Raw genomic sequence first — 481,306 nt, 5'->3', positions numbered from 1 at the left:
GCGCAAAGGCTGGCATGAGAGACAGACAGTGTGTCTTTTCAAGGTGGAGTGCAAGTGCTGGAGGAACTTTGCTAAGGGTTATCATTACATTCAGTGAACCTAAATTAGTAACTGACAGCCTAGACTTTTTTGTTTTGCTGTCTGATGGAAAGTTTCCAGAAGTTGTTCAGGGAAGAGAAGGGTGGTAATAGGAGGCGTAACAGATTAAAATTCAGATACTTAAAGCTTGCAGATTTTCAGTAAAGGAAAAAGATTTGCTAAGGACTAGGAGCAGTACAGAAAACATTTTCTTCCAAGGCTATAAAAGCAGATAAAATACATTTGGCACATACAAATCTGAAGCTGTTCCTCCACTGTCCAGAACAAAGCCACTAAGGATAGCCAACTTGCACCAGCTGAAATCCAGGCCTAAGTCATCAAGAATGACCCAGACTCTGCAATGACACGAAGCGCTGCATCTACCCTGCACAAGAGCCAGAGTAATCTGGGAAAAGCTTTGCCGGATGTGGGTTTAGGCTTAGTAGAGTTGAAGCTACATAACAAATAACAGAAACTGTCCTCTGGGATGCAGTATTGCCATCTTACAACTTCCTCATGAGCAGTTACTTCTAATAATGCCTGATGGAGCTCCTGTCTGACAGTTAGCACACAGCCTGGCCACTGAGAGGCTCGGGCTATGCTTTTGGCTTTGTTCCAGTTCTGTCTATAGAGAGATCTCCTAGGTGGAGTTTTCAGAAATGATATTGACACAGAAGCACGAGTCTGATTCATCTTCTACCGGATTCAGTCTTTGAAGTCACCAAAGCACAAGCGAGAAGTTCTCCTGCACAAGTCACCTCCTATTTCCTACGTCTGGAAAAGGAAACCAATCTGACGCATTAGGCAATCTTAAATCGTTAAGGGTAAGCCTGCTGACAGTTGCAAAGGGCTTTTTGGTTGTTTGTTTTTAAAATGTTGAACGTGCCAAGTGTGGCTCTTGCTATTTCCCCAAGCAAGGGGGAGCCAAGTGCCTGCAGAACTATGGCATTGCTGTTCCACATGAAGGCAGGCTAAAAAAGACAGCAAGGACCCCGTCCCGCTGCTCTCCAGCTTCTCACCCTCTGCATGCACTGAGCTTCACTTGGTGCGAGGCGGAAGCGAGATGAGGAGCTGAACGACTGCCCAAGGCTATGCAGCTGGTCACTGGCAGGTTCCCCAGTCATTCCTGATTCCTCGTGCTGAGCATTCTTCCAGACCAGGCTGCGTCCCAAACTGGGAAAACATTTCCAAAATGCAAAGCGGAATCCAGATTCTCAGATTTTCATTTGGTTTTGGATGATCTACAAACTTTCCATATTTAGAATCAATTTGAACTGTCTGTTGGGACACAAATGTTTGGATTACACATTTTGTCAGTCTCTTTTAATAGTAACATCTAGACATTCCCTAGGAAAAATAGTGTATGCTTATTATCTTTTCTTTCACACGTTTTAAGTATTTTAAAACTTCATTTGGCTCATCACCTGGCCTGGATCAATAGCCAACCCAGCGTAGGAAAGAAGCTAAAGAGATGGGGCTGAATTTTACATATATAAAAATCAATGTCAAAATTCTCACTTCTGCACTTACATCCAGAGCAGGTTTCTGTACCACTGCACAAATAACAAAGCTAAAATGTGCTAACTTCTTGATATTCAATCACCATTTTAAGGACCAATATGCTTGAATTTTAAGTTTCTCCACAATAAATACCACTAACATTCTTTCCCTTTTGCTGTAGAGAGCGCTCAAACATTGAATACGGCTCCAGATGATTCCCTTCTTATCTATCCTGTTTTTGAAGAACTCTGAGACTTGTGTAGCGTGACAAATTAAAACAATCTTGTTAAAGTCAACTAGAATTTGGAATAATACCTAAGAACAAACAAACAAACAAAAAAAGAAGTTTTGCCCCATCTTTCCACCTTCCATTGTTCTTCGGGTTGCTCCACCAGGCCTCCTTAGCTCAGACTACACTTTTATTCTATCTCCGAAAACTACCTTTGCTGTTACTAAATCAAAGGAGCTAATACACTCTCATCAGCAAAATCCAGCCCGTTATGCACTTGAAAAATTCATTGCTAGTACCAAGTTGTAAGAGGAGACGGCAGGCAAACTTTGCCAGGTAGCATACCTACTGATGTGTTCCTTCATAGGCCACAGGCTCTATGAACACTGCTCAAAGACTATCAATGCAACAAAAATGAATAATCATACAAACTTAGAATCATAGAACATCCCAAGTTGGAAGCAATATGTCAACAAATAGGGAGCCATAACCAGTGAAGAAACTTTCAACTTGTTTCATCGTATCTACAGAAAGATGGAAAAAGTTCAGCTGCAAATAAACTCAGAAAGCCTGGAACAGCATAGGAGCCAAGCCTAGGATCATGTGAATGACTTCGTTGTGAGAATAAGACTTATGAAGGGTGACTCTTTAACAGACGCACAGAGTTTTATGTTCCTGTGGTAACCAGTATGGTACTAAATGAAAGCACTCACCTGCAGCTCAGGCTGAGCTGCTATACCGAGGAACCTGCCTTGAAGAAACCATCAGTTTTCATTTTTGTGCCACTGGCCAAGCTATAAGTCTTGGACAACTCACCAGCACTTGCTAGTCTCTGTCTGACGTTCACCTTCAGGTGAATGCTCTTGGTTTTGGTGAATTATTCTTTTGCTGATCCTGCTGCTTTAGGGTTTAGAGACATTTCATTTAAACACATAGCTATATTTAGTTATCCAAAATGATTTTCAGGATCTTGGACTTTCTCATTTGAAAGTGCACTAGGAATACATATTATTAAAAAAAAAGGCAGCTGCATTTTATATGGGCTACTTGTGATTAAAAAACGTGCTCTAGTTCATTGTACTGTTTCTATAGGCTGGCATCCTTGTAAGAAATTTATTTCTCATAACTGGTTTGGTTTTATGTTATCTGTATATTTTAACAACATCCACTAAAGTAGCCTCATGTGAAACACAGAAATCTACTAATCTCAAGAAAATAAAACCGTAAGTGCATTTAATTTCTAATTTCATATGAATCACTTGTCATAATTACATCTCATCTCCTTTCATTCTCAGTGTGTCTTTAGCAAATATTTGGATGCTAGTGGAGAAGTTTTACAATGGTCAGCCAAGAGAATTATGAAGCCATCAAAAAATAACTAGTAACATTCAGCAGATGAGGTTGCTTCAAAGCGCTGTTCTGACAAGCAGCAGTACAACGAACTTGGAAAAGCACCATGAGCCAAAGTTCACATAGAGGATCTACTACTTTGCATGGATTTTCTATATACTATATATGTGAAATTGTAAGTAAATAGGCTGAATCTATCAGTCATTGAAATAATTTATTGAAAAGAGAAGATACCAAGCTGCAGAGTGAAGGTCAGAAGCCATCAAATTCCCATACCTTTCCTGCTGGAGATAGAGGCTATGGGAAAATCTAAGAGACCTTTGCACTATCAGTATTTTTGCACAACACCGCTTCCCAAACAGTAGATAAAGCATCTGGGGACAAGGATCCTTCCATTCTAGACATAAATGTTTCTTCAGAACATTTTCCAAATAACACTTCTCATTCTGATATATATATATTTCCAGTTAAAACATAAACAAATTAAAAGCAAGTGATTTAAAACCAAGATCAATGGTTTCAAGAGGAAGAAAACAAATAACCAGACCTACCCTTCAGCAATTGAATATATTAACTTAACTTTGTCCAAAAATTTCCTCTATTTATTAATTCACTACTGCAAAATTCTTTTTTTCAGTCTAACCTGAACAGTTACTTATTCTAGATGGACTGTTTGCTTCTCACTTACAAAATATATTGCTTCCAAGAAGAAGCATGGGATAGCCAGAGCTGAGCTTAAACACAGACCTCGGGTGGATGGGCAGCATTGTAAGCAGAGCCTCAAGTGAGACTGTCGAGGCCACAAGGGGCTGTTGGTACACTCAGCCCTTGCTAATTACTCATCCAGCTTTCAATTATGGGGGGGAAATAAGCCAAACTAGAGATGAAGCTGTGGGATGCCTTAGGCCAGGTGAGATGCAGGGTGCATGTTCATATCCATATTTTGTTGGGATTGAAAGGCACCATACTATGTCCCTTTGGTCGCAGTGTTAACAACTTTAAGCAGAATTATTTTCTCTGTACACTGGAGCTTTGTCCTGCTAGGCAGAATTCGTAAATGTTAGGGAGACTGAGACAGATGTTGGTCAGTGGGGCCTGTTACCCAATATAATACAAAAAAAAAAGGAGAAGAAACCCTGAACTGAACACACTGAACACACGCAAGAATTGCTTTCAGTGGAGCTGGGAACTTGCCTCAGGCAAAAGCAAAACTGCAGAGGTTACAATATATGCTCTTCCACTCCAGCTCCCAGTAACAAGACCTGAATGGCAGATGTATTATAATTTATTGATAGGCAGGCTTGCACAAACCTTATAATTTCAAATGATAGTTGAGTGCTCTCCTAGTTGATAAGGCATATATTTGAGGAGCTTTCTCAAACTTATTTTTTCCCTGAGTTAGATATGATGTCTAAGTATGAACTTTGAACAGTAAGACTATTCTCTTCAGACATACTGAACACATACTCGCTTCAGCTGGCAAAATCTGGCTACTGTTACAAAGCAAACTTCAACTGAACTTGTATGAATGATTTTTTGTTTTAATCCAAAAGATGTGATTATTGATTTCTTTATAAGGAAAAACATCTACTTCTGAAAAAAGGTGAGCAAAAGAGTACAAGAGGAATCTGTTCTGTAACAAGAGACAGGGTTACCTAAGGACTGTAGGATAACTGAAAGAAAAATCAAATATTACAGCAGGATCCAATGTAATTCACTGCTGAAACCACCTGTAAAACATAATTCTATATTTCTGCTTGCACATTTTGTTTGCTAGCACCTGGCAACAGTTTTACCATGGGGAAGATAAGCTTTTGTTCTCACTAAGCCCCAGTCAGCCTAGAACGTGTCTCCGAATCACACAGCGTCATCAGAGTTCCACAGCTATGCCTTGCTCTCTCCCATCCAGGAATTTGGGCTGATGTTTGTTCATCCCAGAACAGCTGGCCATTTGTTAACTGTAATGCTACCTCTTGCTGCCTTTGAAGGAACACGATGAAACCTGGCAGTTGGCTCTCGTGCTTTTATATTTTGAGGAAAACAAAAGCCAGGTCTTACAAATGCATTGAGAAAAAAGTATTCCTCTGTTGCAAACAGGAATTAGGGGAACTAAGTCAACTAATAGCTTTAAAGGGTAGAAGAATCCCAGCAGAAGAAATCAAGCACAGGAGACAGGTGACTGGGATGGCTGGGCAGGACCTGCAGCTTAAACTGAGGGAAAAGAGAGAAATGTACAGGAAGTGGAAGCAGGGTTGTGTAGCCTGGAAGAATATAAGGATGTCTGCGTGCATAGAGATAAGATCAGGAAAGCCAAGGCACAGATGGAGCTGAACTTGGCGAGGGATGTGAAAAATAACAAGAAGGGGTTCTACAGGTACATACACAGCAGGAGACAGATCAAGGAGAGCGTTCCTCTGCTGATCAATGAGGATGAAGAAGTGGCTTCCTCAGACAGAAAACGCTGAGGTGCTCAGTAAGTGCTTTGCCTCAGTCTTCACTAGTTTTCAGGCTCCCCATGTCTGCCAGGACCCTAAAGCTCCAGGTGAGGGTGAGATGAGTGGATTCCATCCCACTGCAAAGTGGAACATGTCCGAGATCTCCTTATGAAACTGAATGTATTTAAGTCCATGGGGCCAGATGATATCTACCCCAGGGTGATGAGGTGAGAGAGGTGGCAGATGTGGTTGCCGAGGTACTCTCCATTATTTCTCATCAATTACAGGCCGGTGAGCCTCACCTCTGTGCCTGGGAAGATCACGGTGCAGATCCTGCTAGAAGCTTTGTTAAGGCACATACAAGACAAAGAGGTGATTCAAGACAGCCAGCATGGCTTCACCAAGGGCAGATTTTGCCTGACCAATCTGGTGGCCTTCTATGATGGAGTGACAGCTTTGGTGGACCGGGGAAAGGCGCCAGATGTCATCTACCTGGACTTCTGCAAAGCCTTTGACATCATCCCTCACCACATCCTTTTCTCTGTATTGGAGAGGTGTGGATTTGAAAGATGGACTGTTTGATGGATTAAGAACTGCTTGACTGGTCACAGCCAAACCATGGAACCAACGGTTCCATGCCTGGGTGGAGGCTGGTCACAAGTGGTGTCCCCCAAGGGTCGATCTTGGGACTGGTGCTCTTCAACATCTTTATCAATGACATAGAAAATGGCACTAAGCGCACCCTCAGCCAGTTTGCAGATGACATCAAAATGGGTGGTGCAGTCAATACATTGGAAGGAAAGGAAGCCATCCAGAGGGACCTGGACAGGCTGGAGAAGTGGGCCCGTGAAATCCTAATGAGGTTCAATAAGGCCAAGTGCAGGGTGCTGCACTTGGGTTGGGGCAATCCCAAGTGTTTATACAGGCTGAGGGAAGAACTCCTTGAGAGCAGCCCTGCTGAGAAGGACTTGGGGGTCCCGGTGGACAAGAAGCTGGACATGAGCCGGCAGTGTGCGCTTGCAGCCCGGAAGGCCAACTGTGTTCTGAGCTGCATTAAAAAAGGGGTGGCCAGCAGGGAGAGGTGATCGTCCCCCTTTACTCAGCTCTTGTAAGGCCCCATCTGCAGCACTGCGTCCAGGCTGGGGTCCCCAGTACAGGAAGGACATGGAGCTCCTGGAGCTGGTCCAGAGGGCTGGAGCATCTCTCCTATGAGGAAAGGTTGAGGGAACTGAGCTTGTTTAGCTTGGAGAAGAGAAGCTCTGGGGAGACCTCATTGTGGCCTTCCAGTACTTGAAGGGAACGTATAAACAGGAAGGGGAATGACTGTTTACATGGGTGGATAGTGATAGGACAAGGGGGAATGGTTTTAAACCAAGACACAAGGGAGATTTAGCTTAGATATTAGGAGGAAGTTTTTCACCTAGAGGGTGGTGATGCACTGGAACAGGTTGCCCAAGGAGGTTGTGGGTGCCCCATCCCTGGAGGCTTTCAAAAGCCGGGCTGGATGTGGCTCTGGGCAGCCTAGTCTAATGGCTGGTGATCGTTCCCATGCAGGGCATTTGAAACTAGATGATCTTTGAGGCCCTTTTCAACCCAGGCCATTCTTTGATTATATGATTTGATGAATGTCCTTATCTCATGGCCATACAGCCCTTCAGCTCAGAGACGTAAATGGCACTGACAGCAATGTCCTCTGGAGTACCAGTACAGCAGCATTAGAAGGTCACTGAAACAGATGACTTTTGCAATCCTTTTCCACAGTGTTGTGTTCACTTTTTTTAAAAATCAGCATCTGTTCTCCCACGTGTACATACATACAAAAGCTGGTAACTCTAACAGCCTCTCTAGGCACATCACTATGATGAGGATGGAGAACACTCATTCTTTGGAGAAAAGGACATCAAGACCTAAAGCACCAGACTTTCTCTTGCTTTCAAGTGGCTTGAACTGCAATTACGTGACACAGCCTGACAGCTGGCTTAAGCTGCTCATCACATCACTTCACTGATGAAAAGCTAACGGCTTAAAAGAAAGAATCAAGCCCACAGTTTGCAAAGCACCTCTGGGTCCTTTCAATATATTGTGTATATCATTCATACACACACGTTTGTGAGCGAGAAGGGGGAGGCAGGTCTGGGAGAGATACAGAACAAATAGGAATATAATTAAACCTTAAAACTAATAAGAAAGATCTATAGGAAAGTAATATCACCATGTGATTTTGCAAGTTATTTTTAAGTACGGTATAAAATCAGTGAGAAGTTGAATGTGGTATTCACAGCTGTGATACTAATCACTGGGCTCAGTTACAACACAGATCTGGCCTCAGGTTTGTATTGATTGAACATATATTCAATCAATAAAAAAAAAAAACAACCCATCCCTTTATTTCATCTAGTTCCACAGTGAGTCACCCTATCTATTACATCCGTACTGAAGCTGAGCACTGCAGTTTATCCTCTTCACTGTAAGGATGGCTTAACAAAGACTCGTGCAGCTCTGTCTGTTTGTTTTTGTTGGTTTTGTTTTTTTTTGCACTGTGAGCTGAGCCCACTGGTGCTGCTGCATGAGTGCAGCAAGGACAGAAGCTGAATGAAAGACCCTTCTGATGGATCTCAGGACAGCATCTTGGTCCCAGCTGAAATTTGCAGCAAGAGGGGTGGTGGGAAGCTAAGACAAATACATACAGCAGGGACTCATAGGCTGTGACTTTGGGATCTTAGGATCAGAAATTTATCACCTGGATTGGATAACAAGATCCCGAGTTTGGACCCAGTCTCAACAGAGACACATATGGAAAAAGAGTTTTATTGAGCAAAGCATTCATTTTATCTTTCATTTCAGCTCACAGAAATGGCCAAACAGCTTGTTCTATAAAACTGACATGCACACACAGAATATTCTTTTTTACAGAAAATACATGAAGGAAAGAGAACAAAAAAGACAAAGGTGTAGAATAAAAGCTGCTATATGCTGTTTATGACGTAAATATTACTTACAGTTAATCATCTGTGGGTCAGTGTCTTGTGCACCTCACTGAATTAAACTAAAATGGGTAGAATACAGTGGGTGAAGACATAATAGCTTCACTTTCCTCAGAAGGTGTATGCATGCTCCCACACACAGTGATTGAGAAGGAGCAGAAGGGAGGGTCAAGAATAGCACTGCTGCTGGGGAGAGCTCAGCTGTGACCTCCTTACTCTTACCAAAATTCCTGGTTTTATCAACATCACTGAGACACCCTTCTAATACCACAACAGAAATGGGGTAGCAATTGGGTTTCCTTTCAAAGTTAAGATACATGGGGGTATCTCCCTTGAGAAAGAATGGAATACTGAATAAGAATTCCGTTGTAGGTGTACTGCCTATACAGCCCTGATGAAGTCCGACATTTCACATCACAATAACAAGCATGTATTCTGCAGGAAGGTATTTCAGAGACTGTTGTTGACTCTGCCCTGGAATGTCTGTGTGTAGCAAAGCAAATGATTGCCCTGAGGGGATTTTTCCACTGCTCATAAAAAATATCACAGCCTAGCCTTGTCCCATCTGTACTGTGCTTTCTTAGGGCAACATCAGTGCAACCCACTTGGAGAAGCCTGTACTGTAAATACTTATGTTTGAAATATTACACAGAACAGTGGCATTTTTTTTTTTCCATTTAAAATGTTGAGAAATGAATATATTAAAATCAGAGCACAGAGTAGCACTTCAGCTGCAAAAAGTAGCAAGCAGGGATCTCTGAAATATCAGGTTCAGATTCTGTCTTTGTTCAAAGTGAAAAGCAAAAATAGGAGAAATGGTGTGGATATTTGCACAGACTCGCATGGTGCCACAGTTCCCACTAGAATTGCAGTCACTCTGCCCTCCTCTGCCCACGCAGTTTCCTTACTGGGGTTAGGGAGAAGCCTGGCACAAGTGCATTTACTAGCAGGGGTGGCCTGGGATGTCACGCAGCCCAGGCACATGCATTCAAATTGCCCTATGGTTCCTCTGTCACAAAACCCATTGGATCTAAAGTGTATGAGCAAAATAAATTTGGGTCTGTGATGTTTCTTTACTTCCAGAAAACTCTGAGTGCAAGTTAAAGATTCCTCTTAGAACAGACTACAGGATATGGATGTAAATGGAGCACAGCTGAAAATAAGACAAATCCCAAAGCTGCACAGCATTTCCAGCATGAAACAAGAGGCCAAAATCTTCACCAGGCCGGCCTCTGTAGACCAGCACACTTTAAATAGGATACTACAGGAATGCCCTGGGAGCTCTTGCTTGGACAGCACCTTCCAAGACTGGATTGCTGTCAAAAGCATTCCACCCACATATGACCTGCAAGGCGTCAATGTGGTTTATTACACTACAGTCACTGAAAAGCTCCGTGCCCATGCAGCTTTTTGTTTATAATGGCATCTGCGCCATGTCCACAGCTATCAGAAGAACAATGCACTAGAGCATATCCTACTCTAATATTAGCAAGTAAGTGCTTGTTACGACTGCACGATGGCTGCCAGAAAGCGCTGAGAGGTGGCATGATCAAAGCTGTAGTAACAGGTCAAAATACATGTTAAGGAATTTATAGGGATTTTTTTTGTTTTATACCTTTGGACTTTCGTCCTTTCTCTCTCTCCCCTTCCCATTCAAAATAATTCTGTCCATTAATCTCCCCACAGCCATCCCTTCAGAACCTTCCACTGCTCTTTTCTGAACACTTCCTCATTGTGGCATCCACTTGGATATGAGTTAAGTCAAATAGAATATGGCATACAAAACAAGCTTTTGCTTTTGACACACTAGAGATAAGCCTGCATATTTTGCCCTAATTCACTCTTTCAACTTGCTTCTTGTAAACAAATCTCTCCACATTTGTCTTGGCTCAGGGAAGATGCGAATCTCCAAGTTAAAAGTTTTTAATCCAGCAGCCTAAAATCTAGGGGAATAAAGAGAACATCTTAAACACTCTATAATTCTTGAGGCCCTTTTTATATAGTCTTAAATCCCTATTTGTCTCTCACTTTCTGCACAAGACGATGATGCTCCCTGTAGAAGCTGAAAATGGACAGAAATGGAAACAATGGAGCTGACAAGCACACTATCATTATAGGTATTTATATGCTGTGTATCAAATTGATAGTACCTTCATTTGTAACTTTTGCTCATCTGTTCACTATTATTAAATGAGCTCAGAAACCAGAGGAGATTTAGGAGTGACAGAGGGTAATTACACATTTTAGGAGAAGATATTTTTCATGATGGGTTTAGAATATAACAACCTACTGAAAAAAAAAAAAAAAAAAAAAAAGAGAAGAAGAAGAAGAAAAAACAAACCCAACAACAGCAGAACGAATGAGAGCATTTCAATTCCGCTACGTTGTTGCTCTTCTCAGAGAGCAGACTACCTTGAAAAAACCTACTCACTTTGATTCAAATACTGAAAGAGTTTTTCCCCTTAAATACTTAACTGTTTAATGTAACTATTTTGGAAAGTCCTGTTTTTAATAAAGAATTTGTGTTGTTAATCAACAGTCTTAAGATTTCAATTTTCGTGGGTGATGGGTCTCTTTGCTCTTGGGATGGCCATTTGTACAAGAATTTATCCAGCTGAACCATGAAGGGGCTCTGAATGTTTATGGATTTCACATGGAAAACCTACAGTTTTGTAAGATTGAAGTCAGTACCAGAAAGCAGGTATACTGAGGATGAGGGTTGGCAATAGTGGATGAGAGAAGGTGAAGGGGGAAACTCGCAAGCTGTCCTACCCATATTAGTGCCTGGAATTACTAGCTCCAGCTGAATGAAGGTTTCAGAAACTACTCTTTTAGGAAAGACATGGCATATTGTTTTTTCCCTGGTCCTGTGCAGTGAGGACCCTCTGATGGCAACGAGATCTCTTGCCTTTAGTTTGAGGTTTCCATTTCACCTGCTGAACAAGGTTTTACTTCTCAAAGGAATCCTGCAATTCCATACAGCCAGAGAACTATCATTATCTGGTTATTGCTTTTTTTTTTTTTTTTTACACTGATGTTTGAGTCATTTATCTATTCCTATACACACCATGCCCATGGCCTTGCCAGAACTCACGGGAAAATATATGTCGTACTGCCTGAAAATGTTACCCAGAAAGCACTGAAGTCCCTGGCCAAGGTTAATTTCACTTTTTGTGTTGCGCTATCCTGATCAAAAGATATTGCTTTTGCCTCAGTGTAGGATGTGCCAAAACAGCACAGTACAGCCTGAGAAATACCAATGTTTGCCTTAGAACATCAGGAAAAAGGAAAGCAGACTCAAAAGCAGCGCTGACTTCCCAAACTGATTCAAGAAGTACATAGCACCCCCAGATGAGCATCATTTCATAACCTTCCAAATACCACATAGTATGAGCCCAAGAAAGACATTCTCTTCTCCATTAACCTCCACTACCCCCATTTTATAGCAGAATGTGCTGCTAAGGCTCCACCACAAGTAGCAATCCTGACATTGCACTGCTGGCCACAAGAAGATGGTATCTGTTTATTTGGTAAAGATATTTAGCGCTTGTCATTTGACATACTCTCAACTTGTGCAGGATCTGAAGAGCAAATGCTATGATTTGAGTCCAAAGAATAATCACAATTATATTTCAGATAATTGTTCTTTTCTGCTGCAAAGCCTCTCTCCTGAAAAACAGAGTATTTCTGATAGGAAAAAGACATCTGACAGGACTTGCAATCAGAGTGTATATGGGTATACGTACCATGCCAAAAGAACCACATTTTCAGTCTTTTCCTGGTAACAGCTAATCCACTGCAAATGCAATAGTTCATCCTTTCTTATCTCCTCATCTTTAGAACTCTCTAACCCAACCTGATACTAGTGGCAAACTAACCTAATAAGATGGTATATGTGTATTTCTATATTGAAATAAAAAAAAAAAAGTTGAAAACATTCATTGTGTTGAAATGTTCTAGGCCAATTTTCTGCTAGAAAGGAGAGATTCAAAAGGTCAGGGCAGCACAGAGTTAGTGGTATATTAGTTACAGTAATTCAGCTTGAAAATTCCAGAAGAAACAACAGAATGGTATGCCATGCATTACAAGACAAGACCACAGCTTTAATCAGCTCTTGGGAAAAGCAAAGCATGCGTTTGGTTATTGACAGTTGATAAACCGAATTATAAGGTTTAAAGAAACTGGGACAAAGAGGAAGTTCTGCAATTTTTTCTTTGAGTAAACAGGGGTTTTTAAATATTTTTCTTCTTTTTGTATGTGTATGCGTGTGATTACAGAGACTTCTTTTTTACCTGCTAATTACATTGATCTACTTTCAGAATTGTTATTACTATTCCTAGTATTCAGGTTTTTAGAGGTTGAGAAGAGTGTGTTTTGAAATAAAATTCAAGAAGCAGAGGAGAGATTCTAGGAGAGGCATGGTTGACTCTGCACAGTGAAACTGTACCAGTTACAAAAAGCTCGTAAGATCTGACCTTCGAAGTCTGACAAAGCCTTTAGAAGTCAATGCAGTCAAGTCTTCAAAGTTGGCTCACAGAGAGTTTTGGGAGCCACCAATTTCCACAGTTCCATCACTGGGGAACTTGTCACCAAGTATTCCTCTTAGTAAAAAAAAACTCTGCTCCAAAGTTACGTAATCCCAAAATTAAGATAAACCATAACAGTGTTCATCCCTCCTCCTCATCATCATTGTACTAAGCAAAACTAAACCAATGAATATAGAAATAATGCATTAATTAATGTAGCATATGAATATGGATGGAGCCTGAAACAAGAACTTGTCTAGACAAAGTGCCCCATTCATTTCCATGATGATTACAGTTCTAAAGCTGGCACATAGATGTTATACCAAATGGCTGCTGACTGCATCAGAAAACTGCACAAAATTGAATAGCTACCTGCGACTGCCCAGCTTAAAGGTCTGAAAGCAAGCAGTAAACGGAACCAAGATGATTGATAATCTGCTTGACTGACTGTTTAAATCTCATCATTTTCAAGCCAATCTGGTGCAAAAAAATTTTTTGAGTTTAGCTAGCATTTCCAAATGTTTCATCAACATCAGCAGACAGAAAAATGAGAAACTTGCATGCAATACCTGAAGATAAGTGCCTACATTTCAATAAGTGAAACAAGTAAGAAAATATAGCCATATGCAGAAACAGCGTAAGGAAATGAGGAGAAGGGACCAATCTGATCATTTTTGTTGATATCATCTTGCAGCAATTAATACTACAAGACAGACACTTTTGTTTGAAATAAGATTTCTTTACTTGATGCTGCTTTGCAGAATCCCAGTGTATGACAGCTGTTGGATTTTCTCCTCTAAAATTTTGCTGCCACAATTTCCTACCAAGTAATTGCCCTCCCAAGCAGGTACTGAAATAACACGGGACAAAGAGTTTGGCAGTGTTCCTTTGTAAAACGTTTGAGTCAGAGGTTAAAGAAATCACTGCTCCAGAGGCTCTTAAACATGTCATTGTCATAATATAAAAACTGACTTACTAACTTAGATTATTTGGAGAGTTAAGTGCTTGTGTTATTGCAAATTAAACTAATTAGTATCATTTCCTGACAGCTGCAGTGAGCTATAGCAATTCCATGATTTTTTTCTTCAGCCGCTCATATGGGATGAAGAGTGGAGACAGCTTTGTGATTTAATGGAATGGAATCACTTTATCATAGTAAGGGCACATCGTTCCATTCTTAGCACAGCTCTGCTGCTGTCTCTGCTCCCCCCCCAGTTCATCAGCTATTATTGCACTATTAACTTATTACATGGATGCCAGAGGTAGACAGATGGAAGTTGCTGGGAACTTTGCAAATAGCCAGACAAAAGAGAAAAGAAAAAAAAAAAGAAAGAAACGGTGCTGGAATTTGCTTGCAGTATTTCCTCTTTTTGGAACTGCTGTAGATTACATTCACCATCCTTTTAACCAAAATTGTAGCTGCCGGTAGAAGACACACGAACTCATTTTGATACCACAACTGGTTTAATTGTTATAAAGGCAGCTTCACAAGCTATCACTGATTGGAGCCTCCAGATTATATGAATAATTGCATAAAAAGGGAAAGTTACAGTACGTAATTGGCAGGCATTTAGCAAATCACTCACATTTATCGAGTGTGGAAAATGTGTACCAATCATGGTGGTAAAAGCATTGTGCTTACTACTACCCAGAATTTCCATAAGATTACGTGAGGAACAATAGCAGACAGTCCCAACAAGCTGTTATAAAATGTCATACTGAAGACTAAAGGTAATCTGATCGGTAAGGAAAAGTCTAAGATTTCTTTAGATGAGCCAGAATGAAATAAAACTCTTGTCCATCTCCCACTTCACAGAAGCCCACACAAATGGATGAAATTACTCTGAATTCAATTATTCTGGAATTCTAACTTTCTAGAGACCATTGGGTCGCGCTTGAACTTTTTCATTAGATCGCTTTGGTCAGATTTGTGCTCTACTTATATTACTAAACTGGCTCCAAAGGTTTGCTCTATCTTAGAGTCATTGGAATAGGCTGTAGTTCTGTGGTTCACAGACTGGATTAATGTTTTCAGCTACTAATTAACTGCTGATCACTAGCATGGAAATTGAATTATCTATAATCATATTAAAATATGTTTTTTTGTTCCCCTCCTCCCTGACCCATTTCTCCTAGAAAGCCTTGATGGAAACAAATGCATATTTTTTGAGACGATACTAATACTTCAGTAAAAAGCTCAAAGGGTCAGAGAAATGAATACTCTTCCTCACTGCTGAGCAGAAACTAAAGTATCATGTCATCCATCTAATGGCTCAGTACGGTTGTTGTTAGCATCACATCCAAGCACCTTCCACTTTTAATTTTCACAACTCACCACAAAATGAGGAACTGCTATAGTTTCCAATTATTATATGTCAAAAGAAGTAAAGTACAAAAAAAAAACAAACCTGAGAATTCCCCAGGGTAGCACTGGCACTGCGTTATGAAATGGGGAATGAAACCTCCTTTCTCCGTGTGCCGCATTTGTATGTGTAACCACATCATTTTACATGTCTACAGTCAAATTAGCAGTAGCAGACAAAGGTCCACCACAAACTAGTTGAGGGTCTAGTTTCCAGTCCCTGCTTTCTGATTTCAGAGACATTACGTTAAGCTGAATCAGCAAGTATTCTCCATGGCCACGTAGGAAACACCTCTTCCTAAGCGTCTTAACCACTTCAGTCATTATTTTTACATTATGATTGATTTCCATCCTCCACAGTTTTACTTTTTCTTATAAGGATAAGGTTCTAAATTAAAGCTGAGCCAATCTAACAGCTCTCACTTCAGAATGGGAAAGATGCTGTTCCCTCTATGTCCACTTGTCTCTTCTCTGCCGCTGCTTTTGTCACCACAGCCTACTCTTCTCCTTGGCAAAGGACCCCTTGCTGGACTCCTTGGTGAGCTAATTAATTACCCTGCTGACTTGGTAGAAAAATCTTTGGTTTTTAAAACTATTTTTTTCCTTCACAGAATGCATTCCCTGTTACCCTGCAACACAGTTCAGCTCTTGAGACAATATGTTCTTTGTCATGAGATCTGGTGCCTTGGGGTCTCCAACAAGTTGAACAGTTGGTGAATATCTTTGAGCCGCTCTGGAGACTGCATTTCATGTCCTGCTTTGCTGACCTCTGAAATGGTCCATGGCAATTTGCAAAGCAGATTTAGCCATACTGGCCAACACACAAATAAACTGTATAAATGGAAGCAAACTCATTTACAACTGCCCAGTAGATGGTGTTAGGGGAGTAAGGCAATTGTTTCTTGATTCAGTTTTTTTTTCCTCAGATCGTGAATTTTCGAAATGCCTTGCAAGGCTTTGAGTTCAAACTGGCAGTCTTAAGTTTATCACAAGCCATTTGGAAACGGATCAGATTGAGTCCAAAACATATGAATATGCAGCAGGATGGCTCTAGGTTTAACAAATGCCTGTGCATAATAAAATTTAAAAGAAGACTCTCAAAGCCAAACTCTCATTAGTGGTCTATAGCTGCCCAGATCTAAACAAAAACTTGAGCCAGTGGAAAAGAAGGAAGGATTTGATCTTTTGACATTAATACTTTGCCCATGGACACGCATATTATTTCCAGAGCAATGCAGATATTTTTCCCTACTCCTAGCATCAGACTAATCTGCTTTACTTAATTTCAGTATTATAATCAAATTCCTTAGTTTTCCAAATATTTTATATCTGCATTTGCCACACAACAATCAAAGAATTATTTAGGTTGGAAAAGATTTCTAAGATCATCTTGTCCAACTACCACTCATATGGTCCACTAAACCGTGTTCCTTAGTACCACATCTAAACATTTCCTGAATACCTCCAGGGACGTTGAGGACGGTGACTCCACCTCATCCCCAGGCAGCCCATTCTGGTGCCTCACCACTCCTTCTGAGAATAATTTTTTTCCTAACATCCAACCTGAACCTCCCCTGATGCAATATAAAGCCATTCCCTTTCTTCTTATCACCAGTTACCTGGGAGAAGAGGAAGATTCCAATCTCATCACAAACTCCTTTCAGATAGTTGAAAAGGGCAATGAGGTCTCCCCCGAGCCTCTGCTTCTCAAGAACTGAACAATTCCAGTTCCCTCAGCTCCTCCTCATAAAACCTGTGCTCCAGATCCTTCACCAGCTTCGTTGACCTTCTCTAAACATTCTCTAGGGCCTGGGTGTCTTTCTTGTAGTGAGGGGCCCAAAACTGAGCACAGTACTCAACACGCAGCCTCATCAGAGCTGAGTACAGGGGATCGATCCCTTCCCTGCTCCTGCTGGCTACTCTATTTCTAATACAAGCCAGAATGCCAACAGCCCTATTGGCCGCCTGGGCGCACAGCTGGCTCACGTTCTGCCGAATGTTGATCAACACCTCCAGCTCCTTTTCCTCTACACAGTCTTCCAGCCATTCTGCCCCAAGCCTGGGGCGTGGGATTGCTGTAACCAATGTGCAGGACCTGGCACTTGGTCTTGTTGAACTTCATCCCGCTGACAATGTTAAAAGCTACTTCACAGTGTTTTTTCCTTTCCTCATATGTGCAAAGCACAAGGATTTGTGGAATTCAGCTTTCACACCCTTCAGCTCTCACCTGTTCCATCTCCTCCAGCAGTCTGCTTTGAAGAAAGAATGACAAACTTTCAGGGCTGCAATAGCACTTTTGATGCTTCTCTGCAAGTCCAAACATAATAGAACTTGTAGAATTTGATGTCAACTATTCCAAAGGGTCCTTCTCAGTTTACATCCCTATGGCTACCGTGGATGCAACATCTTTGGATTTTGATGCATCTAATTCCAGTTGGATCCAAAATACACATGAAGAGTGCATACCAGACTGAAATACCAAATCACAATCTTTTTTTTCCAAAGTCAAATTTCACATTACAGCGAGGTGACTGTAATCTGGGAGAAACAACCCCCTGCTCCCAATCCTTTTTTTGGTCATTCATTAGAGAATATGGTTTTACATAAAGTCAAATAGATCTCAAATGGAAATTCCCTTTGAAAGACAATTAATACGTGCTGTTGCACCAAATGCATAGATGGCTCCAGTAAAATTTTTCTTGGGTTATAAGGAATTTTACGTGGATTTAATCACAGAATTGACTTACAATATCTATTCTTTCCATCTGAAAAGCTTAATGAGGATTAAAGAAAACATTAAACAAAAAGAATAAAGTTTGGGTGGTTTTTTGTTTGTTTGTTTGTTTTTGTTTCTTTCAAGATAATACCATTCTTCTCCTCTTTATATCAACTATTACAGGGCAACTTGAACAATGACTGCTTCTTTCCTAAATCAAAGCAAATACATTATAGATAAAACAGCTAGAGCTACAATAGACGCCTTCAGGATGAGTCTCAGAAAATGAACATTCTGGAAAAGTGCTTTAATGCATTTCCGATGCTATTTCATATTTTCTAGTGCTATAAAATGTTACTGACGGAGGTATTCAGTCAAAGCCACATGGAAGGTAAAGGCAAATAACCAGTCTGTAGTTACTGCGAGTAGGGCCAATACATGCACTTAAAAGGCAGAGGTTACACAATTTAAAATGTACATTTCTTTCATTGAGTGGGCCAGATACAAACAGTAGAAATAATAACACTTCCTAGAAATATTTTAATTACTTTAAGTAAATATTTAAGGTCTTCAGCAACTCTATAGGAAAAATAGTGTCTCAAAAAGAAGCAACATAAAATATGCAGCATGAAGACGGATTGTACACTGCTATCTAACACTGCACTTTTCCTGTGAAGCCCTTGCTCAGTTTATCAGACAAAATAAAACCACAACTCCCAGGCAACCAGAAGCAATGATCAGTTGGGGCCAAACCAGAGGCTTAGTATTAGAGAAGGGTGAACTTGTCTTAAGAGTTTTCTCAAATCAGAAACTCAGACATGTTTTGCAGTGCTCACAACTAAATAGGAATATCATTTTCTTCTCCTGTGTTTTAAAAGCCACAAACTATGCTCAAGCTTTTTGATTCAGTGAATTGATTTGCCCACAGAAAACAATTTTTAAATACCAAATCAAAACTCTTCTCTCTTATGGATATCACAAAAGCAGAAAAGAGAGTGCATTATGTTCTTTAGGACAATATCCACATTCCTTCCTTTTCAGACACCAATTTTCCTGTTCTAGGTCTTCTCTGACCTTGTATCTCCAACACCATTACTGTTCTCAATGTACTCTCCTTTCCCCATTCCCTACTCTACTGTTCTTAAGATCAATTCTGATTTTATGCCCACTTTTTCCAGTCCCCAGTAAGTGCTTTAAACAAAAAGTAAAACCAAAGGTACATAAGTGCAAATCAATTTTAGAACCAACCTTGTGAAAATAAGTTTGGATTTTAAGTAAAGAATTTTGCCTATCACTAGTTACAAACATGCTTGCAATAAAATAACAGTACAACGAAGACTTCCCAGTCTTGCACCCTTGGATAAAATCAGGGTTTGAAAAAACTATTTCAGTGCGTTCTGGAAAGGTGACCTTCCCCAAAAACCCTACAGTTTCCAATTCCTATACAAATATTGATCTGTGCAGAAGTTAATACTGAAGCCTTACGGTAATTACAGCTGTACTTCAAGATATTCTCACTTAAAAGGCAAATTTCAGTGCAAGTGGCAAATTATTTTAAGCAAAAGGGAGAATTATTCAGAGCAGGTGGATGAAAATCAGGAGGATTCTGTTGCATTTACGCAAGGATGATTTCCTAAGACTTCCATCTCCTATCATAACCGCCAAAGCACACAGGAACGTGATTCTATTTGGATGTTTCTATCACCAAACTTTATTAAAGGTGAAGCAACACTTCCCTGTGGTAATTATTAAGGCAATTCAAGTAACAAGGTCTCTCCATCACAAGCTTTCTCATGAGAATACAGTGACAGTAGTTGGTAAATTTGAGCAAGAACTTCCTGCTGTAGAGAAAGCCTGTATAACTCTGGCATTTTGCTTTCTCCGTTTGGTGGATCCTAAGAACTGTGCCTGTGTGTCCTGTTTGTGTTAGCCAACTGCCTTGTGAATAGTTTGCTACCAAGGCCAAATACAGTCTATTTTAGTGTGGATTCACCTCAGCATTCTTAGCCAGTACCTAAAGAGTTAACATAAAATCAACAGAGCCATTGCTGATACACATTTCATACAATGCTTTTAAAATGTGTCCCAGAAAATGGGAGTAGTCTGATTCTAATTTCAGCCCCAACTTCTTCATATAATTCTAGATGTCGTAAGTGGTTATGAGTTCTAAAAAACAAGTCATATGTCAACACGATACATCATTGAAAAACACTGTGTGATGGTTTCTAGCATTTAAAACTGACTAGTGACTTTGAGTATCTGATCTATCTGAAAGGAGCTCATTTTAGTAAGTTAGAATATCCATCCTCTCTCTGAGTGGCAAACTTGTTTAATAGATCTCAGGATGGTCTTACAATCTGATTCCAAAAGGTCTTGAAGATTAGTGACTTGATATCCTAGATGAAGGCAAGCACTTAAAATATGTAATAATTACCTTGGCTCCTGAGAATATTTAGACAGAAAAATCCTTCCTAGGCATTTCAGGGGCATGATCTCAAGACTGCAGTCTCAAAATGATTGCACCAGTAAGACTTGGTGAACACAATGTTTCTTTATGAATTGGGAAAAAAAGTAAACAGAATTGGGTTTCCTTACCAGAAGCACATTGCCATTTCTGTATTATAAGATAAGTTAAATGAAAGAAGCCAGCTATTGACTTCTCAAGTTACAAGAATTACCACAATAACAAAACAAAGCTCACACTGCTGATCTATTCCAGAGGTTACGGCCAGTCCTGTCTGGAACGATAGCCGCAGCAGAACCCACATGGTGCAGCAAGGATGGGATGCTTAAAAAATACTGCTCCGCAAAATTTGTCAGGATCCAGTGGCAGACATCCTTGAGATATATTGCTCCCTTGTGACAAATATTGTCTGTTATTCAATTAACACACATTTAAACTGAGAAGACAGGCTCTGGGCAAGAGGCATTTGCATTGTGTAGTTAAACAGATAAAATAGTTGTTTGCTTTGTTACACAAAAGTACTCAGTGGTAGAAGTGTGTGCCCTTGTCAGCTGACAACTGCTCTACACCAGAGTGCTACTCAAACATCTACAGCACTGAATCACTGTGACAAAATGGATGGAATTGATGGAATGGATGGAATGGATGGAATATGGAGTTGTAACAGTCTGACACAACTGTGTACAAGCTTGAGGTGCTGTATTAATAGATACCAAAAGCCATAACGTCACACGCTGTTGGCTGTCATCATCTACTCTCTTTTGGCACAGACTATTCACTTGACCTAAGTGAAGAGCATGCATCTAAAGCTCATCCAGCACAGCTGGCCTGGTACTCCTTCCTTCTGCTTTCAAGATCAGTGCTCCATGTCACCACAACATCTTGAAGCAACACAGCTCACACACCCTAAAAATGCTTGTCAACATTCAAGAAAAGGAAGAAAGGACAAAGAAATTCACAGTGCTAAAACTGCTGCCTGTACTCATCCCAGTCAGTAATTTAGAAACAATGAGAATGAACTTGACCAGAGAATGACAGTGTGGTTGTCTGATTCTCAGCAAACATCCTAGAGCCAAAGACTCCCTCAGTCTCTGGCACAGCCTTCAAAACCCCTTCTAGAAGAGTATATTTCCATGATCTGCCACACAAACCTTCCTTTTTGAAAGATCTTCGTTTAATGTGTTTGATTCCAGTCAAGTCTCTCTCATTTACTTCTTATTCCTCACGTCTTCATAAAGCTGGTTTTATTCAGACATTGCAGAGAGCAGACCATTCCTCAGGCTCTACACTCCCAGAATCAGTTCCTTAGACCTCTTTTTTTCAGCTTCAGGGTAAGCAACCAGTCCTGCAGATATCCTTTAAAACCCCACTGCACAGTCCCTCCCTTAAACTCTCCAACCTCAGGTGGGAGGTGTTGCCGTACCAATGCAAAAGCTCTCGTCTCCTGCCCCGTCCTTCCCAGCTTTTTTCCCCACTTCTCTACTTTCCCGTGACCTCAGGGTGCTGACAGCAAACAGCCTTCTTGGCTAGGCTCTGCTGGGCTGTTTTATACTTTTCCCCACTATGAAACGAAGTCCTTTAAGAAACTGAGGGAATTACAGTAGATGAAAAGCTGATATAAATGTGTTCTTCAATCCTTCAAACCTCTCATACCTATTTGCAGGTTTGGATTGCTTCCTATTTTATTTAAACAGAATATCTGCTTCCTAAAGCTTCTAAAACATTTCACTGCTAGCAAGCCTGAAACTTTTTAATATAATGAACAAGTAATATTGAAATCGACATCCTCCAAATCTCTAGACTGAAACATATTTTATTTGTGCCTAGAACATGAAAGGGCACGTGTATTGGAGGCCTTGGCTGCTCCGTGTTGGGCTCAGTATGGTCTAACACAGGACATTGAAAATGTGAACCTGTACTCAGCTGCTGCATTAGGACTAAAGAACACAAAGACTCCAGACTCGACAGCAACATCTGCTTTTGTTTAAATAGGAGTTTTTGAAGGCAAGAGATCAAGAGCTAGTTATCATCAATCAGTGAATACAAGTGTATTTCTAAAAATATTAGCCTTTTACTTCGCACCCAAGCCCAGAAGGGCTGCTACTCACAGTCAAGTAAATCTTTTGCATGCTTTGCCACAGGAACAGCTTCATTAACCACGCTTCCCTTGCTTTAACTAGCCACCACCTAGCCAAATGCAACAACTTCTATAGCTGCTTCACAACAAAGAGTTAAATTTAAAATCTCTAAAAATAAATGCATATGCTATTTTATTTAGAATTTTTTTCTATACATAATTTTCCCTTACCTGCTTCTCTTTGGAATGAGAATCCTTCAGCACAAAGGCTATTTTTCCATACTAGTTAGTAAAAAAATCTAGAGAATAAAAATCCTGAGGTTCCAATAAATTTAATCACGTAAAATTCTCAAATTTTATTTTAATTTTAAAATAAAATAAAATAAAACTCTCCATCCAGTCTTCAGTGTGGAGAAAAATCAAACATAAAAGTATCTTTCTTTTAAGGATAAGAAAGGAACAGATTTCTTCTAGATTTCTGTAACTGATTCCCTATCTATTAGGACTTGAATTTCTTTATAGAGTTCAAGATTTTGCTACCAGCTGGATATTTTGTTTGCTTCTTGCCTGTGCCCGAATACTTACATACCATCTTATTTTAAAGGAAAAGGAGAAGTAGTGATGAGAAGAGCACATACTTCTTAACTGGCCAGGCTGTGATCATGAGCTATTAACTTAGCTTTCGTGAAAGCTGCGTTCCTCTTAAAGGACTTTAATATGCTGTTCTCATTATATGAATAAGAGTAAATGCTCTGAGGAGAGGAAAGGGCCAGAGGATTCCTGATCCTATTCCTACTGCTGATCAAGCAAAATCTCCTAACCTGTTGTTCTCATAGTGTCTCAGGACAGCAGAAATAGAAGTAGCAACTAATACTGGAGACACTGAACTTATTTGGAAAGTGTTAGCTCTCAGGTAGCATCTTTTCACACACTATGCTCATTAAACTGGTAGTAAAGTCATGTTCAAATAGCTAACTTACAGAACACAGGGCTGTTTTCAGGAAAAAGCCAACAATGGTAGTAACTATTCATGAGATGCAATCATGCAAACAGTAACAAACAATACCAGTCCTGGATTAGTGAGACTTGGTTCCTGTTAAGACTGCTTTGGCTGTGGCAAAAAGCATTTCTCCTTGTATCTTCCTGTGTCAGGATGGCACTACGCCTTATGCACACACAGCCCAGGTCAGCGAGGAGGGCTTTTGCAGTGCATAGCAGCCTGGTAGTGCAGCAGTATGATGCATTGTAATGCAGATTACTGTGATTTGCCACTGCTTGATTCACAGATATGATTGCATCTCATTTCAGAACTAAGTGGAGCCGTCCGTCTGCTCCTTTGTATTCATTCAAAAGGCGTGCAATGACACTCAGATCATGGCTGCCTTCACCACCAAAAACATGAAAGGAAGGCAGCTTGTGACCTACCCATAACTTCACTCGTTGAGCCCCAAATTCAGTAGTTCACCAGCTCTGGTGTGCACAGCAGTTCCCTTACTCTCCCATGGGCTCTGACAGGATTTCTATCAATGTAAGAGTCTATGATCTCCCTTTCTTCTTTGGGCAGTTCCAGATTCTCAGTTTCTCCCTCCAGCCAGTTCCATAACAACACAGTTTTCTAGGAGGTATAAGAAATCCCCTGGCAACCTGAAAAACCTCAGAGCCTATATGTAACTTCTTCCTTTAATCTTAACTTAAATAATTGGATCGTTGTATTTCAGAGGTACTGTTATTACCTGTGTAACAACAAAGACTCAGCTGAAATGAGGTTCCCTCCTACTGAATGCCTTGTATTCCCAATAGGAAAAGACAATCCCTGTTTTCAAACTTCGTAATTTAAAAACGGAGGAAAGGAGTCGTATAACGGGATCTTCTTAGATGGAAACAGAGATTAAATTATTTTTCCAGGTCACTTAGGAATTCTGCAGGAGAGCAAAATGAACACAGGGTTTCTGAGCCCAAGCTTTTCTTCTGTTTACCTGACTGAAAGCAGTTAAACTGGCTTAAATTAAGACTCCTGTTTTCTTTATTCAAACTATCTGAAGCACTTATTTAAGACCATGCATTTTCTGCTGGCTGAAATACCACTTCTGGAGACCTCTTACCACCTTATATTGCAGATTTCTAATCAGTTTGATGCTGACAGTGATGGGATTTACTCCTCTCTAGAATAGCACAGGACTCCTTTCTGAGAATCCATGGAGCTGCAGCTAATGTTTCAAAGACTGTATGCAGGATCCTCTGTTCCTATCACCACTGCGGATTGACAGCTGATTGCTGCCAAGAGGAAGAAATGCTGTGTATAGCTTTGTCTATTCTCTCACACAAGTCTCTCACCAAGAGAAGGTTCATTAGGAGGTGGGAGGGAGGGGAGGTTGCTGCAGAAGACAGCAGCACGATCCGACTAATCACACATCTCTAAATATAGCTTGAAACAATGAAAACAATTTAACAAAAACCTAACACTGCTCATTTCCCTCACCCAGAGCATCTTTCCCTGGGAATACATGCATGAGTCACCTGGAGTAAGTATTAGGTCTGCATCTTTGTTACAGATAGTGCAAGAACATACACAGTAGCAGTTACAATAGCTAATTTCTTACTATCTTACACTGAATAAGCAGCATGCATTTTAAAACTGAACCAAATAGGACAAAATTTCCAAGACTGAACTTATCTGGTATCGTGCCAACACCAGTCTAGCTTCAAGCCTTCCTGATGATAGGTCAGTCTCAAATAATCCTTAAGACTTAGCATATCAATAAAGACTTACACAGTAACTATTAAAAATATAGAGGCTAGGCAATCCATTTGAAGAACTGGCACGTAGCTAAGTCAGTCCCAGCTTGTAGCTATCACACAGTAGTTCTGCAGGCACAGGAACATGCGAGTCATAGACACGCAGCACACGCACTACAGCCAGCAGTGGGATATCTACAGTCAAAGCTGTACATACGCATTTGTGAGCAATGTGTGCCTGAGACCTCCATACCAACAGTCACATTGGAACAGTTGTCAGTACTGTTTGTCCATCACCATGAAACAACCACCTCTTACATTCTTACAATGCAAGAAGTCACGCTGTTTCCTCTCCACATCAGAACACTCTATTATCTTTGTCTTGCGAAACAGGACATCAACTGCTATTCCAGAACTACTAAAACCAAAATAAAACCAAAACCCAAAGTCTTCTCATCATTATACAAATCCAAATATTTTGGTTCCACACGTCAAATAAGTTTAGTTTTGACACAGCCTTCTAAAGTTACCACTGACTTGGAAATCAACATCTCTGTCTCATAACCTTCTTAATATCCTAAAATTCCAAAGCTGAGCAGCAAGAAATGATTTGATGAGGATCAATGGATTAATTCATTTCATATACCTCTTTAGAGGAAGACAGGAAATAAATAACTAAAAGCTAAAGATATTTGCATGTCTTTATTCTGAGAGACTCTTTTTATCAAATGCTATCAATTCATACTACTCTGCCACCACTGAGGCTTTTTGCAGTGTAGCAGTGGTAGCAAATAACATATAATAACTTGCGGTGAACTGCCATGAACATTTAATTTGATGTTAAACATGCTTCCAGCAAAGAAAAGACATAGATATTTTCTAGGTGTTGAAGTAATTTTGTATTACCTAATTAATGCTCCATTTTTTTCCCCCCGTCAGGATACTGCAGTATCTGCAACGAATGGAATTTATTTATTATGGCTTTTTTTTTCTTTGCCTTTTTTTTTTTTTTTTTTTTTTTTGCGATTTTTAGAGGCCTCACCTTCAGCTAATGGCTGTAGCACAGGTTCACAAACACAGAGGCAGACTATGCTAGGAGAATGCTGCCATTCTTCCTGCAGACTGACTGAAGGTTGTCAAACCGACTAGGGCCTTTGAAGAAAACATTACAGGAAAACTTTTACAGGCTGCTCATAGAGGTTGTGGAATCTCCTTCTCTGGAGATACTCAAGGCCCACCTGGGTATCTATCTGCTTGACCTGCCATAGGGAGCCTGCTTTAACAGGGAGTTGGACTCAGTGGCCTCTAGGGATCCCTTCCAACTCCCACAGTTCTGTAATCCACAGAAGTTTTTGTTGTTCTGTAGTCTTTTAACTGTCTGACAAAGTTTTTCAGCTCCCTCCTAAAGAGGTCTGGATCATCTCAGTGCCCTGTGGGGAATGCTCTGAAATCCCAACAAGACCACAGGTTCACATGCAAGCCACGTGCACTGTCAGCAGTCTCCACTCCCTGCAGATGTTTTAATTTGTCTCTCTCCAAGCATATGTGTCAGAACTAGCAGATTTGGGAAGTGACCACACTTCCCCTAGGGACCAGCTGTAGAAGAAATTTGATGAGCAACTTCATGCTTCTGCTATTGCAGCAGAGAAAATTTCAGTGGTATTTCCTCACCTCTTTATAGTGGCTGTAATCATCCTCCTTCAGGCAATTAGGCAGACACATAATACTCCCTCCTGCTTATGTCTGTGAAGTACTTAGAAATGCAAGGGCTTTGTCTTAACACAGCAAGGAAGCCACACACAAATGTTCTACACGAAGGTATCTGAGACTTCCGTTCATCATGCATCATATAATAAGATAAACAACCCTCCTTCTAAATGTTGGTTTTTATTTACAATAATACTCATACCACACTTAGAAAAAATACCAGTATGTACATCACTCTGGAAAAGGTTCAGTGAGCAAGCAAAGTGATGTCTGTCTATTTGCATCCACATACTCAGCTGAGATCCCTGGGTATTCAGAATGCTTTTTTTTTTTTTTTTCTACATACCATTTTATAATTCTGTGATCATCTACTGCATCCTTGAAATGAAGAGCCAACACCATCTAGAGACTTGAGCAGAAACATAGCAAATGCCTTCGAACAGAGTCAGAACAAACCCAGCAGGTGCACATTAACACAGAAGCTGGGAAGTGACTCAACATCCTGGACAGCACAATCTATTTGACCTACAGTGACAAACTGACTGAGAGCTCAGTCATCAAACCTTTTAAATCTGCTCTGAACATGACCACTGACAATACGCTGCATTGTTCTGGGCAATAAAGGAGACCTAGAAACGCATCTTATTTTAAGAGCCTGATCTGCTTGGACTGTTTGAAGTTGCTACATCCCTGAATGCAAAATACATTAAAAAAGGGAATTAGAATTGATAAAAATGTGGCAATTAGCACTGACTCATTCACTGACATGTTTGTTACACCTGGGGAACAGTTTGCAAGTTATAAGCCCTGCACGCACGCACCCTGTTCCTGTTTCAACCATGATTATTCTGAGCAATAGAAGTTCATTTATGTTTGAAAAGTGCTATTTGATTGACACACTTACTGCATAGAATATCCCAGAGCACAGATTAATCTTTTTGCAGTTGGACTTTTCAATGCTAAGACATAGAAAACCAAAGGAAAGGTTTACACGGGGAGATTCTGAAATGATTTTGTTGTTTTTCAGCTTTGTGGTGGCCTCTCATTTTCAACATTTTCACTTGGTATAAGTTCCCTCAAACATCTCAAACTACGCATAAATTTTATGGCACTTGAAATTATTCTCATACACAACACACTGTGAAGCCACTTCTTTCAGATATTCGAATTCTTACTTGGATAAAACAAATAAATTATTTCAAATATTTAAGTTTTTATAAGTAACACTCTCGCTGACCAAATAAGCTGAACAATCATCACAGAAAGCAACCTGCAACAGCAGAAGAATAGGAAAAAGAACAGCTATTTATGCGTTTGTGGCCAGACATCCTAAACAGACATTTGGCTGGCAGTTTGGAAAACGTTAGGCTCAGATGCCAATATCTGCACTTGACACAACACTACATGCACAAATACTTTAACATGATACGTTGCTTGAGTCAAAGTTTTACATCTATAATAACATGAATGCTAAAAACAGAGGTCCCAGCAGTACTTTAAGAAATGGAAATTGAGCTACCGACATCTTACTGGGGTCTTACGGAAGCAGCTACATTGCATAAAAATGTTGAAAGTTTCCTATTTAAAATGCTGCTTTGTGAATGTTATCTGGAGATACAAACTATTTCTTATTTGCTTCTAAGGCACTTCATCACACATGGGCCATTCACTGTGATTATGTGATGAAACAAAGACCTACTCTCAGAACACAGTAACAGAAAAAGCTCAAATACTGAAATTATTTTTAATTTGATATGTAAATGAAGATGTTCTCACATTACATACTCAATGTTTTAGAAAACCTGGATTATTTTTTCCCCTCAAAAATGCTTTGGTAAAAGCAGAAGCATTTAACAGAAGCTACAAAAAACTTGTTTAGAAACATAGTCCGTGTTAGTTTTAAAAATCTTTTGATAGGAAACTGTTGGCCAGCTTTACTCTTAGAAGCTTCTTGACTTTCTCTTGCTGAAAAATTTGCTCTCAGAGCTCCCAGTGGCTTGCAGTGTGCTTTGCAGCATAAGTAGTATCTCAGCACATTTCAGCAACGTGTGCCACCTCAAGTTGAGAATTTCAGCAGTGAAGATTGTTTTAATGTTTCTGGTGTTTTTCCTATTACATCCTCAGAGCAGTGGGAGAAGCAAAGTTCTCTGCTGCCCAGCCAGAAAGATGAAAGGTAGCTGGGACATTTCAACATGTTCTGCTTGTTCTAATCCTAAATGTAAAAGCTAATTTTCTTATTTTATACCTATTTTTGCAATTACATAATTTACTTCACTCCAGTGCTCAAGCTGTGTTGTTGCCTTTGCTCTCCTTGCAAGCAACACAAAACTGACAAAACAAGATTCCAATTGTTGCCAACAGATCTCGTCTTCTCTCAGAACCTCTGCAAAAGAATCCATGGTTCCTGACATTAAAATATGCCTGCTGCATCAAGGGTAGAGACTGCCTTATTTTTGCATGAGCGTTTCCACTGCCTATTCTCCCTAAAATGAAATAAAATTATCCTGACTGCATGGCATGATTTCTTGGTGGTTTTCACATTCAGCCACAAGAAAATTAAGTTATGTGCATTTCAGTCAGAAAGTCTTGTTTCAGGTTCAACAGAATTGGGAAGTGATTAATCCTATTCTAAAATCTTCCAGATGAGAGCTGACACTTAAAAAAAAAAATCCCTCAAATGGTTACTTTCCTATAAGGCAGTTCACTGTTTAACTGGATAAAACTGCACAGGGGTCAGTACACAAAGCACTCAGGTTTTTCATAGAATCATAGAGAATCCTTAGTTAGAAGGGACTTCTGAAGGCCATCTAGTCCAACTCCCCTGCAGTGAGCAGAGACATGCCCAGAGCCTGATCCAGCCTTACCATGAAAGCCTTCAGGGACAGGGCATCAACCACATCGCTAGGCAACCTGTCCCAGCGCCTCACCACCTTCACTCTAATAGAGTTTTTCTTCATATCTAAGCTAAATCTACCCTCTTTGAGTTTGAAGCCATTTCCCCTTGCTCTATTACCACAGGCCCTGCTACAAAGTCTGTTCTCTTCTTTCCTTTTCAGCATCAGTAGACTATTACTTCAAAAAAGAATAAAGATTTAGATCTGACTGCATGTGCACCCTAATGATAAAGCAGAAGCAGACACTGTTTGAAACAGACAATATTTTTCTGAACTTTGCAGCTGGGTGAAGAGGGAAAGAAATACCAATTGGCAGGCCTATTCATAGAGGCCAGGGCATTGTAACCTTGAGGAACACAGGCCATGAATCCAGAGAATAACGTTCCTGAAGCACTCCTGTACAATTCCAGCACCGGAGTCTACAAGTAGTGTAGAAAGAACATATGCACATCTACTATCTTCTGTGATTAAAGGCAATGAAGTAAACAGTATGAGTCAAACAGTAGGAAGGAGAATCATAGCTACACAAACTCTCAGTGTGCCTGCCTGTGGCTGCTTTTCACCAGCCTGCATTACTAAGCTTCCTCTGTCGCATACCGTATTTGCTCACAAGGCTACACTTCTGGTCCTCAGTGCTAGCTTGATGCAGCAACACAACGCTGCATTGTGCCATGTAGACATAACTAACTTGTCTTGTAATGTAACCTCAGTCCTACATGGAGTTGTGATGTTTACGTTTCATCCACCATGTGCTTGTAACAATCTAATTACGCAGAAGGAACTTAACAGACCTCCAAAAATGCAAAGACTGAAACATGCCTCATATGCAATATTAGTTCTCAATCAACTATCACTGCCTCAGCCTTGTGAGTTAGTATGCTTTTGTGCACGTTCCTGCCACCTCAGATGAGTAAGAAAGTTCAGTCAGGCAAAGAGAAATTCAGGTAAGATCACTGTATCTATGCTGAAAACATTCTTCAGCTTTCTGAAGGTCTCAAATACACACTCCATGTAAAAGAAGTGATCTCACAGAAAAATCTTAGTGACAGAAATTCTCAGCAATGTGTGTGTACAATATATTATTTTGTAATCTGAATGTGTTAAATAACTCAAATAAACCTCTCATTTTCTTATCCATAGGGAGGAAGGAAAAAAAACACTAACAGTTTGCATTCAAAGCTTTGATATTCACTTGGCATTCTGCTGTACTTAACGATACCTGCATAAAGAAGCACTGTTGCTGTCTTATGTGGGAATGCATATTTGTGGCTGAGAAAGTGCTGCAAAAAAAATGCAAAGAGAGCTTTGATAATTGTAAACCTCAACATCTTCACCCCAGTTTTTACAGCCAGTTAATCTAGTCAAAAGTCATGTATTCTGCTTCTCATTTTTCATTTTTTCTCTGATTTAATGTTTTATCTCTGGGCTGAAATAATTTTGTGTGATGAAGACAAGACACAAGCAAGGCTGTAAAACTACGTGAAATTTAATTACTTCAGCTCATTCCATGAGAGTGTTAGTGAATCAAAACATGGGCTAAGTTATACTGCATCACTTTCACATTACCAGCTCTCTTCTAACCCAATCAGGCCTCCTTCATTATGTGGGTGTCCTTATTGCAGGCACATCTTCTAGCAAATCACTTTTCCATCAGCATTCCCTTGGGATTCCCTTGGAATTCAGAACTCTGCAGGTTAAGAAACCAGTCTAGCAACTCATAGAAGACATTGTTACTACGCTGATTAGTCTCTCAAGCTCCCCAACCTGAACTCTCTCTTCTTGCACTGCAAACAATTTTCTATCAATGGAAAAACTGTTTGACTTTACTATCTCTTCTTCACTTACAGCCTATTTTGCATTTGTCCACAGGCATATGCATTGCCCAGCTAAAGTTCAGGCAGTTTGCTCTATTGTATTTAATTCCATCTCACCATTGATATTTTCCTCACGCAAATCATAGAAAAGACAAGGATCCCAGCTCTGAAGTCTTGGGACAAAGGACTCCTTACCTGATTTAATCCCACTGCTGGGGGGATTAAAGTTTCTGGGAAATTTTCTCTCTTTATTTCAGTAAGTTTTCCACTGAGCTCTCAACCTATTTCTAAAGATAATGGATTGGGAATCGATAAATCTCCGTTGCTTCAGTGTTTGAGGCTTACTGACATAAAACAGATAGTAAGGCTAAACACCTCTTGTAAGATTAAGCACTGGTAATAAGCATCTTGACTTTTGTTATAGCTCTAACACAAATGTTCTGCTGTTGCTGCAGTTGTTTTCTATCAAAATGCCCTTTGATTATAAACACATCATGGTGAACTAACTTCCTTGTTTCCTTAGATTTCTTCAGAGCACATACAGTGAGAACTTCCACAGTTTCACTTCACAGACACAATTGTTTACTTACTAACAAAGGCTTCTACCCTTTACTGTGTTAACTACTGAAGATAAACAGATATTAAAAAAAAAAAAAAAAATACAATCATAGGAGTGCAGAATCATAGAATGGCTTGGGTTAGAAGGGACACCAAGGATCATCAGGTTCAAACTCCCTGTAGCAGGCAGGGTCACCAACACTCAGAACTGGTACTAGAACAGGCTGCCCCATCCAACCTGGTCTTTAACACCCCCAGAGACGAAGCATCCACAGCCTCTCTGGGTAGCCTTTTCCAGCACCTCTCCACTCTCTCTGTGAAGAACTTCTCCCTGACAACCAACATAAACCTTCTCTCCTCAAGCTTAAAACTGTTCCCCTGTGTCCTATCACTATCTAGATGAGTAAAAAGTTGATTTCCTCCTTTTTATAATCCCCTTTTAAATGAGATCTCCTTGCAGCCTTCTCTTCTCCAGGATGAACAAGCCCAGATCCATCAACCTGTCTTCGCAGGAGAGGTGCTCCTGATCACCTTCATGGTCCTCCTCTGGACCCTCTCCAACAGCTCCACATCTTTCCTGTACTGAGGGCCCCAGACCTGGATGCAATACTCCAGATGGGGCCTCACAAGGGCAGAGTAGAGAGGAACAATCGTCTCCCTATCCCTGCTGGCCACCCCTCTCTGATGGATACCATTTGCTTTCTAAGCTGCAAGAGCACACTGCTGACTCATGTTCCATTTTTCATCCACCAGGACCCCCATGTCCTTCTCTGCAGGGCTACTCTCAAGGAGATCTTCTCCCAGTCTGTATATGAATCTGGGATTATTCTGACCCAAGTGCAAAACCTTGCACTTTGCTATGTTGAACTCCTTTATTATTTCTTAGATTCTGTACAATTATTTTATTTGTTCCACAATTACAGCCTTTCAGGCTGGGTATTACCTTCTTGTGTAAGAAACAAGCCAAAACCTTCTGCTTCCTTTATTTTGAAACCCTGCCTTTCTGTTCTTCATTTGCCATAAAGTAGTACCAAAAAAGATAAGCTCTGCCTTTCTTTGGCCTTCCCGTGTCCCCACCACAAACTCAGAATTTTACCTTACTGGCAGCATGACAAGATATAATAAGACATAATGCATACCCCTTCCTTTTTCATTCAAACCCTGGTGACCTGTAAAGCAGGATTAAAATATCTATTCTAAGCAGGCTGAGGCAAAAGAGCCATACGAATACTGCTGAGACACCTTAGAGCAAAGTTCTCTTAGTGTTTTCTCAAGCCAGACCACATAACTCAGGCCAGCTCCCATGCCACAGATTTCAAGGCAATAATCCGACTTTAGAAGATGAGGGTGACTAAGTCAGCCTTTCCTCTGCACTCAGCATGCATTAAAATTTTGTTAGTTTTCAAAGTAGTTCAGTCACAGTCTCTGGCGTATTTGGTCACACTAATAACATTCAGACTTCAGAAGACATTTCCAATATTTTTCCACATCTTACTGGAGCTGCTTAAGATGTGGTATTTCCTAAACACTCGATAAGTGTCCAGCTTCCCAGTGCCAGTGGTTAGCTGCTCTCCTGAAAACTGTCACCTCTGTGTATGAACAGAGTGAGGCTGTCATCAGCTGTCCAGGTGTTGTTTGGTTGTTCTTGTTTGTTTTTGAAGATAGGGCCAAGGCCCTGTGCCCCAAGAAGAACCTCTGAAAGAGACATTGGGCACAACCTGGTTACAAAGTTCAGAGTGGAGAGTTTTGCAAATGAAAAAGATTTTGGAAAACGAGTGGGAAGAATGTCACGTAGGAATAAGCTAACAAATGTGGAGGGAGAGGTATTTGTCTTTCTCTTTGACAGGAGTAGCCATAAAAGTGACCTGGGTATAATCAAAAAAAGCGTTGGCACTTATGCTGCTACATCTCCAGAATGTTTCTCATTTCCAACCTAAAAGGGGGAGTTCGGTCAGCACACCAGTGCTTATACCGGTTGGTGACCCTCATGGGAGAGAGCACCCTGCACAGATCAAACCATCTGTAATGGTGATGAAAGAATAACAAGAATTAATACTGTGTGGACTATGGGGAAGAGGAAACTGGAACTTCTCCTTTTTTTTCCTATTACAGGTAGTGACCTTTTTACACTTTTTTGGCTTAACCGTAACAACACTTCCTGTTTCAGTTAAGTAGAAACAAGTGCAGGAGAAATCCAGTTGGAAGAGCCCATCATAACCCTTTAGTTGTGCATCCCTTTCGTCCACTGTAGTGTGAAGGGCACGATTCTTGATCCATCAAGAGGAGCTGTAAAGCTCAGGAGGAAGCACTGCTGCTGTTAAAACTGTCTTGCATTCTTCAGGCCAACTGCATTCAAATCCCACTCTCTTCTTCCTTCACCATTAGGACCTGCTTTTAAATGTCAAGTACAAGCAAGCCCAGCTTGGTTTCTTTGGGCAAAGGGAAATGGGAAACCAAATATGACCGTTAGTAATAATCAGCCTGCTGCATTTCACTACCATATACCACCACAGTTATTTCCTGTAAAGAATAATCTGAGAGGGAATCCCTACATAAGCTTTGCACAACCTCCAGACTAAGGAGCCTACATACTGCAGGTGTCTCTTCAGGCAACTTTTCATACCCTCCAGCCGTTATTTCAGACAGTTTAACCTGCGAGAAGAATGCAAGGTACCCACATCAGCCTCTTAATCTAGTACCTGTTTGCAGAAAAGTGCCCCACAAAACATGCTCCCTAAGCAAAGCATGCTTCACCTTATCTTAACTTCCCACATCACCTGGAGATTACCTCTGAAGGCTGAGACTACAGTACTGCATAACACAGAATGACTCTCAAAGTGATTAGCACAGCTCAAACTTCGTTGGGATGCTATGGCTTAGATTCCTATTAGTTTCTAAATGATCTTGGAATGCAAACATTACATCTGATTTTAATGAAACTTTAGACTCTGTTGTATTTAGCCAGCTAATGAAATAGTTGAACCTTCCCATGACTCGCGGTAATTGTAACAAAGGCTGTGCAGTATCACGAACAGCGCCAACTTCTCTACAAGAAGTAAAATTAATCCTCCAGGACTTGTATACTTAGATGTATGGAAACGTTAACCAAGGATTGAAAAGAAATCAGTGCTACCCTGATGAAATGGGAACCTACCTGGCACAGAGGCTTTCACACAGTATATTCTGGCACAGCCTCTCAGTTACATGTAACTTTACGTAAAAAGGAAAGTCAGTTCAAAATCCGTTCTGTTCATGAAAGCCTCAAGCACATACAGAACTTAATCACATGCAGAAGATCATTTTAAAGCATTTGTGAAAAAACAGAAGTGATTATAAAGAATAAAAAAAAGTGTCAAGGTAGAGACATCACTAATGCCATAAAAGAAATTTGTTGGTTTTGATGTGAAGAAAGCATTTGCAAAGGTTTTTCCAAAGACCTTGGCAAGATACTGTACTTTCAAGACTGAAAATTATTTCCATCTTTTTTGTTGTTGTTGTTAAAGAGCACGGTGGTCCCAGGACAGCTTTTACTGGACTAGTGTTCTTCACACAAAAGCCACAACTGTAATTGGCATTAACTGTAATTGGCATTAACTGTTCCTTGCCTTGGCAGCCTCATCTGAGAAACCAGAAGTCAAATGCACAATGTGTGCTGAATTGCCCTTAATGGCCCCTCCACTTCATGGCTCAAGGCATCAGCTGAGGGTAGGAGATCTCACGTATCTATGGAGACAGGCAGCGAACTAAGATTTCTTTCACTATCCGGTACCCTGAGAGTTTAAAGTCCCAGTGGGCAATAATCAATCAAGAATCAGAGAACTATCATGCCTTTTAGTAGCAAGTTTCAGGAAACCTCTCTTTGCTACTGAGCAGCAAGATGGTCTTGGTCATCTGTGCAGCCTGTGAGACAGTCACCTGTTTTCAAGCGTCATACCTCCCACCAAGCATCAGCAGCTAGAAAAGGCTGTCTAGATACAGCAAACTCTGCTACAAAGTGCCACAAAAGTTTATAAATCTTTTTCAACTTTTTTGCTTTGGACAGGGGAGAAGAGAGAAACAAGTGTCATTCTGTCCCAAGTTACCCAGTATACAAATCAGTACAAACTTGAATGAGTTCACTCTTCACCTCTTCTGGTGGTATGCCTCCTTGCTTGGGGCAAAGGTGTATGGGCAGAATTTCTTTGCATTTTAGAGACTACTGAGGGTCCACCAAAGGATGAGAAGTGCAAGCACTGATCTGTAATAAAATTCTTACTGACACAAAGATGCAGGAGCGAGTAAGGCTGAACCTGCCTAAGTTTGCAGCTACATAGTTTGTGGCTGCACCTGTGGCTAGCATGCACTGTTAACAATGGCTCGCCTATGAAGTAAGCAAATTCTTACCATGTAGAAGTAACCTAATTTGCCTCAAAGCGCTTTAAAACTACAATGACTTTCTCACTCAGCAGGTAAAAGAGGGGCAAGGGAGTAGTTCAGCAACGCACCAAAGCAGCGATGCAAGCCCACTCTGTCAAATCACACTGCCCTCTTAAGTCTGAGGACACTTTATGCAGAGGACACTGAGAAAGTTTTTCTTTTCAAATTCATCGGCTGACCTGACTCATCAAAGAGAAACAGAACACTTTCTGAGCTTACAGAACAATCTTTCACTAGCAAAACATAAGGAATCCGCTCCATGCTCCCTCCCAAACCCTGCAATACTTCTACTGAAAATTTCTGTGTTTACCAACTATGTGGAGAGCACACTTATTCCACTGCTCATAGCACATGCATCAAAGCTGCTCATGTACAGACAGCAGCGTGTAGCTGATACCGGAGCAAAGACGCAGCTAGGAGGACAGTCAAAGCACAGTTTACTTCAATGGAGCTGCGGTGTACAGCACCTGAGTAGCTGTCCTATTATTTCCAGATGTGAAGCAGGAAGTGATCTGGGGAACACTTAGTCCTTATGTTTGCTCTATAATCTTTATACATTTGCTCTCCTTGCATTTATTTTTGCAGAAAAAGTCTGCAGGATCAGGATATTAAGGACTGCTGCATCATTTGAGTTCTCAGGCATGTTTTCATGCAAGCACTGGTTCATTAGTAGCCTGTAGGCCTGAAGAAGCTGTGAGCCTGGATTTCTGAGGGTTTCCAAAAAGAACAAGTAGACTGTACACAGAGTTTCTTTTTCACCCAGATTAGCAGTAATATACCAGAATTTAGTAAGAAAAACAACTCCTCAAAGGATTCAACAGCACAGTAAAGAACTACTCCTTTGAATGAATTACGAACACTCCCAAATGGAAATCCCAAATACTATAACATACAGGAAGTGTAGGTGAGTTGCATGAATTCTTTCATAAGAAGTTTTAATATACAACATTTTTCAGTCTTCTTATGTCTTCATATCCAAGATCACTCAAATACTGCCTGTAAATATAGTCTGAACACCCTTCTGTCTTGCCTGACATGTATTTTCACTCAGACACATATACGCACTAACACCCAGGTACTCAGTCTGAATTACTAATTTCAAATGCAAGCTAAATGGCTGCTCATTTGTATGATCACATTGCCGAGGATCCCAGAGTATGAATATCAGTGCTTCTGGGCTTTGCACATGTGTAGAATGAAATAATAACCTATTCTATTCTATTCTGTTAATTTGGACAACATAGCTATTCACTTATTAAAATTGGTTCACGAGAAACAGAAACAATTATTGATAAGCCACCACCAGTTATCAACAAGGAAATCAGGCAAGACTTCTTAGGCTTCCATGGTTGCAAACTTGTGATTGTTTTTTAAGGCCAGTTAATGAGCTCTTCTATAAATCAAAGTCAGCAGCACAACACTACATGCCAAGCTGGGTACACTTTCAGTGTACTCTTTTCTGCTACGTTGTTCCATTTGGAATCATGAAGTCAACATGGAAAATTATAAGACAAATGCTGTGATATCCACCCCAAATATAGCAATATATATACATATATATACATATACAATATATATTTATATTCAGTTATACAGTTCATATACAGCTTTTATACAGTTCATATGCAAATAATATGAACTGTATAAAAGCCATTAGCAAGAAATCAATAAACCTCTTTATTCTTATGAGCATGAGAGGTATACGAGTCAAGCAGATAAAGCGGAGTACTCAGAAGCCGTTGATGAGTGTTCTGCTCCCAGTTCATATCAAGTTGCTTGAAAAAATGTAGTGCACTGTAAAATGCTTTGAGATCCAATGGATACAACAGTTCTCAGTCCCATTCAGACACACACTAATTCACATCAGGTCATGAAATGTTTTTAAAACTATACTGCATCCCATAAAACATGATTCATGTACCATTTTTTTTTTTAACTGTGAGTATTATCAGATTATACAAAATTACATGCAGAGAAAATTACACTTGTTCAGTTAATTCAGCAGAAATTATCTGAAAATGCTCAGATAGGTAATTCCCAGACAAAGCTACTGTTGTGGTAGTTCAAAAAGCCCATGCAGTCCACCTCAAGTAAGTATTGAGATAAATTCTGTCATCACAAATGTTAATGTTTTTCATATCCACTTCATTTATTTGTATCGTATTTATTAGGCTTGTTCAGCAAAGATTCACTGCAGTGTGAAAGTACCAAAATTAAATGTTATTCAAGAGAATCTGACGGACAAGTAACACAACACCCTCACGTGGCATCTGCTGATTAGAACTGACTTCTACTTGGGTAGGCTACTTACTTTAAACAAAAAAAAATTGTAGACAAAGCTAAAGTACCATCAACTTCAAGCAAAGAATTTATCAAGATAGGCAGAAATTTATTCAATAATGGAAGGAAACATTTATAACTGTTGTGCTAACTTTTGATCATCATCACTTGCTTTCTAAACAGTTTGTAATGAAATTGTGTTCCTTACATTTTTGATAAACCACAGACTCATGACTCCATACATAACCTACTTGGTACGCCAGCAGCCATAGAAATAACCTGGCTTGCAAGCTAACTGGAGCTTGGCTAGCTATAGACTTTTTCCTCTAGCTCTTAGGCAGTTCTTTGAGTACTGTACAGCAGCTCCTCTTGAAATACAGACTAAGAGACTCTACGTTTGCATTTGGATTTTCAAGTTACGAAGACTAATTTTGAGGACAAGAAAATTTGAAGTAAGAATCTTAGAAAAAAATGTAGTGAAAGCTTGGAACAGGAATATGACCACATTTTGTGAAGAGCAGAGTCCTTCTGTGTGAATTTCTCCTGTTTTCAGTGAAATGGAGAGAGAGTGGATGCTGCTTCCAAGTTCTGCCTAAACTTCCAGGCATCTGAAAGTACTCCTGCACAGCCTCAAAATGGAGCTTACCATGGTTGTGAAAATTATTTGAACTTTCCCTGCTGAGAAATGTAGCTGAGTGACAAGCAGGCGGCTTCCCAAAGAATCCTTCTTAATTGCAGATAGTCAAATAGAGAAAATACGTATTTTTAAAAGGTTCCTTGATGTCATTTCTTCTGACAGGAATGTTCGTACTGTGATACTAATATCACCTTCATGCTGAGAGAGAATAGGAAGCCAAGTTATTGCATGTTTGGCAAGCAGAGGATGAAATCTTTAGGTGTACTACATGTAACCTTTTAAGATATGCCAGTTGTGAAACGAAAGAATACAAGAAGCTTCCAGGTTTCTCTGACTGACTAGGAACTGATTCTAACTGAAGTCAAAGCAGATTGCCCTTTTACTCCTCTAGTTCATACATTTTGATTTACGTAGCACTATCCCTTATTATACCATTATCATATTCATTTTGTTTACTAGCAATAACAAAACACACCATCCCAAGGTTCAATAGTTGTCAAATTTAAGAAAAAAACAATTAAGAAAAATTTGTAAAATAAATCAGCCATAAAAGCATTAAAAGGGATCTGATAACCTACTTGCTTGTTTGATTTATAAGAATAGGAACTTCTTTGAGTTTGGAGATTTCCAATAGTAAATGATGGGTAACTTAAACAGATTATCATAAAGTCTGTAGCAGCTATTTATATTAGCTTAAAAATCTTAAGCTAGTCATCACTATTAGACAAGAAATGCTAGTGTTTGACTGTACATTCAATAGATGACTTCATCAGATTAAGGGAATTGACTGAGAAGTGCATCATAATATCTCCAGGGTTCATCATGGGTTACAGCTGGTGTTACAGCTGGAAAGATTATCATGGTAAAAATGGGAAAAGAAACAACTAAGAAAGGAACGCTCACCTGTATCCAAAGATCCAGGTTTGGAGGAAAGACTCCCCAGAGAAGGGATCTCCAGAAAAAGATCCTTCCTCAAGGCCAGTCACCCCTCCAAAGTGGTCTAGAAGGGGTGGAGCCTGGCTCCTTCCAGTTACATCTGAATTGCCTTCACCTGTGCTCCCATGGCTCACAGTTCTTCCCTCAGCTGATCAATCAGTAGTCAGGCCGTGACTCAACAGTTCCCATACAATCATGCAAGTTCCTTCTGCTAAAGAGCATTTCAGTACCTACTTTTAATAAATACTCACTGTGGCTAGTAAAGAGGGGATATGGATCATAAAGTCCATTTGGGATTTGGATACAGGACGTGCTGGCTTAAGGATGCTCATTAACTACCTGCTTAAAACAGTGTGCCCAGAAATGGGTTACGTTCATTTATTTAAAAGTTTGAATATGAAATTTCAGGTGACTGAGCTTTGGTCCTGAAATGAAGCTCATAGTGTCACAATGCATATTCTTACTTCAAGACTATGGTTTTGCAGCAAAATTTCTTAGGACAGCTATGCTAAAAGAAACCAAACAGGAACACAGTGAGTAGACTAGAAAAAAACTAGGGAGCTAACTACCAGTCAAGACTTAGCAGGTGAAGAACTTTCTCTCTTGTGTTATGGGTCAGAATATAAAATATGAGTGACAAGAAGCTACCCTAGTGATTTTAAAACTCAGGCATTCTCCAGGAGCTGGCATTCTCTAAAGAAGAATAAAAGCTCTTTCAAATGAGCAGAGAACATTTTTACAACAGGAAAATGAAAGAAATGAGGTTGTCTTGATTGGAACCTAGTAATTCAACCTATCTTTTGTAAAAATTGGATTATCCTTTTAGCAAGAGAGTTTATTGTATTTTAATAATGAAGCAAATGGTGCATCTGAATATTGTCTGTTTCTGTAATTGATTGCTGACAACATAATATTGAATTCTGTGGCTACAGAGTTGCTCTGGATTATTGCTTAATCCAGAGTAAAAACAGTGGAACGTGAAGCAAAAAACTGAATGACAGCATCACAACCAGAAGGACATCATTTGTTGAAGGCCAAATCATACAGGTGCTCACTACTGTGATGATGTTCCTCTCCTCAGTAAATACAACGTTTGGTGACAAGCAGCTGCAGTGTTAAGGTATGCATAGCTAACAGAACAACTGATAGTGAGGAGCAATAGAAAAGGAATGTGAATAAAAGTGCAGAAAAAAATGGCAGTAAGTCCTACTTAATATAACTGTGTGAGATTTGCCTCTCCATATACTGAGCAGTGAGAGAGTCTGGCCTTCTATCGAGGCATAAGAAGCACTATGTTTCTATTATCACAAAAGCAGCAGTATTCCTTTACAAAAGCAAGAACAAAACACATGTATTATACAATCTTATAAAAACCTGTACTGGTTCTCAGGGCACTACAGTAAAAGCTCTATTGAAAAATCAATTAACAGCACTTCCAAGTCAGATTCAGTAAGTCAGTGGGAGTTTTGCTTGAGTAAGAAATACAAAACCAAGCTCCTCTTTATCGGACCTGTTAACATCGCACATGTACAAAGATCCAGATGAATGCCTGGTTCTGCCACAACAATAAATCCCACTTATAAGTGGAAGTAAACAAAGCTGAACTTAGAGTAGGAGCTGGAATCACATACTGACATTAAGCATGGAGGGTCACTGTATCCCACAGTGACAGAAAAGAAACTCCCTCACTTTGTACCTGATAAACAAATTAAATGATATTGTCTCCACCAACAAATCCATCAGGCTTAATCACAATGGAACTGAATATACTAAAGAGTTCAACACCTCCTTGTTTATACAGCTTTAATTTTGATGCTCTCAGGTTACACACATTGCTACTCTGCCCACTGAGGGTATGAATTCAAGCCCTCTTAAACTTCAGTGGAGTTCACTGGGCTCCTGTTAAAGGCTCTGCCAGACAGAGAGACCTAAACAGTTCTGCCAGCAAGCACTGTGTCTTGCTGTCAAACACTTCATGAAATATGACTGTCATCTTAGATTTTAGTCACTTATTTAGGATTTAAATCCCGCAGTAAACTCACACACTGCTATGCATTGAGACAAAGCTCTACATCGTGCCCTGTGTATTGATGAAACCAACAACTAAATTATATTAAACGGAATACCCAAAGAAATAAGATGCTTCATGACAGGTTCTTCAAGGGCCGTTTTGTGTCTGTGTACAATGACTCTGACATACAAGTGTAACGTCCAGAGGATGTGACATTACAGCTCCCAGTCTCTCTTTATCTCAAACTAAGGCCTTTGGATTTAGCGGCCCATATTTGAGTTCTTCCTGTATGCCAAGATAGAGATCATCAGACAGGGTGAGTAAGGAGAAAGGTCACAAAGGTCCTTTCATGCGCGTGTGTTTCTAGCTGTGCAGCTCCAAACTCCAGGAAATGGCATAGAGGTTTGCTGTGGATAAAGCCCTGGGAAAGTCAGCCAACATGGAATCTCTCGTACTCTTTGCATTGCTGTGAGGTGGTTGTTCATGAATGAAACTAACAGCTTATTTCCAGGATCAGAGCGCTGCTCTTTTTTTTTATTTTTGGCCTGTGACTGAGAGACTGGTTACAATATAAGGGAAAGCAGAGTGTTTTGTATTAAAAATTTGATCTTCAAAAGAATACTCAGGTAATCAAGTTTCCCAACAAGATTGAAAGGTCTGCTTCTATAGATGGATTCTTTCTATCCTCAAATATTTCTTGGAGCTCCTCCAGAGTGACAAGGTGGTTCCTGACATCCACTCTAATTTAGAGGTCCCTCAGTGAGTTAGCATCATGTGTGACTGACTGTTTCTGCAAAGGTATTTCTGCTCAACCATTTATTTTCTAATGATTTAATTTCAAACAGGCAATGTACCGTTTTCACCAGCTGTCCATCTATCCTGTTGGCTCACTCTTGAAAAAACTTCTTGTAATATAAGTAGGACTTTTTAGGACATTTCTGAGCTCCAAAGGGAAAGAAGGAAAAAGAACACCTGTGTGGCAACCAAAAGACTGTAAAAAAACACCAGTTGTTTCCAAATAAGACATTATCAAGGCAGACAAACATTATCCCAGCAAAGGGATAGAAGAACAAATTGTGCAATAATTTCCACAGTATTATAGAAAAAAGGTAAGGTAAACAAGCCAAGTGGCTGCTACTGGAAGATATCATTAGAGCTTTTCATTGTTTATCACTAGTGAAAATGTAATAGTTTAGGCCTAATTGCACAGCAGGTATCATGCTACAAAGTGAGAAGTGGTTTTCACTCATGCAATACACATTTCATTACTTTCGTGCAAGGTATCATGAGCATTTCCTATTTTCCTGTATTTTATTTTTTAATTTGAATGAATAATGTCCAGTTATTCCATTTCTGTTGAACTATTTGTTCTCTTTGATTAACAAAAACACCATCATGGCTATGTGTGATAATTCTTCACATGCTTCCCATTTTGGGAGCACATGCATCTAGTAGTAGCATGAAATTCCTTCCAGGTTTTATGAAAATACCTATGTAGATTATTTTTCCACGAGACCATGTCTAAAGTGTTAAAATCTTGATGATTAGACTATGAAGCATCACGCCAATCTTTTCAGCCTAATTTGCAAAAAAGCTGTGTGTTTCAAGCATCTGTCTATGAGCTTCCAAGGGAACTCTGTATCTGCCTGCTGAAGGCACTGTGTACTTTGCTAAGTATTGGATTTTCTTAGTGCTTCTAGGAACCACTTAAAAAGAATCTAATTTAGTTATGTTCTTTTTTTTCTGAGAAAGTCTTCTGGTTTTAGGATTTTCGGTTACTGATTTTCCATTCCAGTTCAGCAACCAATTTTGTGAAAAAGTATTCAATATTTATCTCACAGTATATCTGAAATTAATTTTAAAATATTTAATAATTTTGCTATAATAATAATAATTATTTAATGTTAATAATTCAGGAGATTGGTTGTGTGCTGTACTGGAGCCCAAGAGCTAATGGTGAAAGGAAAACATCAGTGCCTACAAGGGAGAAGAAAACAATTCTGTTTCTGGAAGTTCAAATAATAGAGGAATTTTTTTTCACATACCACAAAAGTGTGATTTTGGAGATGGTTTTAAGTTTATACACTTACTTTAACTGTAGCATACTGTAGATAATAAAGGGAACTTTAGATCTTTTGGATAATAAATATATTATTTCCATCCTGAGAGGCAGGAGCTCTGCTTTCTGGAAATAATGTGTCATTAGAAGGCCACTCTCAAAGCATACAGATGCCATATTTACATATATGCTTTTCTTACAGACACTTCAAAAAGCAATATTTTGAAAGGGAAAAGAACAAAATTACTCTCAGTACAGTAAATTAGTCATATTAATTTAAGATCTAGTTAAAGATTTACAGCAATAAATAATAATAATAATTTAATAATTACATATAATAATACAAATGCATGTTATATTATATATAATAATAGAATCTCTTGATATCCTTCAAACTAGGTCTCAAAACGTGATTTGGACAAAACGACTATTACTGCTGCAGTGAAAATCCACAGTTTTGGTAGGAAATCAAAGAAGTGGTAAGATAGCAAAAACCAAAATAATCTTGAGACTGTCACCCAGTTAATCACATGGGCTGCTCAGGATATGTTCTACTGCATTTCCCGTGCTTCTGCCTACTTTACTTTTATGATGAAATTATTAATTGGAAAGTACATACCAATTTAAAAAAGAAAAATAATTGGAGGGTAAGAGAGGAGGAAGGGAAAAGCAGGAAAGAAAGAAAAACGGGCTTTGCACTTCGCCACAACCTTAAAATGCCTGGCAAGAATGGTCCACGTTGAAGTCATACATTCAGAATCAGGAAATACCCTGAGTAGCACACCTCAAAGAATTTTTCTCTTAGCTTCTCATTTTCTTACAGCAAGAAGACTGTAGCTCATGTGTTCTGGTTGATTTCAGTTACAGAGCACTGACAGCCTCAAAGAGTGGGCTGCAGGTTCTACCATTATAAATTTAATACACAGCATTTTATTGCTCACTGTTGGATAGGTGCTCCCAAAACAGCAAAACAAAGGCTAATTTTTTTAATGTAATACCATACTTTTAAGTATGCTGCTGTCAGATACTACTTTGTCTCCTTTTTGAAAGCACCTTTAAAAGATCTGCAGACTTGTCTCTCCAACACACTTGATTGTTTCTTAGAAAGTTTATTACATAGTTGTTAACTTTCAATATGTTTCTAGTAGTCAGTTGGAATTTAATTATAGTAACTATCCAAATAAATCTGACTCTGTAGATTAAATAACAGCTACCCTCAATTAAATAACATTTCAATATTCTCTCTCTTTCTCTCTGATACAAAGTGATAACTTGAAATACCAAAACCCTTGAAAACATACTATCTCCTGGCTATTTGATCTTATTATATCTTGGTTCTACCACTCATTTGCTTTAATAAACTGCTAGGACCATTTAGGTTGGAAAAGACCTCAGGAGGACTCTAGCCCAACTTCCTGTTCAAAGCATGTCCAGATATGATGAAATTAGATTTAGTGGAAGTAGACACACAGCCATTCTCTCCTTTTCAATCACGAAGCTTGCAGCCTTGGTGTGCAATAGGCCTGAGGTGACTAGCTGCTGACTACAGGGAGCGTTGTGCCTTTAAGCAGAGTGCGTGTTCTGATATTGACTGCTGTGGACTAAGGAAGCTGGCATTATAGAACAATCATTTGGAGTTAATGCATGATATTTGGAACATCTGAAACCTGTTATTTTTCCTAGCTGAAGTTTATCCTGAAGCTTCACAAACTTTCCACTTTAAATTACAGAGCTTCCTTTTTTAACTATAGTAAACTTTTATCTTAAAATGGTGTACGCCTTTTAATCATTCCCAACTATTTGCTTTAATTAGGTTTCAAAAAAACCCTGCAGAAGACAGCACTGTTCTTAATTTTGGCTGTTAGAGTTTGTTTTGCATTCAGCTAGTAGCAACTCCTAATGCCCCTGCTGAACTTCAGCCAAATAGAGAATCTGAGACAAAGCAAGACGGCCTGAATTCAAAAAATTTGACTTGTTTTCATGAAAACATTGGTCCAGTTTCATGGCGTTATCCATAATCCATTGGTTTAATAGAAGAAAAGAGTTTCCATATTTCTCTACAGACATGAAGCATGTGTTACTCTTGGCGTGTTTTTTCTTGGTTTTTTTTTCAATGCATCATTAAAGATTCAAAAGTTTGGAAGTCCTGAGCATTTGCAACACAGCAAAAATCCTTGGGAGCTGTAAAACTTATCCCTTAGTAATACAGGTTTAAACTATAAGTGCAAGCATTAAGAAAAAGAGAACAGGGGGTGTGGGGAGTGATACCTTAGGTTGCAACCAAACCAAGAAAGCTAAGATTCTAACACAAATTATTGGCTGAACAGATAATTGAGGAATCTGAAGTTCATGGCAAGTACCATCACAACTTGAAATTCAAGGTGCCTTTCCTGTTGTGCATTTTAAACAAAGGTAGCTAACTTGGCTTAGCCAGGCTCAGCTAACACACTACAGCATTTTTTGCCAGAGCATAAGACTTCTCCATCTGAGCAATCCAAAAAGTTCCGGGCTTTCGTCTGGTGTGAGGTCATGTAAATAAGAGCTGAAATGGGAGAAAGATGGGTGAAGCTAATTTCTACATCTTTCCTTACTGCACCTGTGTATCACAGCAATACTGCTGTGCTCTAGCAAGAGGTTTTCTCACACAGTACCAACTGCTGGCCACAGACAGAAGTTTCAAGGTTAGCACAAAGAGTGTGGGAGTAACGTTGTTTCGTTTGTTCTGAATTGGCAATCAAGCAGGGAAAACCAACTACTGCTTTTTATTTAGGATCCCTTTTAGTGGCCCAGGTCAGTACTGGAAAGCATTAACTCCCGCATAGCTATTTTGTAAGGATTTTGTATTACTCCAGCCATAGGGAATATTACAGAAAAAGATGACAATACAGCAGGGCCTGCTGGCTCTTCCCCTTCTCCCATGCAATACATCTGAAACTTCATAGGCTTCAAAAACAGATTTATTGTCAACTGGACTGGGAGAAAATGTTATCAGTCCTCACGCACAAGGAGGAGTGAGGAGCTGCTTTGGCTGAATTATAGCCATTGGCCCCCAGAGAGAAAATGGGAACCAAAACATCTTAATTTAAGGATCAGCTTGACACAAAGGTCACAGAGTAATTGCATTTCCCTTGTAATAAGAGTGCTAGAACTTGAAAAATAAATATGCTTACAAGATAAATTGCTAGGTTTTAGGTTGCCCTATATACAAGAGTACATAGGTATTCTGTATTAGCATTTGGCTCTTTTTCAGTTAGTCTTTGTTCCTGTTTATGCTCTTAGATGTCGTTTCTGCACAGGAATAATGAGGCTAATAAACTTCTGATATGTATACTTGCAGAGCGACATTTAAGAATTCTGGAATGTGAAACATATTATTTATTAATCTGGCCTCTAGTCCTAATTTAGTCTCAGAGCAATAGACTCTGGTTTCCTACCTGAGAGAGCTAATGGAGCCCGTGACTGATCTGATTTAGACTTGTAACTGAAGACTAAAAAACATGCAAGTAAATCACACATGCACAAAATGCCAACCTGATCATATATATGCATTTTAATTCTGCTGAACTGATGACGTGAGAAGTGATGTAGTCCCAGCTTGCACCAGCCTAAGCAATATAAAGACACTGAATTTTAAACACATAAGTCTCTGTAGCCTGTCAGTGTGGAACTGCTGACCTATGTAGCACTTGGTGTATACTTAAGTATCTTGCCAATACAAGACCTAAAACAAAGCTGTATGTCAATAAGATTAAATGAGTTGGGTTTTGATTATCTTTTATATTATGTAGATATATGTTTCTCTGGTAGCCTGCAGAGGCCCCAAAACTAAACGTCGTTCTGATAATGCCATTTGCAATGAATTCCTTACAAACTGATGCAATACATCACTTTCGTTAGGCTTAGTAGGAAGATTCATTTACCAACAACTTGTACCTTCTAAATACATGAATTCATATCAACCATGCAAAGTTTGAGACAACCACTGAATGAAAACTGCCAACATGTTTTCTTTTGTGGTATTTTTTTCCTCAAAATTTGGGGCAGCCCTGAGTTATACAACAGAAAGAAAACAAAAAAGAGATGCTGACAACAGAGTAGAAAGAGTAGAGAGTTGTTTTTATTCTGAGTGATTTCAACAGAAGATTCTCAGCTGCAGAAAGTAATTTATTTTTCCTTTTTGTTATCTAAATAAATCTGGATAAACCCTCAGAATACTCTGAGAAAGAAAAGATTTTTCTTTTTTTACCAATTCTTCCTCGAAAGAAACTGTAACTATAATCAAGCATACACTGCAGAAAGAATTCACAAATTTTTGCATTTAAAAAAAAAAGATGGCTTTAGCAGCATTACAACCTCTTTCACTTTCTCCTTGCAAACATTAATAACAGTAAAAGTACGTCCACAGGAACAATTATGGAAAGGAGCAGGACTGGGAATGCTTCAGTCTTAGAAGTGTCATGGGTTCAGCAGGTACACAATCAGGAAAAATGAGAGGAATCTTGCCACCTGACCTAAGTAATGAGGTACAACTTGAACAACTATTGTAGCAGTTGTCATTACAAGTAATTCACAAGAGATTCACAGGCTGAAACAATTGGAAAAAAAACCTACTGTCAGAGAAGTTAAAGTAATTAACTCAGTAAAACCTTCACTCAGAAACTTCATGGCTGAAGCTGCTGCGTGCAGCTCTGAAGCTCAGAACTAGAGGGGTGAAGTGTCATTTGCTGAGTCCTTTGGTTGGATATTGAACAACTAGAAATTTTCACAGCCTCAGTGACTTCAGGGAACTCATAAACTCATGCTGACTTTCATAGAACCGTGCTGATTGAAGCCAGCTAATCACCTGGTGGTTGCAGTGGTTGATTCACTGCCAATTTTTGTTATGCTTTTATGAATAATATACAAGTACCTCAAGTTGTATGTAGGCGCTGTTTGTTACTGAAATAAAAAGAAATAATAAGAGGAATTTGGCACTTGTTCTGTTAGTACCAAGTACTATATAATTATAAGTCGCTGGGAAATTCTGAAACAAGCAATTTAGAACAAACGTTGCTTATACTAACACTTAATATTTAGACTGCTGGGTCAACAGAAAGTTACAAGAGTCATTTATGCTAGCCTAATTGAAGCCTATGAAAAATATATTTATACTCAGTGGTACTCCCCTTTTTCATCTAATGGGTTTAGTGATCTATAGATCCAGTATTTGATCAGTGCTTCTGGCCCCACAGGCTTCAGAGTTTGCAAACCACAACCTACTAATAAGCACCCTGCTGCCTGTTTGTTAAACAGATCAGTGCTGGCAGGCACCCAAAACTCTAGCCTTTGAAACCTGGAGCTTTTTAAACTTGCTCAGACTACTGTGTGGCAAGAAAGACAATAAACTATGAATCTCATAAATGCTGAGCAATTAAACATAAGTTAATAATATGGATGTGGTAATAGAGACTGCTTACTCCAACCCAATAGATGTCTCATTTCTTCTTTGTATCATTTCTGCTAAAAGCCAACTAGCCGACCATAAGCAGTTTGCGTGCACACTAGCAGTTGAGATTTCCTTGTAAATAAGATGGTGGCTGCCTACTAAGGGAATTCCATCATCCAAGTAACAATATGATTTGGCTTTCATGTGCAGCAAGAAAAGCATCCGCTCAAGCCCACAGACCCCCTACTTTTTAGCACACTAAGACAACTTTTGTAATAGATGGAAATTCAGCTCTGCGATCTGAACACCTCCCTCTGTTTCTCCAGAGAAAAATTGATTTACTTTTGGAAATATTCTCAGAAGAAAAAGTTCTCCTTTAAAACGTAGGCTCATAAATCAGCTTTGGTTAATGACCAGTTCTAAGTCTGTATTTTGATAAAAAGATACATTCTGAATTTGTCTGTAGTACGCTCCTAAATTCTTTGAACTATGTAGCTTTAATAGTACTTGGAATACAACAGGACTGCAGCACTTAGATGCCATGGCCTGGGGAAGAACTTGAAGAAGGATCTGTAACTTGTGAGAACAAGGGGTCAGGAACAGCCATGGCAGTTTGTAAAAACAAACATCATCTCTTCGAGAGTCTGTAAAAATGTGTACAGTCAGAAGATTATTCGGGAGGAAGTAAAATCCTCCAAAACACACAGAAAAGAGGACATGAGGAGCACAAGATTTGACCTTCATTTGTAAAATGTAATCCATCCAACCATCACATAGAACCCTACCAGTAATATTTGCATTACTGGGAATAAATACATATTTAATGCTCGTTTGAGAATTGTTCAAACAAGAATCAGACCTAAACTTTGCAAACAAAGAAAAGAGCTTAATGAGTAGGCCCTGCCCTAGAACACAGGATTGAACTACTTAATTCTACATGATTCAGATTTTCTTTGAACTGCCCATTGTATTGCTTGGTAAAGAAGCAATGCATCCATAGATGCTCCAGGGACCGTAAAGTTGCTCAGAAAAATGCACTCATTTAAAAGATTAACTAATCCTTCATATTTCCCTGGGATTCTGAACTTGGCAATAATCGTGACCCATAAATTTAAATTCAACATCATGTTTTCAGAGGAACTACTATTGGACAGGAAAAGTTAGGAAATGCTTCTTCTGAATGTGTTCTAAATGATTCCCTTCTAAACATACTTTGTACTTGGAAAAAAGGAAATGAAAAAAAGGAATATATAAGAGGAAGGCAAGTCTATGTCAGGCGTCTAACAATTACTTTTGTAGAAGTGAGCAGTTGTCCCAGTGGATACTGGCTCACATGCTTCTCCATGCATCTCAGAACGATGTTAGATGTTCAAGAAACATCCTTGGAGAGACAGGGCAGATGCAGTATGTGGTAGCATCACTGTTTAAAACAAAATCATACTCCTAATCAGATGAACATAGTTTACTTCAGACAGGGCTACTACAACACAAAAAGCAATTGATCTTCACTTAGCCCAAAGTCTGTCTTTACTGCTAAATAACTATGTTTGCAAAATACAAAGGCAATCCACATTTTTATTCATTGCCACAGTAACTACTAGGTTGATTTCTCTAATTAAATCATTAAAATATTTGCAGCATCTGTTTAAAAAATGTGGCTAAAGAAGAGATTGTTACCATAAGAGATTTAATTAATATATTTGGGCTGCCATGCATTTTAGGTCTTCATACATACATACATGGCTAACTGTACATAGCAAATCTGCCACTCTAGGGTAAGTGGCCATTTTGTTTCAATACTTTCCTCTTTCTGGGGAAGTAAGGGGTAAAAACAATAGGTTGCAGATATCTTCTGCTGTCATAAACAGGAAATCCTATCAGTTGACAAGCTAAAATTAGTTCATTGTTTATATATATCCCCAGGTACATATCATCTGGAGCCCCCTTGGACTGGAAGAATCGTGTCTGCATGCCTTGGCAGAACAGAAGTTTATCACAGAAATTTACAGCTCCACAGGGAACCTTTATTTCACCATTTTGCTTCAAATGCTAACCCACAGAGGCCTCTGCAGGAATGGGGATGGTGGTACACATCCAGAATCATCCAGTTTCCAGTTAGAAAGCCAATAGTGCCATATATGGAGAAGGTTTTAGAATTATATGCATTATATGGTAGAAATGGAACAGAAGTTATCCATCAAGAAGTAGCTAGCAATCAGTTTTGGCAAATACTTTGTTTAATCTAAACCTGTAGTATCAAGGAGACAATCAAGCTATTCTGTACTGATCCCCAGAGACTTCATGCCCTTCCAGAGGCAAGGATTCTGCTGATGTAGGTTTACTGTACTGGTGCCCTTGCTAGAATCTCACTTTTATAAAACTAAATTATCTGTACAGCTTTCATATTTCACATGAATTGGTCAATCTATCATTCTAATTCCTTGAATTTTACAGTGCCAGCAGATCAGACACAAGAGAAAAACAAGTAATCCATTTCCTTATTTGAAAGCCAGAAGCACATAATGCTTATTAATAAAGAACATAGTTTACACAGATTTTAGTGTTATTGACCATAAAACAATGTATACTATAAGCAAGGGTGAAATTTCTAACTAATTAGCTTGTGAAGATGATATTTAATGGAACATACAAAACTCTAGGGTCTTGTTCATTAAGTGCACATACATACAGTCTTCCTACTCAAACAGGATTTTGACTCATAATGGAAGGTTAAATAACCTACCTTGAGATTCAGAAAACAGAACAGCTTACGTTTCAGTTCTTTTAGCTTTCTTCTAGTAAGAAAGGAATCAAGTGAAATATGATGCATCTTCCTCAGTCAGAGGACTCTAAGTACATTCAGCAGAATAGCTGTAATTACCCAAACGCTTCAAAAACAAAGGCAGCGGAGTTCTCAATGTAGATTGTTATCTCCCTGTATCCTGATTAAGAATATAGTTAGACAGCTCTTGCAACAACAGCTTCTACACTTTTTCCCAAGTCACCTATCGCCACTGTGCAGGCTGACAGTCTAGCTATACTAATCACCTAAGGATCTGGAATTTGTTTTGGAGTCCTCTTAGAGACACTCCACATATATGTAAGCACTACTGACATCAGTATGACTTCACCATATTTCTAGCTACTTCATTAAAGTAAAATCTGTTACTCTCATACTGGCCCTTTGAACAGGAACAGAATTTAACCATTGCATAAGGCACTATTTATCATCAGATGCTGGAAAAGGATGGCTCACCCAGTAACACTGGATTCAGTCCAGTACTTGTTCAGTAAAAACTTCCAGTAAGTTCGCTTAACACTAAAACCATAAAATAATTACATGAACATTTGCCTTCTTTAGACCAAATCCATCTAGCTCAATTCCTGGTCCCAAGCCAAACTGCAGTCCTTGACAGCTTTCTTCAGGACCAGTGTAAGTACTACTACCTGTATTGTTAACTAGTTTACATTAGCTTGGCTGTGACTTCAGTAGCATTTCCGCATCAAATGCATAGGATTCGGTTCTTTTCTCATGCTGATTCCATTTTTACGTTTCAAAAGGTCCATAACTAGAGGGCTGTAGATATCAGAGCCATAATGTCCTGTAACCAGTACTCTTAGGAATGCATTACTATTGCAGGATAACAAAATATTACCAAGTCACAATAGAGACACTATAATAGTCCTGTAATTTTGGATTAATTTGTTTTAACATCAGAATACAGACCTTAGTCTTAACAAGCTTATTAATTGCATTTGTGCTACACCTCACAATCTCTCCCAGCTGGACTGAAATCTGAATTTGCTTTCCTGACTTGTTCAGGCTGATGCTGCCCTCTTCTGAGAGCATTGTATTATGACAGTCACTTCACGGGTATTTCAGGACACTTAGAGAGGAAATTATTTCATAGAGCAGTCACCAAAAAAAAAAAAAAAAAACCCGAAGAATTTCTTTTTAATCTCACGTGCTCTTCAACTTTTATCTGATTTTATTAGAAAGAAACCGAGTAAGACATTTTTATCTCAAAGCCATCAAGGACAAATCTCGATCTGCTTGTTTTATTTCATATTCCATCATGACAGCTTTCTGCTCCCCATTCCACAAGTAACACAAGTATTCATTACCTACTTCTTACAGTTCCAAAGAAGCCTTCTTTGTCTCATGAGGCCTTTTGCAAATGAGAGGAGGTAACTATAAAACTATTTCACCATTCTCTTCCACATCACTTCATACTCTTTTCTGTAATGCCTGGGAGATACCTGCATTCAGTATTTATTGTGCTTTTCTGTCCATGTGCTGCAGTTTATATACTGACTATATGCCTTTCGGAGCAGAGAGTCTCCTTTTTTCTGATTCTAATCAGCCCTTAGTAGAGTATATTCTTCACTAGAGGTCCTTCGTTGTTATAATTATTAGACTTGTACCAAAAAGAAATTATGCCAGTCACGGATTAATATCTTCCATAATTAAGTTGCTATGGGCGTATTTCGTAAGTGTAGTAGATTATGGGCTCACCTGAACAGGCTTATTGATTCCTCACATGACTAATATGCATCCACCTTCACTATAGTTTGCAGTCTGGTCCTAAATATGTTTGAAGATTTGATAAATACAAATGGAAAAAAAAAATACAACAGAAGAAAGAACAGGGTATGATAACATTCCCTTCAAAAAAAAAAAAATTAAGTGAGGCACTTTGATAGAATTGGGCTCTTATTCTGTCAACTGAGGACAAGTTGATTCAGGATCTGGTTGGAATGCCAACCTTTGGAGCCTCCAGAACCTGAGTTTCTTATTCAGTTAGAACAAGAAATCCAAGTGTAGCAGTCTAGTACAAATCTGAGTAGAAATTTGAGTCTCTCACTCTACCAGCCCCCAAGCTTGATTTCTATTTCTTCTTTAGTGATCATGCAGACCACTCAAAGCAGATAATTATATTTCTGGAAGCCTAAAAATACCTGCATCTTTCTTCACTAAGGTGGTACTACAAAGGTTTCATTTCTTGATGCATTTCACTTTCAGATGAGATCAGTACAAAAAGTGAGTTTCAGTTCTCTTGGTACTTGTGGCCTTGGTTCACATCTGTGTTAACACCACCTAAGGTTTGCTTTGAATTTCACATTCAAATGAACTGATAATCCACCCAAACCACCAAGTTTGCTGTGCGTTTGGCCATATTAGCATGGGCGTATTCCTAAAGTACAGAAAGGTTTCCTTTTTCGTGGGCTCATCTTCACCAGTCCCACACGATTCTGATGCTTACTAACCTGTTCAGAGCTAACAATTGCTTCATAAAGAGGGCATACAGGGCTCACCTCTCACCTGCCAGCTTTAGAAGATGGTATCTGTTGAGCAGTAAAAAAGATAGCTAAGTGCAGTTCACAGGACCAAGTGCCTGCCCAGACCTGTCAGAATTTGTGCCTGCAGCAACATCAGTTATTTCAAACTTAGTTACTGGTAATCACAGTAAAAAGACAATGTGAAGATATGAAAAGTAGTTTAAGTAAACCAATAATTATGATCATTCGAAAATAAGCCGTTGTGCTACAGAGATACTAATACCTTTTACTACACAGCTCAAGTAATCTTTGAAGTTGGATATCATGGGCAGTAGTGAACTCTGAGGTTATCTAGAACAAAGAGTGTTTAGACTAGTACAGAGGTCCAAATCTTACCATAGTCCCCCAAAGAACACTTCTTTGTGTTCATCTGAAGCAGTGCTAGAAGAGTTGGGCAAGCACATGCTTTAAATATGGCTTTCTTGGTAAAGAAACAAACATAACTTCTAATCAAACAGGGCAGTTTTAGGAGCACATGTTATCCTGGAACTTACCCTGTCTGTTGAAAAGGAAATGGCTGCCTTGGCTAGACCTTGCACTACAGGGAGCACAAAAGGCTTCTGTGGGCATTGTAATATTTTTCATCTAGAAAGTTAGAGTGAACATTTTCAATAAAACTAAGTAACTAAGCATCTTCTTAAGTAAATAAGCTTGATTTTTAAGAGTTGCTTTTGTTGTCTATTCACAAATTCAGCTCAAGCTCAGCACTTCCAGCAAACATGTTTCAGAGACTTCAAGGACTTTAAAACATGTTTTGAGAACTGTAAATACCTCCTTGTGCTTAAGAAGTATTGGGATTCTTCAAAGGACTTCCTTATGTCGTAAAGAAGCGAAAGTACAATATACCTAGAGAGAAGAGAACCAGACCTATTCAAATCCTGAAAATAAGATGAAAAAGAGAAGGGGAAAGTTCTTACTGCTAAGAAACAAGTTACCTCGAACCTAGAATAGCTGCAATTCTGAGCAGGGCACTAAATTCTTCTTCCATCATCTGGGCACCAACACTTCAGCAAATCATTTGGCTTTTACCTCAGTTTTCTATCTATCAGTGAGCTAATTCACACCAGACCCTGGAAGAAAAGATTAATGGCACGTGCAGGCTCAAGAAAAATACTTAGTATCAGGGAGTAGTGCACTGCCTACACCAAAAATTAGTGGATCGTAAGCCTAATCACCCAAGTCAAGAGATTCATAGAAGTAAGAAATCAGCTTCCATTCATTCACCTGAGTGTTGTGTGAACTTTCAGGATTTATTTGGTTTATCTTGAGAACTAGACTCTTCTCTCAAAGAAAAATGAGATTCTTCTGCTTGTCTTATTTTAGTGGTATTAAACTAAGTATTATGTTAAATGTTTTAATGACCTTTGTTTGCTTCAACACCACACAACTTGCTCTTGAGGAATGTAATGAAATAGATCAGCTCTTCTGTTCTGTATTAACGTAGATGAAGCATCACTTCCAGTTTTGTTTCCTAGTTTTTCTAATTAAATATTCCTTTAAAATGAGACATTTTCTTTCAATATGTAAATTCATCATGATATATACATAGTGATAATTGATGCAAAACTTAAAATCCATTCTATTGTTAACAGGCACTGAAAATCAAACAGTGCTGAGCTGCTTGTGAGGGACTTGTTACACTGAGTAGAAAAAAGAGAAAAAAGAATGATCACAATCACTTTTGATAACAACAGAATAATCCATGTGCAAATAGTTAACCAGCTGTGGCCAGAAACATCTTAAGATCTTATTTGTTGAAACAATATAAAATGGAATTGCTTAGCAAAATAAATGGGGTAGAGACCTGAAAAGTAACGTTTGTTCTGCTGTGTGATATGAAAAATAAATGAGGATAGTAGTGTTTTCTTATCTGCTATATCCATGGATTGAAGTGTGGGACCACATAATTTGCCATCATTCAAACCACCTGATACCTGGCCTAAGGCACCAGTATTAATATATTAAAGATCCTTGCTCAGTCAGTAATTTTGTAATACAGTACAGCACTGGCAGTCAAACAGCCTGGCCCATTAGCCAGTGTATGTCAATGTGCCTGCAAACTTGCATGTGTTCTGGTGAAGCTCGTCTTCACAAAGAGGCCAGGCTCAGGTCAGCGGTCCTGTTTAGCTTCCCTACTAGATATCTCAATAAGACTTAAAAGAGGTCATTGTTAAAATTCAAGGCTTGAATGCAAGCTACCTACAGCGTTTGATGTTTAGCTTCTATTAATTTCTATTAAACTTTGAGCAGCGTTTGAAGCTTCTTCTCCACTCTAGACTTATTTTGGGCTCATCTGAAACTTCTGTTGCCTCCAAAGGGAGCTTAACTGGGATTCATTAATCCTACTATACAGGTAAAATTACACTGGCAATATCTTGGCAGTTCCCTATAGCTGCTCAGGTCTGTCATATCAGCTCTTTAATCTGATGGTGAATTATTTAACCACCATACCAGAGAGCCAGCGTATCACAGAGCTTCAAAAACTTCTATTTATGTTCTGAATATGTCCATTGCAGCTGTTAGAGCGTGAATAACACTTTCCATGGAGACCTTCCTTGCATTCCTGTACTAAGCAAAGACTGGAAGAATTCAGATTGGGCGATTTATAGATCTCTCAACCTTAAGAACTATCACAATCATTATCAGAATAATTGCTTCACCAGGGAAAGTCATGATCATTAAAGTACCTGTGAGCAGCTATGCTAACCATGTCAAAATAAGTTAGGGCCAAGTAACTAATGTGACAAACTACAGCAAAGAATATTTTCCTTTAAGAACAGCTTGGTCAGCATTTTCAGAGTAAAAAAAATCCTAAAATGAAGTTCTTCAGGAAATTTGAAATGCACTTTAAAAACCTACAGTAATTAACATATGAATAGCAAACTTTAAAGAATAATCCCATGAAAAGAGTACAAAGATTTAGGAAGCATTATTTAGAAGGTGTCAACATGAAGGACTTCAAACACATGCACGAACACCTTTTTTCCCCTCTTCTTTAAACATACTCTAATGAGACATACTCTGAGAGACTGAGGAAAAGAGTGGGCAATTTTGAGCAGCTTTAGTATTCACCAAATGGATGAACAGTTCATTTGAATCTTAACAGAAACTCCCAAATGGAAGCAAGGTGTCCTCAACCTACATAACATCCTTCGCCTGCAGAGAACTTTGCGACAAAAACTGGATTCTGGGAACTACACGTTGCTCCATTTTGCAGGTTAAACAGAGATTTGATCAATTGACAAAAGGTACAAACACTGAGTCTGCATGAACAAGCAGCCTTAGCCCTACTTAGACTTAGCCCTGGCTGCACTATAACCAAGATTTCCACAAATTTATGCATTAATCTCACAATTGTCTCCGTTCCTATTGCCACACAAGCCTGGATCCAAAAGTGAGCAGTGAAAAATGATGCATATTCTTTTTTCCCCCTCATAACTTTATGAAAAAGTAGAAAAGAAATCTCCTGAGGCAGTAGAAACTAATCTCTACTGCATCAATGTGTGTCAGCTCTCTCTATTTCTCTCTAGCTCCTTGCTTTGTGAAAGACTGGTAGTGTGCGTTGATGGGAATCTACCACTTCCCTTCATGGAAGCAAACTGCTATATCCAGCTTCCTTAGTGCTAGTCAGCCTTTAAAAGAAGTGATGCTGGAGGCAGGAATACAAAACAAAACAACAAAACGAACACCAAAGCCAGCAGATTTCTAAACTCAGCATTAAAAGTGTCCTTATTTAAGAGTTCTTCTAAGGTCTTTATGGCTTACATTGTTCAATTAGCTGCTTTATACTGCCATATATTCTTCAAAAGCAATCTTTTACTAATTATAAATATGAAACATTTGTAAGAATTTACAAGTCATATTTTAATACTGCAATAAAGTCTTCCAGGACACTTACTATGACACATCTTGGCAGTAAGCAGTACACCAAACGTCAAAATCATTATTAGACATCAACACCCAGCCTGTCATCATGGCAGATATGTCCAGTTCATTAGTTTTTCCTGGAAATAAGCTGATAGTAGCAGCCTGTTATTACTAAATGGATTTTCATAGAAATGGGCCAACCTGAATGCGTCTGGGTAAGTTCAGTTTTTGAGAGTTGCCTGAGCCCATCATAAACACCTGGAGGTTTTCTAAAATCTCACTGTGAACAGATACTAGGGTTACTAGTTTCGATGTTGGAGTAAACAAGCTACTCCAACAGTAGCTTTTTGGAGTAGCGATTAGAATGGCCATCGCAAGGCACAATTCATTTTACGTATACACTGGAAAGCTAAACATGAAAGCCAGAAAACTGGAGGTAGCTGAAGTTCTGAGCCTTAATTTAAAAGCAGATATTCAGGACATTCCCAGGCTGAGTTCTGTTTTGAAATAATTCTGCTGATTTCTATACATTCTTACAGGAGCCAATGTCTGGGTGGCAGAATCCACATTAACAGCTTCCTTTCTTACTGAATACCAATTTGACCATCACAGCATTTTTAGAGAGAATCTAATACCCTTAAATATGCTGCCTCAAAAAGCAACCTTAGTTGAACACACTTAGCAGACAAAGAGGGCAGAGCAAGGACTAGAAAGAAAGTGCCAGACACGCACATGCTCCAATATCTGGTAAGCCTTTTCACTGGTTCCCATCTCTAATTACTTCATTCCATATTTCTAATCTTTCCAGCATGTCCCTTTTCAGGACAGCCAGAGCACAGCACAGCAACCCCAGATGTGCCAATCTGAGGAATAAGGAAAGGCAAGCTTCATAGAAGTGCTTGACAGGGCTTGCTTAAAAATGCATAGGAGGATAAGCTCCCCTGCTTTTTATCCTTCTCTTCATTAAGAGAGCTCCTAATTTTGGAATAAGATTATTAAGTACTTCAGTAGTTCTTTCTTCTGAAATGAATTGGAGCACAGATCCACCTCAAGGAATTGGTTCTTAAAACTAAAATTCCTGTGAAGATACTGTACATGACAAAGGCTTCTGATCTGATATACAGAAATCACTTTCAGCATGGATTCAGCTCCTATTTACTACCTGTATGTATTTACCATTGTAACCTGGTGTGGAACTGCCTGGAGACACATAGTGGTAACCATGACCAGAAACTAATAGGGTCACATTTTTCAAAATATTCTGTCAAGTATTTTTACACTGAAAAGTAAAAAAGCAAGTCTCATTGCAGACACCTATAACAGGTAAGAACCCAGTGAGTGCCTTTGTACTAGCCAGGAGAGTCTGTAGCATCTTCAGCCTTGAAGTTACTCAGAACTTGAAGGACTATGACCCAGACCTATCTGATATGATGCTGTAGGTGATTTTGTATTTGAATTTGACACTGCTCTCACTTCGGTTTTGAACAGGAGACTATTAGAGATCAATTACTCTGTGTCTCAATACCCCATTGTTTTAAATACCAAGAGATAATTTCTGCTTGCATCTGGTGGTTTCCATTTTGACATGTTTTGAATTACCCAGATTATACTTTATAATCCTTACTGAGCTTACACAAACAGCCAATACACTGAAGTCAAAGCAGCAAGACAGAACCATAGCTCTCATTCAGCACAACAGGAAAACACATCCCAAACTTTAAAATCAAGGACAGTCACACTGTCATAGCAGATAGCACAATCAGATCAGAATCTTTCTTTGGATACGAGGGTGGAAGAAATTATTTTGCTCTTTTATTACATGAAAGGTGATGTGCCATTTTCACACAGTGCAGTGTGACTGACATTCAGTAAATTCTGAATTACTTACCAACAACATGCCAGTTCCCCCAAAGCTGGACTCTTAAAATGTTTACTGCTGAAAAAGCTAGTTTCGCATTTCACAGCTGTTAAATATGTGTATGTATGCCTCTCTGAAGTTAAAGAACACTTTCTTAATAGAAAAAACTTGCAATAAACTTATATCCCTCTCCAATTTAGGCCTTGTATTTACTTCTATCATCAGTTTCAACTGCCTTTGCTCTGAGCTCTCAGTTTCAATTGACCAAGTGTTAGCCCTAGGCTCCTCAACAGACATCCTCAGGTCATCTGGGACATGCATTTCCAAGAGAGTGAGCTGCTGGAAAAGCATCAGCAAAATCCTGGATGAGAAATAAAGTAGATAGGTTGCCTAAAGAAATGAAGATCCCCAGTGTTTAAAGACTAACAAGCAGATCCAAGACTACGGTGGACAAAATATCCGGGAAATGTTAATTATGAGATCAAACTAAAGAAAGACTGCTGCTTTATTCAGATAAGTCAATAAACGAGATAAGTGAAAAACTGTAGCATTCAGATGTAGACATCGAAATCATACATACGTAGAGATTTTATGCAGTTACACAGCTCTTATTACTGCATCACCTTGAACACTGTAACTTGTGTTACAATAGACTAGAAGACAAGACAACACAAGTCCTGAGGGCCAATGCCAACCTAAGCAAATGTGATTCAATTTGTGTTTTCTCCAAGTGACTTTCTTAAAACAAAGGTTCATGTCCTGCTTGAAGTTTCCTGTACCACATACCAGCCAAGCACTTGGAGGTGTGTTAGCTGTATGCTCCCTCTTGGCACTGACTGTATAACGCAGCTGTACAGCTTGTAGTCAGTGAATTTTGCAGCTGGTGGCAGGTGCCAGCAAAAACCTGCTGTCCAGATGGACATCACATTTGCATTATTTATAATATAACAAAATGAATAAACCTATATCAAAGTGACTTCTACAGATATTTATTTAGGGATTTGCACCCAACAAGGCTGAAGCAACTTTTATCCAAAGAGTCCTTAGATTCTGAATGCTTTATTCATGCATTGAAAAAAAAGTGATGTTGCTCCTGATCACAATTAAGCCTTACATAACCCAAATACATGAAAAGACTCGTGAAGCCCAGCCTTCTTCATTGTTTACTAAGTTACATTTCATAAACCCATCTAGAATTCTACTACTCCAGCACAAATTGTGTAAGGATCCGGACTGCTTCAGTTTTGCCACTTGTAATGCAATATAATGGAAAAGGTGCAGGTTACAAACTAAATTTGCAAGTGAAAAAGCAAACAAATAGTCACTGGGGAGGTAAACCACTAGGAGAGGCCAGGCCTGAATGTTATCACACCAGACAATATAAATGGGTTCCCTGCAGTGTTCCTCCCACATGCTAGTCAGCTTCGGAAATGTCCTTGAATCACACCAACAGTAAGCTTCATGATACCAGTCTCTTTCCCAATTTCATACAAAAGGCATTCTCTATATTGAAAGCTTTTCAGCTTTGCAGAATTGACAAAAATACTGTAATGAAAAATTATTAGGTGTGCCTTTTTTAGAGGGGGGGGGTAGGGGTGGAAAATAACCTGAACTGAGAAAGAGTACCTTTGAAAATAGCCTTTTAAAAGAACGCCATCTTTATTTAGTGTAGTTATTAGCACTTAGGACTCTAACTGCATCAACTGGTTTGCTCATCCAGACTTTAAAAATACTGAGTAAAGCCCTCTGAGAAGAAAAACATGTCACTGGGACATTTTTTCCTCTTACAGAAGGATAGAAATTGAGACATTCTTAGGCTCAAGCTGTAAAACAAGTTGTTTCCTCACTTTGTGATAACTGCCACATCATCCCTTTGATGTTGCTTCAGTCTTTCTTGAAGCCAGTTGTGATTGACTCATACTCAGTTTCCATTCCTTCCCAGTAAAAGCCAGGAAAACAGATTGAGAAGATTCAGAAGTACATGCACATTTATGTCATCATGAACATGCATGCATATATAGAGTCACATAAGTATATAAATATATAGAATCATAGAGCCATTCAGGTTGGAAAATACCACTGAGATCATCTAGTCCAATTGTCCACATACCACCAATATTGCCTTCTAAACCACATGCTGAAGTACTACACCACTCTTCCCTTAAACATCCCCAGGGACAAGGAGTTCACCACTTCTTTGGGCAACCTGCTTCAATGTCCAACCACTCTAAGAAGAAATTCTTCCTAGTATCCAATCTGAATCTCCCTTGGAACAACTTGAGGCCATTCCCTGTCATTCTATCACTAGTTACCTGTGAGGAGAAGCTGACCTCCCCCTTCATCACAATCTCCTTTCAGGTAGAGAGTGATAAGGTCTCCCGAGCCCCCTCTCCTCCAGACTGGACAATTCCTGTTCCCTCAGCCACTCCTCATAAGGCTTATGTTCCACATTCTTCACCAACTTTGCTGCCCTTCTTTTGGGCACTCTCCAGGGCCTCGATGCCTTGCAGTGTGAGACCCAAATCTGAACACAGTACTCAAAGTGTGGCTCCACCGGAGTTGAGTACAGGAGGATGATCATCCCCATGGTATGCATAAACATACAGTATGTTCTACATGTAAAATAGTGCTTAGATGTTAAATGTTGACTATGTTCTTCATGTATATAAGATCCTTACAGAAATAAAGTTTAGACAGAACTTACACATTGTTCAGAGGAGGTATTTCATTGAAATAACTTTTGTCCCACTCACACCACAATCACTCTCTCCAAATCAACACATCTCCATTGATAGGGGTGCACTGACCACTGCAGAAGGTGAGCTGAGAAAAAGCTCTTTGCCATGGTCACTTTAGCATGATTACTGAATACTACTATTGGTGTTCAGGCTCCCCACCGACTGTTAAACAACATTTAATCACTCCTCTCCCTCTTACACATCTTTGATAACACTTCATGCAACAATGTTTGCATGTACTAATTTACAGCCTCTGGAAGGAGCTAATAGGAAGATAGTCTAAATATACCATCCTTAAGTTCTGCCTCAGTTCGTAATTTTAAAGATTAACATCAAAGATGGGGGAGAAAAAGAGACCCTTCCAATTAAGCAGATATACAGCTTAGAAGTATTGAATGGAGTCACACAGAGGGACAATGCTTGAAACACAAGAACAGAAACAGATCAGAGATCTTTTGAAACCGACTTCACCCTGCATGGTCTGCACCCTGCGTGAGCGAGCAAGGCAGGCAGAAAGAACTCAAATCATGGGAAAATTAAAGCAGCTGATATTTAAGCACAGCCAAGGTAAGGAGCACAAATTCAAAACTGTTTAGATCAGTTTGGACTTCCCATTTAGCTACAGAAAAGAAATATTGGCTTGTTTTTTCAAAATCGTACAAGAGAAATAAGAAACGAGAAGGGAAAGAACACTTGAATTCTACCATGTAATCACTATGGCAACTTGTAAAGCAGTTTCACATAGTGGTTCTAGCAGTTCCCTTATGTACTATCAAAACAAATATGTTAAACACTAAAATTTAAAGAATTGGTCATTTAACGTGTTGTATTAACACATTTAGGAGTTAATTGCATTTAACTTGAATTTTATATTTGTGTCATATTGTAGCACTCAAAATTAGTCATTTAGCAATACAGAATGGGGGGGATGTTAGGTTGCAGATCCAGTCTGACTGATGCAATTTTTTAATTCCACTCAAATTTACCAGGATCTGATACAGTCACCTCTGCTGGAAAAAATTTTTTACAAGTACAGCATGCAGGCTCTTGTTCATTGCTGGCAGAAGTGCATACATAATGGTGGTGATTACGTTGAAAAACTGTTTAGTAGTTGAGCATTTGCTCTACCGAATAGCATTACTGTTTTCTTTCTACCTGCTGTAGTTTCCACAGAAATAAAGAGGAGGTATTACTTTCAGAGTGACCTATGTACACACATGCTCCTCGAAGAAATGAGGAAAAAAAATAATGTTTGCTTTTGTTCGTTGGTGAGGTCAAGAAATAATGTACTCTGCTAGTAAGGAGTAATTAGATTATTTAGGTGGCAGAGCCCAATGCACAGGCACTGACTTACCATACCAACATCAAGAAGTTGCAGCATTAAACCACTGCCAAGGTTACCTCAGTAAGCCTATTTCATCATGAACAGGTCACCGTGTTCCATTCAATATAGAACCTTAAATTATACCAGCATCATCTTATTCAGAGAACTAACATTAAAAATTGAAAAGCTCTCAGGTCTGCAGTTTAAATAGCCACCTTATTTAAACTGTCATGGGTTTTGAACCCTCAATGACTGCAAAATGTGCATGATCTGATCTGAAAAATAACACTAATGCAAACCTAATGCTGCCCTTGCGTTGTTCCTTAAGGAATTGAATGTGAAACAGTCCAAGAATCAGGGAAGAACTACATTTTAATTTCATTAAAAATTAAGCATCTTGACAGAACCAACAGCAAAACAGCATTAACAAAAACGGCATTTTTGAGCATACGGTGAAGTAGTCATTTTCAATGAAAAATGCATATTTAAATATTTGCATGCGTATCCATACGCTTTATATTTATACATAAAAATAGAATTCCAGCAACTATTTCATGAAGCATTTCATTGCAGTACTCTTTTGAAGACCACTACATCACTTACAAAAATATTGGAAAAAGTCTGCATAACACTATTTCAAAATTGCAATAGATAAGTATCTACTTCATACATACTTTTAGATCTTTGTAACTTGTAAGACAACTGCCTCAGTAATGGTGCCCACATGGAAGGGGTAAGGCTCGCAATTCATCAAATAGTAATGCATTAAAAAGCCATTTAAAACTGAGGGGAGATCTCTCTCCCCTTGAATGTACACACATTTTTGATTAATTAAAAGATGAAAATTACATAAAATTAGGATCCTGTAATAAAAATGTCCTTAAAAGGTAACAAACAAGATATTGCAAACATTAAGGGTTTGTGGGGTTTTTTTTTTTTTTTTTTTTTAAATAGAAGTCAGAGGAGTACCTGGAAGAGTTGCCCTAGACTTAGAGAATTCTTGTCATCAACTCCGTATTTGCTTTGATTTATTAATTTTGATGAGACTAATTCACTACTGTATTTGAAAGATCTGAAAGTTGTGTTTTAGGAACACAACCTAGTTATGATAAAATAAAAATATAATATAATAATAATTACAGGCAACCATTAAAAAAAACTCAGCAAACTCACCATGTGCTGCTCAACATACAGGACTGCTTGGAGAAACTGTTCCAGGAGTGTTCCAGCCACTACTGCATGGTACCTATTTAAAAAATAAAGACTGGATTTGACCACTTTGAAACAACATCAGAGACATTAACTACAAGTAAACAAATTGTATTTATTTCTAATATACACAACATGCACAGAAGCTTAATTCAATAGAAGTTTCACTGTTTACTTCAGCAAAAGCGGAGTTAGGCTTAAACATTTAAGACAGAGTACAAAGACGAGCATTTTAAGCTGGTATTGAGTAAAGAAGCTATGAATGTCTTTTTCTCCTCCCTCTTTCAAGCAGAGCGCTCAACGCTGGATTTGTGTGAAAATTATTGCAGTTATTTGAAATAAAGTTCACTTGAATATGAAGAACCTAGATTCTTGGGTAAACAGTCCGAATTTATTCCACTGTGCAAATATAAGCAGAAGAAAGTCCCTCTCTGAGAGCAGTGTTTACTTTTCACATGCTACAGCCTTCCACATTTTGCCACCAGGTGGCAAGATGACAGCAAAGGAACGCCGTGAAATTCCCTCATTATTAGCCTACTGCTGCCCTCTAACGTAGCAAAGAAAAATCAACAGCTTCTTCAAAGCTGAGACTCCAAAACAGCGGCAATGTTACTTAATGTAGAGAGAAAAATGTAACTACTGATCAAAATGAAAAGCAGCAGATTCCAATTTCCAAGAGCTCAGCAAAGTCTGATATATTTAAAAATAATCCATAGGTCAACAAAACATTCATCTGTATGTAGTTATATCAGAAGGAATTCAAGTCAATTCATTAACGTGAATGAAACAAGGACAGGAAAAAGGAAACAGGTGATAAAACCCTCAAAAATTCAAGGTTAAGAAAAGTCTTTTTTTCTTGCTAAGCTTTTCTGGTTCTAAATGTTCGTCTTTCCACCAGAAAGTTTCCTCATTAAGCCACTGTAGCTACGCACGTAGTATCAAAGTGCACAGTTCAGTATTGACAGACAGTAACATTTAAAGCAAAATCAAGTACCATATCAAAACAAGCATTTGTTCTCGTATGTATGATAGAAAATAAGAGTCTGCAGCACTTTGCCGTATTCTCAAGCAACTCATTTTGGCACTTATATAAAAGATTATTTATCCCACTGACCTACCATACAAAGCTCTAACCAAGTTGATTCTTTTTTCAAAGACAACACATGACAATCATACACTTTACTGAAATTTTAAGGCTTCAAAGCCTACAAATTCAGTGAAACAGTAACAATTTTCAACTAGTCACAGAATGATATTTGCAAGGCACTTCCCATTCTCCAGCACTCTACAAATGCATGAGTGCCTTTATTACCAGTTGAAGTCCAGAAGGACTAGGAGTATTCCTCACTTTTAATATCTGGGCTTGGTACTTTTGCAGAGAACTGTACATGGGCAGATATGAAGAGCACAGACATCATGTACATAACAGACTGTGTAACTGCAACTTTTGAACCACATCCTGCAGACATTTTGATATTGCGTACTCAGATGAAGTTATTCTAGCTTACAGGTATTTCATGGACAGGAAAGGATTCAGTACAAGGAGACATTTTGCTTGCGTAACAATGTTTCACAGGACTGCAACATGCTCCATAAGTAAAGAAAGTGTTTCTCTCTTCAGAATACTATCAGAGTTAGAAGTACAATATCTGTCTAAACATAAAATGATCAACTTTTTTTTCAGTTTCAGCTAGAGAGGATATTCTAAAATAGCATAAATATGATGCTGTGCTCCACCCTCACTGATCAGCATTAACTTTCAAATTTGGATGGAAACAACTGGAAAGTGGTTTAATGTTTCTGTCCCCAAAACATCCACTTGAATTTTTATTTCAGTCTCAGGTCACAGCCATTGTTTGCAGACACTACAGTACCCAAAGCTACCAACAGAAATGACGAGAACCAGGAACTGTACAAATACAAGCTATTATTTGCTGCTAATTTAAGAACTGAACATTTACTTGGGAAGTCTTAATAGAAATAAAGGTCATTAAGTCAGAGAAAGAAAATTGCATGACCTAAGCATCCAATTAAAAGTAATATATCAGAATTTGAGTTGTCAAATATACGTAATCACTTGGCTGCTAAAAGACACCATGAAGAAATGCCCACAGCTATCTGAATAATGAGTAAGCTAGAGGAAAAAAAATCAGATTGTTCTCTGTGGAAAGAGAGGGAAAATCTGAATTGCTTGCTCCAAACTGCCTGCTTGCCATCTGCATATCTTGCATGCTGTTCTTTTTACTTTTCATTCAACAGAATTTAGAAAGTCTTAATTGCTGACTACATTTATTTTGGAGTCCTTTTCAGTAAGTTAGAAATATGCTGGTATAAAACATCTGAAGTTTGAGCCATACCACCCTGCAACAGACAGGAAATAGCTTCTCTTATGGTTATCCATTTAGCACATCCTCAAGAGGAAGGCCCCATATCAATTCAAAACCAACTGCAGTTGCAGCTGACCCATGCATTTCATTCCAAGCAAGTGCTCACACTCTGCTTTAGTGGAGAAGCGCATTGGAAAAATAGAGAAGCGACTGGTCCTGGGTGAATTAAACTCAGGCCAGCATCAAACAAAGGCCAGAAACTCTTTCAGAAAAGAGTAACACTAAGGCACGTGCTGTATGGAACCATGTCCTGCAGTGCAAACTGCAAAAGCACAAGGAATTTTTGGTGACTCGTACTCTGGCAATGCAGCTTGATAGGATACTGGGAAAAGTACTGGAGCGCTTAGCAGCATGTGCTTCAGGTGGGTGTGACAGCTCACTTTGGATTTCCTTTCTTTATCTGGTTACACTAAAGAACAAGAGAATAAAAGCCACACACTGCTTCACTTCTGAAATGGCAGAAGAGTTCAAGTGTTCAGGACATTACAATAATTAAGCTCTCAATTGGGTTGGTTTATTTAAAAGAACAGTTAAAAGCCACTACAGATAGTAATGCTGCAAGTATTAAACTGAAAGATATTAAGATGACCTGCAAATGAGATAATTTCATCCAGAAATTAAGCTTCACAAAATCCAGCACTGTCAGAAAGGATTGGCACTTTCAGAGATTGCATTGGATCAGACATTAAGAGGCAAGCATTACAAATGTTCACATAGAAGAAGCTCCCATTTCTTTCCTCTTCAATTTTACATCTTCTGACAAGAACTCCACTAACACGCGTTATTTCTAGAATGAGGTCTGACAAAAAGCAGCAAACCCTTAAAGTTAGGGTAATACAAGTCATGAGATCAGCTGTTTGTAAGACCTGTGAAACACTTGAAGTCTCTCTGTAAGCTGTTCAGATGAATTATGCTGCTTTTCATCTGCTTCAGCCAAAGTCATCAAAAAACCCAACAGCTTTTTTTCAATCAAATGTTAGCTTGTCTGGCAACTGAAAGCTACAAAACAGAGATGAAAACCACAAAGAACATGAAGCTTAATATCATTGTTAAAGATAATGCTTTTCTAGCTTTTCTAACAAGATTTCATTAGAGGCTTAAAGTTATACGTTCTGAGAAAAAAATATATTTGCCTCCAGTTCTGGATTCTAAAGTTTTACTTCTGAATAATTTCAGTCTCTTACAGCCACCTCTTGCAAGTGTTACTATTGCTTTATAACAGCTTAATTTTGGAGTAATAATAAAAGTCACCTTTTAGAGGGATCCATTTTTTTAATTGTTGTAATGACAAATTCCTTCTTAACCATAAGTATTATCAAGAAATATTTCAAAGCCTCCTTACAGATTTAACTCTTAATTCCTTCTTCACCCTTTATCTCCTTCAATTCCTTTCTTCTTCCTCTCCTCTCAAAACCCCCAAACAAAAAATCCTGAATACATGTTACTTGCAAGAAGAAAGCTCTTTGTAGGGAAAATTTATCCACACTATTTCAGCTCTGCTTACTGTCTCAGTCACTGGTGGGAGCACCATCCTTGAGACTCATCTGGAAGATAACGATGTAAGAGGGACCATGACTCAAATGACTTAAACGCTGACACCTTGCTAGAATATCTTTACAAGTCAGGCTAGCCAAGACTGGCAAGTATATCTTGACCAGCTTAGTTAGTTGTGTATACTTCTAAAATGATGTCATAATTTTATTCACCTTCAAGCATTACTTTTCATCTCATGCCTTAGAAGCCATTCCAATTTAAAGGACTGTTATCAATAGCTCATTCATAAATATGATATTGAAAGAGGTAAAGAGTGAGAGAGTTGATAATACATGTTTCTTATAAATGGATCATGGAAAATTCATAGCTAGGACTGAAAATCCTGTATCAGCAGGCAAATAACATCAGCTGCAATACAGGCAGATATCACAGCTATCACAGTGCAGAGCCATCCTGTGGAATTTACTTCGATATTAAGCTACACCAACACAACTTCCTTCTCTCACAGTTAAGCTGTAACTCAGGTTTAAAGAGGGCTTCAATAGAAGATTGCCATCTTTGCTCATCTGATTTTCATTTGTAATCAACTTTGTGGAATTCCATACACAAAACCTACTTTATGAAATTCTGTCCTCTGGTTTAACAGCAAAATAATGAAATTTGAATTTAATCTGTTATGTTTAGAAGACTGCTTAGTGCTATATTTTAGTACACAAAGAACCCTCTGTGCAATTTCTAAATGCAGCGTGCCGTAGCACAGACATTTAGCCTGTTGGATGGAAAGCATATCTGTCTTTCCCATTAAGTATTCAGCACAAAAAACGAATTAACAGAATTGCAAAGAAATTTTAAATGAAAACAAAACCAACAGTGGTGGCTTAGCCAGAATTCTCTACATACTTGTACCCAGCCATGAGGAAAATAATTGAAATACTTATAAAATCTTCTCAATGCTTTTTTTCCTCAAGAAGGATTAAAGGCCCCAAAGGAGCCCCAAGGAGCTGACCTACTAAACTGACTTTCAACTCATTTGAAGCCACTGATTGGAAAAATGGTTCTCTTAGCTTTCAATATTTGGGTAATACGTCCTGTAATTGTTTGAATGAAAGGTCCAGTTGGTAAAGAAAAGAAATATTTCAACATAATGCAAATGCAATGGGAAATGCAGATGTTGTTAAAGTACTCACTAGGAAACAGGAAGCATTTTTCAAGTCAGCATAATACAGTGACAGAACATGTCATAAAAGTTAAACGTGCTCAGGGTATTCTGACATTACCTGCAATTACATTGTATCTTTGTAATGAGGGAGGAAAGGGAGAAGAGATTGTACAGCTATATATATATATCTCAAGATCAGAATTGTTTTCAAACCAGTTGTTTCTTGTGAGCATCTACAGCTTTTTAGTCTCCCACTTAATCAAGACCTGAATAAAACCTTGAAAAGTTTTCTCTTTTCTTCCCCCACGAAGAAGAAAAAACAACCAAGCAAGCAATAATGTAGAAGAACATTGTTGAAACAACATTTACAAAAGCTCAAGGCTTGGCACCCAAGATGAATTTGCACATCGGTTAGCCAAATATTCATTACTACTCTTAGGTTTGACTTCAGTATAGGAAAACACTTAATCATCTGTTTACATCCTTTTCTAGACTGGGGCTTCACATGCTTTCTGAAGAAGAGCTTATGTTGAAAGTAACTAACTGATGCATACATACTTCTCTAGTCTGGCACATCCTTCACTTCTTAACTGGAGACATAGCCGTCCAGAAATGCCTATTTAGGACACTTAAAATGCTGAACCCTATTCTAAATCATATACGAGATGGATTTAAGAAAAAAATATCAGTTTATCAGGGACAACAAATTTAAATGTCAGTTCAAGATCTCCACTTACACATTTCCAAACCACTTTTCGTTCCTCCATATCCTGCATTAGCCAAGAGCAAAAGAATAGGAATTAAAGCCAAAGCAGCAACATAAGGATGGACTCCTGCCTGCACTGCCATCTCAGTTGATTTGAAAGTCAATGCAGGCAGTCACTAAATACAAATGTGCAGTTTTGTTTCCACAGAATTTAAACAAATGAATATGACCTTGGTAGAGTAATACTTCCTCTCTAAGGGCCACATAAACAGCAAAGTCAATTTTAAACAACTCATTTAGAAACAAACTTTCTAGAAAGACTGAAATTTTATATATTACTTATATATTATTTTATATATTACTTATATATTATTTTATATATATATTAATTAGATTACTCCTACATTACAACACTTAATCTCTAATTCACTCTAATCAGTAACTTGATCCTTAACCTACCAACTGATCTTGAATAAGGAGTTTTTAAGAAATTTACAAGGTCTTATAACTCTAAAAAATGTGTTTAAAGAAAACCCATAATAAACTAAGAATGGCACTCAAAAACATTTAATATGAAATAAGTCATTTTCAAAACAATTAACATTTCACGCTGCTGCTTTTGATGCTGAGCAAAGCTCAATAGCAACTCCTTCTGGGCATTGAATGTTAGTATTTGACAGTTTGTGACATTCACACATCGCATAAATATCAGTACCTCTAACTGCACACGTTAAAACAGTAACAGTGCCATTTAAGGGGAAAAGACAAATCTTACTTCTCTATCAAAAGAGTGTTGATACACAACAAGAATGCGCTTATATTCATTGCTAAACTCAAGTATTTTAACAAGAAATTTATAGTAAGGAAAAGCATTTTACATTTTCACCATAATTTAGTATATGCTACAAAAAGAATCTCACCTTATTTTCACTCATCTTTGCACCATTCCTATGTTTCCTCTAACAAAAGTGCTGTGCATCTGAAACCAGATTCACACCACTGTAAACTTATCTTCCCTGTATCTAAATACCTCAGCATAAGAATCAGGCCATTTTTCTTTTTGAGTAGATGCTTAGATATCAGTATTCTAGTGACTGTGGTAGAACATCTATCTACTGAACATTTAAGTAATATCTAGACTAAAACACCTATTAGGAAATCTGATTTCTAGTTTTATGACAGTATCAGTCTCAGATAACCATAATAAGAGGAAAGCATTCTCTTCATTAACAGGAATAACTGCAAGTGGAAGAAGTGTTTGGTGGACTAACATCACCCAGTAAGTGTCTTTCAGTAAGATGACTGCCTTAACACCTTAGCAGTAGTATTCAAACACTACATATGAATTAGCTGCTTTCCGCCAGAAGTTCAAATTTCACCTCTTCAAACATCTTCCATCAGATTTCATGTCATCATTCAGTAATATCTAACTCCCACTAAAACTCATGTCTTTAAAACTTAGAAAATTATCAGAGTATGGACTTCTAACTCCTGATTTTTTCAGGAAAACTCCGGTCAGCTCTGCAGAATTATGAGCAAACTCAAAAGGTATCCGGGGTAGATTAGAAAAAAAAAAAAGCAAGGCTATCATCGATATGCTGAAGCTCAATATGGAAGGGCTGATACTTGCAGTAGCTAAGCAAAGAATGAGAGAAGGGAAATTGAGATGCAGACGTGCACAAGCCAGATTTTCATAATTTCACTGCCAGGTACATCTCAGACCACAGGAAAGGTTAGGGGCTGTGCTTTGTCACACTTTTTTTTTTTAACAATAAAAGTCTCCTTCCATTTCCAATTCTAGGGCCACCACGTGCTCATTTATATCCTGACCAGGTTTCCAATTTACATTGATTTATACCAGGCGGTTTACAGTTTAAGCTACAAGCTGTTCCCATATTCTTAGACAAATTGCAACACAAGCTCTTTGCTTGTTATTTAACTAAGCACTCCATGAATAGCACAAGTACCAAAGTCTCAGGTTTTGATTTTCAATAGACTCACGCCCTCTGTCCTAAACTTCTCTATTAAATAATTCCAGCCCTTTTTATACACTATAGCCTCTAAGAGCCAGATCAGACATCAGGTAGCACATGTGAATCCAGTACAGGCAGAATTACCAGCTAATTGCTTCCAAACATGAAGTACAAAGGCCAACTTTCTTCCAACTTCCCCTCAGTGAAGGTACTCATTTGAATCATCCTCATCTATTCATCTAGCAGTTTTCCCAATACTCACAGGTTATTTGCTCTAAAACACTTATTCTTCATTGAAAGTGGCCAAAAGGGCCATTGGGAAGGACTGACAGATTATGTAGATAAACTGTAGTACGAGACAGACTGATAGAAGAAAATAAACTTCCACAGAAAAATAACATAAGAGAAACAGCATCAGTAGTATTTGATTCTTTATACTCCCTGATAATTTTTCAGCAGTGAAAAGGATAGAAATGAGATCACATCCTGCTATTTCAGTAGGTTCCCAATAGAACTCTAACAGAAAAAGAACAGATTTGTTTTTCATCCTGAACAGCTTTTACTCACACTTTCATATAACTCAGTAAATTGTTGAGAACAAAATGATTCCCTCCTAATGCTCTCCTGAATATCCTTACACAGAAGACGGATGTTGGCAGGCATGGTTATCAGTAGGAATTTTATCAGAATTGTTTAGTGCTTGTAATGAAGCATATAGACAATTCTGTTGGAACTGTTGCCACTAATACAGTAAGAAAACTATGAGTCAAGACCTCACCACCCACCACTGTGTAGCTGCTGGAAATTCCTCTCTGCATGCTCTGTCACAGAGAAGCATAATTCTGTCCTCTAAGTGTTACTACACCTGAAAAGAATGATATGCTACACCTGGTGCATTTTCTTATCAAAGACACAGCTGCATACCATCTAAAAAGGAGTTTTCTACCAGTATTTTACAGGTATTTTCACAGCTCTTCCAGTCCTCTACCAACCTGCAAACTAGCAGTCTGAACACACATGCAGCTGAAAACAAAATACAATACAAAGATAAGCATGTGTATATGCACATCTCATAAGAAAAAAATAAGTACAGTAGTAGGCTTAAATACTTACTTTTGCAGAAATAGTGTACTGGAAGGAATTGGAAAGAAGGGAGGTGAGAGAAAGAAACAAAGACAACTGCAAAGAGTATCAGCTAAAAACACAATTATGCTGACCTGCCTATGAAACAAAAGAGCCTGTATTCTATTTAACGCCATACTCAAGTGCTGTCACTTCAACTTAATAGTCTAATATACTTAGGATTATCATCACATTTACTCAGCATCTTTTCTTTGGCTTCTGAAATACTTTGTAAACACATAACCAAACCAAAATCAACTCCTTACAAAAACAATTGCACTCTAAAACAAAGAAATGAGTTTCATCTTCTAGCATCACATTTACTCCTATTTTCCACCTTTTAATCCATATATATATCTAATAAATTTAGCAACTAAGAAACCAAAGCTGCATAAATCACCATCTCTGTGCTCCACACTGAGGAATTATATTGAGATTCATTGAAGATACCTGTGTATTGCAAAAGCCGCATCACAAACATGCCAAGCAAACTCAGAGAGTTCACTCTCACTAAAATTTATCTTACATCATCAAGTGAAATTGCTTTCATCTTCTTAGAGTTACGAATAGATTGGTGTCTTCCATTTTAAGTATGAACATGTTACATAAACCATCATTTCCTACAAATAAAGGAGCCCATTCCATCATTTTGGTGCACCTGATCTCTGCCTAATATACAGACTAGTCTTCACGCTCCTCTATAAAGCTCATGTAACATTTGGCATGAAGACAAATGCCCTGTATACTCCCTCATGCATTAACCTGTTATCTTTAAAGTTCATCATAAACATATCAATGCGTTACTGGGCAGAAGTACCAGTGCCACCTTTGGTTAGAGTAACATTCATTAAAACATTAATAACATCTGTACAGAAATTAAGGAAAAGCTAATGCTCATCTGGAGAAAATGGCATAGGCAAGATGTGGTCAAGAGCACGGATTTTTCATGCTACTAATCATAATCTTTCATGTTACGTGAAAGTATTTACTAAAATGGAAGCTCCCATTCCCCCTAGCCTGTTCTCTTAGATGGATCCTTACTACTTGTGGAATTTCAGTAGTCATAACAGAGCTCTCCTTGTGTAAACAAAACTTAACAATCAAAGTCCAAGTAAGCAGACTTAGGAGCACAGGAGTGTTATTGTTGCTATTTAGACAACTGGCCAATTTTACAAACGTATCCACAAGAAAGTCAAACCACTTGTGCTTTTTCATGTGCTTATATATTGAGCAGGTCTTAATTTGTATTTCCTTTGCACAGTACCTAATAAAGCATAGAAATGACCACATTTTATTCGCCCTGTCAATTAATTTCTATGTCAGTGTGGACCAGAACTGCTCAAATTGGATTAAGAAAAACTATCTGCATGAACTGGAATAAGCAGCTATACAATGAGAGCTAGAGGGTTTTTTTTCCCTTCATAATTTTGCTTCACTAGCACAGGTTCTGAAAGTTTCCATTTTAAGACTCTACCCCTGGGGCATGCTCACAGGGAAAAATCTAAAACCCTATAACTATTCTCTTAAAAAAAGAAAGTAATGAAAGAGGACTTGCTTGGGGAAATCTCAAAGTGAACACCTGAATATTTCTAGCTGGCCCTAAGCATGATATGTTAGACCTCTAACATGCACAAATGTCAAGTAAAATTTTTAGGAAACTCAGCCCTAATCCTTCATCCTTAACAAATCTTCGTCCATACAGAGTCCCACTAAGCCTAGTGCAACCCCTCCTCCCTGAAACAGTGCTGCTGCGTAGTCTGTGCAGAAGCAAGGGTGAAATAAGATTCAACACTTACAAGCATTTACTTGATGTCTATCATCTAACTTTACTACTGCTGTTCGATACAGGAAAGTCAAGCATCTTTCCAAATACATGACAGACTTGGGCATTTGCAGTTTAATCTCTAATACATATGGACAGTGTGTTATGTTACTTAATTATGGCTTTATTGAAAATCAAACTCTGGCTGAGGTGCCTATGTTTTGGAGCTAATTTATGCATCCAGTTTTACTTTTTAAACAGGCCTAGAATTTCATCAAAAAGCTCTGTAAGTTCTTATACCTCTCTTATTCTGTGATTCTTCTAACAGGATATTTGGCATCTGTTATCCTAATGCCCATGTGAACAGTTTAAACACTGACACTTCCTAGATTATACACATAGGAGAGGGATAAATACGCAATAGCTTATATTACTGTTATATATAGTATATATGGTATTACACATAACTTAAAAGCACACAATATGCAATGTACCATCACAGCAAAGCCAAACAGCATCCCAGCTGGTGTTATGAAAAATTCCACATATAGATTAAAAGAGGTGGTCCTTCCACTCTGCTCACACTGGTAAGAGCACAGCTGCCTGCTGAGCTGGGTTCAGTTCTAGATTTTCCACTAGGAGAAACACCGATGTACCCAAGCAAGCCCAATGAAAGGCTGACAACATGATTAAGGTAAAGGAGCATCTGAGCACATGTTGAAACTGGAAATTCAGTCTTGCCATTAAAACAACTTTATATCTGAAGAGCATAATCAAACACTAAAACACATTGTGCAGAGAGGTTGTGGACTCCCCAAAATCCTGAGCAACCTGTTCTTGATGACTTTGCTTTGAGCAGGTGAGTTGGACTAACAACTTGCACAGATGTCTTCCAATCACAACCACTCCACAGCTCTAGATTGCTCAGAGCTTTAATCTCTTGGAAGCACAGACAGAATACATTACTTGAGTTTCCAGAGGGACTCCAGCTCTAAAGGCAGAATCTGGAACTGACTACTAGATCTACTGAAAGTACACTAGCTATTACTGAAACACACCTTCAACACCAAGCTCCCGAGTCATGGCTGTGATTGTAAGAAGAGGCTGCTCCAGCACGGGCTTTCGCATTGCATAGCGCCGTCTCCTGGTGAACAGGAAAAAGCGCAATTTTCTTTCAAGATCCGAGAAAACTATCAAACACAATTTCTACGTGAGAAATAGTAAAGATGAGTTTTAAGATAGTTATTTTAAATTTAAAATTCTACAATTCACATAAATCACAAAAAGAAAACAGTTTATAAATCCCAGTTTCTCCTAGAAATACAAAGTAGAAAAAATATCTTTAAAATACCTCAAGCCTTTGATGAGGGGCCAGCCTTCAAAAGCACCTGGCATTGATCTTGTTTCTGATTTCAGTATGCAAAAAAACCATGTAGTTCAAAGTAGAAATACCAGAAGAAATAAACGAATATACAAAAATAGGAGAATTCTTACTCCCTCCAGAATGCCAGGGAAGAACGGAAAGGCCCCCATTTCCATTCCATTCCCAAATAATGCAGTGAATGCACTTTCTTAATGCAAAACACACACAAAACTTTTCCTCCAATGTCTGCCCTCCCATATTCAAGTCAGTATAACTAAAATGAAACAGATTCACCTAAGGTGCTGTAATAAATCAGCAGTACCTTTAAGGAAGGTAAGGGCTCACACACCTGTTTTGACATGGACTGCTCTCACAGAACTTAAGGAAGCCCACAGCAGCACACTCAGGGGCCTACTTCACTCGAAGGACTCCCTGGTCACAGGAGCAAATTTGGAGGCAAATGCTGCCCCATTTTTCCTCAGAATTTTTTAGCCCAACATCATTTTCAAGCAAGGCCGCACAGAACACAAAACGGGCACTGCCAGCCCAGCATCACTTAGCAAATACAGGACGAGGCCGAGGGGCCGTGAGCAGGGCATGTCAGCAAATACTCCCTTCAGAGCCCTGCTGACAGGTACCGGCGCGCAGAGGCGCGGTGAGGAAGAATGCAGGCGTTCCCACCAACCCGGCCCTGCGCCGCCACGCCGCGCAGCCGCCCCTCGCTTCCCTTCCCGCTCTTTTTCAAAGTTCGTGACGTCACCGCTGAGGCGCGGCCGTTACAGGCGCACGTGCACCGCCCTTTGAGGGTTCCCTCAGGGGGCGGTGGCACCGATGGGCGGGCCGTGGGGGTGGCGCGCAGGCGCGCTGTGGGCTGGGCTGCGGGCGACGGTTGGCGGCCCGATGAGCGGGCGCTGCCGGGCGGGCGCAGCTTCGCTGCTGCGGGGGCTGATCGGCCCCGCTGCCCTCGGCCTGGGCGGGAGCATGAGCCTTTGCGGGACGCCGGCCGCCTGCGCCGCGGGCCCCGCGAGCGGTGGCGGCGGCGGCGGCGGCGGCGGCGGCAGCGGCGGCTTCTCCTCGGCGCGGCTGAGCCCGCCGTGGCTGCGGCTGCCGGAGGTGACGGGCGCGGAGCCGCAGCGGGCCAACGAGCTGCTGCTGCTGCTGCCCCCGGCCCCGCGCGGCCCGGCGCCGCCTCAGCATCACGTCGTGTACTTTCCGGGGGACGTGCAGGTACGGGGCGGGGTGCGGGGCCGGGAGCGGGGAGTCCGCGGCTGAGGGAGCCGGCCCTGCCCGCCGCGTAGAGCTGAGGGGAAGCGTCTGTAAACGGCGCTCGGGGCGTCGCTGCTGGCGGCTGCGTCTGGGGCTGTGTCAAAGCGTGTCTTCGCAGAGGTGAGGGAATTGGAAAAGCGGGAGCTTTCCTGAGCAGATTTGTGGATAGCAGGGAGACCCGGGTGCTTCCTAGGTATTAAAGACCGTGCCTGTAAGGAGGCACGTGTTGTCGCTAAGGTGACAGACGTCGGAGGCGCGCCGCAGTGTGCGCGGCAGTCACCCGTGGCACGTAACTTCCATTTCAAGGGTCAGAAGACCCTTTGGGCTGCCGCTGCTGCTTGTGCCTTGTCCAGAGCTTGTGTTGTCCTCAGTACGTGTAACTGATCCGTGTTCTCTAGTGCTGGGGATTCAGGGTGAGGATCATGCATGAGAAAACTGATTCTTGAAGATTCAAGTCTATTGTTTGCCTGTAATAGGACAAACAATATTTCTGCAAGTGGAGTAAATACATTATAATTATGTGTTTTGGAGCATTTTTCCTGTAAATAAAGTTTAAAGGAGCTGAGCTTGTTTAGCTTGGAAATAAGAAGTCTACAGGGACAACTCACTGTGACCTTCCAGTAGTCAAAGGGAGCTTACAAGCAGGAGGGGGATTGACTTTTTACATGGTCTGATAGTGATAAGGCAAGGGGGAATGGCTTTAAACTGAAAGATGAGAGATTTAGGTTAGATTTAAGGAAGAAATCTTGATTCAGAGAGTAGTGAGGTGCTGGCATGGGCTGCCCAGGAAAGCTGTGGATGTCCCGTCTTTGCAGGCAGCCTCTGGTTGGATGGGGCCCTGGGCAGACTGATCTAGTGGCTGTCAACCCTGCCCTGGCAGGGGGTTTGATCTAGATGGGCTTTTAAGTTCCTTCCAACGTTAGCAATTCTGCTTCTGTGTCATACTAAAATGAGTAATACTTCAGTCTTCTTTTGGAGTAATATTACAGAAATGATGTGTACTTCAAGATACTTACTTTTATTATGTTGATTTTGGGGATGTAAAAATGTGTGGTAAAAATATTGAAGTAGAAGAAGTAAATTTAAATGTAGCAGTTTCTGTAGCATGTTTCTTGTTCTCAGAGCCTAGCAAGAAAGCATCTTTGTACTGCAAAACAGTTCCCTTGGTCATGATCCCTTCTTGTGAATATACTAGATGGAGCTGAGCTGTTTTTTCAATGTAGTAATGCGTCTTTTCTATTTTTAATTTTTCAGAACTATTATGACATCATGTCTTGCCACCCAGAAAACTTTCAGTGGGAGCACTGGAGTTTCGAAAATGTTGCTACCATACTTGCTCACCGATTCCCTGATAGTTTTATTTGGGTCGTAAAGTGTTCTCGAATGCACTTGCACAAATTCAGTTGTTATGACAACTTTGTGGCTAGCAACATGTTTGGAGCACCAGAGCACAGCACCGACTTTGGAGCTTTCAAGCATCTCCACGCGTTGCTAGTTAATGCATTCCGACTCTCTCAGAATATTCTGCAGTCCCAGACAACCGCGCACGGTTTCAGCAAGGATGCAAAAGTATCTGCTCGTAAATCAGAGCCACAGTCTGTTCCTACAGCAAATGGCTGCTCATCCACAGAAAGAGAGAAAGATTGTGAATGCTCTAATAATTCCGCCATGAACTTCATTATACCATCTGCTGTAGGTGCAGTGTCGTTTACTTTGATCGGCTTCAGTAAAGGTTGTGTGGTTTTGAACCAGCTGCTTTACGAGCTGAAAGAAGCTAAGAAAGACAAGAATACCGATGCCTTCCTAAAAAACATAAAAGCCATTTACTGGTTGGATGGTGGTCACTCGGGAGGAAGCAACACTTGGGTTACTTATCCTGAAGTGCTGAAAGAGCTTGCACAGACAGGAATTGAAGTTCATTCTCACGTTACACCATATCAAGTGTTTGACACAATGAGGTCATGGATTGGGAGAGAGCATGAGAAATTTGTACAGATACTTGAAGAATTTGGTGTGGAAATAAATGATCAACTACATTTTGCTGACGAAGTTCCCTCCTTAGATAACCATTTCAGAGTTCATGAAGTATTTTGAGACTGTCTAAATAGTATATTCATTGCAAAAGCACTTTTGATGTGGTAAATCCTGTTATCTAGGTTTAAAGCTTTGAGCAGATGCTTTCTGAAGAGAATACTAAATCAGGCCTGAGTTACTAATAGCTGCCATATACCATTTCAAGTAGCTTCAAAAGGAGGACATCTGCAAGACGTCATCATTTGATACCTGAAAAGAAAAAATACTATGAAGAGTTATTCTATAAATGTTTTCTGTTGTGTGAGCATTTATTGTTAAATTATTGACAGAATTTTTAGTCCTGGATGTCTACAGTCATATGCTGCCTTCAACGGGAATTTTAAGTACTTGAGACTTTCACGTGTCTGGATGGATCAACTTAGTAGCTTCCAGGGCTAAAAACTTTGGTCTCTGTCCATTATTTTCTTTAGTTTTTTGGTGTAAGATAATGATTGTTGGAGCAATCTCGGCTCTCTGTTTTGTTGGAAATTGTTTTCTTTAGTTATCTAAATCTTCCAGTTTTATAGCGTTTCTCCTAATTGAAAAGAAATCACGAGTATTTACCTTTGGAACAATAGTGCCAATCTGTTTTTCTTCTTCGTGAGCGCCTTGCCTTTTCTGTGTCTACAAAGTTTCCTTAACTCATTGCACAGCATCTGCTTGTGAATAGCCATTTCGCCTGGGAGCTTGAAGATTTAGACCTAGCTGTGTTGAGTGACCAAGAATGTTTGTAAGGGTGTAGTTTATTGCTGTTTAAACGTACCTTGCTATTGTTTTGATTGACTTCTGTAAGGACCAGCAGTCATATCTCCATTTTCAGCTCAAGGGGTATCCTTAGCCCTTCTGATCTGGGACTGGTGGAAGTTTTTGTTACAAACTGCAGCATTAGCGTTCATCTAAATCAAGCCGTAAGTACGTAATGCATGAGAAGTTGCATTAAAAATTTTAGGCTGTTGCCTGTAGCTATTTTGTAGTTCTTCTGTTTGTAGAACTGTTCTCTCCTTTCCACGTATTGCAGCAGCTGCTTGTAGAGCCACCCAAAAATCTATATTCAAAGCTCAATGTTCTACACATCTAGAAATTAAAAATGAAAAACAAACAAACCCAACACCCAATTCTAACTGAAAACAAAGCCAGACAAATCGTGCTCTTGCCTTGAGCCTGAGTATTTTTCAATATGAAAGATGGAAGTAATGCAGGGTTTTTTTCAGTTGTAAACAACTTTTTCTATTGATCTACAAATAAATGTTAGCGAATCCTTAAAGACAATTGCAGCTTTTACTGATGAACCTTGGCGTAAAATGGCTTTGGATTTCTTGAAGGGTAGAAATATAAAAGCAAGTTAGTGAAAATTGTAGAGACAAATTCAGTTCTGAAAAATAATTTTTTATTCAACATTGTTCCCATACCCTTCCCCCTTATTTCTTGCTTCTTGTTATTCTTAAGCTGTGGAAGGAAAGACCTGGGTCGTCTTTTCTCTGTTGGGATATTTTGAATATGCAGGTTTCACTGGAGACGTATTCTGACATCTCTTGCAATGTTGATGCACATATTAATGATCACTGAAGAATGAGAAAACTTTGTTGAATTCAGAAAACTTTTTTAAAAACTCAAAATATCAAGAGCAAGAAAGAATTGTGCATACTTTACACTCGTGGAAGGGAGCTGTCAGTAATTATGAGGCCATGTGTACCACTTTGATCAAAACTAGAAATAAGCTATTTTAATTGCTGAAGAAAAGAGCAACATGTAAACCAACTAACGTAAAGGAATCTGACATCTAGTTGTATCTATGTTTGGTTTTCTTGGAGATTTTGTTCAACTCTATTTATTACCATTTTAGTGAGATTCTAAATACTTACCTGTTGTAAAGAAGAACTGTTTTGGTCCTTTCGATGACCCTTGCATCATATGTTAGGACTCTTTTCTCTAAAGGAAATGCGGACCGCCTTAAAAATGGTTTTAATGGCCTCCACATGCCTGCAGATTGCTTGAAATATCTTTTAAATTGAAATAAACAAACAAACGTATCACTGACCTTGTTCCCTGTCAGTTCAGCTTATCTGCAAAATTAACCAGACTAGTTTAGATATGCTGAGACTTGCCCTACCCAGTAGCAGTGCAGATCACAGACCCATTTGTAGACAATTCGGTGCCAGCCAAAACAGCGGGAGAGGGTTGGTACAAGCTTTTGAAAACAGCGATTAAAATATTGGCATCATCTTCAGAAGTTCCTGAGCGGTTGTCCTTTTGGTGGAGGTGGCTTACAATAATTTGGTAAGCAAGATCAGCTCAAGCATTGCTGTATTAGTTTGAAAAATAAGCACTTTGTTGTAAAGCTAATCTTACTGTGAGACTTCATGTTGTGGAGGGAAAACTGCCTGCTTTCTTCATTCTCTAATAGTTGTAATGCTCTGTTGGATGTGCCTCATTTATTACAATGCATGCTAAAAATGATATGCAAAGAATGTAGAAAATAAACTATTTATAATGGGTGAAAACACTTCAATGTGAGTGTAAAATGATTAAAGCTGTTGAGTTCTGTGCATTATGCTTTGCCAGGTGTTTGTGGTGACCTAGTTTAAAAAGTGATTTGTTTCAAAGCACCTTTTTTTTTTTTTCTTTTCAGAGCAGGCTTTGCATTAGCATAGTTGGCATCCATAATTCTAAAAGAGCTTCCTGGAAACTTGCAGATATAGGAAAGCTGTTGTGAAGTACCCAAGGGCTGAACATTTGTATGTTAGGATGAAATGGGTCATAGTTTGCGTGTGCTTGTTTCTCAAGGTTAACTGTAAAGGCAGTTTTTTAATATGCTTGGATGTAAATGCCTAAAGTTCAGTGGTTTTCATGCTTGCTTGCACTTATATGTCTGAGTGTGGTAAGGAACGTTACACCGTCCTTAGTCAGCCAGGTATGTAATAGCTGGTATTCTTCACATTACTTGCTTGTTTTTGGACAGTAGGAAAGATGTTCTTCAGATTTTGAGGAATGCTAATACGTTTTAAGTCACAGCTGTTAAAGATCCCTTTAAGACAGTGCTCAGTTCTGTGAAATTGTCCAGATTACACATAACATAAATGATTCTACTTTGAGTGCGTCTTACATACTAGAAACTTAGCTAACTTTTTTCCTACCAAAGGCTAAGGGGTGATGTAGTCGCATTTCTATAGATGCCTCTGTAATGAATTGGACCCCAAAGTCTGAAAGGTGATTGAGGGTCCAAGACTTAAAATGTTACTGAAATCTTTTGTTCTCCCGGTGTTAACATCTTTCTGCCTCCTAGTGTAAGTTAGCACTAGCACTTTATAGTAAGCTGTTCTAGCTTGCTAAATTCACATTAATTGCTGATACAGAGATAACTAATAGGAGTGACATGTATTTAAATAGTCATAGAAGTTACTGCAAAGTCACTTCAGAAATTAGGGTGTTATTACTGTGGATATTCGTGGATAAATTGATTGCATCTGATCAGGCACTTAAGCTTTCCCAGAAGAGTCTTTTGGAGCTATTTGAAGAAAGAAAGTCACTTTTCCCCCCCTCCCTCTTATGGCGCTTCTAACAATGTTGTCCTTTCTCTTAGTGACAGTTTGCTATCTGTGTGGACAGTTTGCTATCTGTGGTGTTTATCCTGTCTTAGAGACCGTAAGTTGAAGTACTGAGTTTATACCACATCCATCCGTTTTCTTTAAGTGCATATCTTAAATTATACTAGGGCCTTATTTTTCACATATGCTCAGTGCAACAGTGGAATGCTGTATATTCACTGCTTCTTGAGATCTGGTTCTAGGGTCTCAAAGCAGGTATCCATCAAATAAACAAACTAACTGAAAGTCTGCTAAAAACCAGACTGAATTGACTTATCTGGTATCCCATGGAAACACAGCAGGAAGGATGTGGGTAAAATCAAACCCTCCAAGATATCTTTAAACTTTATCAGAAGCTGATTACTTTTCATCTTGCCTTTGCTGATGTCCATCTCACCCCTGTTGGGTGGTCTTGTTGGTTTTGAATTTTGTACTTTTGAGGATAATCCTCCCCACCTGGTCTCTTCCAAATAATTCAATTATAAGAATACTTCAGACGTGTATAATATTCTCTGTCCGGGTAACTTAAGCTGTTTTGTAAAAGTGATTCTGCAATAACACTGATTAAAAAAAATATTGGAAAGATGGACGACAGATGTTCCGTGAAAAATTATGGATGACTCAACTGGTTTTGTATTGTTTTTACTGAGTTTCCATACAGGACTGACATAACTGTACAATATATTAATCATAACTGTAGCTTGAGGTATTTGTTGCATTGTTTCTTGATAACACTGAAATAATCTATAGTGCCACATGTGTTTTAATACAGGATATATGGCAATGTAATCGGTAGCAGATAAGCTACAGTGAGTAGCAATCAGCATAGATGTTGTACAGAGGGACGTGGTTTAGTGAAAATGTTGGTGACAGGTGGATGGTTGGCCTGGATCATCTTAGAGGTCTTTTCCAACCTCGGTGACTCTATGCTTCTGTAGTTGCTTTAGCATAAACCCTGTGTTGAGCAATGCTTTGGATTCCTTGTGCCATAGAAGCCAAGGGCTTCACAGCCCTTCTTGTAGCAACATAACTGCTAAGCTCTGTGCTCTCTTGTGTGCCCTACTTTTAGGTACTGCCTAGCAGAATCTACAAATGTAAATTTTGTGCAGGGTGTCCCTGTACAAAACAAAAAGCAAAGGCTCATGTCTCACACTGCAGTCTGCAGTCTTTGCAATCTTTCTTTCAATGTAAGATCATACAACACCTGTGTGGAGGAGACAGATGCTGCTTTTCCCAGTGCCAGATAGACACTCCTGACTGAACTCATTTTAGCAGCATTAACAGCATATTTCAACTCCTCCCACTGACAAAAAAAAGAAAAAAGCCCACAAAGATTTATACAGTACTGGCTGCTCCACATCACTGAGATTCACCATGGAAAAACTGATTAAGGCAGGCATTTTGCTTAGAGTACTTCAGGTTCTAAAATAGTGATGGCTCTGAAGTAGTTTCCTGCCTTTGGGGTTTCATTACACTTGTTTCTTAAGTGACTCAGGAAGTGCCAGATTCTTTTTAAGCAAATGATCAGAAAAACATCTGCTAGAAAAAAGGGAAAAATACTTTTTTTCTGAACATCTATGAGCATCTAATATATTTAAAAAACAGCGGAACGCTACTGCTCCAATTTTCATATAATTTTTTATAAAAATTCCCTTTTCAGTAGGTTCTCAAAGAGCACTTTTAGTCAGGGTTGTTTCCTCTGTTAGACTTGGCACTTGAGAGCTGAGTTGTTTCTAGTGAAAGTGCTGCTGCAAGACAGAAAGACTGCCACGAAAGGTACCAGCGGTGAAGTGCAAAATGGGGCTCTTCACATGTCCCACAACAGCCTTCAGTTATGAAGAATACTCTAGCCTGACATCAGGTGAAACTTGCATCCCTTACAGAACATCTGTGTAGTTCTTCTTTCTCATTTGTCTTCTTTAGAACTGCATTGAGTTTTGTGATGGAAGTTTTAGGCAATTCATGTATTGCTTGACATCTGAAATGTAAGTGCTTTCACAGCAAAAATTGTACAGTGCTGTGATCTGCCACAAGCAGTAGCTTCTGAGCATTTCTGGCCAAACATAGCATCACATGTGGAGCTGCTCATTTTGCATGGTTGAGCAGTTCTTTTAATCTTTTCAATTTGCTCCTGGTTCTCATAGCAATCACCAAATAAAGAGATAATTGCTCGCAGAATTTCATAGCTGCAGAGATCAGAATCAGTCCCTGGTGCTACAGTCTGAGTCAAGCCCAAATAAAATATATTTTTTTAAAAACACCAAAAAAATAAACACGTAACAATGATTTGAATAACACTAGAGTCCTTGGTAATGGAATGATATTATAGAGAATTTCTTTTAGAAATTACTGTCTTTGAGTGTACATCCCCAACACCTGGATTGTCTGCATAGAAACATCCAAGTGTCCCAGATGTGTAAAGGGACACTTTGGCAACAGGAGGAAAGAATCTTTTAAAGCTGTAAAGACATAAATATATATGTAATATATACATAATATAACCTTTAGTATGGTAAAATCATCCTTGCCTTTGTCAAGCTAATAAACTCATTATGAGACTAACAATGTGAATGAGGCAAATGGTTTCATACTGCATATTTGAAAGCAATTGCAAGTATTTCTGATGCTTTGTGAAAGCCTAGTCTTTTTAAATCAGGCATTTAACATAGACTCTACATCACTCCTGGAGAGAACCAGGTTGTCGAGTGAGGTTCATCAAATCTTCAGCATGCGTGGGTGGGCAGAATCTTGATGCTAAAAGAATATACTGACATCAGTTTTGGCATTTGATTCTTACTACCAGAAACATTAAGAAAAATGCTTAAGAAGTGTTTCTTCTGAAGTTGTGTGTCATCCTTGATATCATGCAATCAAGGATAAGTATTTTTTCCTGCTATTTTGTTGTCATGTACTGGATTACACTCTAAAAGCATTAGTTGAAATTCACTCTAAAAATTCAGTTACTACTGACTGCAGATACTGTAAGTATTTTGTCCAGAGCAGTCTGCATGTGTAAGTAACCTGCTATGTGCACTGCTAAAGTGACTGTTTTGGATGTCTAAGATTGTCAGCAGTTATAATTGCCACAACTTCATGTGTTTTATTGTGGAATGATCCCATTTTGCTGTAGCTCCCTAAAGAACGAACTTCCACAGAACATTAGTGGCTCTAACATGTTATTTTAGTCACTTATTTTCAGTGTGGCTACAACTATTCTGTCACTGTGTTAGCTGGAGATTATTTCTTTGATACTTTCACCATTCACTCATCACTACTGCTTACTTCATAACATCTACCACAGTGGTTAGAAAGCACCAAGGGCTTTTGGTTTTGTTTTGTAATATTTTATTTTTTAACACAAACTTCAGTATTTTTGTCACTAGAGACATTATGCTCAGATTAAGAAACTACACTTTTAAACTGCTTGGTTACTAATTTAATAGCATTTCAGAGCCATGTGTTCCATATGAATTGTTTAAGAAATTCAAGAAATCGGTTCAAAGGGATAAAAATGGATGCTACTGATAAAATAACTGCTGTGCTGATCTTCTCACTGGTCTGCATGGAATACTATTTGTCTTTCTCAAATACGTGCTTAGATCACTATGGATTTACTGACTATCTTCTCAGAGATGTGAAAACAAGAAGAGTCCTGGGGAGGGGGAAAAAAAAACCTATCCTCACCCACATTTCTCATAGCACACTGGAAGAGAAGCATGAGCAGGGCTGGGTTACCACCGGCTGATGGTCACAGTGAGATGACCTCATTTGCTGACATATAAAAATAAAATTAAAGTTGGTAATACGAAGCACAAGTAGCTGCACTTCCTATGGCCCTTGGCTGACATTTAATTCATGATTATCTCTGCCCAGCCAGATATGTATTTTCCAATCCAAACTTCACACTAGCCCAACAAGTGAATTGCAGCTTTTCTGCTGGGCTACCTCCACACTAGTACCTACATCTGAAAAACCCAGTTTCCCTTTTTATACCCGAGTGTTGAGAGGGCCTGAGAACACCAAGCTACTTTGCGCCTCTTTTGGCAACAGAGAATCAAGAAATGATAGAATGAGGGCTCAGCACAGTACTGCCTCTGTACTAACATAATGAGAAGCTGCTGATGGTTAGAGTTAACAGAGCTGCAAAGGCACAATGCTGGAACAGCTTTCTGTATCCTGCAGGCTCTTTGAGCCTTTGCATTTACTCCTAACATACAAAAACAATCCATGTGTTGCCCTTGACATTACAACTTTGCCAAAGCCAAGAAGCTTTCCCAGCCTAACAGACACAGGTTCCATCTAAGCAGTATTGTACAGGCAATCCTTCAAAAAAAAAAAAAAATTCGGGAGACCTGTTTGTGATCCTAGATTTAAATTCTACCCACAGCGTGCACAATGATGCCCATCAGAATCGCTTGGCTGAGTCAATTCAAGTCTATTCATTCCGCTGGCTGGGTGCCCATTCACACGGCAGCAAGCTATTTTCGCTGAGTTGAACTGCCAAGGAGAATAGGTTTAGAGAAATAATGGGCACAGTGTAGCAAGCCCCTGCTTCTCTGGAGAGTTTTGGTGTTTTTATTTTTTTGTTGTTTGTTGTTTGTTTTTTGTTTTTTGTTTTTTTTTTGCAGTGCTTTATTAGCCCTACGTATCTTGTCTAAGAGATTTTGAAAAGATACCATTCTCTTGAAAATAGCCACACTGCTGAAAGTCACAGACTGACCTGGATGTCAGATAAATACTGCATCCCCAAAACTGCACAAATAACAGACATTTTGAAGGGGCAATAGAAACCCTTTCTGTGACATGTCCACCTTCTTCTACATGGCTTCTGTAAGCACAGATACGTTTGGCTGCCAAAAATATCACCTGCAAATGTAACATTGCAGCCTCCTTTCATATGGTAACATAATGCTTCTCATATACTGCTCCCAGCAGCTCCTATATCTCCTCCAGCATTACAATCATTTCAGATTTTCCTGCTGTAGATTGATGGATTTGTGGGAAAGCTAGTTGCAAGTGTTTTAGCTGCAGAAGCAGAAGTGCTGCCTAAGTGCACTGAGGCAGTGACTGTGGTTGCAACAGAGTTTCCTGCATAATGCCTCATTCAGCTTGGAAAGGGAGACATCATCTACCTCGTGGTCAAGCTGCTGCACTGTTCCCATCTCAGCCTTAAATTGTGCTCAAAATTATATGGAGTTTCACCACAAGAGGGAGCAGAAGCTCTCCACGCAGGCTGTATGACAGAGAAAGAGACCATAATCGTTACAACCAATGGCTCTACTGAATCCCATATAAATTTCTACAGCTTTCCTTAACTTTAGTATAAAGGAGGCATTCAGGAAGACGTGCAGTTATTTCTAAGAGTACATTCTGCTAGATCTGTCCAGATACCAAAACTTCCTTTCAGGAAAATGTACATAAATAATTTCAAAATTAGATTTAGAAGTGCAGGCACTGCAGATACGTGCTTCATTGTAGAAGTGGGATTGGGCACATCACATGAGGAAAAACAAAACATCCTACAAGGTCAACAGTTATGTATAACAAAGTTTATCAACAATGCTTTTTATCCTTACAGAAAGAGAATTTGTGTAGACATGGACAGTTCCTATATTAACATATAGTACTCTACTTCCACAGGAGACTGTGACTTACAAAGTGTTATTTTATCCATAATCATTCCTATAGGCTTTTTCTTGGATCCGTAACACCATTCTTCGAGCATAGAAATCCCTGTATTCTTCAGGTAGTTCTTCAAGTGTTTTCAAGGCCCTGTCCAAGATCTGTATTGCCCTAGAGGCTGCTGTGGGATCTTTATTTCCATAAGTGTCACTCTTGTCGTAGCATTCAGCAGGAAGGTGTTTCCAGAAGACATTCAGTGCCACTCCAAATTCCTCAGAAATTACATTGTGGAACCACATAGCTGTGAAAGAAAAATGTCTAAAATGAAAATTGCAATCTAAAACTTCCCTGTGACTCATGACAAGTGTCAGAATCACCCAAACTAATCCTACCTGAGGGAAAGCTTCCACTACTGCATTTACTATATTACAGCCAGGAACTATTTGTTACTTACCTGGAATAAATAACACATCTCCTGCTTCCAGATAACATTGATAGCGCTTGGCTTTCACAAAAAGTGGGTATTTCTCAAAGTCTGGGTTATCAACATCTAGCACCTCTGATTTGGTACCTAGAGAAATTTTCAGAAGTAACAAAAAAACAGAAACAAAGCATTAATACACTGCTGGAAATGGCAGTTCTTGAGTCCAGTTTAGTATTGTTTGTTGTTCTGTAGCTCGTCTAAAAGCCAGGCAAATCTGCTGGCACCTCTCATTTACTGAAGACGAATATTCTCTTGTCTGTATTTCTCCTGCAACTGCAGCCTTATTAAGACTAAACGACACTTCCACTGACATATATAACATCATTTCAAAGCTGAACAGAGCGCAGCACTCCACAGTTAAGCGTTGAAGACAGAACCAAGTAAAGCTGCAGAGCTCATTTGCAGGTTTCCTAACTTGCATCACTAAAATTCTTGGCTTTGATCAAAGCAAACTGCATCGGAGGGACCAAATCACTTCTCACAATTAATCAGTTACAGATTGTTTTCCTACAGCGCAACACTTACAAAGTGGAAGGGCAACTATGAGCAAACAGAGCAAACTCTGAATGAGATGTGCGTGGCATGCATACCTGATAAATATAAATATGGTACATCTCGAGGACTATACAGAACAACTCGTTTTCTACCTGTTACTTGGATTAAGAAGTTATCCATTACCTGAAATGAGCATAGAAAGAGATGTCAGCCGAAAGCTAAGAATGAAGAGTATTAAATCCCTCATATATAAGGATGAGCTAAAAGTTTCCACATAGTTAATCTAAAAAACGTAAGAATGTGAGCAACCTCATCCCTTAGCTGCAGAGTCTTTAAAAATAGTGCATTTGAAATAAAACAACATTGCTTTCCAACAACTGTACTTTTTTCCCTTGTACAGGAATCAAGTTCTTCCATCTTGAACCACAAGGCTCACCACTCTTTAGATACATAAAACAGCAAAATATAATGCGAAATACATTTTGAGTTCTTTTTCAGTATTACCTCTACCACATTTTGCTGAGTTTCTGCTGATAAAGGTTTTTAAAAATCTTATTTACAATGCAAAAAAACCTATTTTTCTTACAAATACATTTATCTGGAATTGCACTGTATGACATCAGAGGACCATCTTATTTGGAATCTACCACACTGCAGCAACAGACTGCCCAAATCACTGTACAGTTACCTATGAGAAGTTTGTCATCAACAGAACCTCGTCAACAGAGATGTGTAATTTAGTATCCCAACCCCACAATGCCATCTGCAACATTTGATGCTAACGATATTATTACCTACATCATAATGTGTCCATAGCTGCAATCCTGCTGAGCTGATGCGGAAGACACTAGAGAAAAACTGTTCCTTCTCAAAATACTCTGGAATCTGAACATCTTCTGCCAAAACAGGAAACTGTTTTCTGACATCTGCAATATCCTGAGTAAAAAAAAGACAAAACTCTCAGAGAATCATTTATGCATGCTAAAATAAGGTGGCACTTTAGCATCATTTCCTGTCATGAGGAACATGGGGTCAGAACTTTTTTCAGCATTAGCAAATAACTTCAGAAAACAATGCTTTTCAGTTGTCATTCTTTCAGCTCAGACTCAGCCACCAGTGGTAATAAAAACAGACAGAGCTGCTGGGAACCATGACTGCTAGAAATCACACTGAAAAAGTGATCATCAGAAATGCTTTTATATTAGATTACAGCAATGGCTAGAGAATAGAATATAAAGGATATACTCTTCAGTGATCAGCCAAGTTTTCGTAACAGCAACTGTTTTGGACACTTAGGTTTAAATATTCTGACGTAAATCCACTCAGATTCCTGGACCAAGTGACCGTAAACAAATGTTATAGCTATACCACACAGCCAGGTGGCAATAAAAATTGCAGCCTCAGTATCAGAACTGCAGTCTCAAGTAACTCACCTTCCTAACATCTTCACCCACTGATCGCAAATAGTACTTCTCATCCTGTAGATAATACACAAAGATAATTGTTCTGGTTTTAATATGAGTTAGAAAAACACTTAAGAGCCTACGTTTTTTTAATTAATCCAATGTAGGCCTGTAATAAAATATACAAATAGATTCACAAATTCAGCTACTTTGTTATACTTTACTGCTCCCTGCAGTTCATCTCAACAAATGGGAAATGTAAATTAAGTGAGGAGTAAAGTGGGAGACTTGTCAGCTGCTTCAGCATTGCTTTTCTGAATTCAAAGGAAACGCAGATTACAACTTACATTCTTCAGAACATTGATGTTGGAAGCTATTTCAATTGGCTTCAAATCATATGGCATCCTATGTAGCATAAGCAGTGAAAAGCAAATTTGCATTTAGAACTGTTTGCTTGCTAATTATAATTATCTGAAAAATCCAATTTGAACATTGTTGCACAAAGATTGCCATAAGTTCGCTACTCAAAAAATTTATTACAATAAATCTGTTTGTATTTTGATAGCAGATGTAATCAAACTCACACATCTTGATGTTTTCTTATTAAACACCTGAAGTACACAAGTATTCTAAAGCAAGGCTAGATTTCTCAATTTCTTGATGGAGCTTTTGCTGCTGTCAGTTAGGTTTTGATAGCAGAAAAAGGACCAGCGAAGTTAACCATACCATATGCATGCAGAATAATTTCCACGGAAAGAATTCTTTTCCCTCACATTTTTCCCTTGGCTCCAAGCCACTCAAAATAGTTAACTCTACAATCCAGTGCTTTAGTGGACTAAGACTTCAAATTAATTTATTTTTTGCCCTCCAAGTACAAAACAGAGAAGAAGCTGTGACACCAAGGAAGTTACCTCAGAAAGAAAGTAGTCTTTGTGTTTGACTTCAGCTGCCCTTCGTACAAATACATCAAAAGGCAGAGTTCTGAAATATAAACATGGAAATTCATACAGTCAACATAACAACACATGATCTAAGTGCAAGTCGTAAAATCATAAGCTTTCTCACCTTATCTAGTGTAACTGAAAGTGCAACATGTTTTTTATTTATTAATTTATGTTATTTAACAAAGTGACTAACCAGTATTTGCAGTGAATGTTTGAAGAATTCTGCTGAGACAGAAATCCTGCATTTACAAACTTCTCTGCTTTAGTAAACTGTCCCCAGTACAGCCCCAAGCAAGCAAATCCAACAGCCACTGAAGTCAACAAGAAACAAGTTCTGACTTTGGTTGAACATCTGTATCCTGTCCACTTGTAAATTCACTGCAGAAAAATGAGAGCACAGCTCTGGAACAGATTAAAGCATACTGGAAGCATACTGGTGCTGCCCTTGCTGACCATCGTCTTCTCATCCCCTACACTACACTAGCACCAGCACTCCTCTGAGCTATGGTGAACCTGCTCACAAAGTCAAAACAGCAGAAGAACATGCAGATTTCTGCACTTCCAGATCCAATACAAAGGCAAGGCAGCAGCACGATGCTGACAATGGCACTGCAGTAACACTCGCAGCATCAGTTCTCAATTGTGGAACTTCACATTAAGACTTCAGTGTTTCTGGTTTTTTTAGTTCTACTTATTTCATTTTAATTCTACTTGTTCAGTTCTACATCATTTCAAGTTTTCACAGTTGCTTCTGAAAGTGACAAACATCTGCCTCTAAATACAAGAGATTTGGGATGGAAGTACCTATACACAAAGTTCTTACTGAGGAAATCCATCTGTGGTACTGCAGAAACATGGATCTTTACTTCCTTAGATCCTGCAGCTTGGCTCAGGTAATCTACTGTCCATTTGGTTGTGCAAGGGCCCAGCTCCATTCCCTTCAGCACAACTGGCTCTCTCTAAGGAGGGAGAGAAAGAGAAACAATAGCAGAGAATGATGTTTGCATCCAATGGTGCTGATGGGGAACAGAATTATTTTTTTAATTTGCCATCTGAAATCTGGGAAGAAAACAGTCTTACTCCAACCTGGTGTCAGGTAAACTAAGTACACGTGAACAGCTGTGAGTATCAGCACCTGCAACAATGTCACAAATGAACTGCTTGCAACTGAACAACGTGAATGCTGAACGCTCAGCAAAATGTGGGAGATCACAGGACTGCTTCTGTAGTTCCTGTTTTCCCAGCTGGATAAGGAAGGTTATGGAGAGGCAACAACAGCATTAACATCCGGTGTGTTCTGAGACCACTGAGGAATCTAGCTGGCCTGAAGAACAGCTGCACTCATTCCCGTGCACTGGAGGTATGGACTGCAAGCTGTAATAGCGGTGTATGTTCTCGTGAAAGCAACTCTTCCCTCTCGCACTGAGGCTCCTCGATGCCGATACCCACAAATAGATTTGGTCCATTGTACACATAAAGCCCAATAGAGAGGGTCTTTTTCATACAGTCAGAACCTCAGAGGGAAAAGAAAGAAGAAAGAAAAAAAAGGAGTCGTAGTGACAATACGACAGAAAGCAATCGCACAGTTTATAACCGGCAATAAATACAATCCAGCCACCAGCGGCATGTCAGACCTCTGCAGCAACGTGGGACTGAGCCTTGACTGAGGCATCCGTGTTCAGGAGGGCTGCACGACGCCCGCTGCCTGAGAAGGCTTCGCTGGAACCCCCGCCGCGGCCCCGGCACCCCGCTCCCGCCGCGCCCGCGTCCGTACCCGAGGATAGACGTCCCGCAGGAAGCGCTCCCGCGTCACGCCGTCCAGGCTCGGCACCCGCACCACGGCCTGCTCGCACCGCTCCATAGCCCCTGCCCCGTCGTCCGCCGCTCCGCCGGGAAACGAGAACCGAGCGGAAGCGTTCCCCGACTCCTGCCGCCCGGCGAGGGCCAGGAGACGGAGCCCTCTTTTCCGCTCCGGGAGGTCGGCTCTGCGGGGAGACGACGGACTGCTCGGCGAGCCGGTACGGCGCGGCGCCGCGGCCCTCCGCAGCACGGCGGAACCGGAGGCGCGGGGCGTGTTTCCGGCGGAGCGGCGCTCCAGCGGACGTGCCGGGGTCGGGGCGCACCGCCGCCATGATGGCGCTGCGCGCTGCTCCCCGGCGCGCACGGTGGCTGGCGGGCGCGCTCCTGGCGCCAGGGGCGGCCCGCGTAGCCCCACTCGCAGCGCGCGTCCCGGCTCCGTCACCGCCGTGCCCCCTCCCCGCGCTCCCCGCCGTGCGTTTCGCCAGCAGCGGGACGCAGGGGACCGAGGGAGAGGGGCCGCAGCGGAGGGTGGTGGTGGTGCGCATCACCAACCCCCTGGCCTGGCTCCGTACCCGCTTCTACTACCTGCTCATCCGCCTCTACTTCGACTCGGAGTTCAGCATCGAAGAGTTCACGCGCGGCGCCAAGCAGGTGAGACCCGGCGCGCCGGCCGGTGGCTCTGGGTTTAATTAAACAGCGGCGCAGAGCGGAGGGCGTTCAAGTGCCTGTGGACGCGAGAGGGAGCCGGGCAGACGCACGCCGCGCTGTTTTACTCTGCCCTTCTTTTCTCGTTAATTTTTACGCGCGGTAAAAAGCTCAAAGCACGCTGTCAGCATTTCGCGTGTGCGCCGTTTGGACACGCTGAGGTGCCGCTGCGTGTAGCGCTGCCTACAGAACTCAGGAAGATAGGAAGCTGTGTGCCTCCGAGGTGTTGGGACTACAGTAGATTCAAAACCAAATTATTTTAGTCCCGAGCATCTGTTTTGAGTGGGACTGGGAGGTGGCCTTGGAAGAGGCTGGGCAAGGGGGCAGTCAGGGAAGAGAACATGGATCGTTTGAATTACTCAAAAAAAAAAAAAAGAGTAAAAACAGCTGCAGGCCATTGTGATGTTTTCACAGAAAGGCACTTGTTTGCCTTTTACCAAAACTGTTGTGCTTTAAATGAGAATGGGAAGAACTCTTAGTACTTTTACCAGTTAACAGAATCACTTTTTTAATGCTGGAGTGGTTTTGTTCCAGAGGTGATATACCCTGTAAACGTTGAAGTCTTAAATCGTGCAATGTTTAGGTAGCTTGTCCTATAACACTGTATTTGCCCAAAGAGTAAGGAAACCCCAAATTATTTATTTATGTATTTCTCTTTTATTTCTGCAGGCCTTTTCCGTTGTTTCACAGCTGCTGTCTCAGCGAAAACTTGACCTGCTGGATGGCCTGGTTTCAACAGAGGTAAATACTTCCATCTCTATTTCTGCCAGTTGATGTTTTCTATTATGAAATAAAATTATGATGAAAAAAACGTTCTTGCCACTAAACAGGGACCAGTTGCCAAAAGGATTTCTGGTGTACCTGTCATTTATGAATTCCAAATTGCTGATGTTGTCTTGGCCTTCCCGAGGGACAGAGGTAGCATATGCATCAGTCAAGAGAAGGAGGTGCTTCAGGGCTGCATGTGCCCTGTTCCTGGATTTCAGCTTGGTTTGTGCTATTACCACCAATGCCTTTGCTACACAATTTTTGGCACAGTTATAGTGCATCCCTGCTGGATGCACTAAATATCTTACCTCCTTTCTGAGCAGAGTTAGCAATAGGCTGTAATTTTTTTTCTACAGATATTTTGAATAAGCATCTCCTTTTCCTCTGTTCATCTTAAATTCTTCAGGTGATTGGGGTAGCTCATGATCAGTGTATGCAGGAGCCAAGACTGATACCGCACTACTGTCTTGCTCTGGCCGGTGAAATTCATACTTGCCATGCACTGGAATCTAATGTCCTCTGGTGAAGATGCACATACTTCCATGCAATCTCTGAATTTATTTTTCAAAAGTGGCAGTTCAGGTTAGGATTAAAAACTGAATATGAGTTAAAGGTGTGCTACATGACTTAGTCTTTCCTTGTGATGCCTCCTTTTGTGGTGCTTGAGGTGATGCTTCTGTTCTGCTAGTGCACCACATCCTTTCTACGTAACACAGCTGTGTACATCTTAGGATGCTCAAAAGCTACAACTGTGAGTGTGATCTGTAAGTTAAGTCCTAAAGGAATGGTTTTCCACTCTTTACTGATTGGCAAATGTCTAAACGTTTTCCAGTGGGAATGTGGATCCTGAAATGGCAAAGTTAAACTTAGTGGTAATGGAACTGATTTACAAAGAAATTGGTGAGAACTGAGAAATGATTGAATCAAAACGTAAGGAATGTGCATATAGCAAACTCAGCAGTGCGAAGGCAGAGTGTAAGTATCTTTGTGGAAGCAAACTGAACTGGTATTTTCTGGACTTATGCATTGCTATGCAGCTCCTGCTTTGACAGTATATTTTCTAAACATTTTCATCAAATTGAGTATTAAATGGATCTTGTTTAGTATGGTTAACTAGGGCTTGGGAGTGCCCAGTGCTTTGCTCATTCTTGCTGTATGTTTTACAATGTTCAACAAATGTTATTCCAATATAGCTCATTTTATTAACTGTTATAGATAATAAGGTTGCTACTTCAGCTTCCTAATGAAGAACTAAGCACGAGTTTTTCTGAACTTAGGTACTTCAGATGTTGAAGGAAAAGATTTCTTCACTTTCTGAGAACCATAGGGATGCTTTAGCAGCTGACATGGATGCAATCATGTACACAACAGAAGGAGATGTTCGCATTTACTATGATGATGATGGTATGCTACAATTCTAAAACATTTTTGCAGTGGGTGGGCTTTTTCCTGGCTTTGCCCTCTGTACAAGTGGGTTTTTTTAATGTTTTTTCTTTCTTGTTCTTTTGCTTGTACTTCTGTACATAGTTCCCTAATTTCTTTTTAAACCAGAACTCGATGCTGTTTGTAAATTATGGTATTGTTTTGACTTCTGTGTAGGTTTTGTTCATTCCTTTTTCATGATTTTGACTCTCTGTTGTTAGTCCTTAATCTCAAAGCACTCTAGCAGTGACTGTTCTATATGCAGAAGGCTGATTGCTTTAGCAATGAAAATACATACGTTCTGGGAATAGTAATTAAAGCTGGATAATGAAAGACATTTTACTGTCTTCACTACTATTCTGCTTTCATGGGATGTAGTTACAGAACACTGGTTATTTTTTTAAGCTAGTGTTAACCTCAAACAAGTTTTCTTTTGTTTAAATACTAGTACTGCATGCTGTCTTCTGTCAAACACAGTTGAGGTGAGTCTTGGAATCAGAATTTCAGTTTTTCAAACCAATTGAGCTTTTTTTCCTGCTTTTGAAGGTAGAGATTTTTTTTTTTCCCTGTTCACTTCTGAAATTTAACTCCCTTACCTTTTTTTGTAGTATGAATAGTTGGTTTTTGACCTTGTGATAGCCAACTTTTTTATACTGTTGGATTGTATACGTTCTCAAGAGGTAAGCTCATAAATTACATACCTTTCTCCTGATTGTATTTTTGTTACTGCTTAACAACACAAATATTGCTTTAAACAGCTTTATTGTTAATTATTCTGTTATACATTTATTCATAAACATGAAGTCTACATTATGCTTTATTTCCAACAGGAAGAAAGTTTGTTAGTATCCTGATGCGTTTCTGGTATCTGAATAGTGCTAACCTACCTGATGAAGTACCAGGTGAAACCAAAGTCTTCCAGATTATGTTTGGAGATGAAAGCACAAAGGAAAAAAGACATATTTTAACAGCAAACTATGAGTAAGTTTCCTTGCCCCTTGTATGTTAGCTGTGTGGAAACTAGTTTGGAACTGAAAACGTATGTTGTGTCACTGCAGAACACATAGTAAGTACTTAAAGTATGTAAGCAATTAATATATTTTTTCCTCTTTGGTGCATAAGCATCGTTCTATGAGGTTTCATAGGAATAATACAGAAGTGAAGTATTTCTTTCCTGAATTTCTTCCTTGTTGATATTAGTATCTCTTTAAAGATTAAGTAAATCTTAATGACGCTTTGATTACTTTGTTGTCTTTTCCAGGTTCCAAAGGGAATTTACAGAAGGAGCAAAACCGGACTGGACAATTACACGAATTGAACATCCAAAGCTATTAGAATAAATGCCTTCTGCAGAATCTTTGTTATAAATGTTCTGTTGTTACAAATATCAGTCGTTTTGGTCTATTTTTTTTTCCCTCTTTTCCAAAAGGAGGGAAGAACTTTGTATGTTTGATTTACCCAAAATTGTTTCTGAAGTTTACACTATGCTGAAACTTTGCAATAAAGCCTTTTCCATGGAACAGGCTGGTACAGATTTAATTGGTACTAGTGCTCATCCAAGGCGTTTAGATGGCACATTTTCACAAAGGCCAGTATAATGGGGATGCTGACTTCTTGTATTCTGAGAAGAAAGAAATGGTACTACAACACTTCTGTGGCTGCTGACCCTTCTAAATTACCTTCATATGTTTTTTTCCCCAGGGTCTGTGCAGTATGTAACTGAATAATATGCAAGATGAAATAGCAGTAGATGGACTTCTTAGATTGTCTATCTTCAACAGTTCAGTTTGAGGTAATGTCATTATTGAATGTATTTGAGATTAGGAAACTTAGAGCCATTATTAGTGTTTGGTGTGAGATTGGAATAAAAAAAATCTCATTAACATCACCCTGGCAAAATGGATCGTAGATTTTTTTATAATAAAAATGATGTTCCTTTCAATTCAGTAACACAGATAATTCCAAGTTCAGAAGTTTGTGTTAGAATGATCAGTCTAAAACTTGAATTTAAGAGGACCTGATAACGTAGCTAAATGAATTCTTGAAACTGCTTGTAGAAGAAATGAGCAAATCATTATATAAAGACATAGAAAATCTAAAATCCCTTTTAGATTTCTTGTACAGTTGTTAGATGGTAGTGGGCATAAGCACAGCACAGGTGGTCAGGGTGCAGAAGGGAGCTGTATTTCAGTACTGGCCACTTCTGAAGCAGTTCAGACCCCTTCATATGCTGTTAATATCTCTTTTTCAGTTAGACTGTATTGTGTTCCAGCTCCAAAACCCTATGGTTTGACCTTGAGTTTCCCCTCTGGTGCTTTCTCCCAGCAGCTCCAGGTGGGGCCATTCTCCACGGCTTTGGTGTAGAGCACATTTTTTACATCTCACCTTGTCCAGGTTGGCTCTAGGGCTACTGCATGAACTATCTCCTTTTAATTTGTACAAAGGCTTGTTGTTGCTCAGGGCCTTATGTAAAATCATTTTTCTGGGTCACTTGGTAGAAGGAGGTTACAGTCAGACTGTAATCCAGTGCATGCATTGTCCAGAAATCCACAACACATAAAAAAGCTTGTGTTTCCTTTTTGCTAGTTGGTGGGGATGTAGAGGTTATTTTGTTGATCACATCTACAAGGATCTGATGAACTGGACTTCCTGACCCTACTTTGCACTATGGCAAAACTGGTTCTCAGAATTGGGCTATATTACTAATTATATATATTACATGTTATATATGTAATGCAATACTCTTTTTCTAAGACTTTCTCCATGTTTTGGCATAACAAAGAAAAGTGACTTCTCGGTTGGTTTTCTGTAGTTGTGAGATGAAACTGAGTACATTTGGAGGGACTGAGGATTTGATGAAGGTAATTTTCTCATAGATCACAACTGAGGTCAAGCAAGATGAGCATTTCTTACTGAATTAATCAAATGATGTGAGAAGAGTTTGTAATGCAAGTCATAGTCTGTAGCCTCTGTTCCATGGCTCTCGTTCCGGAAGTAAACATTCCTTTTTCATAGAAGAATTAATTGGTCAGTGTTAGAACTGCAGTGATAAGACTTGTTTGCCACCTTAGTACTGTGCTAAAAAAAGTACAGACACTTGTCTGGACTTTCAGTGCTTATTATTGCCTGAGTTACGATGAATTGCATGAGTTGTATGTTAAGAACGTTGGTTCTGCGTGGAACAGATAGCAGTGAATATTATGACTATACCAAGCTTTTACATTTCTTTCTAATCAGAATTGAGAAAGAGATCTGTGGTAATGTGATGGGGAGAATGCCAGTGGTCTTAGAGTTTGAGCTCTTTAATTCTTTTAGTTGTCCGTGGGGATTTTTCCCCTCTTAACTATAGCTGGTTTTGAAATATGCTTTAACATTATCTCCAGTAATTTTGAATATATTGGTATCCAATACTGCAGTTATCTTAACCTTCTAAATTTTTTCTTCTTGTCTGAAAATCTCTGATAAGAGCATGTTAATTGCGAGACTTAAACCAGTATTATTCATTGGGTGGTGTGGAAATACTTCTCTTTGATGTTCTTCAAGGTGAAAATAAATAAATAAATAAACCTCCTGGCTTTGCATTGCCAGGCCTAAATGTAGCTGCTCCAACCACTCTAAGGTACAAAATGGGTTTAGTGTATTCAAGCTAACTCCTAGTGAATATATTGGTAGATACTATGAAGACTGTCTCGAGTTCTCGTGGCTAAAAGGATATGGAGTTGTTTTACATAGTTCTCATCCAAGATTTACAGTCAAAGTTGGGGAAGAATATCGTCCTTTTACTTCAGCAATTTCCAGTGATGTCACTCAAACAACTTACCCAAACTGATACAAATAATTTGTGTTACAAAGCTTTAAAAAGAGCAAAAGATGCTTTGCTAGAGATATTTTCCTGATTTAGAAATAAGCAATAGACATTCTAAAGAAGTGCACGTACCATGCTGTGTGTGGTTTTGCTGTGCTTCCTGCCAAAAATAAGGGGAAAATAAAGTAAATCCAGGGTTAGTTCTCGACTTAAAAAGAATAAATATATATTGAAGAATGAATGTACTGCCCCAAAACTGCTGAAAGGTATCACTAGAACAGTGTGGGCTTCTGTGTCACAGCATGCGTTCTTGCTCCTAAATTATCTTGCTTACCTTGTCTTAGACTTCACTTTAGAAATATGTTTGGATTTGAGTGTGCTTTATTTGCCTTCCATCTCCTTTTCTGACTTACACTTTTTTCCACTTTTGCTGCTGTAAGTCATGGGTAATTGTAGTTGTGCTTTACAGTCTGTGCATCCCATACATACAAATCTGGAATATTTGCAGACTTTTTCACACAGGCTGTAGTAATTCTTGAAAACGATTCTTGTTACTAGGTTTGTTAGTGAGTTTTAGGGTAATATCCATCCTGTTAGTCAGGCTGAAGTTACTGATTCATTTTACACAGAGCACTGAGGTTACAAGGTGTCTGGACTAGGAATGAACTGTGAGATGTAAAATACCACATAATTCTCATTGAGTAAAATGTGCTTCTTTAGGTTCGTACAGGGTTTGGGAAGACTACATTCATCAGAAACTGGACATGTTTCCTGTTACTGTCACTGCTCAACTGTAAACAGCTGCTTGGTACATTTTCAGTTCAAATCCAACTAGGTTTTGACGAGTGTCAATTAATTCTGGCTGAGAAAGCCCCATTAATTTGCACATCTCACCAGTAGATGGCCTTGGTTACACAGCTGGGAAGTGGCTGAAGTTAATGAATGTAAGTGGGATAAAGGATAAAATGGTAGAGGTGCTTACTCCCATTCGAGAGCTGTTTAAGTCATTTAGATTTAAGAACATTAGTCTTGATGTTCTTACGGGCTTTCATCCTGAGTCAGCCATAGCGTCATCTCTCTGTGCAGTGCCAACCTATTTGGAAGTGGTGATTTCACAGCACAAAAGATGAGTTGTAGATGTGTATTCATTCAGGCACCTCAGTGTCTGACACAGCAAACCTTAGTTTTGTATTCACATTTTAAAGTATGTTTGTCGTGTTGATTTTTATTCTTTTCCTAGTGTTGTTCTGATTAATTTGGAGTCTACATTCAGCTTTTTTCAGTCTATGAGGCATGTTCAAGTGTAACCTGGCCTTTACAGGCAGTTATACTTGGTTATTTTCAAGTCTTATCAGTGCAAAATTGCTCAGAAGTAAAAATCAATTGTTTGCCCTTCAAAAGTGAGTGAGTTTAGTATTTCCCTTTAGCTGTGTTGTGGTTAAACTTGTTTTCTGTCTGATGTGCTCCAGCCACATTGGCTGCAGGTTGGGGGCCTTTTAGGTTCTTTGCAGGCTGTGTGCTCATCATGTCTCTGGCTTGCATGGGTTGGGATACAAGCACGTGTGCTGGAGAAGTGTTTTTGTTTTTATTCCTCTTTCACGTGTGGATCTGAAGCCTCGGCTTATAAGCACTGCACCAAGCACAGGAGGAGGCATTTAGCTGCTAGCAAACTGAGCATTGCTTGTATAGCTGTGCTTTCATTCTTCTAAGGGAGAAGCAGCTGGCCTAAATGGAGTTGCACAGTGAGTACTGCCCGCAATAAGTTGTAGGGATATGTTTCCTTATCCTTCACCTTTTCCACTGTTGATGTGCTATTCTTTCATTTTTCTTACAATCCTGCTATATAGGGTTGTTGAATAGCTGTACAGCTGTAGCACTGTTGAAAACACTCCTCAACTCTCTGTCTCTTAAACATATTTAAATGATGTATGCTTTTTCATAGTAAGCTCCTATTGAAGTTGGTGGGAAGATTGTCAGTGAGCTGTAATGGGAGGGGTGGAGTGTAGCTTTTTTGCTACCTTTGAAGTGATTCCCTCAGAAGTACAGGAGAGTTAAAGTTAGATGTGTTGTAGTTTCCCTTGTGTGCCACTTTCTCCCTCTTCTGTCACAGAACAGGACTCTTCATAGTGACTTTTGTTTCACAGTGTTCAGGAACTGAGCGATGTGAACAGGACAAGCAAGCAAAGTACACATGTAAGCAAGGTTAGATCACAGAGCTGTCAGGCTGTCAGGTCAAGTGTGTCCACATAGACAAATCGAATGTTTTGGTGTTGGAAATTTTGTCTCCAATCTGCTAACTGTTGCACCTGGCAGAGGAGATGGTGTTTCAGCAAGGACTTAGCCCTTTGCCTCAAGGATGAGATTTAGTGTGTGTAGGAGGCAAGTGTTGACTTAAACATTTGTCTAGATTATATGTTGCATTTGACAGTAACCTTTTACATAATAAGCTACTCTTGTACTCTGATTTGTGCATGAGGGAACTATCTGGATTTTGAAAATAGGAACTGAAGTCCGAATGTAAGGTTGCAGAGATTTCACAGTATGTTTGTGAAACTGCCCAGGTAAAGTGACAGTAAATCAGAGCAGCTGTGGGTTGTCTCTGCCTTATGATAATTAGAAACTAGCAGAAACTTAGAAATCAGGAATGAAAAAGGTTGGGAGGAGGAGAAGGAATACCTTGCCAATCCCTCTTTTGAATTTTCTGAAGCCACTTGGCACGTGCAACATCCGTAACTTAAGTACCAGCTGCTCAATCTGGAGACCTAAAGCTTCCATGGTGCAATTTGAGCATGGGAGTATTCTTGTTAAAGCCCATGGGTCTGTTAGCATGGTAGTTTGTGCACCCTGGTGTTATGCTGGTTTGGAATCTTCTACCCTCCTACCTATAGTACTGCCAGATCAGTACTTCTGATGTTTTTCGTTGGTTTTGTTTTTTTTTTTTTAATTTAATGTATATATGGTCTTCTAAATCGAGAATCTGAGTAATGATTTGGGATTTTTATTTCTTTTTGGAGGAAAGAGAGTTGAGGAACTGCAGTATGAAATGAAGAACAAGTTAATGGAAGTGAATTTGTGTAGCCCATAACTTATGTCATGCAAGGCATTGACCATTGAACAAGTGAACATTTAATTGCTGCTTGCTTGATCAGGGTGGAAACAGAATCATAAAGTGGTCTGTCCTGGATTGACAGATTGAAATCTCATTTCTTTTATGTTCAAAGTACATATATTATTAAAATCCGTAATGAGCTCTGCAGGCACATTGTGCTTTTTAATTACTATTGGCGTAACTTCTATCTCCACTTGAGGCCAAAACCCCTGTATTAGAACCCTCTGAGCCGATAGCCTGTTCCCTATGCTTCTGTCATTAGCATTAAGCCAGCTGTTTTCTGAGGTAGCAGGTATTTTCATAGGTAGAACAAAATGTTTTTAAAAGCCTTATCTTATTTTTTCCTCCCACAGCTTCTGCCTTAGAAAACCATAAGAAATCACTAGTCCTCTGGGTGTAGTGTGCAGTGTTTGTTGGCAAGGGTTAGGATTTCCCTTTGACTTCTGCTGAGAAGTACTTTCAAAAGACATAATTCCTGCTGCTGTCATTCAAGCATGGTGCAACCCAGCATTGAAAGAATTAAGCTGCGTGACTGCACTCTTGCTATCATGTTCCAGCTCTTGGTCTCAGAGGAGGGTAAAACATTTGTACAAGTACTTGTAAAGGTGGTAAACTCACTGCGGCTTGGATTCCAAGCTATTACATTGAGGATATGCTTAGAACTTAACACTGTAGTGCATTTTTAGAAGCAAATTAATGGGTGATATTTTAAGTCCAAATTCATGTCAGCCTTCATCTTTGTCTCAACAGAGAGCTCTGCATTAAAGCAGTAATTATAATAAAACTTCTGGTATTGTGATTTGCGTTTTAAGGGAGGGTGGTTTTTTGCTACCCTTCACATTGTGGTGTTCTTTTTTTGTTTGCTTGTTTTTCATTCTTTCACCAGGAGTTAGGGATGGAAAAGTTTTTCCACTGCTGATATTATAGACTTCTGAGGAAAAAAGAGCCAAATTCTTTCTGATAAGTCATTCTCACATGGTTTGGGTTATAGCTCCAGTTCCAGGATTGTAAAGGAGATTTCTTCTGAATGCCACATTGATAAGGTTCATTATCTTTCTCTGCAGTGAAGGCTGTCATTCCTCATGAAATCATCAGTGTGTCTCTCCTGTATGGGAACTGCTGAGCCATAGCCTGAACCTCTGATTGATCACCTGAGGCGAGCCATGAGTCAGCCACAGGAGCACAGGTGAAGGCAATTCACCTGTGCTGTCAAAAGGGGAGGAGCCTGGCTCCACTCCTCATAGACCTATTTAAGAGCTGGCTACCAGAGGGGAAGGATCTCATCTGGAGATCCCTCCTTCTGGTGTTTTGTGGTGAGCCCAACTAAGGGTAAGCCTTCCATTTATTCTCTTTTGTTATCATAATCTACTTCTCTTAACTTTCGTGTTTATTTTGTGATTGTAACATCTTAATATCCATTGATTATACATTCTCCCAATCAGTTTTCTTCCAGTATGGTGTCCTTGGGCACAGCTTGAGACCCTGAGGTCTCCTGAGGCACAGGAGACCCTGATACCTCAACCCTGATGCGTTTTGCAGCTTCTTGCTTTTATTTCACTGAAGCGCGTGGGTTTCAGGCAGGGTCAGCTGCACGAAGCATAGTCCTTGCATTGTACTAGAGATTCCCTTAAGTCATTTAATGGCTGCTTCTGGCAAAAACTGAAATTATAATTGCAGGAATAGAGGAAGGGGACCAAAGGCTGTTGGTAATGTGAGATTCAAGTAAAGAGGAAACTCTGACTTTTCAGAACAGAAGCTGTAACAACCTGGGAAGTATGTTTTGAAAAACTGAGCAAAATAAAATCATGGAGACCCTCTCCAGTGTTCTGGCTGGACATTGTTTTCTGCTAACCTCTGTTAAAAGTAATTTAAATGTTAAATATTTTCCAAAATTTCAGTGTTGTACTTGTTTGGATATGTGACAAATCATATCAGAAATTATATGAGAAATTATTCTTTCAACTAATAGATTGACAACCTAAATAAACAACAGAATCTGTGATCCAAGACCTTTGTTCTTTTTTTAGCCACAGTCAGTGCCTTCTCTCAGTTTGCAATCTGATTTGAACTGTGGCTAATTCAGGGCCTGATATGTAGAATTTCTGTCCATTCAAAAGCACTCATCTAGCCAATTTTGTGAGCACAAATGCTTACTTTTTTTCCTTTAGCTTCTGTGCTGCTTTATGAAGATGGTGGCCCTGAAATTTGATTTTTCCTTACTGCTAAACTTTTTTGAACTGTTGCTGGACAACTGTTGCAAGACTGTAGCCTTGTCTGTACCATTTGCGTGTAGAATGATGTACAAAACCAAGGATTTAATTGGATTTGTTGCTTGCTTTGTCTAGCTGGTTTGCTGCGCTTTGTTGTTTGTAAGAGGTAGTGTGGGGGAATTTGAAATCCTTTTCTCATCTCTTTCATATCCTTGTTCACATTCACAACAGGCTGCCTGTTTTAGTAATCGTCCGTATTTCCCCCTAGTGGACTACGTTTCCTGTGTTCTTTGTGAACAGCATCATATGGAATAGTTTTGCCATTTTCACATTCTCATGTTCGTCATTTGACAAACCATTTTGAAGATTTTATCCGGAATATATATGCCTCTCCCAGATGTGTCACATCTCTGTGTTCCTCATTCCTGAATGATGGATATCGATGGTTATCGATGGATAAGCAATTGGTTGAAAGGCCGCAGACAGAGGGTGGTGGTCAATGGCTCTATGTCCAGGTGGAGGCCGGTAACAAGTGGTGTCCCCCAAGGGTCTGTCTTGGGACCGGTGCTCTTTAACATCTTTATTAATGACATCGATGAGGGAATTGAGTGCACCCTCAGCAAGTTTGCTGACGACACCAAGCTGAGTGGTGCGGTTGATACGGTGGAAGGAAGGGATGCCATTCAGAGGGACCTCGACAGGCTGGAGGGCTGGGCTCGGGTGAACCTGATGAGGTTCAACACGGCAAAGTGCAGGGTTTTGCATTTGGGCCGGAAGAACCCCAGGCACCTGTACAGGCTGGGAGGAGTGGTCCTTGAGAGCAGCTCGGCAGAGAAGGACCAGGGGGTCCTGATGGACGAGAGACTGAATATGAGCCAGCAGTGCGCTCTGGCAGCTCGAAAGGCAAATGGGATCCTGGGCTCCATCAGGAGAGGGGTGGCCAGCAGGGACAGGGAGGTGATTGTCCCTCTCTACTCGGCTCTTGTGAGGCCCCATCTGGAGTACTGTGTCCAGGTGTGGAGCCCTCAGTACAAGAAAGACATTGAGATTTTGGAAAGGGTCCAGAGGAGGGCGACTAAGATGATCAGGGGGCTGGAGCACCTCCCCTATGAGGACAGGCTGAGGGAGTTGGGCTTGTTCAGCCTGGAGAAGAGAAGGCTGCGGGGTGACCTCATTGCAGCCTATCAATACCTGAAGGGAACCTACACCCAGGAGGGGAGTAAACTCTTCAAAAGGGCTGACAACAGCAGGACTAGGGGAAATGGTTTTAAGTTGAAGGAGGGAAGATTTAGGTTAGATGTTAGGGGGAAGTTCTTTACTAGGAGAGTGGTTAGGCCCTGGAACGGGCTGCCCAGGGAGGTTGTGGATGCCCCGTCCTTGGACGTGTTTAAGGCCAGGTTGGACGGGGTCCTGGGCAACCTGATCTGAATATGTATGTTTGGTGGCCCTGCTAGGCAGGGGGGTTGGAACTACATGATCCTTGGGGTCCCTTCCAACCCGGGTGATTCTGTGATTCTGTATGTGTGTGAATGGGACCGGTGTGAAATCTGTACACGCATCTCCATATGTTTCCAATTTCTTTGACCACATTTGTCTTTCATTTTCTTCTTGAAGTCTTAACATCATATTGCAGTGTGCCTTGACTGAGTGCATGGTAATTGCACGTAGGGGTACTGAAGGGAAGTGACTTGGTCGTGTCACTTCAGATGTTCCGAAGCTGATAGTCCAGGTTATTGGTGAAGACATCTGAAAATGTTTTCCTGTATTTTTTTTCTAAATCCTGCATCCAGCATACTTCACAAAGTAAATCACTGAATAACCTTGTAACTTCTGCCATCACAGTTCTAAATGTTGCAGTGCTTCCTGATTGATATTCACGGGGTTGAAGTTGCACATATCCTGTCATTTTATCATGAATTATTTTGAGTCATGTTTTATTTGCATGCCTTTTCCTTGGGAAGAGAGAGACTTGGATTTGTAATCCTTTTTTTATTATTATTATTTTTTATTTTGTCCTCCAAGGCAAGAGCAGAGTGTGCTGTATGGAGTATCTTCAGACAGTGTGCAAGCTACTGAGTGATTGATGTTGTACTGAGGAGGACCTGCTGGAATTCTTAAGCTGCACTGTAGAGCTGTAGATGTGTGCAGGCATCGTTAGGCAGGTTTTTGTTACATGGTTTTTTTTGAATTGGATTCCAGAAGAAATCCTTGTGTCAAAAGGCATGAATTCTTCAGAAAGGCCAGAAGGCGTGTGTAAATGCATGACATGGCAAAATAATCAGACCGTTTAAAGTTTTGTTTCACTTTACCTACCTTCCTTATGCTTAGCTCTTGGCTACAATGAAATTCCTAAAGAACAGCTGTATGTTGTTATGATTGTGTATTGCTTCATATTTTCTGTTTGTCTTCAGTATTGGTACTGCCTTGGTACATGCTTTAAAGGCATGTATTTGGCTTTTTTGGGATCTGGTTGTTTCTATGCCATCTAATGAAGCTCTAACTAACCTTTTAGCTGTGATTTTCACTTAATACTGTGATTGAGATGATGCATAGTAAAGAATCCCATGGAAGGATTTTTTCAGAGTAACATCCACAATTCCCAGTAAGTAGTTTGTGAGGTTGTACTGCAGAAAAGGCAATAATTGTAAATAGGTTTTTTTTTTCAACACACTTGGCATTCTTAGACATGAAGTTTTTGTCTGGTCAGCTGCTCAAATGCAGTAGGCTGGGGGTAGATGGCATTATGTGCTGAAGGAAAGGTATTTTTTTATTTTAATGAATGCCAGCAGTATTTCACAGGTGGGATTCAGTCCTAATCAAGCAAACAAATCATAACTATTCCTGAATTAGTCCATTCAAGTCAAGCATTCCTAGCTGGACTTCCTTCAATGAAGAGGATGGAAAAATATGTGATATGTGATATAAACAAGATAGAGCAAACTCAAACCCTGAATCACATAGCACCTCCTGGCAAAGGAAGCAGGCAATGTAATTTAGTCATAAATTGTTATACCAAGATGTCAGTCGTGTTTGAAGACTGATGTTGACACTGCAATAAAGACACAGCTCTTTGAGCTGTTTCAGGTCTAAATATGCGCTCTCTCTTGAGCTTGGCTTTCAGACCAGCGTTTTCTGGTTTTGATGAAGATAAGAGAGGTGATAAAAGAGAAACTCGTGCCGTTGGTGAGCAACATTGAAGAACCAACCCTTAAGTTTCTGCAGAGCAGAGTCACAGTTCTGTACTGGAACAGATATAACTTCAGATAGTGCTCTTACAGGGTAGAAATGAGTTAACGTGCTGTATTCTGGGAAACATTATTTTATGTGCTGCACGCAGTGAAAGTCTGATCATACTGAGTTATGAGTTTTCATTATTTTTCACCTCTCTTGTACTTTTAGTGTGTATGGCAACACAGGTGAAAATCTTAATTTTCATTTTTAAGAAGTCTCAAAATTTTTCTGTAGGGCATAAGCTATATATTTTTTTTCTATAGCATTGTCCCACAGTAACTCAAATTCCAGTTTTTGAAAGCAAGTTTATAGGAACGTGGGAGCACAGGTGGAAGCAATTCAGCTGTGTGACTGGAAGGGATGCAGCCTGGCTGCACCTCTCTTAGACCTCACTTAAGGGCTGGCTGCCACAGGGGAAGGATCTCTTTCTGGAGACCCCTCCTTGGTGATGCTTTCCCCTGCAAGCCTGGAGTCTTCTGATACAGGTGAACGATCTTCTTCCCTTCCTTTGTAGCACCTTCCTGTTGTGCCGGTCCTTCTGTCATTGTACCTCTGTTGTAATGCCTTTCCCTTTATGTTGGTCTGTCCCATTGCTAGAGCTGCTTAAGTCAGCTCACATAGGACGTGACTTAAAACCAATTCAGAGTCTTGTAAATGACTGGCTTTGATTTTTGTTGTGCTTTAGGACAAGCTTTAGCAGGGAGCTGGAGCACTCCACAATACAAGGTGTCCTACCTGATATTCAATAGAAGTACCATGGATTGCATCCTTTTGCTCATTACGTTTTGAAAATTGGATTTTTTTTTTCTTTAGAATTGTGACCAGAAGGCCTATCGTACTGCAGGTTTTATGACTGTTCCCCAGTTTGGTGTGTTGTAAGAACTGCTTGGAATGTGTTCTTGAGTCTTATTGTGTGTGTTGCTTTGTCTCAGAATGGAAGCAATGACTTATCTCTTATCAGTGGATGCAGCTCAAAGCTCTGCTTGCTGTGAAACCACATCTGTTCTATCCTTGCCTGGCTTTGGAACACTAAACGGTTCTAAGGTGTTACATGCAGAGCAGCCTGGCTGCTCAGAACAGTTGTGTGTTGTGGTTTCTTGCGAGCAGCTCTACTCTCTGAGCCAGCCCTCTCCATGAATCAAATTGCCCAATGTTCGTGCTTCAAATACTGTGCTGACCTATATACCAGACTAAAGCTTCCTTTTCTAATGTTGACTTATGGCTTAAGTGTCAGTGGCCTGTTTTTCTACACTATAGTTCTTTTTCCTGTATAACAGTCCTCTGGGATGTGCAAAAGGCCAAATTCAGACTTCTTGGCAGTCGAGATGGGGGAAGAAGAAAAGGTCACTGCAGGACACTGATATAAAGTGGCAGACTTTGAAATAGTGCAACACAGCATTTTGGTTCAGAGATTTATGCACTGTACTACTTGCTAAACTAGGAGTAATGCAGCCCTGGTGTCTCTTGTAAGCTCTCTTCTTTGTTAGTTTACCTCAAAGCTTTTTCTTATACACTAAAACCCAACCTTCTTGTTAATGTTTCTGAAACATTAGAAGAAGGAAGCAGAAGATACTTTCAGCTTCATGTAGGTCTCTGGTTAACAAAAGAGCACTGTTCCTCTTTTGCAAAACAGAGAATAACCAGTGGTGACAAAAACTCTCTGTGCTCATCCTCGTGATTAGAGTACTGCTGCAGGATGTGATGCTTCTCAGGATCCACATGTGGCAGCAGTTAGCATAGTGCTGCTTACTGCCCCGCACTAGAAACAAGCTGAAGAAAAAAGTAAGGTGTACTCATGTCCTTTTTTTTTCCCTGGCTACTTATTCCCTCTGTTCTTTCTTTTTTGTTTAAAGGAGCGTGGCTTAGAACTGATTCAAAAGAGAGTATGGATTGCTCAAAAATCTTTGGATCCTTTGCTCACATGTCAGCCTGGCCCAGCAGTTGTTGGCTTTGAGAAATGCAAGAAATTAAGAGATTATTTCATGCAGTCAAAAATTGTGGAAATTGCTTAATATCTGTGGAAAAACAACAACAAAAGCACAGAGCTCTCCAAACTATTTTGTGTTGTTCTTGCTTTGAGTACGTATTTTCATTGAAGGCATCTTTCTGAAGTTTTTCTGCGTGTTTGGGGGTTAGGGCTGTGTGTTATCCAGTGCTGCTGAGACTAATTAATCCATATGCTTCTAGGAAATGGGGGGGTTTCCTATGTGAGGCATAACAATTGGTAACAGGATTCAGAAGCTTGTTTGCAGATGGAGATAATATACGTGCCTGAGCTAGCTGACTCTCCGTGTGGAAGGAAGGAAGGACTTTGTATCTTTCCATCTGCAATGGCAGTTAAGACTCATTTTTCCATCAGGGCAATGTACTTTACTTTAAGGAGTGGGTAGCAGCCTTGCCCAAGCTATACTTCATTAATCAAAACCTTTTAAATGCAGTTGTGCCTGCTGCTGTCACCTGAGGCTTATGCTTTTCTACCTTCTATAGATTTAAAGCACTGCAAGGAGTCAAATCTTTGGCCTTTCTTCTTTCCTTTTAGGAAGGCAAAATATTTCTCCTCCCAACCCAGGAAAATTTGAATACACTGGGATCACTGGCAGTCTCAGTATTCCACTTAAATATGTGTGTTTTTTTAATTTAGGTATGACTATTAACAAAACTCCTCACAAGATACTGAAATTATATCGTTCAGAAGATATGCATAGCATTCTCTTGTGCAGAAACAAGATCAGCATGGATGCCTTTGTGTTTAAAGTGTTCAGTTTGTGTTCTACACAGCAGAATGTAAGCTGAACGTTATCTGTAATTTTTATATCTATTGTATTACAGGCTGTAATCCCAGCTTCCTAAGTAACCATATATTAAGATCCATGCACGGTCATTTTAGTTACAGATCAACTTTCAGTTGGTAAATCCACTTGTTGATTCTTCCATCTGATTGTCACTTATCTTTATTCATTTAAAAAACAAACAAAAAGTGCACGCACAACAATAAACCTTCTTTTTTTTTTTCTAGAAGGCAGTCACAGATTTTTCCGAGCGCCAGTTTTAGAGTTGTCTGTTTCGTATGTTTAGGGGAAGGATGTTGATTTGAAGATAATCAGTTGTGGTGCTGGGTTTTGAGGTGCAATGTTTCCAGCTGTGCAAGACCCCAGCTGTCTTCCAACGTGACTCAGCTGGGCCACGAGCTTGTCTGGTTTGTAACAAAGGGGCTCGGGATATGTGGTGTGTGACTGCTCCCTGAAGTGCTCCTATTTCATGTGGCGGAGCAGCAGGGACAAGGAACAGAGCAATGGTGTGCTTCAAACTGGTTTTGTGGATTAGGGAGCATTTCCTGGGAAAGAAAAGAGGGATGGGATGTAATAGCTCTCTGAGAAGGGTTCTGCTTTGAATTGCTGCAAGGAGCAATGCAGCACCAGTTGGGGCAGGCATGTTCTGCATGGTTCTCCCGAACGAAAAAAGAAAGATTCTTGAAGGACAGTTTTGGAACATTTTTATTCTTTCTGTATGGAAAGCATATGTTTTTCCTTAGCTTGGCAGTTACATTTTGTGAGTCTGCATGCACTGGCTTGAATGGGCTGTTTAGAAAGAATATGAAATGCTCCCTGGTGGTAACATTTATCCAGTCCCTGCTTTCTTCCAGAGAAAAGAATGGCCTTCTTTGTAAACATAATTCCTGGAGATGAAAGTATCAGAGCAAAAGGATTAGTGGGTGGGCTCTTCGATATTCCCCACGTCTGCAAAATACCATTTTTCCACACACTAAAAAGAATTGCAGGCACATTCTTTCTCAGGAGATAACATGAAAGTTTTACTGAGAAGCAAGCAGGAGTTCCCACGAGTGTATGGGAAATATCACAATGCAAAAATGCTTATTTACAAAATAAAGCATGGACCTAGCAGTGAGACACTGAGATGTTTGTCCATTGTAATGTTATAACCATGATGTAAAGCTCAAGTCTATTCTACCAAAGTTCCTGCCTTAACTAGGAGTTTTGATGCTCTCCGTGCAAGCTACTGCTATGAATGCAGTACAGTCACCCGTAACATAAAAGACTGAGGAGCATGATTGTCTGGAGTGATAAATGCAAACAATGATGCTAATATTATGAATTGTTCAGTGCTTAATTGTTAGGGTTTGTTCATTTGTTTGCTTACTGGCATTAGGAATTCACAGATGTTAAATTCTTTGGTAAAACATCTATTTGTATCAGACAGAGGGCACCACCAATGCTTTCTTTGTCCTGAAGTTTCAAAAATACTGACCTTGGGATAGATAGATATTCACATGAGTTTTTCATTATTTTGCATTAAAATTCAGGTGGATTTAATTTATCTTAGAGATAACTTTGGCCCGGCGTATTTACAGAATTAGCCTGTAGTTCATTCATGGTTGATGTTTGGAAAAAGCATGTGAAGACTGAAGAAGTTAAATAAATAAAATTAGTTACTTATATAATTTGCTGTTTTGGTGCTCACCATCGTTGTTTTTTGTTTTTTTTTTTTTCAATCGTAGTGAAGAGTTGTCTAATGAAACACTGATGTTTGATCATGATGTCAAAAGCCCTGTGGGGTAAGTAAAACAAATAGATGACTTACAAGTGAGCAAATACTACAAAAAAGCTAGCATGTGTGTCTATAAAGGAAAAATGTCAATCAGATAATATCTTAAAGTTATTTTTCTATATGTGTATGTCTGTTTCTCAGTACATGAAAACAAAGCACCTGGTTTATGATTAGAGGAAGGTAGATTGGTTCATTGTTTCCTTCCCTCTCCAGCCACTTAGAACTCCTTTAGGTTGCTTCCTTTACTGAAGTTGTAGATGTGCAGAAATCAGGAGTGCTACTGTCTGGTGTGTGGAGTGGTCAGTCACGTTTGCCAGATAGTAGTGATTTTGTTATTGTGAGAACTTAATTTTGTACGTGAACGGTGTTGGTAATGTATTTTTTGAAAACATTTATTTCAGAGATAATTCATAAACAAAAGAAAAAAATCGCCTGCATGCTTTTTTGTTGTTTCAAGCAATTTGTCATAGCTGTAGATGTTTACAAATGAATGCTTCTTTTCTTACAACATTTGATAAGGATAATCTTAGTTTGATCCCAGAAATTTTTGTGATCACTGAAATTGGTGAAGTTTATTTCACCTTTCTGTGTGACAAATATTAGAAACAGTTTCATGAATCTAGTGCTACCATTTAGAGAAGGAAATTAAATAGAAATGTTTCAACATCTTAGAAATCTCAGGTAAAATTTAAGTTGGCAGATAGCTCTCATGAAGGCTGAAATGTTGCAAGGTCGTTCTGTCCTCCCTGCTTGCTATTTGCTGAAAGAATTATTCCTGGAATCCTAGGTGATGTTTGGAACTTCTTATCTGAAAGTCAATGTTTCAGTATAATGCCTTTAAAGTTATCTTTTAGATTAAGACTTGATGAAAAGTGAGGAAAACATGAAGACTCATCTTAATAAAAAGGTTTCGTGCTCCTTCTTTTCCCTGATAATTGATCAAATCCTTTCCAGAATATCTCTAGCTAATTGCTATTTCCTTGTAATAATGTATGGTAAGTTGTAAAAACTCCTATGCTCAGGAGGGAAGTAGTCAGAAACGATGACAGTTTTGTTTTTTATACTTCTATGCGCATGAAATTTATCTAGTGCACTCTATTACCTAACAACAAATATTCTTTAGCATTCCTCTTTAGAATTGCTTGCTATGCTCCAGTACTGGAGCGCTCTCCAAACCTCACATGTGTTGGAAATAAAATGTCCTCCCACCAGTCTTTGAATGTTAGTAAGGGCTAGGGTGGGCTTGTATGTTTCCACAGCAAGCTCAAGAGCGAGATCCAAAGGCTTTGAGAAAGCTCAACACGTTGCCAGCAAGTTTGGAACACATGGCACCTCTTTAAAATCCCTTCTCAGAGAAGGAGGATACTTAAAATAGACTGCTCTGTAACACCATGTGTAAGCTATTATCAGTCAAAACTTTTCCAAACTCATTGTTCAACATTCTGTAAAGGGAACCTCTTCAAGCAGCAGAGAGCCCCTACCTCAGGAAATGCAGAGGAAATGTGCTTAAAGCAGGAAAGAATCTCCCAATTTAAGACCCAAAGAAGGATTTAGAGGTGCAAGCAAGCTTCTTACAGATATGTTACGTATTCTATATCATTAATAATGTCTCTTTAGAAATACAATGCAGTGTTATTCTGATCTTTAAATGATGCTATCTGAGACCTCAGTGTTGCTTTTGTAAAGTGGCAAATAGCTGAACTTTTCATAAGAAGTTGATTTAGAATTGCTGTGCTGGTTTTTGTTACTTCTGTATTGTTTGGTTGAACTGTTAGGTTCATTAGGTCAGTTCTGTAAATGCTGCAGTAACTTTACAATGCCACACAACCTGTCAGGCTATGTTTTCTATTACTTCTCAGCAAAGAATGCTGTTAAGCTTCATCTGATTTCTGAAAATGATCTATGCATATCAGCTAGCTCAATTATTAGCTCAATTATTTTAGTTCTTGATGGTGACTGAGATTGTTGTGTATCTAGTGATTACCCAGGGAAATATGTCTGGTCCAAGAAGAGTAGCAGAGAGGACTGAGGGACTCTGTATGAAAAAAGACTTTAAAAGCTGCTGTCTGAATTCTGCCATGTTGAAGATGCCTCATCATGCCATGTGCAAAAAGCTGAATCGACTGTAGCTGGGAACAGCATTTTAAAAATAAAATTCTGAAGCTTTCAAGTTCACATCAATGATTAATTTAACCATTGCTGCATAGTAGTGAACTGAGAACTGAACAAAATTCCACACTGCTGACAGAATTTGATCAGTTGCAAATGAAGTAAACTCGATGCTGTGACGAATCATGGTTTAAAGCCTCCACCATATAATGAATAATGTTTCATTACTTTTGGAAATGGTGAATAACCAAAATAAATTTGGTCAGTGGAGAAAATCCACTTCCACAAAGCTGAAATGGGGAAATTAATTGAGGAAGTTACATGACTTTGGACCGCAGCCCAGTTGAAAAATTGGATCCACTTCACAAATGAGAATGTTGCCTTTTTCCACAGAGCTTGAATGTCTGCGAAGAGGAACAGTGATGGCTTGAGAGTACCTGTTTTCTATCAAATCCTGCTTGTCTTCTGAAAATTCCAGAGCATGTTTTATTGTATTGCAGTTTTTACTGAGACCCTGCACGTTTTCAGTAAATTAGTTTATATCCCTGCCGGGAGGTTTTCCCTTCCAATCTGTTATAAGTAGTTAAACAAAACAGAAGTTAGTAATGCAGGCTCAAGCTGATGGTGGACGTGTTATGGAGGTGCACTGGAACGGTGATACTACTCTGAATTCAGTTCTGACCCTCTTGGTCTAAGGGCTCTGTGTTTGCTTTGTCTTTAGAGCTGATTTTTTACTCCTAACAAGGAGACAAATTATAGTTCTCAAGATCCTCTTTCAATTTGCCTTGTTGAATTGTTAAAAGTCCTACACGTATGAAACATATGTAGATGATTCTTGAATGTGTTTATCAGTGCTCACTAACACGTAAAACCTTTGGTTGCTTAGCTCCATGAGCATCTCAAGGCTTGATTGACTCATCCCTGTATTTGGTCATATGGCCAAGTGCCTGGAAGTTTGTCATTTGAGAGAATGAGTAGTTATAATTTGCAGGACATCGAGGGAGACATTCATATTGCTTGTCCTTGCTCATATATGCAACGTTTAACCTGTTTTGTTGCTGTTTATGTTGCTCTTTTTTCTTCCAGATGCTTTGTGCCCAGAAGCATTTCAGCAAACTGTGCTCAGATAGGTTTTGGCCTTCTCTAAGAAGTGAGAGAAATGTTGAAAGTAGGGCCTACATTCCAATTCACTGTGACGTTCAATTTATAGTAATACATGACTATTAAAGAGATGAGAGAGCAGAAGGAACAAAAATGATACCTTTGCTTTTTCCAGTCCCATAAAAGCTTGAAGGCAGTGCATCCCTTTTATCATGGTTGTTCTGCAACATTTAGACCAAGCCTAAACGCTGTAATTGCTGAAGATTTTGTGGCAAGGAGTTGCAGCTGTTTTTGTTCACATAATCTTCAAGCTAGTCAGGGCTTTCTTTCATCCCTACTTCTTTCACTCCAAATTAGAACATGTCTGAGCTTGGTTGGAATGTACAGTTGCTACCTACCTGTGGGCTGCGTATCTGGTTATGGTTGACTTTTCTCTTTTGGGTCTGACTGGAGATTCTTTGAACTGAAGAGTGTAGGTTCTGTAGATTCAGCTCTAAAAATATGCTTATAACTTTTGAGTAAATAGCAACTGTCCAGAGATCACTTGACTGTTTTGCAAGAGGTGTCATCAGTGAAGAGTCAGCTTACAGTTCCCATTGATGTGAAAGTTAAGAATATCGATATAACCTGTAGTCTGACAGATTAATGTTTTTCTTCCAAGTATACATATTTTTCTATTTCAAAGGAGACAGTTGCTGTATTTTTATGTGCACTGACTACTCTGCTCTTTAAAAATAATATAAAGAGGCTGACGATAGCCAAGTGCATAATGTAGACTGCTTGTCCAAACACATTCCTCATAAATTACACCACATCCTTTTAGTCCCTTCCTAGAGCTTATATGAGTGTACAAAAGCAGATTAGAGGCTTCCAGTATCCTAAGCTTACTCCAAAATACTTCAAACTGTAATTCTACTGTGAGAACTCTAGATTGGAGTTGGCCACAGTGTGTGAATGTAGATCTGGGAGTGGATGTTTTTCTTGCTCCTTAGGGGATATCTAAAGTAAGAAGAAGAGATACTTACCTTCAAAGCAAAAATGTATTTCCATGGACAAGCAATAATGTCTGAGCAGTACATGTAGCAACAGTAAGCATGTGGCAGGGATATTTTTGAGATAAAGAGAGCAAAATATAATTTCTGCCTAAGCCCTTAGGAATATGTTTTAGGCTTCTTCCATTCCTACCTCTCCATAATTTCAGTCTAAAGAATTCTATGATTGTTTCCTTCATAAATAGATGTACTCCTCTGTGAATGCTTTCTCTTCATTCGTCTGACATAGCCCTCAGATTGTCACAGAGCAGTGTGTGTTTATCACTGTGACATTTGGAAGTATGTAAATGGCTTGCAGATACTGTGCTGGTGCGTAATCAAACTTGGCCATGCCAGTTTAACATAGAGATGACAAAATCACACTGGCTCTGAACAGGACTGGGTATAATAAGATATCTAGGTTTTCCTGCTACGTAAACACTTTCATGTCTTTATTAATTAGAAACGGGTTTCTGTTTCTTTCCAAGCTCATGTAATATCAATCAGACTCAAGAATGAGGCACATACAGTATATTAATGATTTCACAATTATACTGCCAGAGGATTGAAGAATAGCTGGGGAGTAATGTGTATGTGTGTATATACATATCTGTATAGTATGTATGTATAAACGTTGAGCATAACCAATACAGTTTCTCAGAGTATGTAATGTGATTGATGCATTTTAATGTGTATTCAATGTGACATATCATTGACCTTAAACTGAAGTATTTTCTTTTTCTTACATCTTGAATATCTTCCACCGTGAACAGATCTTGAAGCTGATCTATGAATTGGCAAGAGCTCTGTGGTCCACTGAAATAAAAACATGAGGATAACATTAATTATATAAATCTACAGGCAGAAAACCTTTTGAGTTGGCTGTTCATTAGGAGTAGATATCAGTAGCTTTCATCCTAAAGCGCTACTTCATAACATGGCAATGTTTGAGCATAAAGTACCTACAATGGCTGTGGCCAGTTCCACAGTTGTTAACCGAGGGCAAACGGGAAATAATGTCACTGTTGCTCATTTACTGACAGATGAACCGGTATGAATAAATGAGAACATGTTTTGACTACTGCAGTACAATTATTCAATAAGTTCTTGTTTGAAAACTGTTCACCTGTGACAACCAACAGATTACCTGCAAAACTTTCTTTTATTATAAATCACCATCATCTTTAACTTCCTGTGCACTGGTATCGCATGAGTTGTAGACTTGTAGGTGGTACAGAGCTAGGAACGAGGGTGGAGAGAAGGCTGGTGGTTATGAAGAAAGTCTTCTTGCCTGAAAGTTTGTGTTCACAAGTTGCAGAGGTAATGGGGTAATGAACAAGCAGATATCTCCTCTCCTCAGCAACCCCATCTCTTGAGGCTGTAATGTTACTGCAGAGCAGTGGGAGATTCAGAGAAGGATTGATGAGAACTTCCTAAGCTGAAGCTGCTAAGCTGCTTTTGAAGAAACAAAAAATGACGTTTGAATTGGTTCTTTCCTTTGAATAATTGTATGTGTTCTTGGATGAAATTGGTTCAATTTTATGTTCCTCCTTTGGAAGGATTGGCTATTCTGCTTTTCATCCAATGCTTCGTGTGTGTATACTTAGCTCCAAGCAGCAGAGCACTTAAACATTAAAAATAGCTTTCTTGATACAGTACTGCTAACTGTACATTGGTGCAGCACCTAGAAGATGAAAACCGGAGTGACATTTAGGACATTTAAACATTACAGTAATGCAAATAATGATGGTACAGCTTAGCATAAAACAGGGAGCATGTGTATTCTGTCTGTGAATTGTTTGAGATAATTATCTGCCTAGCAGATCAGGAAGAATTTCAATTAGCTGCAACACGTAAGTAAAAAACATGGTGAAGAAGTATTAATTTAGGAGATGAAACTGCAGGCCAGATGTTCATTGTAATTCCTGGTTGAAGCAAAAGGGTCAGTGTTTCTACTGTCAACATTACAACATTAGGATAATTATGTTTATATAGCTTTTAAGACATTTTTTTAATAGCAAGATAATATTAGTTCTTCAAAAGCTCGTACATTCAGATTAGAACATAATTAGTCATATCAGTTCAAGAAGTCAAACTAGATGGAAATCACTTGACAGGAAATATTGCATTGTACATATGCTGAGACACTTCAGCATATGTACAATAACATATGTGAAAATTCAGTAGAATTTTTAATTAATTTTCCCTTGCTTCATTTAAGAGCTAGCCTCCAAAGGGAGGATGTCTCCTGGATGAAGGCTGCTTTCTGAGAAGGGATGTGCTGGAGAACCTAAGTTTGTGAACTCTTCTTTCTTATTGGCTTACAGTTTGGATTCTGTGAAGTTCCTCCTATGACTCAGCCTCCAGAAGTGCTTCTATGCTCTAATGCCATGCACCATTTGGATGAGGTGATGTAAGTGCTTTTCAATGTGGGGTTATCTTTTGTGTTATTTGGAGTTAATTTAGTATCAGCAGCAGCAATTCCTGTAGTCTAAATCAGATGAGAATTGAAAATGTTAAAAAGATCTTTCTTCTCCCCCACTTCCCCTTTCTCTTTTTCCCCCCACAACAAAGAACACTTTTTTTTTTTTTTTTCAAGTGTCTGTTGAGTCAGATTTGCCAAGTACAAACAGCTACCTATTGGGAACTACCTACTAAGGGAACAGCTACCTGCCTGTGCTCCATCCTCTCTTCACCTGTGTCAGAGCATTCTATTTTGCTGCAAAACATCTGCTTCATGAGCCTTTCTTAAAAGAATTTAATTAGAAAAGGAGTGTGCAATATATGGCTGTTTTAGATTCATCAGATCTTTGGAAGAGGAGAAGTAACAGATGTTTGATTCAAAAGTGTCCAATGGAAACACATCACAGCTCTGGTATCTTGGTGAGAAAAAGTGTTTTTGTTTTCTCTAGTGACCTGCATTACTGTTTGTCCAATTTCATCTCATTAACTGCTGAACACGGATTCTGCAAAGACAATGTAATTTCTGGACCTTTGCATTCAGTATCCTCCTGACACCCATCCCTCCCTGGAAATTCTCCACTAAGACTTTGTAGGCGGAGGTTGTGATTGACATTTAACTTCCAAAGGAAAGTGGAGATCTATGGATACTATGAGAAAGCATAATGTTTACACTTTTAAGCATCATTTAGAGGCTTTACTCTGACACCGAAAGAGTGACAGTGAACTGTGCATCAGGTCTATATACTCTAGTTTGAAACCTGAAAGCTTTTCCTCAGTGTTTTTATTACAACATTGAAGTGTTATATAAATGACAGAGAATAAATGTAGAACAACGATCTTCCACTTGTGCTCCAAATGAAAGATTAGTTGCTCCACAACAACACCCTGAGCACCTCAGTCAGACAGAAGCCCGCAGGGCTCTGACACTTTTTTAGTCAGCCCTAGCATGTGTATCTCTAATCTGAAGATTAGGAGGCACTTTCAGCAGTGAAAATGCACAGTGTCAAGTGAAAATCAGACCCAGCTCTTTGTAAAATGCAAAATGCTGTTTTCCTCTTGCTTGCAGAGCTTTATTATTTCTTTAAAACTCACATCCCTCTGTTCAAATTACATACCTTTTATGGTCTAGGGTCATGCATTTATGGAACATAATTCTAGTTATACTGATAATGACATCAACTGTCATGCTGGCACCAAACTCCTCTCTTAGTGATGTGCACGTGTCTCGTGGCAAGCAATGCCAAAACGTTTCATTACTGCAGGCAGCAAAGAAAATATTGCCTTGTTTTTATTAAGTAAATGAATTTCCATAAGGGTGAAAAGGCAAAGTTAATGGAAACTGAGTTAAAACAAGGATTCAAGAGGGAAGGAAACTGGTACCAATCATGCTTAAGTAACTTCTATTCACCTCAGTGTTTGTAGTTACCTCTTAGCTTCTTAAGCAAACAGTTTTGTTTGCTGCTTGCTGTTCAGTCATGCGGTCAGGAAGCATTTAGTCCTGTGTCACGTGTGCTGTGATATAGTAATGGGATTTGTGTGTTGCTGATAAACAAATATGGGAATAGTATTCCATCAAAAAAGCCTTGAATTTCTTTCTTCCTGTGGGACAAAATGAGCAACTGAAGTAACAAATGTGATTTCTATATATTTCTACTGCATGATTTATGCAAACTTAACTTTTCTCCAGCAGCAAACTTGATAAGAGAGACCTTCCAGCTGTGTTCTCTGATGTCCAAAGAATCCTTTCCCTTAGCCAGATGCTGAAGACGGTCAGTGTCTTCCACCTAACTGCCTCTTCTGTCTTAATTATTTCTGAATTGTTAATTCCTTTGTCAACTGGATTTGGAATTTGCTAGCAAATTTGTAAACTGCACGGGATGTGACCTTAGTGTCCAAAAACATTGTGACCATCACATTCTAATTCCCTAGGCAACTGGCTGATTAACCCAGAACAGAGAAATCTGAGTTATTTGCAGGTGCCTTGTAGTCCAGTGGGCAAAACTTTGTCACAGTGTTTGGCAAATTAATGTCTCATACCTGTCTCATACTAATTCAATGACTGAGTCAAGTCAACCTCTTTTTTTTCGTTTGTTTTCTTTTTTCTTCTCTGAGAATTGGGTTGTGTGATAGTGTGCCTGATGTGGAAACAGAGATGTATCCTATAGCAGAGTCATGAGAAAGCAGGTCTTCAGGCGACCTTCGGAGTCTGCCAGGCGGTTCCTCCCACCTCACTGTGGGTGGATATATGCTCATATCATTGTTTTTGTATCTGCTTGCCTTGTTCTCAAATAATGCAGTTATCTCCCTAGCCAAGGTATTTTCAGAACTTCTGTACTGTTGCTAGAAAATCTTGCTAGTAATTTGCAGACCTGTGAAAGTTGCAAGCATTTCTGTCAGTTATATCCAAGTAAGAGTCTGTTGCTTTCAGCGTCATAGAGGAAGATATAAAGTATTAACTTACAAACTACATTTAATCTACTAATATACACCATCCTAGAAAGGCACATATGTATTCCTCCTCTGTTATGAGGCCTGTGCTTCTGCTCTGCACTCCTGGTTCTATTCCTCTGGAGGGACATGGACAGTGATAGGCTCTTCTGCCTGCTTATTTGTCAAGCTGAATCCCCTTTTCCCTCACCTGTTTTTCACTGTGTACTCATTCCCTTTCTTTCAGCAGTGCCAGCACTTTTATTCATGGAGCTCCATCGCTGTAACAAAATGAGAGGGCTAATGATTAAGGTATGACTACACACCTTTTTTAAAGGTATCTGCAGTGAGCACAAACTTTGCAAGAAATCCACTAACTTATGAAAATGGCACAATAAATACCTCCCTCATTTCTCTCCTACTTGAGATTATTCTGCCTTCTCCACAAAAATGCCTCAGCTATAACCTCAGGCAAGAAAGCTGAAAGCAGCAAAATCTGTTATAAACATCTACTACAAACTCCTCACAAATGCCTTAACCTTCTGGGCTGTTCCTTCTGCTGGAGGTACGTATTCACAGTGGTGCCAGCTCTCTCTGAATTTCCAGACCTTTCATTGCACGTGGGCAGAAACGTGAGAAACATTTCCTGCTAACCCTGACAGACTGTCCTGCTGTTGGGAGGCATTGCTTTCAGTGATAAGCTCTCCCCAGAGTGCTTCCCTAGAGCTGAGCTCAGGCTGCTCACTGAAGCCAGGGAGTTGTCTGCTGCCGCATCTGTGCATGCCCATTAGCTAACTGATCTGCAGAAATTCTTACAGCTGAAAATCTTCTGGAATTTGCTGCCTACATCATGCTCTGGGAGTGTATATCTGGATGTTACTGAATATTCTTTTCCGTATCTTTTCATTTACTGGGGTCATCAGTGTTCATATGCTCGAGGCACGTAGCAGCTGCTGATCCTGTGATTTTTCTGCATCCCTGCACTGCTCAGCTGGCCACCCCTGTGCATTCTGCCTCTGCTGCTGGGAACTAGTTGGTGAAGAAAGGAATCCTTACAAACCCTGCTGGTAGTCCTGTGTTGTGTTATCAGTTATCGTAAATTGGTTCTTGCTATCTAATTTATAGCTTAAGTGATATCTGGGAAGGCCCTTGTTATAGCACTAGACAGATGCCTCTGGAAAACTATAAAATTCCTGCCTTGCTGCTGTGTAAAACTTCTAGTTCTGGAGAAAAGCATGAATTCGCATAGTGGAGCAAGAGCTGAGCACTTAGGTCTTGTTGCAGATTCTGCAAGAGACTTACACACTGTTTTGCTCCCCCAGCATCCTGCTTCCTTTTACCTTTTGTCTGTTAAGGTTGCCATCTTTTTGAGGAATGTAGTCCCATGCTATGTGTTAGCTGGTTCGACCCTCTGCCATAATGGAGTTAAATAATAGCTTTTCAGCATCTTTGTGAGTAAGCACAAGTCTGTTAGTGCTTACTGACAGTCCTTCAGTAATGTATTTATACTGGTCTCAGAAAATCAAAGTTAACTTCATCAGTTAAGACACTAGCCAGAAGAATCATTGCCACTTTGTCAGTTCATCATTCTTACAGACATCACTGCAAAAGAAACAAAGCGTTTCTCCGCTCTGCGTCCCTTAGAATGTGTGAGCAGATGCCTTAGAAAAATGAGTTTTGATTACTTGGAGATGGAGGCCAGCTCACTATAAGGTCATTTACTAAAAAGAGGATTCTAATATAGGTCTTTCCTACCTTGTCATCTCAGAAAATGGGGCAATGGATCTGGTAGCTTCCGGGCTGAATTTAGGACTGCTGGAAATGAGTGTAATTCTGCTGAGAAAAGTGAGGTCATGGTTACCTGTTACCATTTTTAATTAAACAGGCTGAGTTCATTATTATAGTGCAGCAGGAAGAAATCTGGAAGTGCAACAGGCTAGTGGTTATTAACAGGCTAATGGCTTTTTAAAATTGTATCATTAATTCGTATGTTGTCTCAAGGTCACTGTTTTCATGCAGTTGACTTTGGAGCCAGAGCCCTGTCCTGTGTAATAACCTAGTTATGTCATGCAGCGCTGGAAAACAATATGGTGGTATCTAATGTATGAACAATATGCTAGAGAACAAGTGTGTAGAAAGCTGATACAAAGTGTGAAAATGTAAATCAGGTGCCTGCCAAACCAGGCATGTGTGAAACAAATGTTACTGCAGTGGTGCTGACAGGTGTGAGCAGCAGCCAGCACACGGATTTTCTGCTTGTGCTTTCTAGCTCATCTTTCTGTTAAGAGAATCACAGCTTTCATTTTTCCAAGTGGAAAGCTTCTGTCCTTTTATTTAAATGTATAACAGCAGATCGGGTACCGTGATGTTATGGTTGATTAAGTACTAGTCCAGACCCAGTAGCCTTTGGAAGGGGAAGAAGAGTCCTGCTTTCCTTCTTGCTTCCAGATGCATAAGACTTCAGAGTTCACCCATCCTCACCCGCCAGAGGGGTTGGAGGGGTGCAGGTCTACAGCTATTGTAGCTGATTGTCTTAAGATGCACAGCTTCGGCATCCAGAGCTAAAAGGCCACGTGTTGAGGCAGATAGGATTGAGTCCACTGACATTTAGGGGACAGTAGGGGAACAGAAAAGAAATACTGAGGCATTTTAAAACTTCAGCTGTAGCACAGACATATAGCACTGCAGAGAGAGCCCATAAAACTAATAATATATTGTTTGCCATACTGTCAAACTTACCTGAAGTCTTGTATTCACTCCTAATAGTTAAATCCATGGAGACAACCTATGCTGCGGAACAAAGCAAAAACTGTTCCCAAGAACGGGTGAGTACCTGAAGGAAATCTTGCATTAGCAAAACCATTCCATTTATAACTTGTGTGGGTCTTTGGTGTCCATGCATTCAGAAGCACGTTAAGCATTTGGAACATGATAAGAAAGAAAATGGTTTGAGAGCTGGAAAGGATAACTTGGTGAGGGATTTAAGATAGTTTATTTCAGTCTTAAGAGAGAACTTTTCTCTACTAACAATTATGTAATTTTAAAAGTACTTCTGGTAGCCTTAAGTTTAGAGGAGGGTGATGTGTAGGATCTGATGGCTGGAAACTAAAGCTAGACAAATTCAGGAGAGTGTCATGGGATTTTAGTCGTGAAAGTTAGACCAAATTCCTTTGCATGTCATTGTCTTCCGAAATGAAGTATCTGGTGTTCCAAACTAGATTTCCCAAATACTACTCTAACTCTTGTGATAGTTGGGCATATAGATGGAGAAAAGAAGTAGCAAAGGGGGGGGAATAAAGATGAAAAAACAAGCAGGAAATTCTAGCAAAGGCTTTTTCAGCATGGAAGGAGCAGTGTTCTACAGATATTGTTTTCTTTGTATATCCTCATTGGGTGCTTCTTACTGTTTGACCTATGCAAGCCTGAGGTATCTAACCCAGCCTGTGCATAGGTAATTCTTCTTCTGGAGCATATACTGACAACTAACCTCCCTGGTCTATTTTTCAACCTACTTCTAGTAGATTTTTAATTATCTTTGCGAGCTGATGGACATGGTGTGCATGCACATACTCATGTTTTATGTTTTTAGGCTTTATCTCTTTATCACAACTGTTGTCCATCTGTACCAAATATCACTGTTTCAAGACACTGTTTGCACTGGGAGTAATTCAAAAAGGTTACTCTTAGTGTTGAAATAATGTTGATTACTGTGTAGCATGAACTAGATTTTTCTTCTCGTGGCGAGACTCTTTCAGCTTCAGATTTATAAAGCCTTAGGCCTTGAGCCATGCTTTCCAGTGGTTTTGCTGACAGCTGGAATAGACCTTCAGTGCACATGTATTGGCCCTGCTAAGTCCTCAGCTCCTCAATTTTCTGCAATAGTTTAGATACAAAGAAAAAAAAAAAACCAACAACCTTGGCTTCTAGTTGTAATTTCACATATGGTAAAGTGAGCTCAGCACTTAGTTATGTTTTTTTTCTTTCCTCAATCCTCCTTCCCGGTGACAATTCCAAGAGTGCATTTGGAAAATGAAGCTGGAAAATAGGAAAAATTGAAGCGAGCAGCAGAGATCTAAAAGTATGGAGGTCTTGAGATAAGGATGACTTGCCAAATACAGAAATCTCTTCAAACCATCTCTGCAGCTCATAGAAAAAAAATCATAGATTTTTGTATAAAAGATCAAGAATCTGAAATGTTAACACTTTGACAGTTAGAGATTTGCTGTTTTAAAGTAATGCTGCAAAATGTCTTGGGGAACTTTTCTGACAAGGTTAGTCCTGTCAGTGAAAGTTACAGTTGTAGAAAACATTGCATTACCCTCTACTGATACCTCATTTGATCTCGGGCTCTGCCAAAACCAGCTGTCATTTAACTTTCAGAAGCTTTAGATTTCCTTACCCTTATTCTAAGCTAAAGTTCAGAGCGTGTCCCAATCCTCAGTCTAAAGTTAATGCAGGTCATGGTGTGTGCTAGGGATAGCTAATGTCCAGGATTTCTCTCAAGGACATGTCTTTCACAGCAGGAAGTACTATGCCTGAACCTACCACAAAGTTTTCCACCTCAGCTGCTGAGGATTGCAGTGGGTGCCTGAGAGGCCCTGGGGTTCAGAACAGGGCTCAGGGAGGAATTTGATCCTCCAGTGCAGTTTTTTTTTTTTCCCATTAGAGAAGAAATGAGATTTGGGTGTCACAAATTGTTTCCAGAGTGCTTTTATGTTGCTATCTTTTTGTTTCTTCCTTCTGAAGTCAAAGTTAAAGGTAATTTTTTTTGAAGCCCAAGGAATTCAGATTATTTTAATTCTCCTAGATGCCTTTAGCTTAATCATGGGACTTGGCCTGGCATGCTGTTAGAGGAAATCTTTCAGTTGAGCTCTTTTTCTTTAGAAGCAGGTACTAATAGTGTAAAACGTCTTTTCAATTTATTATTATTATTTTTTTTTTTTTTAAGTTTTGACGGGATTTTTGAGTATGTGGGTGAAAAAAAGAAATCCACCTTAAAGTAGGTTCAAGGTATCTTGCAAGAAGTGCAAGACTTCCAGGATGCATTAATTTTGATCAATTTGTTCCTGATGGACTGATATATTCAGTGACTTGAAACCAAAATCTTTGTGCAGCGAGTTCCTACAAGCAAGGGAAATTTTGTGTGCCCTTAGCTTTAAGGTAACTAGAGACTGATAGGGGCTCAAACAGCATAGTAGGAAGGAGCAGCCAGATGAGGACTGACCGGCTGATGGGCAATTTACTGAAATGGTCAGTACAGGCCATACAGAAATGGTCTTGTTTGAAGTTAATTTGGAGGTATCTGTGCTGATCTGGTGCAGAGGCCATAGTGTAAATGAAAGCATTGGTTAACAGTTTTAATTCTTTTCTAGAAACATAACCAGTGATAAGGGCAGTTCAGCCACTGAATTAAAAAAAAAAAAAAAAAAGTATATTCATAGATAGTCATGGCCTAAATATCTAAATGTTTATCTCTTCAAATGTACTATCCTTAAAGTCTAACTCTGGGTCTTTTTAACTGGCAGAAAAAGTAGAATTGCAGCTGAAAGTTAGGAGCTGAATTTCTAGATGCATCAATGTACAGTGAGTCCAAGTCAGTAACAGAAGGGAACTTGCAAGGTGGCATCACCAAATCACCCTACCTAGGCTTAGTGTAAGTTGCTTTGACTGAGTGATTATCTCAGCTTAGTACGTAATTAATGCTCAATTCACAGCACCTGTCAGACATAAATGTTTCTGACAAAGCTTGTAACCAACATATCTGCCTCTCAAGACCTTCTTTTTTGTGCTTGTTATCTGAAACTATTACATGGTGGTGCATTGCAAAATGAAACAGCTGAAAGGAAGAATTTGTTTTAACTTTAGTGGTAGAACTCTGTCAAAAGATGCCTTTGTTTGCTGGCTTTATTCCCTTTGTAGCATGAGGTATGTTATATCAATTATTATGCATGAGCTATATTGTACTACATTATTATATCCAAAGATTAAGATTGTCAAGCACTGGATACGTCTGGTCCTATGGTTGCTGATATTTAGCCTGTCTGAAAAATAGGTTTGTGTGTGTGACTGCTTCTATGAGAGTTACTGAGAGTTTTATTTTCTTCATGTAATGGCAGTATCAACAGGGTTGATTACATAGCATGGAATCATAGAATTGTTTGAGCTGGAAGGGACCTTTAAAAGCCACCTCGTCCAACTCACCTGCAGTGAACAGGGACATCTAGATAAAGTTGCTCAGAGCTGCTGTCCAGCGTGACTTTGGAAGTCTCCAAGGACAGGGCATCCATCACTGCTCTGGGCAAGCATTTATCTGTTGGCCAGAACCTATACTTGCACAGGGGGTCAGTTCCCCCCCCTAACATATCCTTTCATTCTAATGGAACAACTCTGCTGGAGGGAGCTGCTCATCATCTTCCCACAGCTGAAGTCCATTTCTGTGTCATTTTGTCTTATTCTTTTGCCTTAGTTCCCACCTTGGAAAGACTCATGCTTGCACGCCCTTCTGGCCTGATGATCTATTACTGGGAGGAAGACTTCAGAGGAACTATTGTATTCTTATTAATTGTGGTGCAAAACAAAATTTTTGATATTAGAAATGCCATCATCTTCTTAGGAAAGAAAGATTGGAATGGCTAGAGATGTACAAGGTGGAAAGTATTTATTCCAGGGTAGTCGTGGCATCTTTTCCAAACCTACTTGTTGGCTATGTGATATTGAATACTGTAGTTACAAAATAGTGTTTAAGTGCACTCTTAATTTCTTGTTTTTTTATTATTATTTGTAACCACTATTGTTGCTTTATATTAAATGATTGTATTTCTGGAGGTGAGGGCAACAAAATTAGCATCAAGATACAATTTGGAAGAATTAAACCTTTTCAGATAACGAACATTAAAGGCCAACAATGCTTCCTAACCAACATCTTTCCTATGAAGCTTTCTTCAAATGCTTCATGTGATGGAGAAATTAACAAATGTTCTGCATCAAAACCTTCTTTCTGTTTATTTTGCTCCTGCTGCATTTCTTGTAATTTAAGAAGGTGTTCCTAGACATTCTGCAAGGCTGACAGAACAGACCCATGAGGCTTCAGAGATAGAAGCTAGTTGCTGTTAGCTGAAGTAAGAAATGCATTATAATGTCTTCACATGAAATTCTATTTAGATTTTGAAATATATCTCATTATGGGCTCCTTGGAAGATGTGCTGCTGCTGTGTCCTCAGGGGCACCAGGCTCTCCCAAGGTCACACAGGCACTGCTTTCAGTTTTGTTCCACAAAGTGCTTTCTCACTGAGTAGCAGTGTCAGCACTCTGTTCGTAGCAGGGCTCTGCTTATGCACAGGAGAGATGTTCTGCTTTTGCACACTGCTGTGTGGTGCTGGGATACATCAGACTTAGCTCTGAGATGGTTGTTGATGTCCTACTCCTGAATGAAAGATCTAGTGGCCACGAATACCTGCTGGGCAATTTTTTAGAAGGGGGTACTCATCACCTGATAAAACTAGGATATAAATCTGTTGATGATGGATAGGACATCTGTGTAGCTGTAACAGTGCTGCTACTACAGTGATCTCCATCTATCAGGCCGCTTCCCTCACGTACCTACATTTGTAGACATGACTGTGATGTGGATGCAGGTGCAGAAGAGCTGTGCAGTGTCACAGTGTCATGTCCATCAAATGTACTAGGAGTATGTTGCCCTCTGTGACAAAAATTGAAAGGGAAGGGGCAACCTTCTCAAATCTAATCTAGTAAGTCTGTTCTTGAGATGGAACTGTGGCTACATACTGCATCTGCAGTGGATTTGTACTTGTGTTGAAATTAACCTCTAACCTTTACAAAAGAATTGAGTAATGGTAGCAAAAGCACTTGGATCCGTAAACGCACTTATTTTGAAATCAATACCTGCTTTTCCTGGAACCTCTCACGATAATGGCTAGGGATTCCTTGAAACTGAATCTCATCAGACCCTGTGTTTGCTTTTCCTGGAATAGTGTAGCATAGGTTGTGTCTTGAGACCATGGCATCTTACTAATGCAGCAAGTAACTCAGACTGATGCTTTTTGAATCAATGTTTTTTTATCTTCATTTTCCCAGGTCTTCATATAGTATTGCCTTAAGCAGTGTGACTTTTAATAATTTTCCTAAGAAATATAGGTCAAAGTCTAGTGAGATTTTAGCATGACTTTTGCATGCAGTTGTCTTAAAATTACAGAAAGTGTTGTTTATGAGGCTTAAGATAGCTGGGACTACCTTTGATCCTCTTAATGTCATTTGTGCAGTGAACTCTGATGTGTGTTACCTAGTAAACGTTGCTTGTTTTAAACAGGCAGCACCAGGATGTGAAAATTGTTGAAGTTTTAATAATCGTTGTAGATTCACATGAAGAAAGATTTTTTTTTTTCTCGTGCAAATTAGTGAAATTTGAAATTGGTGATATAATATAAAGTTACTATGATTTATCTGAGTAGGTTAAAAACAAAATTGCTGATACTGACAACAGCTAGAATTGAATGATTTTTTTATGACCCAAGTGATTAATGCTTCAAACATAGCAATGGTTTTCCTGATGTGAGAGCTACTGGTAAGTCTGAAGCATCAGAAGTACTGTTGAAATCAGCAGGGAGTTGCTAGGGCACAGGATGTGCTGACCATGTCACCAAATAAACTGCTGTTTCCTGCAAAATCTTTACAGGAAAAAATTCTTTTCTTGCATGGCCTTTTGCAGTGTGCTGTGGTACAGCTTTGTAAAATGAGCAGCTAATGAAATGAGCTCTGAAAATCCATGCAATTAAACTGCTGAGAGGTTTAAAACCACCATGTTCAAGTATGAAATCTTGTTGTAAAGGAGGATTTTTACCTTTCTGGAAAAGAATCTAGCTGCAAATAGCCAGTAGTTTTAAACTCTTACACAGAATAGTTTCATACTTGAGGTATTCATAGTTTGGGGTTGATACTAGTTTCCTTTAAAAGGTTATGGATCTGCCATACAGCCTCTTTATTCACATTTATGCAGTGGAAGTTCAAATTATTCATCAATGCAGTCATCTGAGAGTGCTCCTCTTGCTTCTGCTGTACAATAAGTTTTTTGTACGCTGCATAAAGTATTAACTTATTATAGGGCACATCATAAAATAATTTAGAGCTTTGTCTTATATTATTTAATGAGGGGGCTGTGACTGATCTTCCACAGTGCAGGTCTCTGATGTGGAAAGAAGTGTGGGAGAGGGAGATCAGCACAGATTTTTCCTGGCTTGTGACTGTGGGTTCGTCTGTGGAGATTACTGGGGCCAGAAGCATTGACCTGCTTAGTGGTAGGTAGGGGAGAGGAGGAGGAATTCCACGCCAGCTCCCCCCAGCAAAACTCAAGGAAAGCTTATGCCTGTTGTATGCAGGAAGAAAAAAACTGTATCATTGGAATCCATCTAGCTACATCTTAATACCTTAAGGAACCAACTTTTTCCACCTTTAGTTGCCATCAGAGTGACAGATTCTACCTTTCTAATAAGTCAGCTCATAGACTGGGGCATGTGCATGTGTTATTCTGAATCTAGCAACTAAATGTTCAATGTAGGTTTGAAATAAAAGGTAACTTTTGCAGTGAGGCTTGCCTGTTGTTTTTTTTTTTGTTTGTTTGTTTGTTTGTTTTTAAGTTGCAGAACAGGAATAACAGGACTCTTCTGTCACTCTTCACTGAGCATTTTGCAAATGGAATTAATCTGTATGCTATTGACATTACATTTTATAGAGAGAGTGAAGAAGCATCTGGAAGGATCTGCACACAATGGAGAACAGATTTTTTTGCTGCATTTGGATGGTAACAAAATTAGCTTGACGTATGGGAGAAATGGGCACACTGGACTTAATTTCATGAAAATGTCTCAATTATACATCTGTTTTTTTGTTTGAAATGATGCCTCAGCTGTGTATGTGAGACATGGATGTAAGGTGGTAGTAGAAAGGAGAATTTCACTGCACGCTCTGAGCTGTGTAGCTTTAGAGAAGTTCTCAGGGATTCACGTCTTCCATCATCAGAATGCTTCCCTGGTTTATTGGAAGGCTCTGTATAGTTTAAGGTACTGTTCCTTACTGTACAGACTTGGTTTATGAAACGTATGAAAGGGACTTTTTCAAAGATAAAGCCTGTGAATGCTTTCTGGTGTTCTGAAATACAGCAGTACACACTTGTCAGGAAAATGTTCCTTTGCTTTAAGTAACTACTGGAGCCAGGAAAACTTGTCTGGTGTTTACCAGGACCAAATAGTCTGGTTGAAAGAGTATGCAATGTAGTGAACTGTGGCTGGTGTGGAACAAATGTGTATGCATGCTCTTAGGGCTGTTCTTTCGTTTGGGGTGAATGTTAATGACTCCTGAATTCGTGATGAATTCATTCAGACATTAAATCACAAGAAGAAATACTCTGAAAAATACAGTATGTAGATGCTGCTGCTGACTTAAAAAAAAAAAATAAAATAAAATAAAAAAATTTGTAAGTATTTTATGATCTTTAAATCAAATCTTGGCAGAAAACGTCCTAGATTCTGCCTGAATTTGTGTCATTTCAGTTTGTTCAGTGCCTTTAGCCACCCTGTCTCATTTGAAGACTAGGAGCTGGGATGCCTGTGATTGAAAAAGATTCTTGTTTCAAATAATCAGAGGAATTTGAGTAATTGGTAAAGTTGGACTGAAAAGAGGGCATTTGCAATAAATTGTCATAAACGATGTCATTTATTTAAATCTTTTTATAGCTGCTTTAATTTCCAGCCTGGCATCACAGCTTCATCTAATTTTAATTACTGAAAGACTGATCAAACAGCACCTTTTGGGACAGTGCCGGCGGTGAATTCATTAGGGCAGCTTTCAACAGAGTCAAACACTAAAAGTTGTTCATCTTGTGCAGTTGTGATGCGAGTGCTCTTGGCAAAGAGTAGCTGACTTTGGATTTGAAGAGCCTTTCTTTATGGTTTTGGATATCTTTTCCTAGATCTCTCTGTACCTCAGGACGTTTTGTTTAAAAGGCTGATCGCTTTCCTAGATTTGTTAGTTCAGTTGTTCTATGAAGATAAATCCTCTCAGGCAAAGCTTTCTTCTTCCTACTCAGTGTGCATGTAGTAGCTGGCATAGGTGCTTCCATGATACAGCTCACTTCTATTAATAGTTAGAAGGAACTTTCATTCATGTAAGCAGGGACTGGACTTCAGTAAACATAAGGAAGAGTTTTGACTAGGTGAGATGGGAAGTGTGCATCCAGCTAGTACTGTGGAGAGAAACACTGAGTGTTTGTAGCACAAAGCAAGGCTGGGCATTGTGTAAGCCTCCACTTGGTGGTATTTTTTTTTTCTTTTTAATGTGAGCATGTTTCATCTGCAAGATGAGCTTTAAGTTTCATGTTCAATTCAAGCACCTAATGTGTTTTATTTACGTTACATGTAGTTGCTTTGCAGTGAGGTTTTAAGTGAGTTCAGTTTAGAATGGGAATGGGAGGAGAAGAAATACATCTGGTGAAAAATTCCTCTCCGTTTCAGCCAAGTTGTTAGCCACTTGACCAGTGGCTGATGTCTGTAGAGGGAATATTTGCCTATATTCTTTATTTTTTTTATTCTATTTTACCTACTATGATGCTCCTTGCTAAGAAATGTATAGCGGTGTGCTGAATGAAGGGAAGAACTGATACATCCACCGCAAAATAGTGTCTTGTCACTTTTTCCTTTCCATCTTTTTACATATGCAGATGTGCTTTACATGAAGAAATCATGCGTCTACCCTGTGTTTTAAGCATGTGAGCATTGCACATCAGTTTATGATTCAATTCAAACTGTTTAGGTAGTATCAAGCTTGAAGGTTAACATATGGCAAAAGGTGCCACTAGGTGAACTTGGAGAGGAACATTAGTTTCTCTTTCAGTGGGTTCTAAGAGAAGGATGAATCCCTCAAGCCTCATGTTACGTAAAATTGTTACTAGAATGTGGATTTCAAATTTTGTGCTTTTTGGGTTCCATTATATTAGGTTTCGGTATAAAATTAGACATTGAGGATGTCCAACTGGTGCTGACTGACTTCAGCTAAAGATCAGGCTCAGACGACGCATCAGCATCCTAGCTTGTACAAATCCCACTATGTGAAACAATCCTCTATTGATGTGTGACTAACTTTGATTTCTGAAGTGTTCTGTATCTGAAGTGTGGTTCCCAACCCACAATTCATTCTGAAAATCTGTTTTCACAAATGAGGCTGTTGAAGTTCAAAAGTTACACAAGCACTTACAAGTGGCAGATAAATTCCTCACTGCCACTTCTTGGAAAGTGCTTGCTTCCTGTTGACATCTGTTGAGCTCTGCATGCTCTTGTGAAAAAATCTGATATATACTCAATGCATCTTTACAGTTTAAAAGTCTGGCTGTTTACAGGTTACAACTGTTAAAAGTACCATCTGGTGGCTAGCAAGCTGGAGAGCTGATGTGTGTTCCTGTCCTGAATTTCAGTGAATATAGTCCTGTCTGCTGGGCTCAACTTTACTTTTGAATGATGGTTGCCTTCTGGCGAACACAATTTGATTAGTTTTGTTTTTGCAATATTTCTACCCGTGTTTTAAAGTGTCGTGTCAGCTCCCTGGAACAGAAAGGCTTTTCTGCACCTGGAAGTTAAAGGCATGCAATAGAAAGTGCTTACATGTGCAGTTCCTGTTGCATTGAGCAAATTCTCATGAAACCACAATCTGACCTTTAGAGTTAGCAGCACTGTATTTAATATGCTTGTAATTTAGTTGGAGGATTCACTGATTTTAATTTTAGCTTTCAGTATCTTGCATATTCCTCCTACCAGGTTCTGCCAACGGCAACCTGGGTCACAGTTGAAAAAGAAAAGATGCAGAGGGTCAGACACCTAACCTGTAGGAATTCATGTTCGTAGAAGGTCTGCGTGATGAAAATATCAGAAATATCCTTAGACTGAGGTATTGCTTTTTTGTTAAGAGTGTCAGCCATCTCACACATCTCTTTTCTAAAAGTCAAGTGAATAACTTGAAGAACATTTTGCCTTAGGAAGTGTTGCAGTGAGGAAGAGTCATTCAGCAAAACTGAGCTGAATTTGAGTGATTAATGAAAGTTTTAGACATTTATTTGTTGAGTGCTAGGAATAAATAGGTGTGACTGTCTTGCTGCAGTGATGCTCTGCAAGGATGAGCAAACAAATAGGATGGACACCTGACATTGGCTGCACAGTAGAGGAGCTCAGATGGGTTTTAGACCTCTGGATAAAGTTTGCTTGTGGAAGTTCTAGGCTGAGAAATGGTTTGGGGTGACAGAACTTCAGTAGAAACCATGAAGTCACAAACACAATGAACAGAGGAAGACATCACCGGATCTCCTGCTAAACTTTGTAACGGAGAAGGTGCAGAGGCCTTGGAGCAAAGCAGAACAATCTGCTGCATCTGACTAAGTCCATACTGCCTATTATTATTGGCTATGATTGTCAGGACTGTTTGTCTCTCTTTAATATCTGACAGGTCTTTGCTGTGAGGGCTTCCTACTGATTAGCTCTGTAGAGCTGGGCTGTGGCCTATGGCCTTGCTACCTCTGTCATGTGCACTGAAACCTGTCAGTGACACGTAGCGGTAGAGCGGAGGAGGAAAAGAAGGCAAGCAAAGCACTGCTCTCCTGTTTGTTCCTACCATCCTTCAGCAGTTTGCATGTCAGGAATTTCCTACACCAAAAGCATTATTTTTGTGCTTAGCTTTTGATTGGATATATTATTAATCTTCTCTCAATCTCCTTGAGAAAGTAGGTGTGGTTAAGAGAAGTAGCTTGCACTGGCTTTCTCCCTGCACCTCAGTGGACGGCTGTGCTTGGGTTTTAGAGGCTGACAGGAGCAAACTTGAAGTGTCAGAGGCTACCAAGTACCAGAGCAATCTATGGGAGGGCACTGCCTCTAAAACAAGGCAGACCTGTAGGCTGCGCTGTGAAGGCTGCAGCTATCTGGACTGTCTGTAGCAGAGCTGCCATATTATAACTGTGCATGGCCAGAGGTACCTGGGACAGCTGTTAGTAAGGGGGGGAGTGTGTGGGGCTGTGGGCAGGCCAGAAGGCAAGGACTGGAGTTTGGGCTACCTGTTTCCTGAGCAGGAAAACTAAAAATAATAATAAGGCATGGCTGATGGGTCCTATAGCATTCAGCGCTGCTGACTGAAATGAGGGAAAGTTGTTTGGGTTTAGAGATAAATAATAGAAAAAGAGTGCTGGAAATGGAATACCTGCCAAATTCAAAATTAGCAAATGTATGTTTGCATATGTCAGATTTCTATTTATTTATTGTCTAGAATGTTTAAAGGTTTCATTTTTGTCTTTTTTGTACATTAGTTTCTTCAGTTTTCTCAGATGTGGTGAGTTTGTATACTATCTCTTTATGACAATGTTGAGGCATCTGGATGAAATTACAGGTGACAAGAAAAAAGTTCTGTGTTTTTTGCTGTTGTAGATCGTTTGCTTACAGAGGTGACAGAAGGACAAACCCTCTCCCCTCTCTGTGTTAGAGTCGGCCATCATTGCTCGCCTAGCTTCTTTGAGCCTGTTGATAAACTTTATGTACTTTCATTATCTCCAAAAACTAAGCAACCATCAGAGAAGAAGCCAGGGCTCTATAATAGCAAAAGCAAAACCATTCCCCTTTTCCATTAGAGGACTTGCATGAGCTTGCAACTGAAGCATATCACCGAGCTGCAGCAGCTCTGCTCTTTGCCTTCCTGCAAGCTGGCATTAGCAGTGGCATGTCAGAGCTGTAGGTCCTTCTGCTACTTCTCCATGTCTGCAAGGAAAACATCAAAGGAAAAGGAAGAGCTGTATAGTTTTGCATCCACAGTAGTCCTTTCAACCCTCACTATTGATAGTGTTCTTGGTACAATGAATGCTGCAGAAATCCATGTTAGCATCTGTTTTCCCTATCAAAGCATTTTCCTTGGATGAAAGTGTCAGCTGGCTGAGAACAGTCTCCATCCGCTAGACTTTCCGTGGCAGAATGGAAGATGGTGTCACTTTTATCACCAATGAAACCTGAGAACCTTCACATGTGGCACTTACCTGGCTTGCTGATACATCCCAGTAATATTTCCAACACCTCTTTTGTGTCTGTCAGCTTAACTTTAATCCCTTAACTTTTCTGTGAAAAGAAACGAGCAATAAAAGATGAAGGGTGGATTTTCAATGTGCTTCTTCCCAAAAGGGCTGATCCTGTGTACCTCAGGGAGGGGGTTTGTCTGTAGTTTCGAAGGAAACTTGATCATTTGTTCTCTATTTCTGTGCAGCTTCCTTGTGTAGGCAAGTAGAACCTTGGCAAAGACATATCCTTCACTTTGGAACTCCTGAGAATTTACCCAGCTCTCTGGTTTCCTTCCTAGAAAATTCATACATGTGGAGAAGAGTACTTTAAACAGATACTGGTCTGAGTTTTCCTTCCATTTCAGAAATATTTGAAAGAAGGTATTCAGAGAAAATGGTGGAGTTGATATTTGATAAATCTTTTATTCTATCTCGATGGGCAAAATTGTAACTCTAAGCAAGGCAGTAGAAGTTCTGTCGAAGCCCTAACTAAATCCTACTACAAAAGAAATTTAGATAGGAGGCTGCCAGCCACTATCTGCAGCTATGCCTTATTCTGCTCAGCCAGCGCCCTAGTATCTGGCAGAGATTGGAAGATAGTTGGAGATTTTTCAGTATGCAGCCTCTCAAAAGCTTGTCTTCATTTCAGTGCTGGATTTCTCTGTGCTGTGTGCTGACGTGCTGTGCTGTGTGCTGACTGCATGTGCTGACTGGCCACAGAGCCACGTCTTCCACGTGTGCCGCTCTTCTGCTGAGCGGGCTCTGGCAGTTTCAGCGGCCTCTGGTGAGTTACATCAGAAATGGACTTTGTCCAGGGATTCAGCCTTAATTTGAGTTTACCACCTCCACTCCCAGAAGCTAGACTCAGATTATTTTAGGAGTATATGTGATTGTGTGATAATTCCTGTGTGTTCTTCTCAGCAGGGTCTGACAAGCTGCTCTTTTTTTTTTTCTTTTTTTTGTTAATTTTTTTTCCATCGTTGACATAATGAATTGTAGCCACAATCACATGAAGCTATCTACTAGCTAATTTTTTCCAGTGGTGACTTTGTTTTTCCAGAAGGTCATGAACTATACTGCCGGTCGCTGTTTACTTAAAGTGAAAGAATGTAGTCACATATGTTCACAGATGTAAACCATAACTGCTCTGATTCCGTACTGTATGACACTTCTTTTAAATAAGTGAAAACAGATCAACATGCATTGCTTCAGAAGTTGAGTGTACAAGGAGAAAGGAGGGAAAAAGCTCAGGTTGAGAATAAGTAAATCCTTTTACATCATAGCATAAAGCAAGTAAAAGGAAGGTTCTGCCCAGCCAAGGTATGGTGAATTCATAAATCTGAAGCCCTGGGGCGAATGGTACTGATGGGAGATCCCGATACGGTGTAACTGGAGCACACATAGGCCCAGCATTTCTAAATTGGGCAGCAGTGCCTTTGTGAAGCCCTGCTTAGACGGTGATTCTAGGAGAAAATAGGTCAGAGAGTCTTGATGGTTAAGCAGCCTTTATGGAAGAAAATTTCAGGATGGTGCTGAATGGGCTTTGTGTCTTCCTGCCAGAGGAGGCATGGTGTTCAAATTAGAGTGAATCACACCGGTGTTTTCTGAGGTCTGGTGATGACAGCTCTGTTGCTAAGGCTGAGGAGCATAAAACATTTCCAGCTATCCCGCTCCAGGACTGTCAAGTAATTTGGCGACTGTGGTTCCAGGGACCTGGCAGAGGTTTCTTTTCTGTAGAAATGTGCAGTGTGCTTGCTGTAGCTTTTAGGTTAAATTGCAGGATATGAGTGGAACTGCAGAAAAGCATCGGGTTGTGGATAAGACTGAGCAGATATGGAGCAGAGGAAATTAGCCATGCAACTCTGTAACAGAGTAGCATGGATTAAAATGGAAAATATCGTGGTAAGAAAATACTGTCATGATCTTTCCCTGCTTTCAACAGAAGTTTTGGGGGTGAGGTACAGGAACCTCACCCTGCATCGTAACAGTGGTTTACTCTGTGCATTATGTAATGCCCAGGGGATGTGAACCGTGCAACCCCGGTACACGTGGGTTTTGTGAAGGTTTCCAAAATGTCTGGCTTCTCTTCTGGTGATTCACAAATTATCTGCACTTGCAGACCTTGTTGCTTACATCACAGGATCTTTGTGTGAACTCTTCTTGTTTTACCCTCAGATTGGTGGGATTTCTTTTTTAGTATATGAAAGAAGAGTTATGGGATCAAATAGGAGTACAGGTCAGTACTTAACTTCCCCTTTCTGGATTTCCTAGGCTCATGGAAGGTATATACTGAGGTAAGCTAGGTGCACGGGTGCTGTTGCAAGTAAATATGAGTGTAATGATGACCACAGAAGCATGCAAGAATTACCCACGGAACTGAGAATGCATTTCACTAGGATCGTTTCCTCTGGCAGTAATATGAATTTTTTACAAAATTCTGTCCAGCCTACTATATCTCTATTAACTGGGGGGCTTAGTGTGTTCTTTGAAGCTATGGGGCTGTATTTGCAAGTGCTTCCCTGTACGAGTATTACATGGTAAACTTGTACAGGATTCTTAAAAATACCAGAGAATAATGTATTCTTCAGATAACCCTCAAAACTTGCTGAAGGACAAAGAGCCCTTTAGCATACCAAGGCTGGAATATTGAATTCCATGGATAATACTTTCCATCATAGCTGCTTCCACTGCTCTGTGCTGTACAGCTCTGTAGGATACTTACTGGTTTTGTCCTTCTCCTGATTTATATACTGCGCTTTCCCCTGAGTGTTTATTTTAATTTGTCCATCACACAGAATTCCTCATGATGAAGTAAAATAGTTTGAGGCTCCTTCAGAGCTGTTGGCTACCTCTCTGGCCAGAAGGGAATTCACTGGAAAACTAGGACCATTGAGCCTAAACCTTCGTTTCTTCATCCCCAAAACTTTTGCTCTCCTCCCGTTGCTGGGCTTGGCAGAAGTGTTGTTTTGGTGTTTTTTAAGGTATTTCAAGAAGGATTTTAAACTAAGGACTTTTCTTTGAAAAAATACAATAAAAAACAAAGCACTTCACTCACTCTGCTGTGAATATTATGTCACTGAGTATAGCAAGAAAAATATTTTTCCATTTAGGGAAGTGAAAACAGAAGGCATTTAGCAGGAATCCATTTGAGCATATAAGAAAATAGGAGGAATTTCTACTTCGAAACAGGGCTAACTGTGCTGACAGAGAGTCTGACTTATTATGCCTGAATGGTTATCATGTGATTGCATTACTCTATAAAACCTCTTCCACAACTCTGTGCAGCATAGTGCTGTGAAAGAAAACCATTCGTTTCTGTTTGGCTGTAGTTAGTGGCAAAGATTTCATGTGAAATAGAGAATAACTTTAAGTCAGTAGAAGACTAAACAAAGTGGTCATCCAGAGTCCACTGAATTCAAAATCGTGATTAGTATCAGACCCCAAATTAAGCAACTTAAGTTTATAAAGGATCAGCACACTGGTTTTCGTACTGAGTTTCTCATGGAGTAGTAGATTTTTCCAGCAGAGCTGCAGACTGATCTCATTGGATTACTCATATGGGGGAGGGAGGAAGATTACGTGTTAAATTCTAAATCCATAATGCTATGTTGTCCTTTGAAATTACTAAATGTTTTCCATAGGAGAAGTGCCATTCGTGTGTTTAGAAAGTAAGGCAATTCTGAAGATAATTTGCTGGCTGTTAAATTTAAAGAAGATACTGTTGATGGAAAAATAATAAATAGTGGATGTAGAGCAGCTTAGAAGTGTATTGTTTCTAGTCTACATTGTGAGCTATAGTTGGAAAAGACGGCTAAAACAAATCAGAGTTCTGTAAATGTAAACCAGCTGTTTCATGGCATGTTTTTCAACTTCAGTTTGCAACTAATCTTAGGCCCAGTTGAAAGTCTGATTTAGTAGTAACGTAACCAAGGTTACGCTGTGTGTGCACATAGGCACTGGGTTCGTAGTAATCTGTGCTACAATGCAATGTGAATTAGTGTGAATTTAGCAGCTATGAGGAATCCAGCTTAAAATAGAAGTGCAAGCATTGTTTGATGTCGTACTGGATACATGTGGCTGTGACCTTTGCAACAGTTCTGCTGGAGGACAGCGAGTTGTTCAGCTGCTGTAAATTCACCGTGTTCTACAACGGTCAGTGGGACTACATTCTTTTGCACAAGCTGGAACTCAGGATATTGCATCCTCTTATCTTAATACTAATAGCAAAAGCATGTAAGTCAGTTTATGAAGGGGAGTAGGCTTGTTAAAAAATGGTTGGATCGCATTCTGTAAAAGGAATTGTTTAAGCAGGAAGAAATAGATCACTGCTGAAATGGGGGTTTAGCAGTAGATTCAGATGTTCATTTTTGGGTATCTCTATGAATCCAGTTCTCAAGATCTTCTTTCTGTGACTCACTGGTTTCTGCCGAAGAAAAAATTTTTAAAAATGGCTTTCAAGAAAACAGAGCTGGACTCTCTGTCTGTGTAATTTCTTAAGTTCAGGGTGGCTCATTCTCCTGACTGGTTTACACCATAGAGGTCGTGGTTTCCTACATGCTTTTCCATACAGACAAAATCTATTGTCACACTGTAGGATCTGCCCAGTAGTACATCAGAGGCACAGCTTGATGTTTTACACAGCCGTCTGGATCTTGCTCTGACATCAACTTTTATTCATTTCAAGAATAATAATAGGACAATGTTTGGCTTACTGAGGAGACAGACTTTCCCCAGCGAGCTCTCCCTTCTTCCTCAGTGGTTTTTGTGCCCTGATGTTGTACTATGAATAATTTCAGTCTGTCCTGTGGGAACTGTATGGCAGAGCATCATTCGGGTACTGCGTATTCCTGTTCTACCAGGATTAGGCATGGTGTAAAGTCACTTCTCATTCACACGAAGTAACAAGCAATTCTACAAGAAATGCCAAGTGTCTTACACTGTTATGAACTGCAGCCTGTGAATCTGAATCTGATATCTGAAGCAGGAGTTACTGGGAAAACATTGAGCAATGGATTGTTTATTCTGCAGTCAAAGTACTTCTGATTCTGCCATAAAAGGGAGCATTGTATAAGCAGCCCTGAATCTTTTCGAATGGGATTCAGAGCTCTTTGCTGCAATGGACTAGCAGTGATATTGGATCTTGCAACAGCAGATCTCAGCCAGGTGAAGAGCCCTCTGACTTCTTCCAAAGCTGATTCCTTGCTAGTGATTTTGTCACTGAGGAATTTTAAGGTATGCTTTAGTTTCTCTTGCCCAAGCTGTACTTTGAACAACTAATGTTTTTAAATCATTTTTTTAATCACTTTGATCACTTAAATCTAATCTTGAGTGACTTTGTGATGTTAGGCTGAAAGTAATTTTCAGTGCTCTTTTCCCTCCTGCACGTTACATGCCGTGTTGCAACAGTCAAAACAAGCAAGCTGCAACTACAAACTGAAGCACTGTAGTAGAGTATTAACTTTGCTGAAAAGGAACTAAAAACATTTGTTACAACTACATTTGCTGTTTTAAAATTTCATTATCCAATAGGACTTGTAGAAAATATCCCACTGAGCTGTAGTTAGCCCACCCACTGTGTCCTGGCCTGTGAACACCAGTGGTTCAGTGAGCAAAGCAGTCAGCTATAAAATGCAAAACTTTCCTGTTCTGTGTTAGGTCTGTGTCAGCGGGAGGGATGTGTGTGCTGTAAGGTAATCCAGTGGTAAGCAGTTCTGCTAGATGTTCACAAACATGACGGTGTTCTCCCATCAGCCAGGTAAGTAGTGAATCCATCTCTAGAAGAGGAGCATGCAGGAGTGACACTTTGTGAGAAGCAGGTTACTGTACCACAAAATAGAAAGATGTTCTGGCTATTAAATGATGTGAGTTGCTTGGCTAGGAGATGATTTCCATAATCATTCATGGTGTTGTGTTCTATCTGCAGTAGATTGCAATTATGAAATATTTTCATTTTGAATAATAACATGGCATGAACAAAATGAATTCTATTTAAGTATCTCTGTAGGCATGTCTGAATATCCCTCTTTAATTCATAGCCTTCCACTAAGATAACCTCGAACTAATCAGAGCTTTACGAGCTAATCAGCTCATAGTGTCACAAGTGGCATAATGCAAGCAATTATGCTCTAACTTCTAAATAAGAAGAAGAAAAAATCAAGTTGAACAATACCAGACTTCATGAATTGATAATAAGAATTAACAGAGGATCTTTGGGAGAATATGTTAAATCTCTTGCCTTTGCCCTTTCTAGGATGTGATAGAAAAACAAGCACACATACAGGTTTGTTCACCCAGCTGATGGCCAAACACCCACACAGCTGCTCATTCACTCAGTCCTTTTAACCTCAGTGGGATGGGTGGTGAAAATTAGAAGAAGAAATTCAAGAAAATTTGGGTTGAGATAAAAACAGCTTAGTAAGTGAAGAGGATTAAAAAGCAAGACAAGGGGAATTGCTCACCACCTCCCAGAAGCAGACCAATGCTTACCCAGTTCTGCATCCTCTTCTAATCAGATCTGTTCTCAGTTCGATCTATTCAAAATATAACTTTGCAAGTCAAATCAGGTGAGAGAGGAACCTTTGAAAGTAAAAGAAAATAGTAAAAACTCCACCACGTGTTATAAATGGATAGTATCATGCCAACTCTGTCAGGTAACGTCACAGATGAAGCAAACCTTGTTTCCCTAGAAAGTACATCAACACAAGCTCTACTGTGTTTAGTGTTGATAGGGATGATTTCCTTGTGCCCATTAGGCTGCTTAGAAGACAGTCGCTAATTCAGTGAGAAATTCTATTGCATTAAAATTATGTTTGAGGAATAGAACAATTAGATTTTGCTGGTATATTTTTGCTTTTCTGCAGAAATAATGCCTTGAAGAGGGAAGATCAGGATAGGGCTGGGATGTATGCAGTCTGCTCAGCTTTGTAGTTTTAACTTTGGAAATGAGATTGAAATCCAGTGTGCCAGAAGAAAGTATGGCTGAGTTGCAAATGCAGTTTCCTACTGCTTTGGACAGAGCCCGGGGTAGCATCAGAATTTTTTTGTAAGCCAAGACATTCTGCATGCTACTGGAATATTAAATCTTATAATTTTCAGGTATTTAACTTTTTGTTTAAACTCAAAACAGAACTGTAAACGAGAAAAACGCACATTTTCAGCCATGAATATAAGTATGCTTCTGTATACTACATAGTGTCCTTTAGCATTGAGTTCTATCAGTTTAAGTCCCAGAGATTAATGAGATTTAGGAGTCATTAGAACTGTTATGTAAGCTTTTAAGATTAGGATTTACAGTCCTGAATCCCATACCTGGAGGATCTGAGGAAAAAGTATCATGTGTTAGGTCTCCAGTAAAAACAACTGCTAGCTAAATATACTAGAAATGGCAGAGTTGGTTTCTGCTTCAAGAGTTGACAAATTACAATCTGAACGTGGAAATGTGCTCTCTAATGTACTGTAGAACTAAACAACAGCCTCCATTTACTGCATTAGCACACGGCTGGAGGCTGGCCCATGGGGCCAAGACTATGTGACCTGTATTTACAGTCTGAGGGCATTTGCTGGAATAAAATCTAAGGCATCGATTCTTTTCACGTGGATTTCTTCAAGAGTAATGCATAGATACTTCAAAAATAATGCTTCCTATTTATTTCCATGGAAATCACAACAGCTACAAAGACCACAATAACGCTATTTGATAGAGCAAATTTTCATCTGCAAAACTCTATTTCTAATACAGTCACTGCCATTAGCTCTGCATTTTTGCCAGTGATGAACAGGAGCCTGCATACTGTGCTTGGCACTAGTGGAGGTGACTTGCTGTTGCCACTGCTAAAACATACTACCCACTACCTCACTGTGCTCATATCCACTGTTCGGGGTCATAAATGTTCAGCAAGTGTCAATAAATGTCAGTGGGTGCCATTTTTTCCACGTAGAGGAATTAAATTCCACACCTTCACTTCATTTTCACTTCCATGTCAGATGCCATTTTGTCAGCCTGCCCCTCTGCTGCCTTCTGTTGCATGGCAACAAAATTGAATGGAATATCAATGGAAAGGTACTCTCTGCCATGCCACCAACATCCACCTCTGGTGTTGTGGGCCAACATAATAAAATAGGAGGTATTATTTTCAGAGCAGGCCATGTATATAGACAGAAAAATTGTGAAAAAATTCTGTCTTGTATCCTTTAAAGGATTTATTAATGTTTAATATAAATCCCTCCCTTCTTTAAATCTTCTGTATTGTCTTGCTTTCTTCCCCTTTCTGTTGTCAAATATTTCTTCCTCCTTCTGTTGTCAAATAGCTTGATGTATAAACACTTATTTCTTCCTTCTCAGCACAAAATAAAGCATCTCTGTCGGCTCTCAACCATGCAATATTGTTATCACGGTTCTAAGTGTTATTCCTTCAACTGGGTCATTATAAAGAACTTTATTGATTGCATGTCAGTGATGTGAGAATAGTTGGTGAGATATTTTATTAGTCTTTTTGAATTTGTGAATTCCCATAATTCCAGTCTACGTGAGTGATACGTTTATTCCTTTTACAGAGGATATATAGAACTAGATACACCACTTGAGAATGTTTTTTGTTGATTTATGTTCTCAGGTTTTATAATAGGCATATGTGTAGGTGAAGTAGGAAGTGAACTGCCAAGTATTGGATGTTAGAGGACTTTTGGAAATAGGTGAAGAAAAAACAAGACAGTTTCCCATCTGCCTAGAGCAGTGGTTGCAAGACTCACATAGGAGTAGTTGTAAACACTGTGGTTTGATTTTTTTTTTTTTTTTTTTAATTTTTTTTTTTTAAGGTCATGTAAACTCAATTAAAGCCAAGTGCTAATGAGAAAAGGCACAGAGTCTATTATGCTCAGTCTGGCTTGCCTCCCTCTTGATGTATGTGGTAGCTCTTCTCAGCTGCTTCAAAGCTATTCATTTAGGGCCAGTAAGAAAGGTTATTTGTACTTCCCTTAGATTTATTCAGTCTCCAAATGTCTCTTAAATCTCTGTCCCTTATGGTTACTTATCTGTCCAGCATCTCCAAATGATCTCCTTTAAGTCAGACCCCACCCCATCTCTTGCCAGATAATGGACTTAGAGGCATGGAGGATATGCTCACACTGGACTAAAAAGTCAAGATCATCATTATTATGTTCTGTGGCTATTCTGCATCATCATTCTAGTTTGCTGCCTGATGAGGTGTGTCTTTTTAATCAGGTTTTCATGTATAATATCTAGCTCTAGACTTCTTTTCGTTGTGTGGTTTGGATATCCTTCCTGTTTTTCTTTAGGTTTTTGTGAATAACTTTTGCCTTTGCTGTCATACTTCTTTATGGCTGGAAGCCACTTAATTCCTTTGGTTTCTCCACGTCTTTATAAAAATAGACAGCCAACATCCACAGTTATCTTTGCACAGCATTTGTTTCAGATTAGTGGTTTGAGCAACTGGATACCAATTTCACTCTATAATAGCAAGGAATCTCTGTAACCCTTATTTTCTTGTGGGAGCAGCGTTGCACTGACCTACTCATACCTACTGCTTCATCAGGTTGTCCTTGCCCAGTTTCAGGTGTCTTCATCATTCTTGGAGAAACGGTTCATTCCTTTTTCTCAGGTCAGTTACAGATTCCCCTGCAGCTTTTCTGCCTTTCACTTTCTTTGCATAGTTCTAGGTTTAAAAGATTTGTGTCCCATTTTACATGAATTGAAATTAGTCATACAGTTTGCACCTTTAACCTTTCCTGTACTCAGTGGATTTGTAAAAAAGGCAAACTTTAATGTTTTCCTTTCCTTGGCACCTGTGATTTTTTTGAGCTGCTCTCTCGACTTCTCTTGGAGAGAAAACATCTGCCAATTTTCATCATCTTTATAAGAAAAGGAAAGAAAATGAAACATTTCAGTCACTTTTAAATGTTTAAAATTAAAAACTGCTATTGATCTGTGCACAATCTTTAGTGTACAGTCTTAAGTATGGAAGGTGCGTTACGGAACAGCCCTAAGTTCTTCATGAAGTTCTTACCCAAATCCAATTGGAAAAGTACTGTGGGACAGGAAAACAATTGTGGAGGGATCATGAATTTTTTGGCACTGGTGAGGTTGTCGCCTGGCAAGTTAATATAAACATATTACACTGTAAAGTACTTTTTCTGTGTAATTAATGTTGTGGAGCTCTTTGTGTATGTTCTCCTTTGGGTATTCAAGTACAAAGCAGAGCGCGAGTTTTTGTGAGAACTCTACAAAGAGCTTGAGCCTGCAAGAAGCTGAGATAATAATGAAAGCAAAGAAAATGCTGCTTATGAGATAAGTGGGGAGAAGGGGACTTTTTAGTCAGGAAAAAAAAAAAGGCTGAGTGAGGATAAAAAGTTAAAATAGTTCTAAGCAGTGCAGTGATAAATTGTCCTTGTCTACCAGATGTGGGGAAATCAGCTTAAGGTTCAGGAAGGAAAATGGAAGATTGGGATGAGAAAAGATCTTCTAATTATTCCAGCTCTGAAAAGCTGGAGGCTGAGGAACTTCCCTCGCAGGTGCTGGGCAGGCACCTGCCAGGATAGAGCAGATCGGTTCTGAGCCCATTCTGCCTCCTATCTCTCTGAGGTCTCTGTTCTCTTCTTGTGCAAACCTAATTTGTAATGGGCCACTATAGGCAAAGATATCCCAGTTGGTTTTTGCTGTTAGAAAAAGCTGATTCTTAACAATTATTATTTGAACAAGAACAATATAAAACTTCTGTTTTTCTAATTTCCCTGTTTCTTTTTCTAATTGTTTGGATGCTCAGCTTAGGGATACTTTTGTGGGTTTCTTGTAGTTGTTCAGCTAAGTATGTTTATATTCTTTCACAATTTATTTTGACTTTTGCAGTATATTTTTCTTCCTTTTCCAGCACCTGACAGCATCAGATCAAATGAAAATATTATTTCTGATTTTCCTAAAGTAGTATTTTTATCCATTGTGGTGGTACTGAGAACCAAGGTCAAAAATGAACAAATTATTTTAAAAAGATGGTATGGGTTGGAGGCAGTCTCCCAGTTTTGATTTTGCATACATCACAAATTTTGAGGTAGTCTGTCCTGAGCCTGTTTAGGCTGTGCTAAGTTATTCTGATGTGTTTCCCAGTGCTTCAGACAAGTAGAGCTAATGGGCCCTTGCATGATTCAATGTTTCTATGCAACAAACAGGAAATTCTCTAGTTTGTGCAAATGACAAATTTGTCAGCTTTTGTTACAGCAAACAAAAGATTGTCTGGAGAAGGATCTGGAAAATGGGAAGAAATTTATGCTGATACATGTTGCTTTCATTGAAATCTCTGGGTAACTGATCTTGCTGAAAGCTGCTCTGTATTTGACTTTTTAAGTTGAACTGTTTGCAGAGTACTGTTCAGCATACTGTCCCTTCTAAGGAGCATTCTGAGTGCCCAAGTAGCAGAAGTGTGCTAGAACCATATGTGCTATGTTGAGGTTGCATTTTAGGGGAGAGAAAAATGGAATAATACCATATTTTATATGTACATTGCAAAATGCTAGGAAATACTATGTTAGGAAAGCCAAAATTCAGCTCTTTCCCTAAATTTTGGATACATAGTCATAATTTCTTTTTTTCCCCCTTTTATTTTATATGCACATATTTGAGTTTATATAGAAAATTATAGGAATGTGTTTCTTCCCTTCATTTATGTCATGCTCAGGACAATAGTTTTTGATTTGTTTTAGTGGTGGTTTTAAAAATGTGTATTTTCCTGTGTGCAGGGAGTTCTGAATCCCAGACTTCTTGTCCCTCAAAACTTGCATTCCAACAATGCAACAGGTAAGTTTTCATTAATTACTAAATACTTCGTGTTTTCAGCAACTGGGGATAAAATTCTCCCCTATTGAAGTCAGTTGCTTTCACGGAGATATATTTGATCCAAGTTGTTGGGTTGTTTTCTCTCCAAGGATAGGACAGAATAATTTTTCCCTGAGTGATTTATTTACCCTAGGCTGAAAAATCTGCATAAAGCCTTGTTAAAGTTCTTCTAAAGTCTGTAGACTTTCTTTCTAAAGAAGTAGAATGAGCAAGATCTGCAGAGTCTAGCTTGATATTTCTCCATAATACACTGTTTGGATAGAAGGCTTTCGTGAGCACTGAGAACTTAATGCAACACAGGCCTGCCTTCTTTCAAACTCTCTCAAGCTCAGGGTAAGCTCAGCCAAGGCTAAAAAAAAATAAAATAAAAAGAACAACTTTCTCTACTCCAATTGTCTCTCAGGCTGTAATGTTTCAGTTCTGCCGCAGGTACGGAGTCTGCCCTTTACCCAGTGGCTGTTTGGTCTTAGGGAGTTGTGGCTTTTATCAGGTTAAACACTCAGTTATGGTTTGGCATTTCCTGTGTTCAAACCCTGAAACATTAAGATCTTGAACACTGAGAAAGAGGAGATCAAGGTGAAAGTGTCTGGAAACTGGGAAAGTTGGGTGGAGAAGCATTGGTGCACGTTTGCTCTCTTGCACTTTCCTAAGCATCAGTGACTGTGTGTGAGAGATGGACCTGTGATCTGACGCTGTACACTGATGTTAAAAACTTCAGGTGCTCTCTTCTGGCTGAAATGTCACTTCCTCAGATGACAGGAGTCGACTCTTCATCTTTAAATTCTATAAATAAGTATGTATCATGCTTGCCATTACCAAGCGAATAACTTCTATAAGTCACAAGGCTGAAAACTGCACCTTTAGTCCTGGTGTGGCAAACTGCCCAGTTGCCAGGGTACAGGGTGAAATCCTGGTGGCACTGATATGCCCATTGACCTATAGATCTATCTGTATTATTTTCAGGGGACAAAGTGTTCAAGATAGGTTCAAAATTTTAGTGCCTTGTTTATCTTTAAGCTCATCTATTCTGAATAACAAGTGGGAAATAAATACATTAATAAAACAAATTATGTAGGAGATGTGACGTAGTAAAGGAACCACTCCATCAGAAATCTCCCACTGCTCTGATCCGCTGTGAAATAATGGCATTACCGTGTCTGGTATGATGGAAAAGGGTCTCGCTGACATCTTACAAATACTGCTGGTATGTGCACTGTTAACATTCTTAGCATGTGTGTTTTTTTCAGAGTTCATTTCTGGAGTGATCACTGTAATTATTATGAAATACAGACAAGAACTGGCAGTAGTTGTAACTGTAATGAAAAATAGTTTCGAGAACCCTCACAGAAACTCACTATATATGAGCAGCTGGCTGGCAATAAATCTCACCCCTTAAGTGAGAGTTGAATGTCTTTTATTTGAAGTCATATTTAATCAGCTAAGAGTAAAAAACATCAGAGAACGTTATGTTTAATTGATACTTTAAATGATTAATAATGGATGAAATTTGGAGGTTTGTACTTTTCCTTTTAAAATTCAGTGCTCTACTTCAGTGGAAGTTTGCCTGAATAAACATTAAGTACAACTGATCCTGAACCTCAGAATGTGACCCAGTAATACTTACCACTTATGTGGTGCTTTAAACTACCAGAGCTCTTCTTGAACACAAAGGGGATATTGAAGTGAGCATAATTTGCTCAATTAACACGTTAAATCTTTGCTTGCAAGGCAGTCAGAGGCCCGCTGTGGTTTTTGGAGAGGGCTTGCTTACAGATTCAGCAATTTACATTATGTTGAGAATCCCATAGAGGCTGTGTCCAAGTAGGGGACTTGATGGACCTTTACTCCTCGTGGAATAAAAAAATCACATGGTACTTTTTCAGCTGGAAAAATATACTAACACATCTGCTGCTGCAGCTGGAGAAAATAAAATCATAATGGCTTATCATAGATTGCTAATGTTTTCACTTGTCAGAATACCGTGATTTTTCCTCTGAAGTTGAAACCACAATGGTGCTTAGGAAGGCCACTTTAGAATGCACTGTCTGTGCAAACAGGAGGAATGTTAAAGGTCTAATTAAAAGCGTAAGTCTCTGAAGTTGATTAGAATGGAGACTAGGCCTAATTTCCTGCAGGATCCATTAAAGGCAGCCACGGCTGTAGGAGAGAGACAAGAAGGATGAAGAGCCACTGTATTTAGATGGGGAAAAAGAAGGTGCACTAGAGTAAGAATCTAATGGAGTGGAGGTGAAGGATCAAGATAACAAAGGGAAGAGAAAGTAGAAACCAAAGAAGGGGGAATGTTGGTTTTGGATTTCTGTCATACTGAAGGCTTACTGAAGTGGCCCTGCTGGGGCTCAGCTAAGAAGCATTTGGTTAGAGCTCGGTGAGTGGAGGCAAAAGTGCCAGATGCTTTTGCACAGACACTTTGGATAGTTTTCACACACCACGTTTCATAGGTGAGATGGAGCCACAGTGCTAGCAGTGGCCCCAGGCAAAATCACTTTCACACTACAGCAGTATTCTTACTGTCTGCTTATGAAAGCAGTTTTCAGTTCTTCTGCCCAGCACTCTTGTCCTGAACATCACCTTGTGGCTGTAGCTGCTGGTGGCTAGTTCCTGCCAAAGAATTGGCAGGAGCAGTGATGAGAAGTCACACTGTTCAGTATGGGCTGGGAACAAGACTTTATCTGTGCCTATACCAGTTGAAGAGATGTGCAGGGCCCCATACACCTGTTTTTTAACCTGTGAACAGAAAGCCCAAATATTTCTGCTTCAAAAATCAGCGTGACACAATTGGGTTTGCTTTTAATATCTCTTTTGATGTCATTCCTGTGTTATTGTTATTAGCAGCAATCATGCTGCTTTTCCCTTCATCTGGAGACGCGTACACACTGATACCAGCTTCATGTATTCCTAGCAGCAGCCAACTGTGTCATCACGGTTGCTCAGCCATTCAACTCACTGTGGTTATGGGTTTGATGGATTACAATCAGGATTTTGATCACAGAGCAGCTTTGCAATAGCAATGCTGAGAGCGACAAGTGATATCTTCCTGAACCCATACTCTGGCAAGCAGCTATCATTTCTTCTTACTTGACCACTATGCAGCTTTCTATCTTGTTAATCACGACACTTTGATAAGGTGATTGTAGCCAGTTGCTGGTATCACTGGAACAATATCAGAACTGCATTTTACTGTGCCTTGAAGTCTTAACTTAGATTTTATTCTAACTCTGTTGTTTTCTCCCTTCATAAATCTATTTTTGAGGAAATACGTATACACCTGACTTTTTTCATTGCCTTTGCAATTTGGGCTTTTGTTCTTGAAAAAAACAGCTTATTCTATAATTAGGTTAAAATTAATGACTGCTTCCTAGCCTGTGTCATTACAGTTCATTACTTCTGAACTTGGGGCTTCATATCATACTAAGTTAAGTTTGCATTCCATAATTTATAGCTGTTGCTTACAGACACACAAGTGCATTGCAGGCATTTTGTGAGGTCCTCTTCATCATTTGTTAATGTAGGGTACACACAGACCTCTTATTTATCATTTGGAAGATAAATCTTTTACAATTCTGACACAGATTTAACAAATTTACAGAGTTCTGGAGATCTCGTAAGCAACAAGTGTAAACCCTTTGAATACTGAAGCAAGATTTACGCAGTAGAAAAGTTCACTGAAGTACTTTGTTTCTATGGGCATTACTCATCATTTTGAGAGGTCAGTTAGAAATGCCCCCTCTTCTTCTATTTCCATTTTTTTAACCAAGTAATAGACAAGGTGAGTTTGATTTGCATAGTTGCCAACCTTCCTCAGTTGTCCCTAGTATGGAATTTATGTAAACTTGCTTTCTGGTGAGAAAGTTATTTGTGCTTCTGCTTGGTATTTTTAGTCTAATTCCATGAGGTGTAGGAGGCAGAAGAGAGTCCTTGAAAGTCAGCTTGACAGCCCCAGCAATTATTTGTTCACAATGGAATATTCTCTTCTGTGACTCTTAAAGATCTTGTTGACAAGTGAGGTTCACAAAAGCAGTACATTACTTTTTTTTCCTTAGGGAATTCAGTCTTGCCAGTTGTGGAGTTGTACCACTGGGCCCATCGTTTGTAGAGATCAAGATAAACTTTCTGTACTGTGTCTATAAAACAATGCTGGCTGTTACTGGAATGCTTATTGCTGCTGCAGTAAGTGCTGAGTGCAGCAGCACAGTGCTGAGGGGTGTGGGAATGGTGGGGGATTGCACGTACATTTTCTGATTGTTTTTTTTTTTTTCCCAATACTGAATATATAGTTTAGAGTTCAAGTGGAGTCTTTTTTGTGACCATGAGCACTGATGCATATTGAAAAGCAGTGTATTTTAACACAAAAAATCTGTTTCACTTCTAGTGATGTATTTAAAGCTGGGAATTGGTTAACAAAGCTTGCAGCTTCCTTCTGTCTCCTCCTGGCTCTTCTTTCTCCGTCTCCCTCTGTTTCTGCTGGGTAGTTAACTCTTACTTTGCTGTAGACATAATACAGCTTATCTAGTGTTTGTGATATAATGGAGAGAATGCAAAGTGCTTTGCTGTGGTGTGATGAACTCAGTAGGATAAACTCAGGCAATATGACAAGTTGTACAAGAGGGATCAGGTCATTCAAGTAACTGTTTCCTCGAAGGCCTTCACCAGCATGAGTAGAAAAAAACATCCAGATCTTTCATGATGCTCACACCTGCACACACTAAACCTTGTGGGAGGGTGTGTGTGTGTGTGGATGGGGCAAGGAGCCCCTTTTCTTTCCACTCACAATTACTCCTTTTTCCTCCAAATGACTCAATTTTTCTCTGGGGCTGAGTCATCTCTGCTTTGCTATAGCCACATTTAGCTGGTTGTTCTGAATCTTGATTCTTTTGATGCATGTTGTATTGCTGCTAGCGTAATATTAGTGTTCAGGTAGCCTTACAAAAGAACAGGGTGTTTTTCTGCCTTTCCTTTTCATTAAATTTAATATCAGATTCAGCTTGCATGAGACAGTACAAAATTTGGCCTCAAATGTTGGTATCTAATAGGATTGTGACTTTGGAAGCTGACTGGCAGTTCTGCTGGCAGATGAAAGGATGGGGCGGAACGAAATTGTCTTTGCCTCTCTATCTCTGCAGCAGTAATGGCAACAAAGTGCTGATGTAGTGTGTACGTCTGTCTGAGTTTACTCCTTACATATCCTTCAGGGAGAGATAGTCTGGAGTATAATAACAGTGTCTTTCTCCTAAAATTTTGAAGTTAGTCTAAGCGTTTTAATTAATAAAGAATTATATTCTTGTACAATGAGATGTGTCATAAGTAGGGGATGTGTTCATTACCTTCTACATAATGAATACATAATAGGACTACAGAAATGCTGTGTGAACCCTGTTACATGAAGTAGGGCTCTTGCATGAGGAATGACCCCAAAGTTTTACTTTTATAGTGTACATGTGTGCAGTTAAGTGGCTTTGCTCTTACATAGTGCTCAGTCACGGAAATGCTTTCCTTTTGCTTTGGAGGAATTTGTATTCTACTGTGTTGAGCTTCGCTTGAGCCTCCTCCATATGTGCTTGGCATCATTCTGAATTAAATCTTAAGTTATCTTGGTTGTTTTTGGATCACACTGCTGGCATTTTCTGTCATGATCATAGTGCTTACATATATTGTTGTCAACTGATCAAACCTTGTTTCCCCTTGTCTTTTCAGTCTCTGTTAGTTTCTTCTGTACTGAGCTCCCACGTGAGGCCAATCAGACTCCGGACTGAATTCACTTTGGAGAAGTAGGACAGGATTTAATAAATAAATGCATTAATTTAAAACTCCCGGTACATAATTAAAGGTTTTCACAGAACTGCAGTATTTATATACCATGTCTTCAAAGCTAGAGTGGTTTGCTCAGTGGGCTGTGACACAGTACTGAGTTTGCATGTTTTGGAATTGCAGTGATGCAAAACAGAAGGGCTTTTTTTTTTAACTAAATTTTCTTCAGTCAACTTGTTTGCTTTACCATTAATGCCCTGAGTCTGCTGCACATCTTGTAAAGCTGAAAGGAGAAGGTGTTCTGACACCTCTGTGTCAAAAGAGCCAGCTCTCTCACAGCTCCTTGGTGATTTGTGCCTGGGCAGGCTGAGCTGTTTGCTCTAAAATGGAGACTGTAATGTTCGAGAGCTCTCATCTAGCATATGAACACAGTATGAGTCTGTGGTCTCAAACAATTCCGTATACAGCTGTGGAACCCCTTCTGTTCTTGTTGCTTTCACCTTTACGATGCGTGAAGACCTAGTGCAAAAAAGTAAGGAAGGACCAAAGATACTGAGCAAGGTTTATTCACACACGGCTCCAGCTCTGAATTGCTGCTGTGCAGAGTGCCTCTCTCTGGAGCCCTGGGAACCGCAGTCAGGAACAAGCTGAGGTTGTGCTGTGCATTGCTCCAGCAATAGGTGCCAAAGTCAGAGTCAGAATCCCAGGACCTGGTGCATCGTAGTGCATTGTTAGCTGTGTTTGTTTGGGGGGTTCTGGTAATTTTTCTTCTAGGTTTTTGTCCTTTGCTATTTAATTATCCTTTTCATGACTGATTTCCTGACTTAATCTGAATGTGCATAAATCTCCACCGCAGATTTATCATCCCTATAGAAAGCACTTTCAGAGTGATTCTGCAGCTTCTCAGAAAAGGGACACTGTTGGAAAATGAAGCTTTCAGATCCAACAATAAGGCTACTATTATGCTGATTTTTGCCAAGCCTTCCCTCATTTCTTTCCCATTTTATACCAGAGCGAGCTCAAGGCTTCTTTTTGTTTGTGTTTGAACTTCAGTCATTCTTAAGTGTTTACGACCCCACTCAAGTACACTCACTCTGAAACCCCCAACACCATGAGATACAGTGGCATTGTTTCTGGAAGCAGAGAATGGTTGTGTTGGGTTCTTTTTTCACCTTTGTGTTTCTGTGATTTTAACAGACTGTTTCCCAATTTTTAAAAGGAAAAAAAGCTTTCTTAGAAATTGTTCTTCGGCTGTCACTCTCGTTTGAGGACTTTGCATTTTCAGAGAAATGTGAGATCTCAGAGCAGCAGTTTTAATTATCTGCGATATAAATAACCTCACTGCAAAACAGATTTTTGTTTCCATAGCATACAGTCTGCGTGCTCATAACCATTTAATCAAATTCAGGCCTTGTCTGAGTAAATGAATAGCCACTAGCTACGGCTTGTGAATTACCCTTTCTAAATTTGACCCGTACGTTTTGGAGCCAAAAGATGTTTTTTTTTTCCGTTTCACACATCCAAATGCAGGAGCTTTTCTATTTATATATATACTTTTTTTTTTTCCTTCTGAATGTTGAATATAGCTACCTGCTGATACCATGTAGAAAAGCAGCCTCTATAGTTTTTAGTCCTTTCTGACTGACTGTCAGAATTTTCTGTAGCTATCATAAATCTTCTTTGTCTTTCCATGGTGTCACTCCACATAACACTCCCTATGATCCACACAGGTCCTTGAAAGGACCTTCTGCCTTTCCACTGCTTGGCAGTGCTCTCCTGAGCTGAGCATATAAACATCTATCTCCTGAAGATATATCTCTGTTCATCGCTTCTGGTGCCTCTCTTTGAACTTTTTTTTTCCACTTACGTTGCAGTTTTTCATTGCAGTTAACAAATGCCAGGATAAAATGTTATCATCAGCCCTTCTCCGGGCTTAAAAGAGCCATGTTTCTTTTATACCCCAGATTAGCAACTGTCTTACAACACAAGCAATGTAATTTGCTGTTTTCCCTATCTTCACCCTTAGATCCTTTGCCAGACCACTGTGACTGCACCAGTTTGTTTGCAAATTTCTGTGTTGAATCAGTTTCTCCCTGTTGCAAGCCAGGAGCGGTTGTGTGCCAGGGGAATTTCAAGTGATTTCATTTAGTCCCAATTAAAAACTTTAAATTACTGATTCCAGTACAGAAAAACACATGCTCCCTTGTAGACACGATTCCAGGTACCTTTCCTCTGCCCTTCCTGCACTCTGTTCCCCCACAGCATGTGACTCCCGGTCCCTCTGATGAGGCAATGGGCAGTGTGGGAGAGCAAGGTCAGTGCATGGTGTTTGTTTCCCTCAGTGCTTCTCCTGCTCTCGACCCTCCTGTCCTGGTGTCTCTTGCATCTTCTGCGTGTCTCCTCCTCCTCAAATGTGTTCGTGCAGAGGCAGCAGAACCTTCTCCAACTGCCTTGTGTTTGGCACACGGTGGGGCTGTTTTGTCTGGTGCAGAGCTGCTGGAACCAGCACAGGGCATTTGAATATGCGCTTATTATAAAGCATCACCAGGTGCCAGTTCCATTCTTTCCTGATGGTTTCCCCAAGGTTGCCCATATGAGCAGTTTCCTTCAGCCAGCTTTTGGACACCTGTGGGCTTTTGTTCCTTCCTTTCCCTTTTCTTTTTTTTTTCTTCATTTGAGTTTAGTACCTCAGTGCTCAACCTCAAAACAAGTACTATTTCTTGGATTACAAAAAGAAAATTAGGAATTAAGTGATTTCAATGCACAGAGGGTATAAAACCTTTACTGGCAAATACGTAAAAAGTAGATGGCTGAATTTTTAACTTTCCTAAATAAACTTATGGTTCAGCTAAAATAACTTTCTCTCAGTCACTACTTTTTAAGAACTCTAAAGATACAGAGCAAGGTTGCCACACAGGTTTTTCTTCCTCCGCTTTGTCGCAGAAAAACCTGAGCTATTCCTGGCAGTTCTCATTTTTTAGGTCATTCTTCATATACCATTCACCGTCACTGAAATTAATGAGAAAATAAAAGGAGTGACCTTTGGCTGAGCACACACAGTTTATGCATGAGCTAAACAGCAGGATTCTTTTTCCCTTTTCTTTTTCCCACATTCTCTTTCTCCCTGCTCTCCCCCATCCAAATGCAATTTGTAAAGCCCTCAGAGCCTCCATCCTGTGTGTTTCCACTGCATTCCTTTGGATGAGTCTCAGGCCCATGGTTCACATCTGTTCTCCCGTGCAGGAAGTTCGGCAGCATCCTTGATTTATGGACATAATGCTCTGCTCTCTTGAACTTCAGAATGGTTTCCAGAACTCCCAGGCAAAATTCATGCAGCTTAGGGAGTAGATAGGTGTCAGCAGTGCGAGCAGGAGCACTCTTGGAGTGCAAATGCAAGGCTGGAGGTTCCAAATGATGCTGTTTAAAACAAGCCTATGTTTACCAAGGATCTGAATACTTTTGAAGATAAGATTTTGAAAACACTTTGCTTTCCAAAGAAATGTAAATTCCGAGCTTGTTGGCTGCACCTGAGCATCTGCTTTGCACCCAGCTTTTTGCAGGAGATGGGAGAACCCTTTGCAGCCAAGTAGGGCAGGAGGGGCCGAGGGTGGTCTGCTGGGGCACCAGAGCCGGGAGGGAGATCCCAGCCTGTGGCATTTCCACATTGCAATCTGGGGAGTTGGCTGAAAGCAGCGAGGGCTGACGCTGCCTCCCAGCTGTGTTGGGAGGCACTCTGGTGCCGTTTTGCTACTGCCCAGGGAGCTCACTGGTCATGGGCAGCAAGAGGGAGGTAAGGCTCTGGGAAGAAATGCTGGGACTGCCCAGCTCGACGCCTGCACGAATGAGATCTACTGTGTGCGTGGGTTAAGGGTACTGCCAATGGCGGCGTGGGACACCGATGGTGATAGGAAATCCAGATTCAGTTGTTTACAGGAAATTTGCTGCGATTTCCCGTAGCTCCTGCGCGTTCCAGTGTTTGGCCGCGAGGGGATCGTAATGTACTGCTCCTTCACCTTTGTGCTGACAATCCAGACCGCTTTTCTGTGGAGCATTTAGGCACTGTTTTAAATCCTCGATAACTGAAAGGGTTGATGCACGCTCTCACGTTCCGACGCTCTCCAGGAGCGCTCACGGATAGGAAGAGCCACGCGCCCGCACTGATTGACGTCGCGCGCTCCGCTCTGCTCCGCTCAGCGAGAAGCGCTCGAGCTGCCGGCAGCGGGGCCGGCTCTGCCCGCCGTTCCTGGAGTGCACGTGCGGTGCCACAGGGGCGCGCGCGGGCCGGGGAACGCGGCGCGGCAGTTGCCGGGGGCGGCGGCCGTTAGCGGGGCGGGCGTGGGGCGGCGCGCGCGTGCGGGGAGGGGCGCGAGGCGTATCCCGACGAGCCGCCGCGCCACCGCAGCGTCCCGCGGTCGCCGCCGCCTGCAGCCTTCATCCCTTTCTCCCTTCGTCCCCCAGTGAGGTAAGGTGGCGTCCCGCTCTCCGCCCGGCACCTGCGCGGCGCGGTGGGACCCGGGAGCGGCGCCGAGGAGGCCCGACCGCCGCCCGGAGTTTCTTGCCGCCGGGCCGGAGAGGCGGGTACTCTGGGGCCGCTCGGCCGGCGGCACGGGGACGCGGCGGGGTTCGGCCCGGCCCCGCTCTGCCCGCAGCCGCCCGCCCTCCCGCGGCCCCGGCGGGCGTGTACGGAGCGGAGCCGCGCCGTTCCGGGCCGTTCGGCGGCGGCCCCGGCCGTCGGTGATAAACCGCGCCCGGGAGCGCGGCGCCGGCTCCTGCCGGCCGCAGCCCCGGCTGCCTGGCGGCCGAACGCGCTGAGGCGGCGCCGCGTTCGCTTCTGTAGCGCTGCTTTGCGCTTCCGCGCGGACCGGGGAACGCCGCGGCGAGGGCTGACACGGCGGCGGACGGACGGAGGTCGCTGCGCCCTCGCCGCCGTCCCTGCACAGCCGCCCAAGGCTTTTACTCGCCTGCGCCGCAATCGTTGCCCTGAGGTGCTAGGGCCGTTTATTCTTAACGTCTGCTGTCTCCCTTACCGTGCCTGCACGACGCGTTGCGCGGCTCGCTGGTAGCAGGAGGGCTGGCTGTGTGTTACCTCAGGCGCGGTGCGGCGCTGCCTTTGCTGAGCTGTAAGCGAGCGGCGTACGCCTCTTCCCCACCCTCTGCCCCACCACCCTGCGGTGTGAATCACTAGCGGGCTGCTTTCCCTGGCAGAGCTGAGAGGTGCCGCGGGTAATCCTTCTGTTTCGTTGCAGGCCACGTTCCCCGGATCGGTTTGGTTGATTCTAGCTTCAAAACTCCTAAAGCTTTTTGTGCGTAGAGGGAACTGTGGTTTTTCTTGTGGGAATTCTTTTCTGGTAACTTTTTGATCTGAATTCCCTGTGTATGTTATAGAGCATCTTTCTCCCTTTTCTTCAAAATGCAATTATTCAAGGAGACTAAAAACTTTACAAATAGAGTGGAAAAGAACGTTGTTTGCCAAATGTCAAGGCTAACCGGGGACGGATCTGCGCTGGCTGTGAGAGGAGCCCTGTGGGCAGTGACCTGTTGAATGTCACTAGCTGGATGGAGCCTTCTGGCTGCCCTGAGCAGGGCGCTGCACCCCGGCCACCATTGTTTCTGTGGATGTGGTCAAAACGTGTAAACATGGAGTGGTTTCCAGGTTGGAACAGGTTGAGCTTTGTGAGGCTTCATCTCAGCCTGCTGGAGCTGAATGCTGCTGCTAGGGTGAGCGTTCTCCAGCAGATTGTGGTATGGGAGCTGAAGAGATTTGGCCTTTTAGAAGAACAGCAAGCTCTGTTAAATGTAAGGAGATGCCAGTCGAGATAATGATTATACTGTGTCAGGTGCTGTATAAACATATAAGAGGGCAAGGTCACTGCTCTGGAAAATTTACCGCTTAGGCAAGCATTGTGATTAAGATGAAGGAAATGAAATACCCTTTGAAATGTTTTCAGGACTGCTCCTAGCCAAAGGGTCTGCTTCCACAGCCGTGAGCACGGCAGCTGTTCTGAACTTCATTTACCCGGAGAAGGAGCATGAGTGTGAGGGTCTTTGTGTTGTCTGACATCTAGTAAAGCGCCTAAGCATTCAGTGCAATGCCTCTGAGTGCAGTCTGTGTTGGAGTAGGTTTGCTTTTCATTCTAGATCAGTTTTTCTTTCCTGGTTTTATTCAAGGAAATGGTAACAAAGCTGTAGCAAATCACTGACTTGCTGTTTTCTAAGTTTTAAGAGAATCTGTAGCTGGGAATAAATCCTATGGTTTGGGTCAGTTTTTAAGAGGGAATGCAAGACTACAATGTCTTGAACTGAGTTTCACGTGTTCTTTGAGCTCTCTTGTAGCAATAGTGGAATTAACAAAGCCGTGCCTTGTCAGTAGTTACAGCTATTAATTCCCCCACATCATTGCATTTGTGTTCCATTTCACCCATGTGTTATTTCTGTTGTCATTCTAGGCCCTGCATTTAACTGTGTGTTTTCAGTGCCCAGGTCTTAGAGGTCTTTGAACGCTGTTAAATGGTGTTAGTCATCCAGGATAGAAGGAAATGCTCAGGCATCACCTAAAAACAGTCTGAAGTGGTGCTCTATGCATCCAGAGGAAAGGCCAAACTCCTCACTGTAAACTGGAGGGTTTCAAAAGGAAAGTGTGTAACTATTAGGAGCAGGAGGCAGTGAGGCTTTGCACAGAGAACAAGGGAAGAAAAACAACTAGTTGTTGATTGTAATTAACTTGCAGATAACATTAAGGATTTGCTGTCTGTGCTGATCTGGAGAAATATGCTTTCCCACAGCTATTGCTGTTATCTCCTCCGTCCTCCCTGGTTTTGTGTTCTGTCCCCATCCTCATGCTTCTCCACCCTCCTGTCCTTTCTGCCTTTCTCAGGTGCTTCACTGATTTTCTCCTTAAGTTTTCTCCTTCCTGTAGGAAAGATGTAAAATGGTTAACTTCAGTAGCAAAGTGGCTTTGTTTTAGTCTAGACTTCTGCTGGGAAGTTCTGCCACCTTCTTCCTGCTCATAGTTATTTGGAAGGGTTGTTATATCAAATAACTTGACCCTGAACTTCACTGAGATTAGCAGGGGGCTGCAGAGCTCCCGCCTGTTTGATTCTGAGCACCTCAATCTTCTGGAAGACAGTGCAGGACTGTTCTGTCTCTGTGTTTGCCATCCTGGGGATGATAAATGATGATGTACTTAATTGCTGGTATATTTGGCACGCCAGGACTTCTGTTTCCTTTGTATGTATACTTCACAGTTGGACTAGATGATCTTGGGAGGATCCTTCCAACTAACCTATTCTATTTGGCATGTTTGTGTGTGACTCTCACAACCGAGCCTTTGGCTCTGGTGTGCCATAAGGTATCACAGCAAAGCCTGTCTCCTCTCTTGGTGTGAGTTGATAGGGTGGTAGGGAAGGCTGCATCCAGCTCACAGCTGCAGTCTTCACCAGTAGTGTGCACAAAACATATTGCTTAGTTTCAGGAGGGGTTGTGAGAGAATGAGGAATGGAAAATTTGGAATGCTGTGGACTGAAAACCATTATTTCTGACCATTTCATTTCACAGCACGTGGGTGGAACAGATGGGTGAAGAGGGCAGGTCTAACAGCTGGGACTTTTGGTTCTGAGTGGAAGTGTGGTAATTCCCCTAGTTCTGCATATATGCATGAGAAGAAATCTGTTTTCGCTTATGAGCCTCCACTGTCTTTCCTGCCGAAAGTTTGTCTGTATGAGACTTGTTTTGAAACTCCATGATGAAATTCTGTGTGAATTCCATCTGGATCGTGCGTGCATTTACATGTAAGGCCTCAGAACTGAAGTGCGATTGGAGTGGAAGGAGAAGAGAATGTTTCCCTACTCATGAGAAGTGATCAGACATAACTGACCCCTGTTTTTGTGGTGGACTTCACAAACAGACTTCAAAATTAGTTGAGTCAAATCCCGGTTTCTCAGTTAGAAAAAATCTTTTTCAATGAGGAGGTCCCCATAGGAAATTTGCTCTATTACCAAGTGATTGTTAAACAGCAGTCACAATGCTTTGTTATTATCCTGGAGCAATTATACTTTTCTTAGACTTTGTACTTAAAATGCTTCCAACGATTTTTCACTTAGATGAGGCAAACAGTGCTGCAGACCCTAAATAGGGTTTTGGAATAAAGTCCAAGTTCTGTATGTATTTTCAACTCATCTTGTAAAAGAACTAATATAGAATGCCTGTCCATCCTTTGGGAATACAGAGAGATTGATCTAAAAATACACTTGGTATACCCACATTAGGAAAGGGTTGTAACATAACATTTTCAAAGCTTATTCTTTTCTTGGTTTGCTCTTAACTGGAGCTATACAGTTTCTCCCAAAGGCATGAGTTACAAATGAATCTGCAATACTTTGTGACTTCTAGTCCTTTTCCTTCAGACAAAAGGTCCTTTCAACGTGTTGTGGAATGGTTACTGATTTTCATGTGGTCATTCAAGAAAAGGATAGTGATTGGCCTTCATAATAGGCCTTTCAGCACCCTCTCTTGTGGCTTGCTGACTGAAAAGATGCCCATGGCTGGGTACTGTATCAGCCTTTAAATTACTGGTGGATCTAATCATCCAACTACTGAGGTGAGAGCTGAAAGAGCAAAAAAATAAAAAAATAAAAAAGCTTCACCCATGTGTGAATACCAGTACATAACAGCTCAGAACTGGAGACAGATCTTGGTCTGTGTAAACTGGTGTAGTTTTATTTATTTTGATGTTCGTTGGCTAAAGGCCTGCTTGGTTTTGTTCTGTTGTTGTGGGTTTTTAAAATTATTATTATTATTTTATTAAGTAGTAGGTAACTCAAACCTGATGTTTCCATGAGCTGTGTTCCTGTAAGCTGGCTGGCATGGTGGCAAGCAGTGTTATCTGATTGTGCTGTGCATGGCTGAGCGGACAGTGAACATGATTTCCTGAAGGTGTGACTGTCCTGTAAAGTCGTGGCTATGTTCTGAGTTAGCATTAAGGGAGCTGCTACAACTGTCGTGTCAGCAGTGCAGTCTCACTGAGCTGTTATCCTTTGGTGCTGGTGAGGCCTGCCTGCCTGGCAGTGCTTCAGAATAAACACCCTCTGCTTCAGGGTAGGTAGGCAGGTGGCCATTGCCCCAGCCTTGTGCAAAGTCTGCAAGAATTCACAGTGTTTGCTGAACCTTGCCTGGAACAACATCAAAAGATAGTATTTGTGCTTGTATGGGAGCTGCTGAATCACATCCTGAACCTCTGATTGACCACCTGAGGTGAGCAGTGAGTCAGCCCTGGGAGCACAGGTGAAGGCAGTTCACCTGTGCTACTGGAAGGGGTGGAGCCTTGCTCCCCATTCAGGAGCTGACTGCCACTGGGGAAGGATCTCTTTTTGGAGATTGCTCCTCTTGGAGTCTTCTTAGCGAGCCCAGGACAAGGGTAAGCTTTCTATCTGTTCTTCTTTAGCATGATAACCTGTTTAGCCTAACTTTCTTGTATACTTCTTAATTATAATATCCATATATCCATTGATTATACAGCGCCATGAGATGTTTCTCAGTGATGGTAATTCTTCTTGAGATTTATTGAACTAATTGTGTAGGACACTGGGACTTGTGATCTTCCGAGGTTGGGTGCATATGCCAATAAGAAGCATTTGGGCTTCAGGTGACTCTCAAGCATATGCTCAGATGGTCACTTCAGACTGAATTACTTCTTCGTAACATGTAAATAATGTTTTTCAGATTGTACTGGTTTATGTATATTTCCCACGTATGTCTTCTATTTCTCTTAAACTATTCACTTCTAATGTTTAAATGAATTTCTTGTCTGATGGTTGGTGCCTAATTAAATGTACCAAAAGCCTTACATGGCAGTCTGGGTATGTGGCACTCAGACCAAGTGGGACTGTGTTCAGAGACTGTGGTTTGTAGTAGCCATGGAAGAACCTGCAAGTGTCAAAATGCCATCGCTGCAGGAATTGCCACGCTGTGTTGACGGAGGGAATAACTGCCTTATGCATTCATGCTAGTCTGTATGGGATTTGATTTAGAACTTTCAGACTTGGTCTGAATAAAGTGTTGCCTTTTTGTAATGCTGCTTTCCAGTAATAACTTACTGCTGACTGTAAATTGTTTTGAGCTGGCTAGTTTAAGCTGTTGGCGTGAATTTGTGCTTCAGTATTAGGATCAGAGCACGCATTCCTTACTCTGGAGCTGATGAGGAGAGTGATAGCATGGAAGCAGAGTGATTGCACAGCACTCAGATGGAAATTCTTTCACAACTCCTGTGGCTTTCCGTGTAGCTGCTTTGCTACTGCACTGGGAAAAGGGAATCTATTTCTCATGAAAGTCCCTGAAGAATTTGAGAGCTTTTTCCTCCACAGCCAAGTTACATTGTATATAAGCATGGCAGAAGCTAGAAAGGGTGGCATGATGCATCAGGCTAACAGAGAGGTAGCCAGAGAGGCTAACAGAGAGGAGTGTGAAGGCAAGATGAGCAGAAAGCGTTTGGAAGATGGGCTCTAATATCGGGTGCATCTTATGGCTGACTGTTCTTCAGCTTGGTACACTTTCCTGGGTGTCCACAAAGTGAGGCAAATACAAATGAACTAGAGCAGCTGCTGTGGCTGTGGTTGGAAAGATCTGTAATGAGAGTGGAAGCTCCTGGGGGCTGGAAGGAGCACTGTAAGCCAGAGGGCACCAGGTTCTCATCTGTGGCTTTTGAGGTTCTCCTGTGGGAATGGGTGCTTGTGAGGTGGTAATAGTGTGGGATTACAGCAAAAGTGTCTTTTGTGTGGTGGTAATACAAGATCAGGGCTGGGTGTGTTGGAGGAAGCCTTTTGCTGAGCGGACACTGAGCTTTATAGCAGAACTTCAATTCTCTGGTATTTATCTGTGTGTGAAAAAGGGCTGTGGATAGCGTTCTATGTTATCTGTCAAATGCTTCATGCAGGAAATCAGCAGTGAAGTTGTACTTTTGTGATACTGGTGTTAATTCTGCATCTTGTCTTATGATCTTTTTAATATTTCTATTTATTATTCTATTAATTTCTATATATTATAATTCTGCTCTCATTGTACTGCTATTTTTGGTACAAGGTGACTCTAACCATTGAAGTGTTACTGATGTGACACTGAGTCTGCATCACCCCACGGCGTGTGACCTCGTAGTTTTTTCCTCTTGGAGGTATAAACCCTTTGTGTGTCTGAAAGATCTTGGTCCTCTGTAGCTCAGTTCCTGAGGAAGGGATATTTCCCTCTAAGGCCCTGTCAGCTCTTTAGCTATGTTAGCAGTTTTGCAGCACTTCTGATGTGAATGGAAGTTTGGCTCTGTGTGGGAATACTGCATGGAAAGCAGCTGTGGAGCAGCCTGCTGCCTTTCACTGGAGTGAGTGCTCAGGTGCTCCTGTAGTGCACAGTCCTGAAATTCCTGGCAGATCTGACCCTGCTCACAGTCCACAGAGTGAGATGAGAAGTGCTCAATACTGTGAAGCATTTTAGTTTATTTTGTAACAAAATGAGCTTACGGAAGTTTACAAAAATAAGGAAATTCTGAGCTAGGGCAGACAGTTGGGCATTCTGGAAAGTCACTCTGCTGTTGCCTGATCTCACAACAGATGGTCGTGGATGTAAATTCATCCATTATACTGCCATTCATTGACAAAGAGTGATGAGCTTACCTTTCTCTTGGCTAATGGGAGGAGCTGATATTCCCATGTTAGCATTTTAACACAATTTCCTTACGTTCTATCTGGCCCTAATCATATACTTTGCAATTTATCCTACAGATGGGGAAAGGTGGGAAACTTCTAATTGCCATCCTCATGCTGGGTTTTTGGAGGTAATAACTACAGAAAGTTTTAATTGGAATTGTATGCAGTTTGGTTCTGTGAAGATCAGACTGCAAGTGAATGGTAGCTTTCAATGCTTTTAAATGGGAGTTGCTGAAGAGTGAAACCAGATTAATGAAGCTATTGCAAGTGGTTTGTTAAGTAGAAGAGGGATCGTTTTGTGGTTGCAATATTAAACTGTAAAAGGTTAGTTATTACTGCGTTGAATCATATCAAAGGAACAAAGTAATGTAGATGCAATTACACTCAGTATCACACTGTCGAAACATTCACTATTTTAGTTGTACTGTCTTGAAGTTGAAAATAGTATCTTCTTTTTAGATGCTAGTTGAGGCTGATTAAATGTGCTGTGAATTAGAAAAAAGACAAACCTGCAGATTACTGTTACTAAAGACAAAGAAAGCCAGGATATTTTGTATCCCAGTACAGTGCTTAGTCCAAGCTCAGCTCTGCCTATCAGGCTCTGTTTCCTCAAAGTATTGCCAGGGAATTTTGGAGTCCTGCTTTTCAGAAGCGATGTTGTAGAGGGCAGTGGTCAAATAGCATCATAGACTCATAGGCCATTTCTTGGAGTGCCAGAAGTCCTAATGTGGGTGACTCATTTTGATACCTTGAACTCTTAAAGTGGGACTCTAAGGTCATGCATGAGAGCAAGGCACTTGCAGACATGCGTTTCTTTTGGCAGCTCTGTAGATGGCACGGCGAAACTACTGGAGCTGTTGCCAGCTGGCAACCAGTATGCTTTAGGAGCCTTCCTGTTAAGTGTGCTGGCTTTTTTTTTAATATGACAAATATATACAAATAACTATGTATATTAATATATTCAGATATACCTAAAACTTCATTGTCTCCTTTAGATTTCTAATACTTAACCATAAGGCTTCAGTGCTGAAGGAAGACCTATCAGTAGCTTCACATTTGTTCCTTTGAGGCCCAGTGTTATGTACCACACTCTTCCATAGCTCATGTTTCTCTCTTGCATTTAGAGTGTATTTGTTTTCAAGGGTGGGGAGCAACTGATCAGTTTTGACCAGAAGTCTGCACTTTGAGGTTTTTTTGGAAGTACTAACTTTGATTGTTGGGAACCAGGGTTGGTTTTCTTTTTAAAAGAAGGCTTAACACAATAAAGAACAACAGTTTTGCCTTCATCTGCTACCATATTTAAACATGAGGGATTAAAACAATTGCATCCCGAGTAAAATGCTTCTTTCACATAAAATGTTTGTAATGCATCAAAAATAACTTGGCAAAAAATCATCTTTGATGCAAGATTGACACAAACATTTTATCTGAAGCCCTAGTTGAGCTTTAAATAGTTAGAGAAGCAATAAGTGCCTGTATGAGAAGCTTGCCCCAAATCTTTGGGGGTTATTTTGTTATTCATATGTCATCGCCATGAAGTGTCTGCTTTGACATATAAATTAGTGCTTTGTGGATTCTTTTTGGGGGGGACTATGAGAGAAGTCTGCATGCTTTCCTCTGTGATGTGAGATTCCACATGGGAATGGGATCTCATTATGTCATGACTGAATCTAACCAAGGTTCCCTGGGTAATTTGCTCCTCCATCCTATTAAAACTTCAAAGTCTTGAGCTATATTTGTATTTGTAAATTGATTTCATTAGACATCTTCATTATGATTTCGTTCTTAAGAGTTTGTGTGCAACAACATAAGGGTATTTTCCCATTAAACATGGAGGGAGGTAAAGATTTGACTTCTGTGTTAGAGTATGCTTCATTCTGAGCACTTTGAAATATACAACCCAGAGCATGTGCTCTGTGGCTCTTTTCTGCTCTTGTACCTTGTATGGGAGCTCTTGTATCGTGGCCCCAGATGAGCACCAGGGGAAAGGCCCTGCTCAGCCCTGGGAGCACAGGTGAAGGCAATTCAGCTGTGTGACAGGAAGGGGAGGAGCCTGGCTGCACCTCTCTTAGACTCCATTTAAGGGCTGACTGCCACTGGGGAGGGATCTCTGGTTGGAGATCTCTCCTTGGTGATGCTTTCCCCTGCAAACCTGAAATCTTCTTCCCTTCCGTTGTAGTATCTCTCTATTGTGGCAGTCCTTCTAACATCACACTTGTGTTGTAATGCCTTTCCCATTGTATTTACCTGTCCAACTGCGACGTAACTGGAGAGGAAGAGAAGTGTGAAGCAACTGGCTGGGAGTTCTTGGCCCTCGTTCTTCCTGGAAGAAGGGAAGATCCCATTAGCTCCTGGGCTGAATAGGTGCTCTCAGGGTGTAATGTGGTGCTAGCTCCCGGTTGCTGTCTGCTGAACTGCATTGTGAACTCAGCATCCACAGCCTTGATGCATTACCCACCACCCACTGATTATGTTCAGTAGGTACCTTTTTCTTCTCCTAAAATCGTACTTCACTCAATTAAAAGCAGGTCCGTTCAGATGTTTTCTGTCTGCTATTTATTTAGATAAGCAATTCACCAATTTCTTTTGAAAAGTGTCATGAAAATACTTCTTTCTTTGTCAGAATGTGACTGTCTAGAAATGTATATACATGGGTGGCATCACTAAGAAAATGTCTATTTTGTTTTTGTTCACTGAAAAAAACCAATTCCTTTATAAAAGTGCTGGGAAAAAATATTAGATAGAGACAGTGTGACTAATTTATTTTCTGCGTGCAAAGTATGAAGTACAGCTTCTGTCCTTCTGTTAGGAGGCTGAAGACAGATTACGTGGAGGACGTGCCAGTTTGAAAACAGTGGTGATTGCACGTTAATTGGAAATGAGATATTCCAGCTGTCATTAATCTATGAGCTGTAAAATTCTTAATTGTTTTGATTTACTGGAAATGAATGGAGGATAGTTTCTGCCCAGAAAATGACATTGTTATTTTTTTAGCGGTTGCATTTTTTTTTTCCTGATCTTCTCTTAGAATTAATTCTAAGATTATTTTGTGTAAGCTAACATACGTATGTTTAGACAAGTCTGGGCCGAATTTTCTAATAAATCTGTGGCGGTTATTTTCAGCTTGTCAACACTGAGGCAATTCTTTTTGTTTTTTTTTTTTTTTCTTTTTTGACTTCTCCAACCTCTGCCAGAAAAGCTTCCTCTTACAGATTGGCCTCTCAGTGTGCAAAATTGGCAAGTAAAACTCACAATGGACTTGAAGTGACAGCAGAACTCAGCCAAGAGTTGGCGGTTTTCACACAGAGGTATGGGGGATCTGTAGAGTCCACAAACTGTACAGAATGTTTTTCTCAGTGTTCTTATGGCCACTGAAGTCTGTAAAAATTGAGTTCCCTTTTGGCACCGAATGTATCCTGGCTCATCAGGGTATCAGTGATTGTCTTAACCAGGGTTCTCCAGCTTTGTGATGTTGCTTGGTTACTGGCATTCCCACAACTCTCAAATAAAACAAAGCGAATGTTGGTGGTTTTTTTTTTTTTAAAGGTTCTGTTTATGGACTGGTCTACTGTACAGATCCAAACAAAACAGAACTGTAAATCCTCTGCAGCTTCTTTAATGATCTTTTTTTTTGTTTTGTCTCAAGTATTCCATTTGGCTGCTTGTAAAGATTTTCTATTTTAAATATGTTTTTTCAGTATGTTGGACTACTTCTAGGATTCTGCACAAACTCATTAAATTCAGAAACTAGGATCCTGGCTAAAAGTAAGGCATAACAAATAATGGTTTTTGCTGTCAGGCAATCTGCTACCTATGGCTAGGAGGTTGTCTTTTAGGTGTACTCTGTGCATCCTCTGAGGGTAGGAAAAAGGGCAAAGCTTTGCGTGGAATGACTGAGAAACTATTTTATTTAGTAATGATAATAATAAAGAACTGGTGTAACTGTTTGACTGAGGATTTTGTGTCGTTTTCAGTACTTGAGAATATAGCTTCAGCCCCCATGCCCCCAAGGTAATAATTTTGATGCATGGGCTCATCTGTTTCAGTGAGAATTCTCATCTCCAGTCCTGATCCTGACAAAGCATGCAGGCACTGAGAGCTCAGTGTAGCAGAGGTGCATGGGTAGTTTTTCTTTTGCTACCTCTGTCCCACAGAAGAATCTCTGTCAAGTGAAAAATCATCTTCGGGCTGAAAGATGTTACGAATCTGAGATGACATTATATTGATATGCTGCAAAGAATTTATTTTTTCTTTTTAAATGTAGTTGTTCCCAAAAAAATCTCATCTTGGGAATTCTTACATGTAGGTGAGTTTATTAGTAAGTAGTGAAAAGAGAGCTTTCTGTAAATCTGCTGGAGTCATCAAGTGCTTGCCTAAGAGTGGGTTACAGAAGCTCTCTTAGTGTTTCTGAGGGTAGAGAATTAGTAATAATTGGGGATATCTGTAAGTCAGCAAGAGATTGAAGGGAGAAAAAACCCACATCTACGTAAACATTCCCAACTGTGGAAGGATCTGTCAGAAGCATGGCTGCTGTAGGAAGCAGGCAGCAATTCTCATAGGCAGTGGAAATTCCGAGTGTTGCTTTACACTAATTGTCCAAGTGAAGGTGCTTTAGCAGTTCCCACAGCCCACTCCTCTAACAGTTGTGTTTACAGGGTACTTTTGACAGGGAACTTCTAAGAGAGGTTTCACATGTAGTGAGATACCAGGTGTAGTAACTGTATGATGTTGGTTTTTCTAGGGTCATGAGGCTCATGTATTTCTGTGTTCCAGGTCCATTCCAGTTCCATTTTGGTCAGTAGGAAAACGCTTAGGCCTTTGAGAGGAAAATGTTGACTACTGTTGGGTTAGGAGGAATAATTGAGTAAAATAATGACAGATCACTGCTAGGGGGATAAAGGTATTTGCAGGCTTTTTACATGTGGACTTCTTTTTAAATAAATAAATAAAAAAAACACCAAACAGAAAACAAAAAACCATTTGTGCTTTAGTTCAACTCAAAGCTCCCACAGAACCAAGCAAAGTCTCACACGAGGGGAAAAAACGACAGAATTCTTTATGTTTGAGTCCTTTGGAACGTAAAGCTAATAGTGAACAGCAGAGCTTGTGTGTTTTTCAAACCATGCTATCTTGTGTTGGCTGGAACTGAGACCATGCCAGCTGTATCTCTGATTGTGTTGCCTGCTTTCTGCTCTGAGAGCCTTCAAGAGCAAGACCACACAACATTTATAGGTTTTCTTCCTTGTTGCAGCTGTTCTTCATTTACTGTAGTTCCTGCCTGGATTGGATCAGTGCTAAATGTGGATCCTATCCTTTGCCCTACTGAGGTATTATTGTCATACTTGTGTCACTGGACAGAGATCTGGTGCAGGAGCCGGTCCAGTCCTAAAGCTTTTATTTTCTTGTTTCCCAATCCTGAAGTCAACAGATTCCTTTTGCTGTAAAATCTTTTGGCAAATACCAGATAGAAGACAGTTTTACTCCTGGAGCTCGTGCTGTGTTATAATCGAATGCAAGTTTTGTTTTTGTAAGAAATGCAGATTTTAAGCATTAAGATGAATTGTCTTCAGCAGCTGGATCCTGCAGAGTATCTTTAAGACTGCATTCCCTGGCAGGAGCTAGAAACTTCAGCACACAAAATGAACCATCACGGCAGCCAGTTTGACTTTAAGGAATGTTATTAAATGATAAAGTACTGAGGTGTAAAGCAGCAATTTTGCAGTTGTGTTGAGACAAGGAGCACCACTCACATCAGCTACGTCATAGCTGGCACTCTTTGTTGGGCAAAAGACTGGAACTAAACATCTTAAGACTTGGTCAATTGTGAAGGATATCAAAGTTTGCTTTCCAGGTGCTAAACAGTTGAGTGCCAGTAGTTAGGGAAGTGTATTTGGCTCACTAGCTCAGGCCAAAACCTAAAACCAAAAAATGTCCAAAAAAAAATGTAATGCCAAAATTCTCAAACAAGTCTTGTCCTTTTTTTTGTAACAGTAGACTGTAAATAACCTCCGTACTTGGTCACGTCAGCATGTGGTGGAAGGTTCCCTGCCTTCTGTGGACTCATTCCTCACACTGCGTGTTCCTTCAGCGCAGACCTTTGTCATTCTGCTGTACTTAACACCTCCTGACCTGCCTTTAGGATATTTACTCAGGATCAGAGGTGCTGAAGGTTGTGTTTACTGTTAGGATCTAGAAGGCTCATAGGGCTACAGTGGAATTAACTGAGTGCAGTGTTTGGTGTTTGAGCTCTCCTGTGTTGCAGGTGTGTTATGAAACCTCAGGTTGAGGGGTCAGAACTAAGCATCAGTAGAGAAGTGATAGATGATTTTTTGTTGTTGTTGTTGTTTTTTGTCTTCAGAAGTGGGGAGAAAGCTGATCAAGGATAAAGACTCCTGTTCAGAGTGTTATGTAGCTCGTGGACTTTTTGGGTCTGCTCTCTTGAACTATCGAGGTGCACATCTCTATAGACCACCATTTTGGTCTACGTTGTATTAGTAATTGGTTCTGGTGTTTGTGTGTGTGATGTGTCACATTAGTACTAGGATTGAGCAACTGTTAAAGAGATCAGAGTTCAATGTGGAAAAGATTTAAGTGATTTATGATTTATTTGTATATTCTCCAAAGTTGTAAAACTGTGGCAAGCGCCAACTCCTGCTGCTTTTCTTTTGGCTTATGTTTGGTGTTGGCGCTTTTACTCCTCACTGATATGAGGTCTGGGGGTATGATATCTGAATATCTACTTCTTATTTCTTCCGTGATTTCTGTATTTCTTTTCTCTGGCTTTATTTATTTTTTTTTTTTTTTAAGGTTCTGAGAGGGAATTTAATGGTATTTCTTCCATACACGTGGCCTTTGTCTTGTGTGTGGATTTGCTACTAAGGGATATGGGGCACTGTTCCTGAAGTGTCTGTTTCATCTGTGAAGTTACATCATTGTTTCCTACTTGAGGGTCTTATTTTTGTCTGAAAATACAAAATCACTTTAACCTACAAATACAAGAATTGACGTTTTCCTTTTGAGAAATTACCTTAAACATTTGCAGACTTCAAGCTACAGTATTTCACTTTTATATTATCAAAGAAAATAAGGTTCCTTTTAACTGTTGTACGTTTACTCTTAATTTTCTTTTGTCTCCCTAGAGTCATTATTTCCCACATAGCATTTTCTTTAGTAATATGTCATGGAACACAGGATGAGGACAAAATGGTGGATCAGAAGATAATGAATTATGGAGAGATATCCCTTATAAATTTTTTTTCTTAAAGGTATTGCATCTCATTTGGTCAAACTTGATAGATACAATGTTTGGAGAAAGAACCTTTCCAACATCTGATAAAACATTGTGGGTTTTATATTTTTGTAAATTTCACATGTTATGTAGCTGTCTTGGTTACTTTGTCTTTTTTATGGTACGGTAGTGCAAAACAAAGACTTTTGACTTCAATTTTTTGCTTGTGTTTTTGTCTTTTAAAATAGTCTTCAAAAGTAACAGCCTTCAAAGTACTAGAAGTGTAATTCTAACTTACGTAATTTCATGCAGAGATGATATTTCATACCTGAGGACACATTAAGAGTAGACTTCTATGTTTATCTGTCACTTTAGTCATCAATATTTTGTGAAGTTCACAAGGGTGGAAATAGTCAGAAGTCACTGATCAGGGAAGAAAATCTGTGTGTCTATATTTGAAGTTGTAAACTTCCACTTGTTTGATTTCTGGATTTTAATTTTCTGCTGAAGTTGGAAAGGGATCTCTCCCTCACCGTGGCTTGAGGGAGAAAACTGATGTTTAGCAGGGAGTGTGTTATGCTGGGGAAAAAAGAATAGCTGTGATTTCTTAGTACAATAATATGCATGCTTTGATCTTTGAAAATCCTAAAAATACCACCTGCAGACTACAGATGTTAATGGAAGGAGATAGACCCATTCTTTTGCATAAGAAATGCAATCTCTACCAGACCTTTTACTGTCCAGTCTCAATTTAAGTGCTCACTAAACGAGATGCACACAGTCTTGTTTCGGCCCTTTCTTATGTCTTTTTTTAAGGGAACAAAGGCTCAAGTCTTGTCTTTGTTTGCATCAAAGAACAAATTGCCAGTAGGGCCCGTGGGATGAGTATTCTGCCAAAAGCATGTGAGTATGCTTTCCTCCCAAATTTCCTGCCCTTCCATTTTCAGCTCTCAAATCTGTGCTCGTTGTGTAGATTCAACACCCAGAGCAGCTCTTTAACATCATGACGTGTGTGAATACTTGTATTTCTCCAGTGAAGCATCATGTTTTAAATTGCTCCATTCATCTCTTTTATTTTGAACATAACTGTGACTCAGCAAGCCGTGCAATAATATGTGTTTAGATTGCAGTGAACTTTAGGACCTGAGTTGTCAGAGCCTTTATTCTGGGGGGTTTTGCTGGGTGAAGTGCTTCAGGAAACACCTGGCTCTTCCAGAGGCAACTAAGAACTTTCTACATTTTAAAATAAAACCTGTGATTCTGATAGGACTTCCTTGCTTTGCTGTAATCTTTGGGAAAATGTGATTTCAAAATGCACAAACAGAAATAGTCACATATCTTCGAATGCAGAAGGAAGAACTCAACTTGCAAAGGGAAACCATTTGTACTGGCTTAGGAGAGGCTGGTTTCAGTGATTGGTTGTTCAGAACTGTGACGTGATAATTCCGGGGTGAGGTTGAGGCTGCTGAACAGATTTTACTCCTGAGCAAACAAGGACCAGTGTGCCTTAAGTGGCAACTAGGGATAACATCCTGCACATGTAGTTGAGTTTGCAGGCTGACTTCTCCTTTCTACAGAAAAGAGGACAAAATGTAGCTATTAATTCTGTTTCTTTATTTTTTTCCCCACCAATGAAACGAGGAAATCAGTTTTTATCCATCAGCATATGGGCGTGCAGCTGTCTGTGTCATTGTATGTTCTTAACTTGGGGGAGAATTACTCTAAAATTCCTATGGAAGTCAGCAAAGGCCTTGTCATGTGGGTGAAGTGCTGGTGTTGCTCTTTGGGCTTCCCTTTGTTTCAGCTCACTTAGTGCTCTTGAGTTAATGATGTTGCTGATTAGAGGATGGTCAAGCTGAAACTATGCTGGTGTTGTTCAGAGAGATTGAATTAGTGACTCGTGAGTTACTTTATCTGTTGCACCTACAGCACTCTTGCTTTCCTAGGTAGAACAGTTCGCATTGTCCAAGGTCTGTATTTACAGCTCAGGTACTTGAATGTAAGGTACTACTCTAGTGTGCTGACTAGATTGAATTTAAAATATGAGACCGTTCTGTGAAAATAGGCATCCTTCATCCATTTGCTGCTTTGGTCAATGTGTGTGAATGCTGACAGATGCCCTTCCTGTTCTTACAGGGTTTATTTTCACTGCCGTACAAGCTTAGACAATTGCCTAAGACTTGTTATTAAATCCATTCTTGACTACACATGCAATACTCTCAATTAAAACAAATCTGTCCTAAGAAATCATCCCCTGTAAGGAGAGATCACTGAAGTAAACAAAAATCAAGTTAGTTGCTAAGTTTCTTTGTCTTCCATCTGTCTTTGCAGGACATTCAGACCACTGGAGAAGAGACAAACAAGAACAGAAACTGGAGGCGTTCACAGTGGTAAGATACCTTTCATAATTCTCTTTGCAAATGATTGTGACTGAGGTTACCTAGTCACATGCCAGAAACTCATGTCACACTTTCAACCTATCCTTTACAGCTGAGTTCATCAGCTTTCTTGACCTGATCTACTAAAGCTGATCATAGTGCAATGTGCCACATACCACAGCAATGACAGAAGAAGAAACAAAAAGGAGAAAAGACAAATGCAGCAACTGGGAAACTTATATTTTAATTCCTTATTTTGTAGCTTTGACTTCTTACAATGATACAGATTAGTGGCTAAGTGTGCTCACTTTTGTATTGCACGTTTATGTGATGAGTAACAAATATAAAGTTTATTTATTCATATATTCTATCAGTTCAGAAACAACAAGCCAGGAACTTTAGGGGTTACTTTCACCATGGGAATGCAGACTATTTAAGCATCACAGAAGGTGCTTTGGTTCCTATTTTATTTGTGGAGCCTATCTTTCACCTCTTCAGTTAAATTTCTTTCCTTTAGCTTCTCCCTGTGTGTCACTAAGTTAATAATCTCTTAGTATAATTAATGCCCCACTGCTTCTTCTCATCCTTTTGGAACTGAACTATTGTGAAGATGTAGCATGATTTGCAGCAGAAGGTTTTGCTCAATTGGTATTTGGAAATAATCCCTTACTTAATTCTGTCCAAGATCATGTTCAGAGGGTGGTGAGAAAAAGACAGCTTCATAGATATAGGAAAAAAAAGGGGGGGGGGGGGGAAAGGAGTGGTGTAGGAGGGGAGAAATTGAGATTCTGCAACTGTCTCAGTTCAGAGGTAGACTGAACCCAATACATCTTGACACTTGTTTTGAAGAAAACACTTTGTTTAAAGGTATCGGGTGATTCCTTCTGTTACTGTGTTAGAAAGGAATCAGTTGTCTCTGTCCTGCATGTTATAAAAGCATAAGCTGCAGTTCTGAGCCTGGTAAGTGGGCTAGTCACCTTGCCTTTCTGTTCATCAGATGTCCTCAAGGTTCTCCAGCTTACTTGCAATCTAGGACATCTGGATTGTGTTCCTAATCAAAAACTTACTGAGAAATCTTCAGTGAGTCACTTAATACCTCATTTTTATATTAGTAAAATGACATAACAATACTATTCTTCCGTACTTGAGCATGGATGTTGGGAGCATAAATAGATCTTGTACTGAGCTTTGTGAAATGCTCAGATGTTATTATAAAAGGCAGAAGGAGGACTCATTTGCACATGTCCTTACATGTCCTGCATATACTATATTTCTGCAGTACTTCTCCTTTCTTAAGAATTTCTTTTTAACTTCTTCTAATGTAGTTTCTATGTTACAAAATGCCAAAGCATTTGGTGATGGAATACTTAGAGGGAGTCGCTGAATAGATTGTCTTTTAGTTAATCATTTAGCATTTCAAACATGGTAGCTGTGAGCAGTGCAACTTCCTCAAAAGGAGGAAGTTAGATACGGGTGCTGAAAGTTTTTCCCACACATCTGCTGATCCCGAGTGTGGCCAAGTATGTGCTGAAATATTGCTTGTCTGACTACTTACTACAACTAAGTGAATCATTGGATTAGGTCCTGGCCAGACCTTGAACTGCCAGAAACAAATGACCTGTCTAGAGAGCAGTATACCTTGGAAGCATTTTTCCCCTTGTCTGAAGTGTTACACAACACAGGAATTTCTCAGAAGAGCAGATTTGGCTTTCAGTGATTTCAATTAAAGATGGTAATTTCTCAGCTGTGCTTGGCGTTTCACATCAGAATAATGGTCTGTGGCTCTGAAAATAAGGAAGTTGTTGCTGGCAAGCCACTGGAGAAGCAGTTGTGCAATTGGAGAGACAGTGGTAAGGAGGTCAGTGTCCCTCAGGCTGATAGAGAGCTGGTTTTCTGGCTCTGAGAAACCTCCAGGTCCATATTAAAAGGCAGCAGGTGTGTGCAAATGTTCCTTCTAGAAGTAAGGCCAACACTTCTAATCAATTCTGAAAATGTTTTCCTATGGTTTCTTTCTTCCTCAATACCCATCAGTAAAATAATTTAGTAAAAATACTCCTTATCTATTTACAGCTTAGCTACTTGGATTTAAAGTGCCATATAAATAAGTACAGAAATGATGGAATCTTGCAGAAGCTGAATACTGGTGGCAGGTTTTACATCAGAAACCAAGAAGTATGTGGTACAGTAACCTGGCATGGGTTTTCTGTATGACTTGCTGTAGGTTCATCCTGTGCAGCAGCCAAGCACTCTGAGTGGCTCAGCGTCTCTTCCACCCCACACTGCTGGGACAGAGTGCAAAAATAAGGGCAAAAGTGAGAAGATTCATGGTTTGAGATAAAAATGGTGTAATAGGTGAAGGAAGGTTGGGAGGAGGAGGGGAAATGACACAAGGAATGCAAAGGGAATTGGCTCACCACTTTCCACATGTGGAAAGTTGGCCCAGCCTATCTTGAACAACAGCAACCTTGTAAACAACAACAAAAAAACCTCTACCCCGGTTTTTATTGCTAAGCTTGATGGTGGATGGCATGAAATTATCCCTTCAACCAGGCCGGGTCAGCTGTTCCAGCCCACCCCTTCTAACCTCTTGCCTATCCCCCACCTGTTTGCTGTGGGGACAGTGTGGGTGAGGAGGAAGAGAGAGCCTTGACACGCTGCAGGCACTGCTCAATGGTAGCCAAAACACTGATGTGTTATCAGCACCATTGCAGCTGCAGATCCAAAGCGCAGCACTATATAGGCTGCTGTTAAGAAAGTTGACTCCATCCCAGTGAAACTCAGTACATTTTTTAATGGAATGTAGTCCTAAACAATTACCCAAAGAACAAAAATCCTGTTGTAAGATGTCCAGAAAAGAATTCTCTTGATTAAAATTATCTTGTAATCTACAGATGTGAAACTTCATGTTAATATCACAAGAACTTCTGAAACAGTTCACAAAGTGTGTGCTAATGTTCATCTTTCTCTGGAGAATGTTTGAAAACATTTATTTAAATTTCACAAAGTTCAGGAGTGCTTAAGAACTTTTCTGAATTGATGCTGCATGTTTGACTTGACTGTTCTGGTGTTCTGCAAGAGCAGTTCTGAAGAAAGTTTTGGTGTTTGCATTGGGCAAGCGGTCTCAGATACAGGTAGTTATGGAATTGCCTGTAGGTGCATCTTGGCACTGTCTGTAGGACAGAAAATATGTGATTTTTCTGCCTTAAAATAACTTTTCAAGTTTTCTGAGATTGTAATGATGCTAGACATAAAATGCTTTCAAAATTAACATGTTAAGAGTTAGAGTTATGTAATTATCCCAGGAAAATGCAAGAGAAAAATCTGAAGAATGGAATCTTTATTCAATTCTGATGGAAAAATGTAAGTGAATCACTTTACTGTCAGTGGCCCTGTTCTTCCCTGCAACCTGTTATTTTTGATCTCATACACCATTGTCAAAAGTAACAAGTAGCTGTTTGATGGAAACAGCTCAAGCAGTACTTCAGATCAAAGTCTGAGACTGAAAACAGGTTGAGCATTCACAGTATTTTCTGAGGAAATCGTAAGGGTTAAAGGAGACTTGAGTTCTTGGAGATGTTCTTTATTTTTTGGATTTGTATTACTGTGTTACTGAAAGCCCTTTATTCCACTTCTGATAAAATTAAGACGGACGAGCATTTGTTACAGATGGTGAAAAACATCACAAAATCATAGAATTATAAAATGGTTTAGGTTGAAGATCATCTAGTTCCTACCACCCAGCCATGGCCAGGGTTGACAACCAGTAGATGAGGCTGCCTCCAGCAATGGGGCATCCACAACCTCTCAGGTCAACCTGTTCTAGCACCTTACCACTCACTGAGAAAAAATTTCTTCTTAATATCTAACCTGAATCTCCCCTCTTTTAGTTTGAAACCATTCCCCCTTGTCCTATCACTATCAGACCATGTAAAAAGTCATTCCCTCCTGCTTGTAATTCGTTTTCAAGTACTTAAAGGCCGCAATGAAGTCTCCCTGGAGCTTTAAGTTGTCCAAGCTAAACAAGCTCAAATCCCTCAACCTTTCTTCAGAGGAGATGCGTTCCAGGCTATGTCAAAGGCCTTGCACAAGTCCAGGTAGGTGGCTGTAGTTGTCCTTTTCCTACTTTTCCTCCAGTGTCATCACTCCATCGTAGAAGGCTGCCAGATCGGTCGGGCAGGATGTGCCCTCTGTAAAGCTGTGCTGGCTGTCTCAGATCACCTCTATATCTCATGTGTATCATAAGATCTCCAGGAGGCTCTGCTCCGTGGTCTTTGAAGGCAAAGATGTGGGGCTCTCTGGGCTGTAGTTCCCTGGGTCTTCTTTTTCCCCTCTTCTTGAAAGTGGAAGTGATGTTTCCCTTTTTTCAGTCACTGGGGGTTAGCATTGGGCAAATGTATGTGATATGTCTGAATGTAAAAGTTGAAGGTGGCCATCATAATTCTTAGTGGATTTTTCACTCAAAAGAGAAATGTAGCATTGTACGGTTTGGACAGTTGCACAGTAAGCACACAACACAGTGAATCTCCAGTATTTCCTTAAAAGCTGCTATACAATTGTTTTTGGCTTTTCAATTGAAACGCTGATTTGAATGAAAATTTCTACAAATGCTTGGGAAGAGTGAACATATTCTTAAAAAAAACAAAACAGCCTGCAGGAAAGACATAGCAGGACTGCTTTTCTCCAGCATGTTCTGAAAATACCCATGCTAGAGATGACAGTTTCTTGTGGGGCAGAGGTAGCTTGTATTTTTCGTTCAATCTTCAGAGGTCACGCTCTGAGTAAGTTGAAAGAACTGTTGGAAGAATTCTTGGGACAAAAACCTTCTCTGAGGGCAGTGAGATAGAGTCTGTGTTCTGTGAGAATCGAGGAGCAAAGCTGGGACTTATCCCCATGTAAAATCCTGCTTTGGAACAGGGCATAAGGTGGTGAAAGGCTTACTCTGTTTCTCTTCTGTGAGTGACAGGGTAGTTCAGACAGTTGAAGAGGAGCCAAGCATTCCCTATTTGCTGTGCTCAGATTGTGAACAAGGTGCTTAGACTCTCTGGTCTCAGCTAATGTCCAGAACAGCCAAGAAAAATAGTGATGGGTACAATTGGAGTATCTGGTGTGTCAACATTACTGGGAGCTCTGTGTTTCTAAGGAAGACATCTATTGGAGCTAGACTTCTCTTCCTGTGTGAGCTGCTTCTCATACTTGTCTCACTTTCATTTTTGGAGAGGAGAGTCCAAATATTGAGTTACTATAGAGCCAGCACTCTCTACCCAATTCCTTGGTTGTGTGGATGCCAGCAGTAGAGCTCTGTTAACCTCAGAATCTAATAGCAGGTAATTTCTGTTGCCTGCAGGGCCAGACCTGCTCATTTTGGTGTGGCTAAATCAGAGGTGTTAGTCTGTAGTTCTGACTGCTTGGCTTGTTTACAGTAAGAGGCCAGTCTGAATGATGAGCAAGACTGCTCTTTGTAAATGAAGATGCCTGCCTTATGCAAGGCTTCGTGAAAGTGTATATTGTCAGCTGTTTTAAAACAAAAAATCGTCAGGAGTCACCTTTGCCATTTCTTGAGGAAACTCCAGGGGAATGAAGGAAAGGCATAACTGATACAAGGCCTTACTTGACAGTAAGCACTGTCATTGTCTATTCTCTGGGTGCATAAACCACAGTAATTTCCTACTTTGATATGATGAACTTCTCTCATCTTAAGTTTTACTGTGATATCAGCTGTGTGGGGAGGGATAACTGGCTCATGGGGAATTCAAATGGCTTTTTTGGAGAAGCTTTCTTCAGCAGATGTTTCTGAGAAATGTTCCAGTTGTGATGAAGTAATACTTTTTTCCAACAAAAGCCCCATTTGATTGGAAAATTCCCAGCCAACTCAATTTATTGTATGTCAGTTCTTACTGCTTACAGAATAGTTAGAGCAAGTTGAAAAGCTGACAACTCAGTTTGCTTAGTGAGTTAACTCTGTGATCTGCCACCATTTCTTTGACAATGCCTACTTGCAGTATACAGGAGGTTATAAGTTCTATTGCAGCATTGATAATTAACAGCAGTGGCAACAGAGATGAAGGAGATTGGGCTTTCCTGTGTGCTGCTCATCAGAAGTGTGCTGATACATGTTTGCTCCAGCAATTTGGGTGTGGTACCCATCAGTACACTGACAGTTCCAACAGATAGGGCACAGCTGGGAGCTGCAAGTAGTAACTTAACTGGATGATTCTGAATGCTCAATCCCACAGAGCAAGTATGTTACTTTACCAGTGTCTCTTAATTATTCCTTTATAGAAGTTCTGGACAGATGCAAAGTAAAGGTCTGTCTGATATTATTTGTCCATCAGGATTGTCTCTGGCCAATTTAGAGGTCTGTATGTTTTTTCTACTTCAGTTTTTTTTTTAAAGCCTCTTCTATGGCTGTCTAAATCAGGGCTTTAGACCGTGCATGTCAGGCAGGACCTCATATGACACTGACCTTTAGATGTGGAGAAGTTCTCTGACTGTCTCTGATCATCATGGGAAGACTGTTTAAGGAGCCTTGGCTTCTTTTTACCAATATTCTATCTGCATTCACTGACTTTACTTTCACATTAATTTTGCTATGTCTGTGAGCAGTAATTCCTGAGTATCATTGGTTTCAAATGGAAAGAATAACTGGTTTCTTTTTTCTTTCTTCAAAAATAGTACACTTCAAGGTCCGTTACGCCGTAATAGCCACTTATTTATTGTACAGTAGCAAGTAGATGAAGGGCCTGTTTAGACAGTAAGTAATTATAGGTTGGATTATTTAATGCTTCTGTTGTTGTTGCTGTTTCCAGGAATACCTTTCGTTAACATAGGAAATCAAGATTTTCCATGAGGGTGGGAAAGTGAGGGAGGAGAAGCAAGCTGTCTGTAAGTTTAGGAACAGCCAAATACCGGTGGTATTGCTGCCAGTATAGGGTGTGATTGTGGGTACTGTAAACAGGGGAACACTGCTGGGTCTGCATCTGATTTCATGTGTGCATCAAGTCACTGTAGTAGAGAAGTTTTTATAAGGATTTTTTTTTTAGTGTTTCTTATCTGCATGAATCTCTGTGTGCACAATTTAATTTAAAATAGTGTTTAAGAGAGAACTTGCATCGTCTTTGGAGGGCCTGTATGGTGCAAAAATGAAAGGCTGCATTTAATTTCAGGATTCAGTCTTGCAAGATTCAGACAGCTTTGACACACTTAAGTTAAATAAGTACTTACCTTCAAGCACATGCATAATTCCAAAAGTTTACATACGCTTTAAACATTCTTTAGTCACCCAACACCTAACTGCATTAGATTTCTTTAGGGCTTTCTTGCCTCCTTTTGAGTATCTGGCTTTATCTGAATTCATTGAAACATTAGGGAGTACTTTCAGAGCTCTTCTGAAGTTCATTCTTTCCCAGACCTCACTGTAAACTTGCTGGCTGTCATCATGCTTCCTTGCATGCTCAGCCAGTACAGCTCCAGCAACTGTATCCAAAGCACTATGCCCAGAGGATCTTTCTCTGAGCATGAGCTCTGCTGTGGTGTCCTGCATTTGCTGTGCAAGCAGTGGACTGAAGTCTACATAAATCCTTGAATTTAAAGGAGTTGCTCCAACATGTGTTTGAGCATCAGCCCTGCACATTTAGTAATGGTGAACTGGCTCTTCAGAGACATCTGAGCTGGAGAGAGGAAAGAGCATGAACTTAGAATTCTCAGTAGAAAGAAAGCTGAAAGGTGAGTACCTCTGGGACTTCCTTTGAACTTAGGATCTATTTGAAGTTGACAGCAATTTATTCTAATGATCACACAACATAGGTGTGGCAGCTTCTTAGCATTCACATTTGTTCCTCTGTTTGTACTGTTTAGACAAAGGTTTGTGACTGAGGAAAGGTACTCTACTACATTAGATACTCTGGTGTTACGATACTCCAGTGTTACCATTCTAGCAGTTCACATTTGGGCAACCACAGATGCAAAGTAGCTAACACTGTCTCTTGGAAAGTCATTCTGAGCTGAAATATGAGCTGACATAAACAACTTCCTATGATTCAAGTACCTGGCAAGAATGACTTAGATAATATGCAGTTTGCAAGGACTAAAATGATCCTTTTGGGAGGAGAGGGATTGCAGGAGGTTCATGTCAATGTAGAGTTCAAGCAGATCATATTTTACAATTTCACTTTATTAGTATATTTGGCAAGGTTTATTCAGGCATTTGAGGAAGAGCAAGACCGTAACGTTTATTTTGGCTAGTATTGCTGTGGAAAGTGAGTTTTCTCAATCTGAAATTGTCTTCCCAGATTCCCCCCACTCCTCTACCGTGCATTTTGGAGAGGAATGTTTTACTGGCCGTGTAAGTTGAATCCAGATAAAACTAGACTTGTCTATGCTAGTGAGATGCATGTAATAAGCCCAGGAATTTTACATGTGTTCAGTTTCTGCTGGACCAGAGAGTTGCTTTTCAGATGCTCCTCTAGGATGCCAGCCAGAAGAACACAGGCTTTAGGCCCTCAGCAGTGTTAAAACACCACAGTGGTGTGATAAATTCACCACTGTTGTGGGACAAGGAGGGAACGGAGTCCCTTGGTACAGTCCCTGCAGCGTGGAGCTGTAGGAGCCAAGCAAGTCACTGCATCCTCCTGAGCAGTCATGGCAGTTGTGCTACCGATGAGTGATGCTGGGATTCTTTCCTTTGAAGCCCTGGAGTGGGGAAATGCCTTTGCTGGCTCTTGACTGGTGCTAGGAAACCAATAGGTAGGTTTGAGAAGAAAATGAAAAATATGGAAAGTAATTCCTTTTCCCCTCTTAATGTATGATCGAGGAGTTTTAGCGCAAAGCACACTTCTAGTGTTGCTGCAGACTGATTTGGAACAGGCACTAGATCTTCTGTACCTGTAGGCAGGTAGCATTCTTCTATCACTGGATTGCTGGATGAGTTGTCACAGTCTCTTCCATTTGAGCTGTTTCCCTTTGCTTAAATAAACATTTATCTGGAGTACTTACAGAACAAGAATCATTCTTTCAGAAGTTCCAATTTCAATGAATTGGTGATTTCCTGCTTTGAAACAAAAATTTGGTGGGTGATGTCCCAGCTTACTGTTTTCCAACATTTTTAGCATTTATTTTTTGTTTGTAGTTTATTGTAACCTACTGGTCAGTGTTTTCTTAGGTAACAGAGTGGTGTCATAAAAGAAGGCTAATGAAAGCTCTGTCACCTCAGTTTTGCACTACAACTTCATTCCACCACCACACATCCTTGGTAGTCAGTGTAAACCTGAAGATGGTTCAGGTCAAATCAGATCGCATCCCTCAGCTAGGACACTAAACCAAACCAGTAAAATATGTGACGGTGTGTATACTGCCGAGAGTCAAAGGAGAAAACCCTGGGCTTCAGATTCCTGGCACTTTGCTTCCAATGGCATACAGTCATGCAGCTTTAGTGAAGGGCCAGCAAGGTGGAAGAAGTTTGTGCCGAAGTTGCTTGGTGGTTCGCAAGATACAAAGCTGATCACGGCTTTCATATTAGGTAAATACCTTTCCACAGAGGGTGTGGTATCGTGTAATAAGACTCCATTCCAGAAATCAATGTTTTTTAAAATATGAATTCCCAGTTTTTTCTTCAACAGTGTTGAATGTGTTTTTTGATGTTTCCAGGAGCTTAGAATGCTACTTATTTGTTAATTAATTGTGCCTGTTATTTTACTTGATGAATTAATCATACTTTAAAGTGAAATTAATTAGAAGCATTATATTGTATTCATGGTTTCCACACACTACTGAACTAACATGACTTTTCTTAGAAGAACAGTCAAAATGAACTAAACCTCTGGTGTCTGCCATTTAGCAAAGACTTGTCTAATTTTTCTGTAGCAGAGTATTTTATGAGCTTGAACATCCCTTCTTCCTCGCTGTTTTGTCTGAACTAGAGTAAGGAGTGGGAGATCAGCTGTGTGTCTTCATCTCTGTTTTTGCCAGCAGTGTAACATAATCTTTTTTTATTATTATTATTGATAGCATTAGAACTACTAGATTTAATTTGAAAGCAATTTAATTCAAGTTTGTCAAGTGACAGAGCAGGGAAAGTGAATGTGGTGAGAACTTTGTAGGTCTACAGACTTGTTATATTCACCCAGTGCGCAAAGAGATCTGGATCAAGAGCTTCTTACTGCTCCCAGAGTAGTTGGCTGCCATCCTCTGGTCTGGGTGAGAGGTTGTAACAGGCCACAAAAAATCAGGCTGATTATTTGTTGTGTACTTTTTAACACACAGATATAAAATGTGAGGTAACAAATCAAACATCTTTGGATGAATGAAAGGCATGTGTCCATCAGGAAAGAGCAGTGTTCATATCTCATGAATGTGAGTAGTTTGCTCCTGTGTTTGGTACAGGAGATGACTGTAGGTGTAAAAATGTATGTGTGTAGCTATGAAATATATGTATGTGCCAGTAGAAGAAAAAACAGTTCTATTCCACTTAGAGGGTAGCTAGATAGGAAAGGCTAGTGTCAACTGATGATGCTGTGATGATTCTAGCAGATGATTTATTTTTTCTAATTACCTTTTCTAAGAATACATATGTGCCTGTCTCTCCTATCTCTCAGCAGTTAGAGAATATCATCTTTGTACTGGTACACATCTGTTGCAGCATGGATACTTTGCTATGTACAGGAATTTCATGTGTCCTCTTCTGTAGCCTGATTCTCCATCCCTGTAATTTGCTGTATCTAATGCAGAGCTGACCTTTTGTCTATGTTTTGATTCGGCTATTTCAAAGGGCAGAGCTTTTATTTGTTTCATTACAAAAATGATAAGAACAGAGGCCAACATTTTGCAATGCATGGAAGAGATAAATTTAGAATTGAGCTTGAAGTATCAGTAAAAAGAAAAATATCTTCTACTTGTTGGTATTCTAGAGCATAGTAACCATAGACTCCATACACTAGACTAAATTTCTTCTTGAATGAATTACTCACAAGTACAAGAGAAGATGAGTAAAATGTTACCACTTATCTTTTTTTTCCTGTTATCACAATTGCAGACATCTATTTTACAGCTGTCTGAATTCAGCAGTTCTCTTGAATTTTCTGCTCTCATGAGCCAGAGGCTGTAAGAACCTCTTTGACTGGGTAAGTTGGGGCAGGGTGGGAGCAGAGGTCTCTTGTATCATCAAAATGGTTGAAGCAGATCATCCTGGGAAACTGTTCATCGGTGGCCTGAACACAGAGACAAACGAGAAAGCCCTTGAGGCTGTATTTGGCAAATATGGACTGATTTTGCAGTGGTATAGTGTTGTCTGCACTGTATTTATACCCAAACAAAATTTTGGATGTTTAAAGACTGATCCTAAAGTTACCACAGTTTCTTAAGTTTGTTTTTTTGTGTTTTTTTGTGTTTTTTTTTTTGTGGTGTTTTTTTTTTTGTTTTGTTTTTGTTTTTTGTTTAGAGAAAAATCATCTCTGGGCAGATGCAAGATGGTTTTAATAACCTAAATATAAGCAGCTGGTCTAGATATTTTTCAGCTCAAGATACATTTTACAAAGTTAGCAGATTCTAACATCCGCATTCTCTGGGATGGCAGCTCTAATTTTAATGATCACGTGGTATCAGCCACGATGCATTAGTTGCAGCGAGTGCAGTGACACTGATCTTTTGGGGAAGTCACACTGAAATTTGTGTGAAGGGAGAGCTCAGCTTGGATAGCACTCATGGGCTTGTTTAGCTTGGAACACAGAAGGTCCGGGGAGAGCATAGTATCTCATAGCAACCTTCCTGTACTTGAAGGGAGCTTACAAGCAGGAGGGGGACCAACTTTTTACACTGTCTGATAATGATAGGACAAGGGGGAATGGCTTTAAATTAAAGGAGGGGAGATTTAGGTTAGATATTAGGAAGAATTTTTTACTGAATGAGTGGTAAGGCACTGGGGCAGGTTGCCCAGAGAGTCTGAGGATGCCCCATTGCTGGAGGCATTCAAGGCTCGGATGGATGGCCCAACCCTACCCAGGGCAGGGGAGCTGGAACTAGATGGTTCTTTAAAGTTCCCTCCAACTTAAGCCATTCTGTGATAGGATAGGCACAGCATTCAAAGGCTGTCCAGCAAGATCAGTGTAGTAGGTCACAGGACTTGCTAATCTTTAACCATTCTGTTGTGACAACAGTTGGATCGGTTGCTTTGTTGAACAGCAATTCAACAGTTGAACAGTTGCTTTGATATCTACTTAGAACCATTCCTGCCTTTGGAACAAATCTGGGAAGGACAGGAGATAGTTCTAAGAAAGGCAACCTAGGCATGAAGGAATCATAGAATGATTTTTGAGTTGGAATGACCCCTTAAAGGTTGTCTAATTCAACTCCCCTGCACTGAACAGGGACATTCACAGCTAGATAGGTTGCTCTGAGCATCATCCAGCCTGACATTGAATGTCTTCGAGGGTGGAGCTTCCATCTTGTCTCTGGGCAGTCTACTCCAGTGTTTCACCAGCCTTATTGTAAAAAAAAAAAAACAAACCACCTTCTTTATATCCAATCTAAATCTCCCCTCTTTTAGTTTGAAACCATTTCCACTCACCCTGTCCTAACAGACTATGCTGAAGAATCTGTCCCCTTTGTTCTTACAGCCTCCCTTTAGATCCTGAAAGGCTGCTCTAAGGTCTTCCCAGAGCCTTCTGTTCTCCAGGCAGAATAGCCCCAGTTCTCTCAGCTGTCCTTGTAGGGAAGCTGTTCCATCCTGTGGATCATTTTTCTGGCCTTTCTCTGTACATGCTGCAATGGGTCCTCATCTCTCCTGTTCTGAGGACTAGAAATCTGAATGCAGTACTCCAGCTGAGGTCTCACCAGCGCAAAGTAGAGGAGCAGGATCACTTTCCTCGACCTGCTGACCGTGCTTCTTTCGTCCCATCCCAGGATATGGCTGACTTACTGGGCTGTGGAGGCACATTGCTGGTTCATATCCAGCTTGCCATCCATCAGTAACCCTTCTTGGGTCCTTCTTGGTTTTTCTTGGCAAGACTTGTATTGATAGTGGGGATTGTCATGACTCAGGTGGCTTGACCTTTCTCTCATGAGATTTACCTGGGCCTATTTATAGTTGGAGACTGTCTAGGTCTCCCTAAATGACATCTCATCCTTCTGGTGTGTCAGCAGTACCACACAGTTTGGTGTCATCTGCAAACTTGCTGGGGGTGCACTTTCTATCCCATTATCTGTGCCATTGATGAAGATACTAAAGAGCACAGGTTCCAGAGCTGAACCTTGAGAAACGCTGCTTGTCACTGATATCCATTCAGACACTGAGCCATTGACCACCATTCTCATGTTGCAATCTCACAACTGGTTCCATGTCCATCCTGCTGTAGGGAACCTGCTTTGGCAGGGGGGTTGGACTCGATGATCTCTGGAGGTCCCTTCCAACCCCTACAGTTCTGTGAAATAGTTCACCCATGAAATCCATACCTTTCCAGTACCACTCTCACCTCTGTGTTGTTCCTCATTACAGCAGACAGGACCGTGGATTTTTATGGTGTTAAATGATGTAATTGAGTTCCTGATACACCTTTGCATACTTTATAAACTTTAATATCTCCCTACCTATTTCCAAGCAAACAGTTTATATGGCTGTTGTATCTTTGAGACATCTGGTCGTTTCTCAGACTGTCATGTCAGTCATCTCAGAAATCCTCAGGGAGGTGGCGATAAACAGTGGGGGAGCACAAACCTGTTTTCTCTTGGAATCCAGACTTACATGTGGAATCAGTGAGACGTCTTATTTCCTGCATCCTGTTTACAACTCTGAAGCCAGTGGATTTCAGGCAGTGTGGTACTGTCAGGCAATCAGGCTGCCTTAGCTGAGCAGAAGGGAGAACTGCTGCGTTGAGGCAAGCACGACCTCTGCACTTATGTATCTAAGGACAGGATACTGAAGTCCTCAGAAAACAAATTTACCCAAACACGTAAGCAGCCTGAAGTAGCTAAACTAAACTCCTGTAAAACAAGAAATGCAAAATGAATGCGTAGTCTGTTTCTGAGTGCAGCCTTTAGAAAGGCTGAAAACAGTACTGGAAAAATATCAGCTGTGTTAATTATACTTTGTTCTTTTTTCTAAGTATCTTCACTTTGAGTAGCACAGAAAGCTAAAAGCTGCCAGGGCTTGCTTGTTAATATGTTCTAGATGCTCTTGATATATTTATTTTTTAACTATTTATTTTATCTTTAGAAACTAGACTATAGAAAATAGAAAATCATATCTGTTGCTAGTTTCAAGCTAGTAGAAGCAAGTACTGAAATCTCAGTCATGTCTTCTGTAGTTTTGACACAACAGTGGCATAGCTTTTGGCACAACTAAGGACAATAAGGTTTTGTTACTGACAGTTGTGAGTGCACTGATTTTTGACCTTTGATGTGGTAAGAGAGTTTTTTTTATCTTCTACTACTTAAACCAAATTTAAAAAAAAAACCAACAGTAATTGCTTTCTGGAATACTTGAACTTTGGCATTTTACTTTCTCTCACTTTTGGTAGTCTTTCTTAAATTTAAAAAATGCATCTGAAAAACGTGCTTATCCCAGCACTCATCATATTCATTCTTGAATAGCACCTATATAATAAAGTCAGACGATGAAGAATGAAGGCTATGTGTGTCTGACTGCGTTGATTTTTGTCTTTACCAAGGGCATGGGGAAGTCTGCAGACAAGTCAGTGTAATATAGCACATATGGGATAGATAGGGATCCCACTTAAAAATGAGATGTAATTTTGTAGAGGAAGTAGGAGAGCAGAAGATGAAAGCGTACCGCAGGCTGCCACAATCTCATTAGATACAATTGCAATTACATCTTTTTTGAAGTTGGTTCTAAAATTCTGATTGCACTGTGCTTTATATGTCAGCTTTTTGGATCTGGAAGGTTTTAACCAAACTACTTGGAAATGAGTAGTTAAAAATAATAATAATAAAAAATCTACATTCTAGCATTGATAGACTTCACAATTTTGTCTCTTAAAAATGCTTATAAATTCCAGTTTCTGTGTTAATGTGAAAACTTTCTCAATGATTGTGTGTAGTCATGTTTGGTAGGGCTGATAAGTTAACAGCAGTAAGGCTGTCTCCTGCTTGATGTTGCTGTAGTGTGACCCAAAGGGTATGTAGTTGTGGAGTTGCCTGACTAGTGAACAGGAGAGGAGGGCAGTACAGAAAGAAAACTGATAGAGGCTTTTATGGGGTACTGTTTAGAACTTGGAAAATGTTAGTCCTGGGATGTTTGTAGGAAATTAGCATAATGAAGAGAAAAACTGGGTTTGCACAAGATGCAGCAGATGGATGCAAAAGCAGGTAGAGATTTAAGTGTGGAGAAGAGTCAGGTCCTTGAGACCTGGGATTACTGTTGTGTGGGGGTAGCACTAATATAGGAAACACTTGTGGCGGGCAGATGAGGACATATATCATTTTGGTTGTGTATGGGACTTTGCTCTTCTGTAAATGTAGACATGGGAAAACCTCAAACTAGCTTATTCTGTGATATTTTATGGGGAGATTTATCTTCCTTATTGCGGAAGATAAGTTACGTCTTCAGTGTTGGAAGCAGTGAACAGCTGTCACACTCCTCTGTTCTGTAGAGCTCACTGCCGGGGTGTTTTTAATTGTGGAATTTAATTGTGGAATAATTGTGGAATTGTGCAGCAGGACAGGGCACAGACTCTTGTTTCCCAATTCTCTGATGCCTGAATTGCAGGCAACCCCACCTATGCAGGATGTTTCATGAAAGGAGTCTGGCAGCTTTGCCCCAAGGCCTTCCTGGTTTTGTGAGTGACAAATCCCAGGAGGCAGTACTGGCTGAAAGATGGCAGGTGTTCTTTGGAGGCTGAATACAGCAACAGTGGGACTTCGGAGCTGCTTGAGGGCAGAAAAGGAATGGCTATAAAGGCTGGGCAAGCAGCCATGTACCCAGCAGGCTGTGACAGGTGAGCTCAAACATGTTGTGCTGCAGTGGTTAAAGGCCATACCTGACTGCTTGCCCTGGGGTTGTTGCTTGCAGTAATGTCAGGAGGACAGAGCATGTGCCAGCACTTCAGCTAGCTGCAGTTCAGTTTAACCTAGCTTAAACCTGTGAGGAGCAATATGAATTGCTTAATTTGGTAGAGCAGAGAAATAAGCTCTGGCAGACTTAATCTACTTCCATCAGTATTTGAGTTCAGGATGTAACAAGTAACTGAGAGTTCTCTCCTATTCTGGGAAAACATCTGGAAACTGCAGTGAGGAATTAACAACCTGTTTAAATACAGGATTCTGTAGTGTTTCTTTTCTGTCATTCCTTCCTCACAAAAGCCTTGTTGTGATGTACATTAACTTTTCAAGAACACAACTACATGCAAGAGATACAGCACAAGACAAAGCATTTGAGAACCCTTTATACAGTATGTTTTATACTTAATATGTTCAATGCTTGTGCTAACTGACAAATTAAGGCACAACAGAAAATCTTCTGCAGAGACTTCTGCAGCCATGTTTTTGTGCACCTGTTGACACGCACAGCACTGCACTAGCTTTAGAATGCAATTGTGGGCCATATTCTGATGTTGCATAGCTCAGGCATGAAGAACTTCCTCTAAAGTATTACAGATCAGAATGGAGCTGTTCAAATTTAGATCCAAGCCTCCAGCAAAAGCTTTAAAAATTAATTGGGACCATTTTTGTGCATGAAATTATTCATGTGCTATAATCTTTCCTCATAGGATTTAGTAATGCAGCAACTTTTCAATATGGGATTAAAAAAATTGGGGGGAGAAGTCAATTCAATAAACTGATTTGCTGGAATGAGAAAACCAATTAACTATTAAATACAGTGGTAGAAGATACTTTTAAAAATCAATGCTATACTGAGATTTCAATGCATTAGTTTGAATTTTATGTAACTTGTAGTGCTGGACTGTGAGTTATATAAAGGAGCAAGTGTTTGATGCAGGTTATTTCAATATCTGCCCTTGGAGAGGGTGAATGGAAAGTAGCTCCAGCTCAATTTTAGCATCTTCATCTTGACAGTCATAATATGCATATTAATGAAAAGTTTGAACTGTAGAGGAATGACTCCATTTGCAAAAAGCTGATGCCTTCTTAGTTCACGATCTTGTGGAGGATGAGTGGGGGCAAGAAGAGGGAAAGAAACATACCTCTTTTTTGAGGGTATGTTTTGCGTGGCTTGCCCAGTTCTGATGCAGCTTGCAATTGTAAGCCAGCTGAACCAACATCACATTTGTCAGGGGAAAGCTACAACTAGTGATACCTGGAGCACACAGCAAAGGAGAGGCAAGTCAACTCTGGCAAGGTGTTGTGTGACTTGTTTTAAAGTGGGTCAGAGCATTGCTACAAAGATTAAATTTGGCTAAGTGTTGCTCTTGCATGGTTTAATCAGCACATTTAATTTAAATTGGATGCATAATTTAGCTCTGCCTTCAAACTAACATGAACTGACAGGTTTGGGTTTTTCACTAAGTAAGATCACTAATTAATTTACTTCATACATGATGCAGTTTTACAACGTACAGTTTTGGTTCAAAATTGGTACAGTACGCTGGAAAAGTAGAACATGAAGATTTAAGGTAATGGATATTTTCCCATTACGTGTTTGTTTTATATAATATAGTTCTTAGGATCAGAGGGATTTGTTAGATATTGACCTTGTTTTGGTTTTTTTGTGATACATTCCCTACATTTTCCTATTTTTTTTATCTGTTGTTTCTCTTGATACTGTGTTTTTTTTTTATTGTTATCATAATGTATGTGTTGGTTTGAGTGCACACAAGAGAATAGGCTTCCATTCATTTGTCTGTAGTATTGCTGGAGCTGATAGATAATAGGTATGAGGGTGAGCAAGTAAAATAACTATTCATTAACATATTATCAGCGAATAATACCAGTGCAAAACAGAGCTTGATGTTGATAAACAGAAAGCATGGTTTTCTGAACAGCTATGAGGGATAATGAAGAGTTAGAGTGATTTTTAGAGCTAGGTTTCTCAGTCTGAAATTTGGTGGCCTATTTCTCATGCTCTTTGCCTTGCCCACTTGGCTTAAGAAGCAGCTGACAGCAGAAGTAAAAGAGAAGCAGGAAAATCATAGAATGGCCTTGGCTGAAAAGGACTATAATGACCATCTAGTTTCACCCCCCTGCCAGGGCAGGGTCACCAACCAGCAGACCAGGCTGCCCAAAGCCAAATCCAGCCTGGCCTTGCATGCCTCCAGGGATGGGGCATCCACAACCTCCTTGAGCAACCTGTTCCAGTGCATCACCACCATCTATGTGAAAAGCTTCCTAATATCGAACCTAAACCTCCCCTGTCGCAGTTTAAAGCCATTCTCCCTTGTCCTATCACTGTCTACCCTCATGAGCAGTCGTTCCTCCCTCCTGTTTATATGCTCTCTTCAAGTACTGTAAGGCCACAGTGAGGTTTCCCCAGAGCTGCTCTTCTCCAAGCTAAACAAGCCCAGTTCCCTCAACTTTTCCTCGTAGGAGAGGTGCTCCAGCCCAAAAAATTATAGGTACAGTAGACTGCATTAAGTTAACATGTTAAATATTGGAAATGGAGTTATCCCAAGGTCACGATCTACGTAGTCTTCCTGCCTGCTTTCTCCTGACATTTTGTGATTCTGCTGTCATTGGATGGGCTTGACAAAGAAACTAATTCGAGCTCTTTGATTCTTGATTTTAAAAAGAAAATCAACAAAGCAACAGTGAAGTGTGGGGGGTCTTCTAATCTGAAGTGCTTTATTCAGTGTGTGTTAAGGCATTAGTGACCCAGTTGCCAGGAAGAAATCTTACCAGATATGTAGTGAGACCTGGGCTGTTTTTTTGTAAGCTCATTGAGCCACTGAACAAAGTCAGATGAAAGGTATGTGCTTTATATAGACAGGTAAAATGTGTTCATGACACAGAGGACAGAAGGAACCTTAATTTCAGGTTTTTTTCAATAACCCTTTAATAAAGGCTTCTTTTTTTGTTCCTTTGTTTTCTTCTGGCACCCTTTTTGTGATATCTACTCTCCATCGGACTGAAACTCAAAAATGCTTTCTCTTTCCTGCTTACCATGAAGTCTTGCTGTGTTTGAAAATGTGATTCGTTGAGCCTCATAATTTTAATTAGAAAACATGTGCATAGAAAAATAAGTGAAAATACTTATGTCATGTTATAAAGTTCTGTAATAGAAACATTTGGAGTTTGAACACCCCCAGAGTGCTGTGTCCCAAAGCTGGAGTTTAAGGAGGTGTTGGTTTTTTTTGAAGTGCTTTAAGAGATCTAGATTATTTGTGGGAAGTCTTATCAGTCTACATAGCAGCAGAGGACTTAAATGGTAAAAAGGAGGAAGTGTTTCAGCTTAAAAAGTTGGAAAGAATTAAGATTTCATTCTCTGTCATTTATGTATGACATATTTTCTTATCAGTGTGCTAAGGAATTGAGCTTAGCAACTAAGCCTCCTTTGTATCATTTGGCTTAATCTTCTCTGTGATTCTTCATGTGTGACTTCATTTGAAGATTCAAGTTTTGTTTCTTATTGAAATCTAAGGTAATTGGTTTTGATGGAAATGGGGTTAGGCAAGTGGACTCCTTTCTCTGTTAATTCTTCATCATGTGGTGTAATATCTCTCAGTTATGTGGCTGAGTAACTGGAAATAGGATATCGCAGGGTTTCTTAATCACATGCAAATTCCATTATGTGCCTAAATTTTCAGAACAGACTTGGGGATTTAACCATTCAGACCTTTTTAGCTTTAATAAGGAAGCACGTGGTTAAATCCTATAATTCAGTTTTGAAAAAAAAAAATCAATTATGCAGTACTTTTCTGCCTTATGGCACTTTTAGCTTTTTTAAGATGGGATCTTCAGAGAAGTTTTCTGGCAAAAGTAGGATTTCTGGTGAATGGGAGAACAGATGTTGAAGTCATCTGAGGTATTCCTCTTCCTTGAACCTCAAAGGTATCAAATAGTAACGAATGGGTTCCCATAAACATGGATGGGAGAAGTATGATACACCTCCCATCCTGATTCATACTTGTGAAGCATTTTTAGAATGTGTAGAACTAATCTGGAGAAAGTGTGAGATTTGAACTTCTTTGGGGTTTGTTGTTGTGTTATTTTTTGTTTGTTGTTTTTTGATCGTTTTTACAAGATTGAGCAGGAAAGGTAAGTTTTCTCAAGTTTCTCCAATGCATAAATACAATTTACATGTGTGTACCTTTGTCAGGTTGGGATTAAAAATCATCTTATTTGCTTTTTTCTTTTCACAGACAGCATTCTCTTAAGAGGAGAGATGGCAGAAATCAGTTCTCCAGTAAATATCAAGGAGAAGGTAGGCACAAGTGTCAGTACAGCGCAAACCAAAATGGTGTTGCATACACATTTCATCCCTGCTCCTTCAAGGTCTGTTCACATGCTTAATTTAAAATTAACTCTGTGCGTGAAGTTAAGTACACAGACAGGTATTGCTAGGATTAGAATATTAATTTTGGCTAATGAGAAATACATTTTGCTTTTCTGTAAGGAGACAACGTTTTGTCAGGTATATATTTTTTATTCTCTTGTGGTCCTTTTACATGCTGATACTGTGGAGAGTGGCACTTTGTGCTGGTTGCTGTAGTACAAAATTGAAGGAACACAGCCTTATGAAATAATATTTTCCAACCAATAATGTTGTACTTGTAATACTCAGAGGCAATTCCTCAAATTACAGAGCCTGAAAAGAGGAGAATTTCTTTCCTACCTGAATAACTCTGCTTCTAACTGCATTCTTTGTGTATGGGTGTATCCTCTCCGTAACATGGCTACTGCTAGAGCCTTGCTTGGCCTTTCAGAAGCATTAAGGAGTTAGTCCTAAAGCAGTTAGGACTGCAGTTTTGCAGGCCACTTGTATGTGAAGTGCTGCAGTGCAGGGCATGTATTCTCACATGAACCCCACTGTTGCTGTAGCCACCATAGATAAGCAGCATAACCATCTAAAAAGCACCTTGGGTTTCTAGAATAGTTTTTCTCCTGTGCTATTTAGTTTACAGATAGGTCAAGGAATCTTTTTTTAACTCCCAGCGGGCAGCTTGTATAGAGATAATGTGCCTCAGTGATATTCCTAACCAACGCAGATGGGAAACAAGGGAATTTGTCAAGAACAGGAGAAGAAGGAAGTAGGGAGAGTGTAGGAGTACAACACAATGTTGTATTTTAAAAGGAGCTAAGGTTTTGGGATATTTACAAAACCAGATTTTGTTTTGTCTCATGTTTGAAAAGATGTGGACCTTTACATTTAGGAAGCTCAGAAAAAAGCTAATAGATTCCTTGAATTGCTTTATTAAGCATGATCTGGCTCTCAGTGACAGATTCTAAGACAGTGTGATGTATGTGAAGGGCCAGAACTTAATTCTGTTAGTAAGCCCAAATTTATTCAGATATCAATATAAAATTGATTGGGTGTATTCACATCATGGAATTCCACAAGAAGAAAGGATCAAGTGTGTTTTACAAAATACCCTACTTGAAGGGAATACAGAAAATTGAAGGCAATGTGAAACTGAGAAATGTAGTCATCTTCCACTGTATCATAAGACCTGCATGCATCCTGCTGCGTGTCAGGCATGTGAAATGTTCTCTGTAGGCCTGTCAATGGAAAAGACAAGAAAAAAAAAAAAAAAAACATAGTTTCTTGTATTAACCCTTTTCCCAACTGTGAGAAAATATTGTTCAGCAGATAAAAGACTTCCCAAACTTCGGTTTTGCAATTCAAAACTGTAGTTTCTCAATTCAGTAGACCAGTAGTAGGGAAAGTAATGAGGAAGACCTGCAAAATATTGTAAATGTGGCTTTCTGGACTAGAGAAGTCTCAGTAAGTGATAGAGAATTAAGATAACATGTAACACACCACAGCCTCTCAAAGACATAGCCCTGAACTCTAGAGGTCAGTAATCGGATTTTAATTAATTTACTATTCCACTCTGAGTTCAGAATAAAACAAGGAATTCCTCAATTGGGGAACATATTTCTCAGAATTGATCATGACTTAATGGCTTAGACACTGCATTTAGTTAATAAAGACCTCGAGAACTGTGACAGTTATTGATCCTGAAACAAGGTTTCCTCAAGCTTCAGATTAATTACGTTTCCCAGAAGAGAAGTTACACACTGTTGTTACCTGCCACAGGAAAGAAGTTGCCAAGGAAACAGAATAGCAAATGATGATTTATAAGTAGTTCAGGTGGGAATGAGTCCCTGTTGTTGTGTCCATCTTTTCCTAGTTATTCACTTTGCTTTCAAAAGGTTGTAGAACCTTTTTGCTTTTATGTTCCTTGACAGGAAGCATTCCCTGACCTGCTGCACTGCCACCTGCGGGTTTTTGAGTCCTTTTCTATTCGTATTTGTTGTGAGCTGCTGAGTGAATTATTGTGGCTGAGGATTTGCATGTCAACGTGTATTTTGGTGAAGAGAATATTCCTTAGTCTTTAATAATAGACAGGATTTAAGTATTGAGTAGCATGATGGATTTTTGCATTCGTTCTCTAGTGCCAGAATAAATTACTGTAAAACTTAAACTGCCACTCAGTAAATCAATTATCAAGTTATGCTTATTTACTATCTAGCTTAATTCCTTTCCTTAATTTAGTCAGTTATACAAATGTGGGATCTTATAAATTGCCTGTTTGTCTTTTGCTAGTTTTAGAATGCAGAACTGCAGCAGGATTTTTATGCACGATGTAATATTTGCTGTGCAAAGTCTGATATTTCTTGATTGTATCTTAAGACTAAACATTTATGAGCACACACATCTTAAAGCAGGTAGATAATGGAATCAATACCTACTTATTTATAATAGTTTCTCTTTTAATTGCTGTTTTCCACCAGCATTTAATGTCCCTAAATCCCTATGCCAAACTTAAAATCCAAGTTACCAGCAGTTAAATCTTACTGCAAAATCACTGGGTTTTATTCTGAAAAATACAGTCTAATAAGCTACTGATTAGAGGCTTAGCAATTGAACAGCATGAACTTCGTAATCTACATATACCTGTCCAAAGAGCTAGCACAGTCAATCTGCCATTGCAACTGGACAGTCCTGACTCATTCTGAAGTGAGATTGGCATGGCAGGACATAAAACATCCATTTCACAAATCCAATTTGATTTGCAGTGTGCAGGGTCTTTCAATTAGAGGCTTCTAAAGCCACATTCATGTTATTGCAGAGCTGCGCCATAGAAATTGGAGCAGAGGGGTGAACTGATGCACCTTTCTGAGTTGGCTTTAATTGTATTTGCCTATGAAGTGCCAAAATGTAGAGACCTCATGCACTTCTGGGCAGACATGTTCGCGGTATCCTGGCAAGAGAGTGTAAATCAGATCCCTTTCTCACTTAAATAACTTACGTGTACAGGGCAAAGCAGACATTCTGCGAAGCATAATGGCAGTGAGTTTGGTGTTTATTGTTATTCATCCTTTTGGTGAATATTTTTGGGAAACAGAAATGAAATTTATAAATTATTTCTCTGAGCTCCATCACTATCAGTACAAATACAATCAGTTATCGTTTAAAAGAATAGAATAGAATACAATTCCTTCCCAAGCCTTCCTCTTTCCTACCTCAGTGCTTGCAAATGCTAGTATACATAAGATTTTGTTCCTGCTAGGGCTTGACTGAAATCTGAGGAACTGTGCGTCTGCACACAAATATTTTTCCTTTTTTGTGAAAATAGAACCTTCTCTAAGTTGATCATTGCAGATAACATAAGTTGACAATGTAGAGAGTCCACAAAATTTTGGCATAATGTTTGGTTGATTGATTAATGTTTGCTTTTCTTGTTTAAATGGTGGCATTTCCCCTTGTACTTTCCATGATCAGCCTCTAGTTATTAGGGAAGTATAACTTCTGCCACTGCTTTAAAGGAGACATATGGATGAGGTAGACATTTTGAGTAATATTGACTGAAGTTAGAATACTCACATCTGCAGATTTTATAAAACCCTATCCTAATTTGAGTCTTAAAAGAATGTTAGTATCGTACTGACACTTGTGTAATTGACTCATAACTTTTCAGTTGGAATAGTTCATAAAGTCAATAGGTTAAGCATTGTATTTTATCTCTTTCCCCACTTTTTCCCCAAGAGAGTAACATAAATATTCGTCTGTGATGTCAGCCTAATGAGTGTTTGCACAGTTGGCAGAGACTTCTGCAGCTGTGATGCTCATGTGTGGAGCCAGGGCAGTTCTGATTACCATATTTCCATGCACATAGTCCACAGATTTTCTGAAATAATACAAGCCCTGCACTTTAGCAGCAGCAGCTAGGGTTACAGTGTCAATGTAGTTAGTGCAAGGAGTTTACCATCAAGATCTCTCTCAGAATAATTCCTTTTGTCATGACCCTTCCCTGACTATACCATTATCTCTCTTGCTCCTGGTTATCTCCCTTTGTACCAAAAAAATACTGTATATCTCAGGACTTTTTTCTGCTCTCAGGGTCTTTAAATACTGAATTATAAATCGTTCCGATCATGTATGTACAACTTGAAACTTTCTGTGGATTGAAGGATGAAATTGGCCAAACTCATTGGCTTAAATTCAAAATGATCCCATAAAATTAATGGAATTATTCAAACATTCACCAAGTACACCACCAGAAAAGGTGCCTAAAATTGGAATGGTGGGGGCTTTCAGATAAGAAGCAATTACAGTGAAGAATATGAACAGCTCATTTCCTGCAGCAGGTGGAATGTTTTCGTCCAACACGAGGAGAGTGAATACAAGGCATTCCCCAGAACAACCGTTCAGGTCTCACATGTGGCTTTTAGTTTTGATTCAACAAAATATTGGGAGTTGTCCAAACTTCTGAACTTGCTGTTGGAGCCATCTTTTTTTACTGTGTCTGATCATGTTTGAACAAGATCTGGTGTCAACTGGTGTAAGCAAAATAGCCAAATGAAAATATTCTTCTTGGGATTCTATTAGAAGTAAAGTTTTGCTGCAGTTTCACGGAGAAGTTTGCTGTTTGATTTTATTTTCATTTCAAACATCAGAGCTGTAGGAACAGACAAACAGATTTGTTCTATTAGCTGCAAGAAGAATATCTTATTCAGATATACTTTGGTGGATTTCAGTACCATAACTGTAGCCTTCATAAGTGATGGGCTGCATACAAGGAAATAATAGGATTTGTTGTGGAAAGAACATAGTATCTTAAAACTCGCATTACAAGAAGCAGACAGTTTCCAATCTGAGTTCACTAGGTCTCTTTAAGGCTGACCTTCACAGCTGTTTCATACACACGTGTTGATGTGAAAGGACTTAGTCCAAAGAGCAGCAGAGTTGGTTAAAATGCACTTCTGTCATTTGATGAGCTATTTAACTTGGGCTAAGAATATTATAGAGTTAGGTTTCTAAATAATGCTGCCATTATTCAAGTGGAACAGGTCTTACTGAGCCAGACCCTCTTTATATATACTTTTTCTTTTAAATATGTGTCTTCTCAAAACCGATTTCCATTTCATTAGTTTAAAAATTAGAGCAGAGGAGGATGCAGGACATTGTAAATCCAGGATGTTTGCCCACGCTAGATTACTGCAGCAAGTAGAATTTGTTTTGTGCTTATCAGGGGTAGGTGATCTGACGTGATAAATGGGGCATATAGCAAATAGAGAGGTGCAGACCGGATCGAAGCTGTTATTTTGCTCAAAGGGCAAGTTAAAAACATGTGCTCAGTGTGTCACAATGAACTAATCTAGTTAGCGAAGCTTCTAGAAGAATGGGTCCTAATAAATAATATTCTGTTAATTCAGAAAATTCAAACTGTGTTTATGAAATTTTTTTTCTGTAGTTTTTCAAACCTAAACTATTTCTGCCATGAGGTGTTCTGAAAATACATTTTCCTGTTTAATGTTGTCAGGGTGTCTGCTAATGCTTCATAAATTACAGAAACCAACAGAGTGCTGTAGACAGCTCTCCTTCTCTTGTCTTCATGCAGGGTTTGGGTCAGTCCCAGCCAGAACTGTAATCTAGGCAGAGCTTACACTGCTACCTGTCTCCAGTTGCAGTGACTATATGCGCCATTTATGTACTCATAAAGATCTACTACTGACACAGTAAGAATAAGCAGGATCAGAATACATTTATGTATTCTTTGATAACTGTACTTGAAAAATGAATTTAGCTCCTACTTAGAGAAAATCTGCTGAGCTTAATAGTTCAATACCCAGTGAAGGTAGATGTGTGTTAGTGTTTGTAACCAAGTGTGAGTAGAAGTATTTTAAATGAGTATGTGGCCATAATAGTGGATCACTTCAAAGGGATTGCAGCAGATGTGTTCAAGGGTTTCGGAACAGCCATGAGCTTTCAGCAAAGAAGTTTAGTTTGTCACTATGTCACACATATTTAAACAAATTCTCTGAACCCCGGATATATTACTTATTCACCGAAAACATCCTCTTTGAGATGATGCCAAAGGGGAGCAGATGGAGTAGAGCAGCCAGCAGGCAATGCTTGATTCTGTGTTGTTACAGTTGCCTGGGAACCATCTGAAACTTGACAGAAAACCTAAAGGATTTGGATGAGTACGCAGTAACATCAGCTTGGCTCTGGGTGCAGAGTAGGTGTTGTCACAACTTCTCACAACTTTGAAGCAGGCTGTATCTCCTTTCAGGCTTGCTTTGTCAGGGTCTTCTCATGAGATAAGTGCTCACAAGGACTTCAGGTAAGGTAATAGCATGAGCAGTTAAAATTTCAATGAATTTTTTTTTTTTTTTTAAGCAAATGAATGCCCAGTCAAATTTCACGTGGTTGAGCAGTAATCCTCAGAAAAACAGTCAAATATGTCTGACCAAAAGGAATGAAGTTCTGCTTTCCGCACGTTTGAGCATACGTGGCAGTTTTCAGGATAAGGGCTTTGTATTTTAGATCTGTGGTAGCTTCAGAGTAGCTTTTGTAAACTAGAATGTTGAATGAGCCTTCTGAGCATTAAACCAAGAAAGAAATGAATTATCTGGTCAGGCCACTGAAGGAAAAAGCTCAGGAGTGTAACTATTGTCAGAGACAGCATCTCAGCTAATGCTGATGTTAACCATGCAATTATTTGTGATTCAGGATATATGTCCCAGGATGCTTGTCTAGCACCCAAAATGGTGACACAGATTTTCTGAAAATCCACACTAGATAAAGACATGATGATTCATAATTGTTAGAACAGTTGACTTTCCTGTAGTCTGTTAATGTTATTTTTTCTAAGATCAGGTTTCAGTGAGTACGAAAAAGCTCTCTGTTCTCCCACATATACAGGGAAATAAATTTAATGTTCAGAGTTTGTTCTTGCAGACTGTTAAGTATTGATACGGTATTAATACCGTATAGGATGAGGTTCTTAATACCAATAGGATGAGGTTCTTTGGTTCTTCTTTTTCATGAGGCTGGTATATGTTTTTTAAAAGGAATTTGTTTTTTGATGAGAAGTCATAATGTATTTGGTTATTCCAGTTTCAGTCTGTGCTGTTTATGTGTTGAAAAGATAGAGATGTTCTTGGTAAGTTTACTGTAAGTTTAGGGAGATATAATTTGGATGTATACCCAGCCTGATATATTAACCTATCAAACCATTAATAAAAATGAACTACACACAGCTATGTGGATTGAAGAGTGACAGACTTTTCTCAGGCAGTTGGAGACTTGTAAGCAGTTGTGTAGCTGTATTGTCAAAAGGACAGGTGTATCAGCAGAACCTGGCATACTGCATTGCATGGCTCCAGCTCACATTCAGCCCCACTCTGCATCTCCTTCTTGTCAGCTTGTATTTGTCAAGTATTCCTGCAGCTTAGCTGCCTTTCATTGCAGATTGCAATGGGGCTTTTATGACCTTCAGCTGTGTAAGTGCATTTATGCTAGACTTACGCTTTCAGAAAGGCTGTCGATTTCTCCCTTCAGTGTTTTCTTGTATATCTCCACGTTCCTTTCCAGAAATGTATAGGACACATTTTGCATGTAGAAACAGACCTCAAGTTTGAACGTAGAAATCTACACAGGTTTTGAAGATGGAGTAAGAGAACTAAACATAAAATATTAGGGACCATAAAGTTAAGGCTGTCATTTGACCTTGTCTTCCTCAGCTTGTCCTTGTCCTCCTGTCAAGTAGGCTGTTAGGTTAGAATTCTGTTAGAATTTGCTACTTGCAGCCATTTATCCGTTATTTTTTGGATATTCAGAAACCACCGACTCTTTTCGTTGCAAGTGTTCCACAATTCCAGTTTATTCTGGATGAAGTATTCAGTGCATATGTTGGAGACATAATGTCTGACACACACATCTGGCTGACTTTGAAAAGAAAACATGCCTAGTTTATTTCATTTTATTAAAAAAATTTTGAGACAAAATATTTCAAAGCAAAACCTTCTGTGATTTCTCTGCTGTTGGAATTCTGGTTTTGTATCTGCTTCTGTTGTTTCAGAACAGAACAGTAGATGTATCATTTTCTTAATAGCATATCCTACAGATTAGAAATTCTAGTTTTCATCTCTCTTATCAGATAAGTCAATGCAGAAATCTGGAAAGCAGAATCATTAATAATCAAGTGAATATCCATACATATTCAAGGGAAGCTGATTAACTATGTGTTAATCACCTTCTGGTTTGGGTTTTCCAAAGTCCAGAATGCTTTACTATACAATCTGATACTCATTTGCTAAAGAGTCGTCTTATGAAAGTTCTTATTTTCTAGAGAGAAAAATAAATGTATATCTTTTCCAACAGGAAAACTTCAACAAAGTTCTTCAACAAAGGCAATTGCTTTTTTGGCAGTGAAGCCATAGAGCTCTGCTGTACTTAAATGTTCCCCTAAATGGAATTTTTATGATGTCCAACTAAAACAGAATTGTGTCCGCAGAGTTGGTCATAGGCATAATATCTTCACTCTGTATTAGTGAATGTTCTTCCTTAACAGACTCATTTGACATTTTGGGAATTATCTCCATAACTAGAACGTGTTCACACATTTTCAGTGCTTGGTTGTAATACTAGGGGAATCAAGAACAAATTAGCTTTTAGTTTTTGATTTTCTATTAATCAAAAAATTCCAAACTGCAGGGTGTGGCAAGTTTCCTGATCCATCCTGTGGTCTTGGCCTCACTTTGTAGTTTCCAGATGCTTCTTAAGGCTTCCAGACCTCTCATGACCAAGAAGGACCTAGCAGCCATGTGGAATTCCCATGCTTATGGGAATGGCTGGAGTACACTAAATATTTCCTTTTGCTATTTTTCTGTAAGTAATTGCCACAGGCAGCTTAAGCAGTTCTGAGTGGGTAGAGAGATGAACCATAAGACTGTGAAAGGAGAGGGGAGGTTTTTGTGAGAATGTGTAGTCCACATGATGGGAATGTTTGGCAACTGCCAACTCGAGCATAAAGTGGACAGCAGCTTGTGGCCTGCTGGAACTCGTGTATCCACCAACTTCTATTGGTATGGAGCCAACTCAGCTCATGCTTGTTGCAGCTTTATCAATAAATAATAGCATACTAGTGCCCACAATCAGGGAATGAATAACGCTCATTTTTCTTGGGTTTTCTCATTGCATTCTATTAATTTCAGATGGTTTTCACCTAGAATGCCCGCAGTGCATAAAGAGCTGTGCTCACAGTTGCTTGCTTGTTTGTTGTTTTTTGTTTTGTTTTCTCCCTCCCACTCTCATATTCATACTAACTGAAGAGAGAAGCTTGACCAGACCAATTTTTTCTAGATAGTTCCTGGAAATGCCAGAAGCTCATTTGATCACCTAGACTGTCTCAACTTCCAACATGATGATATTTTTGTTTGCTAGAATCTCCAGTGCAGCTAGCTGTTGGGCTGGGACCCTGGCTTTGTGGGCAGACCATGCTGAGCCTTGGGCTAAGAACAGTGGACACGTGATTAGATGGGCCTTTGGGAAGGGTCCTTGGAAAATGAGAGAAGCAACTTGACTCCTGTACCACACTCTAGTTGCTAATTTTGAGACTATATAAATAATAGTTTTGGCCTGAGTTGTTCAAGGCTAAACTTGTTACTTGAAAGATATTGTGGACAAATGTGAACCTGCAGACAGGTAATTGATAGGATGGTGGACAGGAGTGAAGTCAATTCTACCAAAGCAGAGTCACTAAATTTGTCTGCTGAAGTTAGAAAGTGACCTTCTAGATTAACTTATCTAGAAATCTTGATCCGTCGCAAGTATCTACCATCTGCTGTGCTGAAGCTAAATCCAGCAGGAATCATGAGTCAGAGCCTTCAGTCATTGTCAATTACAGAATTTGAAATAAATCATGGCTTATATTAGTATACAGAAAATAGAGTGACTGAGGATAGATGTTGATGTAAAGTAGCAAAGTAACATTTTAGCAATAAATCTTAGCATAAATCTGAATTGCCTTCTGGTGCTTCCACTGGTAAAGATGCCATACAGTTTAGATTGCTCCTTTTTCACTATTTACCTGGACAGCTAAGTCAAGCTGATGTGAATACTCTTAGTATGTAATCCAGCCTTGCTCTATTACACACAACAGACATATCTTCATGTGTTTATATTTTCACAATTCAGTGTGTTCATAGTATTGTGAAAAGACCATAGTGTTTCTCAAACAGAAATTAGCATGATGACATTGTGATTTGATAATTAAAATACACAAAGGTGTAGTCCTCAGAGAGGGGGCAAAGAAAGCTACTAGTTCAGTTTCTGCAGTGCAGCAGGTTTTTAATAGTAAATGTGTGCTGGATAGTCAGAAAAGAGACGCTCAGCTGATTTGGAGCAACTGTACTGATTTCAGATTTTATTTCTCTACTTTGGTCTCTTAAAGAAAATGCTTCCAATTGTTGCAGGAGGCAGGTGAAGAGATTGACACTGCTTTATATGGGTATATTATTGTATATTGTAAGCATTTATATAAATGGACACTTGCACAATACTGTGTTTTCTTAAAAAATATGATAAACCTGTGTATTATTACCTTCCTTCTTTTCTTTCCAGATCAATGCAATCCGATCAGTTGTTCCAAACAAAAGCAATAATGAAATAGTTCTGGTGCTGCAGCAGTTTGATAACAATGTAGACAAGGCTGTCCAGGCTTTCATAGATGGTAAGTACAGTACTTTTTTGCACTAAGGCATGAGGGATTTAACTACAAGCTGAAATATTCATTGCCTGTAGTGTGTATATTTGTTGTTCTTCTGAAATTCATATAATTGTGACTCTGCCAGTTCTTTCTTTATAGTTCATCCTGCTGTCTGCATGTTTGTTTCTTCACAGCATGAGCTTGACCTGGTTGTTCATCTGTTGTCCTGGAGGTTTTTTTTAGCGTAATTTTTGTTGCAGACCTTCTTTTTCTGATGAAAATTAATGCTCTGTAAAGTGTGTATGTCATAAGATGATTCACTGCTGGAGACAGACTGCTAATGGAAATTGAGGATAGTTCTGAAGCAGATAACTGCGCCCACAAACCCCTGAACTTGATGCATACCTTGACATTCAAGCCCCAATCTAAATTTTGCAAATAGTTTTGATATTTGTACTGGCTGAACCAAGACTCCATTGAAAGTTTGAGATGCTCAAAGTCTTGATCTGGCTTTGTATTTTGCATCATGACGCTAGCTGTAGTGAAAGGTCACTTGTATTTAAATAACACTTTTCTGGTAAGTACATAACGGCAAGAATTTTGAACTTCCCCAGAGTCTGTAAGAAACCCTTTGTAGGAATACTGGTGTAATGTGAGGAAATCCTCTCAAAATTCTGTGGCTTGAGGGTGCTTTTAGAAGATCAGAGTTTCAAAAGCCCTGTACATCTTAAAAAACAAATCAACACTGTGAGGCTGCTTATATGGCCTGGTGATACCAAAACATTAGGGAATCATTATGAGTTATCTCACCAAGCTGCTTATTTCAGAGCTATTTTGGTTCAGAATAGTTTTGATTTTAGTTTGAATTAATTTACTGGAATGTATCTGTCAAAAAGTATCATGTACTGAGAATTATATAAAAATATGTAGAAAGCAGATATGAGCGAACTAATCACAAATGCATCAAAATCCTATTCCAAAAGTTAATGATTCCTGTTTTACAGTGTTCGCCCATAGTGTCAGAGGCAAATCTTGGTAGTATGACATTAGAGGTTGAATCCACCAGTATCCCATTACACTTGGTTGCTATGTGACAGATGGCAGCAGAGGGGCAATCTGACAAAATGGTGGTGTCTGACATGGAAGTGTGGATGAAGCAAAGATGTGTCACTGAATTCCTCCATGTGGAGAAAATGGCACCGGCTGACATTCAGTGACACTTGCTGAACTTTTATGAAGACCAAACAGTGGTTGTGACAACAGTGGAAGTTGGACTGTGTAGACAAAGTTTTCCTCACAGAAATGCTGTTGTAGCAGTTGGGAAACAGTGAGCCACGTCAGCTGGTGCAGATTTTTATGAGCACAGTGGGCTCTTGTTCATCGCTGGTGAAAATGCATATATGATGGTTGCAACTGTTGAAAAATAGTTTTGCAGCTGAGAATTTGCACTATCAAATAGCGTTACTGTACTCTTTATAGCTGTTGGAGTTTCCATGGAAATAAATAGGAGGCATTACTTTTGGAGTGATCTGCATATTTCTCCCTATTTTGTCAACACAAATATCTTATGTGTATTGAGGGAAAATAAGTGCTTTCCTATCCACATGTTGTCCTAGCTATGAGGAACAAATGGTAAAAGTAAACCTTGTAAGAGAGATTTAAAACAAAAAATTCTTGAAAAAGAACTATTAAGGTGATATAACTCACCTCTAAATGGCCTTCCTTTGAATTTTATTAGTTGATCATCATTATGTCTTGAGTTGAGAAGTCTTTTCAAGTTGAGCGTTTGGAAACAGACTATATTTGCCACTGGAAACAGTGCCCTCATTTCAAAGACAGAAGGCTGGATTTGTTTAAGCACCAAATGGCACCAGGGAAGTGTGTCCATTCAGCTGCTACTGTGAATAGAATGAATATAGATAGCTCTTCAAGTCATATTTTCGTGTGAATGACAAAATGCCAAGATTTAAATATCTCACAATCACAGGGAACTTACTGCTACATACAGCATATAATGTGGGGACAGCCATTTAATGCTGCATGCTGAATCAGTGTTCAAATTTAGATTTCTGAGGTCATCTCCTATCATTCTTTGTGTCTGGAGTGACATATGTATATTGTATATTATGAATTTGCATATTTATGTGAAATGTGAGTTTTAAAGCAGTAGTTAAAATGTCGTCTTTGTTGTGTAAGCATTTACCTAAATGGGCTTAAACAGAAGTTATGTACAGCTCCATTGTAGAAGTATTCAAGCAAGTTATTCTCATGCATTGCAGTAAAGGTTTTGGGACTTGCACGGGTAGTGCATTTCTAACAGGGAGAGCATTGGAGTTGGTTGTGTCAGTCCCTGAAGTAATGCTAACTGTGCTCAGTACTCACAGGGCAACTGAGAGAAGTAGGACGAAGGCAATGCCAGCCAACTCAAAAAGCACTGGATGCTACTGTGGAAACAGCTAACAAAGCTGTCAAGTGAAACTGCGCGTGTTCAGCAGCATGGAGTTATGAAGGCAGCAACTGTGGTTTTATTTCATCGTAGTGGAACAGCTTCTGTTAAAGATAGCATACTTTTAAGAAAGGACCAATGGATTTGTGTATGTGTATATACTGTGTGTATGTGTGTGTGTGTATATATATATATGTATGCACACATATATAATTATATATAACTAAATATATATGTTTATTATAATAATAATATATAATTATATATAACTAAATATAGATAAATAGCTACATATACAATGGAAACTTTCTTAACCTTCTGTCTGCACTGTTGTGTTGTTTGGGAAGCAAAGTTTGATTTTGGAATTCCATATGTGTGTGTTCACAGTTTAACAAATCAGACTTAGCACTGCTGCAAACAGATACAACCACTTCCCATGTGTATGAGGGACTCACCAAATAATCTCACATCTGGATTATTTGAATAGAAAAATAATTTTGATGCATTTGAAAACCTTGCATGTTTTTGTCAGAATACAAGTTAAACCACTCATGGCAGTCTTCTTAACATTGATGTCACCCGAAACGAGCAAAAGAATAGCAGTATATAAACCAATTTGCACAGAATGGTAAAGTATTTACTAGAAAAATGGATTCTTAAATTCACACAGAAAGGTTCTAGCTTGGTGTGATTAAGATTGTTGACACTGCCTGTAACATGCTGGATGCCAGGGCAGGCTGCGTGCTTCCATGAGTGGGTTTTTAGCTTTAGAATCAAGGAAAACGCACCAGTGGCAACAGGATGTAGAAGAGTTTTCTTCCCAAGTGCCAGCTGCAGCTGATCTGACCAAGGCTGTTTTCACTTTGTTCTGAAAATTTTATCTAACCAAATGCTGGGACTGGCAGACAAAACTTCAGGTATACAAAATCATATTTGTTTTCACTATGATTAATGGTTTTTACTGCCAGGTATGGACCAAAGGATGCACAGTTTCTGCAGCTGACAACAAGATTATGTTTTTATATGCTAATTAAATCTTCAGTTTTATGCTCTTGGGCTTCCTGAATATGGCAGATAATGTGCAGGAAACATCTGCCAGAACGCCAAACGATTTAAAACTGTGAAGAAGCTTGAGAAGCAGGGAAACCTAGTTTATGCAGTGTTTTGTGATTCTGTGTTTGTGATTCTGTGATTCTGTGATTGTGGGGTGCTGATATACTTTTCTTTCAGACAAAATGTTGATTTTCAAGAAATCATTATTTATTTTCTGAAGCTTGTGCTAGTGCATTAAGTTAAGCACCCACTTAATTACTTCGTGTAAGGAAGAGCATAAACAGCAGCAGTGCCAAATAGCTTATCCACAGTGTAATCAGCTAAGATGAAAGTGAAAAGGAGGGAGGCAGCAGTTCTCCTTTTGTTTTCCCAGCATTAGTAAGCTCACAGAAACAAACAAGTGCTGCCTGGCTAGGAAACTGGTAACTGTTTCCAAATACAAATTTTCTTTCTCAGATCTGAACTTCTGTTGAAATGATTTCTCTCTCTTTTCTCTAGGTAGTGCAACTCAGGTTCTGAAAGAATGGAATATGACAGGGAAAAAGAAGGTAAAGACTTGCTCTGAAAAATCAGAGCACGCAGACCATTTACAAGCTGTTTGCAAGTGCATGTAATAGTTTCATTTTGGCCAGTACTTTTTCTGCCTTTGCTAACATAGGTGACTTCATCTATGCCTCTGTTCAGAATACCTGAGAGCAAACGTGTGCGTTGTTTTTCATCTTGTTCATCTGTTGCTGTTTCTGTAGCGCAGAGTTCTGAGTTTCTGGAACTGCACATTTGTAAGTGTTTGTAGAAGCCAGACTCTAGTCAAGTACAGAATAAATTCCCAAACAGCCTACTTTTAATATGCAGTTGTGCCCTGGAGAGTCGCAGCCACTTGGTGCTAGAGGTTTTGCTCCTGGATGTAAGAATAACATATGCATAGGAGTAATCAATTAGGAGTGTGCACTAGGGCTGCTCCCAGGTCAGACACTCAAGGATATGTTTAAGATGCATATACAGTATACTAAGTGGCAGCCCAGGGAGTCACTGTTCTGGAGGCTCCACTTTATGGGTTGGAGAATTACAGCAGCAGTTGCTAACCTCTGTCTTCTGCTCCTATTCTTCCAGATAAGAGGGATGCCTTCAGGGATTGTCCATGTTACTTAGTGGGTGTCCCCAGGGTGGTTAGGAACTATTTGAGCATCATCGAAGCCCAGGCTCTTTTACCATTTTGCAGTGTAACTGTTCTGTTTAGAAGAAAGAGGAAAAACAGTATGGGTCTTCTGTTTGTATTTGAAACTATTTGTATTTTCAGCTGAACAGATGCAGTGGTGTGCTATATAATACACTGTATGTAAATCGCATTGTAGTGAGTGACACTTACATGGCATTTTAAGAATATTGATCATTTGGTATTTATATGGTCTCTGTTATATATTGAGTTTTTGAGCTGCTCTGAGTAATGTCTGTTCTTTCAATATTTCTCAATTTAGAATAATAGGAGAAAAAGAAGCAAATCTAAACAGCACCAAGGCAACAAGGATGCTAAAAATAAGAGTGATGGGTCTGAGAAGGCATCTCAAGAGCCCCAGAGACCACCTGTCTGCCATCTGAATGGATGCTCTAAGGATAACCGTTGTGGTGATTCTGCCAATGAGAAACTGGAAACCTCTTCTCTGGAGAACAAAAGTTCACGATTTGTAGCATCAGCACCAGGCTGTCCAGAAACCACAGGTCAGTTCATCTGGGACAAAGGCACCTTTTAATTGGCAACAGACAAGCCTATTTACATCAGGATCATAATTTTTACTGCTACCAAGTGAACATAATAAATGGATATCAGACAGTGATGTTTGTGCAAAATATATGTATTTGTTCAATCTGTGCATGTAGATCTATGTCTGGGCACAGTTTGTCTTGCAACAAGTATCCTTGCAAAATACCTTTTTTTTTTTTTTTTTTTTTTCTTCTTTAGAGCCAAAAGTTTAAACTGTAATCAGAGAGGCACAGCTGATGCAGAGTATGACATATAAAAATACAGGAGAATACAGGGTTTGAAAATGGCTGTGGTAGAAGATGGTGACAGAAGTAATCAGGTTCTTCATGTGGGACAAAGTAATTCAGGCAGTATGGGCCCGCTGCACATTGTAAAATTTTATTGCCTAGTCCAGACTCATCCTTTTTTTTATCTCATCCCTCAATAGGTTAGTCAACATGGATCTCCACTGATTTTCCCTTACAGGGAAAGGAGTGCCTTATATCACAGTTATATCACAGAATCACCAAGGTTGGAAGAGACCTTGAAGATCATCCAGTCCAACCATCACCTATCACCATTTGCTCTCACTAAACCACATCCCTCAACACAAAATCCAAATGTCCCTGAACACCTGCAGGGTCAGTGACTCCACCACCTCCCTGGGCAGCCCATTCCAGTGCCTGCCTTCTCTTTCAGAAAAGTAGTGTTTATATGTTGCTTGTATCTCTCCAGTCCTTAGTGTTGAAGGAGCGTGATCTGATAGTTGCTGAGTATGCATGCATTTCTGCTAGGGTCTAGATACTGAATCAGAAGCTCTGGGGAGCAGTAACACAAAGTTCTTCCTTGCTGAGTTCTAGTAGGCACAGAATTACTGTTTATGATAATACCAATGAAAACAAACCTTCTCTGCAGGAGCAGCTCTATGAAAGGTCAATTAAATAAAATCTCTGCAATGCATAGCAGCCAAATTGCAGAACTACTTATCAAGACATTTTGTCTGAAGAACTGTTTGGGAGGTCAGAGATAATCCTTGCCCTTGCTGAGGATTCATGCTTATTTTGGATACAATATGCCACAAGCCAGAAAACCCTGCAGTTCCATGATATTAAAAGAATTTTTACTGCTAATTCTGCAGCATGTATACATTTGTTTATTCTTTTCCTCCAAATTATATGGTACATATAATCAATCTGTCGTGTCAAATTTGAATCATCCCTGAAGTGTTTTCAAGCAGGGAACAACCTGAATTCAGGAACTCACATAGCTGTGCTGTCAGTGGTCTTTTTATGTGACAGTGGGGCTGAGTCATCTTTTTTTTCTCTTTGACATGATGCCATTGTACATTTGTACATATTAAGGGCAAGAAGGATCTCAGATTTTTTTTCTTGTTTTTATGAATGTCAAAGATGATACCTACTATCCCAGCTTTTTATAAAGATTTTATAAGATTTTTATGAACTTTTAGGCATGTCCTGACCTACTAACTGGTCTTTCTAAGAAGAGAGAGAGAGAGAGAGATAGTGGAAGAGGAGGGAGGTGGGAGGAGAGAATGGAAAGGAAGTGGAGAGAAAAGAAAGATGAAACTTTAATATTTCTGAAGTTTACTTTATGTGGTAAAATAAATTCCTGGTAACTTGTGTACTACAGAGAAGTTAGGAGATTCTTGAACACTACCAGATGCATTAGAATTCTGGTCTTGCAGGCAGTTTAGTAGCTACTTTCTTGAGGTCGAAAGGCACAAGAGTATTACTAAATGTGTGCTGAAGTTTGTGGAACTGAAGAGAAGAGTGAACAGGATCTTTCAATTCTCAAACTGTCCCTTCTTGGTTTCTGGGGAAGTCAGACTGTGCTGAAGCTTGTCCAGAGAGCAATCGTCTCACATTTTTTCCTTTGGCGTTGCAATCTCTTATGTTTTGTCATTGTCGGTCTTGTTTGGTTTTGTTCCTTTCCTATCAGTTTAATGTTACTGTAGACATTTCAGTCTCACCTTCAGACAACTGACACCATAGAAGTATCACAGGTGTCTGCTGACAGCTCCTTATGTTCTCCTCCCCATGAGAAATAGCAGGCTGAAGCCTTTCTTATATCATTTCGCAGACTGAGATTAGGTCCTTCAGAGCCATAAAAGTGTGACTGCCTGAAAGAGTCTGCAGGGACAAGATTGTTAAGTAAGGTTGGTGTTTCCCTGTGATTTGCCACAGTATGGTATGAGAGGATGTGTGGATATTACATTTAATTTAGGTCTGCCTATTTATTGATGTTATTCTGTCTCTCTCTTTGTATTAGATGTCTTCAGTACACTTTTTTTTTGTTTGTTTAATGTTTTCATTCAAGGAATCCAAGACCTGCTAGAGAATCTTGTAACTCTGTGTCTTGTACCTTACTGTTTTCTTGCAGGCAAAGAACGTGAGCGTCAGAGAGTGTCTGTGGAGTTAAGCCCAAAGGCTGTGAATGGAGTAGAACAGCACGAGCCTCTTCAGTCATCAGTTCAATTCCAGGGTAACCTAGGCAGGCCAAAGTCAAAATCTTCCTCAGTTAAATCATCCAATGCTACAAGCCAACTTGAAACAAAACCAGATGATTCAGTGAAAAAAAGAGGTAAAGCAAGTCTGTTCATGTGGTCATTGTGTAATAAAATGATCAGAAATCTGGTGCCTCTACAATAAAAAGAATGTGAAGGAGAGATGCCTTGGAAAGTGGGAGTAAAATCACATTCAGTCTAATAAAAATGAGCAGAACAATTTATAGTTGATTTAAAATTATATTGAACTTGAAATGAATAATTTGAACTCTTAGGGCTACTTTGACAGTTACCTAATTTGAGGAATTAATTTGAGTGTGTATGTTTAGGAATTTAAGAATATCATAGAAGAACTATGGAAAATATGGGCGTGTGGACTTCAGTGGGCAAATAATGTTATATTGTTCCTGCTCCCTCATTCAGAAAAGCCAAAACGAGCTTTCTGACTTTTCTGCTATTTTTGTTTGTTGTTTTTTTGTTTTGTTTTGTTTTAGGGCCAAACATTGAAAAATCAGTAAAAGACTTACAGCGTTGCACCGTTTCTCTAACTAGATATCGTATGATGATCAAAGAGGAAGTAGATAATTCAGTGAAGAAGATCAAAGCTGCTTTTGCAGAATTACACAGCTGGTAGGTAACTCAGTTTAAGGTCCCTCAGCACCACCTAAGAGTAAGGGACCAAGCTGTTGGTGTACCTCATTGTCTAACAGAAATAACTTTGCTCTTATCTCCGAGCTAAATGAGCATGGGCTGTAATTGGCAGTTGTACAAAACTGGTTAGTGTTGTCGGGATTGCTCCAAAATTACACTGTTAATGTACAATAATTAAGTGAATTTCATTGTCCATTTGCATTTTTTGTGGTAGCTTGTTGATGTGCTCTCTCAGGATTTTAGAAAACATTCACTGCTTATGCTCAGATGGCTCTGACATTTTATCTGAGTAATCTGACATTTGGGTCTCGTTAGCTGTGTAGTTTCTCTTGTCCTCAATTTTTTTTTTTTTTTTTTTTTTTGCAACAGTGTTAAAATCATAGTGTGTCGTATGCCTAATCTTGTGTGCATGTACTCGCAGTTAATTGGAGATTTAAGAAGTAGTTATTCTGGTTGTGGAATAGGCGTTATCCTGATCTAATATTGCATGGGGAGTGGATATGTTATTAGATTCAGAACTGAAATTACTCATTTTGTATACATTCATGTTTTAGCCTGAAAAAATATTAAAACGTATCACCTAGTACTGAAATTTGTTATCTTAGTAGGTGAGCTTAATAGAAGAAGCGACAAAATGATCCAAACGGACCATGTAAAATCAAGTTGACTCAAAATGATGAAAAATAAGCAAAAAAACTTCATTTAGTTCCACCTTCTACCAGATCTAGTACTTGAATTGCTATAGCAGAGTCTGTCAGAAGCTCTAGAATATAACAGACCTGTGCTCCAAATATTCAGGCCTTATGAAGTCATCTTACGTGTGGAGCACAACATTACATACAACAAGGAGAATGTGATGTGAGGGCATGCTTATGGAAATTTCAGTGTGGATTTTGTTGATTTTAGCTGCATAGAGGTCTAGTATTCAAGTTTTTGTTCAAATACATGAAGGGAAAAATGGTTTAAGCAGCAAAATGTGTTACTTAATTTTTGGTGAAAATTAAAAACAGTTCTTGGATATTTAATGTGACCTTGTGAAACAAATCTCTGAAAAAGATGGGAAGAGCTGTCTACAGCACCTGATTTATCAAAACTTGCTTCCACTTGCTATAAACTCACTACATTCAGGAAAAAATCACTAGATTCAATGATACATTTAGCTTCAGACTTCATATATTCAATAAGGTATTCATGGGCACATGACAGTTTCCCTACTTAAAAGCTCAACAGTACGTCATTAGTGGTAGTGTGAGAATAAGATTATTGAGTATTCAGCCTCTTGCATATTTGTAACCCTCCTTGGGCATGGGAGTTTCACTGTGTCAATTTGTCTGTCAAGGGAAAATGAAGCAATTCAGCTGACTGTGCTCCCAGAATGTTATGCAGTAACCAAAAGCAAGGATAGGTAAAGGATAGGGAAGTATGTAAGCATGACAGTGATATCTGATCTTTTTTCTGGTAGTGATTACAAAGCTTTATGAAAGTTCTTGGGGAATCCTGCAACTCACAGCATAAAATACCACAGCATTTTACATGGACACGACCAGGCAGGGGCAGTTTGCCCCTACTCTGTGAGAGATCTTTTATGTATCCATGTGCATGTGCCTGGCTGGTGTGCTTCTGTGACCTGGCACTCTTCCTCACCATTTTTGCAAGGACTACTGTGGTGTTGCTTTCTCTAAGGCTAAGAAAGAGATAAGCAATGCAGCCTGAATGGGCACTCTTTCTTGGACTTGTACCTGAAAGTTATGAAGATCATCCTTCTGACAGTCCTGCCTGGGTCAATTTTTCTACTCCATGCAATCAGTCTGAGGGGTGTGGGCATCAGGTGCACCTCTGTATGAGTGAGAATATAAGCTGCCCTGGTTACTGTTTGAAGGCAAAATGTATCGGAGCACAGCCCCATCATACAGTAGGGTAGGACAAGGAAGAGAAGAACAACAAGCTATTGAAGTTGCAGGGAGGATCAGTAAAACTCAGTCAACTCCTCTCTCAATCGTGTTTGAGGCATTTGTTGCCAAGGTTAAAACTCTCATGCTGTAATTGTGTTCTCACTCTTCTACAGAGTCTGAGTAGTCACCTTGGGGATAGAAAGAGAGCCCCAGGAAATTTGAGTGAAGTGAGGAAAGCACAAATGGAGCCACTATTCTACATAGCACCTTTTGCCAGCAAATCTGTACATATTGGGCATCCACACAGTCATATGGAGGACTGAAAAGAAACATCTGCTGCTTGTCCATACAGTCTGCTTCCAACCACAAATGGAAAGCACTCTGTAGTGTAGAGAGGGACAGATCTAATTGCTCTGTGTGCAGAACCCAAACAAAGAAAGACAAGCCTATTATGCTTGTTGCATCTCAAACACTGTGGTATGTCCAGTGGTTTATGAAAAGCAAGAAAACCAGCACCAAGAAAGAACAAAAAGGGCTTGAAAGCTTCACCATAGTCTGGGTAAAAAATTATCTCTGGTATAATACTGGAAAAGAAAAATGGGCTCTGGCACTGCTAACAATTTAAAAATATATTCAGATGCATTCAGGGAAGCATATACTGTATGTCTGGAGAAGATAAAGCAAGTTTGCTGCTGCTAATTTAGAATAAAAGCAGAGTAGCAGTTAAATGGGGGAAATGTGTCATTTAAAAGGACATAACGATTCAGTGCCAAGTGATAAGCAATACTGCTGGTGCTCACAAGTGCAGAACAGTGTCATCCTCTTACTGGGACCCCTACTTGGTGAACTGTAAAGATTATGGTTTTGTGCTTCCTATAGTCCAGATTCAATGGTGCTGGATGAAGGCCTTTCCTCATTAGAGGTGTTGTAGCATAGAGTATGGGCAGATGCCTGGGAAGGCCAGGGCTGGTATTGTTTTACAGTGAGTTGAGTTTCTGTGCTAGTCCCTGCATTTCCAGGCAGTCCTCATTAGTTTTCTGTCTATGTGTCTGTCCTTCAGCTGACGTTTTGTAGTCCTTATGTGTCTAAAGAGATTTTCAAATCCTCTTGCAGTTCGTTTGCTCATCAGTCGTGCAATCCAGTCTTGTAACCTTGTCAGCAGAGAGGAAAAATATTCAACCAGAAGTTTAGGTTTCCTGGATCCCAGCTTTGTTTTCGGGTACCTTTAACGAGCAGCGCTTCTAGCTAAGCCCCCCAGCCTTACTCTCACTTCCTGGGGGGTCTGGAAGGACAGGAGAGTAGCTCTGGCCTGAGGCTGGCCACTTGCCTGCAGAGCTACAGCAGCTGGAGCTTGTGCTTGCTTTTTTCTTGCCATCTCCAGCAATTTGGGATTACTTTCTTTGGCTTAGTATTAGTGGAGAGAACAGATGGATCTCTTGAAACAATGGGATTCATCCCCTTCCTGACCTCCTTAGTCTTTCACAAATACTTGCTTAATTCTCATATATATGTATTTTTTACTGTACTTGGGAAGGTAGATTTCACTGTCTCATCATACTGTGTGGCCTCATGTCTTTTCTTACCTTTTTTCTTACCTAGTCATTTTTAGGTGTGTGTTTTTCTGCAGAATGTGAGCGCATGGTTTTTTGGGCTGTGTGCACTAATTGTTGTTTTTGTGCATGTTATTTTGGGGAAAAGAAAAAAAAAAGGAAGTGAATATGCCCTTTCTGATCTCAATGTTGTGTTAAGGAGAAATCTGACTTCATAAATACATAGAGGGAATAATCTCAAAAACGTTAATAGATTCCAAGAGCCGAATGCCTCTCTCTTCTTTGCGACTTTCCAGGATGGGAAAGTTACCTCTCCTGAATATCAGGAGCACAAATACAGGAACCACAGCCTTCTGCCATCCCAGAATGCATTTTGGCTAACTGTATAAAACCAGTACAATTCTGAGATACCTGTAACTGAATCAGAACTGAGACTCAGACAGGAAAGAAATCCATGATAAATTTATATTAAAACTTCCCAGTTTCTAACAAGCCATGGTGCAACTCGCACAGTTCTTGAAGCTTGGTAAAATTCTCAAGTGATGCTTCATTTGTAAATAAATGAAATTTAAAGTGTTATTTTACAAGATGCCTTTCCATGTCAGTTATCAAGTTTAAGTAAGTTTTTATGATAATGAATTCTTAACTGATTGTAAAGAGATCTACAAAGCAAAATTAAAATAGAGATATAATTATAATGGCTTTATCGGTAACCACTATAGTAGCTGGCTGCTGGAGAGAATAATATTAGCAAAGATAGATATAGAGCAATATATAACAAACTTGAAGAACTGAAATCTGTTGGGGTTCATTTACTATGACCAGATGGTGCCCTATGGAGAGGAACAATTCCAGTGAAATTGATTTACTGTCTTTTGTTTAGCTGCTTACAGATTGTGTTTGTGATCAGAATGAAAATTCATGTAATGTGATTTGCTGTGTAAACATTGTGCTTGTTCTAATACAGAGATCAAATAACCTTGAAGGACTGTGAACATTCAAGCACAATTGAGCTAATATTGGAAGAATATTGCTTACTGAGACATTGCAAAACACCTTGTACTGTAAGAACACCTTTTCTTACAGTGTTTAGTGCTATAGAGGAAACTTCATGTATCATTTCCGCTGTCGTGAAACATGGCCATTCAGTATTCCCATGAAGCCTGTAATCACCTGCTACAGGTCCTGATTGGTTTTCTGTTTCTTTTCATCACGTTGTTTTTATATTTACGTTCTTATCACGTTGTTCTAGTTCTTTGTGCTAACATTTGACAGGCACAGTTCTGGGTTGCTGATTGAAATGTGAGTTCTTCTGTAAAATATGCAGTTCGAGTAGGGATTGTTTTGTGGCTGTCTTTTCACTCCACCTGTGGATCAGGTGTGTTCTGCTACAAGGGAAATGGATACATGAAATAAAGGGCAGTGATGAACCATAAGCTAATCAGATCTCCTGGATGGAGTTGAGTATTGCTTGAATTCATGTGTAATCTCAGCTTAGATATAGCTGAGTCCGTGGCAGCACTAACTTCTCTCATACTATTTTACAACTTGCTTGAGTTGTCAGCAGATTGTTAGCCAACTCATCTTTAAGGGTGCTACTGGGCTCTGTTCCAAAGCCCACTGCCAGAACAAAGTCACTGGAGAACAGTGCGTCACATTCTCTCCCTCAAGAAAAGACGATTTGAATTCTGTGTTGTGATTTGAGCTCCTCACCTGCCAGACCACCAGTGGGTGCTTCCAGATGAAGACCCCTACTTCAGTCCTTCAGAAGGTGACAGCTATGTTTTTCTCAGTCTCAAAAAAAAAAAAAAAAATTCTCAAGCTGTGTACAAAGATGCTTGTTTTAAGGAAGCAGTGGAGCTTAGTAAGCACCTCTAGGAGAAAACTTACAAATTTCTGGGGCTTAAAAGAGTTTTGAAAGGATAATGTGAATTGCACCTATAACAAACAACTGCTATACCATTCATCTCTGTCTGCTATTAGGAGTTGCATCAACGTGTTTGCCTCTGTGCCTGCTCAGCCTTTTTATTTTCCTAACTGTTGAGGTGCACTTGGGTTTAGCATGATGTCGGGAAGAGGGAAGAGGAAAAGGGTATTCTGGGTATCATGAAGCCTCCTGATTCTCATCAATAAGGCTGTAAATCTGGCAGTCTGAAACTGTTACTTTTGAAGGAAGACTATTAAAATTCCACTAAAATGATTGAAATTGTGGCGTTGCAGCTGACTGAAAACCCACAAGCGAATATCTCTTTCACTATACATGCTGTAAATTTCATGCTGCAAACTAGAGAGAGATTAATTTGTTTCCACTAATGTCAGAATAAATTTAGAATTTATTCTGAGTATGAGTGTGGGATGAGGCAGCTGTCAGCATGATTTACCCCAATCGTTGCTGAGCTGACAACTTACCACAGTGAGATGTTTGCAGCTCTTCCGCTGTGGTGTGCTAGGGTGACTACTGACAGCCCATGTAAGCCCAGGCACGATCAGTGTCCATTTAACAAAGAGCAGGATGCTTAGGCTCTTACTTTTAGAATCCCTTATGTGAAGTGATTCATAATCAGAGCTATCTCTTCAGTAGCATCTCATATCTTTAAAGCACAAACAATTCCTGATTCTGGCCCATTTTGCCACATTGGAATGTTCTCTGTGCTAAGACTCTTTGTTGCAGTGCTCCTTTGGTAGCGTTGTCTTCTTCTCGAACTCATGTCAAAGTCATCTAGTTACTAAAATCAAACCTGTGCTCCAAGCTATAGATGCTCACCCCTGGTGAACAATTTGCAAGATGCTTTGTGGATAGAAAAGGAATCAAATTGATTTCTACTCAATTTTCTTAACAATTGACCCTTCTGTGAACTAAGAAGAAATGTGGCATTTCCTAGAGCTGGTTGGCTTATGACTTTTCAAAGGAAACTTTAATTTCCTCCATTCCATGATATATGATAGTTTGACTTCCATGCTGAGAAATGTAGCTGTACGCTTCCAGATGAGAATTAGTATATTCCATTCATAATGTGGAGTGAGAATCTGTGTCCTCAGCTGGAACGAGTTAATACAGCTGTCTTTTCTTCAGGGAAGGCAATCCTATGGAGATCTGTCTGAAGAAACTTTATTTACTACATTAACAAGTCTGATACTGACAAAGACACCAGACTTTTCTTTTTTTCTTTATTTCTTTGTATTTTTTTTCTGTCTGTTTGTAACTACAGATTTCGTTGCACTGTTAGTCATCACAGTCCTGACCTCTCCTGCTTAAACTTCCAAATGCTTTCCTGAAATGTTCATCAGAGACCACACTGAAACATTAGGACCGGGAAGCTGTCTAGTAACAGATGAAGTCTGACTATAAAGTATGGGAGATATCATAGCAATTGTATTGCTTTTATTCTGGTATTAAAAGTGTTTTTACTTGGAGTCCAAATAAAATGTTAGTGGCCAAACTGTTTAACCAGGATGTGTTATTGGAGTCAGAGGAGGACAATCAGGGAATGACCTGGGCCAAAATACAATTCTGATGAGCTCTGCTATTGTGAGCTTGCTGCTTGAATATTTTTTCCAGCTGAAATTTTATATGACCTGTGGGGGTACATTAGGGAAGCACTTTTGTAACAGAAATAGCAAAAGCAAAAATGCGCAGATTTCTTGAAGATGGAGGAAAGTAATGAAGACCATAACAGTCCTTGTGGAGGATAGATACCAAGTGAGAACTTGCACAACTCACCTCAGTCACCTGCTGTGGAAGCTAAGGAAGTTTATTGTAGCATGTGGTTACAAAAGATTAACTGAAAACGCTATCTCCATTCAGATTAAAGTGCTGAATTATCACCTGACTTTTTGGAGTTCAAGATTAATGCTTATGACTGGAGAATGCTGTTGGCTTTTAGGAGTCACTGTGAAGGTGGCATAGTTGATTGGTAAAACCTGAGGATAGAACTCTGCAGAATCTTGGTTGCAAACCTCCTGCATGAACTTGGTTAATTTATGGGAAGGTGTTCGAGAAGGCTGCATAGCACTTAAACATGATCTATCTGGTGAATTTCTGGCTGAGTCAGTTGTGTATCTGCTGTGTGTTGCCTACGCTTCCTGCTTCTTAATCTTGCCCTGTTTCAGTCAACAACCTTTGCATCCTTCTGTTCACAAGCCTTTTGTCCTTGATTGCTGCCCACTAAACTCCATAGGATCTTTGCTTCCTTGATCTTAAGAAGCCCTCTGTTTTCACCAGTATACACTGTGCCATTTTGAAATACAGATTAGGTGCTGAAAGCACATGTGGAATGGCAGATTTTTATGACATGTTGTTGAGAGATCGTGGGCTGGCTCTGCTTGGCATGCCTGTGTCAGTATGTTATTTTCTGTAGGTATGTATATTTCAGTATGTTATATTCTGGAGATACTGTGTAGTTTGTCTCTGAAAGCAAGCAAATTTCAAGTGGCTGTTTTTAGGTCTTGAAGTTCTGGTATCCTGGGTAGCACAAGTTTGTATTCAAGGGTGATTTTATTGAGCTGAGAACTCCAGTAATCCTTTGTGTGTGAGCCTGGATTTTTTTATCAAATACTTGCAGTTTCTCCCCAGCTGCTTGAGTTTACTCACCTAGGCATCAGAGCCATTAATGTTAGAAGTGTTTTTTAGTCATGAATATGGCTAAGAATAATCCTGTGAGGGGAAACTGCTGGGGCATACCAGTGTGCTACCCACTGGAAAACAGTTGATACTTCACCAAATGATGTTGCTGGAATGGTGATACAAACGTTTTAGCAGATCTGCTCTACTCTCAGTAGTCCCACCTAATCAGTTTGCAGTTTGATGACCAGAAGTGCTGTCTGGAGTTGCACACTAGGGGCATGTGAAAGCAAAAGCTTATGAGATCTTCAGAAGGCCCTGTAAAAGGGGAACCACTCCTTCCCAGTCTTTAGTGGGTGAGGAAGTTGACGTCTCTCATAGAAATACTTCTAGGCTTATTCATATCACAAACTATTTTCTTGCTTACTCTGACATACTTTGTAAAAATATCTCTATGGGAAGAGAAATAGCCCTTTCCATATGCTTTTATTTCTGTTTTATTGTCAGTATAGCACTGAAATCTAAGCTGTGTTAAACTGAACAGCAGCAGAGGTGTATCTGACTTAATTAGAAAAGGGACTGTTTTGTCATTTGATGACTGCTGGTGCCCAGGCAGTGCTGAAGAGGTAAATCGGAGTGACCTCCACATCTGTGCAGGCACACAGGCAGACCAGGGTTAAATTAACATGCACTGATAGTAACTAATTTTTGTAGTGAGTGTGCTATCTTCAGCTTCTACTTTAAAAATCTTTTTAATTTATTACTTCCCATAACTAAGATCTGAAGTCTTTGTATAGTTTTGCTTTTGATCTTGATGGAGTTCTGGCATGGATTAAATGGTGGTTTCCTTTTTTTTTTTTCTTCAGCATCATAGACAAAGAAGTGTCGTTAATGGCAGAAATTGACAAAGTTAAAGAAGAAGCCAGTAAGTACACAGCATGTCAGGGAAGTTCTGGTATAGTCATGTAAATACATGTTTTGTTTGGCAGAAAACCACACACTGTATCAATTCTGTTCTCAGCATTCTCTTATTTTTCATTATATGCATATTCTTGAGTGATTAGGGAGAGATTCTCTGTAGTTTCTACTTATGAGGTCTGTATAGCAAAGCTTCAGTATTTTAATATTAAGGTAAACCAAAAATTTACATGAAGTTAGATTAAAATTATCTATTTCTTCTACTGACTTAACACAGATTTTTGGTACTCTTGTTTTTCCCTTATTTCTGTGATTTGTTGACTACTTTATTTTGGTTTCTTGATTTTTTTTTTTTTTTTTTAACCATTGTTTTTGCTTGGTTGTCATCTTATATATGTTACAGTGCTGGAAGTTGCTAGAGGAACAGCTTATTCTGATTTTGCATGCCTTTTAGGAGGTAGCAATCATGCTCATGAGTTAGAGCAATAAATCAAAACCCAGATGTTTACTGGAATTTGTTTTCTTAACTGTGGGAGTTGTTCTGACTCCAGGCTTTCATGTCACCTCTATTTCTTACATAGGTATGGTATGTATATGGTTTGAAGGGGAGAGAAACAATTTGACATGTATTAGCATATCATTATTATCTTTCTTATACCCACCAGAGACATAGCATTCATGGACAAGCAAACAAGGGAATATGTTTCTGTACAGAAGGCTAAGCATGGAACTAAAGAATAACCCAAGTGGTGTTAGAATGATACTTTGCCTAATGGATTAAAACATTGCTGACGTGTATGCATATAATTCTTTCATTTGTTTGTGAATGTAAGGCCCTTTCATGGGTAGTGTTCCTGAATGCTTCCCATGTATTTAGAACTCTTACTGAGTTCACAAATGTATGCTAGTTACATTTAAAAAAAAAAAAATTAAAATCCTCTGTTGCTACTTTAAGTCTCTTACAGTTTTATACATATGGAGACTAAAAAGAACAAGTTGCTGCTGCAGCAATTGGCTTCAGTTTAGGTTTGGAATTTTGTATACTAGCTTTTCTGATGCTGACCATTGGAGGAGTTGTGGGTGGAAACGTGCTGTTTACCTGTAAACACTGCCGTAATCAGCTGCAGAGCATGTGCACAATTCCAGGAAAACCAATGGCAAAATTCCTATTGATATCAGCAGACATGGATCCAACTGCATAAACAAAAACACATTTTGAAAATCCACAGTCCAGGGATGATGATATCATGATGGCCACTTCATTAATTTTGGTAAGGGACAGTAGCCATTTTTGTGGAAAGTAAATGTAATTTTTATCTACAGGCATGTAAGTGCTATATTCATGTATGGTAGGTTTAGTTTCCCTGCTTTCATGCTGACTCAACACGTGACATTAGGTGGCTTCTGTAACTGTGTAGTTGTCTCTCAAGGCTATTATAGGCCTATAAAGTGCCATCAGAACTTTAGGCAGAAAGTTCTTGTAGGACTGTAACGTTCTAACCAACACTGTTACTTTCACATCCCTTTGCTGCACTGGAGGACTATTGTAATGTGGGTAATTGTACACTTAGTGTCAATACTGAGAAAATTTCCAAACAAGATAATTCCAGTTTTTGTGCAAATGGGTATTTGGTTGGCATCTCACTCCAAGTGTCAGTAGGAAATGAGATTGTATGGTTTGAGCAGTCACTTTAGCAAAGGCAGCACTGACCTTTGAGAGAAACAGTAGCATCATTACCTAGAATAAACAGTGAAACTACTGGGCAAAGAAAAACAAGTAGTGAATTCTTCATGTAATCCAACAAACATTTATCATTCTTGTCGTTTGCATTCCACAAAAAAGGAAATTAAAGATCAGCTGGAAAGACAGATAAATGCCTGTTCTCAGCAAAAGTAGTAATGTAGGCAGAAGGCAGCAGATTGAAAGGAGCTGTAGCCACCTCTTCCCTTCCTATAAGCTCTACCTTGTGTGATGCACGCTCCTCTATTGCACAGTGGGGTTGCTCCCATACAGATGTACAGCCACTACTCTTGTCTTCCCTGCACCTACTGGACCATTCTATACCTCCAGAGGAAGCTGCCATCCAGTAAATAAATGCTACTGGGTTGAGAAATAAATTCTTACCCTGCAAAAATGACATAATAAAGTATGAACTGATTGAGACTTCCCAGGACTGCTCTGGAATTCTATGGCAAATGAAGGCAGGAAAGTCTTAGTATCCGTAATGAAATCTCTGGCTTTATGGTACTTTACAGCAGCTGCCACCCACTTACCATATCCATAGACATAACCTGTAGACAGGAGGCTACAGTTGAAAAGGCCATGATTGCTAGTATTTTATATGTAGATGCTGTCTTTCCTCTCTGCCATAGCTGTTGATCCCACCAGCCATGAATCAGTCTCTTACATTAAGTCACCGTGTAGGTAGCAGAATTCGCAGTTTTCCACCAAAATTGTTATATGTCAGATTATTCTGAACTTAAGTGGACTCGCTTTGTGACTCCTGGTTAATCTTTTCCTGTCAAAGTGTAAATATTCATCACTTCTTATACAAAATATATGGGCAGTAGTGAATAATTAGTGTTTTTCTCCATAAGAACTGTTGGCCATTGTAAGACTGCTTTGTCCTAGAAGTGATGGTGTTTATAATACTGCTTTGCCCTAGAAGTGGCAGATGTGCATATTCTGTACTTGAAAGCAAAATTGCAGTGCCAGTGATTTGAACATAAACCAAATATGTACAGATTTTTTCTTTCAGAGGAGCTGTAAGGCCCTGTATACATAAAACAGAACATTTCTTTGGAAACAGGCTGCTGGCTCAGGGAGTGTAACATGTCTAAATGAAAGGATGCCTGAATTTGTGCTAAAGAATAAGGCACTGGAAGACTCAGAAAAGCATGTCTCTGCCCTGTTTGTCTAAACATTGAAGGGTTGGTTTAAGTTTGATTTTGTGGAAGCTATCCTGTTTTGAGATAGTTTTCAAATGTCAGGCAGTTTGATTAAATACACTGATTGTCTGTGCAGGCAGCACAGCATATTCTGTCCGGCTGAAGTGTGGAGTGTGTGTATGTCGCTCATGGTACAGTATTGAAACCTAAAGAATAATGAATTACAGATAAATTCAGCTTCGTAGCATTAATTATTGATTATTGGTATTTGGCAGTGGAAATCCTGACTGCTCGGCAGAAGAAAGCAGAAGAGCTGAAGAGGCTGACAGATCTAGCCAGTCAAATGGCTGAAGCACAACTGTCTGAACTCAGGGCTGAAATTAAGGTCAGGCATTCACTTTTTCTCAAGCATGTGAGCTGTCTGCACAAAAGCGAGGAAAGTGCTATCATGCTAACATGTCCAGGCTGCTCATTCCTCCTGCGGACCAGAGGGTAACTAGCTTTCTGTGGGGAAGTCATACCTTATTAAAGAATTAAAGGGCCTCTGAGCAATCTGGATATGCTATCAGAGAAGTGTAAGCTATCCCTTCAGAGGCAGAGCAGTGGGGAGTTTTGCTATTTGTGTATCATTTATCAGACCCAGTTCACAAGTAAACCTGATAGCTTCAGGTTGAGTTGATCAAATGCACGCACCCCAGTGGAGTGACCCACTTCCAAAACACGGGACAGATCCACCTACCATTGGGCTGTGAGAAGTGTTGTTTGTAAGGATGTAAAAATTTTTGATTCTGCATAAAGATCCTGCCAGCAGGACAGCGTCAGGAGATTGCACAGCCTTAAAGCGGACTTAAGATAAGTATTGGTTGGTCTCTGTACCATCTATATAGTCTTCCAATCAGAATGCCAATTACCCCTAATTTGTCTGTATTTCTGCAGCACTTTGTGAGTGAACGGAAATATGATGAAGAGCTAGGCAGGTCTGCCCGATTTTCCTGTGACACAGAACAGCTGAAGACCCAAATTCAGCTCTGTGGAGAGAGTAAGTGTTGGTGGTTTATCATACCTACGATCTCAGAACGTAGCGTTCCAAATACTTGTCCAGGAAATGCTGGGCAGAGGTAATGGTATGTCTGTTGCCGAGCGTGTAGCAAGTCTGATGTGAATGGTACATCAACACGGGAGGTTTGTTGAGCATGCACACATTGCTTTTACAATTTACACCGTACTATACACAGTGTACATGTGTTGCACAGACCATCTGAGTGTGTACAGCTGCCTTCTTTGTCAGAGATTTTCAGATATTACAGAGGTCAGTTGGAGTTCTCCATCCAAATGAAAAGTCAACTGTAGAGAACTCTCAAATTCAATAGCCACTTATGAATAATTAGTAAATTGGAAACTTCTTTGTGTGAGCATAGTATTATGAGATCAGTTAATCTGTCTCCTGCTCGGAAGCAAGTTCCCATCTGTACAAGAATATTCAGTGGGTTTTTCAGGAGCAAAAGTAATCCCAAATACTACTTTTATGAAATCATCTGCCTTTCTGCTTGGAAATTTGTATTCATCTTCTGCTCCATGTATCATGTTGCTGATGTAAAATGTGAAATAGACTCTTTCTCATATTTGTCAAGCTTTTATCCTCCCCAAAAAGTAAATGCTATGATGCTTTGCTCCATGTCATCCTGCTGTATGATATTCCATCAGCACCATCAATCAGGAGAAAAGCTATTAACACGATACCAAACTAGTGCATTTTGGTGAAAGGAAAATTTTAGGGATGAAATAAGTAGTGTTTCTAGTGTTTCCATTTCAATGCACTAATGAAAACATACATACAGTCCTTCTTGGGAAGGACTTTTGGTGACTAGAAACAAAAATAAGAGGAAGAAAAAGGAAAAAAAAACAGTCTGTCAATATAGTCTTGTGATTGCACAGCTGACTCCTGTGAGGCGTAATTAATTTAGTTTGTTAGACCATAAGGATTGATTTTTGCAGATCCACTAGGCCTATGTCCTCTCTCTCATTCTTGCCAACCCAGGATGTTCCAAAGGAGGGCATAAACTTCCTGGTAATGCACCTAAATGCTCACAGTGACTTCATTGCACTTACCTCAAACCCTGAGGCTTAGGAGATTGAAAATTCTGCATAGCTTATCCTAACCAAGAATATAACCACAGCTGCTGTTAATGCTACAGTCTGTTCTCATTCAGCTACTCTCCTGAATAACTGCTGTAGTTAATGCAGGAAATTAATTATTTGTACCTCATCGTAGCAGAGCCTTGTTTAAGCATATTCAGATATAGGCCTGTAGAAATCAAGTCAGTGAAGTTCAAAGAACAGTTGTTAGCAGGGAAGCAGTGCCATCTTTCAGCTGACAGAGAGAGAACTAGGTGACTGGAGATCCTCTAATCTGCTCTTAGTGATCTTAGAAGAGACAACTTGAATGCTATTCGCATGTCTTTGCTGGGGGCTTTTCAAGTGTTTCTGTTTGAAGCATCCTACAGTGACATTTATACCATACTTAGGAAGTGCAAGTACCCTTCAAACAGAGATGATACCAGGCCTGTAGCTAAAAATAGCCATTATTGAAAGCTTTGACGCCAGCAATAACCAAAACCCCCAGTCCTATGCAAAAGTAGGCATGTTCCAGCGTGAGGAGCAGGAGTGAATTAGAGGCATAAAATCACAATGAAGGACAAAGAGGTACAAAAGTAATTGGACTGACATTTATACAGAATGCTTGCTGGTGGATTGTACATCTTTTCTTTTAAGAATATGTTTTTATATCAAGCACTTCAATTTTTATATGGGCTTCTGTGTAAGGCAGTCTGTTTTAGGGAAGAGAGAGCAATAGCATTCAGTAACAGCATACCTTACAGAACTTGTGACAGAAAGTGCAGTTTCTTGTGCAGGTCATTGCATTGTCCTTGTGAAGAAGACACCTAGTGGGAGAATCTCTGATGTTAGCTTAAGTTAGTAGGAGCCTCAAAAAGCCACCCAACAAAACAGCAGATGATGCTCAGTTGCTAAAATTACTCCATGTCTTCCTTCTCTGTCCTAAAAGTTGAAAAATTGAAGTACCTACTAGATAAAAGAAAGGTGTCTTTTTCTAGTTCATCATCTGTGCCAGAAGAAAACAGAGAAAATACATAATCAGGAAAATCAAAACCACAAATTAAGATCAAGATGTTTACTTCAGTAGCCTCAGGCTCCTTTTTGAGGCACCATTGCACAGAAGCAAACAGCTCAAAGAGCTTGTGGAAATGCAGAGAGGTAGGAATCAAAGGTTTGTTTGGTGTACTTCACATTCGTATATGGAATTGCTTAAGAAATCTTCTGATTCTAAAATACTAAGAAGTAGAAAGCAGGAATATACTAAGATGAACACTAAATGGTTCTTGATAGTGCTGACTTTGCCGTGGTCTGCATGAAAGGGACTGGTGTATGAATTCAGTTCCTGTTTGATCAATAGCCATGGTACAGAAGTATCTTTCTTAACCATTTCTTTGGAGAGTCTGTTGCTCTTTACTATCTTTTCTTTTTTGAAAACTATTAAAGAATACTGAAGAAGCTTTTGTAGCTGTTAGTCGAGTTGTGGTTGGTATGTATGTAAACTGCAAGCTCCACGCTCTTCAGCTTCCATGATCAGTGAATGATTTAGAATCAGATTTTTATATGGCATCTTCAGGCACGACTTCCTTTGACCTCAGGCATTAGAGAGTTACTGTCATTCCATTTTCTTCCTTCCTGTGTTTCTTCCTTTGTTGCCTGAAGACTCCTTTTGGAGGCATTATTGATAGAACAGTGGTGTGAGGGGGCAGTCCTGACAACACGTGGATTTACCTTAAGTGGTTATAATTTCACAAGCTAACCCATACGTACCAGGAATTTTGAGAAATTTTCTCGGACAACCAAAGCCCAAGGCTGACAGTCTTGGCAGAAAGCAGGGCTTTCATACTTACTGTTGGTGAAAAAGTTTGATGAACTACAGTGTTTTCTACTTTAGTGAAATAGGCAATGGGTCTATTTTAGCTGTTTGCTTTGTGGGCTTTGAAACAATTCCAACTTTTGCACAGCACATATTTTTTTTATTCTTAAATAGTGCTAAACCAACTTGCAGTCTCAAAAGCTCCCAGGTGTAATCACAAGCTGAACTGTCTTCTAGCTAGCAAGGTGGCTCTCTAGGGTCTCCTTATCCTGGTCAATCTTCAGGTAGCTGCACCAAGGAAAATAATTTCTCACATTTACAATACAAATGGACAAAGAAGTATAACCCATAGCACAAGCACGAGTCCCCCGGATCCAGGGTGCTCTGGACTTCTGCCAGTCTCATTCCAGTTTTTAGCGCACTTCCTCCACATGGGTTTTTTGTCAAAAGCAATCTTAATGATGAGGCAGTATCAAAGAAGTAAAACAATATGATTTAACTCTGATCTAGTTATCTAGCTTACTTCGTTATCTAAAGACTTGAATGATGCTACAAAAATTAACTGTGAGCAGGGTAAGAATTCAGCCTCAGATATTGATCATTTAACAGGTAATAGAGAATACTTCTTTTATTTTTATAGTTTCTCATCCAAAGAACAATTATTCCTCAAGAACACCATGTAGTTCGGTGCTGTCTTCATTGACCTCACATGCAACAACTGGCAAACAAAATACACACACTCGGAAGTCCTCTAGCAATGCCAAGAACTCTGATAATAAAACAGCCAGCACTACTAAAGTACAAAGTCATCATTCTTCCAATCCTACAGAATCTTCTCCCCAGGGAATTCCAACAAATAAGCAGGTAAGAAACCAGCTGTAAACTGAACTAAATGGTGTCAAAAATATCAGGACAACTTTCATTATTGAAAGTTTTCACTGCATAATCAAGTACTTGTTTTTAGTCCAAATTTAATTCACAATTTTAAAAAACGTGGAAAGGTTTACAGGCTACTTAATGCCATAGATCAGTCTTTGTGTTATATCAAAACTATTTCAATACTATTTTCTCTCTCTAGTTACACTGATAATGATTTTCTGCAATTTTTGTTAATTCCGGTGGCTGTATTTTATTTCTGGAAGAATTCAGATAGCCTAACAATTATCCAATTTCTTTCTGGGTAGAATGGGCCTTCTAGTCAAAGACGAAGATTCAACCCACAGCACCAAAACGTCCGTCCCAATGGATCTCTTAAGCCACAAGGTGCCACTAACGAGGCAGATCAAAATAACGTAAGGAGTGGCTCCAGGTCTGAGCACAGAAGACAGCAGCACAACAATTTCAGACCTAAAAATAAAGGAGCTATGAAAAATCAGGAGTCTGCAACTGCAAGGACCACAGAGAATGTGACGCATCCAGAAAAGAGCCGGCGGAAGCATCATGCACCAGACACCACAGATCACAGGCCTTTCCGAGGCGGTGTCGGCAGGGTGTCGCAATGCAATTTGTGCCCTGCAAGAATGGAGGTCTCTGCTGATACCACTGTTCTTTCAGTGCCAGCTGTGACTTTGGTGGCTTAAAATGTCACAGTGAAGGCAGGCAGAAAAATATTCTCATTTTATCTTCTTCCTCAAGATGCTTGTTGGTGAAGAAAATAAATCGGAACAGTCATTTTAAATCTGTTGCTGCTTAAAAGTTATTGGTATCTTCATTATTTACTAATTATCAAAATTAATGATACTTTCAAAGCTTTGCCCAATATGTTCACAGTTGTTTTGTCGTGACAATACAGAATCTTACCAAAGCAGCATATACTACTTAGAAGAATGAAATTAGATTGGAAAAATAAACTCAATTAAATTCACAATAGCAAAAGGTTTGTTGTAGATATGTGGTTATGCAATCAACAGTATTGTTCTTTAGAGCAGCCTGTGTTAGAAAGATCCCAGAGCACCTCTGTGCTGTGGTCTGCAATGCAATCAGATAATCTTTTAGAATTTTCCTGCAGTCTTTATTATACACCTCTTTATTTCTGTGCATGTATCTGTATGTGCATGTGTACGCACACGTACATACATACACATGCATGCACACAGTATTGTTACATACAAGAACATTTCAAAAAGCAGCACATTTGATTTTAGCTTATTATTCCATAAACTGAGATCTTTAGACTTGCCTATAAATTGTACTGAATGTATTACATATTGGTATTTTTCATTGACAAACTATTTTTATGAAAATGCTCATTTTGTTCAAGTTTAGAGTATATATAGTCATGGCTATTCAGATGCACAGCCCTATTCTCCATCCTTATCAGCCATTTTTCTATGAGTAGTTGGATTTATTTTTTTGCATATGAAAAGTCACAGGTGTTCTAGACTTGAATCCAGATTATTTTTCTATATTTTTTGCTCTAGGAACCATCTGTCCTTAATGAGAGCTATGACTAATAAACTTGTTACAGCAACATGCAGCAGAATATGGAGATGCATATTTGGGCAGATACTACATCCTTGTGAGTTTTCTATTAAAATAAAATCTTAGTGTTAATGTTCTGATTATGTATTTCAGAAAACTTGTTTCTTCCAAAAAAATTAAAATCTTCTTTCTAAAACACTCTGTTGTTTGCTGCCTTGCAGTATCTAACCAGTTGTGATCATATTCGAACTAGATTTGCTTAGTTCAGCTGGTGTCAGTGGGAGGCTTTGGTTTGAGTTTGGCTTGGAGCAGGCTTTTGCTTTTGGCTAAATTCCATTGCCACAAGTGCACAGGACAGCACCTTCCCATCAAGAGCTAATCTTGGACAAACCCATGTTAAAAGTTGTTATTGAAAATATTAAGGTATCAGAATAATCAGTAAAGAATCCAGACCTGACATCAAGTGAACTAGAGGCCTGGGGGTCAGAATCAGAGAAGTGTAACAGGGTCTCTTTCCCACTGAGGTCAGTAAGAGCTGGGCACTTTGAACGTTTATTGTTGGTTATGGCTTTTTACCACTTACCTCTGCCTAATTTCCATGAGCTGACTACATGCTTTCTTTGTACTGAATTCCACTTTTGATTCATAAAGTATAAAGTGCGTTGCCTATGAAGGATTTTGATTATTGCTCTTGATATCTGTACAGTTTTCTACATGTGAATGATGGTAAAACCTGATTTTACAAGGCAAGTAGCTCATCTTCTTCTGGAATAGTGGTGATAAAATAAGTATTCATAGGTAAACATAGGCTTTTTGTGAACCCTTCTCCTATCAGGCTTTTAGGCTGAACGTTTTAAGTAAATGGAGCTGAAATTCCAGAATCTCTGTGCTGTGCACACCCACCAGAAAAGTCTATTTTCAAAATTTGCCATACTGCCATACTGTAACTTCACAGTTAGAGATGTAATCACAGTATCTGTATGAGTATTACCCCAAAACAATATTATATTGCTTTTACACAATTTCTGAAAGTTACTTATACCTTTTCTTGTATTCCCTCCTAATAATATCTGATGTGTCTATAATGACTTTTACTCCTGCCTTATAGGTTTTCCACTTAACAGGATTATTGAAAGAAGTTATTTTATTCTACAAGTCAGCTTCCTTACAAGCAGGCTTCCTCAAAACAAGTCAAATCTAACATAAATCATAACTCGGCACAACAGGACGACCTTGTGCTCTTCAGTACCAGCTTCTCTTTGCTGTGCTGGAGGCTTAGTACATGACAGATCAGAACTAACAGGTGAGAGGAAGCATTTATCCTTAGGCTGTGAGGCAAACACACATTCTTGGATGAGAAATAAAAGTGTGGATTTGGCTGGTTCTGGGGACTCTGCAGTCTTGATGCAGCAAATGTGCTTTGGTATTGCAGTACACATTGTAACTGTTACGTGGCTGGCTCTGAAACATCTCTGTGTCAGAATGGTATCCCTTTATCTTTTTATGTTTCTGCTAGAATTTTATTTGCCGTTTTCCTGGCTTGCTTTACTACTCACTGTACGTAGAATTATTTAATGAATCAGAACTTTCTAGTTTCAAATTACAGATCTAGCTATGTGTGATACGTTCAACGTACAGGTTTTATACAGGGGTCAGTGAGAGAATTAAGGGCTGGACAAGCCTTGGCTTTAAGGCCAGCAAGTCTTTTTAGAGAAAAATAGTTCCCCCTAATTTGCAAAACAAGTACAGGTTTTTTTGCATCACTGAAATGTGGAATTTCCACTGTTTTGAAAGTAGATACACATCCTAAGGCCTGGTATTTTAAAACAGGTTCAATCTTTTTGTCTTTTGTGTACAATCAAATTGAGATTAATGTCAGAACTCAGCAAAACAAAGGACCAGATATATAGAGATATATAGCTGAAAACTAGAAGATAATGTAATTTAATATAGCCAAGCTATATTAAGCGAAACTTGAAAAAAATTTAAGATGTTTGAAAAAAAAAAAAAATCATTTAAACTACTTAAAGTCATTGGAAATGTTGCTCTAGAACTGAAACTAGTAATTTTGGAAAGGATAAGTTTGTACTCTGGTTTGTATATTCCTTTCCTGGATCCTGCTGCTGTAGGAAAGCAACGTGGTCTGAGCTTGGATGGATGGATGGCATTTCCTATGGTGAGTCTGTTTCCCGTGCAGTGACTGGGATGTATCAAAAGCAACTAAACATCCTGTACTAGAAATGTTTGTGGATGTTGTACCAGAAAGTAGGATGAGCTAAGAGATGCACATAGGAAAGGGACGACTTTGAAAACGGTCTGATTATTGATGTGTGTGGTCCAGTGAATTTGCAGAGTATTACTCAGCTAAGTGATAAATGCTGTATAAGCAGGAAGATTTCATTTATTTATTTATTTATTCCTGCAAAAGTAGCATTCTGTAGAAAGTACTCAGAAACTCAGAAAAGAGCAGAGGTCTGTAACACCAGCTGTGTCTGTTTCTGCTGCTTGACATTCTGCTAAGAGCTGTTGCCCAAAATGATCCTAGATCTCTCGGGGGCTTTTCCTCCACATATTTATAGAGCTTTACTTCTAGCCACACTCTCACTCTAATTGTAGCTATGGAATAGACAGCTTCACTCTCAAGTTTTCGATGATACAGCCTGCCTCCCGTTGTTGCTAAGTGAGAATTTGTCCTTCACAGATTGAGAATTAAACAGACAAAATCATCTTATCTCCTGGATAATGCTGCCATTTCCATTTGGTCATACTAAGACTTGTACTACATAATGTTTATTATCTGAACATTTAAGTGGGTTTAAAGAAGTGAATGAACAGCTTGAAAGAAGGAAAGAGGTAGCTTCCTTAGGAGCAGTCAGTGTGTTTACAGTCAATACTGTCTTGAGAGAATCATCAGTTGTTTTACTTGCAAGGAACTTGAGCTATATTTCATACAGAAGCATCTCTGAATTAATGCCTAGTTCATAGCTCATTTGATTGCGTTGTTTCTGTGGCTCTTAAGCTGAAAACAAGCCTGATGAAAAGTCTCTCTGAGAATCAGTGTTAACATGTGCCCCTAGCAGGTGAAACAACGTCTGCTTGGTTATGGCAAGTATGAGTTCTCCATATTCTAAAGCATACAGATAGAATTACATCTATTTGAAGCACATCCTGGTGATAATATGCACTTAATCATGGAGAAGTAATTTTCTGGAAATTAATTTGGAATTGCATTTTTCTACATTATGCCATATCATAGATGGTTTGGAAATAGTGTGAAAGTGAGGGCTAAACAACTGGAAAATTGACTGTGTTTGTGAGGGGAAAGAGAAAAGCATCAAAGTTCACTAGCGTGATGCACGTTACTCTTCAGAGCACAGCTATTAAATTGCTAGGGCAAAGAAACTTTCTAACTGTGGTCTCTTTTATAACAATTGTACAAAGATGCAAAACAAGCCATAATCACTTCAGTTGAGTGTACCAGCTGGTAACTCTTTGAGTTGGATGAGTGAAACATTAAGAAAACTGTGGACTTTGAAGAAACTTGGGATCGTACAGATTTGAGGAAAGTTTAACCTGCAAGAAACTCTCAGACATGCAGAATTTCTGCTCTTTGTTCCAGGCCTCAAAAGAACAGTCTGTTAGCCAGGTTAAGAGCTGACTAATCCTTGGATGGGCAAGTTTTCAGCTCTCTGCCTCCCAGGCAGAAGATTAAATGCTGTTTAATTTTACACTTTAAAAGGCTTTGGGTGGATATAGACAAAGCTGTAATAGTCATCTTGAAGGTTCAGCTCTTATAAAGCTGTTTAAAATCAGTCCATCCATTACAACAGACTGTTAACAAGCTTCACGGGGATTAAAAATAAAAAGACAAAAGTGCTTATTTAAAAAGCCATGTTTGTTTCTCATCCAATAAAAAAAATCAAGTCTCTAAACTTGCTCTACCTCCTCACCACAGCCACTTTCATTCACAATTTCATATGCTGAAATTAAAGGGAATGATTCAGTAATTTTTTTTTTAACTACAAGTCAGTGTGTCTAGGACAAAAATGAGACTGAAGCCACTGGAATGCAAATGATATGAATGTTATGTGAAAAATACTGTACTACCAGAATGACTAGACAAACCCTGAGCTAGCACAGGCTTAGGAAGTCCAAAGGGATCAGTCTTAGTCTTATCTGCAAGAATCCAGACTTATGAGCTTTTGTATGATGTTGAAAGAAGCCTACAAATTCACCCAAAGTTGAAGAGGAATCATTGTAAGAGGACCTAAATGGATAGAGTGAAGGGCTCAGCTGTTCAGTAAGTACTAAAATAAAAGTCACACAGAAAGTAGTTATTTTAAAACTGCTTTTCAATCAGACTGGTATACATTGTGTCAATGAATTGCACGCTCAAATAATAAGTTTCATTTTAGTATCTCCCTTAATTTCTGCTTTTTCTGGTCTCAAGAGAATCTTTTCTGTGGGGTGGGGAGAACCTTGGCTTTTTTGTGGCTTTTTAGGCTTATTACAGTAGTTTAAGGATTTTAAAGATAGGCTGGTCTTTACTATACGTGTAAATAGCAGAAAATTGCAATACTGCTCAGCTTTACATAACTATAATTCATGGCAAAACATCTCTTCAAACAGTGTGTTAGTACCTGAAATTTTGCTGTTTCTCTTTTTTACTTTGCAAATGAAATTTCAAGTCCTTGCAGTTACGACAAAAAGCCTAAAAATGTGATTTCTTCTAAATAACCTAGAAAACAAAAGACTTAAAGAAGCAAGTTGTAAGAATACTTCATTTTGGCAATGCGATAGGACTTTGCAACATCTAAAGCCAGGTGTATTTACTGTGTTGCAAAATTATTAGCAACAACAAAGCAGTACCCAGCCATACACAAACAATTGCACAAAATGAAGCCAAATGTGGGGAACTTAAACAGCGTTGGTTTAAACAACCAACCAAGTCCAAAAGGACTTCTTAAAAAGTGAGCCAAATTCTGCTTTTCTTTGCTAGTAGAAACATACAGGAGCTCTTCAGTATCGTTGCTCGTAATGCACCCTAGTACAAGGGAGGACAAGAAGGACAAGTAGGAAACTAGTGTACATATGTCTCGGGTCTAAGGAAGAACTGCCTTATTCCCTAGTCATGCTCTTCCTTCCTGTTTATCAATTTTCTGTGTACATGTAAAGATGGTCCCTTTAATTGCTACCAATAATAAAATGGTAACTTCTCCTCACTGCAAGTACCAGTATTTGTGCATTCAGCTTAAAATAAAATCTTTACAGTACTCTGTATATTGCACACTTGTGACAAATTTGAATCTAATAACTGGTATTCATTGTTACTATTTTTCCCCTACTTGAAATATATGGATTAAGGAAATTAACTGTAACTGAATTTGATAAGCTGTTGTCTTCTGTGCTGTGCATGTATTCCTTTTAAAAGGCCAGTAGTACAGCCTGACACAAATATGAATGAGACACCATAATATTGAGCATGCTGTGTGTTTTAGGGTTTTTTTAGCCGTTTCCTCCTCCCAACTTCTAAAAAATACTTAGAAATAAAATCAGAAAATACACTTCATTTCTCCCTCTGCTCTTCACTAACTCTTCACTATCTTCACCGTGATTTCCTACCAAATCCTTGAATAACTAACAATATGAGACGATGAGCTGTTCTTAGGCCAGATGCTCCCAAGCTACACAGCCTATCAGTCTGAGTCCAATGTTATCCATCCACTTTATTACTCTTAAGCTTGTTGATCTCTGCTAACGCAGCTGGTTCTTTCTTGTTTAGTACTGTTGAAGTAGTAGGAATTTCAGCAGCAGCTTTGTCCTGTTCACTTGTTTTACTGGACACAGATGATGACTGAGAAGGTGTCATGAGAAACAGTGGAGTTCGCTTCAGCTTTACTGCACGGCTGTGTATGGGTTTTCTAGGCGCTGAGGTGTTGAAAGTCATTTGACATGATGCTTCATCATCAGCACTCTGCTTTCCATGGGGCACCTGGGAATTGCTGGGCTCTGGCTTGCATGCTGTGGACACAGAAGCTGCTTTGTGCAGTATCAAACTTTCACTATTTGGTCGTTTAAGAGTTACTGCAGGATGTGAAGTGTTGCAAGCAGCTACCTTTAATGAAGCTGAATTCTTGACTTTGATATGTGTACTTGTTGAAGGACCTGAGAATCTAATTGGCTTGGGGCCCACTTTGCATGGTATGTAGTCTTCCACTTCAGAGAAATCAAGTAAGCGTCTGTAAAACAAAGGATCTTAATTGAAGAAACAAAGTATGTATTTGAGTTATTTTTTTTATAGTTACAAAATCAGCAATGCACAAATCTACTGTTCTATTAATTTTTGCTGGTTATCACATATTGTTCTCAACTGTTGACCGCAGCAGTCAGGCTTGCCTTTGCATCAATAATACAGCAATCTCTTCTACCTCTGTAAGTCATGTTACATGCTAAAATTGGTAAGAAATGGTGCACAAACTGCTGTGTGAAAATGAGGAAGAAGGCAGGAGGAGTTACAGAAAGAAAATATTGAAGTACTACAGTTTTCACCGAATAGAAAATTGAGTAAAAGTTAATCAGATATGTTTTGAGTTATCTACCGAAGTGTCAAGACCCAATTGCACAGAAACAAAATATTTATAGTTCTACATTATGTAATTTGAGAAAAAGAAGAATATCCCTTTCTCCTTTCCCCTTCCCTTTCTAAATAATTAAAGATAACCCATTCTGCCTAAATAAATAAATAAATAAATAAAATCTGTGTAAGAAAGCCTGTGGAATCTCATGGCAACTCTAACTGTCTAAAGTAGAGAGTAATTTTTAAGTAACTCAGAGAACCATTAAAGAACAGAGTAAGGGACACTACTAAAGCACTAACATTCTTCAGGATGCTTGCATTTTGGATTTCAAAAGATTAAATGCCACAGGAATCCATACCAAGAGAGAAAAAATGTAAAAGTGTAATATTTCTTATCATTACTCTTAGAAAAGTGGTATATGGTGACACTTCAAGCAGAAAGCCTGCAAATAACCAAGTGCTCATAATGAAGCTAGGAAGGTTTTCCTCAGAGCTCTAAGGTAAGAATGTATTCTTGAAATCTGTACATCCTAGACCAAAAGAACCATTAGAACAAAAAGGAAAATTTAAGCATTCAAAGACTTGGTGTTTTAACAGCTGCAGTGTAGTACAGATAAAATGTAATCAGTAACTAGATTAATTTACAATAATATTTCAAGATGGTATATGCTCTCACAAGGATTACTGCAGGTAATTAATACAGCTCTTTGGGTACAGAAAAAATAGAGAAGACAAAGCAGAGAAATGGGAGATAAAAAGGCAAAGGTTGCAGTGGAGCATTCAGGAATATATGTGTTTGGCAGTCAGTCCAGTGGTCATGCTTCTTCCTTAATGAGCTATGAAAAGCAAAGAATACAGTATCCCAAAATGATGGGGAGATGGGGATTTTCAGTTGGATCACTGTGCTGTTATGGCTCTGTGGCTGCTGCTGAAATGACAGCACGGCCAGAGAGATGGTAAGCAGGATCCTCCTCCTTAGATAGCAGGAAGATGCTGTTGAGTGGCTCAGATAACTGTAGATGCATCTGTGAATGCTGCTTTTAGGTAACGTATTGCAACCAGTGTTGTCAGAAGTATGACCACAGAACTGGAAAGAAAATATTTTAGTGTAAAAGTAGAGCATTTTAGAAACATGAAAATCACCTAATCTTTTAAAATTTTCAATTAGCTAGTCCATTTAGCTAATGCTGTTCTCTACTTTTTGAAATGACTCATTTCCACCCTCACATGATGCTTTAAAGGCTGTAGAATAGAATTTCAGCAGCCTAGAAAAGGTAATTTCCTTATAGCAAGGTCAGTTCTGCTTATGAGCTCTCAGTGAATATATTACATGAAAATGTTAAGAGGAACAACTAAGAAAACTATTCAAAGAACCTGAAACTACATGCACACACACACACACAGTCTTTGTGCTGTTTTCCATTTCATGCTAAGCCACCTATGCAGGTCGCCATACCTTTTATGAACTGGAGGCATATGATGCAAACTGCCTTTCAGAGAACGCTCTTCAAGAGTCCAGCATTCGATGAGCTCCTGCGGCACTCTCCAGTAGCTGACACCTGCATTTCAAAGAGACATTGTATCACTGATTGTATCACTGAGCTGAGGGAACACAGTATTGTGTGTACCTCCCCCAGATTAAATGAATGCATGCATTTTATTGTGTAGAATTTCAGCTTTGAAACTACGCTGACAAGTAACCTGTGCTTACAGCCAGCATGCCTTTAGGGCTTCCACCAGAGTGCTCAGGGTCTCCCTCACCTCTTGCATGCAATGGCTCTCACTACATCTATTCATGTATGTTAGCTCACATCTGCTCATTAGAACATCAACCAAGACTTTTTGTGTTTTCCCTTCGAATAACCACTCCAATGGAGTTTGTATGTGTCACACACTGAATTAGTGGAAACACCCATGGATTTTATTATTGTATAATTGGCAATTTTTTTTTCTGTAGAAAAATACTAAAATAGAAGCAAAGAATTAATACTGTACCTCTTCCTTCCCAGGTGCCAAAAGCATCCATCATCTTTTTCAGTTCAGCTTCAGAGTAATAGCTCCAGATGTATTGGACATTATTTCCAGCTTCTCTAGAAACATTGTTTGTAAGGTAACAGTTACATGGTAAATCTACCTAGGATCCCAAAAATTTAACACTGATGAAACAGTGTTACAGCTATTATTCTTCTACCAAATTCCAACTATGAAAGGACCTAGAAGTAAATGTTTTGTAAAGTGGGTAAAAAAAAAAACATTACTTAGATTTCATTGTCATTTCTATCAGAGATCCAAATTGTCACTCCCTACTGTCTGCACACCTGTGAATGCCTGTTGCTGGAAAAGGTATTCAGGAAAGAACAGATGTCCATGAAAAACATAATTACAGAACTAATGGTGTAAAATTTATTCTTCTAACTATAAATCATATTTTCAAAGGGAAAACACAGTAGGAGGACAAATACCTGAATTACTATGTATCCAAAACATCTCAGAGTAGATACTCATTTTCCCAGCCTAAATTTAGGAGAATATGTATCTTAATTATAAACATGATGCAATATCAAAAGTTCTAAATAATTTTTCAGAAGGTATACAGTGAATTACACTTCTGATTCTGTACTGTGGGACCAAGGGAAAGACAAACAGCTTCCAGGCACTTGGAAGTACTACAGGTCTACTAATATCTTAAAATTTCTACTGTAAAATGCATTCATATTTGTTGAAATGTACACATCCTTTAAAGAATTTAACAATTTCATCTTCAGAAAGGCTGCGTTAAATATTTTTAACTGCTGTCATAGCAAACTACAAAATAGAACCCCTTAAATCACTGCCAGCTTTGTGAATATCTGGGGGGACATTTTCAGGATTCAGTGATGATTCTTGGTGTAAATATCACTGATAACACTTGATGTAATTATCATCCTAAATTATAATATAGTTTTAAATGGTTGAGACATTTAAAAAATAGCAACTGAGATCTTAGAGCAACTGCATGCCAGTGACCTTCTGTAGATCTCTTGAATTCTTTTCCATTGTGCTCAGTCTTTATTTTGTTAAATCTGAATATTATATTAGCTGGGTGTTTTCAAAGCAGGAAATAATCTCATTCCTGCCAGTGATTTATAGTGTAATAATGCTATATTAGCCAAATAAAATAATACTTAGGTATTATTATGATATGTAAGTCTTCATAGTCTTTCCATAGTGCTTTCATGAGTTTGAAAGTCAGCTTACCTTTTGTAGATGCTTTTACTGTGAATTTTTGTTCCTAGCTCCTTTTTAATTGCATCAGCCCCATCAGCCCTTGTGGCATACACACCAATAATTTTACTCTCACAGCTTGCCCCAGAAGTGCCAAGATAGTGCAGGACCCAAACTGTAGGCTTGGTGCAGATTAAATTATAAGAATCACAGAAATCCAACAAAGCCTGGAAAAAAAAAATATAAAACAAAAAAGCAAAAATATTAATACTAATTAAGTTCAGTGTTATAAGCTTTCATTCTGAAATTTTCTTAACTGTACTGGTGACCTCTTTTAAGTATATCAAGGATGTAGTTTATCTAGACTATTGTGAGCACTATATCTTATCGGATGATAGCAGAGAATGTCCTCCAAGTAGGAGAAATGCACAGACAGGCAACAGGAATACTTGAAGATGGCCCCATTTAAAAAAAAAACTCAAAAGTCTGGAACTGCTTTATGCTTTTCAAAAGAAGATGAATAAGGGAGAAACTAAAGAACTACAGAGAACTATACAATATCTTTCCTACTACACAAGTTTTCAAAGCAGACTTGCATATAAGAGTCAACTTTAAACTGCTTCTGTAATGTAGTGGTGGAAAAGTTGAGTACTTGAGGGCTATGACTGTGTTATCAGTTCTAGAATTTCTTATCCTAAATCTCAGAATTATATGAAGAGGTATAAAAATAAAAATAAAAAAAAAAAATAATTTAAAAAAAAGTGCTAACTGGTACACGCATAGTTTTAGTATCTGCTGCTAAGAAATGGTGTGATACATCTTTAGAAGAGTGCATCTGTTAAAATATAAGAAATATACTGACCTTCTTAAGCTCTACATTTGACCTTAAAGAATATGTCTCCATTTCATTGGCCAAATGGTCAGACAGACTGTATGGATAAGGGATGCCAAAATAATCTGCTTCCTCCTGCAATGCAATTTGAATCTGTTTATCCTCAGGAATCCGAACTTCTCCATGAAGATAATCCAAAAGATATTTAAACAAGCTTCCATCTCGATCAATCAGACAGGCTCCTGAAAACATATACATGATGAACTTAAGATGCTGCTTCTAAGATTTCTCGCATTATACCAAATCATCAAGTAAAGCTTTTGTATGAAACTTACTCTCTTTACTTATGTAGAAGTAACTAAGTATATTTTCTCTGTTATTTTAAAACTGCTACTTTGTTTCCATGGAATAATAGGTATTTGAAGATAAAATTCATAGTGAAGAATTTTTTGCTTCTTTGGAATGTCGGTGATATCACTGATGTGCACAGGACCTTGCCAGTATAAATCTCAGCTAAGTGCTTAATATGCTAAAATCTTATTCTAGGAGCATTTCTAGAATTTTTATTTATTTATTTGTTGCTATTGGAGAGCTTTTTTTTTCAATTTTGGATCTAGGTGTAAAAAGCAGCACCAGCTTTTGTATGTATCCAGCCTCAACTAATCTGGATCTTGCTTAAGTTTTACAATTCTGTTTGTTTCTTTCTCTCTTTTGATGCTGGGCTCAATGACCACACAAAATAGCCACTCAAGCTGTACACTGCTGTATATAATATGCTGTTCACTGCAGCTGAAGGATGATAGTAAAACCCTGCTTGTAAAAAGTTTCAAGCATTTCAGATATTTTAAACTGCCAGAAGTGGGCAACAAGAAGTCACTACTGTCCATCCAGCATAGTTTTAGAACTGGGCATACTTTGGCAGTCACTTCCAACTCACAAACGGGTGAAATCTGACTCATGAAAAGTTTTATTCAAGTTTTCATATCAAACCATGCTGGTCAAAAATGCAATCTTTAATGGGTACTGAGGCATTCTGAAACAAAGATAAAACCTCAATCTCCCTACATAATGAGCAGATGGAGTCGGATGCCTTGGGAGAATATAGGAAGGCATAAATAGGACCCAAGTTAACACTCATACTGTAGTAGTGTATTCGACAATTTTGATTGCAGCAAAGCAGGGCTAAGTGCTGTACAAACATGTATGTTTGCAAACAGAAACGTCCCGTGGAATTCTGATGAAGTACTCATAAGTCATGCACGCATAATTCATGTATTCAAGAAGCTCAGCAAGTTGGAAGAAAAGAGACGCAATAAAGTGGATACATAAAAGCATGTATTTACCACAGAGCTCCCTAGGCGGAATGTTTTAGGTGCAGCTTTAACATATTTACCAGACTCATCCATTTTTAGAGGAAAACGTCCACTAAACATAGAAGCTAGCATGGAGTCCTTAAAGCGGCACAGGGACTGGCGCCTGGCGGTGTACAGACATCCTCGCACGTTTAGCCGTAGGATGCCCTGCTCCTCTGCAGCCTTGTCCTCTTCCATCGCATTTGCAAATGAGATGTTAATTACGAGCTATTCCACACTGTAACAGATACAAAGAAGTGTCAGTCTAATGCTAAGGCCGAAATATTGCACAGAGATCCAAGCATTAGCTCAGCTAACACGCCTGTTGCATAGTGCTGTAATCAGAATCACAAAATTCGAAGTGATGCTTACACCTTCACTATAAACAACGATGACATGTATTTTGCCGGAAAACACGCAGTTACTCTTTTGAGGCATACGGGGGGGCAGATTTGTGGTTAGTACGTGTGAAAGACGCGCTAGAAGGACAGCAACAAAACGCATTATAGGAACTCTCGGAGAGCCGCCCCGCGCAGGCCCGAGCGCTCCCTCCTGCGCCGGAGCCGCTCCGCGGGAGAGGCACAGCCCACCCAGCCCTCCGCAGCCGCGGGCGCGCACACGCCGGGACGGCGCCTTCCAGCCGCGCGCGGGGCGGCCGCCATCGCGCGTTACCTGCGCCGCCGCCTCCCCGCGGCCGGAGCGGGCCGGGCGCCTCCGGGCCTCCTCGGCTCCGCAAAATGGCGGCAGGAAGGGCCGGGCCGGGGGCGTGCGAGCGGAGTCACCGCGGCATCTCCCGACCGGGGGCACCGCCGGCAGCCCCGACCCGAGCCCGCGGGCAGCAGGCGGCCCGCCGGGCGCGGCTTCGGTGCCTTCGGCCTCCGACGGGAGGCGTGCATGCGTAAACTCGGCTGCTCTGTAAGGCAGAAACCTTTTTTCTTTTTCTTTCCTTTTTTTTTAATCTTAGAGCACGTTGTTAATGCTTTAATATATTTCAAACATCCTGGACAAGTGCAGACTGCTAGGTGCTTCCCGTGCACTCTCATGCGCAACAGCTTAGAGAGAGTGCCCTGCTCAAAGTGGTTCATGGCTTCGGTGCAGTTGCTTGCTGACCAAAATGCTGCATGAACAGACACACAGTGTCAGGTTCTCATGATAAGAGCCTGATATTTGTAAATACCAAATTAATAATTGTACAAAATGTAGTAGTGCCAAACTGCTGGTTTCCGCAAACTTTCTGGAAAGTACTCGAGCTGCCTGTATGTGTAGAAAAGAGATAAAACCTAGAACATTAACGATTCTTCTAATTGGGACCCGAAGCCCATTAAGAATGCAGTTAGCTTCCCGCTGCACATGCAGGAACACACCCATATCATTTTTAAGCTTTGAGAGCTGTTATAACAGGTCTGTCTTTCCCTCTCATCCCTACTCAGTATAAAGGCTGATAATGGGATCTCAAGTGATTGCAAACCAGACTCCTTCTCTATTTAGTGCATGCGGAGTGTAAAGCCTCCCAGCCTTTTAGGCTCTTCCCCTCCTTTAAGCAGCTGGTAGCTAACTGAGGATTGTTCACGTGTGAAAAGTTCCTCAGCTGAATGCAAAGGAAAGTAGCACCCAGGTGCTAACACAACACTTATTTTGCTTATTATCAGCAGTTGTGACATAAACGTTAGCTGGAGGCAGATTGGGGATTGCTCCTTCAGGAGATGGGACTGCTGTAAAAGCGAAGGAAATGAAATCTCATGACTGGAGCTGGGTGAAAATACTGCCTGCTTGAGAGCAGAGGGAGGTGAGTCACAGCAACTTGCCTGACTTTCTGTTGTTACAGTTGCATGATGTTATTCTGTTATTTTCTCAGAATTTACAGTGGCTACAGTTACTCAAAGATGCTTTGTGAGGGGAAACATACCACAGGTATGTAAGGTGAGCTGGGTCAAGTCTGTGTTTTAAAAGGATTGTGTAGAAGCATGAGGTTATGCAGCTTCAGGACCACGCTGAGAAACTGTGCCAAATCTCATTCGGAAATGAGGGGGAAAAAATGCATGGTTTATTATTGTTATTATAGTTTCACCTTTCCGTGTCTCTGTAAACTTTCAAATAAATTAAAACAGTAACTTTCCCCCCCTTTTCTCCTTTTCCCCCAAAGCTGTTTACTATGTATGTATTAATGCTTAGGCCAACTGCAGCAATCAGTGTGTCTGCCTGAACTGAGGGCAGAACTAGGCTCAAGTGGGGGAAGAGAATGCATGTGAGGGAATATTAAAGCATGTGGGCTGTGCCTTTGGGATCAGAGCAGACTTTGGAGGAAAGCATCTTGCTGGGCTCAAGTACTTTCTTCCATCTGCCAAACCTAACTGTCTGAAATGGATGAGATGAGCCTTGCTCCAGTTGTAACACGGGAGCCTCCTATACATGCAAGGAGTGTGCACACTCAGTGTCATCTTTCGTTTGCAAATTTGTTGATATCGCTTTGATAACTGCCTTGATACTTGGGTTGTTGCCTCTTCTATTGCAACTCCTTTTAAAGGGACTATTTCACAAAAAAAAAAAAAAAAAAAAAAAAAAAAAACAAACAACCAAACCCTATACATAAAGGCCTCTCTTGTATGAAACGCTACTCTGTAATGTAAAGGCTGGCATTTCAAGATCTAATGTAATTCTTTGCTTCAAAACAAAAAGCTGTGATGGGCAGGAACCACTCCGGCAGCGTCATTTGTGCTGCAAATGTGCTCCATTCGCGCACAGTCAGATCGCGGAGGCTGTCTGCTTTCCTGAACTGACTGCCTCAGCCCGCGGGCGCGAGGGCGGGCGCGAGGGTTACCCGCCGACGGCCGTTGGGCTCGTGCAGCCGTTGGCCGCCCCTGAGGTGAGGCGGGAGCGCTGCCCCCCGGCGACGAGGACGAGAGCGGCTGAGGGCAGGGCGGCGCGGCGGGACGCGCCTCCTCGGAGCCGCTTGCGGAGCATCGTTCGCTGCTCCAACGGACTTTGCAGCCTGGTCTTTCTTGCTGTGTGCTTCGGTACTTAACACCTGTAACGCGCTTTATTTAAAAAACTTACTTTTAAAACTTGGCCTGACGAAGCTGATTCGATTGCACTGTCAAGTGATGTGAACTTTTGCTTTATTCATCTCTCCCCTGCCCCCTTCACTTTTAAGGGTAAATCTGAAGAGGTAACTTGATGGAATGTATGAAGGTAAAATCTCTCATCCTTGTAGTCTTCATATTTGTTAGTAAAATATCATAATGTGACCTAAATCTTGGATAATCTCCTCATAAAGAGATAATGCGGCCTAAGCTCAAAATTTGTGAATGAAATCATGTGTCATTTGCAGATCCCTCTTGCCAGTGTGCATTCCACCTGACAAGGTTCTTTTTGATGATGGATAAACAAGCAACTGCTAAATTATCCACTGCTTTTTCTTTGGGTGCTGTCAGAGGACACAGGAAGAGGGACAGAGCGTTACAAACTGCAAAACTGAACGCTTCTTTGGCATCTAAAATCAAATCTAAATTAATAAGTAAGTCCCGTGAAGCCTTTTACTCTTAGAATGTTGCTTAGAACTTAGAATGTTGCTTAGAACTTAGAATGTTGCTTAGAACTTAGAATGTTGCTTAGAACTTAGAATGTTGCTTAGAACTTAGAATGTTGCTTAGAACTTAGAATGTTGCTTAGAACTTAGAATGTTGCTTAGAACTTAGAATGTTGCTTAGAACTTAGAATGTTGCTTAGAACTTAGAATGTTGCTTAGAACTTAGAATGTTGCTTAGAACTTAGAATGTTGCTTAGAACTTAGAATGTTGCTTAGAACTTAGAATGTTGCTTAGAACTTAGAATGTTGCTTAGAACTTAGAATGTTGCTTAGAACTTAGAATGTTGCTTAGAACTTAGAATGTTGCTTAGAACTTAGAATGTTGCTTAGAACTTAGAATGTTGCTTAGAACTTAGAATGTTGCTTAGAACTTAGAATGTTGCTTAGAACTTAGAATGTTGCTTAGAACTTAGAATGTTGCTTAGAATGTATGACTTCAAAGTGAAGAACAGTTGTATCTAGTGTGATTTGCTGAATGGCTGCTGTTAAAAAATGTGGTGTATTCAGTACATTCGGAGAGACTGAAAGCTAAAACACATGGTTCTAATTTGATTATTAATCTAATTGTCTACATAGTTCCGGTGCTTTCTCTTTGGTGTGCTAGTGTTTTTAAAAAACATTCTCAAATACATCTCTAACATCCATGCTTGAGCATCTAAAACCTGAGGTACCAAAATGAGTTAAATCAGTAGCAGTTTATGACATAGTTGTCATAGCATTACATGTTCAATTCCCACTTGCAAAGTGGCATTCATAACAAATTCTTCATTGAGACACTTAGAGAATCAAAGAATCCTGCGGATGTTAACAGGCTGATTTAAGCATTTGTCAGAACATACTTCGCTTTCGCAGTCAACCAGGGTTATGTTAAAACACTTTTTTTTTAATGCTAGATGTTTAAGTCCACAGCAATTTCAAATCTTCTGCAAAAGATAGGGAAAGTGTAAATATATCAAAACACTATTTCAGAGATCTCTGGTTCAAGCAGCACAGCTAACTGAATCTTGATTTCTGCTTCTCTTTCTGTAAATGATGCAGCAAGACTTTTAATGTGATTTATGCCAAGAGTATTAATTTCAGTGAAAAATGAATCAGTAGTATTGATGAGTAATATCCATGTCCCTTAGGGATCCCCATGTTGCAAAATAATGCAAACAATTCACAAAGCCAAATAGTAATTTAAGAGCATAATGTTTGGATTCACAAGGTGCCGCTGTTGTTGCATGTTTCCCTAAGCAAAGAAATGAAGCCCTCCTGACTTCTGGATGACAGGTCACAGAAGTAATAGCTTAGGACAATGAATAAATACAGCAATAGCACTTCATGCTGATCTTGCTCCTTCTGGTTTTGCAAAAGAGCATGGCCAGGCTCATCTGAGTTAAAGCTAGCTCTGTGTGCACTATGAATATGAGGCAAAATGTTTATCTCAGTAATTCTCCGTCACTGAGGAAAAAGGGGAATAGTAGTTAAAAGGTTTGGTAGCAGATGTGAGTAGGCAAGTTTTCATTACAACAGTTGACAATATATTTCTAAACTTCTTTCATTTGCTGAAATGTACATTCTTGCACAAAATGTTTAAACTTGGGAAACGTATTTTATTTTTTCTTTGTTAAAAGGCAGGAACCATTGTTATGCCTACAAAACCATACACTTTAAAATGATATATTTAAAACTCTTAAAATATCTTTGTTTAAAAAAAATAATAAAATCCAGATGAGCAGCATCTTTGCATGAGACTCAAAGCTAATAGAAGACTTCAGAATGGCAGCCAACAAGGAACAGTTTTATGTCAGGCTACTGTTCTGCCAAAAAAATATAGATGAAAAGTATTATTATGTAGTGAGACTACATATAGAGAGGGCCTGGAATTGGAGCCGTTGAAAATAAAATGCTATGATTTTGTCTCCTATAGATAATTCATCAATGTTGAAAGTATCTTTAAAACAAAATAATAAAGCATTAGCTCTGGCTTTGAGCGTGGAGAAAGAAAGTTCTCGGAAGCTGAAGAATGAGAGGATTTTTCTTCAGAAAGAAGTAGAGAAGCTGCAGCTTCATAATATCCTGCTTCGTCGAAAACTAAGCTGTTTGGTATATTGCCAATAATGTTTAAGCCTAGATCAGATAAACCAAGCTTTCGTCTTTAATTGAAACATAATGTTGCCTTTCAAAATGGTGATTTCAAACACTTGCATCTCAGATTTTTGGAGCTGTCATCTCATAGCAAATCATTGTTTTTTTGATTTTTCCTTTCTTAGGAATTTTTACACTAACCAGTTTATTCAAGAGTGTATCTGTATAACCATGGTTATTTCAGTGTGTGTTAAAAGGTATTGAAAATTTAGTTTGTCCTCAGCTGGATGAAAAATTACAACAAATGCTCACCTTTATATCATGTCTTTCTTAGAAAAAAATAAATTTAAAAGATTCTTTTATATTTTTTTCTTCCTTTGCATGCAGAATAAAACTCTTAGAGAAATAGGAGCATTTTTGAGTGATAACCTGTTAAATGCAATAGAAATAAGCAGTCTTTCTGAGGTAAGACTTTTTCTAACTATTGCCATATCAAAATCTATGTAATAGCTCCAGGATAATATTTTCAAAATATCTAAATGACTAAAATGTTGAAATCATATACGCATTTAAAAACATCTACCCCTATTGTTTAAAGTGGAGGAGAGTCCCTAGTCCAGTGAAGTCAGTGGCATTTCACTGCTACAGGCAGTAAAGATGGAGGATTTAATCTTGTTTACAAAAAGTCTGACAGTTTTGTATCAGATGAAATGCAGTTACATGACTTTAACAAAATACTTCTTCCCCACTGTTCTTCTTTTGAAAGAATCTTCAGAGTTCTTTTCCTCTGTCAGACAGTCCACGTAGCTGTACTGATGACCAGGTGAAGAGTATGTGTCAGTCAGCAAGGTAAGTTGTATTAAATCTGGAAGCTGGTAAGTATGTGTAGATTTTTTTTTCTTACAATTAATCTTTTTATGATCTAGATATTTTTGAAGTAACTAGAAACAATTTCCTACCTAATTCAGAAACTATCTGCAACTTTTAATGATCAGGATGATAGTGAGAGTAAACATGTGTTTGAATAACTTGCTTCTTTCTACGCGAGATCTCACCAGCACAAAGCAGATGTAGTGTCATAAATACCACTGCCCCTAAGACAGAAGCAGAAGTAAAGTGCATTTCATACCAGAAATTTTGTCTTCTTATATATTACTGAAGAAATGTTTTAAACAGTTGAATATTATGGTATAAAACATAAAATCTTCACAGTAAACTTTTCTCTTTTCAGATCTGTAGAATTGCCGGTGAAGCTTCCTTTACTTGCAACATCTGCTGGAAAACAGCAAGGTAGCCCTTCTGTGTGTGCCATAGCAAATTATTTTAGAAGTACTGCTATTTTGTCAAAGGAAACATGTTCAGATCAAGTCCAGTTTGCATCATCGTTGCTTTCTGGTAAAAGTAATCAAAAGTTAAATGAAATAGATCTGATGGAAGCAACCATTGACAAAATTTTATTTTTTAGGATGCAAGGTGTATTTTCTGTAGAGAAAATACCTGTTTTTCAGAGCTAGATGAGGGTTGGTATGAAATAGTTCATTATTTGATGTGTAATACAGAAGATATGGTGAGATTGCTAAACTGTAATACGCTTCTCAGAAGCGGTGACCACCCATAAGCACACGTCTCAACGATAACATGTAGACTGTTGTTCATTCAAATAACACATAAAAGTGTAAGAAAATTAACGTGAACAGAATGGCATTGTGGTAGTTAAATAGCTGCAGAGGTCATAGAAAACAAATAGGTTTTTATTTCACAGAATCATAGAATTCTTAGAGTTGGAAGGCACTGAAGGCCATCTAGTCCAATTCCTCTGCAGTGAACAGGGACATGCCCAGGGCCTGATCCAGACTCACCTTGAAAGTCTCCAGAGATGAAGCATGAACCACATCACTAGGCAACCTGTTCCAGTGCCTCACCACCCTCACAGTAAAAGAATGTTGTTTTCCAAGCTTCCCATGCAACTTTCAGTAAGGCGTCTTATTCTGACAAGCTGCTAAAGTTTTTTTGTTTTTTTGTTTTTCCTTCCAGAAAATCAGTTTTGCACAGAACTAAGCAGTAATAGCACGTTCCTAACTCATGTCAATAATGTACAACCTCTAAGACAGTCTGAGGATTTCACAAGACAAGATGATAGTTCATTGCCATTCTGTGGAAATGTGACTGAAAGAAAGAAATGTGCAACACGTTATGGGTCAAAAACACAACTTACTGTAAAGGATTCTGGTAGAAAATGTAGCTCAAATCTTCCTCCTCATGGTAGCAGCAGCAGTGAGGTGAATGTGAAGGAAAGTCCAAGTGATTTGCTTCGCATTATTCCTTCACAACTTGATTTTAGCAGTGAATGTAAGCAGATGCTTCCTATTGATGGGATAAAACCTGAAGAAACTGTTTATGATGCTGATATGGAGTTGACTGCCAGCGATGAAGGTGAACTGCTCACAGTTGCATCAAAAGACAAATTACATAAAAATAATAATGCCAGTTCTGGTAAAGTACTGGCAAATTTCAGAAAAGTAAAATATTCTAAAAGTGAGAAAGAGAAAATTAAAAACAAGACTGAAGTCAATTCAAATTTTTATGCAGAAGAAAACCATGTTAGGGCTGACAGTAACATTTCAAATATGACTGACCCACAAACTCAGCTATTCCAAAGTCAGACAGAACAGCTACCTACACAGAATTCTACAGTGAAACAGAATTTACTGAATACCAATAACTGTAATCAAAACCAGAATTGTCTAAGTAAGGATAAAGATACTAGAAGAACATACCTAGTTAGCTTAGTGCTTCAAGAACAAGAATCGAATAAAGAAAATTCCTCAGAAACATTGGAAGATGTGGAAAACAAAATAATAAAAGCATCATCAAGCTTATCTAGTAGTGAGATTCCACCTCAAGTTTGCTGTGCTGAAAGCTTGGCGTTCCAGGATAACAGCTCTACTGTACCACCTTTACAGCAGGACTTTCCACATGAAAACAAGAACAGTGTCAGACTGCTGAGAAATGGGAAGACCTTTCAAAACCCTTCAAAAATGAGTACAGCTAAGCACTGTAAAGTTGATAATGGGAAGTATGAAGAATATGGTTCAAAAGAGTCTCAAACAGACAGGTGCAAATGTGACAGCAAGAGAAAACAATACCAGAAGAATATTATGAAGAGCAAATGCAACAAAGAAGGTGGTTACAGACAAAGAGAAACTGAAAATGACAGTGTTAATAATATTATTCAAAAAGTAGATCAAAAGAGTGGTAATTTTTCACCAGGCAGATTAAAACACACGTTGGCAAAGGCTGCACGTAAAGCATATGTAGTACCAACTAAAGATCTTACTACGTTCTCGCTTTGCAAAAGGGAAGAATTAGAAAATAAGAATGCATTGTGCACACAGGCTGTTCATGGAAATAAAATACCTGAAACCCAGCAATCTCAAGGAGCTTTAGTTGCTCAGAATGGTATGGCAATGAATATACCACAAGCTAAAGCCTCCACAGGAAATGTTGACAGCAACGCTGATAAGTTAAAGAAAGCAGATTCCTCATCAGCAGCATGTGAAGAATCTAACATTAGTAATTCTTGTGACAATCAAGTGAAAGAAAAAGGGAGCCTTAGTTCTGGTATCATGGAGAGCAGACAAAAAAAGAATTATTTCAGGCATACTGATCAGGGACAGCTGACTTTTTTGGATGACCAGGAAGTCTCTCATGAGATGGATTCCTTTATGAACAAGTTAAAGCCCACAGTGCAAAAATTAGAAATTTTAGAATCCTTACCTGTTGATTGTTCTAAGAATATAACAGTCAGTACAGGTAGCTTTTTCCAGAAAGATTTTTCTGAAATGAAGCCCACAGCTCTTGATAATCTTAATGCTTCTACAAACTCTATACTGAAAAATTCAGAAATTTCAGGAAAAAACGGTCGAGATAAAGCATCGGTTTCTGGAAAAGCAAAGCAAAAATCAGATCATATTTCTAAAGAGATTTCTGAAAAAACTTTGACACGTTGTCATGGTAAGTGTATGAGAATGGGGGAAAAAAGCATTTTTAATTAATTTTTGTATGGAGTAATGATAAAAATATGTTCTCTCAAAACTATTCCACTGGTTCCTTGCTTACAGTGAATGAAATAGACGTGAAAAGGTAAGGCTCAAAATCACTAAAATGATTCATGTATCAGTCTCGCAATTGTGATAACTAATATACCTGCTACTGTGTAACGTGTTCCAAAAAGACATTTTGTCACGCAGGTTAAGCAGTCCCTGTTCTTGAGGAGCAGTTATAATTGGAACCTGTGTTCATTTTGCACAAGAACGTTGTACGATTCAGTAAAGTGGGGTTAAAAAGATAAAGTAACTTTAAGTTTTATACAAGAGAAATGTCAGTGTACACTTCCCTCCGTAGATGGGGAACAGAAACAAGGATGGTTTTCATACAGTAGGCTTACAAATTCTATATTCAGTGTCACAATGTAATAGTATCAAAATAGGTGCAAAGGCAAGCCATCATTCATCTGGCAAATATGAGTTTCCTCTATGTGATCAAAAGCAAGTATTTTCTGCCTCAGGCAATTTAATGTGGGTAAAGACTTCATTCTCCAAATGTGAAAATATGAGGGTTTCTGTTTTGTTGAAAAACTGCTTCCCATATGTTCTCATCTGGATGCAGTAAATCCAAGACTTGACCTGTATCAGCAGGGAATGTATGCTCCTGGAAGTAAGGCTGTGTTTATTTTATCTTGGATTGGTACCTCTATTAAATCTCTGTGCTTTCTGGAGAGCCTGTGATCCACCTTAGATTTTTTTTGAAATTTGGGGTAATGTAATAATTTCACTATTTCTCCCAACTTAGCAAAATCTTTCTCTCCAAACTAAGTATTGAGGTTTAGTTTGGCATTCTGCATTTGATCTTAAAAAATTTTGCAATATTGATAGTGCTGCTTCTGAGGCTGGTTGCATCTTAGTAGGGTATTGAACTTTCACATTTGCAGTGGCTGAAAATACAAGACATCTCAAATAGCCCTGTAGTATAAGTTTTGAAGATAAGGAGGTTCACTTAATCATCTTGCTGTGCTTTGTGTGTGCATGCTCATAGAGCAGGTGCAAAGTGGAAAGATGTTATTAGTTGTAGACAACTCTTGCACAGTTTGATCCCTCCACATTACACACGTGTGCCCTCCCTCCTGCATCTAAGGCCATGATCTGCCTGCAGTTTTGGGGGTTTTTTTACTGTAACATTATACCTGCTAGCTGCAGGTTAGGGCACCTCTGGGATTTGATTGTGTCTCAAGAGCGTGGTAGACCTCAAACAGCTCCAGACTAGGTTAGGTTGAAAGCTGTTGTAATATCCTTCCCTTTGATCACATTCCATTATTTGTAGAGCACCTTAAGCACAGGAATAGCATCCAAAGTGCCTGAATTATAAGAAATACAAGGGCTGCTCTGAAAGTAGTATTTTATTATTTCAGCACACGACATCAGAGGCAGATGCTGGCTGTATGTTCTGACAGAATGCCATCTGCCATAGCCATGCATATGAAGCGAAGGTGTGTCACTGAATTCCTCCATGGGAAAAAATGGTACCCACTGATGTTCATTAACACTTGCTGAATGTTTATAGAGACCAAACAGTGGACGTGAGCACAGTGAGGTGATAGGTGGTGCGTTTCAGAAGTGGTGATGGTGAACATGAAGACAAGCCACATTCCAAATGGCCATGCACAGCGGTCACACCATAAAATGAAGGCTGTCTCTATCAACTCATCTGTGCAAATCATCTGATAGTGATGACTATGATTAAAAATAGGGTTTTGTCACTGAGAATTTGCTGTATCGAATACTGTTATCGTGCTCTTTGTATCAGTTGTAGTTTCCATGGAAATAAATAGGAAGCATTACTTTTGGAGTGATGTATATACTAATGACGGATAATTGTGAATTGAAATTTTACTTAACAGTTCAGAGAATATTTAAAATGAATCATAAAATATTTTTTTCACAGGGAAAACAGCTTTGCAAGATGTGACAAATACTAGTGAGTTTTCTCACACTTCCTTACCTAAATCCTCCCAGATTTTAGAAGAAAACTCAGCAGAACCAGTGAGACGAGGAAGAGCTGCTATTTGCTACAAAGAACCCCCTCTAAACCGGTAGGTATCAGGTGGAGAGGGGTGGTTTTGTTTATAGTACACAACTTAATAAAGATTTGCTATTAAAACCCCCAAATTCCTAAGAAATTAACTATTTATTTTGCAAACTGGAGTGGAATGATACCTCATTGTTCATGTTTCCTCTTAGTGTGGCAGGATTTCCAGGTGCCAGAGTCAGACATATGTAGCCTACAGTTAAACTTTTTATGCCAGTATAATAATGATGAGTTCTTAATATTTATCATGACATAAACCCTTTTGGAGGTGTATAATTGTAAACATTATACTTAAATGTTATACTTTTGCCATAAAAATGCCCTTGTAATATTGCCAAGTGACAAGATAATTTCTGTAATGATATTACAGAATTCTGTAATCTTCCTTTAGCTAGATATATCTAACATAATAAATCATTTGAGTTTAAGATATTTTAATTTAATAATTAGTTATCTAGCTCAGTGTTCTTGCTCAATTCACTAGCACAAGATTTCCAAGATCTTTTAAAGATATGGCAGAGATTGCCATAGCTATTAAAAATTAAAAGAGATTTCAAACATCTATTAATAAAATCAGCACATTTGTACAAATGGTGTACCTGTAGACCTAAATCTCAATGGACCGTTAAGTTGAAAATAACTCCTGAACATATTCAGACAGCTTTAGCCACCACTTTTTGGTTGTTGTTGTTTTTTTCAATCCTAATCTAAGGAAAAAATATCTTCTATTATATGTGTATTGATAGACTGCATACTCAGGAGCTAAAGACTATTGAGATTTTCCCACTATAGTCTGGAGAATTAAAGGGTCATAGGTACTTATTTTACAAGTCAGGTGCAGAAGGGAGTATGTTGGTGAAAATGAGGGGAGAAGAAAATAAAACCACAAACTGAAAATTTCACAGAGTATTTCCGTACACCCACAAAATATTTTTGTTTCCCTTGGTAAGCAAACAAATGATTAACTGAGGCACTGAGGTTAAAGACAGATAGAAGCTAAAAGCAAAGTAAGAACTGTCTATAATTTTATCACCATTTGTTTGTTTTTCAGATGTATTTATGAAATTGTGTTTGTAAAATTACAAAAAAAAAAAAAAAAAAAAAAAAGAAAAAGGGGGGGGCTATAGTTGCATATTTGCTTTACTGATTTTAATTGGATGCTAAATTGATGCTGTGATATTATGGCCATTGACACATTCTCCTCTGGATGATTAGGTTCTGTATTTCTGGAGAGAGACAATAAAGCAAAAATAGGAAAAAAAAATTGGAATTCACTTGAATTTCAATTACATGACTATGATTTTTAGCATTATTTTCAAAAAGAATGTTATCTATGCTTTGCTAATTCAATCATATTTGTTTTCCATAAAATTAAGTTCTTTAGTGTATCTAACTTTCAGCGGGATTATTTAGCACTTGCAATTGTTATTATGATTATATAGACATATGGTGACACTCACATGATATTTTCTATTTCTTTTGTTCACAGAAAATTAAGACGTGGGGATCAGTTTACAGATACACAGTTTCTGCACTCCCCAGTCTATAAAGTAAAAAAGAAAAGAAGCTTTAAAAGTAAATCAAAATTTATTTGAAGAAGACAAGAGAATTGCCTTTATGAACAGCACTTCTGAAATGGTACTTTTTTTTTTTCTTCCAAAAAACTATGGTTTAGTAGTATAGGATGCTTATTGTTCTTCAATAGATAAACAGAAAACAAAGACTGCAAAATGGAATTTCTCAGAAAAGACCCACAACACAAAGGACATAGAACTCTTCACCAAAGAAAGCAAATTCAGGTTAGAATCCAGTCTCGTGTTCTGAATTTTTGCTCAGTAGTTTATAATCTTTTCAAAGTATTTGCAGCACTTATTAATTTGTAAGAAAAGTGTAAGTTTTAATGAGAATTAAAAACAATCACGTTTGGGAATTACTGTGATTTCTTTGTATATACTATGAGCAGAGTAATTTATCAGTGCTAGCTGGAGCAGATATAAGCATCCTAAATATAGGTGCAGAGAGCCTTGGGTGTGGTTGTTTTTTCTTTGGTTTGTTTTGGTTGTTTTTTTGTTTGTTTGTTTGTTGTTGCTATTAGTTGTTGCTTTTATCTGACAGAGTCACACTGAGATCTGAATGAGGAGATCTCATTTTTAGGAATTGTTGAAAGAAACCCAGTATCATGCATATGGCTCATAGGCAATGCTCGTAGCAATGCTTTGAGTTTCCAGTTGAGACTGTGCTACTGTGACAAATACTACAACCATGCCATAGCACTCAGCTATCAGTTTTTAGACCATTTCCCCTCTGGACCCTCATCAGTCACTTCTGCATTCTGTTGTGCCTTGTCATGAGACAAACAACTTTTGGGTGATATCTAAGTTCTAAATGCTGCCCCCATAACCTCTATGGATTATTTTGGATAGGGTTCAGATTCGTTTTGGAACCAAGATCATTTTATCTCATTTTTAATGAGACACAAATAAAGTGATTCTTAGCACAGTATTAATCAGACAAATTAATGGAAGAAAAATCCATGAGGAATTACTGGAAATGCTGTTTTTAAGGTTATTCACTCTTGAAACCCTTCACAGACTGAGCAGTTCTACAGTAAGCTAGACCTTTGATCTCATCTGGTAACTCTTGTATTTATAAAGTTTAAAAAACAAACAAAAATCAGTACTCTTTGTACTTCATTGTAGCTTTTCTAGCATTGTAACCTGGGTAAGTGAGAAAATTCTGGTTTCTGTATATTTGAAAGACAAAGTGTTTGAGAATAGTCAGCATGGATTTACGAAGGGAAGATCATACCTGATTGAGCTGATAACCTTCTGCAATGTGACCATTAGCGTGGTGAGGGAGGGGACAGCAGTGAATGTTTTTTACCTCTACTTCAGTAAGGCTCTTGGCAGGATTCTCAACAGTCCTTTTCTTTCTGAAGTGCACTTTGCATGTTGCTACACTGGTAAATCATTATGAAGAGGTGAGGTAATGGATGGAAACATAGATTCTATCTTGATCCAATACTATTAAAGAAAGAACTACATACACTGCTATACGCTTCTTCACATATCAACATCGCTAGCTGCATCATTAGAAATCCAAAAGAAGCATCTGTTACAACTTGTATTCCCCATACTGGCACTGCAGCAGCGAAACACAGTAATTTCATTTGTTTGTCCTAAATGGTTATTTCTCTCTATTGCCTATGGTTTGAAAACTAAAAACAGAAGTCCAGGTTTCTTTTCTTGGGGGGGGGGGGGGGGGGGGGGGGGGGGGGGGGAAAGGATCTTTTGGAGATAGTCTTAGTTATTTTTTCAGTGGCATTCCTGCTGTTCAACACTGCCTCTGTTACTACCAGTTAGGCTGCTGTTGTGTTTCAGGCAGTTTTAAATCAAGCTGTAAAACCTGGGCTTTATGCCTTGCCTTCTTCAACTTGCATTAAGTATAGGTATCTTTCAGAGTATGAAAGGATAAAGAAAGTGACCTGAGAGAGGGAAGAAGTTACTTTATGAACTTCTGAAATCACATCACTGTTATTACAGCACTTGTTTCATTGTTATCCATCCTTACTTTTGTTGCTCAAGTTGATGCTACACACAGAGATAACATTTACTCTTAATATCTAAGGTCTACTTATTTTGTTTATTCTATAAAATGGCTACTTGAAGCACTGCGTAAGAAATGATGGATTACCTGCTTAGTGCTGAATCTTCACTTTCACTGTAAAAACAGCTCAGAATATTGCAGATAAAATTGCATCTGCTAAAATTGCATCTGCAGCTGTCACAGGGATTAAGATCTTTCTCTTTTTTTTTTTTTTTTTTTTTTTTTTGAGGATAAGGTACTTCGGGCTTCTTTTTGTGGAATCAAAGTTTTTTTTTTTTCCTTGCGTTTATGCAATTACTTTTAAATATATATTTAATATTTTCATTGATCACTGAAAGATTTTGTTTGTTTTAAAGAAAATTACTTCAATATACTTGCACAGCTATGGGTTATAGAATCACTGTTTAAGTGGTCCTTATAAATGCTTAGAATGTCTTGAAGCTAATGAAGAATATTTTGTGAGCAGAAATTTATGCAAAATTTCCACAGGGCCTACGATCGCTAATTTGCTGGGTTTAACCACAATTCAGAATTACTTTGGAGACTAAACTGTTACATGGGTGGCTCCAAAATTAATGCCTCCAGTTTAATTCTTTCAGAACTCTAACAAAAAGCACAACAATATTATTTAATAGAGAAAATTCTCAGCTACAAAACATTATTTTCCAGCAAGAGGCTGCATGCTGTGCTTGTGAAAGCTTGCGACAGCAGAGGTGACCCACTGTTGCCACTGCTGAAACGCATCACCCTTGCCTTGCTGTGCTCAGTTCCACTGCTTGGTCTCCGTAAACTTTCAGCAAGCATCAATGAATGTCAATGGGTGCCATTTTCTCCACATAGAGGAATCCAGTGACACACCTTTGCTTCATCCACACTTCCATGTGAGACACCATTTTGTCAGACTGCCCCTCTGCTGCCTCTGTCACACACAACAATGTGAGATGGGATACTGGTGGAGAGGTTCAGCCTCTACTGCCATACCGCTAACATCCACCTCTGACACTGTGAGCCATCATATGAAAATAGGAGGCATTATTTTTCAGAGCAGACCTCATAGAAAGTACTAGCAGTTCACTCAGTTCATTTTGCTCTATGGGAACACATGCCCTTTATGAAAGTGGGAGGTTTGTTTTAATATTTTAAGCTACCTTAACAGAATGAAGTAAAAAAAAAAATTTATATGGTCAGCTCACATATTAAGAAAAAAAGTGTCTTGCAACTTTCAGGGTCGCATAAGCAACATTAATTATGTAAAGCTACTCAGCTCTTCTGCCATTCATAGATGAATATGTCAACTCCGAGGAATCAGTAAGCTCTCCATCCTTGAAACACCTGAAATGTGTTCTACTTCTCACATCAGTCTGAAATAGCTGAATTTTCCTGAGAGGTTTTGCTCTGTTTTGTTAAACAACAAAGCTTTGTATTTCAACAAAAGGTACAACAGGTTCAATAACTGCAACAGCCATCTCTTATCTGACCAATATAAACAATCATCTGTCCTGAACCCAGACTGCTGTGGGTACGTATGCTGCAACTCAGAAGGACCCCAAACAGTTCAGGGAAGAACAATCCGGATGCAGTTGCAGCCTTAGAACCTCTTCTGCATCCTCCACGTACATGTAAACAACGCAAAACATTGAAATTAATCAGGATAAAGTATTCCGGAGCTTGCGTTTGAATTGCATTGCTGTAGGAAATTTAAATCACACGTAGTATTAACCCACCGGGCGCTCACCCGGTTCTGTTTGAGTTTGACAGAGCACGGCCCCGCAAGCCGCCTCCCACGCTGCCCGGTGTCCGCCCGCTGCCGCCCGGCCCCGCCCTCCTCGCACAGGGGCTTTCCGGCTGCTGCTGCCGCTGCCTGCGGTTTGCTGCCCTGAGGGTTCCGCGTTGGGACGCGATGTCTCTGCAAGGGGCGGTAGGGGCTGCGGAGTTGGTTTTCTATGTCAATGGCAGAAAGGTAAGTGTCGTTGGGAGGGAGTCTGAAGGAAGGGTAACTGCTGTTTCAAAAGTAGCCCCGAAAGGCGTGGGCGCAGATAGGATCTAGTTTTCTTAGATTTCGTCCTTGGGAACGTGTAATTGAATCCTTCCAAAGCCTTTGGGATGTGAATCAGTCAGCTAGTATTATTACAGTTAGTTAGTTCTCTTGCATTACAAGTACTGTAAGAAAGGGAGAAGCATCGGAGGAAGACGACTGTTTCTTAAATCGTCCTGTTTTAGCTAGTTCTGCTGAGTTTGGGAGGGGGAGTATCAAAATGAAGTGAACTTTCAGTTGGCTCTGAACTTTCACTTGGCTGGTGAATGAACTAGTTTTTTTGCTTGTGCGTGCCTGGCTTCTCATTTTCACTGGTTATTGGAGAAGAAAATTATGTAGGCATGAAAGTTGTCAGCAAGGTTCAAGTGCCAAAATCTGGACTGTTCCAAAGATAATACTGCAAGAGCAAACCAAAGCTTGTTACTGATTAAATGCAACTGCGAGGAACTAGCTGATTCTAAGCAATAAGAAATCCTAAGGAATAAGACTCTCTGTAACGGAGACAAAAATGCAGGCATTTTTATTGCTCTCAGTTGTTAGCCTAGTAAGATAAGTGAAAATTTGTATAAACAAAACTAGAAAAAAATTCCTGTTGACAGCCTGAGAGGCTTCCTCTGGTGTTCATCCTAGTGGGTTAAAGTGCCAGAGAGACTCTAAAATCTGCACATGATTAATTTGTTATGCTGTGCTATCTCTATTGTGGCAAAATCCTGTTGCATTTTTATTTCTAATGTGATTGAAGTTTAGTTCCCTCAGTACGACCTTTCAGTGAGCAGCATTTATTTTTAGTACATCCTGACAGAATACATATCTGTCTATGAAGGAATCTGTGGGCTTTGGCAATACAAGTAGTCCTATGAGAGTGAACCAGAGAATGTTTTTGTTCTGGTTTTGTAGGAATGTAACCCGTGTCCTGAATTTTGAAAAGCTCTACTTTCTTGAAGTATACTTGTCTTTTTTTACTGCAGATAATAGAGAAAAATGCCGATCCTGAACAGATGCTGCTGTTTTATCTGCGAAAGAGACGTATCCTTTTCTTGATTATTTTTCCTTCCAGTCACTTAGTTGAAAGCCTTTTTCAAGTAGAATTCTCATAAGTGATATTAAAACGATGTTTTCCAGGTTAAAGAAGCTGTGACTTCCTTAAGATAAAATAGCTGTGTTAAACAGTATGATGTTCTTAAGTCAAATGCTCTTCAATGAGCTGCTGTGTTTTCAGCCTAGTTTCCTAAACAAACAAGCTATCCTATTAGGCACAATTTACATGTGAGTATCTATCTGTCTGTTCCTAAAAATCTTTTGGCCAGTATGAATAAAATTTAACAACATAGTAGTCTCCAAGTTTTGAAAAAAGTCTTTCTCCCTAGAAAGAAGAAATACCTTGTGATGATGGCCTAAATCTGTTTCAATTTTGTGATCATGTTTTTTTCTTCTAAGTGTTCCAAATAGATTTCTAAACTCAAAACAAACAAACAAACAAAAACAAGCAGGTTTTAATAGTAAGTAAATATGAACAAGTATGTTTTTAAAACAGGAAAAAAAACCCAATATAATAATTAACAAAACAGAATTTGAAAGAACTCACATTTGCCAGTTTTCTTTTTGCAGACAATTTTGTCTTCTGTCTTGGTTTCAGTCCACAGTTCAGTGGCTTTCTGTGTTACAAATTCTGCAGTGCTTTCTCTGATCTTTCCCTCTCTTTCTGTTCACCTCTTCAGAGGTTTGACTGTGTGTCTCCTCAGCTGTTAGCTTCCTAGGCTGTCTCATCAAACACATCCCTGAAGAACAAAATGATAGATACCATACACTAGAGAATTCACACGACAGAGAGTTTTTATAAATGTCTCAAAAGAAAAACTTGAATTGGAACATTTCATTACTGGTCAGTTGTGGGGAGAGCCTGAAGAAGAGTAAGTTTCTGTAGTTCTGATACTTAAGAAATTATTCTTCAGTAATCTGAGCATGTTCAGACTCTGTTGAACTAAAAATCATAGCTCCATATCAACTTTACCACAAGAGTTGTGCTTCATTGGTTAAAGCACATTGGTGAGTGTCCCATATACAATATTGCTCTGACTTTATCTGGCGCCTCGAAGACTCATCTGACCTTGTTATATCTTTGTACTCCGTCTTTAAAATGGGGGTAAGATTAATTTGTTTTCAGGACCTAGTTGATGGTTTTACTTTGCAGTTCAGATATCAACTTAGAGTATTCCTGCATTTTGTTGCTTATGTCTCTATGATAGTGTGCCGTTCCCTGAGATGTGCCTGCACAATTGTATCTAAAACCACTCAGCCAGATTGAGGTACTGATTTTTTTTCACAACAAATTTCCATGCATGAGATAAAATGGGTAGGAGGATGGCTAATTCTGATTATAAATGGGCCTTCCTTTTCCAGTGGCACTTCTGGGGAAAAACTGAAACATTAGTTTCAGTCTCCTGAGGTAAAATTATTGTGAAACTTATTCTTGTTTCTGTTCCAGCTTACTCTTCGCCAAAAAGAATTGAGTTTCCTGCTTCCCTGAAAACTGGATTTTGATTGCATCATTCCTTAGCTTCAGTCTTTTTTTTTTTTTTTTTTTTTGCTAAAAATTATATTCCAGTAAAGAAAGCAACACAATATTTGTGCTATTGAATGTAACCAATTATGTATTTCATCAAAATTCATGAAAAAAGATGGTCCTCAGTCTTTATAACAGAATAAAAGCAGAAATAAAACTTTTTTTCCCTAATAGTGGAATTTCAGTCCGTCTTACAGGAACTAAGTATGGCTGTGGAGGAGGTGGCTGTGGTGCCTGCACTGTGATGATATCAACTTACGAGCCAGCTGCAAAGAAGATACGGTATCCTTAACAAAAAGTCTGAAAAGCTCTGTGCTGTGTTTTATGGCTGTGGATACAGTTTCCAGGCATGAACATATGAAACTGTAAAAATACAGTTGTAAAACCTGCACTAATTAGTAAGGTACTCCAGAGGAAGAGTTAATTTAATCTGAAGAAGGTTACTGTAAAAAATTCTATTAATTCAACTGTGCCATTTGTTTGCTGATATGTTACGCTTTTGTATTTACACTGGAACATTGCTTCTCTCAGCAGTTTTGTCTCACTGGTGTGAGGACAGGGTAGCCAAAAGTAGGAGGTGGATCAACCCAGCCTTCTAACACTGCTTCCTCTCCTCTCCAAAAAAGGACTTTGAGCCTTGCAGTGCTAATAGATTATGTCTGCTAGTTTTGTCGTTAAACTGAATGTGGGAATAAGTTACTTTTAAATTGGGAAAAGTTCAGTGAAATTGTTAAATGCTAATGTCATTGTGAATTGAATGTTTTTTAGAGGGGGGGGGAGATCAAAATGTGCTAGTTGTTCCTTTAGACAATTGCATTCCATCAGAGTACAATAGAAATTAAATGTTTAATGTTATTATAAGAGTTGACATTAAAAGAACCAGAATGACTCTACCAAAAATAAACTTTTAAACTCTTGTGAAACAGAACATTTTATTGTTAACGATGAGAAGCTTTCCAGAATTTTCTTTTTGACACATTGTTCCTACTTAGAATGATATATATATATATATATATTCGTCTTAAATTAGAATTCCTTTGGATCAGAAATTTGAATTTCAGTTTATCAGCAGGGGACTTGCTTCCTACAGAGAACTACACCAACTTTCCCCACTTTCCTCTTCCAAAACACACTTGAAAGGTGCTTATGGGTAGGATTGATGAGAGGACAATTAGAAAAAGTCTGAAGTATTAAGGAAGATGAAAATTCTCCACAGCTATCAATATTATGCCCTTGTTTATTCAGCTTGGGGACAAGAGATGCAGCTAGTAAGGAAACTCTTCTATAATGCCTTAGTCTCCTCTCTTTCCAAATGATGGCAATGATTGCCTAGTAAGTATAAAATCTTGATTTACAGCAAAATAATATTTGCCTTTATTCACCTTAATGTTCCAAAGACACTACTCAGCAAATGCATGCTTGCTTCCCATTTGCTCCTTGCATGGTATGGCAGTCACCACAGTGGAAGGTGTTGGAAATACAAGAACCAGAATTCATCCAGTTCAGGTGAGAATACAGTATCACTATGTAAGAAGAGCACTGATTTCTTTCTTTGTAGAGGCTGTCTGTAGTGACAGTGTTTTTTGGGCATGGGAGTTTCGTGTTTCGATTATTCTTCCTGCTAAATGATAACAGAAGGCAACACAAATTTCTAATTGTTGGTTGGTTCATCAAGAGTGATGATGTGTGGCTCGTGATAGCCCTTGTTGTAATACTGACATCCTGATCAAATAGTACTTAAGATCTGTGGCGCTTGGGCTAATGGCGCATCTTGGACAATGCCCTTTCTGTGATGCAAAAGAGACGGAAGACTACTGAAGGTTAGTTAATTTCCTTGGTAATATGTGCTGGGGCATCATACCCCAAATAATTATTTGACAATGTTTAAATTGTTTTCCTTAGTAGTTCACAATTAGTTTCAAGACAGCATTTAGTATGGCTTTCTTATTTATGAAAATTTGATAGAAAGGCAAAGTACACTGAAAACAATGCTGTTCATGGTGTTTCATTTTAGGAAAGGCTTGCTAAGTGCCATGGCTCCCAGTGTGGTTTCTGTACCCCTGGAATGGTGATGTCCATATACACTTTGTTAAGAAACCACCCAGAACCAACTTATGAGCAGATGACTGCAGCTCTGGCTGGTAAGTATTGTCGCTTTTAATTTGTAGTTATTTCATCAAACCATTTTCTTCTGATGCTTTATGCATGAGTGTAAGTCTGTGTAAGCACACATGCATGTATGTGCTCTAAATTGCACTTCCCAACAGAATTGCTGTTATTCCCTGTCGTTCTTTTCTCTTGAAAAATTATGAAACAGTGGGTTGTTTCAGGGACAGGTGTTAAAAATGTCCTCGTTTGCATCTTTTGAAGTGCTTTAAATCCAATTTGCAAAATATAACAGGTTGGATGTGTAGCTGTACCTGGAAGTTTCTGAGATCCTGTTACATCTGGAGTTGAGAGTATCCTAAGCCTTATGGGAGGAAGGCCCCTTTGTGGTAGGAATTAATCAGTCAAATGAGGTAAAGGCACGTGCAGGCCATCTAAATTGCAAATTGAAACATTATTTGCAGGTAAAATATCCTCTGTTATCCATTATGCCATAAAGTCATAATGGATACAAAGGCATTTCCTGTTACAATGAGATGAACTAGGTGGAGGCATAATGCTCGGCTCCTCCACTATTAAGAACAGATTGAAGGGATGGAAAAACATTTGGAGTGGGTGAGGAACCTTTTACATTCTCTTATCTCCTGACTACTAAGCTGTAGTCAGCATTCCCTCTAGTGAATCATAGAATCATAGCATGGGCTGGGTTGAAAAGGACCCCAATGATCATTGAGTTTCAACCCCCACTGCTATGTGCAGAGTCGCCAACCAGCAGACCAGGCTGCCCAGAGCCACATCCAGCCTGGCCTTGAATGCCTCCAGGGATGGGGCATCCACAACCTCCTTGGGCAACCTGTTCCAGTGCATCACCACCATCTTTTTGAAGAACTTCCTTCTAATATCTAACTCCACTTTAAAACAAAAGCCATTTTTTCTCTCAAGCTGCGAGTTCTTAAGTCTAGTGATGTGATGTTTTTATGTCTTTCAGAAGGCTAACACTTTCCCTTGAGCTTCAAAAACACAAATCTCATGTTCTGAAGTACAGTGTACTTCAGAAACATCATTAAAATGTTTCTTAATGATTTCCTTTATCCAGGGAACTTGTGCCGCTGTACTGGATACAGGCCCATCCTAGATGCCTGTAAAACCTTTTGTAAGGTAAGAACTAGTGATTATAGGAGTACTTTCATCACTGTGTTGTGACTATTAGTACTCTCTAGTGTATTAATAGTTTATGCCTGTTGCTATGTTTATAAACTAATGTTTTTCCTGTTGAGGTAGGTGTATGAGGAGCAGGAATTATTCTGAAATACAGTATCTATGCATATACGAGTCACAAAGATTTTTATTAATATCATATCTATCTTTTCTTAAGTCTGAGTAAGGTATCTAGTGGACTAACCTGTGTAAAAATAAAGGGTTTTTTGGGATTGCCACAAATGAACTAGCCTGGTTTATGAAGGGTAATCCAAAGTAACTCCCTGATGTGTTTTTTTTTTCCATTAGTCAGTGCCGGCAAAAGTAACATGTCAAAGTGAAAGAAGGAGACTGAACTGACTGTGGATAAAGGAAATAATGCAGAATGTATGCTCTCACAATTTCACCAAACTTGATATAGTATATTTTCTGCTAAGGACTTTGATATCATAGGATTTTAAGATATTATTGGATATTGTTTCTTTAACACACATGTACTTCCAATTAGATGTATTATTAAATGTCATCCAGACATTCTTCATTGAAATGTTAAGAGATACTCTTAAATGACATGTAATATAAAGAGAGAAGGGCTTAAGCAAACTTTAAATCACTGCCATTATGGGAAATATTTTAGTGATGGAATATTCCTACTGTAGGATTCTGTTTGTTGTCAAAGTAAAGCAAATGGGAGTTGTTGCTTGGATCAAGAAGAGGATTTATTTGACAGAAAAGAGAAGGTAATATTTTAAGTATTGTAACTTTCCTGGTTGGATATAGAACTTAGAGAAAGTATTTTGCATTAGTTCTTGCTGAAGTATTCAAGATATATGCATACTCTGTCATTTTGATCTACCTTATTCCTTCCATAATATTACATTTGTAGTATGTGAAATCAGATATTTTATTATTCCTCACAATTAATTTAAAAATTCTTATAAACATTGAGTTATTTGTGTACTTTTATGTAGAGGAGATGATGTAGCAGATATTCTCAGCTTTACTTATATTGTAATCATTGCATTGTATGAGAAAGTTAAAAGAAGTTAATACTTGTGGATTGTGATAAAGACAGTTTAATAGGATAAAAAAAGGGATAGTAATAGTAATGATGATAAAAGAATACACAAAACAAGTGATACACAACACAGTTGTTCACCCCTTGCTGACTGATGCCCAACCACACCACATAGCAAACAGTGTCCAGCCTCTGCCACCGCAACCATCTCCCCTCATTTGGGCAATGTAGCATTAAATCCAAGAGGTAATAGGGTTACTGATTTTATACTGACCTCAGTGGAACCCTTTCAGTTTCTTTCTGGTTTTGTGTGGAACTAATAAGGAGAAAAAAATCTCAGTCTTGTTTTCTTTCTCTTTCAAGGAATCTGCCAGACTGTTTTCACCAGATGAATTCCAGCCCTTAGATCCCACTCAAGAGTTTATATTTCCTCCAGAACTAATGGTAATTTTTGTGGCTTATAGTCTGCTCTTAAGCTCTGCCTTTTCCTTTATGGTAGTCCATAGTTCAAGACTCATTTTGAATTCCTATTTAGCAATGATTTATCAGAAGAAATGTCATATAATCTTAGATATAATTCTGGATTGATATGATGGTGTTCCAGTTATCTCCTTGATTAATTACATTTTTAAAATATCACATTGGAAAACTGAAGATGCAGAATTAATCATTAGGAGAGAATACTAAGAAGTAAAAAAAAGAAAAAAGCAGGTGTTCAGAGCAGCACGTGAATGTACAGATGTTCCCAGCAATCTGAATGACAAACTCTTTTTAATAATGCCTTTTCCCTATTTTGTCATTTAATAGTTTTTTCTATTTTTTTCTGTCAAAGTGTCAGCCTCAGATGGCCACTTAGACAGGTGAGTGTTTAGCCCCAGTTTGTGGCAAAGTCACAGGCATCTAAAACAAGGGCACTGGAACGGAAAATGCTAATAATCCTTCATTACTGACAGCAGTATTTGCCCTAGAAAATACAAAAATTCATTGCTTTGCATTATTGTTAGATACAAAGCCAAATTATATATGATTAGTTGTCTCCTTACAGAAAGAAGTTGTCAACAGGGAGGTAAACATTTCTCACTATGTATTGGTACCAACACTAATTCACAAGCTATATCCAAGTGATCAGTGCCAGTCCAGGCATCCACATGGATGTATAAAGAGATGCAGCTGCTGGTATCACTGGTAATCTCAAACAGACTAAGCGTGCAAATAACTTTTCTGTTAATTTCACCAATTGCAGACCCTATTTGTACATTTTTTTATTTGGGGGCTATTTCTTATACTTATTATTAATCCAGTCAGTTTGCACATTGGAATGAATTAAAGGTTGTTCACTTGTGATTTCTAAAAATTTACCACTGTGCAAAGAATCAACTTGGCAGTTCAATTTCTATGCAGTTTTGAAGGATTGAGTAGAACTGCCCTATTTTAAGATCTTTTTACTTCTGATCTCATCAGTGTTTGTTAGACCTTGCCAACTGTATGTGTCATACATTCATAGAATGGTTTGAGTTCAGCTCGAAAGGCAAATGGGATCCTGGACTCCATCAGGAGAGGGGTGGCCAGCAGGGACAGGGAGGTGATTGTCCCTCTCTACTCGGCTCTTGTGAGGCCCCACCTGGAGTACTGTGTCCAGGTGTGGAGCCCTCAGTACAAGAAAGACATAGAGATTTTGGAAAGGGTCCAGAGGAGGGCGACTAAGATGATCAGGGGGCTGGAGCACCTCCCCTATGAGGACAGGCTGAGGGAGTTGGGCTTGTTCAGCCTGGAGAAGAGAAGGCTGCGGGGTGACCTCATTGCAGCCTATCAATACCTGAAGGGAACCTACACCCAGGAGGGGAGTAAACTCTTCAAAAGGGCTGACAACAGCAGGACTAGGGGAAATGGTTTTAAGTTGAAGGAGGGAAGATTTAGGTTAGATGTTAGGGGGAAGTTCTTTACTAGGAGAGTGGTTAGGCCCTGGAACGGGCTGCCCAGGGAGGTTGTGGATGCCCCGTCCTTGGACGTGTTTAAGGCCAGGCTGGACGGGGTCCTGGGCAACCTGATCTGAATGTGTATGTTTGGTGGCCCTGCTAGGCAGGGGGGTTGGAACTACATGATCCTTGGGGTCCCTTCCAACCCGGGTGATTCTGTGATTCTGTGATTCTGTGATTCTGTGATTCTGTGATTCTGTGATTCTGTGATTCTGTGATTCTGTGATTCTGTGATTCTGTGATTCTGTGATTCTGTGATTCTGTGATTCTGTGATTCTGTGATTCTGTGATTCTGTGATTCTGTGTGAGTTGGAAGGGACCTTTAAGATCATCTGGTTCCAACCCCCTGCTAAAGGCAAGGACACCTTCCACTAGACAAGGTTGCTTACAGCCCCATCCAGCCTGACCTTGAATGCTTCCACAGAGGGGACATTCACAACCTCTCTGAGCAACCCGTTCCAGCATCTTCCCACCCTCACAGTAAAGAATTTCTTCCTAATGTGTAGTCTAAATCTACCCTCTTCCAGATTGAAACCACTTCCACTCATCCTGTTGCTACCTGCCCTTGTAAAAGTTATCTCCTCAGCTTTCCAGTAGGCCCTTCAGGTACTTGAAGGCAATGTTTAAGTGTGTAAATCTGCTGTGTTTCCACATCAGAGAATGGCTGAAAATCAACCGAAAAGGACTCTGGTTTTTCATGGGGAACGAATGATGTGGATTTCTCCTGTAACCTTAGATGAATTACAGGATCTGAAAGCTGCCCACCCCAAAGCACCTCTCGTTGTTGGAAACACTGGTGTGGGTATGTAGTCAGAATGTCTTCTGTTACCATATTTTCAGCGTGCATCCATGGAGTGGGGCTAAGCTTACAGTTTATTTTGCATTTTCATCACTATTTTGGAATTGTGGTTATGGAATGTGTTTTCCTGTCTAAAGTGTATTTCTGTTTGGTAGGACCTGATATGAAATTTAGAGGCGTGTTCCATCCAGTTGTCATTGCTCCTGCCAGGATCCCAGATCTGAATGTGGTGAAATGCATGAGCGATGGTCAGTAGACTTTTCTTTGTTGAGACTTGAGAGATTCCTCTGCAGCAAGAGATATTACTGTTTTCCATGGCTCTGAAGGTGTTAAGTTGCTGTACAGCAATCCTGGCTTTTCATCTGTGCCAAAGCATGCTTGGTTATTTCCTGTATCAAGGTGGCTGTGGCCACTGTGCGTGATACAAACTTCTGTCTTCATAACACAGTGGAGAACTGATCAGAAATATTTTATATAGTAGTACAGGGCCATTATCCTGGTAATACCAGTTCTGGTGCTAATTCATGTAATATATGAGTTTTGATCTCTGTACCACAATATGTTGTAGAATCACGGAGAGTTTAAGCATAATTATGCAACTATGCATAATGTTTGGTTTTTTTTCCTATGTTAGAAAAAATATATTTCTTATGTGATTCAACGTGAATGATAAAATGCATTAACTAATCCTGATGTCAAACATAAGAGCATTACATATTGCTAATTGATACTCTTGTACCTCGGTGTATGTATTTAAGATCAGTACAGAAATTTTTTTAAAATTGAAGTAAACCTAGGTTTTAGTTCAAAATAAGCTCTATTGAAATTTGAAATAGTAACTAGAAATGGATTTAAAAGTATGGTAATAACATAATGAAGCTCAAATTATGTTGTGCATTTTCTAAAGAAAATTAGGTTCCATATCTAATGTCAGTCACTTCCTAAATGCCTAAAGCAGCTTTCTTTGAAGTGGTAACATATATTTGATAGTTCTAGCATTGCATCTCAAGTGAATATCTTTTTCGGTTCATTTTAGTCATCTGGTTCAAGTTGATGACTGATTTGTTCTTAGATGAGAAGTGGCTGGGAATTGGGAAAAGAAAATGTGGAGAGAATGTTTGCTGTATCTTTTATTCTGAAAAGAAATTCTAGTTATGAGAGAGTGAGACATACTTGTTCTAACATGATAGAGATGCAATTTAGTTTGACAAGGAATGTTATTTTCTCTCTTTAATTAGATTTCAATGCAAAGGATGTTTGGATTAATTTTATTTTGTTTTAAATACTCAATATATTACTCAATTAATAAAGAGTCATTTTGAAATGATGTCCTTTTGATTTATATTTTTGATTGAATTCTAGTGCCCATTCAGAATGTTCTCACTTTTCGTAACTAAAACCTATTAAGAATTTTGAATTGAAAAGCACTTTCTGCCATTTTATAGTATTGAAAAAAATTAAAAAGTATAATCTTGATACAATAATTTATCACTACTTAAGTGAATGTTTTTAGCTATAGGTTATCTTTCTAGTGGGAAAAAGAGTAACACCATATGCAGTGTTAGAATTACTTATTTTGTTGCAAATGCTACCTTAGGATAGTAACTATGTAAGTGCTTGAGAAGAGAAAAAGCCTGTTGAAATTGCCTCACCTTTGGGTGAAACCTCACTTAAGCGCTTACTTAGTCAAAGGTGGTGCAAGGAAAGCAGGTAGGACAGAATTATATTCTTTTTTAGTGTATGTGTTGAATCTTCAGCTCAGTTTCATCATTCTATGAAACTCTACCCTCACTCTCTTACACTGGTCCCTCTAACATGTGAAAGCTCTTTGCCTTAAATCTAATGTACTGTGTGTGAGCAGTCCTGACTGTAGTTTGAATGTTGTTTGAAACACTGGCAGTAAAGCCATTACATTAGGCTTTCATAATATTTTGGTTACAGGATTAACTATAGGAGCTGCCTGCAGCCTGTCTCTAATGAAAGACGTCTTGAGAAATGCAGTTTTGGAGTTACCTGAAGAGAAGACAAAGATTTTCTATGCGGTCTTGCAGCAGTTAAGAACACTGGGTGGAGAGCAGATAAGAAATGTTGCTGTATGTTGTACATTATTTTCAGTAACAGTTGCATGTGTGGAACAGAAACTATGTAAAATTGCATGAAAAACTTGCATTTTAAATTTTTAAAATTTTTATATTTAAATTAAAAAAAAAAAAATTTAGCTGTTATTTTTCTCTCAGTCCATCTTTTAGAGTTTTTATTGCACTTAAACTTCCAAGTGATCTTTTGGTATATTGTTACAATGAAAATATGAAGGTGATAAAGAGAAATAACATCTTTTTTTTTTTTTCTCAAGTCATTAGGTGGAAACATTGTAAGTCGAAAATCAACCTCAGACTTGAACCCTATTCTGGCAGCTGGCAATTGTATGCTTAATCTGGCTTCGCAAGGTAAGAGATATCCTTTTTCTGTACTAGTGTATCTATAAATATCTAAGGTGTGAGGGGCAGAGTGGCAAGGCCAGACTCTTTTCAGCAGTGTGTGGAGACAGGACAAGGGGAAACGGCCAGAAACTGGAGCATGGGAAGTTCTGCACAAATGTGTGCAGGAACTTCTTTACAGTGAGGTGACGGAGCACTGGAACAGGCTGCCCAGGGAGGTGGTGGAGTCTCCTGCTCTGGAGATGTTCAAGACCCGCCTGTTCAAGACACCTACTTGTGTGACCTGGTGTAGGGAACCTTCTTTGGCAGGTTGGGTTGGACTCGATGATCTCAGATGATCTCTGGAGGTCCGTTCCAACCCCCACGATTCTGTTATTCTGTGATAGTGCCAGAAGTGCAAGATGACACTGTACAAGGTGCGAGGTTGGGTAGTAAATGGATGTTGAGTGTTTGTTAAGGAACTGTTTTCATATCTGTTAGAGAAGCAATTTACAAACTAAGAACATCACAGATTTTCATGTGAAGGTAAGCATTTGAACCAACTGGATCTTATGTCCTTTCGTGGGCAGTGAATTGCCAAAAGCATTCCTTAAACCTTATTATTTGAGTAGCCCACTCTACTGATAGTTTTCCCTGTGGTGGGTACTTCGTGCTATCTTTAAAATTATCCCGTGTCCCTGAGAAGAAGTCCAGCTTTTTGTTCCTTACACGAACTTTCAATACAGGAGTTTCTAGTCCAGCACTTTCTTTTATTTTCATCATTTTTCTTCCATCACTGCGTACTTTCCTCTGTTAGCTCATGTCCCTGTGTACTCCTTACCATTAAAAGAGTGATGAAATTATTGGTAAGCATCAGGTGTCTTGTGGCTTGAAACTGTATGCTCTCCTTTCCAGATGTCTTATGTCCTTTTTTTTTTTTTTTTTTTTATTCTGTGATTCTAATACCTGTTTTTGCCCTTGATCTAGACTGAGCATATACTGCCATTTCAGACCACGTAATATTTAATTCAGTAGCATGAAATAAATATTCTTTATGGTTTTGCTTCTGCGCCAGGGTTTCTTGGAACAGATGAAAAAAAAAAAAAAAAAAAAAAAAAAAAAGCCATATGATTTCCATGACTTCTTTCTGCATAGTTTACCATTGGAAATCAGAATGCCTGTCAGGTCTTCTGACAAGTGAAAGCACAAATATTTGCATCCCCTCGTTGAAAAGCTCCAGTGATATGCCTGTTTAAGTGATGAGTAGAATCATTGACAGGTATCTCTTTCTGTTAGCCTGGTAGAATTTTACTGCTAAGTTTTCAGGCATTTTCACAGGTTTTTAACATATTTCTTCACCAAGTAGTAGTCAGCGAAACCTAGGAAAAGTGGATTGCTCAGGAAAAAGAGGTTGCAGAAATAGTCTTCATTATTTTTTACCTTAGTTTACAGTGTAGCAGAAAATGCGTCTTCCCACATTCTGGCAGGCTCTAAGTGGAAATGGACAATATATCTATACAGATTTTATTCCATATGAAATTGCATAGGCAAAACCCTAAAAACACCAGTGCTGCTATATTGACAGTATTGCTTTCCAGATTCAAAACTCAAAAAAATCACTTTTCTGTACTAAAACTTACTGTTACAGTAGTTGTGTTTTAGGAATGCAGTTTGAACGCTAAATGATATTCTGGGGTGAATGTGTTGTCATTACATGTAGCATGGGAAAACATGAGGAAAGTAGTCCTCCTGCAAAGCAACCAGTGTTGCAGTATCAGGCTCATTGAATATAAGAGGGGATACGTGAAACTCTTACAAATGGCACCAAAGATTATCTGGTTCTACAAAGTCTTGAGATGACTCAAATAGATAATAAAATGAAGATAGATAGATAGATAATGAAGTCAGTTTATATTTTTTCAGCAGTTCTCCCTCATTCAGTAATCTTACTCGTTCCCTTTACTTTAGCAGAGAAGGCACTGATGACAGTAGCTATAGAGTTAGCCAGTACCTTGAACCTTTAAGCTTTTGGTCCCGTTCTCCTCCTCCTTTCTTCAACAAGATCCCTATGTTCCAACTATCATGAGAAAGTTTAGTCATCTGAACTATGTAGGCAACACAAGATCAAGAAAGGGCTGATGGAAAATCAGAGAAAGATAACACATTGACAGAAGCAGGAGAAGAAAAGCCGTAGCATCGGTAGAGAAGATTACAGAACAGGGGTAGTTCTCCATTTTTTAGAACTCTAGTATCATGATGCTATGGAGTATTGAACGCTCATACATTTATAGAGTATAGCACTGGTAGATGTTATGTAAACTCTAAATTTGTATTTACTTATGAAATTTGCATGTATTTCTTGCCAACTAAAACTGTTCAATGTGTGTTCTTAGCACAGTTGTACAAAAGCTTCTGGGTTTTGTTTTGTTTTGTTTTTTTTAGGAGGAAAGAGATGGATTCCTTTGAGTGATATTTTTGCAAATGGAGTTGGTAACAATGCTATTATGCCGGAAGAGGTTTTAGTCTCTGTCCGTATTCCCCATTCTAGGAAGGTGAGTCACTGGTGTGTTTAGATTTGCTTCATGAAGATTTAGAGACTTATATAAACAGCAGGAGTGGGGCATAATGCCTGTGTTTCAGGTAATATTACTACTGCTTAGTTTCTGGATTCCTTACATTTCATATTTTTTACTGAAAGTTCAACATAAGGAAGCATGTGGTACTGAATGCTCAGGGGGTTGAATTTGTGCTCTCTGGTTTTATTCGCTTGCTTCTTGTAGTGCCAAAGTATGTTTTGCTTTCTGATGCTTACGTATCTGCCAGTTATTCACTTCTGTCTGATCTTGTTCAGGGAGAGTATATCTCTGCATTTAGACAAGCACCTAGAAGAGAAAATGCTCTCCCAATAATTAGTGCTGGAATGAGAGTCCTTTTTGAAGAAGGTACAGACAAAATAAAGGATTTGAGCATTTTCTATGGAGGTGCTGCTTCAACAACAATCTGTGCAAAGCAAACCTGTCAGACTCTTGTTGGAAGGTAAAATTCTTCAGTGTTTTCTGTGTCTCAGAATAAAGGCATTTTGATAGCTTTTTTTGACGCTTTATGTGCTTAAATTTATTCTAATATATTTATACTCTGATATCTAGCGTTGTGTAACTATGCAGGATTATCTGAGATATTTCAAAGAAGGCCTTATCGGAAAATATGGAACAATAATTGAAAACATTAATCAGATCACTTAAAAGCATCTCCAGTTTGCAACAGTATTGTCATTTTCTGTTCTCTACATATGGGACAGTATCTCCAGAGCAATGATAGTCTATAAGTTTTAAATCAGTTTTCTTCTGACATAGGGCTCCATTTCACTGACTTAAGATACCTCACTTCTGTGAGTGACATTGACCAACACTGTTTTAAAAAATGCAGGCTGTCATTAAAATGAATATTTTGGTTTCATTGTAAGCAGAATGGTACAAAGGTATTACTGATATACATCCATATTTGTTTACTTATTTATCTTGAGCCTTAGTCTGATTGTATCTGTATTATTCCTTCTGACAGATACTGGAATGAAGAGATGTTGGATGAAGCTTCCAGGCTAATCCTCAATGAAATAGTTCTCCCGGACTCAGCCTGGGATGGGAAAGTAGAATATAAAAAAATGTTGATAGTTAGTTTCTTCTACAAATTTTTCCTGGAAGTATTACAGTCCTTGAAGACAATGGTAAATTGATTCTCCGTGATTCCTTTTTTTTCTAGTCAAATGTAAGGCTTTTTCCTATGTCAAGGTTTGTAGTTTGTAGAGCGTGCTAAATATTTTCTTATAGAGTTAAGACCTGCAGAGAAATGCAAGCACTTAAATCCCAAAGAGATTTATGGAGAGGTGCCTGCTTAACTTTTAGATGCCCGAATATCTTTCCCTTGGATATTGGGCTATAAAACAAAAATAAAAAATTAGCAAGGATATTCCAAAAGTATATCAGTATTAAGATCTTCTTGCTCTATATGTCTGCAGTTCAAAAAAAAAAAACCAAAAAACCAAAAAAACAACCAAAAGTATAAAGGCTTTGGAAAGCAACTGTATGCGTTAAACCAATGCTTCTTGTATGAGTTGTTGAGTGGGAGAATTTCACTGGCTTAATATATTTTAGCTGTGATTTATTTATTTTTGCCTATAATCTGTTCTGAGGAAAAACATCCCTTTCGCATTTCTTTTCAGAATTACCTTAAGCTATTTCCCCCATTTCCATTGCTTAGATAATTTTCTAAATTTATTCTAACCAGGAGTTACTCTGTACCAGTTTTGATCAGATCTCAAAACAAATCTCTTCTGACTGTCTCTACATTATGTTGCTTACTTGAAACACACATATAAATATTATTTAGTGAAATCTTAAAGCTCTAAATTCTTTTCACATTGTCATTTTAGAGCCTAAACTGTGGGAATCTGGAAATAATTTTCTGAATAAAGAGCTTGAATTGGGTGATTTCTGTTGTTAGCTTTACTATTTAAAACATGAGCTTTAATAGTAATTTTAGTAATTTACTTCCTTTTCAGGACCCTTGTCGCTATCCTGGCATACCTGTGGAATATGAGAGTGTTCTAGAAAACTTCCAAACCAAAATGCCCCAGAGTATCCAAATGTACCAGGCAAGCAATTTCATTCTAAGATTGTTCTGTGCTTTGTGAGACTTGGTTAAAAGTAAAGGTTCAAGCAAGAACTGAGAGCAACAGGCATGGAGTGTTTGGTTTTAAGTGTATCTAATTTATAAAAACCTTGCCTTCTGGATATACTGAATTATAAATGGCTCACAAAAGATAAATATTGCAAATAAGCCCTATTGTCAGCCTGCTTAAAGCTGTTACATGACTGTGCTCAACCTAATCTGAGAAATCTTAGACAAAAATAAAAAACATTGACAAGTCCAAGGATACAGTAATATTCTTGTCTCAAGTTGTACTTTTCCTAAGCTTTAAGAGGGTTCTTAGTTCTTAATGTAGCTTTAGGAAACGATGATGTCTGTGGTAGCTATCTGCTCAGAGTGTTAAATGAGAAGTCAGCAGTAGATGGCAGCAAAGAACACATCTTAGATTTTCTGAGCTCTTTGAGTCCTAGTGGCTAGATCTGGCTGGGAAATCCAGCAAGGAAAGGCTTTTGATCTTTTCATGTCATTAATAAGAGTACAGTTTTAAAAATCAAGTTGTTAGAAACCTGAAGAAAATTCAAATGAAATCTTGGGAAACATTTTTGTTTCAATTTTAGATATTCCTTAGAATAACTTGTTAGCTTTAAGTGCTTCAAATTGAAGTCATTATCTACAGCTTCTGCAGACTTACCTTAAAAGTAATGGCAGTACAAAATTAACAAAGGATCCAGGGTTAAGGAAATTAGTTTTCTGTGTTTTTTCTACAATTTATTCCTGAGCTGCCACAGAGAGTGACTTAACAACAGAAATGAGCAATGTTTATTTTTCTGATCAGCCAGAACTGAGAAACACAGAAGATGCAGAAACCCAATCTGTTTCATCACTTTAAATTTCTGACTTTTGCAAATTGTTATCTTCTACCTGGAATATTTCATATGGACCTGTTATTTATTTATTTTTAAAGTAGGGGAAAAAAGAATACGTGTCTTTCAAGATAAATATGAGATACAGTTTAGATGGACTTGCTGAGTAACTTCAGTCAGTCAAGTGAAAAATGTCTTTGGTCTAATAACAGAGAATGTACCAGAAAGCGCAAGAGAGAGAAATACGTAGTGAGAACACTTGTGTGCTGGAGGCTGTAGGAGAATAAAAGACTTTGGGACCTGAGCAAATCACTAGCTCTAAATGCAGAAAGTGAAAAGGTGTGATCACTGACCCAGAAACTAGAAAATTGGTTTGGAAGTGAACATCAACTAGTTGGTTTGGCTGTAATTCAACTAGAATTATTTAGTAACACTAAATTAATTTTCAGGAAAACCTAGAAAAATAAGGTTAATAAGACATGACATTCATACACCGTTGTAAGGAAATAAAATTGAGAAGGAAATGCTTTAACGTCTTCTCTCTGATTTGCACTGATTGCAGTCTTTCGTTGAGGAAGATAAATCCTACAAGCCATTGCAAATTGTTGAAACTAGAACACCACAGACTGACAGAATACAGAACAGAAAAAATGTGAGAATAATTCAGAAAATTATCAGAGTCTCATGATACCAATCAGTAAGGGGAAAACTGGCCTTCTGAAAACTAGCTGTTCTTTATATGACTTCGGTGTAAGTGATTCTGGAAAACATACATTTAGGTGAAACTATACAAGATTCTTGGAAGACTCCCTAGGAGAAGTGATTGTCGAAAACCTCAGGAGCAGCAGTCTAGTTCTGCATCTGTTTTCAGTATAGAACCAGAAGATGATAATAAAGACAATCTTTATGTGATTTTCTATTTAATGCAATATAGCATTATTTTTTAACTTTCTGCATGTTTTTTTTTGTTTGTTTTTTTTTTTTGATGATACAGAATGTAGAGCTGAGTCAGTCTCCCCAGGATCCTGTAGGACGGCCTATTATGCACCAGTCTGGAATTAAGCATGCCACTGGTGAAGCAGTTTACATTGATGATATTCCTTCTGTCGATGGAGAGCTCTTCCTGGCTGTTGTCACTAGTTCCAGAGCTCATGCTAAGATTATGTAAGTGTTCCAAGAGTATCTGAAGAAAGTTTACTTTGAAGTCTGCTGTTTTTAGAACAGACTAATGAAGTTGGATTATGTGTATACAGAATAACACATCTGATACCCACAATGGCTCAGGTGTTGGAAGCAATATTATCATAGAATCACTGAATGGTTTGAGTTGGAAGGGAGCTTTAAGATCATCTGCATCCAACCCCCTGCTGTAGGCAGGGTCACCTCCCGCTAGACCAGGTTGCATTCACAACCTCTCCGGGCAACCTGTTCTAGCATCTCCACACCCACACAATAAAGAATTTCCTTCTAGTACTTAGTCTGAATGTACCCTAGTTTAAAACCATTTCCCCTAAATCCTGTTGCTACCTGCCCTTATAAAAATTCTCCCCCCAGCTTTCCAGTAGGCCCCCTATTGTCACTCTAGTAGAAGGCTCTGATTGGATTTACATATATCACTTCATATTACTGTGATTGAACTACTCCTGTTTGGTAAGCTAGCGTACTTAATCCTAACCTAGACACCTACACATAGTGCTGAGCTGTGCAATGCAGAGAGGCACCTAAACGTTCATGAACATAGTTTTGAAATCTCAACTCCATTATGAAAGAAGAAAATTGTTCAAAATGTAGGAAATAACGTTGTCACATTGCAACAAGGTAGCAAAGCTCATATGAGGCCTTGTAAGAGAAGAAGTTTGAAGATGATCTTATTTGGAAAGGAAACTATTTTCACCTATGCTTTAGTAGTGATATATGAACAGTTTTTCCATTATTAAGATACAAAAATACACATACACAAGTTGTATGCCCTGTGTTCAAGCATCAAGACATATATTCCTGTGCTCTGGTCAAGGTTACTTGTGAAGACAGAGAACTGGAGTTGCTAGCTATAGAGTCTTTGTCATACATCCTGTCTTATTCTCAAGTTGGCAATAGTATGCTGGGTTTGGATATATGTCTAGGAGCTGACATCCTTTTTACCCCCTAGATTTGCAGCAGTCAGTAGGATTTATTCTTTTTTGTCTTTTGATTTCAGTATCCAGGAAGGGTGCTTGTAGATATGCTGGGATCTTGATGACCTGCTAGAATAGATGCTGCAAACATGCTGTTCTTACAGACTTTCTGCAATTCTTTCTGGTCTTTCCACACACATGTTCTCATTCATACCAGTCTTGCCAATTCTGTCATAATTCTTCACCTGAAATCTCAATCTGTAGAAAGCTTATTAGTGTATTTGATATCTATGTATGCTGTAAAGTCTTAATGAGTTGCAATTATGCAGATTTTTATGAAATCAATGAATTTTAGCAGCCTAATGAACAGATGATTTCCCTGTCATGTTTAGAACATTTTCTAGAATCACAGCAAGTTACTAGAATTTTTAATTCCCTTTGATCATTTATTTGCGTACCAGAGATAGAAAAAAGAGACATATCTAATTCTGGCAGCATGTGCAGATTCTTACAGTACAAGAAATATACCTTTGATTGTGTTCACTCCCTATGTGTAACTATAAAACTAATGAATTGCACTTCTGTTTTTCCATGTACCAATTAGAGCTGTAGATACCTCAGAGGCTCTGAAGGAACCAGGTGTGTTTGATGTCATAACAGCTAATGATGTACCAGCTACAAATGAGTTTCACTACTCTGATGATCCAGAGATTATATTTGCAAGAAACAAGGTTTGAAAGCAATCTTTTTTAAATTTTTAATATTTATTTTCTTAATTTCCACAATTTTTTCTTGAAGTCTTTATAATGAAATTTTGCCTGCTGTCTCTTGTATTTCTGTATAGTGGGTATGTCGGGGAATCACGTTAGGCATATGACACAGATTCAAAGTATGTCTAGAGTTGGAAGGGAGCCATCAAGCCTGTAGCTCTGCATAAGATTACCTAAAAATTAAATAATACAGCTGAAGGTGTTGTCCAAACGTTTTTTGAACTTGAGCAGGCTTGGTGCTGTGACCACAGCCCTGGGGAGCCTGTTCCAGAACCCAAATGCCCGCTTGCTGCAGAACGTTTTCCTAAGACACAGCCTAAACCTTCCCTCATGCAGTTCCACGCCCTTCCCTTGGGTCCTGTTACTGTCACCAGAGAGATATGCCTGCCCCTCTGTTACCCCTCATAAAGAAGCTGTATCTCATCTTCTCCAAGCTGAAGAAATCAAGTGACATCGACTGTTCTTCATACGTCTTCCCATCATCTAGACCTTTCACCATTTTATTTGCCCTCCTTTGGACACAGTCTAATAGTTTCGTCCGTTAAGTTGTGTCATGCAAAGTTGTATATTGTACTCAAGGTGAGGCTGCAACCATGGGTAGAGAAGAGTGGAACCAGTATGACAAATTCTTATATTTTCTCACTCCTTTTTTGGACTCTTAAAACAGCTGATGTGTGTTATAATCTGGCAAGAGAAATATGTATAAATCAGAGGAAGACATATTAAATCTCACAAAATCATCTGAGTTGTTGGGAGGGTGTATTTCACTGAGACTACCAAATCGCTTGCACATTTTTGAAAACCTTATATTTTTTGGTTCCCCAACAATACACATCTTCCTGGTGATTTGTTAGCTTCACGGATGATCTAAAAAGTGAAAGCAAAATTCAAAAAAAAGGAAGCATTAGTAATTGTTATATGAAAGAGGAATTTCAGAAACACATACAGGAGTAATTTAATCCACTGTTCTATTATATGTATTTCACAGGTAATTTGTGTTGGTCAGATTGTATGTGCTGTAGCTGCAGATTCATATGCTCATGCCAAACAAGCTGCTGCAAAAGTGAAGATAGAGTATGAAGCGCTGGAACCTGTGATCTTGACAATTGAGGTGCTAATCTTTTCTCTTGCTTTTTCGCTGTTTTATCTATTTAGGTAATGGAAGCAGCAGTCTGTGCTTCTCACTTGCCTTTTGTAACATGTTTTTCTAAGCAAAGACAGTGAAACTGAATATCCGATTAATTAGTCAGTAACTCTGTAAATAACTTTTGACTAATTTTGGCCACTTGTAATATATATATGATAGTCTCAAAAGTATTAAGATCTCAGAAGTTTTGTAATAATCAACATAAGAGGAGGAACAAAGATTTTTTCCTGTTGTTCCTGGGGAATAAAAAAGCAATAAGCAGTCTGATTATTTCTGATTCTATTGGGAGCTATCAACTTGACAACCAGCATGTTAATCAATTATATATTATTGGCTGAACAATCAATTTCTTATTACTTGTTGACTAGTTAGAAAGCTGACAAAGTTAGGCTGGAGATGCAGGAACTGTTAGAGGAATGTGTGGGAAAATATATTAGGGATATGGAACATCTTGGAAATGTGATGTGGAACTCACAGGGATGGGTGGAAATAAGGAGCAAAGGACATGTTTGCAGGGAGCCAAAATTAGTTCTGTCGATCACTTATTTACATAATGTGTATGGAGTAACACAATACTCACTCTGATATAAAAATAGAAGTGATTTCTTTTGAAAGGCTGGCAAATAATTGTATCTCTGAAGAGAACGATGTTCTTCCTGAGATAAAATGCCATGACAAACTGTGAACCTGCAAAATACACTAAAAAAAATGTTTCTGTTTTTCTCTGCTGCAGGATGCTATAAAGCACAATTCATTCTTTGAGCCAAAAAGAAAATTAGAACGTGGAGATGTTGATAAGGCATTTGAAACTGTTGATCATATACTTGAAGGTACATTGCAGCATATATTTGATAAGAAGTTGTCAGTATTTGGTCTTCCCTGTTTGTTCCTGAAGTGTCATTTTGGCCTTTTTTTCAGTGATGTCACGTGGCCATAAAGCCTGAGAAAGCTTGTGGCTGTCTGGAATAAAAGTGTGATCAAACCTAGTAGATTTGAGATCCTGTTTCATTCAAGTTTTCTGTGCCCTCTGCCCTTGAGGTAGAATCACAGGATAATTTAGGTTGAAAGGGAGTTGTCTGGTCCAGCCTCGCCCTCAAACAGTTCCAGTTAGAGCAGGATACCCAGGGCTACATCCAATCAAATTTTAACAATCTTCCAGGATGGGGATTGTACAACTTCTACATCTTTCAATGTTTGACCATCTTCATGATGATTTTTTTTTCCATATGTCAAGTTGCAGTTTCTTGTGTACTTTGACACTCATCCTTCTGCTTCACACCTCTGAGAGCAATCTGGATCTGTCTTGTCTATCCCCTCTCATTCGGTAGTTGTAGACGACAGTAAAATTTGCCATTAACCTTCTTCTTCTTATGCCTGAGTAAAATCTGTTTTTTCAGTCTCTTGTTACACATTCTGTTCTCTAATGCTGTCACCTTGATGGCCTTCAGTATGTCTATGCTTTGCTTAATTAATCTGTGTTTTATTTAATATTGCCAACATTTGTAGGCAATATTAGTGTGCTATTAAGCAAGTTCTGTTGATATCACTGGAACAAGACCAATTTAAATCTGTGAAAAGTTTGACTTATGTTTTTATTTTAAATGTTGCTCCTTTTGTACAGGATGCATCAGAAGATTTGACATTGACTACCATGATTTGCATGATGATGAGCAGTATTTTTTTTCTGGCTCACATTTTCCTGTCCTTTTCCTCTAGTAATAGTTGTGTTTTTTCTTTGGAACAGGGGAGATGCACATTGGGGGACAGGAACACTTTTATATGGAGACTCAGAGTGTCCTTGCTATTCCAAAAGGAGAGGATAAAGAAATGGATGTGTTTGTTTCAACACAACATCCAGCATTTATCCAGGTAATATAGAGGATTCTCAGAGAATGTGATTGAACTTGTGACAGAGGGCTCCTTAAGTGTGGTTTGAAAATCCATCTTAGCAATTTAGAAATATTGGGAATGTGAATTTTCACATCTGGATTATCCAGTGGGATCTGCTTTGTAGTACTGCTGTATCCTGATGTGCACTGACCACTCTGCTTTGACAGTAAGGAGGAAGAAAATGTCTCTTATTCCACTTTGAAGAAAGCGTATCTTGCCCCCACTATTGTGTTTTTGAGAAACTCCGTGTGGAGTTTAGCTTCTGTTGAGGTGAAGAGCGATCAGCATTCTGCAGTTGTTGTGCTGACAGACAGAGCTACTGTTATTAGCTGTAGGGGAGACTGCTGCTCCATGTCATAATGGTAAAGCAAACTGATGCAACATATTGTCTGCATGGCAATGGCCATGGTACATGAAACTGATACTATTTCACAACAAATGCTGGCATTTTGTGTTCAGTGCCCAGTTCAGCTGGGCTTTTCAGTTTCCATTACCTTATTGGCAAGAGCCAAGAAGCATGAAGAACTTGTAAGCCAATTTAACAACAAACATATGAACAGAATATCTTTATAGCCATTCTCTACAAAAGGTTCTTAATTCAAATACTGACTTTAGAGCTAAAAGCAGGCCCTGATACTGGTGTAAAACTTTCTACAGGAGATGGTAGCTGCAAGTCTAGGCGTTCCAGCAAACAGGATCATGTGCCATGTTAAACGAGTTGGTGGAGCTTTTGGTGGGAAACTCCTGAAAGCTGGTTTACTGGCATCACTTGCTTCAGTGGCAGCAAACAAGTAAGTGTGATGTGTGTGTACTGGGATATGAAGAGAAAACTGAGTAAACAATTTTTACATCTGGGCAAAATTGTCTTTTCCTTTCTGAAGGTTGCTAGCCAAAATGTCATAAAATCCTATCTGTGTACATTTGGTAAGATTTTTCAATGCTTTTCTTTGTTCACTTTGTTAGACTGCTTAAGTTGCGTTAAGCAGCTTCACCTCATCTGAATTGAAGGGATTTGAAGAGAATGTGAGTAGTGTAAGTTTGAAGTAGTCTTGAAATGATTGACCATTTGTAAAAGACCAGTCCCTAAACACTGAAACACATTGAAACCATGACATTAGCCGTCCGGAAGTGAACTGGATCCTGCCGTGTCAGTGGCTGAGTTAATGAGTGGAACTGCTCTTAGCACAATTAACGCAGTTCAGTCTTAAAATTGAAATTTTCATTGACTTTCAAGAGATGAAATTAAAAATTCTGACTTGATTATAACTGCAAAAGAAAACGAACTCTGGATATAGCATTATGCACGTATTTAAGCCTATTAACATTCAGTTTTGTACTAAAGCTCAGTGCATACTTTTATACGTTGCAAATCTGGATTCCTAATTAATAGAATACACTAACACTGTTAATGATAACTCTTAGTTTATCTGAAATTCTTACTTTTCTTTTCTTGATTTAGAACCAACAGAGCAGTTCGTCTTATTCTGAGCCGGGGAGATGATATGTTGATCACTGGTGGCCGACATCCTTTTATTAGCAAATACAAAGTGAGTACCATAAGTATTTAGTGAAAAAACATCTGCTCGTTGTCCTTGAATAAGGAGTTCAGTGTCACTGGTTAATACTTTTTCTATTCATTAGAGTAATAATAATCAGTTTAAAAACAAACTACTTTCTCGGAAACAAAGAGGTGAAGTTGCTTTACAGCCTGCTTCTTTCTCTGTCTCTGCAGAGTTTTTTGTTTTGTTTTCTAGTTCATTGCTGTTATTCTCCTTTTGTATCTCTGTCTTTCTTCCTGGGACCTGGAAGACAGGCTAGCTCAGACTTGTGCAGGTGTTTTTAAACCCTGCATGCAGTTAAGTTTACACGAAGGAACTGCTGTTTTTTTGTCAGAAACAGTGTGATTCATGAAAAGGCACTTTCTGGAGGAAACTTACGGCTTCCTTGTTCATGCATTGTCATTACTTGTAACAGTTTATTAGAGAAAATGCGGTCTACATTTCAGTCTTGAATACATAGATAAAGCAGAAGGAATTGTCTAAGATGTATCCCTGAAGAAAAAAATATTTGTAGCTCATGTTGAGAACTCAGCAACTATCTTTAATGGCAACAGGTGAAAAGAGATGCAAGATAAACATAACATTTCTTCATAAATACAAGCAAATGTCATACTGCATCTGCTATCTGTTCTTACAGTTAGGAAGAAATTTGACTCTGCCTGCTGTGGGCATTCCTAGATGACATTTAAGCCATCTGTAGGGCAACACACAAAAAACCACCGGGCTTCCCTGTTTCTTCCTTTATCAATAGGCTTGTTTCCTGTGTCTATACTTCTTAAATTTTCTCTTGTCCTTTTTACAGTTTCAGTAATGCTGCTCGGGAATTAACAGTGCAGTAGGAGCCTTATGTGGCTTACATTCATTTGCAAAATATACAAACAGTGAAGAAATGAATGTCAAAAATCTAAGGTAATTGGTGATTTGTTGTAGGTTGGCTTCATGAATGATGGTAGAATCAGAGCTGTGGATGCCAGATATTACATTAATGGTGGATGCACCCCTGATGAATCTGTCCTGGTAAGGATTTCATAAGCTGACAAATCTTATAACATGGAGAAATTATTAGCTGGCAAATTATTAATGTCAAACTCACTTGCACAGGTATTAATCATATAATCATGCAGTGTAAGGACTGTGTTCTTATTGAAAAATCTACACCTAGCAGTTTACTTTTCTTTATTTAGTTATGTCAGCTTCTTGATGTTTTCCTTACACATTTGCTTCATATGTGGGCTCTCGGGCTTGTTTTCCCATTACAAACATGTCAACAGTGTGTTCATTTAAAAATACATAGTATCTATGTTTGTACCAGCAATAAAGCTTTGTGTCTACAAAGCTGAGCAAATCTTCCTAGCCTTCAGAATATAAATGTAGTGATAATTGTTCTGCTATCAGCTCTGTGCATTTCTGTCCCAAATCTGCACTTACTGTGCTGTGTACAATAGTTCCTTGCTTATAGTTCTACATAGTACAAAATGTTGCTATCTCTCTGCACTTGTATGGATTATTCTGATGTGTGGAATCAAACTCTGTAACCCAAGTAAGATTACAAAGCAGGTACGCTTTATTCAGTGCTGCACAGACACCTAGGTGCAAGGGGGATAGATCTGCCTAACTTGCACACCATCTAGAAAAATGGTGCTACAGATATAGGCAAAATGAATTCATCATCAGTAGTTTTCCCGGAATTCGGATACACATTCATTACACCCCTGAGTTTGTTAGCATGCAGACCCTCCCCTCTTGCGCGTGCGTAGTGGCTCATGGGATGAAGATTTGTTGTTTTCCTCGCGAAGGCTTCTGACCATTTTCGCTGTAAACTCCTGGCCTTTCAGGGGGGCATCCCTCAAAAGTGGTTTCTTCTTGCCCTGTGGACATCTAATCACCTCCCTGCCAAATGTCCTCGGGCTGTTCTCAAACCCTTATTTTTATGGCCTTCCTCCCCCTCACTATCCCAGACACAGTGTCTGCCATCCCTTATTTTCTAACAAGCTGTACATTCTTGCTTCTGTAAACTATCTCTAACTATTCCCCTTCACGCCCCTTATTCTCAGTCACTGTGAATCCTTCTTGCCTTTTTACTGTCACTTATGGGGCCCCTCTCACCTTTCAGTTCTACCTGTAAGTGAAATATTTTTTGAGGTTACTGTCTATATGGGTTACTATCCTGCCTGAAGGTATTTTCTGTGCACTGAAATCTGTCAGTGCAATTGTCCATACTATTGCTGTTTCTAAAAATTGACCTGGCTTAGCAAAATAATCCATGTTTAAGGCATCAAGATTAAAGCAGACATTTCTAGGAAGAAACTTGAGCATAACTTAGCGTTGTAGTATAACTGTGTTATATTCACTCTGGTATATCAATAGCCCTCTTAAGACTGTGGAGCTTGTGACACACATTTTCTCTGAAGTCCATAAAAGTTGTGATTGTAACAAGAAAAATATGTCCCCTGTTTTCATTCCACTAATAACATTTCAACTTACATTTCCTAAGTGGAAAGGTAGCATTATATGACATTATCCATATACATAGTTATTACAGCAGTATTCTTCAATTGTCTGTATACATAAATGTTTTGAAGTTTATTGTTTAAAGCACAGTAAAACTTGTAGGTATTTAAGGTTAGATTTATTGTTCTAAGAAATCTACTTAACGCTAAAGAGATCTAATGGCCTGACCATAAGACATTAAAAAAAATTATTTATTTTGATATTGAGTCCCAAAGTCCAACTAGAGATACCTACTGTGGGATTTTCCTTTTCTTGTGTTTCTATGTCAGGTGAAACCTCTAAGAAACAAACATCCCAACAACAACAAAAATCACATAAGAACCAGAAGAGAGCAGTACATAGGTTTTCTACAGGAACCAAACCTTAACTGTGAATTTTGATAGGACGTGATAATTCAGAATTCTTTCATCAGTTCCTTTCACAGCTTCTGTTGCTTTCAATCTCTTTCTCCTTTTAGTTCTGTGTGGCTTTTGATATCGAAGCAGGAGCAAAACCAATCTTAAAATGAATAATCCGTTATATCTTTATCTAATGACTGAACAACTAGTAACATCTGTTTTCTGTGAATAGCAGGTGAAAACAACTGAAATCTAATATGTTGCTTGAGAAATGACTGAAAATATTTCTATGTGTTCTTAATGATTAATGATTGTCAGAAAACTGAAGGTCTTTCTATGAGATGAAAAAGATTTAAATGTGAATCTGAAAGAATTACTGTTCTGAAATCTAACTCTCCTTGTTTGTTCCCTACTTCAGGTAGCAGAAGTGTCCTTATTAAAAATGGACAATGCGTATAAGATTCCCAACTTGAGGTGCTGGGCTTCTGCTTGCAAAACAAACTTGCCATCAAACACAGCATTTCGAGGGTTTGGTTTTCCTCAGTCAGGACTGGTGACAGAAACTTGGGTAACAGGAGTTGCAGAGAAAACAGGTTTATCACCAGAAAAGGTGAGAATACGGAGACATCTCTTATGAAATGAAATCTATTAAGTTAAAATTATTTGGATTAGCTCAAATGTTTGAACCAATCTTTTTAATGTCAAGCATGATTTGTACTGTAATTGTTTCTTTTTAACGGCATCTGATTATTGAAGAATAGCATGCTCTTTACAACTGAACGAAAATGGTAATTGCTCATAAAAAAACCCATAATACACTAGACTAGTTGTCTACTGGTTCTCCCATATGGTCAGTCTACCTTTAATGTGATTGTGGTGTCTGCTAACTTTATTATTTCAGGTTAGGGAAATAAATATGTATAAGGAGGATGAGCAAACACACTTCAAACAAAAACTTGATCCACAAAACTTAGTACGTTGTTGGAATGAATGTTTGGAGAAATCTGCATACTACAGTAGGAAAACGGCTATCGAGGAATTTAACAAACAAAATTACTGGAAGAAAAAAGGCATTGCCATTGTTCCAATGAAGTTTCCATTTGGACTAGGCTCACGTTACCTTTCTCAGGTTAGTTTTTTTTAAAGAATAAACGAGCTGAACTTTTCGTTTGTAGACAATTATAGTTACCTTATAACAATAAAGGAAAAGTCATCTTTCAACTTCTGGAAAGTTATCATTCTTCTAACAGTTGTTGCTGGGAGACTAGGTTCCAGCTATCTGCAAGTTGGGATCACAGTTGTGTGATCAGTATCCAGGCAGCATAGACCGCCTATTTAGAAGGCAGCTTTGTCTCTTAGGATGTGATATAGAAAAGGGAGCAATTAAAAGTATTTTAAGAATGATTGCAAAGTGTAATTGGATAAGTTGTCAATTTTAGAAATAGTTCTGGACTTACTCTTTCTGACCATGGGTTAATATGAGAGGCTTTTCTTAGGCTTAACCCTTTACAGTCATCAAAGAGTAAATTTAAGGATGAAAAGGAGAACAGCAGTATTTTTAGTCAGTATGTTTGTTTTACATTGGTGTTCAATAATTTGAAGAATGAATAACATTTTCTAAGTTGAAAATTAGTCATTTGACTTCACTGAATCAGATCGAATTGGCCTGTCTCTATACACAACGTCTGTAGTCTACAGCACCTACTTCCCACTGATTACATGAGGAAAATCTCATTCAGAGCCTTCCTGCTGTGTCTAGAACTGACAGCCTTTCAAAACTCGTGAGTCCAAAGGCACTCAGATATCAGTTCGATAATGATGGAGGTTCTTACAGCTTTTTTTGAAACTATTGAGAGTCTATTGCTAAGTCTGGCTGTATTTCAAGATCTAACAGCAGCAAAAAGCAGGCCTCCAAGGATTTGTGTCATTTTCTTTTGAAGCTTGTTAAGGGACTAGAATTCAAAATGTCACCTGTTCAAAAACATTAGGCAGGAAACTCCTTTTGTTTTTTTGATCCATCAACATATATAACAATTTCTCACTTGAATGATCTTTATTTATTTATTCATTTACTTTTCTTTTAGGCTGCTGCTCTGGTTCATATTTATACAGATGGATCTGTGCTTTTGACACATGGTGGGATTGAACTGGGACAGGGTATTCATACAAAAATGATCCAGGTAATAAATGATCCAAATATTAACGTACATTTTGCCTGTTATACAGATAAACAATGGGAAATTTTTCTTCTTGCTTATTTAGTGTGCCAGATTAACAGTTTCTTCGTTATCGTTGTTCTTGCTGCTTTGAATTGATAGAGTTGGGAAGCAAAGGTGATAGGGACAACAGTGATATGTGAGGAGACTCATTAGAAATAAGATCTTTTGATCTTTAGGAGATAGTTCTATAATCCCTATTCTACTACAAAAGAAGTCAGTAATCACATAAGTGTACTGTCCAAAGAGATGATATTGCCATCATCTTTGTTTACTGGATAATTGGAATAATTGAGACATAATCTCTAAAGATAATTAGTGAGCTAATGAAAGCTTGGGATCTGGGCATGCATAATTTGTCCTCTGTCATAATCAGCAAAATCAGGATCTGAATGTTGGACTTCAGAACCTCAATCCAGAGTTTCAGTGCAGCTAAAACATTATTCTTCTGTGCTGTCTCTTTGTGCTGACAAACTCAGCAGAATGATTATCTGGAGGTTAGAAAAAGACTTGCTAAAACAGTATCTTTCCTAGTAGTACCAAATTCTAGCAAGTATTGAGGAACAGTTGAAATGTTTGGAATGTTTCTGAAATGAAGAACATGTTCTGCTTCCTGAAACAGGTTGCTAGTCGGGAATTAAACATCCCAATGTCATATATTCACTTCTGTGAAACAAGCACAACAACTGTTCCTAATGCGTGTGCTTCAGCAGGATCTGCAGGGACAGATGTCAATGGCATGGCTGTGAAGGTAAAGTATTTAGCTTAACAAAACACGCTGTCCCTCATGGTATTTAATGTCTGCCAAACTTTTGGTGTTGTGACTCCATGGAAATTATTTGAGGTTATTAGTAGCACCACTAAGGATTGCCAAGAAAAAAATATTAATTGTTGATAGTATCCCAGCAATGGTGCTTATGAAATTTCAGAATATGATCTGAGCTTTTTTTCAGAAAGCTTACATTTGACCAAACCCTCGCCTCTTCAGACAGAAGCAAACTAGTCCTATACTCATTCTGTATTTTATTCCTGTTTTTTATCTACTTATTAGTAACAATTCCTGCCCTTTTAAATCAAGCCTTTATAAGGTTTGTGCTTATGCAGTTAACTCCTTCCATGCTTTTTCTAAATTACAATAAAGGACATATTAACGAGGCACTAACTACAATGTATCTTGAGTAAATGTATCTTGAGTAGTACTTTATTTGCCAAATTTATGTTTGTTAATCTTGTATTGCTTTCTTCTGATTTCTCTCCATAACCAGGATGCTTGCCAAACTCTTCTGAAACGCCTGCAGCCTATCATTAACAAGAACCCAAAAGGCAACTGGAACGATTGGGTAAGAGATGTGAAACCTACTAAGTGTGTTTGTGTGCTTGCAGAACCTGTGACACGTTTTGTCATCTGTTAGTCTTCTAAGCCTGATAATCCTAAAGCTAAAAGCTTTAGAACGTGTTGATTCACAGAATATTTGGAATGTAGGTGCTTTGGGTGCATGCAAAATAATCTCTAGATCATATCTGGGTTGGAAAGGAAGGAAAGCTATCTGTGGAGTCACATTTGGAGGTTCTTGAGTTTTTTATTCAGATAAAATGTTAGCTTGTGCAGTAGTGGGACTGTCCTCAACTTACTCTTAAACAGGCTGTTGCAAGAAAATTTTCAAGGTGTATGTGTACGTATACCTGTTTTCCTACAAGGCTGTTCTTTATTTTTCAGTAATCACAAATTCACAAATAAATGGAAACCTTCTCAACCTCATACTTCTATCTGCCATGTGTGGTGTATTACAGAACTGCAAAAAAAAAAAAAAAAGAGCAAGAAAGCTTGCTTCTATTGCTCTGATACATAATTCATTATAATATTAGTTACATTTGCTGTAAGTTAGTACAGAATTAATGCTAAAGCTGTTCATATTAATGGCCTGTATCTGGTGTCCACTTGAAGTAGCAACAGAATTTTAGGCAAGGCATTGTCTTAATTAAATTTCTTCTGCTACATCAGCTATTTCCATGAAGATACGTCTGCGAACCTGGCTGTATTGTCATGTTAAAGGAAAGCATGTTATTTCTGGTGACCCAATATTACTTGTTATCTACAGCATTATGGAAATGACAATGCCTACACTGAGACATTTAGAGATTAGTACACTAGGGTGTTTCTTCTTATGGGATTAAATACTGTAGTAACTACAAAAAATAAAAGTATTATCTTGGCAGTATTAATTTTTGGCAACAGCAATTAATGTTGGGATACCTGTGGTAACTTGATAACTGACAGCTATCTATGCAAAAAAAATAAAATCTAGTGCCAAATCCGTGTGGATAATTCAGACACACCTAAAGCAGTAGCAGCAATAGCTAACCTAATAAATAATGTTAAACCATGCAGATAAACAATTTTATGACTTGCAGAGAAAGTAAATTTAATACATTAAAAAACCCAAAACTTCTGACTTATGAATCACATACATCTGACGTGAATGTCACTGAAATGAAATATAAGGTGTTATATCCATTTTTGCGCCACTGGCTGAAGATCAGTGCAGGGAGCATTTCTCTTGTTAACTGTCATTTTTATGCTGATACATCATGCAGATCTTTTGTCTCAGTGATGTATCAACCAGATCTATTCAGCTGACAAAGAGGGACCCATTTCTATTGAATCTGAACAGGAAAGTCAAGCAGGACCCTTTCTGACTCTGGTGTTACCAGTAATAAAGGTTTTTTTTAAGAACACTGCTGTTTGCAGGTCCATTCCCTATTGTATTACCAAGAGTTCAGGTTACTCCTTCAAGTGTGGTGGAGTGCTAAGGCACCATGTGCAGCTAAACCTGCTTATAGTTTCTTTTTAAGTAAATGGATGCATGCTGTGTTCCTTCCTTACTGGTTCCTTGGCTTACAACAAAACTCGCTGTGTTTTACAGATTAAAGAAGCCTTTGAACAAAGTGTGAGTCTTTCAGCTACTGGCTGCTTCAGGTGAAGTATTTTTGTTTCTTTAAAATGCATGGTCTTAAACACCAGGACTGATTTCTGACGATGCCAATTCAGTGGATGTGAGACCCTGTCCAACTGTTCTTAATGGCTCAGCTTATATTTTATATAAGTCTTTGATATGTGAGGAGGTTGGATTATAATGTTCAGGAGCTAATTTGTAGCTGGCTCTGTGCAGATTCTCTAGAAAGCATCAAGAGAATATTTCAACTTGTACTTGCTCCTTAATGCTTCCATTAGAAAATCAGGAAACACTGAGAAAGTGACTGCTGCCCATAATGGCAAATACACAAAGCAGGATATAGTTTATTTACTGAAACCTATATTACCATATACTATAAGTTGTGCTATATGTTCTTTACGTTTTTCACCTTAAACACGATTACACTGCATTTTACAAAAGGGAAAAAAATATATGGCAGCTCTAGGACACACATCTGGAATTAGCAACCAAGTGCACTTGTTATTTTAGATTTCACATGAAGTATTTTCAAACTTTTGTGCTTGTGTGCTTTTCCATGATACAAACATTGATTATTCACTGTGAACTTTTTCTTACATCAGAGGCTATGATGAAAATATGGACTGGGAGAAAGGGGAAGGACAGCCATTCACGTACTTTCTTTATGGAGCTGCTTGTTCAGAGGTTGAAATTAACTGTTTAACGGGAGATCACAAGGTAATAACTGAGCATCATGTTAGTTTTGTAAATAATGTGGATGATCTTCCTCTAGATTTTTTTTGTCTCTCAACATTTCAACAGCTTATTGGGCTTTGCATGAATAAATCACCTGTTTTCACTTGATAGTAAGTGTATTCGTAGAGTGAATGCAAATTGGAGGAGCGCAGAATGATATCTGTGCAGTCTTGACTGCACATCTGGCACATCTGTGTCAATGTCATTCCAGTTCACTTTTGGATTATGGTGGACATCTGGCATATTCTCTGCCTGTCCTTTCCTGTTAGTCAGCAAACAGATTACAGCAAAATTAAATATACAGGTAGGTGTTGTAGACTACTGATCATACGCCCACTATATGTACTTATTTCCTCGTGTAAATGGAAAAGATCTGTGATGGCTAGCTCTGGCTAAAATTCCATTAGAGCTGAGACAAGCTCATTTTGCTTGTAATGAGGTATGGGGAATTACTTTGATATTGTGTACGTGTGGAAGAACATGCATTTTAGCATATATTATTCCACTGAATACCAACTCTGACCCATATTGTGTTCTTATGCCTCTACCCTATCCGTCTCTATCAGTGATATGACACTGAATTTTATTAACAGAACCTCAGAACAGACATAGTTATGGACATTGGATGCAGCATAAATCCAGCTGTGGATATAGGACAGGTATGTTCCAAGAATTTCCTGCTGTCTGATTTCTGTTAAGCTGATAGTCTTATCTGAAATGAATATTTCTCTATTAATTTAGAAAACATTAATATGTCATATATGATATTACTAAGTTCTTTGCTTGCAGTCTTTTCCCATTTGTGTCAGTGAGGCCTGGATTTTACCCATGATCTCTAATGTCAACCTGTAGAACTTCCTTCATGTATATTTGCTCACTGTCTGCCAGACTTAAATCTTGTTTGTGACCTGCATTCTCTGATTTCTCATGTTCTTAATCTGAATCTTAATCTTCTCTTAATCTGCCTTCCTACCTGGTAACAGAGAAACACCTTTCTTCATTGCAGGCTGGTCCACAGACTTCATCATTCATCATAAATGCACTTGTCTCTGATGTGAGAGAAGAGTATGAAAGCTTTTCCCATCATGATAGCCACAAAATGTTGAAAAATCCCCTTAGGCAAACAGGAAATAAATTGATCTTCTAAGAGCCAGTGATACAAATCAGTTCTTGCTACAGTTTTACCCATCTTAACAAACATGAGTACACAAATATTATGTCTTTTCTTATTTTAAGATTGAAGGTGCCTTTGTTCAAGGCATTGGACTTTACACAATGGAAGAATTGAAGTACTCTCCAGAAGGAGTCCTGCGTACTCGGGGTCCAGATCAGTATAAGATCCCTGCTGTTTGTGATATTCCAGAACAGTTTAATGTTTCCCTGCTGTCATCTTCCCAAAATCCGTATGCCATCTATTCATCCAAGGTAAGCAAATCATCTTAGATCTCAGGACAATCAGAGAAATAAATACAGAAAAGTATGTCTATATATGCAAGATATGAGGTTGGATGACGTGTGTTCCAGGATCCTAAGAGAGCTGGCTCATATGATTGCCAAGTCTTTCTCCATCATACTTGAAAATTCACAGCTGTTAGGTGAAGTCACCGATGACTAGAAAACAGGAAACAATCACTCCCATTTATAAGAAAGGGAGGAAGGAGAACTCAGGGAACTACAGGCTGGTGAGTCTCACCTCAGTTCCTGGGAAGATCATGCAACAGATCCTCCTGGAAGACATGTTGAAGCACATGAGGTACAAGTCAGGTAATCTGAGACAGGCAAGATTACCAACAGAAGGTCATTCTTGACCTATGTAGTGATCTTCTATGATGGAGTGATGGCGTTGGTGGACAAAGGGAAGGCAACTGATGCCATCTACCTGGATTTCTGCAAGGTTTGACATGGTTCCCCTATGATGCCCTTATCTGTAAATTGGAGAGATACTGATTTGAAGGGTGGATTGTTTATTGGATTTGGAATTGGTTGGCAAGTCGCAGCCAGAACTTTTCTCAGCATAGCTCTCATGGCTTACAAGTAGTAATTATAGGGTTTTGTTAACAAGCTATTCACAGAAGTTGCAACGTAAATTTAAAATTTTTACATCAGTGATAGACTGATGGGTTAGAATGAAAATAATCAAGAAATTAATAGAGAATGATAATGACTATGAGAGTATGTGCATTGTGTTAAGCAATGAGAAATAGGAATGTGTATGTGTACTTATGAGATAAGCTGAACTATTCAACTGGTAGAATCATTGCTTCAATTTACACCGGTAAATATTCTTGTCAGTTGCAAGTAGTAACAGCATATCAAGATGAAGGCAATTGTGCAAAATTTCAGCTGTTTCAGATATTAGTTATGCTTTTAGAATTCAGTAGAATAGCATGACAGGAGTAGGAAACATGTTTTTAAAGTAAAATTTATTAAAGAACGAATAAGTCCTTTAAAATTATTTAAAGCTGTCTTTGTGACACATAATTAGATTTATTTTTTTAATATTGTCTACGTTATGTAGTTACATAGTTGATTCTATAAAACTGATGCTAGTATCCCTCTTCAAACAGTTTTTACCCTTTCCTGTGAACATCTATAATTACCCTAAGAATTCACTGTCTTAAGGAAGTGTGATTCTGTCTTCATGCAGCGTGTTTGGGGAAGACGTTTGTTTCTCAAATCGTAGCAAGCAGATTGCAATTGCAATATCTCAGTCAAACTCAGGTTAAGATATTCAGTATTTCAGAAGAAAGTATCCAGAGGAAACATAGATTTTACCTACTTTTGCGATAAGGAACAAATGTGACTCATGTCTGAATCAGTAAGAGAATGTAAAGACCACTAAGGTGTTTCCTTGTCTATGGTGAATTAGTGTGAGTTCTGACTTTTTTCTAATCTGTTCCTGCTACTGGATTGAGAGTGCTTTAATTTAATCTGTCACTTATTATAAATTTCCATTCAAGCCAACCTTTTTAGGTCCCTGGAAGCATCCAGCAGCAGCAGACTTGACATCACCTAAGTCTGCTTATACTAAATTGAAGAAAAGCATACTAAAGAATGAAGTGCGTTGAGTCGCTATCATCTGAGCTTTTCAATTGATATTGCTGTGACATGTATTTCTCATTTGCTCAACCTTTTTTTTCCCAGGGGACAGGTGAGGCAGGACTTTTCTTGGGATGCTCTGTGTTCTTCGCATTGAGGGATGCAATAACTCGTGTGAGGAATGAAAGAGGACTAAAAAAGACCTTCGCCCTGAACAGCCCTCTGACTGCTGAACAAATACGAGCAGCCTGCACAGATGACTTTACAAAGATGGTAATAGGTAGGTGGGGGGGTGATCTGTTTAATTATGTCTGAGTAAATGTAACAAAATAAGCTTTTGGCATCCCTGAGTGGTGAGGTGCCTAATGATGTTCCGGCTGGGAATGCGTTATATAGAGCAATACCATAGAGCCCTTTCTACTGAAGGCTCCTTCAAAGCTGAAATATCTGGTAACAGGTCCCACACAACTAAGTTATTCCAGAAAATTCATTTCAAGCATTGTTCTGGAATTATCTGATTTTGAATAATCTTTCTTTCCCTTTAAAACATTTTTTTTTTTCCCCCTTCTCTTCCTGAAGCCTCCTCTTCTCTTCTGCATGGCAAATTCCATAGCCATTCCTTAAATAACATGTATTACCAGTGTGTGCTAAATAGTAGATCAGTCTCTGAGCGGTTCCATCCTCCTTCGAAGTTTCCCACCAACTTCACTCTGGCACTGTTACTTCTTTGTGGTACTCCTTGCTATGTCCAGAGCTCTGTTGGAGAAAAGAGAGCTAACAAAAGAATACAGAAGAAAAACAAATGAAGTGATACACTTCCAATAATTCTAACCCTTCAGATTCACTGTTTTCTGCAGCTGTTCACTGTTATCTTATTCCCACTGCTATGGCCCACTGCTATTCTTTTTCTACTTAGATATAGATTTAGTCTATAAAATCTGTGAAGCAAAGTTCTGGCCAGTCTATGCTTTGGCACATCCAGGCTGTGCCCCAAACCTTTGCGGCTTTGGCACAGAAACTTCTGAGCTCTCGCTTACAAATTACTTTTCTTTGGTTGTGGTAGATGTCACTGACCCCAAAATCAGTAGGTATATGGACTTACTATCATTACAAGAATTTGAAGGAGGTGAGGTCCACAAATGCAGAAACTATGCTTCTAAGTCCCTGTTTCATCCTGAGCTCAGTTTTACCTTCCTTCTAGACATCATCTCTAGGTATCTCCTGTGGAACACCCTGCTGGGCAACTTAAAGGCACCTGATAAGGACAATATTCAGAGTTTGTCAGTCAAATAATATTAACATGTAATTCTTTTCATATCTTGTTTGTTTTCTTAGATGACAAATGATGAATCTGCTTTCTCCACTCCTTGGGCCAGAGTGCATCAGACCTGAACAGAATTACAACTATTGATTTCCTGCTCCAAAGCACACTAATCAACTCACATAAAATAAAGTATTTTCTCATTTTCAGAATAGAAGCATATATACATTTAAAAAAATCACATTACTCTTCTGTCAGTCTTCATTTTTGGTCTGGTATACTTACTACACCGCTCGAGTTACAGCGTTTAATTATTAGAAATGCATCTCCAAACATACTTATTCCACGTGTCATGCAGTGCAGGTCTTTGCAGACATCTTGGTTGAAAAATTGGAACTTTGTTTATTAAATTAAATATCTTTCTGATAGCAAGTGATTTGTAGTAAAGTCATTTTAGATTTGTCTTGGTACAGACATCTTTGTGTTAAGAATATACACGGAACTAGTAGTATGATTTTCTTTTGCTATGCCAGGCAAATTGGTATGACCTATACAGATAGGAGATTGATTTTATCTTCAAAGCTGGAAGAGTCACTTAGATGTAGTTTCCCATTATGGCTTTCTTTTTGTCATGGAACAGTTCAAAAGCCTCTGAATTTAGTGGGAAAATTCATGTGGAGTTCAGTGTACTTTTAAATAGAGGTCTGGATGAACCTGTCTCTGGAAAGGATTCTTAAACAGTGCTTAATCCTATTCTCTGCACTGTACTGAGTCGTGAGAGTAAGTTAAGAGCTTTTCTTTCACTCTTGAGCATTACTGTGATAAAAAAGACAAAACCCAAACAGAAAACAATTTAAAAACAGCAAAAGATATCTGCGAATATTGATCATGTGATGCTGCCTAGGCAGCAGACAAGTAGTAGCAGCTGGAGACAGGAAAATATAAAGCAGCACTGTTTAGAATGGTAACGAATTCTGGTGATAATAAATTTGAAGAATGTATTTATTTGTAATATAAGACAAGTTCAAGAAATTGCATAGAATATATTGAAATGAATGTATTATGGAAGCTCCAGTCACCGTTTTCTGATTTCAACGTTAGAATCCATAGAATTGAGCTCATGGAAAACTTCAGCCTTTCTTGTTATTAAAGTGTAAAGTTGAAATTTCAATTCTGAATGTGTTCACACATGCCCACAGATATCCAAAAGTCTCTGGCATTTGGATTTAGGGCTTTGATGTAAGATGCATCATAACAGAGAAATCATTACTTTTTCAGTGTATGCATGTATGTTTCAGAAAGTAGCACTTGAAGAAAATTGTACTAGATTCATAGAATCACCAAGGTTGGAAAAGACTCACAAGATCACGTAGTCCAACCATGTACCCATCACCAATAGCTCTCACTAACCCGTGTCCCTCAACATTTTCTTTCATGAAGTCGAACAGTCACACATTGAACATGTGATTTCTGTAAACCTCTGCATCATCTGTTCCTGACTGCTGTTTATGATGAAAATCAGTGGCTCTAATTGTTTCACACATTGGTTTGTGGTCTCTCATTTCACTTCTTAGTTTGCCACCAACTATTTTCTCTTCTTTCCTTTTATGACCTGGTATTGTATTTGTGAGGGAAACCAAGATAGCTGGTTGGACTTCTTTTGTTTTGCCTATTAAAATATAAATATTTATTGCAATTTGTGACTCTGTGGTCTCTGAGTGGGTGAAATTAATCTGCTTAAACCTGGGGATTGAGTGCTACTTTAGGCATGATAAGACAGCAGAGAAATAGGAGAGCAGTTAGAAGATATGGCATTGTAACTGGAGACCAAAATGCTTATAGTAGGTCATCTGAAAGGACACCAGAAGTGTGGGAAAGTGCCACTAGAAGTGGCAGCTGAAGCCTTCTTGTTTTTTAACTTCTTTTTCTTCATTTTCATTGTATTGCTTTGGGTCTTATATGTGTTAAAAAAAAGTAAAAAAATAAATGAATGTATGTGCTGCTGACATTACTGGTCTTTCTGATTACAGAGATCTTTTGCTGTGTGGGCTTGTTAGTGACAGTTTGCAACTCCATGTGTCAGTTATAGCTCCAAACTAAGGGTAAATCCCAGGATGTGCTGAAATAGGGAGCATATGAAATCAATGTATTGTGGAAAGAGCCATTGTCTGTGGCTCTCCTATGTACCTATTTTTCATAATGCATGCTGATAAATTCTAGGCAAGTCAATTATTGTAAAATTGTGGCCCAACTCTTACACGCAATGATGTCACCCCACCTGCCATGCTGAGCTGTTTATACACTTGGGATTCATTGTGTTCTAGTCCTATGCTTTGCTATCTGCAGTACAGATCACATCTGCTTATCAGTATTTCTCAGCTACTATTAGCAAAGATTCCTTCCTGCCTCCTTACAAGTGACACCGTTTTCTATTTGTCTCAGTGAAATCCAGCTATATGCTAAACATGTTTTGTGGATTTTTTTTTTTAATGGAAAGATATTAATCTTTTAGCTTTAAGATTTTGAAAAACTGCGTGAAAGCTAGAAATATCAGCTATTAAACATCCTTTTGTTGACACTATGCCTATGAGGGAAATTGTGAAATGAATTTTTTTTTGAACAGAAAAGTGTTGAGGAGGTGGGTATTTTTTGTGTTCTTGTTGTTATGTTTTTAGTATTAAAGATTTGCAGACTCAAGGAGCTGCACAAGCAAAGCGTTAGGTCTCCAAAGGCATGGTGCATTGGATGGCTGTCGACACATTAATATATGTTGTGCAGAAACACCGGAAAAAAAACTGGAAATGGCTGTTAGAAACTTTTTTCTTGTTTTTGTGGTAGAGAATTATTTCTGTAAATATCTATCTTCATTCACTCCCAAGCTATGGCTGGAGAATCTTAAGCACCTAACATATAGGTACTAAATTCTGATTTGGAGTCTGTTGCTCTGAAATGTAGATATTGCATAGCCAAAGTCCAGTATTACGTCTGCTTATTTCTCGTCTTTTAATCCTGCATGTGGTATGTGCAACGCATGAGGAATACCACAGTAGTGCTGCATTTGGCAGAATTCAATAGGACTTTTGCCTGCAGTACCTTATGACTTCAGTTTTTCGTTGTTCATAATTCTCATGACATACTTGAGGGGCTAAAACAATCAGCACATAGCTCTGCTGAGAATAATTTCCTTCTAGTGGGAAAAAAGGTGGGGAACTGACTGCTTTGTCTTACAATACAAAACTGTTTCTAAATGAGAGACGCTTTTGCCGTATAATATAAAAAAAGTGACATGTACATTTAAAAAAGTCATGCACATAAATTCTCAATTAAAAAAAAAAAAAAAAGCTAGCTGTAATAAAGCATTTTAAGATTAATGACCCAGTTTACTACATGTGAATCTAGAGTAAATAGATAAGACACTAGAGTACCAGATCAGGATTTGGAGTATCTTTCTCTATGAACTTAGCACATGTGGTATATCATATAGGGTGTGATCAACTCATGTCAACTGCAGCAGTCAGGCTATTGAGTTGGAGTGGCATAAAGATAATCAGTAGGAAATTTTGAAGTTTATGCAGTAGTAATCCTGACTGTTGAAACCTGGTTATAGGAAGACACTAGCTATAACGCCCATCAGTGATATACTAAATGAGAAGCACAGGTTTTAGCTTTAGGCGTTCCTACCTAATCTAAAATTCACAGCGTTAAAAAGAGGCCTCCGAGTTGTAGTTCAAACCCAGGAATCCCCTCCAACAGATAGCTTATCGCTTAGGTTGCAAAGTTAGAGTTAGAGGGGATCTTACTCTTTTCAAATTATTGCTCATCAGAGAAGAGTTATTGTGCAGAGTGCAAGTAGAAAGTCTGGTGAGCCAGCACCTTAAAATGCATTACTTGCTGTGAAGGTGCATAGCTTACGCTGACTCCTCCCTATCTACTTGATTTGATGCTCAGTCTGAAAATAAATTCAGTGGGATATAGAGCAAGTTTAGTTGACTTGAGTCAGAGTCATATGACCTAGGTGAGGAGCGTGTAGTATTTCATTAATTTCTCACAGTATATAAAACTTCATTTTTCAGATATTAATGCAGCAGCATGGCAAACAACCAGATGACCTTGTCTTTTTTGTGAATGGCAAGAAGGTGAGTTTTTAAAGGCTGGTTTTTTCCCTTTGGAAAATTGCTGCAATATTTACTGTTTATTTTATACCGCAAAGCTGTTATTCTGGAGCAGTATTTCATTCATAGGTAAGCTGCTTGTGGATTTGATCTTCCTTACAGCATCCTGTTTTCTCCTGAAGGAGCTTGTGGGCTTTTCCTGTCTTTACTGTGAACTGGGTAGTTGGATTTCTTTATGGTTTCAATTCAAAGCTGAGAATTTTTAAATCGCCACTGTAAGGGAACAAACTTGAGCATTAATTAATCTGAGAGAAATTTCAAGATCTCGTCTCTGTAACCGTTATTTTTGCTTACATTAGCTCAGTATTTTCTGTGCACTCATAAAAATTAGGCAGTCTATTTGTTGCATTAGCGACTTTATACTTCATTACCTGGAATTTTTAGAATTATAACTACTTATTATTTACTAAAACCTTACAGTAACATACTCCTAATGTTGATAATTGGAGTGAACACCGCTAGTATAAAGGATATTCTGTTTGCTAATATAATTTCAGAAATTTACAAAAAGAAAGAGGTTGCTTTTCCTGTTCTTAATGTCAAAAGCTCACATTTCATTTTCAAATATATTGTCACCTTTTCTGATTTTCCAGTTTAATAAAAAGTGAGTTCCTATTAAAAAAGATATCACCCAATATATATTAAAAGCTGGAATAAAATAATTTGACTACTATGTGGGTTTTTTGTTTGTTTTGTTGTTGTTGTTTTTGGGTTGTTTTTTTGTTTGTTTTTTGTTTTTTTGTTTTTTAAGTTGCCATGGATTTTTCTCTTGTTTGGTCAATATTTTTATATTATTGAGCAAGAGTACTGGCATAAAAATAAATAAATAAATAAAGGTTTCAGGTGGATTGTGGAAAAGTGGTTCAAATTTTTGTCTTTTTTTAAATCTGTTTATACGTGCCAACTGTGCTTAAATGCATTCTTTTTGGGGGGAAAAAAACACCAAAACTGAATTGTTGTGCTCTTTTATATTTTCTATAGAAGTTTCACATATTACTTGTTGCTATTTAACCAGTTGAAAAAGATATGATCCTAAATAGCCTATGTTATTACCATCCCTTCATCTTAGGTGAAAATATTTTGAAGCTCAGAACATTTCCTTTTCCTATGCTGGTTGTTCCCTTCTTTGGTGAAGGTGAGAGGTTACTGTAGTGCTTTTAGTAATTTCTGAATTCTACTGAACAGTGTTCCTGAACTAGCTGAAGCTGGTAAACTGGGACATGCTGCTGATATAGGAAAACTGTTGAGAGAAGCCTGAAGTGAGATCTCTCTTCATTCTGCATTGATAGGTCTTAAAATATGTTTTCATGCTTTCTGGGTTAGTATAGTATCATACACACAAATTCATGGCTTTGAAACTAAGGGATTTCTGATTCATGCTGCTATGAGTCAACAAAGGGTCTAGTAAAAAGAGGGGGTCTATTCTTTTCCACCCAGTGTTTACTTAGCCTCTTTTCCTTCTCACTTTTCTGAATAAACCATGATTTCTAATACTTTAAATACATATTTCACCAATACTACCTGACACATTCGTTGATATATCTACAGATTGTGATCAAGTGTCAGGATCCTGTTGCTGAACAAACAGACCTCCTTAATGCACAATCACAGCATTTCAGTGTCAGTTAATCCTTGTGAGAAGGTTATGTCCACACTCTAACACATAATCACTCTTTTTTTTTTTTTTCCCCATGATGCAGGTAATTGAGAGGCAGGCAGATCCTGAAGAATTACTCCTGTACTATCTAAGAAAGGAACGTATCCTTTTGTTTGAGCTCTGCCTTTGAATTCTGCAATTCTGTGAACTACTATAATTGAGGATTTGTTTGACTTTGGGAACAGAACAATAAGTAGAACTAAGACATCTCATGTTGCATTTGTTCTTGGCAGTGCAATCCAGTGCTTTATGTGCATTATTTGTTTGGTTACGTGTGTTTAACATCGTAAATTCTGAGTGTAACTCTTCTAGGTCCTACCCAAATGCTTCTCTACAGCTTCTCAAACAACAGAAAAACTTTCAGTTCATTTGCCATTAAAATTATAACTAAAGAAATAAACACACAACTTCTTTTATAGTAAACCATTTATTTAGACCCCAATCCCTTAAAGAATTCTGTATAAGCATATTTTCTTACTATCTTCTTATCTTTATTTTTTGTCAGTTGGGAATTTTCAAGTTCCTAAACTGGTGTCAAGGCCTTATTGACTTCAGTGACAGTTATTCTAAATAAAAAGATGCCATGCATGTTGCAAAATTAAGCATCTGTGTTAGCATTTGAGGTCCTTTTTGAGAAAGCAAAACAACATTAAGGTAAGGAGTAAGTGGAGAAGGGCAGTCGTGGAAAATACTTCACAAGCTGTAGCTTTTTTATTAACTTGCATTGTTCAGGCATTCGGTGGAATAATTAGCATCTTTTTAGCAGTCAAGCATCGTATGATTTCTATAATGATTACAAGTATGATTACATAATGATTACTAGTAGGAATGCATGGGAGTACAAAAATTGCACTGAGTGCAGGAACATCTGGAAACATGATGAAATTAATTTGTAAACATGATCTAGTACCAATAAGCAAAATGGATGACAATGTACTTACCCAGTGGGAAGAGCAGTACGACTGTCTATGATTCTGATGAATGGAGCAGTTAAGATGAAATGAGTTAGTAGATTCCATGGTCTGCATGGCACCATGACAACAGAGGGATAGACTGTGAATTGGATGGAAAAAAAAAAAAAGGTGGAACTTCTATGCTGCAGATAATGGACAAAGTCCATTCTTACAGAACTTTGTCTTGTGCATGGGTATTGTGCTCCATTTTGGGTACTGTACTCCTTTCATGAAGCAGCAGTGGAGACATACTGAAATCTGAAACAGAGGATGCAGATAATTATGTATAAAGCTTAAGAAAGTGTTACAAATAAGGCTCATCAGAGAACCTATTGCTGGATTTCTTCAACATGTTCCAATTACAGGGTACTGATTTTCAGTATTTTGGGGCTTCACCAGGTGTTGACTATCAAGACTGAAAACTTCTGTGTTAGAAGTTTGCCTTGCCCTCATTTCTCTCCATTCTTACCCTTCTTATCTCTTTATGTGTTTTACTTTCATCTATCTTGTACACTTTTTTGTGTGTGTCTGGAGCTATCTGGTTCAAAGATCCCTCCGGTTTTGCTCGTGTACGTAAAACAAGGGAAACTCAGCAGAATGTAAAGAAAAGAGGACTTCATCTTATATTTTATTTCTTTAACAGTCTCCTTTTGCAGTCCGTCTCTCAGGAACAAAGTATGGCTGTGGAGTAGGAGGCTGTGGTGCATGCACTGTGATGTTATCTACGTATGACCCAGTTGCCAAGAAGATTTGGTATGCTCACACTGATATTTGAAAAAACTCATGTTCACTTGGAAATACTTGGTTTCTTTCCATCTAGACAGATCTTGGGTAATTCTGGTACATATGTAAAAGCTTTACCTATAGACTTTCTCCACAAAAGAGATTCCAGAGTTGGTCCCACTGTGATGCAATAACGCTGAGATCCCGAGTCTCAAATCTTTGTCTAAAAAAAAAAAAAAAAAAAAAAAAAAAAAATCCAACAAAACAAAAACCAGCCAAACAAAACAAAAAACAAAAAATAACCCACCACCAACAACAAAAAGCAGAAAAAAAACGAACAAAAACTTCCACCCCAGCTTTCTGGAGAACTGATATTTTAAAATTGTGTTCTTTATAATCTGAGATTTCTGCAGCCTTCTAATCACCTGCTTCTCCTGACTCTTTTGTGCTTATTTGAATATGTATCATTGTTAGTGATTCTTTACTAGACAACACAAAGAAATGTCCCATATTTCCCATAACCATTGCTAAAATCTCTGTGGGCTTCAGCAATGAACACATTCTATTGTAATTGTACGGTTTTGTCTGCAGCAAAGTTAGATGTTTTAATTTCTTTTTCTCCCTGGCTCTTGAAACTTACATTTATGAATATTGTGTCTGACTTTCTCACATCCTACTCTCCTCAGGTTTTAATAAAGCATATGTTTGGGTTTTGAGGTTTTTTTTGGTTTTTTTTTTTGGTTTTTTGTTTTTTAACTTAACCTTTCTCTTTTTTAATTAAGAAAGCTTATTGCTTTGTGTAGAAAGAAATCCCACCAGTGGGAACTGTGCATGCTCTCACAGTCCAAGTGAAGGATTTTGTGTTCTTGTGCCACAGTGTCTTTTTATAGCCCAGTAGCTGAAGTATATACCCTTTATTTCTTCCTCCATAACCCATACGACAAGGCTGTTTAACACCAAAGTTCTCCTTTACCCCTCAAAGACACCATCCTGCCAATTCCTGCCTGCTCCCCATATGCTCACTGCATGGTGCTGCTGTTACTACTGTGGAAGGGGTTGGAAGCATAAAAGACAGGATTAATCCAATTCTGATAAAGTTTGCAGAACTTGAATTAGGCTAGGATTAGATTTTAAACACGATAGATTTGCAACCCAAAATAGCAGAGTATTTTCTTTAGAGTGGTTGGGCTTGATTCTCAGCTAGTAGAACAAATCATAGATGCACTGATGTGAAAAGAACTGAGTTAAGAGTCCAGTGCAGTAGGCACATCATGCTGCTGAATGAAGAAATTACATCTGTAGCAAAATATGAAATACAGAATCTTCTCCACGGGAAATCTTACTATTAAAATTAGAGGAATTAATCTGTTTAATAATGGCCTCTTTATCTCCTTATGTTCCCTGCAACTACTGAATTACAAATACAACTCTGCATTTAAGCCCACTTCCATAGATTGTGGCCCCATTATTAATAAAAAGTTTTTCACAACACTTGAAGATTTCTGTGTACATCAGAGTTCAGTGAAATACATGGTAGTGGCTTCTCTGATACCAGTGGAAATGTGATCAAGTGTTTGGGGCTCACTCTTGAAGGGTTCCAATAAATTTGTCATCATTCATCCTGATTAATCAACTAATGTTTATGTGTGTCTTTGGGGATACAGTGCATAAAAACATGATGTGCATTTATGTGTGCAAATACTGAATGTAATATTTTTCAGATATATGTATAGTAGTAAAATTTTCTGAATAAGCAAACAGTATTTGAAGTTCTTGTTGCTTACAATATGAAATTTATCTTACTCTTATTTCTGTTTTACTGCTGACAAAAGCTGCCTACGATAGCAAGTCTTTAGAGGCCTTACAGGTATTGCATTTAGTGTGGAGTTATGATTTCACTATCTAAACTCATTTGGTTACAGGGATAGTAATAGGAGCTGCCTGTTGCCTTGCCCAGCTCAGAGAGATTCTCCTGGAGACTATCCCAAAACTCCCAGAGGAGAAAACAAAAATCTACCAAGCTCTCTTGCAGCAACTGAGAACTCTAGCTGGAGAACAGATCAGGAGCATGGCGGTATGTATTCAGCTGTGATGGGAAATAAGTCAACAATACAGACATATTACGAAGATGATCAGGGGACTGGAGCACCTCCCCTATTAGGACAGGCTGAGGGAGCTGGGCTTGTTAGCCTGGAGAAAAGAAGGCTGTGGGGCGACCTTATTGCAACCTTTCAGTACCTAAAGGGAGCCTACAAATAGGATGGAAATCAACTCTTTGAAAAGGTTGCTAACTGCAGGACAAGGGGAAATGATTTTAAGTTGAGGGAGGGGAGATTTAGGTTGGCTGTCAGGGGGAAGTTCTTTACTATGAGAGTGGTGAGGTGCTGGAACAGGCTGCCCAGAGAGGTTGTGGATGCCCCATCCCTAGAAGTGTTCAAGGCCAGATTGGATGGGGCCCTGGGCAGCCTGGTCTAGTATTGAATGTGGACGTTGGTGGCCCTGAATGTGGCAGGGGAGTTGGAGATTAATGATCTTTGAGGTCCCTTCCAACCCTGGTCATTCTGCTATTCTGTGACATATCTGTATGAATGTCACTTACAAATACATGGAGAAAAACTGGATGAATCTATGATAAGCTTCATAAAGCTAAGTATTTAATACCATCACAAAAGTTGTATGAAGTAATATGGAATAAATGGGAATTTGTCAGCAGGGTCAAATATCTTGAGAGCTGTAAACAATACTCTCTTGTTTTCCCTGCTGTCTGAGCAGAAAACAGAAAGAGACTGAGCAGAGAAGAAAAGTGAGATTATTTGGGAAGGTACTACACTCCTTGCAGCGAATCATACTTTGGTTTGACTGTGCACACATAGCTGTTTATATGTGAGGCATCTCTGATATTTTCCCTAATTAGGGAATTCCTTTAGCTTAGTACCTTGCATTTATGCCTTTAATTAAGAAAATTGGCCATCGCTTAATTTATTGGGCAAAAAAGTAAACTTGGTCTTTCTCATGATGATGAGACAGAACTTTCAAAGGGAACAATAAATTAAATCACCTTGAAAATTACCAGTTAAGATTAAATAAAATAAAACAACAGGCCTGTTAAATGAATTAAATGTGTTTATGATGCAGATCCCTGTTACACATGAAAGAACAAGCCTAAAAATAACCTAATTGTTTAAGCCTAAAAATAACCTAATTTTTTGTTCAAGTCTTTAGGAGGACACATTGTAAGCAGGGGATCAGCCTGGGACTTGAACCCAATCTTATCTGCTGGCAAATCTGTTCTCAACTTGGCATCAGATGGTAAGCTTTGAACTTCCTCCCAAATATCTTTGCCGGATGGACAGAACAGTGTAAGAGAGAATGTAACTATAGGTCATTCATTTTCAAATGAAACATTACTGCACATCCCCCTAATGAATTAGATTGGTACTTTTGCTGAATGGAAGACAACATTGTCCTGGCTTTTGCCTCTCGTTATAACTATCAACAAATGTCTACCAGTAGAAGACACTGTCTGTGGGTTTCACACGACAAAAGGAAACATCTGTTGATTTCATGAAAGAAAAACAGTCAGGTATGGCAGGTCTCTGGATGCGCTGCTCCATTTATCAGACGGGTGTTTGCTTTTGTTGCTCGTGTCTTTCTTATTTTAAGAAAAAATGGTTCATTCTCATCATGTCTTAGCACCTTCAAACTTCTGTTGAAATCACTGGTACCTGTGTGTGTGTGTGTGTGTGTGTGTGTGTGTAAATGTTTGAATAACACAGTAATCAAGCCTGAGCAAATTCCATCCTTGTCATATAAAATCTGTAGGTTCTTTGGAAAATCTTGGCAGTTATTTATAACTCTGTGCTAAACATGTGCAGAGCTCATTCTCATTGCAGTGCTTTAATTATTTAATGGTCTAAGAGTTTTTGAAAGAGAGCAGAAAGAGAATAGCTGTACTTAAACCCAAATTGCTGATTTTCTGATTATTATCATTGTTATTAGCTTTTCTAGGAGTTCAATTTTCCAGAAAATTTTCCAGAAAAAAACTTGGTATTTTTGATGGTGGACTATAGCATTCACATAGGGAAAAAAAATGCACTTAACCTATATGATAAAGATTAAACTTTCCACTTGAAGGACTTCGAAAGTCTAAGGCCAGTTCCTGAGTGAAGGTAGCTGTATGCTTTAAGGCTATTGCAGAACTTTGGAGCTATTATTTTCTGCTGAAAACAATGCTCACTGAAAATGTCAGCACTTCTTTGAGCATTGTCATTTCATTTTCACAGCTGCATGTTTGCATAATTATTTTCACTCCAAATGAAAATAGTTCAACCTATATAGATGATCTGGCCAAGTGTATGCTTTTGCACAGATTAAGTAAAATTTGGATGTTTTGTTCTTAATGCACATTCAATGAATTTTTCTGTGACAGGTGGCAAGCAACAGATTTTTTTAAATGACCAGTTTCTTGCTGGCCGTAAACATGCAGACATAGAGCCCAAGGAGGTTGTTGTTTCTGTTCTTATCCCATATTCTACAAAGGTAAAATCATTGATGTTCTCTCCGAATTGCTGTTTTGTGATGTCTCTTTGACTTATGGGTAAATAGAAGCAGATAAAAGACCAGAATCATTGTATATTTCAGTCTAAATAATGGATGATAGAAGCATTCAGTGCAGCCATTAATTAAAGCAGAATCTTAATAATAAAACCCAAACTGCTGTGAGCAATGGTGTCAGCGCGTGGCTTTTGGAAGTTAGTGGAGGAGGAAATGATGTCAATGTTACTGTGTTCTTAGATTTCCCTCTAGTGGATGTGAGGAGAAGTATGAGACAAGCAGGAGACAGAACTCAAAGCATATATTCTGTGATTGAAGTTAACGACAAAGTAACCACAGGAGTAGCTGCCAGCCCTGACATCAGAGTAGCTGCCCATTGCAACACCACATAGTGAACACATGTGGCCTCATGTTGGAAAAGTTCTCCAGCCCTTTAGAGGCTGCCAGCTATGGAAAAAAAAAAAAAAAAAAAAAAAAATTCCACAAGCAGAAAACTGCAGTAGGATAATCTGTGAGCAGCAACAGTGCAACAGTGTTTGTACTGCACAGAAACTTTGAGCCTCAGTAGTAATTAGAGGGACAAACAGGCTGGAGGAAAAAATGGAAGGGTTTAGTTCCCTCCACAGAGTAAAGGAGGGAAATCCCATCTGCATCATTATATGAGAAATAAAGCAGCTGTGCAGCATATTCCTGACAGTAGCACTACTGGTGTACTCAAAAGCTCACTTCAAAGACGTGGAAAACTATCTGTCAGCAGTCACATGGACAACATGTGATATGCAGCAGCTTCAGCACACAAAATTAACCCCATTTCTGTGGGGTGTCTGCTTCTGACATTTGTTTTAATGCTGAAATGTCTCCTCCACTGATTCTGCTGAGATAACAAAAATGCATATGGAAACTTTTTTTTGCAAAACCTGTCAACAGAAAGTGAGAGAACAAAGGCTGAAGGAATCTGTCTGACAGTTCTCACTCTTGTTCCCGGCAGTTCCTAGTTTTGATTTTGTGTAGCTTGATTTGAATTATGCTTAAGTGAGTGAATTTAGATCCTGGTAAGGAGTTTTCCCATCTCTGATAAAACTCACTGTTGATCATACAATCCTGTCTTTTACAATCAGACACGGTGAGAGAAACTAACCTGCTAACCTCTAGCAGGCTCAGTGGCTTTGAACTTGAAGGTTTTTTCTGGGGCTAGAGAAAAAGGGCACTTTACGTTTTCTTTACAAAGGGATCAGTTCTATGCCTGATCATGAAAGAAGCTGCTATTATGTGTTTTTTAAAAATACTTTTAATCATCTCCAGAACTAAAGGAGATTTCTGACAACTGAAAGTGCTGTTATTTTGAGTGCCTCCCTCTGTAAATGCCACTGTGGTAGCTAGAATAACACATAGAATCTCTGAGTGTAAAATCTTTGCAAGATCAGGTTATTTGGCACAGTAGGATTTCCATGTTCTGGAAGAGAAACCACTATTTTGTAAGCTGAGATTTGATTTAAAGAACACACCATCCATACATGAAGTGGCTTATACCAGGATGGCTTTTCCTGTACTCTGAAAAACTTTTAGCATGTTTTCTTACTTGCAGACAGTGTCAAATACTGTACCCTCTTAGTATGTCTGCCTACGATTAGCTTAGTACTTCAAGAAGAATTTAAAAATTAACTGAAACAGTAATTCCAGCAGACATTTGTTGAAAGTAATATTTTCTTTGGACAACGATAATCAAACTACAGGGAGTTGTAGATTTGGTTTATTTTAACAAGACCAATTTCTACCATTTATGGCATTTCTATTGTCTTTTATTCCATTAGGATGAGTTTATTTCAGCCTTCAGACAAGCTGACCGTCAGAAAAATGCTTTTTCCATAGTGAATGCTGGATTGCGAGTCTTCTTCAGACCAGGCACAGACACAATTGTAGATCTGAGTATTTTATGTGGAGGCATTGGCTCAACCACACTCAGTGCAAGAAAGTCTTGTGAGAAGCTCATTGGAAGGTAGTGGATGTCCTAATGCATTTAAGGAAAAAGCAGGAAGTATGGTGTGATGCATGGGGCCTGTTGGATTCTGCTATCATCAGATTCTCACAGTCTCTTTTAGTAGTCTTCCTTAGTATGCTATTATTTGATATATAACTTATGCTGTTTGATTAATACTTCCCACATACTTCGCAATAGTTTCAGCTGTCTTAATAAAGTGTATGCTAACCTATTCTTCTACCAGACAGTGGAATGATCAGATGCTGAGTGAAGCTTGCAAACTGGTGCTGGAGGAACTTTCTCTTCCTCCATCAGCTTCAGGTGGAAAAGTAGAGTATAGAAGAACTCTGCTTGTCAGCTTCTTATTCAGATTTTACCTGGAAGTGTTACGTGGCTTACATCAGATGGTAAGGACTGGACAAGAACTGCATATCTGCATCAGCAAGACAGGCTGCAAGACATTTCTGGTTTTCTAAATATTTGGGGATAGGAGAGGGGAGAGTAAAAGTGTTATGATCTATTTCAAAATATATTAGGGGAAAACCGTTTTGTTTTGTTTTGTTTTTTTTAAATAAGGATCTGACAATACTACTCTGACATCATCTTCCTTTCAGTATCCCTTCAGGTATGCTGAACTCTCACAGGATAAGATGAGTGCTTTGGGAATGCTGCAAAGTGGTGTTCCCCAGGGTGTCCAAGTCCATCAGGTGAGGTTTGTTTGCAGCTGGGATTGCCACAAACTCTGTCTTAATGAATATTGTGCCCTTCTCAGTTTTTATTCCTAAGTCTCTGTTAATTGTACTATGAAGCTGCTGGAACAGCTGACCCTGTGGTAAACTTTTTGTTTTACAGATTTTGTAGTCTATCAGGGCACAGATGTAATCCTGGTTCTCAAGGTGTTGTGCAGCATCAGGATATCCTGACAGCTGGAACAGGGGCAAAGCTTTCAGCTCTGTGTGAGCTCAGCAGAGAATTTACATTGTTCAGTGGATTTCAGTAAAAATAAATGGAATCACCTGCTGCAGTATCTCTCTGATTGTTCAAGCCTAAGATGTTTATTTGCAAAACTGCAATATCAGGGGAAGAGGCAGCTATAGAATAAAAACTTTGTTCAGAAAATATAAATTTAATTGGAAATTGGAAAAAAAAAATCAAGAATTTTCACCCATATCTTTGCTATGTTGCAGAACTGAGAAATTTTTAAAATCAAGCTTTAGCTGCTTAGTGTCAGTTTGCCAGAAAAGGTCTTAACTTCAGACTGTTCTTTTGGTTTTGTTCTCTTCAGACACTGACTTTTTTAAGGAGAAGAATCCTTTTCTAAGTAAAAGCAAACAAAACACAAATGTTGGAAGTTTTTCACTGTCCCTGACCATAGCTGTAACTTATCAGAAACTCAACAACTGAGAGCACCAAAGATGTACTTTCATTAGGTGTGTCTGAAGTGTGCTCAACTCCAGGCTCTTTACAGTGTTGGAAGGATTTGATGGGGATTTAATTAGCAGAAACATGAATGAAACCATTTTTCTTGGTCTGATTAGCACTCAGCAGAATACAAATTTACCTATCTCTATACGAAGATGAGCAAGAAGGATTTAGAATAATCTCTGATTATATATATATGTGTGTGTGTGTGTGTGTGTAAATCCCTAATTTCAGATGTGTTTTCTCCAAAGTAAACAACATGAAACATAATCTGAAGTCTGCAAGTGTGACTTGCAAATGAAGCTGTCAGAAAGAGTGTGGACCCAGCAAATGGGCTAGATAAGGTCCAGAAAGTTTTGGATCTTTTCAGCCATGCATCCTCAGTATGAAGAAGTCATTGTGTCTTGTTTAGGATTTAGCTTTTTGCTTGTTTAATTGTTGCAGTCTTTCTGCAGAAGGCTGATGTTTACTGGAGTTGTGATTGGTATCTAGTGCAATATATTTCTCCAACCTCAATCCGGCCATCATGGTGGTAATAGAGCACAAATTAGCCCTTCACAATACTTCCCAAGAATATTTTCATAAAATCTAAATCGTGTCTGTGTGGATTTTATCATCAGACAATGATCTCAGATAAAATGTGTGATTAAGGCTTTCTATAATTACTGTTCTGACTTGAAGACACGTTCCTGTTTGCAGGATGTTGACCCAGGACAGTCTCCACAAGACCCCGTGGGATGTCTCATCATGCACCAGTCTGGAATTAAGCACACCACTGGTGAAGCGGTTTACATTGATGACATTCGTCCAGTGGATGGAGAACTTTCATTGGCTGTGGTCACTAGCATTAAAGCCCATGCAAAGATTAAGTAAGTAAGAAGGAAAGTATATCCATATAAGAAAGATAAGCCTGTGCAAAGTTTAAGTAAGAGGAAAAGTATATCCATGTAAGTATGTTAAGCACATTCTCTCTTCCCATCGTATGATTTGTCTATATAATGAGGTATGCAATTACGCATAAGTAAGGATGTCCTTACTATATGCTTCAAGTATTGTCAGATAAGGGCAGAAGAGTTCATGCTAATGCATTCATCCCTTTTAGTACAGAAAATGTAGGAAGTACAGTTGTTTAGATTTTGAATGTACTGGAACTAAAATTTAAAGAGGTGTTTTTGTACTGCATGCACAGCTGCTCATGCTTTGTCTTGTTTTTCTCAATATGTGAATCAACACTTCCAGTTTCTTCTCTGTCTAAAGATAATCTCATATGTAAGAGTATGAGACCTATGGCATAGATTTCTGTCCTGAAAATAATGGAATTAGTTTACACTAAAAATATTTGTACTATGTACTGTACTCATTTATGTGCATGCTCTGCTTTCCAGATCAATTGACATTTCAGAAGCCCTTCAGGTGCCAGGAGTGATTAATGTGGTTACAGCAAAAGATGTTCCAGGGAAAAATGGCAATGATGAAGAGGAAGCATTTGCAAAAGACAAGGTATTTCTTGCTCTTAGAGGAGTGCCTGCATGTTTTGCTTCAGTCATATGAAAAATAAAAAATAAGGGCAGTTTTTCGTATGCTGAAACATGGAGTATATGCACAGCCAATGTGACTATATAGAATGTCCAAGGTCCCGAGCTGTCTCCATCACAAATGATAGTGCAGGCTGGCATTTGCAGTGGGACAGGTGTAATTCCTAGTGTGTTATCCCTCTCTTTCCTTTTTATCTGGATTTCCTTCCTCTCTGAGAAGGAAAGCAGTCTGCCCTATATCAGGTTTTACTTGATACAGTATCTGGCCACTTCAGGATGGCCATAGGGAAAATGTCCGTGATCACTGACAGCAGCAGGTGTTGTGGATGATGAAGGATGCCAATAGTATTTCTCATCTAATGAAGTTAAGTCTGCAGTGGAATAGCATTATTAGAGGAACAGAACTTAAATAATGGCACTGGTGCATAACCTCTTCCCACAGAACACTCTTTGTAGAGAGCTGTAACTGTTCCTGTGTTTTTCCATTGGGTAATGTATGATGGTGCGTTGCAGGTCATTTGTGTTGGACAGATAATCTGTGCTGTGGTTGCAGAGACATTGACCCAGGCGAAGTGTGGAGCTAAAAAGGTGAAGATAGTGTATGAAGATCTGCAGCCAGTCCTCACCATTAAGGTAACAATGCATCTCCTCTTCCTTGTCTGACAGAACGCTGAAGTCACCTTGTTCACTATTCACCTCCTTGTGCAGGTCTTTGTCAGGCTTTGGACTTGTTCAAAATAGTTTTTAAAATATTCAGAAAATGTTAAGGGAAAATCTCTTTGCTTGTGGGAGCCATATTTCTGGCAGGAGTAGGCCAGTATAGAATTAAATTAGAGAGCTTGCTTTGCAGAAGTTCTGGAGTCACACATCCTACACCCATGTTCTGAAAATCAGGACTGGCTCATCTTCAGTAGAAAGGAATCTGACTTTGAAATATTTTCAATGACTCTGAGTGCCATTAACAGTCATTAGGTATTTCTAATATAGGGGAAGGACAGAATGGTATGAACTGTGAAAAATAAAAACAGAAGCTCTCTACTGGTGGAATGGAAACAGTTGTCCTGCTCTTTCTAATACTCAGCTGCAACCATCTGTCAATCTGAATAAAGGATTGTATTGATAATTGAAGATTTTACCATATAAAAGTAATCTGATTGAATTATAATTAACATGTTCTTTTTTTCTTGCTGCAGGATGCAATAAAGCATAATTCGTACATTACTAAAGAAAGGAAACTAGAAAAAGGAGACATTGAGACAGGATTTAAGTCTGCTGATAAAATCATAGAAGGTAGTTTGTGTGTGCGGTGCATCAGGAGAGGGAGGGGAGTTGTGCTGTTCAGAATCTATCACCAGCTGGTGCTTGAACTCAGATTTTTGCTATGTCTCCAGAATTTAATGAGAACAACACGGTTGTTAATTTTTTTCCCCCTTCACCAATAATCAAGATGAAATGAAGATTAACTAAGCCCTGTTAGCGATTTTTCCTGTGCTTTACCACTCCTTTGAATGCAAGGGTATTCTTATGCCTTCCTGATTTGCTGTAACTTAAGCACTACTACACTGTTCTTATTTCTGTGAGTATACAACACTGACTATTCTCTACCTCTTTGCAGCATTCTTCTACAGACTTCAAGATGTTTTCCTGCACTTCTTGTGGCTGAGCCTCCTCAGTTCTGTCAATCTCTCTATACATAAAGTTTATGACCTCTGTGATTTTTTTTTCTGCTCTCCTGTGGACTTTTCCCAGCTGTTCCCTATCACTTCATGTCATCCGCTCGAGGAATCAGTTCTGATTCCTACTGCTGCTGCATAAATGTGTTTTAAGCATAACTAATCAGATCTAAGGACGGCATAAAGTAAAGGTCACAACACAAATCTGAAAGAATTGGCTTTTATGTTGTGATGTACTGACAGATTTCTCTCCCTGAAAGGAAAATTGTGCAAAAAGAATGTGTCGGGCAGAAATGGGTAGGAAAAGTGAAACAGGATAAGGGCATATACTGATGGAGTGAGAATAAAAAAGAAAGGAAAAGAGAACTTCTCTCACAGAGTGATTTAGAAGATAATATATTAGAATGCTATTGTAACAGACCAGATGTAACCTCCTAAGGAAGAAAAAGCATTAGATAGTAAATAGAATCTGATCTTATACCAGAGAAATAAATAAATACAGCTATATGGGGTGATTGAGCATCTTTCTTCTAAATAAACATATATTTCCAGAAGTGTAAACACGAGATATAAAGAAATGAGAAATAACTGATTATATTTTCTTTCTGTAACAGAACTTTTTTTTTTTCTGACATATATATTTATGCAAATATAAATTCCCTCCCAGTTCACTTGAAACCATGCTTAGATTTTTCTTATAATAATACCCATACCAGGTGAATTGCATATGGGAGGACAGGAACATTTCTACCTGGAAACAAATAGTGTACTTGTTATTCCAAGAATAGAAGATAAAGAAATGGATGTGTATGTATCAACTCAGCATGCAACAGATGTACAGGTAAAATAAACCTGTTTACCTGTTTCTTACCTTCCTAAATTATTTTGAAACGTAAACAATAAGACCTAGAATTCCTTTCATTCTCCTGTGCTTCTCTTGAAACTCCTTTATGCTGTTCCCAATTCAGATTAATTGATTTGAATATATTTTTTAATAAAAATAAGAGGCTAATGATGAAGCTGAACAAAGACAAAAATGAGCAGATTGTTATGGGGATAGATAATGTGTACATAAGCTTGTTAGCTTCTAATACATAGTTAGCCATGGAAAATAGGTAGTTGTAATGTATTTTGATATGTGATAATTCTCAGTAAAATCACGGATTTTACTTTTGCAGAAATTAGTGGCTTCAGCTTTAAACCTTCAGTCCAACAAGATTATGTGTCACACAAAACGTGTTGGTGGAGCTTTTGGTGGGAAGATAACTAAGCCTTCGTTCTTTGCTGTAATTGCAGCAGTGGCAGCCAACAAGTAAGTTGATCTAACTAAATAAAATGAATGATTTAACTAAATCAGATTAGAAATTATGAGACTGAAATAGAAAGAAACTTTGAACCTGAACCCTGTTTGTGGTGTTGGCTTGAAGACATGATCTTGCTTATCTTCTATATCAGTAAATCCTGGATAGAAGCTTGAAAATTATTTTGAATTCTGACAATAGAATTCACTACTGTCCCTCTGACAGTGGAAAAAAAGCCTTCATGCAGTTTTTCCTAGGGTTCATCTGCACAAATCCCAACAAACCAGGCCTTTCTCAGGTATAGTGGATTGAATCTCCATTCTGTGTATTTAGTGAAAATGTTTTTCATCCTGAAATCCTTGTTAGGATTTCTTAGGTGTGCTCAAGTCAGCCCTTTGTGCCACAGGTTTTCACTACTCAAGTGTCCTTGCCATGTCATGTGTGCATTTCTTGTATCTCCCAGTTTAAAACACTAAAGGAAAGTCACTGGAAAGCTCTTTTTCTCTGCTTTGTCTCTGTAGCAGAAAATCTACATTTTATCTGCTGAATTAGCAGTATTAGGATCAGCAGGCATGGTCAGTAAAATGATTGTCAATAAGAAACTAAAACATAGAATGGATTGTTTTACAGCTGCCACTAGGAGTTTGGCCATATAAATATAATGTCTTTTCAATCTTCATAGATAAACTGTAATTAAAGATGACTTATGTTTACTTTAGGACCGGGTGCCCAGTCCACTTTGCCCTTGAAAGAGACATGGACATGTTAATCACTGGTGGACGTCACCCTTTCTTTGGAAAATATAAAGTGAGTGACAGGAGAGGTTATGTTTCTCAGTTATTTCAGCTGGGATAAGTTAGCATCTTTTTATTGACTGGCAAAAGGCAGCAAGAAATAAACTCCACCTCTTCTGAAATACTAACCCAGCACCAACCTTGCCCCAGTCCTAAAAATATCCTGACTAATACTATGCATAAAAACAACAGCTATCCTCCTAATCCTACAGTCCATACAGTATCCATTATTAAGCAAAACTATCCATCCCTTTTCATTCAAAACACTGCTAACATCAGCTCTACCACATCCTCATTTGAAAAGTACTTAGATCAGAATTGAATGCAAGCCACTTCTGAGAAATGAAGGCAGCTCTTCAACTCAATGGAAAGTTCAACTACTAGGAAAACTCTTCCTTTTGACTATTTTTTAAATCCTTAACATTAAGAATAATTGAGTAAATGAAACCAGCACTGAAGCCATCTAGGCAACTGCTGTTAGCAAGTGCAAAGCCCTTCTTTTAGTTATTGGTGTATGATTTGAGGACACTAAAACCCTCCAGGACAGGGCTTATGAATCAGTATGGTTTGGATAACAAAGGTCCAAGGAGTTTCTTTCCTACTGATTCTTAGATGAGCTATAGAGCTTAGCTAAGAAGAGGGGGGTGTATTTTTCATTTTCTTTATTTCTGAGAGAGATGAGGTGTTATTTTTCATTTTGCTGAAGATACTGCTTTCAAAGATGGTATTGGTTATGTTTAGGCTAGGTTTAGAACTGGCTTGGGAAAAGAAAAGATTTTTTTTTTTTTTTTGTTAGATCTTGTATTAACCATGGGAGAAAAATGGAACTGAGACTGAGATGTCAATAGCATACATATTTCATACTCTTCTAGGTATCTATTACCTAATTATAATAGAAACTAGGATAAAAAAATATGTGTAGAGGGGTAGGATTTGGGGAAAAGGGGTCAAGCACTTGATTTCCTGACATAACTTTGATGCATGGACTTTCTAATGTACTTCAGGAAGCAAGATGAGGGCTAGTCCTGATGAGGAAATAAGTGCTGTAGCAAAAATTGATCATCTCTCCTTTTGACTTATAATTAGTTTGCTGAAGGAAAAAAGTGTCTCAGTATTTCTAAGACCAGAATTTGGATTAGGATTTGAATAAAATTTGTGATTTCTTGTATTTCCATGAAAGCCTTGAAGTACTAAGGTAGCTCTCTTAGAAAAGCAGCATTTGGCTTATGTTTTATTTAACTTCAGTTACCTTTTAATGAGAATAGCCATTATAGGTTTAGACTTGTATTAGGAAACCCATATATACCCTTTGGGAAGTAAAAGCAAGAGGACTGTGGCTTCTTCTGAATCTTATGTAGGTATTTAAGCTATGATGAGTACTGGGTCATGCCTTATATTTGATGTGCGTTTCAAACTTTCGATTATCGAGTCACCCATCAATAATCACTTACGCCATGTAAGACTAGAATAATTATCAGTATTGGATGGGATGTGTGCTTTAGATGTGATTTTGAAGCAAACATTGTTTGCTTAAGAGTTAAGGCTATTTTTGCAATTGTGACAGTTGGGATTCACAAAGAAATTGATGATAGGAATGTTACTTACAAAATAGGTCCCAAGCTTTGTTGAGGTGATGTTGAAAGGGTTCATGGTTCATTTCCACAGGGATCATTCCCAACCAGAGATCTCTGAGATTATGGTTACTGCTAGAGGGGCTGAAATAGATGTAGAGAGCTTATTTTCTCCTTAAATCATTTATGAGTCTCAAAGTTAGTGCTAGTAGCAAAAGCTTGTGTTTACTTCAGTTTCAGGCATTGGTTACCTCTAAGTGTCCCATGTAAGGTGTTAGAATCAGGGCTAAACCATAAGGAAAAGAGATAACCGAGAGCTCATTTTTGTGCTGAATCTTAAATGGAGCCCAGTACTTAGGTACGGCCTTAGAGCAGAAGAAACCATTGATTAATCATATTGACCCTGGTGCAGTTACTCAGTAACAATCTTGAAGCTAAAACAAATATTGTGATTTATGACCAGTATTCTGTTTTTGGATAAAAAAGGAGGAATAATTATACTTCTCACTGAATTTTCAATAGCTTATGCAGACACAGAGTTCATATTTTATTTTCATATAGTTACGACTTCCCTGTTTTTTCCTAAAATTGAGATAATGGGAACAAGTTAGAAGGAGTAAGAATGTTGACCTTGATCTCTCAAATCCGAAATCTAACACTTGCCCTACCTTTTGTTTTACCTAATTGGAAGAACTGCCCAAACTGCATGAAACTAAACTATGTTAAGCAAACAGGACTTGCCCCATTGATCCCATCTCTTACCTTACCCTTGCAGCTAAGCAGAATTTAACCAGCAACAGCATTCATTTTCCTATTCTTAATTCCTGGTGGAGCTGCATCACTTTCCACCAGTTAAGAATTTGATCTCTAGTTATTTTAAAGCTTTCTGTAATTTTTCCCATTTAAATATTACAAGATAAACTAAATATAGAACCTATTATTTTTTAGAGAAGAAACCAAAACTAAAATTAAATCTAATATATGTCTCTGAACATCTGATATGCCAGATATATGCACTATTTGCTCACTTTATTTTATTGTTTAGGCAATGAAATAATCAGAATGGAAGATGATTACAAAAGAAATTCTTCAGGAAATAGAATAAGCAGAATCATAATTAGTTGTTTTTTTTTTTTAGTGACCTTGTCATCTTCCTTCTAGTGTCTCTTCAAATGGAAAATGGGGGTGAACAGTTTTTTCAGATTCTGCATGAATAAGGGATGGTCAGTGGCTAGGTGGGAGAATAGTTTTGTGGGAAACTGAGCCATTCTGATAATTTATAGCTTTTATGTGCTATTTTGGTCTTGGTTTGAGTATTTGGATCCAAATACGTACCATCCTATACACAGAAATCCACAAAGTTGTTTTTTTTCCAATTCAGTGGAAAGAAATCCCATTGCATTCTGTATTCTCAAGCTGTATTTGTTAAGTGGTTAGCTTATTTCTAAAGAGAAGTTTGAAATGCGTCAGAGGAAAGACCACTAATGTATTGGTTGCAATATTACAGGTTGGATTCATGAAGGATGGTAGAATAATGGCCGCAGATTTTCAATGCTATATAAATGGTGGCTGTACAAAAGATGAATCTGAGTTGGTAAGTCCTTCTTCACTGATACTACATGCACAGGCTAAACTGGTCAAAAAAGAAAATAACAGCTCCTTGTTTGAATTTATTTCTCTTAAGAATATGCCTGTTCTTGCTAAGTGCAACTCTTGCCTGCATAAAGTAGAAATGCAGTCATTAAGGCAGTGCAGTAGTTCTTGGCAGGTGATATTAGACATTGAAAATTTAGATTTCAGAAAATTTGGGACATAAAAAAATCAGATCTGTTGAATGAGGACAGAGACGCAAGAAGTTTTATTAGGTACCCAATTATCATGAAATTATTCATTGATTTTCCCCAAATTGAAAATCTGCGTTTTTCCCCCCAGTGATGCTTTTCATGCTATTCTAATTCCTATGACTTAAATGCAGTTTATATACATCAGTGTAAAAACAGCAGAGAACAATACACCTAAGTATAATACTGTTCCACCTTAAGGCAACTGCATCTTATTGGTCTCTTGAGAGTCTCACCATTTTCTTTAAAGGAAATGGAACCATTTAAATCTCTATAATTTCTTATTACAGGTGATTGAATACATTGTGCTGAAAGTGGACAATGCATATAATATCCCTAATCTCCGAGTCAGGGGCCATGCCTGCAAGACTAATTTGCCTTCTAATACTGCCTTTCGAGGATTTGGGTTTCCTCAGGCAGGTCTGTTTTTGGAGACCTGTATTGTGGCTGTGGCAACCAAGACTGGACTACCACATGAGAAGGTATAACAACTAAGACTGCCAAATAAAATATGGAATAAAAAGAATTCTAGGACCTTGACTTTTGGAAGTTCCTCATTCTTAAGTCAGTTCTTGTAGGGCCAGATCTACCAACTTTACCTGAATGGTACGTTATCCAAGACCTTTTCTTCCATGGAACAATACTTGATGTAGTAGAGGTAACAGTGGATAAAGCTGGCCCAGGATCTGTTGGAAAATATTTGATGATTGCTATTAGTATGTCCTGCTTCAATCAAAATGGTATAATCTCTTGCATTCTGTGACTAGTTTCTTACCAATGTGTGTACATTCAGCTGTCACCTAAATCTCAGCTTCTCAGAACTTCATTCTATCATCTACCACCAGTCTAGTTAGCTGGATCATGTCAGCTAAGTCTCTGGGTTGTGTGGCCACTTCTCTCTTCTCCCCCCTGAAGAGGCTGTTTCCCAACATTTTTCTCCCGTCTGTGAGATTTAGCCTTTCCTTATACATTGCCCAGCCTGGTGCAACCTTTTCCTTCTTCACATGCACCTGTGTAACAAAACTGTGGTTCATAAATAACTTTCCTTTCCTAAGATGCTAACCATCATGTCTTTTCCTTATTTTTTTGAATCTCTTTCCTGTCCCATTTGCTTTATGTCCTTTTTCATGTTCCAGGAGAGGATTCAGGCGTAGCTTTAAAGACCAAACAGCTTTTTAACCTTACCTTCTGCTTTCACTTATCCAACTGCTTGTCTCCCAGCCCACACTTGTTCCACACTTTTGATTTCCTCATGTCAACTTAAAGCAGCTCTAGACAAGGCATAATGGTTTTCTTATGTGGCAGTGATTTCCTTCACATGGCATGCCATTATGTATTGTGTAGCATGTCATTACATTATAAAGCCACATTTATTTTCAGCATTTATAAATTTGCTTGCTATTTAGGTGAGGGAAATAAACATGTACAAAGGAGTTAACCAAACAGCCTTCAAAGAAGAATTTGACGCAGAGAATCTGTGGAAATGTTGGAAAGAATGTTTGGTTAAGTCTGACTACCACAGCCGGAACGCAAAGGTGGAAGAGTTCAACAAGAAGAATTACTGGAAAAAGAAAGGCATTGCCATCATTCCCATGAAATTTTCTGTTGGATTTAATGCAACCTATTTTCATCAGGTAACTGTTTCAAAATGGTGCTTTTGTTGTCTGAAGTCTCTATTTTTCTCCACAGGAGAAGTGTAGTCTCGATAGGCAGGCATTTTACTGATAAAAAGATCAGTAAAAGGCATAAATAACAATTACAGTTCACCCAACCATTCAAAGTAAAGGTCAGGCGTTGTGCTGATTGAGGGTCTAGATTTAAGTCATAGAGAATAGGTTTATTATTTGCTGCGATCTCTGGCACTGAGACTGACTGACCTTAGCAAAATGTTACCTGGTTGCAAATGTCACAAGTTGACACCAAAGAGATGACGTGACCATTATTTCTCAATGTAAAACTAATAACATGCAAAAAACCCCAAGCTTTGGAGACACTGTATTTCACAATACCTTGCAGGCTCTGCTGTTTGCTCTCTAACTGCTGGGAGCTGTTTGCATGCTGCAGAATGCAATTTTGCAGAATTTTTCTTTTCTATCCAATTATTCCTTCATAAGAGGGAGTGGCTTGTGTGATTTTTTTTCATCACAACTCCTTTGAAAGTTCTTTGTTTCTGTGGATCTGAGGCTTCACATACAACTAGAGCCTATAGAGTATATTTATGTTCTCAGTTTCACAAGAAAACAGATACGATTTTCTGTAATATAAACCAATTACTGTGATCCCTACAGAACTCCTGTTAGTAACTGCTAGCTCATTTAGAACCACCCTGCTCTTGAGTGGTGAAGTTTATTGTCAGACTACTGGAGAATTTATCCTTGTTCTTGGTAATATACTGATTCTTGTGAAATAAATCTTTCTTTGCCTTGTTCTCCTTCTTATGCACCTTCTTGTTTCAGTACAGTAAGAGAATTACTGCATTTCTATATCTTCTCTTTAGGCTGGAGCTCTTGTCCATATCTACTTAGATGGGTCTGTACTAGTCACTCATGGTGGCATTGAACTTGGACAAGGAATTCACACTAAGATGTTACAGGTGAGTAAGAGTTACCATCTGAGAGTAAATGCAATAAGATAACTGAGCCAAAAAGATGAGTGACACTCAGATGTGCAACAAATTTTGTTTCAGTAAGAAAGCTAGGTTTAACTTTGAGTTGTTGCTTCAGAGTCACTGGTGAAAACAAATCTTAGGGAAAATATAAGCTATAATCAACATAATCTTTCAAGGTGAGGATAGTAGCTGAACATCTTTGTGATATTCCTCACTGATACCAGGACGGCTAAGGCACAGAGAGAACATGCACAAAGGATTCAGCAGTTTTTTTTGCAGAAGGAGCTAAACTGCTGAGAAATTGTAACTTTGCAACTGGTGGCAGCATCAGTCCACTGTTACGCATTCAGGTGCAAACAGTGATGCACAAAACCATGTGCTAAATAGTTATTTTTGGAGCGAAAATGAGTCCATTCCTTCAAAATGAGTTGAATGATATTGAAATGTTAGAATGCTGAAAAACACTGAAGTGTGAAAACAAACTAAGAAAGCTGTTTGAAACGAGATAGAAAGAAAAATATAAAAGAAGATTTGAAAATCCATGAGGATTAATAATTTATTGTTAAATCTTGGTTGAAATATATATATATATATATATATATATATAAATATATATATATATATATTAAAATATATATATATATATATAAATATATATATATAAAAATATATAAAACCAAAACCTGATTAAATAGAGCAATTAATTAATGGCAAAATATATGATATTGCATTGTATTATTTTATCTTATCTTCTAGTATCTGAATTAATTAATAAATTATTTGTATTACAGAATAATTGCTAAGGCAGACTTCAGCATTGTCCTCCTTAGAGCATCACTTGGAATTAGGTCATTTCTCTGTGCGCATGTATAGAGAGACATGAATGACAGTGCCTTATTTTCCCTAATTTGAGACTGTCTCTTCAAATAGGACTGGATATCCTTTTATTTAATTTTATTACAGATTGCCAGCCGTGAACTGAGGATACCACTGTCATATATACACTTCTGTGAAACAAGCTCAACAACCGTACCTAATGGCAAATACACAGCGGGATCAGTTGGGACAGAAATCAATGCAAGAGCAGTACAGGTTAGACTTACTACTATTTTTTTCCCATGATCATCCATTCTGTTAAATAATGAATTCCCTTTGACAATTAATAATTTCATCTTTATTTTTGAGTAGCTTTCAAAAAGCATCAGTTCTTTTACCTCAAAGCTTCTGTTGCTAGTTTAATTTATGTGCACAGTTTAGAGTAAGGCAAATCATAGAACACTGTTAAAAAGAATAGCTTTAAAGCTTTACTGTATCGGATATACAAACTTCAGTTTTTCTCAGGTTTAATCTAGAGAAAATTATGGATTTTCAATTTATTCTGAACATGTGAACAAAAATTAAAGGAAAATTTATCGTAAGATACACATTAGGCACTTTTAAAATAGTGCCTAAATTAATTTAAATTTAAACTTAAATTTAAATTAATCACTCTTATCCACTTAGATACTTTGGGATCAATTCTTCTTTCATTTATTTCAGAAGAAATCATTCACACTGGTAGATCTAGTGAATCAAGACAGAAGAGGAATCAGATTCTCTGTCTTCTATTTGTTTATGGTTTCAACAGCTGCCTAGTGTGTGAACAAGTGCTGCTTTGTAGCTGGCTGTTAGCAGAGGAAAGAAATTGTTACTAAGTGAAGAGAAATCTGAACTACAGAATGAATTTGCTAATCCAAATCAGTCTTTCTTTGAGCAACTATCAAGTGAGAATAAAAACAGAACATGTTGAAGGAGCATTTAACAAACCAACTTCACCAGGAAAACACTTGTGTTTCTTTGAAAACACCAGATAGATTTGGCTTTCTGGTGCTTAACTTCTTCTCTAGGATGCTTGTCAAATCCTTTGGAAGCGTCTGGACCCTATCCGAAGAAAGAATCCTGAAGGCAAATGGGAAGACTGGGTAAGTGTCTCTCCTTGTTTCTTGCTATTAAATTATGATGAAACCATGGATCCAGTGTGACACCCACCATTGTTCTGGAGGGAGAAAGGAGCCTCTCTGCAAAGTAAACTGGAAGAGAGAGAATAAACTGTAGAATAGCAAGTGGTGTAACACAATGCCCTAGTAAACCTGGCCAGCTTTAGATTGTCTTTTGCAATATGTCCCTTCCTAAAGACCTGTTCAGGACACTAGGAAATGTAAAGCTTTTATTTAGACTTACGTTTTCTTTAAATGATTTTTTAAAGTTTCATTTTTTTCTTTAAATATGATAAAGAATATCAGAAAGATTTTTAAACTTTTCTCGCTAATAATAAGTATGCCTTTTGCAGATCAGTGAAGCTCACAAGAAGAGCATCAGCCTTTCAGCTACTGGCTATTTCAAGTAAGGAAAGCTGTTAGTCTTTTGATCTCTTGTCATCAGAGATGCCAGAGATGGCGATATGTTACAGACAGGATAAAACTGTCCCCACTCAGCCTTCTCAAGGCCATATCAGATGCAGCACACAAATCATGAGGGAGTTGCCTGGGTCAAACTGCATTGTTTACGCAACAGGAAGTCATCTTTTCAACCTTGGCTAGCTAGGCAAGGATATAAAAGATTTGAAGGTGGGTGCACAGGGTCTTCTCCGAGGCCAACTGCAGTAGAAAACAGGAAACCTACAAGGATTTGACTTGATAACTATCATGACTGCAACGTTCTTAGTCTCCCAAAGTATTCAATGCAACAAATATTTATCAGTGTACGATACCCCAGATTGTCTTTGACTATGAGGTTCCTATGAAAATAGGTCATTTAGGGAGTTTGCTTCTCATGTGAAGTGGTTCCCATAGTGATCTCAACCAGCATTATTCATGAGAATGAGGACAGTGGAAGGAGGGTGTCTTGATCAAATTCATATTATCTGAGGGATGTTTTTGTTTCCTCTAGAGGTTATGTGACAAACATGAACTGGGAAACAAAGAAAGGCCATGCATTCCCGTATTTTCTCTATGGAGCTGCCTGTTCTGAAGTAGAAATTGACTGCCTTACAGGAGCACACAAGGTAATGGTCACTATCATTACATTCACATGACTTTTTTTTCCTCTTGCTCTTTTGACTAAGAATAGAGAAACAGCATGACAATAAATGGCTACAGAATCCTTTATAATTTGTTCATCCTATTCTTTGATAAAATCTGTTGTTGAAAGAAGAATAAGGAAGTATATGAGAACAGCACAAAATAAGAAAGATCTAATGTTTCCATTATCTGTGATGGCTTTGAAATTCAATTAGACCCTGTGGACATCTTCCTACTGCTTTTCAGTAGCACAAGTCTAAATCATTAGTTGCAGTCCATTTTTAAAGGAGCTACATTAAAACAGGAAAAGTCACTATCACATAATGTGACTTGTTGCAGTGAGGATTTAGTCCATGGACAGCTTTCAGCAGTTTGGTGTGGAGCCACAGCCCAATGTCTTCATCTCTACTGGGGAACCACATTTGTCTGCAGTAATTCATCTGTGTAGTACCCCAAGTGGAACTAGACACCAAAGTCACTGGAATTTCTGAACCTGGTCAAACTACGCTAGCTAGGATTTAGAAGCAGAAACCACTGGTCTTCATGTAAGAAAGCCCAGTAAGCATTCTTCTCTGTGCCCTTCTCTACATAAGGAACTTCCTCACAGGTGTCAGTGCTTCCACACTCATGGCAAAGCATGGAAAATGGCTAAATGTCACTTCAAGCAATTAAGTTTCTATCAGAGAGCAAGCGACAGATTTGTTCTTGAATTCATCATCTTATTCATTATCTTGTTATGCACTGGATGTGCACATTATATTGCAAGTTTCAGGTGGTCATAAAAAATGACTTATAGGGATGAGCTCTCTATCAGCATAGCCTGTCTCAAGTGGCTCTCATGTTTCAGAGTAAATTTGTAATACCACCTGTCATTACATATCTATAATGAGTGAGAATATATATTACTTAGCATCCCTTTCTTGTTGTCTATTTTAAGTATAACTTTTTAACACTTTTATTTGTTTAACAGAACATTAGGACAGACATTGTGATGGATGCCTCTTTTAGCATAAATCCAGCTATAGATATAGGACAGGTATGTACTTTTACAGTTCTGCTTTTTATCAAATATTAGTGCACATCCCTCTTTATATCTAAAAGATTGCTACTGCTGGTTATCTTAATGTCCACCAAAGCCTAAGACATGCTATGCTTTAGTGATCAAGGAGGCTGGACTAAATAGATATACTGCTTGTTTTTATTTGCAGCTATAAAAAATACTATGTTAAGTTTTCTATGTCTTATTTTTTCTTATATTTGAGAAGTGTTAAGAGAAGGAGAACCGTCAGACCTCATTTGGAAATGTGTTGTAGGATTAGCACCCTGAACCAACTTGTGACTTTTTCCTGATCAGTTTGCTGTGCCCTGGAATTATTGACAGAGGGCTAAATCTCAGCCACCTGCAGGGTACTGCTGACTTCAGCTTCATGGAAAAAGTTGTGGACATGGAACAGACCTTTCTTGAAAGGTCCCGTATCCATAGCCTTATGGATTCAACTATCTACACCTGCAAATAAACTGAATAACAAAATATAAACTGAATAACAAAAGCAGTGGCACTAATAGTTTATAAATAAGAAAGTAGTGGTGAACTCAGAAATGTAAAAAAAATAGTTGTCATTTCTTTGCAGAATCAAAGAAAACACTCCTAAGAATCTGACTTAAATTTAAAAATCCTTTCATATCCTGTTTGTTTATCCTATTACAGGCTCATCCTTACGTGTTCTTTGTCTAAAAGGTTACTCTCATTCTGCACACTCAAGGATTATCAAATAATTCTTTCCTACCAGTTCAATGCTATGTTCATCTTGCACCAGTGTTTATTTATATCAAGTACTGTGATGGCCCAGAGGTTTTCTCAATGGCTGTTCTCTCCTACTTTAGGTTGGCTTTCTTTGTGGCTTTCCCTTCGTATCCAATTTATCTGCTATTTGTGTCTGACAGATTGTTTCTCTATAATGAATTCCTTAGCTATCCACAAATCTTTATAAGAAAATAACAGACTGGGCAGACTATTTATGTCATAGACCCTGAGCAAATATCTCCTCATGGCATTCCTGTGAACAATAAGCTTTAAGTCAACAGATTTCACTAAACTCAGTTTTGCCAAAGCAAATCAGAGGTAACTGCACTAGTCACAGTGAATTTAATCAGGAATAAGGAAGAGAAGAACTTGAGCCAATTAAAATATTTGTGTAAGTCAGATGAGGACAGATTGGTCCTATTTCAGTCTACATTGGCTAACCTCTAATTTTGGAAGGAAAGATTCCAGTTTATGTGTAATCTCAGAAGGTCTAATTCTCTGTATGTTTTTGTCTTTTTAAAATGCCTGAATGAGTTGTAGGTGTTTAACTTTTTTTTCTTCATTCAGATTGAAGGGGCCTTCATTCAGGGGGCTGGTCTTTACACATTAGAAGAAATCTACTTTTCCCCAGAAGGAGAGCAGCTCACTCTTAGCCCGGATACATACAAGATCCCTGCGGTTTGTGACATTCCTGAGCAATTCCATGTCTATTTACTGCCAAATTCATGCAACTCAATTGCTATCTATTCTTCCAAGGTAGGTATACCAAACCTTGTTTGCAAGCAAACGAGACGATTCTGCTGCAAAACCTTCAGTGGCTGTATAGTATGGTAGATGCTTTTTTTCCTTGAAGTAATTCCACTTTCAGATTCGGTGCTTAAAGATTATCTAAATGATGAAGCACTGTTGTTCTGAGCTTTTTTATTCATTTTCCTCCTATGATTTTTTGGCATTACAGTGGCACTTAGACATGCTAATCAAAATTGAAACCCTTTTTTGATCCTTGTTGTTGTGCAATGCATTGAAAGCAAAAGAATCCATCCTGAAGAATTTAAAGTGCCTAACAGGAGAAAGGATGGAAGAAGGAAATACTGTGATCCTTTTTAAAAGTGGAGAAGTCATGAGATGAGAGGTTAAATGACTTTCTAGAATCGTATGGGAAATCTCATAGATATGGGAATATAGCCTAGTTCTTCCATTAGGCATTGCAGAGCACCAGCCTTTGTGTTTTAAGGGAATATTATCCTCTGAGGAAGCATCCAGTTTGTAGCCTCAAAACAAAAGCACTTAAAATAAAAGGGAAAACTGGAGGAGGGCTCTGGCTACTGAAAGACAGGAGTGCCCACTGTTACAGCCTTGAATGTAGAGCAGATATGACAAAGGAATAGGAATTTCCAGAATAAAGTCCACTTCAGATGCTTATATTCTTACCTGGTATAAACGGGCAAACAAACTGTTCCACATGAAGAAAACATAAAGACAAAGAACACAATATCAGGCGTAGATGGCACAGACTTTATCTGAGCAGGAGGAAGCTAAAGGGGGCTTTATTCCTCAATATGACCACTTGAATATAGAACAAGTAGTTTATGTGAGCAGTTGTAAGTTATTTCATGGCTTTATAATGTGACAACTGAAGTCACACCATAAAGCTTTTTTGATAGTGTAGCTATCCTGTAAATTTTAAAATGGTCCTCACCAGCCAAATCCTGGACCTCGATGTTTATCTAAACTGCAAGTTCTCAGAGGTATGAGTAAAGCTGCTGGATGTGTATATGCTGGACTTGACCAAATACAAAGCTAGTGCAAGTCACTGTAGTTTGGATAACTACAGCGAATATATAATGATTCAACTCTGCTGTTAGTTTTTAAGCCCATCTCTCCAGTTGTCTCTCTCCTCTACCAGGGCGTGGGTGAGGCTGGATTCTTCCTGGGCAGTTCAGTGTTTTTTGCAATACGTGATGCAGTGGCTGCTGCACGGAAAGAAAGAGGACTACCCCTGGACTTCACTCTGAACAGCCCCTTGACCGTTGAGCGGATTCGTATGGCCTGTGATGATATCTTTACTAAGATGGTAACAGTATTTTCATTCCTTTCATGAGCTAACTACCTCCTCAGTACTCCTCTTTAACCTGGATAGACATAGTGCACATAGTCTGATCAGTGCCTGATTAGTGCTCTATCCTTCAGCATGCCACGCTTAGCAGAGTTATGCATTTTATTTCATCAGTGACACTTTTCTCAGCTGTAATATGAATGGTTGGCCAGAGTTAGCAACACTCCAGAACTCTGAAGTATCTGTCCCTTTTCTGCAGAAGTGAAAACTCCAATGTAATTAATTTAAGGGCCCTTTAAAATACTTCTGAGATTACTGTCTGAGTATCACTTTATTTATTTAGTATCACTTGATTTGCATCTCTATGAGGAAATATGACTATGTCTAAACACAGAGTAGGTGTGCTTCACCACTAGTTCAAAGTTCCCAATCTATGCTAGTTCCACACTAAGCCTTGTATCCCAGTTTCCTACCTTTCTTCCTTAAAAAACAGGAAGACAGAAATATGGGCTGATATGCATTCAGGTCTTGTAAAAACATGGAGTTAGAATACAGACTAATTGCACAAGAACACTCCCAAATGCAACATTTGGGTTCTAGGTATGGTTTCATGCAAGCAACACCAGTGACACTGGCATGCACAGGATCTGAGGGTGCAGATTTGAAGTGTTCACTGCAGAGGCCTAAACTGTCTAGGTCCCTGTTACATCATATAAGCTCATTCTCTGTGTCATGATCTGATAAGTATTCCTGAGACCTATTTTCTACCTATCTCAGGTACTATAATTTCTTGTAGATTTGATGTCTAGGTTTGAGAACCATAGAGCTTCCCAGTCTGCAACTGCAGCATAAATCCAGCTCTGGCTGTTTTTGACATAATCTTATCTTCTAATATTTTCTCTAATAGAGCAGGCAACCAAAAGGATTGATTGTGTACTTCTATCAAAAATTTCCCTAGTCACTGAAATTATTTGGATAGCCATCTATGCTCTCTGCTCTTTCCAGAGTAGAACCTTTAATCCACTCTTCTTGCATCTTGCCCTTCTCTCACTAGGAGTTGGCAGAACAGAGCAGTAGCTGTTGGTGTGCTTCTTTTTGTGAGACCGAGGCAGGAGCCAACTTAAAACCCCCTGTCTGTCCAAGCCAATGATGATCACACAAAAAAAATTATTCACAAAGGAGAAAAGGGAAATGACCACATTGTTTTCTGACTAAATACTTTTAGGCCACTTCAGCAGGTTTTCCAGGTGTTGTGTAATACGCTGTCACTTGCCCCAAATTTCTGTTTATTTGTAAGTTGAAGAAAAAAAAAAAGAATAAAAAAAAATGAAAGGAATAAAGCATGGGAACAATCATGAGATTAAGGTTTTGCAGCCATTATCATCAGTCTGTGTCCAGTCAGAAAGTGAACTAGACGAATGTCTTGCAGACAGGGAAGTAGAGAAATACCAGACCAGACTGTGCCAAGATACTTTAATTTAGCATTCAACTTAAATTACTACCCTGTTGAGAACAAGAGCTGCTGTGTTTTGACCCAAGTTATTTTTAATTTATATTATTAATATCTGAGGAGCCAAAAGTTGTTAGTCTGTGCAGAACATCAGGGACACATTTCTGGTATAAAATCTAAACAGGACTGCTTTCAGATCTTTTCTGGGTATCTGCTTCTGGCATTCCAGAAATCACACACTATTTCCAATACAGTTTTCAAGTTAAAAAAAGAGGTACCACACACTAAGACAACATTTCAATGGTGGAAGTCTAATCAAAAGCCCCACAAAGCTGGGTTTGAATAACTGTGTTCTAACATAGGCTGCAAATTTCTCTATGAAAAGGGACAGAAGTTGGCTTAGGCAAACCTGCAGGCTGCTCTCTCTTTCAATGGCAGCCAGCTGAAGACATTCTGACCTCATCCTGACCAGAGGTTGGAACTGTAAATTCCACATCCATTCACTTCTGCTTCCTTCTGCACACAATGCACAGTGATCAAGTATTTTGCATTGATAAAATTTCTCCTATTTATAGAAATCATAACCACAATCAAGAACCTTTTCCTCTAGGTGTTGTGCATACACTTGTTAACTACTTAGAGTTTAAATGAAGGTGACCGTTCTATCTTGTCATCAGGAGTTGACATTCTATCTCTGCCCTATGAAATTTAGGATTTCCTTGCAGACTTCATGGCCTCTAGGACTTAATGCAGTTCCATTAAACCATGTTGTACAACTGAACTTCATATATCAGTTCCTCCTATGAGTAACCTGAAACTTTCAGGCAATGAGCTCACCTGTGTTATAGAGAGATGTCCTTAATTAACTGTTCACAGTTGACTAGAGGCAAGTTGGTTGATTTCACAAATCTTTATTATGTGAAAAAGGGTGGATTTGTTCATGCAATGACATTGAAATGGATAAAAAGGAACATGCATTTGTGAATTACATAAGGTTTTCTTTCCACTTAGCAAAATCATATTTTCTTTACATTCTTTCAGATTCCGAAGGATAAACCTGGAACCTATAAGCCGTGGGCCATTGATATATCTTAAGTGTGGAATAACCAGGTGGTACTTTCAACTGACTGAAAGAAAGTATTCCTGCAAGAAAGAAGTATAACTGTAATACATACACACACATGTAGTTGTACAACAAGGTATAAGTATCAGCCCTAATGTGCTGCCAACTAAGACACCTCTCATTTGGAAAAATGTATTTCTTTATGAACTGAGTTGTTCTACATGCTATAGTGGAATAATTCTGGAGTTACTCTGTAAACTTTGAAGAATTTGCATGCAATTTTGAAAGTATCTGCAATAAATGAGAGTTAGATACTGTACAAGATAGTGACAGACGTGCACCAATATTGTAGCAGAACCAAGATTCTGAGAGTACATACTACCAAATATTTTCCAGACAATTATATTTACCATGGTAAATATAGTAATAGTCCAGTACAATTTTCTACTTCCTGACAACCCATCTCAGGTCTACTCCATACCCATTAGACCTCTCTAAACCACTGCTGACTTTGACCTCTCAGAGCTGAAATAAAACCACTGCTATTTGCCACACTGTCAGCGTTCACTCCACCTCTCCTTTGCCTTATCCAGTTTTGCTCCCTCTTTCCAGTGAAAAGGTGAAGTAGGTCCCAGCCGATGCATTCGTCTGTAGGTGAACTGAGAGCGTGAGGTACAGGAGATGTTCTATTTCACATAAAAGGACTGAACTCATACTAATTCTGAAATATTTGGTTTTGAAATGGGGACACTCCTTGCAATGATAAGTAGATACTGAGTAGCAGACGTGCAGCAGGTGACTGAGCTGAAAAATATGGAGGAGCAGGGCTAACAATGGCAATAGAGCAGTTTGTCATCAAAACCAGGTGTGTCAGCTCCCTGTTTGACTCAGCTGTGCCAAACATGCTAGAAAGGAGGTTTTAAAGTGATGTAGTGACAGCTATATGAACCTTGATGGAGTACGTCCTCAGGAGAATAGGAGACTGAAAAGCAAGTTTAAAGGTGCTTCAGAGAAAACAAAGAAAGTGTCTGGGCTAAATTGAGTCAGTACAAATATCCATACAAATGAATATTCAGCTTTCACCTTTCATAGTTCAGATAATGAAAGTAATAGTAGGAACACATTTAACATTGTCATTGTTTACTAAAACACTTGCAGAAACTCAACAAGTTTTATTTTATATCTTGCTGTCAGTTACATAAACACGTCTAAGCTTATTTCATTTATTTTAATGGTGAGTCTGCGGGTTTAAATTAGTTAATATAGAAGAGAGAGTGATCTGCACAGAGCATCAAATAAATCATTTTATCTATGTCTGTAGCAGCACAAGAAGATTATGCCTTTACAAATAAATTAATATTCCAGGTAATTAGAAACTTGATAGCTTATTTTGGTAAATTTTTCATTTTAATTTTTTTTCCCTTTATCTTCCCCTGGATAAATTGTCAGGCACTACAGCTCAGCTGGCAATATACTTTGCAGTCTGAGACTTTTATTAATTCCTGCAGTCAGTTCCTTAATATGTCTGTGTTCTTTTCCTTAAAATGTGATTTCTACAGTTGCGATTTATCTTTTTGGCTTTTAGTTGTGATTTAGACAAATGTTATCATTTTAGAATGAGTATCAAAGCAACCCCTGCCTTGGGTTTAATATGAATGAAAAGTACTTGCAAAACTCTTATGTCTGAATGTGATCTTGCTTGGGGTATTTTGGATGATGTATTTTCTAGATTGCATTGGGCTGTTAACTAGAGTTTTCTTACACAAGTCTTCAATAAAAGCATACTTGTAGGGCACTGTCCTGCTATTTGTGATGCTGATCTACAACCGGTACTGTTTCGAGGAAAAAAACAAACAACAGCAATGAATACAATGTGAGAAATGAAATCTGGCTCCTACAGACAGTAAGAATGGCCAGTGTTTGGTCGTACAATTCAAAGTAAGTGATTTGGCAAGCCTCGTGTTTTCCCATCATTGTGGTTTAACCCAGCAGCAGCTCAGCACCACATGGTCACTCATTCCACACTCCCAGTGGAATGGGGAAGAGAAATGGGAAAAAAAAATGACAAAGTAGAACATGTGGATTGAGAACTGTTTTCTAAGGTAGAAAAGGAAAAGAAAGGAAAATACAGTAATGATATATATTTATGCACAATGCAGTTGCACACCACTCACCAACAGATGCCCAGCCAGTCCCTGAGCAGTGACTGCTCCCCTCGTCAATATAAAGTTTTTTTCCATGATGTCATATGGTATGGAATATCCCTTTGTCCAGCTTAGGTCAACTGTCCCCTCCCAGCTCCTTTTCCCCTTCAGCCCCCTCACTGGCGAGACAAAATGGAAGGTTGAAACATCCTTGGCTCTGCACAGCCACTGCTCAGCTACAACTAAAACCTTCGTGTGTTATCAGATTTGTTTTTCTCCCAGAGCAGAAACAAAGCACCACACCAGACACTATGAAGTGAAACAATAACTCTTTCCCAGCTGAAACCAGGACACCCATTAATCTGCTGTGGTAATGAATTTCGTAGTAACAAATGAACTCGGGGGATTTGGTAGTCCTCTTATCCTAAATCTGTAAAGTAGAGTTGTCTCAATTCCAAAGTGCAAGACATACTTGAAAGATACTATTTGCAGAGTATTTGCTCAGGCTGTGTGACAGAAGTCTTGTCTCCATGAGCACCAAGGAGCCCTGGGGCACAAGGGAAGGCAGGGGAACCCAAATAACCCAGCTAGAGAAAGCAGCCCCTCAGCTTTTACCCAAACTTGTGCTGGGGCTGTCACAAAGGGTCCATCACCTCTGTGGGCCATGGGGACACTCAGCAGAAGAGGGTGTCCAGAGCACTGTCCAGAGTGGTGTGTAATTTATGGGACGGAGGGAAAAAATCAACTGGGGTCTACTGTAATTACTGTGATTAGGTGAGAAACTAAAGGCAGGAAAAGGGACAGGTTGTGTTTTTTTTTAGGGAGGAACAAGCATAGGAAGAGTGACAAATAGGAAATCCAGGCTGATTGTTAGCACACTTGTCTGGTTGTACCTGTGTCTGATCAGCATAGTCTGTCCTATCTAATTAAACTCCATGTCTGACCATTTTTCTGGGTAAAGGACTCCGTTCTACATACCTGTGCGTGTATAAGTGCCAGAAACTGGGCTCTGACCAACAGGAGAGCACATGGCACCCAAAACTGGAGAAAGAGAGGGTATGTATATCAATGTGATCTCTAGCAAATACCAGGATGTGCTGACTAGCTGACTGAGTGCGACTCAGTATGTGGCTGTATGGGTTGCTCCCTCCCAGGAGGAGGGCTGGCTGCCAGCAACTGGTGTGAGGTTTCAGGCCTTGGGCTCATACCTGCAGATGCCACCAGAGGGGTAGATCTGGAATGAATGAACCAAATGTCTAAGGCCAGCTACCAGAGGGGTCCGTACTGTATACCTTCAGTACATTTGCCCTGTAGAATGAACAAAACATTGAATTTGTTTCTTTCAAGTTTTACCCTCCTTTTTACACGTGTGGGAGTGTAAATAAGTGAATGCCAGGTTGGATGACAGCACAATGCCTTTAGTATAGGTAAACACAGACAGTGGAGGGAAAGCACCCTCTGAATTCAAGATAATCAGTTGTGTAAAGCAGCAGGATCAAGCACAAGTTAACCAGTTGTGCTTGGTGAAAGAATATCATAGATTAAAATTATTCTTTTTCAAGCTTTAAGTGTACTCTCTTGTAAAATATATAATTCTTAAGCTATTCGCTAGCAAATTCATATATGCTTTCTTAAACATGTATTCCAGAATAAGGCTTTCAGAGGACCAGCCTCCACTGAAAAATAACATATTTGGTGTACTCCTCGGATAGAGAGCAGCAGATGCAGCTCACTTTACTGTCCTTTGGTGCTGTCAGACGGGCATCTCCTGGCATTCTTTTGAATATTTACAGTTTTTACTGGGCCAAACAAGCCATAAGATTCACAGCCAAGGAAATGGTTTGTTGGAGTTAAAAAAATAAAAGAATAAAAAAAAAGGTTGGGAGCCATGGTTGTGCAGGTGATCCCATTTTCTCTTCATAAAGCATAATGACTTGCTTTGTTTGCACACCTGATAACAGCTCAAGAGTTTTAGCGAAAGGAACATTATGCTTTACACCTGGTGGAACTTTGGCAGCTGTGTGAGCTCTGGGTTAATAAGTAGTTTGCCCTTTTGGGGAGTAAGGAACTCAGCAGCAATTGCCTCTCCTGTTCTCTACTAGCACGTTGTGTGTTGTTAGCTAGTCTTGCAGATGCATCTATCTAAGCATTGATGTTTAGATGACTTTTAGACTCATACAACCGTATTGGTTCTGTTTATGCTGTCTTCTAATGGAAGTACTGCTCTACAGCCTGCAGACAGGATGAGTGCTATTGCTACAACTGCTGGTAAAAGAAGCTGTGTGTTATCTGAAGGAAGAGAAGGCCTGTGCTCCTGGAACTCAGGAATGTGATTCTACACCAGATGTAAGTAGTTTTTAACCCATAAGTTTGTTTGTCTGTAACCAGAATACATGGAGCCTTTATAACTATAACTAAGTTTGGAGGAAAAGAAATTGCAATTCTGATACAAATTTAGGAACTAATAGTTTTAAGCTCTTAATAATCAGAGGGTTGTGGGTAGCAGTGCAGTGTCTGGTTGGAGGCCTGCAGCTAGCGGTGATCCCCAGAGGTCGATGCTGGGTCTGGTCTTGTTCAACATTTTCATTGGTGACCTAGATGAAGGGATAGAGTCCATACCGAGCAAGTTTGATGATGATACAAAGCTGGGAGCCTGGCCAGCATGTAGAGGTAGAGAGAGGTGATCTCTACCTTCTGTTGTGGTGAGGCCACATGTGGAATACTTTGTCCAGTTTGGGCTCCTAGCTTCAAAAAGACAGGAATCTTCCTAGAAGGAGTCTAGCAGAGGGCCACAGAGATAAATAAGGGCCTGGAGCATCTCCCATGTGAGGGAAGGCTGGGTGCTGTGAGGGACCTGTGACCGTTCAGTCTGGAGAAGAGATGGCTGAGAGGGGATCTCATAACTGTTATGTGGGTGGACTTCTTTTGGTGGTGTGCTGCAGTAGAACAAGGTGTAATAGGTAGAAAATGGAGCACAGAAAGTTTCACGCTGGCATGAGGAGGAACTTTACTGTCAGCATGGTGGAGCACTGGAACAGGCTGCCCAGAGAGGTTGTGGAGTTTCTTTCTCTCGAGATACTCAGGACCTGTGTGGACACACCTGCCTGTGTGACCTGCATAGGGAACCTGTTTAAGAGCGGGGTTGGACTCCCACTCCCCAATCTCTAGAGGTCTCTTCCAACCTCTGTGATTCTGTGGGTGGGGAAGAAAGGTAGCATGTATGGACTGATGCTTTCCCTTTCCAAAGCCATGTTTCTGCACAACAGAGCAGTCCTAGGGAAGGTGTCGGTCTGGGCCATCTTCCTTAACTGCTATACTGTTATGGCTTCACGATCCAACCCATCTGCTGTTGCTTATTTAACTCAGAAAGCACCAAAGCAAATAACATTTTTCTAGCGGCCTCGGGAACAGGCTGCACGCTGTTGCCGCTACGTTTGTGCGACGCAGCCGCCGCCATGCCGCTAACCACAAGCCGCGGCGTTTCGGGCTCGATGGGAAAGAGGCGTTTACCGACCGGCCGGATGGGGCTCTCGCCGCTCGCTGACGCCCGGCTGCGTTTCGCGGCACTGCTGCAGGGGCCGCTGCAGCGTAGTCGGGGCGGCGATGCCCGCGCTCACACCGCGCCGCCAGGGGCGCTGCCGCCCGCGGACCGTTCCACGCGCAGCGCCGCGCGGGGGGAGGCGGCAGGGGCTGCCGCGTGTGACGCTGTCGAGGGGCGCGCGGGCGCGTTCGCCCCCCGGGGGTCCTCAAGCGGACGGCCCCGCGGCCGGGTGGGGGGCGCGGCCGGGTGCCGGGGGTCCGCAGCGCCGGGGCTGCCGCGGGCGGGCGGTCCCGTGGAGCTCGGCCTCGTCCCCGGCCCGGCGCCCCCTGCGGCGCGACGCGATGGTCCGTCCCGGGCGGGGCGCGCCCTCCCCCTCCTCTCGCGTCGGTTCCGCCTGCAGGTTTCTCTCGCCGCCGCTCCTTTTCGTCGCTCGCGTTCGTCTCCGCTCCGGGCCCTCGGGCGATTTCTCTCTACCTTAAAGTCGGTGAGCGGCGGCGGGCGCCGGGCCGGGGTGGCGGCGGCGGCGGCCGCGCCGATCGCGACGGGGTGGGGCGTGGGGGATCGCTCCGTGTCCCCAAGCGGGCGGCGGCCGAACGCCACGGGGCCGGCGGGTCGCGCGGCGGGACGGGACCGCCGTGCGGCGGGGGGAGCGTGGGGCGGAAAATGGATGCGGCGGGAGGAGGAGCGGAGCGGCGGGACGCGTCGGGATCGGCGGCGGGGGGAGTCCGGGCGGCGCTGAGGTGCGATGTGCTGTGATGTGCTGTGCTCCCGCGCAGGGCGTCTTTTATGAATCAAAAGCAGCAGAAGCCGACGCTATCGGGGCAGCGCTTCAAGACCAGAAAGAGAGGTAAGGGGCCGCGGCCTGGCGCCGCACTGCCTCCTGCGCGAGAGCGCCGCGAGCGTGGCGCCGGGTGCCGCGAGCGCCGTGTGGGGGAGGGAAGCGGCGAGTGGGGCCGTGGTGGTTGCCGTGACCTTGGCTGGAAGAACGGGGCCCGTGGGCCGCGCCGCGTGTTTTTGGCCTGAAGCAGCCGCGCGGTGCTCCAAGGTCGCGGGCGGCTCCGGCGCGGCCTGCTGCGGGGCGTGCTTAGAGAACGGCTTCTGAACGGGACGGCGTGGGGCCGCTGGGAGCCGCGCTGCCCTGCAGTGCCGTACGGGGATCCGGTTCGAAACAAAGCGGCGAACCGGCTGAGGGCTGCGCGGTGCCCGTATCTTGTTGGGGACGCTGCAGGCAGAGCTAATGGCTGAGGAAACGTGAGAAGCGATGTGGGACGTGGTTATTGGATGTTGAAGAGCTGGCGGGGCGCTCTGTGATTCACATCTGTGGGGGAACCGTTAGGGCACGGCCTGAAGCAGTGATTGAGCACCTGGTGAAGTGGTGTAACTGGCCCTGGGAGCACAGGTGGAAGTAATGTGGACCCTGGGTCCAGCCCTCCCTAACACCATGTAAGGGCTGACAGTCACAAGGGAAGGATCTCTTCTCGGACATCACCGGCTTCAGAGTGCTCAGGGAGCCCTGATCCTCGGAAAGGGATCAGCAATTCCTTCTTTATTACCAGATTGTGATAACTGCCTTTCTTGAGCAATCTGAAACTGGTTTAAGGCAGCTGTATCTGCTGCCTTCTATCCTTACTCCATCAAACACCCACTGGTGTCCTCGTGGTGTTCTGGGTCACGCTGAGGACAGCGAGGGTGTGGTAGCCACAGAAGACGTAATGAGGGGCACAGAAGTACCTGGTTGCACATGGAACTGACTTTGTGTCCTTTAACCATTGTTTGGCTTCCAAGTGATCCTGCAGTAACAATGAGTTTCATAGATCTGTACTGGAAAATAACTGCTTTGCCATTTTCAGATCTCCACCCTGCTGTTAGGGCTGTTTTGTAACTTGCACTAGATGTAAGGACACTGACATGCCCCTTAGAAAATCACTTATTCAGGTGTTAACAGTGCTACCTCAGCTGTTGGAGCTTTAGTAAAGGCTTACAGGAGAGCACTTATATTATTTGAAGGCTTTTCTTCCCGTGGCTTGCATAATCTGAGGCCAAACTGAATTGAATAGAGGTGAAGACCTCTTCGTGTCAGGCTGCCTATTATTTACGTGAATGCTGTGTATTGTGCAGGTTGCTCCAAAAGTAGTGCCTCCTGTGTAGTTCCATGTAAGCTACAGCAGATACAAAGAGCACAATAACACTATTTGATAGAGAACATTCTCAGCTACAAAATGCTATTTTCCAACACAGTTACCACCATTAGTTATGCTTTTTTTTTTTTTTTGCCAGCAATGAACAAGAACCTGCGTGTTGCACTCATAAAAACCTGCACCAGTGGAGGTGACTACTGTCACTACTGCTGAAATGCAGCACCTTCCACCTCTCTGTTCTCTCATCCACTGTTTGGTCTCCTTGAATGTTCAGCAAGTATTGATGAATGTCAGTGGGTGCCATTATTTCCACATGGAGGAATTCAGTGACACATCTTTGCTTCATCCACCTTCTATGTGAGACACCGTTTTGTCAGACTGCCCCACTGCTGCCATCTGTCGCATGGCAGCAGTACGTGATGGGATACTGGTGGGGAGGTTCAGCCTCTACTGCTGTACCCCCAACATATCCACATCTGGTGTTGTGAGACAATGTAATAAAATAGGAGGCATTACTTTCAGATCAGCTCTAATAACTGTGTGAAAAGGCCATGATCAAATTATTTATCTCAAATGTAAAAATGTGTTCTGCCTTAAAACAATAGAAACGAGTTCATTATTTAACGTATATTAAAGACAAAGAGGTTAGCTCAGATTTCTGCATTTCCCCCAGGCACTCAAAAGGCGGTAGCTTTCTGTTTACCTCCAGCTGAAGAAGAGGTGGTCTAAATTTGGCCAGGGAGCACAGCCTGCATGTGTTAACAGGATGCAGTGTCTCAGTCAAAGTATTTCATCTGAAACAGTGAGAGTCCCAAAGAACTGAAATGGAACTTGAGTAGCAGGGTCAAACGTAAGAAGCTGTAGGGTATGCATTAGGAATTACCTTCTGGTGTGTGGCTAAGCCTTTGTTTTGGGGGAAGAGGTGGTGATCATGTGTGAGCAGGGGTGTAAGAATCAAACTCAGAAATCAAATAGGTTTTCTTAGGTTCAGATCTCCATAAATGACTGCACTGCTTAGTGAAAGGACTGAGAAAATCATTGAAAGGTAAATAAGGTATGTTTTAGCTTGAGTGTACAGATGGTAACACCAAAATTTGTTATTATGGCCATTGAAATTTGTTCTAGGCTACACTGTTATGTCACTATTTGTGCTAGTGGCCCTGGTTGTCTTGGGAGGCTGGAATGTTCACAGTTCTGTTTCACTTCAGAACTGTCAGTGTGTAGATTTCCTTTTGTTTTTCTAAGACAAAAAGAGAAAGGAAAAAAAAACTTTTCACATGTTTGGAGACTAAATAAATGAGTGTGACAACTTTACTTCAACAAACACTTGTCTTTGCAGATGAAAAAGAGAGGTTTGACCCTACCCAGTTCCAGGACTGCATTATTCAAGGTTTAACTGAAACTGGCACTGACTTGGAGGCGGTAGCAAAGTTTCTTGATGCTTCTGGTGCAAAACTTGACTATCGCCGCTATGCAGAAACACTTTTTGACATCCTGGTGGCTGGTGGGATGCTGGGTAAGTACTCTGACGGAGCTGCTGTCTGATTTCATTTATTTGACCTTTGACAGAGACTTGCTGTTTTCTGTCACTATGCAAACTCTCTCAGGAAGCATGCTGGTGTGTAGAACAGGGTTTGTTATCTGCAGCAAACTACGAGTGTCCCAGGCCTAAATTGGCCTGTATACTCTGTATACCACACCATGCTTTTGCTTGAGATAGTTTGCCTTCTTGAAAGCGTAGGCTATACAAATTTAGATTAAGGAGAGGCATATTGGATTTTGAATTTTTTTTTAAAACCAACAGTAGAATTTTGTGTAATGAAGTGCATTTCTGCTAATGGGAAACAAATGCTTGGTTCATACTCGTTGTCTGTGGTCACAGAGCCAATGGAGTTGCCCTGGAGGATTCTGACTTGATCCTGTGTCTTGTGCACCCTTCCCTGTTGTTCTGCAAAGTAACATTGTTTGCAGAAGAAACTGCTGTGCCTTGGAAGTGCTGTTTTGTTGGTGGCTAGCAGCAGTGAGGGCATGGTGGACTCTTAGTTTTTGTGTGGGAGCGAGAGATGAGGCTGTTGCCAAGTCACCAGAAAACACGTGAACTGAGCAAGTGAAATGTGATGACTGAAGGTATTGTAAACTCATACTTGTGTGTGAAGTGCAAAGAATGGAAGGGATGCTGGCCAACCAGGCAAGATGTAGATGAAGATAAATGAAGTTGAAAAGTGTTAAGAAAGATGCAGTTCTAGATTTAGACTGTATGTTTGACTGCTGTTCAGTGAGAAGGGATTCAAGTGGCAGGGAACTGTTTAAAATAGAGGGTGTGAAAAGGGCGCTCTGTTGTCTATCTAGACAGAAACAGTCCATCTCAGATTGTGACATTGGTTGCCCTGTATATTGTGGTGGGGATAAAGACTTCACTGAGAAACTTGTCAGTAATAGAAGACTTTCTGTAATATGACAGAATACAAATAACCTAAATGCAGAGGGGAGGAAGAGAGAATATCAGATTCTGGGCTCCAGCCTGACTGCGTGGCAGTCCTGCGGTGGGGCGGCTGGTTTGGGAGGGCACCTCTGCTGCATGTGCATAGCTCTGCCACTGATATTGGAGAACTGTCAGGTGACTTGCTCAAAGAAATGCCAAAAACAAGGCTTTCAGAATGGTGCAATGTAACAAAGCGTGCTTGCTTATCTGAAGGCTGTGTGGTGGAACAGTGTTATGTAGGCTGAAGTTACTGTGCAATGTTTGTTTTGGCAAAAGCCTCTCTTGCTGGTGTTACAAGAGCTGGTTGCGTGAGAGAGTAGGTTTGTCTGCCACATGGAGCTTCACTGCTTGGAAATCTTAATGTACAAATTGGGGGGGATTGCATTCAAGTCTTAAGACCATGGTGTGCTATGTTAGGAAATGTTTTTTTCTCAGAATGAGACTGAAGGAAAAAATGAATTACTGCATTAGTGGTGATAGGAGGGACCTGTGTTCAGCTTGCTCTGTATAACAAGCAGAAGCAGCTGAGTAGATTTGTTTTGGTCTTTAATCAGACACAGACAAAATAAGAACATGCCACCTCTTAAAATTCTTAAGGCTAGTGCTTATTTTCATCGTGAAGTCTTGTTACTGCAAAACAAAAGGAGCTCCCTTCCATGTAGGATGGTACAGAATTTGATCACAGGTTGTTCTGACACTGAAGTTGGCGACTGGAATTCAGTTATGAATCAGACTGAGTCCCAGTCAAATGTCTGTATTAAACTGAATATATGTTGAAGAAGAATCTTCCAATTTTTTTCTTTTTTTTTTTTTTAGTCTAAAAAGCTGAAATGAGCTTCACAGGCTCAAGTTTTCAGCTCATCTCAAAGGCATTGAATTGTGAATATGCATTTCTAGGTGTTCAATCTTCTGTGGTGACTTGTTTGGTTATTTAAGACTAATGTAGAAAGCAGCACGATTGCAGAGGATAGTAAGAAGTTGTTATGATTAAGCAGCTTCAGTGTTATCCTTTAAGAAAAGAAGAGCATGTATAATTATATTAACTTGCTTGGACATGAACAAGATGTGTTGTCGGTCATTTTAGGTGTAGGGAGTTGGAATATTTAGGTGTTCCTATCTAAGTTACCGATCTAAAGTTTAGTGCATCTACAGCAGCAGAGCACATAGAAATGCAGGGTGTCTCTAGTGATGTGGTTCTTCTCTTTACCATGAAAAGACAACATATTTTTCATGTTATGAGTATTTGATTCTTACTGAGGAGTCACAGCACTAATACTGAAACCCTTCCTTAGCCCCAGGTGGTACCCTGGCAGATGACATGACACGCACAGATGTCTGTGTATTTGCAGCACAGGAAGACCTAGAAACCATGCAAGCATTTGCTCAGGTGAGTCCTGAAATGAATATAATTTTACTTAAACCATTCTGTAGTCAAAAATGAAATGTTTGTGTATGTCAACAGTTTATGGGCTGGTTGGGCCCGGTTCCATGGTGAGTGGGACGGAGGGATCTGTGGATCCGCAGCTCCGAAAAAAAAAAAAACAGGGGACCCCAAAATAACTGAAAACAGCAGCAACGATCTGAGGAGAAACAAACTAATTTACTAAGTATAGTATTGGAATGCAAGATAACACACTATAATACAGGATAATCAGAATTGAAGCTAATAAATCAAATATAATGAGAGAGAGAATGTCCGAAAGGTGGATAGGCCTCACCGCAGTGCTGAGGTGAGATGCGCAGTGCAGTTGAGCAGCAGGAAGACCATGCAGCGCCCACGACGAAGGGCAGGAGAAAAAAAGCCCATCAGGTGACCTTGCCAGGAGTTAAACCTCCTCTCCCTGTCCACGAAGTCCCCTGGGGAATGTAGTTCTCCTTCTCTTCTGGGCGGGTACCCAGGACTTGAGCATTGACAGTTAAAGTCCCGGTGCCCCACATGATGTTATGATGTGGAATACCGAAAACCAAAAATCACAAAGCCATGACATTCCACCCCTTATTCTACATCACTACATCATGCTTAATGTATATACAAACAAACAGTAATTACCAAACATTAAACACATGCACACACAAACCATATATATATATATATATATATATATATATATATATAGGATTCCATATATATGGATATATATATATATTCAATATATATATATATATATATATTCCATATATATATATGGAATTACTGACTGCACTCCCCCAACATCAAATTCCCTTGTGGTACACTTTGGACATCCCCGTTTTTCTGGTCCCTGGGCAAAAACTGTACCATGGAGAGGTTTTCCCTTTCCAGAAGCTGGAAGAACCAAAACTGCCTTTCCTAACATGTTCTTTACATGTACAACGGGGACTTTATCTCCCTCTACGGCGTGTAGGGAACTGGAGTGGTTAGGACTGTCACGATTGATAGATCCTCTGGTATTGACTAACCAGGTGGCTTCTGCCAAATGCTTCTCCCAGTGCTTAAATGTTCTGCCACCCAGTGCTTTTAGCATCATTTTTAACAATCCATTGTATCGTTCAGTTTTACCAGAGGCTGGTGCATGATAGGGGATATGATAAATCCACTCGATGCCATGATCTTTGGCCCAAGTATTTACTAGAGAATTTTTGAAATGAGTCCCATTATCTGACTCAATTCTTTCTGGGGTGCCGTGTCACCTCAGGCCTTGTTTCTCGAGACCCAGTATGGTGTTTCGGGCAGTAGCATGGGGTACTGCATATGTTTCAAGCCACCCAGTGGTTGCCTCCACCATAGTAAGCACATAATGCTTACCATTGCGAGATGGTGGCAAGGTGATATAATCAACCTGCCATGCCTCCCCATATTTGTACTTTTGCCATCGCCCTTCCTCCCAGAGAGGTTTCATCCTCTTGGCTTGTTTGATGATGGCACATGTTTCACAGTTATGAATAACCTGTGCAATGGCATCCATAGTTAAGTCCACCCCTTGGTCTCTGGCCCATTTGTATGTTGCATCTCTCCCTTGATGACCTGAGGTCTCATGGGCCCACCGAGCCAGAAATAATTCACCCTTGTTCTGCCAGTCCAGGTCTATTTGAGCCACCTCAATTCTGGCAGCTCAGTCTACCTGATGGTGGTTTTGCTGTTCTTCAGTAGCCCGACTCTTGGGCACATGAGCATCTACATGGCGCACCTTTACAACCATATTCTTTATTCAGGCAGCAATGTCTTTCCACAGTTCAGTAGCCCAAGTAGGTTTACCCCTTCTTTGCCAGATATTTTACTCCCACTGCTGTAACCACCCCCATAAGGCATTTGCCACCATCCATGGATCAGTGTAAAGATAGAGCATTGGCCACCTCTCCCGTTCAGCGACATCTAAGGCCAGTTGGACAGCTTTTACCTCTGCAAATTGGCTTGATTCTCCTTTCCCTTCAGTGGCCTCTGCAACTTGTTGTGTAGGGCTCCACACAGCAGATTTCCATCTGTGATGCTTTCCCACAATATGACATGATCCATCTCTTTTTGGGTTTGGAGACTCTGTTTCTCAAGTAGGAGACTCACTCTCTGGACCTGGAGTTCTCCCTCTCGGCTCGGAGTCTCTCCTGGAATCTCTGCTTTTCAGCCTGGAGACTCTCTTTGGGATTGCAGGGAGTCTCTCTCGATTTGGAGGGCATCTCTCTCGGACTTGAGGATATCCCTCTCAGATTGGAGGTCTTTTCTCTCAACCAGGAGACTCTCACTCAGCCTGGAGATTCTCCCTCTCAGCTCTCAGACACTCTCTCTCAATTTCACAAACTCTCTCCCTTTTTGGGATACTATTGAATAAGGCCCAATAAGCATTAGCCAGGCCCCAGATCATTTGTGCTTCCTCAGATCTGCCTGGAATGTCTCAAATAAACGTTTAAGCTCTCAGGGTCTTTCAGGTGTAAAGTTCTGTGACACCGAAGATGTCCATCTCTCTAAAGTCTCTCCCAAGCCTTTCCACACTCCCTGCCATTCAGTATTCTCTGGTTTTGGGGAAGGCTTCCTCAAAATACAATAAATACAAAAACTGACTGAAATGATGAACAGTGAATTCAGGGAGATTAACAGTGCGATCAGGTGAGCGTTCAAAAACTGCATCAAGGATAAAAAGGAGAGACTGGGAACCTGTTTAAAAATCCCAAGTTCTGTGAAATTAGCAGCTCCCTCTGCAAACAGGTTTAAAAGAGAAAGCAGAATCATTTTCTTTTCTCTCTTTATGGGAGCAAGATAGCAGTGCTCAAAGTTTACAAATATCCCAGAACACTGGCAGTCCGCCTAGACTTTCAAGGTCAAGTTTTCAGTGAGCACCGGTGAAAAAGATAAACTTTCCCAACAAAGCTCTCCGAGAGCAGAGAGATTCTAAAAAGCTAAAAAACAACACCTTGCCTGCATTCTCCACCAAGAATGTCAATGGTTTACAGGCTGGTTGGGCCTGGTTCCATGACCAGCGGGGCAGAGGGATCTGCGGATCTGCGGCTCTGGAAAAAAACAAACAAACAGGGGACCCAAAATAATTGAAAACAGCAGCAACGATCTGAGGAGAAACAAACTAATTTACTAAGTATATTATGGAATGCAAGGTAACACACTATAATACAGTATAATCACAATTGAAGCTAACAAATATAATGAGAGAATGTCTGAAAGGTGGATAGGCCTCACCACAGTGCTGAGGTGAGATGCGCAGTGCAGTTGAGCACCAGGGAGACCATGCAGCGCCCACAAAAAAGAGCGCATCAGGTGACCTTGCCAGGAGTTAAACCTCCTCTCCCTGTCCACAAAGTCCCCTGGGGAATGTAGTTCTCCTTCTCTTCTGGGCGGGTACCCAGGACTTGAGCATTGACAGTTAAAGTCCCGGTGCCCCACATGATGTTATGATGTGGAATACCGAAAGCCAAAAATCACAAAGCCATGACATTCCACCCCTTATTCTACATCACTACATCATGCTTAATGTATATACAAACAAACAGTAATTACCAAACATTAAACACATGCACACACAAACCTATATATATATATGTATGGAATTACTGACTGCACTCCCCCAATGTCAAATTCCCTTGTGGTATACATTGGACATCCCCGTTTTTCTGCATTACCCACCAAGTGGATCCTGGTCCCTGGGCAAAAACTGTACCATGGAGAGGTTTTCCCTTTCCAGAAGCTGGAAGAACCCAAACTGCCTTTCCTAACATGTTCTTTACATGTACAACGGGGACTTTATCTCCCTCTATGGTATGTAGGGAACTGGATTGGTTAGGACTGTCACTATTGATAGATCCTCTGGTATTGACTAACCAGGTGGCTTCTACCAAATACTTCTCCCAGTGCTTAAATGTTCTGCCACCCAGTGCTTTTAGCATCGTTTTTAACAATCCATTGTGTCATTCAGTTTTACCAGAGGCTGGTGCATGATAGGGAATATGGTAAATCCACTCGATGCCATGATCTTTGGCCCAAGTATTTACTAGAGAATTTTTGAAATGAGTCCTGTTATCTGACTCAATTCTTTCTGGGGTGCCATGTCGCCACAGGCCTCGTTTCTCCAGACCCAATATGGTGGTTTGGAGGGCATCTCTCTCGGACTTGAGGATATCCCTCTCAGATTGGAGGTCTTTTCTCTCAACCAGGGGACTCTCACTCAGCCTGGAGATTCTCCCTCTCAGCTCTCAGACACTCTCTCTCAATTTCACAAACTCTCTCCCTTTTTGGGATACTATTGAATAAGGCCCAATAAGCATTAGCCAGGCCCCAGATCATTTGTGATTTTTTTGTGAAAAAAACAAACAAACAGGGGACCCAAAATAATTGAAAACAGCAGCAACGATCTGAGGAGAAACAAACTAATTTACTAAGTATATTATTGGAATGCAAGGTAACACACTATAATACAGTATAATCAGAATAGAAGCTAATAAATCAAATACAATGAGAGAGAGAATGTCCGAAAGGTGGATAGGCCTCACCGCAGTGCTGAGATGAGATGCGCAGTGCAGTTGAGCACCAGGGAGACCATGCAGCGCCCACGACGAAGGGCAGACAAAAAAGAGCGCATCAGGTGACCTTGCCAGGAGTTAAACCTCCTCTCCCTGTCCACGAAGTCCCCTGGGGAATGTAGTTCTCCTTCTCTTCTGGGCGGGTACCCAGGACTTGAGCATTGACAGTTAAAGTCCCGGTGCCCCACATGATGTTATGATGTGGAATACTGAAAACCAAAAATCACAAAGCCATGACAGTGTAGTTGAAACTTCAGGTTAAAAGAAAGCATATGACTTGAAGAAGCCTCCTGGGAACCTCTTGGCTTTGGGCACTGTGGAATGGTACTCTCCTAAGCTGGAAGTGCTCTAAACTGTACTGAACTTGATTCCTAATTCAAATTCAATGATAATTCAAAGCATTTCAGACACACTGTCTCTTTTCAGGTTTTTAACAAGCTCATCAGGCGTTACAAGTACCTGGAGAAAGGCTTTGAAGATGAAGTCAAAAAGGTATGAAAATTTATTTTGGCAGAGATATAGGCTTTCATATCCTGCTAATTAGTCATGATATGGAAGAGTTATATAATTATTATAGTAGAACAGAATCTTGTTAATTGAAGAACAAGCTTGTATGACTTGGAGAAGACTGACAGTGCCCTAGCAGTGCTGCTGATTGAGTAATAAAAGTAAGCATGTACCATGGATGTCACAACTCTTCTTCCGCTTGCAGTTGCTGCTGTTCCTGAAAGGGTTCTCAGAGTCTGAGAGGAACAAACTGGCCATGTTGACGGGTATTCTGCTAGCCAATGGAACACTTAATGCATCAATTCTCAACAGTCTTTATAATGAGAACTTGGTAAAAGAAGGTAAGTGTTACTGGCTCTTCTGTAAGAGGAACGATGATGTGAACAGAATGCAAAGCTATACTGTCAGTAGAAGGAAACCATGGTGAGAGTGTGCCCCTTAGCAAAGGTAAACGTGTTGGATGACTTCCTTGAAAGGTCTGTAGAAACTTGTCGTTTAGGAAACTTGTGCATAGGACTTCTCTGCACAGTGCTGGGGGCTGTAGTCACTAGAGTTGCCCCACAAGTGACTACTGTGTTCTGGAAAAGGACCTCTTGGAGCAGAAGGTGCTTGGGAGCACCAAGCTGGGAGGTGGTGTCGATCTGCCTGAGGGTAGGGAGGCCCTTCAGAGGGATTTAGACAGACTGGATCGCTGGGCTGAGGTGAATGGGATGAGGTTCAACAGGGCCAAGTGCCGGGTCCTGCACTTTGGGCACAACCCCATGCAGCGTTGTAGGCTTGGGGATGAGTGGCTGGGTGAGTGTGAAGAGAAGGACCTGGGGGTGTTGGTTGATGCTCGGCTGAACATGAGCCAACAGTGTGCCCAGGTGGCCAAGAGGGCCAATGATATCCTGGCCTGCATTAGAAATAGCAGGATGTCCAGCAGGAGCAGGGAGGTGATCATCCCCCTGTACTCAGCTCTGGTGAGGCTGCACCTCGAGTATTGTGTTCAGTTTTGGGCCCCTCACTACAGGAAAGATGTTGAGGTCCTGGAGCGTGTGCAGAAAAGGGCAATGGAACTGGTGAGGGGTCTGGAGCACAAACGTTATGAGGAGCGGCTGAGGGAGCTGGGATTGTTCAGTCTGGAGAAGAGGAGGCTCAGGGGAGACCTCAGTGCACTCTACAACTTCCTGAAGGGAGGTTGTGGTGAAGAGGGATTTGGCCTCTTCTCCCAGGCAACGAGCAGGACACGGGGCAATGGCTTCAAGTTGTATCAGAGGAGGTTTAGATTAGACTTAAGGAAGAACTGTTTATCTCAGAGAGTGGTCAGGCACTGGAATGGCTGCCCAGGGAGGTGGTGAAGTCGCCGTGCCTGGCAGTGTTCAAGAGGCGTCTGGACGACGTGCTGCGTGATATGGTGTAGTGCTGGTGGTGGCAATGGTGATGAGGAGACGGACTGGATGATCTTATAGGTCGTTTCCAACCTTGTGATTCTGTGATTCTATGATTGGGCTCCTTCTTAAATTACAGAAGTGAGAGTTGGGCTTAGTGCAGAGAAGCTCTCACGATGCTGAGCTGTGAGAGGAGTCCAACAGGTCAGCAGCAGCCAAAAGTATTGCAGGCTGACTGGGCCGCTTCTGAGCACAACTGTCAGTTGGGGCAGGGGTGACAATTTATGTGTCTTGTACTTACTGGGTTCCCTTTGTTTTGAACTCAGTAATATACTGTTTCTGTTTCCCAGGTGTTTCTGCAGCTTTTGCAGTCAAGCTTTTCAAATCATGGATAAATGAGAAGGACATTAATGCAGTGGCTGTCAGTCTTCGTAAAGTAAACATGGATAACAGACTAATGGTGAGCCTCGCTGCTGCTACTGATTCACTTCTGAAGGCAGCTTGGAAAATAGCTCTTACCAGCAAAGTACTTGACACTTTTCTCTTTTGAAAGAGTTGTTGTATACTTTGTTTTCAGGAACTCTTCCCAGCCAACAAACAAAGCGTAGAACACTTCTCCAAGTACTTCACTGAAGCAGGACTGAAAGAACTTTCTGAGTATGTTCGGAACCAGCAAACTATAGGAGCTCGAAAAGAACTGCAGAAAGAACTTCAGGAGCAGATGTCACGGGGAGATCCATTTAAGGATGTAAGTATTTGTCTGTGTCACGGAGTTGACCAGATCAATCTATGTCCGTGACAGGGGCAACAGGCCTCTGCCCTCCACCCACCCCAGTCCCACAAAAATGGGAAGGAAGGAAGGGAGGAAAAGAGCAGCGGCAACAATCTATGGAGGAAAACTTATTTTACTGTAATACCAGAATACAAGATAACACAATATATACAATTTAATTGAAACTGAGATTAATAAATCAGACAAGATGAGAGAGAGAGAGTTCCCAGGACCGAGTCAAACCTGAAAAGCTTGGAACAGCTAGGAAAGCACCTCCGGCACCCACTGCAAGGCAGCAGGAGAGCGCCCCCCCACCCGGCAGGGCCAGATCCCGTGACTGCTGTAATGTACAGGGATAGGTAGCTGGGATTGGGGCAGTGACACTTTAATGCCCCGTACACTACATGATGTTTTGATGTGGAATACTGGAACCCAAAAAACAAAGAACATAGAACCGTGACATTCCACCCCTTATTCTACATTGTTACATCATGCTTAAAATATATACATATATACAAACAAAAAATGATTGAAATGCATTACACACACATGGCTATATGCATATACATAGAATTAGTAACTGCACTCCCCCGGCATCAAGTTTCCTTGTGGTACACATTGGACATCCCCGTTTTTCTGCATTACACACCAAGTGGATCCTGGTCCCTGGGCAAAAACTGTACCATGGAGAGGTTTTCCCTTTCCAGAAGCTGGAAGAACCAAAACTGCCTTTCCTAACATGTTCTTTACATGTACAACAGGGACTTTATCTCCCTCTACGGCATGTAGGGAACTGGAGTGGTTAGGACTGTCACTATTGATAGATCCTCTGGTATTGACTAACCAGGTGGCTTCTGCCAAATGCTTCTCCCAGTGTTTAAATGTTCCGCCACCCAGTGCTTTTAGCATCGTTTTTAACAATCCATTGTATCATTCAGTTTTACCAGAGGCTGGTGCATGATAGGGGATATGATAAATCCACTCGATGCCATGATCTTTGGCCCAAGTATTTACTAGAGAATTTTTGAAATGAGTCCTGTTATCTGACTCAATTCTTTCTGGGGTGCCATGTCGCCACAGGCCTTGTTTCTCCAGACCCAGTATGGTGTTTCGGGCGGTAGCATGGGGTACTGCATATGTTTCAAGCCACCCAGTGGTTGCCTCCACCATAGTAAGCACATAATGCTTACCATTGCGAGATCGTGGCAAGGTGATATAATCAACCTGCCATGCCTCCCCATCTTTGTACTTTTGCCATCGCCCTTCCTCCCAGAGAGGTTTCATCCTCTTGGCTTGTTTGATGATGGCACATGTTTCACAGTTATGAATAACCTGTGCAATGGCATCCATAGTTAAGTCCACCCCTCGGTCTCTGGCCCATTTGTATGTTGCATCTTTCCCTTGATGACCTGAGGTCTCGTGGGCCCACCGAGCCAGAAATAATTCACCCTTGTATCTGTCACACGCTGACATTAGTGTAGCGGCATATTTGTGTGGTGCTGTTGTCATGAGTTTCTGACATACCTCAGGCTTCATCCTCACTTTTTCAGGGTTGTGGTCTTGGTGTGGGTGGTTAGGAACTAAGTTACGGACGTACAACATTTCCACCACGCCTATTTCTCTCAAATACTGGATACCCTTTTCACCTGTATCCCATTTTTTCATCACAGTCTTCAAGCCGTTTCTGAAGGGATACTTTTCCTTCACGGCTATTAACACTTGTTCCCAGAGGGTGGCAGCCTCATCCGAGCATCAACTATTTCCTCTATCAATAGCTGGATCTCTGGCAATGGCACCTAGTTGGCGAGCTTCATTACCATCCAGAGACAAGCTATGGGCCCCACTGTCCCAACAGCGAACCAACCAGGAAACAAGACTTTCATTCGGGCGCTGTGTAAACTCCTTTCTTGAACCCTGGATTTCAGTCATCTTTAGAGGCCGGCGAGTAGTAATAGAGACTTCCTCTTCATCACTCTCTTCTGCACGTCTCTTAGTTTTCCCTTTTGCCTTTTGTGATGGTGGTGGTTCTGAGGAGGGCCCCTCACCTGGATCTTCCTCCACCTCCTCCTCCTCTTCTTCTCTTTTTCGTTCAAGACACGAAGACACTCATTTCCATTTCTTGCCCTCCACAGGATCAACCGGTATTGTTACTGGTGTCTCCTGTAATTGACTAGATTTGACTTGGGGATTTTCCCCTTTGGCTTGAACCTCAGCTCAGAAACTCTCTCTCTCCCGAATGGTATTATATAGGGCACGATAAGCACAAGCCAAACCCCAAATAATTTGTACCTCCTTAGATTTATGCAAGCTGCATCATCCCTGAGTCAAATACTGGCTTGGTTTCTCAGGGTCCCACAGATGTTCAAGAGTAAAATCCCATACACTGTGGGTCCCCATGCTTCTAAGACCTTTCCTAAACCTCTCCATATTCCCTGCCAGTCATCATTCTCTGGTTTTGGAGGAGACTCCTTCCCCTTATTACAAATGCATTGGAATACATTCAGGAAAATTAATGACACGCACACCAACATGAGTATTAATTCAGGATTCAAAAATGTTTGACAAACCGAGAAGAAAACCCAGAGACTGGTCTGAACATCGTGTTGTTTGTAAAATTAGCTATTCCATTTGGGATGTAGTTGTTTGTGAAATTAGCCATTCCTTCTGGGATGTAAACGTCAGAATTCAAATCATACCACATTGCATATAGGTAAAACATAGGTGTCTCCATCAGTGCCCTTAGGTAGTTATATATGAATGCAATTCCACAACAAGTATTTATGAGATGGATTATTGGCCGGTAGGTTGTGAGTAATACCATTGCTTTTAATCCTTTACACAGCACCGCCATGATAACGAGTGAGCTCATTGCTGGTGCCTGCTAAAAAGGGGTTAATGAATTGTAGCTAACAAGAGGAGGGGAAAAAAAAAAAGGAAAAAAGGCACTACCCAGACTAAGTAGTGCTCAAAGTTTACAAATATCCCAGAACACTGGCAGCACGCCTAATCTTTCAAGGTCAGGTTTTCCAGCACAGAAGCTTGAACTACTGATAAGGCTTCTTAACGAAGCTCTCTAAGAGCAGAGAGAAAAAGAGATTCGTTCTAAAAGCTAAAAAGCAGCGAGCCCGCATTCTCCACCAAAATCTGTCACGGAGTTGACCAGATCAATCTATGTCCGTGACAGGGGCGACAGGCCTCTGCCTGCCCCCACCCAAGTCCCACAAAAATGGGAAGGAAGGAAGGGAGGAAAAGAACAGCAGCAACAATCTATGGAGGAAAACTTATTTTACTGTAATACCAGAATACAAGATAACACAATATATACAATTTAATTGAAACTGAGATTAATAAATCAGACAAGATGAGAGAGAGAGAGTTCCCAGGACCAAGTCAAACCTGAAAAGCTTGGAACGGCCAGGAAAGCACCCTCCAGCACCCACTGCAAGGCAGCAGGAGAGCGCCCCCCCCACCCGGCAGGGCCAGATCCCGTGACTGCTGTAATGTACAGGGATAGGTAGCTGGGATTGGGGCAGTGACACTTTAATGCCCCGTACACTACATGATGTTTTGATGTGGAATACTGGAACCCAAAAAACAAAGAACATAGAACCATGACAGTATGTGGGCAAGGTGTATATGCAGCTGTTTATGTTTCTTTTTCCTCTGTGGGAATGTAGCTCAAATTATCTGAAATGCAATAGTATTTAATGCTAATCTGGAGAGGATACACATCCAATTACTGAGCTCAGGCACCTAGTTCCCACTAGCAATTGCAATAAGTACCAGCTTTACCAGTTTTAGCTTTGTGGTCTTTCCTTAATGCTCTGAGTCTTGGCTGTACTTAAGGCTTCTAAGGTGTCTTTAGAATAGAAGTTTCAGTTTAGGTTTTTGTCATGTGTGACCTACATGGTGATTGTTTTTATTCTCTCTGACAGATAATCTTGTATGTAAAGGAGGAGATGAAGAAAAACAACATCTCAGAGCAGACTGTCATAGCCATAATCTGGTCAAGTGTGATGAGCACTGTGGAGTGGAACAAAAAGGAGGAGCTGGTAGCAGAGCAAGCCATTAAGCACTTGAAGGTATGTAACCAAGTTGAGGCTTTTGCATCTCCTGGGGTAGGGCTTGGGCTTCCTTTTGTCTCCAGCTCTCTTTTCAAGTGAATTGGAACCTACAAGTACCATAATGCAGAGACAGCATTAGATGGGGAGCTCTTCCCCTTGCAACTTTAGTATGGATTCCTGTTCCAGTTGTTGAGGTAAAAGCAGTAAAATTTTGGCAGAAACGCTCCCACAGATGTGTGGAAATTGCTTCCCCAATATGTGGGTTGTAAATTTCTAAGCTGTGGCTGATAGAAACTGCACGAAGCCAGCATAGATGGGCAGTAACTGTTAAGAAATGTTGTGTCTGTGTGTCAACTTGTTTTTCTTTATTACAGCAATACAGCCCTCTACTTGCTGCCTTTACTACCCAAGGTCAGTCAGAGCTGACTCTTCTGTTGAAGATTCAGGAGTATTGTTATGACAACATTCACTTCATGAAGGCCTTCCAGAAAATAGTGGTGCTCTTCTATAAAGGTAAATCTCTGTGGGTTTGATTTCATTTTCTGTTTAAGCCTGGATTGCAGAATGGTTTGGTCCTGGTAAGGCCTTCAGGGGAGCTCAGTGTTTTTCCATAACTGAGTAATTTTCTATCCTCAGTTTGCAAACTTAGAACTCTAAAATACAAGTGGAAGTACTGTAGTCTTTGGCACATGGAGAAGTACTCTGGACAAGGAAGGATGCTTCTTGTCTCCTGCAGCAAAGCAATAAGACTTTCAGGCACTTAACTACAGTCTTTTCCTAAGTTCTTGGTCTGAACAGGCAGAGATTGAGACCACCAAGGTGACAAGGTGCTCTAGGGCTTCTGCTAAATGGCTGTTTAAAAGGTATTAAAGACATGCTTGTGGGCCTGTAGAAACACCATAGGAACATAAGGAAAATTGATGATGTGAAGATTATATTGTATTTGTGAATGGTAACAATTGATAACAGCTGGTGTGGTGTTAGTGGTTGACTGACTCAGAGTACGTGAACTCAAATAGCTGTGAAATACTGAAGGCTGTGTTACCATTAGGAGTAAAAGTGCAGCTTCTGGAGGCAACGCTCAGAAAACCCCCAGTCACCAACCTGAAAAGTGTGGTTCTCTTTTCCACACTTATGTCCAGCCATCCCCAGGGAACAACCAACAAATATGTGTTGAAATTTCTAGGCGAGGAAGCCAAGCCTGCTAGGCAGGGTTCCTTGCTGACTGCTATTTGGTGTTTTGCCCTGTTGACATCACTCTTGTACACCTTACAGCTGAAGTTCTGAGCGAAGAACCCATCCTGAAGTGGTATAAAGATGCACATCTTGCAAAAGGAAAGAGTGTCTTCCTGGAGCAAATGAAGAAGTTTGTTGAATGGCTCAAGAATGCTGAAGAAGGTAAGCAAAAGCTTAGCTCACAAGTTCCTCTTCACTTTGAGATGGCCAGTGCTTTTTTTTGTCAGCTGGAGGCACTAATGGATTTTCTGAGACGGGGATCGCCCCCCACTCCTGGCTGGAAAAGCAATCCCTGTGGTTTGGGGCTGCTGGGCGGGGGCTGCAGGGGGGCTGGCCTCATGGCAGCAGCTGATCAGGGTTCTCTCTTGCAGAGTCAGAGTCTGAAGCGGAGGAGGGTGACTGACCTCTGGAACAGTCCTCAGTAAAGCAAACAGGAGCTGTAGATAAGTGTCATGTCTCATGTGTCCTTCTGATTCTTACATCCTACCTCCCTGTATCAAGCATGATATAAGGGCTCTCATGGCAAATTTATTTTAACTGTTTTCTATAGTTATTGAAATACTGGGTTTAGTTTTTAAAACCATGTTTTAAGTAGGTAGTTTACAGGAGCTATAGATTTGACTCTAACCTGCATTTGTCCTTTCAGTTATATTCTACCTCCTGTATTTTCTACTGTAATAATGTAATTTAAGGCCTTCCACAATTAAATTCATTTTACCTCCTTGGGTTTTCTATCTGCATTTGAGTAGACATGATTTGGTAAATGAGATTCATGGCAGTTCTGTTTGCAAATTAAATTGTAAAAAGCCTCTGATTTGACGAGGCCGTGGCTTGCGTGGTAACTTGGTGTGACACTTTAATCCATACTACTTGCTCCAGATAACCTTGTTGATTGTCCATCTTGTCCATCTTTGTAAAATCTTTGTCATCTCTTTTCCTGTACTTCCAGCATAAAGTAATCTTAGCGTCCAGCTGTCTCACGGGGCACCTGCGCCACTGCTGGGAGCTCCTGTGGTGGTGGTAGTGACCTCTGTGGCTAAGGTGGGGTATGAAGAGTGGCCTCTCTGAGCCTGCTGTCACAGCTGGTGGCCCAAGTTCCTAAGGGACTGCACCACTTACTGCTCAGGCTGATATACAGCCAAGGATCAGTTTGCAGCTTCTCTCCCAAGCAAATAGTGCTGTTCTGCATGCAGCTGCCCAGCAGCTTTCTAGAGCCCTGACTGAAGCTGCTCAGTGCTTGGGCAGGGCTGTGCCTTGCCTGTGCTGTCTGTTACATACAGGACTGCTGGAAGGTAAGCTGAGCAAAACCCTACCCCTGCCCTTACATGGGATTACTTTATGCTGGCAGTTGTTACATGAAACCAGATTATCTGTTCACCAAAACTTTGAATTCTTGAGGGCAATTCTCAGGACAGCAGGTAATTCAGGAGAGCTGGTAAAGACAGGCTGCTGTTGTAAGCTAACAATGAGCACTAGCTGAAATACTCATAACCTGAGTATACCCACTAACATGGAAAAAGAAAGTAATGATCACAGTGCTATCTGTTGAATACTACAGTGATCTTCCTTACTTTGTAATTTTTTTTTCAAGCAAATAAAGGCCATTCTTACACTTAATGCAGAGTGGTGTCTGTAAGCATCTTTAGTTCCCAAGTATTTTACCATTTCTGTGAATCTTTAGTAATCATTAATCTTTTTCCCTTTTAGGATGAGGCCTAGTTCATAAGGGTGCTCTTTCCATATGTCCAGGTAAAAAAAAAAAAAAGAAGTGCAGAGATTTTAATAATAGGCCAACAATCATGATCATCTTTTTTTCTTAAATAACTTTTATTTCAGCAGCTGCATCAATATCCAAAGAGTCACAATACAAAATAAGACATTTACAAAGAAGAACTATACATAATAATTTATTACTTAAAATCTCCTATATTTCTTTGGTGGGCTACTATCATCTGGACAGGACTGCTCTGCTACAGGCAACAGCTTCCTTTTCTCTTTTTTCAAGGGGAAGAAGAAAGGATGTTTTAGTGCTTCTTCAAGTGTAATACGTTTAGCTGGGTCATACTCCAACATTTTTTGAATGAGGTCAAACAGGTTCTCGTGGTCAGCATCCCTGCATGTCATGAATTCCTACAACACCACAAACACTGTTTTATTCATATCCTAATTACAGTTCTGTCCCCCTGAGCCCTTTCCCTTCTGTCATTTTACCTTCAGTGGTTTGCAGCGCCTTGCAACATATCTGCCTGCAGAACTGTGCTCGTCCCAGTCCAGCTGGTCCCGATGGAAATATTTCCGTTTCCTTCAACAAACAGCACAACTTGTTATTTAAAACCCATCTGTCCCCTTAAAATGCCTTTACTAGCATGTTTCCTCCCACAGGGAAATGATCTGACAATATCCCACTAAAGCAAAGGTAGGTTGTTAAACAAAGTAAGAAGATGAATTCACTTTTTTCCTTCTTGGTAAACCAAACCTGAAAATACTGCATTTAAAAATGAGGGAATCAAGGTAGAGAAAAACAAGTGTAATTACCTGGTTTTCTGTATCATGTGATTAGGCAAAGGCCCCAGTATCCGTTCCATCATTGCCAGGTGCTCTTTGCTGTCATGAGTCTGAAGGAAAATGAACATTTCTCTCTTATCCTTAAAGTAAATTACCACGATGTACACACTAACCTGATTTCTGGATTGTACACTGCAAAACAGTAATGACTCTCACATGAAGAAAGAGCCTGTAGTCATCTTCTTCCAACAGTAACTTAAAATAGATTTCTTTTTCCCCTCCCAATCCTCCCTTGCCTTCTCTTTGGTCTTAAATTTCACCTTTAAGTACTGCTATCAAAACATTCACATACTTGAATAACATCTGCTGGCAGCAAGAGATGAAGCCACCTCTGTTATCCCTTCAGTGGGGCAAGGCAGAGAACGAGAGCACAGTGTTTTGCAACCCCATTTTGCCTGAGGGTTTTTACCAAGCTGCAGTAACACCACACGCACTGCGTCTCCAAGGCCCTGTTACGTACCGGAAATACCGTGAACCCAAGGTAGTATTCTATGAGAATACAGCCGATGCTCCAAACATCACATGGCTGTGCCCATCCCAGTGCTGTGAGAAAAAAGCCCAGAAACATCAGGGTTAGACCAGGCTACAAGCAATCCAACAGCTCAAGGAGAGCGCATGTATTTCTGTAGCACAGCTGAACGGTATAAAAAATCTTCCAGGTGAAAGAGATCTGTGTAACACACTTCAAAAAGCTCATTACTACTATGAAAACATGAAGTATTCTGCCCAGCCAGGCACAGTCCTGAACAAGACTTTTTTTCCAGTTTTCCAACTGTGATCACTGCTTAATTTATCAGCACTGAATGGAAAAGCATGCTATCTCTCTTGGACCAAAAAGAACACTGACCTAAAATAACTTCAGGAGCCCTGTAATGTCTTGTAGACACCAGAGTGCTGTGATGTTCGTCATCGTATGTTGCACTCCCGAAATCCACCACTTTGATGTCTGGATTTTTTAGTGTGCGCTCATCACGTTTCTGAAGTGAAACATACCGTGAGATGTAAACGATGACATAAACCCAGGAGGCTACAGGGAAGAAGGGAGGATGACAGTGACTTACCAGTCTGGGGTTATATTCTTCTACATAATCAGACTGGACGAATAAAATGTTTTCTGGTTTCAGATCCGTGTGTGTCAGTTTGTTCAAATGTAAAACTGCAAGGTAAGAAATAGATAAGTTAGCAGTCCCATGGAGAAAATTAAGCAAAAATGAAAATAACATACATACATATACTTACAGTTCACAGATTTGCAAATCTGATATGCCATTTGTCTAATTTGGTCCAACCTAAATGGCAAAAAGCCATTCTCTTTAATAAAGTCGTAAGTACTGAGTCCCAGTAACTCAAAAACAATGCAGACATGGCCGTGATGCTCAAACCATTCCAACATCTGGACACAGCGACTGCAGAAAGCAGGAAAATAAAAATTTCAACAGTAAGTAATACATAATGCTGAGAGGTGTACATCACACGACATGGAGAGCTTCAAGATCACGGGTGTTACAGAAAGTGACATCAGAGCAATCTTGAAGACAAAGTAAGGTACTTACTACGTATTGCTGGGGTCTGATGCATTTAAATGTTCCAAGACTTGTACTTCTGAACGTGCTGCGTCAGAGTACCTATCCACATTTTTTACTATTTTCACAGCTACATGTCTACCTCCCCTGAAATAAACAGGTTAAACAGTCATTAGAAGGAGTAGTTTCAATTGTTCCTTAATTATCACCATATACATTGTATAAAAACAAATGTAACCTATGAACCTTAGCAGATAAAGCATTTTCACAGAACAGCTTAGGCAAGAAGTAACTTTAAAAGTCCTTACAGACTGCCCAATGCGTTGCTCATTTATATCCTTTTATATTTAAGCACAAACGTGTGCTTAGTTCACCTCCAGGGGTGCAGCAAAAACTCTCCAACATCAAACAGCATATGATCCAAAGAACATGCAAGAAACCTTCCCCAAAACAAATCTGTTATGCCAAAATGTTAAGAAATATACAGAGCCAGTAAGGATAAAAATAAAATCTTTCTGAGAGCACTTAATGAACTGTGATTCTATCAGTCCAACAACTGACAGGCTTTTAGAAAAAAGACTTACGCTTTGTGATCAATGCATTCCACCACTTTTCCAAAAGCTCCTTCACCCAGAGTAGCAACAATCTCATCTATAAAGAAAACAACCGTCAGCTCCAGAAGTCGTTAAGTTACTCAGCCATTAAAAAAACCAAGCAAATAAAAATAAAACAAACAGAAAAGGCTAAATCTATCACTGAAGGTTATTCTAGACTGTGCTTCTTTAAAAATATCAATAACTAGGTTGAGAGATGTTATCGGACAACTCTCATCAATGCATATTTACAGGTATCTCATTCTAACACATTAATTTCATTTACTAATTTGGGATTAAAAAAAAAAGGGGGAAAAGGAAAAAGAAATACATTTAAGTTCTCCAGAAGAAAATTAACGATCCCCCCTCCCCCAAATAAAACAGAACAAAAAGAAAGAAAGAAAAGGCTGCCAAAGCCCCCTGGCATCTTATGCTAAAAGAAATTACTATATCTGAATGTTAATAAATTTTGAAAAATATTCTATACATCTTGCACTTAGTACGTCTCCACTCTGACAGATCAGGTGACCCTCCTCATCATCCTCTACACTCCTGGATCTTTTCCTTCGAAGACTCCTCTGGAACGGCACCGAGATGGTCAGGCCAATCAATAAACCCGAGTCAATTCAGGTCAGAATACGAAATTCATTCAGCGGGGAGATATTCAGGCATTCAGATACACGCCAGGCCACAAACGGTTGGCAGGAGCAATTTCAAATTCAGTCCCCGGAAATTCACAGGGCACATAGTTTATGTTACAGGAGAAAAACATGGCAAGGAACAAATTTTCAGATGAGATACTCAAAGTGGCAAGGCAATAAATACAACATTGTTTTTTCTTTTAAAAGATTGGTTCACTGAATTTTCATTTATGTTTTCAGTGCCCTTATTTCTTATAGCAAAAGGATTTAACAATTACGTTATATAGGACAGCCTCATGGCTAAGTGAAAATACCCCTCTTAAGTAATTGAGTTTAAAATTACTGCTTTGAATATTCATTAACAGCTTTTTTTTTTTTTTAAATCACAAAAATACCATATATATTTACTTCAGGCTGTCCCAGCTGAAGATATTAAACTATAAACCCTATCTTCAGCTTTTTCAAGTTAAATATACGATAACGATTAGAAAAACTGCCCTGCTAGTGGACAGTCACTGTACTTATCTAATTCTACAGATTTCATTCAGACCTAAAGCATTTTATTTAATCGGTACCAAAAAAATGTGTGAAAACCTAACATTATCTCCTTGCTATTTCAGTGATATGTACTCAAAAGCAAGTCTGAAAGTTCGCCTTTGGACTTTTGAGTAGGGCAGAAATAAATATCTGACGTCATAATGCATTTTTAAGGCACGAAAGTGATGCCTGCAGAAATATTCCATTTGATGGTTTCTACTCATTAACTGGCTCAAATTACAGCCAGTGAACAAAAGGCAAGCTATATTCCATAGTGTTACAAGCATAACTAAACAGCATATGTTCTCTAAAAGATCAAAAAACAAAACAAAACAAAACAAAAAACCAACACAAACTAACAAAAAGAATTATCAATCAATACGAACGAAAGGGCTAACCTACTAACATCATTCACAGACTTCCCCAAACCCTCCAATTACTGCTGCCCAGCTGGGAACTTATCTCCCTAAGACACAACCCCCTCAGTTATAACTGGACAAACCACCTGTGAGTGATGGTGGTGGTGGCAGGCGCTGTGCTGCGTCCTGTGCAACTGCTTGTAGCTGCCCTTCCCGCTGTGGCCCAAGGACCTGCTGCCATGTTGGCGGTGGGCGCTCTTGTGCTCGCGGTGCTGCTGCCCGCTGTCACAGCCCTGTGTGTGCTCAGTCCTGTACTCCTCCACATAGCGCCTCCGCTTGTGGTGCTCCCGGTCATTTACGGATTTGGTTTCTGAACATTTACTACAAGCAAAAGAACACGTAAACCCAATTAAATCAATTCCTGCATCCCCATAAAGAGTTGACCGATTTGGAAGGGTCCCTTAAAGATCACCTAGGCCAATGCCTCTGCAATGAATAGACTCCTACAGCTCCATCAGGCGCTCGGAGCCCTGTTCAGTCTAATCTCAACTGTCTCCAAGGCATCCACGACCTCTCTGGAGAACCTGTGACAGCATCTCACCACCCTTACTGTAAAAAGCTTTTTTCTTATACCCTGCCTAGATCTCTCTTCCTTTAGTTTAAAACCATTTCCCCTTTTTCTGTTCACCACAAACCCTGATAAAGCCTGTCCCTTTCCTTCTTAGAGCCCCTTTTTGGGTACCACAAGGCCAACTTCAGGTGTCTCCGGAGCCTCCTCCAGGCAGAACAGCCCCAGCTCTCAGCCTGCCCTGGTAGGATAGGAGTTCCCTATCTCGGGCCATTTTTGTAGTCCTAATCAAGCCATTTCTTTCTGCTTTAGGCAGCAGAACATCAATCTCAAACACGTCCACCACAAGCTGCCGCTGTGTTCTCCAACAGCCATACGAGTACAGTCACCCGCACGCACAGGCCCGCAGGTACCGGAGTGCCGCAGCCCTCACCTGTGAGGCCTCTTGGCCACCTCGTGCCTGTAGTGCCTGCCCTCCTGGGCACCGCTGGGCGATTTGCGCTTCCCATGGCGCTCACTGCCGCCGCGCCGCCGACCCCACCCGGGCTGGTCGCTGCGCTCGTAATTTCCCATCTGAAACCCACACAACATTTTGTCCTTCACACCGCACGCCTAGACGGGGCGTCCCCACGGAGCGCAGCGCAGAGCCCACACGTCCAGCGCACCCACCTTCCTCCTCTCCCCTCCCAAACGGTCGCAGCCCCAGCTCCCCACAGCCCAGCCCAGCCCCACGCCGAGCCCCGTGCCCCCACCGCGGCGGCCGAAGCCATTTTCTCTGCCGCGGGACGGACACGCAACATGGCGGACCGGGGAGGCCTAGAGGCTCTCGACCGGGGCCTCGCCGACGGGCAGGAGGCGGCCCCAGCCCCGCCGCCGGGCAGCGCGACTCGCTCCCGTACCTCAGCAGCCCGGGTTGCCGCCGCGCTCTCCGACTGCTGTCGCTACGCTCTCTTTAGCTGTCGCTAAGCTCTCCTGAGCCGTCGCTACCGCCGCAACTCAACCACTCTCAGCTCTCGGCCGCGACAAAATGGCGGAGCCTTATGGCGCGAGCCGTGCGTCACACAATGGGGCAGGGCGGAGGCGGAGCCATAAAGTGGGCGGAGCTCCCTCGGTGCCCCGCCCGCCCACCGCCGCCCCGCTGCGCGAACCCACTGTGCAAAGACAAATCAAAACGTCGTGTTCAGCCCACCGGCAGAGAGTTTTCTCTGTCTGGTACGCTGCTTTCATCTAGGGGGAAAAATTAGACAGGGTACTACCCTTTCTGCAAAAATGATAAAGTAAGGCACGTTAGTGTTGACACGGGAAGGTTTCAGAAAGCTGGCAGTCTGCAAAGGCCATTGCTTCAACATCGTACTGCTATGAAAAATGACAGAAAAGAGAGATTTGCAAAAATATATATATATATCTATATATATTTGAAAGTCTTATTTTACAAGAAGGCAACACTTGGAAGTCAAAATCCAGTCAATAAAAGTCAACGCACACCCTGGAAACACAGGCTTGAGGAACCCAAGGCTCCCCTATGACAATACATAAACAACATCACAGCTCCCAGAGCCCCGCGCTCAGCACACCAACGTACAGCCCAGCTCCGTAACCCCGTCTGATGGCACACCAAACACCCCATCCAGCAGTTGGTCTGACCAGCCTCTAAAGAATGTGTCACAACTTGGTGGCTACAGAGCAAAAGGGTTGGCATGAATGGTGATATCTTTGATGCGAACATCATTCAGAGGTCGATAGGTTTTCTCATTCACAGGCAGCTTCTCCAGCTCATCCAAGGTCTCCAAGCCATCAATCACTCTGGAAGAAAAGCAGAACCGCTCGGAATCTCCTATCAATCAACTTCCACAACAGAGGCATCTCAGAACACCTTACAGTTAGCTAAGTGTCGTAGTGCAAAGACTCCACAAGTAAACGATACAAATAAGGCAGCCAAACACTGCATATGGCACATAACCTGTGACTAACCATAGCAGCAGCCAGGTACTGGCCACACTGAACTTCTCTATGCATTATTGAAATCCATGGCTGGAAAATCAATTTCCAAACCCGTGATTATAATCACTAACTTCTCACTCAAAGACAAAATTAGTAAGAACCATCCATAATTGCATAAATCTAATGGCACAATGGTGTTCATTGCCACATTCATCACTGCACAGATAGGCTGGCAAAGTTCCTGTCAGAGTGTCTACTCATTTCTAACAAGATGGCAAAAAAACCCTAACTTTTGATCACACCTCTAAACAAACTCAACAATGAAAGAAACACCGGTGCCCAGGTGCCTATGAACAATGCAAGTGGAAGGGAACAGCATTTCCCCCCCCAAAAACCCACTTTTGCTCAGTAAGATTCACAGACTTAAAAACAAACAAAAGAAAAAATATTACCCTGATTTTGAGATCAAAAAAGCAGTATTTGAAAGACTCAAAACCTAAACGTGCTTTAAGGATGGTATATTACTAGCAGCTTCTATTAACATGAGAATATTTTAGACTAACAATGCATCTTAATCCCATCTCATGAATTGCCAGTTCCAACTATGCAGAAACATGATGACCATTCACGTTTCCAGTTCCACAGCAGACCCTTGCTTCTCAGCAAACCCTAATCAGTGTGCCTAGTTGTTTTGGAGTTTGTGTAGACCAGGCTACACCCATTTGGGCATGGTACAAGGCAGCAAGCAACAATGAGCTTAAAGAAAGAAAAAACCCACCACCAGCTCAGCTCTATTCTTAAGGTAATTTTTAATATGCCAATTTCCACTGATTTCCCTACCCTCATGACAAATGGAGCAGCATTTTGCAATGACTGATCCTGTTGACAGTGGAAAGCACACTTTCAAATATACACATCCTATATTTTAAAGAACTTCAGATCTGAAGCATCTAAATTTGCATTGCATGTACTTCTACATATACATGTCAATTAAACACTATGACAAGGAGGCATACAGGAGGGTCACTCACTTCCCAAAAACAGTGTACTTCATATCCAGGTGTGGTTGCTTGCCATAAGTGATGAAGAACTGCGACCCATTGGTATTTGGACCATTGTTTGCCATTGAAACCACCCCACGGACACTATGCTGAAAAACAGAAAAAAAACTCAAATAACCAATCTCCCATGAAAGCAGAACTGCAACAGGTACAATGTGTTCAGCGACATGACCACCAAATCACAGAATGGCTTGGAATGGAACTTAAAAGCTCACCCAGTACCACGCTGTGCCGTAGACTGGCTGCCACCCATCAGATCAGGCTGCTCATGGCCCATCTAACCTGGCCTTGAGCACCTCCAGGGATGGGGCATCCAAGTGATACTCTTCCTCAGCATCATCATTACTATTAAAAACTTATCTAGTTGGTTTCAACCAACAACATGGCAACATAATTATGGTATCACAACTCATTAGCTCCTCAAATCTACTTCCGCAATTAAAAGACACTTTTTCTGCCTCTGATGCATTAAAAATACTATGTTACAAATTGTTTCTACTTCTGTTTTCCCTGATGAGAACCCTCAAAACTAACACCAATTAATAAGATGCCTATTTCTGTTTTAATAAAACTTCCTTGATCATACCTCATTTTGCAATTACAAAATGAGTATTTAATCCATCACAACACTGAGCATACGCCAACCTGTAAAGAAAATTAATCTGAAAACAACGGCACATTGAGAGCACAAAAATACCTTTAGGTATTCACTGAATTCATCTTCAAACTTCTTGCCCCAGATGCTGGTTCCTCCTTTCCCAGTGCCTGACAAAGAAATATCACAATACATTACTGGATTTTGAGATTGGAAAATGCAGCAATAATATAACATTATAAAATTTTACAATAAAGACCCCAGATACATCCTAATGTGCTTGAGCCAGGAACCAGGTTCTTGTGTCTTAATACCAAGTAGAGCCATAATTCTGTGTAATTGCATTTCCAGAAGCAAAACAAAAAAACCTGATATATCCTCAAATTAAACTCAGTACAAACAGATGCATATTTGAATTAGACACTCTCCCAAACAGCTGATGCTGCCTAGCTCATTTTCCCAATTGCTTTAGAGGCATCGTAGCTCTCCAGGCAGAAAACAGAGAAACCATAGCAGCAACTTTTACTGTTCAACTGCTGGTGAATCAGCAGAGCCATCATAATCAATGGAAAGAGCAGGAAAACTAAAATTTACAGAATGCTCTACTACTGCAATAGATCATTTAGAACCAGATAATGGCTGCTTCTCTGTAAGCTCACATCATTAAAACCTCTATTAGCAATAGAAGATATTTTAAATTAACTTTATTTACATTTTGTTTTTATAATTATTACCGATGCTTACAATTTCTTTGTATTTCTTGATATTTTATTTATGTTTTACTTTGATATTTATGTATATTTTTCTACAGAGAGACTGCGACAAAAGAATTTACCTAATGGATCCCCTGTCTGAACCATGAAGCCCTTTATATTCCGGTGAAACACACAGCCGTTGTAGTAGTTACTAGCACAAAGAGCCAGGAAATTCTAAGGATATGAAACAAACCACATCAATAAAATAGAAGTAACATTCTCCCTTACTAAAATGGCAAGACCAGAAAAACACTTCTGCCTTTGCTTGGCTTAAGGTTTTTGCCACTGCTATAAACAGTACCAAACACAATAAAAAACATCTATAGGTTATATGAAAATCAGGCAACAGTGAAGTCATTTGCACATAACATCAACAGATAAGATGAGCTCAGAAACAGGTCTGATGGGGCTTCACAACTCATAGAGTAGCTTGGGTTGGAAGGGTTAAAGATCATCTTGTTCTAACTCCCCTGCAGTGCGCACAGGTGGACATCATGAGGTAAAACAAATCCAAGTGCAAGCTCTTGCACCTGGGTTGTGGCAACCCCTGCTTATCAGCACAAGGTGGGGGATGAAAGGACAGAGCCCAGCCCAGCCAAAATGGACTTGGGAGTACTGGGCAGGGACACTGGATAGATGACCTCTAAGGGTCCCTTTCAATGGAAAAGATTTTATCATTTTATGATCTATCACCAAAAGAGAAACAGCTGTAAAACCACAAGTCTTTTTTACAAGCTATATTTTTAAGACACTGCAGTTTGTCTTTAGAGCTCCTGTTTCCTTGGTTTCCCAAAGAATAAAGTTAAGATGGGTTGAAGAATCACTCTTTGGTGAAACCCACTGAGTAATGCAATAGAACGGACATACAGAATTATGGTTAAGTTGCTCCTTTGACACTGTCACAGACAAAAAGGATTTAAATAAGGTTGACTGCACAAAGCTGTCTCACCTGAACAAATAAGAGGACTGAGGCATGTCCATAACCATCACTTGCATTCACATTTTTATTTTGTAAAATGCGTTTTGTAATAAATAACTTCAAGCCTCATATTTTTGTTTAGTTAAAAAGTAGCCAATTTCAGTGCAAGCTTAATTTTACTGCAGAAAAGAAAACTTGGGGTCTCTAACAAACTTGGAGTGATTCTTAATTCTTTTTAAGAAGTCCCATCTGTTTGAGTGTGAGCAAACCAAGGCAAACGTGGGAATCCCAGGCCACGTCCCATGTTTCATCCTAAGGGCAAAGGACACTTTGAAATGCACGAGAAATTAGAGAGAAACAACTCTCAAGTAAATACCTCTTGGTGAGAAACAGGCAGCAGAGCTTTAGGCTCTATGACACAGCACACAAGAATACACTCTCCAACAGGTTCCATGCCAACTTAAAATGGAATATTCCACTATTTGAAAATGTTTGCTGGAACAGTCACTTCTTCCATTCTATAGTCTCCACCATTACTGCTTTACTTCAATACTACACAATCCCACTCCTGTTATTCAACTTACTTCACATGTTTTTGGCGTTCGCTCACAGAACAGTTCAATTTTAATGTCTCCTACATCCGTGTGCAGCGTGACAGCCTGAGAAAGAGTCACAAAACATAATTAAGCCAGCAATGAAGTGCTAGGAGCTGCAGATCAGATTTATTTCCTGCTCCTATCATGAACAGGAACAAGTTCCCATTACACACAACGGCTGTGTCAGTATTTGGCCACAGGCAAGCTACTGTCACAAACCTTCCACATTTCCACTGAAATTACCAGAATGCGTTGCTGTCAGTTACTTTTAGGCCAAACCAAGTTTGCCATAACAATGCAGAAGCTCCAATTTGTGCTGCTACACTTCAGAGACAAATTGTTCATCTGTGAATTAGACCTACACTGCCATTTCACTGCAAATTTGAAGAATCAAGGTAATACCAACTTTGGGAGGTGCATATACCCTACTGGTTTACAACCAGGGGAAGAAGTGATGGGCATTATTAGACTAGAGCATTGAGTGATCAGGCTAACTCTGAACGGCACTACACACAGCGTGCCCCCACAGACAAGTAACTCTACAAAACTTCACATTTCTCTTGAAAATTTATAAACAATCTTCACAAAATTTTAAACGCCACCTACCCAGCCACTAAGGCATGGGTCTCCAACCTTTTGGCATGCCTGGGCACATCGGCAAACAGAAATTGTCTTGAATTGCATATAAAATATATAATATTTTATATATATAATATATTAAAGTATATAAGTAAGAGAACCTTTTTATAAATACATTTTTATTATTAAAAAAATAGCAACAAAACCATAAAACCAGTGGGATATTTGACCCTGTTTTTCTCAAGCATAATTTAAGTTTAAATTTCAAATGTTGTTTTGGTTTGAAACAGCACAGGTAAGTTGATTTTCACCTTGAAGACATATATTTAACTCATTTAAATGAGTGGTCAAATCCACCAAAAATGCTAAACGTGTGAGCTATTTTTCATCTTCAAATCTGACACAAATTTTCCTTTTGATTCAGTAAAGGACTTATTTCAAATCATAAAGTCTTCTTAGCATTTTGCTCTGACTTAGCCACCTTCCTTCAGAAAAGTAAACGATGTCCCCATAAATCAGCATCAACGCTTTTAAGGAACTCCCAGAATTGAGAACGATTGGACTCTATGAAATTCACGGCTTTAATGACGACTGGCATGTCGTCACCATTTTTAAAGCTGTCACACGTGAATTTTCTTGATGTATGATGCAGTGATATTTCACCAAACTGAGTTGCCAGTGACCACTGCATCATCTTCTATTAACTTTATAAATCCCTCTCTTTGACCAACCATCACCAGGGCACCATCAATACCTATACCAGACATGCTAACATAGGTTAAAGAATATCACTTCAATGTGTTTTTTTTACTGCTTCATACAAATCAAAAGATTTAATTAGTGGCACCACATAACCCATTTATTCAGTAACATTATATTCGTCATCAATAGCTGTAATATAAATGCAAGCTGAGTTGTAGCTGTACCATCAGTATTTTCATCTATTGTCAAATAGAAAAAAAAAAAATTCTTTTGATAGATTATCCTGCTTCCTCCATTTGCCAGGCTAGTGAGACAAACTGATTTCAGAAAAATCAATTTTTTTTTTTGTCTGGACAAATTATATCTGTCATAAATTTGCATAACTACTTAATAAACTCATCAAAAAACAGCTCCGAGTTTTTTTTTCAACCCACGTAACTAGCTTTTATTATAGAGTCTGCTTAACCTGTAACTTTTTAAAAAGATTTTGTTGCACAGGAGAAGCATCTGTAATGGCCACGAAGATGCTGCAGACACAGTACACACACTTTAAGACACACACTCCTGTCTTTAACTGTAGCTTGCTGAACTCAGAAGCCTCTAAGCATACAGTGGAGTGTACACTCAGAGGGCCCCGTGCCTGCATCTCCAACAAAGCTTTGGTAGGAAAAGAAGCAAACTGGTATTAGCCAAACAAGGTTTGAAATCGGCTGTCTTAGAACTGAGAATCTGACTGTATTTCAGGCTGATACAACGGTAAGTTGACCCATTTTCTTTTCGACCTTATCTTTCAGAAGTCTGAAACGGAAACCTGCACTTATCACTGCAAATTCTACACAGCTCAGAGCACAACACATCATCTGAGAAGCAGCCATTCGCTTTCCAAGACGCGAACATTTCCGAAAGCACAGATGTAAGAAGTGCTATAGTTCTTACCATGCCTGCTCATCAAAAAGCTGAGGTTGATGCATATACAGCAACCGCCTGCAAACGAAACACACAATGCTCGGCTCACCCTTCCCCCAGCCGCCAGTTCTTTTCGATTCCGAAGCGCCCGTGCGACTCCGCGCTTTTTCACTACGGCGTCACGGGCAGCGACCGCAAGCAACCGCGGGTTGAGCCGCGCTCCGCCGGTACCACGCGGGCGCTCCCCAGCCTAGCACGGGCTCCGCATGCTCGGCGCCGCACAAAGGCCGCCCCTGGGCCCGGCGGAAGCGGCGGAGCCGTGAGGAGCTCCGCCCCGCCGAACCGCCCGCCTCGGCCAGAGCCGAGCGCTGCTCCTGGCGGCCCCGGGCCTTCCGCCCGCCACGCTCCACTCAGCGCGGAGTTCCGGGCGGAACGCTTGCCGGCCCGACTCCCGCCCTCTTCCCCTCCCCGCAGGTTCCGCATGCTGCTGCTCTGCCGGCCCTTCCGTCTCATCCGCGCTGCGGGCCGCCCGCCCTCCCGCTCCATCATGAACCTCAGCGAGCTCGTTCCCGCTCTGAATGACTTCGCTTCCCTCTCCCTGGCTGAGAGCTGGGACAACGTGGGGCTGCTGGTGGAACCCAGCCCTCCCCACGCCGTGCGCACCATGCTTCTCACCAACGACCTCACCGAGCAGGTGATGGAGGAGGCCGTGCAGAAGAACGCAGACCTCATTCTCTCCTATCACCCTCCTATCTTCGCACCGCTCAAGCGGGTTACGTGGAGGACCTGGAAGGAGCGGCTGGTGGTCCGTGCTCTGGAGCACAGGATCGGGATCTACTCACCACACACAGCGTACGATGCCGTACCGCACGGAGTCAACAACTGGCTGTCCAAAGGACTCGGTGAGGCTGGTCAAAAAAAAACGACACCGGGTGCAGTTACTCAGCGGTATTTGGCACATCCATCAAATTATCCCAGGCGGGAGCCTTGCCTTCCTGCTTTCCTTTCCTCGGTGTGCTACAAACCAGCTATGAACACCAGAGGACATTTCCAGGTGCCTGGATGCTATTGGACACAGAACAGGTGCAGTGCGTTTACTGTCTATCCTGGTTAAAGAGGTTAGGCTGCTGAGTTTAAATCACTGCCTGTAATTCATAAACTTATAGATAATCTCATTGTTCCTACATGACTTAAAGTATCTGAAATTCTTTTAGACTTTTATCTTCTGCTGTGACTTATAAACAAGAGCAGGTGTGCTTTTTCCAGCCTGCTTTACCAACCAGAAATGATTTTTTGGTACAATTGTTAGGATAAAACTCGAATGGTATGAAGAGTAACAAATTATACGTATCATTCAAGTTATTTGCACTTAACAGGACAAGAGTCCTGAGTTCTAGTCAGGGAAAATGGATTCAAGTGCAAAATCTGTCCAAAACTGCACCTCTTTTGGTGCATAAATCAGTATCAGCCACAGCATTCAGCTTTCTAAAACCAGTCCTTGCTCTGTTTTCTCAGGTGCCTGTACTTCTGTTCCACTGCACCCATCAACTGCTCCAAGCCATCCGACTGAGGGCACTCACCGGGTGGAGTTCTGTGCAGACACTGTGGAGCATCTAGAGACAGTGCTGTCCAAAATCAAAGACATCCCAGAGATCTTCTGTCTCACCACTCTCCCTGTCAGGTATCTGCTTCACTCTCTAATGTTGTGTTCTTTCTGTTGCTAGAAAATATTAAGTTGCTGGAATTGTGTTTTAATGTTTGTAAGCACTTCAGTCTTCTGTGCAGTGCTGCCATTTTTCTTCAGCAACAGATCCATAAATTCAAAGGATAATTATCTCCTTCTGATCAATCCATGTTATACTAAATAGTAACTATCAACTTCATGTAGCATCACAGGGATTAAAGTGGCGAAGAATGTTAACAGTAAATACAAAATAAGAAGAGTTGAGTTAAATTCCCAAGTATGTTTCCTCCAGGAGAGCAGACTAAGCTAGAGTGTTACATCTTTTTTTCCCCTTTTTCTCTGCAGCAGGCTTCTGCAACAGAACACCTTTATTTTCTATGAATATGATTCTGAAATTTCATCTATCTCTTAGCAAGTACCAAACACATCTTTCCTCAGGGTTGATGGGGAGGAGCAAACACGAGTCAGTCTGAACTGCTCTCAGAAGGCACTGCTGGAAGTGGTGGCATTATTGTCCCAGAACAGCCTTCTTTATCGCAAGACTGAGATTCTCTTATTACAGAAGGTAATAAAATTGTATATTGCTTCCAGTGAATATAGTTTGTGTGAGCTGAATGCCCTAAAATTTCCAGCAACTGCTGGCATTACAGGTTTCCTATGCTGCCTATCAGTTCTCTGAAATATGGCCCGTGGGCATTTAAAGCCATGTCCATTTTCCAAAACAATGGAAATAACTACATGGCCTGAACCAATTCTAAAATTGGTTCCAACAGCCAGTGTAGTTAGTATGTTACATTCAGTAACATACATATTTTTTCCAAAACGTTGAGAATTGTTTCTCCTTAATGCCCAATATATTTATTTTTGTACACTATGGAAAGTAATGTCAACTTCTGGAGTCAGCTTTCTCACAGTAATTTGAATTTTTCTCTTCAGCCTCTTCTTCCGCATACTGGAATGGGACGTCTCTGCACACTGAGTGAGCCAGCCTCCTTGTCAGACATAATTGAGCGCATCAAAAGCCACCTAAAATTACCCCACGTCCGCCTCGCCGTGGGAGCAGGCAAGACACTTGGTAATCAAACCTGCCAGTAACACTGCCCATCTGAACGGGAAAAAAAACACACACTGCTTGTATTCCAGGAATTCAAGCAGTGTGTGTGTGTGTGTGTGTGTGTGTGTGTGTGTGTGTGTGTGTGTGTAGGTGTGTGAGATACTGCTGCCTTGGACAGGTTTACTTGCAAACAGTATGAAGGGCTGTCAAAGACAAGAGGCAGCCTTTCAGAATGTTGGTGATAAAATGATGCAGAAATAACATTGTCTGGAACGTCATTTTTGACTGGAAAATGTTTTATGGTGGTCATCATTGTGAAGCAGGCACAGCATGAGCTGAATATGAAATACCACTTTTCATAATTCACACAATGACTGAAGATATTTTCCCCCATTATATTAGACTTAAGTGTGTACTGCCTCATAATATGACCCCTTCTGCAACTGACTGTTAAATTTACCAGCACCTTAAAACTGTAAAGATGCTTTGTGAACTGTAAAGATCTTTCTGAACAAACAACCATCAATGTTTTTATGAGAGAAAAATAGCAACAGAGAAGGTAAGCCATCTGTGTCAAACTGTGGGTCACTACTACAACTTGGAGCAAGTATCCTTTCAGCCTAGTTATGAATCTTAATTTCCAAGAAATACAGCTGTTATAATTCTTGAGAGCAAATTTGTTGAGAAATCTTTGCATCTTATGGGACAGAAACCTTGTTGCAAGCCTCTTAGCACTATCAATTGCACTTGAATCTATTTTGAAGCTCCTTGTTACGATATGGGATTGCAGCATATGGTTCTGCCTAAACCTACAGTAATTATTTGGCAACATACTGTAAAATCTTAATTGAATTTGAAAATTATGTGCCTTCCTCCCTACCCCTTTGTCAGGAACATAACATATATATGGAAAATTAAATTTTGTCAGTATGCAATAGCTTAGAATCAGCAGTCATAGCAAAAACATATTTTTAATGGAATGGAGGAGCACTCAGCTTTGCACTGAAATCAGCCTTCTGAAAGCAGTTAGGAGACAGTACATCTCAGAATGAAAATGCTGCCTTAGTGGCATTGTTAGTTTGGAAAACAAATACAGTGGAGCTTCAGAGTCCTGGAAGGAGCAGCAGCCAATTAGCTGCTCCTTCCAGTTCAATTACCTAAGTAACAACACCTCACTAAAAAGAACTAATCTGCAGTAGCCAACAACCAGCCATGGTGTTGGAGTTCTCTGCCAACTCTTCCACCCCTTGTAGAAAAATTCCTACCCATCTTTTTGGTACACAGAAGATTTTGCTTATTATTACAGATGCTCTGGGCCTTCGACTCTTACAAACTGACATTTGTGCCTTTTCCTCCAATAAATTTACACTGACCCTAAAATTAACGTATTGATATTGTTTTACAATAACTAAACTGACATGAGGGCTAAACAGAGGAAAAGTAGTTAATTATGGCACCTTGTATCCTGCAGATTCTCCAGTGAAGAAAGCTGCTCTGTGTGCTGGTTCTGGGAGCAGTGTCCTGAAGGGAATGGAAGCTGACCTCTATCTCACAGGTAAGAGACTTGTTTTGTTATCTTTATAAAAATAGGCACTAGGAAAAGAGAAAAGAGAGGGTTGTCTGGCTGCTGAAAGATTTGGCAAGAAGAATTACTTGTTAGAACTGAGAAACAATCAATTACTGGAATAACAAAAATAACATTAGGGTAGAAGTAACATGGGTCAGATGGCTGTATCACATAGTGATGGTTATTTGAAGTAAACAGTACTATACATTCTTTTTTGTTTTTTTCCCCCCCAACACAAAATCAGTGTTTGATGGCAGAATCTCTTGCAAATTTCAGTGTTTCTTCTTTGGCAAGATACAAGTTGTTCCCCAGTTCCCTACAGAATTCTCAAATAGAAAGTGGGAAACAATGTTGTCTACAGACTCTTTCCAAGGAAGATGTGTAACAACAGCCACTGTATCTGCCCAAAAGGACACAGTCCATTATCCTCTTTCTGACAGGGCAGAGGATACTTTCCACAGCCTGCTCCACAACGTGAAGAATGCCTGGCATTGTGTGCTTAATTCAGTCAAGTTCTTTGGCAAGGCACATCTGGTCTCCCCTCTAATATATAGCACTACAGAGCTGACCCTCAGACAGTTCTTTGCACAGCTTCCTCAGTTGCTGACCTTCATCGTAGCAACCCAGCTGAGCAGATGCATGACACTTCCAAAACCACTCTCTGCACACCATTTCCTGCCCTAGGTAGCAAAATACACCACTGTTCAAAGACAGCACAGAACTTCTGTGGTTTTGTCTCAGAAGCACATTGGGGATATCAGCTGAATGTCCTTCAAGGGACACCATAGTAGGAGCATGCTGTATTCTGACACTGAGCAGACGGCATTGCTTTTTCCCTTATGGACTTCTTCCCAGCTTCTAGCTGAGATTCTGAACACGTTACACAAATACATTATTCACCTCAACTGCAAGAAATTTACATGATGTTTCTTTCTCCATGTGGCAGGAGAGATGTCCCACCATGACGTTCTGGATGCAGTTGCCAATGGTATAAGTGTTATTCTGTGTGAACACAGTAACACTGAGCGAGGCTTCTTGTCAGAGCTGCGTGACATGCTAACGATCCACCTACAGAACAAAATCAACATCATTCTGTCTGAGAAGGACAGAGATCCCCTGCAGGTGGTTTAAGAGGGAGGAGGGGAAAAAAAAATAAAATGAAGTGAGAGAGCAGAGTCAAGAGTTCAATAGTATCCCCACACAGAGCTATCCAAATGCAAGCTGAATGAAGATGCTCTGAATTGGTCAGTATAGCATTGTATTCTGTGTTCACCCGATGGTTGGACTATAAATTGTCATCTATCAGATACATAATAAATGCTTGTTTCAGGCTACTGAAAGATGATTTACTCAATAAATGGGCTCTCACTTGAATAAATTTACTGTTACAATATACTATTATTACATATATTTAATAACCACACCACTCAAGGCTTAGAGGGGCAAAATATAAAAATCTGACTTAGCTCCACTTTCAAGCATACACAGCAGTTCTCCCTTACTGTGGTTGTGTCAACACAAGTCTCTCAAATTTTAGCCAATAAAGCTCTCGATAATAGTTAAAGCAGTATTGACCATGGTTTGCATTAACAGTTTTAATAAGACACAGCTCATAAGTATATGCAGAGCACAATTCAGGCATTTGGTGCTAGTATTCAATTGCAAAACCTACCATTAATACAAAAGTAAGGGTGGTGGTTGCTTTGGGTTTTTTTTAATTTGTTTTTCAGTGGAGGGTCCCTCTATTGAAAAACTTTGGAAGTATTTTTTTAAAATATGCTATAACACCTCCCGTTCTCAGGCGGATTAATTAAATATGTTTTTGCTTTCTTTTAAAAACAATTCCTATAGTTGTGGCTCTCAATTACAGGATTACTACAACTGAACAAGTAGATTTCCGTTATCAGTAATGATTGGAAGGGTTTGATGTTTCATTTGCTTCCTTTTTCATTTTTTTTTTTTTTAAGAAAAAAAATCTCCCTGTTGAGTATCTTAATATCCCTGCATTACATACACACTAGAATATTTAAACAGGCTGAAAATACTTCCATAGCAAATTAATGAACATCTGAGTGGCATCTTTTTAAATTTAGTTAATAAAACTGGCTTATTTAGCTAGGTCTTTTCTGTGTTGCATACAGCAACTCAGTGCATTTGAGTCCTGTGTGAACCTGCAACTTAGACTGAAAACTGCATGAAGATTTAACTGCAGTAGTTAAAATCATCAGGATTCTAGGAAATATTTTTCTGTAACTTCGACTCTCAGCAGAGGGTCTAAGAGAAGACCATGCCTTTCCTCAGTGGAGCACTGCTGGAAGTACCCTAATAAAATGTTCAAGATGCTGTGCTACCTAGGCTTTCCTAGTGGTCTTACACACAGACACTGCCTTGGAGGCAAATCTCTCCAGAACTTTGATGTGAGGCTGTGACCAAACGCTTGCCACCACAAGCTGTAATTCAATACAACTTAATCACACTGTCCAAGCATTTTAACCCCCCTCTTTCATACCTTCCTTTGCTCTCTCCTTCAATAAAACAACTTCAAACCATGACACCACCAGCCTGCTTCACTTCAAGAACGTGTTCAACCTTGCAGGCGTACTTAGCAAAGTGATGTGATTTACAGGGAGATCTCAACCCACACGGTACAAGGGAACTAGTCATACTTCTTCAAACTGACTGGCATCAATTAATTAAATAAAACCTCGGTAGAAGGCAGCATTGCTGCAGCCTGAAACAAGTGCTTACATTTCAGTTTTTTCTACTAGAATAAAAATTGAATTCTCAGGCATAATAGAGGTGATGCTTTAAGAGTAATTTTATGTCTACCTCCATTAAAATACAAATGAAAAAAGATGGCTAAATTCACTATTATCTGAAACTGCTAAGGTGACATAAAGACAATCATTCTTATCAACGCCACAAAGACAGCTAAAGATCAAAGTGAGAGAAGATTTCTTCCTTTCCAAATAAAAGGGGGCTGCACAGCTGTCAGAGCATTTGTTTTTGAACTCTGCAGCTAACGTAGCACTGGACAGTTTTAGTGGTTCCAATGGTAGCCTAAGCAGCAATAGGAAGGATCTAACGTGTTTTGCAGACTTTTAGAATTGCAGCCTGTAAAACACAGATGCACATGCCTCCAAAGTAGAAAGTCAGCTGAAAATCATAGAATCAATAAGTGATAGAATCTGTCAAGTTGGAAGGGACCCTTAGAGATCATCTAGGCCAACTCCCCTGTAACGAACAGAAACACCCACAGTTAGATCAGGCTGCATGGCACCCGGTCCCGCCTGATGTTGAACTTCTCTAAGAACGAGGCATCCACCATCTCCAGGCAACCTGTTACAGTGCCTCACCACCCTTATTGTAAAAAAGCTTTTTCCCTATATCCACTTTAAATCTCCCCTCTTTTACATTGAAACCATTTGCCTTGTCCTGTCAGCACAGACCCTGCTAGTCTGTTCCCTTTCTTCTTATAGCCCCTCTTTAATTACTGAAAGGCTGCTCTCAGTTCTCCCCAGAGCCTTCTCCAGGCAGAAAAGCTGCAGCTCTCTTAGCCTGTCCCCATAAGGAGTTCCATACCTTTGATCATTTTTGTGGGCCTCCTCCGGATGTGGTCTTAACAGGTCTATGTCTCTTCTACACTGAGGACTCCACATCTGGATGCAGTACTCCAGGTGAGGTCTCAACACCACAGAGTAGAGGGGCAGGATCACCTCCCTTGATGGGCTGACCATGCTTCTTTTGTTGCAGCTCAGGATCCAACTGGCTTTCTGAGTCACGAGGGCACATTGCTGTCTCAAGTCCAGCTTACCATTCCACCAGTACCCCAAGTCCATTTCAGAAGGGCTGTGCTCTATCCTTTCATCCCCTGGCTTCTCGATAGTGGGGACTGCCACGATCCAGGTGGACTGCCAACAGCTCGCCATGCTACTTTTCCAGCAGATGTCAGGATGGTTGAAGCCCCCCAGCAGGATAAGAGCCTACAATTGTGATGTCTCTTGTATTTAGAAAAAGAAGGCATCATCAACAGGCTCTGCATGATCAGGCAGCCTGTAGCAGACTCCAACTAGATTTCCTTTGTTGCCTCAGTCTCTAACTTAAGCATAGACTTTCGACTTGCTTGTGGCCATTCTTCTGGGACAACTCTCCACACTATTCCTTCCCTGATGTAGAGGGCAATGCTTCCTCCCCTCCTTCCATGCCAGTTCCTTCTGAACAACTTCTAAGTGTTGACATCTACACTCCTGTCTTGGGAACAATCCCACTAGGCTTCAGTGACGGCAACCACGTCACGGTTTTCTAGCAGCACAGTGCCTTCCAACTCCTCCTGTTTGTTTCCCAAGCTGTGTGTGTTGGTGTAGAGGCACTTCACCTAGGCAGCCAGCCTTGGCGCCTCCCTGGAGGATAACTCCTTCATTCCTTTAAGTATTTTCCTCAAATCTCCTTGTTGCCTTTTCCTGTTGTCTCAGATGTTCTGGGGAAGGAAGCTGGAGAGCACTGCTGACAAGTACCAGTTTCCCCTCCTATCACATTTCAGCAAAGTTAAATAGCTCCTATATTTGAAGAATCAATTTGACAGTGGGATAAGTAGATATCCCATGTTTTCAATACAAATCAAAGTTGGGCTGTAAACCTCTGTCCTGTTGATTCTGCCAGCAAGGGGCATACCAGGAGCATACCACTGAGAGGTAACAGTATTGTCCCATGTGATGTTTTGGTTCTTTTCTAAATCTATATACTGGCATTACATGGCATACAAACGTCTATTATTTTTGATACCTTAAAAAAATATGAAATACTTTTCTTAATTAGTTTGAAGTCTTCTGCCCCCTGCACAAGGATTTGCACAGATATTTGTCATAATAATGAAAATGAGACTTTCACATAACTTCCAGAAAGATCTCTATCTTCCTATAACATAAAAAAACATGTGGAAGATGAGATAAGCTAATGAAAATTATTGAAGAACTTTATTTGATTGATTTGAGCTATTACAACATCAAGCTGTAACACAGCTACCAAGTTAGACATTGGAATCCCTGAAGTCTGATTAGCAGACTACAGTTGATGAAACTAGGGCTTACTCTCACATACCTGAGAAACAAAGCGAAGAAAACCTGTGCAACTTCAGCACTCTCCCAACCTCTGAGGGCTACAAAAAGGGAGAGCTTGCTAAGTGGCATTTAAGGCCTCCTCCACAATTAATGTAAAAAAATACATATAAACATTTTTTTTTAAGTAAACTAAACTTCACAGCCTCTTCATATTTCCGGATTATAAACAGGAAAGTAGATGAAAGAAGCTGGAACATCTCACCCTCATCAAGAGGTAATCAAAATTGTGATGGACTCAAGTTTTGTTACCTAAATCCTATCATAAAAGAATTCTATCTTGGAGAAAAGTCTTTCAGTTCCACTGTCAGAATTTAATAAATTACCCACAGTATCCCAAACTTGCTCATATTCCTTGTGCAGTCAATATAGGTCTCTTAGCATTATAAATCTTGGCTTGTTCATATGTTGGCAGCCAATCCTGTCTAGATGGTAAAGGAGTGCCAGAAAACACTCAGTTGAGGGAAAAAAAAAAAATCCATCAGTGGTACAAACTAAAGCTCTGACCATCTGGTGGTTTGCACATCACATGAACTGCTCCAACCAAAACTTTCTCTGGTAAAGAGCAGAAGGCACAATCTTAACGAGTTAGTTTTCCTGACTTTATAGTTGGCTATGTAGATATGAAAAGAGCATCATCTGAGCTAAGAGACAAAGCAGATAAATTTAACTTCAAAGCAAGAGACAGCTTGCTTGAAGAAGTTATCATTCCAAACTACCTGAAGCAGATGAACAAGAAACGTTGTTCATTACAGCTAATACATTTCAGTAAGTAGTCCAGCAGCTTTGAGGCTGAAGAGAAAGACCTGAGTATAGGCCCCTCTCCATCAGCCCTTGAGAGCAATTGCCGTAGTTGTTTTGGGAACAGACGTTATACATCTTCATCCTCTTTCTCTAAGAAGTCGGTCAAGGTACTGTCATCTACAGGTATTAATAAGTACTCCACACCATCAGCTCCCTGAGAACAGACATGCAATACACATCCTGTTAACATCAGTGCATAGTGCAATGCAAGCCATTAGATAGCACTGCAACACTTTGAATACTTGCAGCTAGGGTGAGAGCTGGCAAGCACTGTGAATGACTACATTGCTAAAACCAGGAATATTTCCTTAGAGCAACACTGGAAAAGCACAAATATCGAAAAAATGCAAAGCTTTTGGTGGGCTATGCTAGTTTATCACTACACACCTCCTCAACACCATATTTCCACATCTAGCATTGCTACAATGCCTCACTATTAGGACTCTGCACTCTTCTGCCATGCAAATACGGGCAACCATTTGAATCACACAGTCAAGCTCCAATGTCCATTACTTCTCAAGGTCTCAGGAAGTTATGTTCCACAGAGACCTGTAAGTTGCTGACTTAACTAAACCACACTGTTTTTTTTTGTTTTGTTTGTGGGTTTTTTGTTTGTTTTTATAAGTCCCTATCCATATGAAGGGTGCTGACTAATTGAAGTTATGGAAAGAGCTGCAATTACAAAATCTCAGTGCTTCGCTAGCATCCAGGTGCTTCAAACTGCAAAGCCTCACTGTGAGCCACACACTTACGTCTTAGGTATACTTTTAAGGAATAAAGCAGCTTTTTGTTTAAGATAACTGAATCCCCAGAATTACTGTCTTCCCACAACTCACCCGCTTGGTCCGAATGAGCTTGTGGTCCCTGAATTCTGTCAGCTGTGCCCTCAGCGTTAGGTCACTGTTTACAAGGAAGGCCTCTCGACACTGCTGGTAGAAGTCTTGGAAAGAGAGGCCTGGAGACAGAGAAAGGTGAGAACAAGGATCTGAAATGGTAAGTGTGTCTAACTATGTTTTCCCCACCTAAAAACATCGCTTCAGCTTACACCACTATGTTTACAGCAGCAACATCACTTCGAGTACACAGCCAAGTTAATATTTCAGTAATCAACAGAAAACAGTTGATTTAACATTCCAGACACCCTGTCTGCCTAATAGAATTTTAATGGTAATTCCCAATATAATGAATCTCTCAATTTCCAACTCCTTCACCTCACTTCCATCTTTCTGCACCATTAACACACTGCTCACCCTCTGCTGCATCTGTTAAGACCATGATAGTGTATTCCACATGGATCCTAGGAAGCAGGGACACACTGGAGATTACTTAGGAACAGCATGGAAACCAAATCTCCTGTTTTTCCCTGGCTCATTAAGCACTACTGTTGTGCAAGCTCATATTCTCCCTTGATTTTAATTCTATAGCCACACAGTGCCCCCAGCAGTCCCATTAATGCCTAAACATGAAAGCAGACAATAGTAAGAGGAGGCTAGAATCCAGCTAGTCTATCCAGCACCAATAGAAAGATGGTCTATACTACTGAGACACATTGAACCAACAAATACAGGTCTTCTGTTGCTGCTCACGTAACCCATACACTAAAAGCCAGTGCTGCTGTAGCTGAGCTAGCAATGCCAGGTGAGGAAACAGTAGGTATGCACCTGGGTAAGATGCGTTGTCCTTGTTCTCCAGCTGGTACTGAGCAAGCAGTCTGAATATTCCCCTAAGCAAAGGGATGAGAAGAGGAAATCCAAAGAAGAAAAGACATTAGCAAATATTAATTTATTTTTCTCTCTCATCACAAGCACTCTGTGCACACATGTAGTTGCTGGCTAAAGCTTGCTTCCACTTAAAGTAATCAATCACATGAAAACTAAGTCCCATCATTTTCACCTTGAAAACTGCTGTCAGAAAACAGGGATTGCCTCCTGGTTGGCGTATGCCTAACAGTTAACACAGAAGTCCAGAGTAACCTTAGTGAAGACTGGATTCTCAGTAGGTGCTACTGTGAAGACTACCAGCGTCTTACCTGGCATTGGGAGTGAGGCTGTGCAAGACATGTGTTAAGGAGCTCAAAGCCAAAGATCCAGATTGCTGTACTAACAATGAGTTTTCATAAGATGTTTCTTCTACATAAGGACTAAATGTGGTCGTCTCATACCAAAGCCAATTGTAGAGGCTTTGCTTTGCCTGATCCCACACTAGACAGAGAGGAAAAAGAACAGACAGATTGGAGGGTTAGCTTTTTTCAGGTATTAAATAAGCAGTATTATAATGTACTTAAATCTACTGTAGTATTTGAGGAGAAAAAAAAAAAGCTTTTGAAATTCACAGTACATGCACCCAGATGCTGCAGTTCAGACAAGACAATCCTCTGCAATGGAAAATTTGCACACATCCCCTTTTCATACCAGCTACACGGATATGCTGTAAATCATTCCACAATCAGTAGTGCAAAAAGAATTTTTTAATAAAATTGTTAAGATGTAGTGACAAATGTAGCATCCAATCTCCATTTCAGTAAGTCACTAAATAATAGGGTGTCACAGGCTTGGAGTTTTTTTTTGCTTGTCTTGTAAACATTGTTGTTTCTCCCTGCTTCTGTAGTGTTTTTTTTTCTTATAATCAGAGACTGGTAGCTCTTAGCATCTTTATACAGTTTGGGTTGCACAAGGCCACAGTTCCAATCAGGGCTTCCAGCCACTTCAGCCATACATACATCACCAGGTCTATTTTGCACACCAAGAGTAATACATGAGCTTATGAAACATGCTCAGCGGGCCCGAAGTAGAATGCAGATTCTACATCAGGCCCAGGGGGACTCACTGAGAGGAGCATTGATGTGATCGATAGAAGCAATGAGGTAAATGCTAGGCAGAGAGGATAACTGTGCAAGGATCTGCTGACTTCTTTCTCCTCTCAACATCTGGCTGTCCAGGTTATGAATGAGGACATAGAGCTCTAAAGACGAATCTGCAAGGTCAGAAAAAACAGCACAGAACCAATCAAAGAAACTGTACACAAAGCAGTTTCCCATTCCCAGCGCAGTCTAGGACAAGTCCATTCCATCAGGCTCGACATTCACCACTCCAGTATCAAATGACTTTCCTTGTACAGCTTACTTTGATTCTTGTACCACACTGTATTTCTGAGTAGCTAAAAGGCTTTCTCTCAATTCATTATATTTCAGTTTTTATCACAGGTGCTGTTCTTCCTTCAACTGAAGTTTTTATTATTAAAAAAAAACCCCACAAACGAACAAACCTTTTCACTTGCTCAGAGTATTACCGTGGATTGTCCTTTTCACTATGGTCCTTAGCTCTGTGATTCAGGTCATTCAAATGTATTTCAGGAGAGAAATCTAAGCACAGTTTGTTCAGCTGCTTTTGAGTTACAGAACTAGGATCCTGAAGCCCTCATAAAATCGAAATACACCTATTCAGGACTGGACCTGCAGCACACTAACTCAATTAGAAATCTTTCCCTTTGAGCACTCAAAGAAACTTATAAAGATTTAGCTTAGATAACGCAAATAGTAGATGTTAAGATTTCCAACTTAGCTTGTTGCTGCTACACTCATTCCCAGGAAACAGCTTTTTCCTGTTTTTACAGAAAGAATTCTGGAAAAATAGCCAGTGCTTGTGCACATCGATAGAGACTTGGCTGCCAATGGAAACCAAGAGTTCCTCAGACTCCCTGTAAGATCAACTGTAATAAATACATGAGACTGATCTATGCAGATTCAAGTGTGTACAACTGCTAATCATTCTTCATTTAGTTACACCAGAAACATTGATAGGGATGGAGAATGAAGTCCATGCTTTTTAACATTTTTGTCCTACGAAACCAGGATTTCACAGCAATAACCCATGTATGCATAAGCAGTACAACCTATACACAAAGAGAATTCAGCAGCCTTTCAGTGTGTCTGTATCCATTTACCTTTGATTATGAAGCCATTTCTAAACTGACACTTCTGTCTTTTATTTCATTTTAATGTCAGCATTTACATACGTTAAAATTACACTACTACTCCTCTAAACAATAAATGTGGCAAGCCTTAATTGAGCCTATTCTAATATTTTTAGAAAGACCCTTCCCCAACACCATAATCTTCCAGAGGAGCCCAAGGGTCTTGGGATCAATCAGTAAATGTCATTCAAACTGTACGCAAGTTCTTCATGCTGCTAATTTCAGAGAGGTTTCTATCAGGTCCTCAAGCAGTGACTCAGAACCATCTTCCCTCGTGTAACTGCAATTTAGCTATCCCATGTTCCATCATGAAACATGGTACGGAGATACCATGTAAGTAAAGCACAGAGGCACCATGCTAAATGCAAAAGAGATGAGTATTTCTGTTTGCCAAGGGGCTGAATAGCCTCTGGCTTACCAGAATATTCACACCCTCCTCCATCCTTTTCTACAGAATTGTGTGTTAAACACTGACAGCTTGGAATCAACATAGACATTTATTCCTGGTCATCAGTAGTGGCATAAACTAAGAGACAAGAAAACAGTAGCTACAACAGACTAAGAAACTGTAACAATACCGAAAAAAAATAATGATCAAAGAAAATGTTCAGGTTTTCCTAACATTAAACAATGTCTACTGTTCACATGTTTGTTTGTTTGTTTTTTTTAAAAAAAAGTTATTTTACCTTCTTTAAATCTTTTCATGATGAATTCAAGTTGATCGAGTGGGCTGCGGAAAGTTCCTATATGGTCCAATACTTCCTCTGTGATAGAGTTGAGAACCTAAAACAGAAAATAGGAGTCACTACTGCCCCTTATGAAGGGTGCTGGCACTGAAGGGCCTAGTGCAGAAAATCTGTAAGTTAGTCCTTGACTGTCATGACAGAGATACTGTGATTTTTACCATCAGTTTCCTCAAACAGTCAAAGTAAACACAAAACTGCTGCTCCTTCTCAAAACTACGACATAAAATAACACTTTAGACTGATGAATACTTTACTGATAAGAATCACAGCATTTCTTTTGAAAATGCAATGGTTCATTTCTTTGAACTCTTAAAAAAAGAGATGGGATTTGTTCTTCATTCGGGAGATACAGGATGTAGGAAGCTCTCCTTAACATTTTACTTTAGAGGTATCTATAAGACATAGTGGCTAGATAAAAATGAGCTTTTCTCACACTTACAGATTTCACAGTGATGCTGGGGAAGTATCCATTAACCACAAGGTGAACAGAATCCTGGAGCATAGATGTACGAAACTTCTCTAACAAATCATGCTTCGAGCCAAGTCCATAAAGCACAATATTAAAACCTAAGCTGAAGAGAAAAACATACTGAATAAAAAAAAGTACAAGTCTATACATCCTGGTTATCATTAAGCAAAATGATCCATTGCAATCTTGCCTCTAAAAGTCACATTTCTAGGGAATGTTAGCTTCAGGCTTAACTTCAGCTCACAGCAGACACATAACAAGGGTTGAACTAAATGATCCTAGTGGTCTTTTCCAACTCTAACAATTCTATGATTTTATTCTATCATTCTGTAAGGCTAGCTGCAAGAAATCTGATGTATGGCACACACATTCTAGTTAAAGTAGTTCTTTAGCAGACTAGAGGTCCAGAAATTTAGTGAGGTGTCTATACAAAACAACAGGATTGTCCAAGAGCGATACTAGAACTGCATCTTCAACATAATGAAGGCTAACAAACATTTAGTCCTTCAATATGTGATTACATTAAATGTTTACCATGGCTTACAGTCACTACAAGATCTTTTTGAGGAATAGGAAAAGCATCATCCTGACTAGAAGTAAGAGTCAGGTCACTCAAAAAGTGCTGAACAAAGGTAAGGTGTTGAACTGTCACTGATTTCAATATCACTTATGGATGTGTTTCTCCAACCTGATGCATACATCCACAGGATGCTGCTGACATGAGGGTAAATTTACTGGCAGTGTCTGTTTGCTAGGCATCTTCAGTGGTTCTCACTGGATACTTACTGTAATTGCAGCATCCACTTTGAAAACTGGGACTCATATTGCTGGTTTAACTCTTTAATTTCAGCAGCATAGGCAAGGGGAGATTTTTGCAGAAGGTCATGCAATGTTTGCTGTGTTGAAAAAGAGTAATTCAAAGCTGAGAAAAACAGGATGTATGCTTGGAGTCTTTATAAATACCCCTCTAATATGCTCTCTAGCTAGGGCTTTCACCAATGATACACACAATTCATGTTTCTCTATGTACTTTCCTGAGAGGACTAAGTATAGTTTTGCTACTGGAAAAAAAAAAAAAGCAGAGAGTAAATTACCTTATTATGGGAAACAGTAACCAGACTAGGACTAGAAATGAGATCTGTGCCATTATTGCACCATGTTTTACCTCTTCCTGCTGAGTACAGGAAAACCACTATGGAAACTCATGCTCACGACATGCTCAGAACTTAAAAAGAGCATCAAACACTGCACTAGGAAAATACCAACACCACAACCTTGTTCACAGGAACAAGGGCTCCAGTCAACACGCTTAGCAACGGTTCATATGTTTGTGTCTGCAAAAGAATGTTCATAAATATCATCAGAGAAAATAAACATAGCAGAAAGGAAATAATTTGAAGCCAATAGCAAAATATCAACAATCTAAGGATTAACACAGCTTTAAAAATGTGCCAAGATGTTGCTGTTTGAACAGCACAGTAACATAACAAATGATATCGTATCTACACTGGCCTCTCTTTCTCTTCAATTGTAACAGCTTTGCTTTTCAAGCAGTAGATAGCTTACTCTGGAAAGAACACAATAGGCAGCTGCAGTGTATCTATCAAACATAAAACACTGAGAGACAGAACTGCTACGCCTTTATTTAGTGCCATCAAGAGATCTAATACTGAAAGCCTTGATTTTGCTCCGGAGCTGTTTTGAAAGAACTTGTTAAGAATCCGACATTTACTGTGGGTAGCAACTCTAGATGACAACAAGCATTAGGCAATCTCCACATACCAATCACCACGTTTGAAAAACAAGATAGGCACAAAGAAACAATCATAGACTCAAGAGTAATCCATATATTTTGCAAGCTTCCCTGGCACCTGTATGTACTCATCTCTCTAAGGTACAATTGCCTACTTTGAACTGGCTGTAGAAGTGGCATATATGGGGGGAAGGAACAACAGATCAGTAGTTCAGTCACATTTCAATAGTTCATTTCTTTGAGGAACTGAAAGGAGATAAAGTGGTTATCACTTAGTTTTGAATCACATTTAGAGCTGTCCCTATCCTGCACAGTGCTCGACTCCAAAATACACAGACAAAAAGGACTCCATCTCCTCAACATATAATCAAGACCAATTATTCAATTGAAAAAATGCTGGTTTGGTAATAATTTTTACAGCAGGTCTCTACAACTCTGCTTCTTCTCCAAGATCAAATTTTAACCTGTTCTAGTAACCTCAGCTTTCAACTATCTGCTCACCTGATAACACCTTCTCCCTGCACTTCCCCTTCTGTCTCAAACCCACTCAGCTGGGCAATAACCCACGGCACTATTCCTGCTCAGTGCACGGAGACATAAGGGAAGTATGATGCTTGAAATGCTACCTAACACCTGCCTAAATCACTGAGAATTTCATCAGCAGTTAGACTGAAAATAGCAATATTAGGTAGTTTTGATGGGGGAAATCTTCAAAGGAATCAAAAGCTCTGTTATTTGTGTGATTCACTCTTAAGTGTACCTGATTCAATCTTTTTCTCCGTAACTTCTGCAGCGTTCGGTCCGAAGTGAGCACTTTGGAACTACTGTGAGCTTCAAAGTATTCCTCTACGAGGTTGTTCTAAAAAGGGACAGGAAGATCAGCTACCCCTTTACTAACAATTTACCCTTCTCCCCTTGCATCCACAAGCATGCCTGAAGATGACCAGTATGAGTTATCTTCTGGATTTCTATTAGTCCTTACTCTATATTTGCAAAAAATGCAAGTATACAAGTAGCATTCTGCCAAAGCTGACCCATTCAGATGGATCTTTCCCAGACATAAAAACAGAATAGAACACACTGCGGGAGGATCCTTTGTTCTAGAAGGAAATAAAGCTGAATGCCAAGCCAGAAAGTAAAGCGTGATTCTTTTGGCACTACAGGAGTCAATTTCCTCATCATTTCTCAGTACAAGGTCTCCTCCTTCACAAAAATCTTAAGACTTTCTCATTTTATAGCTGCTGAGACCGTATTAGCCCACAGGCGCACATAATGTCCATCTAGTAGAGACAGCTCACAAGTACAGCAAAAGCCAACACAGCTGGTTTGATTTGCAATTACTATCTATTTTACTTCTACTCTACACACTACTACCAAGTGTGTTCACTAACAGCACATTATTACTGAACATCCCTTCAGTCTTCTGGCTCAGAGGTGTTCTCTGCACACTCACCATGCTGTCTTTTTTTTTGGTTAGGGTTTTTCTAGAAGTAGGCGTAGATACGGCCTTAGTTTTTGCTGGGGTCTTCTGATGTGACACAACAGTGCTGACTTCTTTCTGGGCTTCTTCTACCTCCTCCTCTTCTGAGCAGGAAGCAGAATATTCACTCTCGCTTTCCAACTGAGCATCTGGAGCTAGGGGAGAAATTTAATGGTAAAAGCAATCAGTGAATTCTTACACAGAACACACTTTACACAAACTCTCTCTCTCCCTCATACATTGTCTAGATGGCTTTCAAGCGCATGATTACTAAGAGTATTTCAGAGAAAAGTAAAAACAAAGCTGAAGAGGACAGCAAACACACAACCATTTTGTTCCTAGTTTTCAACTCAGAAATTATTTAGTACAGCTCTGCCCATTTATATCAACTAAGAAACATAATCCCATCCTAAAAAAGTGAATGAACACGGACAATCATTTTTCTTATTTCTCTTAGCAACTCTACATCAGCTTTCTACAAATGCCAATCATGCAATCCGGGTATCTTCTAGTTCACACTCTGCAAAAAGAGGTTTTGAAAATATCTCTGTGAACAATGCTGATTCAAGTGCACAGACAGAACCTGGCTGAGTCTCGGTCTCTCAACACAGAAGAAACAGAACATGAAATGTCGCACACTGATCTCTCCTCTGCCCTCAGCCTGAGCCTGTGTAGCTAACCAGTTACCGAAAAAAATTACCATAAGCTATTGTTCCAAAGTGAAGCATCAATACAGGTAGGATTACTCAGAGCTTTGCCTCTTCTGATCACATCTCTGAAGCTCAGCAATTGTGTGCTTCTAACCCTTCTACCCTATTCTTACGCAGCAAAGCATATGAAAAAGGTCTATGCAGACCTGCCCTAGGGATGTTTCTGTTCACTGTAGGACTAACCAGACTGCTGCTACAGGGCAAAGCCCATAAGCAGGTGAAACAACCTCCTCTGAACATGGTGCCTCACTGACTATGGAAGCTAATTACAAAGCTTCATCATCCCTGCACCTGGTGTAGGGAACCTGCTTTGGTAGGGGGGTTGGACTCGATGATCTCTGGAGGTCCCTTCCAACCCCTACAATTCTGTGATTCTGTGATTACCTGCTAGTCTCCTTCGGAGCCTATAAGGTGTGGTAGACACAAATTCGTTCTTCTTGGTCTGTATTAGCAGAAAAAAGAAAGAAAAAAAAAGAAACACATGCATTAGAAGAAATCACACATAGCTCCCCAAAATAGCCTTTCACCAAGTGAAATCAGATTTAATCAGGTTTAATTTCCAAGCTATTTCAGCCCACAGGAAACTGGCAAAGCAGAAGCAATAAGTCTGGAGAGTTCCCATTCACAGCTAGAGAGAGACAGGATCAGGTTCCAAAAAGGGCTTAATTCTTTTAACTAACATCCTGGGATAAGGAGTGGAAAGATATGAAATCTTTATTACTAATGTTGTTTCTTCCTTTGATAAGAAAGTGGAAAGCTATGAGTTTAATTGCATGTGAAGAGACTGTTTAACATCCTTATTTGTCCGATGGAAGGAAAGTCTCCACCCATGCTAATCAAGCTGTCAAATTCACTGACTAGCACAGACCCTCAATTCCATAGCTCTGATGAGTGGCAGTTCTGGCTCTCACTTAAGGTACCCCTGCCCTCTTAGATTAGGAGACATCTATAAGGTGGGTGAGGATTTCCAGAACTGCAGCAATTTGTCAGTTCAAGTTTTAAAAGTGTTGAGAAGGAATATAATAATAAATCAACAGAATATCAACACTCACCTTCTGCTGAACTTTGTTTGAACTTGAACGTTCTGCAAGGCAAGAAACAGCATAGTTCAGAGTACTGCATATTTTCAGAGGCACAAGATGCTCTATTAGAGAAACACTGTTCAAAGGTACACTACACCAGAATATCAGCTCCCTGAGCAGTACAGGGGAAGTTATTAACTCCCCACAGGCAGGCAATGAGAGAACAAACACAGTGAATGTTATTATCACAGAAGGCAGCTCTTAATTTAGTCACAGCTGTGGGAGGCCCTCGGCAGGAGGGGACTGACAGACACTGAAAAAGGAACTAAATGCCCCAGTGCTGAGGGCAGACTGTGAGTACAAAGCAACACACTCTTGCCAATCTTCACCTGCCCTGACTTTTTCTACCTTCATTTAAAGCTCTCAATAATGGCAGGGAGAAAACTATAATAAATTATGAAGTGCCCTGTTTTCAGTTGAGATGATTAGCTTTCTTCCTAGTAGCTGGTATGGCACCATGCTCTTGATTTAGGATGAAAATAATGTGGACAGCACACTGATGTTTTGGCTGTTGCTGAGTAGTGCTCACACTAAAGACTTCTTAGCTTCTCACACTACATTGCCAGCAAGGAGCACAAAAGGAGGAAACAGTATCAGTACAGCTGATCCAAACAGGCCAAAGGGATATTCCATACCACGTGATGCCATGCCAGATAATAAGGCTTGGGCAGAGGGAAGAGATGGCTGGGGTGGGCATTGGTCAGCAGGTGCAAGTAATTGCACTGGGCATCACTTACTCTGTATATTCTTTTATCATCATCATCCTCATTATTTTTTTCCCTTACTTTTCTATCCTAATTGTCTTTAACACAGCCCACAGGTTTTAGCTTCTCTTCCCCATCCCACTGAGGGGGAGTGAACAAATGGATGTGTAGTGCCTTAGAGGCCTGCCAAGTTAAGCCACAACAGAAGCTGCACATGAACATGCACACAATCCCACTCACAACTCATTTGGTGCTCAACACATCAGTCCAGCTCATTAATTCAAGTCCAATCATCTGTGTTGAACATGAATTGTCATGTGTGACAGCAACAGACGAGTGAGAAGTTCATTTTCTCTGCACCAGCAGGACAGAATATAAGATGCAACAGACAAGTGATCAAAAGACCATGCAAATTCAGCCTACAACGTTAAATTGACCAGAATACTTGAGCATCTGCAAAGATGAGGAACAACACAAAGAGGAACCTGTTCACTCAGCTTTAGTTCCTCATAGCATCATATACTTACTGCTGCTTTGAGGGGTTCTGGCTGTTTTCTCAGGGCACTCAGAGGGATCAGGTACAACACTCTGTCCCGGTGTCTGTGCTAATTCAGAGGCTATAGGACATAGAAGGAAAAGAAATTTCATGTCAGATAGAAAACTTCCAACTTGGATTTGTCAGCAGTGAAGTCATACACCACAAAAAAGTCTAGATTTTAATTTCCTATCTATTTCAGAAAGTGCCTAAGATGCTTTATTTTTTATTATTTTTCCTAACCCTAGAGATTAATGTAACACTAGACAAAAATTTTCAAAACCCAAATTCCTCAGTTAATTCATTTCAAAGTTCTGCTTAGGCAATGACAGGGCAAGCTTTGCTCCCTAGGGTACTGTATATCTTCAAAATTAGAGAAATGCTCTGTTATGCCCACTCAGTTCTTTAACACTGAGTGACTGAACACACTGGAGCAGCAGGTAAAGCAAACGCATCAGTCCCCCAGGAGGCAGGTTCTGCTTACCTCTTTCAACTACTTATCAGCTCAAGCTGAAGTTGAATCATTGACCTGAATATGGAACGCCCCGCCTAAGAGATCACCAACAAATACAGCCTCTTACTGTACTACTTGCCTAACAAGTTACTATTACTTATCTTCATATCTGTCTAAGCTCAGTTTCGACAGTGTTTAGTCATCTCTGATGTTCAAAACCCATCCACCTCTTTAGTCAACCCCAAGTTCCAATTCCAGCCTGCAAGATTAAAATAATCAACAGCTCAACTGCAGGGTGTCTGCTGAAAAGGGAAGGCATTGACCCATCACCACATACCAGGAGCTTTCAGTGGTATTGGTGAAGAACTCTGGGAAGCAGTTTTCAAACTGAAGGAACCAGGGAGATGTACACTGCTGCAGAGGTGCGAGAAACAAACTTTCCTTTCACACAGCAGAAGCCCAGAGGAAGATAAAGAGAGGAAACAACAGATTCTGTATCATGATATGGAAGGAAATTCCTCCTCCTCTGCAGAGTACAACAGTAGCTGTGGAAACCACACACCACTGGAGTTCAAGTGGTATTGGGCAAACAAAGGACTCTTCACTTGAAAAGAAGAAAGGTAGTGGCACAATAGTCCAAGCATCTTATTTGGGCCAGAAGAGCCCACTCTTCAGCACAGCTTGTTTCTTCTAACAACTAGCCTAGCAAGTACACTGACAGACACTTTGTGCAGGAGAAATCCCCTTCCACAAAGCTAACATTGCCTTTTGGGTTGCTTGTTTGTTGGTTTAAACTCTTTGTTACATAACTAGTTATTCTCACATATCCTTTGAAGATAAGAAAATAAAAGTCCTGCCATCCTTGGGCACATACACATAAGCTCTTCTCACAGCATTAACAGACTTCCAGTTTTTACACATTTATTTTAAGTATCTCTTATTCCCACCATGCCTTTGCTTTGCCCTAGTGCTGAGCTTCTGTTTCTGCGGAAAACCAATTCAGAGCTGGATAAAAGCTACTGGAATAGTAACAAACACATAACTTGAATGAAAAAAAGATACAGATCACATTAACAGGGATACACAAAAAGATCATAGCCAGAGCAAGATGGAAGAAGAAAGAGGAAAACATACCCAGCTCTGCCATTTTGTTGGAGCGTTTGGGAGTCTGGAATGTGTAAACTTCACCACCACCTACACTTGAGCCATTTATCATTGATTCTGTGAACAGAAATGTTACTTGTAACCGCTTTAGAAGTACAAGTATACTCCCAACCCATAGAATAGGAAAGGTGATGATTTACTGTTGGGCTCAAATGACTCTTCGCACTGTAGGTGCTATGAAATCAGTATCATGAAACAAATTCTAGAAATCATTATCCTCTCCCTCTGTCACCACATGCACAGCTCGAGCTAGCCAGCCCACAACAGCACTTTCATAAACACTATGCAACTTGTTGAGACAAAAAGAATCTACCAAAGTAATATCTGCCGTACGTTCCCTTTGCCCCAGGTACCTTCGCCACATACGCCTAAAACAGCAACATAGTTCTTCTCCTCCAGGATTTCCTGAGCTTCATCATCTGAGACAGCCTCAAGCTTCTTTACAAATCTCTTCGTATTGACTATCAGCTGGTTTTTGCCTTTCTGAACTTTAACACCTACAATTACAACAAAAGATTTTTTTTTTAAATGAAAGCTATTATTTCATTACTTCCATTGCAGTACTGTGCAGCTGCCCCCCTTCACAAACCAAGATACTGTTGTGCAAAATGCTGCTCAAACGCAAAATAGAAAAGGTTTGCTGCCAATAGAATAGCTGGTCTGTATCAGGGCAATCGGCTGCATCAGTCCGTCCTTTAGTACGGAAGCTGATACTGCAGGTAAAGGGAAGACAAGGGCCTCATTTCAGCACACACCTGCTTCCACTTTGGGAACAAACGGCAGCAACTCACCCACACAAGATCCAAACTGCATACAAATAGGGTGCGTTTAGCATCCCCTGCCTTGCCTAGGGGTGGGACGCAAACTAATTAGCGCTAGGTACCAGCTGCCAGCACGCCCACAGACAAATTTAGGCTGAGAGACCTCTGTAAACCACCTGTCTGATCCCCGCTCAGAGCAGGACGAACAACAACGGGCATCGGGTACTCCGCACCTGACGCAGATGCGTTCTGAGGATCTCTGCAGACCGCAATTCCAGACGTTACGAGGAGCCAGAACTGCGGCACGCGGCTCCTGCAGCGCCCGGCCCCGCTTCTGCTTTGATTCTGTCCGTGCGTTCGCGCCACGGAGAGGCGGGCGGGCGGTTCCCCGCAGCCAGGCCCCCAACCAGGCAGCTACCATCAGGACTTGGCGTCACCCTCAACTGAGGGCACGCGCCGCAGCGACCCGTTCCGTGCGCCGGGCGGGGCGCGGGCACAGAGCGGAGCAGACAGCCTGGGGGAGGGCGGCCAGAGGCCTCACCTCGCCGGCGGCCGCCGCAAGTGCTGGAGAAGGGCCGACCGCCCCTTCTCGGGGAGCGCCGGCCCGGCCGTACCTGCGTCGTCAGCGATGTGCCTCAGAACGTCCTCGTCGGGCACGAACTTCACCTGCAGAGCGCCGCCGCTCCGACACTCCGCCAAGCTCATGGTGCGCGCCCGGCGAGCACCCCCACCTCACACACGTGGGCGGAGCCACCCGGCCGCCAGGGGGCGCTGCCGCCAGGCGCCCACGAGGGTAATCGGCGGCGACCACCCGTCGCAGGGCCCGGGTCCGGCCTTTAGGCCTCGGGCGCCTGCCTCTTCTCGCCCTCACCACTGGCGGCTCAGCACGGGCTCCGGACCGCTCTTTGAGTCGGTGGCAGGAGCGCGAAGCGGGTTTGCGTGCCGGCCGACCACCAAATCAGGCGCCCTCCCTGAGAGGGTGCGGGGCGCCCACGCTGTGAGGACCGCCGCCTGCCTTTGACTGACGCGCGCCTCAGCCAATCCGCGACCCAAGACCCCGCTTCCCGCCGCCTGTCGGCGGGAGAAACGAGGGGGCGGGACTTCCGCTGGCAGCCATGCGTGCGGCCGCCAGCGGTTGCCGTAGCGACGCGAAGCCGCCTGAGGAAGGCTGGGGCCCTGATCGACGCCACTCAAAGTATAAAAACAAAACCAACTCCGAGCAGCTCCAGTTCTGTTCAGAAACAGCACAATATTTATTTAACATCTTTATATATTTATATATATATAATTTTTTTTTCTGCATTGCAGATTGTGTCGAGTTTTATACATCTCTATTTACAATGATTTAAAATAATTATATTTCATCTCTGGCATTTATTTACAGAGTCAACAGTAACTACGTTTCACATTTCAACAACAGTCAACAGCATTACCCAGTTCAGTAAGACAGTAAGATAATGGCTTACATGCATCAATAACACAATCTTTGCTACGTGCCATCTTCAGCTCTAAGAATGAGGATTTCCCTGGTCCCACGATAAAGGACATCACACAGCACAGCTCACGGCCTCTCGAAGCCCACGTGTTTCCGTCCCTCCCAGCATCTCCTGCCCACACAGGCCCTATCCCTGCCCTCGGGCCTAGCCCAGCTGTCTGCACACGTGGGACGTGCTGCTTATGCTCCTTCTATGACAGAGATCAGAGCACATCATGTTAGAGTAGTAAAAATCCTCAGAAAGCTTATTTCAGAGAAACAAACCCGGTATGACAGGAAAAGTAGGAAAATAATCTTTTAACCCTTGCAGAGCATTTCTTTTTGCTAGTAAAATCAATGGCGTATCCTGTGTTCTTACAAGGACAGTACAGAGCAAAAGATTTGTTGTAAAATAGAAGAATTACAAATTTAAAAAATGCAGCACGGGGTACCTCGATTCAGGTTTGTATAGCAAAGAAAAGCTACCCTAGTAAATCTAAAATGTATTAAGAGTATCTGATTTAATTATTAAAAAATCTTTATTAGCTTTTTTTTCCTGGAATCCTCGATATGGAAAAAATGTTAAATAACTCAATTTTATTTAATCGCACATCGTTTCTTCATAAATAGACCAGCCAGTTATAACCATCCTAAAAGTATGCACTTTCTGCAAGTAAACAGTAAGAAGTCTTGTTTCAAAGTATTCATCAAACACTGGCACACAAAACACACAGACACACCCCAGTACTATCTACTAAAAAGCTTTGAGAAGTGGTTTATCTAGTTAGTGATTGCTAACTCACATCTACTGTATACTTCAAGCCATAAAGTTTCTAATACTCAATTTTTTCATAAACAGCATGAAAGTCTAGCACAACAACAGGAACCACGTGAACAAAAAGGACAGTGTCAGAAGCCAGTACTTGTCACTCCCAAGTCCCACCTATTTTTGAACAAAGTCCATCTCTCTTTGAAAAGGTTGCTTCATTCATACTAATTTTTCTGTTTCCAGATCAGTTCTGGGGAGGGTGAGGACTATAAAACACTGGGAGCTCACAACCCAATAACTTCTTAATACAGCTTTATCAACTCTCCCCATTGTGCACAAGCTAAAACGTAGGCCAAGGTTTTACTGTACAGACACCAAGTTTTACTGTACAAGCGTTCTCACACAGCAGCTCCTTGCAGGAGTAGCTTAGTAATCCTTTATGACAGAACAAATAATTTACGGACTTATTTTAAAATTCATTTTATCCCTAAATCTATTCTAAAAATCTGATTAATACAGTTAAAATAAAATCAGAAGTGTTCGGTTTTGTAAAGAAAATAAATAACAGAGGTGGAAATTACTTTTGATTTTTTTTTTCTTCAAAAAAATCTCAAATAAAGTCACATACCACGAGACTAAATTTTAACTAGATTTTTACTAAATCCATTCCTGGCAGCTGTGAGATACCTTCAGGCTTCTAGAGCTTGCTTTTGAACTTCTAATGTATCACATGATAGCAGGCCTTGACACTTGCCACAAGCTAAGTTTCTCAGAAATGGCTACCTGTTATGTTTTGAAAATCTGTTCCATGATTTGGTTAAATTTTAAAATAAATTTTTTTAATGACTAAGTGGAAATCATTATGCAGATCAGTCTTGCAAAATCCATTTACTGCTTGCCTTCATAAACTACTGATGAACCAAGTTGCTCACAGCTCTCTGCTGTTGTCCATCATTGTTTAAGAAGCAGGTGAGTATTTCAGCTCTTCAGCTGATCACAACATGCAGATTTTGACAGACTGATGTACGTATTCACAAATACAATATCCATGCTGGGTTCTGTTCCCCCAAATCCCTACAGAACAGCTTTCCAGAAATGAAATTTATTCAAGAGCCAGTGGGAAAACAGACTAATACTAGTTTAAGAAATTAGGAGAAATTTATCTGAATTTAGTAAGAGAAAGAGAAATTAAGGCCTGTATATCAGCAATAAGCAGCATTTAAAATACCGGAGAAAATACAAAATATTGATCAATTTTATTTACGCCAAGAATGCAATGCAAGTACAGAGGATTAGCCCTCCACTTTTGATGCTTGAAAAGGACTGATAATTTATAACTTTAGTTCAGTCCTAAACAAGCCATTTAAAATAAAATAAAAAAAAAAAAAAAGGCATGTTCATAGTTCTGGTACAAACTATTCCAATGATGGAAATGAATGTTACAAATGAGACCTAGCTAACATCCCATATGAAACATGCCAAGGTAACAGTATCTTTGGCAGTGACAGAATTGCAGAATTTAAGGATAAGACTTATAGATCTACAAATAACAGAAACATCTTTTTGTTCTGTATGCAGCACATACATTCCATTCAAGTAAGTTCCATTATGCTTTCCACACCTCCTCCAGGATTACGAGTTCAGTATCAAGTTTGTACTGATCATGAATTTTACTCAAAAAGTTATTCTTGGTTACTACCTGGTCTTCAAATTAACTTAAATTTGTAAGCCAAGTCCAACAAAAATTCCCGGCCTGTGACCGAAATTAAAACACTTCAACACTTAAAAGAGAGCCACTGTTTCATGATAAAATAGGACAAATTTAAAATTTAGATTAAAATAAGCCATAGCATAGAATAATCTACACCAAAAATAATTTTTGAAAATATAATTCTCTGAACATGCTATACATTAAACATTGAGGAAAATCTCCCTGGAACTAAAATTTTCCAGGAAAATTAATTATGTTCATTACAGAAGTAAAACAAGCCACATCTATCTGGAGACAGAAAGGGGTAAAAGTCGGGGCCACCTTTCTTCAGAGCAGCTTTACCACCATTAAGGTGCAGGTTTCCCCCTTAATCTTGAAAAATATGTTCATATTTACATACAGTATACACACAGTTGAGGCAATTGATTGTCAACACGTGACAAATGTATGTACCTACCCACACACAAGTAAACCTCACATGGTGAGAAAAAACCCTGTCCCAGTAAACTCCAGTATTCATAAGTAGTGCAAATAAATAAGTTGTCAGAAAACAGTTTTTTTCCTCGTAATTTTGCTGTCAGAACAGATGACTAGCTATGTTCAAGCTAGCAGGAGTGTGTTGGAAACGTTAGATTCAGGTAATTGAGACCAACACACTTGCAATCTACAAATAACTACGTCTAATGCTTACTGGCTGCAACATGATGTTCAGCATTACAGAATGAAGTATGATGTTAAAACTTCTTCAAACACATCAGAAAGTTGTATTCAAAGAAATTTGCATTTAAAACAAACAGTGAAAGATAAGAAAGCGAGATAAAAAGTCTCCAAGTTAAAACTAGCAAGAATAACAAAGCAACTTAAAACTTCATCTTGCCACATTCATTGTAACAGATACTTTCACTTCATCACTTTGCCACCTGCAGGATGAAAAACAAAAGGGATCAACACTGAACCAAAAAGCTGATAATAAAAACCTCCTGAAAAGGAGAATCAAAGTCTGATTTTACCAATCTTTTTAAAATTATAAAGCCCAAGAAAAATGAGTTGTAAAATGGCAACATAGCGTAACGTGGTAAAAACTGTATTAAGGTAAAATGTGGTAAAAACTGTATGTATAATTATCATTCATGTAACCCTACTTACATGTGCACAGACATCTACATACAGTACCCGCACTTCCTCACCTAAGCATTAAAAACATCTGCACACACATATGCATGCACACATGTAGTGTTCTGCTTTTTCAACCTTCTTTTTTCAACTATGCAGCTGCACTGAAATATTGCAGAAATTTCAGTCTAGTGCCTTATATAAAGTACCAAATGTTCCAAAACATGACACAGCCGAGTGAATTCAGGATAAAGAGGTTTAAGTTCAGATATCTGTCACTGGTATCAGAAAATCAGAGCATGCTTTTTGTTAATATTTAACACACAATCAGAAAATCAGCAGATTATTCTCTCAGCCCACATCCTGGACATTTCTTATTTAATTACCACCACAGTACTTTGAAGCGTACTGAGTGTCACTATACGAGATTTTGCTACAATCTTTACACACCTTGGTATAGTCTGAGATACCAAGAAGGATTACAGGTAAGTGTGATACACAGCACTGGCAGAGACTGCTATTGTAGCTGGTTTGCAGGTCACAGTGACAACTCACTTTCTAAAACGTCCATCAGTCTGGAAAATGACAAAGCTTCTCACAAATGAAACTATGCACTCATGAGATAATTTTGGTAAGTTACAGATGCTGCATATCAGCACACAGCAAAAAGCTGGGTTTTTTTTTAGTAGAGATGAAATTGAACCCTTTTTAAAGCTCTAAGTGGGGTAGGTATATATACATATGGTTTGTTCTTATGTGTATATGTGTATTCACACACACACACACACACACACACACACGAACAAACCACAATAAAATGAACTGAGCTATAACAAAAGGCACATCATCAAAATGAGGACTGCAAAAAACATCTTGATTTGTAGTTTAGTTGACCTTTTAACTACTTCAAATTGAGGCATGCACATTTGATCTCCCTATCTGAAGTCACTGGGCTGTCTTGCTTTCCTGAAACAGTGTACCTGCATGGAGTTCCTCTCTTCAGAGTATAAAATATTTGTTTCTAAAATTTGGCCCAATGCCAAATTACATCATAAAACTTCTATGGGAATGTTTGTAATAGCAAAAGCAGAAACAAGAGAACCTTACTAACAAGCAACCCTATGTTTTAAAGGTGGAGAAATATTAAAGTAATTCCTCAAAAAGCTGACATTCCTGACCTTTTATGTCCCAAAGATTTAAGTAATCATCATTTGGTCCTTATCAGTTCACGGTGATGGCACTTCAATAGAATAGAATTCTCATAGTGATGACCTCTACAAAATATAGATTTGTACTTTCAGGAAAGAAACTACTACCAAGCAAACCATAACTTGTCGATCACCTCCACAAAACTTGACAAAATAAATCAAGAAGAGTCTAATCATAAGAATCTTTTTTTAAAAAAACAAACAAACAAAATCTCCCACAGTTTAATCTCAACTATGTGTTAGCTCTATCTCTAGTGACCCCTAAAGACTAATCTAAGTTCTGAAACAGCTGGGCTTTCTTTCTGAAGATTCTATTTTTTAACTGAATTTCTTCATCAGTCCAGATGCCATTTAATTCACTTTTCTATGAAAGTAAAATCTGAAGACTAGATGACTGATTTGAAGACAAAGAGATTTATCAAGTTACAAAAAGATTTCAAATATTTAAATGAGTTTTAATGTAAATTTGAAAGTTCTGTTTGGAATAGAGGTTCAAAAGAAAAAAAAACATTATAAAACTTAACAACGAAAGTAACACCATGTTATTGTCCTGAATTTCTTAAAGTTTCTCTGTCATTCAAAGATAACCTGCTATGTCTAACAGCTTATGTTTACTCTTCACAGTGACAATGAAACCAAAGTGCTCACATGAAGATCGTAACTCTTTTCTGTGGATTTACAATTTGTAAACTTCCAGGATATCATACATTACTTAAGAATACAGGATGAACTTTCTCCTTTTCTCTCTAGCAATAGGACAGCGAGAGAGATAGGATGACAAACATTTTCCTACACAATCAGAAGTGTGCTTCTAAGCAATGTTCTCTAGCATAAGTACCAGCCAGTGCCCACCATTCACACCAGTCATATACATTCAAGGCTTGGCTCAATGGCATGAGTTCTGCATTTTCTAGAGTAGGGGTCTATCCACTGAAATAATGATGAAAAACGTAGCAGGTGATAAATACCAAGGCAATGAACTGTGATCCTTCTGGGGAAAAAAAAGGACTGTCAGTACCCCTTCATGTAAATGGTGTTTCTAGAAAAGCATTTCACATTAAAGCTTCTGTGTTTCTAGCAAAAAAAAAAAATATATATATATGTCTCTATCCCTGAGACAGTCCCTTAAGAGGATGGTCTGTTTGGACTGCAAGATTCTCAAAATGATTCCATGACTGACTTTAGGGACACTGAGGAAGAAGCTGAAAGGGGTGGGGATGTCTAACATCCATGATACTGTAGAAAGCAGCCTGAGAAATACTCTTTCACCCAAATACACCTTTCAACTCAGTGATCACCACCTCACAACAACAACAAACAACACCACCACCACCCACAACAAAAATGGAGCAGAGCTAGCCATTAGTTCCTTGGAACATAGTGTTTCCCTCCCACTTACAAATCCAATTTCTTTAACAGCATGGTCTTGTCTAAATTTTAGTCTACATGCAGAATGACCCTGTGTCCTGGAGGGGAAGACATATAACATTACACATGGCTACAATGCCATCAGAAGTGCACTGTAACCTACATTATCTACTTACAATCCTCTCTTTGAAGGAAAACAACTTGGTAATAAGGTCTCAGTTGCTGAACATCAAAAGCTTCTGGGATGAGAGACTAGGGGCAGGCAAGAAAAAACTACCCTCATTTTAATGAAAGTGCTGCAAGCAGCCAGGAGCAGCAATGACAATTCCCTCCCCAGAATTGATTGCACAGACTCAGAGAGGTCCAAAGTCACATTAGAATCTCTGAGGCACTCCTGGTTCTGAGAAAGAAAAGTCATGATCCAGTAGTCTTTGCAGTACTGTACACCGAGAAAACAAACCCGTTTCTATTTCTTAACAAAGCCAAAGCATCATCTCATAGGGATCACATTCACCATTTCCAACGGTGTCTCCAGTCTCACAGTGTTGAAATGGGACTGATCAGCCTACGATGGATTGCACATCACCCAAGGAGAAAGGAAGGCATGGAAAAAGGCATACAGTACATTATATACTGCTTCACAACCATGTTTACAAGGGGGCAGAATGAAGGTGAAGGAAGAATTATTGCTGTTTCAGGAATACAGTATGATAGCTAAACCAAATCAAACAAGATCACAACAGTCAGTATTTTCACACTGCAGGATGATGGTTCTTGTTCTGCCTAAGAATGAACTTGCCTAGGGCAAAGAGGGAGTCCTAACAAAGGGAGTTAAATGTTACACCTGGGATATCAGCTGCATATTGAAACTTGGAGATCGAGACTGTTTGGTTAGGGGAGCTCCTGGAGGAAGAAGATCTTTACCTTCCCCAGCGTGGCCTAGCCGGTCCTCCTGTAGGCTGATAGTTGAAAACCGATTGGTGTTGCCAGCTGCTAGATTGGTAACACCCTCTGTACCAACTCCAACACTGGAGCCTGCTTGACTACCATTCACATAGTCGAACGATTTACTGGAGGAAGCACTGGCAGTCCTGATCAAACTCAAACTGTTGGCTTTTGGCACCACTTGCCCAGCAGGCAGGCTGAGGTGTTTCTTAGTAGGTGTCATCTCAATTATATCTGCACCAAGGTCAGTGGATTGGTGCACGTACTGCTTCCGAGCTACTGAATCTCGAGGGCTGTCATTGGATTTTGCTGCAGAAGAGGTTTCTTTATCCTTAGCAGAACGTCCACTTGCTGTTTTTCTTAAGCTGCCCTTCTGGGATACAGATGATTGAGGTTTGGTCCCAACTGGCTGGCTGCTGAGAGATGCTCCTGATGAAAATCCTTCATCAGCATCATTAAGGTTCACAGATTCCTCTCTTCCATTTACACCTTCAGTATCTATTAATGAAAAAAGGAGCAACCAAAAAAAAACAACCCAAACCAATCAGAACACACAATAAGCATTCAAGTTACATGAATACAGAGATGCACACAGACCACCAAAACAAACCCTCATTTGCTGATTCACCTGTTTTCCACCTGCCTAAAAATTCCTGATTATCTGCCAATAACCTTCTTGTTAAATACAGCATAGTGGAATCTGACAATAAACTGACATCTGACAACTGAACTTGATTTGCTCTTCCTCCGCATTACTTTTATCAGATTACTTTTATCCAGATAATATCAAAAACTATGTCTATCAACACATAAGAATTAGGCCTTGCCCAATGGCTAATTTGTTTTGTCCGCAGCTAATAGTACCCATCCTCCTACTATATGTGGGTATTGTTATTATCATCATTTATTTTTAAAAAAGAGAAAGAAAAAGGCTTTTAGACTCTTTTGTCCTAGTTTGAGGCAAGATCTGAGCAAGTTGAAGAACTTTTCTGGCACGTGCTTGGTAAGCTTCATAATTAGGTTACTTCCTCGGCCAGCAACAATGCTCCAACAAGAGGCAAAAGGCTTCTGTTGTATGCAGCTGGCTCTTCAAACAATGTGACTATGGCTTCTGCTGGAGAGTAACCTAATTCCTAGTTCTCTGAGAGCTCAATCCTCCCTGCATTTCCAGCAAACCTACTTAGGTACTTCCACATCATATTTGCTTTAATCTCAGCATCAAGATTTTCGAGAAAAATATAATAATAGAAATTTAACATCTGAAACATTTCATGTTGTACAAGAAGCTTTATGCTTTGGAACTGGATTTTAAAGCTTGTCAAGCTTCTTTCTTAAATCCTTGTTTTCAGTCCCAGGGTTTATAGATAATAGATTAGGGCTATACATGAAGACTTCTTGTTCTCTTAAATCTTATTCCAATCCTTTTTCTAAACTCCATGTACTTGAAACAAGTTATAACAAGTTATTGTTTCAGTATAAAACAGCATTTAAGTTTCAAAATTGAAAATGGAGCTTGATATCTTGTTTCAATGGGAAAAACCCATAAAGTTTAACCACAGTTACACGAGAAAAAAAAAAAAGAAAAAGAAAGAAAAAAGACATTCAGGCTATAAGAATTTTGCTTTGCTTTATAAAAGTTGTGAAGTCTGAATTTTTACTTTTTTTTTTTTTTGTGAGAAAACTGCAAAGCCTCTCTAACAGCTAAAACCACTTACTGCTACACTGGCAGTTTGTCCAGCTCAGTGTGCCACCAAGGAAATGTGTTTAAATTTCTTTCATGGAATGAGGTGGTAAAGATCTCAGAGATTACAATATTTGTGTAGAACCCCATCCTTTCACACTGACTGGTAGCACAGCACTGCAGAATACTTTGTTATGGCAAGCAAACCAGTCAGAAAGCCTTAATTCAGCATTGCTTCCCCTGCACAGAAGAAACATAAGCCTGATCCAACTTCACCTTTCCAAAATGCAAAGCAAAAATGAACTTCATAGGAAGGTTTTATTACTCAATTTCTTTTAAACCTATTTCACTTTGTAGGAAGTTTTGGCTCAGAATTGCGATTATTGTGTATCAGCTTATAAACAACATTTAGCCTTCTCCAAAGCAGATCATGGTCAGGCCTCTCTCAGCAATGCAACGTGAGACTATTCTGTTGTTTTATATAGTTCTAACTTGATTTGATAAGCCTTCTAAGAAGCATAAAAATACCGTAGTTCATGTTACGGCAGTCTTTCCTCAGTGGTAAAGTCTCCGGCCTTCTTAGAAAAAAAATTAGGCTTCAAAGGCTATCATTAAAATCAAGAATGCTTTACATGCTTTAACTTCCTGCATCCATATTTAAAATACAAACACTCTTACTTCTTGTTTAGTCTAACTAGACCCTTTTCTTCTCACCAAGACATACAAGTATCTTCTTACATTACACAGCAAGAAATTCTATTTACCATTCACCTCATCTCTCCCCCACCTCCCCCACCCCAACATTCCCACTCGTAAACAAAGATGCTAAGAAAAGTATGATGTGACTGGAACCTATTAAAAGAAAGATAATTATTTCAATAAACCAAAGTGAATCTTTCTTTATAATCATGCAAAGCTGGATGAAAGCGTGTTTGGTTACAAGCAGCAGTAATAGCAGCAGAAGACCCCTCTCAATCCCTTTTATTTTAGAAAAGACACGTAACTTGCGAAATGCTGTCTCCAGACAATACTGCTAAGCTTTTTATTAGCATGAGAACATTACTGCTTCCTCACAGTTCATGTCAAAACATTTCTGAGGAATAAAATACTAAAGCATATGGTTCCTATTCAGGGACAGTGAAGCAAAGGGGTCACACAAAAGAAGTGTCGTTTCAACCACAAAATTTAAAGACCAGACTGAGAGGGGTTGTTGCAAGCTTTTCGATGCTGCAACTAGACAGAGGCCCAAGCAGCTCAGCAGTGCTAAAAAATGAAGAAGATAGAGAAGACAACATGCACGAGAATTACTTTCTAGTCAGATCCATATAGCTACAGATGTTCTCAGTAGGACTGAATAACTCCATAAACGTAATCTTTTCCCAGTACATCTATTTTTCCTCTAAAAGTTGTCCACAGGAACAAACAAAAAATGTTCCATTCTTTACACACTGTGTTTGGAGGTAAAAGAGGATGAAGTCACAAAGGATTTGTTCGTTTGTTTACCAAGAGACCAATAAGATCATTTTGAAAGGAAAACAAGACTTCAAAAGCCAAGCACTCTTTACTATAAGGCCAAAAGAAAAAAGACAGCCCAGCCTAAATCGCATCAATTGCCCTATAGCATGTCTTTGGGATTCCTGCTGTTTCTGATCAGGATAAATCTTTCTCTAAAGAATACATCATTAATATCAGTATGTAATTCTGTAAATGCAGATACAGCATTGTCTACTGACTGGAAATAGTCCAGCGCGGTAGCTGCTACCACTCAGAAGCAGAATACCTCTTAAGATATTTTCTGAGTCATTTTTGAAGTCTTCTGCCTTTTTGTAATTATTGGGTCAAAACACTGATCTGAAAAGGATTTTGTTTTTTAAAAATAATGTTAATTCTATTTATTCTTTCCACATCTGAAGGTTGAAAAGTAACTGAAAATAATCAGTCTCTCATTATATTTTTTTATATTAAAAAAACTTATGAGAGGATATTCACTAACCAAAACTTTCTGTGAAATTAGTATCAATAAAAGACCCATATATACACAAACAATTCTATACTGATAATCAAGCCAAACTCCATTCCTGTACCTTTTCCTAGTTAGTCTTAACTAGCAGAATTCCAATTGCCCAAGCATGTAATTTTATACTGTCAACATTTAAAGAAGTATATTAAACCAACTTTAACAGAAGCATGTGGAATGATCACTTCTCCAGTAACATCTCAAATGACAAAAGCATCTGGAAACAATTAAGACTAGAAGGCCATATCTTTTCCAACTTCTTTCCCATTTCCCATCTCTTCCAGAATGTTCTCTGCATCTGAGGACTTCTCCATATCCTTCAGGTCATGCACATGCAAAGGAATAAGATTGAGTGAACCAGTGAAGTTAGGAGAAGGCCATACTCATTTACTGAGCATGCTCAAACCCACTATGCACCAAGGAATAGATTATAATCCCATGCTTGATAGCAACTCTGATAAGGATTGTGGTGACACTACATTAAATCTTCAAATTCTCTAGATGGTTGTTTCCAGAAGAACAAATCTGAAGCCTATGTAGAATCTAAGAATAAATCTCATTTACTATCAGCTGTTATGCTTACAAATTTTGGAAATACCAGAAGCCTGTTCAGATTGGAGCTTTAAAATATGCAAACACTTAAATTATGTTTAGCTAAATTTATAAGAAATTAATTCTCATTCCTGATGAGAAATCACGTTTCAAAATCAGTGCTCAAAACAATACCTTTCATGGAATAAAGATGACAAAATAAACAGATGAACTGAAGCAAAATAAATTTCTACTAACTACTGTGTCTGCTATTCCTGATTATAGTGTGGGAATATGAAGCCCTACAGCACTTGCGTGGACAGCACAACTGAATAAAGAAGCAATTATTGTTTCTAAAGTGTTTAGAAACACAAGTTTTTCCATTTTGGTACTTGTTTTTACAGCAGTCAGATCGTTCAGCTACACTAGTTGTAAGATTTTGAGTCTTCAATTAAAGGCTGACCATCAAATAAACATTAATAGTTGTGAATCTGTCTTAGATAGGCTTACTTTGTTCTTGGAAATTTAAAATAAGACATTACTGGAACTAAGCTGTTGCCAACCAAATCCATTTATACTCTATACTATCTATTTTTCAGGACTGGATTCATGTTCACCAGGTGCATTTTTTCCTCTGAATATTAAACATGCTCAGTAATAGAAAGTGTCCAAGCAATCCCAAAGCTCTTGGCTATTACTCTTGTCTTTATTTTATTGCTTGCCATGCCAAGCAGCCTTTCACCACACAGATGCAAGCCCCAGGCCAGCCCATGTGATAACAAAAGGTAGTACCTGACCTGATGTTAGGTATATAGGGGATGCGTGTATTGCAAAGAGAAGCTAATACACCCTGGGATAGCGGAAACACACACTAGAATGGAAAGAAGTTCTGCTTGGGGATAGGGAGCCGGGATCCTCCTCCAGCAATTGCCTCACTGACTTCTGCCTCCTCATCTCTGTCCTACCCTCTGTTGTGGCTGCTGCCAAGGTGGGCTCCGGGAAGCCATGCTCAGGGGTCCTGCGCATCAGCACCTCCCCCTCTTGCTCACGTTTGATCCCTAGGTCTGTGGAGCCGTGTTGGATCGGTGAGCCAGGTATGCTTGAGTCAGCCTCGTTTGAGAAGTCAAAGCCATCTGGGATTCAACATATAACATTTTAGTGCTTTTCTGTTCCTTTCTTGGCATTCCAACCCAGGCAGGGAGAATAGAAAATTTATGTGGACATAGAACAAACACGAAACACTACTCATGCTTAGTTAAAAGTTTGTGAGAACATCCACAGAAAGGGACAGGTGGGCTATACTCCATACCAGAGACTAGAAAATGAATATAATGGCAGCTACAGTAAAGACAAACATGGCCCAAAGTCCTGAAAATAGAAGACAGTTGCTTCTTGTCCTGGACATCCTGAGTCAGCTGAGGACCAGAGGTCATTAAATGTTTTGGCACATGGTATAGGAAAGAAAAAAAAAAAAAAAAGGAAAAATGTAATACTTGTTTTCAGACTCTTGTAACCTCAGTTTATTTTTAGGTTATTCTACATTTTGCTTTCAGTCATTATGCAGCTTTTTTAAAGTTGTGTTTCACACATGCAGGAAAAAACTTTCAGTTTGACAAAATGATTTTAAAGCAATTTTTGCTACAATTACAACAAAAATTTAACCATATGAAGGAAAACATTACTATATGTTTACTGTTGTTCTTCATATGGTCCAGCATGCTTCCATGTGAAACAAGTATTCATTAAGGAATAAGGAAAAACAGAATAATTTTAAGCTACCCACAACTACTTTATGACACGTTCCCTCTATAAGTTGGGCCACATGATGCTAGGAGTATGATGTCCAACTCTTCCATCTCCCACTGTCTTCAGTGGCTGTGGGTAACTGGAACCCTAGCAAGGTCTGAATAACAATACTCACTTCCTAAGCTATTTTTGATGAGAGAGCAACTGAATTTCAGAGTGCATCACAGAAATAACTGAAATTCTACACTAAACTCTGCCACAACAATTTTATGTTCTGTTATAATAGAGGGAAAAAAGCCTTAGTAAACAATTTCCACTCTCTTTTTTCCCCTTTTCCTTTTTCTAAATTTTCTCTTTTTTCTCCTTCAAACATACCTCATGTTTTTTCCAAAAAAAAACAAAACAAACATTCCAAATGTTCATGTTCATGCAGTGCTCTGAAGATGTAAAATACTATACATTGTTATGGAGAATCATTTTTCAAAAGGAAAAAACAAAACAACCATGACCAACTGTTCTGCAAACATTCAAACTCAGAAGCCAGGTAACAGTGATGGTGATGAATACAGAACATCACAGTACTTGCCGTTGGAAAAGAAAGCTCACCTTCTCTTCTCCAGCGGTGACGACGGATAGAAGCTGTTGTAATGGCAGTTCGAGAAATCCTCGGCACTGTTGGAGTAACTTCTACTTTCAGTACCTTCTGGCCTTCTTGGGATGCATCAGGAGCATCAAAGGGCAGTGAGTTCTTCATGGCATTTGCAACCTAAGATGAAAGTAAAATGCTATACTACTACCACCACTGACCACGTTAATGGCAGTACTAAATCTCTTTGCTGGATCCAGATGGAGAAACAACCAAAAACTGTTTATTATGCCAGATCCCATCCAGACGGACAGTCCCATCCCCAAGACTCACAGCCTTTAACTAAGTTGAAAAGACCACCCAAATTTACAGCCCAATTTTCTCTATTCTTACTTTTTCCATGTAAGCCATTTTGTTCTACATTTGACATCTGTACTAAGAGTGGTAACAATCTACACAATAAATTCTCCATCCTAATGGAAGCAAGATAACAAGAAAAATACTGTTCATGCTGTATGACAAGAATGGTCACAACATAGGAGACAAGACCATTTCCACTTTCCACCTCCATAGATCTCCACAGTATGCAGAGTATTTAGCAAAAATAAAGCTGTCGTGCACAATGTTTTAAAACTTCAGAAAAAAACGAAGTGAATTTGCCTTGATTTTCCATAATCCTATTGAATTTATACAGCCAACCAGCAATAAACATTTTAAACCTAACATTACAGCTTCTTTTGTGTATCTCTTGTTTCACAAGTATCTGACCTCCCGCATGGCTCTTAGTCCTTACCTAATGAAGATGAATAAGTAAACTAAGGAGGCCACAGATAACTAGACAAAAAAATAAAATAAGCATGGAAAATGTATCTAGTTAATCACTATAAAATCTTACTTATCAATTGTTCTTACAGTAATTTAGGTAGTTCCCATTACAGCATATAGTCATCACTATGAAAAGTACGTTTTCTCCTAATGAATATTCCCTTGAATTAGAAAACAAAGTTTAAAAAATAAAATAATTTTGTAGTGGTCCAACTTCAGAGATCAGAATGCAGTGTATGAAGAGAAACATCTCAAATATATGTGCTCTGCAAGTCTTAAATATATGCAGCCTACCTGTTAACCCGGGACAGTGGGCATTTAAACTCTTTATGATACAACTACAAGGTGACAGTTCTGTCGACTCATATGAAATACAGATCTGTTTTAGAGTACACAAGTTTGGAAATTACTCCACTTTTTCTACTTTTCTAGCAAGGCACACATATGCCCCTCCACCTTCAACCATTTTGTTTTTCTGTTCTACAGCACAGAGACAAACTTTTTTCTTTTTAATTCTATAAAACCTTGTGCTTAGCTGATGGAATTGTAGCAATATTCTACACAGTTGATGCAATCTAGCATCTCCTAGTTTTATGCTGGAAGTAACATTTTCATACACTCCTCTCTACATAATAAAAGAATTAAGATTTAAATTTCATCCGAGTTGTCTTGATATTCTGAGGTTGCCAGAGGTGTCATAAATGTAAGAGATGTTCTATTAATTCCCTAAAACTTTGCAAGCCCATGTGCAATAAATCTGCTTACTTAACGAAGTCGTCTTTGATTAGTATTTACCAAAACACAAGCAAGAAGAGATTTACTAAACCACTAGAACATGATTCAGCAGAACCACGTTCGTATGATCTGTCCTGTGAAGATCTCAAATAATGCTTAATAAAAAATAAATATATCAGTGCATCTACTATGCCATATAACTTACATGAATTATAAGCATTTAGTAGTATCACAACAAAATAAAACTTTCCTACAAATTCTAATACACAAGCCATCCAGCAGCCATGTGAGGACATGAAACTCATTCAAACAGTGAAGTCAGAGATGACAAGATGTTAACTAACTCTAAGATTCTTTACTTCTTAGGAAGCTACAGCAGCTGCCACATAGCTGATCCTGAACTTCTCCAGCTTCTTTTTAACTCCACAGTTAAAAAGTTTGTGTCTGACTTCAAAGTAGCCTAAAGATTCTTGGCACCATTATAGAAAATACTCTTCATCATTCTACCACTTGTCCACTTCTGATATGGCCTTTGCTACTTAATTTTCTCAGATTCATTGCTTGTTTGCAAATTGCTCTTTTATTCATATGTAGTCCTTCTTCCATGCTGGCATCTTTAAACCTCACTGTGCTCATATCCTTGATCTCATTAGAGACTTTGAAGCTCATTTCTGCTGTGCTGACTCAGTGCACATCAAGCTCAATCACATAGTGGTTTGCCTTCCAATCCTCTACTTTGCTAGAGTTCCAGCCTCTTTTGAATATGTACCCTTTCTCAGTACACAGGATTAAAATATAAAAATTAGTAGTAAAAGGCTTTTGCAGTAGGACCAGAAAGTGACACAGCACTTTTTCTTGTGGAACATATTAACAACTGGCCCTTTTTAGCAGCACAAATTGTACTTCTGGGGATCAAGGAGAACCATATGAAAAAAAAATTAAGCAACAGTAAAACCTGGAAATAATCCAAACAACCAGAAGGAATAAAACACATTCCTTCTCCATCAGATGGGAAATCAAAAGAGAAGGAAGATGAAAAAAAAAAACCCTTTGCCTTCACTTTTCTTAATATCAAGAGGTATTACTAATCCTGCACTAAAAGGTGTGGTATGTCTCATCATTATGATGACTGATCAGTATATCCACAATTAAACAAACAGCCTGTATACAAAGATATAAAAAGAATCCTACTATGGAAGATCACCTAAATATTAAATGGATTTCAAAGAATTTGCTACTGCTAGGCAATTGTAAGCAGAGACTTGAACTTGATCAAACTAGATACACAGATGATATTTTATTTGGTGCAGTAGTTCGAAGTGTTTAAAAAATACAGTTTTATGTGCTAAATTATTTACATCTCCTGGAAACTGCAACTAGGTGAAAGGACTTCAACCTTTGAAAAGGTCTCATGGTTCGAATACACAGTGTGAGGCCAAAGATACGAAGGTTATCTTTTTATAAATCTGCTGATTTCTTGAAAGGTGCTTTTCAAAAACTGCTGTGAAACAAGCTGTGAAACAAGGCAAGGATACATGCGTGAAGAACTGACAATTAGAAAATGGGGGGGAGAGGGGAAGAAAAAAAAAAAAAAAAATCAGTGATGACAGCATCAAACAATGGGTTGGAGCAGCAAAATGAATGTTGACAAAACAGACATTCTAGAAGACTCTTAAAAGTCATCCGAAAAGACAAAATGATTAAAAATGAATAATCAGGACTGAAAATTGTCCTATCATTAATTGAATTATGTTCCAGATCCTCCCACACCACTTTTCAATGTTGTATTTTGATAAGGTGGTCTATTTCTGCAGGTTCAATATTTAATTTAAAACCTTCAATCTGATGGAGCAGTGAGTCATTTTGAAAAGGAACCAGCTATTATAATAATTCAATGGATACCAACCATTTAAAATGCAGGACTCTCAGAAAGCCTGTAGATAAGTTTTGTAGCCAATATTAATTCACCAAGAGAATAATTTTACTTAATTTATTGGAGGAGAGAGTGATGTCAGATTGACACAGAAAAAAACTTTTCCCAATCAATTTTTTTCCTTCAGTTACGTAAAAGTAATTAAATTTACTTTTGTTATTTCAGAAGAGCACCGAAGGTTTCTGGCCACAATTCAGAGAAATGGAGATAATGTTCTATTCTACTTACTTTATTTTCATTAACATTCCTTCTTATTTTGAGCCTTGCTCCTACATTTTACACAAAATAAAAGTCTTCCATTCCTCCTTATCCTTTTTGTCTGTACCCTCCATCTGTATCCTGCACAGTTTTACCTCTTTCCCCATTTCTTTTTCTTTTTTTTTTTTCTCTCCTGAATTGATTCTAAATTGATTTTTTTCCTAAATGATTCTAATGGGAACTGGAAAAAAAAACCAAAAAACAAAACAATTGTAAGAAAACCACTCTATTGATGGTCAACTGAAGAAGATGAAGATTTGTGTAACTTAATTAAAATCTGACACTGAGTGTAGATAAAGCTCCTCCTCTTTTACAGCTATACCCCGTTGCTGTTTTTCTATTGCCTTATTAGTTAAACCACATAGCATACTCTAAAGTCTTCTGAAGGTCTAGATGCAGAAAATACACCTTTTTACAATCTTTGTCCTGCAACACATAATCATTCAGTTAAGCTTTTTTGAAGAAGTCATCAGTAGCTGGTGCCAAAACAACAAACATTTGATCCAACTGTACTACATTAGAAAATACAAGCTTTCTGCATCATTAAGTACTAGGAGATCCCAACATTCATGCAGAAAAAGCATGGTGTAAATAACTATGTTGAAAACACCAGCTGTTAACAACCACTTGCATTTGGGAATGCAGTAAACGGCCACAAAGGCCTTAAGAGTCCATTTCAGAAACAGTTCTATATTCTTCATAATCAAGTTCATAGATTTCAGTAGATTTTTTTCTTACCAACAAAGGTTGTGAGTAGAGTTCAAGCTGTGCTCTGTAAATTATGTCCTCCAAAACCTCCTGGCCGAGATCCCATTGACCATTATATCTAAATGTAAAGAAACAGATTTATCTTCTGTATCTTAGGAACTCAGATTGGCTTTTTTTTCCTATACAAATTCAGCTCTTTCTTTCTTTATGTAGAATGTTTATCAGTTGCATACACACCCAGAATGTCCTCTGTTTTGTAATACAAACAGGTAAGTTTCTCTTATATTACTCTTTTCGGTATAATGGAAAAAGATGCTCCCTGTCACAGCAAAGTGAGACAAAGCTGACACTATAATCAGGACAAATTTAAAGAATGAAAAACGGGGTCATGGTTTACTTAGTTCTTATCAGAAATGGATTTTTGCTACCTCAGTAGTTACTGGCATTCAAGAGGACTGCATTTCATCAGGTTATCTTGGCATCCAAGCTCATCATGCTTGTTAACAGGTTATCTGATGGTAGTAAAAACTCAGGAAAAGATGAAGCCAAGAGCTTCCTTCTCTCCAGTACCTGGTGCTGGTCCTTCACCACCTACTCCAGTGCTGACAAAGATATTTTCAAATTATCAGTTGGCTGAGTAAGTAACAGGAAATACGCTAACCAAGTTAGATCTTTGTGTCATATTGGGTTAAATTCATTTATTCCAATTCTTAAAACAACAAGCATTGATATTTTAACTCACGTAAAACCAGTCACTCCTATTACCAAAAAAAAAAAAAAAAAAAAAGTCTACTTACATAGCATAATAGACACCTGTGAGCAGCTGCACCATGAAGTCAGGGTCTAACACCACTCTACCACAGTGTTCTTTCCAGCGTTTCTCATGCTGCCGTGGAAATCCACTCACACACAGCCTGAAAAAAAGTATACCATTGCACCACAATGTTAACCCCACAATTACTTCAAACTAAAAATGATTTTAAAACCTGTTTTTCAAAACATAAGCTCACAACACAGAATATTCTTACGTTGTTGCTCTTCCAATCATTAAAGCGGTTTAACAACAGTGCCTTGACATGTAACTTGCTGATAATCCGGAGATAATTCCCATAAAGCCATTAATTTTGTTTTCTTCAAATCATAATCAATCTCTAAAGAATTAGAGTGGCAAAACTGCTAAGATACCAGCACAAGACTCTCCCAGAAATTCAGTTAACAAACCCAATTTTCTACACAGGAAACATTTCAGTGGCATAGAACAGAGACGTACCATCTCATACTATTGGTTAACACAGATATCTTGTTCTTGAGAATTACTTTCAGCTGCCGTTTTATTACAAATAAAACCAAAATCAGTTACGGCCCTTGACAAAGGGCCTGCCTTGTCACATACTGCATTGACTCTGCTGTTAAAAAAAAAAAAACAACACACCAGATACATTTATTCAGAACTCTGACGTTCTGACGTATGTAGAACATAGAAACAATGCATGGATATTAATACAGTCAATGTAAATGTATTGCCTGTTTCTCTAATCTAGTAATCCAGTACTGCGTACATTAGTTTTTCTCCTTTAAAACTGGGAAGATTATTGCATGGACTCCATGAGCACATACTGACACTAGGCAAAACAGAGAAAAGGAATGAAATTATCAATTAGCCACCAAAAGAAAAGAAAATAATCCAAAGCCTTCAAGAGAAAAACAAAACCACAACACAAAGAAGTATCTCACTGTGTTAATGCTCTTATCAGAAAATGACAAAAAATGAAAGCTATTATCTAAAAGGTCTCCCAGCTATCAGCTTTAAACTGAAACCCATGCAATCCACTGTTTTGTAATACAATCTGTTGCCTCAGTAACAAAAACTGTGGTCCAAGTTCATCCTGGAAAGCAGACAGTACCATAGTAGGATTTATCTGCTGACTACGTATAGTCCAGTCTTTCCAACAGGGCAAGGTACACAGACCCAAGTCAGTATAATAATGGCTTTTTAGGCTGCGCTGCAGACCAGGAGCACAAAAGCTTTGAGAAGAAACCACAAGGTAAAGCTTGCATACAGTTACACAAGGAGGAACCAGGATGCTTCCTTTTCAAGATCACTCCGCACTTTGTGGAACAAAATGATTCCTGCTGTAATTGTCCATGACTTAAATTATAAACTACTACAAAACTAGTGACTGTAATACTCAGAATGGAGTTTACTGTACAGTTCCATTAACATGTGCTCAAGTGAGCAACATCATTGCTTGTTTTAACTGAAAGAAAACAGTTGTGGAAAGTTAAATTTAGAAGGTTAAGGAAAATGACAGCAATTTATAATTAAAGTTGAAACAATGTTGTTGTACTATGCATATTACACACTAAAATGTCAACACAAGACAAGAACATGCAACTTTTATTCAGCTCATAATAAAATAACCTTATTGTTGGAAATAGTTTGCTACACCCAAATTATTACTGTTGCTGCATTGTTTAAAAAAAAAACAAAAAAAAAACAAAAAACAAAACAATTCCTACGTTGTTTCTCTCCTCTCTAACTGAAGAGTAGACCTAATTTTCAAAGGAACATTCAGCATATTTATTAAATCCAGCATAGTTATACCTCAAATGAAAATGATGGAAGCACACTGAGAAGTGACCGGTTCCCATAATGAATGTGATGAGAGAAACAGCCTATCATCCTACCTGAATGTGTGTTAGTACAGAATACACATTTGTCAGAAGCTCGTCTGATCCTTTATAGTTATGTAACTGAATTGCATGTAATTAATTTCTTTCATGGCAGTACTGTGTTGCAGAAAAAAAGCTAAATTAAACATTTTTAAAGAGCTCCGTCTGTTTGGATATTGGAGTGAACTGACTTCATTTCAAACAAAACTGCTGATAGAAACTGGCAGATGGAAATATCAGAAATACTTCAGATTTTTCAGAGCATAAAGCAGGGATCTTTGCCAACCAGATGCTTTTAAGACTGTTTAAGCAGAAGATTATATAAAGGATGTACTTTAAATCACAGTACTGAATTCTCTAGAAAATAGAAGATATCATTACTGAGGAGGACAAAGCAAAACAAAATACATAACCTAAAGCATGGATCACTGTACTAGCACTTCATATAAACTATCCTGAGGAACAAGAGGGTCAATATTTGGAAGCAGAAGAAACTAAAGGTAACCCTCACAATATTTTGAATCTAGCCATACTGAAAAGTGCCTGAACGATATGTAAATTCAATAAATACAGAACAATCTGATTAGGTTCAGAAGATTTTGCCCCATTTTTTTTCCCCCTCCAGATAACAAAAGGTTAAATAATTGGAACAAAATCCAACACGGGAGTAAGATAATCCAAGCATAGCATCAAATTTTCAATTAAGTTGCAGAAGTGACCAAATGTTGCATTTAGTAAAAAGCATATAATAGGTTCATTTACTCTTTTCTGATGGATGAATATTTAGAAATCTAGATGTACCCTGAAAGACTTTCAAAGGCAAGTGTCTCACCTGGAACCCATCCTACAAAGTGATTGGTAAGAAGAGGCAGGCATATAGACAATAGCAGAATTGTAGCACAGCATGAGAAAGCTCAGCACCTCAAACCTGAAAAGAGACAAGATCAAGATCCTGCATGGTTTAAATTCTTAATATTCCATCCAAAGTTTAAAAAATTTAAAAAATTCCTACAACTCAGTTTGAAAGTCACCTCAAAGGAAAAAGTGTCATAAATAAACACACAAATCCCAAAACCCTCTTCCACTATAACTCATTAACTTGAAACAGGATATTAAAGGTTCACTTTAAAGTATTACTGAAAACCACTAGCATATGCAGGAATTATCGAGGAAATGACATGTCATAAAATCTGTCCAGGTTGCTACAGAGCTGGACAAGCCTGCAACATTTTTAAAATTTTATTATTAGGTTTCCTAGAGCTACTTTTAAACACATGTAAAGCTGAGAGTCACTAGAACCAGTTCAGAATCTGCTCTTCAGCCAGCCTTCACTAGAAAGGCTGGTTACAGTTACTAATAATGAGTAGAGTCCCAGTCTACATATCCTCATGCAGCAGAACCAGGAAACCTCCCTCCCAAGGTTTTTCATCCTCACTTTTTTCTATGCACTTGGCTCCATCCCTTTCTTTCCTGTGGTAAAGGCAATACCAGACTTTTGTTACGCTTTCAGTAAAATTTGAGTTGACAGGCATGAACTCAGAAGATATTTCTGACAGACACAGAGATGACAGAAAAGTCATTCTCATCTAAATGAACCAGTAACACACAAAGTTGGAAGCAAAACCAAAAATATTCTGTTTACTGATATTTTACTGTTTACTGATTTGCACTCTCTCTTTACTTCCAAGCACAGAAAGGACTGACCACAATCTATTTGGTCTTAACGTTTAATGACTTTTTGACCTTTTAGTGAAGCACCGCAAACATTACAATGCATCCAACCTACCTGTTCTGTGCTGTGAAGGTTTCTCTTTGAGGATGAAGATCACTGTAAACTACTCTGATGAGATCATGCTGACAGAGAGCTCCCTCAGTTAAAGCCATGGATCCAATAGTAGAGGGCTGGAAGTACAGAGTGGGAGGGAGGAGAAAACAAATCAGAAGTAAAAGGTCTGCAAAAGCATCGAAATTCCTAATAATAATATCATAGAATGGTTTGGGTTGGAAGAGACTGTTAAGATCATCTGGTTCCAACCCCTTGCTATAGGCCTCTAGGGCACCAACTGCACCATTCAGCTTGGTGTCATCTGCAAATTTGCTGAGGGTGCACTCGATCCCAATGTCCACATCACCTACAAAAACGTCAGATAACACCGGTCTCAGCACCAATCCCTGAGGAACGCCCCTCATCATCCATCTCCAGACACTGAGCCATTGACCACGACTTTCTGAGTGCAGCCATCCAGCCAATTCCTTAACCTGTGAATGGTCCACCCATCAAATCTATTTTTCTCCAATCTGGCAACCAGGATGCCACATGTGACAATCATCCAAGTCAAAATATACAGTTGTCTTTAAAAAATGAAAATAATTACAAAACCTAAAAACATGACATGATTTCATTATCATAAAAAGCAAATGAAAGTCATTTTCAATTTTGATTGTTGCATAGTCATCTAAAGTAGGTTTGTTCTAATTGCACAGGCCTTTTGTACAGCAATTATAGAGAAAGAAAAATGAATCTGAAGTTCAACTTGTGTTCACTAGGAGTTACAAAAGGAAATCGATTACTTTTATCCTAACACTTAAGAGGCAACCCATTTGCAACTACAACATAACTAACATAACTCATCTCTATATAAAATGGGCACTGTCAGCAATCATTTTACAACATCTATATTTCTATTATTGTTACTGATTTAGATTATACCAATTGCTCCAAGAAAGGAATATTGAAAACAGGATGCACCAAAATAGCCTGTTGCTTTAAATGGATGCAGTTCTCATTGCTCTGATAGACCCAAGTCTAGTTTACCATACCAGCTCTCTTACCTCATGATATATCGAGGGTTTAGATAACGAAGGGATGGTGAAAGATAAAACTTTGTTGTTTCCATCTTTGTCAGCAATTTCCTGAATTTAAAACAAACAAAAATAAACAACAGGAGAGCAAATAAAAAACAAACAATGAAAAAAATTCACCAAAAAACAAAACAACGAAAAAACACAACAGAACTAAGACAGGATCTGGAAAACTTACAGAATTTCTAATATGTATTTAGAAAGTAAGAAGTTAGACACTCTGATCTGAGAAGACCTGATGGGAAAGACCTTCATCATTGACTGCGCTTAGAAAAAAAATCATTGGCTCCTTGATCTTTCTGGCTTTGTTCAAAACCAAGAAGTGAAAGCTTCTCTAGCCCATTACATTACGACATTTAGGTATAGCAGAACTGCATAGCGGAGCAACGCTAAACTTGAAACCTAAATATACAGATGCATGAGGGCTGATGAGTCACTTGCTGCCAAAGGGCAGTACTTCAAAATAAATGTAGTACAGAAAAAAGTTGAAATCAAGGAGACTGGTGAAGACTCAGGAATTCTATCAGTAAGAAATACACAGTGTTTTCTCAAAAGACTTTCAAACCAATTAGATTTTATAGTTGACAGGATACTTACTACATAAGCAAAACCAGCAGTTTTTAAAGCCAATAAACTAAAAGCAATTACACAGGAACATACCAGAAAGCAGTCTAAAATCATGCTGTGGTGGGTTTTACAATCTGCAGCCAGTATCAGAACACCATGCAGAGCTAATTCTTTAACACTGCAGCTCCAGCCTCGGAAGAGAAGAGCAATCTACAGATCCCAGAAGACTTAACTATCCCATTTCCATTTTCTGGTTGGTGAGGAAGATAAAACTGACTGCAACTCACAAGACTTTCCCTCTTTTTGCCTGCCTCAGCTCTGACCACTCGCTGGACATCTTGCCCACTATACTATACTTTACTACTGTAAACTTTACTACTGTAATTAGTAAACTAAGTTTGTTTTCCTGCTCAGATTGTTGCTGCTGTTTTTTGCTTCCTCCCCCCCTCCCCTCTTTCATTCCTTTCCCTTCCCCCTTTAGGGTGAGTGGGCTTGTGGGGTTCACTGTCCTCATCACAGACACAGATCTAGAGATAAAACCATGACATGTGCCTTTCCATTTTGTACTGTAAATTTTTAAGCAATAACTTGATCCAACCAAGTTTATATGAAATCCTAGTCCAAGGTAGCACTTGAATGTATGAATGTACTTTAATGGTCAGAATGGGAATAGAACTGATGGAATTTAACAGAATGCAAAAAAATCTATTGTTCTTCCAAAGATTGAGAAAATAACTTCACTCTTGTAGTAAAAAATATCAACAGAACCAAAGAAAGAAATGGAGCTAGTTATTGTCCATTTTGAGGTCTCTTTCTTTAGCATCCCTAAGAACAAGAATCATGAGTTTCAAAGGAACCACTAACAGGACTCCTATGAGAAAATTAATGCCAAAGATAAATATTCAACCTAGCAAACAATACCAAAAATCAGCAAGTAGTACCCTCTTCATTTCTATCAGCATAAATATGTTATAGGTGATCTAGACAAATAGCAGAAATTTTATTTATTTTCTTAAGTTTTTAGAGAATCACAGTGTCTCATCAGCCTCATCATAGCTACAGCGAAAACAGTTAAAGGAAGAAGGTCATTAAAATATGTAGAGTGAAGGACAATACTTTGGTATTATATGCTTTATAGTTACATAATATGGAAACTCCTACCAATGAATGCCTTTCTTCGCCTTATTGCTAAATTTGTCAAACAACCTCTTAATACAAGAAGAAAAGTTTTCAGGAAAAGGGTTTAAGAGAAAGGATAGAACAACCAACTGTTAACTCCAACAGCCAAGCCTAATCATCTACAGTTTCTTTCACTTACTCTTAAAATCACAGTTCCACTCAACACAGTGCCTCAGAAGCACACATGCATCTAAACACTAACATGCTCAGTAGCTTTAGCTTCAAACTGCCATTAAAAAATAACTATTCAGAGGGAATAGAGAGTGGTACAGGAAGACTGACCAATCACATAGCGATACGCACATAAAAGTTGTATGTTTCAACATTAAAGAGGGCTACTTCATCATCTTGTGCACACAATTACCCAACTCTAAGAAAACGTATGAAACGATCCTTTCGAGTTAAAATGTTTGCTTCAAGTGGTTTTACAATCAATAACAAATATTTCCACAAAACTGCTTTTACTAAACCTTCACCACAATACACGTTTTTTTTCTAAATATGCTTTCATGCAGTCATATTATAATTTCATGTATACACGTTGTTCTAATAATTTATTCCTACCAGTCAGCAATGCAAAACTTCAGATCAAAGCTTTCCTCAGCCAACCCCCCTCACCTCACTTACCAAGTTGTAAATGCCAAGCAGCAGTGCTTCAATGCAACCATTACTTTGCCTATCCCTGCTGGCAGTAAGACGCAGATACACCCAGATCAGTTCTGGCAAAAATTGCAGTGTGAATCTCTTCAGCCGAACTTCAGAACTACGATACAGTTCAAAGAGCTGGTGGCAAACAGGCTCCAGGAGCTGTGAAAAGACAAAAATGGTAATGAATTACTCTTAGGCTTCCCTAATGAAAGAGAACTCAATATCAAATATACGGGCTATACAATGCAGCCACTGTAGTCAGTAAAGATGACATCCCTCAATGTCAAGTAAATGAATGAACCAAAACAGTATTTGTGTTCATTTTAAGGAGGTCTATAAGCATGGACTTGAGTGGAACTGGTGTACAGGACTGGGAAATGTGGCCTTACTAAACAACCATCTTGCTCTTTAAGAATACTGTCTTCTAGGACTGCCAGTATGAGATTTGTATTCAGATACTAATTTAAGATATGTGACAGATTAATGACTTGAACTACATGGAACACAGAAGTTCAACAGTGCTGTTATGTTGTTTAGAAAAGTAGAAAAAGGTGAAGATCAGTAGAAGCTGCTGAAGACAAGTCTATTGATAGAAGCACAAATTAATTTCTTACCCACTCCTTTTTAGTCTCAAGCCCAACAAGTACGTATTTGCTCAATATGATACAAACAACACAATAATTTGTCTAGTCATCAGGATCTTAGCACCCAGAATTTCATGTAGAATTAACCATCACTGCTCAGCTGGATGAAGAAGAGATTCTCTGGCTTGTTGTGAACTATCTCCTAAAACCCTTTTAATGAGTCCCTTGCTACCAGCAGAGGAAAGGGAGAGACCTTTCTACTTGAATTTTGGATAAACATACAATGCCATAAATCTATACGACTATAAAATTTAACATATACCTATTCGACTTCAATATTTTACTCCAGTACACCACAGACAGCATAAGTTCTGACAGAATTTCTATTGAGATAGCTGCTTTAAGAGAGTACCAATTTTACAATCCCCAAGAAAAGGTGAACACAGTTCCATTTCTAACACACAGTACCCTGGTCAATGAAGCAGGCTAATTACACCACTGATTACATAAGTCATAATATCACATCTGTGCAAAATAAAACTTTGCTAACAGTCAAATCTCTTCTTATGCTAGGCTTGGTGTAAGCACCTTGTGTAACAAGGCTTCTGATGGACAGCCTAGATGCTCTAAGCTAAAAGCCTGTTTTTACAGCAGAAACAAAGGCAGACTCCGTCAACGGGGAAAGGAAGAAAGCTGACACTAAAACTGCTGACAGCAAAGTTCAGTAGTCTGAAGCACGTAGATTTTTATTAGCTATGAATGTAAAATACCTCAATACTACATTTTTTTTAAAATTTAGAATCCAATGAAAATATAAACCTTCTACTGCAACCATTTTGGCAGAAAAAGCCCAAGCATTCTTAGTAAGTATAAATCAGTTTATTTAGTGTATTTACTCTAACATTTCACACGTGCATAGCACCTTATGTTTCAATGACTTACAAGTAAATTGTCCTAATATTTACTCAGTGCAAATGCTATCTAAAAGTAACACTAATTTTTAAAAACATTTGTTGCAGTAGATGTTTTAGTCCTTAGAGACTGAACTGTATTCTCATTTTATGAAAAGTCTAGCACTGTTTAGACGCTCAACCAAACAAAAAAGAGAGGTTAGTAAATAATTCAGAGATCACCAAACACGTTTATGTTTTCTTTAAAAGAAAATACAAACAGGAAGCTGGTGTTAAAAATAAAAGAGGAATCTCTAAGGAAATAAGAAATACAAATGCATCTGTGAGGAGATAACAGGTACAAGATGAGCTAAACAAACATTATCAGAAACTAGATACATATACAGTAGCATTGCTACTAATAGTACTTGTATTAGATTAGAGATGACAGTAGCCCTAAGCTGTTTCCTATTTGAAATTAGTCAGTCTAATCCAAATCTCATTAAAAGCAGTGGAAAAGAATAATTTATTTTAGCTGAAGTCAGACCAGTCTTGACCAGAGTTAATTCTACTTAGTTACTGAGATAATTCTACTGCCCTTCAAATGGAAGTTTTGTAGAATTAGTTTTAATTTAGACTGTACTGCCTAGAGAGATACAGGAATATCCAGTCAGTGGTACTGCAAGCCTGTAAATACTCCTCATATCTCATCACTGTGACATTAATTGTGCAAAAGAGTTAACAACTGCAGTAAGCCGTTTCCAGCAAATTCTCCTAGTCCAGTGTTCAGAAGACATTGAATAAACAGAGGAAATGGAACATTTATCAACAGTAATGAACGTATAAACAAACAGGCATAAATTTCTTCAATTCCAGAAGATCTTTCTGTACAATATTAAAGTAAACTGAGAAGAATAGCTAAACAAGCTAAAAAGTCTTTTAGAATCATCTCTCTTTACTGACAAATCTAAAGCTTCCATTAGAAGAGCTCTCCTACTGGCACAGAGAGCAATTAGCATAACAAACAAAACCAGTATTTTTACTAACATAAATACAATAAGTGACAATGATGAGATTTGCAGATCTCATTTTTGCACCTCAGGGAGATGCACATTAGTCATGCTTTAAGGAAGCTGACTGTTTGCTTTCACATTTGGCCTGTTTTACGAGGTTGTCACATCTTAAAGAGTCATTGCCATATCTTAAAGTTCAAAACTCAGTATAAAATGCATGACAAAGACTGGAAATGCTTGCTTTTTAGATTAATTAAGGCACAACAAAAAATAGCACGCTTATTTTAGGCTTAAGTATAAGACAATGAATGAAATTAGTTATTATTTGTAAGTAATTTAGTAATTTATTTTATACTTTTGTGAGAGGTTTCTGTGTGGTTATACCCCTTATATGTAAGTTCAGAAATACATACTTCACAACCTTACAACCTTAACAACCAGAACTTGAAGTTCGTCTCAAATTTAGGATCATGCATCTTATACTTGAGATCAGAATCAGGCCCTGTTAAACAGCACCAGCAGCTCCAAAGAGAAGAATGCAGAAGTGCATCTATGCTCAAAAGTAACAGTAGCAGTGGTGGCTACAGGTCAGAGAGTAACAGTAGCTTCAGTACAAAGAAAAACGTCACTAAGCAAGTGGTTCGTAACACAGAAATGACCTTAACACATAGGAAGTGGGGCTCTTTTTGCATGAGAATTATGTAATCTCCTCTAAGCTCAATCAAGCATCCAGCTTCTGAAAGCAGCTGAGCTGCATTTAGGAAAATAAAAAGCTTCCTTAGTGTGCGTGCTTGCCATTAAATCTATAAATACACAAGAGATCACAGATGATAAATCAAATATTTTGAAGCATTCTATCTGAAACAGTTCACACTGCAGAGCAGTACACTTCCTTAATTCATTTATAAGGCACATTTCAAACACTTTTCCAGAAATGATCATAATAAAAGCCATTGGAGTGGAAAGCACAGCTTTAGCATTATTTGCAAAATTAATTATAGACAGGGGTAAGCTAATTTTTAATCATATATATTTACGTTTTGGGGTCCTTTTCCTGCACTTGTTTATAGTAGTTAAAACCAAATTTCACAGACATCATACTAGTATAAGCAAAAGTCTGCTTATTTTAACTGCATATAGTGAGTTATACACCAATTCTTTCCTCCACTGTAATGAGCCACCAGGTAAGATGCACATCAGACTTATCAGGTTCTCACTGTAAGTCCTACCCTGTTGCACCTGAAAGGAGCTTTTTTTTCCAAAGAAGCAACTTGAAGTCAACTGCAACTGTCAGATGCGACAGGAAAAATTGAGCAGACAGTAGAAACTGTATTCTGGGGAGAAGATGAGGTTGTGCCTTATCAGAAAAGCACTGAAGTGAATGTCAAAATTGAGGAGAATAATAAGAGGGATAGTACCCCTGTCAGACCACATCAGAAAGGACATTCTTCCTCTCCAGCTTCTCTACGTTTAGTTATAGAGGTGGAAGCAACACAGCTGCAAACAAATGTCTTTTTTTAAGTCTCTTACCTCATTATTTGGGTCTTGAATGACTTTATAAAGAGCTGGTACCAGTGGTTTTTTTCGGTGCAACGTAGCTGCATAGCTGGAAATTTGTGTTTCAGGTAATGCCTAAATAGTAATAATTATAAAAAGTTACTCTGATAAATCAGTGTTCACAAGTACAAAAGCATTCATCCTTATCCCAATTCCTGAAGTTGTATAAATTTTAGGACTTGTTATCTAGTTCATTCAGTACCAGTTCTGCTCCATATAACTGCATTTGGGGGCAACATAGCAACATTCAGTTATCTTCAAAAGCAGTTTCAGATGCATCTTTCGTAAAATTATTTGAACCTACTTGAAATGAAGACACTTTATTTTCTCAATATTCCTTATTTAACGGGCACTTTCCAAAGACTTGATCAGTCAACTATACCCTGAAGTTCCACCACTGAATTATGTCTGTACATTTTGTATCTCTGGCTCCTCAACAAGTTCCTAATAACACTATGTAATGAATTTTTAGATATCAGTGATTAGAGGAATTATTATTAATTTAAATAACAGATTAATATTCTATCAATCATGAAATCCCATCTGCCTGCTTATGCATTATCTGCTGTTTCATCCACCATAAATATAAACAAGCAAAACAGCTTAAAAATACTTCAGATTCTTCTTGATAAAACAACTCATTTTATGTAGAGTAATCGAATAAGCAGCCCAACATTTTCTTTGGTATTTTAAAGGAAAATTAAAGAAGTTGCTCAATCAGGAATGCAGGTAGCATTATCCAGCTATCAGCTACATTCTGTTAACTTGATTTACACAATAAGATACACCTTAAAAATCCCATTGTTACAACAGGCTATGTTTGGTTGTACGATACAACTTAAAAAAAAAATTGCTATTGGGACTATGCATTGTATATGAGGTACCAGTTGACTGATTTACATAGACCTTTGCATGTGTCACTAATTATAAGAGCTTGAAAGATGAAGTAATCACATTGAAAATGTTACCAACGGTACAGCTATCATTCCTCTCAGCGCACCTTGAACTCCGACAGCCATTCTTCCACCACACCCCGTTCTGATCCCAGCATTTTCTCACGTCTGTATCTTCTCCCTTACCTTTACAAGAAAAAGAGAGGGGAAAAAAAAAGAAAGTAAGGAAGAGTTCTGGTAGAAAAATTGGTTCTGTAAAATCCTAACCCAATGAAAGTCTATTAATAAATTCCCAAAAGATTTATATAATATCCAGCAAGATGAAAAGTGGCACTCCTGATAACTGGTCCCATTTTCAAACAACAAAAAACTGTTGTCTTCAGATTCTTCTTTTAAACTACTGCACGATAACAAAGGAGAAGGGAAAAGAGGGACTTGGTGCTTCAGGCTAAAATGTACAGACCTAACAAGCAGCAAACAGAGCAGATAAAGAAAAATGAAGTGTAACAAAGATGATGTTACTCTCTCTGTACACACAGTCCCCGTCCAGCATACCGTGCTGGGTGATTTATTTGGCAATCCCAGTTAAATAATAAAGAGTTCTCCCAGCTCCTTTAGATTACTGATTAGATCTTAGATTTTTATGTGGCGTACATAGACCTTAACGTTCTGATGAAAAGGAAAGATTTGGGTCTGACATAACCACTCTGTTACAGAAGAAGAGAACTATCTTGCGTACGTGTCTATGAGCTAGCAGGGTTTTCTGTTTGTTTCAGTTTTTTGAACACTGTAGTACATTTCTAATCATACAGTTAATGCTACTGGTTACATACTGGAAATTTTAAAAACATTTAAATCACACTCCTGGCTTTACTAACACACAAAGAACCTAACAGGGTTTTGAGTTCGTTCTGTATATATTAAACAGTCTCCTTTCAACCGCTGTTTGTGGGTCACAGCAAAGAGATTGGGATAAAGCTCTTACCCTGAGTATGAAGTGACAGGGGGAAAAAAAAAATCTTGAGGGGATTGAAGCAGTAAGGAATTCAGATGGACTTTGATTACATCTCCAATCTACTGAACTATGAGGGAAAAAACAAACAAACAAAAAAAACTACAACTATTTTCCTTGCTCTCAATTAATTATTGCCTTATTCTTCAGAGAGAAGCTTTGATTTGCTAGCCAAGGGATAAAGGAGAGCTGAATGAATTGTTATTCAGAATGTTCTGGGGCATTTTAAACTCCTCTGACAACACAATTCAACATATTTATTTGGGCTTTCATCCACAAAAAAAAGTTATGGAAAACTAAAGTCTCTAGTTACAACTTAACTACTAATGGCAGCACAGAAACTTGCAAGAACATCAACCAGAGGGAAAACTTCACGAAGAATGTCCTGAAAAGGGATAAACTAAGGAGACAATAAAACGTAAGGACTTCTTGGAGCCGTATCAAACACGACACAGTGATTCTTAGTTAAGGGTCATCAAAAGTCTGGCTTTCACAGGACCAGCAATTTAACAGCAGCCTGAACAGAAACAAGTGAAGGGATACTGTATTTTAAGACATATTTTAGTTACTTTTTTTGTGTTCTTTGTTAGAAGATGACCGAGTTACATAACAGTTAGGTGCAATAAAGCTGTCCCACATTGTCAGATATATTTATCATACTTTCCAAAAAAAAAAAATAATAAATAAAATCTATAAATAACCACCTGATACAAAGTATTCCTTTAAAAAAAGAAAAAAACAATCAATAATGATAAACTTTCTTTTTTTGCCTTTGATATGGTCATCCTTCTCTAAAGTTCTTTCAGCCTGAGATGGGAAGAAAAGAAACACTCCTAAAACCCAATGATAACTGTCAACTTTAGTCCCATAAATACATACAACGTCATAAATAACCAAAGTGCTACTATTGGTAGATTTTGTTGTTAATTTTACAGAAAAAAAGGCAGGTAAATATGAAGTGAAATCTTTACTTTCTACGATTTTCCCCCAGCTGCATTTTGGAAACTATTTAAGCTCAAACAAAAGCTACAGTTTTGATATATAACAGTTACATCATGGAAGCCCCTGATAAGTGGCTTTCAAATGGCCAGCTTAGATGATTGGAATCATCTATCTTGGTCTTAGAACATTTTTCCTTTGATTTCTGAAGAAAGAAGTGCATTTAAGAACAGGTCAGTGCTTTTTAAATAGAAAATGACATGAAATACAATATCAGAATTGTGTGGGGAAGCATGTCAGGCATCTTTGTATAAATGAGGCTGCACACGCAGTGTAGCACAGCCTTTGGCAGTGAGCAAATCCTTCAGAGAATACAAACTCCCGGTAACTAAGGAACAACATTAAATTCCCAAAGCATGTTTAAATATCCTAAGAGATATCAGACTCAGATGTAATATAGAGCAATTCCAATTCAATTAACTCTCAGACAACTCACTTTAACAGAAGCACTGCTAAATAATACCATAAAATAACACAGTACAACTAAACATCTCTCTGCAAACAGTTTTCTGAAGACATCATTTTCAATAGATACAGGAACAGATACCAGACATCAGAATGGGATAAAACTTAATTTAAAACATCACAGGAAAAGCTGAAGAAGTTCACATTTACTTCAATTTTAGCTTACTTGCTCTGGAAAAAAATTCTACCTAAAATGCAACATCCAACGTTACCTCTCTTTCAAGAAGTCAGTTCTCTAAAGGAGGAAGAGGAGGAGAAACACAGCAGTTTTTCAGCCTGGGATGCATTTGTCAAGCCTTCAAATACTGTCCTGTTTCCTGAAAGATGAAAATAAATTATTAATGATTATCACAAAGGAAGGAAAAATACAATAAAGAAACAGCAATGTGTAAACATGATTCTATGTTTTTTTCAGTCTTTAAAAATTTTTTTGAAACATTTTTTATCAAGTCTGTGAAAAACACGTAGGCCTGCCTGTAACAAAGCAATTTGTTCCTAAGAACAAAAACCAAAGAAAAGACAACAACAAGCCCTCAACTTTTGAACAGGAGGAAAGAAAGGAAGGATTGCCTACTTGAATTATTAGACATCTTCCCTATGTGGATAACCTTTACACCTCAGTGCTACAGTAGTACAAGCATATACAAAAGGAAAACTGAAACATTACTTCATACAAAGAACAGTGCAAGAAAGATTCAAGATGAATGAAAAGAGAATGACATTTCTAAAAAGTGAATGGAATCAGTTTTATGACTTGGGAGAACATATGCCTATTAAAAAGGTCCAAATCATAACTAGAATATATTAAGGACTCTTCCTTACTGCCACTGCTCTTAATACGTATTCCCTACAGAGCTAAAACTCCAATTTCATTGCAAAAAAAATCTTACATTACGCTCACATTCACATTTCACTGCAAGATCTCTTCAAGCTGAGCAAAAGGTGAAGAGCACAGAGATGAGCATAGTCTAAATTACAGGATTTCAGTATCCAGAGACCTCTAATAGAAAACTAAAGTAAATGAACAATGAGTATATTCCATTCCATACTGCTTTTCCAATTAATTACTTTCCAGCTATGAAAAAGGTCTCCCTTCTTCCTCTGTTTTGTCTTCCATGCTAGCTAGAGATTGGTACTTCCTGTTAGCCTTTCTTTTCAGACTAAATTGCAATTCATACGTAATTCAGATTCTGGGCTGCATCAAAAGAGGGGTGGCCAGCAGGGTGAGGGAGGTGATTGTTCCCCTCTACTGTGCCCTTGTGAGGCCTCATCAGAAGTACTGTGGTCAGCTCTGGGGTCCTCAACATAAGAAAGCTGTGGACCATTGGAGTAAGTTCAGAGTACAGATACGAGGAAGGCCAGATGAGCACCTCTCCTAGAAAGAGACAGAGAACTGGGGTTGTTCAGCCTGGAGAACAGAAGGCTTCTGGGAGAACACACTGTGGCCTTCCAGTACTTAGAGGGAGCCTACAAGAAATCTGGAAAGGAACTCTTTATCAGGGAATGTAGTGATAGAACAAAGGGAGGTGGCTTTAAACTAAAAGACGGGATATTTACATTGGATATTAGGAAGAAATTCTTTACTTAGAGAGTGGTGAAACACTGGAACAGGCTGCCCAGAGAAGCTGTAGATGTTCCATAACGGGAAGTATCCAAGACCATGTTGGTTGGGGCCCTGGACAACCTGATCTAGTGGAAGGTGTTCTTGCCTGCAAGAGACAAGTACGAACCAGATGGTCTTTAGGGCCTCTTCTAACCTAAACCATTGCATGAATCATTCCATGTCTATTTAGCCTAACAGAAAATCCCACAATAGCTTTTTTGCAAAACAGCTCGCATTAAGCTGAAAACCTTTGTAAGCTTTGCAAGGGTCAAAATTCAGGTGCAACCTCATATGATAGTCTAAGCTCATCTAGTGGCTAGATTCTATGAAAAAGGAAATGTCCATCTTCCCCATCAGTATCATACATACTTTTGCTCCAGAGTTTGCACCATACAACTGACCTTTAAGCAAGCCCTGTTTGGGGGAACTATTTCAGTGTACATCAGCTTTACAACCACGGCCATGCCTGCTGCCTGAAGGCAGGAGCTGTCTTGAAAGTGACTGCTGAAACAGAGCTTATGCCATGTCCTGCAAAAATAATGTCAGTATGAAACTCTATATGCAACAGGGTAAGATTTTAACAGTTTTACATTAAGTATAAAAGTACAGCGTGTTTTGTGTATTTATTTGTCTTAAAAGAATGGGGAAAAAAATAGCTTTACATAACTTTTTTTTTTTTTTTTTGTGCCATTTCTACTGTATGGTCTATCTTTTTTCACTCACTGAAAATTTCCTACATTACCTCAAAGTGGTTCTTATATAATAAATACAGCTGGTTGTTCTGATCCTTTCAGACCATTTTTAACAGTGTACATTGAAGACTAATAATATAAACTATACCCCAGGATGTAAAGCACTTAATCTACATGCCACTCTCACAACACACTTGCAAGAAAATGTAAACACAAACCATTTGTATCTCCAAAGCTACATCTGCATTTCTCTCAGAAGACATCTTCAGATGTTAAGACTTGCTTTGCTCATATGACTTAAAAGGGATGCAGACAAGCAGTTCTGCTGTTTCAGACATAGTCCACACCTGTTTCAGCTAGGATTACTATGCTAGTTCAGCTTTAGGACAAACCAGCTTTTCCCTTCCAATGACCTGGATGTTACAAACAATTGTAAGAACTTGTACAAAAATTCAAGTTAGTCAGGACACATTTACAGCTCTGACTCCCTACACGAGCAATGAGCGTAAGCTCAGTGCCCGGTGGCCATCCCTCCCCCCACTGTCCCCAGCCTAGAGCCAAGCTGTCCTGGTGGAGCAGCAGGAACTTCCCCATTCTGCTCAGGCACCAGCCAGGCTGCACCAGGCACACTCTGCCACTGTCCAGAAAAGAACACATGCAGAGCAGTTGTGTGGCTGTCTCTACCTGACATGCAGACATGCTTTGGGATTTTCACACCAGTATCTGTAAAGCCTGCCTCATAGTTATATTCACTTCTAGGCTTGCCGTGCACAATCTAAGATTTGCAGAAAAATAAATATATCAGACACCATGGGGGTGTGTCTCTAAAATAAACTGGTTCAACTGCATTAAATCCAGTGCATATTTATTCAAAGGTACGCAGCCTCAACTAAGAGTACTGAATTTCATTTCCAAAGTGTTCACGTCTCTCCCAAAGCAAACATATTCACTTTAAAAGAACTAGTTCTTCTCCTACCATCACTCAAAAGTTCTTAAGCAGGAATCATAACAACTAATCACAGATTCAGTTGTTAGTAACAGCAGTAACTGAATACACTCAAATGTTTTGATACAGAGACTGACTGTTCACATTCCTTTAATACCACACAAACAAGCAAGTCTGAAATCCCATTAAAGCAGAAAAGTTCTAGATGGGAACACAGTCACTCAATGCTAAAACCAAACATAAAAATTAATTACTGAAAAGCTTCCCATAAAAGCACTTATGGTTGTTATCATCTTCTCCTGAATTGGTTTATTCAGCATAAAAAGAGTCAGGATGAGACTATGGCTTCTTAATCATCAGACCTGGAACCTTCAACACTGAAGCTACAACATTCTGCTCTCAAAGGAAGTCATCTCTGCAATTACAGCTGGGATCTAAACAGCATTATACTAAGCTAAAGCATTCTCCAAATTAGCTCATACTGTGCACAAATAACTTAAAAATAAGAATCCACATAGGTAACTACCGAAAAACTTTTTAATTGTACTGTGATGGAAATGAGAAAGAGTTTAATCAACTTCTGTCATCACAGAGCACGTGCTTCACTTACATTTGAAACAAAAATGCGCCAACTCTGACTACATTACTTACAGGTCCACTAAAACACTAACCACAATCTATTTGCAACAGAAGAACAATTACTCAAGTAATCAGAGCCAATGGCACCAGCAACGCAGAAGAAAATAATCTTCAGAAGTGCAGATACCAGTAATTGCTGCCATCCAAGAAGATGTGACTACTCAAGCGTGGAAGATTCGGGAAAGGCAGCATGTAGGTGTTCTTGTTGCTGTTGTTTTTACTTATTTTAAAAGGAACCTGGATTTTATATTAGCTTCAAAACAAAGGGGGACATTTTCATAAACAGGACATGCATCTCAGAAATGAGCATATTTCTTGACATTTATATGCTAGATGTCACAATGCATGTAATTGAGTCACAGCTGCATGATGAATAAGAAAACTGCGTATTTTGGCCTCAAGGTCTATGGCAAGAAGATTATGCAATGAAAATCTGGAGCAGGGAGAAATCTGAACAAGAGCAAAGCTTCCAGCATTATGATCCCTCGCCAGTGACGCTTATGCAAGAGAACACTACTGTCTCATAGTAGGCCTAGAAGAAAGGAAAACAAATATCAATACAGCTTGCTGTTCCAAGCTATATATTTACTCCTCTCATATATATAATCCATTATAATCCATTATTAAACATGGAAAGAAGTGTACTTAAAGAATGATTTTTAAAGCATCAACACAGCACCATTAGTCTGAAGTAAATCAGCATTAAATTCCTTGGATTCAGAATAATTTCAGAACTAAATAGCAAACGCTCTCCATTCCTCCTTCCCCCCACTACAAAGCTATATTGAACTCCTGAGAAAGGAAGCAAGGCAACGCGTTGACAAATACAGATAACAGAAACCAATTTGAACTTCTCACATAGAGTTACTCGAGTGCAGAAGTTGAAAAGTCTGAATGGAAAAGAACAGATAATACATTCAACTACTTACTGAAAACATCTGCTGAGGAATTTAAAAGCAGCTGGAAAAACACTCGAGCTGTTTAACAACACAAGTGGTATAAAGTAATACTGAAAATACATAAGTAGAGCACACAAAATCGATAACATGGTCTTATTTGAAATACTGGCCCACATTTGATTCAAGAAACCTGAAAAAAACCTACATATATTGGGCAAAAGTGTTTAAGAAGCAAGTAATGAAGGTAATGATAGTGAAAAATAACTTCTAACCTGAAATTAAAGATGTAGGATTAATTTCAAATTCAAACAAAAAAAGAATCCATGCCTTAAAAGCACTCAGAATTAAGTGGCAGAGAAGGCAGAATGGAATTCTGTAAGAGAATGATACAAAACAAACACTAGAACATAACAAGGTAAAAAAAATTAAGGCTTCTAACAGTATACGGTTTCCTACGCTATGAGCAGGGATTCATGATAAAGTACCATGAATGCAACAAGAAGAGATTTTATATAAATATTTACAATACCTGTTCTATGTGATTACTTCTTAAAAATATAAATAAGAAAAAAGTAGAAAACATAACAGTGTGAGCTGGTATTTAATCAATTTGCTTCACAAAAAGTTCTATGAGCATCTCCTTCTGAACATCTATGCCCCTATGAGCATCTGCATCCAGCTGCTGTTGGACTGCTGGACTGTACTGAACAGCCACAGAATGCTCTTATTTCCACAATGGAAAAAGGACAGTATGATCCCAAAAGAAACAAGAACATCCTTTACAAAGAGGAGCTGAACTGCCAATTTGGTAGTGTTTGATGCCATTAGCACAGGCCTCTACAATGAGAAAATTTCATGGATTACTTCTCATATTGATTTTGAAGAGTATGTATGATTATAATAGACCTAAAAATAGCATTATGATTGCCTTCAACCCACCTACATAAATAGGCTACTCTATAGCAGTCATATTTAACAGACAATTATATAAGCTGCCCTTTTGATAAAGGCATCAAAAACCAAATTCAAAGCCCGTTATAATCAACAAATGAGAACCACAACCTCATTGCTGTGTTGGAAACAGCGCAGGACTCTCTTGGTTGTAACAGCTCCATAGCACAGAGCACAGAAACAATTCAACAAGGTGGAAGATGGATAAAGGCAGCAAGAAGAATGTTCACAGGACAGTTTCGATCAGCTCAAGTCTTCTTTTTGTTGGACAGAGCCCCTCTTCCAACTCCACTTCTTAGGTAATTTCTCAGCTTAGCTGACAGACATGCATTCCAACATTAAAATATAAACACTGATGTATTCTACATGTAGGATTTACACTGCCAGCCTTGTTAGACGAGCCTCAATCATTCAAAACACTCAGACAATACATGAATTCCATGCTTGCTTTGACACATTAGCAATATCCAGGTTAATACAGCATTTCATAGCAGAGTTTAAAAAAAACCCGTAACTATAAGCTGATATTCACACTGTATTGCATAGAGCAGTTACGGAAAGCTGCAAAAGTAACTTTGGAGAAAAAAAATAAATAAATAAATTCTATTTGCCTCTGTGAGTCTAAAGACTCAAAGGAAAAAATAAAAACTACCAGCCATACCTTATGCACTTGTAGCTACATCTCTCTCCTAGGAATTCATGCAACGAACGTAGCAGAAAAGAGTTAAGACAATCCAGGTTGTGGAAAGAGACATTGACAATACTATCCTACTTCATCTACGTGATTTTGGTGACAACAACACACCAAAGGAATTATCCTGCACTCTTAAATATAGCAACACACATTAATTTTTCTATTACGAAGATTGAACTCACTTAAATATACACACACACGTAGGCTTGCCATAGAAATTTTACCTCGTACATCCTCTCAGCAGCAGTTTCCTTAGAAACTATTTGATATAGTCATCCTACACTAAATCCTCCTGTCAGGACCCTGTGTGATAACCGACCCCATGCTAAACCGTATAGACTTCTCTATTAGCATCAGCTCATATGCAGTAACTCTTCCCATGCCAGTTTGTCTGCAACTCTTCGCATGTGAAAACATTTCATGCAAATTTCTTTCCTGACCACCTCGTTCGTAGTTTTGCTTGATGAAGTCAATTACATCAAGGAAGTGTTCTCTAAAGGCAGAGCAGACATAGTAAAAATGCAGTCTAAAACAAACAAACAAGATCTTATCTAAATCCTGTGCAACATAGATCCATCAATTGCTACTTTGACATGAACAATCCATGCAATTGACCCAGCTGGTTAAGGTGACTGTCTTGTCCTAATTGACCAACCCTATTAACTTCAACAAGATTCCTCCAGAACTGAAGTTTGTTTTTTGTTGGACTCCCCTCCATGGAAACCTGGCAAAGAAACAATGCCTCTACAGAAAACTGAACTCTTTTTAATCACCGTATTCAAAATCCTCATTAAACTGAAGCTCAGCTTACTGAGACCATTCTGCAGCCTATCTCATGGAACTACAGGTTAATCCCCTGAGAAATAACTTGACGAGAACTAAAACATTTGTAAGCATAAACTAGTGCAAGATCTACAGAAGTTTCCTATTTTGCTTTGGTATGAGTTTAATTATTAATCTTCATTGCTGACCAGTTCAGCACAATGCATGTTGTTTACACAGCTGTTACTCTTTTACTCTCAAGCTACCATTAGAACATGAGACACTGACTGCTCAGAAGAAAGGATGAGTCCACATCTTAGTGTGAAACATCTCATTTATTCATTTTTTTTAATAGTGAGGAGCACAAAGTATTCCAGGGCTACTTGTTTATTTATTTACTTGGGTTTAAACCTGAAACTTATCTTTTTTAAGGCAAATTTTTGCATGCAATGTCTTTAGGAATGCAATTTAAACCCAGCATGACTTAAACCAGCCAGACCTTCTGTGTGCTCTGTTAGGCAAGACTTTCCACAATGCTTTCCATTTATCTAAGCTAGATCAATACCTAGAGGAGCAGAGGGGGGAATGGGACTTCCACGGGCTTTTCTGATGGAATGCCGAGCACTCAAAGCCTCAGTGATGTCAACTGAAACACACCACTGCATTCCCCACATCAGCCATTGCTGAATTTCATACAGGAGTCATGGTGAAATAGAGAAAAGGGGCATGACTGCATACTACTGTTTTTATGCACATCTTCTACTCACGGCCTGAACAAAATAAAGTTTTTGTTAAATACTGTCCTAATGTACTTCCAGAAGGTAGGAGGTCTTTCAAGATTACTAACAGCTACAGGTTTAACTGAAAAATCCACACAGCTTCATGGGTACCCTTCCTTCTTCCAGTTATGGTTGGTACGGAGGGAGGAATGAATTTTACAATGCTCTACAACTTCATATGTACATTTTCTCATAGTAACTTCTCCCATCCACCCCTAAAAAAAAAAAGAAAAAAAAAAAAAAAAAAAAGCAGAAATCCTCACTGAGTACTCCGTGTTCTAAACTTAAGCCATTTTTTGCATAACCTCACCCATAGACGGAGAAGCTCTGGGACTTTGTTTGTAATACTAAATGGCTTTCTTGATTAAAACCAGCTTCAAAAGCAGTTAGTAGGACTGTGTTTTTCTTTTCCTCAAGTCTCCTGAGTAAACTTACCTTTGGAAAAAGACCAAAGATGGCCTTAAATGCAAACATGTCAGAGTTTTACTCCTGCTTTTTCCAACATTAATCAAAAATGAACTTCCTTCAGAAATTCTATTCTGTTCTGAAAGTAGCAATGGGATACTGGTGGAAAGGTTCAACCTCTACAGCCGTACCAATATCCCACAATGTGGGACAACAGAATAACATAGGAGGGGTCACTTTCAGAGCAGCCCTCCTCCATTCACATGAAATACTCAATATGCACTCAGTACATACAAGGCAGGTTTCTTTGTTTTTAGGGTTTGTTTTTGTTTCGTTTTGTTTTTTAATAATACTAACTATTGCTGACCTTCCATTTTCTTCTTGAAAAAAATTATATTGGCAATACAGCAAACTCAGTTCATTTTCTTCAAATGCATCAGCAAAGAAAGAAATTAATCAGAGCCTGACTTTAATGAAAGTCTTTTAAATGTCCCACTGCACTTCTTCCCTATGGATTGGTGCCAACAGCAATCAGGAGTATTTACTGAAACGCAAGCAGCAGGCACTTGAGATTTTTTGTTTCTGCACTTGTGGTGTAAGGAATTGTACTCTTCTAATACCACACTGTGCTTCAGAAAACAAATGCAGATGGTGTTTCAAGGGCAACTTTGACAGAAAGTTTAGGACTGCTGAGGTTGCTGGCACGCAGGCAGCAGACCTGCACAGCATGAAGTAACCTCCTGAAACATAAGGTTGACCAGCTGCACACACATGGACACCAGCACCAAAAAGAAACCCACACACTGGAAGTGTGACACTTTCAGCATGCAAGAAAACCGTTCTGAATAAAATGCAAACCCAGATCCTGGTACTTGCACTTATCTGCACATTGGTACTTAAGACGATTATTCAATAATTATTTCTTATCAGTGAACAGCAGGAGTTTCATACTTAGGGTAGAGAAAGCTCTCATGCTTTTTGCATTACCTGCCAGCTATCCAACTGACGTATTAAGAAGAGTTTCGTAACTGTATTTTAATTATTTTGTTCCCTGATCTGCTCTGCCTATTCTGAATAATTAAAACCAAAAAATAAGATTCTAATTTCAAACATTTTTCAGGCAATAAAAAAGCAAATGCTAATAAAAGCCTTTTTCATTTCTCATAGATGCGAGGCATACGCAGAATTTACTAATTGCAACATTTTGCATTTCAGAAAGCTGAAACGCCTGCATTCACGGAGACAAAAAGATAATCACCACAATCTACGAATCTGTTCAAAGCCCACACACATTGCTAAAGCAGAATTTCCCAATAGTTCACAGAAATAGCAATAACTATTACTAGAATCCTGCGTAAAGCTGGATGATGCAGGAAAAATATTTTTGTCCATCTCAATCTACCCAATGGAATACAAATTTGAAATACCTCAACATTTGCTAAAGATAAAAACTCTCTAAAATGTGATTAAGGTTTCCTCATTAGCACAATAGCATCCTTCATTTAACATCTGTTAACTGCTTTCTCCCACCTCTCACAAGACAAAAATTCCGTATTAAAAGAAGTTAGCAAACACAGCTTCTGACACGTTACAGCGATGGAAGCATCCTGGGTAGAGATGAGCAGTTGACTGTCACACCCACACGTACCTCCAGCAGCCAAACACGGTGCTGCTCCTACAAAATGCTTCACTAAAATGGCACACAGCAGTGCTAAAGAGTCATTTTTCAGCAGCCGGCAAGAAAAGCAGTGTGGCATGCTCACTGACCAACAGATCATTTTCCAGCTTTCTGCAGCAGATTTCAAACCTTAGCTTTTCAGAGGACATAAACATCTAGAGCCATCCCCCTCCCTATATTTCTCTAAACGTCCTCCTGTTTTTCTCACCTCCAATCCAGTGCTTTGGTCTTCAGCACTGACAGCCACTCAGAAAAGAAGGGCACAGACGAAACAGACCCAAACCCACCTTGGCGCACTTGGTTAATTAAATGTTGCTAACTAAAGGTGTGTGGGTAGGACAGAGGGCACCCTATGATAATCAGCACAACACTGACTGCCCCATTTCAGCAGCAGTGCCAACCAGTGACCCCTAACTTAGCCTGGAATCTGTGCACAAACCTTAACCCGATTAGGAATTTGAGCACAACAGTTGTGAAATCCCATGGTTGCACATTTATTTTTCTGCCAGAGCATCACCAGTTTTATGCAATTAAATACCGAAGTAGCTAGGGAAAAGAAAGTAAAGGTTTATTATTATTATGGAATTGACAGTTTTTTGTTTAGTTGGTTGTCTTCTACATTCTAGACTTTAAATTTGAGCTAGCTTGACAAATTAAAAAACTAGGTATAAAATGGCAACATTTTAACTCCAACTACAACTGAAAACTACTGGTGCAGTCCTTGTAATTTTTCTTCATGTAACCTGTAAAAATTAACTGCTAAAAAACCACAGCAGACCTGTAGCTGGGCAAAAGTATTTCACGTATACAAAAGGGTGGAAAAAAGCACTGCTAGGCAAAGAGTTCATGCAGTGACTCCTGGAACAAAAGGTATGCATGTGTAATACTGCTGCCATCTGAATGACTTCAACACCCAGACATATCTGCGATTCTGTATCAAACACATTTTCCTTTTCCTCTGGCTGAAGTGACTAAGAATCCAACAGTTTTATTTTTGTACGCACAAAGAATGACTGCAGATGTATTTTTCACTACTGATGCAGAAAAAGCAGACTTCAGGTGAGAAGTAGCAGGTCACACAGATTACCGTGTGCATCAACAGTCAACTCAATATCCACACAGAAAGGGGATCTGACGTATTTCTCCAAGCTGTTCTTTGGAGATTTGTGGACTATAGGCTGTGTCTGAGCTGGCTGCACTGCAGCAATCAGATGAGCAGACAAAGCTAACAGCCGGGGCAAACCATTTTCCAAGTTTGATTGTCTCAAGTTCTAACATTGGTTCTGGTGAGAAGATAGTGAAAAATCTTGCTTTAGTCCTCACCCATGAAAGAAATCCCCCTAAGAAAAAAAAAAAAAAGAAGCCAGGAAGTCTCCTCTTCCCTAGGTAAACAGAAGTTGCTCAAACTGATCTGGTGTTTACAGTTACCTGGGTGAAGGCAAAGCTGAAGAATTGCAGCAGACAAAATGAAATGCAGCAGTGTATAAAACTAAGCAAACAGAAGAGGCAGCAGCCTGCTTCTAGATACCCTGCATGCTGGGAAATGCAAGCCACACTTCTGACTGAAAGGATGCTGTCACAGAACCTCTGTGAAATAAAACAGCCCAGAAATACAGTCATGAACCCTTAAATTACCTCAGCATTCCAGGTACTTCTTTTTTTTTCTTTGTTCAACTGAGCCTCCTCCCCAGGACTCCCACCCCTACTTGTGTTTCCAAAGGTCACACTGAGCTGTTTCAGATTTTCATGAAGCCACCACTACTCTGGCACGGCAGAGGTTTGTGTTGCTATCTGCTGCAGTTCATTAACATGTATTCAATTACGAGAACAGCTCACACAAAGCCTGACAACAGCAGCACCACATTCCGTTATCTACCCGAGAAATTACCAGCAATGTAGTTTAGTAACTTCCAGAAACATAAGGATGTTACTATTTGCAACTATTGCACAGAGGTATCATCGACAAGAGCAGCTTACCACATACCATGCTCTGTCAGTTACACAATTTACTAAACAGAATGGGCACATAATTAACAATCTAGAAGAAGAGTTTGAAGACCAGCAGTTTTGACTCAGACCTGCTCTATGCCAAGAACAAGAAGCAAGCAGCTTCAAGAAAAAAAAGCATTAAAAATGCTCACACGTAAGGAACTACTCATTTTCCCATTGCAGATCTAAACTCTCGCTCTCCTCTGCGCCCATATTTAGCTCATGTCTCTATGCTGTTCCGGCTCAGCTGAATATCTTAAAGGGAAAAAAAAAAAGCAATGGAAAGTTCTCCACTGTCACATGCAGAAAAACAAGAACTTTTGCTAGGATAAAGCCTTCGTCAGATACTTTGATACGTTGACATTTCCATGCAAAAGGACACACTGTTAATAACAGATGCCTCAAAAACTTACTGTGTAATTTCACTCACGTGGTTGGTACCAATCCATTTACATGTCTATCTCACTGCTGTTATTAGCATATGAAGAGTTAGAAATGATATTGACTACTCCTCCCCTTGTAGAAGGGTTCTTCTACAATTCCTGTTGGACAAAGAAAGATTTGTACTATCAAGACTGAGCTCCATCTACAAACACAGGCATTAGTTTTGCCTGCTGAAATTTGGTTTTACAGATTTGTAGCGAAATAAAATACAACAGAAGCCTGGAAAGTTAAGAATGCGACCTTAACCCCATAGAAATAAATGTAAATCTAGCACTGACTTCAGCAGAGGCAGAAGCATAAAGAATTTTCATCTGCAAGCCCTGGAAAGCTGCTCTCCAAACACACCAAGAGGTTTGACATCACTCATTAAGTTACGTGCAAGGTAGGAAAGGCCAGCACAGCTATGGCACATTAAATGCTAATCCAGTGCAATACTACTAGCAGCCATCTTTCCAAGGGAGAAGCTCCATGGACAAGAGCACATCAGACATTAAGCCTTCTTCACTATATTCAGTTACTCAATAATTAAAGGGAAAACAAACAAACAAACAAACAAAAAACACAACTACACACACAACAAAAGAGAGTATTAATAGCAATTAGAAACCGAGTTAAAGCTTACAAACTCAGCCTTGCACAAACTGTCTTCAAAGGAGTCACTTGTCATAAGCCTGCTTATAACAAAGGTAAATCAAGACAGGAGACACAGGCTAAAAAGAACAAAATAAACCCCAAGTAGTGTAAATCATCCTTGCAGCAAATGATACAGCTGTACATAGCACAGCACAGCGCCCAGCTGCCTACAGAATGAACAGCAGCTCTACCCAGATGCTGCTTTTCTAATTACAAAACACAAATTAACAGAATTGTTTCTTCACATGCAGGAACAACTGATTTTAAATGACTGTTTTCACAACCACCCACTTCCCAAGATTAGTCCAATTCGAGACCAGAAATCCTTCCCACAGGTCTGAATTACACACACAGAGCCCCTGACCAGTGCTTGCATGCACTTTGTCTCACCTGTCCAAAAAACAAGCAGGAAGGCACAGGCAAAACTGTCTCAAACATACCTGTCCATGCAGTGCCTTTTTTAATCAAAAGAAACCTGGTGGGAACAAATCAACTTAAACCACCTCTGAAACAAAATCTGCTCCGCTTATGCTCAGCTCTCCACAAATGAGTGCTTAAGATATCGAGGAGGGTCGCGTGAAGAAGAATCCTCACTGAAGAGGATCTTCAGATTTTTTTGTATATCGAGTTTCCAACTCTGCGGTCCAATTCCCAGCAAGAACACAGGCAGACATGCAGGGGGCTGCTCTCCAGCCTCTCCTCAAGCCCAGGGTATGCTCAAAATCAAAGGAGACAGGAGGAGATGGAAAGAGAAAATAAGGAAATAAATTAATTGTGGGTGGGCCGAGAACAGATTTCGCACATATTTCACCTCATTCTCCTTCAACACATCATCACCTCAACTGAATGGCCATGAAAAATGTGAACAGTCATTTAAACCTTACAGTCCTTCCAGAAACATATAGAATAATTCCCTCTAGCCTCAATAGTTACCAAGGCATGGCAGAAGAATGGAAGATGACCCTTAATACTACTTTTGAAAGTTCATAAACTGCTAAAAAAAGAGAATGGAAATAGAAAAAAAAAAAAAATCCCAAATGTTCCAGCATTGCCCTGTATGAATCAGCAAACCACCGTCATGCAGCCTGCACACATGTCCATGTCATACCTCACTGAAATATTTCTCTGGAATAGTAGTGTCTAATATTTAAAGAACTCATGAACCACACACAATACTGATAAAGACGACCTAACTATTTCTATTTACTGAAGAATCACAGTAAAATAAAAGCATAGCAAGAGCAGTCAGATTACTGAGATTACACAGAAGAACACTGACTTGACATTTCTGGACTGCAAATATCAGTGAGCCAACTTGATTGTATGCACATAATATTATTGATAAGCACCCCGTCCTGCAGTAAGACCTTCCAAAATAAGCAGGAAGAGAACATTCCTGGAACTTTAACAGGGCTGAACTGTTGCAACTGCATCCATCAGGACCTCTGCTGAACAGTATTATGCAGCAAGGGGATTTGGCAAGGCCCAATATTCAACTCCGGGAGACAGAAAGACAGACAGACAGACAAGGGAGTTCAGCATTTACAACAGACATTCATCTGACATTTTAGTTGACTACCCCAGTGAGATCTCCTTCCAAATATCTATGGTTCTTTCTTTTCCACTTGGAAGGAAGATCATAAATTGGAAGTGTAACATTCATATTACTCTACAGAACGATACCAAGGGAGCAAACTATGCTAACAGAAGAATGACTAAGAGCCACACTGCAATTCTTCTTACAACACAAAACTTCTATTAATTATTGATAACCTGCAGCACGTGTTGGAACAGTTTGCAAACTGTGCATTATCTTACCCGGCACCCGATCCTGAACCAGGTTTCTACCTTCTCTTCTCTGTCATACTGTTGCCAATAGAGACTTCTGTTCTACCACGTAACAATATTTTATTTCATCAGAGGTGCCCTTCTGCCTCTCCGGATTCCAAATTTAAAAATAAAAGGTCAGAATTCCATTGGAGAGGGAAAGTCACTCCCAGAAGTAAGTCCTCTGATTAAAGTTGCTTTTTTAAAAATAATTATTATTATAAAACAAAACAACAACAACAAAACTATCTGTCTTATTAGGAAAGGAACAGACAAAAATGCAACTATTTCAACAGTTAATTTTCGGTTAATGACGCAAGCACAAACTCAGAACACTGTCCTGCTATCCAAAGAAACTGAATTTTTCTTATGTTTCAATATGCATCCAGAAAAAACTCCTGCAGGGTGGGAGCATTTAAACACTAGGACGTGTCACCCAAAGAGGTTGCACACCCTCTTCCTTTGGAGATACTCAAAAATCTAAGGAACCTGTCCTAGCTGACCCTGTATTGAACAAAGGAGTTGATGTATATGATCTCAAGGCCCCTTCCCACCGTAACCATCCAATGATTCCTTTATTTATGGATCTACATTTCTGCCAAATAAGGTGACAGAAGAAAGGGGCAGAAAAAGGTAACAGGTTATTCAGATAATATATGACTGCTACAAATCTTTACTGAAGTCATTTGTCTCTATTTCACCCTTCCTTTACACCCTACCTGAAATGTCTGAACAAGCCTACACAACTCAGAAGCGAATGCTTCCTTGAACACAAATCTGCATGAAGTTTTATCTATCATAAGGAAATAATTGCAAAGGAAACACAGTGAAAAACAGCATTAAATAAGAATTACTCCCTGTAAGTGTACCATTCGTAAATGAAAGTACCTGACAGAAGCAGCAAGTCAAGCTATGAATGATGACTGCACGTGCTCAGATCACTTTCTTTGCAAGAGTCACAAGACTTCTACCTAAAAAATAATTCCTATGGCAGGCGGCCTTCGCTAGGAGTCAGCTGGGGAAGCCTCCAGCTTCATTGCCAAATACTAGTTCGTAAGTTAATATAAAGGAACAAAATCTAAAATTACTCTCATGCCCATACCAGTGTTTGACTGAACACATTAGCCTGATTCTGAACTCATATCAGTCTGCTCAGGAAAGAGCCAAGCAGTTCCGTTCCTTCTCCTGCAGAAAACAGGGAGTATCATATGAAGTTCTCAGATAACAAGTTCAGAACAGAACAGAGGAATGACTTATTCACACAACACAAGAAGTCTAGTGGTGCTTGCTGCCAGAACGGTGGTAGGTTCCAAAACAATACACGGTCTCAAGAGTTTTTAAAAATTCCATACATCCATGGAATAAAAAGCCATACAAAACATCATCCCCACAGAGGGACTGGCAGAGCTGACCTAAGGAGTAACCCAATATGCTTCCCTAGAAAAGAGCACAAGAATAGAGCATCTGCTGTCAACTACTGCTTAGCTGTGCAGCACAAGCAGGATTGAAACAATGGTTCTGTCATATACCAGGATCAAAGAGCTTTACTGGGCTTCAGGATAGGATGGCAGATGAGCCCAGCAGTATAGATCTTCCTATGAAAAATGATCTCTGCCAAAAACACAGAAAGGAACAGTGTTGCTCCAGCACACCACTTCTCCTAAATAGAGGTGAAACAGTGGTTTGAGACTGTGATACAACCCATAGAAAATTTAGCTCAAGCACAGCTTGAGAAGATAACTTGCTTCCCCACCTTCCACAGCATTTCTTAGGAAAAAAAAAAAAAAAATTCTAAAGAAACCTAAGCAGCTTAAGGAAAGATCTTTTCATCATTATTGCAATTAAAACAGGATTGACCATTCAAATGACAACAGGCTTCTAGTGAAGTATAATTAACTACTGACACAAAGCCTGAGAAAGTAATATGCAATTTCAGGACGAAGACATGCAGTGTTTCACTTTAAGTGGCTCAAATATGTATTAAAATAGTAAACCAAAGCAAAAACAGAAGCACCCTCAAAATTGAGTACTTCAAGTTGTCAGTCTTGCAGCTCTCTAAGCCAGAAAATAATCATGAAGAACATACCACTAAACACAGATCACTGGTACTACTGGTGCACATACAGAAGAACAGTAACAGCAACACATCTGGTAAGTTACAATATACACTGACTAAAATTTCTGGAAACACAGGTTTCTGAATGCTTTCAGGAAAGCCCTGCCACCTTCCTCTAACCTGGTAACCATAAGCAGGAATTCCCAATGAACCATAAGTAGCATGGCTAAGCACACGTTAATGTAACCGTATCCCAGAATCCTTAATTTTCAGAAATTATCACCACCACAAATAGTAAAAAAAAAAAAAAAAAAAAAAGCAACTGAATAAACCATAAACAGCACTGATTATTTTTACACAGAATCCCAATGACCTTCTCTTCCCAAAGGACATGCAGTATGTTCTACACAAGATGAAAACTTCTTGTATTTTAGCTCCTTGTGTATATTATTGTTACAGTCCATTAAAAAAAAAAAAAATTGTAACTCAGTAAGGCAAAGTTTCCTTCTCAAAAACAGCAGGCTACAACAAGGCCATAAGGCCACTTAAAATCATACAGACTTACTTATTTGGTGAAAATACAGCTTCAAAAAAGCTTCCTGTATTACTACAACAACACATCCCCCATATTTGCAATCTTTTATTTTGGAAAGAGAAAAGTCCATGCTGAAATACAAGGCAATTTAGAAAGTAAGATGTTAAGCAACCTCACTGCAGAGCAAATCTATAAAGTGCAAGAAGTTTGTCCTATTAAGAGGTTTCATGTACTTAGTTCAGCTGTTTCCCCCTACCCTTGTTCAATCCTGACATTTGCAGTGTACTCTTCTGCTACAACTCCATTTGATCACTATGGGTGCCACAGAGTCAATCTTCTGTGATCAGCACTGAACACTGAAGCTGATAGACTCGTAATATCAGTATGGCTTCATAGATAGATCACCAGGCTATAGTGCAAAGCACCATGAATTTTTTTTTTTTTTTTTTTAAGCACAAAAAAAAACCAAGCAAACAAAATAAAACACAAATCTAGGAGATTATTTTTTTTTTCCTTCAAAAAAAGGGAACCATCTTGCCTGGTATCTAACATGTTCACAGCTCACTGAAAAAACATATTCTGAGAAGAATATCAGCATTCCACAGCAAACTGATGCTGAACACATATTCTGTAGCCTTCCACCACAATAAGAAACAAGAAATATTTCACAGGTATCAGACAGAACGTAATTATGGGTGAAACAGAAACTGAAAACCTTGGTATTCAGCAAATAAAGAATCCATCCCCAATTTCACCTCCCTACTTCACTGAAAAACTAACACATCTTCTCCCCTCCTGACATAGGATCTAAGAGACTGCCTCACAGGGAAAGACATTCAGTGTTGAAACCAGACAGAGGCAGTCTGGTTTAAACAGATGGCACTCTATTTAGAACAATTTCACTGTTAATAACACGATAATGGCACTCTTTCTGGAACGCTTCTCATGATCTCCTAATATCACTGTAAAAGCTTGGAAACTAGAATAAGCTTTCATGAGGCATTAAGAAATCAAGCCTGCAGTCAGTCCCAATGTTCCGCCAGTACCACACTATAAACCAGTATTTATTCTTATTCCTATCTGCATATCTGAAATGAATAACCTAGAGTTCGCATTCAGCTACGAAGAAACAGCATTACCACAGCATTAAGAAATGATTTAAGGCCAAGTTACTGAGTGGCTGTCCTTCCAAGTTTCTTTCCAGAGAAATGGTACTACATACTCAGTCTGAAGAACACAGACACACACACACACACACACCAAAAAAAAAAAAAAAAAAAAAAAAAAAAAAAAAAAAAAAACCCAGCAACACAATCAATGCTCCATAATCATATATCAATGGCATGCAAAACTCCAAGCTCCAGGGTCGAGCACTCAATAGAAGAAAGGAGCAGCTTCACAGGAGAAGCAGGTCTTGAGAAAACCTTTAACTTTCAGTCACCTTTCAGCTCAGCTGCAGGATTTCACACCATCTCCCCACCTCTCCTACGGAAACACACAGCAGTGCTCTCTCAGGACGCACCCGCTGACGGCCCCCCAGCTCAGCCTAGCGGGCCGCTTCAGCTCTCCCTCCCCCGACGAAAGCAGCCCCGGGGGCAGGCGGCGGCCGGGCCGGGGGCGGCCGGGCCCGAGGCTTACATAAGCGCGGGGTGCGGGGACGCTGTCGCCCATCGGGTGCCTGGAAGCCGCCGCCTGAGAGGAAAAGGAGGCCGAGAGGAGGCTCCGCGCCTCAACGAGAGGCAGCTGCGGTTCGCGCCCCCGCACACGGAGACCCTGCGGGCGTCCGTCCTCGCAAGAGCCGACGGGCAACGGCCGTACCAGGAGAGGAGAGGAGAGGAGAGAAGGAAGCAGGAGAAAGACCTCGCTGCAGCTCCTATCCAAGCCTCACCATCCCACAGTACTGGCGCGCACCCTTCCCGCCAACACCCCCTCACCCTTTCCTCCAGCGCCGCTGCCGCCACCTCCAGCCGCTGCCAGCCCGCAGCCCAACAACGCGCCCGCCCATTGGGCCGTTCCCGCCCTAACAAGCCCCACGCCGATTGGCTCCTCCAATCGTCCGCTTCCTCGTCCTTAGATCATCCCCCCTCACCCACGCTCGGGCCGGTGGTGCCGTCGCGTGCCCGTGAGCTGCCTCGGTGAATCTCCGCGGCGGCAGCACTGCGGGAACCGGGGGTCTGAGAGCAGCCTCAGAGTTTCCACCTGTATGTGGCGCTGGGAGAGAGGGGGGAACAAAGCGGAACAGAAGCTACGCGGAACGCTCGTGTCCAGCCGCGCTTCCGTTAGCGGCTCCGTCCGCCGACTTCCGCTTCCGGGCAGCCGCGGTGTCCTGGCGGAGGGTCGCGGAGCGGGCAGGTACTAAGCGCCTGGAGCGGGGAGTGCGGGGAGGAGGCAGGCCCGGCCCACTCAGTCGGGGAGAGCGGGGCTGCCCTGCGCCGTGCCCTGCCGTGCCGCCCGGCCCGTCGCGTTCCGTTAGGCCGCCATTTGCACCGACCCTGGGCCGCGGCCCTTCTCGGGGCAGAGGGCATCCGGCTATGCCGCACTGCGGCTTGCTGCCGGTGCGTGGGGCAGTGGGGGGCTGCTCGTAACCCTGCCGGTGGGAAGGTAAATACTGATAGGAGAGCAAGGTCGTGGATTTGCGTGGCAAGGTTATAGACAGACAGATGGTTGTTTTTGTTTTGTTTCTGGTTTTTTTTGTGCGTGTTCCTTTTTAAAACTTATTTATTTGTTTATTTGAAGAGCAGATGTTTTTCAGGTAATAACAGTGTTAGTTATCTTGTTCAGATATGTTCCTCCATCCCTTTGGGCCCCCATAGCCAAGGCTCATACAGAGCTGCAGGCTTTGAAGCTGTCACCTTGGCACGGTTTCATTGCAGACAATTCTCCTACAAACTAGGGCATGAAGGGCTGCTCTTTGCTACCAGATACATGCTCAAATGGGAAACTCATGTTGAAATAAGTCTTACTACACTGCGGAAATAAAGACTTTAAAGCAGTTGCTGAACAAAACTGTAATTACACTAGAAATATGCAAAACAAACAGAGGCTGTAGTGTTGTACAGAGTTGGTTTTTTCAGAGGCAACCCTGGGGAATGGTCTGGAGAAGGAGAGGCCCAGGGGAGACCTTAGCGCTCCCTACAGCTGCCTGAAGGGAAGCTGTGCTGAAGTGGGGGTCAGCCTCTTCTCCCATGTAAGTAGTGGTAGGACTAGAGAGAATGGCCTTCAGTTGTGCCAGGGGAGATTCAGGTTGGGGATTAGGAAATGCTTCTCTGAGAGAGCAGTCAGGCCCTGCAATGGGCTGCAGGGAGGTGGTGGAGTCACCGACCCTGGAGGTGTTGAAGAGATGTTTAGATGTTGTACTGAGGGACATGGTTTAATGGGCAATATTGGAGATAAGTGGATGGTTGGACTTTTCCAACCTTGGTGATTCTACAACCCTAAAACCTCTTAATGTTCAACACAATTCCAAATGTAGTAGTACCTGCATCCAGTAGAATAATTTTACGGACTTTAAACTTACTGCATCCTGAAATTTTAGAACTTATGTTTTAAAACATTATTAGTGACAGCGAGAAATAGCAGCTCTTCAGGCAAATACCAAAACAAAAAAAACCTCTTGCCTACTATTTAAAGAAAATGACCCATTTTCTTACAGCATAAATGAAGGTAATGCTTTAAGAAATGTGTTTTTTAACGGCTTCCAGCTTATTTGCCTTGTACAAGGAAACAAGATTGCTTTGTCAGAGAGAAGTTTAGCTGATTATCCTTCTGCTGGATGTATTACAATTTTATGAGTCAATGATATAATGCTCACCTATAAAGTGTCCAATGCTATTATGGATGCTTTAAAGCTAGTTATTTTGCCGTTTTTAATATGTTTGTATGTGCATTAATGTTTTTAACAGGCTACCATTCCATAAGAATTTTAACATCTAACGTAATGCACTACTCTTTTATATTTACATTTAGATTATCCTCTGTTGTTTTTCTTTTTAATTTGATAGTAAACTGTGGAGAGTAAACGTAGGTTCAGTTAAATTGGGTAATTCACAGGTTTTCACGTCTTTGAATTCCAGTTATTTGAGGGTGCTGGTTTAAGCATAATAATATTCAATAAAGGTGTGTACATAGGTCACTAACTTGAGATTACTTTTTTTACATTGTATAAGTGACTTGTAGTTGTGAAGTTGTCTCTCCTTCTCAAGCCACATCACTATTTTCGAATTCTAAATATGCAATTAGGGATATTTTACTGGCTTAAGATGAGGAAAAACTTGTAATGTGGTTTCTTAGCTGGCATATCAAAAAAACCAAAACCTACAGTGTGGAGTATTTAAACCATTAATCAAAGATATTTGTGTAACACTATGATATCAAACCTGGGTGAATTATTATTTTAGTTTCCTAGGTCGTGTGATTTTCTGTTGTTTAATAACACAGATTCTTCTGTTCCTGGGCAATGTTTGTGTTATGTTAATGCTGTGTATTTCAAGGTCTGTGTTAATGGTCTTTTTTTATTAGCAAAAATTCCATTTCTTTTTTTGTTCCATAGATAAGATAATGTTATTATTTCTTTGGAAATAGTTTTATGTGGAGACTCTTGCCTTTAGACATATGGCACGTTAAAGTAAGCATGTATGATTTCAGACCAAATACCAACTGTTGTTATATATGGGAAAATAATTTAAAAATCTAGCACAGTTTGCTTCTTTATCACCAGCTTCTGAAATGCAGTATAAAGTCTCCTAGTACTTTTTTCAAAGGTGCACTGATCAGAAAGCAGAAGACTGCTTTGTGTGCAACATTACTGTTTTGGAGTACTTTTTGTAACCACCTTGCTCTTCCTGTACTGGTTATAGGTACATCTGAGCGTTTGGAGAACAAGCTGATGCTCCCTGAGAACTGAAATTCATCTTTGGTTGTAGGTATGGGGCATGGAGGTGAACATGGCCATGGCCATGGCCGAACAGAGCTGCCCGACTACAGGCAGTGGAAGATAGAGGGTACTCCACTTGAGGAGGTCCAAAGGAGGTTGGCCAAACGGGGTCTCAGGGATCCATGGGCTCGGTAAGTGCAGGAGCTTCAAAAGTAGTATTGATATGTTGCTTAACATAGTCTCCCCCCCCCTCCCATTATGAACTATATGAACTTTGCTCAAGTACTCTTCAATCATGGTTTCAGAGTAAAATCAGAAGATGTAAGAATTGTGTAACTAGTTTAGGGAAGTGAGTCTGATACTACATTAGTGTTACTTGCATCTCCTGTAAACTGTACCGGTATGAAGACTTCAGAGCTGCTACAGTTACTTGAACGCCTACATGATAGAAATGTAACCATCTCACTGCATATCCAGAAAAAAACTCAACATTTTTCCGAAGACCTTTTGCCATGTTTATCACACTGGCTCCATTGATCCTGTTTTATTCTTTTGGTTTTCTTTTCCTTTTAGTAATGAAGCCTGGAGGTACATGGGTGGCTATGCAAAACCTGCCACTTTAACAGAAGTCTTTACCAGGGGACTCAAGTGGGGATTTGCAGCTTTTGTCGTTGCTCTTGGCATTGAGTATGCCCTGTTTCCCCCAAAGAAGAATGGAGGACATCACTGAAGATCAAATATAACAGTTCTTTTCACTACTAAAATGTACAAAAGCCTGCTGCCCACTGTGCTTATAATGTGCATATAAAAGTCTATCACAGGTAAAAGCGTGTTGCCTTGCTTCTGTTACACTTTTATAAAAGGATCGAGAAGCCAGAGCTATTTCCCTGACTTCGGTCTAGGGAAGGAAAACAAGGAATATATATACTCTTGGGCTTGCTGTACCATCTTTTAAAGGGAAGCAGCCCCGCTCTTTCAAATCCTGCCAACATCCTACTGAATGAAATTGAGAAAGTGTGATGCTTTTGAGCAAAAAATTCTATTTTACTCCTTACAGATTTAATAGCTGTTATTGCAGGTAAGGGATCCTGCAGTAGTTATTTTTTAAAAGTATAACTTATCCACTTTTGTCTTTCAGTAAGAAAAAAATGCTACCTTAAAGCTTTAAAAAGTATCCAAAACTGCCTAGAAGTGTGTGAAAATACCAAACCTTTTGCTTAATCATATTGAATCCACTAAGTTACAGATACTGTGCACCAACATAATCTGTTCTTTGTAACATCCAGAAATTAAAACTCATGTTTCTACCACATTTACTAAGCAAAGTAGTGTACATTTCATTCAGCAATAGCTGTACCTTATCTTAGTATAACCTCCAATACACTTGAGTGTAAATAAAAGAAACTGAAAATAGAGAACAGTTGTTTTTTCTGGTATACAATTCCAGTTATAATTTTGCATTAATACGGCTTTCTTATACTATTTTTTAAATATATCATTTCTCTTTGCATTATTCTTCCTAGAGCGCTTTTTGGATGCCTGGGGTGAGGGCACATAGTAAAAAAAGAGCCTTTGCAGAGCTAGGAATTAGCACTGTCTGGATATCCTATTTTATATCTTTGTTATGCCCTCAGTAAGGAAAGAAAAGGCAGTTATACTACGTTTTCAATTCAGATAATAGGGTACCTATCACTAAAAAGAAAGCAAAACTGATGCTACATACCAGTAGATAATTACAGTGTACATCCACTGTGAATAAAGTGGAAAGTTTTTTGGGGTAGCCATGTCACAGATGCAGGTTTATTAAAATAAAATTGAAGCTCCTACCAAATGGCTTAAAAGTGTCTTTAAAACATATATGTACACAACATTTTAAAGTGGAATTACAATGGGCCTTTATTTTTAGAGCCAGTAACCATCTGTTGATGTGAGAGGGCAGCAGTAGTGTTCAGTGGAGCTTTACACCTCTGCATGACATTGCTCAAAGCTCTGTTCATAGGGCACACAACAGCTTTACTGAACTCCTTTTTTTGCCTAAAGTCTTTTTGAAACATCTCCACACAGTTCAATCAGTCTGTGAAAAGGCAAATCAAGAACATACTGTGTGAAATCCACTGCACCAAGAATTTCCATGTTGTCCCTTAGATACTCCCAAAAAGCATACACATTTGCAAAAGCTAATGCTCACTTTTGTCTCCCTCTATGTCGGCCTAAGACTAAACTGTTAAATTTCTACTGAACAACAACCTAAAATTCAGTTAACTATTAAGAGCCAGCATTACATGTGCTATCAGTGAATCTTAGCTTTGGATGCACATTTCTCATTTCAGCTGTTCCCATACTTGATGCATGTGCCCACACACTGCCTCCCAGCCATCCTGCCACACTGCATAATGCTTCTGGAAACTCTAAGCAATAGTTGCTCTTGGTTTTAGTTTCTTGTTGGTAAAGCTTGTTTTCATACTAGTCTACAGGTTCACATTTTATTGGTCTCTGTTCTATGTTGAATGCTTGAGTCTGAAGTTAGGTTGCTGCAAGTCCCTTGGGATGAATCTTTCAAACCATCAGTCCTGCTGCTTCATTGACTATTACAAGCAAATTAACCTTTACAGGTCCCTTCCAACTCAACTGATTCTACTCTGATTTACAGCAGCTGAAGAGATACGTTTTTCTTTTCCTATCACTAGCAGATGGAAGCACACTTAGAAGTTACAGTAAGCACATTTTCAGAATGCATAACATTGGTGTGCTGCTTAGTTTAATTGGGCAGAAAGATTGTAAAATACAAAGAAACAAACTAACGTGTTCTTCAGTACCTTTTTTAAGGGATCATTTGGTTTATCGAGAGTTTATCATAGACAACCACAATTTTACATAGGCATAGTAGGCACATCAGCTGTCAAGCTGGACTAGCTTCAGTAAAGTTCCTGAATTTATGAATCACCGTGGGATCATTGAGGGACAGAATAGCCAGGCAGCATTTCGGCCTCACCCCTTAGCTGCTGCCTTGATTTACAACGAACATATTTTGTCAACATTGTGCAATATAAAAATATTATACAGGACAACTCCTATGACAGATACGAAATAAAAGTCTTTATCATACACTAAGCTTTCCTGAGAGCGCAGTCCTACCTGCCAGCCTCACGGTCGAAGAACCACGAAGGTAAATCTCCATCACCGGAGATTTACCAGGAGCCGGTAGCCATGCCGCGCGTGGCGGCCGGCGGGAGGCGCCGCGTCCTCTCGTAAAGCCGCGCCGCCATCTTGGGTGAGTTTGCGCAGTTCGGTTCGCTCTCCTGAAGGAGATGACGGAACCAGAAGCGTAGTTCTTGCCTCGCCTCGCTCCGAAATACCCAACAGCCGGAGTCACGATAAACCGTAAGAGCTGACGAACGTGGCGCGGCAGAGAACAACGGAGGGTAAGGCAACCAAGAGCACCGCCCTCGTCCCTCAGCGAGAGGGATCTCGACCTTGCACAGCGACTGCTGCTACCCACGCGCAGGGGCGGCTGAGGTCTCCAGCAGCCTTGGGAAGTATGAGGGAAAAGCACTTAAGTCACTCTCTGAAACATAGAAGGGCGTCCCTCACCGCCCTGCTCGAAGCCTCGCCCGTTCCCACGCCGGACCCGGCCACGCTGCTGTAGACGAGACCTTCCCGGCGGGCTCGGGTGCGTTATACCTCCCGCTCTTCCTTTCCCCGCGCCTGCTTTCCGCACACCCTGCGCGCTCCGAGATCGGACCCTGCCTGGCCCGGCCCGGCCCGGCTGTCCGGGAGCGGGCCGGACTGAGCCGGATGTGGGTGCGCGGCTGCCCGCGCTGCCGGGGAGACGTGAAACCCGACACTGCCTTCTCTGGCGGGGTTTGCCTCGGAGATCTGGAGAGCCCTTTCGCTTGGTTTTTCCGTGTGTGATTTAAAGTGACTAGTGAGAAAGTGGAGTGGAAGTCTACGTAAACTCCTTGGAGTAAAAGCGAACTTTACTTGTTTTGATGCGAAAAACTGGGGTTCTGGCCATCTTTAAATGGCAGTTCGTGTGGTCGCTGGTAATGTACGTGGGAAGTTACTCAAGCCTGGCAGAGGAACAAGAAGCGTGAAAGGTCCTTTCTGAGACTTCTGCTTTCCCTGCCCGTTCTTTTACAGGGAAATTTGAAAGCTGGGAAGCACGCTGAGTAATTTTTAATGCTGAACAAAGTCATATCACAGATCTGAAATGCAAGGGGCTTCTGCATGAGCTCATCATGTGAAGGAAACAAAGAGCACTTTCCAAATAACTACGGCACTGATGTTATATCCTGTTTTTGCTGCTGCAGAAACAGTTACAAAATGTTAAAGAAACAAATGCTGTCCAAAATGACAGGCTTTGCTTAGACCTAGTTTAGAGCGTGAAATGTTTCTTCGTCTCTTTTGAAAGGCTTTTTTAATGCAAGGCTTGAGATCCGACCATATCCTGATTAGTACAGCATTCTATTTGCCTTGCTAATCACACAGACATTTGAATGTTGCACAACGTCTGCATTGCAGTCATAGGAGCAAAGGTTTCAGCATGGTGTTAAGTATCAAAGAGTAAAATTGTTTGAACCTTGTACAGACTCCTCTTGTTAATGCTGACGGGGAGTTACGATAGCCTTGCGTGTGCTTGTGTGCGAACTTCTAGTATGCTGTTACTTGCTGCATAAAAAAAGGTGTCCTTCATTTTGGTTCTATGCTGTATGGACTGTTCACAGCGTGAAAAAGCTCGAAAATAGGAGTATGATGAAGTTAGCATCAGAGAAACTGATTAATGTAGTGGTGGGTTTCTGTCTGCTTCTTTGGTGTGAAATGGAAATGACTTGTGCTTTTAGGAGTAAATATGCTTGCTTATACTCTCAGATGTTTATTCTAAAAAATAAAAATCTTTTGGACTTTGTTGGCACAGTCACAGGTCAGCCTAGGCTTAGGCAAATAGGATTGTCAGAAAGGTAGTTTCCCATGCAGTAGGTGAGAAATTAACCGGTAGGTGTCAAATCAGCTTTAAAATCTTACGTTTTTTCAGGGAAGCTTGAAAGTTAATGAAGACCAGAAATTAGTATTCAGGTGCTCTTTGATCTTAACCTCCTTGAGTTTTTCTCTCAGCCTTTTTAGGAGACAAGAGGACTGATGAGTCCTAGAATTTATGGTTTTATTTCTGGAGATACTACAAGTATTAGAATAGCCCCTTTTCTGAGAAAATTTGGAGTGATTGTGAACTAAAATAGCCAGACTTACAGAAAACTGCCCCCTCCGTGGCTTGTTTTCCCTTACTGTGCCTGGGGGTTTCCTAGCTCTTTTAACAGAAGGAAGGAAAATTATTTTTGTGCTCTGTGTAGGCCATGTCTTTCATTTACCACCCCTAAATGTGACCTTTCAGTGTCAGTGGTGATGTCAGACTTGAGCTATTTGAAATGATTAACCATCTTCCTGTTCCAGAAGCTTTGCATTGAAATATTTTCTTATTTAACACTGCACTGAACAGAAAAATTCTCAGTATTTTGTTGTGGTAATGCTGGCAAATCACATGTGCACAAGAGCACACAACCTGCTGGGGCAGCTTTAACTCTGATGACTATGAACTTTTGTTTTCTGTGTTGAGAAGATATACTGTTTTTTTCTCAACTCATGTTTTTGGATGTAAAGATAAAAATGCTGTTTCAGATACTGAAGATCTTCATGTTGCTCTTAGTCGTTGCCCACTGAGAACCCTCAGGGAGGGAGTGCATTTAAGTCACACATTTCACTTCCTCAAGTGCTTTTGAAAATCCTGGCTGTAAGTACCTGGGGGTGCTTTCCTATGGGAGCATTTTCTGTCTCCCCCTTCTGGAATAAATTCCATCTCACAGAAAAGTTTGTTTTTCTGTGAGACATCTCACAAATAATACTTGATGCTAGTTTGGAAATCAGAAGTTAACAGCAAAAATGCTTTTCCCCTGATAGGACACTGCACAGTACAGATTACAGTTCATGGGAGTGGAATTCCTGCTTATGGATCCTGGCTCCATTCCTTCCGGTCACTCAGGTGCATTCCATTGCATTGTACTGAGTGCACCTGACCTTCCCTGGGTTGGCCTTGCCTTCCACCAGGTGCTCAATCACTGCTTCAGGCCATGTCTTAGCATTTCCACTATAGCTGTGCTTCTCCAGTTGTACCAAGCAGACCCTTGTGTGAAACAGCATGTTCAGAAGTACATTCATTTTGTCTTCACAGTTCATTTTTGTTGGAAACACTTTTCAGCTTGTTCCCAAATGATGTGATGTGAAGAAGAACACTGTGCCTGTCTCTTTTGGGTTCTGAAGAACAGAACTGTATCTGAGTGCTGCTTTTTCCTGGTTCTGTGCTGTAGCAGGAGTACCATAATCATGGACCATCTCTATGTGCTTAGAAGTATGTGTTGAACGCACATGGTATGTGGTACGTGTAGAGCTGACTGTTTAGGAGACTGATAAGCAAAGGTTATCCACAGCCTTGTTACTGTCAGGTGCTTTTGAATACTCTGTGCTACTGAAAATGAGCTTGATGACATTTTGAGTTTTGCAAATACATTTGGTCTCATTTGCATGGTGGTACAGAAGTGTAGGAGTTTTTAAGCTAAGTAATACTTTGCTCTTCTAATGTGGTGAATTTATGATACTTTACAACAGAAACTTCTGTTTTGTTTCTGAAGGTGGCACCTTGGGGTCATAGCAGCTGCTTGTGTTAAAATCCCTTAGTGGTTTAGTCATGTTACCAGAAAGATTATTCTTTTTTGCTTTCTTTTTTTTTTTTTTTTTTTTGTTCTTTAAATAGTGATGTCTTTTCCTGCTGTTGTGGTTGTCATAAAGTGTAGGAAAAATCCACTGCCGTCTTTGACTCCATAGAAAATATGGTTCACAAGGATAGCTGTCGATAAAAAGAGACTTTGCCACAGGAACTTGAATTTGATTTCCTCTTTTCGTGAGTAGTAGATCTTAGCCTATGGTTTACTCTGATCCAACTCTTACAATTCTCTGTGTAAAGTCAGTTAAGTGTATAGAATTATTTTTCATTTAAACAGCTCTGAAATGATAATTGATTTTCAAAAAAAGCTTTTAGATGAGTTCTCCTTAGCTGCTTAGCGCACTTAGACATAGTATGTGTTGTTGAATGTGACTTCCAGGGCTGAAACTGATTTTAAAAAAATGTTACCCTGATCTTACAGTGTTACTACGTATTAGTCTTTGATGCTCTATTGGGTTTTGTTTTACAGTGTGGTTTACACAAAACCATATGCAGTGTATTAACTGAACTGCTTGTAAGTGCTAAGATTTGTCTTCAGATTGCTCATTTCATCTTTCCCAGTGTACGTAATGGGGATCAGAGAGGGACAGATAGAATTTCCATAGTGGCAACGGAAATTGATCATAGCACCCTAGTTACTTTGTTAATCTTGAGGGGTTTTTTTCTTTCTAGTTTTGAATTCTTTCAGTTTTCAGTATGGGTATCACGTGAAAAAAGAGGTGGTCTGTGGCTTATCTGTGCCTTCAGAGTTAACTACTTGGCATATTGAAGGTTGGAATTTTTTCTTTTGAGCGGTTCTTTGACCTTATTGAGCGTGGAGAGTGTGGGGGAGGAACCCTTCAAACCCTGGTAACTCAGTGGAATCACTTAAAGTGGTGCTAATAAATAAGGCAATCTACACGTTCCTGAATTTGAAGGTAACTAATATGTAAAAATAACTACGTTGTTTTGGTTTTTTCAAACTTTGAAATGGATACCTGATAAGTGTTTCTGTATTTAGTTTGTTGTTGTTTTCATTGTTTTGTCTACGGTGTGTGGTTATACTATCTCTTAAATCTCAAAATGCTTCCTTTAAAATGTCTTCAGACATTTGGGCAGGAGACTGAGTGGTGGGTTGCTGGAAAGAGATCAGGGCTTTAGACTTCAATTGCACTGGAACTGAAATCTCTTATTACCAGAAACCCTTGAAATACAGACTTCTTATCAGCGAGCTGATGACTCTTGTTTCACTTCCTATGGAATTCACAGGCTTGTATTAAGATAATTTTACTTTAAAAGAACTTCCATTTTTTTTCTGATCAGTATGACCTACCAAAGATTTCTTGTTCTGTAATGAACATCTGGGAGAACCCCTTCAGAACAGGAGGTCCATGTAAACTAAGTTGGCATTTTAGTTATAAGGGAGGTATGACAAATGGGAGAGTTAGCTGTGCAGTAGATTTAGAACCTATTATTCCTCTTCCACAGAATTCCTTACGTCGAAATGGATATAGTTACAACTGAAGGCCAGAGACGTGCTGTAGCAGATACAGACTTCATGTCATGTTGGCCTCCTGTTTAAAAGAAGGAAGGCTGGCAGTTTTAAAGGGACACCGAGAAAGTGATGACCAAGTGCCAAGTACCAGCTGTCCTTATTCACCAGATTGAAGAAGAATTGGATAAAGAAGAAGATGAGATGATGATTTTCCTGTGCCGAGACCTTGCCCCTGACTTGGCTACTGCTGGACTTAGAGAGCTTTTGGTGGCTTTGAATGACAGGGATAAACTATCTCTTCTTGGTTTGTCTGAGCTGTTGTACAGAGTTAAGAGGTTTGATTTGCTGAGGAGAATCTTGAAGACTGAGAAGACAACAGTGGAAGCTAACCTTAGCAGGAATCCCAGACTTGTCCCTGATTACAGGTATCTATTTCAGAAATGTTTTGTGTTTTCTTCAAAATACGTGTTTTCTTTGTTTAATTTTTAAATTGTTTGTTTGATTTGTCTTGAAAGTGAAAGAAAAACAGAAAAGAATATCATGCAAGAGTTATAGTGAAAAGATTGTCAAGTTTAATCCCTAAAATAAACCTTAATGACTTATTGACGGTCAGGGCATTGGAAGCATCTATCTTCAAAGAGTTTGTTCATCTTAATTTATTAAAACTGTGATGATTGTGTAGTTCTATATTAGCAGATAGAAATGATGCCTTATAGAAGTATCATTAATTAGATAGATTGTCTTTTCTTGCTTACTTTGGGCACATAGCCTCATTGTAGCTTTTCTCCGGTGACCTATCTCTTACTGCTCTTTTTTCTTTAGCTTTAAGAAGCTTAAATTAAGAGAACAGAGTGATCTTCCCTAAGGGATTTCAGAAATAAGTGCATACAATCATAAGGAAGATTTTCCTGTGGTGACATGTCCCTGAAATAAAAACCCTATCACTATTAGGTTAAAAGTCAAAGGTGTGTTATACTGTCTTGTATTCTTTCTCTTAATCTGTACTGAAATATTAAGGAAACTATTTCTCCAGCAGTCAGTCTGAAGAAATACTGGTGCTGACAAGCATGATGAGGTATTTTGTAATTGGATATTAGAGCAGAGTAGGTGTGTGTTTGTTGTTGTTGTTTCTTTATGTTGTTGAACTGGGAATGTTGTGTGAAGACTGGAATGTGGGAAAAATTGGGTAGTTGAACAACGGTAGGATCTTGCTAAAAACCAGTCCTTTAGAAATGCCTCAATTTTATTTCAGGGTACTAATGGTGGAGATTAATGAGAATCTGGAAAAAGAAGAAGTGAGTTCTCTTGTTTTTCTACTCAGAGATTTTGCTCCTCGAATGAAAATGGCAAAAGATAAGGTAATACTTTTATTCTCATCTTTTCCTCTAGAGCAAGGAGATTAAAGTAAAAAGGGAGGTGGCTAGGAGGAGAAGAGGTTGTACCATAATGGATGGCAAGGCAGGAGTAGGGAGAAGTCAAGTGTGAAAGGAGAAGTGGCTTGTATTTCATTATTTTGTTGATGTTCTTGTTTTTAATGCAAGAAAAGAAGCTAAAGAAATAGTTGGGGAGAACTCTGAAGAGTTTCTGGAGCAAACAGGGTTGGTGTGAATCTCACAGGCAGAAGACACAAAATAAAACCTCTCTTCAGTGTTGCTGATCTGAAGATTCAGATCTGCAGGATCTCAAACCACTGATAGTATTAAACATGTCTTGATGTACAAGATCACTTTTTATGTTTGTGCTCTTCCATTTACAAAATAATAAGGTTTTCTTAATAATGTCATTCTTTGTATATTTGCATTCTGAATATTTGTTCCAAGTGCCAAAGAAAGTGAGGATTCAAAAAGCTTGGCCACTCTGCATGCAGAACACTGAAGGCTTCTTTTGGATTTTTAATTTTAACCAAAGGAGGGGAGAAATCCTGCAAATTTCCTAAAGCTTTTCTTATCTACTGCTTTGTGACATATGAAGTGATGTTTCATGTGGCTGGCTATGTAGTAACAACGAAATGCAAGGCAATTTCTTCAAAACCTTTGAATTGTTTTTAAGTCTATCACACCGTAATAATAATAATGCTAAGACCTCTAATATTTTCCAGGTAATCTCTTCTTAGTGTTTCAGCAACAACATGCCCAGTTCCTGAAAACACAACCTTTAGCACCTGAACATACTATTTCAAGTCTGTTTTGTAGTGATAAAGAACAAATGACTGATATGTGTTAGGACTTGAGAGAACAGCATGAAGCTGTGTTGATGAAGGCTCAGGCTACGTGTTAGGAGAAAGTTGTTCACTGGATGGTGGGTGGGCACTGGAACACACTCCCCATGGCAGTGGTCATGGCAACAGCTGCCAGAGTTCATGAAGCGTTTGGACAGTGCTTTCAGAAATATGGTTTGGGGTTTTTTAAGTGGTTTTGTGTGGAGACAGAAATTGAACTCAGGAACCCAGGATATTCTATGGTAACAATTTGGTTTTCTGTTGCTGTTACAGAGTTTTCTACGTCTGGTTATTGAACTGGAGAAACTGAATTTGGTGGCTCCAAATCAGCTGGATTTGATAGAAAACTGTTTCCGAAATATTCACAGGATAGACCTGATTAAGAAGATTGAGAAGTATAAGCAAGAAGGTAAAATACTTTTGCACTGCTTAGTTTTGATAGTAAGGATACGATGCAGTCTTTAACTAAAGACGAAGTGACAAGTCAGAGTATTAGCATGCTCCAAGCAGTTGGTCTTTTCAAGCAGGTCCTATATCACAGTGTATTTCTCTGTGTGTTCAATTTTCAGCTTTCATGTCCTCCATTCATTCTCAGCCTGTGTATGTAAATGCCCTTCAGGCATCTCTCCCTAATCTCAGTCTGATTGATCCTCCTTACAATTCAGGGGTAAGTATATAGTAACTCAGACAGATCCTTTATATCTAAATATTACAAGAAATTGAAAGAGGATTCATCTTTGCAAAGCCTGAGGAGTAAGAAATGGCTAGTAACAAGAATACTGTTTGGGTTATATTTATTGTTTCTGTTACGTAGTATGTCTGAGGCCTGATAGAAATTGTCTGACAGTCAGGTCTCCTTTCAGTAGCTCCTGTGATTTTTATGTATATATTTTTTTTCTTATTCATGAAGAATATAAAATCCTTTCTCTTAAAAGTGTTTTTCTACTATTCTGGGGAGTGGAAGGTTTTGAGTGTTTTTTGCAAAACACAGTGTTCTTCTTATATCTGTGGACTTTGCAGAACACAGGGAAAATAGCTTTTAAACCTTAGAAGCAAAAAGTTGTGGCTTGCTTCAGCTGTTTTCTTCGCTTGTGTTTATTTTAATCTGATTTTAACTGAGGTCTCTCAATATGTCAAAAGTCACCCACTCAGTTACTTCCAGTCAAACCCTATTGTGTGCAACATTGTTTATGTTTGACTTAGGTCTGATGTTGTAATAATACTGACCTTTCTTGAAATCTTTAATCTTGCGTAGAGATGTTTTCTGATATGTATTTAATAAATATCTATCAAGCTTACGTACAGAACGCCACAATTAGCTCTTATGAACAAAGCAACAGGCTTGTTTTCCAAACTACTAATGGGAAAGAATTTGTACTGACTCTCCATATTGTGATAATATTGTTTTAACTTCCTTTTGAATTTTATGAAAGTTTCTACTTACCTTTGTATAGGTAACAATACTTGTATCTTTAGAGAGACTTTTTCTTTTACTAGCATAGGAAATAAGCTTTCCTTTGTTCTTGGAAAACTGATTACTTTTTGGGGAGGAAAGAGTTTTTCTCTTTTTTTTAATTATTGTTTTAAAATTCTAAGTAGTTGGATAGGTTTGAATCCAAAAGATGTAATCTTTTTGTTGAGGAAAAGAAGTATTATCACATGGTATTTTTAAAGCATGATTACTAGTTTTGAAAGAGAAAGGGAAAATAGACTTTTCTTCATTTTAGTTTCAGAATGTGAACAAAGAAAAATCACAAAATGGAGAAATCTTCTTTCAAGGTAAGAAAATTTTATCTAATATTTGCTGTCTAAAGATTGGCTGGGTTAGAGCTGTACCATGAATTTCATTTATTGAAAGAACAATTTTTTGATGGCCGTGTTTATGGCTAACCCTGTTTAATGTCACAGGAGCAGTGAGTATTTGGTACCGCTGAAAACTGAGCCTTGTCTTATTATTTGTTTGGCTTGTATTGCCAGAGCTTCAAACTTTCTTGGAACTGCTGGTGCCTTCCAGTCAGACAACTTTTAAATAGAATAAATATTAATAAAATAGTGAAATAGGACAACTATCCAGCTCTGGAGAGCAGTGTAGTGCACCTATTCCCATTAGGTCTTGACTAGGAAGTTTTTGCATCAGTTTGACTGTGGATCTTCCACCAGGCCATCTAGGAAGTTTTCCAGTGAGTACCAGGTTCTCGCTGTGTGTGCTGTATTCTTTTTGGAAACTCACAATACCTCTCAAATACGATGGTTTTAAAGAGACTAGCTGACTGAATTCTCTCAGAGTAGGGGAGAGATTGTTTTTATTGCTTATTGTTGTGCTGTTTTCCTTTTCTAATCATAAGTAATGTAGAGTGCAATCCAAATAACATTTTAGCATGAGCATTTTTATTTTCTCCTTCAGTAATATACATAGGAACTAGGAGGACTAGGTGAGAGAGAACTTGACCAAACTATATAGGTTCTTTTTTATCTGTGTTGCTGTCAAAGAAATAGCACCAATACCACACACTAAGATTACTTCTGTATGCTTTAACCACAGAAGAGCCAGTCCACATGTCTATTCAAGAATCAGGACCAGCATCACATAAGGTAAGTGCTTTAGTACTTATGATGCATGTATACATGTAAGTTTTTTAAAAAAAAAAAAAAAGTAGGTATTTGGCTTAGTTTTCCTTAGGTTTTGTTTTAACATTTCCTTTAGCTGCACGCAACAAGAACTGTATGTACATTCATAGCTTCATCAGCAATAAATAGATTCTGTGAATTGCTCTATGCAGTTCTAATGTAAATTAAATGTATAGGGAATTGCCTATAGCAAATTGTTCCTTTGGTCATTAAAGGAACAGGGGATTGTGCAGAGTCATTGCAGATTATTGGATGAAGGGGCTTTACACTGTTGTACTAAATGAGGAAATGAATGTTGTCTTGATAAGCAGAGTCCACTGCATCCCTACAAATCACAGACATTATCTACTTATGCTGACAGTGTGAAACTTAAAGTTCCCAACATCATGTTAGCAGTCACGCTTCAGGAAAAAACACAGGATTGCTGTGCTCATGGGTCAGGTCTTTAAAAAGCTTCTCTATCCCATCTCCACTCTCAAACTTCCTTCTCCCATTCCTGGTCCTGTCTTAGTTTACGGATCATTAATGTAATACGATAGAATAACAGCAGATGAAAGTTAAGGCCATACAGGAAATAAGGAAAAAAAATTGTGAATCCATGTGTCCTGAAGTTTTGTTACACAGGTGAAAACATATTGAATTCCAGAAGATATGCTTCTACTAGTCACTCAATGGAAAAGCAACAGAATATGATTAAAAGGGCTAAAGTGATTAAACTGGACAAAAGAATCAAGTCTGTAAGATAAGAGAATGACATAACAATTTGGTATTTATCTTTCAGTTTCCTCATGTGTACAGAATGCAAAGTCACCCTTTGGGAGTATGCCTGATTATAGACTGTATTGGTAATGACACGGGTAAGTCTCTGGAAATTAAAGCTCCTTTTCTTATTGGTTTGTTGTTGTTTTTTTTTTTTCAGGTAATTAGAACATAAAGAATATGATGCATATTTTCCAACCAAACTAGAGTCATGTTGTCTTAGTCAGCTTTCTGTCAATTACAGTTAATTGTCTAAAGAAAGAAGTTGGGAGGGCCAACCTGAGACTCTGTGTGAAAGAACTTAAAAGGGGAAAGGCTGATGTCAGGGGGAAGGAAATTACATCCAGGGAGACCAACAGAGTATTTATGCTACAGCTGCGCAGTCGATTATTGGCAGAGATGGCAAAGAAAACATTGCCACCATTCCATAAAAATGAATCTGTTACAGACCAGAAGTGTAAAAATATTGGACACCACTGATTTTGAATTGCTGAAAGCAAATGGTCCTTTGTTAATAATACTTCCAGTCCAAGTTGTGTGTTACGCAGTTTAACTGAAACTGTTGTAGTAAAAGAAAAAAATACTACCTAGAATTCAAAGTAACAAGTCCTGTGGTTAAAATGTGAATTTTTCTGATCTCCTCATCAAAAATAAGAATCCAAAAATAGTCTTTACGTAAGCAAAAAAAAAAAAAAAAAACAAACCCAGAGAAAAAAACCAATCCCACCCTTCCTACCACCCAAGAAAAAAATCATTGGAACACATGGGCTAAAATTAAAATAGAATGTTTGCAGCCAATTTTTATTAGGCTGGGAGATATAGGAGAAGATCAGTGAGATATCTTTTTTTCTTTTTTATAGGGACCATTAGCAGACAGATCAATTATTGATGCAGTTAGTGAAGAGAAGTGAGTGCAGAGCACAGACACAAAATAAAACCTTGCTGTCTGCTTGATAATATTTTAGGTAAATAGTATAAAACAATGCAGTTTGCCACTTGGGTACAAGAAACTAAAACTAATTCCGGATCCTGCCAGGTGTGGATAAAGGACAGGGAAAACACTGAACTCACATGCGACTGGAAAACATCCTTTGGAATCTGTCTTGCTGGGATAGGCAGAAAATTTATGAACTACTTTTGTAGCAAAATTAAATAAATTTTAAAAAGCCCCCAAAAATGCATTTACTGTGTATAGAAACTAAGTTCTTTGATCTAATGTACATCATTTCTACTCAAAAAGTGTTATGCCAACTTTGCCCCAAGAAAACAGAGCCTGCCAAGATGGGAAGGACAGGGTCAGGGCAAGGGCTTTTGAGACTTTAAATAAACAAATAAGTAAATTCTGCTCTGTGAGGAGGCCTACTTCTTCATTTCTGCTTTCTTCTCTCTTTTACGGTAGCTTTAGTGAACAAACAGACTTTTTGATGGAAGGCACGTATACTTCAGAAAACCAGTAATAAAGAAGGAACTACTATGTCAGTTCACGATCAGAGGTGCATAAATTTAGATTTACTCATCATTTCAAGGCACAGATCTTTTTTTACTGGCAGTGTAGACCCCCTTAATGTTACAGTGAAATACAAATACATGCACACAACTTACGATGTGCTGTTCTTGTGCTCATGTAAGCACTTCAGTATTTGCACAAGAACAGGAAATATGAATAAGAAAATCCTGCTGATTTGAAAGAATACAAATGGATTATGTTTTCAGCAGATTTACCCGCAAATTATGGATTTTCTGCTGTTGTGCCAAAAGTACCCAAAGCAAGTCTTAGTGTGCCTCTGTCTCCATTCATCTGTATAGCACACAGAAGGAATTAAGCCATGTTTATGCCTCAGATTTCTAAAGTTATCAGCATTAAAACAAGCATTTTAACATGATAGAAAGCAAGGCTTGCACTGATGTAGATTACTGTTTAGGAGAGGTGCAGGGCATATGACATTATTTCAGGGAGTGTTTTAGAAATGTGTTGACTACTTGAGAGTTCTCGTGCCGACAGACTTGTGAAGTCTGAAGATACCAAAGAGAGAGAAAAAGACAAGGAGGAAGTTAGGAATTACATCTGTGGCATGCATTTGAGTCTGCAGCTATCCCAACATTTAATATGAGGAAGCTGAATCAGTGATAAATGCTGCAAGATCAAGTATCACAATGATTAAAAATGCTCGGTATAAACAATGTGGATTCATCAGATGCTGATAAAGTTCAAACTGAAGTTGCTTTTGTTGCTATTCAAGCAGTAATTGGCTGCTCTTAACTTTTTCATTTCCATTTGAAAGTCAGGATTTATTCTTGTGTTGTAAACAGAGGAAGAGAAGGGTAATTTTTTATGTAGGAAAGGAAACTCCTTAAAAGTCACTGGTGGTTTGTTGAGGAATTATTGCTGCTCTAGGATGCTGCATGTAATCTCTTGTTTTATCTTGCCTCAAAGTGAAAATGCTGTATCTCAAACTTGCCATGTGTAAGTTCTGATTCATTTTTAAGCAATAGTATCAGCTCCAATAGTTTGGGTTTATTATTTTTAATCGTGACACTTAATTTGTGTGTATGATCTAAGGTGCTACCAAGTTTTGTATCTTTGTTTACACACATGCTAGTGAGATGAAGAAATTCTAAGAGCTCTCCTGTTGCTGTAACTGTCATTTTGCATAGGCACTACTGCCCTCTAATGAATGAAGTGCTTCATCAAGTATATGACTTCTGAATGGTGCTGAGCTACTCCTGTGTAAAAGCACCTTTTGAATTGTTCATGTCTTCCACCTTGAATTTTCAGAGCATATTTTATTGTCTAAAATAAAGGATACTTTGCTTTCTACTTACAAACAAGCAAGTCTAGAGTATTTGAAATATTGTACAAAATTTAATCAAACAAAGTGGACTGGAACAGAACCCTATATGTAGCTCCTGTTCATCACCTCGCTATAGTGCAGAGTGTATTTCTACCCTGTGTTTTGTTGATTAAATTGATTAAATCTGTTTTCACTGTGTGCTTTTTGAGGTGAGGCTAGTGAAACTCCTGCTTTGCTGCTGGTTACCTCTGAAATTAGCTTTTGCTAATCAGCCTTTGCTAATTAGGAATTGTTAAATTTCTGAAGTCAGGGGACAGCCTAGCTTCTTGGGACTGTAAGGCGTTTTATATTGAAGTGGTACTTGTTATCTTCTGTCACAGTTATCAGATACTGCATGTGGGCAATGTATACATTATTTCTACTAAGGGTACAATGCTACAGTTATAATTTGTAGTAATAATAAGCTGGTTCTGTGAATGCTTAAATACATGTGAACTTAAACAACATGGATCTGGTTTCACTTCTATACTAATAAACATCCCAACTTTTTCAGAACATAGCATGCTTTCCTGCAGCTAAAGTTAATACAGGTAACAGATACGTATAGGCTGTGTACAGTTTTAATTTTTAGGATATTGTTCAGCATTTTATTTCTGAAAACGCCGTTTTGTCCTCTGGCTTGCCACAGTTCTCCACCTGGAGCTTATCACTTTTAAGTAATTTTTAAGAAATTTTGTATAATAGTAAGCATAAATGACTGCAGTAGATTACTTTTAACTAGTGAAAGCAAGTCTCTGGATTATATACTTCTCTAATAAACATTCAGAGTAATTTTGAAAAGTTAAATAGTTGAAACAGACTTCCCTTGCTATCCAGCACATTCCTTTTCATATCAAGAATCTTCTCTGTGAAGCATTTTTTTAATGCCCTCTTGCCTCATGTTTTAAGTCCTGGAAACTTGGGATCCTGGTGCTAAATGAAAGCACGCTGAAGTCTGTGAAATTAGGAAAAAATTGCATGCTACAAAATAATGCCTTTGTCAGGAAGTGCATAAATCATGTTGAAAGACAATATACACATAGGATGTATGCCATGTACTGTTTGATCAATACCGAGTACTCCTGATTTTTTTAATTAGTGTGATGAGATAAACACCCTATTTCTTGTAATGAAATATTATAAATTCTGTAACCCTTAAAGACAGACTGAGGTACTGTGACTTAATTACATCTTTCTTTCTTCAGACATGTTGGAAGAGACTTTCAGAGGCTTGGACTATGATGTTCATTGTCACAAGCACTTAAATATGACTACCATGAGTGAAACATTGCTTGAAGTTGCAAGGTTACAGAAGCACAGGAGTTGTGACAGCTTCATATGCATATTGGTCAGCCGTGGAAATGCTCAGAGCATCTTCTGTACAGACCGCATCTCTACTGGATTCCCTTTGGAGCAAATAAAGAAATACTTTATGGCAGATTCATGTCCTGAACTCCGAGGAAAACCAAAGCTTTTCTTTATTCAGAGCTACATTGTGCCAGAAGATGAGCAAGAATTTACTAGTCTGGAAATAGATGGAAATGATAAGAAAATTATCTCTAATGCAAAAATGCCCTTGAAAGACACTATTCCCCAGGTAGCAGATGTCTTTTGGAGTCAGTGCAAGGTGGATGTGTCTACACTAGAAAAATCTCCAGTCCCATCCTCGTATTATCTGCGTTGTCTGGCTGAGCTGCTCCGCAATCCTCATAAAAGGTGAATGAAAATCAGGAAAAATGAACCTTTTTTCTAGGATAACTTACAGTCTTAGAGAAAGAGTTCTGCTAGATTTCATCCTTTCTGGTCCTGAGAAGTGCCTTCATGCTATGTTGTAAGTTAAAATACAAGTGTATGTGGTCCTGGAACAATGTCACAGGAATGCAGTCTAGAGTGAAAGTGAAGCTTCAGATTCTAGAGGGTAAGATAAGTGTGTTACGGCACTGGGATTTGTAGATTAAAAAAGGAAGCATCTGGGTGTAATGTATATTAGTGCTACAAAGGTTGAGGGCTTTAGACAGGACTCGAAATTGTTCTTCTTCAGCTTATGAAGTGCACACCTGGCTTCTTGTCAAATTAAAGATTGCCTCTTAAATTATTAAGAAGGGCCTTGCTTGCAAATAAAATGCCAGTGCCTGAGTTTACTCAGGGAAAAAGTCAATTGAGAGGGAAGGATTTTGTTCTTCATTTAGGTATAATTTACCCACTCTTCAGGAAGCCATGAGTTTTTCCAATTTATGATGTTGAATGAAAACTATCAAAGATGTTTGTCTGTCCAAAGAGATTATCAAAAGAGATCTGAGCAAAAATCAAATGTTTGCATATATAAATTTACCAGCAAAGATTTTCATTGTACAGCTGATCTACAAGAGCTAGCAAGCATTTTTCAGTGTACTTGTGGGTTCATATGTAGTAGTTTTCACAAACCCTGAAATCTTGCAAAGAAAGCACCGATCGTTTTGTTAAAATCAATATCATGACAGTGATTTGGGATGTAATGAATTTACAGAATGCATATTCAGCTTTGGGTTTTAAAGGCATAACTTCTGCAATAAAGGCTGAAATTTGAAACTTTCTCCTCACTGAGCCTATAGTTATCTTCCATCTGTGGATTGTTAAATAGTGTCTTCCTTCTTTGTCTAATAAAAATCTTTTACTTCTGTTGCTGCAGGAAGCTCTCTATATTAGATATCCATACGGAACTGAACAAAAGAGTCTATGATTGGAATCAGACCACTGACCCAAGCCAGCAATACTCACTTCTGCTCCAGCACACACTGAGGAAAAAACTTTTTCTTTCTCCCAGTTAACTGCTATTGGAAAGGACATGTCTGAAGAGCTGAGGAGTGCTTCCTCTGACTCGGTTTCAACCATGCTTTTACTTAGACTTTATTACTGCACATGTGCCTATTGCTTCCAAACACAGGTATTTAGAAGCATTTTAGGTTGTTTAGGCACTATAGATTTTAATATGAAAGACTGAAAGCCTGGATGGTAACAGCAGCTGTTGTATAGAACGGCAACACATCTTACAAGCAAGTGCAACAGGTAAACAGTGGGGAAAGAATTCTAAACTGTATGGTTGTTGGATTTTCCAGGGTTCTGTGTTGTTGTTTTTTTTTTTGATTGGTTGTTTGTATTTTAGTGATCTTGATGTGAATGCACTGAACTAGGCTTTTCTTTTGCTGCTTAAAAAAAAAGACAGGCCAGCACAAATCATTGAAATCTAGAATGTAAACCATTAAAATTCACTGAGTACTTTCTCATCACTTAAAACATGTCAGGAGAAGATGCTTACTCAGCATGCCTCCACAGAATTAAACAAAACAGAAGTAAGAGAGGGATGGTCTTTTTAAATAATTTTGATTCCATCTGCCTTGTATATTGGAAGTTCTAATTCACCCAGAACTCGTACTGTCAGTACTATCCATAGCACACCAGGATTGTATGCTAATAAATCAGGCAGTCTGGCATGTTTTGTGCTGTGTTCACCACTGATGCAAAAATGACTACATGTGGCAGCGCTTTGTAGTAGTCTGTGCAAATTATAAATAAATAGTGGGATTTTGGCAGGTGTTCCAGGGATGCTGAAATGCACTTCACTGTGTGGTACCAGGCAAAGTATAAGTATGCTGTTTAACACATTTGAACCAAAATGT

At 39.5% G+C, this 481,306-nt stretch overlaps 14 protein-coding genes across 52 annotated transcripts; 9 read left to right on the top strand and 5 right to left on the bottom strand.

Annotated features, from left to right (window-relative positions):
• Positions 1–79,357: 79,357 nt before the first annotated feature.
• On the top strand, positions 79,358–84,344 carry C8H2orf69 (chromosome 8 C2orf69 homolog). The gene is made up of 2 exons (XM_048952996.1): positions 79,358–79,723; positions 81,017–84,344. The coding sequence occupies exons 1-2, from the start codon at positions 79,397–79,399 to the stop codon at positions 81,854–81,856; spliced, it is 1,167 nt and encodes a 388-aa protein (XP_048808953.1). The 5' UTR covers positions 79,358–79,396; the 3' UTR covers positions 81,857–84,344.
• Positions 84,345–84,463: 119 nt separating this feature from the next.
• Positions 84,464–96,340, bottom strand: TYW5 (tRNA-yW synthesizing protein 5). The gene is made up of 8 exons (XM_048952997.1): positions 96,142–96,340; positions 95,172–95,326; positions 94,335–94,404; positions 93,454–93,498; positions 92,819–92,956; positions 92,116–92,203; positions 91,496–91,612; positions 84,464–91,342 (listed from the first exon to the last, which is right to left on the bottom strand). Exons 1-8 carry the CDS (start codon positions 96,226–96,228, stop codon positions 91,086–91,088), a joined length of 957 nt encoding a protein of 318 aa, XP_048808954.1. The 5' UTR covers positions 96,229–96,340; the 3' UTR covers positions 84,464–91,085.
• Positions 96,341–96,468: 128 nt separating this feature from the next.
• Positions 96,469–100,582, top strand: MAIP1 (matrix AAA peptidase interacting protein 1). Its single transcript, XM_048952998.1, has 5 exons — positions 96,469–96,818; positions 97,542–97,613; positions 98,918–99,044; positions 99,893–100,043; positions 100,324–100,582. The coding sequence occupies exons 1-5, from the start codon at positions 96,498–96,500 to the stop codon at positions 100,400–100,402; spliced, it is 750 nt and encodes a 249-aa protein (XP_048808955.1). The 5' UTR covers positions 96,469–96,497; the 3' UTR covers positions 100,403–100,582.
• Positions 100,583–104,516: 3,934 nt separating this feature from the next.
• Positions 104,517–236,927, top strand: SPATS2L (spermatogenesis associated serine rich 2 like). Of its 5 annotated transcripts, none has more exons than XM_048952988.1 (13): positions 104,517–104,609; positions 179,054–179,112; positions 199,359–199,420; positions 210,074–210,182; positions 214,156–214,205; positions 215,133–215,373; positions 217,796–217,996; positions 218,414–218,549; positions 227,440–227,498; positions 230,656–230,765; positions 231,317–231,419; positions 234,949–235,172; positions 235,493–236,927. In XM_048952988.1, the coding sequence occupies exons 3-13, from the start codon at positions 199,382–199,384 to the stop codon at positions 235,886–235,888; spliced, it is 1,668 nt and encodes a 555-aa protein (XP_048808945.1). In that variant the 5' UTR covers positions 104,517–104,609; positions 179,054–179,112; positions 199,359–199,381; the 3' UTR covers positions 235,889–236,927. The 5 variants fall into 5 exon arrangements, with proteins under 5 accessions (XP_048808945.1, XP_048808943.1, XP_048808946.1 ...); XM_048952986.1 differs by lacking the exon at positions 104,517–104,609 and adding an exon at positions 151,980–152,002; XM_048952989.1 differs by lacking the exon at positions 104,517–104,609 and adding an exon at positions 161,498–161,597.
• A 5,313-nt stretch (positions 236,928–242,240) lies between these two features.
• KCTD18 (potassium channel tetramerization domain containing 18) lies at positions 242,241–249,472 on the bottom strand. 4 transcript variants are annotated; one of them, XM_048952994.1, is made up of 7 exons: positions 249,367–249,472; positions 248,686–248,932; positions 247,373–247,477; positions 246,544–246,737; positions 245,302–245,396; positions 244,763–244,865; positions 242,241–242,968 (listed from the first exon to the last, which is right to left on the bottom strand). In XM_048952994.1, exons 2-7 carry the CDS (start codon positions 248,890–248,892, stop codon positions 242,443–242,445), a joined length of 1,230 nt encoding a protein of 409 aa, XP_048808951.1. In that variant the 5' UTR covers positions 248,893–248,932; positions 249,367–249,472; the 3' UTR covers positions 242,241–242,442. The 4 variants fall into 4 exon arrangements, with proteins under 4 accessions (XP_048808951.1, XP_048808949.1, XP_048808950.1 ...); XM_048952992.1 differs by having other exon boundaries at positions 247,373–247,584; positions 248,736–248,932; XM_048952993.1 differs by lacking the exon at positions 249,367–249,472 and adding an exon at positions 249,067–249,241 and having other exon boundaries at positions 247,373–247,584; positions 248,736–248,932.
• Positions 249,473–249,503: 31 nt separating this feature from the next.
• On the top strand, positions 249,504–263,745 carry SGO2 (shugoshin 2). 6 transcript variants are annotated; one of them, XM_048952975.1, is made up of 10 exons: positions 249,504–249,609; positions 250,347–250,480; positions 252,023–252,208; positions 254,193–254,368; positions 254,738–254,815; positions 255,117–255,199; positions 255,582–255,640; positions 256,385–258,364; positions 260,351–260,498; positions 261,984–263,745. In XM_048952975.1, the coding sequence occupies exons 3-10, from the start codon at positions 252,067–252,069 to the stop codon at positions 262,087–262,089; spliced, it is 2,772 nt and encodes a 923-aa protein (XP_048808932.1). In that variant the 5' UTR covers positions 249,504–249,609; positions 250,347–250,480; positions 252,023–252,066; the 3' UTR covers positions 262,090–263,745. The 6 variants fall into 6 exon arrangements, with proteins under 6 accessions (XP_048808932.1, XP_048808933.1, XP_048808934.1 ...); XM_048952976.1 differs by having other exon boundaries at positions 250,344–250,480; XM_048952977.1 differs by lacking the exon at positions 249,504–249,609 and having other exon boundaries at positions 249,648–250,480; positions 252,126–252,208.
• Positions 263,746–265,950: 2,205 nt separating this feature from the next.
• Positions 265,951–311,744, top strand: AOX1 (aldehyde oxidase 1). Of its 2 annotated transcripts, XM_048952973.1 has the most exons (37): positions 265,951–266,060; positions 267,104–267,161; positions 268,884–268,980; positions 270,096–270,204; positions 270,713–270,839; positions 271,901–271,962; positions 272,661–272,741; positions 273,383–273,463; positions 275,653–275,797; positions 275,950–276,042; positions 277,736–277,887; positions 278,148–278,241; positions 280,654–280,763; positions 281,063–281,247; positions 281,773–281,935; positions 282,770–282,862; positions 284,716–284,885; positions 286,440–286,566; positions 287,594–287,716; positions 288,486–288,582; positions 289,497–289,621; positions 290,300–290,433; positions 291,102–291,189; positions 292,132–292,218; positions 294,469–294,660; positions 294,952–295,179; positions 296,135–296,230; positions 296,889–297,017; positions 297,532–297,606; positions 299,191–299,243; positions 299,823–299,937; positions 300,549–300,614; positions 301,192–301,380; positions 303,100–303,274; positions 308,329–308,391; positions 310,128–310,185; positions 311,694–311,744. In XM_048952973.1, the coding sequence occupies exons 1-35, from the start codon at positions 266,001–266,003 to the stop codon at positions 308,361–308,363; spliced, it is 4,014 nt and encodes a 1,337-aa protein (XP_048808930.1). In that variant the 5' UTR covers positions 265,951–266,000; the 3' UTR covers positions 308,364–308,391; positions 310,128–310,185; positions 311,694–311,744. The 2 variants fall into 2 exon arrangements, with proteins under 2 accessions (XP_048808930.1, XP_048808931.1); XM_048952974.1 differs by lacking the exons at positions 308,329–308,391; positions 310,128–310,185; positions 311,694–311,744 and having other exon boundaries at positions 303,100–304,287.
• A 34,777-nt stretch (positions 311,745–346,521) lies between these two features.
• Positions 346,522–366,340, top strand: BZW1 (basic leucine zipper and W2 domains 1). 3 transcript variants are annotated; one of them, XM_048953239.1, is made up of 12 exons: positions 346,522–346,634; positions 346,931–347,001; positions 349,632–349,808; positions 352,067–352,161; positions 357,201–357,266; positions 357,487–357,622; positions 359,002–359,111; positions 359,229–359,399; positions 363,359–363,505; positions 363,862–364,000; positions 364,763–364,885; positions 365,095–366,340. In XM_048953239.1, the coding sequence occupies exons 2-12, from the start codon at positions 346,941–346,943 to the stop codon at positions 365,124–365,126; spliced, it is 1,257 nt and encodes a 418-aa protein (XP_048809196.1). In that variant the 5' UTR covers positions 346,522–346,634; positions 346,931–346,940; the 3' UTR covers positions 365,127–366,340. The 3 variants fall into 3 exon arrangements, with proteins under 3 accessions (XP_048809196.1, XP_048809195.1, XP_048809197.1); XM_048953238.1 differs by having other exon boundaries at positions 346,523–346,638; XM_048953240.1 differs by lacking the exons at positions 346,522–346,634; positions 346,931–347,001 and having other exon boundaries at positions 349,731–349,808; positions 352,067–352,072.
• A 186-nt stretch (positions 366,341–366,526) lies between these two features.
• On the bottom strand, positions 366,527–380,471 carry LOC125696893 (peptidyl-prolyl cis-trans isomerase-like 3). 5 transcript variants are annotated; one of them, XM_048953195.1, is made up of 17 exons: positions 380,406–380,471; positions 379,594–379,641; positions 377,365–377,439; positions 375,942–376,035; positions 375,209–375,276; positions 374,482–374,600; positions 371,088–371,322; positions 369,892–369,982; positions 369,396–369,462; positions 368,842–368,958; positions 368,528–368,694; positions 368,350–368,444; positions 368,136–368,265; positions 367,749–367,831; positions 367,259–367,338; positions 366,935–367,025; positions 366,527–366,853 (listed from the first exon to the last, which is right to left on the bottom strand). In XM_048953195.1, the coding sequence occupies exons 2-17, from the start codon at positions 379,594–379,596 to the stop codon at positions 366,638–366,640; spliced, it is 1,731 nt and encodes a 576-aa protein (XP_048809152.1). In that variant the 5' UTR covers positions 379,597–379,641; positions 380,406–380,471; the 3' UTR covers positions 366,527–366,637. The 5 variants fall into 5 exon arrangements, with proteins under 5 accessions (XP_048809152.1, XP_048809154.1, XP_048809153.1 ...); XM_048953197.1 differs by lacking the exons at positions 375,942–376,035; positions 380,406–380,471 and having other exon boundaries at positions 379,594–379,631; XM_048953196.1 differs by lacking the exons at positions 374,482–374,600; positions 375,209–375,276; positions 375,942–376,035; ... (1 more) ...; positions 379,594–379,641; positions 380,406–380,471 and adding exons at positions 371,943–372,082; positions 372,409–373,184.
• Positions 379,595–387,443, top strand: NIF3L1 (NGG1 interacting factor 3 like 1). Its single transcript, XM_048953218.1, has 6 exons — positions 379,595–380,465; positions 381,079–381,244; positions 381,686–381,812; positions 382,184–382,322; positions 383,773–383,856; positions 384,815–387,443. The coding sequence occupies exons 1-6, from the start codon at positions 379,595–379,597 to the stop codon at positions 384,997–384,999; spliced, it is 1,572 nt and encodes a 523-aa protein (XP_048809175.1). The 3' UTR covers positions 385,000–387,443.
• Positions 387,444–389,570: 2,127 nt separating this feature from the next.
• Positions 389,571–404,619, bottom strand: ORC2 (origin recognition complex subunit 2). Of its 6 annotated transcripts, none has more exons than XM_048953201.1 (16): positions 404,231–404,619; positions 403,209–403,352; positions 402,826–402,912; positions 401,230–401,319; positions 399,969–400,000; positions 399,301–399,358; positions 398,180–398,361; positions 397,487–397,585; positions 395,760–395,869; positions 394,944–395,076; positions 394,445–394,541; positions 392,613–392,759; positions 391,816–391,987; positions 391,448–391,509; positions 390,623–390,741; positions 389,571–389,940 (listed from the first exon to the last, which is right to left on the bottom strand). In XM_048953201.1, the coding sequence occupies exons 1-16, from the start codon at positions 404,319–404,321 to the stop codon at positions 389,854–389,856; spliced, it is 1,710 nt and encodes a 569-aa protein (XP_048809158.1). In that variant the 5' UTR covers positions 404,322–404,619; the 3' UTR covers positions 389,571–389,853. The 6 variants fall into 6 exon arrangements, with proteins under 6 accessions (XP_048809158.1, XP_048809164.1, XP_048809161.1 ...); XM_048953207.1 differs by lacking the exon at positions 404,231–404,619 and adding an exon at positions 403,850–404,198; XM_048953204.1 differs by lacking the exon at positions 404,231–404,619 and adding an exon at positions 403,647–403,800.
• A 234-nt stretch (positions 404,620–404,853) lies between these two features.
• Positions 404,854–464,212, bottom strand: FAM126B (family with sequence similarity 126 member B). 10 transcript variants are annotated; one of them, XM_048953187.1, is made up of 14 exons: positions 458,033–458,079; positions 451,017–451,145; positions 438,779–438,883; positions 436,198–436,276; positions 435,171–435,272; positions 431,133–431,312; positions 428,730–428,810; positions 427,684–427,799; positions 426,730–426,849; positions 424,022–424,138; positions 423,255–423,342; positions 418,786–418,945; positions 417,399–417,566; positions 404,854–412,702 (listed from the first exon to the last, which is right to left on the bottom strand). In XM_048953187.1, exons 4-14 carry the CDS (start codon positions 436,246–436,248, stop codon positions 412,098–412,100), a joined length of 1,788 nt encoding a protein of 595 aa, XP_048809144.1. In that variant the 5' UTR covers positions 436,249–436,276; positions 438,779–438,883; positions 451,017–451,145; positions 458,033–458,079; the 3' UTR covers positions 404,854–412,097. The 10 variants fall into 10 exon arrangements, with proteins under 10 accessions (XP_048809144.1, XP_048809145.1, XP_048809146.1 ...); XM_048953188.1 differs by lacking the exon at positions 451,017–451,145 and adding an exon at positions 440,571–440,697; XM_048953189.1 differs by lacking the exons at positions 451,017–451,145; positions 458,033–458,079 and adding exons at positions 440,571–440,697; positions 448,823–448,879.
• On the top strand, positions 458,326–462,743 carry NDUFB3 (NADH:ubiquinone oxidoreductase subunit B3). Of its 3 annotated transcripts, none has more exons than XM_048953251.1 (3): positions 458,326–458,450; positions 461,021–461,162; positions 461,545–462,726. In XM_048953251.1, exons 2-3 carry the CDS (start codon positions 461,023–461,025, stop codon positions 461,699–461,701), a joined length of 297 nt encoding a protein of 98 aa, XP_048809208.1. In that variant the 5' UTR covers positions 458,326–458,450; positions 461,021–461,022; the 3' UTR covers positions 461,702–462,726. The 3 variants fall into 3 exon arrangements, with proteins under 3 accessions (XP_048809208.1, XP_048809209.1, XP_048809210.1); XM_048953252.1 differs by having other exon boundaries at positions 458,348–458,450; positions 460,955–461,162; positions 461,545–462,734; XM_048953253.1 differs by lacking the exon at positions 458,326–458,450 and adding an exon at positions 458,475–458,699 and having other exon boundaries at positions 461,545–462,743.
• A 66-nt stretch (positions 464,213–464,278) lies between the features above and the next one.
• On the top strand, positions 464,279–480,771 carry CFLAR (CASP8 and FADD like apoptosis regulator). 4 transcript variants are annotated; one of them, XM_048953223.1, is made up of 10 exons: positions 464,279–464,393; positions 469,208–469,639; positions 470,467–470,572; positions 471,706–471,841; positions 472,002–472,099; positions 473,160–473,211; positions 473,975–474,024; positions 474,842–474,917; positions 478,856–479,366; positions 480,319–480,771. In XM_048953223.1, exons 2-10 carry the CDS (start codon positions 469,344–469,346, stop codon positions 480,455–480,457), a joined length of 1,464 nt encoding a protein of 487 aa, XP_048809180.1. In that variant the 5' UTR covers positions 464,279–464,393; positions 469,208–469,343; the 3' UTR covers positions 480,458–480,771. The 4 variants fall into 4 exon arrangements, with proteins under 4 accessions (XP_048809180.1, XP_048809177.1, XP_048809179.1 ...); XM_048953220.1 differs by lacking the exon at positions 464,279–464,393 and adding an exon at positions 464,528–464,641; XM_048953222.1 differs by lacking the exon at positions 464,279–464,393 and adding an exon at positions 464,955–465,068.
• Positions 480,772–481,306: the final 535 nt, after the last annotated feature.

The sequence above is a fragment of the Lagopus muta genome, chromosome 8, assembly GCF_023343835.1.
Source record: "Lagopus muta isolate bLagMut1 chromosome 8, bLagMut1 primary, whole genome shotgun sequence".
Classification (NCBI taxonomy): Eukaryota; Metazoa; Chordata; class Aves; order Galliformes; family Phasianidae; genus Lagopus; species Lagopus muta.
This window is presented reverse-complemented; position numbering and strand designations above follow the sequence as displayed.

What these genes read in the sequence shown, in the direction of transcription:
- SPATS2L (XM_048952988.1), top strand. Translation starts at nt 199,382, where the DNA reads ATGGCAGAAATCAGTTCTCCAGTAAATATCAAGGAGAAG. An exon ending in CAGTAAATATCAAGGAGAAG is followed by an intron (nt 199,421 to 210,073) that starts GTAGGCACAAGT and finishes TTTTCTTTCCAG; the next exon opens with ATCAATGCAATCCGATCAGT. An exon ending in TGTCCAGGCTTTCATAGATG is followed by an intron (nt 210,183 to 214,155) that starts GTAAGTACAGTA and finishes TCTTTTCTCTAG; the next exon opens with GTAGTGCAACTCAGGTTCTG.
- AOX1 (XM_048952973.1), top strand. Translation starts at nt 266,001, where the DNA reads ATGTCTCTGCAAGGGGCGGTAGGGGCTGCGGAGTTGGTTTTCTATGTC. An exon ending in CCAGCTGCAAAGAAGATACG is followed by an intron (nt 268,981 to 270,095) that starts GTATCCTTAACA and finishes AATGTTCCAAAG; the next exon opens with ACACTACTCAGCAAATGCAT. An exon ending in AACATCCAGCATTTATCCAG is followed by an intron (nt 289,622 to 290,299) that starts GTAATATAGAGG and finishes AACTTTCTACAG; the next exon opens with GAGATGGTAGCTGCAAGTCT.
- CFLAR (XM_048953223.1), top strand. Translation starts at nt 469,344, where the DNA reads ATGACCAAGTGCCAAGTACCAGCTGTCCTTATTCACCAGATTGAAGAA. An exon ending in AGACTTGTCCCTGATTACAG is followed by an intron (nt 469,640 to 470,466) that starts GTATCTATTTCA and finishes ATTTTATTTCAG; the next exon opens with GGTACTAATGGTGGAGATTA. An exon ending in CTCCGCAATCCTCATAAAAG is followed by an intron (nt 479,367 to 480,318) that starts GTGAATGAAAAT and finishes CTGTTGCTGCAG; the next exon opens with GAAGCTCTCTATATTAGATA.
- LOC125696893 (XM_048953195.1), bottom strand. An exon ending in GAACGCCAAAAACATGTGAA is followed by an intron (nt 376,036 to 377,364) that starts GTAAGTTGAATA and finishes TCATATCCTTAG; the next exon opens with AATTTCCTGGCTCTTTGTGC. An exon ending in AGACGTACTAAGTGCAAGAT is followed by an intron (nt 369,463 to 369,891) that starts GTATAGAATATT and finishes TTTTCTTTATAG; the next exon opens with ATGAGATTGTTGCTACTCTG.
- NIF3L1 (XM_048953218.1), top strand. Translation starts at nt 379,595, where the DNA reads ATGCCTGCTCATCAAAAAGCTGAGGTTGATGCATATACAGCAACCGCC. An exon ending in CTCACCACTCTCCCTGTCAG is followed by an intron (nt 381,245 to 381,685) that starts GTATCTGCTTCA and finishes ATCTTTCCTCAG; the next exon opens with GGTTGATGGGGAGGAGCAAA. An exon ending in AGCTGACCTCTATCTCACAG is followed by an intron (nt 383,857 to 384,814) that starts GTAAGAGACTTG and finishes TCCATGTGGCAG; the next exon opens with GAGAGATGTCCCACCATGAC.
- BZW1 (XM_048953239.1), top strand. Translation starts at nt 346,941, where the DNA reads ATGAATCAAAAGCAGCAGAAGCCGACGCTATCGGGGCAGCGCTTCAAG. An exon ending in CCATGCAAGCATTTGCTCAG is followed by an intron (nt 352,162 to 357,200) that starts GTGAGTCCTGAA and finishes GTCTCTTTTCAG; the next exon opens with GTTTTTAACAAGCTCATCAG. An exon ending in GGGGAGATCCATTTAAGGAT is followed by an intron (nt 359,400 to 363,358) that starts GTAAGTATTTGT and finishes TCTCTCTGACAG; the next exon opens with ATAATCTTGTATGTAAAGGA.
- SGO2 (XM_048952975.1), top strand. Translation starts at nt 252,067, where the DNA reads ATGATGGATAAACAAGCAACTGCTAAATTATCCACTGCTTTTTCTTTG. An exon ending in AACTTTGACACGTTGTCATG is followed by an intron (nt 258,365 to 260,350) that starts GTAAGTGTATGA and finishes TTTTTTTCACAG; the next exon opens with GGAAAACAGCTTTGCAAGAT. An exon ending in AAAGAACCCCCTCTAAACCG is followed by an intron (nt 260,499 to 261,983) that starts GTAGGTATCAGG and finishes TTTTGTTCACAG; the next exon opens with AAAATTAAGACGTGGGGATC.
- C8H2orf69 (XM_048952996.1), top strand. Translation starts at nt 79,397, where the DNA reads ATGAGCGGGCGCTGCCGGGCGGGCGCAGCTTCGCTGCTGCGGGGGCTG. An exon ending in ACTTTCCGGGGGACGTGCAG is followed by an intron (nt 79,724 to 81,016) that starts GTACGGGGCGGG and finishes TTAATTTTTCAG; the next exon opens with AACTATTATGACATCATGTC.
- ORC2 (XM_048953201.1), bottom strand. Translation starts at nt 404,321, where the DNA reads ATGAGCTTGGCGGAGTGTCGGAGCGGCGGCGCTCTGCAGGTGAAGTTC. An exon ending in TTTAGGCGTATGTGGCGAAG is followed by an intron (nt 402,913 to 403,208) that starts GTACCTGGGGCA and finishes TTCTGTTCACAG; the next exon opens with AATCAATGATAAATGGCTCA. An exon ending in AGCTCATTCGGACCAAGCGG is followed by an intron (nt 389,941 to 390,622) that starts GTGAGTTGTGGG and finishes GTCTGTTCTCAG; the next exon opens with GGAGCTGATGGTGTGGAGTA.
- MAIP1 (XM_048952998.1), top strand. Translation starts at nt 96,498, where the DNA reads ATGATGGCGCTGCGCGCTGCTCCCCGGCGCGCACGGTGGCTGGCGGGC. An exon ending in CATTTACTATGATGATGATG is followed by an intron (nt 99,045 to 99,892) that starts GTATGCTACAAT and finishes TATTTCCAACAG; the next exon opens with GAAGAAAGTTTGTTAGTATC. An exon ending in ATTTTAACAGCAAACTATGA is followed by an intron (nt 100,044 to 100,323) that starts GTAAGTTTCCTT and finishes TGTCTTTTCCAG; the next exon opens with GTTCCAAAGGGAATTTACAG.
- FAM126B (XM_048953191.1), bottom strand. Translation starts at nt 436,248, where the DNA reads ATGCTGGGATCAGAACGGGGTGTGGTGGAAGAATGGCTGTCGGAGTTC. An exon ending in TTCAAGACCCAAATAATGAG is followed by an intron (nt 431,313 to 435,170) that starts GTAAGAGACTTA and finishes GTCTTTTCACAG; the next exon opens with CTCCTGGAGCCTGTTTGCCA. An exon ending in AACCCTCGATATATCATGAG is followed by an intron (nt 427,800 to 428,729) that starts GTAAGAGAGCTG and finishes CTGTACTTCCAG; the next exon opens with CCCTCTACTATTGGATCCAT.
- NDUFB3 (XM_048953253.1), top strand. Translation starts at nt 461,023, where the DNA reads ATGGGGCATGGAGGTGAACATGGCCATGGCCATGGCCGAACAGAGCTG. An exon ending in CTCAGGGATCCATGGGCTCG is followed by an intron (nt 461,163 to 461,544) that starts GTAAGTGCAGGA and finishes TTTTCCTTTTAG; the next exon opens with TAATGAAGCCTGGAGGTACA.
- TYW5 (XM_048952997.1), bottom strand. Translation starts at nt 96,228, where the DNA reads ATGGAGCGGTGCGAGCAGGCCGTGGTGCGGGTGCCGAGCCTGGACGGC. An exon ending in TGCGGGACGTCTATCCTCGG is followed by an intron (nt 95,327 to 96,141) that starts GTACGGACGCGG and finishes CTCCCTCCTTAG; the next exon opens with AGAGAGCCAGTTGTGCTGAA. An exon ending in AAGACTACTTTCTTTCTGAG is followed by an intron (nt 93,499 to 94,334) that starts GTAACTTCCTTG and finishes TATTATCTACAG; the next exon opens with GATGAGAAGTACTATTTGCG.
- KCTD18 (XM_048952992.1), bottom strand. Translation starts at nt 248,892, where the DNA reads ATGGAAGAGGACAAGGCTGCAGAGGAGCAGGGCATCCTACGGCTAAAC. An exon ending in TCTAAAAATGGATGAGTCTG is followed by an intron (nt 247,585 to 248,735) that starts GTAAATATGTTA and finishes ATATGTTTTCAG; the next exon opens with GAGCCTGTCTGATTGATCGA. An exon ending in CAAATGTAGAGCTTAAGAAG is followed by an intron (nt 246,738 to 247,372) that starts GTCAGTATATTT and finishes TTTTTTTTCCAG; the next exon opens with GCTTTGTTGGATTTCTGTGA.